This window comes from Pseudophryne corroboree, chromosome 2, assembly GCF_028390025.1.
Source record: "Pseudophryne corroboree isolate aPseCor3 chromosome 2, aPseCor3.hap2, whole genome shotgun sequence".
Classification (NCBI taxonomy): domain Eukaryota; kingdom Metazoa; phylum Chordata; class Amphibia; order Anura; family Myobatrachidae; genus Pseudophryne; species Pseudophryne corroboree.
In genome coordinates, this window is record NC_086445.1 from 626,836,604 (window position 1) to 627,413,319 (window position 576,716).

General features: G+C 45.2%; 2 protein-coding genes and 1 long non-coding RNA gene across 5 annotated transcripts in view; 1 reads left to right on the forward strand and 2 right to left on the reverse strand.

Moving 5' to 3' along the window:
• Positions 1–119,743: 119,743 nt before the first annotated feature.
• Positions 119,744–455,393, reverse strand: IP6K3 (inositol hexakisphosphate kinase 3). Of its 3 annotated transcripts, XM_063954850.1 has the most exons (6): positions 455,254–455,362; positions 427,840–428,062; positions 369,102–369,300; positions 278,848–279,020; positions 252,483–252,658; positions 119,745–121,403 (listed from the first exon to the last, which is right to left on the reverse strand). In XM_063954850.1, exons 2-6 carry the CDS (start codon positions 428,024–428,026, stop codon positions 120,951–120,953), a joined length of 1,188 nt encoding a protein of 395 aa, XP_063810920.1. In that variant the 5' UTR covers positions 428,027–428,062; positions 455,254–455,362; the 3' UTR covers positions 119,745–120,950. The 3 variants fall into 3 exon arrangements, with proteins under 3 accessions (XP_063810922.1, XP_063810921.1, XP_063810920.1); XM_063954852.1 differs by lacking the exon at positions 427,840–428,062 and having other exon boundaries at positions 119,744–121,403; positions 455,254–455,393; XM_063954851.1 differs by lacking the exon at positions 252,483–252,658 and having other exon boundaries at positions 119,744–121,403; positions 278,822–279,020.
• LOC135040694 (uncharacterized) lies at positions 417,362–425,117 on the forward strand. The gene is made up of 2 exons (XR_010234541.1): positions 417,362–417,729; positions 424,827–425,117. It is a non-coding gene; the product is annotated as an uncharacterized LOC135040694 (long non-coding RNA).
• Positions 455,394–514,690: 59,297 nt separating the features above from the next.
• LEMD2 (LEM domain nuclear envelope protein 2) overlaps positions 514,691–576,716 on the reverse strand; it is a 101,853-nt gene continuing 39,827 nt past the window's right edge. The window contains exons 2-9 of the mRNA XM_063954849.1: positions 561,346–561,386; positions 560,838–560,913; positions 541,933–542,009; positions 541,750–541,829; positions 541,067–541,212; positions 533,985–534,086; positions 533,745–533,847; positions 514,691–515,438 (exon numbers count right to left, since the gene is read on the reverse strand). Coding sequence (XP_063810919.1) covers positions 515,249–515,438; positions 533,745–533,847; positions 533,985–534,086; positions 541,067–541,212; positions 541,750–541,829; positions 541,933–542,009; positions 560,838–560,913; positions 561,346–561,386 — 815 coding nt within the window. The 3' untranslated portion in view covers positions 514,691–515,248. The remainder of the gene's footprint in view (positions 515,439–533,744; positions 533,848–533,984; positions 534,087–541,066; positions 541,213–541,749; positions 541,830–541,932; positions 542,010–560,837; positions 560,914–561,345; positions 561,387–576,716) is intronic.

Consider the following 576,716-nt stretch of genomic DNA (forward strand, 5'->3'; position numbering starts at 1 on the left):
ACACCACTCCCTTACTATACTTTGACTGCAACTGTATGCCTGCTGCCTGCTTCTGCAAACACAATGCCCGCAACTGCTTGTCCATTCCAGCCCAGGTCTTGGTATCTTATACCCCTTTCACATCTACAAAGCCAGGATGCACCCAGGACAACTGCGTCAGCAGTCACGTGCCTCGGGCGCCGGCTTTCCTATAGTGTAAATGGGTTCCGGGTTGCATCAACCCTGCACCAGTTCACACTGTACTTCAACCTGGGTCGTACCTGTGTATAACCCTGCTTTAATCCTGGGTTAAAATGCCGGGTCAGTTGACCTGGGAGATTGTGAAGTGGTGCTTTTATACTGCACCTCGACCCAGGTCAAACCGGCAATAACCCGAGATATTTTGGTGATGTGAAAGGGGTATTAGTCATACACAATTACAATCAACATATGCAACTGAAAAAAGATGCTGCTTGCGGAAGTTGTGCATGCTCTACAAAGAGAATAACACTTTGAAACAGACAAAAACCCAAATGGTATTTTCCTCTGAATACGGTTCACAAAGTCTGAGTCATGTTGTACAACTTTCAGAAAAAGGTGGTGCAAATGTACCTATCGAGAAGCATTAGGGAATATAACATCAGTGAATATACATTAAATGGAGATTGACTATAAAGTTGAATCACGCATTTATTTAACAGTCATAGCACATGGAATGTTAAAGTACAATTAATGATGATTTTGACCATATAGTATATGCAATTATCAGTAATATCTGTTATTCTCTAGTATCAATTAGTGACAAATGCACCAATTAGGGCATGTTGTTTTCTAAACCTAAAACAACCTTGCATTTAGTAGGACTATGGACAAGTTTGTCAAATTATCCAGATCAGTCTCCCACAAATCCCATTAGCTACCATCACACTTCCTGAGGAGTCAGTAAGCTGGTACATCTTATTCCAGACAGACTGCCAAACAAACCTTGTTAAAAAATGCAACATTTTCTCCATCAATCAACTCTCACCAGCAAGGAATCAATATCCCAAGAGGCAGACCAGACTCCCTAAGCACTAGATGGATGGGATTTCATTTATAAATACATATATATTTATATACAATTTAATGGGATGTGGAGAACAGACGGTAGGTAGCCCAAAACTCCTCTTAGGGTGTGATTTGTAGGATAATACATAATATCACATTAAGCAGCTGTGATAGAAAAATGTGAATTATAAAGTGAAGAAGAAATAACAGCTGGAGAGTAAAGAACCGGCAGCGAGGCTCGTACTCCAAGTGCATATGTATAGACCATCATCCTTCATCCTCTGCTGTTGAGTGAAGTAAGATCCTGAAAACAATCCTAGCTATTTATTGATTTTGTGAAATGTACTGATGGCAAATAGCATTATTGTAGCAACATTTTAATGTATCTCGGGTCTTAAAATAAAATTCTTCTGTTATTACTCTGCAAGAGAATTTATATGAGGGATAATAAACAGAAAAGGTCACCTAAAAACAATTTTTTATTTATAGTATTGTAATAGTTAATGCCCTGGAAACAATAGTTTATTACCAACACATGGTGCAATGTTTTAATGAACACAAGCTCATAAGAACGTTCTAGACTGTAACTGCATGCTAGGAAATGTATGTAACTTTCACGTTATGCACTTTCCATCACTCTCAGTGGAGAATGTACTATAGTCTATAGTACACTGCAGAAATTTGCTATACAAAATGTGTTTAACTTGATCCATTGTAATCCAGTAGGGGAAGAAATAAATGTCCAGATAAATAGTTCAACAGTGAAATGACAGAGAAGGTGTGCTCACGCCCAATTACCTTTCAGATGTTGCACTGCTGGTGGTCAGTTCTGGAAAAAAGTTTGGGTGACAACACTTTTTCTCAATCACACAGTAGACTTGAGACCATGGAATATTCCTACCAGATGGAGTGTACCGACCAGTGGTGCCGAGAGGAAGGGGTGGTATTACCCGGGCCCTCCCCCTTACCTGGCAGCAGCAGCTGCAGCTCCTCTCCTCAGCCCAGCACACTCTGCTGTGTGCTGGGCTGCAGTGGCCAAGGAGGAGCTTTTAAATACAACCTCCTGAGAATTGGCCACACACCCTGTAAAGTACCTGGGTGCAGCCAGGCACTCCACTGCTCTGGTAACGACATCATCAGTACAAACAACTCTGACATCTATTTTCACCTATCAGCGTTTGCTCTCTCAAATAATTTATGTCTTTAATGATTACATAAGCTTCTTATTCGGCCAACAGGAAAACAGCATTTAAAGTAATTATCACTTCAAACATATGGTGAATCTTCTTTACATTGCACCCTGATGACTGCAATGTGATTGTCATTCACCTTGAAGACACAAACATACCATCCACACACAACCCTATCACAGGAATATCCCACTGCTGGCCGGTAACAGAAACCATGCGGCCTGACACACATATTTGTGGCTGCCACCCCAACTCTCCCAGGAGTCAGTGTGCAGATCTTCACTCTTTCGATCCATAGGCAAGGGTAGTAAAATTTGCTGATACATCTATCTATCTATCTATCGATCGATCGATCGATCGATCGATCTATCGATCTATCTATCTATCTATCTATCGATCTATCTATCTATCTCTCTCCCTCTCTCTCTCTCTCTATATATATATATATATACACTGCTCAAAAAAAATAAAGGGAACACTTAAACAACATAATGTAACTCCAAGTCAAACTGTCCACTTAGGAAGCAACACTGATTGACAATCAATTTCACATGCTGTTGTGCAAATGGAATAGACAACAGGTGGAAATTATAGGCAATTAGCAAGACACCCCCAATAAAGGAGTTGTTCTGCAGGTGGTGACCACAGACCACTTCTCAGCTCTTATGCTCTCTGGCTGATGTTTTGGTCACTTTTGAAAGCTGGCAGTGCTTTCACTCTAGTGGTAGCATGAGACGGAGTCTACAACCCACACAAGTGGCTCAGGTAGTGCAGCTCATCCAGGATGGCACATCAATGCGAGCTGTGGTAAGAAGGTTTGCTGTGTCTGTCAGCATAGTGTCCAGAGCATGGAGGCGCTACCAGGAGACAGGCCAGTACATCAGGAGACGTGGAGGAGGCCATAGGAGGGCAACAACCCAGCAGCAGGACCGCTACCTCCGCCTTTGTGTAAGGAGGAACAGGAGGAGCACAGCCAGAGCCCTGCAAAATGACCTACAGCAAGCCACAAATGTGCATGTGTCTACTCAAATGATCAGAAACAGACTCCATGAGGGTGGTATGAGGGCCCGACATCCACAGGTGGGGGTTGTGCTTACAGCCCAACACCGTGCAGGACGTTTGGCATTTGCCAGAGAACACCAAGATTGGCAAATTCGCCACTGGCGCCCTGTGCTCTTCACAGATGAAAGCAGGTTCTCACTGAGCACATGTGACAGACGTGACAGAGTCTGGAGACGCCAAGGAGAACGTTCTGCTGCCTGCAACATCCTCCAGCATGATCGGTTTGGCAGTGGGTCAGTCAGTGGGGTGGCATTTCTTTGGGGGGACGCACAGCCCTCCATGTGCTCACCAGAGGTAGCCTGACTGCCATTAGGTACCGAGATGAGATCCTCAGACCCCTTGTGAGACCATATGCTGGCGCGGTTGGCCCTGGGTTCCTCCTAAAGCAAGACAATGCTAGACCTCATGTGGCTGGAGTGTGTCAGCAGTTCCTGCAAGACGAAGGCATTGATGCTATGGACTGGCCCGCCTGTTCCCCAGACCTGAATCCAATTGAGCACATCTGGGACATCATGTCTTGCTCCATCCACCAACGCCACGTTGCACCACAGACTGTCCAGGAGTTGGCGGATGCTTTAGTCCAGGTCTGGGAGGAGATCCCTCAGGAACCATCCGCCACCTCATCAGGAGCATGCCCAGGTGTTGTAGGGAGGTCATACAGGCACGTGGAGGCCACACATACTACTGAGCCTCATTTTGACTTGTTTTAAGGACATTACATCAAAGTTGGATCAGCCTGTAGTGTGTTTTTCCACTTTAATTTTGAGTGTGACTCCAAATCCAGACCTCCATGGGTTAATAAATTTGATTTCCATTGATAATTTTTGTGTGATTTTGTTGTCAGCACATTCAACTATGTAAAGAACAAAGTATTTAATAAGAATATTTCATTCATTCAGATCTAGGATGTGTTATTTTAGTGTTCCCTTTATTTTTTTGAGCAGTGTATATATATATAGTTACCTATGTGTATCCTGAAGAAGAGGTGCACGTCCCCGAAACGTCAATAAATGCACGGCTTGTTTTGTTACTAAGAAGCCTCTGAGTGTGCCGCCTCTACTTCCATTATATATATATATATATATCACTGGCGTATCTGTAATAGGTGCAGTGTGTGTGGTGTGGGCCCCCTCTGGACCCAGGGACCCATATGCACCGCACACACTGCACCCATTATAGATACGCCAGTGATATATAATATATAATATACATGTCTTCCCGCTGTTTGGGGACAGTATTGGCTTCTATCGTCGCTTCATTGATGACGTGTTCTTGATTTGGACAGGCAGTGAGATGGCACTCCAGGAGATGTTGGAGTATCTAACTGCCTGGATTCTCCGATTAGATTTACCATGGAATACAGTAGGGAGGAGATTAATTTTCTTGACATAACCGTCTATGCCACAGAGATGGGGTATGGATACAGACTGTTCAGGAAGTCCACAGATCGCAACACTTTACTACACTTTGGAAGCCATCACCCAGGCTCGCTTAAACAGAATATGCCGATTTCACAATTCCTGCGGGTGCTCCGTAACAACTCAGAACCCGATACAGCTAGTAAACAACTGGAGGAGATGAAGTCGAGATTTTCCTCTAGGGGTTATTTATTTATTATTTATTATCCTTTATTTATATGGCGCCACAAGGGTTCCGCAGCGCCCAATTACAGAGTACAAATGCACATAAAAAATAGGAAAACAGTGACTTACAGTTGAATACAATATAGGACAAGTACAGGGCAACTAAGCATAACTACACCAGTAAACATAGAGATAAGTTCCAGGTGGTCAAAAAACGGTGGGATCTGGGCAGTTGAGGATTATTAAAGAAAGAAAAGTATAAGCACATGAGGGAAGAGGGCCCTACTCGTGAGAGCTTACATTCTAAGGGGAGGGGTAGACAGACAGGGATGACACAGATGGGGTACATAGAGAGTGTGGAACAGAGGGTTATGTTGAGATTTGGCTAGGTTTGGTAAAGAAATGGGTCTTAAGAGACCGTTTGAAGTTTTGTAGAGAGGTGGAGAGTCTGAGGGGGAGAGTTAAAGAATTCCAGAGAAAGGGAGCAGCACGTGAAAAATCTTGGAGATAGGAGTGGGAGGAAGTAATCAGAAGACAGGAGAGTCGGCATGCATTAGCAGAGCGAAGAGGACGGGTGGGAGAGTAAAGGGAGATAAGGTCAGAGATGTAGATGGGAGAGGAGTGGGTGAGGGCTTTGTAAGTGAGTGTGAGAAGTTTGAATTGGATTCTGAAAGGGAAGGGAAGCCAGTGGAGGGCCTGTAGGAGAGGGGAGGTAGACGTAGTGCGTTTGGTGAGGAAGATGAGCCGGGCAGCAGCATTGAGGATAGATTGGAGTGGAGAGAGGTAATTGTCAGGGAGGCCAGTTAAGAGGAGATTACAGTAGTCCAGTCTGGAAATAATCAGTGAGTGAATAATGATCTTAGTGGCATCCTGGGTGAGAAAAGGTCTGATTCTAGGAATGTTTTTGAGATGAAAATGACAGGTTTGTGAGAGGTGCTGAATGTGCGGTTTGAAGGAGAGGGAGGAGTCAAGGATTACGCCAATACAGCGTACTTGGGGGCTAGGGGAGATAGTCGTGCCATCAATGGATAATGAGATTGTAGGAGGTGAGGCTGTGCGGGAGGGTGGGAAGATGATCAGCTCAGTCTTAGACATGTTGAGTTTAAGAAAGCGCTGAGACATCCAGGAAGAGATAGCAGAAAGACAGTTTGAGGTACGAGTGAGGAGAGCCGTGGAGAGATCAGGGGAGGAGAGGTAGATTTGAGTGTCATCAGCATAGAGGTGGTATTGGAAGTTAAAAGAACTAATGAGTTCACCTAAAGAGGACGTATAGAGAGAGAAAAGGAGAGGACCAAGAACAGAGCCTTGGGGGACACCAACAGTTAGTGGAAGTGGGGGGGAGGTAGCATCATGAGAGGAGACAGAGAAGGAACGATCAGAGAGGTAGGAGGACAGCCAGGAGAGGGCAGTATCACGGTTATAGTTAACAGACTATTGATAACTGCTTACATAAAGCCCTAAAGATCTTTTCATCAGGAAATGTTAAGAAACAATGCAGGCTACAGAATCCTTTTGTGGTCACGACAACGTTTGACACTGCAGGTCCTGTTGTTCGACGAGCAGTTAAAAATCTCTGGCCGGTGGTTAAAAGTGATCCAGTCCTCTGCAAGCACTTACCAGCTAAGCCTTTAATCAGCTTCAGACGGGGGCGAAACTTAAAGGACATTCTTATGCAGCCGGATAGACCATTAAGATCAGAATCTGATTCTTGGCTATCGCTACAAAAGAAGGGATGCTACCGATGCGTGAATTGCACGACTTGCAGAAGCATGACCTCTGGTGAATATTTCCACCATCCACATACTGGACAGAAGATCAAGATCAGCCAGCGAGTGAATTGTACCTCTGATTTTATTATCTACACACTGACGTGTCCATGCTCCCTGATGTACGTGGGTAAAACGGTTCGTTCATTCCGTGACAGGATGGCGAACCATCGTTTATCCATCAGAACAGCATTGAATGTTGGACACTCAGATAAGCCTGTTGCCACGCACTTCTTTGAGGCAAAACACGCCCTGGCTTTATTGAAATGTATGATAATAGATCGGATAGTTCCTCTAAAAAGAGGTGGGGATAGAGCAAAATTATTGCTCCAACGTGAGGCATCATGGATCTATCGACTGGACACTATACGCCCCAGGGGCCTCAATGAAGGCATCCAATATGGTGTCTTTTTGGAATGAACAATATGCACTTTAGACTAATGTTCGACTCTTTATTTTTCATTTTATTTTCATTTATTTATTTTTTCACTTATTAATTTTTTCTTTTTCTGTGCTTCCTGTGGCTTCCATAAATGGACGGTCTATGTCGATGCCCATACTTTTTGAATTTGTTATTACAGTTTATTTTTGATTAATTATTCACATTAATATTTTGGGAATAACAGAATTTAAGACCATGTTATAGTTCATGTGCTGTTGGCCCATTATGATCCTTCCGTTTGGATATATGAGTCCACTGTTTTTGTCTATTAGTTCTGAGATTCTGATAACCTGTACTGTACCAGCAAATATATTTAGGATATTGCTATAGCTATGTTTGTTGTCTATATGATGTCAGGTCTCCATGGAGACCGGACTACTTAGGGCTGATAACAGATACAGGATTTTAGTGACGAGACTGTGCACTTCCGGTCACGTGTCTGAAACTTGCGTTCCAGACACCGGAAGTAAGGCGCGCAGTGGAACGCACGCCGCTCGTGTACCGCTGAGATCAGCAGTTTACAGTGGACTCATGGTCTAATCGGTATATATGGATTCAAAGTTTTTACCTTCATGTTGTGTTCGTCTATATGCTGTCTTTGTATGTACAGTTCACTTGTCTGTTTTTAGATATGATTGCTGGATGTATTGTAATTGGTTAATTAGGGGGAGGGTCACTTTAGGGTTTATAAGGGGACCATTTACTATGCTATATGATCTTGACAAAGGTCCCATCTGGGAACGAAACGTCGGTTACACCCCCTGTTTGATGTCTTGCTGCTAATAAAGATAAGAATATCATGAAGACTGGTGAGTGCTCCTATTTACTGGATATATATATATATATATATATATATGTATATATATAATGGAAGTAGAGGCGGCACACTCAGATGCTTCTTAGTATCAAAACAAGCTGTGCATTTATTGACATTTCTTCTATATACTTACCTTTCTGGTGTCCGGGTGTGGGTCCCTTCTTCTCCCGAACCACGTTGCCGGCAGCCGCAGCAGCGCTGTTGGTGCTCTGTCTGAACACTAGAGACTCTGGCACAGTGCCAGAGTCTACAGCACATGCGCAGGTCTCCAAAAAAATGCCTGTCGCGCCATTTTTTCTGAGACTTGCGCATGCGCTGTAGACTGGCACTGTGCCAGAGTCTCTAGCGCCGCTAACAGTGCTGCTGCCAGCTACGGGACGGGAGAGGAGGAGACCCACACCCGGAGACTCCACACGGGTCCCCTCCTCTCTAGATACACACCTGATTTATATATAATGTCATTGCAAAATACTAACTTTCAATACAAACTCATGTCTTGATCAACTGCAACACCTACCAAAGATTCTGGGTTGGAACTATACACTGTCTAATCACTCTGGTAATATAGAGAAACAGCAACTCAGAGGTTGCTAGTGCCACTGTTCTTCATTCACAAGACTTTTTGCATCCTTTCGTACAGGTTTATTTATTTATTTATTACCAGTTATTTATATAGCGCACACATATTCCGTAGTGCTTTACAGATAATTTTTGGCCATTCACCTCAGTCCCTGTCCCAAGGTTCCAGTCACTGTCTATGGTGCAATGGGATCATGTGCATGGGGCCCCTGGAAGCTCGGGCCCAGTATATGAGTACCCCTTGTACACCCCACTGATCTAATATATACAACAATAATAACACAGATGACTGACACTAATAACTTTCTATTCAATTGGTGGCTGTTCAGCAAAGCTAACAGTAAGTGTCATGAACTACCCTGCTAGTACTACAGTCAGAGCTGGATTAAGAGAGGGGTGACAAGGGCAGTTGTCCCGAGGCACTACACAATATGGGCCACCAAACAGATGTTAGAAGTGCACTGCAGTAGTATTCCTCCAGTGGTCCAGCTGTTAATTAACAGCTGCCGCCGTGGATGTCATTGAGTTCATCACCAGTGAGTCCTGACCACAAGGTATAATCCTGTGAGAGTAACGGAAGCTGGGAGAGTGTGCTGCTGCAGTGTGTTCGTGCTACCTAGGCTGCTTCTCCGTGTTGACCATGTGTCCGTATCCGTGTGTGTGTGTACATGTATTGTACACACGGGTGGGGGGGATGTTTATGATAACTTTTTACTACTGGATGTGTGTGTGTCTTGTATACGGGGGGGGGGGGGTTAATGATGAGCACTTTTTACTACTGAGTGTGTATGTCTTGTATATACGGGGGAAGGGGGTTATGAGCACTTTTTATTTCTGGGGGCCCCCACAACTTCATTGCCCCTGTGTCCCCACCAGCATTAATCCGGCCCTGACTACAATACAGGCACAATCAACGCAATACAAACAGATAATGCAAACAGATTAATGTGGGCCTAACATAAGGTTCCCCCAGGTCTGAAATCACTCCTTGGTACATAGTGATACACTGGAACCTTGTGCTCAGTGCAACAAAGTCAGTGCGGGACAACCTCCTAACTGGCCCAGGCCTAAATGCCTTATCAGTGCAGTGGGGCTAATAAAGACTAATACAGACTGTACAATGCCGAACACATTAGGAGGTCTAACTCCCATTGAGGCAGTACAGTTACTTCACAATTAACAATTGAATGTAGACATGTTCCTAATCCCCGAACTAAAGCACTGGGGGAAGCTTGGGTCCTTAATGCCAAAGTGTATATCTTGGGAAAGAGAGGAAGGCCTCTAGGTGGGTATCCTGTCCCAGAAATTGGAGAGGTGACAGTAAGTGGCTTCATATAGATCTTTTCCCTTCCACTACTGATGTTTCTCTCTGCTGGCTGGAACTCGTCCTCAGTCTGCCTCTTGAAGGTACTGGAGTATTGATCCCATCATCTTCTTCCTTTACCAGAATGTCTTCTAGCCTTTTGTTATGCTTTTCCTGTTTGAGACTGACATCCTCCAGCTTCTCCAGCTTTTACAGCTAATGCAATGTAAATATATGGGTCTGACTATAAAACGAATTGTATATAATGTCACCATACCCCTTTGTGTTGGATAGGCTTTTCATACATTGCATTTTTTTAGAAAATGTTTTTCTATCTATATACCTTTACCATGTATACATGCATTGGGGAAGCCAACAGTGACTTCCATTTACCTTAAAATGCTTTTAGTATTATATTTTATTTATACTATGCCTCAAGGGTTCTGAGCATAGTGGATAGAACATAAACAAAATTACTGAGCACAAAAGAGACCTAATACAACAGTTATAGACTAGTTAAACATATATATAAATAGATCATTGCAACCCACAGATAACATACGTTAATTATGTAGACACCACAAAAAGAGAGGGGGACCTACTTGAAAAGCTTACATTCTTATGGGTGGACACAAAGAGGTAAAGGGAGCTAGAGTTGTGGAGTCCAGAGGCTGTTGAGTTAGGAGGAGGGGGTGGTAGGCTTGAATGAACAGATTAATTTTAAGGACATTTTTAAAGGCTGAGAGGTGGGATGAATGTCTTATTGAGCATGGGAAAGCATTCCAGAGATTGCCTGGAGGCAAGTGTGCAAACAGGAGAGGCAGCGGTGAAGTGGGTAGGAGGGAGAGTGTATGTGTATGGCTTTGTAGTGAGTGAGAAGAGTTTGAAATTAGAAGAGTAGAGTGCCAGGCAGAGGGAAGCAACAGAGCGGTGGGAGAGAATAATAAGTCAGGCAGCAATGCGGAGGAAAGATTAAAGCAGGCAAGGTTGTAGTTTGGTAGCAGAGGGATAAATTTGGGCCTTGGCAGGATGAAAGACAATAATTTTGGTTTATGTGATAATGAGTTTAAGGAAGGAGTGGTATAAGCAAGAGGAGATTGCTAAGGACAGAAGTGGAGTGGTCAGGAGTTTAGAGGTAAATTTGAGTGTCAGAGTAGCTTACAAGCTCATTGATGGAAGAGTTTGCAGGAGATATTGTGGTGGATGGAATAAGGGAAGTGGAGTCTGCAGGGAGGAGATATTGCGGTGGATGGAATAAATTTTAGAGCTACAGTGGGTGGCAAAGTCAACTGCAGATGAGAGGGGATGGAGAGGAGGAGGTTGAAGGGGATGAGCTGTAGGAAGAAAAACTGAATTCCTCTAGAGGTGCTCAGCAGAGCTAGAGAAATTTTGGTGAAAGCAGGTGGAGTGCCAAGATTGAAGAAGAAACTGTCATAGGCTAATAATGACAGCTGGAGCAGCAGAGTCCAGGGCAGATGTAAGGGCTCAGTTGTGTGAGACAACCTGGTCAGGGCAGGAGATGGGAGACATAAGGGAGATCAAGGTAGAGAAGAAGCTGGGGGAGTGGAGGGTTTCAAGATTTTGCCTAGCAAGAGTAGCCTTAAGAGTGGGGAGTTGAGCAGGGGATGATGAAATGGAGGTCGGAGAGAAGAGATGCAGTCAGCACAGAAGGGACCAAGTCAAGGAGTGGGGCAAAAGATCCATTCAAATAGACAAAATAGGTTAAAGATGGACAGAAATTTTTAGGCTGCAGGTGGGATCAATATTTGGGATATTTAATACACAAACAAATATATTTTCATTGTGCTTTAAAAATGCAAGCACAGGTCTAGTGGGTATCTGACTTAATCACATCTGAGTCAAGTATCCACAATGAAAATAAAACAAACTTTCTAGCATGTTATAAAACTGAACTGTAGGGTCAGTGGGCTACAGTCTGTGGTTATTTGGTAGAAATAGTATTACTCTTTCAGAGTAAGAAATCACACATGTTTAAATTGTTTTATTAACATTAAAAAAAAAAACATGATAAAACATATTTCTTTTATTTTCCCCCCCATATGTTTAATTATTTGTTCATGAAGACATCGGGTTACATGCCTGGTTGACACATGGAAAATGAAAAAGGAGAATTCGAGGAAAATACAGAAGTCACCCATATCTGTGTCTGTGTGAGCATTGATGCAAGTGTCTTGTTGCAGGGAAATGCTATATACACTCAGATTTCTGCTAGTGTTGCTGACAGCAGCAAAGAGAAATGAAACATCTACAACCTAAAAACTCACTGCATGAAAACCAATTTAAGAGCTCATTCTTATCACTTGTTCAACAAATGAAAGATCAGCTAAATAATTTCCATGTTGAAACAAAAATCAAATACATCAACTTGCCCAAAGCATCACCTAAAACAATAAATTGTCTTTTTTTTGTTTAAAGTTATCAATCTTAAAACAAATCCCCACCTCAATGTAATATATATTCAAATAAGCCTAATGTCATGTTTCTAACTATACAAATAGAAATAATCACACCAATTAATGGGGCAATTACAGCAAATGTACAGTACCTTTAAATGATAATTACTTTCCACTACTCTATTTTTATTGGACCCTACCACAACAATCTTGCCTTCCGATGTTTGCACATTCTACCAACTACAGACATAGTTATCTTGAGATCCATCTTTTATGTATGAAAATGGGCAACCATCATCTCCTCGCCACTGCCAACAACAGCACCAAACCTTTGAGATTGGCCACTGCTAGTTACAGGTAATAAACAAGATCTCTACCTATTCATAGGCCAGCATTAAATTATGTGTTTTATTTGTTATATACTTTAATTCAAGCAGCACTATATCCTGAAAATATCTATCTTCACAAAGAAAACAAATGACACATTATCCTTCCCAAGTCTCTAGTGCTATCCCAGGTGACCCAGTCAGGGGGCCATGATTTGCCAGTCAAGTGCAGCAAAACTCAAATCCCCTTGTGGGGTAACCTGGATATGACCACTGGGAGTGTAAGACTCCACGACCCTGCTGTGGGTCTAGTCACCCACCTGCTGACTTTCTACAAGATCAAAGCAACTCTCAACTTCTATGAGTAGGAACTACATAAAGTCTACTAGTTTCAAGAAAAACACAACTCCAATTACCAGAGACTCTGACACAGGTCTAAAGACATCCAAACACCAAATCCAGACAGGAAGTGGATTTGTTGGTCCTATGCCCAGTTATGACAATGGGCTTCTTTATTTTAAAAACATTTTTTATTGACAGAAAAAAGAAAATGTAAACATACAATAAATTCACACAAGGGGGCAGATGTATTAACCTGTAGAAGGCATAAGGAAGTGATAAACCAGTGATATGTGCAAGGTGATAAAGGCACCAGCCAATCAGATCCTATATGTAAATTACAGGTAGGATCTGATTGGCTGGTGCCTTTATCACCTTGCACATATCACTGGTTTATCACTTCCTTATGCCTTCTCCAGGTTAATACATCTGCCCCAATATCACATAATGCAGGAAATATAAGAAATTATGTTACAGTACATATGATTAATATAGTACAGCAAATGAATGTAGAAAATCCTAACCTCAACTCAAAACGGGTGGCTAGTATCCAGCACAGTCATGTTATACCATGTGGTGAGTTGGAAGCTCTGACGTAGAAGTGTTTTGGTCACTGGGAGTAATGTTTTAATATAAGGTAGCCATATAGCGAAGAAAACAGCTGTCTTTCATTCCTTTTGTAAGGAAACGTCAGACCAATCAACAGTAAAGAGGTAGGACACCCTGGGGTATAGAAGAGTTATAGAAACCGGGTCGGTGGATATCCATTGGGATAAGATTGTCTTTTTTGCAGTTGCAGCCAATCTATGTAGCAATTTCAGGTTACAACTGGATAATCCGACATAGAGTCAGCGGAGGTTATCCCCCAGATAGCCCATGCATCACTGATAGTAAAAGTCAGGTGTAAGTCGTGAGTAGTATACCCTTGAAGAGCGGTCCCCAAAGTTGGACCAGTGGACAGGACCAAAGACAATGCATTATGTCGGCTCCAAGGGATCCATACTTAAAACAAGCAGATGTGTCAGCCTTTCCTATTAAATATTTAAGTTTGGGAGTGAAATACGCCCTATGCAGGATTTTTTGGTTCATCTCTACGTAAGACATAGAGACAAGTTGTTTGTTCAAAATCTGGTAGGCTGAGAGCAGGGATTTCACATTAATGTTAGGGAAATCCCGCGTCCATTTCAGGAGGCCTGTCGACCCTTTGTCAAGTTTCAGTATCGGACGGGCTCGGTCATATATTTGCGATGTCGTAAGTGGAGATCCCATATTGCGTTGGAGGGTACCGTCAAGGTCGATAGAGATACCCCTGTCTTCCAGTTTGATTATTATGGATTTTACATAACTACACGCCTGTAGGTAGGGAAACAGAGGTATTGAGAGGGCAGGGCATTTCTCCTGCAGTTGGGAGCGTGTTAAAAGAGTAAATGATTCAGGTTGTCAGAATTGGAATATGTAACAAAGACCGTAAGTATGCCATTCCCTAAATATGGGAGATGTACGCTGTGGATAGAAATTGGGGTTTCCCCATAGGGGTTAAAATATAAAATAATAGCGCAATAACTTTAAGCAGGGTTGTAATGTACACCAGGCAACACAGGCAGAGTATAGTAAACAGTTGTCTTTAAATATTGGTGGGATGGTCTGAGGTGGGGTGTGTAATAAGGACACCAAATTCCAACCAGGAGCAAAAGATTGGTCCAAATGGCTATTCGAATATGTTTTGGTGCCACTAATCCAATCAGAGGCCACTCTATAATTAGCTGCCATGGCAAAGGACCACAAACAAGGTAAGTTAAGGCCTCCCATGTCACGCCTCTGTTGCAATTTAAAAAGAGAGATCCTGGGATGTTTGTTTGCCCAAATGAATTTAGAGAGAGCCTTATTGAGAATCGACAACATATGTTTGGAGGGGTAGACAGGGAGCATTTGGAGTATATACAAAAATCGGGGGAAGCAGATCATTTTAAAAAGGTGACAACGCCCAATATAGGTTAGAGGGAGGTGAGCCAATTTTGAGAAATCTAGAAGGGTTCTTTGTAGAAGTGGGGTGTAATTACAATCATGTAGTAATGATGGGTGTCGATGTATCTTTATGCCTAGGTAAGTGATACTGTCACCCTTCGCCCACCGAAAGGGGAAGGAGTCCCGCCACCCTCCCCTCCCCTCAGGGAAGAAGGCCAGTGCTTCTGTTTTAAGGTAGTTGATCTTAAACCCCGAGACCATCTCAAAATCTGCCAACAAAGTGAGAACCTTTGGGATTGCCGTTTTGGGGTTTGAGAAGTAAAGGAGAACGTCGTTGGCAAATGCTGAAAACTTTACTTCTGTATCACCGACTCGTATCCCTTGCCAGAGAGATTCCTTATCAAAATATCGGAAGAGAAGGTCTATGACAAGATTAAATAAGAGGGGGGAGAGGGGGCACCCCTGTCTCGTGCCTCTGGCTAGTTGAAAACAGTGAGAATTAGCAGAATTAACAGTGAGGAAGGCTTTGGGGACATGGTAAATGATGGAGAATACCTGAAGGAAGGGAGCGCCAAATCCCTGAACCTGAAATATCTGGGAAAGGTGGGCCAAGGACACCCAGTCGAATGCCTTATCGGCGTCACAACTAACTACCATGTTTTCCCTCTGGCCAGCATGGTGTGTCGCCGTCATAGCAGCTAAAAGGGTTCTGATATTACGGGACGAGTGTCTATGACACATAAATCCTGTTTGGGCAGGATGGATCAGGGTAGACAATAGTGGTTGCAGTTGGATGGCAAGCAACTTCGTAAATATCTTGAAATCTTGATTCAGTAAAGATATAGGTCTGTATGAGGAGGGAAGTCTAGGATTCTTATTAGGCTTCAAAAGCAGGATAATTCTAGCCATATTAATTGAGGGGGGGCCGGTTCACCAGAAAGAATGGAATTAAATAACTGAACAAGGAATGGGGAAAGTTGTGTTGATAGGGATTTATAGTAAGCAGCAGACAGGCCATGAGGTCCAGGGGATTTACCTGTAGGAAGTGATTTAATAGCCACTTCCACTTCTTGCATTGTGATTGGGGACATCAAAGATTCCCTGTCATCTGCGCTAAGTACTGGAAGATTCAGGTGGTTTAAAAAATCCATACCGGCTATTGGGATATTTATAGGGGCACTATAGAAGGAGTAAAATAAGTTAGGAAAGTTGAAGTAACTGCAGTTTGAGAGGTGGATAGGATACCATCATGGGTGTATTGACAGAATCGGGGTCGCAGCCGTGGAGGCACGCACCATGCTGGCCAGGAGCCTCCCAGGTCTGTTTCCCCATCGGAAATATCGTTTTTTTAGATAATTAAAGTTCATCTGGGCCCTTTCCGTGCAAAGACCATCATAGAGATCTTTGGCTTGTTTATATAAGAGGAGAGAGGAGTCGGAGGGGTCTGCTAACAGTGCAGAGTATCTATCAAAAACAGCTGTAGAGGCTTGGGAGAATTGTTGAGTAATTCTTTCTTTTTAGCAGCAACATAAGCAATAATATGGCCTCTTAAAACTAGTTTGGACGCCATCCAGAATAAGTTAATATCTGGACAATGAATATTATTATCAGCGTGGTAATTAGAAAAGGATTGTGTTAAATGGGCTACAAAGTCGGTAGTGGATGCTAAGTAATCCGGAAATTTCCACTTGTAAGAAAAGGTTTTGGGGGTAAGCATGGTGATAGTCATTCCAATAGGAGCATGGTCTGATAACAGGAGATCTTTTATGGCTACCTGTTCCACCTTGTGGAGGAGGGAACTGGATATCAGCCAATAATCTAAGCGGGAAAAGGAGTTGTGGGGTTGGGAGTAAAATGTATATTCCCGGGAGGTAGGGTGAATGAAAGGTCTATCAAGGTAAGGTAGTCAATGAGAAGGGAGACTGTGTGTGTGTGGGAGGGGGTGCCCTAGCATTGCTAAGATGCCTGGGACCACTTGAAACATCCAGTGCTGGGTCCATAATTATATTCAAGTCTCCGCCCAGAATTACAGTTCCCTATGCCCAATCCTGTAGTTTGGAATAAACATCAGAAAAAAAGGAGGCATTTGGGCCCATAGGGGCATAAAGGCAAACCAGCGTATACAGTCCCCTTCTATGTCAACCTTCAAAAACAAAAATCTGGGTTCTAGGTCACACCATTCATCGTGAATCACATAGCGAACAGATTTACTAAACAAAATGAGGACCCCTCGGGATTTGCTGTGATGTGAAGCCGATTTAAAGCACTGAACCCAGGTGTCAGCGGTTGAAGATCGAGGTGAGGAAGAGTCCATGGAGGACAAAAAGTTCTTTGCAACTTGGAGAGTCTCGAAGAAAGAGGTGATACCGCCATGGTGAACACGGAGTTTAGCGAGGTATAGGAGATAGAAACGGATGCCCTTTGAGAACATTTCGGTGCAGACCGGGGAGAATTCCCGGCATTTAGTGGACACTTGAAGCGAAAAGTCTTGGAAAAACAGGAGTCGGGTGTCCTCATATTTGAAATCTTTCAATTTGCGGTAGGCATCTAATATCTGCACTTTGTCAAGATAATTTAGAAGACGGAAGATGACTGGATGAGGGCGCTGTGGTTGTTTATCACGGCGGTCTGGATCGATACGGTGAGCCCGTTCAACCTGAAGAAGTCTGGTAGGCGATGGGAGTCCCAGTGCTTCGGTTAACCATGAGGAAACAATATAAAGTAGCTCTTTAGGCCTCACTGATTCCAGCAGACCAATTAGGCGCAGATTATTCCGGCGATTCCGATTTTCAAGTTCCTCTATTTTGTCCTGGAATGCCAGCATGTTGACTTCATGAGTGTGTAATAAGGACTTCGCCTCTTGTAACTCATCCTCCAAAGTCGATATCCTATCTTCAGCCTCCGTTAGTCGTGAAGTGTGTTGTTTCAGAAGTGCAGCAGCTGACTTCACTGCCTCGATGAGGAGGGCCAATTTAGCGTCCAGTAAAAGGGACAAAATGTCTGAGATTTCTTTAGCCCATTTTGCCGAGGTAGAGCTCATGATAGGGGGACCGATGGAGTCCAAGGAGTCATCTCTGGAGGGAGAGGCTATGATGGGAGATGAGACCAGTGCAGGAGGTTTCTCTTTCTGTTTCTGGGCCTGAGAGCGCTTAGTATTTCTGGATGTTTTAGCCACAAATTTCTCCATAATGCGGTTGTGTAAAGATGTAAAAGGAGACACTGTTGTGATGAGTTCACTTATAAAAAGAACATGGAAGGCGGTGAGAAGCAGGTTTAATGGATGTCAAGAGAGACCGTACATCAGTGAATGAACATTATACTGACATGAAGCAGTGCTGCTGCTGTATGGCAGGAGGAGGGCTATGTGTGGGCTATCCAGCTCCACAGCCCATCCAGGGAAGCGCACACAGGGATCCACCAGGAGCACCCCAAACTGCAGGCTATGGCTGGAGTGTAGCCAGCCAGTCACACAGAGAAGGAGGGTCACGGGCCAGGCAGTGGCCAGCGCAGTACTTGAATGGGGAGTACACTGCTCTGCATGTCCCAAGATGGCTGCTGGGAGCAGGGAGCCAGCACACTATCCAGCTTATTACAGTGTGGGGGGACGATCACAGGGTGCTGCGTCTTGCCCGCTGGCATCCCAGTCTCTTCAGGTAGGGAGTCACCCGGTTTGGGGGTTGATGGGGGCCCCAAAAACAAGTTAGGTGCCGGGGAACGGAGAGCCCACAATAAGAAGCGGCCACTGCATTAGGCACGCCCACCGGAAGTCAATGGGCTTCTTCTTATCATGGCCAAGAGTTGTTTTCACTGGTGCCTGACTTAAACAAACAACATCCTCATCCTCAACATCCTCTTTAGCTTCGAGGTCAGCTACACAAATATCTCCCTCATCCTCTTACACTTCCTCTGTGGCATCCTCAGTTTTTATGTCATCAGCTATACTTGTGCTGCTCATCACCATATTTGCAGAGGGAGCAGAAATGGTAGAAGGTGGCTTTTCTGCGAGTACAGTATCAGAAAGTTCAGGCTCGCATATAGCACTCATGGACACACTTGCACTCTCCTCAGGGAATTGTGACATTTCTGTTTCTGAATGCACAGTGGTTTTCATTTTTTTTTTACACCTCTTTTAGATGCTGAGTGATAAGGTCTTTTCATGAGAGGCAAAAGAAGATTTCTTACTGACTGTACATATAAACCATAAATTACTGTTTATATTCACATATTTATTATACAGCGGACATAAAAATAACGATTTTAGCCTTTTGAACATACAGTACTAAGAAGTTTCCCAATAATAATTGAATCAAATGTTAGAGTATGCTGCATAGTGCTTTGTTGCTAATGTGATATTTGTTTTTGTGAATACTTACTAAATGTCATGTTTTTTCAGTATCATCTCATGCTATACCGCCAACTCCAACGGGATTGAGGCAGGAAGATTAGCATACAGTATCATCCTGTGTGTGGTTGATCTTGCAGAGCCAGCACAGGAGATACTAGATAACCATTAGACAATTGAATCTCAACAGCAGTTACCCATCAAACCAGAAACCAAGGAAAGTATGCCTGAAGAGTCATGCTATGCGTGAGGAATTTTTGATGCAGTAAAGTGCTCAACTATCAAGCAGAAATTCTCAGCTAAGAAATATTACTAGTGCCAATTACACTGCCTAATGTACATGCACCAGAATGCTTAATACTATAGATAGCATTTACGGGATATAAGTACAGAAATTAGAGAGCAAATCCAAGCTATAATTCTAATGCATCAAAGCTGCTTGAGAACTGCATCTACTTCTGCAGTAAGCAGTCAGACCAATACACTGCCAACTTCAGTTAACACCAGTCCACCAAGGCGTAGTTTGTGCACACAGGGAGGAATTAGTAAAGTGACGAGTAGGGGCAGATATTGTGACGCTAATCTAAAACATAATGATAAACTATTGTCATTTGTTTATTTACTTAATTATATATTTGACATTCTTGTCTTACTAAAGTGCATTCAAGAACAACCTTAGTTTTCATTTCATATGTATAGAGTTGTGGCAGCACCTCACATAGGTCTATTGATAGCACATCTACAAGGAGTTATAAAAATATATTCTTTCGTACTAAACTTATATGTAAACATCACACCAATTTTTACTCATTTGATTGATTTACTTCCATGTGAGGATCTTCTCTCTAACTTCCTTTCCATCCTTCTGTATTGACCACATATTCATATTTTAAAGGGACTCCTGGCATTTATAAAGTCTCCCACTTTCACAGGGCTATATAGCAGGACACCACCAGATCTATCTAGATACATGAACCTGCTCTTAAATATGTCAAATGTCCATTCTATCATGTTCCAAATGGCTATGTGCAGCTCATTGTATTTAGGCAGAGCAGGGCCATGTGGGCTCAACAAAGTTATCATAAGACATCCTGTATCAGCTGAGATGAAAGAGCAGAATAACAGGTACAATTACTTCAAGCATTGTAAAATTAGTATAGATCAAGGGTGACCAAGTTTAATTCTCAATGATTTCTACCAATTTATGTTTTGCTGATCTCCTAGCTGGTGCCCAGGTGTGATCATTACTAACTGACAAATTTTACTGATCAACAGGTGGCACATTTGGTTAATAACTAATACATGTTAAAAGCTGTACAGGTTATATTGAAACATGGCATTGTTCCAGAAAATACTGCATACCTAGTAGCCAGCCCTCTGTCATCTATGCTGATTAAAAGTTTTTCCATAGGGAAGCCCAGTATTCCCCCTTGGGTGGTGGTCCACGCCACCATTCAAGGGGCCTGAAGTGTGGCAAGTGCGCGAGGGGACTTGCTGCGCTCGCTAATGGGATCCCGGCTGTCGGGATTCTGATGTCGGTCTCCTGACCGCCGGGATCCCATACTGAAGCCCTGTGGAGGGATATATACAGTAAGTAAACCAAGTACCTAGCACTTGACTTCAGTGCCTATAAAAAGTATATTGCGGAATCCCTATCACCCTAGGGCTAACAGACTGAAATGAGCCTGTGGAAAGGAGCAGGGCACACAATAATTTATGCAACCCAAACAATGCATGGTTACTACCAGACAAAGGTTCTATATCATCTCTCACCTGCCCCTAAAGGTTCAGGTGGTTTGTGCGATTCAGCCTAAAGAGATGAACCACCTCCTGATCTGAAAGGGAGTCCAGGACCATCAAGTTTCTATCAGTACATGTGGCTCATACCCTATTTGGGCCCTGGATCTGGTTTTGGTCCGGTACCCTCCTCCTGCACTGCACCTCAATCAGAGTGAGGAACTCACAAACATCTCCACCAAATTCAAGTATACAGCTAGGACTACAGCCACACAGAATGGAAATGGGCTTTGGTTAGTGTTGTATATGGTTTACAATTTAGAGATGAGCGCCTGAAATTTTTCGGGTTTTGTGTTTTGGTTTTGGGTTCGGTTCCGCGGCCGTGTTTTGGGTTCGACCGCATTTTGGCAAAACCTCACCGAATTTTTTTTGTCGGATTCGGGTGTGTTTTGGATTCGGGTGTTTTTTTCAAAAAACCCTAAAAAACAGCTTAAATCATAGAATTTGGGGGTCATTTTGATCCCATATTATTATTAACCTCAAAAACCATAATTTCCACTCATTTTCAGTCTATTCTGAATACCTCACACCTCACAATATTATTTTTAGTCCTAAAATTTGCACCGAGGTCGCTGGATGACTAAGCTAAGCGACCCTAGTGGCCGACACAAACACCTGGCCCATCTAGGAGTGGCACTGCAGTGTCACGCAGGATGGCCCTTCCAAAAAACACTCCCCAAACAGCACATGACGCAAAGAAAAAAAGAGGTGCAATGAGGTAGCTGTGTGACTAAGCTCAGCGACCCAAGTGCCCGACACAAACACCTGGCCCATCTAGGAGTGGCACTGCAGTGTCACGCAGGATGTCCCTTCCAAAAAACCCTCCCCAAACAGCACATGACGCAAAGAAAAAAAGAGGCGCAATGAGGTAGCTGTGTGAGTAAGATTAGCGACCCTAGTGGCCGACACAAACACCGGGCCCATCTAGGAGTGGCACTGCAGTGTCACGCAGGATGTCCCTTCCAAAAAACCCTCCCCAAACAGCACATGACGCAAAGAAAAATAAAAGAAAAAAGAGGTGCAAGATGGAATTGTCCTTGGGCCCTCCCACCCACCCTTATGTTGTATAAACAGGACATGCACACTTTAACCAACCCATCATTTCAGTGACAGGGTCTGCCACACGACTGTGACTGATATGACGGGTTGGTTTGGACCCCCCCCAAAAAAGAAGCAATTAATCTCTCCTTGCACAAACTGGCTCTACAGAGGCAAGATGTCCACCTCATCATCATCCTCCGATATATCACCGTGTACATCCCCCTCCTCACAGATTATCACTTTGTCCCCACTGGAATCCACCATCTCAGCTCCCTGTGTACTTTGTGGAGGCAATTGCTGCTGGTCAATGTCTCCGCGGAGGAATTGATTATAATTCATTTTAATGAACATCATCTTCTCCACATTTTCTGGATGTAACCTCGTACGCCGATTGCTGACAAGGTGAGCGGCGGCACTAAACACTCTTTCGGAGTACACACTTGTGGGAGGGCAACTTAGGTAGAATAAAGCCAGTTTGTGCAAGGGCCTCCAAATTGCCTCTTTTTCCTGCCAGTATAAGTACGGACTGTGTGACGTGCCTACTTGGATGCGGTCACTCATATAATCCTCCACCATTCTTTCAATGTTGAGAGAATCATATGCAGTGACAGTAGACGACATGTCCGTAATCGTTGTCAGGTCCTTCAGTCCGGACCAGATGTCAGCATCAGCAGTCGCTCCAGACTGCCCTGCATCACCGCCAGCGGGTGGGCTCGGAATTCTGAGCCTTTTCCTCGCACCCCCAGTTGCGGGAGAATGTGAAGGAGGAGATGTTGACAGGTCGCGTTCCGCTTGACTTGACAATTTTGTCACCAGCAGGTCTTTGCACCCCAGCAGACTTGTGTCTGCCGGAAAGAGAGATCCAAGGTAGGTTTTAAATCTAGGATCGAGCACGGTGGCCAAAATGTAGTGCTCTGATTTCAACAGATTGACCACCCGTGAATCCTTGTTAAGCGAATTAAGGGCTGCATCCACAAGTCCCACATGCCTAGCGGAATCGTTCCCTTTTAGCTCCTTCTTCAATGCCTCCAGCTTCTTCTGCAAAAGCCTGATGAGGGGAATGACCTGACTCAGGCTGGCAGTGTCTGAACTGACTTCACGTGTGGCAAGTTCAAAGGGCATCAGAACCTTGCACAACGTTGAAATCATTCTCCACTGCACTTGAGACAGGTGCATTCCACCTCCTATATCGTGCTCAATTGTATAGGCTTGAATGGCCTTTTGCTGCTCCTCCAACCTCTGAAGCATATAGAGGGTTGAATTCCACCTCGTTACCACTTCTTGCTTCAGATGATGGCAGGGCAGGTTCAGTAGTTTTTGGTGGTGCTCCAGTCTTCTGTACGTGGTGCCTGTACGCCGAAAGTGTCCCGCAATTCTTCTGGCCACCGACAGCATCTCTTGCACGCCCCTGTCGTTTTTTAAAAAATTCTGCACCACCAAATTCAAGGTATGTGCAAAACATGGGACGTGCTGGAATTTGCCCATATTTAATGCACACACAATATTGCTGGCGTTGTCCGATGCCACAAATCCACAGGAGAGTCCAATTGGGGTAAGCCATTCTGCGATGATCTTCCTCAGTTGCCGTAAGAGGTTTTCAGCTGTGTGCGTATTCTGGAAAGCGGTGATACAAAGCGTAGCCTGCCTAGGAAAGAGTTGGCGTTTGCGAGATGCTGCTACTGGTGCCGCCGCTGCTGTTCTTGCGGCGGGAGTCCATACATCTACCCAGTGGGCTGTCACAGTCATATAGTCCTGACCCTGCCCTGCTCCACTTGTCCACATGTCCGTGGTTAAGTGGACATTGGGTACAACTGCATTTTTTAGGACACTGGTGAGTCTTTTTCTGACGTCCGTGTACATTCTCGGTATCGCCTGCCTACAGAAGTGGAACCTAGATGGTATTTGGTAACGGGGGCACACTGCCTCAATAAATTGTCTAGTTCCCTGTGAACTAACGGCGGATACCGGACGCACGTCTAACACCAACATAGTTGTCAAGGACTCAGTTATCCGCTTTGCAACAGGATGACTGCTGTGATATTTCATCTTCCTCGCAAAGGACTGTTGGACAGTCAATTGCTTACTGGAAGTAGTACAAGTGGGCTTACGACTTCCCCTCTGGGATGACCATCGACTCCCAGCAGCAACAACAGCAGCGCCAGCAGCAGTAGGCGTTACACGCAAGGATGCATCGGAGGAATCCCAGGCAGGAGAGGACTCGTCAGAATTGCCAGTGACATGGCCTGCAGGACTATTGGCATTCCTGGGTAAGGAGGAAATTGACACTGAGGGAGTTGGTGGGGTGGTTTGCGTGAGCTTGGTTACAAGAGGAAGGGATTTACTGGTCAGTGGACTGCTTCAGCTGTCGGCCCAAGTTTTTGAACTTGTCACTGACTTATTATGAATGCGCTGCAGGTGACGTATAAGGGAGGATGTTCCGAGGTGGTTAACGTCCTTACCCCTACTTATTACAGCTTGACAAAGGGAACACACGGCTTGACACCTGTTGTCCGCATTTCTGGTGAAATACTTCCACACCGAAGAGCTGATTTTTTTGGTATTTTCACCAGGCATGTCAACGGCCCTATTCCTCCCACGGACAACAGGTGTCTCCCCGGGTGCCTGACTTAAACAAACCACCTCACCATCAGAATCCTCCTGGTCAATTTCCTCCCCAGCGCCAGCAACACCCATATCCTCCTCATCCTGGTGTACTTCAACACTGACATCTTCAATCTGACTATCAGGAACTGGACTGCGGGTGCTCCTTCCAGCACTTGCAGGGGGCGTGCAAATGGTGGAAGGCGCATGCTCTTCACGTCCAGTGTTGGGAAGGTCAGGCATCGCAACCGACACAATTGGACTCTCCTTGTGGATTTGGGATTTCGAAGAACGCACAGTTCTTTGCGGTGCTACTGCTTTTGCCAGCTTGAGTCTTTTCATTTTTCTAGCGAGAGGCTGAGTGCCTCCATCCTCATGTGAAGCTGAACCACTAGCCATGAACATAGGCCAGGGCCTCAGCCGTTCCTTGCCACTCCGTGTGGTAAATGGCATATTGGCAAGTTTACGCTTCTCCTCCGACAATTTTATTTTAGGTTTTGGAGTCCTTTTTTTACTGATATTTGGTGTTTTGGATTTGACATGCTCTGTACTATGACATTGGGCATCGGCCTTGGCAGACGACGTTGCTGGCATTTCATCGTCTCGGCCATGACTAGTGGCAGCAGCTTCAGCACGAGGTGGAAGTGGATCTTGATCTTTCCCTAATTTTGGAACCTCAACATTTTTGTTCTCCATATTTTAATAGGCACAACTAAAAGGCACCTCAGGTAAACAATGGAGATGGATGGATACTAGTATACAATTATGGATGGACTGCCGAGTGCCGACACAGAGGTAGCTACAGCCGTGGACTACCGTACTGTACTGTGTCTGCTGCTAATATAGACTGGTTGATAAAGAGATGTAGTAGTAGTAGTATGTATGTATAAAGAAGAAAGAAAAAAAAACCACGGGTAGGTGGTATACAATTATGGACGGACTGCCGAGTGCCGACACAGAGGTAGCTACAGCCGTGGACTACCGTACTGTACTGTGTCTGCTGCTAATATAGACTGGTTGATAAAGAGATGTAGTAGTAGTATGTATGTATAAAGAAGAAAGAAAAAAAAACCACGGGTAGGTGGTATACAATTATGGACGGACTGCCGAGTGCCGACACAGAGGTAGCTACAGCCGTGAACTACCGTACTGTGTCTGCTGCGACTGGATGATAAATAATGATATAAAAAATATATATATATATCACTACTGCAGCCGGACAGGTATATATTATATAATGACGGACCTGCTGGACACTGTCTGTCAGCAGAATGAGTTTTTTATAGAATAAAAAAAAAAACACCACACAAGTGAAGTCACACGACGAGTGTTTAACTTTTTCAGGCAATCACAATATAGTATACTATACTACTAACTATACTGGTGGTCAGTGTGGTCAGGTGGTCACTGGTCAGTCACACTGGCAGTGGCACTCCTGCAGCAAAAGTGTGCACTGTTTAATTTTAATAATAATATGTACTCCTGGCTCCTGCTATAACCTATAACTGGCACTGCAGTGCTCCCCAGTCTCCCCCACAATTATAAGATGTGTGAGCTGAGCACAGTCAGATACGAGTGTTTAACTTTTTCAGGCAATCACAATATAGTATACTATACTACTAACTATACTGGTGGTCAGTGTGGTCAGGTCACTGGTCAGTCACACTGGCAGTGGCACTCCTGCAGCAAAAGTGTGCACTGTTTAATTTTAATAATAATATGTACTCCTGGCTCCTGCTATAACCTATAACTGGCACTGCAGTGCTCCCCAGTCTCCCCCACAATTATAAGATGTGTGAGCTGAGCACAGTCAGATATATACATAGATGATGCAGCACACTGGGCTGAGCAGTGCACACAGATATGGTATGTGACTGAGTCACTGTGTATCGTTTTTTTCAGGCAGAGAACGGATATATTAAATAAAACTGCACTGTCTGGTGGTCACTGTGGTCAGTCACTAGTAAACTCTGCACTCTCTACAGTTCTACAGTACTCCTAAGCTCCAGTAAATCAGGTCAATCTCTCTCTCTCTCTCTTCTAATCTAAATGGAGAGGACGCCAGCCACGTCCTCTCCCTATCAATCTCAATGCACGTGTGAAAATGGCGGCGACGCGCGGCTCCTTATGTAGAATCCGAGTCTCGCGAGAATCCGACAGCGTCATGATGACGTTCGGGCGCGCTCGGGTTAACCGAGCAAGGCGGGAAGATCCGAGTCGCTCGGACCCGTGAAAAAAAACATGAAGTTCGTGCGGGTTCGGATTCAGAGAAACCGAACCCGCTCATCTCTAGTTTACATGTGTTCTAATAGACCAGATATGTGTGTTTATGTTTATAGGCTTCCAGGGACATGCAGTCAGGGGAGGCAGTGCCTCCCCTGTCATTAATGATTACAATAATATAAAGAAGATACTTATGACACATAATCTGTGTCATAAGTAGTGATGAGCGGGTTCGGTTTCTCGGAAACCGAACCCCCCCGAACTTCACCTTGTTTACACGGGTCCGAGGCAGGTTCGAACCTTCCCGCCTTGCTCGGCTAACCCGAGCGCGCCCGAACGTCATCATCCCGCTGTCGGATTCTCGCGAGATTCGGATTCTATATAAGCAGCCGCGCGTCGCCGCCATTTTCACTCGTGCATTGAAGATGATAGGGAGAGGACGTGGCCACTTGGGTCGCTTAGCTTAGTCACACAGCTACCTCATTGCGCCTCTTTTTTTCTTTGCATCATGTGCTGTTTGGGGACTATTTTTTTGAAGTGCCATCCTGCCTGACACTGCAGTGCCACTCCTAGATGGGCCAGGTGTTTGTGTCGGCCACTTGGGTCGCTTAGCTTAGTCACACAGCTACCTCATTGCGCCTCTTTTTTCTTTGCATCATGTGCTGTTTGGGGACTATTTTTTTGAAGTGCCATCCTGTCTGACACTGCAGTGCCACTCCTAGATGGGCCAGGTGTTTGTGTCGGCCACTTGTGTCGCTTAGCTTAGCCATCCAGCGACCTCGGTGCAAATTTTAGGACTAAAAATAATATTGTGAGGTGTGAGGTGTTCAGAATAGACTGGAAATTAGTGGAAATTATGGTTATTGAGGTTAATAATACTGTGGGATCAAAATGACCCCCAAATTCTATGATTTAAGCTGTTTTTTAGGTTTTTTTAAAAAAAACACCCGAATCCAAAACACACCCGAATCCAACAAAAAATTTTCGGTGAGGTTTTGCCAAAACGCGTCCGAATCCAAAACACGGCCGCGGAACCGAACCCAAAACCAAAACACAAAACCCGAAAAACATCCGGTGCACATCACTAGTCATAAGTATATGCTTTATATTAATGTAATCATTTTTAAATCAAAAAACAGGTTAAAATGTGTTTTAGAGGCACTGACAGCATTGCCTCCCGCGGCCCATAATAAAGGTCCGGAAGCAAGGGGCGGGGCCAAGAAAAGGGCCGTAAAAGCCCTTTAGAAAATGCACTGTATGCGGCACTAGAATGAGTGCCTCAGTGACAGGGGCGTGCTTTCAACCTTTATGAAAGCACGTCCCCTTTCACTGAGGCAAATATGATTGGGCGCCAGATGCAGGGATCTCCCTGTCGGTCCAGCCCACTTTCACTGCTACAGAGTCTGACTGACTGACTCGGTGCCGGGGGTAGCTGCACTCACTGCCGCTGCCCAGACCCTGGCTGCCGCTGCCCAGACCCTGGCTGCCGCTGCTTCACGGATATTTGTGGCGGCATCAGATTTGGAACATTAGTGTCGGGGGTGATTGCTGGTGGCATCTTTAGCCGGCATTTGCCGCTGGTGGGGTCGGCAGTGCAGTAGCGGGCACTGGCGGTGGTGTGAGGACGGAGGACGGAGGAAGTGGGACTGGAAGAAGTGACCCGGATACACCTGAACCCAGTTAAAATGCGCTGTGGAGTGGGAGCAGGCTATTATCCCCCCAGATATTTCATCAAACACCCGGCTGATTTTATTGGTGCCCCTCCTCCTTACAGTCACCCTGGGTTCCTGTCGGATCCATGCCCTGATCTGGAACAAGCTAAAGGTGATGTGTAGCTGGGCAGAAGAATAAGAAGTAAAAAAAATTTTGGGGGGCACGTTTGTTTAAAAATGTATTTATTAAAAATTTACTTTTATTAAATTCATTTTTAAAATAGAATTACAAAAAATGTGTACAGTATATATTTTCCTGTGAAAGTTGGTAACCTCTATTTCTAGCCTGGGATAAACACTATTAATTGGTGTGAAGGCAAGATACCTAGAACTGATAATCACTGTTATACCTTATGAATGTCAGTCTGGTTGAAAGTATCTATGTAAGGTAGTATCTGTTTGGTAGGTTATTCCTGCCCTTATAATTAGTCCAGAGGTACCGCGCACTATTAATTTGTGTTTACATACATGGGGGGGGGGGGAGATTGCTGATGTAGTTGTTTAATTTATTAATGATTTACAGATATTACTGGCTTTGACACACCCTCTGTGTTTTTCTCATATAAAATACACCTCGACCATAGGCTATAAATGTCTTCACAGTAATTTAATCCTCCAGACACACTTAGCACTATGGGGGTCATTTCGAGTTGATCGCACGCTGCCGATTTTCGCTGTGCTGCGATCAGGTCACTACTGCGCATGCGTATGCACCGCAATGCGCACGCACGTCGTACGGGTACAATGCGGATTGTTTCTGTGCAATGGATTTAAGGAAGAATCCATTCGCACAGCTGATCGCAAGAAGATTGACAGAAAGAGGGCGTTTATGGGTGTCAACTGACCGTTTTCTGGGAGTGGTAGGGAAAACGCAGGCATGTCCGGGCGTTTGGAGGACGGGTGTGTGACATCAATTCCGGCACCAAAAAGGCTGAAGTGATCGCAGCGGCTGAGTAAGTCCAGAGCTACTCAGGAACTTCACAAACTGTTTTTGCAGAGCTCGGCTGCACAGGCGTTCGCACACTTGCAAAGCGAAAATACACTCCCCTATAGGCAGCGACTATGCGTTTGCACGGCTGCTAAAAACTGCTAGCGAGCGATCAACTCGGAATGAGGGCCTATGCTCATTTGTTTCTGATCCAAAGGAAGTCGCCTATTGGAGACAGGTTTCAACTGTGCTTATATAGATTAAATGTACAAAATCAAATACCCAATTTTTGGTTAATGAGTATGAGTTACAATGTTCAAGCGCAAATAGCAGGTAAGTATAGGGTACTTTATACAATCACTGACACTGTCCTATAAGCACATACGTTATGCAATCATAGGTTAAACCACCCGTTGTTTAATAGATAAAAGTAAGGCACATCATTCAGCCACTGATGTCGGGTGAGTATACAGTGCATTAATCAGCCGCCGATAACATCCTCAAAACATAACTTTATATACAATTGCCTTCTATCCTGAAAAGCACAGTTCATATTGGTTTCAATGATGTCCATTTAGACAATTTTCTTTCTCCAGTCTGCCACTGAAAGAGATTGGTCATCTTCTATTTACAGAATAATTATGTACCATACCTCAACACCATTTATCCCTGGTGTCCCATTCTCCAAAATTCATATACTGTATGACGGAAAATATCCACACTGAAGGTCGCCACAGGGCCTGAAGTGTAGCAAGCACAGTGAGCCTGCGAGGGGACATGTTGTGCTCGCCGCTGGTATTCTGGCTGTCCCTGCAGCCTAAACCTAACCCTTCCACCCCCGAAGCCTAACCCTCCCCGCAGCCTGACTCTCCCTTCTCACCTCTCTTTCTCTCCTCTCCCTAACTCTCTCTCATTTATCGGCCTCATTCTCTGCCTCCTCTCTCTGCCTCTCTGTATATCTGTCTCTCTTGCTCTCTCTCTTCTTAAAAATCTACCGCCAGCTCCCATCTGGCTTCTTGCACCTGTCCACGCTCGCTCTGCCCCCTTTGTTCTTGGCCCCTGTGGCTTCCTTCCCTCCAAAACTGCAACACAAACCTCTGACCGCATGCTTATGTCCACTGCCAGCTCCTCCTAAAAGAAAAGTCTAGATCCACCCCAGCTGGTGCTGCTGTTCAGGGATGATTCTGATCATCTTCAGTCTCCACCACAAGCAGCAGCTCTCCCAGCAGTAGTTCAGGTAGAACCTGCGCTGCTGCCTTATGGATGTGTGAGGGAAGGAGGCACACACACAGCAGGCATAGCCAGGGTTGGTGATGACTGGATATAGTGCTATGGATTGTATGAGGAAGGGTGGCCCCAAATCGGTGTCTTTCTTAGGTCCCCATTAGGTCAAAATCCACCTCTGGCGGTGGCCATAGCAGTGGCTTTAGCAGCATGCCTCACCAGCCACTGACCTTACCGCACGCCACTGTAGGCTTCAGATGTTTAATGAGTTGTCTGTAATAAGAGCATAACCACAAATTCTGCATGGCCAGGCAATCCAACCAAATATGGAGAAAGGTTCCTGTTATCTGACAATTTCTACAGGGTAGAGTAAGGATACATGTTGTGCAGTTTAGTTGAATCCAAACACCAGTGGAAAAGGACCTTATAAGCATTCTTTTTACAGCATATAACAAATGGACAAGCGCTAATAAAAAAAACCCCTAAATAAATATATATATATATATATATATGCTGTACTGTGCAAAAGGATTAGGCAGGTCATGGAAACAATGCGGCTAACTAAGAATGCTTTAAAAAATAGAAGTGTTAATTTTATTTTGTTAATTTATACAAATAAATTAAGTAAATGAACAGAAGAGAAATCTAAATCAATTTAATATTTGGTGTGACCACCCTTTGCCTTCAAAACATCATCAATTCTTCTAGGTACACTTGCACACAGTTTTTGAAGGAACTCGGCAAGGACATTGTTCCAAACATCCTGAAGGACTAACCACAGATTTTCTGTGGATGTAGGCTTGCTCATATCCTTATGTCTCTTCATGTAATCCCAGATAGGCTCGATGATGTTGAGTTCAGGGCTCTGTGGGGGCCATATAATCACTTCCAGGATTCCTTGTTCTTCTTTATACTGAAGATAGTTCTTAATAACATTGACTGGATGTCTGTGGTCATTGTCCTGCTGCAGAATAAATATGGAGCCAATCAGATGCCTCCCTGATGGTACTGCATGATGGATAAGTAACTGCCTGTCATTAAGAACTATCTTCAGCATAAAGAAGAACAGTGAGTTCTGGAAGTGATGATATTGCCCCCACTTAGCCCTGATCACAACATCATCCAGTCTGGGATTACTTGAAAAGACAGGAGAATTTAAGCAAACCTATATCGGGTTGGGATTGGGTTACTGGCGGTCGGGATCCCAGCGGTCTACATCGTAATGCCGGGATCCTGGCTGGGTGGGCGAGCACAATGAAGCCCATGTGGGCTCGCTGCACTCACCATGCAGCGGGCTCGTGGCTCGCTGTGCTCACCACGGGTTCTATTCCCACTCTATGGGTGTCGTGGAAATAGTCCCTGTTAGTCAGCATGCCCAGCGGTCGGGATCCCGGGAACAGTATACTAACCGGCGGATTACAGACCGCTGGTAACATGATTACATCCCCCTATATCCACAGAAGAGCCACGGTAAGTTCTCCAAGATGTTTGGAATAACTTCCCTGCTGAGTTCCTTCAAAAACTGTGTGCAAGTGTACCTAAAAGAATTGATAAGGCAAAGGGTGGTCACACGAAATAGTAATTTTAGATTTCTCTTTTGTTCATTCACTTTGCAGTTTGTTAACTGATAAAAATAAACTATTAACACTTCTATTTTTGAAAACATTCTTACTTTGCACCATTTTTCTACACCTGCCTAAAACGTATAATGACAAACAAAGCGGCACTCTGCAAACTTTTCAATAGAAATTAATGTGTCCTTTAATCCTACGTTTTGAAGTTTCCCCAGTCTATACTATGTATACACATTTCGAAGTTTCCCCAGTCTATACTATGTATACAGTATCAAACATAGTTTATCTGATAGTCTCAGTAATCCATATTTAATCAAGTAGAGTCATTCTTCCTCAACGCGTTTTGTCTGTTTAAGCTGGCTGCAGGACATTCCTGATGAAGTCCTGCACGCAGCGTAAACGGACAAAACACATTGACGAAGAATGACTTTCTACCTGATTGAATATGGAATACTGAGACTAACAGATAAACTATCTTTGTTATTTTCAAATATACTGTACCTGCAATTATTTGTTTTATGTTAAATAAAATTGTGTAAATTGTGTTGCACTATTGTGCCTGCTCTCTTTCTCTTGTATATGAGTTTTGCAAAATGGAAGTGAGTGGAGAATATTTGGAGAGATTATTCAGGTTGTTAAATGTGCTGGTTGGAGCCATTCCCTAAATCCAACACCTGCTGCTAATAAGTGGTTGTTACCCCTATATATGGTATGCCTCGATTTTAATGGTGATATCAAGTGGTGGTGGGACCATTACAATATTTTGACAATACACTGCATTGCTCTAGGAGGCGCTTTTCTCATCTTTCGCATCATGAGGACAGTTTGAATACAAACTGAAACACGTTCTGGAAACAAGGATGTATTTTGTCTGAGTTTATTACTGTGTATATATATATATATATATATAGATAGATATATAGATATACTGTGTGTATATATATATATATATATATATATATATATTCAACGAAACGGTGTATAGGTGTGCTGGTCAATGTTCAGTTTCCACTTAGAAAATGGAAAAGAATCCTCAAGGTCGTCAAAACTCTGGGATATAGCGCTGGGTTTCTAGCCTTTCAAAAAACCACTGCACCCCTCCTGTAGAAACTCCAGACTCCTGCTAAGGTATTCAATTTGAGCCAATAACGTCTTATGAACCGTTAACTTGCGGTCATGTGGTCTCTTTTCCGGGTGAATTTTTATCGATATATTCATTTCCGTGTTTTTTGGGTGATATGGTTATTTTCGGTTTTGCTTTCACCCGTTAACGATTTTTAATGGGTAAAGATAGGGCTATCGCGGAATGGTAGTCATTTTGTCCTTTCCGATATTTTTCGGTCACTGACACTGTGACAGGCGTGACCACCCCTTTGTCAAGGTGAGCAAAATTTCTAGTTTTGCTCACCTTGACAAAGGGGTGGTCACGCCCCGAAACGTTGGTATGCAGACTGTCACTATGACATATTAAAGCACGGTTTACGTTATCTACAAGCCTCCGAGTGCCGCTGAATGGAACTGAGTCACACATATATATATATATATATATATATATAATTTTTTTGGGGGTTAAGGTAACGGTGATGGGGGATATCCTAACAAGAGTTGGCTTCTTACCCCATTGTCCAATCCCGAAAGTGATGCTGAGCATATGTACCAAACAGCACACATTGCATCTAGGGGTGTAATTGAAAGGACCTTTGGTGTACTTAAATCCCGGTTTCGCTGTTTAGACAGGTCCGGGGGTACGCTGTTATATTCTCTGGATAAAGTTTGCAATATAGTAAATGCTTGTTGCATTTTACATAACATCTGTGTTGCTAACCGATATCCGGAGAATATAGATCCAGATGTTTGGCGGGAATCAGACATTTGCTCAGCACCACTCAAGGGTATGAATGAAGGAGGTGATTCTCGTCGAGCACTAATCGATGGATTCTTCACTGGTGAGTTGTTTTTTTTGCCTTTCTATTTTTTAGTGTGTGTATGATAATGATCATACTAATGTTTTTTTAATTTATTTTTTGGATTTGCAGAAGAATCTACTTGAGTTTTTCCTCCGAGTTTAAAATTTGGCCTTTTGTTTTTAATGGTTGCTGTTTGAAGCGCTGTTGTTTATCTTTCCTTTTACTTGTTGGAGGGTTTTTTAACATGTTTACATCATATCAGGTATGTAATTTGTATTTTTCTATGATGTGACTGTGAGTTTGCTATTTTAAATGTGTAAAGTTTGTGACAATTTTTTACAAATACAACCTTTCTGTCTTTGCAGCTACCGTTACCATGACTCATTGAAGGCGTATCATTTTCCCCTTCACTTACCTGTCCCTGGGTCCCATGATCTTTTCTTCCCAGCGGCGAGATGGCCTCTCACCCTCATTAGTGCCAGAAGGAGGTTGATGATGACGGATCCCTGCAGTCTTCTTTCCGGTGAGTATCCCTCAAAACCCTTCCCAAGCCATGTGTTTTGGTAATACATACTGTTTTGTTTTCAAACATTATTTAAATTGGTTCTTGCCTCAACAGGCATTCTTGTGTCCTTGAAATCTTTATTCTAATTTTCAATGATTTTCCTAGGAACACTGTCTTGGCCGTTTATTGGAACCTTTCCCCACAATTAGTTGAACCTGCATAACAAACAGAACATGAGGCAGCAGAGCTTTATACATCCCAAGTTTAACATTTAAAAGAACGGATAAGCATGTTTTTCACGACAAATTTAAGTGATGCATTTTATTTAGAAAGTAAATGTCAATGAAATGTACACAATTATTCCTTGTTTTGCATTTGTTACCATAATAATTTTTTATGAGAATCTTGTTTAATAAATTTTATTTTGGATGTTATTTGTGTTTTAATCTTTAATTAGTATCTTTTTAGTAATAGATAACCACAATCCTCTAAAAATATGGGAAACATTCCAAGGCACAAATATTTTTTATCATATACATATAATGCATCACATTCCAGGACATGTCACTCTCCTTTTATTTGGGGGATTCTGGAAAATGTCATTCATCTGGGTTCTGGCGTTGTGGGTATGGTTCCGGTGTGGTTGCACTATCAGGAGGTGCCGGACTTGGAACTGGTGGCATTTGTACAAAGACATTTCCAGGGTCCATTCTGTGTAATTGTCCCTCAGGACCCAAACCTGGAAACGGTTGCGTTGATTGCAGAGTGGCTGGATGGTGTTGTCCCTGACACTCAAAGCTGCCCACATCTTCAACATTATTGTATTCATAGTTTGGAGTTGTGTAGCTATTAGTGAAGTATTCGTTGCGGTTTGGCTATGGCTGGTTTGCAAGAGTTCTAGGGTGTTTGCCTGGCACGAAGTGTTGTCTACAAGTTTGTTTAAGACTACAATCATGGTACCCAGCTTTGCGTCTATGGCCTGAAACACTGTAGAAGTGGAGGTCGACACGTCTTTTATGTAGTCTGAGAAACGTCCAAGTGTTTCATCCATCTTTAGCAGACAGTGGTCTACGGTTATCCGAAAGCTTTCTTGACGGCTTTCCATTTGTTTAGCTATGTCATTCACCCGTTGAACAGTCCCTGGCGATAGGCCTGTCTGGATTTCTTCCAACACTTGAAATTGCCTTTCTAAAATTAAACAGATTTAAAAAAAACAGTGCAAAATATTAATCATTGAATTCTTGCCTATAATATATATATAAAAAAAAAAAAAGTCTGAATACCCTAGTAAAACATTTACTGTATGGGAGATGATTGTCCTTGTGACATATCAGGCTCATGTAAAGGATCAACATCTTCTTCAGCGGAGAATGCTGCAGTAAATGCTGGGGCAGATTCAATCTGCTCCTCCGATGTGGTGGTATCTACGTCTGATAAGCGTGTCCTCTCTTCTTCTGGTACCTGGAATGGCTGATTTATTGGGCTCGATGGAGAAGTGGCAATCCAATCTATAGTTGAAAAATAAAGGAACAAAAGAGGTAACGTATTAGTTTTGCCTAAACACGTGTTTTTAGAGACTGCATTAATACGTTCCAACAGAGGAGGTCAATCTGCTGCTGATAATACACGTGGCTTTTGGTCGCTCATCTAGTGTGCAACATAACTTGTTTAGGTGTCATTACATTATGAGAGGCTGAGCAGTTTTTGCACTACATAACCTGGGTTGCCCGGATAAAAAATAGATGTAAATTTGTGTTAAGTTTGAAATCTGCTCAGCATTTAAGCACAACAGTTTAGCCTATGTTCACTCTGAATGGAGTGCCTCCACATGCATTTGCTTATGAAAAAGTAATGCTGGTTGCTCCTTATTTGCAGGTATGGAATAATGTGAATATTCTAGTACCTTTTGCAATGGCCTGTGGGTCCTGAGATATCGTCATTGAGGCTCCGGTGCTTCTTTCCAGGATATATGTGAAGGAGTCAATTTTTCTGTCTCTTTTTGATGAACAGGTTTTCCTGCTCTCGGTCCAGCTTGTGAAGTGTGCTTTTTTTTTGTCATGTCTTCTTCCCGCTTCCTCACTCCCTGTTTGTTGGCTTACGGTCAATCTACCTGGTAAATAAGAAAGTTATGTTAGAAAGAATATTTTCAAAATTTATTTAAACTACACAAAAGTAAGCTAAACTTATTTAAAACTCAGTTATGTTTATAATATATTTACCATGTGATTTGCTTGGCCTTTTTGCAGATGTGTCAGATGTTGAAGCTACTGTTTCACCAATAGATAGTGGCATGGTTCTTCCATGCTGTGATTCACTTGGTTCCGGAAATGGGGCATTAAAGTTTCACAGTGATAAAAATTAATGTAAAAATGAGATTCAAGTGTACCACACTTTACTATTGTTTTGACTATTACCGGAGATTACCTTGCAATCTGCCTTGGCCTTTTGGAGTTTTTGTAGATGTGGCTGTTCTACTCCCGTTGCCATAGACCAGGACTTGTCTTGGACGATGTGTGTCACTGGGATCTGTATTAAAGGGAAGGTTATGCAGATATGTGAATTTTCTGAACACAAAGACAAGCCTGAAGTATTGACTAGTAAAAATAATGCCCTTTTCGCATTGCCAACCCGGTGCATGGATTACTAACACATGAATGCTGTTGAGCAGATAACGTAGACTTTGGTTATTGTAAAATGTCTTAAGCAATTTTCAAAATTAAAGTAATCTGTGTGTCTTAAATTTTCACCCAGGGGTATAATAAAACACCTAGAAAAAAATAATCACAATCTAGCCTTAAAATCACTTATTGAATTTTTGGCAACTTTAGTCAGGAAGTGCAGCCATTTAATCTTGTATTGTAGGATTTACTGTATCATTTGGCTTTTAAGGAGCTGAATACAGGGTGGTTATGTCTTGAAACTAGGGTGAAGGTTAATTCTCGTCTGCTCGAAAGATGGTATTATTTTTTTAACCCTAACAAAAAATTACAGATGCAGTAACAAACCAAATTTCATATTTCCAAACCCAAATGGCAATATGGAGCAGAAGTTTCATACACACCTAGTAATGTGTGTTTGATTAGTTGGGTATTGTGTATTGGGTGTTTTGATCTACCTTCCTCAGTCCGTAAGGGGTCCTCTAGTATTCCGCTCGCTGTACTGCTTCCACTTCCCTCCATTGACATTGAGGTCATCCATGCCTCTTTATGGTGAGGTGATTTAGTCCTTTTTCCAGCCTCTGCAGTGTGCCTTTTTTTGCTTGGTCTGCCTTCCCGGCTGTCGTGCGATGTCTTTCTCGCATTCCACCTGAAACCATAGTACTTTTTTTATTAAATAAAATTCAAACAGTATATTAAAAACTTAAAAAAAAAAACTTACTATGTGCCTGGCCTGAGACTTGCGATGAAGGCCGAGAAGTTCTGTAAGCAGTACCACTTGTAGATTCTCCTTGATTTCTTTCAGACGTAGATTCTCTTGAATCTGTACTTTTTTGCAAAGACATTAAATTGTTTTTAAAATTTGGAAAATAAAAGCTAAAAAAGGAGATGCTACTATCAATGTTGGCTGGCAATCCTTGAACCATGGCCGGATTCATTCTCTGCATTATTTTCTCCTCCCAGGGCAGCTAAGTCATAACCAATGCCGGACCACCGCCTGTACCTTTTTGATATTGATGTTCTTTGGCCATTTTTTTCTTGGTGCATCGCCTGCAATCACTATATCGTTTCTTACATACATCAACTTCCCTTTTTACACCAGAAACTGCAGTAACATTCTCAGCAATTTCCTTCCAAATCCGAATCTTTTCACTTGGATGAGTTTTTGCAGATCGATGTCCCAAAAGCTTGTCGTAAAATTTGTTCACCCCTTCAATTAGTGCGTCATTCTCTGCATTGTTAAAGCGTACCGATCTCATTGCCTTAGTTTTTTTTCTTTTTGGACTGAGCAGGTTCCTTACCCTCAGAGGATTTAGGGTCCTCATTACTCTCCTGGAAAACAAAATTCAAAAGAATATTTATGAGTGGCTGCATGTGTGTTAAGGTATTCTGGGGTGGCTGCATGTGTGTTAAGGTATTCTGGGGTGGCTGCATGTGTGTTAAGGTATTCTGGGGCGGCTGCATGTGTGTTAAGAGATTGTGGGGTTGGCTGCATGTGTGTTAAGGGATTGTGGGGTGGCAGCATGTCTCTTTAGGGCAGGGGTGGGGAACCTTTTTTCTACCGAGGGCCATTTGGATATTTATAAAATCCTTCGGGGGCCATACAAAAATTCTCAACTTAAAAAATTACCCTGCCCCCCAGCAGGTCTGCCCCATAGAGGCACTGTGTGCGCGCCAAAAAAAATGGGTGTGGCCAGTTAAAATGGGACGTGATACACATATGCCATCAATAGTGCAGTGCCAGATCCACAATTGCCCCCACAGTGCCAGGTATTCAAATGCCCCTCACAGTGTCAGGTATACAAATGCCCCCACAGTGCCAAGTATACAAATGCCCCTCACAGTGCCAGGTGTACAAATGCCCCTCACAGTGCCAGGTGTACAAATGCCCCTCACAGTGCCAGGTATACAGATGCCCCCCACAGTGCCAGGTATACAGATGTCCCCACAGTGCCAGGTATACAGATGCCCCTCACAGTGCCAGGTATACAAATGCCCCTCACAGTGCCAGGTATACAAATTCCCCTCACAGTGCCAGGTATACAGATGCCCCCACAGTGCCAGGTATACAAATGCCCCCACAGTGCCAGGTATACAAATGCCCCCACAGTGCCAGGTATACAGATGTCCCCACAGTGCCAGGTATACAGATGCCCCCACAGTGCCAGGTATACAAATGCCCCTCACAGTGCCAGGTATACAGATGTCCCCACAGTGCCAGTTATACAGATGCCCCCACAGTGCCAGTTATACAGATGCCCCCCACAGTGTCAGGTATACAAATGCCCCCCACAGTGCCAGGTATACAGATGCCCCCTACAGTGCCAGGTATACAAATGCCCCCACAGTGCCAGGTATATAGATCCCCCCCCCAGTGCCAGGTATACAAATGCCCCCCACAGTGACAGGTATACAGATGCCCCCACAGTGCCCCCCCCCTTCCGTGCTACTTACCGCTCCTTTCGCCAGGACACGGAGGAGAGCGCGGCTATGTTGGGAGGCGGCGTGTAGGACTTCAAACCAGTCACCGGTTTGAGAGCCAATCAGATCTCGCGGACCGGCAGCCGCGGCTCATGATTGGCTGCCGGTCCGCGAGCTCTGATTGGCTCATGAACCGGCGGCTGGTTTCAAGTTCTACATGCCGCCACCGCGCTCTCCTCCCTGTCCTGACACTGACAGCTGAGACGCTACCGCCGGACTGAGCGGCGGCGTGTCTCACTGGGAGAAGCAGGTGGGCCGGAGCAAACGGCTTCGCGGGCCTTATACGGCCCGCGGGCCGGAGGTTCCCCACCCCTGCTTTAGGGATTGTGGGGTACCTGCATATGTATTAAGGGAGTGTGGGGTGGCTGCATGTGTGTTAAGGTATTGTGGAGTGCCTGCATGTGTGTTAAGGGATTGTGGAGTGCCTGCATGTGTGTCAAGGGATTGTGGGGTGGCTGCATGGGTGTTAGGGGATTGTGGGGTACCTGCATATGTATTAAGGGAGTGTGGGGTGGCTGCATGTGTGTTAAGGTATTGTGGAGTACCTGCATGTGTGTTAAGGGATTGTGGAGTGCCTGCATGTGTGTTGAGGGATTGTGGGGTGGCTGCATGTGTGTTAAGGGATTGTGGGGTGCCTGCATGTGTATTAAGGGAGTGTGGGGTGGCTGCAGGTGTGTTAAGGTATTCTGGGTTGGCTGCATGTTGCTTAAAGGATTGTGGGGTGGCTGCATGGGTGTTAAGGGATTTTGGGTTGCCTGCAGGGGTATTAAGGGCTTGTGGGGTGGCTGCATGGGTGGCTGCATGTGTGTTAAGGTATTGTGAAGTGCCTGCATGTGTGTTAAGGGATTGTGGGGTGCCTGCATGTGTGTTAAGGGATTGTGGGGTGCCTGCAGGAGTATTAAGGGATTGTGGGGTGGTGGCATGGGTGGCTGCAATGTGTGTTAAGGGATTGTGGGGTGGCAGCATGTCTCTTTGGGGATTGTGGGGTGGCAGCATGTCTCTTTAGGGATTGTGGGGTACCTGCATATGTATTAAGGGATTGTAGGGTGGCTACAAGGGTGTTAAGGGATTGTGGGGTACCTGAATATGTATTAAGGTATTGTGGAGTGCCTGCATGTGTTAAGGGATTGTGGAGTGGCTGCATGTGTGTTAAGGGATTGTGGGTAGCCTGCATATGTATTAAGGGAGTGTGGGGTGGCTGCATGTGTGTTAAGGGATTGTGGAGTGCCTGCATGTGTTTTAAGGGATTGTGGAGTGCCTGCATGTGTTAAGGGATTGTGGGGTGGCTGCATGTGTGTTAAGGGATTGTGGGGTGCCTGCATATGTATTAAGGGAGTGTGGGGTGGCTGCATGTGTGTTAAGGTATTCTGGGGTGGCTGCATGTGTGTTAATGTATTCTGGGGTGGCTGCATGTGTGTTAAAGGATTGTGGGGTGGCTGCATGGGTGTTAAGGGATTTTGGATTGCCTGCAGGGGTGTTAAGGGCTTGTGGGGTGGCTGCATGGGTGGCTGCATGTGTGTTAAGGTATTGCGGAGTGCCTGCATGTGTGTTAATGGATTGGGGGTGCCTGCATGTGTGTTGAGGGTGCTTGAGGGGCCAGCCTGGGGGGCAAAGGGGATAAGCTGGCAGGGGACCCCATGTATTAAGGGAGTTTGGGGTGGCTGCATGTGTGTTAAGGTATTCTGGGGTGGCTGCATGTGTGTTAAGGGATTGTGGGGTGGCAGCATGTGTGTTAAGGGATTTTGGGGTGCCTGCAGGAGTGTTAAGGGATTGTGGGGTGGCTGCAATGTGTGTTAAGGGATTGTGGGGTGGCAGCATGTCTCTTTAGGGATTTTGGGGTACCTGCATATGTATTAAGGGATTGTGGGGTGGCTGCAAGGGTGTTAAGGGATTGTGGGGTACCTGCATATGTATTAAGGGATTGTGGGGTGGCTGCATGTGTGTTAAGGGATTGTGGAGTGCCTGCATGTGTGTTAAGGGATTGTGGGGTGGCTGCATGTGTGTTAAGGGATTGTGGGGTACCTGCATGTGTGTTTAGGGATTGTGGGGTGGCTGCATGTGTGTTAAGGGATTGTGGGGTGCCTGCAGGGGTGTTAAGGGATTGTGGGGTGTCTGCATGCGGTGGCTGCAATGTGTGTTAAGGGATTGTGGGGTGGCAGCATGTCTCTTTAGGGATTGTGGGGTACTTGCATATGTATTAAGGGATTGTGGGGTGGCTGCATTGGTGTTAAGGGCTTGTGGGGTACTTGCTTATGTATTAAGGGATTGTGGAGTGCCTGCATGTGTGTTAAGGGGTTGTGGGGTACCTGCATGTGTGTTAAGTGATTGTGGGGTGCCTGCATATGTATTAAGGGAGTGTGGGGTGGCTGCATGTGTGTTAAGGTATTCTGGGGTGGCTGCATGTGTGTTAAGGTATTCTGGGGTGGCTGCATGTGTGTTGAGGTATTCTGGGGTGGCTGCATGTGTGTTAAAGGATTGTGGGGTGGCTGCATGGGTGTTAAGGGATTTTGGGTTGCCTGCAGGGGTGTTAAGGGCTTGTGGGGTGGCTGCATGGGTGGCTGCATGTGTGTTAAGGTATTGCGGAGTGTCTGCATGTGTGTTAAGGGATTGGGGGGTGCCTGCATGTGTGTTGAGGGTGCTTGAGGGGCCAGCCTGGGGGACAAAGGGGATAAGCTGGCAGGGGACCCCATGTATTAAGGGAGTTTGGGGTGGCTGCATGTGTGTTAAGGTATTCTGGGGTGGCTGCATGTGTGTTAAGGGATTGTGGGGTGGCAGCATGTGTGTTAAGGGATTTTGGGGTGCCTGCAGGAGTGTTAAGGGATTGTAGGGTGGCTGCAATGTGTGTTAAGGGATTGTGGGGTGGCAGCATGTCTCTTTAGGGATTGTGGGGTACCTGCATATGTATTAAGGGATTGTGGGGTGGCTGCAAGGGTGTTAAGGGATTGTGGGGTACCTGCATATGTATTAAGGGAGTGTGGGGTGGCTGCATGTGTGTTAAGGGATTGTAGAGTGCCTGCATGTGTGTTAAGGGATTGTGGGGTGGCTACATGTGTGTTAAGGGATTGTGGGGTACCTGCATGTGTGTTAAGGGATTGTGGGGTGGCTGCATGTGTGTTAAGGGATTGTGGGGTGCCTGCAGGGGTGTTAAGGGATTGTGGGGTGTCTGCATGCGGTGGCTGCAATGTGTGTTAAGAGATTGTGGGGTGGCAGCATGTCTCTTTAGGGATTGTGGGGTACTTGCATATGTATTAAGGGATTGTGGGGTGGCTGCATTGGTGTTAAGGGCTTGTGGGGTACTTGCTTATGTATTAAGGGATTGTGGAGTGCCTGCATGTGTGTTAAGGGGTTGTGGGGTACCTGCATGTGTGTTAAGTGATTGTGGGGTGTCTGCATATGTATTAAGGGAGTGTGGGGTGGCTGCATGTGTGTTAAGGTATTCTGGGGTGGCTGCATGTGTGTTAAGGTATTCTGGGGTGGCTGCATGGGTGTTAAGGGATTTTGGGTTGCCTGCAGGGGTGTTAAGGGCTTGTGGGGTGGCTGCATGGGTGGCTGCATGTGTGTTAAGGTATTGCGGAGTGCCTGCATGTGTGTTAAGGTATTGGGGGGTGCCTGCATGTGTGTTGAGGGTGCTTGAGGGGCCAGCCTGGGGGGCAAAGGGGATAAGCTGGCAGGGGACCTTATGTATTAAGGGAGTTTGGGGTGGCTGCATGTGTGTTAAGGTATTCTGGGTGGCTGCATGTGTGTTAAGGGATTGTGGGGTGGCTGCATGTGTGTTAAGGGATTTTGGGGTACCTGCAGGAGTGTTAAGGGATTGTGGGGTGGCTGCAATGTGTGTTAAGGGATTGTGGGGTGGCAGCATGTCTCTTTAGGGATTGTGGGGTACCTGCATATGTATTAAGGGATTGTGGGGTGGCTGCAAGGGTGTTTAGGGATTGTGGGGTACCTGCATATGTATCAAGGGAGTGTGGGGTGGCTGCATGTGTGTTAAGGGATTGTGGAGTGCCTGCATGTGTGTTAAGGGATTGTGGGGTGGCTGCATGGGTGTTAAGGGATTTTGGGTTGCCTGCAGGGGTGTTAAGGGCTTGTGGGGTGGCTGCATGGGTGGCTGCATGTGTGTTAAGGTATTGCAGAGTGTCTGCATGTGTGTTAAGGGATTGGGGGGTGCCTGCATGTGTGTTGAGGGTGCTTGAGGGGCCAGCCTGGGGGACAAAGGGGATAAGCTGGCAGGGGACCCCATGTATTAAGGGAGTTTGGGGTGGCTGCATGTGTGTTAAGGTATTCTGGGGTGGCTGCATGTGTGTTAAGGGATTGTGGGGTGGCAGCATGTGTGTTAAGGGATTTTGGGGTGCCTGCAGGAGTGTTAAGGGATTGTGGGGTGGCTGCAATGTGTGTTAAGGGATTGTGGGGTGGCAGCATGTCTCTTTAGGGATTGTGGGGTACCTGCATATGTATTAAGGGATTGTGGGGTGGCTGCAAGGGTGTTAAGGGATTGTGTGGTACCTGCATATGTATTAAGGGAGTGTGGGGTGGCTGCATGTGTGTTAAGGGATTGTAGAGTGCCTGCATGTGTGTTAAGGGATTGTGGGGTGGCTGCATGTGTGTTAAGGGATTGTGGGGTACCTGCATGTGTGTAAAGGGATTGTGGGGTGGCTGCATGTGTGTTAAGGGATTGTGGGGTGGCTGCATGTGTGTTAAGGGATTGTGGGGTGCCTGCAGGGGTGTTAAGGGATTGTGGGGTGTCTGCATGCAGTGGCTGCAATGTGTGTTAAGAGATTGTGGGGTGGCAGCATGTCTCTTTAGGGATTGTGGGGTACTTGCATATGTATTAAGGGATTGTGGGGTGGCTGCATTGGTGTTAAGGGCTTGTGGGGTACTTGCTTATGTATTAAGGGATTGTGGAGTGCCTGCATGTGTGTTAAGGGGTTGTGGGGTACCTGCACGTGTGTTAAGTGATTGTGGGGTGCCTGCATATGTATTAAGGGAGTGTGGGGTGGCTGCATGTGTGTTAAGGTATTCTGGGGTGGCTGCATGTGTGTTAAGGGATTGTGGGGTGGCTGCATGGGTGTTAAGGGATTTTGGGTTGCCTGCAGGGGTGTTAAGGGATTGTGGGTTGGCTGCATGTCTGTTAAGGTATTGTGGAATGTCTGCATGTGTGTTTAGGTATTGTGGGGTGCCTGCATGTGTGTTGAGGGTGCTTGAGGGGCCAGCCCAGGGGGCAAAGGGGATAAGCTGGCAGGGGACCCCATGTGACTATATGGCATGTTAGATGGGTGGGTGGAGGGGCCCCTAGTGGCCACCTGGGGCCACATGGCAAAGGGGATAGGCCGGCAGGGAACATCATGTGGCCACATGGCATCTTAGATGGATGGGCAGAGGGGTCCCCGGGGGCCAGGTGGCAAAGGGGATAAGTTGGCAGGGGACCCCATGTAGCCACATGGCATGTCAGATGGGTGGATGGAGGGGCCCCATGGAAAAGGGGATAAGCTGGCAGGGGACCCCATGTAGCCACATGGCATGTTACATGGGTGGGCAGAGGGCCTCCTAGAGGCCCCCTGGGGCCATATGGCAAAAATGATAAGCTGGCAGGGGTCCCATGTGGCTAGATGTAATGGTTGAGAGGACAAAGGGGTCCCTAAGATACCCCTGTGGCTATCCTTGGGCGCAGGTAGACTTGTGACATGGGGGAAGGAGTCAACACAATAGAGATTGGAGGTGGAGGGAACTTACCAATCTTCTCCACCAAACAAGGGCAACAAGGCAGGACAACCAACTGGTATTGGCTGCTGCTCCTTGCTGCTTCTTTCACTTTCATGCACTTGCAATACCTCCACAATAAACATACAAGAATGCAATGCACCATGCAGGCTGACCCACGCCTAAAAAAACCCTTTAAATAACTACCCTCCCCATGTATGGCCGATTGGACAGTTAACGGATGAAGTGGGCATTAACTCGTTGCGAATTGGATACTTGCGCAAAGTCGAAACGGAAAGTAATATTTTTCGGCCGAACACACTGAAAACACATTTCACCCGAAAACGTATGGCGCAGCGTGAAAGATTGAATATGGCCCTTGGAGTGAGATACTCTAGATACAGAAACAAAAGGAGGAGGTGCACATAGTGCAAATCACTTTTATTTGAAACAGGTAAAATCCACATTAAATTAACAAGTCTCATTAATTTAACCACTTAACTGATGATTTATTTAGCAAAAAAAGCTCCGAAATTGTAGGTTTTTTTTAATGAGTGAATTAGGTGAAGAACATGAATTTAACCCTATCCCAAATGATTTTAGTTAAAAAAAAGAAACAAATATATATTTTAAATTTTTTCTAAAAAAATTATCCCCCCCCAAACATCGAAACATTGATCGGGAACATCGCGACCATCGGAACATCAGGAACATCGCGGCTTTCATTTTGAAAGCCGGGATAGCCTCGAGGTATGCAGGGGGGGTCTGGGGGCAGCTAGGGAAGGTTTATTTACACACCCCAGCGGCTGCCATTGTCTGCAGCTGCTGGAGGGGGGAGATCCTGCCGTGCTGACCGATCAGCAGTGATCGGCAGCACGGCAGACACAGGGGGAGAGTGCAGGGAGGCAGAGGGACCTTCCGGTCCCTCTGACAGCAGCAGCGGAGGGAAGTTTATCTTCCCTGCCGCTGCTAACACTCTCTATCTGACTGGTCGAATCCTGTGCGACCAGGTCAGATAGAGCACTTGCAGGCATGGTCGCATCTGATGCGACCATGCCAGGCAAGTGGTTAATGTGGATTCTATGTCACAGTGATCCTATGTGTTAATGTGGATCCTTTGTTGAAGGGATCTTACCTGTTTTAAATAAAAGTGATTTGCACTAAGTGACCCCCTCCTTTTGTTTCTGTATCTAATATATATGTATATATATATATATATATATATATATATATATATATATATATAGCGAGAGAGAGAGAGAGAGAGAGAGAGAGAGAGAGGAGAACCTTACACAAGGACAACCATCCCTGCAGCAATCTACCAATCAGGCCTGTATGGTAGAGTGGTCAGACGGAAGCCACTTCTTAGTAAAAAGCACATGGCGGCACACCTGGAGCTTGCCAAAATGCCCCAGGCGGACTCTCAGACAATGAGAAACAAAATTCTCTGGTCTGATGAGACAAAGATTGAACTCTTTGTCGTGAATGCAAGGCGTTATGTTTGGAGGAAGCCAGACACCGCTCATCACCAGGCCAATACCATCCCTACGATGAAGCATGGTGGTGGCAGCATCATGCTGTGGGGATGTTTTTCAGTGGCAGGAACTGGGAGACTAGTCAAGATAGAGGGAACGATGAATGCAGCAATATACAGAGACATCCTGGTTGAAAACCTGCTCTAGAGCGCTCTAGACCTCAGACTGGGGCGATGGTTCATCTTTCAGCAGGACAACGACCCTAAGCACACAGTCAAGATATCAAAGGAGTGGCTTCAGGACAACTCTGTGAATGTCCTTAAGTGGCCCAGCCAGAGCCCAGACTTGAATCCGATTGAACATCTCTGGAGAGATCTGAAAATGGCTGTGCACTGACGCTTCCCATCAAACCGGATGGAGCTTGAGAGGTGCTGCAAAGAGGAATGGGCGAAAAAGACTTGAGGCTGTAATTGCTGCCAAAGGTGCATCAACAAAGTATTGAGCAAAGGCTGTGAATACTTATGTACATGTGATATCTTAGTTTTTTATTTTTAATAAATTAGCAAAAATCACAAAAACGCTTTTTTCACATTGTCGTTATGGGGTATTGTGTGTAGAATTTTGAGGGAAAAAATGAATTTATTCCATTTTGGAATAAGGCTGTAACATAACAAAATGTGGAAAAAGTTAAGCGCTTTGAACACTTTCTGGATGCACTGTATATATATATCCCATATCCACATATTCCGAAATACGGAATATATTACGAAATACGGACTTTTTTGAGTGAGACTGAGATAGTGAAATCTTTGTTTTCTGTGGCTCAATGTACTCAAATTTTGTTTAATACACAAAGTTATTAAAAATATTGTATTAAATAAACTTCAGGCTGTGTGTATAAGGTGTATATGAAACATAAATGAATTATGTGAATGTACACACACTTTGTTTAATACACAAAGTTATCAAAGATATTGGCTAAAATTACCTTCAGGCTGTGTGTATATGGTGTATATGAAACATAAATTCATTCTGTGCTTAAACTTAGGTCCCATCGCCATGATATCTCATTATGGTATGCAATTATTCCAAAATACGGAAAAATCCGATATCCAAGATACCTCTGGTCCCAAGCGTTTTGGATAAGGGATACTCAACCTGTATATATATATACCTACACATACATTTTTAGTTAACACTGCTCCATTTGTTATATATTGGATCTTATGTGCAGTTTAATAGGGTCACCAATGCAACATATAGGGGGATCGGTATGATATACCTACAATCAAAATCCCGACGGTCAAAATACCGACAACAATTGACCAATGGTCAAAATACCGACACGATCAAAATACCTACATTTAAAATATTGGTACGGTCAAAATACCAACATTTCTCTATCGTCCTAGTGGATGCTGGGGTTCCTGAAAGGACCATGGGGAATAGCGGCTCCGCAGGAGACAGGGCACAAAAAGTAAAGCTTTTCCAGATCAGGTGGTGTGCACTGGCTCCTCCCCCTATGACCCTCCTCCAGACTCCAGTTAGATTTTTGTGCCCGGCCGAGAAGGGTGCAATTCTAGGTGGCTCTCATAAAGAGCTGCTTAGAGAAAGTTTAGCTTAGGTTTTTTATTTTACAGTGATTCCTGCTGGCAACAGGATCACTGCAACGAGGGACAGAGGGGAGAAGAAGTGAACTCACCTGCGTGCAGGATGGATTGGCTTCTTGGCTACTGGACATCAGCTCCAGAGGGACGATCACAGGTACAGCCTGGATGGTCACCGGAGCCGCGCCGCCGGCCCCCTTGCAGATGCTGAAGTAAGAAGAGGTCCAGAATCGGCGGCTGAAGACTCCTGCAGTCTTCTAAAGGTAGCGCACAGCACTGCAGCTGTGCGCCATTTTCCTCTCAGCACACTTCACACGCAGTCACTGAGGGTGCAGGGCGCTGGGGGGGGGCGCCCTGGGAGGCAAATGTAAACCTATATAAAGGCTAAAAATACCTCACATATAGCCCCCAGAGGCTATATGGAGATATTTAACCCCTGCCTGTATTCACAAAATAGCGGGAGACGAGCCCGCCGAAAAAGGGGCGGGGCCTATCTCCTCAGCACACGGCGCCATTTCCTCTCACAGCTCCGCTGGTCAGGACGGCTCCCAGGTCTCTCCCCTGCACTGCACTACAGAAACAGGGTAAAACAGAGAGGGGGGGCAAATTTAATGGCAATATCTTGATATATATAAAGCAGCTATAAGGGAGCACTTATTATAAGGCTATCCCTGTCATATATAGCGCTTTTTGGTGTGTGCTGGCAGACTCTCCCTCTGTCTCCCCAAAGGGCTAGTGGGTCCTGTCTTCGTTTAGAGCATTCCCTGTGTGTCTGCTGTGTGTCGGTACGTGTGTGTCGACATGTATGAGGACGATATTGGTGTGGAGGCGGAGCAATTGCCAAATATGGGGATGTCACCTCCTAGGGGGTCGACACCAGAATGGATGCCTTTATTTATGGAATTACGGGATAGTGTCAACACGCTAAAGCAGTCGTTTGACGACATGAGGCGGCCGGACAATCAATTAGTGCCTGTCCAGGCGCCTCAAACACCGTCAGGGGCTGTAAAACGCCCTTTGCCTCAGTCGGTCGACACAGACCCAGACACAGGCACTGATTCCAGTGGTGACGAATCAACCGTATTTTCCAGTAGGGCCACACGTTATATGATTTTGGCAATGAAGGAGGCGTTACATTTAGCTGATACTACAGGTACCACTAAACAGGGTATTATGTGGGGTGTGAAAAAACTACCTATAGTTTTTCCTGAATCAGAAGAATTAAATGACGTGTGTGATGAAGCGTGGGTTGCCCCTGATAAAAAGCTGATAATTTCAAAGAAATTATTGGCATTATACCCTTTCCCGCCAGAGGTTAGGGAGCGCTGGGAAACACCTCCTAGGGTGGACAAGGCGCTAACACGCTTATCAAAACAAGTGGCGTTACCTTCTCCTGAGACGGCCGCACTTAAAGATCCATCAGATAGGAGGATGGAAAATATCCAAAAAAGTATATACACACATGCAGGTGTTATACTACGACCAGCTATAGCGACTGCCTGGATGTGCAGTGCTGGGGTAGTTTGGTCAGAGTCCCTGATTGAAAATATTGATACCCTGGACAGGGACAATATTTTACTGTCGTTAGAACAAATAAAGGATGCATTTCTTTATATGCGTGATGCACAGAGGGATATCTGCACACTGGCATCACGGGTAAGTGCTATGTCCATTTCGGCCAGAAGAGCTTTATGGACGCGACAGTGGACAGGCGATGCGGATTCAAAACGGCATATGGAAGTTTTGCCGTAAAAAGGGGAGGAGTTATTTGGAGTCGGTCTATCAGATTTGGTGGCCACGGCTACAGCCGGGAAATCCACTTTTCTACCTCAAGTCACTCCCCAACAGAAAAAGGCACCGACTTTTCAACCGCAGCCCTTTCGTTCCTTTAAAAATAAGAGAGCAAAGGGCTATTCATATCTGCCACGAGGCAGAGGTCGAGGGAAGAAACAGCAACAGGCAGCTCCTTCCCAGGAACAGAAGCCCTCCCCGGCTTCTACAAAAGCCTCAGCATGACGCTGGGGCTTCTCAAGCGGACTCGGGGACGGTGGGAGGTCGTCTCAAAAATTACAGCGCGCAGTGGGCTCACTCGCAGGTAGATCCCTGGATCCTGCAGATAATATCTCAGGGGTACAGGTTGGAATTAGAGACAGATCCACCTCGCCGTTTCCTGAAGTCTGCTTTACCAACGTCCCCTTCCGAAAGGGAGACGGTTTTGGAAGCCATTCACAAGCTGTACTCTCAGCAGGTGATAGTCAAGGTACCTCTTCTACAACAAGGGAAGGGGTATTATTCCACTCTATTTGTGGTACCGAAGCCGGATGGCTCGGTAAGGCCTATTCTAAATCTGAAGTCCTTGAACCTGTACATAAAGAAGTTCAAGTTCAAGATGGAGTCACTCAGAGCAGTGATAGCGAACCTGGAAGAAGGGGACTTTATGGTATCCTTGGACATCAAGGATGCGTATCTCCACGTTCCAATTTACCCCTCACACCAGGGGTACCTCAGGTTCGTTGTACAAAACTGTCACTATCAGTTTCAGACGCTGCCGTTTGGTTTGTCCACGGCACCTCGGGTCTTTACAAAGGTAATGGCCGAGATGATGATTCTTCTTCGAAGAAAAGGCGTATTAATTATCCCATACTTGGACGATCTCCTAATAAGGGCAAGGTCCAGAGAACAGCTAGAGATGGGATTAGCAATATCTCAAGAGGTGCTAAAGCAGCACGGATGGATTCTGAATATTCCAAAATCCAAATTAATGCCGACAACTCGTCTGCTGTTCCTAGGGATGATTCTGGACACGGTTCAGAAAAAGGTTTTTCTTCCCGAGGAAAAAGCCAAGGAGTTATCCGACCTGGTCAGGAATCTCCTAAAACCAGGAAAGGTGTCTGTACATCAATGCACGCATCTTCAGATGCACCTGCGGATAACCCTGTCTCCAAGGACAAGGGTATCTCTTCTGTGGTGGTTGAAGAGGGCTCATCTATTGGAGGGCCGCAGATTCGGCATACAGGATTGGATCCTGGTGACCACGGACGCCAGCCTGAGAGGCTGGGGAGCAGTCACACAAGGAAGAAACTTCCAGGGAGTGTGGTCGAGCCTGGAAAAGTCTCTTCACATAAACATTCTGGAACTAAGAGCAATCTACAATGCTCTACGCCAGGCGGAACCTCTGCTTCAAGGAAGACCGGTGTTGATCCAGTCGGACAACATCACGGCAGTCGCCCATGTAAACAGACAGGGCGGCACAAGAAGCAGGAGTGCAATGGCAGAAGCTGCCAGGATCCTTCGCTGGGCGGAGAATCACGTGATAGCACTGTCAGCAGTGTTCATCCCGGGAGTGGACAACTGGGAAGCAGACTTCCTCAGCAGACACGATCTTCACCCGGGAGAGTGGGGACTTCATCCAGAAGTTTTCCACATGCTAATAAACCGTTGGGAAAGACCAATGGTGGACATGATGGCGTCTCGCCTCAACAAAAAACTGGACAGGTATTGCGCCAGGTCAAGAGATCCGCAGGCAATAGCTGTGGACGCGCTGGTAACACCTTGGGTGTACCAGTCGGTGTATGTGTTTCTTCCTCTGCCTCTCATACCAAAGGTATTGAGAATCATACGGCAAAGCGGAGTAAGAACGATACTAGTGGCTCCGGATTGGCCAAGAAGGTCTTGGTACCCGGAACTTCAAGAGATGGTCACGGACGATCCGTGGCCTCTACCTCTAAGACAGGACCTGCTTCAGCAGGGACCGTGTCTATTCCAAGACTTACCGCGGCTGCGTTTGACGGCATGGCGGTTGAACGCCAGATCCTAAAAGGAAAAGGCATTCCAGAAGAAGTCATTCCTACCTTGATTAAGGCAAGAAAGGAAGTCACCGCAAAGCATTATCACCGCATTTGGCGGAAATATGTTGCATGGTGCGAGGATCGGAGTGCTCCGACGGAGGAATTTCAACTGGGTCGTTTCCTACATTTCCTGCAATCAGGATTGTCTATGGGTCTCAAATTGGGATCTATTAAGGTTCAAATTTCGGCCCTGTCAATATTCTTCCAAAAAGAATTGGCCTCAGTTCCTGAGGTCCAGACTTTTGTCAAAGGAGTACTGCATATACAGCCTCCTGTGGTGCCTCCGGTGGCACCGTGGGATCTAAATGTAGTTTTAGATTTCCTCAAATCCCATTGGTTTGAACCACTAAAAAATGTGGATTTGAAATATCTCACATGGAAAGTGACTATGTTACTGGACCTGGCGTCCGCCAGGAGAGTATCTGAACTGGCGGCTTTATCTTATAAAAGCCCTTATTTAATTTTCCATTCGGATAGGGCAGAGCTGCGGACGCGTCCGCATTTTCTCCCTAAGGTGGTATCAGCGTTTCACCTGAACCAGCCTATTGTAGTGCCTGCGGCTACAAGCGACTTGGAGGACTCCAAGTTGTTGGACGTTGTCAGAGCTTTAAAAATATACATTTCAAGGACGGCTGGAGTCAGAAAATCTGACTCGCTGTTTATACTGTATGCACCCAACAAGTTGGGTGCGCCTGCTTCTAAGCAGTCGATTGCTCGTTGGATTTGTAACACAATTCAACTTGCACATTCTGTGGCAGGCCTGCCACAGCCTAAATCTGTTAAGGCCCATTCCACAAGGAAGGTGGGCTCATCTTGGGCGGCTGCCCGAGGGGTCTCGGCATTACAACTCTGCCGAGCAGCTACGTGGTCAGGGGAGAACACGTTTGTAAAATTCTACAAATTTGATACCCTGGCAAAGGAGGACCTGGAGTTCTCTCATTCGGTGCTGCAGAGTCATCCGCACTCTCCCGCCCGTTTGGGAGCTTTGGTATAATCCCCATGGTCCTTTCAGGAACCCCAGCATCCACTAGGACGATAGAGAAAATAAGAATTTACTTACCGATAATTCTATTTCTCGGAGTCCGTAGTGGATGCTGGGCGCCCATCCCAAGTGCGGATTATCTGCAATACTTGTACATAGTTATTGTTAACTAATTCGGGTTATTGTTTAGGGAGCCATCTTTCAGAGGCTCTTCTGTTATCATACTGTTAACTGGGTTTAGATCACAAGTTGTACGGTGTGATTGGTGTGGCTGGTATGAGTCTTACCCGGGATTCAAAATCCTCCCTTATTGTGTACGCTCGTCCGGGCACAGTACCTAACTGGAGTCTGGAGGAGGGTCATAGGGGGAGGAGCCAGTGCACACCACCTGATCTGGAAAAGCTTTACTTTTTGTGCCCTGTCTCCTGCGGAGCCGCTATTCCCCATGGTCCTTTCAGGAACCCCAGCATCCACTACGGACTCCGAGAAATAGAATTATCGGTAAGTAAATTCTTATTTTAAATAGTCAACGGGTCAAAAAGTCAACACAAGTTTTTAAAATGTTTGGGATGTGTATGTCGATATAGGTTAACATGGACACTGTATAAGTGTAACATGTCCCCTCGCATGGCTCGATGCGCTCGCCATGCTTTGGGCACACTAATATATTCCTCCTCCGTGTCCACTGGGATTGTAAAGTATGAACAAGTCGGTTTCAATGAAAAAATTATGAAAAACGTGTGTCGATTTTTTTACCTGTCAACATTTTTAATGTCTGTATTGAGACCATAGTCGGTATTTTGACCATTGGTCAATGGTTGCCGGTATTTTGACCGTCGGGATTTTGATTGTAGGTAAATCGACTGCATCCACATATGGGAACTAGTAGCTTTATTGTTATTAATATTTTATAAATACAGGTTGAGTATCCCATATCCAAATATTCCGAAATACGGAATATTCCGAAATACGGACTTTTTTGAGTGAGAGTGAGATAGTAAAACCTTTGTTTTCTGATGGCTCAATGTACACAAACTTTGTTTAATACACAAAGTTATTAAAAATATTGTATTAAATGACCTTCAGGCTGTGTGTATAAGGTGTATATGAAACATAAATGAATTGTGTGAATGTACACACACTTTGTTTAATGCACAAAGTTATAAAAAAATATTGGCTAAAATGACCTTCAGGCTGTGTGTATAAGGTGTATATGTTACATAAATGCATTCTGTGCTTAGATTTAGGTCCCATCACCATGATATCTCATTATGGTATGCAATTATTCCAAAATACGGAAAAATCCCATATCCAAAATACCTCTGGTCCCAAGCATTTTGGACAAGGGAGACTCAACCTGTATATCTATATCTATCTATCTATCTATCTATCTATCTATCTATCTATCTATCTATCTATCTATCTATCTATCTATCTAGAAAGAAGTTTCGTGGCCCGGCACTCCCACAGCTAAGGATATATGCACCAGTTCCCTCTGGTACAAATGTGGTAGATTGGAAGCAATGAAACAATCAGCGGCACTCAGGGTCTTATTTCAGCAAACAACTGTATTGAAAAATCACGGCATAGAAACCTAAAAATCACGGTTTCTATGCCGTGATTTTTCAATACAGTTGTTTGCTGAAATAAGACCCTGAGTGCCGCTGATTGCTTCATTGCTTCCAATCTAGATATATATATATATATATATATATATATATATATATATATATATATCTTTAATGTTTATATCATATTAGTAAAATAATTTTTTCCCATAATAGTGCCAATGTTTTTTTCTTTTGAAAATTTTTAATTTGTCTTTTTTAGAATTATTTCTTTAGTGCAGACACATATGGAGGTATTGGCAACCCTTAAAGGGAGTGATAAAGAGAAGAGATGGAGCTCCTGCACGTGAAGGTATGGTTGTTCTAAAAGGATTAGAGGTCTTGCAGAGAGTCTGATCACAGAGGTTTAAAAGAAAAGTCATATTTTTAGGAACTTATGGAATGCTCCAAGACCTTGCAAAGCTTTAAACGGGCACTGAAAACCCACATGTTCATCAACGTGTACCCTTCCACATAACCTAGTTTCGAGGACATTCTCCCAAACCCCTGCCTCATGTTTGGCTATCTATGCCTTCCTTACTTCCTACCATCAGGCTGCCTTTCGCTTGCTCACACCTCATGTCACCTGTTAATCTCCCCCACCCCGAGATTGTGAGCTCCTCAGAGCAGGGCTCTCTTTCCTCCTGTTCCCACAACCCTCTTCTCTAACAGTTCAATTACAGCCTACATAGTGAATGTCTATACCTGCATCTCCTCTTGCTCCTTACTGTTTATCTCTTCCAGTGGCTTCCTGCCCCTAGTAGTATGATGACTCCTCCTTTGCTTCCTTTCATCTCAGCTGTATTGTGTACTGAGAACTGTGTTGCTAATTGTTACCTATGCTCTGTTTTAGTTTTTCTGTTACTGTAATAGTAAGTTTTGTATACCCTGTATTGTTTGCCAGATGTACAGCGCTGCAAAACACTTGTGGCATCCTATAAATAAAATTTAATAATAATAATAATAATAATAATAATAATAATATTAGTGTTGTGAGGATTGAGAGGATGGAAAATGGTGGAACACAACCTGTGTGCAACAAGTAATTGAGGAACCAAATGTTAGATCAGGACCATTGTGACAGAAAATTAAATCTCAATTTTTCCAGGGTGAGATTAAGGGAGAGGAAAAGGGATCTTGAAAAGCAATTTAGAGGGCAAGTCTGAACATGGGTACCATAGGATGATCAATTCAGGCTGAGGGAAGGGGGACAGATTCAGTATTGACCCATACTTGGAACCAAGGTGAATGCCTCAGAATTAATTGCTCTATCTAGGGCATATAAAAATACCACTTGAAGTTAGGGGCCTTTAGGATTCCAGATTAAGTGGGTTATGGGAGGAGTTCCAGTCTAACTCTAGGGTGAAGATATATTAAACCGTAGAGAGAGATAAAGTGGAGAAGTTACTCAATGCAACCAATTAGCTTCTAGCTATAATTTTATACACTGTGCTAGAGAAATGACAGCTAAATGATACATCTCCCTCTAGGCCTATTATGAGCCCAAAAGACTGGCGACAATTGCCCTTGGCGCATCTTAAAAGTCCTAAGGGGGATACTAATTGGGTGGGCTTGAAATAGAGACATCAAGGTGGTTCTACCTATCCATAAAATCTTTACGTTGTTCCACTAATGAGGTCACCTGCCCCTTTATTTAAACATATGCATCCAAGTAGTGAAGTAATGGTGTACACTGATATAATAGTGAAATATCTCTAGATAAGGCCTATTTTACAGTAAAGCATGACATCTTTTTGGTTCCTTCGAAAGTTGGCAGCATGATCCCAATGCCTTTGGCATCTTGCTGCCAGCATTCTCTTTTTCTTTACAATCAAGATAATGACTACAAGCACTATGTAATGTGATAAGCTTGAACAAAAAAATTCTTCTTGCTCTTGACCATAATTTAATCAGGCCATGATGGAATCCTGTAAATGCATTGCAAGACACAGTGGGCTTAGCCAAAAAGGAACAAAAAGGATTAAAGAACTCAAAACAGAGACTTGAATGTTAGTCTCATTATCCAAATCATCAAAAGATTTTGTTGTATTGTAGAGCTTCTTAATGCAGAACAATAAAACGACTAATTCCAGAATTTAGTAATGCCGTTTGGGGATTAAATCACAGATTCACAGATCATAAAGGAGCTGTAAGCATAGTGAGAGTTTGTTAGACTTCATGAATCTTAAATCCACCTATTTATTCCTCTGGATGTATTAAAGATAAAATCTCCGTAAAACTCTTACATCACATTAACAAATAACTTCTGGATCAGCGCATATTCCGGAATTTGTCTTGAAAGTGTTTTCTTTGCATTAACTAAAAATAGATCTGAATGCAATGTGTCCATGTCAATTTATCATTTATTCTACAAATTCTCAGGTCAATTGATGTTAACATAATTTAAAATGTCAACATAATTAATGTTGACACCTCCCAAATGTCAAATTGACAGAATGTCAACATTTCCATTAGGGTTACGATTAGTGTTAAGGTTACGGTTGCCATTAGGGTTAGGGTAAGCGTTTAGTTTACCATTAGGGACAGTCTAACAATGTTGACATAACACCAGTGTTGACATAGTCAAGGTCAACATTACAAATGTTAACATTCTCATGTTGACTTAATGAATGTCGACATTGTGAATGTCAGACATATATACCGAATCCATTTTGAGATAGATGAAAACGTTCTTGTTAAACTACAGTTACTGATGAATTACTATATGGCTAGGGTATGGGACTCCAGGTCGACAGCAAAAAGGTCAGCACCACTTAGGTCGACACCAAAAAGGTCGACACATCAAATGTCGACACCTTAAATAGGTCGGCATGGACAAAAGGTCGACTTGGACAAGGTCGACATGGAGAAAGGTTGACATGAGTTTTATATGTTTTTTTGGTGTCGTTTTCTCCGTAATGTGACTGGGAACCCCAATTAGTGCACCGTGTCCGTGTGCTCGGCACAGGTTACCGTTCCCAATTGTAGTTCACGTGGATCGTAAAGTATGAAAAAGCTAAAAAAAAGAAAAAAAAATACTCACAAGTGGCTGCGCTCTCTAAAGTAACTGAGGGGGCACGCTGCATGCAGGGCTGGTGCAAAGTATCTCAGCACCCTAGGCAAATTGTCAGCCTACTGCCCTCAATCACCACCAATACCCACTTCCCAGCTCTTCAGATGAAAGAGTGACTTATAAGTTACAAAGCCACCACTTGCATTAACTACAACAAGGAAGTTTCTTTCAGCTACATCCTTAATTTTGTGATAGGCAGACTTAGTGTAGCACCCCAAATTCCGGCACCCTAGGCAGCTGTCTAAAGCTGCATAATGGTAGAGCCGGCCCTGGCTGCATGGTGCTGTATGCTGCACTGTAGTCTGCTGTATTAGCTGTGCTGTATCCAGAATCACAAGTGGCTGTGCTCTGTATAGTGACTGTGTATGGGATACTCTGCACGCTACTGTATGCTGCGCTGTACTTTGCTGTATTGCCTGTGCTGTGTTCAGACTCACAAGTGGCAGTGTTCTGTATAGTGACTGTGTATAGGGGCACTCTGCATGCTGCTCTCTAGTCTGCTGTATTAGCTGTGCTGTATCCAGACTCACAAGTGGCTGTGCTCTGTATGGTGACTGTGCACAGTATGGTGACTGTGTATAGGGGCATGCTGCTGTATGCTGCGCTGTACTCTGCTGCAAACTGTACTGTTGGTGTGCTTTACCCTAGTGCACTTTGTTCACGTGCATCAATAAGCTGTGTGACTTCATGCAGTTTTAACCAAGCTGCAAATTCAAAAACAGAAAGAAAAAAAATGTTTCATTGATGTGCTATAAACTGCTGTGTGTTTGTGCCACTGCTCTATCGCTTAGTAACCACCCAGCTCTCTACAGCCTTTGGCCAATATTTGTAAAATGGTGGTCAAAATTGATTGGACATGACTGTAAATTAATGATATTGAGGTTAATAATACTCTAGGATCAAAAAAAGCACAAATTATGTGATTTTAACTTTTTTTGTCAATTAAAAAAAAAAAAAAGTAAATCCAAATTCAAAACCAGCCACAGCGGTGTGGCAACTCCAAATCCAAAACTGAATGACGAATCAGATCCAAATCCAGCAAAAATGGTCCGGCGCAATCTCTAGTGTATATGTATATTCAGTGGCAAACGCAGGATTTCTAGAGGGGGGTTTCCAAATGTAATCCACAGTTTACCACTCTGCAGAACATGGAAAACAGTATTAAATTAATATGTAACACTATAGACGGTCTATAGTATAGACTGTATCAAACATTTAAATAATATAAATAAGATAAGTGGTCATGAAAAAGGTTAAACCTACTATAAAAAAATAAATAAGCAAGCACAATGGAACCCAGTGGCGTGCGGTGAGGTCAGAGGCTGGGGAGGCACTACAGCCATAATGTCCGCCGAATCCTGCCGATGACCCCTACCACCGCCGAGCCAATGCCCGCTACTGCCTCTGAGCCGATGCCTGCTGCCACCGCCAATGGCTTACAAACTTGCCCACCATCAACTGACCCAGCCCTCCGCCACTAATTTGCATCTCAATCCGATGCCGCCAATGCCCGCTGCCTGCCTGCTCATCATACTTGTGATATATTGTACATTTTTATAGAAAAAAAATAAAAATTAGTGTTTGGGAAGGGAGTGGGAGGAGGACATGAATGCAATTTTGTTGTCCAGGGCTTCCATTAACTTAATGGAGAAGGGTCTGAATGGGTAAAAAAATGTAAAAAAAAAAATGCGTGAGGTCCCCCTTCCTAAGTATAACCAGCCTCGGGCTCTTTGAGCCGGTCCTGGTTGTTTAAATACTGGGAAAAAATTGGACAGGGGTTCCCTGTATTTAGACAAGCAGCACCGGGCTCTTAGACCGGTCCTGGTTCCATAAATACGGGGGACAAAAGATGTAGGGGTCCCCCGGATTTTTAAAACCAGCACCGGGCTCCACTAGCCAGGGACATAATGCCACAGCCGGGGGACACATTTATGTAGGTCCCTGCGGCCGTGGCATTACCCCCCCAACTAGTCACCCCTGGCCGGGGTTCCCTGGAGGAGTGGGGACCCCTTAAATCAAGAGGTCCCCTCCCTACAGGCACCCAAGGGCCAGGGGTGAAGCCCGAGGCTGTCCCCAGCACCCCTGGGTGGTGGATGCCGGGCTGATAGCCATAAGTGTGTATAAAAAAGAATATTTTTTTTTGTGGAACTACAAGGCCCAGCAAGCCTCCCCAGCTTGCTGGTACTTGGAGAACCTCAAGTACCAGCATGCGGGGAAATAACGGGCCCGCTGGTACCTGTAGTTATACAACAACAAAAATACCCAAATAAAAACACAACACACACACCGTGAAAGTAAAAATTTATTAAAACACACTTACACACTCACACATACTTACCTACATCCCACGCCGGTCACGTCCACTTGTCCATGTAGAATCCAATAGGTGGTTCCTGTAAAAATGAGAGAGAGATTACTTACCTACATCCCGCGCCGGTCACGTCCACTTGTCCAGTAGAATCCAATAGGGCCGGTACCTGTAAAAATGAAAATTATACTTACAAACAAAGTAATCCACAGGAGGAGAGAGAGAAATGAATGAATATTATACACTCGCTGACGCGGGAAGGGGTGGTCTTCTGTTTGCCGGCGGTCGGGCTCCCGGCGCTCGGTATACCGGCGTCGGGAGCCCGACAGCCGGCATACCGACAATTATTTTCCCTCGTGGGGGTCCACGACCCCCATAGAGGGAGAATAAAATAGTGTGGCGCGCGTAGCGCGCCACCGTGCCCGTAGCGTGGCGAGCGCAGCGAGCCCGCAAGGGGCTCATTTGCGCTCGCCAAGCTGTCGGTAAGCCGGCGGTCGGGCTCCCGGCGCCGGGATGCTGGTCGCCGGGAGCCCGACCGCCGGCCAGCCGTAGTGAACCCCGCGGGAAGACGTTAGCACAGACAGGGGAGAGTGCTGCTGCTAGCTGGGATGATGGAGCAGGCGCCCCCGATAGTTGTGAGCCTAGTAGCTATACCCCTAGTAGCTTTGCCCCCTGTAGCAGTGCCCCCAGTAGCAGTGCCCCGAGTAGTTGTGACCCCTGTAGTTGTGCCCCTTGTAGCTGTGCCCCCTGTAGCTTTGCCCCTTGTGGCTGTGCCCCCCGTAGTTGTGACCCCTGTAGCTGTGCATGTTGTAGCTGTGCCCCTTGTAGCAGTGCCCTGAGTAGTTGTGCCCCCAGTCGCTGTGGCCCCTGCAGCTTTGCCCCCAGTCGCTGTGCCCCCAGTAGTTGTGACCCCAGTCGCTGTGCCCCTTGTAGCTTTGCCCCCAATAGCTGTGCCCCCTAGTTGTGCCCCGAGTAGTTGTGCCCCCTGTCGCTGTGCTCCATGTAGCTTTGCCCCCAGTAGCTGTGACCCCAGTCACTGTGCACCCTGTAGCTTTGCCCCCAGTAGCTGTGACCCCAGTCGCTGTGCCCCTTGTAGCTTTGCCCCCAATAGCTGTGCCCCCTAGCTGTGCCCCGAGTAGTTGTGCCCCCTGTCGCTGTGCCCCCTGTAGCTTTGCCCCCAATAATTGTGACCCCAGTCGCTGTGCACCCTGTAGTTTTGCCCCCAGTAGCTGTGACCCCAGTAGCTGTGACCCCTGTAATTGTGCCCCCAGTTGCTGTGCCCCTTGTAGTTGTGCCCCCCAGTTGCTGTTCCCCTTGTAGTTGTGCCCCCCAGTTGCTGTGCCCCTTGTAGTTGTGCCCCCCAGTTGCTGTGCCCCTTGTAGTTGTGCCCCCCAGTTGCTGTGCCCCTTGTAGTTGTGCCCCCCAGTTGCTGTGCCCCTTGTAGTTGTGCCTTCCAGTTGCTGTGCCCCTTCTAGTTGTGCCCCTTTTGCTGTGCCCCTTATAGTTGTGCCCCTGTTGCTGTGCCCCTTGTTGTTGTGCCCCCCAGTTGCTGTGCCCCTTACAGTTGTGCCCCTGTTGCTGTGCCCCTTGTTGTTGTGCCCCCCAGTTGCTGTGCCCCTTGTAGTTGTGCCCCCCAGTTGCTGTGCCCCTTGTAGTTGTGCCCCCCAGTTGCTGTGCCCCTTGTAGTTGTGCCCCTTGTAGTTGTGCCCCCCAGTTGCTGTGCCCCTTGTAGTTGTGCCCCCCAGTTGCTGTGCCCCTTGTAGTTGTGCCCCCCAGTTGCTGTGCCCCTTGTAGTTGTGCCCCTTGTAGTTGTGCCCCCCAGTTGCTGTGCCCCTTGTAGTTGTGCCCCCCAGTTGCTGTGCCCCTTGTAGTTGTGCCCTCCAGTTGCTGTGCCCCTTCTAGTTGTGCCCCTTTTGCTGTGCCCCTTATAGTTGTGCCCCTGTTGCTGTGCCCCTTGTTGTTGTGCCCCCCAGTTGCTGTGCCCCTTACAGTTGTGCCCCTGTTGCTGTGCCCCTTGTTGTTGTGCCCCCCAGTTGCTGTGCCCCTTGTAGTTGTGCCCCCCCAGTTGCTGTGCCCCTTGTAGTTGTGCCCCTTGTAGTTGTGCCCCCCAGTTGCTGTGCCCCTTGAAGTTGTGCCCCCCAGTTGCTGTGCCCCTTGTAGTTGTGCCTCCCAGTTGCTGTGCCCCTTGTAGTTGTGCCCTCCAGTTGCTGTGCCCCTTCTAGTTGTGCCCCTTTTGCTGTGCCCCTTATAGTTGTGCCCCTGTTGCTGTGCCCCTTGTTGTTGTGCCCCCCAGTTGCTGTGCCCCTTACAGTTGTGCCCCTGTTGCTGTGCCCCTTGTTGTTGTGCCCCCCAGTTGCTGTGCCCCTTGTAGTTGTGCCCCCCAGTTGCTGTGCCCCTTGTAGTTGTGCCCCCCAGTTGCTGTGCCCCTTGTAGTTGTGCCCCCCTGTTGCTGTGCCCCTTGTAGTTGTGCCCCCCAGTTGCTGTGCCCCTTCTAGTTGTGCCCCTTTTGCTGTGCCCCTTATAGTTGTGCCCCTGTTGCTGTGCCCCTTGTTGTTGTGCCCCCCAGTTGCTGTGCCCCTTATAGTTGTGCCCCTGTTGCTGTGCCCCTTGTTGTTGTGCCCCCCAGTTGCTGTGCCCCTTATAGTTGTGCCCCTGTTGCTGTGCCCCTTTTGCTGTGCCCCTTATAGTTGTGCCCCTGTTGCTGTGCCCCTGTTGCTGTGCCCCTTGTTGTTGTGCCCCCAGTTGCTGTGCTCCTTGTAGTTGTGCCACTTTTGCTGTGCCCCTTGTAGTTGTGCCCCTTTTGCTGTGCCCCTTATAGTTGTACCCCTGTTGCTGTGCCCCTTATAGTTGTGCCCCTGTTGCTGTGCCCCTGTTGCTGTGCGCCTTATAGCTGTGCCCCTGTTGCTGTGCCCCTTGTTGTTGTGTCCACCAGTTGCTGTGCCCCTGTTGCTCTGCCCCCAACACAAACACATAAAAAAAAAACCACACACATACTTACCAATCCTGCAGCGCTGTCCTCCGTCTCCGTCCGCCGGCTCGTCTCTGCTGTACTATGGGAGAGACGTCATGACTCATGACGTCTCTCCCATAGCAGCGCCGCTCAGACACTAGGGGTCAATTATGACGTCTGGTGTCAGTCAGCGGCGCTGGCTGCAGCGGGCGCCCACACAGCCCACGGCGCCTGCTGCAGCCGGGAAGGGGGCTCGCTAGTGATTGGACAGCGGATCCTGCACTGGATCCGCTAGGCCAATCACATCTGGGGCACTGACAGGGACGTGCATTCATCGGGGCTGAATGCACGCCCCTGTCATTGCGGCACCAGTATAGGTGCCGCTTCCCCATTCATTTTTAATGGGCTTTCACAGCCCATTGCAGCGCCCTGCCCCCTGCCCGCCCCCCGCTGCCCGGACTTTTAGTGTTAGAAGCGGGAGGCACCTCTCCCGCTGCCTCCCAGCTGTCCCTCACACGCAGCCACAGGGGGGGAGAATTATTAAAATAATAAAAAAAGATATTTATAACAGACTGTGTTATAAATATCTTCTTTTTATTATTTTAATCATTATGACAGGGGAGGCACTGCCTCCCCTGACTGCACGTCCCTGATGGAACCAGTACTACACTTTCTAAGCATACATTCTTCTACCTCATGATAAGGCTCCTGTCTCTTCTTCCTGGTAGCTACTCTCTGGTCCAGTGCACTGATTGAGTGCTCAGATCCACACACCGCAATTTTGATAGAAGAAGCTGCTTCCAATGGGCATATGCAGCAGCTCTGCTCTGTCTCTTAACTTGCATGATGTGGCAGCAGCTCTAGTAATCGTATTGTATACCATTGGTATTGTCAAAATTTGAGCCAAGAGAAGGGGGGTTTCCAGGCAACCAGAAACCCACCTGCGTTTGCCTATGTATATTGGTATATATGTCTATTGGTATATCTCTGTGTGTATATGTACATGTGTATTGGTGCACCTGAATGTGTAGTTGTATATGTGTATAGCCGATGGTCCGGGGGTGGAAGGGGTCTGGTTGTGGTAGCGGCGGTTGATGTTGTCAGGAGGTGTGAAAAGTATCAGTGGCCAAACGTAAAAATCCACAGTACATTGCATTGGTGAAACTCTCAGGGCTCATTGGCCGCACATCTAGATTCACTGTAGTGAGACAGGTTCTTCATGTGCTCAGAGCCTTAGCAGCTTATTGCAGCCTTCCCTTGCCTGGCTAAACTCCATACCTTGTTTGCCAAGTACAAGCTCTTGTCTATAAAATTTTACCAAGTTTCGTGATGTCTGTCCATAATACTCTTCTTTAAATATTTACCCTTTACCCCTGATCGCTATATTTGTATATCACCTTATTTTGTAAAGTCTTACCCTTTACCCCTGATGGCTATTCTTGTATACTACTTTATTATATATACTGTTTCCCATTACCTGTGATGGCTATACCTGTATAATACCTTATTTTGTATCGTTTAGCCAAGAGGTGGATGGTCAGGGGAGTGGGGTGTAGCAGCAGCAGATGGTGTGTGTGTGTGTGTGTGTGTGTGTGTGTGTGTGTGTGTGTGTGTGTGTGTGTGTGTGTGTGTGTGGTTTTGCAATGGATGGTAGGGGGTAGCGGTGGTGGATGGTCGGGGAGTGGGGTAGAATTGGATGGCCAGGGGGGCGGGGAGAGCATTTTTGTTTATGGTTTGTTTGAGGAAGGGGGGCTCCAAATCGGTGTCTTGCTTATCTGATACACTGGTTCAATACATACTGCATAACCTGTGAAATAACCAGAGACAATCTACTGTGATGCAATTTAGATGTCCCCCTCGTAGTGGCCTAGGTTGCGCAAGGCTACTGCATGCTGGGTACTGACTGAAACGTTTGGGCCTGCTGCCTCCACTACCTAATGTTTCTGGGTCAGTCAGAAAGAGGATCACTTTTCTACATTTTATATCACATAGGGAAGTATTTATAGAACTGATCCAATGCACTGTAAATAATTCTGGGTAATACAGCACTATACGTATATAACACATAGCATAGAATGATTCCTTAATATGCCAGATGGCATGAATTTCATTTTGCACTATGCATTTTCTGCATCGAAAAAAAAAGCATATTTGCCAATATGTAAAGTTATAAGCATCTTGTAGTGCGAGCGCCCCCTGTCTGTACAGTTGTTTTTGGTACTATTCATCATCAGCGCACACTTGTATCAGCCTATACTTGGCGCAAAAGATACGCCTGGATACATGCATATTTATGCTTTCTTCCAACTCTGCATAGCCTGCAGTGGCGTCAAATCATCCTCACTGATTTTTACCTACAGTACATGAGAACTCTTGCATACAACTCAGGATCAGTTGTAGGTTTAAAATTGGAAGAAATCCTGCCGCGCCCTCTGGACTGCTGCGATAGATGGGTAGTGGGAGATGTCACACAATCTCCAAGGGACAAATGAACAAAAAGAAAAGTACTACCACCTAAACGCGCTATCCAATTACGATGTTATGTAAATGCATGAAATTAAATGGGGGGTACCCCAACAATGTGTAATTGATGATAAATGTCCCAAATGATAAAAAAGTCTCTAATCTTGAGAAGAAAAGTTCACAAAAAGAAGTTCTTGACAACGGAGAAGAATTTCACGGGGTACACACCGTACTCACGTGGACATGGAGAAGTCAAATGTTCGTAATGGTTTCTTTTCCGTCAAGGGTTCACTAGGCTAGTCTGACTCTGCATGAAATTGCAGGCTAAAGCTCAACACTAACACGGCACAAATGCTTATATTTCCGGTCCACCTGGGAGATCATCCATCACTACGAAAAAGTATCATTAAGAGAACATCAACCGCACGAACTACTGACCGGAAAAAGAAACCTTTATGAGCTTCAATCACCCAGATTCCATGTGAGTACGGTGTGTACCAAGAAAACAACATATACTCCTGTACCCTAGGATATCCCTTCTTGTGAATTATCCATCAAAAGATACCTCTATAGGAGGATTCACATACGTACCAACGTAAGTTCGGTACGCAAAACCCCTCCTTAATATTCAGATTCCATCCCATTTTCCTCATCATCAGTATCTGTAAATTGGTCAAAACACACCACACCATCAATTCTTCCACCTTTGTGTTTCCGAGGAAATCGCACATCTGTGGTTGAAGAACTCCTCCTCCAGAGACACCCCACCAGTGAACCCTTGACGGAAAAGAAACCATTACGAACATTTGACTTCCCCATGTCCACGTGAGTACGGTGTTTTCCCCCGTGAAATTCTTCTCCGTTGTCAAGAACTTCTTTTTGTGAACTTTTCTTCTCAAGATTAGAGACTTTTTTATAATTTGGGACATTTATCATCAATTACACATTGTTGGGGTACCCCCCATTTAATTTCATGCATTTACATAACATCGTAATTGGATAGCGCGTTTAGGTGGTAGTACTTTTCTGTTTGTTCAACTCAGGATCAGGCCCTACAAGTGCTACTCGGTAGTGAAGTAATTATGGAGGTGACCAGAAGTAACCCAAACACATTGGATAGCTATCAGCTGATGTGGTGGTTCCAGAGAATGCTCAAGGCTTTTTTGCCCCTCAACTTTTCCTAAACTCTTGTATCTTTTCTAGATCGGTGAATTGTCGAGGTATGCATCTGAAAACCGGTGAAGGGGGTCTTTAAGCAATATGCCTGGCAATGAAGGTTATCTGTGAAATATAAAATGCAATATCATATGTTTGGCAAAATGCAGGCCTCTGTATGATATAGATGTCAATGCAAGAAGTCTCTGTAAAATGTAGCTACCAATGGGTGTCTCATTACAATTCGGATGGAAATGATGCGTAACTGCAGTGTTGGTGACAGTCTGTATAATGTGACTGTAATACTGAAGAAGTCTTTGGATCAAATACTGAGCTGGAAGTATATGTAATGTAATTTATGTTATAAAAAAGCTGCGCTCAAGCTGCAATAGAACATTTGTATGACTTTATGCTGATCTGTATGCATTACACACTGCAAGAGTCCTGCACGGTCTGCATCTGTAACATATGCCCCCAATTCTTAACCATTTATTTTACTTGCATTATGCACATTTGCTATTAGGTAATACACTAGGTTTACTTCTCCAAATAATGTACAGGAAGAGAAAATGCAAACACATGCAAGCATAAACATGATATAGAAGCGGATACTGTAGTTAGTGCTGCAACTGGTACCATCATCAGAGCGGTCTTCAGCACTAGCAAATAATACAGCTTGGACAAGCCTATATGCATCTTTGTGTTGGTCTGCACCATACTTACCTACTTTATTAAATTCCTCTCTGGGAGATGCTGGGTGAGAAAAAGTAAGCGGGCGATTATGGGGGCAGGGCCGGGTTCCATTGTCATTAGACTCTGCCACCTCATGGAGAAACTGACGTGATTGGCTCATATTTGCATGGGGCAAATGATGCGATTACCATCGGGTTTTGGATTTGTGACTGATTCGTAGTTTGGTTTTGTATTTTTCCCAAATATTGACAAAAAACCCTAAAATCACATAATTTGGGCCTTCTTTTTGTTCCTAGAGTATTATTAACGTCAATAACATTAATTTCCAGTAATTTCCACTTGATTTTGACCACCTCACAGCTCACAATATTGTTCATCAACATAAGCCAAAGGCTGTATGGCTAAATTCAGCAACAGAGCAGTGGCACAAACACATGGCAGTTATTTCTTTTTTTAAAATGTTTTACAAAATAGTAATTTATTAGAAATAACCAATCGAACCAACTCGTAAGTACTTTGAATAGATAACAATCCAAGAGAGACATTTATTGAATCATGTGTGGAATATCATTGCTCTAAAGTAGTAGTAGTTAACAGACAGTAAAGAAAAAAAACCTAAACCATGTGTAAAATAGCAACAGCAGACTCGGATGCCCCCTACACAAGTGCACATCCATCAGCAAATGCCTATGTTCAGTGCCCAATCCTTCCTGGGGCCCTTAACCACTGATGACTTGCAATCTGTGCCCATGTAAAGCCCCAATCAATCTTTTTGTTGAGCAGTTCTCCAAAATCTCCCCAACCATAAATACAGTGTTTAATACTAGGGATGAGTGGGTTCAGTTCTCTGAGAACCGAACCCCCCTGATCTTTGAGATCTGAGCCCAAATCCGAGTCAGGCTCGGTTTTGCATGCCTAACTCAGATCTGAAAATAACGCAAAAGGCCATCATCCCGCTATTGGATCTCACGGGTTTTGGATTCTATATACAGTTCTGGTGATCAACGTCATCTTCACTCTGGACTTGGAGAGTGCACAGTAAGGACGTGTTCCTTCTGTGCTGTATTCTGTGCTGTAATTGAATAGGCAGGTTAGGGAAGGGGGGCAGAAGAGAGCAGAGGGGTTGCAGCAGGAGAGTTAAGTTAACCTGGGGTGCTGCTTGTGTAGATGTGCTGTGACTGTCACTGTGTTAGGGCTCTGCACAGTAGACAGTGCACTGCATATAGTATACTGTGGCTGTGTATAGGACCAGGGGCTGTGTACTACCGTACACTACTGCTATATCCTCTGTCTGTGATCCAAAGCAAAAAATATGTTGGTTGCATCACTCTTACTATTAGTACTGCATCTGGCATACACTACTGCTATATATCTGTGTGTGATCCAAAGCAAAAAATATATTTCTATTGGTGCGTCACTCAGTGACTACTAGTACTGCGGCTGCGAGGAAAAAAACCTCAATTTTCCAAAGAGACCTGCAGATCAGCCAAGAACAAGTTTTGACAAATGGTCCGAACTAATGGAGCTGCCTACAATTACTGACATGTTTACTGTCACTGCATATGATGCTATCACCATTCAAAGAATGGTTGACGACTATTTCAGTGATAGCGTCCAAATAGACATGTCAGACCATCCGTTTCAATACTGGCAGGAAAAAAATGACGATATCTGTAACACACTGATATATTAATATATACAGTTGTGTTAATAATACATGTATATGTTAAATGCTATACAGGTAGTTAATTATTGAAAATATTGTTTAATGTGGATCCCTCACAGAGGGAAATATAGCTTTGGATCCCTCATAGAGGGAGAGGTAATCAATTAAATGTTCCCCCTCACAGAGAGGAGTTGGAGCCAGCCATTAAGCTGGCACTGTATGGAGTGCATGCTCCTGGCGCATGGCAGGTGGCTATACTAAGCCACAAAGAGGAGAGCCAGGTAGCTGCAGGCAGTGTCCCATAGCATGGACTGAACAGTGGCACAAGCGGGGAGGACGGTCCGCTCGAGGCCGGACATTGAGTGGGACCCGCGGTGGCTGCTGGGGAAATGGTAAAATAGAACTGCACAGGGAGCGTGAGCTAAGCTGAGCCCCGAAGTAAGAGGAGGATGCGGGCGATCTGAGGAGCCGTGGTGGTGAATCTCCAGTTCCTGCGGTGAGAGGAAGCAGGGCAGCAGCTCAGGACCTCCCCGGAATCTGGTGACATCAGCAGGAGGCGTTACCAATCCACCCAAAAGGCGGGGAGAGGCGGAGCTGATAGAGAGAGAACTGATAGTGTGGAGGAGCGGCCTGATGGTGATTGATGGCAACGGACGGAGCCAGCCCTGGCATTGAGAGGGACGGCCTGAGAGGTGGAGCCATCAGCCATATAAGGCTGCAATAAGCCAGCTACAGCTGAGAGTGCTGGAGAGGTATATTACATGCATTATTAACCCTATACCTCAATGTAGGAATATCATCTATCCAGTCAGGTTGCCTGCAAGTAGTAATAAGTCCACTTATTAAACAGATTGTAAAGTAGTAAAATCCACATTATAACAACAGTAACATGATTGTTCAATGTATTGCGTCCTAATGTCAGGATAATAAACTTGACCCATCAGGATTAGAAAGGGTGTATATACCTGCACAGTGAGAGGATTACAAACAACCTTGCAGCTGAGTGACTAATGCATGCATTCGTTAAACCACTCATAGTCATCCGGAATAATAGGGTGTTTTACTGATTACTACAGTAAATACTGAGAAAGGAACCATGTGCTGACAAGTACTAACTGAGATAAACCCATGCAAGGAATCAGCCCGTATTTCAGCGGTAACTGTATTCATTCACCACTGGGGACAGTTTTAACAGCATCAATAAAGCAGCACCCAATTGAACTGTATTGTGGGGACAGACTTGGGGTTCACCATAGCAGTGGATAGTGTGACATTCATGCCAAGTTGAAGTACATTTTAAAAGTAATACTGTTATATATATTCACCAGGTGTTATGTGTTTGTGTTCATGGATACATATAACCGGTACGTTTAACAATTGAAATTTAGGTATTCATTTACTTGAAGGACAGAGTTGACACAACACGAGCAGTTTAATAAACTTGTTTATTAATCTTATGGTGAAACATTTGGTTGACATTTGAAATTGTAGTATATTGTAATTGTTTTTATGAACTAATGCTTACCTAACTTGCAAGAAATTCCTTTTACAATTCCTACTCTAATAGCTTGATAGTTAGTTCTAACGTAAACTAAAGTTGACAGTTGTTCTTTGGAAGGTGTCAGTCTCACCTCTCTGCGAAGATTCGAGAGACGATAAAGTCTAGGAAGCAGAGGAAAGGTAATTTCACCACCAACATCTATATCCATACTTACTCTTACATCCAAACCGAATACTTACCTGGTATCATATTTAAAATTGGTATCCCACGAACAGGATCATGAACAAAACATGTCGACTGATGAACAAATATCGGGAGTTGAAATGAACACTCAACCAGCTACTACCAGCGCCAAATGTAAATTCTGGCGTTACAACAAGCACTCAACCAGCTATGGCCAGCGCCACCGTAAATCCCATTACCCTTCCATATAATTTTGGAGCCCCGTGGCTACCTACTTATTCGGGAGGTGAGAGAGAGAGAGGAAAGGGCTCAAGCACTTTCATTGAATTTAAAACAAAATTACAGTCAATGTTCCGGCTTTATCCATTGGCTGATCAAAAGCAGGTAGAGATTTTAATCGGGCAATTGAAAGGGTCCGCATTGAGAGAAATGTTATTCTGGCCCTTGGGGGAAAGGCAAACTGCTGATCAAGTATTCCAACAACTCGCCACTATGTTTGAAACCAGCACTGTGGCGGAGCTGAAGTCGAGTTTCTATGCGCGCAAACAACAACCTTTGGAATCTCTAAGCATGCAGGATGCATTGCGAGATATCCAAGAAGTAGATGGGACAGAGGTGAGGGAAGCCGATGAAGTTTTAGTGAATCAGTTCATAGACAGAACTAACAATGAAAGTGTCCGAGCACAGTTGAAACTGTTACGAATGCAAAAAAGTACTGATTCCTTCCTGGATTTTAAGGAAGTGGCAATCAAAATAGTCGGTCCAATTCAACATAAAGAGAGTTCTTTCATGAATTGCCTGGGTATCAAGAGCAAGCCGGGGGTGACGATGTTCCTTATCTAGTGTCTGGCGAGGTTTCCAAGCAGAAGAAATCTGTGATTCAAAGTATGCAAATGCCAACCTCGGACCCTTTGCCTACTTTAAAGAGATGAACAGAGAGTTACAGAAGTTGTTGAAACATTCCTCATCTGCACGACCTGAAGCAAATTGGCATACTGAGAGATGACGAAGCCATAGCAACTGGTGGGAACCACCACAGGCATGGGTGCCGATGATCGACCAATCAGTTTGACTCACAAGGCCGGCCTATACGTAGAAGGTGGGACCATAGTGGCCATGTTGAACGTGTGTGTAGACAAAAAGAACCTTTAAACACCAATGCCCCGAGGCCAGAGACCAACCCTCGGGGGGAACAGAAGGAATAGGTCCAACACCAGAAGAGTGGTGCCCTAACTATGTGGGGCAATGTCCTATCATTAATGTGCAAATTGATGAGGTAGTACCAGCTACATTTGATATGGGATCCCAAGTGACAACCATATAAGTGATGCTTTCCATTATTACTGGGAGAAAAAGGAGTTATACCACCCCCACCTGCCTGATTTCGACTGTGTGCTAGCAATGGACTTAGTGTTTCATGTCAGGGTTATTGCGAAGTGGACTTTAAGATTAGAGAGGCCATGCTGCCTCATCAAGGATATCTAATTACCAATGTCAGACGGTTCCCCCGATTATCATCGGAATGAATGTGTTGCAGAACTGTCCAGAGGAATTAATTGCAGCTCTGAAATTTTAATTGACCCATGCACCTCCTGCAGTCCAACAAACTTTACACAAGACCATTAGAGTGCTCCAAGGTCAACAACAACTAGTGTAGCCGGATGGAGAAATTGGAAAAATGAAAATTGCAGATCATAGACCTATCCCTTTGTACCCGAATACAGAAACCATAATCTGGGGAAAAGCGAGATGTGGTCCTCAGGGAAGAAGTTATAGTGCGGTGGTCGAGCCTTGTCCAATGACCGCTCAAAATGATCTGGTGGTGGCTTGGGCCTTGGTTACAGTGGAGGGAGGACGAGTACCAATTAGGATTCTCAATCCACATGATCACCCCATTAAGTTATTTCGAAATTACACTGTAGCAAAACTAATGTGGACTGCCGTTCAGGTCGTGATCAAGATACCTACTTCAACAACACAGATGAACATGACAGCTGGGGAAGAAGAAGAAAGTGAAGAACATACTTCCTGATGGAAAGATATTCAAATCGGGGACATTAACACCACCGAGGAACTTAAGTCTGGGGTACTGTAAGTAGTGAAGGAAAATTCTGTAACTTATAGTAAAAGTTCGGCTGACTTCGGCAGAGTAGAACAAATTCAGCATTACATTCCAACTGGAGATGCACCCCCAATCAAAGAACGTTATTGATCACTTGCACCAACATTATATCAGCCGGTTCGCAAAATGTTGGAGGAAATGGAAGCAACAGGGGTCATCCGAGAAAGTCACAGCCCATGGGCAGCCCCCATAGTTTTTGTCTGGAAGAAAGATAGAAGTCTGCGTTTTTGTGTAGATTACAGAAAGTTAAATCATGTCACACATAAAGACGCCTCTCCTTTGCCGAGGATAGAGGAATTGCTAACTGCTTTAAAATGTGCCACCTACTTTTCTACCCTCGATTTAACCAGGGAGTACTGGCAAATCAAAATTGTGCCAGAGGATCGAGAGAAAACAGCCTTCACAACACCTATGGGGCTATATGAATTTGATCGTATGCCTTTCGGACTTTGCAATGCAACAGGAACATTCCAGAGGGTCATGGAACATTGCCTAGGCCATAAAAACTTTGACATGGTGCTTCTCTACCTTGATAATATCATAATCTACTACAAGACCTACCACGAACACTTACAGCATCTCCAAGAAGTTTTTACATGACTTACAGAGTAAGGTTTGAAAGTAAAACCATCAAAATGCCATCTGTTAAAGACCAGCGTCCAATATCTAGGACATATCGTGAGTGCAGACAGAGTTACACCTGATCTGGGGAAACTCACAGCAGTTCAAGACTGGCCTGTTCCGAAAACCCTTAAGGAAGTCCGTAGATTCTTAGGGTTTGTGGGATATTACCGGAGATTTGTGAAGAGGTTCGCACCGAAGTGGAAAGAGTAATACAAACGCTGATGCTTTATCACGCCAACCCATACATCCTGAACAGGAAATTGAAGAAGACCAGTGGGATGATGTGGAAATGCCAGCTTTCCATGCATTCTTAGTTCAACATACCATGACAGTGAAAACTCTTCCCACCTGTGATGACAAGATTCAGGATGATCCGGAGGAGGAATATGGCGAGAAGTGGAGACATACATGGGGGAGAGCCTGCTATTGTCTCAACTAAAGGCTTTGTTACTGTCTGGGAAAATTTTGAACAAACAGGAAAGACAAGAAGCTGATCCTGAATTTCTAAAACTGTGGAGACATTGATTAAGAATACAGAAAGGTCTCCTGATTCTATGTGGAATTAATCCCAGGACTCACTGTCCCGTCAAGCAAATTGTTCTATCCAGATGAGTCCATGACCAGGCTTACCATGACCAGTCGGGTCATTTTGGCACTCAGAAATTAGAAGCAAGTATTCGGAAATGATTCTTTTGGATTGGCATGCGGGAAGATATTGACAACTGGTGTAAGAAATGTCTTAATTGCGCTATTTGAAAAAGAGCACAACCTGATCAAAAAGCACCATTACATCCTATTATAAGTCATCATCCTTTGTAAATCATGTCTATTGATCATGTGAAATTAGAACCAAGTCGGACAGGCTATCAATATGCCCTTACTATAATAGATCACTACTCCAAATTTGCGGTGGCCCTCCCGATCCGGGACTTGTCAGCAAAAACCACTGCTGGGTTACTATGGAGAGCATTTGTTCGACCTTACGGTTATGGGGGTTACTTCTGATAGCAAAATTAAAAGCATGCTTCTTCTCAGTGCTGGCTGCAAGATTTATGAACTGTATGATACTTTGCCAGAGACAGACACCAGGGATTATAACAAATGCAGGGACTCTCTGACTGCTTATTTTGCCCCAAAATGCAGCCTGTCACATTCAAAATACCTATTCAGGACAGCTATGCAACTGCAAACTGAATCTGTTGATGCATACATTACTAGATTACGGATTCTACCAAAACTTGTCAGTTCCATGATGTAGAGGATGAAATTAAGCAGCTAATCGCATTTGGAACATGTGGAAAGTTGCGCAGACGTGCTCTTAAATCTGAAATGACGCTGACTGAGCTGCAGCAATATGCTAGAAGTCTACAACTTTCAGAGACACATGCTAAAGACATGGAGAGGGGCATGACCCAGCTGCATGTGTGCAATAAATTACACACTGACACAAGTACCATTCCGGAGACAGGGAAATCTAGATCATGTTACAGGTGTGGACGCTCCTATCCACATTCAGGAGACTGTCCTGCTACAGGTAAAATTTGCACCTCACGTGGCAAAATGAATCACTTTTCCTCTGTTTGTAAATCTAATGAAATCAAGTCTACACCTACACAATCTTCACAGCAGTTTAAATCCAGGCGAAAGACAGTGCGTTGTGTGGATCAACATTCTACAGTGAATCTGCCTGCAGAATCATCTGACAGTGATGACAAGTCAGAAGGATTTATCTACATGATTCATCAAGTTGGAAAAAACAAGGTCAGTCCAAAAACTGCCATCACTCTAGAACACACTTCTGTCGACTTTCTCATAGATTCCGGTGCTTCTGTAAATATAATGGATGCTACCAGTTTCAAGAAGCTGCATGGCAGAGTAATTTTGAATCCAACATCTGTGAAAATATTCACCTATGGTAATAAACGACCTCTTCCACTAAAGGGTTCTTTTGACATAATTGCACGCAAAATTGACAAAATGACAAAAGCTGTATTTTATGTCACTAAGTATGCAAGAGGTAATCTTTTGGGGTTGGATACTGCATCAGAGTTGGGTCTTATACAAATTGTGGCACACACTCATGATTCCGCTCATGTCTTACATGACCCTCCCAATCTCACTCCTGTCCTACATGACCCAAAACCACTACGAAGTGATGTGGATGTTTTATTACGGGAGTATGATCATCTTTTTCATGGCATTGGAAAACTTAAAGACTATCAAGTTCATCTTCACATTGATCACTCAGTTATCCCAATTGCTCAAGAACATCGGCGTATTCCTATCAACATAAGGAAGCAAGTGGAAGAAGAAATTCAGGCCCTTGAAGACTTAGATATAATTGAAAAGGTATCTGGTCTGACACCATGGGTATCCCCTATTGTGGTAGTGCCCAAACCAGGTCAACCAAATGCAGTGAGAATATATGTTGATATGCGTCGTCCTAATGTTGCCATTAAAAGAGAGCGCCATATTACTCCTACTATGGATGATATCATACATCGACTCACAGGTGCAAGTTTCTTTTCAAAATTGGATTTAAATAAAGGTTATCATCAACTGGAACTTGATGAAGAGTCACAGCAAATAACAACATTCTCAACTCATGTTGGTTTACGACGATACAAACGGCTATCATTTGGAATCGTATCTGCAGCAGAGGTGTTTCAAAATGCTATCCGTCAGGTTATACAGTCAGTTCCAAATGCCATCAATTACAGTGATGATATCCTGGTTTTTGGAGCAACACGCCAGGAACATGATGTAGCTCTGCGTCAAGTGTTGCAGTGTCTTCAAGCCAAAAACTTAACACTGAATAAAGATAAATGCGTATTTCTTCAACAGAAGCTCAAATTTTTTGGGCATATCTTTTCTCAAGATGGAGTTGATCCTGATCCACAAAAAGTCCAGGCTATCACAAATATGTCCAAACCTGATAATGCTGGTGAGGTCAAGTCGTTTCTTGGGATGACTAACTATTGCTCCCAATTCATTCCAAATTACGCTACTCTGACTGCCCCACTTAGGGAACTCACAAAGAAAAATGCAAAATTCATATGGACTTCCTCTCAATCACAAGCATTTGATGACATAAAACGATGTCTGCAGGATAGTGTCACAATGTCATATTACAACACTGACTCGAAAACAGAACTTATTGTGGATGCCAGTCCTGTGGGGCTCGGAGCTATCTTGACTCAGGTGAATACACATGGGGATCATCATATTGTAGCATGTGCAAGTCGCAGTTTGACAGAGGTGGAAAAACGTTACTCTCAACCAGAAAGGGAAGCTCTTGCAGTAGTCTGGGGTTGTGAACGCTTTCATCTCTATCTATACGGCATTGACTTTACCATCCAGACTGATCATCAAGCCCTAGTGACACTTTTTGGAAATCCAAAATCCAAACAACCAGCTAGGATACAGCGATGGGGCTTACGTTTGCAGGCATACAATTTCTCCATCATTCATAGAGCTGGTGCTGACATGGAGCAACTTGTTGAATCGGAAATCGATAACTGTATGCCATGCACCCTTCTTTCTACGCAAACTAGCAGTGAACCATTGCGGATGACTAATCTACCTGACAATGTCTGGGAAAATGTCGATGTTGATTTCTATGGACCATTATACAATGGTAAATACGTACTAGTCGCTGTGGATGAATATTCAAGATATCCTGTTCTTTAAATAATATCTTCAACGTCTGCCACATCTGTCTTACCAGCGTTGGATAGAATATTTACTACTTATGGAATTCCAGGAACAATAAAGACTGATAATGGTCCGCCATTTCAAGGTGATGATTTCAGCAAATTCATGAAACATTTTGGAATTCGACATCAAAAAATCACTCCCCTGTGGCCACAGGCTAATGGCCTTGTTGAACGTTTCATGCGTAATCTGGGAAAGCAAATAAAGATTTGTAAAGTATCCCGAATTCCAATTCAACAATCTCTAAATCAATTTCTCAGACAATATCGCTCAGTGCCTCATTCCACAACAAATGTCCCTCCTCAGACATTAATGTTTCAAAGAAAAGTAATCAGATCCACTCTTCCAGAAATCCATTTTACTCCTTCATCTAGAGATCATCAGGTTAGACAGAAGGACTCTGCAAATAAACAAAAGGCTAAACAATATGCAGACCGAAAAAGGAGAGCTATTGTTTCGGACTTACAAGAAGGAGATCGTGTTCTGGTGAAACAAAAAGTAGTACGTAAGGACATGACTGCTTTTCGCCCAAGTCCACTGACTGTAGTGAAAAGGAAAAATGGTTGTTGCAGGAAATGACCATCACACTGTGACAAGGAATGTGTCCCATTTCAAGAAGATATTCCCATCCTTATCTTCTGATGCACCAAGTCAAGATGATGTCAACATACCACCTATAACATCCTCAGCACCAAGTGATTCTATTGTGTCTGTTCCTTTGAATGAAGGATCATATATTCGGACGAAAGCAGGCAGAGTCATTAAACCTCCTACAAGGCTTATTGAGCAGATATGACTTTCATCTTAAAGCTCATAATTTGTTGTTCAAAAATCTTTTCCAGTTTAATGTGTATTGTATATTGTTGGTTAATGTTCATGCTCAAATTCAGTCAGCATATTGTTGTATGTTTAATTGGTTGAACGTAAAATCAATTTTATGTGTTTTAAAGAAATATATTAATTTACATATATGAAAGGAAGGGGGAGATGTAGTATCTATGTAAATAGTTTATGTGCATTAGCTAGATGAGATAGTGTGCCTTTAAGAATCTGGCTGCACAGATGAACATGTGATCAGGAAGTAGAAGGAGAGTAAGGAGGAGAGCAGCATGTGGAGTTGATGTCTATCTATAACCATGCAAGTACTACTTACCAATAAGAAATAAAATACATAATCTTCATACTGTATGATTCATTAAAGTAAAGAGATGTACATCAGGACATAACAATAGGGTGTTTTACTGATTACTACAGTAAATACTGAGAAAGGAACCAGAGTGCTGACAAGTACTAACTGAGATAAACCCATGCAAGGAATCATCATAGCAGTGGATAGTGTGACATTCATGCCAAGTTGAAGTACATTTTTAAAGTAATACTGTTATATATATATTCACCAGGTGTTATGTGTTTGTGTTCATGGATACATATAACCGGTACGTTTAACAATTGAAATTTAGGTATCCGCTTACTTGAAGGACAGAGTCGACACACACAACACGGAGCAGTTTAATAAACGCGTTTATTAATCTTATGGTGAAACATTTTGTTGACGTTTGAAATTGTATTGTATTGTAATTGTTTTTATGAACTAATGCTTACCTAACTTGCAAGAAATTCCTTTTACAATTCCTATTCTAATAAATTGATAATTAGTTCTAACGCAAACTAAAGTTGACAGTTGTTCTTTGGAAGGCGTCAGTCTCACCTCTCTGCGAAGATTCGAGAGACGATAAAGTTTAGGAGGCAGAGGAAAGGTAATTTCACCACCAACATCTATATCCATACTTACTCTTACATCCAAACCGAATACTTACCTGGGTATCACACATCTTGCTTCTGTAGAGCCAGTTTGTGCTTCATTTTTTGTGGGGACCCAAACAAACCATTCATTTCAGCCTCAGGTGTGGCAGTCCCTGTTGCTGAAAACATTGGTTTGGTGTATGTCCTGTTTATACAACATAAGGGTGGGTGGGACAATTTCATCTTGCACCTCTTTTATTTTCATTGTTTGCTCTTTGGAGCATTTTTTTGGGCATAGGTTGTAATACTGCTATCCTGTCTGCCATTGCAGTGCCACTCCTAAATGTGCCACTTGTTTGTGCCGCCCACTTCTGTATCTTAGCTTAGAAATCCAGCTACCTCGGTGTAACTGTTGGCCTAAAAACAATATTGTGAGCTGTGAGGTGTTCAGAATAGACTGAACATTTGTGGAAATGAATGTTATCGAGGTTAATAATACTGTAGGAACAAAAACACCCCCAAATTCTGTTATTTTAGCTGTTTTGATTACTTTTTTGTTTTAAATGATAATCCATATCCAAAACCAAAACCTGCAAGGGTGGTCTTGGAAAAACCAGTCCAGATCCAAAACACGAAGGAGATCCAGATCCAAAACCAAAGCACAAACCCCCCAAAATGGCCCGGTACTCACCCCTATTTCATACCTGCAGGTCGAATATAGTGTAGGTTACAGTCTGGGTTGGATACAGTGCGGGTCAAGTGAGGGACAGAAACAATGCAAGTTGGATAAAGTGTGGAATACAGTGCAGTTTGTATACAGTGCAGGATACAGTGTGGGTTGGATACAATGTGGTAAACATTGCAGGTTGGATACAGTGTAGATCAGATATAGTATGGGTCTGTTAGAGTGCAGGTTGGATACAGGGCAACAGGGCAGGTTGAAAACGGTGTGGGTTGAATACAGTGAGAATTGGATACAGTGTGGGTTAGATACAGTATGGGTTAGATACAGTATGGGTTAGATACACTGTGGGTTGGGGACAGTGCAGGTTGGATACAGTGCGGGTTAGATTCAGTGTGGGTTGAATACAGTGTGGGTTGCATAGACTGCAGGTTAGATACAGTGCAGGATACAGAGCAGGTTGGATACACTATGGGTTGGATACAGTGCGGAATACAGTGTGGGTTGGATACAGTGCAGGTAAGATAAAGTATGGGTCAGATACAGTGCAGGTTGCTTACCATATGCGTCGGATACAGTGTGGGATACAGTGCAGGTTGAATACACCAATAGTGCATTCATATTATTTCATTATTACTGAGTGCAGCTATCTTACATTAATATGTGTATATACTGTGTACTGTATGTACAGTATATAAACATATATAGCTATTGCTGCTAGCATTCTTAGTAGCAAAAAAAAAAACAATTGTAATGAGATGGAAGGCATTATCTATCTATCTATCTATCTATCTATCTATCTATCTATCTATCTATATATATATTGAATAGTGGGAGTATGGCGCTACAGGTGTATGTGAATTAGAATAATAAAGTGATAAATACTACAATTCAGACACTCCTTTAGTGATATAAGGACACTTCCTGTCTCGGCTGGGATTGCCTGCCCCAGCCTATATCTAACATAGAATGACGATCCCTGCCAAGACAGGAAGTGATGCGGTGACCTGACCGGAAGTGGGGCAGAGGAGTACAATAACAGTGATCCGTTTACCGGAAGTGTGGCTCAATGCGCATGCGCACTAAGAGGATATGGACAAAGGAAGTGGGGCGGAAGTGACGACGGACCCGTCCCCGGACTAGTTCTTACTATATCTCATATTTAAAAAATTGTTTTTACATTATATTCAGCTCTCTGAGGTTGTCATTTATGTTACTACCATTTACATGTGTTTATATCAAAGATTGTGGCCAGAACAGTAATATTAGACCTTACAGGAAGTGATGTCACAATCATCTATTCCTAATTGTATCTGCTATAAATAAGAGTGCTTACTCAGTGGTCCCTTGCCCCTTGATGAAGTCTGATGGACGAAACGCGTTGGGTGTACCTCAATTGACTCTCCATTTTTAAGATAAGCAGCACTCTCTTATCCTATATTTAATAATTTTTTATTGTTTTTATTGAGTGCATTTCATCCAGTTTTCCATCTATATTTTACCCAGTATCATTTAGCATTATATATTCTCCGCTTTTTACCCACCCTAATAATTTTTTAATAATAATTTTTTAAATTGTATAAATAAATATACTGTTATTTTTATTACGTATCCGGCAAGTTTCTTCATACTTATATCACTTTTTATAAGACACTGTCAGTCGCTGATACCCCTATCTCCCTCTTTACATATATATATATATATATATATATATATATATATATATAAATGAGAAAGCCCTCACTCACTCACTCATCACTAATTCTCTTACTTCCCGATATGTTAGGAAAGTGAAATTTAACATAGGTATTCTTCAGCTGGGAAATAGGAAAACTAGGTAATTAAAATTTTAATAAACCTCCCCTAATGGGATGAAAATTTGTGAGGTGAATACATCTGAGACACAAGCACATTTCCGATCTGTGGTCTGTTACTCACAGTATTCCTTCGGCCAAGCTGAAATAGAAAACTCTGTTTGATGTAAGATATCTCAAATGTATGTGAACATGTGTTAATAGCGCTATTGGTATACCTATATTTTCTGTGTGGGGATGAAAATGGTGATGACATAATGACAACATTACAGATGCATGGCTTTCGTTGCGGGAACAACAACGCCCAAACGGACAACCAGATCAAAATTTGGATTGCACATCCAGTATGTAGAATTTAATTAACTATAAAAATGTGAAAGCCCTCAATCACTAACTGACTCATCACTAATTCTCCTACTTCCCAATATATTAGGAAGATTACATTTTGGGCAGTACGGATGGTGTAATGGTTAGCATTACCGCCTCACAGCACTGAGGTCATGGATTCGATTCCCACAAAATCCTTAACTGTGTGGAGTTTGTATATTCTCCCCGTACTGGCGTGGGTTTCCTCCCACAATCCAAGAATATACTGGTGTGTTAATTGGTTCCGAAGAAAATTATTCCTAGCGTGAATGTGACTGCGTGTATATGAGATAGTGAATATAGACTGTAAGCTCCACTGGGGCAGGGACTGATGTGAATGACCAAATATTATCTGTAAAGCGCTGCGGAATATGTGTGTGCTATATAGATAACTTATAATAATAAAATTTAACATAGGTATTTAATAAACTACAAAAATAGTTCTTTCACTTTTCACTGTATCTGCTACGGGTGTTCCTCGGGTAACGGCAAGAACCATGGATTAATATTTACTTACTGTACATTAAGACGTCTCAAATTTACATCTTTATAGATTTACCAAATTATTAACACTCATTTATATTTACAACCGTGAAAATCAGAAACTCCTGTGCAAAGAACGGATAGAACAGCTAGTAATGCTATATAATATGAAATAGGGGGGTATAGTATGGTATGCCGGCGGCCGGGCTCCCGGCGACCAGCATACCGTCACCGGGAGCCCGACCACCGGCATACCGACAGCGTGGCGAGCGCAAATGAGCCCCTTGCGGGCTCGCTGCACTCACCACGCTGCGGGCACGGTGGCGCGCTAAGCACACCACGCTATTTTATTCTCCCTCCAGGGGGGTCGTGGACCCACACGAGGGAGAAAAAATGTCGGTATGTCGGCTGTCGGGATTCCGGCGCCGGTATACTGAGCGCCGGGATCCCGACAGTCGGCATACTGAAGACCACCCAAATAGAGCACTGTAATGTGGCACAATATGAAGTGGAGGCACTATAATGTGAACTGGGGACTGTGTATGTCATAAAGTGAATTGGGGGTACTGTGTTACATAATGTGTAATGGCAGCTCTACAATGTGACATAATATGAACTAGGGCACTGCTATGGAGTATAATATGAACTAGGGAACTACTATGGGGTATAATATGAACTAGGGCACTGCTATGGAACATAATATGAACTAGGGCACTACTATGGAGTATAATATGAACTAGGGCACTACTATGGTTCAGAAAATGAACTAGGGCACTCTATGGGGTATAACATTAACAACTGCTATGGAGAGGTGTCTCTGTAGAAGCACTGGGACAGGGACCCCTTCAATGTGTTGCTATGGGGCCCACATATTGCTGGCTATTCCCCTCGGCCTCACAATTGCAAGTCACCTCATCCTCACCCCTCAAATGTCCCTGAACCCGAATCTTCAAAGCCTCTTCAGACAAGTGCAAACTCAATATAAGATGCAAACATCTGATCCTCTGATTTATACTTCTATAGGGTAAGCCTAATTACATACCCTCCAACTGTACCTTTTTAACAGGTACAGTACCTTTTTTTATGGTCTGTACCGATTTTTGGCTCTCCAAACTTCCATTGAAAGCATAGGGAAAGGGGCGTGGTCATGCCCCCTTTACCTGTGGTCACGCCCCCTTTTCTAATTTGTACCGTATTTTATGTGTGAAATGTTGGAGGGTATGTAATTACCTCAGCACAAATAAGTTGAGATAATGGGGATTGAAGAGACAGTAGTTGATTATTTTGTGTTATTAAAAAATACTTGAACATTTACAATTAATTTTTGTTCCTTTAGCAGGTCAAAACAGTGGGGTCTGTTATTCAGCCTGTGCCTGTTATTATTGGTTTCATTACTAACATATATGTTTGCCGCCTCAGTCCTATAGCTTAACCTCTGAAGAAAAGATTAATTGTGACAATATACTATTTCTTGTTCCCCTTATGGAGAGAACTACACATTATTATAAACACTAATATTGTTTAGCAATAACGCTACATATTTTACAAGTCTTCAGCATAAATCTTCACACGCACACTCTGCAATCCACTACTTCCCCCCCTCCCCCCCCCAGCACAGCGTATTTCTCTCATACCGTGGTGAGACACTGCAGGAAAGAAGGGGGTGCTTTCAGCTGTCAGTTTTTCTGCTGTGGGGGAAAAAGGTTTGCCGCTCAGATAAGAATATACTCACTGAATTATTTTATGCATCATTTCCCTAGTTCATCTTTTGGAACTCCACTTGATTCTGTTCCCCTCCCAGAGGCATTAATTCTTTTACACTTTCTGATTATGAAAGGCGAAAAATTTCCCTTTGCAGTTCTGACACAAGCACAGAAATATACACAGTCATACCGTTATCATACTACAGTGCACTGTTTAATCCTATATCCCAAGTATTTTGTATGAGCTTTAAACAGCTCTGTGCTTAATATTGCCTTACTGTTACCTTTACCGGATGAGTAGGCAGAACATGATTGCATTCAAGTCACCTCTCACCTCACTTCACCCTACTGGCAGTCCCTTTTTCTATTAGTAGAAAAACACTTTGCAGTGTGATCTACCTTTGTCTATGTAACACAATTTTGATGGCATTTTCTGTTTTTTATTCATGAAATTAGAATTTTGAAAATAACAAAACCATTTAACTTGTTCAGTATGTCAATATTTTGTGATCCCTTATTCTATCTTGTTTTTCATATACAGTACAGCCAATGAGTTACCTGTTTTTCTTTTATTCTTCTATAAATGATAAACCCTCTCCATCAAACCTTGTCTACCTAATCCTTTATTTTGCCCCCTCCTTCCACCTCTATACTTCCCCCTAGTCTCCTACATCTCCTACTCTCTTCTCTCCTGTTTCCCATCCACCCCTCTGTTTCCCTTCCCCTCCTCTCTTTCAGTTACCTCTGCCCCACCATGGGCATACCACCCTATCACTCCACACTACTCCCTCCTTTCCCTGTCAAGTCACCTCACGTCCATCCGCATCATACTGTACTTCCTCCCTGCCCACCTTCTGCAGTTTCCCCTCCTATCTTATAAATCCACACAAACACTACACCCGCTTTATCGCTGCCATTCATCTCACCTCAACATTACAGCAACCCTGATAATCTAATTTGCATCTCTTTCACAAACTCACTATCCTGTGTCCTCTGGAATGCCAGATCTGTTTGTAACAAACTGGTCCCACCCATGACCTTTTCTTCTCCAACTCCCTGCATCTCCTAGACATTACTGAAACCTGGATTACTCCGTCTGACACCACTTCTCCTGCTGCTGTGTCTTCTGGGGCCTTACATCACTCTCCCCCAACTCCGGGGGTCTCCAAAGCAGTGGTGTTGAGGTCCTTTTACCCTCTACCAACTCATACCCCCAGAACCATCCCTCTCTACATTTGAGGTCCAGGCTACACTCCACTTCCAACATGTTCATCTTTGAGTAGTTGTCATTTACAATCTATCCTAGTATTACCTCCAAAGTCTTTGACAGCTTTGCTTACTGGCTTACTCGATTCCTCTCTTCTGACACTTCCTCCATTATCTTAGGCATTTTCAACATCCCAATTGATATCCCCAATAAAACCCCTGCCTCTGAACTCCTTAATCTCACATGTGCACTTGATCTGTCCCAGTGGACCTCCTCACCCTCATATGTGAAAAGGATCTCACTTGATTTGCTCTTCATTCACTGTTCTGATTTTTCCACCATTTCATACTTATGCTCTCACCCTTCAGTGCTGCCATTTCCTTCGCTAAACAGTTGTACTCCAAGAACCTCATCTCCTCCCAGTCTTCCAACCCCTAGTGCCTCTTTGCCACTTTCAACAGCCCACCCCCAACTCAACTCCCCTCCTCACTCTCTGCTCTTGACTTTGCTACTTACTTCACATCCAAAATTGACTACATACTTTAGGAAATCACATCCCACCATACCATCAGTAACCAGCCATCTCCATTCCCTTACTACCTCTTCCAACCCCTCTTACCAAATCTGACATCTTTCTCCCATGTACCTGATGAGGAATCATGGCCCTCATCCGTTCGTCCCCCCTCCATCTCCCTACTTGACACTATCCCCTCCCACCTCCTCTGCTATATCTCTCCTTCTGCCTGTTCCCATTTTACCCACCTCCTCAATCTCTCCCTCTCTACAGGCACTGCCCCCTCTGCCTTAAAGCATGCACTCATCTTCCCCATTCTTAAGAAACCTACCCTTGATCCACACACTCTCTCCTGCTACCGACCTATCTCTCTCCTCCCTTTTGCCTCCAAACTCCTTAAGTGTATTGTTTACAACCACCTTACTGCCCTTCTTTCCTCCCACTCATTGCTTGACCCTTTCCAGTCTGGCTTCTGTGCTCTTCACTCCACTGAAACAGCCCTCATAAAAGTCTGCAATTACTTCTATTCTGCTAAATCCAAGGACCACCACTATCTGCTAATTCACCTTGTCCTCTCTGGACCACACTCTCATTCTGCAATTCCTTCACTCCCTTGCTCTTCATGATACTGCCCTCTTTTGGCTATCCTCTTACCTCTCTGACCATCCCTTCTCTGTCTCCTTTCATGTCTCCCCCCCCCCCCCCACACACACACACACACACACACACACACACACACACACACACACACACACACACACACTTCCACTAACTGTAGGTGTCTCCCAAGGTCTTGTTCTTGGTCTGCTCTTTTTCTCTCTATATAAAGTATGTCCTCTTTAGGTGACTTCATTCTCTCTTTTGACTTACAATATCATCTCTATGCTGTTGATACTTAAAACAACCTTTCCTCTGGCTTTCCTCACTCATATCTCCAACTGTCTCTGCTATCTCTTCTTGGATGTCCCAGTGCTTTTTTAAAGTTAATATGTCTAAGACTGAGCTGATCATCTTTCCATCCTCCCACACAACCTCACCTTCCACAATGTAATTATCTATTAATGACACTACTATCTCCTCAAGCCCCCAAGTGCATCTTGGAGTAATCCTTGGCCCCTCCCTCTCCTTTAAACCACACCTTTCTCACCCAGGATGCCACTAAGACCCTTATCCACTCACTGGTCATCTCCAAACTGGAGTATTGTAATCTGCTTAACATTACCGATAAATGTCTCTCTTCACTGAAATTCATCCTCAATGCTGCTGCCCAGCTTATCTTCCTCACCAAATGTACTACATCCACCTCCCCTCTTCTCCCACAAGCCCTTCACTGGCTCTCTTCAGAATTCAATTAAAGCTTCTCACACTCACTTACAAAGCCCTCACTCACTCCTCTTCCACTTACATTTCTGACCTTACCTCCCTTTAAACTCCCGCTCATCCTCTTTGCCCCGCTAATGCACGCCACCTCTCCTGCTTACTAATTACCTCCTCCCACTCCTATCTCCAAGATTTTGCACATGTTGCGCCCTTTCTCTGGAATTCCCTACCTCCCCAGTCAGACTCTCTACAAAACCTTAAATGACTCTTAAGGCAAACTCTTGTGCTAAGCACTCTGTTCTGACGCTCACCATCTACCCCATCTTTGTCACCCCTGTCTGTCTGCGCCTCCCTTTCAGAATGTACTGTAAGCTCGCATGAGCAGGGCCCTCTTACCTCATGTGCTTTTCCTTCTCTTACTTAAACTATCTTCTTCTCCATACTCCTTTGATGGCACCAAATCCTTCATTTTTTTGCCACCCTGATACTTATTACAGTTTCATCTACTGATATGCTAATAATATACCCTTTACTTGTCCTGTATTGTCTTGAACTGTAAGTCACTTTCCTTATTTTGGTTATTTGTTTATGTACTCTGTAATTGGGTGCTGCGGATCTCTTGTTGCGCTATTTAAATAAAGGTTAATAATAATAATAATAATAATAATAATAAAAAATCTATTTGGTTTTATCATAACTAAATTCCTAATAATAAGGTTGGTTTGCTTTAAGGTAAGGACACTAGTTTGCAAACAACTGTTTGAGATCCCCAAGCGGTCCTATTATATACTATTACATAGATACCATAAAGCCATTTAGTAAGATTAGCTGAAAAGAGCATGTTCCAGCAGAGAGTAAATTGTAAAGTTATAGCTGCTATCAATTTACTGTCCATTTCAGACTTTGCTTGTCTAATACACATATGCAAAACTGTAGCCTGTAGGCTGCAATCTTTAACACCACCTAAAGACAGAGGGCCCAATTCAGCATGAGTTATAAATGTGTGAAGATACGCAAAACTACAACTCCTCCCATTAGCATGCGGGGGGCGCCCAACAGAGCACAAGGCCACCCCGCAAGCCGAGTCCTTCCCCTTGCTAAAATGCAAGCGCATTGCTAAACAGCGAAGCGCTCGCATCTTTAGGGTAGCCCCCTTCCTTCGCAGCCTAGCTGCAAAAGGCAGTAGCCGGGATCGCCATGTTTTGAGTCGCAGCGACTGCTTGTGATATCACACAGCCACCGCAGCTAGACCTGCAAACGGTCTAGACTAAAAAAAAAACGCTGCAGCCCAGTCACCACCCCTTCTGCCAATCCTTAGACAGTGATCGCATGTGCAGAAGTGCAGAAACTGATAAACAGCAATTTCCACACTTCAGCGTACCAAGCTGAATAGCGCCCGGAGTTAGCTATCAAATTCAATCTCTGAAAAGCTCCATTTTTGGTGCTTGATAAATTTGGCACTTTGCTGTGCCCATGGAAAGATATCTGTGATATTTGCTACAGTAACCATGACACAGTAAAATAGCTCTGACTACGTAAAATATGGCAATCCACTGAAAAACTTTGGAATGTTTACTTTAATTAGTAGGCTTCATATAACGTCACATTAGTTTAAAAGAGGCATATAGCCCATTAATAGGTCATATGATGCCCTCTAAAAATATAACATAGGACGTAGTCATGTATACGAACAGAATAGAAAAATTTACAAAAAAAGATAACAAATACATGCCACAGGTCGGTGATTCTTAGAGATGAGCGGGTCCAGTTCTCCGATAACTGGACCCACCCGAACTTTGCAAAAAGAATCCGGATCCGATCTCGTGACTTTCCCCCTTACTCAGATCCCAAAGCAAGGCCGAACATCATCTTCCCGCTGTTGGGTTCTTGCGGGTTTTGGATTCTATAAAGCATACCTCCCAACTTTTAATCTTTGTGAGTAGGGACACTCCCGGAAAAGGGTTGTGGCCTCGGGTGGAAGGGGCGTGGCTATGGCTGAGTGGGCATGGTCACGCGCCGAGGACCCATTTTCCGTCGTTTTGGTGGTGTACACAGCCCTCCCTGAGCAACTGGGCAGCCCCCCGGTTCACTCCCTGCACTGAATAGATGCTGTGCACGTGTGCACAGCATCTATTCAGAGATCACTCACTGCTTTGCAGAGCAAAGCAGCGGGTGATCAAAGCCTCCTGCAACTGCCCCTCTGCCCGTGGGACACTGTGACCCGCGGGAGGGACAGCGGGACAGTGTCCAAATAGCGGGACTGTCCGGCTCAAATCAGGACAGTTGGGAGGTATGTATTAAGGTCCCTGGTAATCGGCGCCATATTCACTCTGGCTGTGGAGAGTGTATTGGATGGACATGTGCATCAGTACTGTGTTATTTCGGCGTGGGGTGGGTGTAGCTGAAAGGAGTGCTCTGTGTCTGCTCTGCAGTATCAGTTGGGGTGCTCTGTCTCCTCTGCTTTTATCAGTCCAAGGGTGCTCTGTCTGCTGTATCTGAAAAGGATGATCTATCCATACATCCAGGGGGCTCTGCCCCAGTGTTAATTAAATGAACCCAGTAACATCCAGGGGCTGGAGTGTCCTATCAATATCAATCCAGGGGTGCTCTGTCTGCTGTATCTGAAAGGGATAAACTGTTCATACATCTAGGGGGCTCTGCCTGGTGTATCTGAAAGGGGTTATATGTCCATACAACCAGGGGGCTCTGCCCCAGTGTTAATTAAATTAACCCAGTAACATCCAGGGGATAGTGTGTCCTATCATTGTTAGTGATGAGCGGGTTCGGTTCCTCGGAAACCGACCCCCCCCCCCGAACTTCACCCCATTTTACACGGGTCCGAGGCATACTCGGATTCTCCCGTATGGCTTGGTTAATCCGAGCGCGCCCAAACGTCATCATCCCGCTGTCGGATTCTCGCGAGATTCGGATTCTATATAAGGAGCCGCGCGTCGCCGCCATTTTCACTCGTGCATTGGAAATGTTAGGGAGAGGACGTGGCTGGCGTCCTCTCCGTTTATTAATGTTGCTGCAAATATTTGTGCTTATTGCTTACTTGTGGGGACTGGGGAGCAGCTGTATTATTAATATAGGAGGAGTACAGTGCAGAGTTTTGCTGATCAGTGACCACCAGTTTTATCTGTTCTCTGCCTGAAAAACGCTCCATATCTGTGCTCAGTGTGCTGCATACATCTGTGCTCACACTGCTTTATTGTGGGGACTGGGGACCAGCAGTATTATATAGGAGGAGTACAGTGCAGAGTTTTGCTGACCAGTGACCACCAGTATTATTATTATTATTAAATTTTATTTATAGGGCGCCACAAGTGTTTCGCAGCGCCGTACAAAGGATAGTACAGGGAGACAAAACTTAGCATAACAGTAAATAAATAACAAAAATGGAGTGCAGGTAACAAAGAGCAACACAAATCTCAAAACATAGTACAGCTTAGATGTAAGTAGCGAAGGAGTAATCATTGTACTACTTGGGGCTGGCGGCCATAGATAGAGATGAGCCTTTACCAGCAGGAGAGAAAGCAGGTAAAGATGGTCGCTGAGTGAAATGTGTCAAGAAGAGGGTTTAGACAAGAGGAAAGAGGGCCCTGCTCTGAAGAGCTAACAATCTAGTGGGGAGGGGCAACAGACAGATGACATGAGGTGCAAGCAGGTAGAAGCCTGATGGTGGTATGCGAGCAAAGCAGAGATGTCCAAGGCATGGGGCAGGGGGATTGAGGAGCAGCCTAAGGACTAGGTTATGCATTGGAGGGGTACGCTTTGATGAATAGGTGGGTTTTCAATGCCCGTTTGAAGCTTTGCAAGGTCGGGGAGAGTCTAATGAAGCGGGGGAGCGCATTCCACTGAAGGGGTGCAGCACGGGCAAAATCCTGAACTCGTGCATGGGAAGCAGTGACCAAGGCAGAGGAGAGGCGACGGTCATCAGCCGACCGTAGTGGGCGGGAGGGAGTATGAAGGGAGAGGAGGTTGGAGATGTAGGGAGCAGTGGAATTAGAGATGGCCTTGTATGTGAGGGTGAGGAGTTTGAAGAGGATTCTGTAGGGGAATGGGAGCCAGTGTAGATTTTGTTGAAGGGGAGTGGCAGAAGTGGAGCGGCGGGAGAGGAAGATGAGCCTAGCTGCAGAGTTGAGGACAGATTGGAGGGGAGCGATGTGGGAGCAAGTGAGGCCAGTGAGGAGCACATTGCAGTAGTCAAGTCGTGAGATGACCAGTGAGTGGATGATAAGTTTAGTTGCACTCTGGGAGAGAAATGGCCTGATGCGAGCAATGTTGCGTAGCTGGAACCGACAAGATTGCGCCAGAGCTTGGATGTAGGGTGCAAAGGAGAGGGAGGAGTCAAGAGTGACGCCCAGGCAGCGGAGTTGGGGAACGGGGGAGATGATAGTGTTGTCAACAGTGATAGAGATGTTTGTAGGGGGTGTTGCTCTGGCTGGGGGAAAGATAATAAGTTCAGTTTTGTCCATGTTGAGCTTCAGAGAGCGCTCAGACATCCAGGAGGAGATGGCAGAGAGGCAGCTGGAGACCTGAGAGAGAACAGAGGGGGACAGATCAGGAGAGTTAATGAGCGCACCCAGGGAAGAGGTGTAGAGGGAGAACAGAAGGGGGCCTAGGACAGAACCCTGAGGGACACCAACAGGAAGGATGGAAGGGTGTGAGGTGGTTCCGGAGGCAGACACAGAGAAGGAGCCGTTAGTGAGGTATGAGGTAAACCAGTCAAGGACGGTGCTAGAGAGGCCAACATTTTGGAATGTGCAGAGGAGGAGAGGGTGATCCACGGTGTCAAAGGCAGCAGAGAGGTCCAGAAGGATGAGTAAAGAGAAGTGGCCCTTGGATTTGGCCGAAAGCAGGTCACTGGTGACTTTCACCAGGGCAGTCTCGGTGGAGTGGAGTGGGCGAAAGCCAGATTGTAGTGGATCAAGGATGGAGTGGTCAGAGAGGTAGCTTGTGAGACGGCTGTAGACCAGTCGTTCAAGTAGTTTGGAGGCGAAAGGGAGAAGAGAGATAGGCCGGTAGCTAGTGAGTGATGAAGGGTCGAGGTTGGCTTTTTTGAGAATAGGGGACACCAGAGCATGTTTGAATGGTGAGGGAAAGATGCCAGTAGAGAGTGATAGGTTAAAGAGGTGAGCAAGGTGGGAGCATGCAGAGGAGGGGAGGGAGCGGAGAAGACGGGAGGGGAGGGGGTCCAAGTGGCAGGTTGTGGGGGGAGAGGATAAGATGAGGGAGTGGACTTCCTTGTCTGAGGTGGGACGGAAGCAGGACAAAGTGGGATAGATGGACGGGAGGGATGGTGGGAGCAGGGGGGCAGCAGAGGGGTGACGGGAGGAGATGTAATTTTGAATATCCTCAATTTTGGAGATGAAGAAGGAGGCAAAGTCAGTGGGAGTGAGGGAAGAGGGGAGGGGAGGAGGAGGGGGGCGAAGGAGAGTGTTGAAAGTTTCAAAGAGTCGGCGTGGACTGGAGGACTGAGAAGAGATGAGTGTTTGGAAAAAGGATTGCTTGGCGAGAGAAAGAGCAGAGCTATAGGAAGAGAGGATAAACTTGAAATGGAGAAAGTCCGCCAGAGAGTGGGATCTCCTCCAGGAGCGTTCTGCAGACCGTGAACATTTTTGTAGGAATCGTGTGAGTTTGGTGTGCCAGGGTTGGGGTTTGGAGCGGCGGAGGGGGATAGATGAGAGGGGGGCCACAGAGTCAAGAGCAGCAGTAAGGGAAGAGTTATAGAAGGAGGCTGCCTGGTTGGGACAAGTCATAGTGGAAAGAGGAGAGAGGAAGGTCTCGAGGGAGGACATGATAGTGGGGTTGAGGGACCCGAGATTGCGTCTGGTGATGGTGGGTCTGGGTGTGGAGCAGAGAGGGGAAGATGAGAGGGTGAAAGAAAGCAGATGGTGGTCAGAGAGAGGGAAGGGAGAGTTAGAGAAATTAGAGAGATCACATCGGTGGGTGAAGACAAGGTCGAGGGAGTGGCCGAGATTGTGAGTAGGGGTGGAGGACCATTGAGAAAGTCCAAAGGAGGTGGAAAGAGCAAGAAGCAGAGCAGAGCAGTATACGCTGTCTGCCTGAAAAACACTCCATATCTGTGCTCAGTGTGCTGCATATATCTGTGCTCACACTGCTTTATTGTGGGGACTGGGGACCAGCAGTATTATATAGGAGGAGTACAGTGCAGAGTTTTGCTGACCAGTGACCACCAGTATACGTTGTCTGCCTGAAAAACGCTCCATATCTGTGCTCAGTGTGCTGCATATATCTGTGCTCACACTGCTTTATTGTGGGGACTGGGGACCAGCAGTATTATATAGGAGGAGTACAGTGCAGAGTTTTGCTGACAGTGACCACCAGTATATATAGCAGCACGGTACGGAAGGCCACTGCTGTACCTACCTCTGTGTTGTCAAGTATACTATCCATCTAGATTCTATACCTGTGGTGCATTTTAGTTTTGCAGTTTGCTGACAGTGACCACCAGTATATATAACAGTACGGTACGGAAGGCCACTGCTCTACCTTCCTCTGTGTCGTCAAGTATACTATCCATCTAGATTCTATACCTGTGGTGCATTTTAGTTTTGCAGTTTGCTGACAGTGACCACCAGTATATATAGCAGTACGGTACGGAAGGCCACTGCTCTACCTACCTCTGTGTCGTCAAGTATACTATCCATCTAGATTCTATACCTGTGGTGCATTTTAGTTTTGCAGTTTGCTGACAGTGACCACCAGTATATATAGCAGTACGGTACGGAAGGCCACTGCTCTACCTACCTCTGTGTCGTCAAGTATACTATCCATCTAGATTCTATACCTGTGGTGCATTTTAGTTTTGCAGTTTGCTGACAGTGACCACCAGTATATATAGCAGTATGGTACGGAAGGCCACTGCTCTACCTACCTCTGTGTCGTCAAGTATACTATCCATCTAGATTCTATACCTGTGGTGCATTTTAGTTTTGCAGTTTGCTGACAATGACCACCAGTATATATAGCAGTACGGTACAGAAGGCCACTGCTCTACCTACCTCTGTGTCGTCAAGTATACTATCAATCCATACCTGTGGTGCATTTCAGTTGTGCGCAGTATATATAGTAGTAGGCCATTGCTATTGATACTGGCATATAATTCCACACATTAAAAAATGGAGAACAAAAATGTGGAGGGTAAAATAGGGAAAGATCAAGATCCACTTCCACCTCGTGCTGAAGCTGCTGCCACTAGTCATGGCCAAGATGATGAAATGCCATCAACGTCGTCTGCCGAGGCCGATGCCCAATGTCATAGTAGAGAGCATGTAAAATCCAAAAAACAAAAGTTCAGTAAAATGACCCAAAAATCAAAATTAAAAGCATCTGAGGAGAAACGTAAACTTGCCAATATGCCATTTACGACACGGAGTGGCAAGGAACGGCTGAGGCCCTGGCCTATGTTCATGGCTAGTGGTTCAGCTTCACATGAGGATGGAAGCACTCATCCTCTCGCTAGAAAACTGCAGTGCCACTCCTAGATGGGCCAGGTGTTTGTGTCGGCCACTTGTGTCGCTTAGCTTAGTCACACAGCGACCTTGGTGCGCCTCTTTTTTTCTTTGCATCATGTGCTGTTTGGGGACTATTTTTTTGAAGTGCCATCCTGCCTGACACTGCAGTGCCACTCCTAGATGGGCCAGGTGTTTGTGTCGGCCACTTGTGTCGCTTAGCTTAGTCACACAGCGACCTTGGTGCGCCTCTTTTTTTCTTTGCATCATGTGCTGTTTAGGGACAATTTTTTTGAAGTGCCATCCTGTCTGACACTGCAGTGCCACTCCTAGATGGGCCAGGTGTTTGTGTCGGCCACTTGTGTCGCTTAGCTTAGTCACACAGCGACCTTGGTGCGCCTCTTTTTTTCTTTGCATCATGTGCTGTTTGGGGACAATTTTTTTGAAGTGCCATCCTGTCTGACACTGCAGTGCCACTCCTAGATGGGCCAGGTGTTTGTGTCGGCCACTTGTGTCGCTTAGCTTAGTCACACAGCGACCTTGGTGCGCCTCTTTTTTTCTTTGCATCATGTGCTGTTTGGGGACTATTTTTTTGAAGTGCCATCCTGTCTGACACTGCAGTGCCACTCCTAGATGGGCCAGGTGTTTGTGTTGGACACTTGTGTCGCTTAGCTTAGTCACACAGCGACCTTGGTGCGCCTCTTTTTTTCTTTGCATCATGTGCTGTTTGGGGACAATTTTTTTGAAGTGCCATCCTGTCTGACACTGCAGTGCCACTCCTAGATGGGCCAGGTGTTTGTGTTGGCCACTTGTGTCACTTAGCTTAGTCACACAGCGACCTTGGTGCGCCTCTTTTTTTCTTTGCATCATGTGCTGTTTGGGGACTATTTTTTTGAAGTGCCATCCTGTCTGACACTGCAGTGCCACTCCTAGATGGGCCAGGTGTTTGTGTCGGCCACTTGTGTCGCTTAGCTTAGCCATCCAGCGACCTCGGTGCAAATTTTAGGACTAAAAATAATATTGTGAGGTGTGAGGTGTTCAGAATAGACTGAAAATGAGTGTAAATTATGGTTATTGAGGTGAATAATACTATGGGATCAAAATGACCCCCAAATTCTATGATTTAAGCTGTTTTTGAGGGGTTTTTGTAAAAAAACACCCAAATCCAAAACACACCCGAATCCGAAAAAAAAATTTCAGGGAGGTTTTGGCAAAACGCGTCCGAATCCAAAACACGGCTGCGGAACTGAATCCAAAACCAAAACACGAAAAATTTCCGGTGCACATCTCTAATCATTATCAATCCAGAGATGCCCTGCCTGCTGTATCTGAGAGGGGTGATCTGTCCGTCCATCCAGGGGCTCCGTCCAGTGTAAACTTAAAATAATAACATTTAAAAACACTTTCTTTTTTTAGTTTGTGCTGTACCCCAGTACACTATTTACTAAGCCTTGGATGGAGATAAAGTCACTGGAGATAAAGTACCAGCCAATCACAGCCTAAGGGTGTGTACACACGGTGAGATATTTTCTTTCGATTTTGACTATATAGTCAAAATCGCAAGAAATTTAGTGCAGAACGGAAGGTGAAAGTCACCATGTGATCCCGATTCGATCCCGATGCGCAGTCCCGCCAGGTCGGCATTGCAAGAAAAGATAGATTGACTTGCCTGCACAGTCTATCTATTCTTGCGATGCCGACCTGGCGGGACTGCGCATCGGGATCGAATCGGGATCACATGGTGACTTTCACCTGGCATTCTGCACTAAGTTTTCTTGCTAGATCGGTGTACTATCTAGTTCATCTCACATGTCAATGACATCTCAAATAAGCCAAAATCGTAAGCACACATTGGCCCTCATTCCGAGTTGTTCGCTCGCAAGCTGCTTTTAGCAGCTTTGCACACGCTAAGCCGCCACCTACTGGGAGTGAATCTTAGCTTATCAAAATTGCGAACGAAAGATTAGCAAAATTGCGAATAGACACTTCTTAGCAGTTTCTGAGTAGCTCCACACTTACTCGGCAACTGCGATCAGTTCAGTCAGTTTCGTTCCTGGTTTGACGTCACAAACACACCCAGCGTTCGGCCAGACACTCCTCCGTTTCTCCAGCCACTCCCGCGTTTTTCCCAGAGACGGTAGCGTTTTTTTGCACACGCCCATAAAACGGCCAGTTTCCGCCCAGAAACACCCACTTCCTGTCAATCACATAACGATCACCAGAACGAAGAAAAAACCTCGTAATGCCGTGAGTAAAATACCTAACTGCATAGCAAATTTACTTGGCGCAGTCGCACTGCGGACACTGCGCATGCGCATTAGCGACTAATCGCTCCGTTGCGAAAAAAAAATAACGACCGAACAACTCGGAATGACCCCCCCATACACACAGAAGAAAAAGAAACACTGAGCTCTAGTGGTCCAACATCTCATTGAAGTATTCCATAAAGGCAAATGACGTCCTTCAGATGAAATAATCTGAAACAATATGTGTGCTTCCCTCATACATGCATTTTCAGTAATATAGGGAAAAGCACAGAAATGAAGAAATAATAGTGCAGTAGTTTAAAAAAAAAAATGGGGTTTAATAACAAGCTGCACTTACAAAACACATGGTTTAAATCACATGTAAACATTCTCATTGGCACAAACAGGAACACTGCAATTATCTCAGGGAGTCCCACAGGTGTTTTATCGTGGTCATCAGCGTCCGCAGCTCTGGAATCTCCAGCTACACATTGGGATGGAAACAGTAGTGCCAGGCAGGTGTCCAAAGGATGAGACTTTTTTTTTTTTTTCGGCGGGACAGTTCCTTTTTTGGGACTGTCCAGCTGTCTATTCACGGAGACAGACGGACTGGGGGCATGCCAGCAACTCACAGAGAGCTGGCGATGCCCCACAGTGATAGAAAATGAGGCCGTGGCTCACGATCGCGGCATTACATAGAAGCCACGCCCATTTTCTTTGAAGCCATGCCCCCTTTTATTTGAAGCCATATCCCAATTTCTTGGTTCGTGTTTGTTGATACTTGAGAGGAGAGGCATAGGGCCTAGTTCCGATCTAATCGCAGCAGCAAATTTGTTAGCTAAAGGGCAAAACCATGTGCACTGCAGGTGGGACAGATATAACTTGTGCAGAGAGAGTTAGATTTGGTCAGGCCGTTTTTGCTGATTTTGATATTTTTTTTCTTCAAAATTTGAAAAACAACTAGAATCACATGATTTGGCCATGATTTTTGTTCCTTGAGTACTATTAACTTCAATAACATTTATTTCCAGGAATTTCCAGTAAATTTTGACCACAGTACAAACAATGAAAAATATATATTGTACAATATATAATTTTAGATGCTGTAATCATCTGTACAGATTATTTTCAGAATCAATGTAGGATCAGTTCCTGGAGAAGGTTCTGCTTCATCCAGCTTTACGCAAGGTATGTAGTACCATGTAAAAAATTTTTTTACCAATATACACAACTAATTTTTGTATTAATTCAACATATTACACTTTATTACAGACATTGTGGCAAAGGGAGTGCAATCACGCTGAGTCCCGGATGCGGCTCCCTTACATGGACTCCAAAACCTGCAAGATCCGACGCTGGATGAAAATAATATTGTGATGTGGTCAAAACTGACTGGAAATGAGTGGAAATGAATGTTATTGAGGTTAATAATATGGTAGGAACAAAAGCAGGTCCAAATTCTGTTATTTTAGCTGTTTTCATGATTTAATAAAAATAAAAACAGATCCAAAAACCAAAACCAAAACATGCAAGGGCGGTTTTGGCAAAATCAATCCATATCCAAAACAAAAAGGAGAAACAGATCCAAAACCAAAACCTGAGAAAAGGCCCAGCGCACATCCCTAGTGATTCTAAGCATGTTTGTTGAGGGAGTAAAACAAGGACAGATGCATGAATTCGTAAGCAATATGAGCAGCAACAAGTCATGCCTACTTGGATATAAAATATATACTACGCATTTTCAGCATGATTTTTTATTCCTTCTCAGTGCAGGGAGTAAATGTGCCGTTGAAGTCAATAAAAATTGTTACTGTTCCTAGATATGCCTGTGGTGGTGCTGATGTTTATGAAAATAACAGCGCTACTGTAGCTTACATCGTGTAGTTTATGAATCAACAAATAGGCACAGTGAGGGTCTGTGGAAGGTATTGAAAAGTATTGCCACCCACCAAATTTGCCAGTGGATGTGGTGATTGTATGATATGCCTCTACATATACTAGAGATGAGTGGTTTGGATTACTTGGGATTCGAGTCCACCCAAACTTCCAGAATCCGAGTAAATCAAAGCGGCAGCTCAGATCTTCCCACCAGGCTCAGATCCACATAGAGGCAAAGTGTCATCCTCCCGGTGATGGATTCTCGCGGGTTTTGGATTGCATATAAGGATGCTGCAGCGGTGACTCATTTCACTCCAGTCCAGACACGTTGTTGTGTGCTGCGCTGTGCTTTTCTGTCATACAACGACTTAGTGCTATGAGGTGTCAATGCAGAAGTGGCTGTGCTGCTGTCACTGTATCCATCCATAGGTGGCTGTGCTGCTGTTACTGTGTCCATGCAGAAGTGGCTGTGCTGCTGTCAATGTGTCCATCCACAAATGGCTGTGCTGCTGTCAATGTGTCCATCCACAAATGGCTTTACTGCTATCACTGTGTCCATTCACAAGTGGCTGTGCTGCTGTTGCTGTCTCCATCCACAAGTGGCTGTGCTGTTAGGTTATAGTTAAAGTGGCTGTTAGGTGTCCATGCAGAAGTGGCTTTGCTGTGTCCATTAAGTGTCTGTACTGTGTCCATCCCCAAGCTGTGTCCAGTCCCCTTAGTCTTATTCAGTTTCTGTCACACAGTGGTGCTGCATTGACTCTGCAGGTCATACCCAACCAACTGTGTTTACATATAAGCAGTGATATCATATTGTCAGTTGTGAAAAAATTTAAAAAAGTTGAAAAAAATTCTAAAAAGTTAAAAGAAGATAAAAAAATCAAATGTTAAGTACAACAAAATTGAAAAGTAAAAAAATAAAAGTTTGTACAACCTGTATACCGGTGCTCTTTGTTTACTTCAGGTACACATATAAAAGCGGTCCGACTCCACTCAGTGTGAGATGAGCTGCCAGTGAAACTAAGTAAAAAATATATTGTCTAATTTGTGTGTACTGTTCTGTGTACTGTACCCCAATGCACTTTGTTCACTTCATTTATACATATAAAAGCAGTCTGACTCCATTCGGGAGGCAATCAATTTGCTAGCTGTTGGGATCCCAGTGGTCAGGATACCAACGCCTGAATCCTGACAGCCGACTGTGCCGACAGCCGGAATAGCGACTCACAGGGACTATTCCCACTCGTGGGTGTCCACGAGACCTATAGAGTGGGAAAAGATGAGCCACTGAGCCCTCAACACAGTGAGCCCACAAGGGGATTCGTATTGCTTGCCACGTGGCCGGCATACTGGTGGGCAGATTGCCGCTGTCGGGGTACTGACAGCCGGCTCCCATCCACCAGGAATACATATGTATTCCTTCCATTCAGTGTGAGCTGAGCTGCCAGTGAAACTAAGTAAAAAAATATATTGTTTATTTGTTTGTACTGTTCTGTACACTGTACCCCAGTATGCTGTACTCCAGAGCACCTTGTTCACTTCACATACACATAAGAAAGTGGTCTGACACCACGCGGTGTGAGCTGAGCTGCCAGTGAAAAAAAAAGAAAAAAATGTACTGTCTAAATTGTTTTCACTATTCTGTTCACTGTACCCCAGTTTGCTGTACCCCATTGCACTTTGTCCATTTCACGTACACATAAAACATCCATCTGACTCCACATAGTGTGAGCTGAGTTGCCAGTGGAAAAAAGTAAATCATATATTGTCTAATTTGTTTGTACTGTTCTGTGCACTGTGTCATGTCTAGCAAAGTTTGGGGATCCGGCAGTTGAGACTTGCCCAAGGAGGTAGCAGGCTGGGGAAGAATAAAATGAGGGGGTTGGATATAGTTCCTTTGCATGGGATACGGAGCAATGAAGGATGTAGGCGGAGTTTGAGAGTCAATGAAAAGTATTTATTATGTACAGAGCAGAGGTAGAAAACTGAGGTTGATGAACGGTGGCTTGAGAACGTGGTCGTAGACAAAGAACTGTGGAACTGTGGGTGAGAGTTAAACGAGGCTGAAGACAAGAACCGTGGACTGCGACTTATGAGATGAAACTGCGGTAGAGGAGCTGAGAACTGTGGACGGTAGTTTGGGTCGTGACTGGAGACTGAGAACTGTAGACTGTGGCTTGAAAGATGAAGCTGGAGATAACGAGCTGAGGACTGTGAATGGTGGTTCGAGGACTTGGCTGGAAGCAAGAAACTGCGGACTGTGGCTTGGAGGATGAGGCAAGAGACCCGGGGTCATCCGCGCCCAAAGGGTCTTACTGAACCGGGTTTTCCAAGAGCGTCTCCACGGGCAGCAGCAGGCTAGGAACGGGAAAACTGCAGCAGCAACTGAGAACTGGCAAAGCAGGGTTAGAAGTACCAGAATACAGCAGGAATCCTGGGAGCACAGGCTAAAGCACCTACAACAGGGTTGTAACTTGAAGCACTGGCATCCCTGTCCTAAACCAGCCCCCTTTTATAGGAAGAAGTCTCCCTTGATTGGCTGGAAAACTAGGAACAGGAATTATGTCAGAAACTTGGTCTCCAACATGGCGGCACCCAGTAATGCAGACCTTTTCTGACAACATGCTGCTCACTGCCCCTGGTCTCCTAGGCAACGGCTTAGCGAGAGCGAGCTGCTGCAGCGGCGTCCCGCCGCCACGAGCGGACCCCCTCAACGCCATTACCGCTGCCTGTACCCTTGAACCCAGCGCAGCAGCCCTCCACCGCCGCTGCCCGGCCGCCCGTGAAGCCCGCCCCGCGGCCCCAGCGTTCCGGTAAGACCCCGGATGCTGACAGTACCCCCCCTTTTGCGGGTGGACTCCGGACACCTATAAGGTTTAGCTGGAAATTTGGCATGAAATTCCTGAAGAAGTCTTGGGGCATGGACGTCCTCTGCCTCTACCCAGGACCTTTCCTCAGGTCCATATCCCTTCCAATCAACTAGGTACTGGAGGCGACCATATCGTTTGCGGGAGTCGAGGATCTTATGAATCTCAAATTCGTCTCCTTGTGTTGACTGGATCTTGGGTGATTTAGGTAGAGCAGCTCTGAATCGATTGAGTACCAATGGTTTTAAGAGAGAAATATGAAAAGCGTTAGGGATTCTTAAATGTGGATGTAACTTCACCTTGTAAGCCACAGGATTCAAAACTCTTTCGATTGGGTAGGGCCCAATAAACCTGGGAGCAAACTTCTTAGTAGGAACCTTCAATCTTAGGTTACGATCTCCCACTTTAAGACTTGGTACCGCTTTTCGCTTTAGATCTGCGTAGGTCTTATACTTCTTGGCCTTGTGAATTTGTTTCCAGGTTTCAGTAAATTGTCTAAATGTTGACTCTGCGGCAGGAACCTCGAGTGTAGGCAGAAGTTGGAAGTCAGGAACTTTTGGATGATAACCATAATTAATGAAAAATGGAGAAGATTTTGTGGCAGAGTGATAAAGATTGTTATGGGCAAATTCTGCAAATGGGAGGAAGTCCAGCCAGTCGTCCTGAGAGGAGGACATGGATAAACGCAGAAATGTCTCCAGGTCCTGGTTCACTCTTTCTGTTTGACCATCCGTTTGAGGATGATATCCTGAGGAGAAATTCAATTTCACGCCAAGAGCAGAACATAGGGATCTCCAAAACTTGGCCACAAACTGGGGACCTCTATCAGATACGATTTCCTGCGTTAATCCACGGAGACAAAAAATCTCTGCTATGAATAATTTTGCCAGCTGGGATGCTGATGGAAGACTGGCCAGGGGAACAAAGTGTGCCATTTTAGAAAATCGATCAACTATGACCCATACGGTGTTCCGTCCGCCAGACACAGGCAAATCAGTAATAAAGTCCATAGAAATATGTGTCCATGGTCTTTGCGGTACAGGTAGCGGATGAAGTAACCCGGCTGGAGGACCTTTAGGACTTTTATGCTGAGCACACTTTGGACAGGCAGCCACGAATTCCTGTACATCAGTCCTGAGATGAGGCCACCAGTAGGAGCGCTGAATGAATTTGAGCGTTTTATGACCACCCGCATGGCCCATGAAGGAGGAGGAGTGAGCCCATGTAAGCAGTCTCTTGCAAAGATTTGGAGCAACGAAGATCTTTCCTGGAGGAGGAAGTGGAGAGGTATTGGTTGCTGAAAACGAGGTGGAGTCTAAGATGTATTCTTCTTTTGAACGGTCAGAGGGTTCTTCAGAACTCAAGGAACGAGATAATGCATCTGCCTTTTTGTTGAGGGACCCTGGGCGGTAACTAAGTTTAAAGTTGAAACGGGTAAAGAAGAGTGCCCATCTTGCTTGACGTGGATTCAGACATCGGGCTGACTGTAGATACAGGAGGTTCTTATGATCCGTGGTTACCGAGATTGGATGCTGAGCTCCCTCCAACAAATACCTCCACTCCTCAAAGGCTAACTTAATTGCTAGTAATTCTTGTTCCCCAATAGCGTAATTCTGCTCAGCGGGGGAGAATCTTCGCGAGAAGAACGCACAAGGATGGACTTTCTTGTCCTCGAAGAGCTGAGATAAAACTGCTCCCACTCCTACCGTGGAGGCATCGACTTCCACCAGGAACGGACGACTGAGATCAGGTTGTCGAAGAACAGGAGCGGTCATGAAGGCCTTCTTTAACGATGAAAAGGCTTCTAAAGCATTTGCAGACCATTTGGCTGGATCGGCTCCTTTCCTGGTTAATGCTGTTATGGGGGCTATGACAGAGGAATAATTCTGAATGAATCTTCGGTAGAAGTTAGCGAACCCCAGGAAACGTTGAACTCCCTTAAGGGAAGCTGGAAGCGACCAATCCTGAATCGCTTGGACTTTAGCGGGATCCATCTGCAATTTCTGCCCAGAAAGGATGTAACCGAGGAATGGAATCGTGGGTACTTCGAAGGTGCACTTCTCGAGCTTACAAAATAGTTGATCCTCCGTCAACGAGTTAGAACTTCTTTGACTTGTTCTCGATGGGTCTTCAGATCCCTAGAAAAAATGAGGATGTCATCCAAGTAAACCACCAAGCAGTCATAGAGGAGATCTCTGAAGACTTCATTAACAAATTCTTGAAAGACGGCTGGGGCGTTACATAGGCCGAAAGGCATTACCAGATATTCGTAGTGACCGTCGCGGGTATTAAAAGCCGTCTTCCATTCGTCACCTGGGCGAATACGTATAAGGTTGTAGGCTCCCCGTAAGTCCAGCTTAGTGAATACAGTAGCTCCTTTAACACGGTCGAACAGTTCTGGAATTAGAGGTAATGGATATCTGTTCTTAATTGTAATGTCATTGAGACCTCTATAGTCAATACAGGGCCGCAGACCCCCATCCTTTTTTGACAAAGAAAAACCCCGCGCCAGCCGGAGAGGTGGATGACCTAATAAACCCTTTTTCCAAGTTCTCCCGGATATACTCCAACATTATCTGAGTCTCAGGGAGTGAGAGCGGGTAGATTCGACCTCGGGGAGGAGTTTTGCCGGGTACCAGATCAATGGGACAATCCCAAGTGCGATGCGGAGGCAAGGTGTCCGCCCCATGCTTACTAAAAACATCTTGGAAGGCCTGGTATTCTGCAGGGAGGCTGGAAGAACTAGAAGAGCAGAGAGGTCTTACAGAGGGCAAACAGTTCTGAAAGCAGTTTCGTTCCCAGGAAAGAACATCCATGGTTTGCCAATCTATGTGGGGATTGTGTCTACTTAACCATGAAAATATTAGGATCAGTTCGTGAGAGGCTTTGGGAATTACTAGGAAAGAGATGTTTTCCGAATGAAGAGCTCCAACCTTCATCTTAAGAGGAATTGTACGAAGAGTGATAATTCCCTCAGGAATATGACTTCCATCCACAGCAGTAATTGAGATGGTACGATCCAAACGGACCGTTTGTATCCCAGATCGTTTGACCAGAGCTGATGTAATAAAACTTTCAGCGGCTCCGGAGTCGAGTAGTGCAGGGATGAGAAGAGAGGAAGAAGGAAGCTCCAGGTGGGTTAACAAGACTGACTCTTTCTTGGCAAGTAATTCTGAGAATTCTCCTAGCTTGACCTCTCCGGCACAAGCTAGGAGCGGGCGTTTCCCGGACGTTGGCTACAAGATTTAACAAAATGATCAGATGCACCACAGTACAGGCATAAGTTCCCTTGTCGCCGTCTCTGACGTTCCTCGTTGGAAAAACGGGAACGATTGATCTGCATGGGTTCCTCAGTAGTTGGAGTTGATGGTGTTGGTGGAGTCGCGAGGTCATCTTTGATCTTCTCGGAGAGACCGCTCCAGAAAGCTGCGATGAGAGCCTCCTCATTCCAGTTCAGTTCAGAGGAGAGAGTACAAAACTGGATCACGTACTGACTGACCGTACGCGTGCCCTGACGCAGGCGCAGGATCTCCAATGAGGCAGCAGAAGTCCTGCCCGGTTCGTCGAAGATTTTTCGAAAGGCGGCTACAAACTCTGAGTAGTTGGACAGGATTGGATCCGACCTCTCCCACAATGGTGACGCCCATTCCAACGCTTGCCCAGTAAGTAAAGAAATGAGATAGGCTACCTTGGTTCGTGCTGATGGGAAACTGGCCGACTGTAGTTCGAACTGGATTTCACACTGGTTAAGAAACCCATGGCATTGCTTTGGATTCCCATCGAATTTACTGGGAGATGGCAAATGCAACCGTGGAAGTGGGCCTGGCACAGGAGGAAGCGGAACCGGAGGTACTAATGTGGGAGCAGCTGTAGGAACTTGAGGAGCCATCATGGCAACACAGAGAGAATCGAGACGTTCGGACATACTCTGCATGAACTGCACAATTTGAGATTGTGTGGCCTCCTGCTTACTTAAACGAGACCAGATATCCGCGGTTGAATCTGCTCCTGAGGCCTGATCACCCGTCGAATCCATTTGGCCAGTGCTTACTGTCACGTCTAGCAAAGTTTGGGGATCCGGCAGTTGAGACTTGCCCAAGGAGGTAGCAGGCTGGGGAAGAACAAAATGAGGGGGTTGGATATAGTTCCTTTGCATGGGATACGGAGCAAAGAAGGATGTAGGCGGAGTTTGAGAGTCAATGAAAAGTATTTATTATGTACAGAGCAGAGGTAGAAAACTGAGGTTGATGAACGGTGACTTGAGAACGTGGTCGTAGACAAAGAACTGTGGAACTGTGGGTGAGAGTTAAAACGAGGCTGAAGACAAGAACCGTGGACTGCGACTTATGAGATGAAACTGCGGTAGAGGAGCTGAGAACTGTGGACGGTAGTTTGGGTCGTGACTGTAGACTGAGAACTGTAGACCGTGGCTTGAAAGATGAAGCTGGAGATAACGAGCTGAGGACTGTGAATGGTGGTTCGAGGACTTGGCTGGAAGCAAGAAACTGCGGACTGTGGCTTGGAGGACGAGGCAAGAGACCCGGGTCATCCGCGCCCAAAGGGTCTTACTGAACCGGGTTTTCCAAGAGCGTCTCCACAGGCAGCAGCAGGCTAGGAACGGGAAAACTGCAGCAGCAACTGAGAACTGGCTAAGCAGGGTTAGAAGTACCAGAATACAGCAGGAATCCTGGGAGCACAGGCTAAAGCACCTACAACAGGGTTGTAACTTGAAGCACTGGCATCCCTGTCCTAAACCAGCCCCCTTTTATAGGAAGAAGTCTCCCTGGATTGGCTGGAAAACTAGGAACAGGAATTATGTCAGAAACTTGGTCTCCAACATGGCGGCGCCCAGTAATGCAGACCTTTTCTGACAGCATGCTGCTCACTGCCCCTGGTCTCCTAGGCAACGGCTTAGCGAGAGCGAGCTGCTGCAGCGGCGTCCCGCTGCCACGAGCGGACCCCCTCAACGCCATTAGCGCTGCATGTACCCTTGAACCCAGCGCCGCAGCCCTCCACCGCCGCTGCCCGGCCGCCCGTGAAGCCCGCCCCGCGGCCCCAGCGTTCCGGTAAGACCCCGGACGCTAGCACACTGTACCTCAGTACGCTGCAACCCAGTGCACTTTGTTCACTCCACCACCAACACCTTCATCCTCTATTTCCTCAGTAATGATCGGAGGTAGTCCTGCATCCAATTTGTTAAGAATAGGTGACACCTTCCCTATCTATGATTCCACAGAAGAATCCTTCAACACTAGGCTGCTGCTGCAGATGGATCGTCATCCCAGGAGGGGACTAAGAAAATTACTATTTGAAAATTTTTTTTGACTATGAAACAATACTTTGCACAGCAGGTCACTGACGCCATCATGGCTATGCTAGTATTAGATCTGGGTCCAATATCTGCCATTAATGCAGTAGTTTTACACAGTTAATCGAGTTTCTGTGTCCCTGCTACCAAATTCCATCTTGGTTCCATTTTACCCTAAAGCCATTCCTCGGCTATACCAGGAAGTTAAAATAAGACTTATTATTATTGGCCTACAAAATACCATTGTACCCACTGCCCACTTAACCACAGATATGTGGACAAGTGGTAGTGGGCTAACTAAAGATTACATGACTGAGACAGCCTACTGGGTGGATGAATCACCTTCTGCAGCAGCAGTATCTAACAAACAAAACCAGTACATTCAGAGGCAGGCTACTCTGTTTATCACCGGCTTCGCTAAGAGGCTGACAACCTCTATGAAAAGTGAAGGGATGTCATAGCAAATTACTTACCCCACTTGGACTCTCCTCAGGATTTGTGATTTCTGATATGAAGATGAAGGTAATATATGTACTGTCGTGTGTCCGGGATCAGCAGTGGTGCTGTATACGATAGCCGCCGTGCAGAACCGAGGACTCGATATTAGGCTTCCATCTCCTAAGCCCACCCCCAGACTCCTGTGAAACTAGCCAATGAGAGTCTGGGGCACCTTTGCCTCACCAACCGTATTCACCTGATCTCACCCCATGAAACTTGTTTTTTATTTCCTCAGATGATAAGAGACCGTAAAGGAAAACATTTTGCTGATATTGAAGAGGTGAAACAAAAAACTGCAAAAATACTAAAAGGCGTCAATGAAGAGTTTTGAAAATGTTTTTGAGCAATGGAAAAAATGTTTGGACAAATGTATTGATTCAAGAGGAGAGTACTTTAAGGGTGACTGAAGTTTCAAAATGTACAAATAAATAATGAATTAACAAATCATTAATTCCTGTTTCTTTTGGGTACCCCCTCGTATTTGCAATTAGCAGAATCTCTGCATTATTGCAAAAAATAGCAAAATCGGTCCCTGTAGTTTAATTGGGTGAAGAATCTGGAAAAATTTGATACAAATGAGCCATCTTGCTTAATATTTACGTGAGATGTATGTATTCTTTAAAATTCCCAGAAGTGTGCATGTACTATAAATATAAGAATAAAATGTATAAAGCTTTCATTCTTTAAGTACTATTGAAATGTACTCTCAGTAATCCAAGTAATTACTGTGTCTAAACCCCCCCCCCCCACACAATAAAATCAAATGTGTAATTCTGACATTACAATAATAACACAGGAACCATGGGGGTCATTCCGAGTTGTTAGCTCGTTGCCGATTTTCGCTATACTGCGATTAGTCGCTTACTGCGCATGCGCAAGGTTCGCATAGCGCATGCGCTTAGTTATTTTACACAAAAGTTAGGTATTTTATCATGGCGTAACAAAGTTTTTTCATCGTTCTGCTGATCGGTGAGTGATTGACAGAAAGTGGGTGTTTCTGGGCAGAAACTGACCGTTTTCTGGGAGTGTGTGGAAAAACGCAGGCGTTTCAGGGAAAAACGTGGGAGTGGCTGGAGAAACGGGGGAGTGTCTGGCTGAACGCTGGGTGTGTTTGTGACATCAAACCAGGAACGAAACTGACTGAACTGATCGCAATGTAGGAGTAAGTCTCGAGCTACTCAGAAACTGCTAAGAATTTTCTATTCGCAATTCTGCTAATCTTTCGTTCGCAATTCTGCTATGCTAAGATACACTCCCAGAGGGCGGCAGCTTAGCGTGTGCAATGCTGCTAAAAGCAGCTAGCGAGCGAACAACTCGGAATGAGGGCCCATGTGTATAGATAATACCCATTGGTATCGATTCTCATCAGATAAGCCTTCATTTTTTAAGTTTATAAATTTGTGCTGAATATACTACCCTATGGGACTGATTCAGTCTCCAACAGACAGATCCAAAATTAATCTTCAGTGAATATTGTCTGTTAAAGAATCATCTGTAAATAAAATAATAAGATATTTCCACTTTTGTATTTGACAGAACTCGCTGGGATATTAGTTGCACAGACAGGCCGCGCCCTATTACATAATCCCCATAATATTGTACTTATCTGCAGTTTTCATATGAAAAGTGGTGATCACCCAATTCAACTGCAGATAAAGTTAACACGCGATAATTCTACATAGGATTTAATGCATTTATTTTTACCACCTGATTAACAGGTGAAAGTTGGGGAAATCCCTATTTTAAGGTAAAACTGCTGGGACTTGGGTGGTCATTCCGAGTTGATCGCAGCCAGCAACTTTTAGCTGCTGCTGCGATCAACAGTCCACGCCTATGGGGGAGTGTATTTTAGCTTAGCAGGGCTGCGATCGCTTGTGCAGCCCTGCTAAGCTAAAAAAAAATCAAGCAGAAGAAGACTAGCCCTGTACCTACTTACGCTGTGCGATGGATCCAGCGATGATGGGCCCGGCTTTGCCATCACTCCTCCGCCCTCCATTGTCCTGGACACGTCTGCATTTCACTCACCACTCCCCAAAAATGCTCTCCAACGGTCCGGTGACGCACATCCACGCCTCCTTGCTGTCAATCTTCTTAGCGGTCGCTGCTGCGACTGCTCCCATCGGAAGCTGCAATGTAATCACAGGGCAATGTCGCGCCCGCGCCCCGCACCCGCCGTGCATGCGCATTCCGCACCCGTTCTCACAGCAGCGAAAAAACGCTGGGACACCCTCCCTAATGATTCATTAGCCACTTACAATGTTTTAATTATCTTAATTTGGCCAGTAATTACATGTCATACATTGCAAACCACTGGAAAATGGGTTAACTGATGTACAGTAGGACAGGTATATGGGAGTGCTGTATGAATGGGACAGGTGGTTTAGGATTGCAGGTGGGTATTAGAGGTGTTTTTTGTAAGTTTTTAAAATTGTCTTAAAGTGACACAAATACAAACAGTACATTTTATGCACCCCTAATTTAAATTGGGCATTTATTTTGCAGAAAAAATGCTTGCGTTCTATAATCTTTTCACTGTTTTAGAAAACCTGCCATTTGACACAATGTAATAACACCAAATACTTTTATTATGACCACTACTAGACTGTTATGTTGTTATCCAATATTAGATTGTTTTTTTGGGGGGCACAGGCAAGCAGGCTTCCCCATTTTCACCTATACTATACTTAACACGTGAACAAAAACAGCAAACAATTAACACCTGATAACAGGCGAATAGTGAAATTATCGGGCAATAGGTCCATGAAGCTAATGCTCAAAAACGTAACACTTCATCGCATCTTTTGTAGTTCCTCCTTACAGTTCATAATTTATCCTGATTATATGCATTTTTAAACAAATAAATATTTTTAAAAGCTCACATTATGATGTAGATGATATTCCCTTGCTTTTATTTAGTATTTGCACGAACCATGGATTTGTTGCAGCAATTTTCTGGTTTTAAGACTCTTGTGGTAGAACTGCACACAGGATAGTTGTACAAAATGAGTCTTTACTATTAGACTGGTTCCTACTGTATCAATGTCTAATCTGTTTCTCTTGTCTGTCCATAGTAAGTTCATAACTTTTAATACATGTTCCCCTGAAGAGTTAGTTGCTGGAAGTGAGAACAGAAATTCCATCACAGATGAAAACACTGAAACATCAATTCTTTCCTCAATGGATGTTTTGCTGAAATGAACCCATTCCAAGGATAGACTGGCTTCTGATTTAGTAGTCCACTTCTCCAAATGTAATGATTTATTTTTTCTTAAATGCTATTTATTAAGCAGATCACAGTACAATACATCAACCACAATGTACATAAATCAAAAATGTAAATACACAACATATAACAGGTGAATTCTGTAAGAAAACTTAAAATGAAAATACACAACATATAACAGGTCAATTCTGTGAGAGACTTAGGTGTGATGCAATTTAAAAATATCAAGGAATGAAGAGAACATCCTCATATACAAGGGCATGGCCAGCCGATAAAGGAGGAAGAGATAGAGTAGTGTTAAGAAAGAATACAAAAAACAAATAAAGAAATCAGGAAAAGAGGGAGAACCATTGGGGTGGAGCCCCTGGTAAAGGTCCATGAGTAGTAGACAGAGGTGTAGCAAGGTGTTTTGGTGCCTGGAGCAAGGTATGTTTCGGCGCCCCCCTCCCCTGTACTGATTTGGGGGCATGGCCACCAGGGTCGGTTTAGACCTTTTGGCATCCAGGGTGAAAGTTTCCTTTGGCGCCCCCCCCCCCACACATACCTATAGGTTAAATATAGTGCGTGCCAAAGGCGCGCATCAAAAAAGAGGAGCGTGGCTTCATAGGGAAGGGGCATGGCCACAGTTATGCCCCCTGTAGTTATGGACCCAGTAGTTGTGCCCCCTGTAGATTTGCCCCCAGTAGATGTGCCCCCAGTAGCTGTGCCTGGAGTAGCTGTGACCCCTGTAGATTTGACCCAGTCGTTGTGCCCCCTGTAGATTTGCCCCCAATAGATGTGACCCCTTTAGGTGTGCCTGGAGTAATTGTGCCCCCTGTGGATTTGTCCCCAGTAGATGTGCCCCCAGTAGGTGTGCCTCCTGTAGCTGTGCCCAGAGTAATTGTGCACCCTGGTTTGTGCCCCCTGTAGCTGTACCCCCTATAGATTTGCTCCCAGTAGTTGTGCCCCCTGTAGATTTTCCCCCAGTAGATGTGCCCCCTGTAGCTGTGCTCGGAGTAGTTGTGTCCCCTGTAGATTTGCCCCCAGTAGATGTGCCCGGCGTAGTTGTGCCCCCTGTAGACTTGCCCCCAGTAGATGTGCCCCCAGTAGCTGTGCCCGGAGTAGTTGTGCCCCCTGTAGCTGTGCCCAGAGTAATTGTGCCCCCTGTAGCTGTGCCTCCTTGTAGCGCCGCAAACACAAAAGAAAAAAAATACTCACCTGCCCTGCTCCTGCTTCCCAACTGCTGCTGGCTGCTTCTCCGCCCATCCATGCGTGTGATGCGTGACACACATGTCACGGACCGGAGGGGAGGGAGAAATGTGATGCAACTTGACTTCCAGCTGTCAGTGACTGACAGCTGTGGCTGCAAGCTGCTTGCGGCCAGGAAGAGGTTCCAGCGGAGTCGAGTTTCGGCACCCTGTACTGTCTTGGGCGCCTGGAGCTCGAGCTCCACCGGAACCACCCTCCCTACGCCCCTGGTAGTAGAGATCAATGAAGGTCACTGCCTAGGTAAAAAGGGGAAGGGGTATCTTCAGAAGCCAACCAAGCACTCCAGACCTTATTGAAGGATTTTGCCAAATTATTAATTATTATAGTAGTTATTTACTCCTTCTTGTACACATATCAGTTGCAGGTCAAAACCGACTGTAGCTGAGAGTGAATGTGCGACTTAAAGCTGCAATCTGGCACCTCTTGGCAGAAACAATATGGGTCAGAAGGGATAGAGACCTCCAACAGATGCGATAGGAGATTTATAACTTTCCATCACATGGCAACTATCTTTAGACAGGGCCACCAAATATGGATAAAAGTGCCCTCAACTTCCCCTCCAGCATCTGTCCGAGGTGGCAGGTAACATCGTCTTCAAGCGGGAGAGTACACAGTACCGTCGATACAGCATTTTGAAAGCATTCTCTTTAATTTTAACATACTGTAACTGGAACTAAAAGCGGCATTGTACATATCTCTAATCATTCTTTGCTATCCAAGTTGGACCCAAAAATCCATTTCCCAAGCTAGTTTATGGGGGTTATCTCCTCTACAAGCAATGAATATAAAGGCCCCAAATATCAGCAATCAATTGGGGCAATTTGCTAATTTGCAGACAATTGCACAAATAAATCTGCAATGTATGGGGTTCACAGATCACGGATTCAGATCAATAATCGATTGGGATTGATAAATCAGGTTGTCCAACATGTTGAATTTCACAGATCAATTTGGGCTCTAGATTGCTAGTGTATGGTAACAATCAGCAGATTTGCAGATTATTTCTAGTAAAATGATGAATCTTTCAAGACTGGCAGATCTGTATTTGCTGAAAGAAAAAAATCTCAGAATCTGCAGATTGTTTTTTTTTGTGATTGCTGATGTATGGGGGCCTTCAATAGTTGAGGAGCATCTCAAACAGATCTCAAAAGTTGTAAGTGGTCTTCTAACAAGGATATATTTAATCATAGATTGAAAATGCCTAAGCTGTAGGAAGCAAAAAAATTCCTTAGATGGAAGTGCTGTATGTATGTGTCTGAAATTGAGAGAATTGGGGAAAACTAATATCTCGAGTAATGTCATTGATATATAAAATGTTCTTCCCTCTCCATAAACAATAGGATGCCTTGTTCATAACCAGAGAGAAACCTGACCAATCCACTGTGCGATGCCTTTGCACTTCTGCGGGGGGCCCAGCACTGGCATGCGGGGTGGACTAGCTCTGTGCTGGGTGTCCCCCCGCATGTCAGTGTGAAGCTAAATTTAGCACAGCTACGGAATGAGGGCCCATGAGTAAAGATCTGCTTTAATTTGATCCACGATGCAGGGAAAGTTAGTTTTGAAAAGTTGGTGGTGGCAGGTGACATTGGCGTTTCTATCATGGACGCAATGTGTGCGGTGCACACGGGCCCCTGGGTCCAGGGGGCCCACACCACGCACATTGCACCCATGTTGTTTTAATACATACCTTTCAAGAGTCCCGTGATGGGCGCTACAGTCGCTGCAGTCACACAAGCTGAGGCAAAATAACTCACCCAAAATGGCCACCAGGCATGCGCAGTACGAAATTTGTCTCCGGTCCATGGCGGGTCGACCAGCCCAATGCACACAGGCCCCCTCCTTTCTTAAAATGCCCCTGGCAGGCAAGTTAAAAAAATGCCTAGATATTTAATTTTGGTATTGAGCTATGCACACAGGAACAAGGCCTCTAAAGATAATTTAGTAGGGGCTGGAATATAGAATATACAATTCAAGGATCTCTGTTTTACTGGTGTTTATTTTATAACCCGAGTATCATGAGTAGAGGTCAATTTAGGTGAGGAGAGGACGTAATGCCTGTTCCGAGTTAGTAAGGGAGATTAGGACAACGTCAGCATATAGCACTATTTTGTGTTCTGAGGGGTACATTTACTAACATTCGTGTTTTGTCCTTGTTTAAACTCGACCGGTTATGAATATACACAGGTGTATTTTTAGAGATGTGCGGCTGGCACTTTTCGTGTTTTGTGTTTTGGTTTTGGTTCTAATTCCACTTTCGTGTTTTGGTTTTGGCTTGGTTTTGCCAAAACCACCCTTTCGTGTTTTGGTTTTGGATCTGGATGATTTTTGAAAAAAAACATAAAAACAGCTAAAATCACAGAATTTGGGGGTGATTTTGCTCCTACAGTATTATTAACTTCAATAACATTAATTTCAAGTCTATTCTGAACACCTCACAATATTGTTTTTAGGCCTAAAGGTTGCACCGTGGTGGCTGTATGACCAAGCTAAGAGACACAAGTGTGCGGCACAAACACCTGGCCCATCTAGGAGTGGCACTGCAGTGTCAGACAGGATGGCACTTTTCAAAAACTAGGCCCCAAACAGCACCTCATACAAGGATGTAGAAGAGGTGCAATGAGGTAGCTGTATGACTAAGCCAAGCGACACAAACAATTGGCCCATATAGGAGTGGCACTGCAGTGGCAGACAGGAGGGCAGATATCAAAAAAAGGCCCCAAACAGCACATGATGCAAAGAAGAAAAAAAGGTGCACCGAGGTTGTTGTATGACTAGGCTAAGCGACACAATCACCTGGCCCATCTAGTAGTATCACGCAGTGGCTGAATGTCGAGAGTGGGCCGCAATTGTTAGGTCCACTGACAGCATCTCCAGCATGCCCCTGTCATTTTTAAAATATTCTGCAATTGGTGGACTTATATGGCAGTACCCCAGGACTAATACAGCAGTACTCCTGGACTCATACAGCAGTGTCAGACGGGATGTCACTTTTCAAAAACTAGGCCCCAAACAGCACCTCATGCAAAGATGTTGAAGAGGTGCAATGAGGTAGCTGTATAACTAAGCCAAGCAACACAAACAATTCCAATTGAAATTATACGTCCAAATCACTGGAATTATACATCCAAATCACTGGAATTAATTGGCAAAATCACTGGAATTAATAATTATATGTCCAAATCACTGGGATTATACTGCAAAATCACTGTAATTATACGTCCAAATCACTGGAAATAATTGGCAAAATCACTGTAATTAATAATTATACGTCCAAATCACTAGAATTATACTGCAAAATCACTGGAATTATACGTTCAAATCACTGGAATTAATTGCCAAAATCACTGTAATTAATAATTATACGCCCAAATCACTGGAATTATACTGCAAAATCACTGAAATTATACGTCCAAATCACTGGAATTAATTGGCAAAATCACTGTAATTAATAATTATACGTCCAAATCACTGGAATTAAATGGCAAAATTTCGGTATCGCTTGCCTAGTGAAGTGGAATCTAGATGGAATTTGGTACTGGAGACACAAGGGGGGGCATTCCGAGTTCATCGCTCGCTAGCTGTTTTTAGCAGCCGTGCAAACGCTAAACTGCCGCCCTCTGGGAGTGTATTTTAGCTTAGCAGAAGTGCGAATGAAAGGATCGTAGAGCGGCTATAAAAAAATATTGTGCAGTTTCTGAGTAGCTTCAGACCTACTCAGCGCTTGCGATCACTTCAGACCATTCAGTCCGGATTTGACGTCACAAACACGCCCTGCGTTCGGCCAGCCATGCCTGCTTTTTTCTTGGCACGCCTGCGTTTTTTTGAACACTCCCTGAAAACGGTCAGTTGCCACCCAGAAACACCCACTTCATGTCAATCACTCTGCGGCAGCCAGTGAGACTGAAAAGCATCGCTAAACCTTGTGTGAAACTACATCGGCAGTTGTGAAAGTACGTCGCGCGTGCACATTGCGCCGCATACGCATGCGCAGAAGTGCCGTATTTTTGCATCATCGCTGTGCAGCGAACATTTTCAGCTAGCGATCATCTCGGAATGATCCCCAATATCTCCATCAATTGTCTAAATCCCACTTCACTAATGGCGGATACCGGACGCACGTCTAATAAGTGTCAAGGCCTCAGTTATCAGGGCTAACATCGTCATGTGAAGCAGAACCACTAGTCATGAACATAGGCCAGGGCCTCAGCCGTTCCTTGCCACTCAGTGTCGTAAATGGCATATTGGCAAGTTTACGTTTCTCCTCAGACCATTTAAATTTCTTTTTTGGGGTCTTTTTACTGAACTTTGGCTTTTTGGATTTTACATGCCCTCTGCTATCACAATGGACATCGGCCTTGGCAGACGACGTTGATGGCATTTCATTGTCTATGTCATGGCTAGTGGCAGCAACTTCAGCACTAAGAGGAAGTGGTTCTTGATCTTTCCCAATTTTATCCTCCAAATATTTGTTCTCCATTATTTTTCTGGAGTTATATAACACAATATGTGGCACAAGAGAGCATACCCCTACACCTCACAGGGAAAACCCTGTAAAAATTATTTGGATTAAATATTAATAACCCTTTTATTTGGGGTAAATAATATACAGCACAGGACAGCATCACTGAACTTATATGGCAGCACCACTGGACTGGATTTATACGGAATTATATGGATTTATATGGAATTATACGGCAGGATAACTGGAATTATACGGCAGTATCACGGGAATTATACGTCAATATCGCAGGAATTATACGCCAGTATCACTGGAATTATACGCCAGTATTCAGAGAATTATATGGAAATATCATAGGAATTATACGGCAATATCACAGGAATTATACGCCAGTATCACGAGCATTATACGCCAGTATTACGAGAATTATACGGCAGTGTCACAAGAATTATACACCAGTATCACGGGAATTATATGGCAATATCACGGGAATTATACGGCAGTAACACTGGATATATGGCAGCAGAGGACACCACCACTGTGACTGGCTGGACTGATGCTGCACAAGACACTGACTGCACTGGACTGGACGGCACAACACAGCACCACTTTATACAGCTACACTGAATATATGACAGCAGAGGACACCAACACTGTGACTGGCTGGAGTGATGCAGCAAAATACACTGACTACACTGGACTGGACAGCACAACGCAGCACCACTTTATACAGCTACACTGGATATATGGCAGCAGAAGACACCAACACTGTGACTGGCTGGACTGATGCAGCACAATACATGGACTACACTGGACAGCACAACACAGCACAAGACTCGCCACCCCACTTTCCCGCCCCCACACAGACACTGAACACTGAGGACACGTCCTCTCAATACACTCTCCGAGACTGGAGTGAAAATGGCCGCGACGCGCGGCTCCTTATATGGAATCCAAATCCCGCGAAAATCCGACAGCGGGATGATGACGTTTTGCCACGTTCGGGTTTCCGAGTCAGACGGGAAAACCCGATCCTGGCTCGGAACCGAACTCGGAAGGCAAAGCGGATCTCTGAGAACCGAACCTGCTCATCTGTAGTTTTTATAAATACGGTAATTTACTAAGCTCCCATGTTTGCTGAGTTCGTGTTTTCCGATGGTGTATGCATTAGGAATGAGCGAATTCAGATCTCAGAGATCCGAAATCCCCCCGGACTTCACAATCCGAGTCCGGATCCAAGTCCGGCTTAGGACTTCCCACCAGAAAAACGTTATCATCCCGCTGTCGGATTCTCACGGGTTTTGGATAAGGAGCTGCGTGTCCCCGTCATTTTCACTCCAGATTTGCAGAATGAGGGAAACAGACCTTGGGTTGGGGGCACCGGCACTGATGCTCCCACCAGTGTTTATGCAGATTACATGCTGTCTAACTGTCCGCATGTAATTTGCTGAAAATGTCCCTCCAAAAATTACCGCTGCTTAGGAGGTCATAGACGCTAGAGGTCACACTTAACCTCTAGCATCTGTCAGGGAAGCAGAGTGGTATAGCGTTACCCGGAAGTAGTGTGAAACCCCTGACAATGAGCAGGAAACCCCTGGCAACGAGCATGAAACTCCTGGCAACGAGCATGGAACCCCTGGCAATGAGCATGGAACCCCTGGCAACAAGAATGGAACCCAGAGCATGAAACCCCTGGCAATGAGCATGAAACCCACCCTGGCAACGAGCATGGAACCCCTGGCAACGAGCATGGAACCCCTAGCAACAAGCATGGAACCCCTGGCAACGAGCATGGAACCCAGAGCAATAAACCCCTGACAACGAGCAAATAAGCCTTACTGTGGGGCATAATTTGTAAGGGGCATTATTGTGTGCAGGGCAGAAAATGGTGTCAGTGGCATAACTCTGTGTGACATATGTGTAATGGGCATTACAATGTGTGGCATATGGTGTAATTGGCCTTACGGTGTGTGGTATAATGTGTAATTGGCATTAAGGTGTGTGGCATATTGTGTCATGGGCATTACGGTGTGTGGCATAATGTCATTGGCATTATGGTGTGTGAGATAATGTGTAATGGGCATTATGGTGTGTAGCAAAATGTGTAATGGGAATTACGGTGTGTAGCATATTGTGTAATTGGTATTTCGGTGTGTGACATAATGTGTAAGGGGTATTACTATAATGAGGAAAAATTACAAATAATGTAAGGGGCATGAATCAGGATTTATTTGTTCCTGTGGTAGCCAATGTCTGGGCGTGCAGGTTGCAAAACTGGGGTATAAGGTAGTCTTTTCCTGCAAGGCCACGTTACTTGCATCGAGGCCACACATCCTTTATTTTTTTAATGTCTATGGGGTGGGGGCGCATTTTAAACTGTTCACAATGGGTGCCAAATTGCCTAGAAAAGGCCCTGTTTGTTTTACCAAAATGCCATGGAGAGGAAGGGGGCACCACAAACTTTTTTGGCAGGGGAAAGCAAAACTTAAAGTTACGCCACTGCTATCTATCTATCTATCTATCTATCTATCTATCTATCTATCTATCTATCTATCTATCTATCTATCTATCTATCTAATCTATCATTTTATGTTATTAGTAATTAATTTTTCCTTTGTGAGCTATATGTGGATATGTAACTCCTTGCTGATTGTGAATAGCCTTATGTTCTTTTGAATGAGGTACATAGGGGGTCATTCCGACCCGATCGCTCACTGCAGTTTGTCGCAGTGCAGCGATCGGGTCAGAACTGCGCATGCGCCGGTGCCGCTGTGCGCCGGCGCATGGCAGTCGTCGGTGCCCAGCAATCGTCTTTGAGACAGAGGCGGTCGCTGGGCGGGAGGGGGCTGAACGGTGGCGTTAAGCCGCCATTTAGTAGGCGCGGTCCGGCCAACGCAGGCGTGGCCGGACCGTTGGGGGGGCGTGGCTCGGCGGCTGCGCTGGCCGGGAGTTACTCCACAGATACAAAGTCATCGTCTCTGTGCGATGCTTTTGTATTTGTGCGGGAGGAGGCTGGCACTGACATGCGGGGCGGACTAGCCCTGTGCAGGGCGTCCCCCCACATGTCTGGAAACATGATCATAGCTATGCTAAATTTAGCACAGCTACGATCAACTCGGAATGACCCCCATTATCCCATACTACATATATCATAAATGGGTTATTTTTTATTTAAATGAGTCTCTTTTACTTTTATATTAAAAACAACAAAACAACAACAACAAAACTGAAGATACATTTTATTAAAGAATTTATTCTGTCTTATTATTCATAGGAGCTCAGTTTGATTAATATGCAAGAACTATCATTATACAGAGATAACAGAATACAAATACAGGTATGAAGTGATTAATATGATAATGTGTGGTACAGTATATAGTGTGTGATAATGTGTGGTACAGTATATAGTGTATATATAGTGTGTTATATATTATATGTTCTCATATGTTAGTGCCCAAATAACTGAAATGTGTTATTTTCCTTGCAGATAACAAACAAACCATGCAACAGATTGCAAAAAATACAGTCAAATTCCATAATTTACTTATTGGTCATTAAACATTTTAAACATTAGAAAACAAAATTTCAGTGTAGAATTTTTAAATCTCACAGTGGGTTTGGGTCGTTGGATAGACACAACTTAGGTCAACAGTCATTAGGTCGACCATGGAAGGTCGACATGCATTAGGTCGACATGGACAATAGGTCGACATGGTCATTAGGTCGACATGTACTAGGTTGACAGGTCAAAAGGTCGACATGAGGTTTTTGACTGTTTTTGGTGTCGTTTTCTACGTAAAGTGACGGGGAACCCCAATTAGTGCACCGTGTCCCCTCACATGGCTCGCTTTGCTCGCCATGCTTTGGGCAAGGTGCCTCGCTCCGCTACCACTTCGCTCGGCACAGATTACCGTTCCAATCGTAGTCCACGTGGATCGGTAAGTATGAAATTTTTTTAAAAACATGAAGAAAAAAAAGTGATAAACTCATGTAGGCCTTTTGACCTAGTACATGTCGACATAACGGCCATGTCGACCTAATGGCATTGTCGACCTTCAATGGTCGACCTAATGAGTGTTGCCCTAAGTTGTCTCGACCTAACGACTGTAACCCCTCACAGTAAACTATGTACAAAATACTTATCGCAGACTAAGTAGATTAATTATAATAATAAACTAAAATACATTAATTCGTTATTTTTAAACCTTCATATCACTGGTTATTCTGTTCCGTAGATAATGCCTGTATTACTGCTTCTCCATCAGTTTCATTAAACATTTTTAAACAATCTGCAAAATTGGCAACATATAATATCCAATAAGTATGCTTATTGGAATTGTACATACAAAGCTGTTTTTGTTATGCAAGTGTTTGTAATTTAGCATCATGTGTCAAAGGGATTATTACTGTTATGTTGCATTGAAGCCTGCTGATCCCATCAACCATGCTATTGCTGTTCACTGTCTCGTATACCACAAAGTATCTTCACAAGATTTTCAAGGCCAAAAATGTATCCATGATCCGGCCCCTCGTGGACTGTCAAACTGTTTCTAGAGTCTGTAAAAGTAGTGTGAGCAAAGTCAATCATTCTCACATCTACCTTACCATGGCTGGTTCCTTGACAGGCTGATGATATTCCCATATTCTGTAAGCAGACATCTGTGTCTTTTCCTTCGTAGACCATAAGAAGTGAACTTGAGTAGAATCGGTATGAACCTTGAGTCTCAAGCACTGACTTAAGGGATTTTAGCTGAAAAATAATGGGTTCTAACAGATCAGACCTCAAACGGTATCCATTGTGGAGGTATGTATACAGAGCCTGACGGAAACCTTCACGGGACAACTTCCTTCCATAGTATTTATCTCTGCAGAGGAACTGGCCATTGTCTGCTTTGTACACCTAAAGATCAAAATGTAAGTTTAGCACTTTATTAAGTTATTGATAATCTTCAATCACAATGCATGACCATTAAGTTAAATGTGAATTACTACTTTTGTTTGTACTGATTTTGTGACACATTATTAGATCTTCTCCTCAGATAAACATTGATAAACTGAGAACTATTCGCACCATGATCACAGAACATATGGCAAATTTGGCCCATCTCATCTTTGGACTCCACTGTACTTTTTTTTTTAGTGGGGAACTGATTTGCTAGAACAATGGCATTTTATTATCTTTGTTAACCCATGTGCTGGCGCCATCTTTTAGCATATATTTCCTGACCCATCTGTCTTTGTGTATCACACACCCGCACCCGCTATACAGTATATACATCACTAAGCTATATACAGTAGTTAATAAAGGGAAATAGAAATAGAAACTCATTGTACTGCAGACATACACTGAAGTTGACCTACGCTTGACACGGAATAAAGCAACATAAAGAGATGGCATTATTAGAGTCCTAGAGTAAATAATCTTATATAGGGAAATGTACATGGTTTTTGATGCTTGGAATTTCTGGACTACACAATCTAATATATACTGTAGGGTTCTCTGTGCAATGCAGTGTGATATCTAACATATTCCATAGCCAGAGCCGGCCCTAGGCATAGGCAAACTAGGCGTGTGTGTGTGCCGCGGGTGGGGGTCTGGGGCCACTGCGGGTGGGGGGGGGGGGGGGGTGCGGTGGTGCAGCAGGTTGGGGAGGGGCGGGTGCAGGGCGGCTGTGGGTGGGGGAGGGGGTCTGGAGCCACCACGGGTGGTGGAGGGGGATGTGGGGGTGCCACGGATGGGGCCCGTAGGTATTGCGAGTGGGGAAGGGGCAGGTAATGCTTCTCCTCCTTCTCCTCCTGGAAGCAGCTAAGCTGCTGTCCCCCTTTGGCAGTGGACCTCCAAGAGACTTGCACAGCAGCGAAGCAGCCAGCCACTATTGTTAGCGCCGGTGTCCCAACGCGCCGCATTACAGGGAAGAAGATGCACTCAATAAACTACAGCTCCCAGCAGGCCTTAGCACCAGAATGCTTCAGTGCTAAGGGTTGCTGGGAGCTGTCGTTTATTTAGTGTGTCTACTTCACTGTAATGCAGCGCATTGGGACACCGGCCCTAACAATAGTGACTGGCTGGCAGAACTGACTGACTCGCTGAATCAATGTAAAAAGGTGAGAGTGACACTGCACACCCACTGCACTGCACAGCACTGTCACCTTTTACACCGATTCAGCGTCCAGACATTACCCTCTGTGATATCCCCCACTCTATCCGTTACATTAGCCATCTCGGGGCTTCCAGGCCGGCAGCCCAGGTGCTTTGCTGCGGAGTCAGGGCCTCTGGGGATCTGGGCATGGCTGTGGCTTGCTGGAGATGCAGTGGCATACCCTTCAACTGTACAATTTTGGCAGGTACAGTACCTTTTTTATGGTCTGTACCAATTTTTGGCTCTCCAAACTTCCATTGAAAGTATAGGAAAAGGGGCGTGGCCACTCCCCTTTACCAGTGGCCATGCCCCTTTTTCGAATTTGGACCAATTTTTATGTGTAAATTGTTGGAGGGTATGTTGCTGCAGATACAGTGGGCCTATTTTGGGGCGTGGAGCTGTAGCTGCAGCTCCATCAGCCTCATTGTTAATCCTGCTCTAGGAACACACAGCAGACAAAGGGCAGAGCCTCCCATTGGATGTAACCATTGTGGAAGGGCGTTTCTCGCCCAATCAGCTGTGGACTGGGTGTGAATAGACCTGCTGCTAACCCAGTGAGAGCTCCTAGCCATGCCAAGCGTTATCCACACAGTCACAGAGTGACAGATCTGGACTATTATATAGGAGATAGGTGTTTCATTATCCCTTATAATACACAAGTTACAATTTAAAATAAAAGTTGCTTGTGTGACAATCATAACTTTCCATTATATACTGTATTCAGTAGAAGCTATGTCTTTACTCTTGTGAACAAACTATTGTACTTGTGAACAACACTTAAGGCTACTCTGCTTCATTCCATTCACTATACTGTACTTCTCCCAATAACTTTCAGCATCAGGCCAGCAGCTAGCTGTCAATTAATACTCTCAAAAGACACAGCTGTGTGACAGCTACCAACTTTTATATATCCTCTGTATTCTTTTATATGGTTTCTAGTACATTGGAGCCATTCCCAGCGTCGCCTTGGCTCCCTCCTTCACTCTGTCCCCCACAGTGTGGGAGCCAGTGCCGGGAAACTAGGACAGCGAAAATGTGTCAGTAACAGCAGACGTGTGGCGTCTCACATAAATCACTGTCCAAGCGTGTCACTGGGACCACAGCCCATACTCTTCATGAATCTATATAATAATGTATTATAGTTTGCTCCTACTGCGCCTGTCAGTCTCAGGACAGACCATAGCACATTATTGTATACAATAGATGCAACTTGTAACTGTTTGATGACTTTTAATAGCCTTATATTTTGTAGTTGTTGTATATACAGTATTTACAGGAGTATTTACATATAGTTATGTCATTTAACATTTGCAGTATTTATATAATTAACCTTTGTGTCATACTTGCTTACCATCCTGGAATGGTCAGGAGACTCCCGAAAATTGGAAAGGTGGGCAAATCTCCCACAGCAGTGGTGCTCTGGTGCACTGTGATAAAACCCTATATGCCAACTGTATTGTAGTTGTTATATATTTTACCGAGGATGGGTCTGAAATGCCTGCGGACGGGATGTCGGTGGTCAGAAATGGACTGCAGCATCCCACTGTTTAGAATTCCGACAGGGGTCAAGAAAACAACTATCCCTCACTCTCTAACCCTAACCCTAACCCCTCTTTACAGCAGCCTAAACAGAAGCCCCACACCCACCCACCCACTGCCAGACTAGCCCTGACTCTCCTTGGTGGGACCTAAACCTAACCCTCCCCCCCCCCCACCTCGCAAACCTAACGCTAACCCTCCTCTCCCGCAGTCTAACCCATAACCTAACCTCCTAGCAGCCTAACCCATAACCCCCCCCCCCCCCCGGGCAGCTTACCTCTCCGGTGGCCCGGCAGTCACTTGTTCAGTAGCCCGGCTGTCGGGATGCCGGCGTCGGCATTGTGATCTCATTTGGATGCCGGCGCTAGCATTCTGATCAGTGCCGGGATTCTGGCGTCGGTATTTTGACAGCCGGGATCCTGACCAGATCCCATTTTACTTAAGATGTCTGGTTATAGAGGGAATCCCTTTAATGAACAGGGTGCTCTTAAAGTTATAGTAGGATAGACTCGGAAATTATATTTTATTGTATCCACTATGAGTATCCCCAACCTATCAAGCAATTCTACAAAAGACTGCGCAGAATATATATAAAGCGAGAATATATATAAATATATATAAAGTGAAAAAATTAAGAAAATTAGACCAGCAGCCAGGTAGCCAGAGGGGAAAATTAAATCTTTCCAAAAAACTGACTTTGCAAAAAGTCCAGTTTTCCGGGAGTGATAATTTTATGATGGGGCCATGATGAATCACAAAAAAATTGTGAGAAAATGCAATGACAATTTAAAACTAAAAATTCTCATTGCACAATATTTTCATGATAAATATGCCCCTTTGTGTCTTTAGACCTTGTACTTAAAGTTCGCTCCTTTTATACTGTATTTACTGCTTGTACATCTCTTGTGCAGTTGTGTACTGCATACTATTAGACATTTCACACTTTTGGATGTTACTGGTAATGTAAGCAAATGTTAGAATGGATGCTGCAATGTTAGGGCAGAATTTTACCTTTCAACAATTTTAGTAAATAACGCTCATCAATTTGCAGCAATTAATGAGATAAAATAATATTTTAATCACTTATTTTTTCCTGGGTATTATTCTCTCATTAATTCAGTCATTAGTGTAATTTGAACTATGTTATTAAAAATATAGAACAGCCACACTGCTTAAATAGAACTTCCTGGACCATTAATGACTTCTAGCATAAATATCAATATAATTTCTTGAAGCCCTAAGCGATCTCTGTATAATTAAATTCCCTAGTGCTAAGAGTGTTTGATTATACTTTGAAGCAATATTCACTCTAGCTGCATGGACACGCAAGTTTTATTTATGCCTGTGCAGGGATAGAAGCCTGTCCCATACCACAGAGCTCTTTATTACTAAACAATATGACACCTGGGCGTCACTTCTTAGTGGATGCAGGATACAGGTTTAGAGACGAAGAAGGTACCTTTCCCCTATCAAGGACATGTTTGTGCCCAGAAATGGTATTCTTTTTTCAGTTTCGACCATCTTTCCCAGTTTCTCATATTGCTTACATTGCAATTCTCAGGATCTATTATTATTATTATTATTATATGGATTCTGTAATTAAATAATTATTAAATAGGAGTATCTAAAATCCCCTAAAATTCTATTATACCTTGGTCTAATAAGCAATGCATGTCATGATGCAGGGCTGTAACTAGGTGTGTGCGGAGGGGGCACCACACATAGCGCTGCAAGGTAGGGGGCGCTGTTGGCGGCACTTGTCAATTATCTGTTTTAATTACTTTCATTTGCAGCTTCCGCCTTTTTGAAGCCCAGCATCTCCTGACCGCCCCCGTCTTCCACCATCACCCCTTCCATCGCTAATACCTATACAACATTCATGAACTCAACTTTAGACTTTTTTGTTATTCAGTCACACTGTCCTTTATTACATTTCAAGATGCTGACATACCCGGGATTCAAACCCATTGCCTGTAGCATTCCAGTCAGACAATCTACTCATTGAGCTCTCTGCCCTTGCATAGAAATACTAAGCTAGATAATTTTAACTATTTGAAGCCTACATTAAACTTTGTGTAAAAATGATCAGCATTGCGGCTGAGCAGATCTATGTAGTGTGTGGCTGCAAGAGATTGGAAGTGTGGCTACACACTATCTAGATCTGCTCAATTACAATGCTGATTTTTTTAATTTATTTTTATAAAGTACCAGTAACTACATATAGGGGTAGATTCAAATGTTTGAAAAGTCAGTTGGGAGTCTGTTTTTTCCTATCTAATAGACAGGAAAAAACAGACACCTAACCGACTTTTCAAACATTTGAATCTCCCCCATAGTGTTCATAGTTTGTATGCAGGATCAAATAGCTCAATGAGTCGGGTGTGCCAGAGAGAGAGGCCAACTCTCTCTCTCTCTGGCACAGAGCACCATAAAGTCTGGTTACGGCTCTGTCATGATGTGGATTGTTTCTTACAGTTCATCAAGAGTGACCAGTAATGGGAGAGCTTTTGCTTGTGGCTTCCAGCTCTCTCCAGGTTTATGGCCTGATCTGGTTGCGACTGAATAAGTTAGAGCTGAAGCCACGTGAGAGTAATCCCTGGATCCTGACTGACTGATAAGGTTATGTGCACTTTTTAGGCAAATCATTAGTTCCTGTTAATGAAAGATGTAGTATGTGAGGTATTTCAATGACATGTGGAGTAGTCTTGTGTATGTTTGAAAGAAGAAAATGTAGATAAACACTCTATAGTACTAAGCACTGCTAATCAGAATAATTATAATAAACTGCAACCTAACATAGAGTAAACTTAAGGTTCTCATCTGGTGGATCTGGTGGATCCCTAACACTAGGTCCAGGGAATGGGACACTCCAAGTCAGTACAGGCCAACAACCCCATGGCATCACACTATTGAGAGGTTAAGTATTACAAAATGATGCCCCAAAGCAGCCAGGCCACACCATCCCAGGGGGCCCCGCGCTACAAAGACATCTCCAAAACTGACAAATTGTATAAATACTGTATTTATATATTTGAAGGACCTAGGACATTTAAGTAGGAATCTGAAGGCATAGGGATGTGGGCTTGTGTCAGTAGGTTTTGTGCTGTTTTTTTGTAGGCTACATAAGAAATATATTTTTATTATGGGCACAATGAGATATGCAGAAAGGAGGGGAAAGACAAAAGCAGAGCATGAGAAGTGAAGTGTGCAACCTTTATGAACAGTGCATATAAATGCCATCAGTGCCGGATATGCCCCTACAATGACCGGGAAGATTACCGGTGCGTGGGGCCGCCTGTTGTCTGTTTACCCACCCTCTTAGCGCCCAGTTATGGCTTTTGTGCATGACAGCCAGCCAGCAGGTTATGTGGTAAGGGGGGGCGGGGAAACAGATGACAGTCGGCCCTGCACACCAATCAGAGCTACTAGTGCGGCCGATGTCAGGAGAAGAGGCCTCCACCAAGCTTAAAGGAGGTACGAGTGCCACAACGCCAGTGAAGTCACGCACCTCGGAGGAAGAGAGGGTGTGCATCAAGCCGGAGAGATCAGTTCAGAAGTCTGTACTGTGCTCCCCGGGCCGCCAACAGCTGCAGTCTCCCAGACTGTGCAGCGAGGAAGGGGGACACAATGGAGAAAATCGGGGTTGACAGGGAAATGTCCTCTGATTGCGCTGTCATTGGCTCCTGCTGCAGTTTGTCTTAAAAAAAGAAAAAATAGACATGCAGCTTGCAGCACATTTTATTTTTAAAAGACTGACAGGCTGCCTGCTGAGCTGTACTGGATGACAGGGGGACATGGAGATCAGGAGCAGTTCCAGGTGCAGGCAAGTCGGGTGGCCTCCCAGGGCACTACGGCCTGAATGAGCGGCCACAGTCATCCCATAGGTGCCTGCCTGCACCCCAGCTGCAGCAAGCGCCATGGGCTACATGGGCGCCCGCTGCAGATAATACCATTGAGAGAAACACTCGGATGCTAGAGGTTCTATTGGACCTCTAGCATCTGGAGGAGAGAAGGGGGACAGACGCTAGAGGTCGAGTAGGACCTCTAGCATCTCAGTGTTTCTCTCAATGGTATTGGCTGCAGCGGGCCCCCATGTAGCCCACGGCGCCTGCTGCAGAGGAGGTGCAGGGGAGCAGGTGGGTTGGGTGCATATAAACTAGTGATGAGCGGATTCGGTTTTACTCGGTTTTACTCGGTTTTACTCGGTTCTCAAAACGGCATCTTATTGGCTCACGGATGTCACGTGTTTTGGATAGCCAATAAGATGCCGTTTTGAGAACCGAGTAAAACCGAGTAAAACCGAGTAAAACCGAACCTCGCTCATCACTAATATAAACCCCTTGCCAGTGAGAATGAATCCCATGGCAACGGGTATGAGACCCTGCCCGTTAGCATGAAACCCTTGACTTTGAGCATGAGACCCCTGGGAACAAGCATGAGACCCCTGGAAGCGAGCATGAGACCCTTGGCAATGACCATCAAACCCCCTGGAAATGAGCATGAAACCCCCTGGGAACAAGCAAGAGACCCTTGCCACTGAGCATGATTCCCTTGGCAATGAACATGAGACCCCTGGCAGCAAGCAGGTAATTTAAAAAGAAATAGAAGCCTTACTGTGGGGCATAATTTGTAAAAGATAAATTATTGTGTGTGGGGCATAAAATGGTGTCAAAGGCATTACGGTGTGTGGCATAACATGTAATGAGCATTAGGTGTGTGGCATAACATGTAATGGGCATTACAGTGTGTGGCATAATGTGTAATGGGCATTACACTGTGTGGCGTAACGTGTAATGCGTATTACGGTGTGTTGCCTAATATGTAATAGGCATTACGGTGTGTGGTATAAGTTGTAATGGGCATTACGATGTGTAGCATAAGTTGTAATAGGCATTACGGTGTGTTGTATAACATGTAGTAGGTGTTACAGTGTGTGGCATAAGTTGTAACGGCATTACGGTGTGTGACATAACGTGTAATAGGCATTATGGTGTGTGGCATAATATGTAATGGGCATTACGGTGTGTGGCGTAACATGTAATGGGCATTACTGTGTGTTGTCTAATATATAATAGGCATTACAATGTGTGACATAAGTTGTAATGGGCATTACGGTGTGTGGCATAAGTTGTAATGGGCATTATAGTGTGTGGCATAATGTGTAATAGGCATTATGGTGTCTGGCATAATATGTAATGGGCATTACGGTGTGTGGCATAATGTGTAATGGGCATTATGGTATGTGGCATAATGTGTAATAGGCATTATGGTGTGTAGCTTAATATGGAATGGGCATTACGGTGTGTGGCATAATATGTAATGGGCATTATGGTGTGTGGCATAATGTGTAATAGGCATTATGGCGTGTGGCATAAGATGTAATGGGCAGGGAATTACGGTGTGTGGCATAATGTGTAATGGGCATTATGGTGTGTGGCATAATGAGTAATAGGCATTACGGTGTGGGGCATAATGTGTAATGGGCTTTATGGTGTGTGGCATAATGTGTAATAGGCAGTACGGTGTTTGGCATAATGTGGAATGGGCATTACAGTGTGTGGAATAATGTGTAATTGGCCTTACGGTGTGTGGTATAATGTGTATATAAGGGCTACTACTGTGTGGTGTAATGTGACTGATGGACACTACTGTGCAGTGTAACGTGAACTGGTGCTGTTCTGTGACCACGCCCCTTCTCCATGAAGCTAAATTTTCACACTGGGTGCCACAAGATCTAGAACCGGCCCTGATGGAGATCTGCCTGGGGGGGTGCGAGGGGGATATTCTGTAGTAGGTGCTGGGAAGGTTTTTTGGTGCTAAGAGGGGAATGATCTATATTTAGGTGGGTTCATTCTATGGTAAGGGAAATAATGATCTATCTCGGGAGGGAGGGGAGTATTCTGTGCTAGAAGAGATGATCTGACTGAGGGGGTTAGTCTATGCTATGGGGAGATGATGATGATTTGTCTTAGGTGGAGGAAGAATCTACTAGGGAGAGCTGATCTTTCTGAGGGGGAAGGGAGTTATTTATATCTAAAGTAGGATGACCTACAGTATAGGGGAGGGGGTAGTCCATGCTAGAGGGAAATTATCTGTCTGAGGGTGCTATTCTGTGCTAAGGGAGATGATGATCTATCTGGGGGGCAGTAGTGGATTTACCAGAAAGCAACACATGCATGTTGTATTTAATGGTAGTTATTATTTGAGCTGACTGGATAGTAACAGACAGTCATAGAGGTAGGTAGGCTCTGCTCGCAAGCTTACACTCTATATAATTGGGGCTCACGTAAAGTTGGATGTATTTGTGTGATCTGTGTGTAAAAATATTAATTTCTGTACTGCACAAGGACATACAAAAGACTTGTGTCCATAGGCTGATCTCATCTTGCACTTATGACTGCTTATGATTAGAGAGGCAGAATAGGGGTGGTCAGAGGCCAATATGTTTTCAGTGAATATAGTAAGGGTATGTGGAGGAAAATGCAACAAAGACAGTGTCGAAAAACAGAAGCATATTTGACTCTTGCTCAACCTACAGTATGCGTTAAAATATTATAATGATGTCTTTGGTCCGGTGGGGGTAATAGCGGTAGGTCAGGGGGAAGTGTTAGGAGTAATGGCATTTCTTGTTTTTAATAGAGCACATGTTCTGAAACTCAGGACTCCAAACAATGCATGTTTTCCAGGTCTCCTCACAGAATCACAAGTGAAATAATTAGCTCCACCTTTTAAAATGTGTTAGTGAGTAATGAAGACAGCTGTGCATCTACTAGGTGACCTGGATAACATGAGCTGTTTGGGGTCTTGAGGACTGAGTTTGAGAACCACTGTAATAGAGTATAGCATGAAATAGCTATAATTGCTTTAAAATGTATTTAGTGAATGTGCACAGGATTAAATGTCACCCCAAGTTTAATTTCTTAACTACTTCTGCTACAACACAATACTTTCTAAACTTTTTAATGTGTCAGGTCCAGCTAATATGACATGCTATGCCTTTTGTTGGTGTATCTCAGCCTACATTACATTTTAAAGTAGTAATCCCGCCTACATTGGTATTGGTCCCGCCTGTGATGTTAGTGTATTAGAATGCTTAATATTTGTAGGCACTCCCTTACTAATCTGTGTAAGCCTGAATCTTCAGTGATGGTCCCTGGGACCAGGGGGATGCTGGGAAGTGGGTGGTCCAGTGTGCAGTGTGTCTGGAGTTGGGGATGGAATAAACAGCACAGCAGTGAACTCACATGTCTCTGTGTCCTGATTACTGGATTTACAAACATATGAACAAAACATGGTGTCAGAAGAAGTTTAACTTGGACTGAAAGTGCTCTCAGAGTGTGAAAAAATCTTGCAGAAGTCTGTAAGGCTGTGATACTCAGTGTCTGCAACCTGCCGTGTGCTTCTCTCTTCAAACAGTGAGTAACCATGGATAAACTAGCTCCTCCAACAGGCATGCTGATGTCTGGTAACTTGTCTGAAAACTGGAAAAGATTTAAGCAAAGGTTTAATATATATCTTGCTGCATGTGGAGCTGATACAGAGGCTGACAAAACGAAGGCATCCATATTCCTCCATGTGATAGGAGAGGATGTGCTGGACATTTATAATAGTTTTCAGTTTGATGAGGGGCAGAATATGGTGCTATCTTCTATAATGCAAAAGTTTGAAGATTACTTTGTGCCAAGGAAAAATGTGACATATGAAAGATATAAGTTTTTCACATGTGATCAGAAGTCTGGAGATGGATTTGATCAGTATGTTACAGAGCTGCAATCACTCAGTAAAACCTGTGAGTTTGGTGATTTAAAGGATTCACTGATTAGAGATCGTATTGTCTGTGGAATACCTGATAATGGACTCAGAGAGAGACTGCTGAGAGAGCAATACCTAACACTAGACAAGGCAGTGACTATGTGTAGATCTGTAGAAATAACTAGATTTCAAGCCAAAAAGGTTCACAAGGAAGTTGATGCTGCTGTCCATGTAGTGCAGAACACAGAGCCAAGCAAACCTCCATTCTCAAGAATGAAGCAGTCTAAGCCACAGTCTAATAAGGAAATGTGTAGTAGATGTGGAAATGCTCACAATCCTAAAATGTGCCCTGCTTATGGTAAAACCTGCATGAAATGTGGTAGATTTAATCACTTTGCCAAATGCTGTAAAATCAAAAGTGACACAACCAATGTGCATGCTGTTAAACAAACAGAGGAATGGGGGCGTGGCTTGACTGGAGAAGAGAGCAGACGTGTATCTGCTGGCCTCCTCTCTCCAGTTTACTAACATCTTTGTTATACAGGATTACCCTTTGCTGATCCTCCCCGGGGGCTCCCCTCCCCTCCCTGCAGACCTCCTAAGCCCTGCAGTGACTGCCGCAGAGCCGGGGAGCAGTTTTCACTGCTCTCGCAGGTTGCGTCCAACACATCCCCGGAAGCCGGGGACTCGCGTACTCCCGGCGCCCGCGATTCGAGCTCCACGGCGGAGACGCGGCGCCGGGTAGCGGCGCGGACCCCACACAGGAGCGCCGGACCATCAAGGAGCCTTCCCCTGCCCCCCTGGGTGGATACCCCCTGGGGCAGCAGGTCGGGGAGACTCCGGACAGCAGGAGGGAGCAGTGGATCCGAGGCCCAGGGAGAAGCGGCGGCCATCTTGGATTCCACTAAAGAAGCTTTACCTGAGGTAGCTGTGTGCCTGTGCATTTGTGGGGGTCTCTGGATTAGGGCTACACCAGGATTGGTGGCCCTCTGGCACTGTTCTCCCTCTGCTCCCACTCTGGGGCCCCTGTTGAGGGATTTGTGCATACACCTTTGAGGGGAGAAATAGCCTTTTACGTGGCACTAATATTCTATACTGCAACTGCACCATCTAGTGGCCTCTGGGTGTAATAGCACACATTTTTCATACAGTGTGCTGGATATAAAATACATATTGCTCTGCAGAATTTATAGTATCGCAGATATCCCGTCACCTGCCGAGATGATCGGCCGTGATGTACTTATGGCTGAATAGCCAAGATATTATGAAGTGATCGCTCTGAGATAACTCTGCCTACACCCGAATGCTCCTATGACATGATATGACAACTTGATTTTTGCGTGGACCCCTCCTCGATTGATACCCCAGAAGCCGTGTGCCTCCCATTCCTCTACTTCTGTCATTCAGCGCTGCCATGCCTCCCAAGAAATATAAGGCCGCTAAAACTGTCTCCCAGGTGGCGTTCTTTAAACCTTCTCCTCAGGCCGCTAAAGCAAAGGATACACGGGGTGGTACCTTTAAACCTGCTGTCCCGGTGCCCTCGCCATCTAGAGACATGTCTGCCCCTACCACAGCACATCCCCGCTTCATCAATGATGGTGACTCGCTTACGGTGGGTGCTATGAAACATCTCCTGACACAATTAAAGGATGAAGTCGCGGCAGAATTCAGAGCGACTATGAAGGAATGTCAGAGATCTATCGACGAGATAGGTGGCCGCACCGATCACCTGGAAACGAAAATGGGTGAGGTGGTGTCGTCGCACAACGACCTGATCTCTTCTCATGATCTGCTCCAAAATGATGTCACGGCACTCAGGGACAAACTCTCGGATATTGAAGACAGAGCGAGACGTAACAACATAAAGCTACGTGGTGTCCCGGAAGCCGTCGCTAATAGCGCTTTAAAAGATTTTGCAGCTGACCTCTTCAGCAAACTCCTTCCTTCGTTTCGTTCAGCTGACTTTCTACTTGACCGTATCCATAGGCTCCCTAAAGCCAGGAATGCTCCTGACGGGGTCCCCCGGGATGTCCTTATGAGGTTACACTACTTCCACGTGAAGGAGGCGATCTTGAAAGCTGCTAGACCCTCGGATACTGCATCGGAGGCTTTGGGTTCACTTCAGATATTCGGAGACCTGTCCCCCGCAACTTTAGCGAAACGGCGCTCTATTTACCCCATCACATCAGTGCTACGGAAAGAGAACATTCTATACAGATGGGGATTTCCCACTAAGTTGCTTATCTCCCGAGAAGGTTCTACTGTTGTCATAACGAATGTCGAGGAGGGTAAAAAGATCCTAGCATCATGGAACTCTGCAAGTTCTTCTACACACACCTCTCCCGAGCGGGGCCTTCAGCGGGACTTGGCCTCTTCGGCTGCAGAACTTTGAGTATTGTTTGATTTACTACACTTGCATTGATTTCATGTTTTCTGATTGGTTTGTAGTGTCATGTTTCCTACGTTGCACCAGTTCCTTGGCAACTGTTTGATGAGGGTGTCTATGTGATAGCTGTGTGTTATTAGTATGTTTTTCAGTGATGCCTTCTCTTTGCCGATTTACTGTTAGTTGCCAGTCTCTGCTGCCCCGTCTGCCGCCCGCATTTTTCTGTCGGCTGGGAACTCTACCCGAGTCTCCTTTAATTCCGGTGGCGGTCAGGGGGACCAGAGATGCAGTGCCGAGGAACTACAATTTGTTTAATCTTGGTTCGGGTGCGGGCAGATTGACCACTACCCCCCACAGTTTAACTCTGAGTCGCCATGGTTAGGCGTCCACATGTGCCCCCGAGAGGGGTTATTGTTCTGTTTTTTCTTTCTGTCATCCTTCATCTTTGTGTCCTTTCTCTCCCATTCCCTCTATATTTGTCCGGAAACGTTACATACACTTTTTACCTGCCAGTTGGTTGTCGATAGTTATGCAATCCCCGACAGCTCTACAAAATGGTTAACATTGTTTCTATAAATGCAAAGGGTCTTAATTCCCCACACAAGAGGAGATTAGCACTTAATTATTTCCATAAACTTAAAGCTCAAATCATAGCCGTCCAGGAGACTCACTTTATTAAATCAGCCCCTCCTAGGTTTACTAATGGGAGATTTCCCCACTGCTACCTAGCCAACGGGCCAGCAAAGAAGGCGGGGGTGGCAATCTTGATATCTCAGCACTGCGCGTTTTCCCTCACTTCGCAATACTGCGACCCTGAGGGGAGAATTCTAATTTTGGTTGGCATTCTTGAAAATAAAGAAGTGACATTAGTTTTTTGCTACGCTCCCAACAACAAGCAACTAGCATTTTGCAGGAAACTTTGCGCTAAGGTGCAACAATTGGCTAAGGGCGCTTTACTCCTAATGGGGGACTTTAACTTGACCCTGGACCCTCTAGTTGATAACTCTAGCAAGCGGCCCTCGCTCTCCAGTCAGCTCCATAGGAATGCAAAGGGCTTTAGCCAGCTACTGGCGGAATATAATCTCTTAGACCTCTGGCGCGTTAAACATCCAATGGACAGAGATTACACGTTTTTCTCCCCGGTGCACGACTCCTATTCTAGAATAGATCTAGCATTAGCAGACAAGTGGACTCTACAGTCCATCCGTAAAATCTCCATCCTCCCCATGTCCTGGTCGGATCACTCCCCACTATACATCGAATGGGACATAAATAGTAGAAAGGTTTCCCCGGCCCCCTGGCGCTTAGGTAAACTCAGCCTTCTTCAGCCAGAGACCACGCAGGCGATCCAAACCACCTTGGATCATTACCTCTCTGAGAACTCTCCTCGGGAGACATCTATTTTCACATTCTGGTGCGCCCTCAAAGCAGTAACACGAGGGACGGCGATTCAAACTGCGGCTAAGCTTAAAAGGGCATATCATAAGAAATTAGAACAAGCTGAGCTCACGGTCGCTTCCCTGGAGAGTTCTCACAAGGCACATCCGCCAGATAAAGCCCTCCTTAAGTCATTGAAAGAAGCAAGGGAGGCGGTAAATGTTTTCTATCTAGCGGAGGTCCAACGCAACCTACATAGACTGAACCAAAAATTTTATGTTTATGGCAACAGAGCTGGTAGATTACTGGCGAGGAAGCTGAGGGGTAAGAGGGCGAAAGAAAAAATCCATATTGTTCACACAGATAGGGGTAAGAGAGTTTACGATCCTGACGAAATTGCAAATGTTTTTGCATCCTATTACTATTTCAACCTACAGGCATAGATGTTCAGAATTTTCTGAGTAACTTTCCTCTCCCCTCGCTGTCGTCGGAGTCATGTAGCCCACTAAGTGCGCCTTGGACTTTAGCCGAAGTTGAAAAGGCCATTGACTCCCTTCCAGCAGATAGGGCCCCGGGACCTGATGGTTACCCCTCTGGTTTCTATAAATCCTTTAAGGAGAACTTGGCCCCGGTGCTCTTGACAGTGTTTAATGAAGCCTCAGAGTCTGGCCACTTCTCCAAAGAGATGCTGGAAGCTCAAATCATCACCATTCCCAAACCGGGAAAAAGCCCTACCTCAGTCCAAAATTTTAGACCAATTGCTTTATTAAATACGGATCTAAAAATCTATGCCAAATTAATTGCTAACCGTATCAGTCCCCTTCTTCCTTCCCTTATCAACCCCGATCAAGTGGGCTTCGTTTTCAACAGACAGGCCCCGGATAATACGCGTAGGGTGATTAATGTCATTGAGCACTCTGCCTGTAGAGGAGAACCCCTCCTAGTTTTGTCTCTGAACGCCGAAAAGGCGTTTGATAGGTTGAACTGGGATTTTATGAGATTAACTCTGGACAAATTTGGCTTTTCAGGAAGGATTTTAGACTCTATCCTGGCTCTCTACTCCACACCCAGTGCGCGGGTCTTTGTTAACGGATGCCTTTCTTCACCCTTCAATATTTCTAATGGCACGCAACAGGGCTGTCCGCTATCTCCTCTTATTTTTGCATTGGCGATAGAACCCTTGGCTGCCTGCATTAGATCCCGGGACTCGATTAGAGGCCCGGTCATAGGGGGCATTTCCCACAAAATTAGCTTGTTTGCAGACGATATTTTGCTATGTCTTTCTGACCCCGAGGCTTCCTTGCCGGTTCTTCATGATGTCCTACAAACTTACTCGGATGTTTCCTTTTATAAATTAAATACAAATAAGACTGAAGCCCTCCCACTCAATATAACCCCGACTGTGGTCTCTAGGTTGAAGGACTCGTCCAAATATGCCTGGAAGTCCTACTCTTTGAGATATCTAGGAATTAATTTAACCAGAGAAGATAATTTGATTGAGTGTAATTATGCCCCGTTATTAAAAGCATTTACGGAGCTGACTGGGGAGTGGATGCTACAGGAGGTGTCTTGGATGGGCAGGATTGCTGCTGCCAAGATGGTCCTGTTGCCGAAATTAATGTACCTGTTTCGCGCTATACCAAGGCCCCTTCCCAGACTCTTCTATAATAAATTTAATCAGGTCCTGACCAGATATGTGTGGGGAGGCTCTAGACCAAAAATTGCAAAAAAAACTCTCATTCTGCCCAAACTGTCTGGTGGGGTAGCTTTCCCAGATATAGAAAAATACCATGCTGCATGTCTGATGAGTCAGTCTAGAGACTGGTTCGACCCCTCGAGCCCGAAACCTTGGGTTATCCTGGAAGCTTCATGCTTAGACGCTGTTTCTCTCCCTGATCTGTTTTGGTTACCACTGTCTGCTGCTCGGGGTAGGGCCGGATCCTGCAAGTCTATTAAAACGACCCTAGATTCATGGCATAAACTAGTGCTCTCTTTGGAAGAGATTAATTTACCTGCCCCCTGCCTGTCGCTATCTGCTCTTATGTCATCGATTCCTAACGTCTCCCTAGAGGAGTGGATTCGAAAGGGGCTCTTTACTGTGGGCGATTTATTTGTAGGCGACGTCTTGATGTCCTTCTCTCAACTGCAAGAGAGATTTGGGATTCGGACTCAAGATTTCTTCAAATACCTGCAGGTGAGAAGTTGGTTACACTCATTTACTCCCCCACATCTCCACAAACCTTCTCTTCCGGCTTATATTATAAGCCGATTGAAATCGTCCTCGCATAAATATGGGATTACGTGGTGGTACCAATTTCAATTAACTAATGGCCCACAGACAAAACTAAAAGCTCAGACTTTATGGGAAAGAGATTTGAACAGGTCCTTTGTTGATGCAGATTGGGACAGTATATTTAGATCCTGTTTTAAAGTCTCCAAATGTATAAACCACTCTGAAATGTTCTACAAGCTTATACAGAGGGCCTACTTTACCCCTGCAAAACAACACAGGATCTGGCCTTCACAATCTAAATCATGTTGGAGGAAATGCGGCTCTACGGGGGATATCTTTCATATCTTCTGGGCATGCCCAAATGTACAGCCTCTTTGGAGAGAGGTTTTGCATATGGCTAGTATAGTGTTAGGGCTCAACATCCCCATGGACCCAGCTCTAGCGCTATTCCATTTATGCGTTGATCGCCTCTCCGTAGGTGATCGCTACGTCTTGGGACATATCTTGATAGCCACTAAAGCTGCTATAGCACAATTGTGGAAGTCTGAGAATATTCCTACCTTAGAGTTTATTCAAAATAAAATTCATAAACATTTCATTTTCGAAACAGCGGAGGCTAAATACTCTTCCTCGGCTAACTCTATCCACCTGAAATGGTTAGGATGGTCCGACTATAGGAGTAGAGAGGGTAGGCTAACTGTTTATAGCTCTCCAATTGATGTGTCTGTGCTTTACCCATCCTAGATTGACCTCTACAAGAATGTTGTGCTATCAGGTATTCTCTATGTGTAATGCACTTTAATCCTTATTGTTCTCTTTTTTTTTCTCTCTTCTTCCATCTCTTTTCTCAATGCTTTCTCCTTCTCACGTATTTGAAAGCTTAATGTAGCCAATCGTATATTCATCCAACTGTGCACTGTTTATATTCTGTATATGGTAACCATTCTGGACTTCCCCTGTGTTTCCCTTACCCCTTCTTTTTTCTGTTCCCCATTTCTGTGTGTAAACCCTTCAATAAAAATTTAATGTTTAAAAAAACAAACAAACAGAGGAATTTTTTGTGGATTGCATTGAACTTTGCAGTGCAAATAAGAAAGAATGGATTGTCCCTTTAACTGTGAACGAGATTGTCATTCCCTTTAAGCTTGATACTGGTGCACAGGTGAATTTAATATCGTTTCAAGACTATAAGACTTTTAGAGTAAAACCTAAAATTCATCCAGCCAAAGCGAAAGTTACAGGGTACACTGGGGAGGAAATTCCTGTGAAAGGTACATGCTTAGTGACACTGAAATATAAGGGACAACAGTTTAAAACATCTCTACTGATTGTGGATAAAAATGTCCAACCGATTCTAGGATTAAGTTCCTGTGAGAAACTAAGCTTGCTAAAGAAAGTTTTTATGGTGACAGCACAAGTAGAAGAAGACTGCAAATCGATGTTTACAGAATACAGAGACTTGTTTGAAGGTCTAGGTTGTTTGCCTGGAGAGCATAAAATAAATATAGACACGCACGTTTCTTTAGTGATAAACCCCTGTAGAAAAGTGCAGTTTGCGCTGAGAGAAAAACTGAAACAAGAGTTAAATCGCATGGTAGCCTTGGGTGTGATACAGAAAGTTGATGAGCGTACTAAATGGGTAAGCTCCTTAGTAATTGTTGAAAAGAAAAATGGACATCTCAGAATATGTCTAGACCCCAGAGATTTAAACAAAGCTATTAAACGAGAACATTTCAAACTACCAACCAGAGATGAAATCATGTCGCAATTTGCGGGAGCAAAATGGTTCAGTAAATTGGACGCATCTTCAGGATTCTGGCAAATGAAGCTAGATGAGGCCAGCTCAAAGCTTTGTACATTTAATACACCAGAAGGTCGATACAGATTTCTTCGACTACCATATGGAATATTGTCTGCTCCAGAAGTTTATCACAAAAAGATACACATGATTTTTGAACATATTCCAGGTGTTCAAACAATTATGGATGACATTATTGTCTGGGGATCTACAGAGGCAGAACATGATTCTAGATTGAGACAAGTAATGGAACTTGTCAAGAAAGTGAATCTAAAGCTAAACAAGGACAAATGTGAATTTGGCGTGAATACACTTACCTTTATGGGCGACGTGGTCTCGGATCAAGGTGTAAAACCAGACCCAAGGAAAATATCAGCCATAGTGAACATGGAACGTCCTAACAACAAAGACGACGTCAGAAGATTCCTAGGAATGATTACTTACTTAGGAAAGTTTATTTCTCAACTCTCTGAACGAACAGCCTCTCTTAGATGGTTGTTGGACAAAGATAACGAGTGGATGTGGTCACATGAACAAGAAGAAAGTTGGCAAAACTTGAAACAGATCATTACAGAGCAACCAGTGCTAAAATTCTTTGATCCTGCAAAAAGAATACGAATTTCAGCAGATGCTTCGCTATTTGGCCTAGGCTCAGTGCTTTTACAAGAACATGAGGATACATGGCAACCAGTAATCTATGCATCAAGAGCACTGACAAGTGCTGAAACAAGGTATGCTCAGATAGAAAAAGAACTTCTAGTGATCACATATGCATGTGAGCGATTTCATCAGTTTGTGTATGGTCAAACATTTACAGTGGAAACTGACCACAAGCCATTGGTAGCTATCACGACTAAATCATTACATGACTGTCCCATGAGAATTCAACGAATGCTTATCAGACTACAAAAATATGATGTACACTTGCTGTACTGTCCCGGCAAATACATGTACATTGCTGATACACTTTCTCGTGCTGTGGACAAAAGTGAAGGTTCCAAAAGTCTGATGGATGAAGAGATAGAAGCCTATGTTAATTTGATTGTAGCTTCTCTACCAGTGTCTCTTGCAAGACAAGAATAGATTAGGAAAGAAACTGAGACAGATGACACAATGAAAGTGTTGAAAGATATCATTCTGAAAGGTTGGCCAGCAGAAAAACATGCGTGCCCGCTGTCTATCCATGATTATTGGATGTACCGCAGTGACCTTTCAGTTGTCGATGGTATTATTTACAAAGGCAATAGGTTTGTCATACCTGCACGACTAAGAAAAACTATGCTGTGCAAGATACATGAAGGCCACTTAGGAGAAGAAAAATGTAAGCAGAGAACGCGTGAAGTTATGTGTTGGCCAAGAATGAACCAAGACATAGCACAGACTACAGCTACATGTGAATTATGTCTTACGTATAGATCAAAACAACAAGTCAAGCCACTGAGTCTTCATGCAGTGCCAGAGAGACCGTACCAGAAAGTTGGCGTAGATTTGTTTGATTGTAAAGGGAAAACGTACATTGTTGTGACTGATTATTACTCTAACTACCCTGAGGTGAAGACACTACATACAACTACTAGTAAAGCTGTAATCAATTGCATGAAGTCAATCTTTGCAAGGCATGGTGTTCCTATGGAAGTGTTCACTGACAATGGTCCTCAGTTTTCCAGTGCTAAATTTAGATAATTTGCTGATGAGTTGGAATGTGTCCATACTACGTCAAGTCCCCACTATCCACGCTCAAATGGGTTGGTGGAAAGTTCAGTAAAAACTGTAAAGAATCTCATGAAAAAAGCTCAAGAAGGTAAAGAAGATTACTACAAAAGTCTTTTAATCTACCGCAGTACACCTTTACAGAATGGACTTTCTCCTGCACAAATGCTGATGGGAAGGAGGATTAGAGCAAATCTCCCGATACATGATGAACTGCTTAATACACATAACTCAGCGTTGGTCAAACTGAGTAAGGAACGTCAACAGGCGAAACAGAAACTGTTCCATGACAGGCGAGCAAAAAGCTTATCTGATCTAAAATCGGGTGACCAAGTCCAACTCAGAGATCACGAGAAAGGTATTTGGGTGCAGAAAGGTATTGTGCAAGCACAAGTAGCACCAAGATCTTATACTATACGTACAGAGCATGGAACGGAAGAAAGAAGAAATCGGGTGGATTTAAGATCTCAACCTAACCATAATGAAGACAACATGACTGAAGAATACCTTTCATCTGACATGTATGATGATCCTCATAATGGTGAACATACCACGATTCTAGAAAGGTCCAACATGGTAGATGAAACACAGACTGTGTATGAAAGACCCAAAAGGGAAATACGCAGACCTGAGAGACTCATTGAAACGTGTTAGATGATGTTCTTAATATGATGTTGTTAATTGTTGCATTGAAGCGTACAGGGCTTATCTTTAAAGAAAAGAGGATGTGATGTTAATGTATTAGAATGCTTAATATTTGTAGGCACTCCCTTACTAATCTGTGTAAGCCTGAATCTTCAGTGATGGTCCCTGGGACCAGGGAGATGCTGGGAAGTGGGTGGTCCAGTGTGCAGTGTGTCTGGAGTTGGGGATGGAATAAACAGCACAGCAGTGAACTCACATGTCTCTGTGTCCTGATGACTGGATTTACAAACATATGAACAAAATACCGCCTACAGTTGATTTGGTGCAGCTCACACGAGGCCACTTCTAGAAATTTTTCCAGGGCCACTTTTATTTCCCAATCCGCCCCTGGATGCCATTATCAATAATAATGAATGTACTGTACAAGTGGTGGCCAACATTTAGCATGTTGTAGAAAGAGTGGACGTTTGTGTAAGAGTAATAAGTTTGTGTATATAGCATGTAGTAGGTTTTTGGACTGAAAGTAACCTGACATCATCCTAATGCCCCATCTGCTTACCATTAATTAGGTATGCAACTCACAGAGAGTTGTGCCGGCAGATACCAAACTACAGAAGCAATTCAATATTGCTCCGGTGCAGGGACAGTTGCAGCTAATTGGTAGCAAGGAAAGTTTACTCTGCCAGGATATACTTTGCATGTGCACTGCCTGAGGGAGCGCAGGGCTGAAGGGGGGGGGTGGAGGGATTCAAATGTATCCCTCTTCATCACCAGACCTCTTTCCTATATGAAACCTTGGCTCTCTCTCTATGAAACACGCTACTGTGCGCTGGCTTGTCTGTGGTGGTGGTGCAGGGAGGCTGCTGGAGTGAGCAATCACACTGATTGTGCCCCCTCTGGATTTGCCCCTGGTTGAGGGGCCAAACCTGCAAAAAATCTTGTTCCTTGTAATTTGCATAAGGGGACGTGGGCATGCCTCCCTTGATTAGGCCACACCACTGAACCCATACCTGGGCGGGGACTTGCAGTGGGCACAGCAATGTGGTAGTTGCTGGTAAAAGGGGGAGGGCCCCCTGTCTTTTGTGCCCTGGAGCCCCTCTTCATGTTTACGTCTATAAAGGATGCAATGTTTAAATCTAATTTTTTTATTGACCCATACAAAGTCCTGAACTATCTTATGAAGTTGTTTGAAGAAGGACTTGTATGGGTAATGTCTGGTGTCATTTGAAATGGAAAAGGAATGAGAGAGAGAGTCCCATTCGTTTGGAGAGAGAGTCCCATTCGTTTGGATGTTGGTAGAGGGTTTTTTTTTTTTGAAAGGGAGGCTGGCCACAAGCCCAGGCACTTCAGTATCTTGAGCACGTACGCCCTGTCCACACTATTCAATGCTTTCTCAGCATCTGTGGACAAAAGCATTATGGGGGTGAAACATATAGAATCGAGATGTATTAGACTTATCACCTTGGTGGTGTTGTCTCATGCCTCTTATCTTGGTGGATGATGTCAGGTATAAGTGGGTGGAGATAAGCAGTGATCATTTTTGCCAGTAGTTTCACATCAATGTTTAGCAAAGCTAATGGGCGATCGCCTTCTTTTTGGTAAGTGTGCCTCCAGAAATTGGTGGGACCAGGGACAAGAGTCGGAGATTTCATTTAAAGTCTGTAACAAATGTGGGGCAATATATATGTGTTTAAAAGCCTTATAATAAGCAGTGGTATGCTTGGGTATGGAGTACCCCTAAGAATTTGGCAGCAGGTACGCAGTACCACCCACTGCACACTTTGTACCTGTGACTGCCATTACAGCAAGTATAAAGCTCTGCCGAGCAACAAGACCATGGTGTTCGGCAGCATGACGGCTACTCCCACTTTGTCAGGGCTACAGGGAGCGCAACGGTGATATCATGAGATCAAATCACGCTTCCTCTCCTGGCGGCCACAGCTGGCATGAAGAGAGGAGCCTGGGTACTGTGCTGGGTGCATTTCCAGTAGTGTCCAGCTGTTGCCCTTCACACGGTGTGACATATCAGCACTGAGCGGCTTTTGTTCTTTACAGGCTGGGCTGCTGGTTAAGTCTCTGGCTTCACTGTGTGGGGTAATTAATTTCTAATATACTGTAATGTGGACACTACTATATATTTTATTATCATGGGGTTTTACTATATATTTGTATTGTAATGTGGGACACTACTATATATGACTATTATTATGGGGCATTACTATATATTTCTATTGTAATGTGGACACTACTACATATTTCTATTATTATGGGGGCATTACTATATATTTCTATTGTAATGTAGGACACTACTATATATGTCTATTATTATGGGGGCATTACTATATATTTCTATTGTAATGTGGACACTACTATATATGTCTATTTTTATCGATGATTACTATATAATTCTGTTGTAATGTGGACACTACTATATATTTATATTATTATGGGGGCATTACTATGTATTTCTATTGTAATGTAGTACACTATTATATATGTCTATTTTTATGGAGCATTACTATATAATTCTGTTGTAATGTGGACACTACTATATATTTATATTATTATGGGGCATTACTATGTATTTCTATTGTAATGTAGGACACTATTATATATGTCTATTTTTATGGAGTATTACTATATAATTCTGTTGTAATGTGGACACTACTATATATTTATATTGTTATGGGGGCATTACTATGTATTTCTTATGTAACGTGGACACTACTACAGTATATATGTCTATTATTCATTACTATGTATTTCTGCTATAATATGGGACACTACTATATATATGTCTAATATTATGGGGCATAACTATATATTTATTTTGTAATGTGGGACACTACTTTATATTTCTACTAGCTGAATACCCGTGCTTCGCTACGGAATGTAAAGAATAATGCCAGTCTTTGTCAGGCCGCACCTCTGGGCTTCCCCGGATTGATTCTGTCAAAATGCTGATGCTGAGAATATTCTGCCTCCTTCTCTGCCCCGCCCCGCCTCTGATGCTGCCCTGCTCAGTACGTAAATGCTGGGACGACAGGCCAAGCTCCGCCCGCTGTATGTTAAATATGTTTGGTTTGCAGGCTGACTCTTTGTTAAAGGACCCTAGGTTTCCTTGCTTAGCTTTGAAACTAAAGTATGCCTCAGCCCAGAGCCGGCCCTAACCAATATGATGCCCTAGGCAAGTTTTTTGCTGGTGCCCCCTAGCACCGCCGCTAGTTCTGCCTCTGACCCTGCATCCCTTTCCCAGGACCATCACTCCTCACCCATAGCAGTCCTCATTTTGGTGTTCCTAACCCCTTTATTTTAAATAGGAGCAGTGTGAACATTTGGCACACAGCTGAAAAAGGAGTGTGTTCTTGCTGGGAAGAGACATGGCAACACAATAGTACCCCCCATTCAAATTACGGCACACAGTATTGCAACTTTATTCACATTATATTATGCGATACTGTCCTTTCTTCACACAGTAGTATCACTTGTCCTTATAAACGTTACTCCTCACAGTTGTGCTCCTTATTCACATTACATCACACTGAATTGCCCCTTATTCACATTACACCACACCACATTACACTCTTTTCACATTAGACCACACTGTAGTGCCCTTTCTACTGTATATGTTATGCCACACAGTAGAGCACCTTATACACATAATGCCACACATGAGTAATGCCTTTATACAAATAATACCATACAGTAATGCCCCTTACACATATGACACACATTATGAATGTCCTTATAAACATAATGCTTCTTACATATTAATCCACACATTATTAATGCCCTTATACACATAATGACACACATAGTGCCCATAAAACATATGCGGAACACTACTGCACAACCAACCCTCCCATGCACAGCACTCAACTGGCCACTGACACTGTGACCTCTGTCTCTGCTTGGATACAAATGTGTCTTCATACATCTTGCCTCAATATGCCATGAAGCAGGAGTTGCTTGGCATAAGTCAGCTGGCAGCTCTGCTAACGTCAGGCACCCTTTTTGATGAAAATGCATCTTATTTGCATTGCTATGTGGCTAGGATGACAAGCAACTTCTGCTGATTAAAATTATATGCGCAAGCCTATATACTGTGTGTGACTGTGGCTGTATCTGCATACGAAATGCTACGTTACAGTTATTTCCAGGAATACATTATAATGTAGCATTTTGTATGCAGAAACAGTCGCAGTCACACACAGAATATAGGCATGCTGCATATCATTTTTATCAGCAGAAGCTGCTTGTGCCCCTAGCCATACCAAATGCCCTAGGCAATTGCCTAGTTTGCCTATGCCTAGGGCCCGTGTGTGCATCTGCACATACCCGTATGCTCCTACCCGTATGCCTCTGCACCTACCTGTGTGTGCCTCTATCCTTACCTGTGGGTGCCTCTGCCCCTACCCTTGTGTGCCTCTGCCCCTGGCCGTGCCTGTATCCTTACCTGTGGGTGACTCTGCCCCTACTTTCTGATCCTACCTGTGTGTGCCTCTATCCTTACCTGTGGGTACCTCTGCCCCTACCCATAGGTGCCTCTGCCCTTACACGTGGGTGCCTCTGCCCCTACCCTCCTCCCCGACCCGTGTGTGCCTCTGCCCCTACCCATGTGTGCCTCTGCCCCTACCCATGTGTGCCTCTGCCCCTACCCGTGTGTGCCTCTATCCTTACCTGTGGGTGCATCTGCCCCTACGTGTGTGCCTCTATCCTTACCTGTGGGTGCCTCTGTCCCTACCCTTGTGTGCCTCTGCCCCTAGCTGTGGGTGCCTGTATCCTTACCTGTGGGTGACTCTGCCCCTACTTTCTGATCCTACCTGTGTGTGCCTCTATCCTTACCTGTGGGTGCATCGGCCCCTACCCGTGTGTGCCTCTGCCCCTACCCGTGGGTGCCTCTGCCCTTACATGTGGGTGCCTCTGCCCCTACCCATGTGTGCCTCTGTGAAAATTGCTCTAGCGTTATAGCGAAAATTATAGATTTTTACATGTCACCCCTTCCCACCCACACCCCTAGAGGTGCTACGGGTGTCTTACCCCCACAGTATTTTTTTCCAGAGTGTACGTCATATGTGTACCAAGTTGGTGTAAATTGCTCCAGGCCTTCCAGGGTTATGCCGAAAAGTATGGATTTTTACATGTCACCCTCTCCACTCACTCCCAGGGATGCTAAGGGTGACTTACCCCTACAGTATTCTTTCCCAGATTGTAAGTCATATGTGTACCAAGTTTGGTATAAATTGCTCCAGGCATTCCAGAGTTATTCTGGAACACATGAGATGAGCGGGTTCGGTTCGTTGTGATCCGAACCCCCCCGAACTTCACCTATTTTACACGGTTCCGAGGCAGCCTCGGATCTTCCCACCTTGCTCGGTTAACCCGAACGCGGGCGAACGTCATCATCCGGCTGTCGGATTCTCGTGAGATTCGTATTCTATATAAAGAGCCGCACGTTGCCGCCATTTTCACTCGTGCATTGGAGATTGAACGGAGAGGCCGTGGCTACGTTCTCTCCCTGAAAAGCTCCATATCTGTGCTCAGTGTGCTGCAAATATCTGTGCTCAGTGTGCTGCAAATATCTACGTTCTCTGCCTGAAAAGCTCAATATCTGTGCTCAGTGTGCTGCAAATATCTGTGCTCAGTGTGCTGCAAATATCTACGTTCTCTGCCTGAAAAGCTCCATATCTGTGCTCAGTGTGCTGCAAATATCTGTGCTCAGTGTGCTGCATTTTGGTGACCAACAGTATACAGTTGTACAGTACAGTAGGCCATTGCTGTATCTTGCAGCTCTGTGTCACTGCAAGTATCCATTCCATATCTGTGCTGCATTTTTGTGAGCAGTATATATAGTAGTACAGTGCAGCATTTTGGTGATCAACAGTATATAGTTGTACCAGGGATGTGCGGTGAGCTAAATGGCTCAGGAGGCACTGGCTAGCACCAGAGCCAGATTTACATGCAATATATGAGCCAAAGCGTACATCTGGGCATTATACACAGGTGTAGCAGTATAAACTCCTGGAAATTTGGTGAGATTTGATAAGACATGTGCGGAAACGTTAGCCTGCCATAGACTTTTTACTCCAGAGTTTGGGCTATAAAAATTATTAGAATAATGCAAAGAAGATATTTCAAACAAATTAGTAGTATTTTTCATATACTTTATTTAGTCAAAACTCTGGTTTAAACGTAAGTATGACAGGAAAGGCTCTGCCTCACCTGCCTCACCCCACCGCACGTCACTGAGTTGTACAGTACAGTAGGCCATTGCTGTATCTTGCAGCTCTGTGTCACTTCAAGTATCCATATCTGTGCTGCATTGTTGTGAGCAGTATATTTTTAGTACAGTGCAGCATTGTGGTGACCAGTATACTACAGTACAATAGTCCAGTGCTGTTCTCGCTGCTCAGTGTCAGTTCTCCGTAGTATCATCAGTGCTCAGTAAATTCAGTGCTCAGTATAATCAGTGATTGATCAGTATAATCAGTTCTCAGTATAATCAGTGCACTGTTAGACATGCGCCAGTTTTCCGCCATTAGTGCATTGGGATTTAGACAATTGATGAAGTTATTGTGTCCCCGGTACAAAATCCCATCTAGATTCCACTTCACTAGGGAGGCGATAGCGAGATTTTACCAATTAATATCAGTGATTTATATTAATAATTAATTACAGTGATCTTGCCAAATGATTCCAGTGATTTTGTCATTTTCTTCCAGTGATTTGGACCAATAATACTATTGATTAGAACTAGTGATGAGCGGGTTCGGTTCCTCGGAAACCGAACCCCCCCGAACTTCACCCATTTTACACGGGTTCCGAGGCATACTCGGATTCTCCCGTATGGCTCGGTTAACCCGAGCGTGCCCGAACATCATAATCTCGCTGTCGGATTCTCGCGAGATTCGGATTCTATATAAGCAGCCGCGCGTCGCCGCCATTTCCAGTCGTGCATTGGAAATGTTAGGGAGAGGACGTGGCTGGCGTCCTCTCTGTTTATTAATGTTGATGCAAATATTTGTGCTTATTGCTTAATTGTGGGGACTGGGGAGCAGCTGTATTATATAGGAGGAGTACAGTGCAGAGTTTTGCTGACAGTGACCACCAGTATACGTTGTCTGCCTGAAAAACACTCCATATCTGTGCTCAGTGTGCTGCATATATCTGTGCTCACACTGCTTAATTGTGGGGACTGGGGAGCAGCTGTATTACATAGGAGGAGTACAGTGCAGAGTTTTGCTGACAGTGACCACCAGTATATGTTGTCTGCCTGAAAAACACTCCATATCTGTGCTCAGTGTGCTGCATATATCTGTGCTCACACTGCTTTATTGTGGGGACTGGGGACCACCAGTATATTATATAGGAGGAGTACAGTGCAGAGTTTTGCTGACAGTGACCACCAGTATACGTTGTCTGCCTGAAAAACACTCCATATCTGTGCTCAGTGAGCTGCATATATCTGTGCTCACACTGCTCTATTGTGGGGACTGGGGACCAGCAGTATTATATAGGAGGAGTACAGTGCAGAGTTTTGCTGACAGTGACCACCAGTATACGTTGTCTGCCTGAAAAACACTCCATATCTGTGCTCAGTGTGCTGCATATATCTGTGCTCACACTGCTTAATTGTGGGGACTGGGGAGCAGCTGTATTATTATTATTATATAGGAGGAGTACAGTGCAGAGTTTTGCTGACAGTGACCACCAGTATACGTTGTCTGCATGAAAAACACTCCATATCTGTGCTCAGTGTGCTGCATATATCTGTGCTCACACTGCTTTAATGTGGGGACTGGGGACCAGCAGTATTTTATAGGAGGAGTACAGTGCAGAGTTTTGCTGACAGTGACCACCAGTATACGTTGTCTGCCTGAAAAACACTCCATATCTGTGCTCAGTGTGCTGCATATATCTGTGCTCACACTGCTTTATTGTGGGGACTGGGGACCACCAGTATATTATATAGGAGGAGTACAGTGCAGAGTTTTGCTGACCAGTGACCACCAGTATACGTTGTCTGCCTGAAAAACACTCCATATCTGTGCTCAGTGTGCTGCATATATCTGTGCTCACACTGCTTTATTGTGGGGACAGGGGACCAGCAGTATTATATAGGAGGAGTACAGTGCAGAGTTTTGCTGACAGTGACCACCAGTATATATAGCAGTACGGTACGGAAGGCCACTGCTCTACCTACCTCTGTGTCGTCAAGTATACTATCCATCTAGATTCTATACCTGTGGTGCATTTTAGTTTTGCAGTTTGCTGACAGTGACCACCAGTATATATAGCAGTACGGTACGGAAGGCCACTGCTCTACCTACCTCTGTGTCATCAAGTATACTATCCATCTAGATTCTATACCTGTGGTGCATTTTAGTTTTGCAGTTTGCTGACAGTGACCACCAGTATATATAGCAGTACGGTACGGAAGGCCACTGCTCTACCTACCTCTGTGTCGTCAAGTATACTATCCATCCATACCTGTGGTGCATTTCAGTTGTGCGCAGTATATATAGTAGTAGGCCATTGCTATTGATACTGGCATATAATTCCACACATTAAAAAATGGAGAACAAAAATGTGGAGGGTAAAATAGGGAAAGATCAAGATCCACTTACACCTCGTGCTGAAGCTGCTGCCACTAGTCATGGCCGAGACGATGAAATGCCATCAACGTCGTCTGCCAAGGCCGATGCCCAATGTCATAGTAGAGAGCATGTAAAATCCAAAAAACAAAAGTTCAGTAAAATGACCCAAAAATCAAAATTAAAAGCGTCTGAGGAGAAGCGTAAACTTGCCAATATGCCATTTACGACACGGAGTGGCAAGGAACGGCTGAGGCCCTGGCCTATGTTCATGGCTAGTGGTTCAGCTTTACATGAGGATGGAAGCACTCATCCTCTCGCTAGAAAACTGCAGTGCCACTTCTAGATGGGCCAGGTGTTTGTGTCGGCCACTTGTGTCGCCTAGCTTAGTCACACAGCGACCTTGGTGCGCCTCTTTTTTTCTTTGCATCATGTGCTGTTTGGGGACTATTTTTTTGAAGTGCCATCCTGTCTGACACTGCAGTGCCACTCCTAGATGGGCCAGGTGTTTGTGTCGGCCACTTGGGTCGCTTAGCTTAGTCACACAGCTACCTCATTGCGCCTCTTTTTTTCTTTGCATCATGTGCTGTTTGGGGACTATTTTTTTGAAGTGCCATCCTGTCTGACACTGCAGTGCCACTCCTAGATGGGCCAGGTGTTTGTGTCCGCCACTTAGGTCGCTTAGCTTAGTCACACAGCTACCTCATTGCACCTCTTTTTTTCTTTGCATCATGTGCTGTTTGGGGACAATTTTTTTGAAGTGCCATCCTGCCTGATACTGCAGTGCCACTCCTAGATGGGCCAGGTGTTTGTGTCGGCCACTTGTGTCGCTTAGCTGAGTCACACAGCGACCTTGGTGCGCCTCTTTTTTTCTTTGCATCATGTGCTGTTTGGGGACAATTTTTTTGAAGTGCCATCCTGCCTGACACTGCAGTGCCACTCCTAGATGGGCCAGGTGTTTGTGTCGGCCACTTGTGTCGCTTAGCTTAGCCATCCAGCGACCTCGGTGCAAATTTTAGGACTAAAAATAATATTGTGAGGTGTGAGGTGTTCAGAATAGACTGAAAATGAGTGGAAATTATGGTTATTGAGGTTAATAATACTATGGGATCAAAATGACCCCCAAATTCTATGATTTAAGCTGTTTTGGAGGGTTTTTTGTAAAAAAAACACCCGGATCCAAAACACACCCGAATCCGACAAAAAATTTTCAGGGAGGTTTTGCCAAAACGCGTCCGAATCCAAAACACGGCCGCAGAACCGAATCCAAAACCAAAACACAAAACCCGAAAAATTTTCGGTGCACATCACTAAAATTTGGAACGAATGATTCCTGTGATTTTGTCATTTTCTTCCAATGATTTGGACCAATAATACCATTGATTGGAATGAATAATTCCTGTGATTTTGTCATTTTCTTCCAGTGATTTGGACCAATAATACCATTGTTTAGAACAAATAATTCCTGTGATTTTGTCATTTTCTTCCAGTGATTTGGACCAATAATACCATTGATTTGAACGAATAATACCTGTGATATTGAGGTGTTTGTGTCGCTTAGCTTAGCCATCCAGCGACCACAGTGCACCTCTTTTTCTCTTTTCTTTGCATCATGTGCTGTCTGTGGACTATTTTTTAAGTGCCATCCTGTCTGACACTTCCATATATGTCCAGTGGTACTGCCATTTGATATAATTCCCAACATTACTGCCATATAATTCCTGTGATTTTGTCATTTTCTTCCAGTGATTTGGACCAATAATACCATTGAATAATTCCTGTGATATTGAGGTGTTTGTGTCTGTCGAAGTCGAAAAATATTGCAGTACACACATCACATACAAACTACACACAGATGGCCTCCGTGCGTGTACTTGTTCTGCCGCGCGTGCGCATATTCGCAATTTGCGTATGGTCGCTCCCGCGGTCCTGCGCATTAGCGCGTGGTATGAGCATTTTGGTGATCAACAGCATATAGTTGTACCAGGGATGTGTGGTGAGCTAAATGGCTCAGGAGGCACTGGCTAGCACCAGAGCCAGATTTACATGCAATATATGAGCCAAAGCGTACATCTGGGCATTATACACAGGTGTAGCAGTATAAACTCCTGGAAATTTGGTGAGATTTGATAAGACATGTGCGGAAACCTTAGCCTGCCATAGACTTTTTACTCCAGAGTTTGGGCTATAAAAATTATTAGAATAATGCAAAGAAGATATTTCAAACAAATTAGTAGTATTTTTCATATACTTTATTTAGTCAAAACTCTGGTTTAAACGTAAGTATGACAGGAAAGGCTCTGCCTCACCTGCCTCACCCCACCGCACGTCACTGAGTTGTACAGTACAGTAGGCCATTGCTGTATCTTGCAGCTCTGTGTCACTTCAAGTATCCATATCTGTGCTGCATTGTTGTGAGCAGTATATAGTAGTAGAGATGAGCGGGTTCAGTTCCTCGGAATCCGAACCCCCCCCCCCCCGAACTTCAGCCTTTTTACACGGGTCCGAGGCAGACTCGGATCTTCCCGCCTTGCTCGGTTAACCCGAGCGCGCCCGAACGTCATCATCCCGCTGTCGGATTCTCGCGAGGCTCGCATTCTATCGCGAGACTCGGATTCTATATAAGGAGCCGCGCGTTGCCGCCATTTTCACACGTGCATTGAGATTGATAGGGAGAGGACGTGGCTGGCGTCCTCTCCGTTTAGATAGAGAGTGAGACACTTGATTTACTAGTAATTTAATTTTAGTAATTTTGGGGAGCATTAGGACTGGAGTACTCAGAGAGTGCAGAGTTTTGCTGATAGTTATACTAGTGACCACCAGTTTTATTTATTATTTAAAATCCGTTCTCTGCCTAAAAAAAAATGATACACAGTCACATACCATATCTGTGCTCAGCCTCAGTGTGCTGCATGATTGATAATATCATCTATGTATATCTGACTGTGCTGAGTGCTCACTGCTCACACAGCTTAATTGTGGGGGAGACTGGGGAGCAGTTATAGCAGGAGTACATAACAGTGCACACTTTTGCTGCCAGTGTGACTGACCAGTGACCACCAGTATATTTTTTTTTTTATTCTATAAACGCATTCTGCTGACAGACAGTGTCCAGCAGGTCCGTCATTCATTATATTATAATATATACCTGCAGTAGTGATATATATATATTTTTATATCATTATCATCCAGTCTATACTAGCAGACGCAGTACGGTAGTCCACGGTTGTAGCTACCTCTGTGTCGGCAGTGCTCGTCCATAATTGTATACCTACCTGTGGTGGGTTTTTTTTTTCTATCTTCTTCATACTAGTAGTTTAGGAGTCTGCTGACAGTGTCCAGCAGGTCCGTCATTATATAATATATACCTGTCCTGCAGTAGTGATATATATATATATTTTTTATATCATTATCATCCAGTCTATACTAGCAGACGCAGTACGGTAGTCCACGGCTGTAGCTACCTCTGTGTCGGCAGTGCTCGTCCATAATTGTATACCTACCTGTGGTGGGTTTTTTTTTCTATCTTCTTCATACTAGTAGTTTAGGAGTCTGCTGACAGTGTCCAGCAGGTCCGTCATTATATAATATATACCTGTCCTGCAGTAGTGATATATATTTTTTTTTTATATCATTATCATCCAGTCTATACTAGCAGACGCAGTACGGTAGTCCACGGCTGTAGCTACCTCTGTGTCGGCAGTGCTCGTCCATAATTGTATACCTACCTGTGGTGGGTTTTTTTTTTCTATCTTCTTCATACTAGTAGTTTAGGAGTCTGCTGACAGTGTCCAGCAGGTCCGTCATTATATAATATATACCTGTCCTGCAGTAGTGATATATATATATTTTTTATATCATTATCATCCAGTCTATACTAGCAGACGCAGTACGGTAGTCCACGGCTGTAGCTACCTCTGTGTCGGCAGTCGCTCGTCCATAATTGTATACCTACATGTGGTGGGTTTTTTTTTCTATCTTCTTCATACTAGTAGTTTAGGAGTCTGCTGACAGTGTCCAGCAGGTCCGTCATTATATAATATATACCTGTCCTGCAGTAGTGATATATATATATTTTTTATATCATTATCATCCAGTCTATACTAGCAGACGCAGTACGGTAGTCCACGGCTGTAGCTACCTCTGTGTCGGCAGTGCTCGTCCATAATTGTATACCTACCTGTGGTGGGTTTTTTTTTTTCTATCTTCTTCATACTAGTAGTTTAGGAGTCTGCTGACAGTGTCCAGCAGGTCCGTCATTATATAATATATACCTGTCCTGCAGTAGTGATATATATATATATTTTTTATATCATTATCATCCAGTCCATACTAGCAGACGCAGTACGGTAGTCCACGGCTGTAGCTACCTCTGTGTCGGCAGTGCTCGTCCATAATTGTATACCTACCTGTGGTGGGTTTTTTTTTCTATCTTCTTCATACTAGTAGTTTAGGAGTCTGCTGACAGTGTCCAGCAGGTCCGTCATTATATAATATATACCTGTCCTGCAGTAGTGATATATATATTTTTTTTATATCATTATCATCCAGTCTATACTAGCAGACGCAGTACGGTAGTCCACGGCTGTAGCTACCTCTGTGTCGGCAGTGCTCGTCCATAATTGTATACCTACCTGTGGTGGGTTTTTTTTTTCTATCTTCTTCATACTAGTAGTTTAGGAGTCTGCTGACAGTGTCCAGCAGGTCCGTCATTATATAATATATACCTGTACTGCAGTAGTGATATATATATATTTTTTATATCATTATCATCCAGTCTATACTAGCAGACGCAGTACGGTAGTCCACGGCTGTAGCTACCTCTGTGTCGGCAGTCGCTCGTCCATAATTGTATACCTACATGTGGTGGGTTTTTTTTTTCTATCTTCTTCATACTAGTAGTTTAGGAGTCTGCTGACAGTGTCCAGCAGGTCCGTCATTATATAATATATACCTGTCCTGCAGTAGTGATATATATATATTTTTTATATCATTATCATCCAGTCTATACTAGCAGACGCAGTACGGTAGTCCACGGCTGTAGCTACCTCTGTGTCGGCAGTGCTCGTCCATAATTGTATACCTACCTGTGGTGGGTTTTTTTTTTCTATCTTCTTCATACTAGTAGTTTAGGAGTCTGCTGACAGTGTCCAGCAGGTCCGTCATTATATAATATATACCTGTCCTGCAGTAGTGATATATATATATTTTTTATATCATTATCATCCAGTCTATACTAGCAGACGCAGTACGGTAGTCCACGGCTGTAGCTACCTCTGTGTCGGCAGTCGCTCGTCCATAATTGTATACCTACATGTGGTGGGTTTTTTTTTCTATCTTCTTCATACTAGTAGTTTAGGAGTCTGCTGACAGTGTCCAGCAGGTCCGTCATTATATAATATATACCTGTCCTGCAGTAGTGATATATATATATTTTTTATATCATTATCATCCAGTCTATACTAGCAGACGCAGTACGGTAGTCCACGGCTGTAGCTACCTCTGTGTCGGCAGTGCTCGTCCATAATTGTATACCTACCTGTGGTGGGTTTTTTTTTTCTATCTTCTTCATACTAGTAGTTTAGGAGTCTGCTGACAGTGTCCAGCAGGTCCGTCATTATATAATATATACCTGTCCTGCAGTAGTGATATATATATTTTTTTTATATCATTATCATCCAGTCTATACTAGCAGACGCAGTACGGTAGTCCACGGCTGTAGCTACCTCTGTGTCGGCAGTGCTCGTCCATAATTGTATACCTACCTGTGGTGGGTTTTTTTTTTCTATCTTCTTCATACTAGTAGTTTAGGAGTCTGCTGACAGTGTCCAGCAGGTCCGTCATTATATAATATATACCTGTACTGCAGTAGTGATATATATATATTTTTTATATCATTATCATCCAGTCTATACTAGCAGACGCAGTACGGTAGTCCACGGCTGTAGCTACCTCTGTGTCGGCAGTCGCTCGTCCATAATTGTATACCTACATGTGGTGGGTTTTTTTTTTCTATCTTCTTCATACTAGTAGTTTAGGAGTCTGCTGACAGTGTCCAGCAGGTCCGTCATTATATAATATATACCTGTCCTGCAGTAGTGATATATATATATTTTTTATATCATTATCATCCAGTCTATACTAGCAGACGCAGTACGGTAGTCCACGGCTGTAGCTACCTCTGTGTCGGCAGTGCTCGTCCATAATTGTATACCTACCTGTGGTGGGTTTTTTTTTTCTATCTTCTTCATACTAGTAGTTTAGGAGTCTGCTGACAGTGTCCAGCAGGTCCGTCATTATATAATATATACCTGTCCTGCAGTAGTGATATATATATATTTTTTATATCATTATCATCCAGTCTATACTAGCAGACGCAGTACGGTAGTCCACGGCTGTAGCTACCTCTGTGTCGGCAGTCGCTCGTCCATAATTGTATACCTACATGTGGTGGGTTTTTTTTTCTATCTTCTTCATACTAGTAGTTTAGGAGTCTGCTGACAGTGTCCAGCAGGTCCGTCATTATATAATATATACCTGTCCTGCAGTAGTGATATATATATATTTTTTATATCATTATCATCCAGTCTATACTAGCAGACGCAGTACGGTAGTCCACGGCTGTAGCTACCTCTGTGTCGGCAGTGCTCGTCCATAATTGTATACCTACCTGTGGTGGGTTTTTTTTTCTATCTTCTTCATACTAGTAGTTTAGGAGTCTGCTGACAGTGTCCAGCAGGTCCGTCATTATATAATATATACCTGTCCTGCAGTAGTGATATATATATATATTTTTTATATCATTATCATCCAGTCCATACTAGCAGACGCAGTACGGTAGTCCACGGCTGTAGCTACCTCTGTGTCGGCAGTCACTCGTCATCCATAAGTATACTAGTATCCATCCATCTCCATTGTTTACCTGAGGTGCCTTTTAGTTGTGCCTATTAAAATATGGAGAACAAAAATGTTGAGGTTCCAAAAATAGGTAAAGATCAAGATCGACTTCCACCTCGTGCTGAAGCTGCTGCCACTAGTCATGGCCGAGACGATGAAATGCCATCAACGTCGTCTGCCAAGGCCGATGCCCAATGTCATAGTACAGAGCATGTAAAATCCAAAACACCAAATATCAGTAAAAAAAGGACTCAAAAATCTAAAATAAAATCGTCGGAGGAGAAGCGTAAACTTGCCAATATGCCATTTACCACACGGAGTGGCAAGGAACGGCTGAGGCCCTGGCCTATGTTCATGGCTAGTGGTTCAGCTTCACATGAGGATGGAAGCACTCAGCCTCTCGCTAGAAAAATGAAAAGACTTAAGCTGGCAAAAGCACAGCAAAGAACTGTGCGTTCTTCGAAATCACAAATCCACAAGGAGAGTCCAATTGTGTCGGTTGCGATGCCTGACCTTCCCAACACTGGACGTGAAGAGCATGCGCTTTCCACCATTTGCACGCCCCCTGCAAGTGCTGGAAGGAGCACCCGCAGTCCAGTTCCTGATAGTCAGATTGAAGATGTCAGTGTTGAAGTACACCAGGATGAGGAGGATATGGGTGTTGCTGGCGCTGGGGAGGAATTTGACCAGGAGGATTCTGATGGTGAGGTGGTTTGTTTAAGTCAGGCACCCGGGGAGACACCTGTTGTCCGTGGGAGGAATATGGCCATTGACATGCCTGGTGAAAATACCAAAAAAATCAGCTCTTCGGTGTGGAAGTATTTCAACAGAAATGCGGACAACATTTGTCAAGCCGTGTGTTGCCTTTGTCAAGCTGTAATAAGTAGGGGTAAGGATGTTAACCACCTCGGAACATCCTCCCTTATACGTCACCTGCAGCGCATTCATCATAAGTCAGTGACAAGTTCAAAAACTTTGGGCGACAGCGGAAGCAGTCCACTGACCAGTAAATCCCTTCCTCTTGTAACCAAGCTCACGCAAACCACCCCACCAACTCCCTCAGTGTCAATTTCCTCCTTCCCCAGGAATGCCAATAGTCCTGCAGGCCATGTCACTGGCAATTCTGACGAGTCCTCTCCTGCCTGGGATTCCTCCGATGCATCCTTGCGTGTAACGCCTACTGCTGCTGGCGCTGCTGTTGTTGCTGCTGGGAGTCGATGGTCATCCCAGAGGGGAAGTCGTAAGGCCACTTTTACTACTTCCACCAAGCAATTGACTGTCCAACAGTCCTTTGCGAGGAAGATGAAATATCACAGCAGTCATCCTGCTGCAAAGCGGATAACTGAGGCCTTGGCATCCTGGGCGGTGAGAAACGTGGTTCCGGTATCCATCATTACTGCAGAGCCAACTATAGACTTGTTTGAGGTACTGTGTCCCCGGTACCAAATACCATCTAGGTTCCATTTCTCTAGGCAGGCGATACCGAAAATGTACACAGACCTCAGAAAAAGACTCACCAGTGTCCTAAAAAATGCAGTTGTACCCAATGTCCACTTAACCACGGACATGTGGACAAGTGGAGCAGGGCAGACTCAGGACTATATGACTGTGACAGCCCACTGGGTAGATGTATGGACTCCCGCCGCAAGAACAGCAGCGGCGGCACCAGTAGCAGCATCTCGCAAACGCCAACTCTTTCCTAGGCAGGCTACGCTTTGTATCACCGCTTTCCAGAATACGCACACAGCTAAAAACCTCTTACGGCAACTGAGGAAGATCATCGCAGAATGGCTTACCCCAATTGGACTCTCCTGTGGATTTGTGGCATCGGACAACGCCAGCAATATTGTGTGTGCATTAAATATGGGCAAATTCCAGCACGTCCCATGTTTTGCACATACCTTGAATTTGGTGGTGCAGAATTATTTAAAAAACGAGAGGGGCGTGCAAGAGATGCTGTCGGTGGCCAGAAGAATTGCGGCACACTTTCGGCGTACAGGCACCATGTACAGAAGACTGGAGCACCACCAAAAATGCCAGAACCTGCCCTGCCATCATCTGAAGCAAGAAGTGGTAACGAGGTGGAATTCAACCCTCTATATGCTTCAGAGGTTGGAGGAGCAGCAAAAGGCCATTCAAGCCTATACAACTGAGCACGATATAGGAGGTGGAATGCACCTGTCTCAAGCGCAGTGGAGAATGATTTCAACGTTGTGCAAGGTTCTGCAACCTTTTGAACTTGCCACACGTGAAGTCAGTTCAGACACTGCCAGCCTGAGTCAGGTCATTCCCCTCATCAGGCTTTTGGAGAAGAAGCTGGAGACATTGAAGGAGGAGCCAACACAGAGCGATTCCGCTAGGCATGTGGGACTTGTGGATGGAGCCCTTAATTCGCTTAACAAGGATTCACGGGTGGTCAATCTGTTGAAATCAGAGCACTACATTTTGGCCACCGTGCTCGATCCTAGATTTAAAACCTACCTTGGATCTCTCTTTCCGGCAGACACAAGTCTGCAGGGGTTCAAAGAACAGCTGGTGAGAAAATTGTCAAGTCAAGCGGAACGCGACCTGTCAACATCTCCTCCTTCACATTCTCCCGCAACTGGGGGTGCGAGGAAAAGGCTCAGAATTCCGAGCCCACCCGCTGGCGGTGATGCAGGGCAGTCTGGAGCGACTGCTGATGCTGACATCTGGTCCGGACTGAAGGACCTCACAACGATTACGGACATGTCGTCTACTGTCACTGCATATGATTCTCTCCCCATTGAAAGAATGGTGGAGGATTATATGAGTGACCGCATCCAAGTAGGCACGTCAGACAGTCCGTACTTATACTGGCAGGAAAAAGAGGCAATTTGGAGGCCCTTGCACAAACTGGCTTTATTCTACCTAAGTTGCCCTCCCACAAGTGTGTACTCCGAAAGAGTGTTTAGTGCCGCCGCTCACCTTGTCAGCAATCGGCGTACGAGGTTACATCCAGAAAATGTGGAGAAGATGATGTTCATTAAAATGAATTATAATCAATTCCTCCGTGGAGACATTGACCAGCAGCAATTGCCTCCACAAAGTACACAGGGAGCTGAGATGGTGGATTCCAGTGGGGACGAATTGATAATCTGTGAGGAGGGGGATGTACACGGTGATATATCGGAGGATGATGATGAGGTGGACATCTTGCCTCTGTAGAGCCAGTTTGTGCAAGGAGAGATTAATTGCTTCTTTTTTGGTGGGGGTCCAAACCAACCCGTCATTTCAGTCACAGTCGTGTGGCAGACCCTGTCACTGAAATGATGGGTTGGTTAAAGTGTGCATGTCCTGTTTATACAACATAAGGGTGGGTGGGAGGACCCAAGGACAATTCCATCTTGCACCTCTTTTTTCTTTCATTTTTCTTTGCGTCATGTGCTGTTTGGAGAGTGTTTTTTGGAAGGGCCAGCCTGCGTGACACTGCAGTGCCACTCCTAGATGGGCCAGGTGTTTGTGTCGGCCACTAGGGTCGCTTAGCTTACTCACACAGCTACCTCATTGCGCCTCTTTTTTTCTTTGCGTCATGTGCTGTTTGGAGAGTATTTTTTGGAAGGGCCATCCTGCCTGACACTGCAGTGCCACTCCTAGATGGGCCAGGTGTTTGCGTCGGCCACTTGGGTCGCTGAGCTTAGTCACACAGCTACCTCATTGTGCCTCTTTTTTTCTTTGCGTCATGTGCTGTTTGGGGAGTGTTTTTTGGAAGGGCCATCCTGCGTGACACTGCAGTGCCACTCCTAGATGGGCCAGGTGTTTGTGTCGGCCACTTGGGTCGCTGAGCTTAGTCATCCAGCGACCTCGGTGCAAATTTTAGGACTAAAAATAATATTGTGAGGTGTGAGGTGTTCAGAATAGACTGAAAATGAGTGGAAATTATGGTTATTGAGGTTAATAATACTTTGGGATCAAAATGACCCCCAAATTCTATGATTTAAGCTGTTTTTTAGGGTTTTTTAAAAAAAAACACCCGAATCCAAAACACACCCGAATCCGACAAAAAAAATTTGGTGAGGTTTTGCCAAAACGCGTTCGAACCCAAAACACGGCCGCGGAACCGAACCCAAAACCAAAACACAAAACCCGAAAAATTTCCGGTGCACATCACTATATAGTAGTACAGTGCAGCATTGTGGTGACCAGTATACTACAGTACAATAGTCCAGTGCTGTTCTCGCTGCTCAGTGTCAGTTCTCCGTAGTATCATCAGTGCTCCGTAAAATCAGTGCTCAGTATAATCAGTGATTGATCAGTATAATCAGTTCTCAGTATAATCAGTGCGCTGTTAGACATGCGCCCGTTTTCCGCCATTAGTGCATTGGGATTTAGACAATTGATGAAGTTATTGTGTCCCTGGTACAAAATCCCATCTAGATTCCACTTCACTAGGGAGGCGATAGCGAGATTTTACCAATTAATATCAGTGATTTATATTAATAATTAATTACAGTGATCTTGCCAAATGATTCCATTGATTTTGTCATTTTCTTCCAGTGATTTGGACCAATAATACTATTGATTAGAACGAATAATTCCTGTGATTTTGTCATTTTCTTCCAGTGATTTGGACCAATAATACCATTGATTGGAACGAATAATTCCTGTGATTTTGTCATTTTCTTCCAGTGATTTGGACCAATAATATCATTGATTAGAACAAATAATTCCTGTGATATTGAGGTGTTTGTGTCGCTTAGCTTAGCCATCCAGCGACCACAGTGCACCTCTTTTTCTCTTTTCTTTGCATCATGTGCTGTTTGTGGACTATTTTTTAAGTGCCATCCTGTCTGACACTTCCATATATGTCCAGTGGTACTGCCATTTGATATAATTCCCAACATTACTGCCATATAATTCCTGTGATTTTGTCATTTTCTTCCAGTGATTTGGACCAATAATACCATTGAATAATTCCTGTGATATTGAGGTGTTTCTGTCTGTCGAAGTCGAAAAATATTGCAGTACACACATCACATACAAACTACACACAGATGGCCTCCGTGCGTGTACTTGTTCTGCCGTGCGTGCGCATATTCGCAATTTGCGTATGGTCGCTCCCGCGGTCCTGCGCATTAGCGCGTGGTATGAGTATTTACGGTAGAATTTTGTGAACGCATGGAAAAGCTATCAAAACACATTACATATTTAATCCAAATAGTGCACAATGTACTTATAGTCTCCCTGCACCGCACCAGCAAGTTACAAAAGTTTAAATGGTATCAGAACAAAGGGATTCCCCTTTACAGGATAGGAGGGGACAGAACAAGGTTATAAGGTGGTGTTTGATATCCAGCTGTAGGGTATTTTAAGGGCAATATTCCGGTGTTGGTTTGCAGAAGATCGCACGTTCCTGCGAATAGTTATGCGCAGGAGCAGAATATAAATATAAACTGTATTTACTGTACATTTGGTATGCGGCGGGAACCCAGAGGAGACCACCCACAAGTGCATCTGAAACAGACATCGCCCACCTATTCAAACCAAACCTATGACCTCTCCTGTACTGTAAATGACAATCCCTGTGTCCAATGGACAAAGAGATTACAGTATCCATTGTGTTAAGTTTTGGAAGATTGTATAAAAGAGCCAGCTGCATGCCTGGTCACACACAGACTCTAAAGGTCATCTACCCAGATGACTGAGGACCAGACTGGGAAGCGCAGGCGAGAAAACCAAACACGTATGTACCATTGACCATAGCCATTATTCTATTGTATTGTATTGCTTTGTTATTGTAACCCCCTTTCAGTAATAATATGTTGTGGTGTCGGAACCCGGCATTTTAAATACAAACTGGTGTCATGTTTTCCTTTCCCTGCTAAGCTTATATGTTTATTACTATCACATGTATAGCTGTTAAGGGCTCACGGAGTATCTTTGGTAGTGTACTTTGTACAGCCAGCACGGCGTTTGTACGCAAAGTACGTACACGGTATGGGGCTCTATACGCTAATGGTGTAATAACTCTGTAGGTTGAGGATTAAGTACAGCGGCCGCAGCGGCTCCATTTAAAGTGTATGAAATGTCTTTTAAAGTGTTGCTTTTAGTCCTGTACATAAACCGACGTTTACAATTGGGGGCATCATCCGGTTTCCACATGCTCACAGCCTAACAGGTCATAGCAGACTTAATCTATCAGCAAAGGGCGGAAAGTTATCCTACATAACATTTTCTTGGTCGATGGAGACACTGAAAACCCTACTTGTGTGCTGATTAGATGGTGTCTGCTCTGTCGGGTCTGCAGAGGTGCTGGTAGAACCTGTAAAACACAGGGAAAAAGCTATTTAAAAAAATCTGTGAATTTTTTTGGGCGCCAAAAAGCGTACACAAAGGGCACCGATACTTTGCATACCCTCTCATATTGTTGCCACAAGACTCAGATTGCTAGATTCATTTAGATCTGTGTGAAATCGGATACATTTGTTGCTATATAGTTAAAACTGAAATAACAATGTTTAAGGAGGTAAATATAAAGCATAACACGCAAGTGTGGCCCAGTCGTTAAAGGTTACACAGAACAAGCGTGGGTTGTGCTTGTGAGTGATTATAGTTAGCATTGCTCGCATTTATAGAGGTTGTGGGATTTGTTTTATTTATTGTGCATTGGGGATTGCGTTTATTGGCAAAAAGTCCGCGATGGGATCCAATTGCACAAGCAGTGTTGTTAGCTAGGGTTTAGGCTGAAGAGTTGGGAACGAGTAGGTCAGAATTGCGGCCGAGAGGGTCAGCAAGGTTTATTATGTGTGAAAAATATGGTTCACACACGGAGGCTTTTTGCAATGAATGGTTACGTATGACTGACAAAGATAGGGTACCATTCCCTAGGGTGGGCAGTTTTGAACCAGAGGTATTGCAGAACTTAAGGATAAGGTTATGTCTGATAAAATCCAGAAAACAAAGGATTAGACATACAGATTGTTTAAATTTATGGCAGCAACAGGGGGATGTGCAAAGGGAATTAACTCGTGCAGCAGGTTCCAAACCTAGCGGGAAAACAATGGCGACCGCACCACCACCATATATTGTTGGGGAGAAAATGGCTACAAGCAATGGTGCATTGGTACAGGATAGGAATGTGATTGATAAATGTACTATCGCTAACCCTTGCCAGCTGTATCCCATTTTAAATTTTCCCCAGGATTGTGAGCAGGAAGATGAGCCCAGCACGATATCGGCACTCTCTCTAGCAGCCACCATACAGGATACTCAGGTGGGCACGGCCCAACCACCAAGAGTTGTAGCAAGGCCCCCTAGCGGAGGGATAAGTAAGGTCATGTCCACAGGTAAGTACGGTACCATACACTATGCAGAACCAATAGCTCCTCACATTATAGAATCAAACCAGAATGACATAATTGAATTAAATCCGGTCAGTGTGACTGCAGTTCCCAACGAGAGAACTGACAATCAGGGAGTAACTCCCATCAGGAACATAGCCATGCATTGTCCTTGGTCCCGAGAAAAGTTAAGGACAATTATGTCTGAATTTCCCGATCCCAGAAAAGATCTAGTCGGATGCCAGAGGTTCATTAAAGAGTTAGGTAACGCCCATTAGCCCACAAATAAAGATTGGCGAACAGTGCTATGAGTGTGTTTACCCTCAAATATTGACACCACGAAATTCATAGCAGACAGTAAGTTAGATGCAGAAGTACCTCTCACTGATGAATACAATCAGGAGAACGTAAAGCAAATCAATCTGCAACTAGGAGTGTATTTCCCTACGGTTGTCAAATGGAATAAAATCTTCTCCATAAGACAAAAGGAAGGTGAAACGGCATCCGAATATTTCCATCGGGCACTGCAGGAAATGTCTAGATACACTGGGATCGATGACATTAAAGATAATGCACATCATAGGGAGGTAGCTGTTACTGTATTAATGGATGGGTTAAAGGCGGCATTAAGAACAAGGGTACAAACCTCTCTACCTAACTGGAGAGGTATCTCGGTGGCTGCATTGAGAGAGCACGACCGGAACATCAGTAAGCACAGGGAGTCTCAGGGGGATAAGCTGATGACCGTAAGTATAAATGCTCTTACAACAAAACCACATCAGCTAAAACTCCAGTCCCCTGATGGTAAGTCACGGTCAATAATATGCTTCTATTGTAAAAAGGAAGGACATTTTGCAAGGGACTGTAGGAATAAAAGTACACATAACGTATACCGACCCCCTAGACCAGAATACGAACCACACTACAATTCACATAATTGGGATCGGGGACCATATAGAAGAGATTATGAGCCACATAGAGGGGAAACAAGAAGGTACCCACCAAGGATATATTGGCAGACCTCCGAAAATTCTCAGCTACCCCCCTCACATATTGTAGCTGCCAATGCGCTGTGGGAGGGTCCCAATACACAATAGGGGTTGGGCCACACCTGTAGTCTACAGCCAGTGAAGTTGATTGCTAGCCTTGGTAGTGAACCTGAGGTCACGGTTGATGTAGCTGGTATACCATTACCATTTCTTGTAGATACAGGGGCGGCCAGGTCAGTGTTGAATTCCACATCAAGTATAAAGACCACGGGAAAAATGATTTCGGAAATGGGAGTAACAGGAACGGTGCAACAATACCCTTTGAGTAGACCTGCGGAGATTATGATAGGGCCCTTGTAAACCAAACATTCTTTTCTGCTGGCTGCATCGGCTCTGACTAATCTACTCGGCAGAGACTTATTGTGTAAAATGCGGTGTGTCATATATTGTACTCCTGAGGGTGTCTTCTTGGATATACCTGAGAACCACGCTCAAGAAGTACAAGATATATTAGACATCCTCAAAGGCTAATGTCGCATTCTACTGTTATAGACAAGTGTCCATCAAAGGTAGAGGAAATGATCTCACAAATACCGGGTTCCCTTTGGACCAAAGATGGACAAGACACTGGATTGATGGCGAATGTAGCTCCAGTAGTAGTACAAGTAAAAGATGGTAGGATAGCTAAAAAAAAAATCCCTCAGTATCCTCTGAAGCCAGAGGTAAAATTAGGAGTGTACCCCGTCATAGAGCGGCTGCTACAGCAGGGTATCCTAGTCAGGACGTCCAGCACTGCCAATAGTCCCATCTTTCCTGTGAAAAAGAGTGGGGGGAGGGGTTACAGGCTAGTGCAGGATCTAAGGGGGATAAACAAGATAGTTGAGAGCCAATTCCCCGTAGTGCCCAATCCAGCTGTCATCCTCATGCAAATTCCCTCTACTGCAAAATTCTTCACTGTCATTGACCTCTGTTCTGCTTTCTTTTCTGTCCCTCTTCACCCTGACAGCCAGTAACTTTTTGCCTTTACATACAGGGGAGTACAGTACACCTGGACTCGTCTCCCCCAAGGTTTTATTGACAGCCTGAGTATTTTCTCCCAGGCCTTGCATGACTGTTTACAATCCTTTCAACCTGAGAATGGATCAGTACTAATACAGTATGTTGATGACTTATTGTTGTGTTCTGATTCACTCCCATATGGGACACAAGGTTTCAGAGGGTAAGTTGCAGTTGTGCCGGACCAGGGTCAAATATTTGGGACATTGCTTGACTCAAGGACTTAGACACCTCACTGCTGATAGAATACAGGCGATTCGCGACATGACTCTGCCACAAACTCAGCAACAGATCCGCACTTTCCTTGGAATGTGTGGGTACTGTCGAAACTGGATTCCAGGGTTCTTTATACTGGCTTTTCCTTTGCAAGAAATGGTCTCTTCGAACAAACCGGAACGGATCTCTCACACAGATGAGTCTGAACTGGCATTTGAGAGACTCAAACAGTGCCTATCACATGCACCTGCATTAGGTATGCCAGATTATGAGAAGCCATTTGAATTGTACGGTACAGAAAGTGCTGGGTGCATGGCAGAGGTCTTACCTCAGTGACATGGTGATGCCAGCAGACCGGTAGCTTACTACAGTGCACAGTTGGACATGTAGCGCGGTCTCTCCCCACTTGCTTGCGAAATGTTGCAGCGATAACTTTGCTGGTAAGTAAAAGCGAGGACGTAGTGTTAGGACATGACCTGACCATTCATACACCTCATGCAGTATCAGCCTTACTAAACTCAGTCCAAACCAGACATGTCTCATCTGCTCGGTTTACAAAGTGGGAAATATCACTGATGGCCCCGGTAAACATCACCATTAAAAGATGCAGCTCACTAAATCCTGCAACGTACTTGCCAAGTGTGCCTCGACAGGCACAAAGGGTGGAGGATGAGAATGATGGTGAAGGAGGATTTAGTGCAGACACTGATACGCATGATTGTATGGAATACCTGAATCAGACTTTCACAGCGAGACCTGACATCAGTGACAACCCACTGGAAGGAGTAGACTTTACCTTCTACACTGACGGTAGTTGCCACAGACAGACAGAATCGGGAGACTTGTGCACTGGATATGCAGTTGTAGATGACGAAGGTATCATAGAAGCTGAACCCCTGGGCCCACCGCACTCAGCACAAGTTGCTGAGTTGGTCGTCCTAACCAGAGAGTGTGAATTGGCCAAGTTTAAGTCATCTAATATATACACAGATTCTAGGTACGCCTTTGGAGTGGTGCATGATTTTGGGGCCCTATGGCACCTCAGAAATTTCATGATGGCAGCTGGCACACCTGTAGCGCATGCGTCCCACATCAAAAGGCTTCTGACAGCAATACAGGAACCAGACAGAGTGTCTGTTATCAAGTGCAAAACACACACTTACAACCAAGACCCAATTTCACTTGGTAACAGCCGGGCAGACGAAGCTGCTAAATCAGCAGCAAGCACCTCCATACAAACGAACATCACATCACTGATGACATTAAACACGATCAACACACAACAATTAATCAAAATGCAAAATTTGTGTTCCCTACAGGAAAAGGCAGTCTGGAGGGCAAAGGGGTATGGCGAGGAGTCCTCAGGACTGTGGACAGGTGGACACGGTAAGCCGGTAGCCCCCAGAGCATATCTTCCAAGTCTAGCTGAGGCGGCACACGGTCTGACTCATCTGGGCAAAGAGGGTATGTGCAAGTTGGTAAGAGCCTACTGGTGTGCACCAGGATTCTCTTCTCATGCAGATAAGAGAGCAATGACATGTTTTACTTGCTTGAGTAAGAATATTGGAAAGACAATACCAACAGAGCCATCCCATATCCCTCCTACAGATGGACCTTTTCAGGTAATACAAATCGATTTAATACAGTTACCACCCTGTAGGAATTTGAAATATGTGTTAGTTTGTATTGATGTATTCTACAACTGGGTAGAAGCATTCCCTGCTGCCACAAATACTGCTACGTTCACTGCAAAGAAAATTGTGCAGGAATTTGTGTGTAGATATGGTATCCCTAGAATGATTGAAAGTGACAGGGGTACCCATTTTACAGGTGAAGTCTTTCAGGTCATGTGCAAACTGATGGGAATTAATAGCAAGCTGCATAATCCGTACTGTCCACAGGCGAGTGCAAAGGTAGAGAGAGTGAACAGCACTATTAAGAACAAGCTGAGCAAAGTAATGGCTGAAACTGGATTGTTGTGGCCAGAAGCTTTGCCACTAGTGTTGTACAGCATCAGAATCACTCCCAGGTCTCCACTTAACTTATCACCCTTTGAAATTCTTTTTGGTCGACAACCTCATGTAATGATAGACCACCAGGATGATTTGAAGTGCAATAATGAAGTGACTGTGAAATATTTGGTTGGGATGAGCCAGCAGCTGAGAAATCAACAAAGAAATTTAAAGCTGGTGATTCCTGACCTACCGAACAGTAATTGTCATAACATTGAGCCTGGGGATTATGTGATGATTAGAAATTTCTTACGCTCAGGTTGCCTCATAGACAGGTGGGAAGGACTATACCAAGTCTTGTTAACCAGCATGACAGCATTGAAGGTCACCGAAAGAGAGACTTGGGTCCACTCGTCCCACTGCAAGAAGGTCGCTGACCCAGAGAGAACTCGTGACAAAGAACAGAGTGTAGAGAATCTCGTATCACTGGAGTGTTTGTTCCGGGAAAGTTGAGAGGCAGGACTGTTAAAGGGCATCTGAGCACTGAGAGCAACAAGATCTAGAACAGTTGTCGTACCATTTTTCTTTTTACACCTCCCCCTGCATTTTCCTTTCTTTTCTCCTTCTTATTTTCGTTCTTTCCCCTAACAAAATGGTTCGATCACAAGAGACTGCGTTTCGGGTTCTGTTAGTAATTCTGTTTTTGATCAGGACAATTTGTTTTGGTGAGGGTCCCAGAGAGGTCGAGCAGGGATCTGGAATGGGTTCTGATGGCGAGTATGAATTTGTAGGATCTCAGGAACAGCACATTACCAGAGTAAAGGCTGGTATCAGTAAGCGCTCTGGTAGTCAGGGAGCTCGGAGGCACTGTGAAGGGTTATTGTCTGATGAATATTGTATTTGTAGGAATTGTGAGAATATAGTAGAGGATGGGTGCATCCAGAGATGTCAATCCAACCTTAATATCGACATGGACCGCCATCCATTGAGTGATTATCACTCACTAGTGGGTAAGGTCTTAAACCAGACAGAATGCTGGTTGTGCTCACAAGTACCTCAAGGTCGGAGTAAGTCAGGATTAGTACCATACCCTTTAGCAATAGATGAGGTACTCGAATTGTGGGGTGGGAGACCGGTGGACAAAAAATTTAATATCTCTAGGCCCCCTAGTTTGAAGCTCCACCAGTATCATGTAGACAGGTCCTTATTGTGTTTTAATATTTCCAATTACCGAAAACTGGGAAATTGGGAAGTGTCGTGGAATAACCAGACAATTACCTTTTCACACAGAGCTGATAGGATACCCATAAGACTCTGAACTTGTACGCCAAATAGCCAACAGTGGGAGGTATTTTCGGTATAGGTATACCCGTGGAAGCAAGACCATGTGGGTTGGAAAAGTATTGTCAGGGTATTGTGCTCATATCATCCAGCCTGATACTTGTACTGAGCAGATGGGAGAACTAGGGATTGGTTTCTTTACTTGGAAAATTTGTAATATGGTGATGTTATATTTTGTCCCCTATGTTCTCCCAGATGATGCCTACTTCATATGTGGGAGGAAGGCGTATAAGTGGCTTGCCCCGAGCTCAGAGGGATTGTGTTATATTGGGAGAGTAATACCGGAGGTCATGACCATAACCCATGATAAAATGAAAGACGTTCACCGCAGTGCTCAGGCTCCTTCTACTCATACTCACTATGAACACATCATCAAGAGACACCTCATAGATAGGGCAGAGCACGCAGCCTCTGATTTGATCCACGAATCCACCGGGATTCAGTTCCTTCTCACATTAGACAATACCCGTACTGCCAGAGGAACTATAAATTATAGGTATATCCATGCGCTAGCGAACTTGATAGATAATATCACTGAGATGTATGATGACACCTTCAGGTACACAGGAAGGGAGTTACAAGCCTACAAGAAGGAACTGATTCAGCACAGGATGGTCCTTAATTATGTCACAGCCGTGACAGGTGGGTACCGTGTTACTCTGGCAACTCTATATGGTTTGAAGTGCTGTACATATATTACAAACAGCACTGACGACCCAACGGAGATCATCGATCAAAAGATGGACGATATCTTGCAGTTGAAGTGGGAGTTCAGGAGGAAGCACAACCTTAACTTAGCGACTGTGAGTAATGAACTGACCTGCTGGGTCTCATGGTTGAACCCACGCAAATGGTTCTCAGGTTTAGGAGAATGGGCTCAAAATGTCATTATGAGTGTGGGGAAGTTTCTCCTTTGTATCCTGGGAGTCATCATAATTATTGGTTTGATATTTAGGTGTGCTCAAATTCTAACGCGGCGCAAGCACGGCACAAATTTGATGAGTCTAAGGAGCGAGGGCGCTGTTATAGCAGCAGATTTAATTTACGACCCATCCATAGAGACAGTGTTATGATAAGGATTGCAAATTAATTTCATGGCCTGTTTCTTTCACCCGTTTTTCTTTGTCTCCCCCTCTGCCCAGATACATCCAACCGGAAAAGATGTCAACCCTACCCAAAATGTTTATGTGAATGTATTTTTATATATGTGTCTTATCTTCATCTCTGCAAACCTCCAGCTAATGGCACACATAGTCGACAGGTGATATCCCCATATACTAGCACTCACATATGTTTCCTTCTCCATGTATCATCAACTAAATGTGCACCCCATTTGTTGGAACAAGAAGCTGAAAAGAGCTCGGTAGTGTTTGTTGGCCCATTTACAGACCCTTAATATGGGATGAGAAGGATTTAATGTATACTTCGTAATACCTCGAAGCTTATGTAGAACATATACGGCACGATGATACATGCTCCTCAGACATGGATTCATACATACATGCTTTTACTATCCCACTAGGTCATACATTTCCCACCTATAACTCTCCCCCGACCATTTAAGCTTCTGTAGATATTGTATAGATATTTTTCTGTTTATTGATTAGGTAGTGGCAGTTATTGGTGACTGCCAAAGGGTGGACTGTCGAAGTCAAAAAAATAAGATTTTAAACCTACTGGTAAATCTTTTTCTCCTAGTCCGTAGAGGATGCTGGGGACTCCGTAAGGACCATGGGGTATAGACGGGCTCCGCAGGAGACATGGGCACTATAAAGAACTTTAGAATGGGTGTAAACTGGCTCCTCCCTCTATGCCCCTCCTCCAGACCTCAGTTAGAGAAACTGTGCCCAGAGGAGATGGACAATACGAGGAAAGGATTTTGTTAATCTAAGGGCAAGATTCATACCAGCCCACACCATCCACACCGTATAACCTGGAATATACGCAACCAGTTAACAGTATGAACAAGAAAAACAGTAACAGCTAAAGACTGATCTCAACTGTAACATAACCCTTATGTAAGCAACAACTATATACAAGCCTTGCAGATTTTGTCCACACTGGGACGGGCGCCCAGCATCCTCTTCGGACTAGGAGAAAAAGATTTACCGGTAGGTTTAAAATCTTATTTTCTCTTACGTCCTAGAGGATGCTGGGGACTCCGTAAGGACCATGGGGTTTATACCAAAGCTCCAGACCGGGCGGGAGAGTGCGGACGACTCTGCAGCACCGACTGAGCAAACGCAAGGTCCTCCTCAGCCAGGGTATCAAACTTATAGAACTTTGCAAAAGTGTTTGAACCTGACCAGGTAGCTGCTCGGCAAAGCTGTAAAGCCGAGACGCCTCGGGCAGCCGCCCAAGAAGAGGCCACCTTCCTAGTGGAATGGGCCTTTACCGAATTTGTTAACGGCAATCCTACCGTAGAATGAGCCTGCTGAATCGTGTTACAGATCCAGCGAGCAATAGTCTGCTTCGAAGCAGGAGCGCCAACTTTGTTGGCTGCATACAGGACAAACATTGCTTCAGTTTTCCTTACTCGAGCCGTCCTGGCTACATAGATTTTTAAGGCCCTGACTACATCCAGGGACTTAGAATCCTCCAAGTCACTCATAGCCACAGGCACCACAATAGGTTGGTTCATATGAAATGAAGAAACCACCTTAGGCAAAAATTGAGGACGAGTCCTCAACTCCGCTCTATCCACATGGAAGGTCAAATAGGGGCTCTTGTGAGACAATTGTACTTTAACTTTTTACCACTCAAGTTGTAGACTGCAATCTTTGGATTCGTAAATATATATCACATGAATTATTGTTATTCACTGAGCAAAATCTCTGCAACAGTAGAAACGTTTGAGGACTGGTGTGTGCTCTTTTATTTTCACTCAGAAATGGTGTCCATAAAGTTCGTCTTAAAAGTCTATTTTTCACAGTGCGGCGTCCCGCATATCTGTACCTTAATGGAGCCTAATTTTAGGCCCATATCCACTTCTGTCTGTAGAAAGTGGAGAAAACGGCCCAGATGGAAATCTTTCGTAGGAGCATTCTTGGTTTAACACCAAGAAACATACTTCCTCCAGATACGGTGAAAATGTTTTGCCGTCACCTCCTTCCTAGCCTTTATCAGAGTAGGGATGACTTCCTCCAGAATACCTTTCCCAGCTAGGATTCTGTGTTCAACCGCCATGCCGTCAAACGTAACCGCGGTAAGTCTTGGAACACGCAGGGCCCCTGTTGTAACAGGTCCTCTCTGAGAGGAAGAGGCCATGGATCTTCTGTGAGCATCTCCTGAAGATCTGAATACCAGGCCCTTTGAGGCCAATCTGGAACAATGAGTATTGTTTTCACCCTTCTTTGTCTTATAATTCTCAATATTTTTGAGATGAGAGGAAGAGGGGGGAACACATAGACCGACTGAAACACCCAACGTGTCACCAGGGCATCCACCGCTACTGCCTGAGGGTCCCTTGATCTGACACAATACCTCTGAAGCTTCTTGTTGAGGCGTGACGCCATCATGTCTATGTGAGGAATTCCCCAAAGACTTGTTATCTCTGTAAAAACTTCTTGATGAAGTCCCCACTCTCCTGGATGGAGATCGTGTCTGCTGAGAAAGTCTGCTTCCCAGTTGTCCACTCCCGGAATGAAGACCGCTGACAGAGCGCTTACGTGATTTTCCGCCCAGCGAAGAATCCTGGTGGCTTCCGCCATTGCCACTCTGCTCCTTATCCCGCCTTGGCGGTTCACATGAGCCACGTCTGTGGCGTTGTCTGATTGAATAAGAACCGGTAGGTCGCGAAGAAGATCCTCCGCTTGCCGTAGGCCGTTGTATATGGCCCTCAATTCCAGTACGTTGATGTGTAGACAAGCCTCCTGGCTTGACCATAGCCCCTGAAAATTTCTTCCTTGTGTGACTGCCCCCCATCCTCAGAGGATCGCGTCCGTGGTCACCAGAACCCAGTCCAGAATGCCGAACCTGCGGCACTTTGCAGCCACCACAGGAGAGACACCCTGGCCCGGCGGGACAGGCTTATCTTCTGATGTATTAGTAGATGGGATCCGGACCACTTGTCCAGGAGTTCCCACTGAAACGTCCTTGCATGAAACCTGCCGAAGGGGATGGCCTCGTAGGCTGCCACCATTTTCCTCAGAACTCGAGTGCATTGATGAACAGACACTCTTTTTGGTTTTAGCAAGTCTCCATGTTCTGGAGGTCCTGGGCTTTTTCCATTGGGAGAAAAACCCTCTTCTGTTCCGTGTCCAGAATCATGCCTAGGAATGATAGTCGAGTCGTTGGAATCAATTGTGACTTTGGCAGATTGAGAATCCAACCGTGTTGTTGTAGCACTCTCAGGGAGAGCGGCACGCTCTTCTACAATTGATCCCTCGATCTTGCTTTTATCAGGAGATCGTCCAATTATGGGATAATTGTGACTCCCTGCCTGCGCAGGAGCACCATCATCTCCGCCATCACCTTGGTGAAAATCCTCGGGGCCGTGGAAAGCCCAAACAGCAATGCTTGAAACTGGTAATGACAGTCCTGTACAATGAATCTCAGGTATGCCTGATGAGGAGGATATATGGGGACATGAAGGTATGCATCCTTTATGTTGAGTGACACCATAAAATCCCCCCCTTCCAGACTGGAGATCACAGCCCGGAGCGATTCCATCTTGAATTTGAACTTTCTCAAGTACAGGTTTAGGGATTTTAGATTTAAAATGGGTCTGACCGAACCATCCGGTTTCGGGACCACGAACAGGGTCGAATAGTACCCTTTCCCCTGTTGGACTAGGGGAACCTTGACAATCACTTGCTGTTGATACAGCTTTTGAATTGCAGCGAACACTACTTCCCTCTCTGGGGGAGAAGCTGGCAAGGCCGACTTGAAAAATCGTCGAGGGGGCACCTCTTCGAATTCCAGTTTGTAGCCTTGGGATACAATATCCATCGCCCAAGGACCCACGTCTGACAGAACCCAGACCTGGCTGAAGAGTCGAAGACGTGCCCCCACCGGTGCGGACTCCCTCAGTGGAGCCCCAGCGCCATGCGGTGGATTTAGTAGAAGCCGGGGAGGACTTCTGCTCCTGGGAACTAGCCGTAGCAGGCATTCTTTTCCCTCTACCCTTACCTCTGGCGAGGAAAGATGAGCCCCGACCTCTTCTGGACTTACGCGACCGAAAGGACTGCATCTGATACTATGGAGTTTTCTTTTGCTGTGGGGGAACAAAAGGCAAAAAGGTAGATTTACCCGCGGTAGCTATGGCAACCAGGTCCGCGAGACCATCCCCAAATAAAACTTCACCTTTGTACGGCAAAACCTCCATATGTTTCTTTGAGTCGGCATCACCCGTCCATTGGCGAGTCCACAGGGCATGCCTAGCAGAAATCGCCATGGCGTTGGCTCTCGAACCCAGCAGCCCAACGTCCCTTTGAGTATCCCTCATATATAAGACTGCATCTTTAATGTGGCCTAAGGTTAATAAAATGGTATCCCTATCTAGGGTATCAAGGTCAGCTGACAAGGTATCTGTCCAAGCTGCAACTGCACTACACACCCATGCCGATGCGATTGCCGGTCTGAGCAAAGCACCTGTATGCGCATAAATAGACTTTAAAGTAGTTTCCTGCCTGCGATCAGCAGGATCCTTTAGGACTGCCGTGTCCGGAGACGGTAGCGCCACTTTCTTGGACAGGCGTGTTAAAGCCTTGTCCACCCTGGGTGAGGATTCCCAACGTACCCTGTCCCTTGCAGGGAAAGGATATGCCATAAGAATTCTCTTGGGAATCTGCAGTTTTTTATCAGGAGTTTCCCAAGCCTTTTCAAATAACTCTTTAAGCTCATGGGATGGGGAAAAGGTTACCACAGGTTTCTTTTCCTTATACATGCGCACCCTCGTGTCAGGGACCGAGGGGTCATCTGTGATATGCAAAACCTCTTTTATTGCAATAATCATATAATGAATACTTTTTGCCACCCTCGGGTGCAACCTCGCTTCTTCGTAGTCGACACTGGAGTCAGAGTTCGTGTCGGTATCAGTGTCTGCTATCTGGGATAGGGGACGTATTTGAGACCCAGAAGGGCCCGGTGACCCAGCTGAAGCCGTGGATTGACTCCCTTCTCTTTCCCTGGACTCTGCTTTGGCCAATCTCTTATGTAATAAGGTCACATTTGCATTTAAAACATTCCACATGTCCATCCAATCATGAGTCGGCGTTGCCGATGGCGACACCACAATCATCTGCTCCACCTCCTACTTAGCTGAGCCTTCTGCATCAGACATGCCGACACACTCGTACCGACACCCCCACACACACAGGGATATAGATATAAGGAGACAGTTCCCCAATAAGGCCCTTTGGAGAGACAGAGAGAGAGTATGCCAGCACACACCTAGCGCCAACTGACACTGGAAAATAATGTCCCAGATAATAGCGCTTTTATTTTAAATTACTGTGTAATACACTCACTGCGCCTTACAAGTGCCCTCCCCTCTTTTAAGCCCTGTGTCACCGTGTTCAGCAGGGGAGAGACCGGGGAGCCAGCTTCTCAGCAGATCTCTGTGGAGAAAATGACGCTGGTTAGTGCTGAGAGACCAAGCTCCGCCCCCTCCAGCGGCGGGCTTCGGTCCCGCTCAAAATAACTCAAACTGGCGGGGGATTGAAAGAAAAACTGCCTCCGCAGTATCTATGCCAGATATAGAGGCTTTATTGCTGCCCAGGGCGCCCCCCCCTGCGCCCTGCACCCATCTGTGCCCGCTAGTGTGTGTGTGTGTGTGTGTGGGAGCAATGGCGCGCAGCATTACCGCTGCGTGTGTACCTCAGTGAAGATCTGAAATCTTCTGCCGCCTTGAAGTCTTCTTTTCTTCTTATACTCACCCGGCTTCTATCTTCTGGCTCTGCGAGGAGGACGGCGGCGCGGCTCCGGGACGAACAGCAAGGGGAGACCTGCGTTCCGATCCCTCTGGAGCGAATGGTGTCCAGTAGCCTAAGAAGCAGAGCCTATCACTTAAGTAGGTCTGCTTCTCTCTCCTCAGTCCCACGATGCAGGGAGCCTGTTGCCAGCAGTGCTCCCTGAAAATAAAAAACCTAACAAAATTCTTTATCAGAGAAACTCAGGAGAGCTCCCCTGTAGTGCACCCAATCTCCTCTGGGCACAGGATCTAACTGAGGTCTGGAGAAGGGGCATAGAGGGAGGAGCCAGTGCACACCCATTCTAAAGTTATTTATAGTGCCCATGTCTCCTGCGGAGCCCGTCTATACCCCATGGTCCTTACGGAGTCCCCAGCATCCTCTAGGACGTAAGAGAAATATTGCAGTACACACATCACGTACAAACTACACAAGATGGCCTCCGTGCGTGTACTTGTTCTGCCGTGCGTGCGCATATTCGCAATTTGCGTATGGTCGCTCCCGCGGTCCTGCGCATTAGCGCGTGGTATGAGTATTTACGGTAGACTTTGTGAACGCATGGAAAAGCTATCAAAACACATTACATATTTAATCCAAATAGTGCACAATGTACACATAGTCTCCCTGCACCGCACCAGCAAGTTACAACAGTTTAAATGGCATCAGAACAAAGGAATTCACCTTTACAGGATAGGAGGGGACAGAACAAGGTTATAAGGTGGTGTTTGGTATCCAGCTGTAGGGTATTTTAAGGGCAATATTCTGGTGTTGGTTTGCAGAAGATTGCACTTTCCTGCGAATAGTTATGCGCAGGAGCAGAATATAAATATAAACTGTATTTACTGTACATTTGGTATGCGGCGGGAACCCAGAGGAGACCACCCACAACTACATCTGGAACAGACATCGCCCACCTATTCAAACCAACCTATGACCTCTCCTGTACTGTAAATGACCATCCCTGTGTCCAATGGACAAAGAGATTACAGTATCAATTGTGTTAAGTTTTGGAAGATTGTAAAAAAGAGCCAGCTGCATGCCTGGTCACACACAGATTCTAAAGGTCATCTATCCAGATGACTGAGGACCAGACTGGGAAGCGCAGGCGAGAAAACCAAACACGTATGTGCCATTGACTGTATCCATTATTCTATTGTATTGTATTGCTTTGTTATTGTAACCCCCTTTCAGTAATAATATGTTGTGGTGTCGGAATCCGGCATTTTAAATACAAACTGGTGTCGTGTTTTCCTTTCCCTGCTAAGGTTATAAGTGTATTACTATCACATGTATAGCTGTTAAGGGCTCACGGAGTATCTTTGGGTGTGTACGCACTGAGTGTACTTTGTACAGCCAGCACGGCGTTTGTACGCAAAGTACGTACACGGTATGGGGCTCTGTACGCTAATGGTGTAATAAGTACGTAGGTTGAGGATTAAGTACAGCGGCAGCAGTGGCTCCATTTAAAGTGTATGAAATGTCTTTTTAAAGTGTTGCTTTTAGTCCTGTATGTAAACTGACGTTTACATGTCGCTTAGCTTAGCCGTCCTGCGACCACAGTGCACCTCTTATTCTCTTTTCTTTGCATCATGTGCTGTTTGGGGCCAATTTTTTTAAGTGCCATCCTGTCTGACACTGCAGTGCCACTCCTAGATGGGCCAGGTGTTTGTGCTGCCCTCTTGGGTCGCTTAGCTAAGTCATCCAGCGACCTTGGTGCAAATTTTAGGACTAAAAATAGTATTGTGAGGTGTTCAGAATAGACTGGAAATGAGTGGAAATTATGGTTATTGAGGTTAATAATACTATAGGATCAAAATTACCCCCAAATTCTATGATTTAAGCTGTTTTTGAAAAAAAAACACCCGAATCCAAAACACACCCGAATCCGACAAAAAATTTTCAGGGAGGTTTTGCCAAAATGCATCTGAATCCAAAACACAGCCGCGGAACCGAATCCAAAACCAAAGCACAAAACCCAAAAAAATTCCGGTGCACATCTCTAATATATATACTAGAAAAGAGATGTCCAAGGGAGCTGTGTAGTGTAATCTATGAATCCTCTTCCAGATTTTGACCACAATTCTCTTAAAAACATTGATTTATTTGCATATATTAGCATTGAACAATATATTGCAGTAAATACAATAGTGTCAAATGGCTAACACATCCACATTAAAATACAAACATCATATATACAAATGATGTAGTACAAGTAGAATTTTCAATCCAGTGATGTTTCATAGTTAGTACATACAGTATCTGATGTTTGGTTCGGATGTGAAAACATCAGATATGGACTAACTATGAAACATCACTGGATTGAAATTTCTACTTATACTACATTTGTATATCTAATGTTTGTATTTTAATGTGGATGTGTTGACACTATTGTATTTACTGCAATATATTGTTCAATGCTAATATGCAAATAAATTAATGCTTTTTAAGAGAATTGTGGTCAAAATCTGAAAGAGGATTCATAGATTACACTACACAGCTCTTGGACATCTCTTTTCTAGCATTTTCATTCTTGTACTCTATCTAACAGAGAGTACGTCACAGGGTTGAGCTCCAATCATAGCACATAATTAGGTCTATTCCATATCTATCTATCTATCTATCTATCTATCTATCTATCTATCTATCTATCTATATTAAACTGGGGGCACGTCTACAGTATATATTCCTGTTATAATGGGGGCATTACTATGTATTTTTATTAAATTGGGGGCATTACAATATATTTCTATTATACTGGCGGCATTACAATATATTTCTATTATACTGGAGGTAGTACTATATATTTCTAGCCTTGCCTACAGAGTGCAAAGAAAAGGGACTATGCTGTGTGGTCACGCCCCTAGTGTAATGTAGCCACTTCCCCTAGTGTCATGTGGTCATGCCCCCTCATGACATGTGACCACGCCCATTTTTTTCCGGCACACTAAGTACCACTAAGAAAATATTTCCACTTGCACCACTGATAATAAGCAATGGTAAAACCATCTGGTCTCTTACCCACTGGGGAGGATATGATGGCTGTTTCTAATTCAGTCACAGTGAATGTTTTCTCCAAAGAAGTCACCACCTCCTCTGTCAACGTAAGAAAGTCTACCGATGCTAGGTGTTCATCGATCTGTTGAACTCTATGAGTCATGTCAGAATTCAAATGATACAGCTGGGTATAATAAGCATGAAAGATAGTGGCTATATCCGTGGAAAGATGGTGGAACACACCTGTTCTATCCTTGAGCTTGGAAACAAAGGTCGATATCTGTTGTTGGCGGGGCATATGGGCCAATATGTATGTTTATATTGTGGAGGGACAGTTTGGCTTTATCAAGACTAAGTTTGTGAAGCACTTGTCACCACCAGCTTGGCTTGTATAGCTGGGGCTTCGTGTGAGGATAAGTTGTCGAGTAGAGCCTGTGTTTGTACTATCTTTTGCTTTTTGGCAAGCAATCCCAGCTGAATAATTTTATCTCTGAAAAAACATTTATGTGCATCCCACAATGCAACTCTAGAAATGTCAAGGGAGTTATCAAGTGCAATATAGTCTGCCAGGGCAGATTCAAATTGTGATTTATAGAAAGAGACTTGCAGTATTTAACCACCAATTCCACTGTCTAGGTGAGGTGTTGGGGACAAGAAGTGTACAAGAAATAGGGGCATGGTCTGACCAAGTCATTGGTGCGATAGTGGAGTCATGTAAAAGTGTCTGTATTAAAGAAAGAAATAGTTGATGCTAGTATATATTTTATGTGAGGATGAAGGGGGGGGGGGAGGAGGAAAAGTATAGTCCCACTTAGAAGGGTGTTTTAAATGGGAACCGGTCTGGATCCCTGCAGCTGGAATCCTGACGTCGGGATCCCAACTTGAGGCCCGATTCAGCATGAGTTGTAGTTTGGCGAAAAATTGCAAAACTACAACTCCTTCCACTAACATGGCAAGGCCACCCCGCATGCCGAGTCTTTCTCCTCTGCTAAAATGCGAGTGCTTTGCTGAACCTCCCTGTTGGGCAGCCTATATCTTTGGAAGCCTCATTCTCTAGAAGCTAGCAGTGACTTTAAGAGAGGCATTCACTAAACTGGAGTAGCATAGGGCATGGAAATAATGCAGGGTCCATGTTCGCTCTGTGAAATGGCTGCACTAGGCTCCAGATCACCTGGGGCAGCAAATGCAGCAGACATCGAGGCTCAGGGAGCCGACTTCGGTGAGTAAGGAGCATTCTGAGCTGCACAAAGCTGGAGCTGGGGGACGGCAGCTAGATAGAGAAGATGTGGCAGCAAAACCTCCATGGACTCACCCATCACAGGGATACTCCAATCAGTCAGGGGGGACAGAGAGCATAAGGGTTTCTTTACCTTTTCTACCTAAAGTCATCCCTTTACAATCATACTATTCTTTCGGTTGTGTTTCAACTGGGGAATCTCCCCTAACGCTATTTTTATCTAAATCAAGGGAATATCTAACCAAGAGTGCTGACGGTATATCTGGCAGGGAGATTAAAATAAGTACACTGATAGCATGATGAATACTAGAGAGAAGACAGTTACTGGATCCCTTGGTAACAGCAAAAACAGCACTAAGAGCAGTATGCCCTATAAATCATGCTATATATGTATATATACAGTGGCTTCAGAGTTCCTTGGCTCTTTATGATCTTTATGATGCACAGATGATGTGGCCAGACATGGGACCAGTAGCTTTTATCTATCTATCTATCTATCTATCTATCTATCTATCTATCTATCTATCTATCTATCTATCTATCTATCTATCGTAACATAGTCACATAGTTTTTGAGGTTGAAAAAGGACAATTTGTCCATCGGGTTCAACCTATTGTTTTCTTCTCTGTATTAATTTTTAGGATTAATTTAGTCTGTTGCTAATGTTGGCTGTTGTGTTTATTCCTCTTTTATTTTTTTTAAATAACTATAGTTCTTGACTACGCACCATAACCCTGTATATCCTTATCCATTAGGTACTTTTGTAGCCCATTCTTAAAAGTGTTAACCGAGTCCGCCATTACTTCTCTCTCAGGCAGGGAATTCCAAACACGTATTGTCCTTACTGTGAAGAAACCTTTTCCATCTCTGTGTGTGAAATCTCCTCTCCTTTAACCTAAGCCGGTGTCCACGTGTCCTCTGTGTTGATCTTACAAAAAACAGATCCCCCGCAAGCTCTGTGTATTGTCCCCTTATATATTTGTAAATGTTGATCATGTTCCCTCTTAGCCTCATATATATATATATATACATACATATATTTTTTTTTTTAAGCACGTGGTCCATCTTTAAAATTTACGATCCACAGAACAGGACATGATCCTTGGGATCCAGCTGGACACACATTCGATCAGCTTGGCACTACTACAGAAAGTGATATATTACATACAGACATTACAAGAAACCAAAACCACCAAACATAAACATAGCAGGGGAGAGCCCCATTGATCCATGCACCATAAAGGATGGCTTATGCTCTTCTTTGCAGAAGGAATGGACTATTGAACAAACTGAGAAAGGACACTGAGCTTTTTGGGTGTGGTGCGCTCTGGTCAATAAAATATATTATTACACATTTTTATACATTTAACATTAAAAAATGTACCAATTCAATTATTTCCCTTTAATCTGATACTATGTTGAAAGTTGGTATTACTGTAGAATTTTGAATATCTTATTATTCCCATAATTAGGATTAATGCTAGAACATTTAGTGAAATCTTAAAAACAAATGATTATAAAAGAAGTGCTGAAAGGAGAAAAGTAATGGTGATTAAAAATGCTGAGTCTTTCCTCCTCTCATATCCTCATATTTTCGTCTCGGTAATGTGTGTGCTTCAGTTCTTATTTTCTGAGGCTATAATTAGGAGTGGATAATGTATTCCTGCGGAGAAACTTTATTGTTAATGCTACATATTTGCTTCAGTTGTAAAGCTGCAAACTAGAAGGAGTGGACACCAAGAAAGCCACAAAAGACAAGTGTCTTTAATGTCAAGTCCCAGAGAGAAAGGACCGGACCATTATTATTATTATTATTATTATTATTACTATTAACTTTTATTTCTAAGGCACCACAAAGTGTATGCAGCACTGAGCATGGTAAACATAAAAAGCAAAAACAGAATACCAGGGTATAAATACAATATACAATGCCAGACCACAGCATAAGCATTGACCATTAGCATTACACCACAGACTGGGTAGGACAGATACCAAGAGCAAGTTTAAGGCAACTTGCTGAAGCTAGCAGGAGCATAGAGCGTCAGGTCGTCACATGTGGGGATAGATTCAGCATTCAGTGAACCTGTACACACTATATGGATGAGCAAACAGTGTCACAGTCACTAAAGGGGGAAAGGAGACAAGGGGGAGGAGGCCCTTCCCATGAGAGCTAAGGCTTGGTGAATCTGGGCGTAAGGGACCTATAGAGAGTCACAGCACAGGTCCTACCTGGACTTTACATTAGGAAATATTATAGTGATGAGCGGGTTCGGATCCTCGGAATCCGACCCGCCGGAACTTCACCTTTTTTTTACTTGGGTCCGAGCGACTCCGATCCTCCCGCCTTGCTCGGTTAACCCGAGCGCGCCCGAACGTCATCATCCCGCTGTCGGATTCTCGCGAGACTCGGATTCTATATAAGGAGCCGCGCGTCGCCGCCATTTTTACACGTGCATTGAGATTGATAGGGAGAGGACGTGGCTGGCGTCCTCTCCGTTATAGTAGAACACAGAGTGACTTAGTTAGTTATAATTGTGGGGAGGATTGGGGACGGGGAGCAGCTGTTAGGGAGTACAGTGGAGGGTTTTGATTATACCACCAGTGAGTTTAATCCTTTGTTTCTCTGCCTGAAAAAAACGCTCCGACCACCATATCTGTGCTCACTCAGTGTGCTGCACTGCTGCATGATATATCTGTGCTGAGTGCACTGCTCTGCTCACACTGCCTAATTGTGGGGACTGGGGAGCAGTTATAGCAGGAGTACAGCGCACAGTTTTGCTGACAGTGACCACCAGTCCAGTATACGTTTGTCTGCCTGAAAAATACTCCTGTGTTTTTTTTTTTTTCTTCATACTAGTTTAGCAGTCTGCTGACAGTGTCCACCAGGTCCGTTATACAGTATATTATATATATAAGCAGCAGTATGGTAGGCCACGGCTGTACCTACCTCTGTGTCGTCAGTGCACTCGTCGTCCATAAGTAATATAATACTATACTATCCATCCATCTACATTGTATACCTGTGGTGTTTTTTTTTCTTCATACTAGTTTAGCAGTCTGCTGACAGTGTCCACCAGGTCCGTTATACAGTATATTATATATATAAGCAGCAGTACGGTAGGCCACGGCTGTACCTACCTCTGTGTCGTCAGTGCACTCGTCGTCCATAAGTAATATAATAATATACTATCCATCCATCTACATTGTATACCTGTGGTGTTTTTTTTCTTCATACTAGTTTAGCAGTCTGCTGACAGTGTCCACCAGGTCCGTTATACAGTATATTATATATATAAGCAGCAGTACGGTAGGCCACGGCTGTACCTACCTCTGTGTCGTCACTCGTCGTCCATAAGTAATATAATACTATACTATCCATCCATCTACATTGTATACCTGTGTTTTTTTTTTTTCTTCATACTAGTTTAGCAGTCTGCTGACAGTGTCCACCAGGTCCGTTATACAGTATATTATATATATAAGCAGCAGTACGGTAGGCCACGGCTGTACCTACCTCTGTGTCATCACTCGTCGTCCATAAGTAATATAATACTATACTATCCATCCATCTACATTGTATACCTGTGTTGTTGTTTTTTTCTTCATACTAGTTTAGCAGTCTGCTGACAGTGTCCACCAGGTCTGTTATACAGTATATTATATATATAAGCAGCAGTACGGTAGGCCGCGGCTGTACCTACCTCTGTGTCGTCAGTGCACTCGTCGTCCATAAGTAATATAATACTATACTATCCATCCATCTACATTGTATACCTGTGTTGTTGTTTTTTTCTTCATACTAGTTTAGCAGTCTGCTGACAGTGTCCACCAGGTCCGTTATACAGTATATTATATATATAAGCAGCAGTACGGTAGGCCACGGCTGTACCTACCTCTGTGTCGTCAGTGCACTCGTCGTCCATAAGTAATATAATACTATACTATCCATCCATCTACATTGTATACCTGTGTTGTTGTTTTTTTCTTCATACTAGTTTAGCAGTCTGCTGACAGTGTCCACCAGGTCCGTTATACAGTATATTATATATATAAGCAGCAGTACGGTAGGCCACGGCTGTACCTACCTCTGTGTCGTCAGTGCACTCGTCGTCCATAAGTAATATAATACTATACTATCCATCCATCTACATTGTATACCTGTGGTGTTTTTTTTTTCTTCATACTAGTTTAGCAGTCTGCTGACAGTGTCCACCAGGTCCGTTATACAGTATATTATATATATAAGCAGCAGTACGGTAGGCCACGGCTGTACCTACCTCTGTGTCGTCACTCGTCGTCCATAAGTAATATAATACTATACTATCCACCCATCTACATTGTATACCTGTGGTGGCTTTTAGTTGTGCGCAAAATATGGAGAACAAAAATGTGGAGGTTAAAAAAATAGGGAAAGATCAAGATCCACTTCCACCTCGTGCTAAAGCTGCTGCCACTAGTCATGGCCGAGACGATGAAATGCCATCAACGTCGTCTGCCAAGGCCGATGCCCAATGTCATAGTACAGAGCATGTAAAATCCAAAACACAAAAGATCAGTAAAAAAATGACCCAAAAATCAAAATTAAAAGCGTCTGAGGAGAAGCGTAAACTTGCCAATATGCCATTTACGACACGGAGTGGCAAGGAACGGCTGAGGCCCTGGCCTATGTTCATGGCTAGTGGTTCAGCTTCACATGAGGATGGAAGCACTCATCCTCTCGCTAGAAAAAAGAAAAGACTTGCGGCAAAAGCACAGCAAAGAACTGTGCGTTCTTCGAAATCACAAATCCCAAAGGAGAGTCTAATTGTGTCGGTTGTGATGCCTGACCTTCCCAACACTGGACGGGAAGAGCTTGCGCCTCTTTTTTTCTTTGCGTCATGTGCTGTTTGGGGAGTATTTTTTGGAAGGGCCATCCTGCGTGAGATGGGCCAGGTGTTTGTGCCGGCCACTAGGGTCGCTTAGCTTACTCACACAGCTACCTCATTGCGCCTCTTTTTTTCTTTGCGTCATGTGCTGTTTGGGGAGTATTTTTTGGAAGGGCCATCCTGCCTGACACTGCAGTGCCACTCCTAGATGGGCCAGGTGTTTGTGTCGGCCACTAGGGTCGCTTAGCTTACTCACACAGCTACCTCATTGCCCCTCTTTTTTTCTTTGCGTCATGTGCTGTTTGGGGAGTATTTTTTGGAAGGGCCATCCTGCCTGACACTGCAGTGCCACTCCTAGATGGGCCAGGTGTTTGTGTCGGCCACTAGGGTCGCTTAGCTTACTCACACAGCTACCTCATTGCCCCTTTTTTTTTCTTTGCGTCATGTGCTGTTTGGGGAGTATTTTTTGGAAGGGCCATCCTGCCTGACACTGCAGTGCCACTCCTAGATGGGCCAGGTGTTTGTGTCGGCCACTTGTGTCGCTTAGCTTAACCATCCAGCGACTTCGGTGCAAATTTTAGGACTAAAAATAATATTGTCAGGTGTGAGGTGTTCAGAATAGACTGGAAATGAGTGTAAATTATGGTTATTGAGGTTAATAATACTATGGGATCAAAATGACCCCCAAATTCAATGATTTAAGCTGTTTTTTAGGGTTTTTTGAAAAAAACACCCGAATCCAAAACACACCCGAATCCAAAACACACCCGAATCCGACAAAAAAATTTCGGTGAGGTTTTGCCAAAACGCGTTCGAACCCAAAACACGGCCGCGGAACTGAACCCAAAACCAAAACACAAAACCCGAAAAATTTCCGGTGCACATCACTAGGAAATAATAATTGGGAGCAGTAAACCAAGGTAAACACACTGCTAGAATCTAAAGGGCCCCATACACTAACGCGACATGTCCGACCGTCATGTCGTAGGCGATCACCCCGGCAGCCTCCCGGGCGGCAGGATCGCACAAGATACATCATATGTGGTCCTTTTGCATACAATGTATCTTGTGCGATCCCAGCCATGCCTGCGGGGTAGGACATGATCGCTAGTGCAGCACGGTCAATCTGGAGGATCCGTTCCGATGCTCAAGGGAACACGCGTTTGATCGGATCAGAAATACCTCCAAAATGCCCGATTTCATCTGATATATCGAGCCGAATGCCCGAAATCGGAAGATGAAATCAGGCATTATCGTTCTAGTGTATGGGACCCTTAACTTACACAATATTGGTCATTGGATGTCTGTCAGCCCATCTCTACACACTGGTTTTGTTTTCGTTGGTGGCTAGTAATAGAACGGAATTGTCTACCCTATGGATTAAAAATAAAACATAGTGAAACTATAACGAACATGAGTGATCAGCACACCACACATGCAAATGAATGCAGTGGTCGCCAGGTAAAGTAAGCACAATGAGCACTAATGCATGTGTGTAATGATACGTGCCGGTAGTAGATAATTTCTTATACTTGCGAACAGCAGAGATAATAAATTATAATTATTGGGCCAAAAAGCCGATAATTCGTAAATGGGCCCCAAACTGTGAGCATCCTCCCATATATTGTTGCCTGAACTTTACTGAATCATTGACAAATTGGAGACGACTTTACAGTATTGACATTAGCCACTACCTTGGGGTAAATTTACTAAGATGGGAGTTCTATTTAAGATGGGATGTTGCCCATAGCAACCAATCAGATTCTACTTCTCATTTATCTAGCACCTTCTAGAATATAATACCTGGAATCTGATTGGTTGCTATGGGCAACATCCCATCGAAAATAGAACTCCCATCTTAGTAAATTTACTAGTGATGAGCGGGTTCGGTTCCTCGAGATCCGAACCCCCCCGAACTTCACCCATTTTACACGGTTCCGAGGCAGCCTCGGATCTTCCCGCCTTTCTCTGTTAACCAGAGCACGCCCAAACGTCATCATTCCGCTGTCGGATTCTCGCGAGATTCGTATTCTATATAAGGAGCCATGCGTCGCCGCCATTTTCACTCGTGCTTTGGAGATGATAGCGAGAGGACGTGGCTGCGTTCTCTCAGTTTCTGTGTTCAGTGTGCTGCAAATATCTGTGCTCAGTGTGCTGCAAATATCTGTGCTCAGTGTGCTTGCAAATATCTGTGCTCAGTGTGCTGAAAACATCTACGTTCTCTGCCGGAAAAACGCTCCATATCTGTGCTGCATTGTAGTATATAGTAGGAGGACAGTGCAGAATTTTGCTGTGACCACCAGTATAAATAGCAGTACGGTACAGTAGTCCACTGCTCTACCTCTGTGTCGTCAAGTATACTATCCATCCATACCTGTGCTGCATTTTAGTTGTGCACAGTATATAGTAGGAGGACAGTGCAGAATTTTGCTGTGACCACCAGTATATATATAGCAGTACAGTACAGTAGTCCACTGCTCTACCTCTGCTGTGTCGTCAAGTATACTATCCATCCATACCTGTGCTGCATTTTAGTTGTGCGCAGTATATAGTAGGAGGACAGTGCAGGATTTTGCTGACCACCAGTATATATATAGCAGTACGGTACAGAAGTCCACTGCTCTGCCTCTGTGTCGTCAAGTATACTATCTATCCATACCTGTGCTGCATTTTAGTTGTGCGCAGTATATAGTAGGAGGACAGTGCAGAATTTTGCTGTGACCACCAGTATATATATAGCAGTACGGTACAGTATTCCACTGCTCTACCTCTGTGTCGTCAAGTATACTATTCATCCATACCTGTGCTGCATTTTAGTTGTGCGCAGTATATAGTAGGAGGACAGTGCAGAATTTTGCTGTGACCACCAGTATATATATAGCAGTACGGTACAGTAGTCCACTGCTCTACCTCTGTGTCGTCAAGTATACTATCCATCCATACCTGTACTGCATTTTAGTTGTGCGCAGTATATAGTAGGAGGACAGTGCAGAATTTTGCTGACCACTAGTATATATATAGCAGTACGGTACAGTAGGCCATTGCTATTGATATATTACTGGCATATAATTCCACACATTAAAAAATGGAGAACAAAAATGTGGAGGGTAAAATAGGGAAAGATCAAGATCCACTTCCAGCTCGTGCTGAAGCTGCTGCCACTAGTCATGGCCGAGACGATTAAATGCCAGCAACGTCGTCTGCCAAGGCCGATGCCCAATGTCATAGTAGAGAGCATGTAAAATCCAAAAAACAAAAGTTAAGTAAAATGACCCAAAAATCAAAATTAAAAGCGTCTGATGAGAAGCGTAAACTTGCCAATATGCCATTTACGACACGGAGTGGCAAGGAACGGCTGAGGCCCTGGCCTATGTTCATGGCTAGTGGTTCAGATTCACATGAGGATGGAAGAAAAATGAAGACTTAAGCTGGCAAAAGCACAGCAAAGAACTGTGCATTCTTCTAAATCACAAATCCCCAAGGAGAGTCCAATTGTGTCGGCTGCGATGCCTGACCTTCCCAACACTGGACGGGAAGAGGTGGCGACTTCCACCATTTGCACGCCCCCTGCAAGTGCTGGAAGGAGCACCCGCAGTCCAGTTCCTGATAGTCAAATTGAAGATGTCACTGTTGAAGTACACCAGGATGAGGATATGGGTGTTGCTGGCGCTGAGGAGGAAATTGACAAGGAGGATTCTGATGGTGAGGTGGTTTGTTTAAGTCAGGCACTCGGGTAGACACCTGGGGGTATTTTTACAAAGATTCGTGTTTTGGCCGTTTTGAAGGGTGTTTGAACTCGAATGGTATCGGGTGCATTTTATTGCAACTTTTTGAATCCTGATACGATCATTCACTAAGCTGCCGAGTTTTGCACAATCATCTTTTCCGATGTCGATGTGATTCGTAATATCAGGCAGTGTTTTACGGGAGTGATGAGTAAAACACTGCCTGACAAAACACAAGGAATCCTGGCCGGATCTGTGAGATCCGTGCAGGGCTTCATTGTGTACCTTAAAAAGTTGTTTAAAGTCTTAAAATAATTGAAAAAAATTGCGTGGGGTCCCCCCTCCTAAGCACAACCAGCCTCGGGCTCTTTGAGCCGGTCCTGGTTGAAAAAATATGGGGGGGAAAATGACAGGGGATCCCCCATATTTAATCAACCAGCACCGGGCTCTGCGCCCTGGTCCTGGTTCCAAAAATACGGGGGACAAAAAGCGTAGGGGTCCCCCGTATTTTTGAAACCAGCAACGGGCTCTACTAGCCAGGTACATAATGCCCTGGCATTACATACCCAACTAGTCACCCCTGGCCGGGGTACCCTGGAGGAGTGGGAACCCCTTAAATCAAGGGGTCCCCCCCCTCCAGCCACCCAAGGGACAGGGGTGAAGCCCGAGGCTGTCCCCCCCATCCAAGGGCGGCGGATGGGGGGGCTGATAGCCTTGTGAAAAATGTGAATATTGTTTTTAGTAGCAGTACTACAAGTCCCAGCAAGCCTCCCCCGCAAGCTGGTACTTGGAGAACCACAAGTACCAGCATGTGGTGGAAAACCGGGCCCGCTGGTACCTGTAGTACTACTACTAAAAAAATACCCCCCAAAAAACAGGACACACACACCGTGAAAGTATAAGTTTATTACATACATGCACACCTCCATACATACATACTTACCTATGTTCCCACGAGGCTCGGTCCTCTTCTCCATGTAGAATCCTTGGGGTACCTGTGAAAAAAATTATACTCACATAATCCAGTGTAGAATCCGACCTTTGAGTAATCCACGTACTTGGCAAAAAAATTAAACGGAAACCCGACCACGCACTGAAAGGGGTCCCATGTTTACACATGGGACCCCTTTCCCCGACTGCCAGGACATCCCCTGACTCCTGTCAAAGAGGGTCCCTTCAGCCAATCAGGGAGTGCCACGTCGTGGCACTCTCCTGATTGGCTGTGTGCTCCTGTAGTGTCTGTCAGAGGTTGACCGAAAGTAACCTCACCGCTGACCGCAAAGTTCCCACCATTGGCTACAATGGAGCGCATAGGCGCAGAGTCTTGGTGCAATGAGAATCATTTAATCAAAAAAATGGAAAAAACCACTTAACTGGCGCTTCTGTTCAGCCAATAATTCACTTGATTCTCTTCAGATCATCCCCATCATATGTACATAAAACACAGAATATGGGATAGAGAATATAGTGTAATACAATTTTTAATTCATACAAACAGCATAAAAAACATGTAAAAATTTCTAAAATCCAAAGGTCTGTGCAAAATGGCATAAGTTTGTCAAGGCAGGTAATCCAGTTAGCTTATAAAATGGAGGTTTACCAAATCAAGTGGAACTGTGTTTTAAACAGTTCAGATCAGCTTAGGTAATGAAGTAGCGATCCCGGGAACATCACTCACGTCCACCCTTGTCGCTGAGTCCAACAGGTTTGATCTCCAACAGAGCCAGCACTGGAGTACCTCCTCCACCAACGCGTTTCCTCCCCTCAACTGGGGTCTTTTTCAAGGTGTCAGTATGCCATACATCTATTCCTATTTAAACTGAAGTTGACCAATAAAATGCCACCGTGCACAGCTGTCTGTAATCTAGACAACCAAATCCTACAAGTCCCAGGATCCTCCAGCCGCGCACGGGGCTCCGGCTAGGTCACTTCCGGTTTCGCGGGTTACCATGGTGACGTCGGGACTTCTCCCGGACATAATCACAGACTCGTCCGCAAGCAGCTATCGGTGATCCAATCGTCCAGGTCCTACAAGTCCCAGCATCCTTCAGCCGTACGCTGAGTTTCCATTCGGTCACTTCCGGTATCGCGGGTCACCATGGTGACGTCGGTAACAACCGACCCTTATTCACACACCCGCTATTCTTTATTGTGTTAAGAAATCGTAAAAAAATTAAAAGTACCACTAATATAATAATAAGTCATCCAGGCGGTTGTAAATCAGTCGCGTCACTTCCGGTCTCGCCGGTTGTCATGGAGATGCCGTGTATTCAACGGTGTACTCAGTTCATAAACACTTCGTTTCAGCTTATCAGTTTCAGTTCAGGATCGTTCTCTCAATAAACAGTACAACTCGGTACTTTTAATTTTTTTACGATTTCTTAACACAATAAAGAATAGCGGGTGTGTGAATAAGGGTCGGTTGTTACCGACGTCACCATGGTGACCCGCGATACCGGAAGTGACCGAATGGAAACTCAGCGTACGGCTGAAGGATGCTGGGACTTGTAGGACCTGGTGTCAGGTCCGGGTGTTTTTGTGAATCCGTTAACCCGGGACCAACCACAGGTGTAGGTGCTGGGGTATGAAGAAAGTAGGGAGGACGAAGAAAGTTCCATTCCATATATTTATTGAAATTAACAATTCCAGTAAAGAGTTAAATGACAAGTTGTTAATCATCATATCATACTGAAGTATTGCAGGAATGGCAGAAATAATATGCAGGATAAATCTCAAAGACAAATAAAAGAAATGTTCATGGTACTGTATATAAAACAAGCTGATGAATAAATGTTGAATTGTCCAAATATAAACAAGCTTTGATGCTGAACTGCAGAATGTGATTAACTGGATAATGCAGACATGAAGAAATAACTGTAAGGATTTGCAACGGAGTTTTGAGAGTTAACTGAGAGACTGTGAAGAATTATCCTTGTTATGACAACATAGCAAATATAAAGTACTGAATAGGGTTACTTGCGGGTTCCGGAGATCACTGTGAAACTGTAGTAGATGACAAGGTGATGAATGGGTTAAATGCAGAGTTGAACAAACGAACAGCTGAGGGAAATGGAATCCTCCAAACTTTGAATGGTAGGCCGACAAGGTAACCTCATGCAAGACTCTGGGAATTCAACTGTTTCCAGTAGGTGAGCAATTAACTGACAGCACAGCGGAGAGCCGATGGATCTTTCAGCAGTGAAGGCTGCAGACGGACCTCTGGGAACGGAGGCGATATCTGGACCACGGGAATCACACAGGAATGCACGGAGAGAGCTCAGAGCTAGAGCACAGCGTTGATACAACAAAGCATTGGCCCAGAGTAACATGATCCCAGCCTACTTAAAGGCAGCACACGCACGGGATTGGCTTACACCTGCCCACAGGTGTTTTCACAAGTGCTCTGTATTACCTATTTGGTCTCCAACATGGCCACCTCCAATACAGCAGACACACCGCAGTGCCTTAGGCCATTTGGTCCCCGCACTCCCAGTTCCCAGACTCTGCATTACCTGTGCCACTGATCACGCCGCGTCCCCACACGGGCGCACAGCACCGCGAGCAACCGCACTGGCAACGGATGAACCACAGAACCCGCAGAGGTGAGAGTCCGGTTCGTGACAGTACCCCCTCTTCTAAGGGTGGTCTCCGAACACCTTTGAACCTTATCAGGATTTTTGGAGAAGTATTTCTGTACCAGTCTTGGAGCATGAACATCTTCAGAGAAAACCCAGGATCTTTCCTCCGGACCGTAACCCTTCCAGTCGACCAGAAACTGTAAACGTCCATATCGGGAACGTGAGTCCACAATCTCTTTAACTTCAAATTCCTCATTCTGCAAAGAGTGAACTTTAGGAGATTTGGACTGGGTAGTACGGAACTTATTGAGAATCAAAGGCTTCAGTAAAGATGTATGAAAGGCGTTAGGAATTCTCAAAGACGGTGGCAACTTGACTTTGTATGACACAGGGTTGAGTACTTTTACAATGGGAAATGGACCAATAAACCTGGGAGCAAATTTCTTAGAAGGAACTCTGAACCTGAGATTGCGTGTAGAAATCTAAACCTGGTCTCCCACCTTATAATTCGGTACAGCTTTACGTTTTCTATCTGCAAAAGATTTATAATGAGCGGAAGTTTTGACCAACGACTTACGCACACAACTCCAGATTCTAGATAGACGTTGAAGCTCTTGATCTGCTGCTGGAACCTCTAGGGCTGGCAATGGATGGAACTCTGGCACACGAGGATGAAAGCCGAAGTTAATATAAAAGGGCATAGATTCAGAAGACGAATGAAAGAGATTATTATGAGCAAATTCTGCCAATGGAAGGTAGTCAACCCAGTCATCCTGTGAGGACGATATATATAGCCGGAGAAATGTTTCAAGGTCTTGGTTTACTCTCTCAGTTTGTCCATCTGTCTGAGGATGATATGCAGAAGAAAAGTTCAACTTGACATTTAAAGACGAACAAAGCGACCTCCAAAACTTTGCCACAAACTGTGTTCCCAGATCAGAGATGATCTCTCGAGGAAGGCCATGCAACTTGAAGATTTCAGAGATGAACAATCTGGCTAATAAAGGGGCTGATGGTAACCCAGTTAATGGAATAAAATGTGCCATTTTCGAAAATCGATCCACTATCACCCAAATGGTATTTCGCCCTTTTGATGGAGGTAGATCGGTCACGAAATCCATTGAGATATGAGTCCATGGTTGTTTGGGTATGGATAATGGATGTAATAAACCTGGTGGAGAACTTCTTGGACTCTTATGTTGGGCACATTTAGGACATGCTGCTATAAACTCTTGGACATCGGCTTTGAGACGTGGCCACCAATAAGACTGTTGAATAAATTTGAGAGTATTTAGAACCCCAGGGTGACCCATGAAAGTGGAGGAGTGAGCCCAGGTAAGCAGCCGTTTTCGAAGACTTGTGGCGACAAAGGTCTTGCCAGGCGGAAGAACTGGAGAGGTTCGAGTCATTAAAAAGGACGTAGGATTCACAATGGCTTGATTCGTGGTAGCATCATTTGATTCAGAAGAAGCAAAGGACCGAGAAAGGGCATCTGCCTTTTTGTTCTGAGACCCTGGACGATAGGTGAGCTTGAAATTAAATCGGGTGAAGAAAAGCGCCCATCGAGCTTGTCGTGGATTTAAGCACTGAGCTGACTGCAGATATAGAAGATTCTTATGATCAGTATATACTGTAATGCGATGTTGTGCTCCTTCTAGAAGGTATCTCCACTCCTCAAATGCCAACTTGATGGCAAGTAATTCTTGCTCACCGATTGCATAATTACGCTCGGCCGGGAGGAACTTACGGGAGAAATATCCGCAGGGATGGACTTTTTTATCTTCAAAGACTTGGGATAACACAGCTCCTACTGCTTCTGTAGATGCATCCACCTCTAGTAGAAAGGGACGATTCAAATCAGGCTGTCGAAGAATGGGGGCTGACACAAAGGCTTGCTTTAAATCAGAGAAGGCTTTGATTGCTTCAGAAGACCAGTTCGTAGGATTTGCTCCCTTGCGAGTTAGGGCTGTGATGGGAGCAGCTAACGTAGAATAATTCTTAATGAATCTCCTATAGAAATTAGCAAAGCCGAGAAATCGCTGAATCCCCTTGTGAGTTGTAGGAGTGGACCAATCTCGGATAGCTTGTACCTTACCGGGATCCATACATAGCTCTGATCCAGAAATGATGTAACCAAGGAATGGTATGGAAGATACTTCAAAAGTGCACTTCTCTAACTTACAATAAAGTTGATTTTTCCTCAGACGTGTCAGTACCTCTTTAACTTGGTGACGGTGAGACTTTATATCCCTAGAGAATATTAGGATATCATCCAGGTACACTACTAGACACTTGTAGAGAAGATCACGAAAAAGTTAATTCACATAGCTTTGAAAAACTGCAGGTGCATTACAAAGACCAAAAGGCATTACAAGGTATTCGTAATGCCCATCCCGGGTATTAAAAGCAGTCTTCCACTCGTCCCCTGCCCGGATGCGGATTAAATTGTAGGCCCCTCAGAGATCCAGTTTTGTAAACACAGTAGCTCCTTTTACCCGGTCAAATAATTCTGGAATTAAGGGTAATGGATACTTGTTTTTCACAGTGATCTCATTGAGTCCACGGTAATCTATGCATGGTCGTAACCCACCGTCCTTCTTCTTAACGAAAAAAAATCCGGCTCCTGCAGGTGAAGAAGATGGTCTGATAAATCCTTTGGTTAGATTTTCCTGTATATAATCAGACATAGCTTGCGTCTCTGGGATGGATAGCGGATAAATTCGTCCCCTAGGAGGTGTTTTACCCGGAACCAGGACAATTGGGCAGTCCCATTCGCGATGAGGAGGTAGAGAGTCTGCTGCTTGTTTACTGAAAACATCCGCAAAGGATTGATACACCGGAGGTAGGTCGGGAAGGCTAATTGACCGGAGAGGTACAATTGAGGCTAAACAGTCCTTGGTACAAGATTTACCCCATGAAAGGACTTCCATGGTTTGCCAATTAAGTTGAGGATTATGTTTCTGCAGCCAAGGTAAACCAAGTATCACATCTTGAGAGGCTTTGGGAATCACGTAGAAGGAGAGGTATTCGGAATGGAGCACACCAACTTTCATCTTGAGACATACGGTTCGATGAGTAATTATACCATCTGGAATTCGACTTCCATCCACTGCTGTAACGGCAACTGCTGCTTCCAGAGGCATGGTTTGAACTTTAGACCGTATGACAAAGGCTGAGGAGATGAAGTTCTCGGCTGCCCCGGAATCTAGGAGAGCTGAAACTTTCACTGTAGAACTTGGAACTTCTAATTGAATAGACAAGGTCGGCTCTTTCCCAGAACGTGATTCTAAAGTAACTCCTAGCTTAACCTCCCTTGAATAAGCTAGGAGCGAGAGTTTTCCAGGCCGGAGTTTGCAGGATTTAACCAAATGTTCGGAGGACCCACAGTACATGCAGAGGTTACCCTGTCGACGACGAAGTCGTTCTTCCTCTGTGAGGCGAGAGCGCCCCAATCTGCATAGGTTCTTCTGTTGTTACCGGCGACTGTGATGAAGAATCTTGTCGAGGCCTAGGATGATAACGTGGACTGGATCGCTCTGTCCTGGATTTCTCTAAACATCGCTCTCTGTAGCGTAGGTCAAGTTTGTTACAGAGAGAAATCAATTCATCCAGTTTAGTAGGCACATCCCGGATGGTTAAATCATCCTTGATTTTCTCTGAAAGTCCATTCCAAAACGCGGCGATCAGGGCCTCCTCATTCCAATTTAACTCTGAAGACAACGTGCGAAAACTGAATAATATATTGACTGACAGGACGTAAACCTTGACGTAGACGGAGAATCTCCAAAGATGCTGAGGTGGTTCTGCCTGGTTCGTCAAAGATTCTCCGGAAGGATGATACGAACTCCTTGTAATTAGAGAGGATAGGATCACCTCTTTCCCATAATGGTGATGCCCACTCCAGAGCCTGACCGGAGAGGAGGGCAATAATATATGCAACCTTAGCACGAGCTGATGGGAAACTGGCGGACAACAGTTCGAACTGGATCTCACATTGATTCAGGAATCCTCTGCAAAGTTTTGGAGTTCCGTCAAACTTACTCGGAGAGGGTAACTGCAAGCGGGACGTAGGCAACGTCACAGGAGAAACTGTAGTGGTAACTGGGACAACCGGAGTTGGAATCTGGACTTGAGACATTTTAATAGCCGTATGAAGAGTCTCTAAACGGTCTGCCATAGTTTGCATAAACTGCACTATTTGTGTCTGTATAGACTCCTGGTTTTCCAGACGGGAAAAGATATCTGACGTAGCACCGCCTCCTGCGAATTGGTCACTTGACGGATCCATGTGGCCAGTGCTTACTGTCAGGTCCGGGTGTTTTTGTGAATCCGTTAACCCGGGACCAACCACAGGTGTAGGTGCTGGGGTATGAAGAAAGCAGGGAGGACGAAGAAAGTTCCATTCCATATATTTATTGAAATTAACAATTCCAGTAAAGAGTTAAATGACAAGTTGTTAATCATCATATCATACTGAAGTATTGCAGGAATGGCAGAAATAATATGCAGGATAAATCTCAAAGACAAATAAAAGAAATGTTCATGGTACTGTATATAAAACAAGCTGATGAATAAATGTTGAATTGTCCAAATATAAACAAGCTTTGATGCTGAACTGCAGAATGTGATTAACTGGATAATGCAGACATGAAGAAATAACTGTAAGGATTTGCAATGGAGTTTTGAGAGTTAACTGAGAGACTGTGAAGAATTATCCTTGTTATGACAATATAGCAAATATAAAGTACTGAATAGGGTTACTTGCGGGTTCCGGAGATCACTGTGAAACTGTAGTAGATGACAAGGTGATGAATGGGTTAAATGCAGAGTTGAACAAACGAACAGCTGAGGGAAATGGAATCCTCCAAACTTTGAATGGTAGGCCGACAAGGTAACCTCATGCAAGACTCTGGGAATTCAACTGTTTCCAGTAGGTGAGCAATTAACTGACAGCACAGCGGAGAGCCGATGGATCTTTCAGCAGTGAAGGCTGCAGACGGACCTCTGGGAACGGAGGCGATATCTGGACCACGGGAATCACACAGGAATGCACGGAGAGAGCTCAGTGCTAGAGCACAGCGTTGATACAACAAAGCACTGGCCCAGAGTAACATGATCCCAGCCTACTTAAAGGCAGCACACGCACGGGATTGGCTTACACCTGCCCACAGGTGTTTTCACAAGTGCTCTGTATTACCTATTTGGTCTCCAACATGGCCACCTCCAATACAGCAGACACACCGCAGTGCCTTAGGCCATTTGGTCCCCGCACTCCCAGTTCCCAGACTCTGCATTACCTGTGCCACTGATCACGCCGCGTCCCCACACGGGCGCACAGCACCGCGAGCAACCGCACTGGCAACGGATGAACCCCAGAACCCGCAGAGGTGAGAGTCCGGTTCGTGACACCTGGACGATTGGATCACCGATAGCTGCTTGCGGACGAGTCTGTGATTATGTCCGGGAGAAGTCCCGACGTCACCATGGTAACCCGCGAAACCGGAAGTGACCTAGCCGGAGCCCCGTGCGCGGCTGGAGGATGCTGGGACTTGTAGGATTTGGTTGTCTAGATTACAGACAGCTGTGCACGGTGGCATTTTATTGGTCAACTTCAGTTTAAATAGGAATAGATGTATGGCATACTGACACCTTGAAAAAGACCCCAGTTAAGGGGAGGAAACGCGTTGGTGGAGGAGGTACTCCAGTGCTGGCTCTGTTGGAGATCAAACCTGTTGGACTCAGCGACAAGGGTGGACGTGAGTGATGTTCCCGGAATCGCTACTTCATTACCTAAGCTGATCTGAACTGTTTAAAACACAGTTCCACTTGATTTGGTAAACCTCCATTTTATAAGCTAACTGGATTACCTGCCTTGTCAAACTTATGCCATTTTGCACAGACCTTTGGATTTTAGAAATTTTTACATGTTTTTTATGCTGTTTGTATGAATTAAAAATTGTTTTACACTATATTCTCTATCCCATATTCTGTGTTTTATGTACATATGATGGGGATGATCTGAAGAGAATCAAGTGAATTATTGGCTGAACAGAAGCGCCAGTTAAGTGGTTTTTTCCATTTTTTTGTCTAAATTTGCACTACTGGTGAAGGGTTAAGGATACCTTCTGGAGTTTACCACTGACCGGCTGCTTGTGCGCACGGAGAAGTTTTTATATCCCTCATTTCTGCAATGAGAATCATGACTGGGACTTAGCTATACCAGGATACAATTTATTTAGGAAAGATAGAATAGGAAGAATAGGAGGAGGGGTAGCAATATATGTGAAAAAAAGCATAAATGCTACTTTAATACAAAATATTGAAGCCAAAACTGAGGCCCTTTGGGTCACCATAGAAACTGGGAAGAAGGACATTATTCGCATTGGGGTGATCTATAGACCACCAGGCCAGGGGCAGGATTTGGACAGGAACCTATTGTTGGACATCTCTAAAATGGCTTTTAAGGGAGAAGTCATAATCATGGGAGACTTTAATTTACCTAATGTAAATTGGGAGGGGTCTTTTGCAAGTTCAGCTACAAGTGGCAAATTTTTACATTCCTTACAGGGAGCATCTCTCAAGCAATTGGTGAGGGAGCCCACTCGCAAAGACTCAATATTAGATCTAATTCTTACAAATGGTGATAGGATACCTGATATATATGTGGGTGAGCACCTGGGATCCAGTGATCATCAAGCAGTATGGTTTAGTATAAAGACAGGATCCAACTCCTGTCACACAAAAACAAAGGTGTTGGATTTTAGAAATGCTGACTTTGCAAAAATGGGGAGATGTTTAAGTGATTCATTGGCAGACTGGAGGAACTTGGAAGGAGTGCAGGAGAGGTGGAAAAAACTGAAAAGTGCAATGCTAAGTGCAACAGACCTTTGTATCAAAATGGTTAGGAAAAGCACCAGGAAAAGGAAGCCAGTGTGGTTCACAAAAGAAGTATCAACTAGTGTGAAAGCAAAAAAGATGGCTTTTAGGAAATACAAACAGACTCAAAATAATAACGACAAAGAGGTGTATCTGGACAGACGGAAGGATGCTAAGAAAGTGATCAGACGTGCAAAGGCAGAAGCTGAGGAGAAAATGGCCCAGTCAGTAGATAAAGGGGGCAAAACTTTTTTTAAGTATATAAGTGAAAGGAGAACATCAAATGGAGGAATAATAAGACTTAAGACAGAGAGTGGGCATTTGGTGGAGGGAGACAAGGCAATAGCAGATCACCTAAATAATTATTTTTGCTCAGTATTTACTACAGAAGAAGGGATGGGGCCGCAGTTAAGTTGCAAGGACATTCATAAAAATAAGGTAGATGAAAATACATTTACAGAGGAGAAGGTCCTAACAGAACTATCAAAACTAAAAGTGGATAAATCAATGGGACCAGATGGGATACACCCAAGGATACTCAAAGAGCTAAAAGATGTGCTGGTTACACCTTTAACAGAATTATTTAACCAGTCACTAAATACAGGTGCTATTCCAGAGGACTGGAAAAGAGCAAATGTAGTTCCACTGCACAAAAGTGGAAGCAAGGAAGAAGCAAGTAACTACAGACCAGTAAGCCTTACATCAGTAGTAGGGAAAGTAATGGAAAAACTATTAAAAGAAAGAGTAGTGGAATATCTTAAATCAAACAACTTACAGGATCCAAAACAGCATGGATTTACTGGTGGGAGATCATGCCAAACAATGACTTTTTTGACTCTGTGATGAAAATAATAGATCAAGGGGGAGCTGTAGATGTAGCATATCTAGACTTTAGTAAAGCATTTGACACTGTCCCACATCGCAGACTGCTAAATAAACTTGAAAGCCTGGGGGTGGATTATAAATCAGTTAAATGGATAAGAACCTGGTTGCAGGATAGGAAACAGACAGTCGTAGTTAATGGAATGCAATCTATGGAGGGAAATTTTACCAGTGGAGTACCCCAGGGATCTGTACTTGGTCCAGTTCTCTTTAATATCTTTGTTGGTGACATTGCAGATGGTATTGAAGGGAAGATATGCCTTTTTGCAGATGATACAAAGATATGCAACAGGGTAGACACACCGGGAGGGGTCAAACAAATGATTAATGACCTAGGTAGGCTTGAGAAATGGTCAAGAACGTGGCAACTACAGTTTAATGCTAAAAAATGCAAAATCATGCACTTGGGTCTCAAAAACCCAAAGGCTAAGTATAGTATCAAGGGTACTATAATGGAAACTACTGAGGAGGAAAGAGATTTAGGAGTCACTATTTCAAGTGACTTGAAGGCAGGAAAGCAATGCAACAAAGCAATGAGAAAGGCAAGTCAGATGCTTGGTTGCATAGGGAGAGGAATCAGTAGCAGGAAAAAAGAAGTGATAATGCCACTGTATAGGTCATTGGTACGGCCCCATCTGGAATACTGTGTCCAGTTCTGGAGACCCTATCTCCAGAAGGATATAAATACATTAGAGAGTGTACAAAGAAGGGCAACTAAAATGGTGCATGGCCTACATCACAAAACTTACCCGGAAAGGCTAAAAGATAACAGGCTATAAAAAGGCTATAACATGTATAGTTTGGAGGAGAGAAGGGAAAGGGGGGACATGATAGAAACTTTCAAATATATCAAGGGTCTTAACAAAGTTCAGGAGGGAAACATTCTTCAAAGGAAAAGAAGTATTAGAACTCGAGGGCATACATTGAGACTGGAGGGGGGGAGGTTCAGGGGAAATTTAAGGAAAAATTACTTCACAGAAAGGGTAGTGGATAAGTGGAATAGCCTCCCATCAGAGGTGGTAGAGGCTAAGACTGTAGGGCAATTTAAACATGCTTGGGACAGGCATATGAATATCCTTACAAAGAATTAAGGTTAAAAAAGGGTTGAGATTGCCTAAAGGATAAAATAAAAAAGGGGCAGACTAGATGGGCCAAGTGGTTCTTATCTGCCGTCAAATTCTGTTTCTATGTTTCTATGTTTTTACATTGTATCTGTGCCGTGTGCTGCCTGACAGACACTACAAAAGCACACAGCCAATCAGGAGAGTGCCACGACGTGGCGCTCCCTGATTGGCTGAAGGGACCCTCTTTGACAGGAGTTAGGGGGGGTCCTGGCAGTCGGGGAAAGGGGTCCCATGTGTAAACATGGGACTCCTTTCAGTGCGTGGTCGGGTTTCCGTTTTATTTTTTTGCCAAGTACGTGGATTACTCAAAGGTCGGATTCTACACTGGATTATGTGAGTATAATTTTTTTCACAGGTACCCCAAGGATTCTACATGGAGAAGAGGACCGAGCCTCGTGGGAACATAGGTAAGTATGTATGTATGTATGGAGGTGTGCATGTATGTAATAAACTTAGAATTTCACGGTGTGTGTGTCCTGTTTTTTTGGGGGTATTTTTTTAGTAGTAGTACTACAGGTACCAGCGGGACTTGTGGTTCTCCAAGTACCAGCTTGCGGGGGAGGCTTGCTGGGACTTGTAGTGCTGCTACTAAAAACAATATTCAAATTTTTCACAAGGCTATCAGCCCCCCATCCGCCGCCCTTGGATGGGGGGGACAGCCTCGGGCTTCACAGCCAGGGCCGCAGGGACCAGTATAAAAGTGTCCCCCGGCTGTGGCATTATGTACCTGGCTAGTGGAGCCCGGTGCTGGTTTAAAAAATACGGGGGACCCCTACGCTTTTTGTCCTCCGTATTTTTGGAACCAGGACCAGGCGCAGAGCCTGGTGCTGGTTGATTAAATATGGGGGAACCCCTGTCATTTTTTCCCCCATATTTTTTCAACCAGGACCAGCTCAAAGAGCCCAAGGCTGGTTATGCTTAGGAGGGGTGACCCCACGCAATTTTATTCTCAGTTTTTACACTAAACAGACCCTTTCCCATAGATAACCATGCACAGATCTCACTGATCCGTGCATGGTTATCCAAACTCGACTGGAAAAAGCAGGTCTATTTTTTTGCTGCTTTTTTTAACGAATCGAAAAAAAACAGACCCGCACTTGAGCACTCAGAAACTAACACCCAAATACGAATGAATAGTGAATGCCCGTGTTGTATGAAATATCAGCCGCAATTGACCGATGGTCTATTCATTCGTATTTCAGAACTTTGCAAATCAAACCATTACGAATAGTCCAAACACTGCCGAGATTGGTGCTTAGTGAATTCCCGGATTGGGACTTAGAAAAAAAACACAAATCGGACAAACTCGAATTCTTAGTAAATATTGGCCCTGTTGTCCGTGGGACAAATATGGCCATTGACATGCCTGGTCAAATTACAAAAAAAATCACCTCGTCGGTGTGGAATTATTTTAACAGAAATGCGGACAACATTTGTCAAGCCGTGTGTTGCCTTTGTCAAGCTGTAATAAGTAGGGGTAAGGACGTTAACCACCTAGGAACATCCTCCCTTATACGTCACCTGGAGCGCATTCATCAGAAGTCATTGACAAGTTCAAAAACTTTGGGTGACAGCGGAAGCAGTCCACTGACAACTAAATCCCTTCCTCTTGTAGCCAAGCTCCTGAAAACCACACCACAAACTCCCTCAGTGTCAATTTCCTCCTTAGACAGGAAAGCCAATAGTCCTGCAGGCCATGTCACTGTCAAGTCTGACGAGTCCTCTCTTGCCTGGGATTCCTCCGATGCATCCTTGAGTGTAACGCCTACTGCTGCTGGCGCTGCTGTTGTTGCTGCTGGGAGTCGATCGTCATCCCAGAGGGGAAGTCGGAAGACCACTTGTACTACTTCCAGTAAGCAATTGACTGTCCAACAGTCCTTTGCGAGGAAGATGAAATATCACAGCAGTCATCCTGCTGCAAAGCAGATAACTCAGGCCTTGGCAGCCTGGGTAGTGTTAAATGTGTGTCCGGTATCCACCGTTAATTCACAGGGAATTAGAGAATTTATTGAGTTAGTGTGTCTCCGGTACCAAATACCATCTAGGTTCCACTTCTCTAGGCAGGCGATACCAAGAATGTACACAGACCTCAGAAAAAGAGTCACCAGTGTCCTAAAAAAATAAGATTTTAAACCTACCGGTAAATCTTTTTCTCGTTGTCCGTAGAGGATGCTGGGGACTCCGTAAGGACCATGGGGATAGACGGGCTCCGCAGGAGACATGGGCACTTTCAGAAAGAACTTTAGGTATGGGTGTGCACTGGCTCCTCCCTCTATGCCCCTCCTCCAGACCTCAGTTAGAGAAACTGTGCCCAGAGGAGACGGACAGTACGAGGAAAGGATTTTTGTTAATCCAAGGGCAAGATTCATACCCGCCCACACCATTCACACTGTATAACTTGTGATATACTAACCAGTTAACAGTATGAAAACAACATAGCATCAGTCCGAGACCGATGAAACTATAACATAACCCTTTAGTAAGCAAAACTATATACAAGTCTTGCAGAAGTAGTCAGCACTTGGGACAGGCGCCCAGCATCCTCTACGGACTACGAGAAAAAGATTTACTGGTAGGTTTAAAATCTTATTTTCTCTTACGTCCTAGAGGATGCTGGGGACTCCGTAAGGACCATGGGGATTATACCAAAGCTCCCAAACGGGCGGGAGAGTGCGGATGACTCTGCAGCACCGATTGAGCAAACAGGAGGTCCTCCTCAGCCAGGGTATCAAACCTATAGAATTTTGCAAAGGTGTTTGAACCCGACCAAGTAGCAGCTCGGCACAGCTGTAGTGCCGAGACCCCTCGGGCAGCCACCCAAGAAGAGCCCACCTTCCTAGTGGAATGGGCCTTGACCGATTTTGGTAACGGCAATCCAGCCGTAGAATGAGCCTGCTGAATCGTGTTACAGATCCAGCGAGCAATAGTCTGCTCTGAAGCAGGAGCGCCAACCTTGTTGGCTGCATACAGGACAAACAGTGCTTCTGTTTTTCTGACTCTAGCTATTCTGGCCACGTAAATTTTCACAGCCCTGACCACATTAAGGGACTCGGAATCCTCCAAGTCTCGCGTAGCCACAGGCACCACAATAGGTTGGTTCATATGAAAAGATGACACCACCTTAGGCAAAAATTGAGGACGGGTCCGCAATTCCGCTCTATCCATATGGAAAACCAGATAGGGGCTTTTATGAGACAAAGGAAACTCAACATCACATTAAGGTCCCAAGGCGCCACCGGATGTACAAAAGGAGGCTGAATATGCAGCACTCCCTTCACAAAAGTCTGTACTTCTGGGAGAGAAGTTAATTATTTCTGAAAGAACATGGATAAGGCCGAAATCTGAACCTTAATGGAGCCTAATTTTAGGCCAAATTCACTCCAGTTTGTAGGAAGTGAAGGAAACTGCCCAGATGGAATTCTTCCGTAGGAGCCTTCCTGGCCTCACACCAAGAAACATACTTTCGCCATATACGGTGATAATGTTTAGATGTCATGTCCTTCCTAGCCTTTATCAGAGTAGGAATGACCTCATCCGGAATGCCCTTTTCCGCTAGGATCCGGCGTTCAATCGCCATGCCGTCAAATGCAGCCGCGGTAAGTCTTGGAACAGACAGGGCCCCTGTTGCAACAGGACCTGCCTTAGAGGAAGAGGCCACGGATCTTCTGTGAGCATCTCCTGCAGATCCGGATACCAGGCCCTTCGCGGCCAATCTGGAACAATGAGAATTGTCTGTACTCCTCTTTTTCTTATTATTCTCAACACCTTTGGGATGAGAGTAAGAGGAGGAAACACATAAACCGACTGGAACACCCACGGTGTCACTAGGGCGTCCACAGCCTCCGCCTGAGGGTCTCTTGACCTGGCGCAATACCTCTGCAGCTTTTTGTTGAGGCGGGATGCCATCATGTCTATCTTGGGTAGTCCCCACTGACTTGCAATCTGTGCGAAGACTTCCTGATGAAGTCCCCACTCTCCTGGATGCAGGTCGTGCCTGCTGAGGAAGTCTGCTTCCCAGTTGTCCATTCCCGGAATGAACACTGCTGACAGTGCGCTTACATGATTTTCCGCCCAGCAAAGAATCCTGGTGGCTTCCGCCATTGCCACTCTGCTCCTTGTGCCGCCTTGGCGGTTTACATGAGCCACTGCGGTGATGTTGTCTGACTGAATCAGAACTGGAAGGTCGCGAAGTAAGGTCTCCGCTTGATGAAGGGCATTGTATATGGCCCTCAGCTCCAGGGAGTTGATGTGAAGACAAATCTCTTGACTTGTCCAAAGTCCTTGGAAGTTTCTTCCCTGTGTGACTGCTCCCCAACCTCGGAGGCTCGCGTCTGTGGTCACCAGAACCCAGTCCTGAATTCCGAACCTGTGGCCCTCTAGAATGTGAGCACTCTGTAGCCACCACAGGAGAGATACCCTGGCCCTGGGGGACAGGGCGATCAATTGATGAATCTGTAGATGTGACCCGGACCACTTGTCCAGTAGGTCCCATTGGAAGGTCCTCGCATGGAACCTGCCGAAGGGAATGGCCTCGTACGATGCCACCATCTTTCCCAGGACTCGAGTGCAGTGATGCACTGACACCTGTTTTGGCTTCAATAGGTTCCTGACCAGGGTCATGAGTTCCTGAGCCTTTTCTATCGGAAGAAAAATCCTTTTCTGGTCGTATCCAGAATCATGCCCAAGAAGGTCAGATGAGTCGTAGGAACCAACTGCGACTTTGGGATATTGAGAATCCAGCCGTGTTGCTGTAACACTTTCAGTGAAAGTGACACGCTGCTCAGCAACTGCTCTCTTGATCTCGCTTTTATGAGGAGATCGTCCAAGTATGGGATAATTGTGACACCCTGCTTGCGCAGGAGCACCATCATTTCCGCCATTACCTTGGTGAAAATCCTCGGGGCCGTGGAAAGCCCAAACGGCAACGTCTGAAATTGGTAATGACAATCCTGTACCGCAAATCTCAGGTACGCCTGATGAGGTGGATATATGGGAACATGAAGGTATGCATCCTTTATGTCCAGGGATACCATAAAATCCCCCCCTTCCAGGCTGGCGATGACCGCTCTGAGCGATTCCATCTTGAACTTGAACCTTTTCAAGTATAGGTTCAGGGATTTTACATTTAAAATGGGTCTGACCGAACCGTCCGGTTTCGGGACTACAAACAGGGTTGAGTAATATCCCCTCCCTTGTTGAAGTAGGGGAACCTTGACCACCACCTGTTGAAGATACAATTTGTGAATTGCATTTAACACTAACTCCCTTTCTGGGGGAGAAGCCGGCAGGGCCGATTTGAAAAACCGGCGAGGAGGCACCTCTTCGAATTCCAGCTTGTAACCCTGAGAAACAATTTCTATTGCCCAGGGATCCACCTGTGAGTGAACCCAGATGTGGCTAAAAAGTCGAAGACGTGCCCCCACTGGGGCGGACTCCCTTAGCGGAGCCCCAGCGTCATGCGGTGGATTTTGTAGAGGCCGGGGAGGACTTCTGTTCCTGGGAACTAGCTGTGTTGTTCAGCTTTTTCCCTCTGCCCTTACCTCTGGCAAAAAAGGATGCACCTCGTACTTTCTTGTTTCTCTGTGACCGAAAGGACTGCATTTGATAATGTGGCGCTTTCTTAGGCTGTGAGGGAATATAAGGCAAAAAATTGGATTTACCAGCTGTAACTGTGGAGACCAGGTCCGAGAGACCTCCTCCAAACAATTCCTCACCTTTGTAAGGTAAAACCTCCATATGCCTTTTTGAGTCGGCGTCACCTGTCCATTGGCGGGTCCATAGGACTCGTCTAGCAGAAATCGACATAGCGTTGACTCTAGAACCCAGTAAACCAATGTCTCTTTGAGCATCTCTCATATATAATACAGCATCTTTTATATATCATAGGGTCAATAAGATGGTATCCATATCCAGGGTCTCAATCTCCGCTGATAAGGTATCTGTCCACGCTGCTACAGCGCTACAAACCCAAGCCGACGCAATAGCGGGTCTGAGTAAAGTACCAGAATGTGCGTAAATGGACTTCAAAGTAACCCCCTGCTTGCAATCAGCAGGATCCCTTAGGGTAGCCGTATCTTGGGATGGCAGCGCTACCTTTTTGGATAAGCGTGTCAACGCTTTGTTCTCCCTAGGGGAGGAGTCCCACCGTATCCTGTCCTTTGCCGGGAAGAATCCTTTTGGGAATCTGCAGTTTTTTGTCTGGAGATTCCCACGCTTTTTCACACAACTCGTTCAGCTCATGAGAAGGGGGAAAGGTTACCTCAGGTTTCTTTCCCTTATACATGTGTACCCTCGTGTCAGGGACAGGGGGTTCCTCTGTGATATGCAAAACATCTTTTATATTGCAATAATCATATATCGAATACATTTAGCCAGTTTTAGCTGTAACTTTGCATCATCGTAGTCGACACTGGAGTCAGAATCCGTGTCGGTATCAGTGTCTACTATTTGGGATAGTGGGCGCTTTAGAGACCCCGAAGGTCCCTGCGACATAGGGACAGACATGGGTTGACTCCCTGGCTGTTCCCCAGCCTCAGCTTTGTCTAATCTTTTGTGCAATAAATTCACATTAGCACTTAAAACATTCCACATATCCATCCAGTCAGGTGTCGGCGTTGTCGACGGAGACACCACATTCATTTGCTCCACCTCCTCCCTAGGAGAGCCTTCTACCTCAGACATGTCGACACACGCGTACCGACACACCACACACACAGGGGATCCTCTTATCTGAAGACAGTGAAGACAGTTCCCCCACAAGGCCCTTTGGAGAGACAGAGAGTGTATGCCAGCACACACCCAGCGCTAATGACCCAGGAAAAAACACACAATATGTTTACCCAGATAGCGCTGTAATCTGTATATTGCGCCAATTATGTGCCCCCCCCCTTCTTTAAATCTCTCTTTCACCGTGGATAAGCAGGGGAGAGTCGGGGGAGCTTCCTCTCAGCGCTGTGCTGTGGAGAAAATGGCGCTGGTGAGTGCTGAGGAAGAAACCCCGCCCCCTCGGTGGAGGGCTTCTGTCCCGCTCAAATATCGAAAAACCTGGCTGGGGCTCTTTATATATACAGTGCCCAGCTGTATATATACACATTTGCCAGAAAAAGAGGTTTTATTGCTGCCCAGGGCGCCCCCCCTGCGCCCTGCACCCTTACAGTGACTGCCGTTTGTGTGTGCTGTGTGGGAGCAATGGCGCACAGCTTTACTGCTGTGCGTTACCTTAGTGAAGATCTGAAGTCTTCTGCCGCCTCTGAAGTCTTCTTTTTTCTCATACTCACCCGGCTTCTATCTTCCGGCTCTGCGAGGAGGACGGCAGCGCGACTCTGGGACGGACGGCGAGGATGAGACCTGCGTACCGATCCCTTTGGAGCTAATGGTGTCCAGTAGCCTAAGAAACAGAGCCTAACATTAAAGCAGGTCTGTTTTTCTCCCCTCAGTCCCTCGATGCAGGGAGTCTGTTGCCAGCAGGCTCCCTGAAAATAAAAAACCTAACAAATATACTTTCTTTCAGGAAACTCAGGAGAGCTCCCTGTAATGCACCCAGTCTCCTCTGGGCACAGTAGTAAACTGAGGTCTGGAGGAGGGGCATAGAGGGAGGAGCCAGTGCACACCCATACCTAAAGTTCTGTCTTAAAGTGCCCATGTCTCCTGCGGAGCCCGTCTATCCCCATGGTCCTTACGGAGTCCCCAGCATCTTCTAGAACGTAAGAGAAATGCAGTTGTACCCAATGTCCACTTAACCACGGACATGTGGACAAGTGGAGCAGGGCAGACTCAGGACTATATGACTGTGACAGCCCACTGGGTAGATGTATTGCCTCCCGCAGCAAGAACAGCAGTGGCGGCACCAGTAGCAGCATCTCGCAAACACCAACTCGTTCCTAGGCAGGCTACGCTTTGTATCACCGCTTTCCATAAGAGGCACACAGCTGACAACCTCTTACTGAAACTGAGGAACATCATCGCAGAATGGCTTACACCAATTGGACTCTCCTGGGGATTTGTGACATCGGACAACGCCACCAATATTGTGCGTGCATTACATGTGGGCAAATTCCAGCACGTCCCATGTTTTGCACATACATTGAATTTGGTGGTGCAGAATTTTTAAAAAAACGACAGGGGCGTGCAAGAGATGCTGTCAGTGGCCCGAAGAATTGCGGCCACTTTCGGCATTCAGCCACCGCGTGCCGAAGACTGGAGCACCAGCAAACACTCCTGAACCTGCCCCGCCATCATCTGAAGCAAGAGGTGGTAACGAGGTGGAATTCAACCCTCTATATGCTTCAGAGGATGGAGGAGCAGCAAAAGGCCATTCAAGCCTATACATCTGCCTACGATACAGGCAAAGGAGGGGGAATGCACCTGACTTAAGCGCAGTGGAGAATGATTTCAACGTTGTGCAAGGTTCTGCAACCCTTTGAACTTGCCACACGTGAAGTCAGTTCAGACACTGCCAGCCTGAGTCAGGTCATTCCCCTCATCAGGCTTTTGCAGAAGAAGCTGGAGAGATTGAAGAAGGAGCAAAAACGGAGCGATTCCGCTAGGCATGTGGGACTTGTGGATGGAGCCCTTAATTCGCTCTGAGCACTACATTTTGGCCACCGTGCTCGATCCTAGGTTTATAGCCTACGTTGTATCTCCCTTTCCGGCAGACACAAGTCTGCAGAGGTGCAAAGACCTGCTGGTGAGACACTTGTCAAGTCAAGCGGAACGTGACCCGTCAACAGCTCCTCCTTCACATTCTCCCGCAACTGGGGCTGCGAGGAAAAGGCTAAGAATTCCGAGCTCACCCGCTGGTGGTGATGCAGGGCAGTCTGGAGCGAGTGCTGACATCTGGTCCGGACTGAAGGACCTGCCAACGATTACTGACATGTCGTCTACTGTCACTGCATATGATTCTGTCACCATTGAAAGAATGGTGGAGGATTATATGAGTGACCGCATCCAAGTAGGCACGTCAGACAGTCCTTACGTACACTGGCAGGAAAAAGAGGCACTTTGGAGGCCCTTGCAGAAACTGGCTTTATTTTACCTAAGTTGCCCCCCCTCCAGTGTGTACTTCGAAAGAGTGTTTAGTGCAGCCGCTCACCTTGTCAGCAATCGGCGTACAAGGTTACTTCCAGAAAATGTGGAGAAGATGATGTTCATCAAAATGAATTATAATCAATTCCTCCGTGGAGACATTCACCAGCAATTGCCTCCAGGAAGTACACAGGGACCTGAGATGGTGGATTCCAATGGGGATGAATTAATACTCTGTGAGGAGGGGGATGTACACAGTGAAAGGGGTGAGGAATCGGAGGATGAGGAGGAGGTGGACATCTTGCCTCCGTAGAGCCAGTTTGTGCAAGGAGAGATTGATTGCTTCTTTTTTGGTGGGGGCCCAAACCAACCAGTCATTTCAGTCACAGTCGTGTGGCAGACCCTGTCGCTGAAATGATGGATTTGTTAAAGTGTGCATGTCCTGTTTATACAACATAAGGGTGGGTGGGAGGGCCCAAGGACAATTCCATCTTGCACCTCTTTTTTCTTTAATTTATCTTTGCATCGTGTGCTGTTTGGGGACTATTTTTTGAAGTGCCATCCTGTCTGACACTGCAGTGCCACTCCTAGATGGGCCAGGTGTTTGTGTCGGCCACTTGGGTCGCTTAGCTTAGTCATCCAGCGACCTCGGTGCAAATTTTAGGACTAAAAATAATGGTGTGAGGTGTTCAGAATAGACAGTGGAAATTAGTGGAAATTATGGTTATTGAGGTTAATAATACTATGGGATCAAAATGACCCCCAAATTCTATGATTTAAGCTGTTTTTGAGGGGTTTTTGCAAAAAAACACCCAAATCCAAAACACACCCGAATCCGACAAAAAAATTTCAGGGAGGTTTTGCCAAAACGCGTCCGAATCCAAAACACGGCCGCGTAACCGAATCCAAAACCAAAACACAAAACCCGAAAAATTTCCGGTGCACATCACTAAAATTTACCCGTATGTATAAGTGGGAGGAGATGGATATCAGAATTATTGAGACCATATAGGAATAGAATCCATTGGAAGAAAGCACAGAAACTGGTCAAAACAAAATCTTTCAGCCTGTCAGACTGACTACAAAGGTATTGTATAACCCAAGATTTATATTAAATACCATTTACCAATTATAGATTTCGCCCAGTATACCCAGAGTTACATTAAGAACATGTTGAAAATGTCCACAGAATACATCATTTAGATATTATCAAAAACTGTACAAGACACTACAGAATGACTCATAGGGGTAGATTTACTAAAGCTCCTAAAAATGAAAAGCGGATGTGTTGCCCATAGTATAGCTTTGCATTTTAGAACATTAGAGAACCTGATTGGTTTCTATGGGGAACACTTCCACTTGTCTGCTTTAAAAGCTTTAGTAAATCTACCCCATATTCTTTACTAGAGACAAATCTTTGTTTGTAGCAGTTCTAATAACCATAGGCCTTTACTGCAGGTATTGACCTGTGGATGTAGCACCTGATACTCCTGATAGGAAGATGAATAAAATGTAGAGATACCACCTTTCATTTATAAAAAATTATCTGAGGCCTTAAACCCCTAAAAACGTTAGATGAATATTAAATTGACTCAAGAGATGTCAAGGAGAATAACTCAACTGAGCAAACTATGGCCCTCATTCCGAGTCGTTCGCTCGTTCTTTTTTTTCGCATCGCAGTGAAAATCAGCTTAGAGCGCATGCGCAATGTTCGCACTGCGACTGCGCTAAGTAATTCTGCTATGAAGAAAGGATTTTTACTCACGGCTGTTTGTTCGCACCGGCGAACGTAGTGTGATTGACAGGAAATGGGTGTTACTGGGCGGAAACACGGCGTTTTATGGGCGTGTGGCTGAAAACGCTACCGTTTCCGGAAAAAACGCAGGAGTGGCCGGAGAAACGGGGGAGTGTCTGGGCGAACGCTGGGAGTGTTTGTGACGTCAAACCAGGAACGACAAGCACTGAACTGATCGCACAGGCAGAGTAAGTCTGGAGCTACTCTAAAACTGCTAAGTTTTTTTTGTTCGCAATATTGCGTAAACTTCGTTCGCACTTTTAAGATGCTAAGATACACTCCCAGTAGGCGTAGACTAAGCGTGTGTAACTCTGCTAAATTCGCCTTGCGACCGATCAACTCGGAATGAGGGCCTATGATGATAGATATACTGTAGACTAATTGAGAATTAACCACAGAAGTTATAAACAAAGCTTGACTGATTTAATCAAGCTCTACTGACAAGGGGGCAAAATCAATATTTAATGCCCTGTGATGATGTGTATTAGAGCGTCTAGAAGCAGTGATGGGGAACCTTGGCACTCCAGCTGTTATTCAACTACACATCCCAGCATGCCCTGCTACAGTTTTAGCATGGCCAAATAGCAAAACTGTGGCAGGGCATGCTGGGATGTGTAGTTCAATAACAGCTTGAGTGCCAAGGTACCCCATCACTGGTAGAAAACCACCAAAAAGGTGCAAATAACAGAGCATGACTTGTATTTGTGGAATACAAATCTTACCTAACTTCCATCAAAGGTGTTATTACATATGGGATTTCAATTGTCCAGCAATAAAGCATTTGATCCAATTGCATTTTCAAGCCATAAACACAGTGCCCCTGTCCTTTGCTTTTAAAACCGTGACTTTCTCAAAATATGGCCGCTGTGGCTGCGTTGCAGCAAAAGAGATTTCATCCACATATCGAAACACGCTCATGACACTCCCATAACACTCACTTGACACCTCCTCATTTTGCAATCACTTCGTGTCACCTCTCAGTCTCCAGTCTGAATGGATCATGGATCGCAGATACTCAGTCACAGAGATGCATACCTTCCAACTGTCCAGATTTTTGCGGGACAGTCCCGTTTTTTTGGGACTGTCCCGCTGTCCCACCCGCGGGCCGCAGTGTGTGTGTGTGTGGGGAGGGGGGAAGGGGGGGGGGCAGTTGGGAGGCTCCTGTCAATCACTGCTCTGTCACTGCTCTGCCTAGCAGAGCAGCATTGTATAGATGCTGTGCGCATGCGCAAAGCGTCTATTGAATGGAGACAGAGGGGACATGCCAGCCCCCTCCCTTAGAGACTAAAAATGGGGGGCGTGGTATGCGATAGCGGCACTGCCACAAAGCCACACTCCTTTCACATAGGACACGCCCCTTTTGGAAACACACGCTTTTATTCCCGTTTTTCATCCTGGAAATGTTGGGAGACGTTACTCCTCACAGTAGAGCCCCTTATTCACATTACACCACACCCTATTGCTCTTTATTCACATTAGACGACACAGTAGTGCCCTTTCCATACGCAATGCCACATAGTAGAGCACCTTATACACATAATGCCACACATTAGTAATGCATTTATACACATAATTCCACACAGTAATGCCCCTTACACATATGAGACACCTTATTAATGTCCTTATAAACATAATGTGCCGTACACTTTATAACAACCTTTATCAATGACCTTTTACACATAATGGGGGTCATTCTGACCCCATCGCATGCTGCAGTTTATCGCAGCGGTGCGATCGGGTCAGAACTGTGCTTGCGCCGGCGCATGCCCTACGGCCGAAGGCCGTCGGGCCGCTACGATCACCTCTGCCTGATTGACAGGCAGAGGCGGTCGCTGGGGCGGAACAGCGGCGTTTGGCCGCCGTTTCGTGGGCACGGTCCGGCCAACGCAGGCGTGGCCGGACCAAACGGGGGCGGGCTGCAGTGGCTGCGTGATGTCACACACAGCCGTTGCGGGCTGGGGAGCGATGAGTAGCTCCCAGCCAGCACGCTAAAGCTCCGCTGGTCGGGAGCTACTCTTGAAGTGCAAAGGCATTGCCGCTGTGCGATGCCTTTGCACTTCTGCAGGGGGGGGGGGGGAGCTGGCACTGACATTCGGGGCGGGATAGCCCTGTGCTGGGCGTCCCCCCCGCTTGAAATTCATCTCTACTCAAGTTATTTCTAACCACAGCAGTCGAGTCAGACCCCAACTGTTTGGTGACTGACTCATTTAACATTCTACCATAAGTTTTAATAGACGGATTGTATGAAATGGGATCAAAATGGCTGCGTCTCTGAAGCCTGGCCAATTGGGGTGGTAAGGATTCCACAGATGTACTAGTGGTAATGTTCTTAGTACCATTGAAGTGTTCGTGTAATTTAAGCTGACGATTCAGTTTATATTTCTCTATTTCCCATTGGTGTGATGAGAAATGCACCATCGGCACAAATGATAGTCCTTTGCTTAAAACACGCTCTTTTACATTGGCCACCTTGCCGCGTCCACCTCCTTTTCCGCCGACAACCCGGCGGGTACGTGCCCCTAAAGGGAAATTAGAACCGGAGGCTTGATTATCAGATATTACATCAGAGTCACTGTAAGTATTCCTGTCACCTGAAGAATCTGACTGCCATAGCTGTTTGTAATTTCTTCGACGGAATCTTTGCTGTCTTTCATTACGGGTACCGCATGCCCAAAGGTATACCCGGTTTTGCTCATAGTCGGCATTTACTTTAGCTAACTTTTGACACTTGAACTGGATAAGTTCTCTTCTATAGGTGGTAACCTGTCCTTCCAGTTTCTCCAACCAGTTATTCTTGGTGTCGGCAACAAGTGTCGGTTTAAATTTAGCTTCAAATGCGGTTATCTTATCACGTGCTATGGATAGCTTTCTTGATGACTCTTCTATAACCAATAGCAGCAAATCAAAGCTGCACTTGTTTAATATCGCTATCCAGCGCTTGCAAAAAGTGGTGTTGAACCTACCGATCGTAGGTGTATTACGGATACGGAACACGCGAGGGATCCGTTTTTCTTTATAGTAGTCACTTAACGTGATTGCATGATATCGGTAGTCCACTTCTTTTTGTTTTAACCTAAGCCGGGTTGTCGGCGGAAAAGGAGGTGGACGCGGCGAGGTGGCCAATGTAAAAGAGCGTGGTCGAGGGCGAGTGGGCAGACCCCCCCTATCCAGGAGGAAATAATTTTCAACCTTTCTACCCATACTTTGACTCCCACTGAGGTGCGTGTTTTAAGCAAAGGACTATCATTTGTGCCGACGGTGCATTTCTCATCACACCAATGGGAAATAGAGAAATATAAACTGAATTGTCAGCTTAAATTACACAAACACCTCAATGGTACTAAGAACATTACCACTAGTACATCTGTGGAATACTTACCACCCCAATTGGCCAGGCTTCAGAGACGCAGCCATTTTGATCCCATTTCATACAATCCGTCTATTAAAACTTATGGTAGAATGTTAAATGAGTCAGTCACCAAACAGGTGGGGTCTGACTCGACTGCTGTGGTTAGAAATAACTTGAGTAGAGATGAATTTCAAGCGCTACGGGATTTGTCCAGTTACACTGATATCACAATTCGCCCCGCCGACAAGGGCGGGGGTATTGTGATTCAGAATTTGTCTGATTACAAAGCTGAGCTAGAACGTCAATTGTGTGAAACCACTGTTTACAGGTTATTAGTGGGAGATCCCAATCGTGAATTTTCCAAATTGCTGTACAATAAATTACTGTTTGCATCACGAACTGGTGTGATCTCTGAAACCCTCATGTAGGCATTATTCATTGAGACACCTATGGTACCGGTGCTTTATGCATTGCCAAAAGTGCATAAATCTTTAGTACATCCGCCCGGGCGCCCTATAATTTCGGCCCGTGATGGTTTGTTTCAGAGAGTCTCTACCTTTTATGCTGCAACCCTGCATTGTTGTCAACGATAGATATCTGTTGGACACTACTTCATTTCTTAACAAATTGAAATCTTTGGGTGAAATACCTGTAGGCTGTTTGCTTTACAGTATTGACATCTCAAGTCTATATACAGTGATTCCTAACAATGAAGGACTTAGTGCAGTTAGAAAATTAATCACTAACAACCCCTTATACCTGGGTCCAGATGTAGACTTTTTTCTGGATTTATTGCAGATGGTGCTTACATTCAATTACTTTATGTCTGATGGCAAATTTTATTTGCAGACTTCTGGTTGTGCGATGGGGTCCCCTGTGGCCCCATCGTACGCTAATACTTACATGTTCTTAGCAGAACAGGACATTTTTTGGACAATCCACTTTTTTCTGAGTCTATTTTATTTTTTGTTAGATACATAGATGATCTATTCATTGTTTGGAATAATACCCATAAGTCATTGGTTGAGAGACTTGAGACACATAATTGTACTGGACACCCTATCCAATTCACATATAATATCAGCCCTGATTGTGTCAGCTATCTAGACGTTTTGGTCCGTTTGGTTAACGGACATCTAGTTACTGAATTATACCAAAAACCGACTGATAGGAATACCATCCTTCACTCAGATAGCTGCCATCCTAAAACACTAAAATTTGGTTTACCCTACTCACAGTTTTGAAGGGCGGTCCGGATCTGTAGCAATACTAATACAGCTAGTGCTCAGATTGACCGCATGATTGGTAAATTTGTGCAGAGGGGCTATGAACGTAAGTCTTTACAGCAGGCTAAATTAAAGGCTCTGAGTTGTGATAGAGACACACTCCTGTCTCCCAAGGCATCTTTGCCCAAAAACAAGATTACCATGGATTAACCATTTCAACACTCTGAGCTGGAATATTTCACATGCTGCTAAGAAACTATGGCCCATTGTTAGCACAGACACCAGTCTACGACTACAGGAGACATCTATCATGTCTTCATACACTAGGGGTAAGAATATCAAGGACTGGGTGGTTAAGTCTGATATCACAGGACTTGATAGTACACAAAGTGAACAAAACACTTTTCTGACACTTCAGAAAGGTTGTTTTAGGTGTCTCAATTGTACAACTTGCAGAGCTCTCACCATTGGTAAATTTTTTTGTAATCCTTTCAGTGGTAGAAAATATTTCATTCAGCATGTACAACAAAATGTATTATTTATATGATCACTTGCCCATGTGGCCTTAACTATGTTGACAAATCCAACCGCACGCTTCGAGAGAGGATTGCCAATCATAGATTGGCCATTAGGAATGCTCTAGCAACTGGTTGGAGTGACCAACCAGTTGCGCGTCATTTCTTACAAGCAAAACATAGCGTTGCCTGTTTAAAATGCATAATCATTGATCATGAACCATTGAGACAGCGCGGCGGTGATAGATCGCTTAGACCAGTGCCGTAACTAGGCATTTTTGCGCTGTGTGCAAGAAACGACATTGGGCCCCCCCCATGTAAGATAGGGGCAGTGCGCGCCGAAGGCGTGCGGAAAATATATAGGGGCGTGGCTTAATGGGAAAGGGGCGTGGTCACAAATAATAGCAATTCATACTACGGTGCACAGTAGTCTACATTATTCAAATTACGCTGCACAGTAGCGCCACTACACCAGGTAGAGCCCCTTTTATACATTACAGCAGACAGCGTCCCCCTTTTTACACATTACAGCAGACAGTCTCCCTTTTAACACATTGCGGCAGCCAGTCCCCCTTTTTACACATTGCAGCAGCCAGTCCCCCTTTTTACACATTGCGGCAGCCAGTCCCCCTTTTTACACATTGCGGCAGCCAGTCCCCCTTTTCACACATTGCGGCAGGCAGGCCCCCTTTTTACACATTGCGGCATCCAGGCCCCCTTTTTACACATTGCAGCAGCCAGGCTCCCTTTTTACACATTGCGGCAGCCAGGTCCCCTTTTTACACATTGCGGCAGCCAGGCCCCCTTTTTACACATTATGGCAGACGGTGTCCCCCTGAGAGAGAGAGATAGACATACTTACCATCTCCCTGCTGACAGGCACCTCGTGCAGCTCCCTCGGTGCAGGCAGGTGAGAAGGAGGAGGAGGGAGGGGGACTGGAGCTGCAGCAGCGCTATTTCATTGGTAGTAAGCGCCGCTGCAGCATCCCCCTCTCCTTCCGTATTTTCCTCCATCCCAGCATCCACAGCAGCGCCGGGCAGCCAATACGAAAGGAGAGGGGGATGCTGCAGCGGCGCTTACTACCAATGAAATAGCGCTGCTGCGACTCCAGTCCCCGTCCCTCCTCCTTCTTCTCCACTGCCCAGCGCTGCTCTCCTCCTCAGTGCGGCAGCGGCGCACGGCGCAGACTTCAGAGGCGGCATGTAATGCGTCAATTTGACTCATTACATGCCGCTGGCCGTGCGCCCTCAGGGCAACTGCGCTGTGTGCCAAGCCCACTTGGCACACATGTAGTTACGGCCCTGGCTTAGACTGTTACAGAAAGAATCCAGGTGGATTCATGAGTTACAAACACTTGCTCCCCGGGGACTTCATGAAACCCTGGGATTGCATTGCTTTCTTTAAATTGATCTCTATAAGGTATTCTTTGTTGCATCATTGGTGTGCTGTTTATGCCCTTGGTATGCTTCGTTTTTGCTGCTAAACTTATTTTTAAATCTGCCATCTACTATTATGGCTAGGTACAAGTTTTCCTGTTCCAAACTGCAGCAGTATGTTTTTAAATGTTACTATTGATTGTTTATGTTTGTATGTTACTGTGTTACTGTTTTTATTTGTGACACATAGATCGGTATTCTTCTGATCATGTCTGAAACTGTGAAGTTTTGCTTACAGTTGCCCCGGTTATGCGTTGAGCGGTGATGACGTCATCTGTGGGCGTCTGCACTCGTGTCCCGCGCCGGAGCTGTTGGACACGCTGTGGTGAGCATTTATAAGGTTTGTGTTTCACTGTCTATATTGTACTGATGAAGAAGTAAACACTTCGAAACGTTGCCTTACCCTGCTTGTTGCCTGATATTATTTCTGAGTGCCGCCCATCTGTCTGCTATATATATATATATATATATAAACACGTTCGTCACGGCGGCACTCCAAGAGGACTTTCACTCAATCAGGAATAACGAGACAGACGCCCCTGTTCAATGTTAACGTTTCAGTCTTAATTGACGAAAGTCAATTAAGACTGAAACGTTAACATTGAACAGGGGCGTCTGTCTCGTTATTCCTGATTGAGTGAAAGTCCTCTTGAAATGCCGCCGTGACGAACGTGTTTGCATATGCTTGATGGGCAGGAGGGCACCAGAGGCAATATCAGATAAGGTGGAGTGCCGGTAACGAACTGCTTTATATATATATATATATATATATATATATATGAGATGAGCGGGTTTGGTTTTACTCAGATTTACTCGGATTTACCCGAATCCTCTCCCGGAGACTCGCACAGCAGCCAATCACTATTGTTAGCTCCGGTGTCCCAACGCGACGCATTTACAGGGAAGAAGATGCACTCAATAAACTACAGCTCCTAGCAGGCCTTACCGCTGGAATGCTTCGGCGCTAAGGGCTGCTGGGAGCTGTAGTTTATTTAGTGCGTCTACTTCACTGTAATGCGGCACGTTGGGACACCAGCGCTAACAACAGTGACTGGCTGGCAGAACTGACTGACTCGCTGGATCAAAGTAAAAGGTGAGAGTGCTGTGCAGTGTCAGTGACACTGCAAACCCACTGCACTGCACAGCACTGTCACATTTTACATTGATTCAGCATCCAGATATTACCCTTCGCGATATCAACCGCTCTATCCATTACATTAGCCATCTCAGGGCTTCCAGGCAGGCAGCCCAGGTGCTGTGTTGCGGAGTCAGGGCCTCAGGGGATGTGAGCGCGGCTGTGGCGGGGAGGCACTTCTGTGACATCATGCGCAGAGGAGACTCCGGGGCTAAGAGAGTAAGCGGCGCAGGGAGGGCTATGAAAGCTTTCCGCTGCGCCGCTTTCATACACATCTGTGCCGGTGGCCGCAGCAGCTTTTGTTCCACCTACGCCACGGTTAGGAAGTGAGGATTGTTGATGCCAGAGGTGGGCACTTTTCGTGTTTTTTGTTTTTGTTTTGGATCTGGATTGGTTTTGCCAGAACCACCCTTTCGGGATTAAGTTTTGGTTTTGGATCTGGATGATTTTTGAAAAAAACAACACAAGAACAGCTAAAATCACAGATTTTGGGGGTAATTTTGATCCTACAGTATTATTAACCTCAATAACATTCATTTCCACTCATTTCCAGTCTATTCTGAACACCTCACAATATTGTTTTTAGGCCAAAAGGTTGCACCGAGGTAACTGGATGCAGAGGTGTCAAGAGAGGGGGGGGGGGAGGGTACAAATTACCTGGGCCCAGGTCTGATAAAAGGGCCCAGTGGGGGTCCAGGTCCACGCCTCTTTTGATTAGGCCATGCCCCCTGAAAAGTACCTGGGCCCAGCCAGGCTCTCTACTACCCTGGCTGGGAGGCATGCCATGCTCCTGTGAATGGGTGCTTCTGATGTGCTAGACACCCCCCAAAAGAGGTGCAAGATGGAATTGTCCTTGGAGCCTCCCACCCACCCTTATGTTGTATGAACAGGACATGCACACTTTAACAAACCAATCATTTCAGCGACAGGGTCTGCCACACGACTGTGGCTGAAATTACTAGTTTGCTTGGGCACCCACAAAAAAAGAAGCAATTAATCCCCCCACCAAAAAAGAAGCAATTCATCTCTCTTTGCACAAACTGGCTCTACAGAGGCAAGATGTCGTCCTCATCCTCCGATTCCTCTCCCCTTTCACTGTGTACATCCCCCTCCTCACAGAGTATTAATTCTTCCCCACTGGAATCCACCATCGCAGGTCCCTGTGTACTTTCGGGAGGCAATTGCTGGAGGAATTTATAATTAATTTTGATGAACATCATCTTCTCCACATTTTGTGGAAGTAACCTTCTACGCTGATCGCTGACAAGGTTACCGGCTGCACTAAACACTCTTTTGGAGTACACACTGGAGGGTGGAGGGTGGAGGGGGGGGAGGGGGCGCTTTGGGAGGGGGGCGTGTCAACTTAGGTAAAATAAAGCCAGTTTGTGCAAGGGCCTCCAAATTGCCTCTTTTTCCTGCCAGTATACATACGTATTGTCTGACAAGCCTACTTGGATGCTGTCACCCATATAATCCTCCACCATTCTTTCAATGGTGACAGCATCACCATAGACATGTACAGCAGTACCACTGGACTTATACGGCAGTACCACTAGACTTATACGGCAGTATCACTGGACTTATACGGCACTATCACTGGACTTATACGGCACTATCACTGGACTTATACGGCACTCTCACTGGACTTATATGGCAGTACCACTGGACTTATACGGCAGTACCACTGGACTTATACGGCAGTACCACTGGACTTATACGGCAGTACCACTGGACTTATACGGCAGTACCACTGGACTGGACTTATACGGCAGTACCACTGGACTTATACGGCAGTATCACTGGACTTATACGGCAGCACCACTGGACTTATACGGCAGCACCACTGGACTTATACGGCAGTACCACTGGACTTATACGGCAGTACCACTGGATTGGACTTATGTGGCAGTACCACTGGACTAATACGGCAGTACCACTGGACTGGACTTATACGGCATTACCACTGGACTTATACGGCAGTATCACTGGACTTATACGGCAGTACCACTGGACTTATACGGCAGTACCCCTGGACTTATACGGCAGTACCCCTGGACTTATACGGCAGCACCACTGGACTTATGGCAGCACAGGGACACCACCACTGGACTCATGCAGGACTGCACAGCACCACTGCAATGGACTGGACTTATACAGCAGCACTGGCCATATGGCAGCAGAGGACACCACCACTGTGACTGGACTGATGCAGCACAAGACACCACCACTGGACTGATGCAGCACAACACAGCACTGGAATGACACATAAGACAGAGCAGGTCGCCACACCACTTTCCCGCACAGACAGACACGTCCTCTCGCTACACTCTCAAGGACTGGAGTGAAAACGGCGGCGACGTGCGGCTCCTTATATGGAATCCAAAACCTGCGAGAATCCGACAGCGGGATGATTACATTTTGCCTCGTTCTGGTTTCCGAGTCTGGCGGGAAGTCCCGAGCTGGGCTCGGGACGTGAAGTTCGGGGGGGGGGGGGGTTTCGGTTGAGAACTGAATCCGCTCATCATATATATATATATATATATATATATATATATATATATATATATTATATATACATATACATACATACATACATACATACAGTACATACATACATACATACGTACATATAGTAGCAAGGGGAACAAGGTACACCCAGCAGCCGAGAGATCGCACAAGTCCAAGGTTTCTGGAGCAACTGGCCTCAATCAGTTTTATTAAGCAGACACATAGAATAAAACATCAAAATAAAACACCTTGTCTGTCTGGCACTAGCTAAACGGAAACATTCCTGACTATTAACTACAAACAAGTTTTAGCAAATATAGCTCACTTGTGCCAAGTAGCAGGTTTCTCTCATAGAGACTCTGCTGTCTCTTTTCCCCAGGCGTAAGAGAATGAATATCCAGCCTGACAGCCTTTTATCACACTCACACAGGTGAAAATGCTAATTAACAAAATAAACCTTAGCGCAAACATAAGCCACCAACCTCTGTATATCCACCGAATTTAAATAGATGCAGCTCCCAGCTTGGCAATAACGTTTTGCCAAATGCACCAAGGAAGAAATAAGATGGGTAAAGAGATATTTACCCAGGGAGCGCAATTAATACATTTATTAAAATATACAATATAACATATTAAATAATTAAATACAGAGAGCAAAATACGCATGCATTAATAAATAAATTCAGTATATCTCTGGTACTATTATTTGATGGAAATATATATATATATAAAAACAGAAGTCCATATAGTGAACAGTGAGTAAAGCGCTTATATCCTTAATTTCACTCCGCTGTTAGAATCATTTTGTCATACTGGCGAAAATTCAAACTCACCAATACATGGTGCACAGTGCTGTACGGTAAACAAGCTTGTTTATGTGTCCTGTAGTACTTGTCAGAAAGTGGAGGGAGGGCGCTTGACTTTCTAACTGCTGTTAGTATTGGTCTCTACGCTATGCTCGACCTCCACATTATAGGCTGTCAGTATGGGGAAGGAGAGCTGCGGACCACATGCATAATGGACCCGGCACCAGAGCCGGCCCTAACCAATATGATGCCCTAGGCAAGATTTTGGCTGGTGCCCCCTAGCACCACCGCTGGTTCTGCCTCTGACCTTGCACGTCTTTCCCAGCACCATCACCCCTCACCCATAGCAGTCCTTGTACCCCCTATATTTTAAATAGGAACGGTTCGCACATTTGACACACAGCCCAAAAAGGGGCATCTTCTTGCATTATTAATGCCCTTATACACATAATGACACACATAGTGCCCCCTACACATTTGCTGCACATTATTAGTGCCCCTATACAAATAATGACACACATACAGTAGTACCCTGTTACACATATGTTGCACATTATTAATGCATTTTTACATGCCACACATAATGCTCCTTACACATATTCTGAACACTACTGCACAACCAAGCCACTCACATGCACACAGCACTCACACTGCCACTAACACTGTGACCTCTGCCTCTGCTTGGGTACAGATGTGTCCTCACAAATCTTGCATCAATGCTAACGTCGGGCACTTTTTTTTAATGAAAATGCATCTTATTTGCATTGCTATGTGGCTAGGATGCACAAGCAGCTTCTGCTGATTAAACTGATATGCAGCATGCCAATATACTGTGTGAGACTGTGGCTGTATCTGCATATGAAATGCTACATACAGAATATAGGCATGTCGCATATCATTTTAATCAGCAGAAGCTGATGATGCACCTAGGCATATCAAATGCCCTAGGCAATTGCCTAGTTTGCCTATGCCTATGGCCGGCTCTGCCCGGCACTATGCTCCACCCCATGCAGTCTTGTATAATGAAATAAGTCGGAAAGAGGGGAGGGGTGATCAAATCTTCTCTTGTCCTCCTCTTTGGAGCTGGCGTTCTCGTGATATGCAGCCACAGCAGTCCCAGTGTGGTAGGCATAGCGCTTGGTCTCACAGTGCTTTAAAACCACTTAACTGGCATGGTCATTTTTCATGCAACTGCGCCGTCCCACTCTGTCCCCCCGTTTTTGCTGAGGAGATCCGTTCTGCAGATGTGCATTATATAATGTTTAAATATTTAAAAAAAATACTTTTTCAACTTTATTAAATAAAATACATTTTAAAAAACAATGTTGTTAACGCTTTTGAAGGAAAAAATCGTCAGTTAAGTGGTTTTAAAGGACAGATCAAAGTAACAGATGCTGGAATTCTGGAGGTTAATAGTCCTTACTGGTTTAGGAGGCAGTTTCACCAGAGGGTGAAAAATAGAGTTGCCACAAACAGCTTTTATTCCTCCATTGTCCAGAGTATCAGAGTAGTAATCAGCAAATCATATACAGCTGTCATGTTACCACTATAGGCGCTGAAACACACATATTAAGCTCTCCAAAACATCATAAATGTCTATATTTGGTGGACATAACTAAACTAAAGAAAGTACAATAACATAGTATAGTTCTACAATGGTACTTTGGGATGCCTCAGGACACTTGCAGGTGTGCCTTGGATTGGTGGTCCAGGACTAATCTAAATTATTTATGGTCAATGTAATAGGTACAATGAGTCATAGTGGCTGTCAATCATAAAATATGTTGTCAAACAGAAGTAAATCTTGCCTCTCACCACACAATTGAACCTAAGGATGACATATCAACACAATTTACTTCATTTAATATTTCTTTCTAAATTTCTCAATAAGAAACATTTGGCCTAGCGGTGCCGTGACAAAATAGTGATACTCTAGGCCAGGTTCTCAAACTCAGTCCTCAGGACCCCACACAGTGCATGTTCTCCAGGTCTCCTCACAGAATCACTAGTGAAATAATTGGCTCCACCTGTAGATCTTTGAAAATGTATCAGGGAGTAATGAATACACCTGTGCACCGCTAGGTGACCTGCAAAACGTGATCTGTGTGGGGTCCTGAGGACCGAGTTTGAGAACTACTGCTCTAGGGCGTTGTGATTCAAAAATGTTTGGGAACCACTTACATAGTATAATATCATAGGTGGCTAAAAAACAAAATTAAATGAATACATAAGTAAACATAATTTAAACCAATATACAAAAAGCTCCATTGGAGATCATTATAGAAGACAAGTATAAGAAAAGGAACTCTCAACCAACAAATAGATAAATAGCCCAGTAGGGTAATGGCTCACACTAGTACATAACAGGTCACACCTTCAAATCTCATTTAACTTCACAAAGAGATTTTTCCCCTTTTTATTTGTTCTATCCACTTTACAGATTGACACATTTTTCAAGAATACATACTCAAAGGACTAAAAGGTAGATAGCCAAGTGAATTAATAAGACACTAAAATCCACTTCAAGTCTTGAATTCAAATCTCAACTAACTCCATAAAGGGGATGTTTCATTTATCTATTCCATAAATTTACCTAAATTTAAATAATTTAGCCTAAAGTCAATAGGGGTCATCTGGATCACTTGGGCTAATGCTTAATGACGCAACTCACAAAATCACGGTTTCGAGACCCATCTACAAATAGGAACTCTCAATTTTGTTTTTATTCTACTGTCTCCTAATTAGCTCAATCTTAGGCTAGAGACCTTGAATACCAGATGGTTAACAGGTTCCACGACCCTGTTAACACACTGATCCATAAACTTTTAATGGATTCATAAGCTCATTTTATCAAAAAGGGATACAACTCATTGTCAATTATAAAACTCATTGTGTATGATAAATGGTGCTCCTCCAATCCAACTGAGTTTTCAAATACATGGTAGTTAGGAGTTGAACCCATGACAGTTAGGAGCTGATTGGCTGGAGCACCAGTTATCATACATACGCAAGGAGTTTTAGCATTCACAGCAAGGTTTTATCACTATAATTGGACCACAGTGTGTTACTGCCCATTAACACGTGTTCACACCTGTTAAAATGTTAAGTTAATGGGCATTAATAAGGGGCTCAAGTGAGAAAGGGTCTGGAATTGAATAGGCTTGGGCGTTAAAGCCAGAGTCTACCACCCTTTATCACCAGTGGTGATTTACCACTGGTAATTGAATTTCCCCATAAGCTGCCCTTTTCCAAACCCCAAAAGCTCTTAGTAACACAACTTAAACATTTTCCTGGGATTTTAAAACATATAGGTCAGAAACCTGGGTCAAATATACCTCAAACACTATTCCAGGGTTCTTGTCACAATACTAATATGTTTTATTTAAAAAAAAAAAACCACTTGGTTGATAGTGTAATTATCTTTTGTTTATTTTGTTTTTGTTAGCATATATTCACAAATCTCTTCACTCTTAGGTGGTCGTACACACATTCATGATTTGATTTTCTTCAGTTTGGTGGAAACTGCCTTTTATTTAGTTGTGGTCATTTGGCAAGAATGATATTCTAATCTAGGTACAGTATTACATACTGGTCATTGCTTGTGAGATATGCTGAAAACGGACAGTATATTAGAGAAAACACATAGAGGGGGATTCAATTAGCTCCGTTAAAGAGGGGGTGAAAAAGAGGGGAAGCCCAAACAGAAGCTCGTTATATTAATCTTTTAACGGGTGTTAACACACAGAATCTAAGATAAGTTCCTGGACCTATGTGTTAACAGGCTATTTATCTGGGATTTCTTTTCGGGTATGAACATGAAAAGAAATCCCCATTAAGTGTAGCCTGCGTGCTGAGTTTGGGGACTAATTGAATAGCCCAAGGGGATCAATTAGCCTGTGATAAATTAGTGCAGCTAATTGAATTCCCCCCCCATAAACTCCATTTCTATTTCGCATAGCACACTTAGTGAAAACATTTTTCTCTCTGTTGCTGAGACTTGCGAGGGAAATCATCATGTTCACACATTAAAATTCTATTGGCAAAAAGTATTCTTTCATTTCTGTTAACTTTAATGGTTCTCGTATTTTTGCTGTAGATAGTTTTGTCTCAGACATTGTAGTTTCTACCAAACAGCTGGGCACTGTGCAAGTATTCATGTCTTCAAAGGATGTCATTGCAAGGATGTAGAGTTATAACTAGAGGTTGAACTGAATTTGGATTTTGAACTACAGTACTCTAGAATCCCAAATGAAATCATTTTTCCAACACTGCAGCACAGAATCATTATATGGTCTTTCCACACCTCCACCATGAGAACACTGGGACCAGGCCTACTAGCTCTCCTACTTAGCACATCATGACTGCCCCCTGGGCCTACCTACCTCTCAAGGTGAGCAGGGAGCTGAGGCGGAGAACACCTGGACTAGGCTCAGCAGATACATTTCTATTGGACATAAGTGTGCTCCCCACATTCTTACACACACACTCATACTGCTCTCTCATGAGACCAGGGCATTCATATATACTTTAATTTAAAAAAATATGTTATCTCAATTTGCCTTCTATACTTGTATATTAGGATCTAGATATTGCTCTGCATATTAGATTCGGCACCATAATCCATGATGCTTCGCCTGTTGACTACTGAAGACTTGGAGATCTTTTAGACAGATTAACCAACATGTGAGATCTTTGGTTTATTATGCAGGGTTTTATACATCACTGACTAGGCAAAAGGATTGTTACTCAGTGCGTGGGGTTTATTAGCACTGCAGGGACGTGCAGAGCTGGATTAAGGCTTTGGGGGGCTCAAGACTTAAGAAACTCTAGAATTAAAATCATGCTGTCACCATTCACTATTATAAATAAGCATTTTTTTACACTATTGCTGGGTACACAATAGTGGAGCAATGAACGATATATCGGTAGTTCATTGGCGGGTGAGTACACCCGATATGTCTGAACACAATGTATTAGGTTGGCACAGCCGATGCAGGTATATCTTGCAGATGCTGTATACCGGCATGTCTAGCTATGTATACAGCCGACCTGCTGACCATCCCATAAGACTACAATGATGTTACAGCAAATTCAAATGCCTGCCCAGTTGTGATGTCTGGCCATACATTTCATGCAGCAGATTAGTAAATCTATACGATTATAAAATTGGGTGCTCTCTTGGCGGATGCAGCGGTTGGCTTAAATGTAAACATAGTGTGTACTCAGCCTTATTGTCTGCTTTACCCCCCACCCCTCTCACCAATGTTAACAATACAGTATGTACTGATGTGGTCACTGTTTTATTTATTCACAGTAGCATTGTCTCCCAGTGCTAACCCACCCCATTTTTATTACTCACAATCTCACTGTCGTTTAGTGCCACTTTGGAACCCCACACCTCCGTTTAATTCTAATTGATAATAAAAAAAAATCACCACAGTCCAGACTCCAGGCAGTCTGTCCCCCAATATACAAAACGGTGCTGTGTGGGCTTATTTATTCCTTACTTTTTCTCTGTGTCTGCGATGTTGACTATAGAGCTGTCAGCAGGATGCTTAGCTGCATGGCACGCTCTTCGAAAACCTTAATGTGGCGGCCTGCCCCCATCTTTCCTGCAGGCTGTGCGGCCAGTGTTTCCGTACTCTACACTGAGCCTGCGCAGTCTGTCACTGCATGATGTCTCATGGATAGCTTGAGCTGAGCAGTCAATGGCAGACTGACAGTGCAGCTGTGGCGCCATAAGTGTGATGGCTATCAGTGGATGCGTGATGATGCTGCAAATAAGAGATCGGTGATAATAAATGATCCGACTGGTGGCATTCAACAAGGGGCCCTCTCAGAAGAGAGGGGAACCCTGGGACTTGACTGCCTGCCTCCCCCCCCCCTTTCTCGAGGATGTGTATTCATAGTACACAGAGGAGGCAGAGTCAACCATGCCATACTCCAGATTTTTTATATAAAAAAACTATTGGAATAATACAAAGAAGATATGCATGACTTAGAAACATCTTCTTTGTATATTGTGATCATTTTCATTATTAAAACTCATCAGACTTGTGGAGCTCTCTAGAATTGCAATGAGAGATGAGAGGTAAGGCAGCAAAAATTCAGGGTGAGGCAGCAATGGCTCAGCCTCACCACTGATAGTCAGACATGCTTGTGGAGCTGGGGGTAGGACAGGTAGCACAAAAAGTGACCCAAAAGAGGCATGCATCTGAGTGTGGGGAGGCGTGTCGAGGACTAATAGACACCTTGGATGTGTCATGTCACGAGGAAGTGCACTGCTCAGAGACTGGAGATCAGCAGAAGCAACAGGGGGAGGAAGAAAAGACACAGTGATGCAGTTAGAATTAATGGACACTGACGCTTAGTTTAGTGAGGGGAGAGTTACAGTGTGTAGGGGGTGAGACAGTCTCCCGACACTCAGACCCACCGCAATGTGTTTCTCCCCAGTAATTAACCTCACTGCATGTCACTGTTTATTAACCCAAATTTTGCTTTTAAAAGTATTTCCCATTTAAATGATGGGCTTAGGCACGCATGGAAGTGGCAGCTTTTATAATAGTGAATAGACTCCTGTCAAACATGGAAGAGGATTGATAATCTGGTGTACTTTTGCTGGATCTTGAGTAGGTGACTTGCACTATGTGACTGGCAACCTGAACCAAATGGACAGGATGTAGTTAATATCCTGGTAAGAATAAGGGTTAGGGTTAGACACTAAGGGGAGTGTTAGGGCTAGGTTACCAATATCCACAGGGATTTTGAATGTTGGGATGCCGCTGTTGGCATTCTGACCATCGGTATCTTGTATGCCGGGATTTTGATACCAATCCAAATGGTCTACCATCGAATTTTACAGAACAATACAATAGTGTCTAGTCTAGCTTAGTTGGTCAAGAGTTCATCTTACAGCAAGATAATAACCGAAAATATGCCTCCAGGCTATCCCAGAGCAGTATCTTCAAGCAAAGGATTAACACAGTAGGCTTCAAATCATGGAATGGGCAGCACAGTGTCCAGCCTTAAACCCCATCAAGCTGGTTTGTGATAAACTGAACATATGGGTGAAAGCAAAGCAACCTACCAGTGCAAGACCTTTGTGGAATCTTTCCGAACAATATTTAATTTCCATTGTAGAAAGACTGCCACAAGTGTGATCAGTGCTAATACTACAAAAAATGGCTACTTTGATGAGTCAAGTTTTTTTATTAAATATGTTTATCAAAATTCTATATTTCTATATTTCAGAATACACTTACACTTTAACTGGGGTGTTCTGCAAGCAAGTCAAAATATTTATGTAGGGGTGTGCTAGTGATGTTTACTGAAGACCTTGGTCAACCCAGTGCACTACCAAATACTGAGCAAGTGTGTGGGGGTTTTCTCCAGGTACTCTGGTTTCTTCATAAAATCCAAAAACATACTGGTAACTGGTTACTGACAAAAATTAACCCTAGAGGTATGTGTGTATGTCCATATGATAGGGAATATTGTATATATTTTATTCTTCACTGGGGCAGGAACGTATGTGAATAACCAAATATTCTATGTAAAGTGATAGAGAATGTGTGTGCTGGTATAAATAGGTTGGGTATAATATGCCAGCGGTCGAGATGCCAGTGTCGGCATTCCGAATAGTGTCGGGATTCCTGTGTTGGTATATGGCTGCCGGGATCCCGACTGCCAGGATCCTGAACGGATCCCATATAAATATCTGGAAATAACTTGCATAGTTTTTGTTAGCTGCATGATAATCACAACTTAATAGTATTCATACATATTTCAGAAAAATATCATAAACCTCATAATAGTTGAATTTTCAGTCTATTTAAAGTTCAAAAGTGTTTGAGGTTTTGATGATTTGCATTGAGAACTATTTTTTAAAGAATTCAAGCATCTGTACTCACTGGAACAATTGTACTCTCTAGCCATCAATCCGAGAATAGTAAATTCAACATACTGTACAATATCTTTTTGTGAATGTCGAAAGTTCTCATGTTGCTTAAAAATGTGTTTCTTACACAGTAGTTTACATAAAAGCAATAATGATTTTTTCAAATATTTAAATATTAAGCAAATGTTTTTGTGATGTTATGCCTCTATACAAAAATAAAATAGCATATGTTTATAATTTTCCTATGCTAACCAAATGCAACATCCTTCCTATGAAAATAAAATACTGTTTGTACCTCAGACATAGGGCTCACAGTGAAAACGGGATCAATATCCTACAAAGTAAATGAGTAGAAACAGACAGAGCCTTGGCACAGACGATCGATAAAAAAATCTCAACCGCCTTCCAAAAAACCTTCCAGTGAAGCAAATTTATCGGCTCAGCCTTTAGGGACAGCATTTTCAATTAAAGGCAGCTGTAAAGGATCAACATCCACTCTGCAGACCCGTTTATTCTGGGCAACTCCTGTAAGCCAGAGTTGAAGGGTTGATGGATGACTGAGGTTGACGGATGAAAAGCAGTAAAGAGTTGGAACTGTATAGTTTTAACTCTTTCACCAAGCCTCTTTAACAAACTGTGCAAATAGATTTTGACATTTATAGCACCAATACTGTTAGTTTGTAAGTCTACTTAGAGTATGAAGAGAAGATCACTGGTTACGGTGATGTAGCACTTTCTAGTAAATGCAACATGCTGTACATAATGTACCCCCACATTTTCAAAATCACAATTGTTTTGGTTTATTAAGTAGCACATCTCAAGCGGTTTTCACCTCAAAACTACAGTATTATCTATCCAGTGATTTGGTGGGTGTTGAAAACCCAAATTGGTGGCAATGTGCAAAAGTTTTAAAATCCCTGAATCACATGTAAATTAGCCCAATGTGATAGGTAAAACTGGATTGCCCCTTAGGTAAAAAATAAAATAAAAAAATCATTGATGACTCTTTATGAAATTAAAGTTAAACTGTGCCCCACCTATATAAACTATGATATGTACTGACTCATGCATAAAAATAGAGGTAGTACCCCTTATTAATAAAAATAGTGCTCGGTGCCCCTGAAGAATAAAAAATACAAATATGTGACCTCCTAATTAATAAAACTTAAAAGCATTAGTATTGTACATAAATTATATATATGTTCCCCTTTAGTATTTATAATGTTATAGTTGCAATAATTTTTTTCTCTACTGCCATGGGCATAATATATTCTTGCCTGGAATCTTCTGTTTTGATCTGATGTCTGGTTAACCCACCTACTTAACAGACAAGTAGCCCAAGGGTGCAGCCACCACATGTGTAGCTACCATATGTGCAGGGTGTGCAGCTGCTATGGGGCCCAGAGCTGAGTGGGGCCCACCTTGCCTGTCACAGTTACATGTGATATATACATTTTTCACCATTAGTTGGTGCATAGGGGCCCTTACAAACTTTTGCTTTGGGGGCTACAATATATCTAGTTAGGCCTCTGGACCTGCTCATTGTAATCTGGTATCAAATGAATTAGAAAGCATTATAATGTAATATAACTTGAACCTGGGAACTGTAACATGGCACAATATGAAAGGGAGGCACTGTAATGTGGAATACTATGAACTGGAGGGACTGTAATGTGGCATAATATGAACTTGGGAGACCGTAGATCATAATATGAATTGGGGGTACTGTGCTGCATAAAGTGTACTGGCAGCCCTACAATGTAACATAATGTGAACTAGGGCATCATAAAATAAACTAGGGCACTACTGTGGTTCAGAAAATGAAATAAGGCACTATTATGGGGCAAAATTAACAACTGCTGCAGAGTGGTGTCTCTCTAGAAGCAAATGGTTGGGGCATCTTCAAAATGTGGCTATGATGCCCACAAACTTCTGGCTATTTCCCCTGAGGTCGGAGACATCTTTCATCTGTCATGGAAACAACTGAATTTACTATACATTTAAAATAAACACTCTTTATTTAACATTTGTGTATTCTGTTTAATGGCTATTGAAATAGTTTTGTTCCAGCTCCATAACACGTTGTAAATTACTATAGTGGCAGTGCAACACAAATGGTGCTAGTTTTGGGTTATAGGTTGTTAAACAGAATTTTTCATGAGGTGACTACACTTTCACTAGGACAAATGCAGGGCCCATTGTTATATCCATTACAGGCCCTCCACTATCCTACTGGAGGGGGAATGGCTATTACTACTTCAGTCTGTCCCGTCATGATCCCCCTGATCTTATTGGCCTATCAACATACGGGATCCGGATTGAAAGTCGACAGTAACTAGGTCGACAATGTCTAGGTCGACCACTATTGGTTGACAGTAACTAGGTCGACAGGGTGTCTAGGTTGACAGGGTCTTTAGGTCGACATGTTCTAGGTCGACAGGTCAAAAGGTCGACATGAGTTTTTCACAATTTTTTTCTTTTTTTGAACCTTTTTATACTTAACGATCCACGTGGTCTACGATTGGAACGGTAATCTGTGCCGAGCGAAGCGGTAGCGGAGTGAAGGCACCATGCCCGAAGCATGGCGAGCGAAGTGAGCCATGCGAGGGGACGCGGTGCACTAATTGGGGTTCCCGGTCACTCTACGAAGAAAACAACACCAAAATAACATTAAAAACTCATGTCGACCTTTTGACCTGTCGACCTAGAACATGTCGACCTAAAGACCCTGTCGACCTAGACACCCTGTCGACCTAGTTCCTGTCGACCAATAGTGGTCGACCTAGACATTGTCGACCTAGTTACTGTCGACTTTCAATACCACACCCCAACATACTCCCTTCAGCATTATAGTGTAGCTTCTCTATCCTCCTATTATATTCTGCCCACATAATCTTATCCCCACATAGCACATGAATTGCTCCCTTCCGTGCCTGCCTACTGGAGATTACTCATTTCAAACGCTTTCAAAAACCCATTTTAATGGTTGTGGAAGATATAGACTGCTGGCTCTCTCTGCTGGTTCTACTTTACACCCAAGCATCTCTTTTCCTGTCTAGTTCTCTTAGTTGCTTTTTATGTATTTTTTTTCCCTTTATCCTCTGGATCCTTCTGTTTCCCCTGAACTCCCAGGTTCTCTCTCACCCCTGACCATCGGCTCTCTTTTACTTTTCCACAGATGCCCCAGCAGTAAAGCAACATCATTAAGTCTATGATGCAAACATGGCGGCATCTGGTCTAAAGATCTACACTAAAAAGGTCTACAGTCAATAGGTAGATCACTAATGGCCAACATGTATTAGGTTGACAGGGTCAAAAGGTCAACAGGACAATGGTTGAAACAAGTTTTTTTTAATCGTTTTTCCTTTTTTTCAACTTTTTCATACCTTACCATCCACGTGGAATCCGACTGGGAATAGTAACTTGTGGTACACTAATGGGATTTGTTTATGGCAGTGCCAAAACACCTAAAAAAAAACGAGAAAGAAAAATGGTGTCTACCTTTTTTTGTGTCAACCATTTCCATGTTGACCTTTTGATTCTGTAGACCTTCTATCTGTTAGGCGCCGGGGTCCGCTCGTCGGTGCGGCCCGGCGCCTAGCAACTAGGGACGCCGTGCGCGTTCAGCCGCCGGCTCCCTGGCAACGCTAGACGCCGGGCGCACAGAGCCGCTCTGACCTTAGCAACGGGGACGCCACGTTCAGCCGCGTTCCCCGTTGCTGGGTCTGTCCTAAATTACCTGATTATGTGCTGGCCGTGCAGCATGCAAGCTGCACGGCATTTCCATTGATTACCCTGTCTGGATCTTGATTGGAGGGTTCCTGAATAAAGGCACCCTCAGGACTTCTTACAGACGCCGGTGATAGCTTCCTGTTTGCCTGTGTCTGCTACAGAGAGTTTCCAGTCCTGCTCAATCCGGTTGTTCCTGTCCTCAGAGATCCTGTACTCGGAAGTTTGCCATCTATTCCTGGAGTCTGACCGAGCACCTTTAACATCCTGTGGTGTTCGTGAGTCGCGGCTCAGCCGTGTGTTGCGGCTTGTCCGCTTACTGTTAATTATTTAGTTAATTTGTGTTCTGGAGCTTTTGCGGAGGATTCCGCTCCCACAGATCCACTCTGGTATCCAGCGGTGCTGGATAGGAGTAACGGGTCAGTGGTTCTTTGGTTGTCCTTTTCCCTGGCGGCTAGTCCGCACATACCTTTGGTTAAAGTTAGTTAGCTTGTAACCCCTGGCCTGGTTGCTTAGTCAGAGGGCCCCTTGTTATCACCCTGTCTCGGATTTCCCTTTGTCTCCCATTAAGACCTGCGGGGGCATCGGGGTTGGGCAGACATAATCCGCCCTTCGAACGCGGCTGCCATGGGCTCAAGCAACCATAGTCTCGCAAGGGATTTCTGATAACACGGGCGAGACAACAGAGTTAGGGCGCCAGGGGTTACTAGGCTCTCCTGCTCCCACAACCAGCATATCTTCCCAGTACTCAGACCTCTGCCATAAGATCTCTTCTGGTCTGGAGTACGGGAATCATAACACTATCTATTCCATGTTTGACGCTGTCGACCTAATGCATGTCGATCATTAGTACCTATTGACTGTAGACCTTTTTAGTGTAATAATCCACACACTACATGGCAGCTCTGCTTTTTTTTCTAAATAATTATTGGCCTGGGATACTACTGTAATAAGTACCTTCGGCAAATAAAGTCATTATGCATGGAACTTTGCTAAATCCAGCCCTGAATTTTACCTTTTTCTAACATATGTTGCCAAATTATAATCTGTAGCAATGCACAGCAAACAAAACACTAATGAAGTTGATAATGAGGGTGTTAATTGCAAATTATTATAATTTAGCAAAATAAATTTCATGAACTTGCTGCAAATGAGGTGGTTAATATCCCTACTTCTACTAACTTTGGCATCCCAAATGGAGCAAATGCCTTCACAAATGTTGGCAGGATTTTGGTAAAAATAATCTCACATCCAAGAGGTGGCTATTTTAGTCTTATGCCCAGTCATCACAATGGCTTTCTTTTTATCATTGGCAAGAACTGCTGATTTGAACAAACATCATCAACATCCTGATCCTCATATCCTCATTAGCGTCAAATAGTACACAAATATCCCTCTCATCCTGTTCCACTTCCACACCAGCATCCTTAATTTCTATTATGTCATCATCACCATCCTTACTTGTACTGCTCATCCCCACATTTGCAGATGGAGCAGAAATGGTGGAAGGAGGCTTCTCTATGAGTACAGTCTGAGAAATGTCAGACTCACACATAGCTAACATGGACACCCCTAGACTTTCTTCAGGCATTTGTGAACACAGTTTGTTCTTTAGCTTTAGTGTTTTTTTTGGGGGGGCACTGAATTGTCAGTTTTTAATTTGACACCTCAACCCCTTTTATAACATTGTGGAAGATATGGCTTTCAGGTGCCCTGTACTAAATTTTCTGTCCCCTGCACCAACTTTACTAGATGTTGTACCACCTTTACTAGATGTTACATAGAAACATAGAATTTGACGGCAGATAAGAACCACTTGGCCCATCTAGTCTGCCCCTTTTTTTATCCTTTAGGTAATTTCAACCCTTTTTGAACCTTAATTCTTTGTAAGGATATTCATATGCCTATCCCAAGCATGTTTAAATTGCTCTACAGTCTTAGCCTCTACCACCTCTGATCAGAGGCTATTCCACTTGTCCACTACCCTTTCTGTGAAGTAAGTTTTCCTTAAATTTCCCCTGAACCTGCCTCCCTCCAGTTTTAGTGTATGTCCTCGAGTTCTAATACTCCTCTTCCTTTGAAGAATGTTTCCCTCCTGAACTTTGTTAAAACCCTTGGTATATTTGAAAGTTTCTATCATGTCCACCCTTTCCCTTCTCTCCTCCAAACTATACATGTTAAGATCTTTTAGCCTTTCCGGGTAAGTTTTGTGATGTAGGCCATGCACCATTTTAGTTGCTCTTCTTTGTACACTCTCTAATGTATTTATATCATTCTGGAGATATGGTCTCCAGAACTGGACACAGTATTCAAGATGAGGCCGTACCAATGACCTATACAGTGGCATTATTACTTCTTTTTTCCTGCTACTGATTCCTCTGGCTATGCAACCAAGCATCTGACTTGCCTTTCTCATTGCTTTGTTGCATTGCTTTCCTGCCTTTAAGTCACTTGACCCCTAAATCCCTTTCCTCTACAGTAATTTCCATTATAGTACCCTTGATACTATATTTAGCCTTTGGGTTTTTGAGACCCAAGTGCATGATTTTGCATTTTTTAGCATTAAACTGTAGTTGCCATGTTCTTGACCATTTCTTAAGCCTAGCTAGGTCATCAATCATTTGTTTTACCCCTCCCAGTGTGTCTACCCTGTTGCAAATCTTTGTATCTTCTGCAAAAAGGCATACTTTCCCTTTAATACCATTTGCAATGTCACCAACAAAGATATTAAAGAGAACTGGTCCAAGTACAGATCCCTGGGGTACTACACAGGTAACATTTCTTTCCAAAGATTGCACTCCATTTACTACAACTGTCTGTTTCCTATCCTGCAACCAGGTTCTAGTACATGTTGTAGTACTATCATGACTGGCAGCAGCCATGACACTAGTTCTTGGCTTCTGCTCCTACTCTTCTTTCGACTGACCATTATCCAGATCAATGAACACGCACAAGTTGTACAAACAAACAAAATAACTATTATTTTTACTTTTTTTGGCTAGTCACATCGCTTATATTTGTGGCGAGTCACATCGCTTATATTTATGTGAACAAAGCTGAGTAGGGTACAGTGCACACAGGTTGTACAAACTATATATTTTTATTCGCAAATGACAACTCACACTGCGTGGAGTCACACCACTCATATTTAAGTCAACAAAATTGCAGTGGAGTATAGCGCACACAGGTTGTACAAACAAAAGAACTTTTCTTTTACTTTTCAAATGACAATCCACACTGCAGGGTCACAGTGCTTATATGTATGAATGCAGTGTGGCTCCACACCTATTGAGCTTTACTGAACACACATGGCCTTGCCCTGGACCCCCACTGTTTTTTGTGTGTGTGTGTGTGGGGGGGGGGGGGGGGGTTAGATTTTTTTTTTACACACTGTTGCAAATCACTGCACTTACATTAATAATGCAGTGTTACGTTTTTTCTCTGAAAACACAAAAGTTTTTGTTCTTTTCCAATATTTGGTTTTTTTTTTACACACTGCTGCGAATCACTGCGCTAATATAGTAATGGTGGCTTGCACCAGTGTGCACCAATAAAGGTTAATGTTGCACTGCTGGCATTGACAAAAAGAGAGAATACCAGTGTGCACCAAGGATTAATGCTGCCTGTATTAGGGAAGCACTGCAACAGTGACAAAAAAAAAAGAACACCAATGCGCAACGGTTAATGCTGTGAATGGTTGTGCACCAATAAAGGGTTAATCAATTATGGCATTTAAAAAAATAAATTAATAATAATAATAATAATAATAATAATAATAATAATGTTACCCTTAGGTAGAACTTAGAAGGAACTCTGGGCTGTCTGCAGTGCACCAGTTTTGCAATAATGATTAAAGCCCTGGCAGTGTAATGGATTCATTCCCTGACAGTCTAGTAGTGATTCGGGCGTCCTGTATGAAATGGTGCCCGAATCACCACGGGAGGGACTTACATCAAATCCAAAATACGCTAGATTCGACATCGGGAATATACAATTTTGCCACATTTTGGAATCCGAGCAAAGAGGGAAAACCTGGTCTGGCGCTTGGATTCCCTTGGATCCCGGAGGTTCAGGTAAGCTCTGCCCGCTCATCTCTAGGTTTAATAGATACAATTAAGACTTATAGAGTGTGAATCAGAGAAAGATCTTCTAATTGTAAAGCAAAGGACATGTGAACAAAATGTTTTAAACTTAACTAAGACTCTCCAAGAGAACTTTGAGAAAAAGGGAAACTCATTTTCTTGTTGCAGTCTGATGCTAAGTTGGGAAAGTATGCAGTGGAAAAAAATGTTAAAAGAGACTCTGGTAATGGTGAAAACTCACAACAAATAGTCCTCTATGTTTTCAAACTTCAGGAAAAAAACTATAAGGAAAGAGGCAGACGTTGCAGCAGTCTATTGGTGAGGAGAAAACTTTCTGTCAACTATTCAAAAGAACATGATTGAGCAACTGCATGATGAAATAGAGGACATGGTCAACATATCCAGGAACTAAAACAGAAACATACGCAAGATGACTAAGCAGCTGGAACCAACAAAGAATACTTAGAAAAGGCCATCCAGGCTCTGGAGACTGAAGAGTGAGCATTACAGGTGAAACTCAGAAAATTAGAATATCGCCCAAAAGTTCATTTATTTCAGTCATTCAACTTAAAAGGTGAAACTAATATATTACATAGACTCATTACATGCAAAGTGAGATATTTCAAGCCTTTATTTGTTATAATTTTGATGATTGTGGTTTACAGCTTAAGATAACCCCAAATCCAAAATCTCAGAAAATTAGAATATTACATAAAATCAATAAAAAAAGGATTTTGAATACAGAAATGTCAGCACACTGAAAAGTATAATCATGCATATGTACTCAGTACTTGGTTTGGGCCCCTTTTGCATGAATTACTGCCTCAATGCGGCGTGGCATGGATTCTATCAGCCTGTGGCACTGCTGAGGTTTTATGGAAGACCAGGATGTTTCAATAGTGGCCTTCAGCTCTTCTGCATTAAGATGTCTCTTATCTTTCTCTTGGCAATGCCCCATAGATTCTCTTTTTTCTTTAGCCCAGGTAAGATGCTTCTGGCATTGTTTATTGTTCAGGAGCAGCTTGCCAAGAGGAATACGACATTTGAAGCCCATGTCCAGGATCCGTCTGTGTGTGGTGGCTCTTGATACACTAACTCCAGCCTCAGTCCACTCCTGAATGGCCTTTTCCTGACAAGAAAAAAAGAACTAATCTGTTGCTCAGTGGTCCAAAGTCCTCTTTTCTGATGAGAGCAAATTTTGCATCTCCTTTGGAAACCAAGGTACCAGAGTATGGAGGAAGAATGGAGAGGCACACAATCCAAGATGCTTGAAGTCCAGTGTGAAGTTTACACGGTCTGTGTTGATTTGGGGAGCCATGTCCTCTGCTGGTGTTGGTTCACTGTGCTTTATTAAGTCCAGGGTCAACACAGCCGTCTACCAGGACATTTTAGAGCACTTTATGCTTCCTTCAGCAGACAAGCTTTATGGAGACTCTGACTTCATTTTCCAGCAGGACTTGGCACCTGCCCACACTGCCAAATGTACCAAAACCTGGTTCAATGACCGTGGGATTACTGTGCTGGATTGGCCAGCAAACTCGCCTGACCTGAACCCCATAGAGAATAGAGAATCTATGGGGCATTGCCAAGAGAAAGATGAGAGACATGAGACCAAACAATGGGGACACAGGGAAACCCCCGGTGGGTCCCACCTCCTCCCCTAGTGATCAAGTTCTAGACTGTGCATTCAAATAATACATTATGAATATGTTTATGTATACTGCACAGGACTATGGAATATTTTCTACAGTGCACTGATATTATCTGGTACAGTATCATCCAAGCACTAGAAGTATTTACTATTTATATATTTATCAAGTGGCTCTGACATGCACTCTAATTGTTAGCCACACTGCAAAGCATGGACCCTACCACACCATTCCCCCGGTGGGCCCTTCATGCCCTAGTCTGACACTGGTCGTTTCCAGTAACAGTGTTGGAAAATTGTTCCCAAGAAATTGGCACATAAAAATGTTTGTTTGACAGATCAATCACCATTTGATTCTGATAAGCTGTTAGTTACAGAGTGGGATATGTATTATAGCGGCATCGTGACGCTATACCGCTAACTGCTTCGCCTCTTTACCGAGGCGAAGCGGAGAGCAACACCAACTGAGATGTATGAACAATCTATAGCTGCAGCTGTTGGAATGGTCAACGCCACTGACCGTTCATACATTGCTCCACACATTGGCGTACTTTCCGTCATTTAGCACATATCCCTGCATTCATACATGGGGGAGAAGCGGTATCAGCACACATATCGTGCGCAGATTCCACTTCCTCCCCATAATGGCAGTTAATACATCTGCCCCAGAGAGTCTCCAAACAGAAATGTATCTTTTCATGTAAAGTGACTATCGGAAGTAGAGATGAGCGGGTTTGGTTCTCCGAGAACCGAACCCCCCCAAACTCCACGTGGTTTACACGGGTCCGAGCCAGACTCGGTTCTTCCCGACTGACTCGGAAAACCCAAACGAGGCAAAACGTCATCATCCCGCTGTCGGATTCTCGCGAGATTCGTAATCCATATAAAGAGCCGCGCGTCGCCGCCATTTTCACTAGTACATTGTAGAGAGAGCGGAGAGGAGGTGGTTACGTTCTCTCAGTGGAAATCTCAATATCAGTGCTCAGTATCAGTGCTTACTTATTGCTGCTCAGTAATACTAGTAGTGTGTCTCTCCTGCTCAGTGTCAGTTCTAGTATCCTCATCAGTGCTCAGTATCATTGCTCATTGTCTTGTGCTGCATTGTGGTGACCAGTATACTACAGTACAATAGTCAAGTGCTGCATCTTGCTGCTCAGTGTCAGTTCTAGTATCCTCATCAGTGCTCAGTATCACTGCTCATTGTCTTGTGCTGCATTGTGGTGACCAATATACTACAGTACAATAGTCCAGTGCTGCATCTTGCTGCTCAGTGTCAGTTCTAGTATCCTCATCAGTGCTCAATATCACTGCTCATTGTCTTGTGCTGCATTGTGGTGACCAGTATACTACAGTACAATAGTCCAGTGCTGCATCTTGCTGCTCGGTGTCAGTTCTAGTATCCTCATCAGTGCTTAGTATCACTGCTCATTGTCTTGTGCTGCATTGTGGTGACCAGTATACTACAGTACAATAGTCCAGTGCTGCATCTTGCTGCTCAGTGTCAGTTCTAGTATCCTCATCAGTGCTCAGTATCACTGCTCATTGTCTTGTGCTGCATTGTGGTGACCAGTATACTACAGTACAATAGTCAATTGCTGCATCTTGCTGCTCAGTGTCAGTTCTAGTATCCTCATCAGTGCTCAGTATCACTGCTCATTGTCTTGTGCTGCATTGTGGTGACCAATATACTACAGTACAATAGTCCAGTGCTGCATCTTGCTGCTCAGTGTCAGTTCTAGTATCCTCATCAGTGCTCAATATCACTGCTAATTGTCTTGTGCTGCATTGTGGTGACCAGTATACTACAGTACAATAGTCCAGTGCTGCATCTTGCTGCTCGGTGTCAGTTCTAGTATCCTCATCAGTGCTCAGTATCACTGCTCATTGTCTTGTGCTGCATTGTGGTTACCAGTATACTACAGTACAATAGTCCAGTGCTGCATCCTTCTGCTCAGTGTCAGTTCTAGTATCCTCATCAGTGCTCAGTATCACTGCTCATTGGGGGTAATTCCAAGTTGATCACAGCAGGAATTTTTTTTAGCAGTTGGGCAAAACCATGTGGACTGCAGGGGGGGGGGGGCATATATAACATTTGCAGAGAGAGTTAGATTTGGGTGGGTTATATTGTTTCTGTGCAGGGTAAATACTGGCTGCTTTATTTTTACACTGCAATTTAGATTGCAGATTGAACACACCACACCCAAATCTAACTCTCTCTGCACATGTTATATCTGCCTCCCCTGCAGTGCACATGGTTTTGCCCAACTGCTAACAAAGATCCTGCTGCGATCAACTCAGAATTACCCCCATTGTCTTGTGCTGCATTGTGGTGACCAGTATAATACAGTACAATAGTCCAGTGCTGCATCTTGCTGCTCAGTGTCGGTTCTAGTATCCTCATCAGTGCTCAGTATCACTGCTCATTGCCTTGTGCTGCATTGTGGTGCTCAGTATACTACAGTACATTACTAATAGTCAAGTGTCTTGTGCTGCATCTTGCTGCTGTAGGGTCGGGTGCTGTGTTAGTGTCCTGTCACTGTGCATAGGTCATCATCATTCCAGTCACAGTGGTATCTGGGGGGTGACAATTCCAGAGGGCTTTTGTGCTGCTCACTAATACTAGTACAGTGTCTTGTGCTGCATCGTGCTGCTCAGTGTCAGTTCTCCGTAGTATCATCAGTGCTCAGTATAATCAGTGCATAGTATAATCAGTGCTCAGTATAATCAGTGCTCAGTAAAATCAGTGCTCAGTATAATCAGTGCTCAGTATAATCAGTACGCTGTTAGACGTGCGCCCGTTATCCGCCATTAGTGCAGTGGGATTTAGACAATTGATGAAGTTATTGTGTCCCCGATACCAAATCCCATCTAGATTCCACTTCACTAGGCAGGCTAAAGCGAGATTTTGCCAATAAATTCCAGTGATTTATAATTATTAATTACAGTGATCTTGCCAATTAATTCCAGTGATTTATCATTATTAATTACAGTGATCTTGCCATTTAATTTCAGTGATTTGGACGTATAATTTCAGTTGGAAGTGTTTGTGTCGCTTGGCTTAGTCAATTAGCTACCTCATTGCACCTCTTCGAGATCTTTGCATGAGGTGCTGTTTGGGGCCTAGTTTTTGAAAAGTGCCATCCTGTGTGACACTGCCGTATGAGTCATGGGGTACTGCTGTATTAGTCCTGGGGTACTGCAGTATGAGTCCACCAATTGCAGATTTTTTTAAAAGTGACTGGAGCATGCTGGAGATGCAGTCAGTGGACTGAACAATTGCGGCCCACTCTTGACATTCAGCCACTGCGTGACACTACTAGATGGGCCAGGTGGTTGTGTCGCTTAGCTTAGGCCTACAGCAACCTCGGTGCACCTTTTTTTCTTCTTTGCATCATGTGCTGTTAGGGGCCTTTTTTTGATATGTGCCCTCCTGTCTGACACTGCAGTGCCACTCCTAGATGGGCCAGGTGTTTGTGCCGCCCACTTGGGGCGCTTAGCTTAGTCATCCAGCGACCTCGGTGCAAATTTTAGGACTAAAAATATTATTGTGAGGTGTGAGGTGTTTAGAATAGACTGGAAATGAGTGGAAATTATGGTTATTGAGGTTAATAATACTATAGGATCAAAATTACCCCCAAATTCTATGATTTAAGCAGTTTTTGAGTTTAAAAAAAAAAAAAACCACCTGAATCCAAAACGCACCCGAATCCGACAAAAATTCGAAAGTGAGGTTTTGCCAAAATGCGTCCGAATCCAAAACATGACCACGGAACCGAATCCAAAACCAAAACACAAAACCCGTAAAATGCCTGCTGCACATCTCTAATTAGAAGTAGGCCCAGCGTGAGGCTACTGGGTACGTTGCAAGATGCAGGACATCTTAGGAGACAACTCAGAGAGTCTCATTGAGAGCACACAGCTGTGTGGGCGGGTGGTATTCATGTGACCGGCGGTCAGAAGACCGGCAGTCGCATGACCTCCCCCAAAATCCCGCCCCCTCACTATCCCGATAGTCGGCATGACGACCAACAGGGTCTATTTCCACTCGTGGATGTCCTCCCCACCGGGATCCCGGCGTCGGTACGCTGCCAGGATCCCGGCGTCGGTATGCTGACCGGCGGTCAGGAGACCATCGGTCAGCCATACCACACCCGTGTGGGCTGTAATATGACACAAGGCAGGTGAGACTCTGCAAGCCATGAAAACTTGGGAGCTATAGTACACAAGCTTTCTGTTCTCTGAGAGTGAGAGAGAAAACAGTAAATGGCTTAGAAGGGGAACACTAGCTAATAGCTTTTAAAAATCGTCCGAGTTTAGTCTGTATCCTGCACCTCCGGCAATATCGGACGGTATTACATCTGGCTTTATATCTGGCATAAAACATATGTAGTCAAAACTGGATAAGTGGGGAACCTCTATTACTGGGACTAATTGTGAGGTCCAAAAACCTCTGTTAGTGAGACTACCAAACCTCTTTAACAGAGACTGATTATTCTTGATTATTATTATTATTATCCTTTATTTATATGGCACCACAAGGGATCCGCAGCGCCCATTACACAGTACATAATCAAATGAGCAAATAAGAAAACAGCCCTTACAGTACATGACAATATAGGACAGGTATAGAAAACCCGGGGTTAGGTGCCATCAAAGGGCGTATGAAGTATTAGATAGTGTAAGTAAGAAAAGAAAAGGCACATGATGAAAGAAGTCCCTGCTCTTGAAAGCTGATTATTAGGAATAATCACCTATATAACTGAGATGATTGCTAAGACCTCTTTAAGAGAGATTAGTGCTTTTTATTAACCTCTATAAATGAGATGACCACCTTTAGAACCTCTGTAGGTGGGATTAGTATGGGTTTTGACAAGTCTACTTTCGATCAATGATGTCAGAAGAGACACGAAAACCAACCATGTACATAATGTACAAATTTTATTTAGCATTTAGGCATCTCTGTAAGTGAAACAAGTACTGTTTCAACCTGCATTAGTGAGAACCTCTATAAGTGAGACAAACACTTCTTGAACCTGGATAAGTAAGAAACCAGATTAGTGTGATACTGCTTTATGTCTTCACGAGAAGACATAGCACTGAAACAGCAATGGTGTGTGTTAAATGATCTTCTGATGGCGAGAGACAGAGGTGACTGTTCAATATTAATCCTTCTAGATCTCTCTGCAGCATTTGATACCGTGGACCATGGGCCTCTGATTGAGCGACTGATACATTTTTGTGGACTGGATGGCACAGTCCTAAGCTGGTTCAAATAATTTCTCACAGGCAGGTCACAGAAAGTATCGTCTGGAGTATACTCATCACCATCAGTGCCATTGCCATGAGGTGTCCCACAAGATTCTATACTATCCCCCATGCTTTTTGCAGTATACATACTCCCGCTGGGTGAAATAATCAGGCGCCATGGCCTGGTCTACCACTGTTATGCAGATGATACACAACAGTACTTGTCCTTTGCTCCGGGCACTGATAACCCAATAGCAACCCTAAATGGCTGTCTAGCTGATCTCCCGGAGTGGATGAGTGCCAGTTGGCTGCGACTGAAGCCGGATAAAACAGAGGTCCTTATGATAGGACCGCAACATTAAAGGACAAGACTGCAGCATAGCCAACCATCTGGACTTACACTCAGGGATTCAGAATTACAAACCACTGATCATGTGCGGAATCTTGGCATTGTCCTGGATGGTGGCTTGACACTTAACATCAGATATCAGCCACAATTAAACCCTCATTCTTTCACCTGAGGAACATAGCCAGAATGAAGCACTTCATTCCCTCAGATGATCTGCCAAAAGTCATACATGCATTTGTATCATCTCTATTAGACTACTGTAAAATTAAATGCCATCTACCTTGGTCTCTCAGCAAAAGAATTGCACCGTTTACAGCTGGTGCAAAACACAGCTGCCAGGCTCTTAACCAACCAGCCCCGTTCTAGCCACATAACACCCATCCTCTACTCCCTTCACTGGCTGCCTGTAAGATGGCGAATCATCTTCAAGATTGGCTTACTGAATTTCAAAGCATTACATGACCAGGGCCCAAGGTACCTGTAGCAGCTTCTGATCCCATACTGCCCCACTCGATTACTGCGATCTGTGGATGAAGGACTTTTAGCAGTACCTAGAATCTCCCGTAATTCATCTGGAGGTTGAGCTTTTAGTCATGCGGCTCCGACTCTATTGAACTCACTTCTCTGCACAGTGCGAGAGGCCCCAACTATAGAATCCTTCAAAAGTAGACTCAAGACTTTCCTGTTTACTCAAGCATTTCCATAATGTCCCTTTAGTATCTTCATGCTTCTGTATTTTATGAAAAGCTGTTCTGTACTTCATTATTTTCTGTACTATATTATGCTATGTATCTCTTAAGCACCTTGAGTCCTATTGGAGGAAGAGCGCTATATAAATAAAATTATTATTATTATTATTATTATTATTATTATTATTATTTAAGTGAGACTAAATGTGCTGTCCCTTGAGATCCCACTTAACCAGGTTCGACTGTCTTACTATTCTTCTTTGTAATGACATTAAAATATTACTATTCACATGACCAGGACATGCAAAATTAAATATACCTAGAGCGTGGTATAAACAACATTTTATTTAGTATGTTAGTATTTTATATGTAAAACCATACTTTAGGGCCATGGAATTTAAGTCTTCATAAAATGAACAGTGCTTTTGGAAGATACTGATATGAACCCTTGTGTTGTTTCAGTAGCAGTGGTGGCGTCAGAGGTGGGGCTACAGTGCAATTCGAAATTCAAACAGAGAAGCCACACCAACTGCCTGTGAGTCCTGGCCAACGATGTTTGGCAACGTCTGTAGTGGCAGTTGGTGAGGCTCACTTACTTGAATTTTTGGACTCCACCTCTGGAGTCGCCACTGTCTGGCAGGTGTCTCTTCCTCTCTGGCCATATGTCTGTAACTGTGTTCTTCTTCACTCTATCCCTACTTTGGTCTATCTTTTTCCTATGCTTGCAATATGGTTTTATTTGCCTTAATATACTCTCCTAGAGGGGTTTATAAAGAAGTCGACAAGTATAGTTTATGTTCCTCTATATTCTCTCTCTAGCTACATTACTTGCTGTTTTTTCCCCCTAAGAGGGTCCAGTCAGCTTTTTATCTTCCAGACTTTAACTCCTAAACCTCTGCTTCCATACCTCTGCCTCCATTATGCCAGCTCACTTTTACCTCTTAGTGAACTCATAATGTTCCCCACTCATCCCTTTATATTGTTCGCTTCTTCTTCTTTAACTCCTCACTAACCATTTGCTCACTTTCCAGTACAATGGTGATAGTGTATGGTGCTGTTTCTCCAGTAACAGTTACACTTAGCACAAACTCCCATTCAGCTCTACAATACAGAGCACATATTCACCTGTTTTTCTGTTTCACACACAAACGCTCCGTTTCTCAAGCTGCCCTCCTATTGCTGCCTGAAGGAAAGCATCAGAAGGCTCCATCTCCACATGGGACCACAGTCTCTTCAATGCTTTCATGAGCTGTATAATACTCTCATGCCTGAAACATAATGTGTCTCTGTGCGGCAGCTTGTTACATACCAAGGCTGCTCTCATATCAATATATTAAAACTCTTATTGTTTACTAACTCAAAGTGGGTCATTCCGAGTTGATAGCTCGCTAGCTAGTTTTAGCAGCCGTGCAAACGCTATGCTGCCGCCTACTGGGGAGTGTATTTTAGCTTAGCAGAAGTGCGAACGCATGTGCAGCCGAGCTCTGCAAAAACAGTTTGTGCAGTTTCTGAGCAGTTCTGAACCTACTCAGCGCTTGCGATCACTTCAGCCTATTCGTGTCCGGATTTGACGTCATACACCCTCCCAGCGAACGCCCAGCCACTCCTGCATTTTTTCAGACACGCCTGCGTTTTTGCAAACACTCCCTGAAAATGGTCAGTTGACACCCAGAAACGCCCTCTTCCTGTCAATCTTCTTGCGGCCATCAGTGCGAAGAAAAACTTCGCTAGAACCTGAGCACAACCACAAAGGGCTTTGTACCTGTATGTCGCGCGTGCGCATTGCGGGGCATGCGCATAAATGCCGTTTTTTTACCTGATCACTGCGCTGCGAAAAACGGCAGTGAGCGATCAACTCGGAATGACCCCCAAAATCCACATTACATGCACAGACTATCTAGATACCGTATGCCATCTCACAGGTATATACAGTTTAAAATACAGGATTAATTAGTACCCGTTGGGGTGCTACAGTTATAACCGTGATGAATTTTGTATTCTTCTAATTTGTTAAAAAATTATATTTTGTTTTACATGGCTGATACAGGTTGAGTATTCCTTATCCAAAATGCTTGGGAACAGAAGTATTTTGGATATGGGATTTTTCCGTATTTTGGAATAATTACATACCATAATGAGATATCATGGCAATGGGACCTAAGTCTAAGCACAGAATGCATTTATGTTTCATATACACCTTATACACACAGTTTAGCCAATATTTGTAATAACTTTGTGCATTAAACAAAGTTTGTGTACATACGCACAATTCATTTATGTTTCATATACACCTTATACACACAGCCTGGAGGTCATTTAATACAATATTTTAATAACTGTGTGTATTAAATAAAGTTTGTGTACATTGAGTCATCAGAAAACAAAGGTTTCACTATCTCACTCTCACTCAAACAATTCCGTATTTCGGAATATTCCGTATTTTGGAATATATGGATATGGGATACTCAACCTGTAATGAGTTAGACAAAAAACTATTTTGTATATTGTATATTTGCCCATATGCAGAGTTACTGAATATCCTGGTGCTTCTTAGTCATTGACATGTGCCTCTTTTGTTCAACTTTTTGTTCTCTTATCATCTTCTGTACAGTGGCGGAAGTTCGTCCCAGTTGCCCGGAGGCAAGAATAATATTGGTGCCATATATATATATATATATATATATATATATACACACACACACACACACACACACACATATTTGCTCCTGCATAGCAAGCCTGCAGATTCTAACTATATGAAGCTACTACAAAACCATTGCAACTAGGCAGATCTATGTAGGAGTCCAGCCACACACTACATAGATCTGCTCAGTCACTACCAATGCTGATTATTTCTCTGACAATTAATTTGCAAGTGCCATATCCGGGATTAGAACCCACAACCTATTACACTGGAAACATGCACCTTACCGGTGGAGATATCTGCTCTTGCATAGGAAGTATGAGAATTCTAACTACAGTATATGAAGTTACTTGTAATTGACAGAGAAATAACTTCATATAGTTAGAATTCTCATGCTTCCTTTATAGGGGCAAATAGCTTCATCAGTAAGGTATCTGCTTCCAGTGTATCTATAATAAAGAGGGTGTGATTTGTTAGGTGTAGTGACTAGTGGGGAAGTCGGCTACGGAAGAGATACCGGCTGCTGTCATTTAACTTAATTGATTAATGTCGCTGAACACATGGAACAGGAGGAGAGGTGCCCCCCTTCAAAGCAGGAACCCGGCGGCAGCTGACTCCGTTGCCTCCCAGAGTTCTGCCTCTGCTTCTGTATATATACAGTGTTACCTTTATTGAGCATTCTTTGTATGTAATGTGCACTCTTGACCTGATCCTTCCCGCCCCGTCTTCTCTTTTCTCTGTATCCCCATAATTTCTGACAAATGTAATAAAAATCATGGTTTATAAAATATTAAATACATTATAGTGCCCCCAGTTCACATTATACCACATAGAAACTCCAGCTCACATATGCCACAATGCCCCCACACTGGTGATGTAGCTATATGTGGGGACCCCAGTGTGTAGGGGACCTTGGGCAATTGCCCCAGTTTCCCTGCTGTTAATCCGTATCTGACTAGTGCGCCATCTACAACTAAACTTAAGTTCCTTGGAACAAGTAGGTGCATGTTATCTGGGCCAGACTTAACTATCTAATATCCCCTTTCCACCAAAATCCTGTGTCTGACCCGGGATTTAGAACACGGTTCCAATCTGGGTCAGTCACAGGACATACCCCTTTACACTGCAGTGCCGACTTTGGTTATTCCTGGGTCGGCGCCATTCACACTGCACATGGGTGCAGTGCCAGCGCTTGGAATTTACATAATCTCTAAGCACCAGGAAGCCCGGCTCTCACGGTCCTTCCCAGGTGAAATCCTGCTAGCTACCTGGGAAAGATTGCCAGGTTACTGGAACTGGAGGGCGGGGAGTTGGGACCCCTTTTCACTGACAAAAATCCCGAGTTATGCGCGTTCGTATGCAAAAAACGTGATTCTTATGTAAGTGGAAAAGGGTTATTACAGGAGAAAAGATTCAAAAATGCTTGAGACAAATATAATATTAGTCAATGCAGTCAATATTTTATGCCAGTGGTAAACATTATTGCAGTCTATGTTTTCCATCAGCTGAGCTGTGAGTATAATTAATGATCTATGTCCCTAATTATAACATCATCAGGTTTACATATCATTTCTGTTATCTACTTTACTTTGTACAGCACTACATTTTGGCTTTCTGTTTATGTATATCTCCTGTACTAAAATGTTAGAAAAGTTTCATTATTGTAAGTCGGTGAAATGGTCCAACAGAGTGCAAATGACAGGAGAACAAAGTGGAATAGAAGGAAACTGAGCCAGTGGGATTTGGGTTTAAGAGGGGAGCATTTATGTAAGGAATTCACTTACTTGCATGCCACATATTCTAACACCCAGACTTGCAGATGTACTCTGAGCACATTTCTCTATGTGTCGAGCTTTCTTCTCCTCTGATGCATCATCTCCATGTTGCCTGGTTCCCATCTTTAAGTCAAGGATGCATGGAAAAACATACTTAGATGTAACATTCTCCAATAGAAGATACCCTGAACAGGCTGTTAAGGAATGATTGTAGTGGGTTGATTTATATTATAAGACAAAAGAGCATATACCTGTAGTAAATGTTACATACTTCAATAATCTGATAACTCACATCCTGGAAATTACTCTCAACCAATGGAGAGTAGTTATAGTTACTGAAGCTTAATTTCATCTAAAGAATCAACCTGTGTTGTGTATGTATTGACTAAAAGTAGATACTTAAAATGTAAGGTTTACTGTACAAATACTGAGTCTTTATTTCAAAATACTATGTGCAAGGAAACCATTGACTAAGGGCTCATATGGAGTTAAATGTACATTTGCAACTTTTGCAGCACACACACCAATATACATTTATGATCCCGTGATCCCGTCAGTCGGCATTCAGAAGACCACCCTTTATGATGTATGTTTATGTGGCTGTATTTTCCAGTGCATGTAGAGTATTTTAACATGTAATGTTAAATGTAGCATATAGGTAGGTCCAAAATTGTGTCTGTCACCATCAATAACAGGGAAATCTGATGCCAGCATATGGGACTCATCTTCTTCCTTTCTCTAGCATATGGGATGTGCAAGAAAGATGTATAAAAGACCATATCTGACTCGTCATCAGTGGCTGTTGACCTGCATTTCCATATCCTTACTGTGCTTATCTTACACGTGAGTGCCCCTGACCTACCTCTCCAAGAACAAGTATAAGACACAGCTCAACTCAAAATGCAAAAAGTTTATGCAAGTTGAATTTACACGTGGTGTAAAAGAATAAAACCCAAGCTTTACTGCCTGGATCACAAAATAATAGCTAGGCAAAGCCAGACCACATTTGAGAAGTTGCTGTACCAGTTGAATGAAATTGTAACTTTGTGAATTATTGCCTTCTGAAGGTAACATCAATCCTGGCTAGTTTACTAACATTGGCATAAAATAACACTGGATACAAAGAATTCATCTCTTTCTTAATTGACAAAGGTTAACTATGAATTAAATATGAAGAAAGCAAGGGAAACAGTAATTATTCAGGGTCTTTTCACAACTTCATGTGATCTAGATTCAGGTGCCACAGACTCTTTGAAGCAGTATGAAGCAGGAAACTGAAACTTTCACCCTAACAAGTGATAAAACAGTGGAAGTTTTTTTTGTTTTTGCCAGACATCTCCTTTCCTGGCAAATACTATAACCCACTGTTCTGGTTATTTTTATTTTTTTCCCCTTTAGTGACTGTTCTTTGCATACTCATCCCCCCAACATCACAGCCTTCCCCCTATGTGAATGCAACCTGCTGAAATTGCCAATTGTTGCAGACATACTACAGTGTGCCACGGTGAATGATTACCCATTGATTTCTGCCACACTCACTTAATCAATTGCACTCTTATGGTTACATTTTTGTCATTTAATGTTAGAGGACTGAACTCTTCAAATAGGAGACACCTAGCGTTATTATCTGTTTATAAACAGAAATGTGTCCTTTACGTTCCTAATTCCAGGCAGCTACTCTTTCTGAAGGAAGAAGATAAACATAAGGAGGAGAGTTTGATTATCCTAGGCAACTTTAATAGTGTGGTTGACAATGAAACTAGATACATCAACACCACAACATCTCCTTTGGTTGGGTCCTTCCACAATATTCATTGATATTTACAGGCGTATCATCTATATGATATCCAGAGGATTCATGAATAAGACAATAGAGATTATACATATTTCTCTTCAACTCTTACCTCCACAGAGATTATATACTGTCTGACAAGTGTACATTATAGCAAACGTAAACTATTAGAATACTGCTGATGACTTGTTCGGCCCATGCTCCGCTAACTATGAACCTGGATGTTTTCTTGGCATCTAATTAGTTGCTAACCTCTGTTTAGGCTGTAATAACACTTGGATCTACAGTCAGTGCTTGAAGTGCCAGTACGCCATACCGATGTACAGATGGGTCCACGGTTGTATACCAGCCCACTTCGAGCACTGGATATACTATATACTAGCTGAATGTCACAACTGAGGGCCTGAGCTGACGGGAGGCAGCCTCAGTTGTAGGGGCTGAGATATACCGGAACCTGGGAGGTTGTATCAGACCCCTGGACATGTAAGTAACATAAATAATAACTGCCCGAAGGCGTGACCACGACAACTTGGATAAAAGTCAATGATGTTTATTATGACAACTCCGCAACACAGCAGCAGTAAAAGAAAACGTAAAAGTCAGCAAATAATAAATACAGTTCCTGGGTACTACAGGATGGCAGGAGCCACAGGGCACTGGTAGTGTGAGATAGTTCTTATGATCTTCTAGATGGAAAGTCCTTACCAGGCCCGACTGTAGCAATGGAGATAACCCAGGATTGTGCCAGCTGGTGTTCCAGGAAAAGCTGGGTTGCTGAAGATAAAACAGCTGCTGTGGATACTGGCTGGAACCAGACTGTTGTTAGCACGGAGTGGATACTGGCTGGAACCAGTTAAATAATAAATGAACTTGGGAGCGATGAAATATGAACTGAAATGTAGAACTTGAGAGCGGAGAAATAATAATACCGGTGGAGAGTGGTAAAGTGTAGAAAGGACACCGGCCCTTTAAGGGAAGCTGTACTCTGCTGGAAGCTGAGCTGGAAGCAGGTAATGTTGTAGCTGGAAACAGATGAATCCACAATGGATTGGAGAGTCAGGCTACACCGCAGGTGGAATGCTGGTGCGGGTCTCTATGGTGGAAGTCTTGAGACAGGAGCTGGAACCTGGAAGACAATCACAGGAGAGAGACAAACAGGAACTAGGTTTGACAACCAAAGCACTGACGCCTTCCTTGCTCAGGCACAGTGTATTTATACCTGCAGCAAGGAAGGGATTGGCTAGGCAATTATGCAGATTATCAATACTGAGAACAGATTGGTGGAAATGATCAGCTGACAGAATCCAAGATGGCTGCGCCCATGCAGACACTTGGAGGGAAGTTTGGTTTGTAATCCATGTGGTAATGAAAACAGTAATGGCGGCGCCGGCCACCGGAGACAGGAGGCGCCAGGCTGACAGATGCACATCCAACCACGCGGACACAGCGGAGGCCGCGGCTGACGTAATCGCCACTCAGACACTCTGCATGCAGAAGTTCAGGGACGGCGGCGGAGGCCGCGGGAGACGCCATGCCAGGTGTAATATGGCGTTTACTGTGACAGCGTCCCAGAGTGACAGGAGAGGATACAGGAATGTACACATCAGGATAACAGATGGGATCCGGTCCTGGAGCGCTGAGCCAGCCTTAGGAGGCATCTGATGGGTAAGAAATGGCGTCCAGATACCCGGATCGTGACAGCACCCCCCCCTTTAGGAGTGGCCCCAGGACACTTCTTTGGCTTTTGAGGAAACTTGGAATGGAATCTCCGGACCAAGGCAGGAGCATGGACATCAGAAGCATTGGTCCATGAACGTTCCTCAGGACCATAACCCTTCCAGTCAATAAGATATTGTAGTTGACCGTAACGGTGACGTGAGTCCAGGATCTTGGCCACTTCATACTCAACGCCTCGTTGAGTTTGGACTTTCGGAGTTGGAGGAAGTGAGGAATGAAACCGATTCAAGATCAGCGGTTTCAACAGGGAAACATGGAATGTCCTGGGTATTTTTAAGAAGGGAGGCAACTGGAGTCTGTAAGCAACAGGATTGATGACTTGTTCAATCTTGAAAGGACCGATATAGCGAGGTGCAAACTTCATACTGGGAACTCTTAACCTCAAATTCTTCGTGGATAACCATACCCGATCACCCACCTTGAGAGCAGGAACTGCTCGACGCTTCTTATCCGCAAACTTCTTGTACCTGAACGATGCCTTGAGCAGAGCTGATCGTACGCTCTTCCAGATATTGGCAAACTGATGCAAGGTGATATCCACTGCGGGAACAGAAGTTGCTGGAAGCGGTTGGAACTCAGGGACTTTAGGGTGGAATCCAAAGTTAGTGAAGAATGGTGTTGAAGCAGATGAAGAATGATACTGGTTGTTATGACAGAACTCGGCCCAGGGAAGTAATTGAACCCAGTCATCTTGAGAGGAGGACACATAGATGCGGAGGAAGGCCTCCAAGTCCTGATTCACCCTCTCGGTTTGACCATTGGTCTGAGGATGGTAAGCCGTGGAAAACTTTAGCTTGACTTGGAGGACTTGACATAAACTTCGCCAGAATTTGGCTGTGAATTGAACTCCTCGATCTGAGATAATTTCTTCAGGAAGACCGTGGAGTCGGAAGATCTCTTGTATGAATACTTGAGCCAACTTGGAAGCTGACGGAAGACCGGTGAGAGGAATGAAGTGTGCCATCTTGGTGAACCGGTCAACTACCACCCAGATGGTATTGAACTTGTTGCACATGGGTAAGTCTGTAATGAAATCCATCGACAAGTGGGTCCATGGTCGACGGGGAACGGATAGTGGAACCAGTTGCCCCGCAGGCGACTGGCGGGATACTTTATGTTGGGCACACTTTGGGCAAGATGCAATAAACTCCAAGACGTCTTTTTTCAGAGTTGGCCACCAATAGGACCTAGAGATAAACTCCAGGGTTTTTTGGATACCAGTATGTCCGGCAAAACGGGAAGCATGGGCCCAATGCATGAGCTTCTTCCTTAGCATCGGCTTCACAAAACTTTTCCCTGATGGGGGCGTAGAGTCCATCCCTACCGTGGAGAATGCCAACGGATTTATAATAGGATGCTTGTCTGAAGACTCTGACTCATTTTCTTGCTCCCATGAGCGGGAAAGGGCATCGGCCTTGCGATTCTGAGAGCCCGGACAGAACTGGAGTTTAAAGTCGAACCTGGAAAAGAAAAGTGCCCATCTGGCCTGACGAGGGTTGAGACATTGTGCGCCCTTCAGGTATAAAAGGTTCTTGTGGTCTGTAAGTATGGTGATTGAATGAGAAGCTCCCTCCAACAGATACCTCCACTCTTCTAGAGCGAGCTTGATGGCTAGCAACTCCTGGTCGCCAATGGCATAGTTGCGCTCAGCTGGGGAGAACTTCCGGGAGAAGAAACTGCAAGGGTGTAAATGGCCATCTTTAGCCCTCTGAGATAACACCGCTCCTACTCCAACGGAGGAGGCATCCACCTCTAATATGAAAGGAGAGTCGATGTCAGGCTGTTTCAGAACAGGCGCAGAGATGAACCTTTGTTTTAAAAGATGAAATGCTTGCATGGCTTCTTCAGACCACTTGGACGGGTTAGCACCCTTCTTAGTGAAAGCAGTAATAGGCGCCACAATGGTGGAAAAGTCTCGTATAAACTTTCGGTAATAGTTGGCGAACCCTAAGAACCTCTGGACCCCTTTGAGGGTTAAGGGTACCGGCCAATTTTGGATTGCTTGTAGTTTCTCAGGATCCATCTCTAGTCCGGAACCGGACACAATGTACCCTAGAAACGGAATGGACTTGACTTCAAAGACGCATTTTTCTAATTTGCAATAGAGATGATTGACACGGAGACGGGACAGAACCTCTTTAACCCAAAAACGATGTTCCTCTAAATCGTTGGCAAAAATGAGGATATCGTCTAGATAGACCACGACATGACGGTATAGAATGTCTCTGAAGATCTCATTGACAAAATGCTGGAAGACAGCTGGAGCATTGCTCAATCCGAAGGGCATGACGAGGTACTCATAATGTCCGTCACGGGTGTTAAAGGCGGTCTTCCACTCGTCACCCTCACGGATCCGGATGAGATTGTATGCACCTCGCAAGTCCAGCTTTGTAAAGATGGTAGCTCCGCTAACTCTGTCAAAGAGCTCAGTAATCAGGGGTAAAGGATAACGGTTCTTGATGGTAATGTCGTTCAAACCTCTGTAGTCGATGCACGGCCGCAGACCACCATCTTTCTTTTTTACAAAAAAGAAGCCTGCGCCGGCTGGAGAAGAAGAAGGTCGAATGAACCCCTTTGCTAGGTTCTCTTTAATATATTCCTCCATAGAATGCGTCTCAGGCAGAGACAACGGATAAGTTCGGCCTCGAGGTGGAACCTTCCCTGGAACGAGATCAATCGGACAGTCCCATTCTCTATGAGGAGGAAGGATATCAGCAGAAGCTTTACTGAACACATCCGTGAAATCTTGATATGGAGGAGGTGGAACATCAGACGACCTGGGGGAGGAAGAACAGACAGGCAATACTTTAAACAAACATGTCTCAGCACAGGAGGAACCCCATGCCAGGATTTGCGTAGTCGTCCAATCAATTGTAGGATTGTGAAGACGGAGCCATGGAAGGCCCAGGACCACAGGATGTGTGGCTCTTGGAATCACTAAAAAAGAAATAAGTTCGGAATGAAGAACTCCCACTCTCAGACGAACTGGTAGAGTCCTTAAAGAAATAACTGCATCAAAAATTTTGCTGCCATCCACGGCAGTTAAAGAAATGGACGAAGGAAGTCTCTCGGTGGGTAGGGACCACCGTTTAACATAGGCTTCGGTAATAAAGTTCCCAGCTGCTCCGGAATCAAGGAGGGCAATGACGTTCCGATAACGTTGAGCAACTTGAAGCGAGACTGGGAGATTACAATCTTGAGGAGATGGAGAGGAGATCATTACTCCTAGCCGGCCCTCTCCTTGGCGAGCTAGGATTTGGAGTTTCCCGGACGTTTGGGACAGGCATTAATGGTGTGAGACGGAGCTGCACAATAGAGACAGAGAGACTCGGAGAGACGTCTTCGGCGCTCAGCAGGAGTTAAACGGGAACGGCCAAGTTGCATGGGCTCATCTTTAGATGGTGACAGTTGACGAGGAGGAGGAGCAGAAGATTTTGGAGCAGATGATTTTCCACGCTCAGTTGCTCTCTCTCTGAAACGTAAATCAACTTTCGTGCAGAGTGAGATTAGCTCATCTAACTTAGAAGGTAAGTCTCTGGTAGCTAACTCATCTTTAATACGCTCAGATAAGCCATGCCAGAATGCAGCATACAGGGCCTCGTCGTTCCATGCCAGTTCGGATGCCAGGATCTGGAACTGTATCAGATATTGTCCTACAGTAGGTGACCCCTGGCGTAAACGGAGAATCTCGGATGAAGCTGAGGTTACCCGGCCTGGCTCGTCGAAGATGCGCCTGAATGTTGACACGAAGGCAGTGTAGGAAGATAGCAGGGTGTCGGACCTCTCCCATAACGGTGATGCCCAATCAAGGGCTGAGCCACAGAGAAGAGAAATAATGTAGGCAATTTTTGTACGGTCACTGGGAAAATTGCCAGGTTGTAGCTCAAACTGAATCTCACACTGGTTGAGAAATCCCCTGCAGAATCTTGGAGATCCGTCAAATTTTGCTGGCGTTGGAAGATGAAGACGTGGAGCAGAAATGGGTAAGGTGGGTGGGGTTATAGCTGGAGTCACTGTGGTTGACGCACCAGACGCGCCTGATCCACGGAGAGTTGTCTGAATCCCATCCAGCCGAGTAGAGAGATCCTGGAGACAGCGGATGATGTGGCCCTGTGCAGCCTCCTGATGTTCTAGTCGGGCTGCCAGTTCTTGCATCGGCCTGGCCGCTTGATCCTGGTCTCCGGCTGGATTCATTAGGTCAGTGCTTACTGTCACAACTGAGGGCCTGAGCTGACGGGAGGCAGCCTCAGTTGTAGGGGCTGAGATATACCGGAACCTGGGAGGTTGTATCAGACCCCTGGACATGTAAGTAACATAAATAATAACTGCCCGAAGGCGTGACCACGACAACTTGGATAAAAGTCAATGATGTTTATTATGACAACTCCGCAACACAGCAGCAGTAAAAGAAAACGTAAAAGTCAGCAAATAATAAATACAGTTCCTGGGTACTACAGGATGGCAGGAGCCACAGGGCACTGGTAGTGTGAGATAGTTCTTATGATCTTCTAGATGGAAAGTCCTTACCAGGCCCGACTGTAGCAATGGAGATAACCCAGGATTGTGCCAGCTGGTGTTCCAGGAAAAGCTGGGTTGCTGAAGATAAAACAGCTGCTGTGGATACTGGCTGGAACCAGACTGTTGTTAGCACGGAGTGGATACTGGCTGGAACCAGTTAAATAATAAATGAACTTGGGAGCGATGAAATATGAACTGAAATGTAGAACTTGAGAGCGGAGAAATAATAATACCGGTGGAGAGTGGTAAAGTGTAGAAAGGACACCGGCCCTTTAAGGGAAGCTGTACTCTGCTGGAAGCTGAGCTGGAAGCAGGTAATGTTGTAGCTGGAAACAGATGAATCCACAATGGATTGGAGAGTCAGGCTACACCGCAGGTGGAATGCTGGTGCGGGTCTCTATGGTGGAAGTCTTGAGACAGGAGCTGGAACCTGGAAGACAATCACAGGAGAGAGACAAACAGGAACTAGGTTTGACAACCAAAGCACTGACGCCTTCCTTGCTCAGGCACAGTGTATTTATACCTGCAGCAAGGAAGGGATTGGCTAGGCAATTATGCAGATTATCAATACTGAGAACAGATTGGTGGAAATGATCAGCTGACAGAATCCAAGATGGCTGCGCCCATGCAGACACTTGGAGGGAAGTTTGGTTTGTAATCCATGTGGTAATGAAAACAGTAATGGCGGCGCCGGCCACCGGAGACAGGAGGCGCCAGGCTGACAGATGCACATCCAACCACGCGGACACAGCGGAGGCCGCGGCTGACGTAATCGCCACTCAGACACTCTGCATGCAGAAGTTCAGGGACGGCGGCGGAGGCCGCGGGAGACGCCATGCCAGGTGTAATATGGCGTTTACTGTGACAGCGTCCCAGAGTGACAGGAGAGGATACAGGAATGTACACATCAGGATAACAGATGGGATCCGGTCCTGGAGCGCTGAGCCAGCCTTAGGAGGCATCTGATGGGTAAGAAATGGCGTCCAGATACCCGGATCGTGACACTGAATACCTGTGCTTCGCTACGGAAATTCAAGTATTTCCGTGTGTACAACTTTAATATTGAATGACTTCCTGGTAAACTACACTGCATCCAGAAAATATTCACAGCGCTTCATGTTTTCCACATTTTGTTATGTTACAGCCTTATTCCAAAATGGAATACATTCATTTTTTTCCCCTCAAAATTCTACACACAATACCCCATTAATGACACCATGAAAAAAATGTTTTTGAGATCTTTGCAAACTTATTAAAAATAAAAAAAACTAAGAAATCACATGTACATAAGTATTCAAAGCCTTTGCTCAATACTTTGTTGATGCACCTTTGCAGCAATTACATCCTCAGGTCTTTTTTAATTTGATGCCACAAGCTTGGCACACCTATCTTTGGGCAGTTTCCCCCATTCCTCTTTGCAGCACCTCTGAAGCTCCATCAGGTTGGATGGGAAGCGTCGGTGTACAGCCATTTTCAGATCTCTCCAGAGATGTTCAATCAGATTCAAGTCTGGGCCCTGCCTGGGCCACTCAAGAACATTCACAGAGTTGTCCTGAAGCCACTCTTTTGATATCTTGTCTGTGTGCCTAAGGTTGTTGTCCTGCTGAAAGTTGAATCGTCGCCCCAGTCTAAGGTCAAGAGCGCTCTGGAGCAGGTTTTCAGCCAGGATGTCTCTGTACATTGCTGCATTCATCTTTCCCTCTATCCGGACTAGTCTCCCATTTCCTGCTGCTGAAAAACATCCCCACAGGATGATGCTGACACCACCATGCTTCACTGTAGGGATGGTATTGGCCTGGTGATGAGCGGTGCCTGGTTTCCTCCAAACTTGACGTCTGGCATTCATACCAAATAGTTCAATCTTTGTCTCATTAGACCAGAGAATTTTGTTTCTCATGGTCTGAGAGTCCTTCAGGTGCGTTTTGGCAAACTCCAGGCGGGCTGCCATGTGCTTTTTACTAAGGAGTGGCTTCTGTCTGGCCACTCTACCAAACAGGCCTGATTGGTGGATTGCTGCAGAGATGGTTGTTCTTATGGAAGGTTCTCCTTTCTCCACAGAGGAATGCTGTAGCTCTGACAGAGTGAACATCGGGTTCTTGGTCACCTCCCTGACTAGGGCCCTTCTCCCCGATCGCTCAGTAGACAGCCGGCCAGCTCTAGGAAGAGTCATGGTGGTTCTGAACTTCTTCAATTTACAGATGATGGTGGCCACTGTGATCGTTGGGACCTTCAAAGCAGCAGATATTTTTCTGTACCCTTCCCCAGATTTGTGACTCGAGACAAATTCTGTCTCCGAGGTCTGCAGACAATTTCTTTGACTTCATGCTTGGTTTGTGCTCAGACATGTACTGTCAAGTGTGGGACCTTATATAGACAGGTGTGTGCCTTTCCAAATTATGTCCAATCAACTGAATTTACCACAGGTAGACTCCAATTAAGCTGTAGGAACATCTCAAGGATGATCAGTGGAAACAGGATGCACCTGAGCTCAATTTTTTATTTTTACTACATTTGCAAAAAAACTTTTTTCAAATTGTCATTATGGGGTATTGTGTGTAGAATTTTGAGGGGGAAAATTAATTTATTACATTTTGGAATAAGGCTGTAACATAACGAAATGTGGAAAAAGTGAAGCGCTGTGAATACTTTACGGATGCACTGTAACTAGACTTACAACATGACATGCTCCGCCCACTGCTTCCAATCTTTGACAGGCCGCAACTCTGGATGGATAGTCCTTATAGTTCAGGAGATTTTGTGATGAGTCAGTTGTATTTGCCTTTTATATATATAGATTTCTCATACAGCTGACTGACTACACCTGACAAGTGTCTGGTTCACATTACCTCTGCTCAACGGGAATCTGTGTTTATCAATGCCCATTGCATGTTCAAGTGTCCACACCCATACAGAAATCTAAGTGACGGAATTGGTTTTATCTCACACCTACTTCTTCACAAACTGTTACCTGAACAATCCATGTTTTGCTGGCACCAGTGTGGGGAATTAGGATGCATTATTTGGGGATGTCCTATCATTCAAAACCTTGGAGGAAGGTTTTCAAGCTAGCTTCAACAGTGCTACACACTACTATATGTCCCTCCCCATACTCCACTTTTAACCCTCCTATATACCACAGAGCGATAGCTACAGTATACACTTTGCATCACTGGTGATGAAAAAATATGCTAATGCTGCAGGAGACATTTGATGAAGAAAGACCCCTGTCAGCATCGCATATCCGAGTCCTGCATACCTACAATCGTAGTTGTATGCAAACCATTGGATTTGCATACAACTATTAATCAGGCCCTATGTTAGTATGAATTGTACCCCACTATCAGTGCTGCAAGTATGGTGGTACGGCGTACCAGTAAGAAATTCCCAGCCGGCACGCCGTACCGCCAAGCCATCCACCATACCTGCATCCCGCTGCTGTGTGAGGGGAGGAGAGCGCAGCGCAATGCCTCTCCTGCCCCTCAATTCTCTATGATGTCCGGCCTCCAGCGACGGTGGCAGCGGGGTGTATTTCAATAAGGCACCGGTTTACTAGCCAATCAGAGCTCACGGACCGGCAGCCGCGGCTCCTGATTGTATGCTGGTCCATGAGCTTTGATTGGCTAACGAACCGGCGCCTCATTTGAGATACCCACCGCCGGAGACTGGAGTTGGACTTCACAAGCAATGAGGGGCAGGAGAGGCACGCGCTGCGCTCTCCTCCCCTCACATAGAAGAAACAACAAAGGCAGCGGTGAGTGCAGGGAGGGGAGGGGCCACTCTGGGCCAATGTATATCTGGCACAGTTGGGCAGTGTATATCTGGCACTGTAAGGCAACGTGTATCTGGCACTATTGGGGTCATGTGTGTATCTGGCCCCCCCATATGTGTATCACGCCCCCATTTTCACTGGCCACACCCCATGTGGCACTTGGCCACACCCATTTTCTTAGCGCGCACGCCTTCGGCATGCGTGCACAGTACCTATAAGATATTTTTTATACTTGCACCACTGCCCACTATGTACCATGCCCTTCATCGTCCTCTTTAATGTACCTTACCTTTCTATAATATACTTATATATAATATTATATAAATAACTACTGGTTAGAGTTCAGCATTGTGATTTATCTTTTTCGTTGTATAGGATCAGCAGAACTACTTATATGCATAACACTAACAAGCTTGACTAACAACTGCTTCATGTCTGCTTGATGTTTGCGATAAAGATTTGGTATTCAGCATTCTGTTTGATTCTACAGTATGCTTGTCTCTTGCACAGTAGGCTGAATAAGGCTTAGGAGTGCTATTGACTGAATATTTATTGGCAGTAGATTTACTTATTTTCAGTTATTACGTGAGTGGTCATTCTACAGAGCTTACTCACCATATAAAATACTGAGCTGCCAACCAATACAACTACAACCTAAATACTTTAACTAATGTAAAATGGAGGTCATTCCGAGTTGATCGCTCGCTGCCGTTTTTTGCAGCGCAGCGATCAGGTCTTTACTGCGCATGCTTATGCACCGCAATGCGCAGGTGCATCGTATGGGTACACAGCGGATCGTTGCTGAGCTATGGATTTAACGAAGAATCCATTTGCACGGGCGACCGCAAGGAGATTTTTTTCATTCATCTACTTGTCGAATTAGCTATTTCTTCCTTGGTTCACCCATTCACCTTGGCCGATCATTGCAGTGTTTGCATTTTGCTTGATACAGTACTGGTGATTTCTCCAGGCAACGGCCCAATTGAAGGTTAGATTGTTAGTCCCATCACTTGCTAATACCTCAATGATGCCCTCATAAAGTTCTTTAATTTCAATTAGTCTCAGGGGTCACCTCAATCTGTTGTTTGGGAGGCCCATAAGACTGTTCTCTGAGGTAAATTTATTAGTACTGCAATGTCTAATTACAAGGAGGAACAGGAACTAGTCAATTGATTGCAGTCTCAACTTCTTTTATTGAACATCAGGGGCCCTTGCTTCCTAACCACCTCAAAGAGCTCTCGTCTGTCCTGGGCAACCTCAACGTGGTCTTGGTGGACACTGCTGCTAAATCAAAATAGGCTTTATGGTATTTTTATGCAAAATCCAATAAGGTTGACTCACTCCTGACTAGGAGACTCAGTGTGAAAAAATAACACAGCATTATCCCATTGAACCTAAATGCGTCGAGCTAGGTCATTTATTATCTGGATTTAATTGTAAAAGAATTTCAATCTTTCTACCACAAATTGTACAATCTGGAACCCTCTCACTTCTCACCCCCTGAACTTCATTAGGCTATTGTTGGATACCTCTCTTGAAACTTCCCAAAACTATCCCCCTAAGTGATTATAATGCTTAATTCCAAGATCTCTGAGGAGCAAACGTAGAACTCCCTTCATTCCATGAGAGTGGTTTCTGCTCCTAGTTGGTCTCACCATCTTTTATTATAAGAAGTTTACTGGCACTCTGGTCCCTAAGTTATAGAAGGTGGGTGGCTCCTTTGATCCTGAAACAAGGACGGGTAGGATACCTGTCATCCCCAAAGAAGGCAAAGATACTTCCCTGTGTGATAGTTATCATCCCATATCACTGTTGAATGTGGACCTGAAGATCTTCTCAAAAATTCATGAAAATAAGTTGGAAGTTATTTTTCCCGTCCCTTGTCCATCCAGACCAGATAGGTTTTGTTCCAGGACGTCAAGCTGCAGACAATACCTTGCACATTGTGGCCTTAATGCAACATGTTTCGAAGTGCAGGTTGCCATTTCTTTTCCTTTCCTTAAATGAAAAGAAAGCTTTTGCCAGAATGGATGATAGCTCTTGTTGCATATGTTTTTCTGAACAGATTCCTCTCTGGTATGCCATCTCTATATCATAATCCTTCAACCTGGGTCTTGGTGAATGGGTCTACTTCTACCTGCAGCTAATGGCCTAAGGCAGGCATGTCCAAACTGCGGCCCTCCAGCTGTTGAGAAACTATACATCCCAGCATGGCCTGACACAGCTTTAGCACTATATGCAGATGATCTTCTGTTGTCAAACCCCCTATATGCAGATGATCTTCTGTTGTCAAACCCCCTAGCCTCTTTTCCAAAATTTCTAGCTGAGATCCAGCACTTCTTGATAATTTCTAACTTCAAAATAAGTTCATCTAAGTGACATTAGATTTTTTCAGTCACACAAAACTTAAATTATTGGAACTTAATTTTTATTTCAGTTGGCTCAGATTACCTCAATTAAATTGATAAACCTTCCTCAACTGTTGTGAATCCCACCTTTGGTTCTGTCTTTCTTTCAAAAATTAGTGATGCAGTTCATTTGATTTGATAAAAAGCCATGGCACCAAGCGCATATTCTCCAGAGAACCTCTGTGGTAGGTGATCAGGGCATCTGTAACTTACATAAATACTACTATGCTGCAAGGCTTACAGTGGTACTCCCCTCCTGGTACCTGGAGTTGGGAGTATATGGAGTCAGCAGCAGCAGTTGGTGTTTTTCCTGTATGCTCCCTTTTGTGGCTCCCCACTATACAAAGGCCATCTGCAGCCCACTCAAATCCTGTAACTTGCTACACCTTGACCATATGGACATGCTGTAACAAGATGTCCAACCTCTCTCCCTCTCCATGTCCAATAGCCCTCTCTAGAGAAATCAGGCATTTCCTCCAAGCCTCTCTACTCACATCCTCTATGTGGTCAAGGGCGTTCTTTTTCCTCCTAAACCACCTTCCAAAAGCAGGGGTTTTTCGTACATTTTTTGATGTGTTAGACTCTGAGTTGCTGAAGGGGCAATTCCACCAGTATCTGCAGATCCGACATTGGCCCTCATTCCGAGTCGTTCGCTCGGTATATTTCATCGCATCGCAGTGAAATTCCGCTTAGTACGCATGCGCAATATTCGCACTGCGACTGCGCCAAGTAATTTAACAATGAAGATAGTATTTTTACTCACGGCTTTTTCTTCGCTCCGGCGATCGTAATGTGATTGACAGGAAATGGGTGTTACTGGGCGGAAACACGGCGTTTCAGGGGCGTGTGGTTAAAAACGCTACCGTTTCCGGAAAAAACGCAGGAGTGGCCGGAGAAACGGAGGAGTGTCTGGGCGAACGCTGGGTGTGTTTATGACGTCAAACCAGGAACGACAAGCACTGAACTGATCGCAGATGCCGAGTAAGTCTGAAGCTACTCTGAAACTGCTAAGTAGTTTGTAATCGCAATATTGCGAATACATCGGTCGCAATTTTAAGATTCACTCCCAGTAGGCGGCGGCTTAGCGTGTGTAACTCTGCTAAAATCGCCTTGCGAGCGATCAACTCGGAATGAGGGCCATTTTTTCCACTTTAATACACATCTTTAATGCAGACCAGTTTCAGTAGTCGCACATCTCTGTCACTTTTCCAAAGGCATCAAAATTCTCTCATTCACTTCTCTCTGCCACTTGTAGTGAGAAGGACCCTGTTCAAACACAATTGGATGTAGATTTTGGGGAACCAACTGACTCAATGAAATGTACTGACATTTTTGAGGGCATGGCTAAGTCCTCTATTAATGTCTCATTTAGGTGAATGCCACAATTTACTGTATCAATGGTATTATGTTCCCATCAGGTCACATGGCATCTATGCAGATGACTCAGAATCCTGTTGGAGGAACTGTGCACAGCTCAGGTCTTTTCTGCATGTCTAGTAGAGCTGCTCTAAACCTTTCTGGAAAGAGGTCTCATTGGCTTCTCATATCCTTAACTTAAGGATTCCTCATAACCTAAAATACACTGTGCTTCCTCTGCCTAGCCCGGATTTCCCCAAACGTGCTTTCAAATGATATCACCATATTGTGTGTGATGCTATTTTCCTAATTGTGGTTACCTGGAAAAGTTTTATTTCCTCTGTATGTAATTGGGTATGGCGTATTTACCAAATGGAGTATATTACCAGCATTGCGAGGAACTCTTCTGCATCATTTCACATGATATAGGCCCCATGGACTTTGTGGTTTAACTAAACTCTTCCCAACATAGGGGGTTATACAGAGTTGATCGCAGCAGCAAATTTGTTAGCAGTTGGGCAAAACCATGTGCACTGCAGGTACAGATTTACAGATATAACATTTGCAGAGAGAGTTAGATTTGGGTGGGTTATTTTGTTTCTGTGCAGGGTAAATACTGGCTGCTTTATTTTTACCTATATTATTTGAAAACACCACACCCAAATCTAACTCTCTCTGCACATGTTATATCTGCCCCCTGCAGTGCACATGGCTTTGCCCAACTACTAACAAATTTGCTGCTGCGATCAGATCTGAATTAGGCCCATAGTTGGGAAGAGTATGATGTAGTTCTTCTATGTTTATATACTACAGTACATTGGGACCTCTAGGTTTCCATCGTTTTGTTCTCCTAAAAAATGTAAAGTGCATGTGCATGGATAACCGACCCAGATGTGACGCGCCGTGAGGATTAAAATGGACATAACAGGAAACACTTGTTGTGGAACGCAACGTGAACCGCAGACGAGACTTCCGGGATTGACCACCCGGAAGTGGTACAACTTAGATCGATCCAGCAGTAATCATTCAATTAGGAGGGGTATATTAAGACCCCCAGCCTCACAGCTTGTCATCCACTTCTTGAAAAAGGTCCTTTGTGTGACGAAACACGTATAAAATTGGATGACAAGCTGCAAGGATCGTTACATGCCAGCGACGTGCTGAGAAATTAATAATTTATAATTAATAAATTAAGCTAAGCCCACCGCACCACCAATGCTGGGTGAGAAATTATTTGCATAAAGTCTGAGTCACTGTATTACCATTACCAGTTTACAAGCCACCTGGTTATCCATGCACATGCACTTTACATGTCTTTCTTAAATGTTGCTATTGTTTGAGTGTAATAAAGTGTGTTTCTTTTTTTGCCTCAATTTTATTTGGAGACTATTTGGGGAGAATAAGGTCTCCCAAGGGCTAAACAAATAGAATCCACTTTCACTCATTTTATAAAGTGTCATCTACCATCTATGGACTAGGCGCCAGTGTTTTTCCACTAATTTTCGGCATCGTCCATTTGAGGGAATTAGTGTTCGTCCCCCACCTTGTGGTAAAACAAGGTTGCCAGGTTCATTTTATTGCGCTTATCCATTGTGGGTCCTCTTTTCTTTGAGTATTCTCCTAAAAAATGGACAAACCCCTCCAACCTGTCTTCCTTTTCAGTCATCTCCCAGCCTTTTAGCCCCATGATAAAACGTGCACTGTTAGTTTTTACGTCTGTGTACATCTTCGATTTGATGATTCTCTTCTTCCATATTGTCAGTTGTGTCCAGTTGTTTTTCATCTGATACCCTTGCACCTACTGTTATAACACATTTGGTGCATTTAATAAATGCAAATCTGGGCTACAACATCATGAAGGCTCTGTGATGGGGCCCAGACTAAAAGGCAAGGCTTGAATAATTTGAAGAGAGTCTTCCACAGTGGTGGGAGGCTATAGGACAGCAGGAGTTCTTTTTGGTCTTGGGTATAATGTATATATGGGAGCTCATGCTGAGCTGGACAGCATTTGTATCTAAACCACAAGTGCAAAATGTGCCCTGACAAAAGGTGCTTTGTGCTAAGCTGCAGAGCTGGCTGTGTACACAAAATGAGGGCAGCTATATGCACCTGTAATACTCCTGGAGGCAAGTGTCAAATATTTTCCTGGTTTACACTAGATGTGGATTTACAGACAAGGCAGGTAGCTTCAATTTTGGAAGGATGAATAGTGTGGCATCCTTCTGCAAAAGCCACTACTTATAGCATGGAAAGTAGCAGCATGGTGACCATCTACCATAATGAAAAAGTCCCTAGGGAATTCAGCCCTGTGCTGAAAGAGGTAGATCTTCGTCTGACATTATAGCAGAGGGACAGAAGAATGTGGGTTTCCCACTATAGTGTTATCAATGCATAGATCAAAGGACACTAAAGGGCCCTACACATTTGTCGATCCGCCGCTGAGCTGCCCGACTGCGGATACGGGCGACGGGCGACCCGGCGGGGGGGGCAGTGACAGGGGAAGTGAAGCTTATTCACTCCCCCCGTCACCCGGCTCCATAGCAGTGCAGGCAAATATGGACGATCTCGTCCATATTGGCCTGCATGCAAAAGCGATGGGGCACCAGCGATGAACGAGCGCGGGGACGTGCATCATTCATCGCTGGTGCCTCCACACTCAAAGATATGAACGGTATCTCGTTCATTAATGAACGAGATCGTTCATATCTTTGAGTATTATCACCCAGTGTGTAGGGCCTATAACACTGTTTGTACACCCTAAAATGGTGCTACCAGCCTAGGCAATTAGCACTAGGACTGATAACAATTTGGGGGGGATGGACGAAGCATACTGGGGGTTATGTAATACTGTAGGTTTCAAGATTACATGACTTCATTGCGTTCACCCCAAATTGTTACTGTATAAGGCAAACCTTGATTGCTACTTTAAATTTAGCAGTGAACTCACCAAATTCACGCTGGTTCTGTATTCCCGGAACCTATTATATAACCCCCACAGTCTTTATTTATTAATTTTTGTTAACATATTAAAATAATTTAATATGATGATTATTGTCATCTCTCTACCACAGAATAAGCTTAATGTGCTCTAAGCGTATCTTTATCATGTATCTTAAGGACCATGCAGCTCCGCAAACTATGTAAGATGCCTCTTTTTTTCAAATAAAAAGTGGAGGTGTTGCCATAACAACCAATCAGATTCTAGATATCATTTTCTACAATGTACGAGATAAATGATAACTGAAATCTGATTGGTTGCTATGGTTAACATTAACACCTGCACTTTTTTTTTTTTTAAAGATGTCTGTGCCTCCCTGGCAGGTTCAGATACTCACTGGGGCCTAATAATGAGCTACCTCTCTCTCTCTCTCTCTCTCTCTCTCTCTGCAACCTTGATTTTCTCCCTGGCAGGTCTAAGTCCTCACTGGGGCCTAAGGACAAGCTACCTCCCTCTCTTGGCAGCCTTAGTTTTCTCCCTGGCAGGTCCAGGTTCTCACTGGGGCCTAAGGACAAGCTATCTCCCTCTCTAGGCAACCTTGGTTTTAGTAGGGCCTTGTTTTGCTTCTTATGTACTGTAAATGAGGCCCCCTAATGCTCAGTCTCCACCATTTAAAGTACATGGTGTACTACTAAAAATTTTTAGTTGTTTTTACGTTGGCATGTGAACTACATACAGATTTGTTTTTACCTTTTATATATTTTACCTTAAAAAAAATCTGTTAATTTATTGATCCAATTCAGTAGCATGGAATGTGGAACAGACATTCAAACATACTGTATATGGCAACATCCAAGAAGCAACTTATAAAAGACTGATTAAATAGAGCTGCTCTCTCAATTTCAGTCAGAAAAAAAAAATAAAAAAAAAATAGAATGCTATAACCCATCCCAAAAAAAAATAATTTCTCAGTATTCTTGAAAGGCGAAATTGCACACATACCAAATAACTTAGATCTAATTGACTTTTTATAGATTTGTAGTTTATTTAATGATGTGCACAGCTGCGTTCCTATTGATTGTGCTAATATATCAGAAGATTGGAGCATTACCCAGTAAAATGGATGGCAAAGAAAGTACTTATTTAAATGTAATTAAACTAATATATTTTCATGGATGAAATGGTGCTCAGTGTTATGTATTGTGGTATTCTCATATGCATCAACAGAATTCGAATAAATGAAAAACATTTTTCCTTAAAACCTGAAACTGCAAATTCTAATTCATTCAACACTGACATCCTTGTAATGTAGAACATTATACACGGTATTAGTAAGGCATGAACATTTTTTTGTTTCTGCTGTTCTTTGTTGTCAATATTGAGCACTTGCTAAAGAATTTTCACTAGCCACCCAGTAAAATGGAAATATGTACATATTTTCTGAATACATCGTTACCCAAACACATTCAGCTGCCAGACAATAAGGTCCTGAGAATAAAAACGAGAGACGCCCACTAGAAATTCTCTGGCCGTGTACAGCTGCCTTATGCTGACAGTACGGAAATACATAATTCACAGTCTAATTACAGGATGCTTCACTGCTTTTCCCCATCGTTCAGAATAAAAAAAACCCAGAGCATTTCAAATCCCCTGTTAATGGAAATTCAGATACTCTGTTCACAGGCAATTGAGCCAAAGGTTTGAATTTTTGCAGGCGTTTTATTTGCACTAGAAAAATAAATATCCTATCCATATATATTATTAGGCTGCAAGACATATGGAATTACAGATTATGATTGTTAAATGCTCCTTTTTTTAAATATTACCAGTGTGCCAAGTCAGCCAACTGTGATTTATGCATTGTCAGACATGTGGATAATTACAATTATAATCTAATTCAGACAGATATACTAGGTTACAGCCTAATATAATTAATTCTGAATGTATTAAAGTATTTCATTTTTTTTTTTTGTTCCATAGTGAGGATAATGCAGGGCTATCCATTGTCTGGTCCATACTTGACTACTCTCCCGAAACAGCAAAAGCTGCACCGTGTCCATAAAGCACCGTCCACTTTCTGAGTAAAGTGTTTGGTCCAAGCGTGGTTCATGCTGAAATACTTCGTCATTGCTGGTAATATAGCCGTCATGGCCCTGCAACACCCAACTATGCATCACCATGCCCCAACATCCCCCTCCCCGCCCCTTCTCCCCCACTGTGCGGACCAGCAAGTATGGTCTGGGCCCAGTATAAGAACCAAACTTACTACATCCATAGTATCTTCTGCATTGCACATGCACACATTTCTCAAGGGGTTGGACCTTTTAAACAATCCCTTCTAAAAAAAATAGTGTCCATCCCAGAAACATTCAATGGGGGTTCCTCGGCTCTAAACGTATACAATGACAACCATCAGGAGAAGCTTGATTCTGTGGACCACCCTCTTCTCCTGCAAATCCATAACTCCCTCAACCTGCATGATATTGTCCTCTCCTAGCTGTCCTCCTACCTCTCTGACCATTATTTGTCTTCTCATGAGTCCACTTCTTCCCCATTTTCTCTACCAGTAGGTGTCCCTCAAAGCTCTGTTATTGGACTTCTTCTATTCTCCCTTTATAATCCAATATCATCTTTATGCTGATGATACACAGACCTCCTCTGACCTTTCCCATCTCTCCTCAATCCTACAGTATCTCCACGTGCCTCTGTGCTATTTCTTCCTGGATCTCCCAGCGCTTTCTTAAATTTACCATGTCAAAGACTAAGCTGAAAATCTTCCCACCCTCCTATATAACCTCATCTCTCTCAATTTCATTGTCTTTGGACAGCACAACAATCTTGTCTAGCCCACAAGTATGCTACCTTAGAGATGTTCTTGACTCCTCCCTCTCCTCCAAACCACACATTCAGCACCTTTCACATTCCTGTTGTTTCCATCTCAAAAATATCTCCAGGATCACACCCTTTCTCACACTGGAGGCAACTAAGAACCTCATCCACTCACTGATCATCTCTAGCCTGGACTTTTGTAACCTCCTCTTATCTGGCCTCCCTGTCTCCCACCTTTCTTTACTCCAATCTGTCTTCAATACTGCTGCCCAGCTCATCTTCCTCTCCAAACATACTATGTCTGCCTCCCCTTTTCTACAAGCCCTACACTGGTTCACCTTCTTCTTCAGACCCCAATTCAAACTTCTCACATTCACCTACAAAGCCCTCACCCAATCCTCTACCATTTACAGCTCTGACCTGTTCAGACTCCCACCCTCCCACTTCGCTCCCAACTGATTACTTCCTCCTGCCTCCAAGATTTTGTCTATGCTGCTCCCTACTACTGGAACTCTCTTCCGCTTCATAACACACTAATATTGTAGACAGACCTTTGTTTAAAATATTTGACTTTAACCATTTAAACCATTGCCAGCTAGATCACAATCATAAGTTCACATTAGCAGTGTCCATAAACTGCTACCTGAAACTTCCGTAAACCCAAACCATTGTATAATAACCCAAACCATGGTACTGTATTGTGGAGAATCATAGATGTTGTCATAGAAAATCAATATTTAGGCCTTGTAAGTTATGCTTCTTTTTAAAACTGAGTTATTAATCTACCACACACTTGGCAATAGAGGGACAAGCCCTATGATGCGGAAATCTGGCAGATACAGGAAAGCATTTGTTAGCTCCTAGAAGGTTTTGGTTGAACATCAGGTCTAACATCAAAGGTAATTAGTTTGGCAATTGAGTAACAATGGACATTCTCTCTCTTGCTGCTCACAAAAGGAATGTGACCCAGGGAGATATCAGGACACATGTGCATTCAGACACCCAAACAGGTTTCTAAACCAGGTCAAAGTAAAGTCATATGGGATATGGTTTTTCACTTGAAAATTAATCATATGTTCCTAATAGCGGAGCGTGTAGAAAATAACATGACACATACAGATGTAGCCATGCTCATCTTACTGGGATGCGGCATGCTCCATCATGGCATGTTGCGTGGCATACAACAAATATATAAATATATCTATATATAAATATATAAATATGTGATTTAAGAATTTCTAACTTCCCACCTCCTTCCACATTTCTATCTAATACAGTGTGGGGTGGGCGGAGCTGCTTGCTCAATTGTCTGTATCAGAAAAGTGGATGTGGCATTTATAAATATCTGCTTATACCAGTGGTTCTCAAACTGTGTGCCATGGTCCCCTGGGGTGCCTCGGAATACCTGCATGGGTCCCCTGGGTTGGTGGTCCAGGACCAATTCAAATTATATACGGTCAGTGTAATAGGCAAAAGCAGTGCTTGTGGCTTCCAGTCATAAAATATGTGGACAAACAGAAGAGAATCCTGTCCCTCATCACACAATTGAGCCTTAGGATGACATATAACACAATTTACTTAATTGAATATTTTTTTCTGAATTTCTCAATAAGAAACTTTTGGCCTAGGGGTGCCGTAAAAATCATTCTGAGGGTGCCATGACTCAAAAACGTTTGGGAACCACTGGCTTATACAGTTCATGCTGAGCATGTGCTGATAACCTCCTCCCTGCCCAGTTCTCATCAGGTCATACCTGCGAAACTACCGCCAGTGCAAGCAGTGCCTTGCACTGGGGCCCACCACTGTGAAGGGGCCCAAAGCCAGCGCGGCATGTAATGAGTCAAATTGACTCATTACATGCCGCCTGTCGCTGCAGGCCGCCGAGGAGGAGAGCGCAGGGACACAGCCACGCCACGGGGAGGAGGAGGGAGGGGGACTGGAGCCGCAGCAGCGTAGTGTAATTAGTGGAGGCGCTGCTGCAGCTGTCCTCTCATTCCATATAGGCTGTCCTCCACCGCTGTGAATGATGGGATGCGCTTCCCTCATCAAAGCAGCGATAGCCAGCCTATGTGGAAGGAGAGGACAGCTGCAGCAGTGCCTCCACCAATTACACTGCGCTGCTGCGGCTCCCTCCTCCACCTCCCTCCTCTTCCTTCACTGCCTGCCCGGGATCATCATCTGCCTGCACCGAGAAGCCAGTAAGTATAATCTATTTTCTTTCTTTCTTTCTCTCTCTTTCTTTCTTTCTTTCTTTCTTTCTTTCTTTCTTTCTTTCTTTCTTTCTTTCTTTCATAATGTGTATAAAGGGGGACGCTGTCTGCAGTAATGTGTAAAAAGGGGATGCTGTCTGTCGTAATGTGTAAAAAGGGGACGCTGTCTGCCGTAATGTGTAAAAAAGGGGACGCTGTCTGCCATAATGTGTAAAAAGGGGACGCTGTCTGCCATAATGTGTAAAAAGGGGGATGCTGTCTGCTGTAATGTGTAAAAAGGGAACGCTGTCTGCCGTAATGTGTAAAAAGGGGGACGCTGTCTGCTGTAAAGTGTAAAAAAGGGGACGCTGTCTGCCGTAATGTGTAAAAAGGAGATGCTGTCTGCCGTAATGTGTAAAAAGAGGACACTGTCTGGCGTAATGTGTAAAAAAGGGAATCTGTCCACCATAATGTGTAAAAGGGGCTCTACCTGGTGTAGTGGTGCTACTGTGCGGCATAATTTGAATAATGGAGACTACTGTGCACAGTAATATGAATTGGTATTATTTTGTGGCCACACCCCTTCCCCATGAAGCTATGTCCCTATATTTTTTGTGCGCACCTACGTCGCGCACTGCTTCTATTTTACATTAAGGGGGGGGGGGGGGGCGCCAATGCCGTCTCTTGCACTTAGCACTAAAATGTCTAGTTAGGGCACTGTTGCTAGGTATCCATTTCCCTGGCCTTGAGCAGGTCCCCCTCACCAGATCCTCTCCAGTGGTGAGGGGGTGGACTTGGACAAGATGAGGGGGTGGGGGGTGGGGGGGGGGACAAAGCCACTGATACCTAGCCAACCAGTTTGTCTTTGTACTGCTTGTTTAACCAATTATCTACTCTGATGGTGGGTACAAATGAACAACACACCGTGCCCGGCAGGGGGGCGGCATCGGCAAATGCATACACACTTGCCAAAGCTGGCAGCGACGAAGAACGGCGGGGGGGGGGGGGGAGCGGGGGCCATGCTGCATTTGGCAGCATGGCAACACTAATGACAGCCTGGCATCACTAATGACAGCCCCAGATCTTCTTGCATTCAAAAGATGTGGGGCTGTCATCAGCGACCCGCGGGTGCGCGCATCACTATTGCTATCGTTCATACACACAGTACGATGTGAAGGATTGATCGGGAACGCCTGCATCGTTTCTTCAATTGTTCCATGTGTATGCACCTTAACACTTACAACAGCATACTGCATCATACCAACATTGGGCCCTGCAGCAGTGCAGCAGTTCCTTTTAGCAGACTCTATTTATTTTCAGGTTTCAAATATTCGCAAATCTGGTTAAAATGATGTTCAATAAATAGCAATGCTCTATGCACTACATATTCACATATTCTGCATTTTCAGTGTAGTCACATGCACATAATTTCCTGCATTTATGCATGCAATTGAAGTATTCTATAGTGTGATAAAAGCATATCAATTTAAGCTACAATTCCACAAAATATTTGATTGAGAAGCCAAAAAGCATGAACATAACATATATTAATACAATTATTACAAAATGCACATTCATTGTATTTTGCAATAAATGACATTCTGAAAACAACTGCCCCTTTGACATCCTTTTTTTCAGACCGTTTTCATAAACATCAATTTATAAATCGTTTTCTTATCTGTAATATGCTGAAAAATGTTCTCCTCCATTCAGTTGTGTTCCTGGATTGATGTACAGTATATTAATGGGATAATTTACCCCCTACTGCACATTATAAATATATTAAACTGAATGGAATAAATTGATGAGAGCGATTTTATTTGTCTTTTATAGTGCACATTACTCGTACACAAATATTTGATTAAGGTAGTTCATGAAATGGATGAGAAGTCAGTTAACACCTCAGACAGCAGAATGAGTCATGGGTATAGTCATAACTCAGTTTTATTGTATCTTAAATACTAACATACTGAGAGGTGCATCCATCTTGCAGATATAGAGATGTGTCATTGCGCAGTTAAGAAATAGGGACACTGTCAGGGCCGAAACCATTTTCTGCATTATATGCTGACGTTCTATTTGACCCTTTCCCTTTAGCTAATGCATAAGCACTTTCTTACATTCATAATGTATCCCTGCTTTATGTGGGTCGGGTATGGCTTACTGACGCTGGGGATCCCGACAGTCAGCATACCGACCGCGGGATCCTGGCAGCAGAATGCCGGGGGGGAGGGGGGGGGAGGGCGCGTGCGCTACATAGCCCCTTGCGGGCTTGGTGGCGAGCTGCGCTCACCACATTTCTATTCCCACTATATGGGTGTCGTGGACACCCATGAGTGGGAATAGTCCCTGCTAGTCAGCATGCCGACTGACGGAATTTAGGAATTTAGAGGGGGCGGGGAGTAGCCGACGGTATTGTGACCAGTGCCGGTCACATAACTACATCCCCTCTATTTATCTTCTTCGCTGTAAACCATCCACTACAGCCCCTTCCACATAACACACAATCCTCTGATCCCAAACTTTACATTTCATTTACTAATGCAATTAATTGGAAAGTGAATGGAATTTTCAAAAACATTAAATCCGGTAATTGCAATTGTAAACTAAATGGGAAATTCAGGAGCAGGCCGTTGTTTAGAGTGGAAGGGTTTATATTAGAGGTTCTGGATTTTCATAAACAATGTAACTGATATTAGTCACAAACGAATCATACAGTATGTAAGATCATCCTTCAATGCACTCCATAATCAGAATACGGCAATTTACAGTATGCTGAATGTTTTCTAGAACTGCATTCTGGACCTCTAACCTTATAACACGCCTCCAAAAGGATACTATATAACTTGTTTTGGTGGCACTCAGAGAACATACGAGACAGATGTTGTTGATGACAGTGAAGCCCCCATGGGTTGTAAACTTGTTCGCTTCCAGATTGCCCAGGGCCGCTGATGTGGCATGAGACTTCAGAATGGAAACACTTCTCAGCTCTATAAGATGACTTGGAACAGCTGTTAAAAGCAGAAAATAAGAAAAGATGATGATTGTTTTTACAATTCGGTATGTATTTACAAAAACATTTATCTACGTATGTTCTCAGTGTCTTTCCTCAGTACACACCCCTGGCTACAGGGCATAACAAACATATGAACTACAGCGTATTAGATGGACTCTTAGAATTTCCCCAGCAACTCTCCCTTGTAGGTACCTAAAGCACTCCACGTGTTCTTTATCTACTGCTACAAACATCTTTATTTTAGTTATACAAAATTTGTATTACTCTTAAAACTGCTAACTGGTTGTGTGCGATATTACACCTCAAACAACATAGGCCCTCATTCAGAGTTGATTGCTCGCTAGCAGTTTTTTGCAGTCCAGCAATCAGATAGTCGCCGCCTACAGGGGAATGTATTTTAGCTTTGAAAGTGTGCGAACACATGTGCAGCCGAGCTGTGAAAAAAAACTTTGTGCAGTTTCTGAGTTGCCCAGGACTTACTCAGCCGCTGCGATCACTTCAGCCTGTCCGGGGCCGGAATTGACGTCAGACACCTGCCCTGCGAATGCTTGGACACGCCTGCGTTTCCTCAACCACTCCCAGAAAACGGTCTGTTGTCACCCACAGACACCTTGTTCCTGTCAATCATCTTGCGATCGTCTGTGCGAATGGATTCTTCGTAAAAACCCATCGCACTGCAACAATCCGCTTTGTACCTGTGCGACGTGCCTGTGCATTGCTGTGCATACGCATGCACAGTTCTGACCGTATCGTTACAACTGCCCCACCTGCAGTGCAACATGATTTTGCCCAATTGCTAACTTTTTAGGTTTGCTAACAAACCTGAATAAACCCCAATATGCTTTACAGTTCTGCCAACTTGACAGTGTTATACCAGAGCAACATTGGGGTTGGTTTGTACTGTAGTGGGAGTCCTATGAGGTTTATTCAATGGTAGTCTTTCAATATTTAATTTAAGTATAACTGTATTTAATTCCAAACAGAACCCCAATATTCCTGGATCCAGTCAAGCAACAGCAGGTATTAGAAACTACAAAAACATGAAAGAGGGTGAAATCTTCAAATTGTCCTGATGCAGGTGGGGTAGTCATGATATTGGGTGCTGCTCCTGCTCAGACAGGACTTTGGACCTTATTCAGTAAGGATTGTAAATTCTGCTAAACAACATCATTTATTATCCTTTTGCTTGCATGCTGGGGGCAGACCATAGCAGGGCAAGGCCGCCCAGCATGTATACTCCAGGCCAGCGATGCGATCACGCTGAAATTGCGATTGAGCTGCAATTTCAGCATGATTGTGAAATTGTGGATGCATCCTGCCGCTGCAGCCTGGCTGCGACAGCAGGAGGCCCGTCGCCATTTTTCACATCGCAGCGGCTGCAGCTGCGGCTGAGTGACGACATGCAGCGGCCCCAATAATGCCCATGCCTCCTGTTTGCGCCGTTATGCCTCCGTTTTGCCAATGCCACCCCCACAATGCTCCCTCTCCGACATGGAAACATGGCGGTTCCACCCTGCTAACACCTCTGCCTTTCAATCAGGCAGAGGCATTCGCAGTTAATGCTATTCATTAGCATTAACTGCGCGTGCATGAGCAGGATGTGGCCTGCGCGTGCGCAGTGGGGGCTAATGGAAAAACTGCAGTTGGATCGCAATTTGCACTCCAAACTGAATTAGGCCCTTCTTCTGCACTGCAAGGACAGTTGGGAGATATGTCCTGCATCACACATCTCGTGAAGTGCAAGTTGTGCACACAGCAATGCTCATAGATTTAAAGTGGATGAAAAAGGGTTGGAGAACAGCCTAACATTGCCTAAAATGATAACCATGCCCCTTATGCTAATCTGAAAGCTGACCACAACCCCTCAAGTGGCTAGCCTTCTGCAGGTTCCCCCTTCATGACCCAGTCTAACACAGTTTTGCACAAATGTCTGTTCCTACCTTTCTTTCTAGAGCAAATGTGTCCAGCTAAAAATAATGTACTAAGCCTTGGAGAGTGCTGAAGTGGAAATAGATATAGTACCAGTCAATCAGCTCCTGCTATTTTTCAAACACAGCCTGTATTGGGTTGTGTATGGGATCTCGACAGTCAGGATGCCGGTGGTCAGAATACCGACATCAGCATCCCAACGGTCAGAATCCAAACACATTTCAGTAAGTATGCTAACCCTTCTCCTTACCTCTCACTAATCTTCCCACAACCTAACCCAATCATCCCCCCTGCAGCCTAACCCTAACCTCTCATAACCTACCCCTAACCTCCCATAGCCTAACCCTAACCTCCCATAGCCTAACCCTAACCCTCCCGCAGCCTAACCTTAACCTCCCATAGCCTAACCCTAACCCTCCCGCAGCCTAACCTTAACCTCCCATAGCCTAACCCTAACCCTCTCGCAGCCTAACCTTAACCTCCCATAGCCTAACCCTAACCCTCTCGCAGCCTAACCTTAACCCTCCCTGGCATACTTATATTCGGGAAGCTGACTGTTGAGATTCTGAGCAGTGTCAGAATTCTGGCGCCGGTCTTCTGCAGGCATCTTGGCCGTCGGACTGCCAACTACATCCCCCTGTAACATGGCAATTAGGAGCTAATTGGCTGGTACTTTATCTCGCTCCACTTTATCTCTTTCCAAGACTTAGTACATCTCCCCCTGTATGATACTGCATAGGTGGACATTAGTGCATTATAACAAACATTGTCAAGGCAAGATTTTACACATGGCACAGTTTGGCTGTATCTAGTGGTGAAAGCAGGGCCAGAATAACAATGAAGCTACACAGCTTCAGGCCTCCATGCAACAATAATTCCATCATGGCAGCATTATTATGTCCAACTACCTAGCTGGCCGCACAGAGAGTCATAAATCATAAGTAAAATAGCTTTTCTAGTTTTCTCACAAAACTTATGCAATTTCTCTATATTCATGGAACTATTTAGAGAGACATTTGGCTGACAGTGTAGCCGGGTGTACATGCCCATGTGGCTCTGGCCACACCCACATAGCACTGGTCACAGCTCCTCCCTTCTCAGTATAGGCTCTTGAACATTTTCAGCACTAGGCCCATTATTATTTATTTATTAACAGTATCTTATATAAGGGCTGAATCAGGTCGCATTGCAATCTGCGACCACAATTTCAGCAACATATGCCCCGTGCGAATGCGCAGGTCCCATCCTACGCATGCGCCCGCAGTTAATGCCGTTGGTCTGCATTAACTGTGAATGCCTCTGCCTATCAATCAGGGTGGGGGGCATCGACCAACTGCTTTCGGGGTGGCACCAGGAAAATGGAGGAGTGTTGGCGGCGGAAAAATGGTGGTGGGACTCCTGTCATCGCAGCCATGCTGCAAAAGCAGAAGGCATTCACAGTTTCTGTGATCATGCTCTAATTGCGGTTCGATCACAATTAGAGTGCGATCTCATTGGGTGGGCGGTGGGTAGCATGTGGGGCGGCCTTGCAATCCTTATTGAATAGGGTCCATAGTGCAGCAAATTCCATTGTGCTTTACAATTGGAAACAACAATGGTAAAACAAAACTGGGTAACAGACAGTTATAGAGGTAGTCAGGCTCTGCTCGCAAGCTTACAATCTAAAGGGAAATAGGCATTGACAGACAAGGATAGGTGTTATCTAATATACAATGGTCCACCAGATTGCAAAAGTTCTTGGTGGGCTGTATGATATGATCACACAGCAATGTTGGCCTGGGTTCAGGAGGATGAGGAGCTGAAGAAAGAGAAAATATGTGAGGATATGTGTGGACTGTACAGTGGGGATGTAATTGGATCTGAAAGTTTATGAAGATTATGTGGGCAGTTTTGGAATTTTCTAAGCTTGTCTGAAGAGGTGAGTTTTCAGAGAAATCATGAGACTAGAGGAGAGTCTTATTGTGCATGGGAGGGCATTCCTCAGAGTGGGTGCAGCCCGAAGAAAGTCCTGCAATCCTGAATTAGAGCGAATAATGAGTGTGGATGAGAGAAGTAGATCTTGTGAAGAGTGAAGAGGTCAGCTTAGGAGATAATTTGACATAAGCAAAGAGATGTACGTTTGTGTAGTTTGGTTAATGATCTTGCATGTGAGTAAAAGTATTTTATGTTGACTATGGTAGAATACAGGTAACCAATAGAGAGACTGATCCGCAGACGATGAACAACTAGCGAGGATGACTAGCCTCACAGCTGCATTCAGAATGGATTGTAGTAGTGAGAGTCTTTTTTCGGTAAGACCAGTAAGAAGACTATTGCAATAATCAATACAGAAGATAATGAGAACATGGATTAGAGTTTTTGCAGTGCCTTGTGTAAGGTATGGTCATATTTTGGATATGTTTTCAGATGCATGTAGCATGATTTTGAGACAGATTAAATGTGGGGAACAAAGGACAGTTCAGAGTCAAGGATGACTACTAGGCAGTAAGCTTGTGGGGTAGGATTGTCAAGTGCCCAACTTTGATAGAGATATCAGGTTGGTAAATACTATTGGTCAGTGGAAATATAATTAATTCTGTTTTGGAAAAAATAAGTTCTGACGAAACCGCACACTGACAATTGCGGAGAAACGCGTAAAGACTGGGGCTTATTCTATACGGATGTCCTTCCTGCTACCAGCGGATTCCGGCTGAATAATACCCTCTTGGTGTTATTGTCCATGTATGGATGCTAATCGTCTCTAGAGATTCTCCAGGTATCCCGTAATCCAGGAAGGTGCCTCTCTCCACTGTGGCTGTGTTCGACAACGGGGGCCGTCCACGGAGATCAAACGGATCCACTCCTGGCTGTGAGTAAAGTGGACAATTTTGCAAATGTGGCCCTATCTAGCACAGTGAGAGTAGGACGAAAAAAGTCCGTTAAACAGATACTAAAGCATAAGTATCCTACGCACCTGGCCACTCAGCGGCATTAATTAACGGGAGTAGAAAGCCGGCTTCTATCTGACATATAAGGAGATCTCCATGAGCATGTGGGAAAAAATCCTATAGCTGGAATTAAACAGCAAGCATCCATAAATTGTTCCTAATAAGGACTATATACTGTTCGGGACTTTTCACTGAAAATATGGTTACAATAAGTACTTCTATTTGGATATAATATAAATAACCGGTTAAATTTAATCAGCTGCAGCTGGGAGGATTTTTTAACTTCAATTATAATTTTATGTGTACATGTGTTTATTTTATATTTTATTGTGATATATATGTAATAAATTCAATATATTTGGATAAAGCGCTCTCTGGTAATATATTATTATCCTTGGTGCGATTTTGAGACAGATTAAATGTGGGGAACAAAGGACAGTTCAGAGTCAAGGATGACTACTAGGCAGTAAGCTTGTGGGGTAGGATTGTCAAGTGCCCAACTTTGATAGAGATATCAGGTTGGTAAATACTATTGGTCAGTGGAAATATAATTAATTCTGTTTTGGAAAAAATAAGTTTGAGGTGGCGACATGACATTCAAGATAAAACGGTTTAAAGGCATTCAGTGACACTGACCAACACAGTTGGTGACAAATCCAGAGAGGATAGGTAGATCTGAGTATTATACATGTGCAGATGATACTGATAGCCAAAAGAATTGATCTGTTTGTCAAGAGATATGGTATAAATTGAGGAAAGCAGAGTACCTAAGACTGAGCCTTGTGGTACTCTAACTGATAGAGGTAGCAAAGAGGAGGCAGATTCAGAGAAGCGGACACTGAAAGAGTGATCAGATAATGTAAGTAGGATAAGAACCAAGGAAGGATTGTGCCCTAAGACCTAGGGCTTGTAGTGTTGTATGAGAAGAGAGTGGTTACCAGTGTTAAAAGCATTTGAGAGATCTAAAAGAAAAAGAAGTGAGCAATGGCCTTTAGACTTAGCAGTTACCAGATCATTCACTACCTTAGTCATTGCTGTCTCTGTGGAGTGTTTGGACTTTGGAGGCAAGTCTCTCAAGTAGCTTGTAGGGTCATGGGAGCTGAGAGATGGGACGGTAGTTTGAGAGAGAGTTAGGGTCAGAATTTAGTTTTTTTCCAGAATGGGAGTAATCACTGCATGCTTGAACAGTGAAAGAAAGATACCAGGAGAGAGAGAGAGACAGACAGAGAGAGATTACAGATTTTAGTTAAGGTTGGGATGAGCACAGGAGAGAGAGAGCTTTACTTATTTGTGAGGCCACAGGATCAAGAGGAGAGGTAGAAGAGTAGGAAGATGAGAAGAGTGTCGATACTTCATCATCATTTGTGGGATCAAATGAAGACAAGGTGCCAGAAGGTTCAGATAGGGAATTGAGCAGGTCATTGGCTGAGGAAGAGCATACTATTTCATCTCAGATCTTATCATTCTTGTCCTTGGAATAGGAAGCAAGATCTTGCACATTGATAGTGAATGGTGGGTTGGGCGAGGCAGGGTTGAGAAGTGATTTAAATGTATTAAAAAGTCACTTGAGGCTTGAGCAAGAAGAGAGTTTGGAAATATGTTTTTTTTGGCAGTGTCCAGGGCATTATGATAGGAGTGTTAGATAGTATTTTCCAAGTGAGGAAGTTGCTTGGAGTACTAGATTTACCCCACTGATATTCAACTTTATGTGAGAGTTTCTGTAGGAGTCTTGTAAATTTAGAGTGCCATGGTTAAAATCTAGGCCTATGTGGACTATGATGGGTAGCTGGAGCCACTTCATCAAGGGTTATTATTTCTAGAGTTTGATTCAGGTGTGATACAGCCATCTCAGGAGACATGAATACAGAAATATGTGAGAGCAGTTGTTGCAGAGAGGTGGGAAGTTCTTGGAAATTAATTGTGTCAATGTTTCTGTGGGTTTGATGAGGATTGTAGGTCTTAAGTGACATTGAATGTGAAGTAACGGAGGAGAGCATGCAGGTAATAAAGTTGTGATCTGAGAGACGTAAAGGAGTTCTAGTGACTTCGGAAATGGAACATAATCTGGTTAGTAAAAGATCAAGGCAGTGGCCCTCCTGGTGAGTGGAGAAATCAGTTCATTGGGAGAGGCAGAGAGTAGGTTAGAGGCATGAGCAGCAGATTTTGCACTATCAATAACGGTATTGAAATCACCCATGAGGATGGTGGAGATGTCAGAGGATAGAAAGTGAGGGAGCCAGACAGAAAAATCTTCCAGAAATAGTTTGGGTTGCCCAGGTGGGCGACAGGTAGGTGCAACACACGTGTGACCCTTATGACAGCTCTGGGTGAAGATTTTCCATATGTTAAACTTTCACTTTAATAGCAAAACAAATGAACAGGCACAATGAGAAAATCAATTATACAGGTTTATCTAAAAACATTTTGCTTAATGAAGGTACTGGAGAAGGCAGATGATGTTCTGTGTAACAGGTGTGCAGAAAGTGGAGGGTCATGTCTGTGTCTAGAGATACAAAGATACAGAATCTAACCTTGCACACAGGGTTGGACTGGCCCACAGCGGTACAAGGGAAACCCCCGGTGGGCCCTACTGCCCCCCCCCCCTTTTACCCCAGGGATCAGGTTCTAGACTGTGGACTTGAATTATACATTATTCATGTTACCTTATTCTGCACAGGACAACAGGAGTATTTACTGCAGTGCATTTCTGGTATTAATCTGCTACATTATCATGCATGCACTAGCAGTATTTACTGTATATATTTATCAAGGGGTCTAACCCGTGCACTCTCTACTGGTTAGGCAAACCAATATGGTGACTGGCCACACCCCTAAACATGGACCCCTACCAATGCATTCCCCCGGAGGGCCTTTCATGCCCCAGTCCAACACTGCTTGCTCATCATGACATTCTGTGAACTTAGAAAAATAGCATTGTATATGTATCTCTTCACTGAGATATAAACTTACAATAAGAATAATAGTAATAGTTGGAATTATATACAATAATTATAGGGCCTGATGCAGAGATGTTTGCACACAGCTACAGTATTACATGTTTTCTTCTTGTGCATACAGCATAGCTGAGTGCATGCATCTACGAGTGATTATGGGGTAGATGTAATCTTAGTCATTATATGCGATGATACTGCTTCTCCCCCTTGTATGAATGTGTCGGTTTACGGTACATGAACCCCTGTCTATATGGGCGCTGCTATTTACAAGACAGCACGCCGATATGCAGGGAAATGTATGAACAGTCATTAGCCCTGACTGTTCTGACACAAGCAGATATCAATTTCGACAGCTGCAAGTGTTGTTGCCCATACTCCCCAGCAGGGACAGCGCTGTCCCTGGCTGTAGTGGTTGCCGGCATAACTGTGTGGCAAAAGAGCATTTGTGTATAGGCCAAGCTAAGTGAGAGTGTGTCGAGAGGGTACAGATGGAATTGCTGACTATGATGAACTCTGCGTACACAGAGATCCATCTAATTTTAGAAGGATGTGCAAACTGATGCAAATGGATGGGGACAGTGACGTTGCATAGATATGCACAATTCACATACAGGCGAATACCTGCATTTAGTTCTGTTTATGCTATGTGAGTGTAATTACAGCCAACTTGCGTGCAACTCTGAATTGTCCCCATAATGAGCATGTTATCTATCTATATTAAAAAATGGGGAAACGCCAAGAGACAATTTTAAAACCCTGAAACGATCTATGAAAATTGGGGTTAGTATGCAAGTATGCTCTGTCAGTGGCACTGTTCCTGGCTGCACAGTAACACCTAACCAGAATAAATCTGGGTCATGTTCATGTGGGGTGCATAATGATACAATGATTGTCTGGTGCAAGCCAACAGAGACTGAGATTAGCAGAAGCAATGAGCTAAAAGAAACAGGTGTACATACCATGGTTTATTTCCAGTGACAATGCCCTTGTAATAAGCTCTGCCCACTGACTGGTTGTTTGAGATGGTCGCCCACCATGTCAGTTAGTAAGACTGCTTTTAGTCTAAACTTAGAAATTCACAGTATGTATTTAAGTCTACTGCCAGTGAATCAGTTTAATGTTTATGTATTTCATGAGTCAGACTCTTTGTAGCAAGAGTCATACACTTCAGATCTGTCTGTAACCGACAATTGATGACTAAGAATGTCAGAATTAATTGCACAAACTACACCAGTGGTTCTCAACGATCTCCGTAGGGCATACAGTGAATATTTTGTGTATCTCCTCACAGGAACAAATGAATGCATCAAATTGTCTGAAGCATTGATTAATCTGTGACTGCACCAGGAAGTACTGTATTTCCACAAAATATGTATTGGTTGATCACCTTGAATATTTATACATCATACATTCCTGCAACTGCTGATTCTTAGCCTGACTTCAGACAAGATTATACAAATACTAAAGTTGAATAAATTAATTAGGCATGAATTGAATTTACACTACAAGCTTAAACTCTTAACTGACAATTCCCCATCCCCCCCCCAAAAAAAAAAACCGCTCAGAAATTGTAAATTTTTTAATGAGTGAATTAGGTGAACATGTATAAACTCATCCAAAATGATTCAGTTAAACAACAGAATAGTTTTTTTTTTATATTTGTAAAAAAATAAATTGTTTTTCTCTCTCCAAACAGCAGAACATCAGTCAGCATCATCGGAACATCGGGACTATCGCAACTATCATTTATACAGTACTGCAGCCGCTCGGGGGGCTGGTTAATTCACATTTCACCAGCGGCTGCTATTGTCTGCAACCGCCGGGTGGGTAGTCCTGCCTTGCTGACCGATGGCATGACACTGCATGGCACACACTGTGTCCCTCTGAGTGCGGCAGCAGCGGGAAGTTCCTCTTCCCTGCAGCTGCACATGCTGTGTATTTGACTGGTCACATCCTGCGCGACCAGATGACATAGGGCACTTGCTGGTTTGGTCGTATTGGACCATGCCAGGCAAGTGGTTAAATAAGTATTTATGATCAGATGTCAAAGGGTGTGTTTAATTGACAAATAAAAATAAATAATATTTACATTTTTTAAAGTGGATGCAGTTATTGGTTATTATAAGAGCTGAATTTACCATATGGTTGTCTAGGCACACAACTCAGGCATTAAATTGTATTATGAGGATATTTTTTTTCTTTGAATTGTCTGATACCTGATCATTACTAACCACCACTGAGGAGAGGGCAGAGCCATAACTAAACTTATTGGTGCTCTGTGCCAGTAAGAGAATTGCCAAATCCCCCCAACCCTTTCCTGTTTTCTACTGGGGACACAAGGTGCACGCCCTCATGGGGGAGGGGCATGACAAAACTGATATATCATACACACACATTTATATAAAATGGATTTGGTTTGAAATCCTCTTTATACCACATTCAGAGACTTAACTTGAGAGCTCTTTGTTATTCAATTACAATACCCTTTATTAAATAACATATTTCAAAATACTGCCATACCCAGGATTCAAACCCATAACCTGTTTCATTCCAATTAAACACCCTACTCCTTGAGTTATTTGATCCTGCATCAAAACTATGAGATTTCTAACTATATGAACTTGAGCTTTGTAAAAAATAATCAGAATTGCAATTAAGCAAATCTATGTGGTGCACAGCCACACTCCCAATCCCTTGCAGCTACACACTACATACAGTAGATCTGCTGATCATTTTTTTATGACGTACAAGGTGATCTTTAAATAGTAAGAATTCTCTAGCTTTTGATGCAGGGTCAGATAGATAGAGTGTCTGACAGCAATGCCACAGGTAATGGGTTCGAATCCCGGATAGGTCAGCAACTTGAAATGTAATAAAGGACAGTGTGACTGAAAAACAAAGAGCCCTTAAGTTAAGTTCACAAAAGATGTATAGGTATTAGCAATGGAAGGGGTGGATGAAGGAGATAGGGGCAGTCAGGAGATGCTGGGTTTCAAAGAAGAATAAAACTACAAGTGAAAGTATTTAAACGGATAATAAACTAGGGCCGCCAAACAGCGCCCCCTACCCAGTGCTGTGTGCACACTCTGCACCACCCTGGGACAGGGAGGTAGGTGAGGGGCATAAACATAACCACTAATTTATGCAGGATTCACATATAGGGAGTCAATTTTAAATAGGATCAGAATTGGTTTCAAGTGGTCAAAACTAGTGGGTAGAATAACAACTATGGAAACTTAGTGTATTTATGGGCTTCCAATTATAAATTCTGCCCTGAGTATAACAGTTTAAAGGTAGTCAGGACACCATGTGGTATACAGTCTGGTAAAAGGTTTAGTCCAGGGGCATAGTCACATTGTGGGCCCTATAGCAACATATTGAAGGGGCTCCTGTCCCAATTCTTCTAGAGAGACACCTCTCTGCAGCAGGTAATTGTATGCATCATAATAGTGCCCTAGTTCCTGTTATGTCACATTGTAGTACTGCCAGTACAGATTACTGAACACAGTACCCCCAATTCACATTATAACATAAAGTGACCCCTGTTCATATTATGCTACATTAGAGTTCCCTCTGTTCAAAAACCTGACTGAAGTGGGTCTAATAAATTGTATGAGTTAAGAAAGTGTGTGAGGAGAATGTAGGCAATACTCTAAAGTAGCTCAGAGGGGCATGCGAGCTAAGAGACGGGATGGTAGTTTAGAGAAAGTTGGGTCAGAAGAACTTCGTTTTTTCAGAATGGGAGTAATCACTGCATGCTTGTACAGAGAAGGAAATATACCAGTAGAGAGAGAGAGAGAGAGAGAGAGAGAGATTACAGATTTTAGTTACGGTTGGGATGAGCACAGGAGCCAGAGATTTGCTTATTTGTGAAGGTATAGGATCAAGAGGAGAGGTAGTAGAGTAGGAGGCTGAGAAGAGTGTTGATACTTCATCTTCATTTGTGGGTCAATTGAAAAGAATGTGCCAGAGAGTTTAGGTAAGGAATTGAGCTGGTCGCTGGCTGAGGAAGAGCATACCATTTCATCTCATCTCGCCTCTATGGCCCACTTTATGGCCAGGTACTCCTTCTCCACCATTGCATTTTTTTGTTCCCTCAGCAACAACCTTCTCCTTAAGTGCAACACTGGAAGCTCTACGCCCTCGTTCTCCTGGGACAGGACTGCTTTTAAGCTAACATCATTGGCGTCTGTCTATTTGTTTCAGCAAGGCTGGTCCATTCCACCAGATGAGGACAGAGGTTTTCTGTTTTAAGATGTGTTCTCATAAATCTTTTCTGCAATCACGCCAAATAGCCTTTCTTGGCATGCCAGGTCACGTGAGAATCTTCTAGTATCGGGCGTCTTGTTTTTTTGGGGGTCCAAAAATGCGTCTTATTCGCAACGCAATGTGAGAATGATGTACGAGAAGACTTTGCTGATTAATTTGATAAATTACACTTGTATATCTGTGTGCTACTGAGTCTCTGAATCTGTACATGAGGTGCTGCAATGCAGAAGCCACAGCTTTTTACCAATACAAATTCTATTCTGCTCTGTATATAGTCTCAGTCACACAATATACAAGTGTCATATATCACATTAATAAGCTCCTTGTGCATCTTAGCCACATTGCATTGCAAATAAGATGCATTATCAGCAAAAAAAGAAGCCAGACGCTAGCCAGACGCTAGCAGAGTTGCACGAGACCTGTCGGCTCACTCACGCCAGGCATCTCGTGCTGTATGGTGTACTGAGGCTGGATGTATGAGGACACATCTGTAAATTGTATATATTAACCTACCAAGCCTAGAAAGGTTCTCAACTGTGATTTGGTCTTAGGCTTTGGCCAATTTTTAACAGCCTCCTCTTTTCCTGTTTGAAGTTTTACCTGACCCTATCCAACTACGAAACCCAAATACTTAGCTTCTCTTATGGCCACTGCACATTTCTCAGAGTAGGCCAGTACCACCTCATCATTAGAAATATGCAATTCCCAATCTTGATAGTGTATATCATTTAGATAGGCAGCTGCATATGAAGTATGGGATTTCAGTACTTTGTTCATCGCCCTTTGGAAAGTGGCCGGTGCCCCATTCAAACCAGAGGGTAGGACCTTATACTGGAAAAGGCCTTCACGGGTAGAAAAAGTTGTCTTTTCCCTGACTGCAGGCCATGGCTTCAAAAGATTAACATGCTATATCTGCTCTTTCTTCCTCCTCTGAGCCTGCCAGACCTTATAGTTCTCAGGGCCAACTGCCTGTACCACCTCACCTCATATGGCAAAGAGCTTACACTCTTGGGCCTGTACTAGAACCAAAACCTTATCCATGGGGCTGAAGGATTGCAGTAGTATAATAATTTTTCTTCTGGGTAACATTTGTGCTTCTTCTACGAGTTGGCACAACAAAGGGCATATCTTCCCCAACCTCTTGTATATTTGAGAAGAAAATTGTACCATGTTTGGTTCTCTAGGCCCCTGTTATTTCCAACCCTTCTTTATAATATTCAAAATGCCCTGGAGGATGGCTCCCAAACAGTAGCTCAAAAAAGCTGAACCCCATTGAGGCTTGGGGTACCTCTCTAGGCAGAGAACAGCAGGTAAGGAAGAAGGGTGTTCCAATAATTCTTTTCCTGTGCCACTGCCTTCTGATCATATTCTCCAGGGTCTGATTACACCTTTCCACTAGTCCATCTGTTTGTTGATGGTACACAGAAGTCCAGATCATTTTCACCTCTAGCAGTTGACACATATCCCTCATTAATCTGGACATGAATGGCATACCCTGATTAGTAAGAATTTCCTTAGGGATTCCCAATTGGGTATACAAGTGAGCCAGTTCCCTAGCTATTATGCTAGACTTTACATTTTGTAAGGGTACTGCCTCCAGATTGTGTGTTGCGTATTTAGCAACACCAAAACATACAGGTGGCTTCAAGCCGACTTCCAGCGAGACTGTACTTGGGGCATTACTAGCTGTTCAACAACCCTCTCCTGTATAGTGTTCACTCTAAACAGGAAATCATTTTTAATCACACAGAAGGGCCATCTCCCTGACAGTGGGGCTACTATGAGAACCCCATTTACCTATGTTACCACCTTAAAGGCTTGTTCCAGGGTAGCATCATTAACTTGGTCCTGGGCAAAGTTCTGTGATGGAAATAGTCTCGGCACCAGTGACCAATTTGTTTCTTCAATGGGCCCCCAATGCAATTTCCGTGTCACCTTGCCTGAGATCCCTGAAGCAGCTTCCTGCAAGGCAGCTATGTTGTCCAGAGGTGTAGATCTGGTTCTCCCTTGGGCATATCCTTTAAGACTGAAGACCCAGCCGATGAACCAGTTACCGATGTGTCCAGTCAGACTTGCTCTAAGATCACCACCTGGAATAATGTAAAGTCATGTCCCAAGATGAGTGAATACAGCAGATTAGGAGCTATCCCAGTCATGGCCCACACTGTCTGGCCCTGAGGGTAACTGGATGGAGGGTCCTCTAGTATTCCTGAGATGTTCCATGAATACACATGACCCTCACTTCTGGCAATTGAGGTGCTAGCCAGGATTAGTGAACACAAAACTAGGGTTCATTGCCGGTGTCCACCAAGATCAGGACCACGCTCTGGTTAATTAAGACTGTTATCTGAAACAAGCCATTACATCTCTGAGGCATATTTATGGTACAGTAACTTGAGTACATTGACCCTGCCTCCTGGGCTAGGGAACTGCTCACAGACTCATGCAGTATCAAGCATTCCATCCGGATGTGTCTAGGTTCCCCACATTCAAAGGATGTTATTTAGCAAGCCTCAATGTCACCTCTTTATCCACAGGGTGTTTCACCGTTGGCCAGTTTTTGTCTTGGCATCACCCACTCACCCAGTCCAAAGTCTGGATTTAGTGGTCAATTGTCAGCAGCTCCACCATCCAATGATGCAAAGTTTCCACTGGTTTCAACCATTTCCAGGGGTTTCTTTGGAGAAACATCACTCATGGAAGTGGTGTGCTTGGCCTGGCCCAGAAAGGCTGACATGAGCCCATTTTTAAAGCCAAGTGCACAGACGACTCCTTCTCCTCAGGGACCATATATATCCGCTGGACCAGGTATGATGCCAGCTTCTCCACTCAGACTTCCGATGGCAATTTTCCCTAGCTGATGTTCTGTTAAAGGTGGCGAGGTAGGCTTCTATGTCATCATCAGATTACATTTTCTGAAGCATTGCCTCCTCTTTAAGTCCTGTCTGTTGTGGCTGGCACTGCAGTAGCAGCTGTCCGCATTTCTTGCTGCTGTTTCATTTGTATCAACTGCTGTTGAAACTTCTGCTGCTGACTGCTGCTGCCCACTCATGAGTATTTTCCTTATTTCCTCCATTTTGATTTCTGGGTGGGCTGGTGTAGGGGAAACTAGCTTCCCTTAGCATCCTACTTCTGACACCACTTGTGAAAATGCTGTTTAGTGGAAGCACACACTGACTCTGGACTTGTGCACTACGGTTTATTATGTCAGAATTACCGTAGACCAGTATCCCGTCATACAGTTAGTGTTCAGTCAAGACACTGACAAAGGTCCCAGCTCCTCTCAGAAGCTCCCAAACAACCCTAACAGAGACCTTCTCCCTAGTCACCAACCAGCGTTTCCAGCATTGGTCATCAATAAGGCTATTAACAAAACTACACCAAAATACATCTCTTTACTTATCTCAAAATACTGTATATCCCAACTGACCTCTCCACTCTGTGCAAGATCTGCGTCTCTCATACACACGCAGTAATCGCTCACATTCACGATTGCATGACTTCTTTTGGGCCTCACTTACTCTGTAGAATGTCCTCCCATGCACAATAAGACTGTCTTCTAGTCTTCAAACCTTCAAGCTTAGATACAGTATATTAAAGTAAGGAGCCATTATCATGTGGCTCCTTGCTGGTTAATCATAGACCCAGATTGGGGTAATGGAGGTGTGGGGTGTTGTGCCTCTGGACTGGCTGAGCTGGATAGCTTTAGTGTGGCATACCATTACATTCTATTAACACTTTTCACATACTAATTTCTTTAACACTATTTCTCCATTTTAATTATATCTCATTTTTGTACAACCTTTATAGCTTCAGCTTCCTAACACTAATTTATTAACACTATACAGTAGTTTTTTCACTTTTATGCTGCCCTGGGCTTTCTGGCTTATGCTGGTGCTTTGGGGTGCCACACCCTGCACCTAGATATAGCGCTAGGGATCCCAAATATACAGAGACGCCTTGATGCGGCTTTGGGGCTTATTCATACATTTGCGCAAATATGTGTAACCGAGATCGCTGAATTCTAATATTGTGTGGGATTTAAATCTGGTTACTGTTATCATTCAGGGTGCTGGGGGAAACAAAAATCCTTCAAGTGTTCCCTGAAAACTCACTTCTTCAGACAAGCTTATCAAATTCCATAACCGCCCACATAACCTTCATAAATATTTATAGCTAATTACATCCCCACTGTACAGTCCACACATCCTAACATAGAGTATTTTCTTTTTCTTCAATTTGACATCCTCTGCTCAATATTGCTGTTTAACTATATCATACAGCCCACCAAGAAACTCTACAATGTGGCTGGACCAGTGGCGGAACTATCGAGCGGTGGGCCCATGTGCGACAAAATGGCTTGGGCCCCCCCATCCCATCCAAGTCCACCCCCTCACCCCTGGAGAGGATCTGGTGAGGGGGACCTGATCAGGGAAGTGGATACCTAGCAACAGTGCCGTAACTAGACATTTTAGCACTGTGTGCAAGAAACGGCATCGGAGCCCCACCCCTGCATGCAAAACAGGGGCAGTGCGCGCCGTAGGCGCGTGCAAAAATACATAGTGGCGTGGCTACGTGGGGAAGGGGTGTGGCCACAAAATAATACCAATTCATAAAACGGTGCACAGTAGTCTCCATTATTCAAATTACGCCACACAGTAGCACCACTACACCAGGTAGAGACCCTTTTACACCTTACGGCGGACAGATTCCTCTTTTTACACATTACAGCAGACAGCGTCCCCTTTTTACACATTACGGCAGACAGCGTCCCCCTTTTTTACACATAACGGCAGACAGCGTGCCCTTTTTACACATAGCGGCAGACAGCGTGCCCTTTTTACACATAACGGCAGACAGCGTGCACTTTTTACACATAACGGCAGACAGCGTCCCCTTTTTACACATAACGGCAGACAGCGTGCCCTTGTTACACATAGCAGCAGACAGCGTACACTTTTTACAAATAACGGAAGACAGCGTGCCCTTGTTGTTACACATTACGGCAGACAGCGTGCCCTTGTTACACATTACGGCAGACAGTGTGCCCTTGTTACACATTACGGCAGACAGCGTGCCCTTGTTACACATTACGGCAGGCAGATTCCCCCTTTTTACACATTGCGGCAAGCAGATTCCCCCTTTTTACACATTGCGGCAGACAGTCCCCCTTTTTACACATTGCGGCAAGCAGATTCCCCGTTTTTTACACATTGCGGCAGGCAGATTCACCCTTTTTACACATTGCGGCAGGCAGATTCCCCCTTTTTACACATTACGGCAGGCAGATTCCCCCTTTTTTACACATTGCGGCAAGCAGATTCCCCCTTTTTACACATTGCGGCAGACAGTCCCCCTTTTTACACATTGCGGCAAGCAGATTCCCCGTTTTTTACACATTGCGGCAGGCAGATTCACCCTTTTTACACATTGCGGCAGGCAGATTCCCCCTTTTTACACATTGCGGCAGGCAGATTCCCCCTTTTTACACACTACGGCAGGCAGATTCCCCGTTTTTACACATTGCGGCAAGCAGATTTCCCGTTTTTACACATTGCGGCAGGCAGATTCCCCGTTTTTACACATTGCGGCAGGCAGATTCCCCCTTTTTACACATAGCGGCAAGCAGATTCCCCCTTTTTACACACTACGGCAAGACGATTCCCCCTTTTTACACATTGCGGCAAGCAGATTCCCCCTTTTTACACACTACGGCAGGCAGATTCCCCCTTTTTACACATTGCGGCAAGCAGATTCCCCCTTTTTACACATTGTGGCAGACAGTCCCCCTTTTTTGAAGAAAGAAAGAAAGAAAGAAAGAAAGAAAGAAAGAAAGAAAGAAAGAAAGAAAGAAAGAAAGAAAGAAAGAGAAAGAAAGAAGAATTATACTTACCCTCTCCGCTGGCTCAGGCTCCTCGGTGCAGCGTCAGACGATTCCCGGGCAGGAGAGAAGGAGGAGGAGGGAGGTGGAGGAGGGAGCCGCAGCAGCGCTGTGTTATTGGTGGAGGCGCTGCTGCTGCTGCCCCTCTGCTTCACTATAGGCTGTTCTCGGAAGACAGCCTATAGTGAAGCAGAGGGGCAGCAGCAGCAGCGCCTCCACCAGTAACAAAGCGCTGCTGTGGCTCCCTCCTCCGGCTCCCTCCTCCTCCTTCTCCCCCGTACCGCTGCTCCTCTCCTCTCTGGGCGACTGTGCGCTGCGGGCAGCGGTTGCCCGCAGCGCACAGCAGTTGCCCGCAGCGCACAGCGGCATGTAATGAGTCAGTTTGACTCATTACATGCTTTGGGCCCCTGGACAGAGGCGGGCTCCAGTGCAACGCACTGGTTGCACTGGCGGTAGTTCCGCCTCTGGGCTGGACCATTAAGCTATACAGTAGGTAGCACATATTCTTGTGTATCAATGCCTATTTCCCTATAGATTGCTAGCTTGCTACGTCTGTCTGTGTATCCGGATGATAGATAAACGGTGTCTAGTTAGACAGTCAATAGATAGACACCACATGTTAGACAGACATTAGGTCGACTGTGTCAAAAGGTCGACAGGGTCAAAAGGTCGACATGAAAATGGTCGGCATAAAAAAGGTAGACACATGTTTTTGGGGGGTTTTTTACATGTTTTTGGACTATTTCATACCTCCTCTATCCGTGTTGGCTATAAACCTTGTGGCGAGCGTAGCGAGCCACCGAGCCCGAAGCATGGCGAGTGAAGTGAGCCCCGTGAGTGGATGCTATTCGACAATTGGGGGTCCCAGATGACAAAACTATCCCCACAAACCACAAAAATGCAAAAAAAATTAGTGTCTACCTTTTTTTGTCGACAATTTTCATGTCGACCCTTTGACCCTGTCGACCTTTTGTACAGTCTACCTTTTTTATGCCGACCTTTTGACCCTGTCGACCTTACGTCTGTCTAACATGTGGTGTTATCTATTGACTGTCTAACTAGACACTATCTATCATTCCACACCCGTCTGTCTATTATCCAGTTTTGTGTTATCACTGTTGTTCCAATTGTAAAGTGCAAGTACATGAAGGACTCATCATACAGCTTCAAACCGATTCTTATTTTTGGCAGATGTCTGCCTCTGAATAAGAAGCAATTTGGGACCAAGTAAATAGTACAGACGGGAATGTGTGCACTGCAGTACAATGTGCTCCTCCCCATCAGTGTGACATCAATTGCCTCCACCCTGCAGTCCAGGCAGAGAAAGAGGAGCAGCAGAACAAACTGCGCCAAAGCGCCAGCAGCTCAGTCACACCAGTTGTGGTGGAGGTTGTCCTCAGGGGTGGAGATAAATTTTATTTATAGATTTTAGTGCCCGTTGATGGGATAAATCCTTATATTTATCCCTGCCATACTTTAGGGGTTTTGTCTCCAAAGCAAGGGGCATGGCCACACAATAGTACACCCAATTCAAATTATGCCACACATGCAGTGCCCCTGAGTCATATTATACCACATAGTAGTGTCCCTTATTCACGTTACAACACACAGTAGTGCCCCTTATTTACATTGTGTTACACAAGTTGCTGACAACTTTTTTTTATTAGCAGTAATCTATTATACAATCAACACCCTGCCCCACAGTTATCTGTCTTACAACTTCACCATGTACTGTATATAGCTATCTGTTGATGAACTACATTGCTCAGCATGCCCTTCACACATATGGATCTGACTTTTTTTCCTCACTAATCTTCTACTAAAGCTTGAATACAGCAATAATGACCCCCCTGGGTCCCTCAATGGCCCCCTTAGCAGTAATGACTCCCTGGGCCCCTAAGCAGTAATAAACTCCTGCACACTTCAGTGGACCCCTCATCAGTAATGGCCCCCTGGGAACCTCAGTGGACCCCTCAGTAGTAATGGCTTCTGCGGCCCTTCAGTGGACCGTTTAGTGGTAATGACTCCCTGGGCCCCTTAGTGGGTATTACCTGCCATCAGCCCAAAAGGAAATAGAGCAGTGGGTTCCAGATGTTGAACTGCTGGACCATCTCCCCGGTCAGAGTTCCGATACCGTGGCTGCTTGTTCTCCTCACTTGCGGGGGTGACCCCATTCTGTAGTACATTGGGGTAAAGGATCGTGCAGGACCTGGCTCCGTCCTGGCCAGCTGCCTCGGCCGTGTACGTGGTGCAGATGAGGTAGAGGCAGGAGGTGAAGCCCAGAGAAGCACCCCCAGAAGGTGTCTGCAGAAATTTAGCTACAGAATTTCCATGCTTTCCCATATTTTATGTAATAGAGTAATCCAGACAAGCGATACCAGAAAGAAAATATATGTGCATGTAATGTAAGTCCCATATATATTAGGGATGAGCGGGTTCGGTTCCTCGGAATCCGAACCCGCCCGAACTTCATGTTTTTTAACACGGGGCCGAGCGACTCGGATCTTCCCGCCTTGCTCGGTTAACCCGAGCGCGCCCGTACGTCATCATCCCGCTGTCGGATTCTCGCGAGGCTCGGATTCTATCGCGAGACTCGGATTCTATATAAGGAGCCGCGCGTCGCCGCCATTTTCACACGTGCATTGAGATTCATAGGGAGAGGACGTGGCTGGCGTCCTCTCCGTTTATAGAGAAGAGAGTGAGACAGTAGAGAGAGACACAGTAGTAATTTTGGGGAGCATTAGGAGGAGTACTAGTTACTTGCTGAAGTGATAGATAGTGTGACTGTATATATCTGACTTGTGGGGGAGACACTGACAGTGGGGAGCAGTTAGAGTCTGAGAGCAGGACTCAGGAGTACATATAACGTACAGTGCACACTTTTGCTGCCAGAGTGCCACACTGCCATTGTGACCACACTGACCACCAGTATAATATATATTGTGATTGTCTGCTTAGGAGTACTACTTGCAAGTTGCTGATAGTGTGACCAGTGACCTGACCACCAGTCACCACCAGTTTAATATATATATATATATAATTGTATATAATATATATATAATATTGTATACCACCTACCCGTGGTTTTTTTCTTTTCTTTCTTCTTTATACATACTACTATAGTAGCTTACTGTAGCAGTCTGCGGTGCTGCTGAGCTGACTGTGTCCAGCAGGTCCGTCATCAGTCATTACATAATAAATATATATACCTGTCCGGCTGCAGTACTAGTGATATTATATATATATATATATATATTGATTTCATCTCATTATCATCCAGTCTATATTAGCAGCAGACACAGTACGGTAGTCCACGGCTGTAGCTACCTCTGTGTCGGCAGTCGCTCGTCCATCCATAATTGTATACCACCTACCCGTGGTTTTTTTTTTTTCTTTCTTCTTTATACATACTACTATAGTAGCTTACTGTAGCAGTCTGCGGTGCTGCTGAGCTGACAGTGTCCAGCAGGTCCGTCATCAGTCATTACATAATAAATATATATACCTGTCCGGCTGCAGTACTAGTGATATTATATATATATATATATATATTAATTTCATCTCCTTATCATCCAGTCTATATTAGCAGCAGACACAGTACGGTAGTCCACGGCTGTAGCTACCTCTGTGTCGGCAGTCGCTCGTCCATCCATAATTGTATACCACCTACCCGTGGTTTTTTTTTCTTCTTTCTTCTTTATACATACTACTATAGTAGCTTACTGTAGCAGTCTGCGGTGCTGCTGAGCTGACAGTGTCCAGCAGGTCCGTCATCAGTCATTACATAATAAATATATATACCTGTCCGGCTGCAGTACTAGTGATATTATATATATATATATATATTAATTTCATCTCCTTATCATCCAGTCTATATTAGCAGCAGACACAGTACGGTAGTCCACGGCTGTAGCTACCTCTGTGTCGGCAGTCGCTCGTCCATCCATAAGTATACTAGTATCCATCCATCTCCATTGTTTACCTGAGGTGCCTTTTAGTTGTGCCTATTAAAATATGGAGAACAAAAATGTTGAGGTTCCAAAATTAGGGAAAGATCAAGATCCACTTCCACCTCGTGCTGAAGCTGCTGCCACTAGTCATGGCCGAGACGATGAAATGCCAGCAACGTCGTCTGCCAAGGCCGATGCCCAATGTCATAGTACAGAGCATGTCAAATCCAAAACACCAAATATCAGTAAAAAAAGGACTCCAAAATCTAAAATAAAATTGTCGGAGGAGAAGCGTAAACTTGCCAATATGCCATTTACCACACGGAGTGGCAAGGAACGGCTGAGGCCCTGGCCTATGTTCATGGCTAGTGGTTCAGCTTCACATGAGGATGGAAGCACTCAGCCTCTCGCTAGAAAACTGAAAAGACTCAAGCTGGCAAAAGCACCGCAAAGAACTGTGCGTTCTTCGAAATCCCAAATCCACAAGGAGAGTCCAATTGTGTCGGTTGCGATGCCTGACCTTCCCAACACTGGACGTGAAGAGCATGCGCCTTCCACCATTTGCACGCCCCCTGCAAGTGCTGGAAGGAGCACCCGCAGTCCAGTTCCTGATAGTCAGATTGAAGATGTCAGTGTTGAAGTACACCAGGATGAGGAGAATATGGGTGTTGCTGGCGCTGGGGAGGAAATTGACAAGGAGGATTCTGATGGTGAGGTGGTTTGTTTAAGTCAGGCACCCGGGGAGACACCTGTTGTCTGTGGGAGGAATAGGGCCGTTGACATGCCTGGTGAAAATACCAAAAAAATCAGCTCTTCGGTGTGGAAGTATTTCACCAGAAATGCGGACAACATTTGTCAAGCCGTTTGTTGCCTTTGTCAAGCTGTAATAAGTAGGGGTAAGGACGTTAACCACCTCGGAACATCCTCCCTTATATGTCACCTGCAGCGCATTCATAATAAGTCAGTGACAAGTTCAAAAACTTTGGGCGACAGCGGAAGCAGTCCACTGACCAGTAAATCCCTTCCTCTTGTAACCAAGCTCACGCAAACCACCCCACCAACTCCCTCAGTGTCAATTTCCTCCTTCCCCAGGAATGCCAATACTCCTGCATGCCATGTCACTGGCAATTCTGACGAGTCCTCTCCTGCCTGGGATTCCTCCGATGCATCCTTGCGTGTAACGCCTACTGCTGCTGGCGCTGCTGTTGTTGCTGCTGGGAGTCGATGGTCATCCCAGAGGGGTAGTCGTAAGCCCACTTTTACTACTTCCACCAAGCAATTGACTGTCCAACAGTCCTTTGCGAGGAAGATGAAATATCACAGCAGTCATCCTGTTGCAAAGCGGATAACTGAGGCCTTGACAACTATGTTGGTGTTAGACGTGCGTCCGGTATCCGCCGTTAGTTCACAGGGAACTAGACAATTTCTTGAGGCAGTGTGCCCCCGTTACCAAATACCATCTAGGTTCCACTTCTCTAGGAAGGCGATACCGAGAATGTACACGGACGTCAGAAAAAGACTCACCAGTGTCCTAAAAAATGCAGTTGTACCCAATGTCCACTTAACCACGGACATGTGGACAAGTGGAGCAGGGCAGGGTCAGGACTATATGACTGTGACAGCCCACTGGGTAGATGTATGGACTCCCGCCGCAAGAACAGCAGCGGCGGCACCAGTAGCAGCATCTCGCAAACGCCAACTCTTTCCTAGGCAGGCTACGCTTTGTATCACCGGTTTCCAGAATACGCACACAGCTGAAAACCTCTTACGGCAACTGAGGAAGATCATCGCGGAATGGCTTACCCCAATTGGACTCTCCTGTGGATTTGTGGCATCGGACAACGCCAGCAATATTGTGTGTGCATTAAATATGGGCAAATTCCAGCACGTCCCATGTTTTGCACATACCTTGAATTTGGTGGTGCAGAATTTTTAAAAAAACGACAGGGGCGTGCAAGAGATGCTGTCGGTGGCCAGTAGAATTGCGGGACACTTTCGGCGTACAGGCACCACGTACAGAAGACTGGAGCACCACCAAAAACGCCTGAACCTGCCCTGCCATCATCTGAAGCAAGAAGTGGTAACGAGGTGGAATTCAACCCTCTATATGCTTCAGAGGTTGGAGGAGCAGCAAAAGGCCATTCAAGCCTATACAATTGAGCACGATATAGGAGGTGGAATGTACCTGTCTCAAACGCAGTGGAGAATGATTTCAACGTTGTGCAAGGTTCTGCAACCTTTTGAACTTGCCACACGTGAAGTCAGTTCAGACACTGCCAGCCTGAGTCAGGTCATTCCCCTCATCAGGCTTTTGCAGAAGAAGCTGGAGGCATTGAAGGAGGAGCTAAAAGGGAGCGATTCCGCTAGGCATGTGGGACTTGTGGATGGAGCCCTTAATTCGCTTAACAAGGATTCACGGGTGGTCAATCTGTTGAAATCAGAGCACTACATTTTGGCCACCGTGCTCGATCCTAGATTTAAAACCTACCTTGGATCTCTCTTTCCGGCAGACACAAGTCTGCTGGGGTTCAAAGACCTGCTGGTGACAAAATTGTCAAGTCAAGCGGAACGCGACCTGTCAACATCTCCTCCTTCACATTCTCCCGCAACTGGGGGTGCGAGGAAAAGGCTCAGAATTCCGAGCCCACCCGCTGGCGGTGATGCAGGGCAGTCTGGAGCGACTGCTGATGCTGACATCTGGTCCGGACTGAAGGACCTGACAACGATTACGGAAATGTCGTCTACTGTCACTGCATATGATTCTCTCACCATTGAAAGAATGGTGGAGGATTATATGAGTGACCGCATCCAAGTAGGCACGTCAGACAGTCCGTACTTATACTGGCAGGAAAAAGAGGCAATTTGGAGGCCCTTGCACAAACTGGCTTTATTCTACCTAAGTTGCCCTCCCACAAGTGTGTACTCCGAAAGAGTGTTTAGTGCCGCCGCTCACCTTGTCAGCAATCTGCGTACGAGGTTACTTCCAGAAAATGTGGAGAAGATGATGTTCATTAAAATGAATTATAATCAATTCCTCCGTGGAGACATTGACCAGCAGCAATTGCCTCCACAAAGTACACAGGGAGCTGAGATGGTGGATTCCAGTGGGGACGAATTGATAATCTGTGAGGAGCGGGATGTACACGGTGATATATCGGAGGATGATGATGAGGTGGACATCTTGCCTCTGTAGAGCCAGTTTGTGCAAGGAGAGATTAATTGCTTCTTTGTCGGTGGGGGTCCAAACCAACCCGTCATTTCAGTCACAGTCGTGTGGCAGACCCTGTCACTGAAATGATGGGTTGGTTAAAGTGTGCATGTCCTGTTTATACAACATAAGGGTGGGTGGGAGGGCCCAAGGACAATTCCATCTTGCACCTCTTTTTTCTTTCATTTTTATTTGCGTCATGTGCTGTTTGGGGAGTGTTTTTTGGAAGGGCCATCCTGCGTGACACTGCAGTGCCACTCCTAGATGGGCCAGGTGTTTGTGTCGGCCACTAGGGTCGCTTAGCTTACTCACACAGCTACCTCATTGCGCCTCTTTTTTTCTTCTTTGCGTCATGTGCTGTTTGGGGAGTGTTTTTTGGAAGGGCCATCCAGCTTGACACTGCAGTGCCACTCCTAGATGGGCCAGGTGTTTGTGTCGGCCACTAGGGTCGCTTAGCTTACTCACACAGCTACCTCATTGCGCCTCTTTTTTTCTTCTTTGCGTCATGTGCTGTTTGGGGAGTGTTTTTTGGAAGGGCCATCCTGCGTGACACTGCAGTGCCACTCCTAGATGGGCCAGGTGTTTGTGTCGGCCACTAGGGTCGCTTAGCTTACTCACACAGCTACCTCATTGCGCCTCTTTTTTTCTTCTTTGCGTCATGTGCTGTTTGGGGAGTGTTTTTTGGATGGGCCATCCTGCGTGACACTGCAGTGCCACTCCTAGATGGGCCAGGTGTTTGTGTCGGCCACTAGGGTCGCTTAGCTTACTCACACAGCTACCTCATTACGCCTCTTTTTTTCTTCTTTGCGTCATGTGCTGTTTGGGGAGTGTTTTTTGGAAGGGCCATCCTGCGTGACACTGCAGTGCCACTCCTAGATGGGCCAGGTGTTTGTGTCGGCCACTAGGGTCGCTTAGCTTAGTCATCCAGCGACCTCGGTGCAAATTTTAGGACTAAAAATAATATTGTGAGGTGTGAGGTATTCAGAATAGACTGAAAATGAGTGGAAATTATGGTTTTTGAGGTTAATAATACTTTGGGATCAAAATGACCCCCAAATTCTATGATTTAAGCTGTTTTTTAGGGTTTTTTGAAAAAAACACCCGAATCCAAAACACACCCGAATTCGACAAAAAAAATTCGGTGAGGTTTTGCCAAAACGCGGTCGAACCCAAAACACGGCCGCGGAACCGAACACAAAACCAAAACACAAAACCCGAAAAATTTCAAGTGCACATCCCTAATATATATAGGATATATACTCACCTGTATCAACAACAGGGTGTAAAAAATCTCAAAGACAAGCACAATTAATGCAGCTCTCTTCTCTTATCACATACAGCTGCAGTATATATATACAGCACAGATACGCTGACCAAAATGACTCCCACAAGGCTCCTTCATATGCAGCGTGGCCACCTTGCTACACATATGCTGCCTCACTCTGCTGCCATCCAGTAGCAGACCCCACCCAGCAGCGACCAGAAAGTGTATCCGTGCCAACTGCCTGACTGCAATGTGACCACCCATGCTGAAGGCCGCCCAGGATGGATGGAGCCGGCACACTCACCTGGACCCACTGCGCATAATATTACCACTGGGCCAGTGGCATAACTAGAAATTTTTCTCCCCCAAGCCAAAACATACTCCCCCCCCCCCGCTCCATAATTGCCACTAGTAAAGTGATGAATCAGCACGCGTCTAAGGCGCGCCGCAAAACAGGGGGTGTGGCCTTGCTGAAATGGGTGTGGCTTTGCATAAAGGGGCGTGGTATTGCAGGAAAAGATTACCTTTTATACTGCACGCCCAGACGTTGCCCACCACAGGAAAAAAAATAATCCTATTCATGCCCTTTACATTATTTGTCATTTTTCCTCCTTATAGTAATGCCCAGTATACATTATGCCACATACTGCAATGGCCCTTAGGCATTATGCCACACACAATAATGGCCATGACACAATATGACACACACCGTAATGCCCCAGACACATTATGCCACACACTGTAATGCCTTTGACAAATTATGCCACGCATCGCAATACCCGTTATACATTATGCTACACACTGCAATGCCACTGATACATTATAGCACACAGAGCCGGCCCGCCTGTTACGCGGGGTACACGCACGGGTAAGGTGCCACAGTGTAGAAGGCGCTGGCAGTCTGGACCACGCTCCATCACACTAGGGCAGGGGTGGACAAACAGTCGATCCAGACATGCGACCAGTCGATCGCGATCCGCCACCCATCCACACGATCAGTGCCGTAACTAGACATTTTAGCGCTGTGTGCCAGAAATGGCATCGGCGCCCCCCCCCCCAACGTTAACCGGCGGCAGTGCGTGCCACAGGCGCGCACAAAAAATATAGGGGCGTGGCTTCACGGGAAAGGGGTGTGACAACAAAATAATACCAATTCATATAATGGTGCACAGTAGTTTCCATTATTCAAATTACGCCGCACAGTAGCGCTACTACACCAGGTAGAGCCCTTTTTACACATTACGGCAGACAGTGTCCCCATTTTACACATTACGGCAGACAGCGTCCCCGTTTTACACATTGCAGCAGACTGTGTCCCCTTTTTACACATCACATCAGACAGTCCCCCTTTTTACACATTACGGCAGACAGCGTCCCCTTTTTACACATTACGGCAGACAGCATCCCCCTTTTTACACATTACGGCACAACACACAGTCACACAACCTCCACACGTGACACGCCAGGGATCCCACCTCCTTCTTCCCTGCAGCCTGCATGACAGCCAGCTGTACTTACTATTGGTTATTTCAGTTGTCGCTCGGCAGTCCAATCCTGCTCTGCAGCGCTGGCAGTGGCTGCTGTGAGGCAGTCAAGGAGGTGATCAGCGGATCGGATAGAGCAGCGGCTGCGCGCAGTGGTGAGGGAGTGAGCGGGCACAAGGAGAAGTCGGGCGCTGCTGCTGCCGCCCAGGACACAGCACTGTTCCCTGCTGCAGCACATGCTCTGCGCTCAACAGGGGACAAGCGTGCGCCGGACCCGGCACCCGTCCAATCATTGAGCTGACAGCTGCCAGGGCCGGAAACTTTAAACCAGGTAGCCAGACGCTGCAATATTTGTGCAGCGCAGCTCCATGTGTGTGGGCCAGCGGTGCGCCCTCAGTGCAGATGCGCTGTGTGCCACGCACCGCTGGCCCACATCTAGTTACGGCCCTGCACACGAGGCAAGGAGAGTGCAGCGCGCGCCTCTTCTGCCTGCCGCCCTGCCCCTCAGTCTGGTCTCCGGCAGTGACGGTGGAGTGTATAACTCAGATCAGGTGCCGGTTCATTAGCCAATCAGAGCTTGCGGACCGGCGCCTGATTTGAGATATACACGCTGCCGTCACCGCCAGAGACCAAACTGAGAGGCAGGGCGGCAGGCAGGAAAAGCGCGTGCTGCGCTTTCCACACACAGCAAAATGGTGAGCAGTACTATGGGGGCATATCTGGCACTGTGGGGACATGGCACAGTGGGGGCATATCTGTATCTGGCACTGTGGAGTCATATCTGGTACTGTGGGGGCATATGTGGCACTGTGGGGACATAGCTAGCACTGTGGGGTCATATGTGGCACTGTGGGGGCATATCTGGCATTGTGGGCACATGGCACAGTTGGGGCATATCTGTATCTGGCACTGTGGGGTCATATCTGGCACTGTGGGGGCATATGTGGCACTGTGGGGGCATAGCTAGCACTGTGGGCACATGGCACTGTGGGGCATATCTGGCACTGTGGGGGCATATCTGTATCTGGCACTGTGGGGTCATATGTGGCACTGTGGGGGCATATCTGGCACATGGCACTGTGGGGGCATATCTGGCACTGTGGTGGCATATCTGGCACTGTGGGCACATGGCACTGTGGGGGCATATCTGTATCTGGCACTGTGGGGTCATATGTGGCACTGTGGGGGCATATCTGGCATTGTGGGCACATGGCACTGTGGGGGCATAGCTGTATCTGGCACTGTGGGGTCATATGTGGCCCTGTGGGCACATGGCACCCACTATCTCCCTGTGACCCCAGCCTCCTCAGTCATCCACTATCTCCATCACCTCTGGCACCCAGTCACGCACTTTCTCCCTGTCACTGACAATCTCCCTGGACCCCTGGGGGTACTATTGTGTGGCCACGCCCCTTCCTTGTGAGACCACACCTCTTTTAAAATTTGATCCCATCAAGGGGCGCTAAATTCTAAATTTGCTTACCAAAAAAATTAAGCTCGGGCCGGCCCTGATAGCACATACAATGCCTGTGACACATTATGACACACACCGCAATGTCCATGATACATTATGCCACACACTGCAATGCCCGTTATACATTATGTCACACAATGCAATGCCCCTGAGACATTATACCACATACCACAATGCCCGTGATATAGTATACCACACACCGTAATGCCTGTGACACATTATGCCACACACCGCAATGCCCATTACACATTAAGGTCTACAGTAAGGCTTCTAATTACTTTTAAATTACCTGCTCGTTGCCAGGGGTTTCATGCTCTTGGTTCCATGCACAGTGCCAGGGCTTTTCATGCTCAGGGTGTCATGCTCGTTGCCAGGGGTTTCATGCGGTAGGTGTTATGCTTGTTGCCAGAGGTATCATGTGCTGGGTTTCAAGCTTGTTGCCAGGGGGTAATATTCGTTGCCAGAGGTTTCATCCACTGGGTGTCATGCTCGTTGCTAGGGGGCAATGCTTGTTGCCAGGGATTTCATGAGCTGGGTGTTGTGCTTGTTACCAGGGGGTAATGCTTGTTGCTAGGGCTGTGCTCCCAGTGCCACACATGCTCCCAGTGCCAGATATTCCCCCACAGTGGCAGATAAAAATATGCCCCCATAGTGCCGGAAACACATATGCCCCCAGTGCCAAATATGCCCCCCCCCCCCCCCCCCCCGTGCCAGGTACACATATACCCCCAGTGCCAAATATGCCCCCCAGTGCCAGTTACACACCCTCCCCGGGTTCCGCTGCTGCTGTGAGTTTTGGGAAGGAGCCGGAGGGCACAGCACGTGCCTCTCCTGTGTGTTCCTCCTTGGTCTATGGCGGCGCATGGCTGTTAAATGAAGTGCCGGTTCGTGAGCCAATCAAAGCTCACGCACTGCTGCTGGTCCGCGAGCTCTGATTGGCTTACGAACTGGCACTTCATTTAACAGACATGCCGCCGCCACCAGAGACCTAGGCGGGACACACAGGAGAGGCGCGCGCTGTGCCCTCCGGCTCCTTCCCAAAACTCACAGCAGCAATCAGTGGCGGCGCCCCCGCAGCCCTACACCTCCAAGCCACCGCAGTGGCTGTGAGGGCAGTGCTGGGCACTCGGAGAAGTTAGTAGGGGATGAGGCAGATGCACCACTGGGTTAAGACCAGTAATACCTGAGCAGGATGGGCTATCAGGATAGTTAATGAGGGTGCTCCTGAGTTCAGCTGCCTACTCCATCACTGCTGTGCAATCATGTGCAATAGGCAGCCGCCGATAGCACCGCATCACATCCCCACTGTCAGGCTGCAGCATGGCGGTGCCCTCCACAGTGTTGCGATATACGTAGCCACGTACCTGCTGTAATGGTCGGGCAGGTCCTGACTGTCCTGCACTATAGAGTGGGCAGAGCCATCAAAGGAGCTTTGCAGGGAACCTTGGTGATCTTTGGAAGAGTGAGTCTCAATGGTAAGTAAAGTGGAGAGGGGAATGGGGTTTGTCACACTACACTACAGAAAATATGGGGATGGGGATATTTGTTTATGTTACTGAATGGGGCAGCATAGATCAGTATTATTATTATTATTATTATTATTATTATTATTATAATACTAAATGGGCACAGACAATTGTTATTATTTTACTGCATGGGACATAGTTCATTAATATTCTACTAAAGGGATCAAACTATTATTCTACTAAAGCAGGGGTGGGGAACTTCCGGCCCGCGGGCCATATAACGCCCGCAAAGCCATTTATTCCGGTCCACCGGCTGCTGTGTGTCAGCGAGACACGCCACCCCTCAGTCCAGCGGCGGCGTGTCTCAGCTGTCAGGGCAGCAAGGAGAGCGCAGCTATGTCCGGTGGCAGCGGCGGGTAGGATCTCAAAGCTGCCGCCAGTTTGTGAGCCAATCAGAGCTCACGGACCGGCAGCCAATCATGAGCCGCCGCTGCCGGTCCGCGAGCTCTGATTGGCTCACAAACCGGTGGCTGGTCTGAGGTCCTACACGCCGCCGCCCGACATAGCTGCGCTCTCCTCCCTCCCCTAACAGCTGAGGCACGCCACCGCCGGACGAAGCACTAAGCGGCAGTAGAGGCGCACGCTGCGCTCTCCTCCCCTCCCCTGACACACAGCAGCAGCGGTGAGCAGCACAGTGGGGTGGGGGCATGTGTGGGGCAATGTGTATCTGGCACTGTGGGGCAATGTGTATCTGGCACTGTGGGGCATTTGTGTATCTGGCACTGTCGGGCATTTGTGTATCTGGCACTGTCGGGCATTTGTGTATCAGCACTATCGGGCATTTGTGTATCTGGCACTGTGGGGCATTTGTGTATCTGGCACTGTGGCGGCATATGTGTATCTGGAACTGCACTGGCATATGTGTATCTGGCACTGCACTATTGGGGGCATATGAGTATCACATCCCATTTTAACTGGCCACACCCATTTTTTGGCGCGCACACCCAGTACCACTAAGAGGCATAACTACTGGGGAACAGGCTATTTTTTAAGTTGATAATTTTTGTATGGCCCCCGAAGGATTTTATAAATGTCCAAATGGCCATTGGAAGAAAAAAGGTTCCCCACCCCTGTACTAAAGGGAGCACATATTATTATTATTATTATTAGCCTAAAAGGGGCACAATTTACATTTATTAGATTAAAGGGGTCACGGATTATTGGTAATAAAGTAAAGGGGGCACATTTACTTGTATTTTCTTTCAGACCTTATTTTTAAAGTAAGAGGCTCATGCAGAGTTGGATGTAAACGCATTTTAAAAAAAGTATGCCATACTGATAGTACTCGGTCTATTCCCGACACCCATGGGGGTAAATTTACTAAGGTGGAAGTTTTTTTTATAATTGGTGATGCTGCCCATAACAACCAGGTTCTATCTATTATCTTCTAGGAGCAGCTAGATAAATGTTCAGTAGAATCTGTTTTTTTGCTATAAGCAACATCACCAGTTATATAAAAACTCCCACCTATTTGAAGGTGTTTAATATTTCAAATTAATCAAAATTATTATTTTTTTCATCTAAGTATGCCCAGGCCACCTTGACAATTATTACTACAAACTCCAGCATACACATAAAGCACTTCCAGGGCATGCTGTCACTAGAGGAACCAAAAGTAGCAGCATTACCTGAGATAGGCGGTCATTCCGACCCGATAGCAGTGTGCTTTCGCTCGCAGAGCTGTGACCGGGTCCCTACTGCGCTTGTGCGGGGGCCGTAATGCGCACGCGCTTTGTCACCAGGCAACAACGAAGGGAACGAAGAAAGCGATCACAGCGGCGATCGCTTGAAGATACACAGGCGGTGGGCATTCCTGGGCGGCAACACAGCATTCGGACCCATTTTCTGGGAGTGGTAAGAAAAACGCAGGCGTGTTTGAGGAAACGCAGGCGTGTCCAGGGCGGGTGTTTGACGTCAGAGCCAGGACCGAACAGGCTGAAAACGTTGCAGCTGGTAAGTATGTCTAGACCTACTTAGAAACTGCACAATTTTTTTTTCCCATAGCAGGGTTGCACAAGCGATCGCAGCCTTGCTATGGGAAAAAACCCACCCCCATAGGCGGAGTATAGTTGATCGCACGGGCTGCAAAAAGCAGCTACGTGCGATCAACTCGGAATGACCCCCATTGTGGGCAAGCTGGAACTTGTAGTGTGTCAAGGAGGAATTCTAAAAAAAAAAAAAAAAAACAACCAAAAGTAAAAATATTTTATTGCAAATAACCTTTCCGACACAAGGGACACTCTTGATTATGTTAACTACTAATCCATATGGACTATGGAGAGAGATTTAGGTATGAGGGATGTGCAATAAATTTCTGGATGCGCAAAAAGTATTATATTATTTACAAACAAAGTGAACATTAAATTTTTTCAAAGTACTCATCAGGAGTCTATGCAAAGCTGCAAGCATTCAAACCACTTTGTGAAGCAGCTGGACTAGTCCGAAGAAGGTATGTCTTCTACAAGCAGGATGAAGGTCTCCACTGCAGCTTCTGGTGACTCAAAACTAGTGATGCGCACCGGAAATTTTTCGGGTTTTGTGTTTTGGTTTTGGGTTCGGTTCCGCGGCCGTGTTTTGGATTCGGACGCGTTTTGGCAAAACCTCACCGAAATTTTTTTGTCGGATTCGGGTGTGTTTTGGATTCGGGTGTTTTTTTCAAAAAACCCTCAAAAACAGCTTAAATCATAGAATTTGGGGGTCATTTTGATCCCAAAGAATTATTAACCTCAATAACCATAATTTCCACTCATTTTCAGTCTATTCTGAACACCTCACATCTCACAATATTATTTTTAGTCCTAAAATTTGCACCGAGGTCGCTGGATGGCTGTTAGGGTCTCCTGCCCTGTGCTGCCACGTCGTCATGGCAACCGGGAGACAAGTGCTAGCGGAGTAACCTGAGCGCAGCTGATACTCCGGTTCAGGTCTTTTGCTATGCAGTGGTTACAGGCTTTGTGCACGGCAGGGGATCCGGTGCTGGTTTTTGTGCTCACAGTCTGTGAGGTCTGAGTGGGGCGTGGACAGCACCTGCTATATAAACCCTCTTCTCAGGTTAAGCAGATGCTGCTGAATCTTTGTTGGTTAGTCAGTTCCTGAAAGTTAGCCAGTACTGTGTAGCTTTGTATTTGTTTGTTGCTTACTGCAAATAGGCCTTGGGATTTGGTACTACACTCTGCCAATCCAGACCTAGCAGTAAGACTGGAGTCAGTCGTTTAACTTGCTGGGGTTCTTTTGCTACTCTGTGAACTTAGCAAGTTTGCGGCTGTATTCTCAGACTTGCCTGCCAAAATCCTTTCTCACTGTGCAAGGTGTTCAGGTGTCAGTTTAGTGGCAGTAAGCTGAACCAGTGCACTGCAAGTGAGGACTCGGATTGTGGAGACTCTCCTTGTGTCTATTATTCCATCTCTGATCTCTGACCAAGGAGTTTACTGCCACACCCGTTGGTAACCCTTTAGGGTTTTGCTGTTGCCCTTAGCAACGGCATTTCGGGTTCTCTATGTATTAAAACACAACATCTCGCTTCTTTCCATCTGAGCATTCCTAATACTAGGGAGACACCCAGTTTCTTAGCCTCTGGGCTTCTCTGTTCACTTTGTGTTGATTTTGTTACCCTATCACCTTCTGTGTACGTAATGTCATATTCCCCAGTCTGTCTGTGAGTTCATTTGTTTTGCATCCCTCTCCGTTCAGACACCAGTACATTCCTGCAGGCACTGGTGTGCATAACATATTCAGCAGCCCAATACTCCTGTTGAAATTTTGTGGGAATATGGAGCATACCCCTCAAAATACTTTGCAACAGGTGGTCGATCTGGTGCAGGTCTTGACTCGACAATTTAATGATTTGTCCATTAAAATGCACACCTCCCAGGCCGCTGGCGGAGCTCCCGCAGCAGCAGCACCTTCAGGGGTTAAGGAGCCGAAAGTAAATCTCCCGGATCGTTTTTCTGGAGATCGCTCGCAGTTCTTTTGTTTCAAGGAGAGCTGCAAGCTATATTTCCAGCTTAGGCCTCAGTCTTCTGGGTCGGAGATTCAGCGGGTGGGCATAGTGATTTCCTTGCTACAAGGAGACCCACAGGTCTGGGCATATGGGTTGCAGCCTGACTGTCCATCGCTTAAAAGTGTTGATGCTTTTTTTACGGCACTGGGCATGTTGTATGATGACCCTGACAAGACGGCCTCAGCCGAGGCTCAGATTTCGATCCTTAAGCAAGGGCGAAGGCCAGTTGAGGTTTACTGTACGGAGTTTCGGAGGTTGGCCCATGATACCCAGTGGAATGACCCAGCCCTGAGACACCAGTACCGAAGAGGTCTTTCTAACCAGATAAAAGACCAACTGGTACAATATCCCTTGCCTGATAGCTTGGATCAGCTCATGCAGTTATCCATCCGGGTGGATAGACGGCTGAGAGAGCGTAGGCTTGAAAGGGAGACCGAGGTTTCCTTCTTTCCCAAGGGAACCTCAGACTCTGAGGAATTTTCCGAGGAGCCTATGCAGATTGGGGCTACCCGCCTCTCCTCGCGTGAGAAGACGCGGAGGAGACAGCAGGGGTTGTGTTTGTACTGTGGGAATAAAGGTCATGTGGTAGTATCATGCCCAGAAAAGCCGGAAAACTTCAGGGCCTGAGGGTGATGGGAACTATCCTGTCAGGCCAGAAGTCAGAATTTCCCAAGAAGACTTTTATCATTCCGGTGACCTTGAAGATCCTCGGTCAAACTGTCAAGACTGAGGCCTTTGTGGACAGTGGGGCCGACTGGGTTTTTATGGACCGCCAATTCGCACTGAAACACTCTGTTCCCTTAGTACCCTTGGCATCGGAAATTGAGATCTGTGGGTTAAACGGGGAACCATTATCCCAGGGTAAAATTACCTCTTGCACTAGCCAGATTTCTTTGTTTATTGGAGCCACACACTCTGAAAAATTGTCCTTTTATGTGACTGTCTGTACTTTTGCCCCATTGGTGTTTGGGTTACCCTGGTTAAGGGCCCACAATCCTCAATTTGACTGGGTCTCTGGGGAGATTCTTAGTTGGGGTACTGATTGTTTCAGGAGTTGCTTGAGCCTTCCAGTCAGGCTTTCGCAGCTTAGTTTGCCAGGATTGCCAGGATGTTATGCAGATTTTGCGGACATGTTCTCCAAAAAAGTTGCAGAGGTACTACCTCCCCATCGCCCCTATGACTGTGCCATTGATTTGTTGCCGAATGCTAAGCTTCCCAAGAGCAGGTTGTACTTCCTGTCACGTCCTGAGACTCAGGCTATGGCAGAGTACATTCAGGAGAACTTGGCTAAGGGATTTATCAGACCTTCACAGTCTCCAGTTGGGTCGGGGTTCTTCTTCGTGGGTAAAAAGGACGGTTCGTTGCGACCCTGCATCGACTTCAGGGAATTGAACCGTATCACGATTAAAAACTCATACCCACTGCCTCTCATTTCGGTCTTGTTTGACCAGCTCCGTACTGCCACCATTTTTTCTAAGATTGACCTACGCGGTGCGTACAATCTAATCCGAATAAGAGAGGGGGATGAATGGAAGACTGCCTTTAATACCCACTCAGGGCATTATGAATATTTGGTGATGCCTTTTGGGCTCTGTAATGCCCCGGCAGTCTTCCAGGATTTCATGAACGATGTGCTCAGGGAATATTTGGATAGATTCTTAGTTGTATACTTAGATGACATCCTAATCTTCTCCCATTCCCTGGAGGAACATCGGAAGCATGTACGCTTAGTCCTCCAGAAACTCAGAGACCATCAGCTTGGGGCGAAGCTGGAGAAGTGCGAATTTGAAGTTCAGCAAATCGCATTTCTAGGATATATTATCTCCCCAGAAGGTTTCCAAATGGAGGGTTCCAAGGTACAGGCAGTCCTGGATTGGGTGCAGCCCACTAGTTTGAAGGCGCTTCAGCATTTCCTGGGCTTTGCAAATTTTTATAGACGATTTATCGCTGGATTTTCGTCTATAGTGGCGCCCTTGATGGCACTCACTAAGAAAGGGGCGGATGTTGCTCACTGGTCTTGTGAGGCCAAAGCAGCTTTTGCCTGTCTCAAAAGGGCATTTGTCTCGGCCAAGGTGCTGCGACACCTAGATCCAGAGCGTCCTTTTGTGGTGGAGGTGGATGCCTCTGAGATGGGTATTGGGGCAGTGCTCTCTCAGATGGGAGTGTCTGATAATCGCCTTCATCCCTGTGCTTACTTTTCCCGTAAATTTTCGCCTGCCGAGATGAATTATGACGTGGGTAACCGGGAATTGTTAGCTATTAAGGATGCACTCGAGGAGTGGAGACACTGGCTTGAGGGGGCTAAGTTTGTGGTCTCAATTCTCACCGACCATAAGAATTTGGCATATTTAGAGTCAGCGAAGCGTCTCAATGCCAGGCAGGCACGATGGGCTTTGTTTTTTGCTCGCTTTAATTTTTTGATAACATATCGCCCTGGGTCAAAAAACATCAAGGCTGATGCGCTCTCGCGGAGTTTTGCTCCAATCCAGGAGACCACCGAGGAGCCATTGCCCATTGTGTCCCCATCATGTATTAAAGTGGGCATTACCCAGGACCTTTTGTCATTAGTCCTTAGAGCACAGGAGCAGGCTCCTCCAGACCTTCCGGTAGGTCTTTTGTTTGTGCCTCCTAGGTTAAGACAGCGAGTGTTCCTGGAATTCCATGCCAAGAAGTCGGCAGGTCACCCGGGTATTGCCAGAACTCGGGAGTTGCTATCTAGGGCGGTGTGGTGGCCCTCGGTGGCTAAGGATGTGGATCAGTGGGTTCGGGCATGTGACATCTGTGCCCGAAATAAGACTCCTAGAGGGGTTCCTGTTGGCCCATTACATCCACTCTCTATTCCATCTAAGCCATGGACCCACATTTCAATGGATTTTGTGGTGGACTTGCCCAAATCCTCGGGGATGACAGCCATCTGGGTTGTCGTTGACAGGTTTTCGAAGATGGCGCACTTCGTTCCACTGGTTGGGCTGCCATCGGCCAGACGCCTGTCTGAATTATTTATGCTGCATGTTGTGCGCCTCCACGGGTTGCCACTTGATGTGGTCTCTGACCGCGGATCCCAGTTTGTGGCCAAATTCTGGAGGGCATTTTGTTCCGATCTCCAGATTTCTGTCAGCTTGTCGTCAGGCTACCATCCGCAGTCTAATGGGCAGACTGAAAGGGTGAACCAGTCCTTGGAGCAGTTCCTCAGGTGTTATGTCTCCAAGTGTCAGACTGACTGGGTTGCTCATCTGTCCATGGCGGAGTTTGCCTATAACAACGCGGCTCACTCTGCTACAGGGATCTCTCCCTTCCTTTGTGTGTATGGGCATCATCCTAAGGCCAATTCTTTTGACCCCCTGGACTCCACGCCTGGTGGTTCCTCTGTGGTTTCGGTCCTTAGGGGTATTTGGAGGAAAGTGAAGAAAGCCCTTGTGTCTGTGTCATTAGTGACCAAAAGGGTTTTTGATAAGCGGAAAAGACCCTGCAGCTTCAAATTAGGAGACTTCGTCTGGTTGTCTACCAAGAATTTGAAGTTGAGACAGCCATCTCATAAGTTAGGCCCCCGGTTCATCTGCCCTAATAAGATCACTAGGGTTATCAATCCGGTGGCATTTCAGTTAGATCTGCCCCGTTCTTTGGGTATCAATAAAATATTTCATTGTTCCCTTTTAAAACGGGCGATTAGTAATCCTTCTTCCAGTGGAAGACCTTCTCCTCTTCTGATACGTGGCCAGAGGGAGTTTGTTGTTGAAAGGATTCTTGACTCCAAGATGGTTCAGGGTCGGCTGTCATTTTTGGTGCACTGGAAGGGGTATGGCCCGGAGGAGCGGTTGTGGGTGCGCAGTTGTGATCTTCATGCCCCCAGACTGATACGCTCTTTCTTCTCGCAGTTCCCCGATAAACCCGGTGGTAGGGGTTCTTTGACCCCTCGTCAGAGGGGGGGTACTGTTAGGGTCTCCTGCCCTGTGCTGCCACGTCATCATGGCAACCGGGAGACAAGTGCTAGCGGAGTAACCTGAGCGCAGCTGATACTCCGGTTCGGGTCTTTTGCTGTGCAGTGGTTACAGGCTTTGTGCACGGCAGGGGATCCGGTGCTGGTTTTTGTGCTCACAGTCTGTGAGGTCTGAGTGGGGCGTGGACAGCACCTGCTATATAAACCCTCTTCTCAGGTTAAGCAGATGCTGCTGAATCTTTGTTGGTTAGTCAGTTCCTGAAAGTTAGCCAGTACTGTGTAGCTTTGTATTTGTTTGTTGCTTACTGCAAATAGGCCTTGGGATTTGATACTACACTCTGCCAATCCAGACCTAGCAGTAAGACTGGAGTCAGTCGTTTAACTTGCTGGGGTTCTTTTGCTACTCTGTGAACTTAGCAAGTTTGCGGCTGTATTCTCAGACTTGCCTGCCAAAATCCTTTCTCACTGTGCAAGGTGTTCAGGTGTCAGTTTAGTGGCAGTAAGCTGAACCAGTGCACTGCAAGTGAGGACTCGGATTGTGGAGACTCTCCTTGTGTCTATTATTCCATCTCTGACCAAGGAGTTTACTGCCACACCCGTTGGTAACCCTTTAGGGTTTTGCTGTTGCCCTTAGCAACGGCATTTCGGGTTCTCTACGTATTAAAACACAACATCTCGCTTCTTTCCATCTGAGCATTCCTAATACTAGGGAGACACCCAGTTTCTTAGCCTCTGGGCTTCTCTGTTCACTTTGTGTTGATTTTGTTACCCTATCACCTTCTGTGTACGTAATGTCATATTCCCCAGTCTGTCTGTGAGTTCATTTGTTTTGCATCCCTCTCCGTTCAGACACCAGTACATTCCTGCAGGCACTGGTGTGCATAACATATTCAGCAGCCCAATACTCCTGTTGAAATTTTGTGGGAATATGGAGCATACCCCTCAAAATACTTTGCAACAGGTGGTCGATCTGGTGCAGGTCTTGACTCGACAATTTAATGATTTGTCCATTAAAATGCACACCTCCCAGGCCGCTGGCGGAGCTCCCGCAGCAGCAGCACCTTCAGGGGTTAAGGAGCCGAAAGTAAATCTCCCGGATCGTTTTTCTGGAGATCGCTCGCAGTTCTTTTGTTTCAAGGAGAGCTGCAAGCTATATTTCCAGCTTAGGCCTCAGTCTTCTGGGTCGGAGATTCAGCGGGTGGGCATAGTGATTTCCTTGCTACAAGGAGACCCACAGGTCTGGGCATATGGGTTGCAGCCTGACTGTCCGTCGCTTAAAAGTGTTGATGCTTTTTTTACGGCACTGGGCATGTTGTATGATGACCCTGACAAGACGGCCTCAGCCGAGGCTCAGATTTCGATCCTTAAGCAAGGGCGAAGGCCAGTTGAGGTTTACTGTACGGAGTTTCGGAGGTTGGCCCATGATACCCAGTGGAATGACCCAGCCCTGAGACACCAGTACCGAAGAGGTCTTTCTAACCAGATAAAAGACCAACTGGTACAATATCCCTTGCCTGATAGCTTGGATCAGCTCATGCAGTTATCATCCGGGTGGATAGACGGCTGAGAGAGCGTAGGCTTGAAAGGGAGACCGAGGTTTCCTTCTTTCCCAAGGGAACCTCAGACTCTGAGAAATTTTCCGAGGAACCTATGCAGATTGGGGCTACCCGCCTCTCCTCGCGTGAGAAGACGCGGAGGAGACAGCAGGGGTTGTGTTTGTACTGTGGGAATAAAGGTCATGTGGTAGTATCATGCCCAGAAAAGCCGGAAAACTTCAGGGCCTGAGGGTGATGGGAAATATCCTGTCAGGCCAGAAGTCAGAATTTCCCAAGAAGACTTTTATCATTCCGGTGACCTTGAAGATCCTCGGTCAAACTGTCAAGACTGAGGCCTTTGTGGACAGTGGGGCCGACAGGGTTTTTATGGACCGCCAATTCGCACTGAAACACTCTGTTCCCTTAGTACCCTTGGCATCGGAAATTGAGATCTGTGGGTTAAACGGGGAACCATTATCCCAGGGTAAAATTACCTCTTGCACTAGCCAGATTTCTTTGTTTATTGGAGCCACACACTCTGAAAAATTGTCCTTTTATGTGACTGTCTGTACTTTTGCCCCATTGGTGTTGGGGTTACCCTGGTTAAGGGCCCACAATCCTCAATTTGACTGGGTCTCTGGGGAGATTCTTAGTTGGGGTACTGATTGTTTCAGGAGTTGCTTGAGCCTTCCAGTCAGGCTTTCGCAGCTAAGTTTGCCAGGATTGCCAGGATGTTATGCAGATTTTGCGGACGTGTTCTCCAAAAAAGTTGCAGAGGTACTACCTCCCCATCGCCCCTATGACTGTGCCATTGGTTTGTTGCCGAATGCTAAGCTTCCCAAGAGCAGGTTGTACTCCCTGTCACGTCCTGAGACTCAGGCTATGGCAGAGTACATTCAGGAGAACTTGGCTAAGGGATTTATCAGACCTTCACAGTCTCCAGTTGGGTCGGGGTTCTTCTTCGTGGGTAAAAAGGACGGTTCGTTGCGACCCTGCATCGACTTCAGGGAATTGAACCGTATCACGATTACAAACTCATACCCACTGCCTCTCATTTCTGTCTTGTTTGACCAGCTTCGTACTGCCACCATTTTTTCTAAGATTGACCTACGCGGTGCGTACAATCTAATCCGAATAAGAGAGGGGGATGAATGGAAGACTGCCTTTAATACCCACTCAGGGCATTATGAATATTTGGTGATGCCTTTTGGGCTCTGTAATGCCCCGGCAGTCTTCCAGGATTTCATGAACGATGTGCTCAGGGAATATTTGGATAGATTCTTAGTTGTATACTTAGATGACATCCTAATCTTCTCCCATTCCCTGGAGGAACATCGGAAGCATGTACGCTTAGTCCTCCAGAAACTCAGAGACCATCGGCTTGGGGCGAAGCTGGAGAAGTGCGAATTTGAAGTTCAGCAAATCGCATTTCTAGGATATATTATCTCCCCAGAAGGTTTCCAAGGTACAGGCAGTCCTGGATTGGGTGCAGCCCACTAGTTTGAAGGCGCTTCAGCGTTTCCTGGGCTTTGCGAATTTTTATAGACGATTTATCGCTGGATTTTCGTCTATAGTGGCGCCCTTGGTGGCACTCACTAAGAAAGGGGCGGATGTTGCTCACTGGTCTTGTGAGGCCAAAGCAGCTTTTGCCTGTCTCAAAAGGGCATTTGTCTCGGCCAAGGTGCTGCGACACCCAGATCCAGAGCGTCCTTTTGTGGTGGAGGTGGATGCCTCTGAGATGGGTATTGGGGCAGTGCTCTCTCAGATGGGAGTGTCTGATAATCGCCTTCATCCCTGTGCTTACTTTTCCCGTAAATTTTCGCCTGCCGAGATGAATTATGACGTGGGTAACCGGGAATTGTTAGCTATTAAGGATGCACTCGAGGAGTGGAGACACTGGCTTGAGGGGGCTAAGTTTGTGGTCTCAATTCTCACCGACCATAAGAATTTGGCATATTTAGAGTCAGCGAAGCGTCTCAATGCCAGGCAGGCACGATGGGCTTTGTTTTTTGCTCGCTTTAATTTTTTGATAACATATCGCCCTGGGTCAAAAAACATCAAGGCTGATGCGCTCTCGCGGAGTTTTGCTCCAATCCAGGAGACCACCGAGGAGCCATTGCCCATTGTGTCCCCATCATGTATTAAAGTGGGCATTACCCAGGACCTTTTGTCATTAGTCCTTAGAGCACAGGAGCAGGCTCCTCCAGACCTTCCGGTAGGTCTTTTGTTTGTGCCTCCTAGGTTAAGACAGCGAGTGTTCCTGGAATTCCATGCCAAGAAGTCGTCAGGTCACCCGGGTATTGCCAGAACTCGGGAGTTGCTATCTAGGGCGGTGTGGTGGCCCTCGGTGGCTAAGGATGTGGATCAGTGGGTTCGGGCATGTGACATCTGTGCCCGAAATAAGACTCCTAGAGGGGTTCCTGTTGGCCCATTACATCCACTCTCTATTCCATCTAAGCCATGGACCCACATTTCAATGGATTTTGTGGTGGACTTGCCCAAATCCTCGGGGATGACAGCCATCTGGGTTGTCATTGACAGGTTTTCGAAGATGGCGCACTTCGTTCCACTGGTTGGGCTGCCATCGGCCAGACGCCTGTCTGAATTATTTATGCTGCATGTTGTGCGCCTCCACGGGTTGCCACTTGATGTGGTCTCTGACCGCGGATCCCAGTTTGTGGCCAAATTCTGGAGGGCATTTTGTTCCGATCTCCAGATTTCTGTCAGCTTGTCGTCAGGCTACCATCCGCAGTCTAATGGGCAGACTGAAAGGGTGAACCAGTCCTTGGAGCAGTTCCTCAGGTGTTATGTCTCCAAGTGTCAGACTGACTGGGTTGCTCATCTGTCCATGGCGGAGTTTGCCTATAACAACGCGGCTCACTCTGCTACAGGGATCTCTCCCTTCCTTTGTGTGTATGGGCATCATCCTAAGGCCAATTCTTTTGACCCCCTGGACTCCACGCCTGGTGGTTCCTCTGTGGTTTCGGTCCTTAGGGGTATTTGGAGGAAAGTGAAGAAAGCCCTTGTGTCTGTGTCATTAGTGACCAAAAGGGTTTTTGATAAGCGGAAAAGACCCTGCAGCTTCAAATTAGGAGACTTCGTCTGGTTGTCTACCAAGAATTTGAAGTTGAGACAGCCATCTCATAAGTTAGGCCCCCGGTTCATCGGCCCTAATAAGATCACTAGGGTTATCAATCCGGTGGCATTTCAGTTAGATCTGCCCCATTCTTTGGGTATCAATAAAATATTTCATTGTTCCCTTTTAAAACGGGCGATTAGTAATCCTTCTTCCAGTGGAAGACCTTCTCCTCTTCTGATACGTGGCCAGAGGGAGTTTGTTGTTGAAAGGATTCTTGACTCCAAGATGGTTCAGGGTCGGCTGTCATTTTTGGTGCACTGGAAGGGGTATGGCCCGGAGGAGCGGTTGTGGGTGCGCAGTTGTGATCTTCATGCCCCCAGACTGATACGCTCTTTCTTCTCGCAGTTCCCCGATAAACCCGGTGGTAGGGGTTCTTTGACCCCTCGTCAGAGGGGGGGTACTGTTAGGGTCTCCTGCCCTGTGCTGCCACGTCATCATGGCAACCGGGAGACAAGTGCTAGCGGAGTAACCTGAGCGCAGCTGATACTCCGGTTCGGGTCTTTTGCTGTGCAGTGGTTACAGGCTTTGTGCACGGCAGGGGATCCGGTGCTGGTTTTTGTGCTCACAGTCTGTGAGGTCTGAGTGGGGCGTGGACAGCACCTGCTATATAAACCCTCTTCTCAGGTTAAGCAGATGCTGCTGAATCTTTGTTGGTTAGTCAGTTCCTGAAAGTTAGCCAGTACTGTGTAGCTTTGTATTTGTTTGTTGCTTACTGCAAATAGGCCTTGGGATTTGGTACTACACTCTGCCAATCCAGACCTAGCAGTAAGACTGGAGTCAGTCGTTTAACTTGCTGGGGTTCTTTTGCTACTCTGTGAACTTAGCAAGTTTGCGGCTGTATTCTCAGACTTGCCTGCCAAAATCCTTTCTCACTGTGCAAGGTGTTCAGGTGTCAGTTTAGTGGCAGTAAGCTGAACCAGTGCACTGCAAGTGAGGACTCGGATTGTGGAGACTCTCCTTGTGTCTATTATTCCATCTCTGACCAAGGAGTTTACTGCCACACCCGTTGGTAACCCTTTAGGGTTTTGCTGTTGCCCTTAGCAACGGCATTTCGGGTTCTCTACGTATTAAAACACAACATCTCGCTTCTTTCCATCTGAGCATTCCTAATACTAGGGAGACACCCAGTTTCTTAGCCTCTGGGCTTCTCTGTTCACTTTGTGTTGATTTTGTTACCCTATCACCTTCTGTGTACGTAATGTCATATTCCCCAGTCTGTCTGTGAGTTCATTTGTTTTGCATCCCTCTCCGTTCAGACACCAGTACATTCCTGCAGGCACTGGTGTGCATAACATATTCAGCAGCCCAATACTCCTGTTGAAATTTTGTGGGAATATGGAGCATACCCCTCAAAATACTTTGCAACAGGTGGTCGATCTGGTGCAGGTCTTGACTCGACAATTTAATGATTTGTCCATTAAAATGCACACCTCCCAGGCCGCTGGCGGAGCTCCCGCAGCAGCAGCACCTTCAGGGGTTAAGGAGCCGAAAGTAAATCTCCCGGATCGTTTTTCTGGAGATCGCTCGCAGTTCTTTTGTTTCAAGGAGAGCTGCAAGCTATATTTCCAGCTTAGGCCTCAGTCTTCTGGGTCGGAGATTCAGCGGGTGGGCATAGTGATTTCCTTGCTACAAGGAGACCCACAGGTCTGGGCATATGGGTTGCAGCCTGACTGTCCGTCGCTTAAAAGTGTTGATGCTTTTTTTACGGCACTGGGCATGTTGTATGATGACCCTGACAAGACGGCCTCAGCCGAGGCTCAGATTTCGATCCTTAAGCAAGGGCGAAGGCCAGATGAGGTTTACTGTACGGAGTTTCGGAGGTTGGCCCATGATACCCATTGGAATGACCCAGCCCTGAGACACCAGTACCGAAGAGGTCTTTCTAACCAGATAAAAGACCAACTGGTACAATATCCCTTGCCTGATAGCTTGGATCAGCTCATGCAGTTATCCATCCGGGTGGATAGACGGCTGAGAGAGCGTAGGCTTGAAAGGGAGACCGAGGTTTCCTTCTTTCCCAAGGGAACCTCAGACTCTGAGAAATTTTCCGAGGAGCCTATGCAGATTGGGGCTACCCACCTCTCCTCGCGTGAGAAGACGCGGAGGAGACAGCAGGGGTTGTGTTTGTACTGTGGGAATAAAGGTCATGTGGTAGTATCATGCCCAGAAAAGCCGGGAAACTTCAGGGCCTGAGGGTGATGGGAAATATCCTGTCAGGCCAGAAGTCAGCATTTCCCAAGAAGACTTTTATCATTCCGGTGACCTTGAAGATCCTCGGTCAAACTGTCAAGACTGAGGCCTTTGTGGACAGTGGGGCCGACGGGGTTTTTATGGACCGCCAATTCGCACTGAAACACTCTGTTCCCTTAGTACCCTTGGCATCGGAAATTGAGATCTGTGGGTTAAACGGGGAACCATTATCCCAGGGTAAAATTACCTCTTGCACTAGCCAGATTTCTTTGTTTATTGGAGCCACACACTCTGAAAAATTGTCCTTTTATGTGACTGTCTGTACTTTTGCCCCATTGGTGTTGGGGTTACCCTGGTTAAGGGCCCACAATCCTCAATTTGACTGGGTCTCTGGGGAGATTCTTAGTTGGGGTACTGATTGTTTCAGGAGTTGCTTTAGCCTTCCAGTCAGGCTTTCGCAGCTAAGTTTGCCAGGATTGCCAGGATGTTATGCAGATTTTGCGGACGTGTTCTCCAAAAAAGTTGCAGAGGTACTACCTCCCCATCGCCCCTATGACTGTGCCATTGATTTGTTGCCGAATGCTAAGCTTCCCAAGAGCAGGTTGTACTCCCTGTCACGTCCTGAGACTCAGGCTATGGCAGAGTACATTCAGGAGAACTTGGCTAAGGGATTTATCAGACCTTCACAGTCTCCAGTTGGGTCGGGGTTCTTCTTCGTGGGTAAAAAGGACGGTTCGTTGCGACCCTGCATCGACTTCAGGGAATTGAACCGTATCACGATTACAAACTCATACCCACTGCCTCTCATTTCGGTCTTGTTTGACCAGCTTCGTACTGCCACCATTTTTTCTAAGATTGACCTACGCGGTGCGTACAATCTAATCCGAATAAGAGAGGGGGATGAATGGAAGACTGCCTTTAATACCCACTCAGGGCATTATGAATATTTGGTGATGCCTTTTGGGCTCTGTAATGCCCCGGCAGTCTTCCAGGATTTCATGAACGATGTGCTCAGGGAATATTTGGATAGATTCTTAGTTGTATACTTAGATGACATCCTAATCTTCTCCCATTCCCTGGAGGAACATCGGAAGCATGTACGCTTAGTCCTCCAGAAACTCAGAGACCATCGGCTTGGGGCGAAGCTGGAGAAGTGCGAATTTGAAGTTCAGCAAATCGCATTTCTAGGATATATTATCTCCCCAGAAGGTTTCCAAATGGAGGGTTCCAAGGTACAGGCAGTCCTGGATTGGGTGCAGCCCACTAGTTTGAAGGCGCTTCAGCGTTTCCTGGGCTTTGCGAATTTTTATAGACGATTTATCGCTGGATTTTCGTCTATAGTGGCGCCCTTGGTGGCACTCACTAAGAAAGGGGCGGATGTTGCTCACTGGTCTTGTGAGGCCAAAGCAGCTTTTGCCTGTCTCAAAAGGGCATTTGTCTCGGCCAAGGTGCTGCAACACCCAGATCCAGAGCGTCCTTTTGTGGTGGAGGTGGATGCCTCTGAGATGGGTATTGGGGCAGTGCTCTCTCAGATGGGAGTGTCTGATAATCGCCTTCATCCCTGTGCTTACTTTTCCCGTAAATTTTCGCCTGCCGAGATGAATTATGACGTGGGTAACCGGGAATTGTTAGCTATTAAGGATGCACTCGAGGAGTGGAGACACTGGCTTGAGGGGGCTAAGTTTGTGGTCCCAATTCTCACCGACCATAAGAATTTGGCATATTTAGAGTCAGCGAAGCGTCTCAATGCCAGGCAGGCACGATGGGCTTTGTTTTTTGCTCGCTTTAATTTTTTGATAACATATCGCCCTGGGTCAAAAATCATCTAGGCTGATGCGCTCTCGCGGAGTTTTGCTCCAATCCAGGAGACCACCGAGGAGCCATTGCCCATTGTGTCCCCATCATGTATTAAAGTGGGCATTACCCAGGACCTCTTGTCATTAGTCCTTAGAGCACAGGAGCAGGCTCCTCCAGACCTTCCGGTAGGTCTTTTGTTTGTGCCTCCTAGGTTAAGACAGCGAGTGTTCCTGGAATTCCATGCCAAGAAGTCGGCAGGTCACCCGGGTATTGCCAGAACTCGGGAGTTGCTATCTAGGGCGGTGTGGTGGCCCTCGGTGGCTAAGGATGTGGATCAGTGGGTTCGGGCATGTGACATCTGTGCCCGAAATAAGACTCCTAGAGGGGTTCCTGTTGGCCCATTACATCCACTCTCTATTCCATCTAAGCCATGGACCCACATTTCAATGGATTTTGTGGTGGACTTGCCCAAATCCTCGGGGATGACAGCCATCTGGGTTGTCGTTGACAGGTTTTCGAAGATGGCGCACTTCGTTCCACTGGTTGGGCTGCCATCGGCCAGACGCCTGTCTGAATTATTTATGCTGCATGTTGTGCGCCTCCACGGGTTGCCACTCGATGTGGTCTCTGACCGCGGATCCCAGTTTGTGGCCAAATTCTGGAGGGCATTTTGTTCTGATCTCCAGATTTCTGTCAGCTTGTCGTCAGGCTACCATCCGCAGTCTAATGGGCAGACTGAAAGGGTGAACCAGTCCTTGGAGCAGTTCCTCAGGTGTTATGTCTCCAAGTGTCAGACTGACTGGGTTGCTCATCTGTCCATGGCGGAGTTTGCCTATAACAACGCGGCTCACTCTGCTACAGGGATCTCTCCCTTCCTTTGTGTGTATGGGCATCATCCTAAGGCCAATTTTTTTGACCCCCTGGACTCCACGCCTGGTGGTTCCTCTGTGGTTTCGGTCCTTAGGGGTATTTGGAGGAGAGTGAAGAAAGCCCTTGTGTCTGTGTCATTAGTGACCAAAAGGGTTTTTGATAAGCGGAAAAGACCCTGCAGCTTCAAATTAGGAGACTTCGTCTGGTTGTCTACCAAGAATTTGAAGTTGAGACAGCCATCTCATAAGTTAGGCCCCTGGTTCATCGGCCCTAATAAGATCACTAGGGTTATCAATCCGGTGGCATTTCAGTTAGATCTGCCCCGTTCTTTGGGTATCAATAAAATATTTCATTGTTCCCTTTTAAAACGGGCGATTAGTAATCCTTCTTCCAGTGGAAGACCTTCTCCTCTTCTGATACGTGGCCAGAGGGAGTTTGTTGTTGAAAGGATTCTTGACTCCAAGATGGTTCAGGGTCGGCTGTCATTTTTGGTGCACTGGAAGGGGTATGGCCCGGAGGAGCGGTCGTGGGTGCGCAGTTGTGATCTTCATGCCCCCAGACTGATACGCTCTTTCTTCTCGCAGTTCCCCGATAAACCCGGTGGTAGGGGTTCTTTGACCCCTCGTCAGAGGGGGGGTACTGTTAGGGTCTCCTGCCCTGTGCTGCCACGTCGTCATGGCAACCGGGAGACAAGTGCTAGCGGAGTAACCTGAGCGCAGCTGATACTCCGGTTCGGGTCTTTTGCTGTGCAGTGGTTACAGGCTTTGTGCACGGCAGGGGATCCGGTGCTGGTTTTTGTGCTCACAGTCTGTGAGGTCTGAGTGGGGCGTGGACAGCACCTGCTATATAAACCCTCTTCTCAGGTTAAGCAGATGCTGCTGAATCTTTGTTGGTTAGTCAGTTCCTGAAAGTTAGCCAGTACTGTGTAGCTTTGTATTTGTTTGTTGCTTATGTTATGATTCCCGTACTCCAGACCAGAGGAGATCTTATGGCAGAGGTCTGAGTACTGGAAAGATATGCTGGTTACGGGAGCAGGAAAGCCTAGTAACCCCTGGCGCCCTAACTCCGTTGTCTCGCCCGTGTTATCAGAAATCCCCTGCGAGACTATGGTTGCTTGAGCCCATGGCAGCCGCGTTTGAAGGGCGGATTATGTCTGCCCAACTTCGATGCCCCCTCAGGTCTTAATGAGAGACAAAGGGAAATCCGAGACAGGGTGATAACAAGGGGCCCTCTGACTAAGCAACCAGGCCAGGGGCTACAAGCTAACTAACTTAAACCAAAAGTATGTGCGGACAAACCGCCAGGGAAAAGGACAACCAAAGATCCACTGATCCGTTACTCCTATCCAGCACCGCTGGATACCAGAGTGGATTTGTGGGAGCGGAATCCTCCGCAAAAGCTCCGGAACACAATGAAACTAAATAATAAACAGTAAGCGGTCAAGCCGCAACACACGGCTACGCCGCGACTCACGAACACCACAGGATGTTAAAGGTGCTCGGTCGGACTCCAGGAATAGATGACAACTTCCGAGTACAGGACCACTGAGGACAGGAACAACCGGATTGAGCAGGACTGGAAACTCTCTGTAACTGACACAGCAAACAGGAAGCTATCACCGGCGTCTGTGAGAAGTCCTGAGAGTGCTTAAATTTGGGAGCCCTCCAATCAAGATCCAGACAGGGTAATCACATAATCATGCCGTGCAGCTGCATGCTGTACGGCCAGGATACAATTGAACTGATTAATTAAGACCCAGCAACGGAGAACGCGGTCCGAGCGTGGCGTCCCCGTTGCTAGGGTCTGAGCGGCTCCGTGCGCCCGGCGTCTAGCGTTGCTAGGGAGCCGGCGGCTGTCTGCCTGTGGCGTCCCTAGTTGCTAGGCGCCGGGCCGCACTGACGGGCGGACCCTCGGCGCCTAACAGTACCCCCCCCTTGAGGAGGGGTCAAGGAACCCCTAAGGCCAGGTTTCTGAGAAAATTCTCGAAAAAAATGCCCTTTTGAGCCTCGGGGCATGGAGATCCTCATCCAGGACCCAAGACCTTTCTTCTGGACCATAACCTCTCCAATGTACCAAAAAATAAAGCCGACCCCGGGACAACTTGGAATCGAGAACCTTCTCCACAAAGAACTCCTGCTGACCCTGTACATCTATTGGTGATTTCCCCTGAGAGATCTTGCGAGGAAATCTACTGGACGAAACATATGGTTTTAACAAGGAGCAATGGAAGGTATTTCCGATCCGTAAAGTTTTTGGTAAACGTAACCGGAAAGCAACTGGATTGACTTTTTTGATAATATGAAATGGTCCAATAAATTTAGGACCCAATCTGGCTGAGGTTTGTCGAAGTTTAATGTTGCGAGTCGACAACCATACCCTATCTCCTACTTTAAAAGTGCACGGCCGCCGGAGCCTGTCAGAAAAAATTTTCTCCCGAAATGCCGCTTTTCTGAGAGCCAGGTGCACTTTTCTCCAAATGAGTTTGAGATGAGAGGTCAAGGTCAGTGAGGAGACAGAGGAATGTTGAAAAAAGGAATTAGCTCTGGGGTGAAAACCAAAAACTGTAAAAAATGGAGACACATTGGTGGAGGAATGACAGGCATTGTTGTAAGCAAACTCCGCCAACGGAAGAAACTCAGACCAGTCATTTTGGAGTTTGGCCGAGTACAAACGCAAATATTGTTTTAATGATTGATTAACTCGCTCAGTCTGCCCGTTGGATTGGGGATGGTAGCCAGACGTTAAAGATAATTTCATCTTTAATGAGGCACAAAAAGACTTCCAAAATTGTGCAATGAATTGTGGACCCCGATCAAAGACAATATCAGTGGGTAACCCATGGAGTCTGAAAACATGGCGGAGGAACAAGACTGCCAATCCCTGGGCAGATGGCAATCGGGGAAGAGCAATGAAATGGGCCATTTTGCTAAAACGGTCCACTACCACCCATATGACTCGGCATCCGGCTGACAGAGGGAGGTCCACCACAAAATCCATGGAAATATGAGACCATGGCCTAAGAGGAACATTCAAGGGCATAAGTTCACCGATAGGCAAGGAATGGGGAACCTTATGCTGTGCACAGACCTGACAAGAAAAAACAAACTCCTTAATGTCTTTGGAAAGACCAGGCCACCATACCGAGCGGGAAACTAATTCAAAAGTTTTGCCGATCCCCGGATGCCCGGCAACTTTGCTATCATGAAACTCCGTCAAAACAGTTGCTCTCAAAAACTCGGGGACATAAAGACGACCAGCTGGAGTATTTCCAGGAGCTTGATGTTGAAGCTGCTTTAACTGGGTAAATAAATCTTGTGTGAGGCCTGCCCGAATGACTGAAGACGGAAGTATGGGAGTAACAGGACTGTTGTCTTGAACTGGAAGAAAACTGCGTGACAGGGCATCTGCCTTGGTATTCTTGGAACCCGGCCTGAAGGTGATAATGAACTTGAAGCGAGTAAAAAATAAAGCCCAACGAGCTTGCCGGGCATTCAGCCGTTTAGCTGATTCAATGTATTGAAGATTTTTGTGATCAGTCAAAACTGAAATGGTATGAGTGGCTCCTTCAAGCCAATGCCTCCACTCCTCGAAAGCCCATTTAATAGCCAGTAATTCCCGGTTACCAACATCGTAGTTGGATTCAGCAGATGAGAATTTCCTGGACATAAAGGCACAAGGATGTAATTCTAGAGAATCCGGATCCTTCTGAGATAGGATAGCCCCTACTCCAACCTCCGAGGCATCAACCTCAACAATGAAAGGCAATTCTGGGTTGGGATGTCTGAGGACTGGGGCTGAGACAAAGGCTTGTTTCAAGGCCTGAAAAGATAACTCCGCTTCACGTGACCAGTTGGTAGGATCTGCTCCCTTCTTAGTCAGTGCCACAATGGGAGCAACTAGGTCGGAGAAAGAGTGAATAAATCTTCTATAGTAATTCGCAAACCCTAAAAAGCGCTGAATTGCTTTTAAGTTGGTGGGTTGCGCCCAACTAAGGATGGCTTGGAGCTTCTTTGGTTCCATACAGAATCCCCGAGGGGAAATTATGTACCCTAAAAAAGATACCTCCGTGACATGAAATTCACACTTCTCCAGCTTGGCATATAGGTGATTTTCACGTAATTTTTTTAGAACCTGACGCACCTGGGTAACATGTTGTTCTATAGAGTCAGAATATATCAAAATATCGTCTAAGTAGACTACAACGAATCTTCCAAGAAATTCACGGAGCACATCGTTAATGAGATCCTGGAAAACTGCCGGAGCGTTAGACAGGCCGAATGGCATAACCAGATACTCATAGTGACCCGACTGAGTACTGAATGCCGTTTTCCACTCATCCCCTGACTTGATCCGGATGAGGTTATATGCTCCTCTCAGGTCAATCTTAGAAAAAATCACAGCCGAACGTAGCTGATCAAAGAGGACAGAAATCAGCGGCAAAGGGTAAGTATTTTTTACTGAGATCTTATTCAAGGCTCTAAAGTCAATGCAAGGTCTGAGTGATCCATCCTTCTTCTCCACGAAGAAGAAGCCTGCACTTAAAGGGGATTTAGATGGCCTGATAAATCCTTTCCCTAGGCTTTCTTTAACATACTCATTCATGGCCACAGTTTCAGGTCCGGACAATGCATATAACCTTCCCTTAGGCAAAGTGGCACCAGGAATTAGCTCAATAGCACAATCATAAGGCCTATGGGGAGGCAGAATGTCCGCATTGCCCTTGGAAAATACATCAACAAAATCCTGGTATTCCACAGGAATGGGTGCGGGAATGACAGCAGCTATTCTGATGGGAAACGTAATACATTCCTTATTACAGATGGTACCCCATTGTGAGATCTCCCCCGACTGCCAATCAATGATGGGATTATGAAAGGCCAGCCAAGGGTGACCCAGAACCACTGGAACTGCTGGGCAATGGGTAAGGAAAAACTCAATTTTTTCAGAATGCAGAGCTCCTACCGAAAGTAGAACAGGAGGTGTACAGAGAGAAATAACCCCATTGGACAAGGGACTCCCATCTAAACCATGCATGGTGATACACCTACCCAAGGCTAACTGAGGAATACCTAAGGCCTTGGCCCATGTTAAATCCATAAAGTTCCCTGCAGCTCCACTGTCCACAAAAGCCGAGACCGAGGAACAGAGGCTGCCAAAGGAAACTTTAGCTGGGACTAACAGTGAATTATTTGAGGAGATAAGCTGCAGACCAAAGTGAACCCCCTCACAAATCACTTGGTCGAGGCGTTTCCCGACTTGTTCGGACAACTACGGGCAAAATGTCCCTTACCTCCACAGTATAAACAAAGACCAGAATTTTGCCTTCTGGTTCTTTCTTCAGGAGACAGTTTGGAGAGGCCTATCTGCATGGGCTCCTCTATGTCCACAGGAATGTAAAAAACACAAGGAGTAGACCCGACAGATGCTCCTCTTTCAGCCCTCCGCTCTCTGAGACGACGATCAATCTTAATAGAGAGCTCCATGAGTTTATCGAGAGTCTCAGGAGCGGGATACTGAAGGAGACTGTCTTTTATAGACTCGGATAAGCCGAGGCGAAACTGACTGCGCAGGGCTGGGTCATTCCATCCACAGTCGTTCGACCAACGGCGAAACTCCGTACAATAAATCTCTGCGGGATTCCTACCCTGTCTGAGAGCACGCAACTGACTCTCGGCGGATGCCTCTCTATCAGGGTCGTCATACAATAGCCCTAAAGACCCCAGAAAGGCGTCTACAGACAATAAAGCCGGATCGTCTGTTCTTAAACCAAAAGCCCAGGTCTGAGGATCCCCCTGAAGTAAAGAAATAATAATTCCAACCAGCTGAGATTCCGTACCTGAAGAGACCGGTCTTAAACGAAAATAAAGTTTACAAGACTCTTTAAAATTAAAAAACTGCTTTCTATCCCCAGAAAAACGGTCAGGCAAATGCATTTTTGGTTCAGGAATGACCCTCGGGGAAGTCCGTAACAGATCTTCCTGTGACCTCACCCGAAGGGACAGATCCTGAACCATCTGAGTAAGTTCTTGAATCTGGCTAACTAGAAGCTGGCCAGGATTTGGCCCAACACCGGTGGGATTCATGAGGCCGACAAATCTTCCAACTGAATAAGGGAAAAAATTAAATCCTGTTTAATTTTAAATTTTAGTCTGGCCGGTGATAATGTTATGATTCCCGTACTCCAGACCAGAGGAGATCTTATGGCAGAGGTCTGAGTACTGGAAAGATATGCTGGTTACGGGAGCAGGAAAGCCTAGTAACCCCTGGCGCCCTAACTCCGTTGTCTCGCCCGTGTTATCAGAAATCCCCTGCGAGACTATGGTTGCTTGAGCCCATGGCAGCCGCGTTTGAAGGGCGGATTATGTCTGCCCAACTTCGATGCCCCCTCAGGTCTTAATGGGAGACAAAGGGAAATCCGAGACAGGGTGATAACAAGGGGCCCTCTGACTAAGCAACCAGGCCAGGGGCTACAAGCTAACTAACTTAAACCAAAAGTATGTGCGGACAAACCGCCAGGGAAAAGGACAACCAAAGATCCACTGATCCGTTACTCCTATCCAGCACCGCTGGATACCAGAGTGGATTTGTGGGAGCGGAATCCTCCGCAAAAGCTCCGGAACACAATGAAACTAAATAATAAACAGTAAGCGGTCAAGCCGCAACACACGGCTACGCCGCGACTCACGAACACCACAGGATGTTAAAGGTGCTCGGTCGGACTCCAGGAATAGATGACAACTTCCGAGTACAGGACCACTGAGGACAGGAACAACCGGATTGAGCAGGACTGGAAACTCTCTGTAACTGACACAGCAAACAGGAAGCTATCACCGGCGTCTGTGAGAAGTCCTGAGAGTGCTTAAATTTGGGAGCCCTCCAATCAAGATCCAGACAGGGTAATCACATAATCATGCCGTGCAGCTGCATGCTGTACGGCCAGGATACAATTGAACTGATTAATTAAGACCCAGCAACGGGGAACGCGGTCCGAGCGTGGCGTCCCCGTTGCTAGGGTCTGAGCGGCTCCGTGCGCCCGGCGTCTAGCGTTGCTAGGGAGCCGGCGGCTGTCTGCCTGCGGCGTCCCTAGTTGCTAGGCGCCGGGCCGCACTGACGGGCGGACCCTCGGCGCCTAACAGCTTACTGCAAATAGGCCTTGGGATTTGGTACTACACTCTGCCAATCCAGACCTAGCAGTAAGACTGGAGTCAGTCGTTTAACTTGCTGGGGTTCTTTTGCTACTCTGTGAACTTAGCAAGTTTGCGGCTGTATTCTCAGACTTGCCTGCCAAAATCCTTTCTCACTGTGCAAGGTGTTCAGGTGTCAGTTTAGTGGCAGTAAGCTGAACCAGTGCACTGCAAGTGAGGACTAGGATTGTGGAGACTCTCCTTGTGTCTATTATTCCATCTCTGACCAAGGAGTTTACTGCCACACCCGTTGGTAACCCTTTAGGGTTTTGCTGTTGCCCTTAGCAACGGCATTTCGGGTTCTCTACGTATTAAAACACAACATCTCGCTTCTTTCCATCTGAGCATTCCTAATACTAGGGAGACACCCAGTTTCTTAGCCTCTGGGCTTCTCTGTTCACTTTGTGTTGATTTTGTTACCCTATCACCTTCTGTGTACGTAATGTCATATTCCCCAGTCTGTCTGTGAGTTCATTTGTTTTGCATCCCTCTCCGTTCAGACACCAGTGCATTCCTGCAGGCACTGGTGTGCATAACAATGGCTAAGCTAAGCGACCCAAGTGGCCGACACAAACACCTGGCCCATCTAGGAGTGGCACTGCAGTGTCAGACAGGATGGCCCTTCAAAAAAATTGTCCCCAAACAGCACATGATGCAAAGAAAAAAAGAGGCGCAATGAGGTAACTGTGTGACTAAGCTAAGCGACCCAAGTGGCCGACACAAACACCTGGCCCATCTAGGAGTGGCACTGCAGTGTCAGACAGGATGGCACTTAAAAAAAATACTCCCCAAACAGCACATGATGCAAAGAAAAAAAGAGGCGCACCAAGGTCGCTGTGTGACTAAGCTAAGCGACACAAGTGGCCGACACAAACACCTGGCCCATCTAGGAGTGTCACTGCAGTGTCACGCAGGATGGCCCTTCAAAAAAATACTCCCCAAACAGCACATGATGCAAAGAAAAAAAGAGGCGCACCAAGGTCGCTGTGTGACTAAGCTAAGCGACACAAGTGGCCGACACAAACACCTGGCCCATCTAGGAGTGGCACTGCAGTGTCACGCAGGATGGCCCTTCAAAAAAATACTCCCCAAACAGCACATGATGCAAAGAAAAATGAAAGAAAAAAGAGGTGCAAGATGGAATTGTCCTTGGGCCCTCCCACCCACCCTTATGTTGTATAAACAGGACATGCACACTTTAACGAACCCATCATTTCAGCGACAGGGTCTGCCACACGACTGTGACTGAAATGACTGGTTGGTTTGGGCCCCCACCAAAAAAGAAGCAATCAATCTCTCCTTGCACAAACTGGCTCTACAGAGGCAAGATGTCCACCTCCTCCTCATCCTCCGATTCATCACCCCTTTCACTGTGTACATCCCCCTCCTCACAGATTATTAATTCGTCCCCACTGGAATCCACCATCTCAGGTCCCCGTGTACTTTCTGGAGGCAATTGCTGCTGGTGAATGTCTCCACGGAGGAATTGATTATAATTCATTTTAATGAACATCATCTTCTCCACATTTTCTGGAAGTAACCTCGTACGCCGATTGCTGACAAGGTGAGCGGCTGCACTAAACACTCTTTCGGAGTACACACTGGAGGGAGGGTAACTTAGGTAGAATAAAGCCAGTTTCTGCAAGGGCCTCCAAATTGCCTCTTTTTCCTGCCAGTATACGTACGGACTGTCTGACGTGCCTACTTGGATGCAGTCACTCATATAATCCTCCACCATTCTTTCAATGGTGAGAGAATCATATGCAGTGACAGTAGACGACATGTCAGTAATCGTTGCCAGGTCCTTCAGTCCGGACCAGATGTCAGCACTTGCTCCAGACTGCCCTGCATCACCGCCAGCGGGTGGGCTCGGAATTCTTAGCCTTTTCCTCGCACCCCCAGTTGCGGGAGAATGTGAAGGAGGAGCTGTTAACGGGTCACGTTCCGCTTGACTTCACAATTTTCTCACCAGCAGGTCTTTGAACCCCTGCAGACTTGTGTCTGCCGGAAAGAGAGATACAACGTAGGTTATAAATCTAGGATCGAGCACGGTGGCCAAAATGTAGTGCTCTGATTTCAACAGATTGACCACCCGTGAATCCTGGTTAAGCGAATGAAGGGCTCCATCCACAAGTCCCACATGCCTAGCGGAATCGCTCTGTTTTAGCTCCTCCTTCAATGTCTCCAGCTTCTTCTGCAAAAGCCTGATGAGGGGAATGACCTGACTCAGGCTGGCAGTGTCTGAACTGACTTCACGTGTGGCAAGTTCAAAGGGTTGCAGAACCTTGCACAACGTTGAAATCATTCTCCACTGCGCTTGAGACAGGTGCATTCCACCTCCTTTGCCTATATCGTGGCCAGATGTATAGGCTTGAATGGCCTTTTGCTGCTCCTCCATCCTCTGAAGCATATAGAGGGTTGAATTCCACCTTGTTACCACCTCTTGCTTCAGATGATGGCAGGGCAGGTTCAGGTATTTTTGGTGGTGCTCCAGTCTTCTGTACGCGGTGCCTGAACGCCGAAAGTGGCCCGCAATTCTTCGGGCCACCGACAGCATCTCTTGCACGCCCCTGTCGTTTTTTAAATAATTCTGCACAACCAAATTCAAGGTATGTGCAAAACATGGGACGTGCTGGAATTTGCCCAGATGTAATGCACGCACAATATTGCTGGCGTTGTCCGATGTCACAAATCCCCAGGAGAGTCCAATTGGGGTAAGCCATTCTGCGATGATCTTCCTCAGTTGCCGTAAGAGGTTTGCAGCTGTGTGCGTATTCTGGAAAGCGGTGATACAAAGCGTAGCCTGCCTAGGAACGAGTTGGCGTTTGCGAGATGCTGCTACTGGTGCCGCCGCTGCTGTTCTTGCAGCGGGAGGCAAAACATCTACCCAGTGGGCTGTCACAGTCATATAGTCCTGAGTCTGCCCTGCTCCACTTGTCCACATGTCCGTGGTTAAGTGGACATTGGGTACAACTGCATTTTTTAGGACACTGATGAGTCTTTTTCTGAGGTCTGTGTACATTTTCGGTATCGCCTGCCTAGAGAAATGGAACCTAGATGGTATTTGGTACCGGGGACACAGTACCTCAATCAAGTCTATAGTTGGCTCTGAATTAACGATGGATACCGGAACCACGTTTCTCACCGCCCAGGCTGCCAAGGCCTCAGTCATCTGCTTTGCAGCAGGATGACTGCTGTGATATTTCATCTTCCTCGCAAAGGACTGTTGTACAGTCAATTGCTTACTGGAAGTAGTACAAGTGGTCTTCCGACTTCCCCCCTGGGATGACGATCGACTCCCAGCAGCAACAACAGCAGCGCCAGCAGCAGTAGGCGTTACACTCAAGGATGCATCGGAGGAATCCCAGGCAGGAGAGGACTCTTCAGACTTGCCAGTGACATGGCCTGCAGGACTATTGGCTTTCCTGGGTAAGGAGGAAATTGACACTGAGGGAGTTGGTGGTGTGGTTTGCAGGAGCTTGGTTACAAGAGGAAGGAATTTACTGGTCAGTGGACTGCTTCCGCTGTCGCCCAAAGTTTTTGAACTTGTCACTGACTTATTATGAATGCGCTGCAGGTGACGTATAAGGGAGGATGTTCCGAGGTGGTTAACGTCCTTACCCCTACTTATTACAGCTTGATAAAGGCAACACACGGCTTGACACCTGTTGTCCGCATTTGTGTTGAAATAATTCCACACCGAAGAGCTGATTTTTATTTTGTATTTTGACCAGGCATGTCAATGGCCATATTCCTCCCACGGACAACAGGCGTCTCCCCGGGTGCCTGACTTAAACAAACCACCTCACCATCAGAATCCTCCTTGTCAATTTCCTCCCCAGCGCCAGCAACACCCATATCCTCATCCTGGTGTACTTCAACACTGACATCTTCAATTTGACTATCAGGAACTGGACTGCGGGTGCTCCTTCCAGCACTTGCAGGGGGCGTGCAAATGGTGGAAAGCGCAAGCTCTTCCCGTCCAGTGTTGGGAAGGTCAGGCATCGCAACCGACGCAATTGGACTCTCCTTGGGGATTTGTGATTTCGAAGAACGCACAGTTCTTTGCTGTGCTTTTGCCAGCTTAAGTCTTTTCTTTTTTCTAGCGAGAGGATGAGTGCTTCCATCCTCATGTGAAGCTGAACCACTAGCCATGAACATAGGCCAGGGCCTCAGCCGTTCCTTGCCACTCCGTGTCGTAAATGGCATATTGGCAAGTTTACGCTTCTCCTGAGACGCTTTTAATTTTGATTTTTGGGTCATTTTACTGATCTTTTGTGTTTTGGATTTTACATGCTCTGTACTATGACATTGGGCATCGGCCTTGGCAGACGACGTTGATGGCATTTCATAGTCTCGGCCATGACTAGTGGCAGCAGCTTCAGCACGAGATGGAAGTGGATCTTGATCTTTCCCTATTTTTTTAACCTCCACATTTTTGTTCTCCATATTTTAATGCGCACAACTAAAAGGCACCACAGGTATACAATGTAGATGGATGGATAGTATACTTATGGACGACGAGTGACGACACAGAGGTAGGTACAGCAGTGGCCTACCGTACTGCTATATACAGTATAATGGACCTGGTGGACACTGTCAGCAGACTGCTAAACTAGTACTACTAGTATAATGAAAAAAAGCCACCACAGGTATACAATGTAGATGGATGGATAGTATACTTATGGACGACAAGTGACGACACAGAGGTAGGTACAGCAGTGGCCTACCGTACTGCTATATACAGTATAATAAATGGACCTGGTGGACACTGTCAGCAAACTGCTAAACTAGTATAAAGAAAAAAAGGCACCACAGGTATACAATGTAGATGGATGGATAGTATACTTATGGACGAAAAGTGACGACACAGAGGTAGGTACAGCAGTGGCCTACCGTACTGCTATATACAGTATAATAAATGGACCTGGTGGACACTGTCAGCAAACTGCTAAACTAGTATAAAGAAAAAAAGCCACCACAGGTATACAATGTAGATGGATGGATAGTATACTTATTATTATAAATGGATGACGAGTGACTGACGACACAGAGGTAGGTACAGCAGTGGCCTACCGTACTGCTATATACAGTATAATGGACCTGGTGGACACTGTCAGCAGACTGCTAAACTAGTACTACTAGTATAAAAAAAAAAGCCACCACAGGTATACAATGTAGATGGATGGATAGTATACTTATGGACGACGAGTGACGACACAGAGGTAGGTACAGCAGTGGCCTACCGTACTGCTATATACAGTATAATGGACCTGGTGGACACTGTCAGCAGACTGCTAAACTAGTACTACTAGTATAAAGAAAAAAAGGCACCACAGGTATACAATGTAGATGGATGGATAGTATACTTATGGACGACGAGTGACGACACAGAGGTAGGTACAGCAGTGGCCTACCGTACTGCTATATACAGTATAATAAATGGACCTGGTGGACACTGTCAGCAAACTGCTAAACTAGTATATAAAGAAAAAAAGGCACCACAGGTATACAATGTAGATGGATGGATAGTATACTTATGGACGACGAGTGACGACACAGAGGTAGGTACAGCAGTGGCCTACCGTACTGCTATATACAGTATAATAAATGGACCTGGTGGACACTGTCAGCAAACTGCTAAACTAGTATAAAGAAAAAAAGCCACCACAGGTATACAATGTAGATGGATGGATAGTATACTTATTATTATTAATGGATGACGAGTGACTGACGACACAGAGGTAGGTACAGCAGTGGCCTACCGTACTGCTATATACAGTATAATGGACCTGGTGGACACTGTCAGCAGACTGCTAAACTAGTATAAAAAAAAGCCACCACAGGAGTGTTTTTCAGGCAGACAAACGTATACTGGTGGTCACTGTCAGCAAAACTGTGCACTGTACTCCTGCTATCGCTGCTCCCCAGTCCCCACAATTAAGCAGTGTGAGCACTCAGCACAGATATATCATGCAGCACACGGAGCACAGATATGGTATGGAGCGTTTTTTTCAGGCAGAGAACGGATTTAAAAAAACTGGTGGTCACTATCAGCAAAACTCTGCACTCTACTCCGAGTCCTAACAGCTGCTCCCCAATCCTCCCCACAATTAGTAATAAAACAAGCAATCAACTGTCTCTTCTACAATTATAAACGGAGAGGACGCCAGCCACGTCCTCTCCCTATCAATCTCAATGCACGTGTGAAAATGGCGGCGACGCGCGGCTGCTTATATAGAATCCGAATCTCGCGAGAATCCGACAGCAGGATGATGACGTTCGGGCGCGCTCGGGTTAACCGAGCCATACGGGAGAATCCGAGTATGGCTCGGACCCGTGTAAAAAGGGTGAAGTTCGGGGGGGTTCGGTTTCTCGGAAACCGAACCCGCTTATCACTAAACACATCCCAAACATCTTGTGCTTGATTTGTGGGAACACGAATAAGTCGTAGGGGGGCCAGGTCTGGACTGTATGGTGATAACCAAGCTCCTGGATGTGTTCATGGGCCAGAAGATCCACCACTTTCCTGGACTTGTTGGCAGGTGCATGGCAGGACCATAGAGTGCAAGTTCTTGCTTTCAGTACTTGCAGCGGACATTGGTTTATGTATCAGCCCCCAGTGACGATGTGCTGCTGCACAAGTGGTACAGTAGGTACATGACCAGTCTTTTCCAAAAAACAGCCACTATCTGCTTGGCCATGCCACACTCACGTCAGAACTTCTGCGGTGGTGCACCTTCAACTATTGATTGGTCTCAGAATAGAAACTGCAAATCCAGGATTTATCACCACTGATGATCTCCCAGACAGAGTTTGAGCAACCCCATCAAATTTGGCCAGCATGTTGCGGCACCAAATCGCCTGAGCCTACTTCTGTTTTTGAGTCAGCTGATTGGGAACCCAGCATACACAAACCTTGCTCATGCTGAGCTTTTTCATTGAGTATTGAGCAGATGGATCCCAATTAGATCCCTATCTCCTTCTCTAACTGTGCCATGGTCACCCTGGTGTCCACCTCAACTATGGCCCACATGGCAGCAATGTTGTCCTTGGTGATGGTGGACACAGGTCTACCAAAGCACTACTGATCTTCCAGGGACCATTTCCTGACCCAAAATTCTACAAACCGCTCAAACACAGTGTTTCAAGACAGTGCTTTCTCCCCAAAAGCAGCTCATAGATGGTCAAAACTCTCCTGTTGTCGCAGACCACTCTTGTAGTCATAGAAGATCATGACATCTCCAGTGGCCTCTGTTGAGCTCCATAACAAGTTTGTGAAAGCAGTGAACAGGCTGACTTTTTCGGTGTGCAGTGCTGCTTATTTACGGTTGTGTGCCTTGACAATTCACAAGAACTTTGGGGGTCATTCAGATCTGATCACTGGACTAATTTTGCTGTCCTGCGACCACATAGTCGCTGCCTCCAGGGGGAGTGTAAATTCGCCGTGCAAGTGTGCAATCACATGTGTATGCCAAGATGTGAAAATCCACTTTGTGCAGTCTGTGCGCAACCCAGGACTTTCTCCTCCAGTGCGATGAGAACAGGCTGATCGGGGCTGGAGCTGATGTCAGACAACCTCCCTGAAAATGCTTGGGCATGCCTGCATTTTTACAGACACTCCCCGTAAACGGTCAGTTGCCACCCACGAATGGCATCTTCCTGTCAATCACCTTGCGATCGCCCATGTGAATGGAATTTTCGCACCATCCTGTGCTGAGCGGCGATACCCGTTGTTGTCCGACGCGCGTGCGCATTGCAGTCCATACGCATGCGCAGTTGGGACCTGATCGCCCACTGTACGAAAACACACAGCAGTGATCAGATCTGAATTACCCCCTCTAGTCAGAGATTACAGTTCACACCCAAACAGTCAGATTGTTTTTAGCTATGCACTGCACATCTGGAAACTAATTGCACACCCCTTATACAATAATAAAAGGGATGCACTTGCATATAGGAATTACCATACATTTGCCACACCCACACAGCACTTACATCTCCACTGCTTCTCTCAATAGGCTCTTGATAATTTTCATTTGAAGGCCCATGTGGCCCTTATTATTGCCCTGCCTCCAGCTCTCCACTTCTCCCTGCTTCTCATAGCTTGACTGCAATCACTTATGCGGAAAACAGCGCAAGTACATATACTATACAATTAAATCAGTATTGTGGCATCTTAATGTCTACAAAGACTGACAACAGTATGATTTTTTTTTTAAATATTAACATATATAAATATATGAAATTTTAATAATGGCACTAGATTTCAGAAGTAAAGTGGGGCATATATATATATATATATATATAAACAAAGGCATCCTTCCCTCAGTCCGATCAGGTACTTAGTGGAAGAAAACAGGCGGCACTCCAAGGTCTTTCAGAATAAACTTTGTATTGAAAAGTTACAGCATGGTGCAAAAGCAACGTTTCAAGACCATTGCGGTCTTTTCGTCAGGCTGTGCATTGTGAACAATAATACAATTGACTTAATGAGTCAATGCAAATCATGCAAATCCAAACGTGGAAAAAAGGCACTCCAGAGGCTCAATCAATGAAGAAAGATGTATTGAAAATGTGACGTTTCGGGGATAACCCCAAATCCAAATGTGGAAAAAAGGCACTCCAGAGGCTCAATCAATGAAGAAAGATGTATTGAAAATGTGACGTTTCGGGGATAACCCCTTCCTCAAGACATAACCATAACATTGGTTATGTCTTGAGGAAGGGGTTATCCCCGAAACGTCACATTTTCAATACATCTTTCTTCATTGATTGAGCCTCTGGAGTGCCTTTTTTCCACGTTTGGATTTGTATATATATATATATATATATATATATATTTTTTTTTTTTTTTTTTTGCCTCATTAATTTAAGTTTTAGTGAGTTTTAGTGATTGCATTCCAAACAACACAAGTCGCCGCTACCCTTATCCCTCCACTATATACTCTTTTTAGCAGTACTGTACCAGTATTGCACTCTTAAGGGGTGGCAGACACCTATAACTAGGTTTTGTGTGTTTTTAGTATTTTAAAAAAATCTGTGGCGCTGTATCATCTCTTGCTGAACATATAGACAAGCCTGATGCATTTTGGAATAAAGTTCTGTGGACCGATGAGGTTAAAATAGAACTTTTTGGCCGGAATGAGCAAAGGTACGTTTGGAGAAGGAAGGGCACAGAATTTAATGAAAAGAACCTCTGTCCAACTGTTAAGCATGGGGGTGGACCAATCATGCTTTGGGGTTGTATTGCAGCCAGTGGCACAGTGAACATTTCCAGAGTAGAAGGAAAAATGGATTCAATAAGATTCCAGCAAATTTTGGACGCTAACTTGATGCCATCTGTGGAAAAAGCTGAAGTTAAAGAGAGGCTGGCTTCTACAAATGGATAATGATCCTAAACACACCTCAAAATCCACGCTGGATTACATCAAGAGACGTAAACTGAAGGTTTTGCCATGGCCTTCACAATCTCCTGACCTCAACATAATTGAAAATCTATGGATAGACCTTAACAGAGCAGTGCGTCACAGACAGCCCAGGAATCTCAAAGAACTGGAAGACTTTTGTAAGGAAGAATGGGCGAAGATACCTCAAACAAGAATTGAAAGACTCTTGGCTGGCTACAAAAAGCATTTACAAGCTGTGATACTTGCCAAAGGGGGCAGTACAAGGTATTAACTCTGCAGGGTGCCCAAACTTTTGCAGACGCCATTTTTTGTTTTCTGTTCTTTTGATAGTGTAAATGATGGAAATAAAATCAAACTTTTTTTGACATGTTATAAGAATGTCTAATCTGTAATTTGATGCCTTTTGGAGATGTTTCCATCTTTCCTTGGCTTCTTTTTGCACATTAAAATGAATTTTAGCCTGGGGTGCCCAAACTTTCGATCTCCACTGTGTATATATATATATATATATATATATATATATATATATATAAAATGAAAATTTTACCCTTATCTTGCGCTGTAATAATGCTGCACCTCTAACACAATCCTTCTGTTAGCAAGGATTAATAATACAAATACCACCTCCAAAATGAGTTAGAGGGTGCTAAAAATCCAAGTGTAACCAGCAATTCATATAATCAACCAATTATCTCATAACAACAATTTATTAAATACACATTTCATGCTTTGCAGATACAGAGATAGACCCTTACAATACACAAATCATACAAATTGTGTCAGTCTGAATTGTGAAGGGTATTTTTCTCTCCTCAAACCTGACGTGTTTCGTCCTATAAGGACTTCTTCAGAGGGATGGTCTGTGCAGCTATACAATCAATCCAACTGACAATCAGAGGAATAATAGCTTATGGTCTGGTTTGTGGAACAGTTTTATGAACTTATAAAGTCTCAATCCGTAATGTGTGAAGATCCATTAAAAAAGTTAAATACCCCACTCTAGGTGAGCTTCAGAAATAGTTCAGGCAGGTAGACTATACAAGCTCCTTTGTGATACTGTGTGCTTCTCCCCAAAGTTCACACATTATGGATTGAGATTGGCTCCCCTAGATCGTTAGTGCTGCACTCGTGATATGTCGGTTCCCGCAGGTATGGCTGGGATCGCATACGATATATCGCATGCAAAATGTACCAAATCATATGGAATCGTATGGTACCAGTCCCGGGAAGCTCCCAGGAGAGTTCAAGGGAAATCGCCTCCGACTTCAGACTCAGACATATTGTTGTAGTGTATGGGGCCCTAGAGGCCAGGGTTTCTGGTCTGGTGCCATATAATATAGGAATACATTTATGGAGACTCTAATGTAAAGGATCATAACGTAATTTAGGAGCTCCTCTCTTATGCAAAATGAATAGGGAGTGTGTAACATAAAACTCTAGGAGAATCCTACACCAGGCATGTCAAACTCAAAATCCCAACTGGGCCGAATAATCAAAGTCTAATGCTGGCCATACACTTGTGAGATATCTGGTACAATCATGCGATTGCAATAAATCGCAGCGACAAATTGCATGGATCACATGCCAATCGCATGTGTCCCCCGACACGATGTGCGGGCACACTGGTCTAATCTCGCATCTCAAGATATTATGTGCTGCACATAATATTTATCACATTGCATGTGCGATCACATGTGGTTTTTAAACACCTGCGATTTATCCCACTATGATGTGCGATCTGTGCTGTTTTGAACTCATTTCCTGGACACTCCCCTCCTGGAAGATGGAGGACGCATGCTGCTCTGCTCTATGCAAAACAAGGTATGCAGGCTACCCCACTGATCACCAATGTTTTATTATGCTGGTACACTGCCCACCAATGCAATATTATGCAGGCCCACTGCCCACCAATGCAATATTATGTTGGTCCACTGCCCACCAATGTGTTTTTATGGCCCCACACTGCCCACCGAAGTATTATTATGCTGGGCCAGTGCCCACCAATGTATTATTATGCTGGCCGCACCCTGCCCATTATTATGCTGGCCACACCCTGCCCACCATTTTGCTGGCCGCACCCTGCCTACCATTATGCTGGCTGCACCCTGCCAACCATTACGCTGGCCAACTGCCCACCAATGTATTATTATGCTGCCCGCACCCTTCCCAACATTATGCTGGCCGCACCCTGACCACCATATGCTGGCCCACTGCCCACCAATGCATTATTATGCTGGCTGCACCCTGCCCACCATTATGCTGGCCCACTGCCCACCAATGTATTATTATGCTGCCCGCACCCTGGCGACCATTATGCTGGCCGCACCATGCCCACCATTATGCTTGCCACACCCTGCCCCACCTTACAGCAATACATTTGTAATAATTGACACAGGTGTTACAAAAAATCTAATTTTATTTAACCATAACAAATGTTTTTCTTTATGCAGATGGAAAGCCGGGAGTTCATTTTGGGCGTCATTAGCCAATACCAAGAGGAGGAATATTTGTGGCTGACTTCTTTGGCAGAGTACAGCAACAAGCAGAAGAGAGAGGCTGCCTACAACAGGCTTGTCTAACTTAGCAAGCCAACGTACTTTGCAGCAAATGTTGTACGGGTCCGCAAGAAAATTGCTAACCTCAGGACCGTTTTCGTCAAGGAGAACAAAAAAGTGGAGGATTCCAAATGTTCTGGAGCTGCTGTGGAAGACATATACACACCAACATTCTGGTACTACAAGGAACTAATGTTCCTGCTAGAAAAGAGGATGGCCAAGCAGGCGTATGTGGTCATGGCGGAGCATGATGTTGAGAGCCAGGATGTAGAGGAGGGCACAGCGGTAAGTTCATAAACTTTAAATGCATTATATTATCGTTCTACAGTCTACCTAACTGAAGCCTCCTGCCATGACACAGCTCCTGACCCATTAAAATAGTCCTTGTAGTTGTCCCTGACCTCTTTTGCCCTTGCACTGCCATGTAAGTTGTTTGAAGGTGCTTCCACTGAGGAAATGACTACTTCCTCCGCTGGCTGGTTGGGGTCTTCAGGTCCTGCTGGGAGTATATTCATTTGCATCGTGGCCTTGCGACGTAGCAAATTGTGCAGGATACAGCATGCACTTACTACCAAGTTAATTTTATCCAGCCTGAGGTTAATGGGATGGTGGAATATTCTGAATCGGTTGCTGAGAATTCCAAATGCATCCTCCAGAATGCGGCGCGCCATGGAAAAACTATAATTGAAAATCTGCTTTTCGTGGTTCAGGACTCTTTGTGGGTAGGGCTTCATAATGTGTTCGTGCAGTGCGGATGCCTTGTCTGCCAGGAACACAAATCCCAAGCCATTTTTTGTTTCCTCCACAGGCCACAAATTAAGGGTGTTGGAGGTGAGCCTCTCATAGAATCGTGTATCCCTCAATGAACCACACTCGGAACCAGAGCCGGCCCTAACCAATATGATGCCCTAGGCAAGATTTTGGCTGGTGCCCCCTAGCACCAACGCTGGTTCTGCCTCTGACCTTGCACCTCTTTCCCAGCACCATCACCCCTCACCCATAGCAGTCCTTGTACCCCCTATATTTTAAATAGGAACAGTTTGCACATTTGACGCACAGCCCAAAAAGGGGCATCTTCTTGCTGGGAAGGGGCATGGCCACACAATAGTAACCCCAGGTCCAATTACGCCACACAGTGTTGCAACTTTATTCACATTTTATCTTGCGATAGTGTCCATAATTCATATTACATCCCACAGTAGTATCACTTTACCTTATAAACGTTACTCCTCGCAGTAGAGCCCCTTATTCACATTACATCATACTGAATTGCTCCTTATTCACATTACACCACACCTTATTGCTCTTTATTCACATCAGACGACACAGTAGTGCCCTTTCTATTTGCAACGCCACATAGTAGAGCACCTTATACACATAATGCCACACATTAGTAATGCATTTATACACAATTCCACACAGTAATGCCCCTTACACATATGAGACACATTAATGTCCTTATAAACATAATGCACCTTACACATTATGACATCCTTTATTAATGCCCTTTTACACATAATGTCCCTTACACATATGCCGCACATTATTAATGCCCTTATACACATAATGACACACCTAGTGCTCCCTACACATTTGCTGCACATTATTAGTGCCCCTATACACATAATGACACACATACAGTAGTAACCTGTTACACATATGCCGCACATTATTAATGCCCTTATACACATAATGACACACATAGTGGCCCTTTACACATATGTTGCACATTAAAAATGCATTTTTACATGACACACATAATGCTCCTTACACATATTCTGAACACTACTGCACAACCAACCCACTCACATGCACACAGCACTCAGACTTCCACTAACACTGTGACCTCTGCCTCTGTTTGGATACAGATGTGTCCTCACAAATCTTGCATCAATGCTAACGTCGGGCACTTTTTTTTAATGAAAATGCATCTTATTTGCATTGCTATGTGGCTAGGATGCACAAGCAGCTTCTGCTGATTAAACTGATATGCAGCATGCCAATATACTGTATGAGACTGTGGCTGTATCTGCATATGAAATGCTACATACAGAATATAGGCATGCCGCATATCATTTTAATCAGCAGAAGCTGATGATGCCCCTAGGCATATCAAATGCCCTAGGCAATTGCCTAGTTTGCCTATGCCTATGGCCGGCTCTGCTCGGAACAACGACCATTCTTCCCATCATCCAGGAATATGAATTCACAGTTCGCATTCACCACCGCCATCAGAACTATGCTAAAGTAGCCCTTGTAATTGTAGTAGTCCGATCCGCTGTTGGTGGGTTTCGTTATGCGAACATGTTTCCTATCTATGGCACCTCCACAGTTTGGGAAATTCCAACACCTCTTGGGCAATAGCTTGGCATTCTTCGAAAGTTGTAGGGAACTGTAAAAGAAAAGAAAAAAATTATGATATTATATTTAATGCATATTTTTTTTCCCCTACAGATACACGAATATGAAGAGTTAAACATCACCCCAGATCTTGCGGCAATTGCAGAAGCCTCCCAGGAATCCAGTCAACATCAACCGCCCCCCACGCAAAAAGAAGCGTAAAACAGCAAATGAGGAGGACCCTTTATTGCAAGAGGCAAGATCGCATTTATAAAAAAAAACAGATGCAATTGATGACTTTGCTGCATATATTTGCAACTCAATGCAGAGTTTTAAATACGACCAAAAACAGGAGTGCCAACACCTGTTGTCTGAAGTTCTCTACAAAGCGCAAAAGGGGAAACTAACACCAGGTTTCCATGTTCCACCTGTTTCACATCACCCTTTACCCTTCAGTCCACCACCCACCTACCCTACCGCCACAATCCATCCTCCTCCTCATCCCAGCTTCCCTGCCAGTTATCACAACATCCGCCTACCACCCACCTACCCAACCAACCGCCACAATCAATCCACCTCCTCATCCCAGCTACCCTGCCAGTTATCCTCAAACTCCGCCCCCACCCGCCAACCCTACCACCACAATCCATCCTCATCCCTGTTACCCTGCCAGTTATCCTCAACCTCCGCCCCCACCCGCCAAACCTACCACCACAATCCATCCTCCTCCTCCTCATCCCTGTTACCCTGCCAGTTATCCTTAGCCTCCACCCCCACCCGCCTACCCTACCAGCACAATCCGCCCTCTACCACAACCCAGCTACCATTCCCAACCCACCCAAACATCCAATGTTCCCTCTGCAATTTTGTCTTCATTGCTTGGAGAGAAGGAGCAAGAGGAGGAGGAGACTACTCTGTTTTAAATATAGGGTGATTGTCAGATACTGCTTTTGGGTGGCACCAAATAAACAGTTTTTCTGGTCTTGTTATATATTGCGACAGATGTGCTGCATTCTGCTATACGGCGTTGAGTGGCGCCTCTTTCAGGGGGACAATGCACACATGCAGCTTGGGGCAGGTTGATGGTACCGGGGACCCATCGACCTGCCCCTAGCTGCATGTGTGCATTGTCCACCTGAAATCAGTGCCACTCTTAACGCCATAGGATTAGAATGCACCACATCTGTTACTATATATAACATTTTTTGTTAAGTTAATAAATGTAATGCTGGCCTGGTCATATATTGCGAAAGATCTGGTGCACCATGATATAGGGCGTTTCAGTGGCACCGATTTCAGGCGTTCAATGCACACATGCTGCTAGGGGCAGGTTGATGGTGCCGGGGAGCCTGAAGGCGTCCCTACCTGCATGTGTGTATTGTGCCCCTGAAAGTGCTGCCACTCAAACACTGTATATCATACTGCACCTTATCTATTGCAATATATGACAATTGCTGATAACAGTATTACTGTAAAAAAGTTTCCTGAAGTGGTTTGGAAATGCTGGCCTGTTCACAGCACATATCATACTCCATGTTGAAGTACCTGCCAGAATAGCCATGTTGGCTTATTTTTAATAAAAGTTCATTTATAAAGAATTTTAAAATGTAATAAAAACGTCCGATTTATGGTTGTTTACATCAAATTTATTTTTCACTATAAATATGGTGCAGCATGATATATGGCGATAGTGGCACATGATTTCAGGCGGTCAATGCACACATGCTGCTAGGGGCAGATTGATGGTGCCGGGGAGCCTCAATCCGCAGCTAGCAGCATGTGTGTCCTGACCGCCTGAAATCATGTGCCACTACCGGAGTAGTTATTACAGTTTTCTAAAGTTCAACCTTGTTGGCAGCATATTAAGACTATACAAAAGTTCAACCATGTTGGCCGCATATTTTAGTAAAACAGTTTTTACAGTTATGTTTCAAAATAAAAAAAATTCAAAATTGATCATAAGTACGGTTATAATAATAAAACAGTTCATAAAACTACAATCAATGTGTGGTGTATTTTTCTTACCTTACAATACTTGAACTTCAGCACCTTTATGATGGCCCTGCAGGTTTCAGGTGTGATGTGTCCCAAAGCTTGGGCCGAGATGTGGGTCCCAAACTTGAGGTCTTCAAATGACCATCCAGTAGCCAGGAACCTCAGGGTAGCCACAAGCCTCTCCTCAGCAGGGATAGGCACCCACCATTTGGTATCCTGCTTCTCAATGTAGGGGGTCAGCAGATGCAGCAACTCCTGGAAGGTCTCATCATCCATGCGCAGGAAGTTGCGGATGTCTTCCGGGTTATTCTCCCTAATCTCATTGAGAAGGGGCATGTAGGACCGAGTAGGCCGCTGAAGCAGCCACTCCTTGGTCCAGCACGACCTCACCTTCTTCCTATGCTGGGCCTTCTCCCTGTCTCCACTTATCTTCAGCACAACATAGGACATGAGAAGACGACGACAAGAAGAAGACTCCATCACTACACAAAGTAGGATAGAAGCACTTTGTAATGCCAGGAAGAACAAAGCAGTGCACAGTAGCTGGCAATGTGGAACGAGCAGCAGGTATACACCAAGCCTCTAGTCAGAGCAAACAGAAGCGCACAGTGTTAAAATGGCTACCAGTTTAAATACCCCCCCACCCCACCCCCAGACAGCCCAGCCCTCATTCGATCACCCGATGTCAGGTCGCAAGGGGCATGCGATTTATCACATGATCGTATGCCAAAAAAAGCACTTCAGATGCAATTTATCGCACGGGGAGCTTCAAGGGAAATCGCATCGTGATATCGCATTGCGTACAATCGCACATATGTATATGTTCCATAAGACTTATATGCAATTTTCAAAGGTTTTTTTTTAGAAAAACAAACAATAAAGTATAATCAAAGATGTCAAGTATCGTGAAGAAAACATTTACTTTAATGCAGTGGTGCAAGTAGGAAAAATTTCTTAGTGATACTGTGTGCCGAAGGCGCGTGTGCCAAAAAAATGGGTGTGTGATACACATATGGGGGCCAGATACAAATATGCCACAGTAGTGCAGCACAGATACACATATGCCACTAATAGGCCATATACACATATGCTACCAGTAATGCAGTGCCAGATACACATACCCAATAGTGCCAGATACACATGCCCCTAAAAGTGCCAGATACACATATGCCCTCACAGTGCCAGATATACATATGCCCCTACAGTGCCAGATACACATATGCCCACACTGTGCCAGAAAACATATGCCCACACTGTGCCAGATATACATATGCCCCCAGAGTGCCAGATAACATATGCCCCCAGAGTGCCAGATAACATGTGCCCCCAATGAGCTCACTGCTGCTGCCTGGGATCTGTTGCCTGGCTGCGTGTGAGCGCAGGAGAGAGCAGCACTCACCTCTTCTGCTCCTCAGTCCAGTCTCCGGTAGCGGCATGGGTATCTTAAATCAGGCGCCGGTTTGCGAGCCAATCAGAGCTCGCGGACCGGCAGCACCTAATTGGTTGTTGGTCCGTGAGCTCTGATTGGCTCACAAACCGGTGGCCTGATTTAAGATACTGTCAAAGTCGAAAAATATCACGCTACACGTTGCCATATATTCACCCCATGCGCTTGCCCGCTGCACGTGCACATTCTCTCCCGTGCGTGCGCATATTCGCAGTTGCGTAATGGAGCTTCTACGGCCGTGCGCATTGGCGCGTGGTATGTGCATTTACGGTAGAGTTTGTGTGCGTCTGGTGGGCGACTCAATCGTTACATAGTAAATCCAAATAGTATGTTTTATAGGTAATGTTCCCCTTAATAGTAACTGTAAGTTTGTTTATTGTAACTGGTCCCTGGACAGAGGAATTCCTCTTTGCATGATACGAAGGGTCAGACAGGGTTTGAGCAGTGGTGTTTGGTACCTAACTAAAGAACATTTTATTAGAAACAATCCGGTGCTGGTTAGGTAAAGATTAATCGCTCCTGCGTATAGTTATGTCTATTAGTAGTTTCTGGACATTTACTATATTTGTGGTTCATTATCCATGCGGCGGGAATTCTGAGATTCCCTCCCACCTGAGCAGTTTGATATAGTCACAGCCCACCTGTTCAAACTAACCTATGACCTTTTGTTATGATGCGAGGAGACATTCCTGTGTCCAATGAACAATGAGATTATAGGTCCCTTTGTAGTATACTGTACGCAGTGTATATAAGAAACAGCCAGCCTGGCCAGCTCAGTCTTCTCTCCACAAACGGTTTTCATCTTGACTAACTCGGAGCTGGTACCAGGACTGCGCAGCGAATCATTCCCCAGTGTGTGTAAGTTATTCTCTGTGACCATTCTAAATCTCTGACTGTATTCTGCCACGATCTCTCTCTCTCTCATTGTATGTTATTGTTTGCGATTGTGCCGCTATTGTATGTTTATGTGTAGTTATTCTGCTTAGATATTGATGTTAGCCTGTAGCGTATGAACTGTTAACTATTTTCCCCTTTTTACATAGGTGTTGGAACCTTAGCAAGGTATTGTGTTTATTACATTGCAGAGGGTAATCGGAGCGTCTCAATCGCTCAAGCAGCTTTAGTATTAACAAGGTTAAGCAGCGTTATATCGCTACAGTATTTCAGTAGTAAGGTTTACAGTACAAACTCAATCTTTCACTGTGTTGCATACAAGGTTTACTGAGTGTCATCCCGTGAGCGTCTGCGCCGCTCGTGTTCCCCTCGTGGTCACGAGCGTACGCTACGCTAGTAGCGTAGCGCTACGGTAGTCGGCCGCCTATAACGTGCTCGACACTAAGCGTTAAGCTGTGAGCGAGCATGCCGCATGTGCGTCTCGACCACGGCTAAGCGTCTGCTACGCTAAGTGCGTACCCCATACGCCAATTGTGTACTGAGTCTCTTACCCATTTATAGTGAATGTTATAAGGTAATAAATCGGCATTATCAGTTGGCGGCTCGTCCGTCCTCCACATATCCGCACTAGCGAACACAGACTTTATCTGTCAGCAAGGGCGGGAAGGCAGTATCCCTTCGTATCCGTATTGGTGGTGAGGGATACAGTAGTGCTGGCTAGATAAGCGTCTGTTTCGCTACGCTGTAGGAGTGCTGGTGGAATCCGGAACCGGAAGGTAAGAACAGTACGCTATTGTCTTTTAAAACTGTTTATTTCTGTTTTGCGTACGCACACACGCACGCACGCACACACCTGTATTTCTTTTTTCATTTGTGTATTTTCACACCTCACTTTCCTGTTTGCCATTTCACAATTGATAACGTGCTGAGAAAGATTTGTTGCTATTGGTAGTTAAAAGTAATATTAATACGTTAAGGAGTAATTTGTAAAACATGCACACGGCTTTGCCTAAAGATACAAGGAAAGATCTGTGTGGTGCTCGGTAGATGATTACAGTTGAAGATCATCTACATTGATAAACGCGTTAGATGTATTTCTGTGGATATACCCGGCTGGCGTACACGTGTCTCTAACAAAGGGTGAGACTAGCGTACGCGACGCAAGGGCCGACGCACGAAGCGTATATTACGCAACGGAGCGTCTGGGTACGCCCACGTGATACAAATCACACGATAGTATTGTTTTAGTTAGGCGATAAGGAGGCAACGCGATAATAGCGCAAGTCAAATCACAGTGTCCTAAATTTTAAGCTAATAGATCCTTCTCTAGTTGCAACTCCTCGGGATTAGCCTGCGATACTGAATGAAAGTGATTTCTGCGCAGAAACGAAAGTAAAGAGTATATGAGGTGAAAGAGTGTGTATACATATATATAAGTTTCTAAATTTTGGGTGGAACCACAGGAAATCATCGAGTTCTCGTGAGGTACATACGTGTAAGTGATGGCACGGTGGCTTGGGAGGCATCCCTTGTTAAACATATTAAAAGAAGAGCATTAGAGTATAGCAGACCAGGAGGTCTACTGTAGCACAGACCAGGAGGTCACAGACCAGGAGGTCCAGGTACAGCAGACTAGGAAGTCCGCTATAGATAAAGGAGCACAACACCAGGAAGGGTTGGTGCAGTACCCATATAGGCCATTAAGCTCTGGCTGAAGGAATTCGCAGCCACAATTTTCGATTCCACTGGTCGCTCCGCACATAAGATTAGTTGCTTATGTGCAGAACGATTGTACCGCACGTAATTGTGTGCATTAGTTAGTAACTTGACCCAGTACCATTTGCGTACGCTAGAGGGGTCATAAACGCTATTTGTACATTGTAACGTGATTTGTGTAATTTTTTTTATTTTAAGGGAGGTTCGCTGGTCACTCGGGAATTCTCTAACAACCAATAGTTACTGGAAAGGGTTAAGTGCTCTTCGGATCACACCCACATGTTCCAGTAAATAGAGGTTCAGGTCGCAGGGGCCCTAGGTTGAGTACGCCAGCGCTAAGGCAGTGTGTGGGCGTATTGGTCGACGTGGGCGAGTGAGTGGAGGTACTCGGTAAACTTCCGCCGCCGGCCTACCCCAGACATCTTGTTTTTTGTAAGGGTTCGCTGAAGACCCTGATTTGAAGGTCAGAGGTAGTGAAAGCAACACCTGCAAAGATGGGGGCCAGTTGTTCAGGTAGGGGGCGATCAACCTCGGTTCAGGTTGACTTAGTAAACCGACCAATCGGGTCGGCAAGGTATGTCATGTGTGAGAAATACGGTTCATACACACAGAGGTTTTGTGCGATGAATGGGAAAGAATGACTGCATGATGGGGAAAAGTTCCCACGGGTAGGCAGTTTTAGTCCCAAGGTGTTACAAAATCTAAGGAGAAGGATATGTCTCATTAAATCTGCAAAGAGACGGATCAAACATTATGATTATTTACAGTTATGGCAACAGGAAGGTGAAATACAGAGAGGATTGGCTCAAGCGGCTGGATCTAACCCTATCAGAAAACTGATAGCCACCGCGCCACCACCACCATACATAACGGGAGAGAAGGTGGTTACAGAGAATGGCACACTGGTGTTTGATAAACATGCACTTAGTAACTGTATAAATGTTAAGAATAATGTAACTAAGATTGTTGATGCTAATACTAACTCGTGCAAGCTGTACCCTGTTTTAAACTTTCCCCAGGATTGTGACCAAGAGGATGAGCCAACAACAATATCGGCACTCTCTCTAGCAGCCAGCATAGCAGAAACAACAGTGGGCACGTCCCAACCAGTAAGAGCAGTATCAAAGGCCCCTAGTGGAGGGACAGGTGAGGTCGTATCAACTGGTAAGTACGGCACTATACACTATGCTGAAACCATTACACCACATGTTGTAGAATCTACTCAGAATGATGTTATTGAACTTAATCCCGTTAGGGTAATTGCAGTACCAAATGGGAAAACTGACACTTCAGGAGTCACTCCTGTCAGACACATCGCCATGCACTGCCCCTTTTCCCGAATGGAATTAAGATCAATGGTGTCTGAATTCCCTGATCCTAGGAAAGATCTAGTTGCAAGCCAGACGTACATTAGAGAGCTAGGAAATACTGTGGAGCCCAATAACAAAGACTGGCAGATATTGCTGAGGGCATGTTTACCCTCCAATGTCGACTCAGCGAGATTTATAGCTGACTGTAAATTAGATGAAGAGGTACCCCTTACGGATGTGTACAACCAAGATAATGTAAAGAGTATAAATTTACAGTTAAAAGAGTATTTCCCAGCTGTTGCCAAATGGAACAAAATTTTCTCCATCAAACAAAAAGAGGGAGAAACAGCTGATTATTTTCATCGGGCACTACAGGAAATGGCTAAGTATACAGGCATAGAAGACATTAAGACAAATGTGAATCATAGAGAAGTAGCAGTATCTGTGTTAATGGATGGTTTAAAGGAAGTATTGAGGACGAGGGTACAGACCACCCAACCATGTTGGCGAGGTCTGTCGGTGGCTACTTTGAGAGAGGCCGCTATTGATCATGATCGAAACATCACCAGACACAGGGAGTCACAGAGTGATAAGTTAATGGCTGTAAGTATACAGGCCCTGACCACAAGGCCACCTCAGTATAAGTCTCCGACCCCTGTGTTTAAGTCAAATGTGGTAACTTGTTATTACTGTCATAAAGAGGGACATTTTGCACGAGACTGTAGATCGAAAAACGCACAAAAATCATATCAACCCCCTAGACAACGACATGACACACGAAATTGGGATGAAGGACCGCAGAGACGGAGTTATGAGCCACACGTAGGGGAAACAAAAAGGTATCCCTCAAAAAGAGACTGGCAAGTCTCTGATAGTTCCCATTTACCCCCTCCACAGGTAATAGCTGCCAGCGCAATACAGGGAGGTCACCACATACAATAGGGGTGGGGCTACACCTGTAATCTGCAGCCAGTGAAATTAATTGCGAGCCTTGGAAGTGAACCTGAGGTCACAATTGATGTAGCTGGTAAATCTCTAAATTTCCTTGTAGATACGGGGGCGGCCAAGTCAGTGATAAATTCGACCATGGGCATGAGAACCACTGGTAAAACAATTCCAGCCATGGGAGTAACAGGAGTAGTACAGCACTACCCTTTAAGCAAACCTGCAGAGATTACGATAGGGCCTTTGCATACCAAGAATTCTTTTCTGCTGGCTGCATCGGCTCCGACTAATCTCCTAGGGAAAGATTTACTGTGCAAAATGGGATGTGTCATATATTGTACTCCTGAAGGTGTGTTCTTGGACATACCCGAAAACCACGCTCAGGAAGTGCAGGATATGCTAGACTCCCCAACAAGATTAATGTCCCACACTGTTGTTGTAAATAGGTGTCCGTCCAAGGTAGAGGAAATGATTTCCCAGATACCGGAATCACTTTGGACCAAGGATGGACAAGACACTGGATTAATGGCAAACGTAGCCCCAGTAGTTGTACAAGTAAAAGACGGTAGGATAGCACCAAAAATCCCACAATACCCTCTGAAGCCAGAGGTGGAGTTAGGAGTTTACCCTGTAATAGAGCGCTTGCTACAACAGGGCATTCTGGTAGGAACGTCCAGCACTGCCAATAGTCCCATCTTCCCTGTTAAAAAGAGTGGGGGGAGGGGTTACAGATTAGTGCAGGATCTAAGAGGGATCAACAAAATAGTTGAGAGTCAATTCCCCGTAGTGCCAAATCCAGCTGTCATCCTTATGCAAATCCCTCCCACTGCCAAATTTTTCACTGTGATTGACCTCTGCTCCGCTTTCTTCTCGGTACCTCTGCACCCTGACAGTCAATACTTATTCGCATTTACATACAGAGGAGTTCAGTACACTTGGACTCGATTACCACAAGGTTTCATAGACAGTCAAAGTATTTTCTCACAGGCCCTGCATGATTGTTTACAGTCTTTCCAACCAGAGAGTGGATCAATATTGATACAGTATGTGGATGATTTACTGCTGTGTTCAGATTCACTGGAAGCGTCCCTGAGAGATACGAAACAACTCCTGTTTCATCTTTCAGACACAGGACACAAGGTTTCCAAGGACAAGTTGCAATTATGCCAGACCCGTGTGAAGTATTTGGGACACTGTTTAACACAAGGACTGAGACACCTTACAGCTGATAGAATTCAAGCAATTCGTGACATGACCCTGCCACAAACCCAGCAACAGATTAGAACATTTTTAGGAATGTGTGGGTATTGCCGTAACTGGATCCCAGGTTTTTCCATACTAGCCCTACCTTTGCAGGAGATGGTCTCCTCAAACAAACCTGATCGGATTTCGCACACAGACGAGTCTCAGATGGCATTTGAGAGACTTAAACAGTGCCTAACGCAGGCACCGGCATTAGGTATGCCTGACTATGGGAAACCCTTTGAGCTGTACGGAACAGAGAGTGCTGGGTGCGCAGCAGGTGTCTTAACCCAGAAGCATGGTGATGCCAGCAGGCCGGTAGCCTACTATAGCGCCCAGCTAGACACGGTAGCGCGATCCCTCCCCACATGCTTGCGAAGCGTTGCAGCAATAGCATTGCTAGTAAGTAAAAGCGAAGATGTAGTGCTAGGACACAACCTCACAATTCATACACCACATGCAGTGTCAGCCTTACTGAATTCGGCCCAAACCAGACACGTCTCATCAGCGCGGTTTACAAGATGGGAATTGGCATTGATGGCCCCAGTAAACATCACCATAAGGAGATGCAGCGCACTAAATCCTGCAACATATCTCCCAGGTGTGCCTGGACAGGCACAAAGGGTGGAGGATGAGAGTGATGGTGAAGGAGGATTTAGTGGGGAAAATGACACGCATGATTGTATGGAATATTTGACCCAAAATTTCACGGCAAGGCCTGACATCAGTGACAACCCACTGGAAGATGTAGATTTTACTTTCTACACTGACGGTAGTTGTCACAGACAGACGGACTCGGGAGACTTGTGTACTGGATACGCAGTCGTAGATGACCAAGGTACCATAGAAGCGGAACCGCTAGGCCCACCACACTCAGCACAAGTTGCTGAACTGGTTGCCCTAACCAGAGCATGCGAATTGGCTAAAGGCAAGTCAGACAATATTTACACAGATTCTAGGTACGCCTTTGGAGTAGTCCATGATTTTGGGGCCCTATGGCGCCTCAGAAATTTCATGACGGCAGCTGGCACACCCGTAGCGCATGCAGCCCACATCAAAAGACTTCTAACAGCGATACAGGAACCCGACAGAGTGGCTGTTATCAAGTGTAAAGCTCACACGTATAGCCAAGACCTGGTATCACTTGGTAACAGCCGAGCAGACGAAGCTGCTAAATCAGCAGCCAGTACCCCCATACAGACAGACAGCACACAACTGATGGTATTTAATACTGTAAATACACAGAAATTATATGAAATGCAAAATTTGTGTTCCCCACAAGAAAAGGCAGTCTGGAGGTCAAAAGGATATGGCCAGGAGTCCTCAGGACTCTGGACAGACGGACAGGGTAAGCCAGTGGCACCCAGAGCATACCTTCCAAGTCTAGCGGAAGCGGCACATGGGCTGACTCATCTAGGTAAGGAAGGAATGTGTAAGTTGGTAAGAGCTTATTGGTGCGCCCCAGGATTTTCTTCCCATGCGGGTAAAAGAGCAATGACATGTCTCACCTGCTTGAGGAAGAATATCGGAAAGGCAATACCGACAGAGCCATCCCATATCCCTCCGACAGATGGTCCTTTCCAGGTAATACAAATTGATTTCATACAATTGCCACCTTGTAGAAATTTAAAATATGTATTGGTCTGTATTGACGTGTTCTCAAATTGGGTTGAAGCATTTCCCGCGGCCACAAATACCGCTGTGTTTACTGCAAAGAAAATTGTGCAGGAATTTGTGTGCAGGTATGGTATCCCTAGAATCATTGAGAGTGATAGGGGTACCCATTTTACAGGTAAAGTCTTTCAAACAATGTGTAAGTTGATGGGAATTAATAGTAAGCTGCACACTCCGTACCGCCCCCAGGCGAGTGCGAAAGTAGAAAGAGTAAACAGCACTATTAAAAACAAATTAAGCAAGGTAATGGCTGAAACAGGATTGTTGTGGCCCGAAGCTTTGCCAATCGTATTATACAGCATCAGAACCACTCCCAGATCCCCTCTTAATCTGTCTCCTTTTGAAATTCTGTTTGGTCGACAACCCCATGTTATGATTAACCCCCAGGATGATTTGAAATGTAACAATGAAGTCACTGTAAAGTATTTGGTTAAGATGAGTAAGCAATTGAGGAATCAGAATGATAATCTAAAGTTGGTGATTCCTGATCTGCCAGACAGTAATTGTCATGACATTGAACCTGGGGATTATGTAATGATACGGAATTTTCTACGCTCAGGTTGCCTTATTGACAGATGGGAAGGACCATATTAAGTCTTATTGACCAGCACAACAGCATTGAAGGTTGCCGAGAGAGAGACTTGGGTCCATTCATCTCATTGTAAAAAGGTCACTGACCCAGAGAGGTCCCGTGATAAAGAACAGACGGTAGAGGTTGTATCACTAGAGTGTCTGTTCAGGGAAGATTGAGACGACACCTGAGCACTGAGAATAATAAGACCGGAAGCTTGTCGAGCCAGATTTCTTTTTCCCATTTGTTATTTTCTCCAGTTCCCACCTCCCTCCTATTTCCTTTCCCTCTTCTTATTTTTCTCCTTTTACTCCTCTAAGATGGACTTGCCCCAAGAGACTGTGATCCGGATTTTCCTGTTGACCATGATGTTGACCAGAGCAGTCTGTTTCGGTGAGAGTACCATGGAGGTCGAGAAAGGATCTGGAATGGGTTCTGATGACCAGGATGGAGGCGTAAATTTCCAAGAGCAACATAATCTCCGAATAAAGGCGAGTATCAGAAAACGATCTGGTTGCATTGACAATAGAAGGAATTGTGAAGGATTGTTAGCTGAAGAGAACTGCATCTGTAGGCATTGTGACAATATAGTTGAGGATGGGTGCATAAAGAAATGTCAGTCCAGTTTTAATGTCCACATGGACCGGCATCTATTGAGTGACTATCACTCCTTAGTGGGTAAAGTGTTAAACCAGACAGACTGTTGGGTATGCTCTCAAGTACCTCAAGGTCATAGCAAATCAGGACTAGTACCATTCCCTTTAACTGTAGGAGAAGTACTTGAGCTAAGTGGTGGGAGGCCGGTGGACAAGAGGTTTAATATCTCTAGTCCTAGTTTGAAGCTCCACCAATATCATGTGGATAGGTCCTTAGTGTGCTTTAACATTTCCAATCCCCGAAAGCCGGGAAATTGGGAAGTGTCATGGAGTAATCAAACCATGACCTTTTCATACAGAGCCGACAGAATGCCCATAGACACAGAACTTATACGCCAGATAGCCGACCATGGAAGATTTTTCCGGTATAGGTACACTCTAGGAAGTAGGACCATGCGAGTTGGAGAAGTATCACCAGGATACTGTGCACATATCGTACAAACAGATACGTGTACTAAACAGAAGGGAGAATTAGGGTTAGGAGATTTCACATGGAAAATTTGTAACATGGTAATGTCATACTCCGTCCCATATGTTCTCCCCGATGATGCATATTTCATATGCGGGAGGAAGGCGTATAAGTGGCTTGCCCCAAACTCAGAGGGATTGTGTTATATTGGAAAAGTACTGCCTGAAAAAATGACTGTATCTCATAACAAAATGAAAGATATTCACCGCAGTGCCCAAGCTCCTTATACTCACACTCATTACGAGCACGTCGTTAAACGGCACCTGATAGAGAGGACAGAGCATCCAGCCTCTGATCTGATCCATGAATCCACCGGGATTCAATTTCTACTCGCGTTAGATATCACTCGTACCGCCAGAGGAGTGATAAATTATAGATATATATCTGCGCTTGCAAATTTATTAGACAATATCACCGAAATGTATGACGACACATTCAGGTACACTGGGAAAGAGTTACAAGCCTACAAAGCAGAACTGGTTCAGCATAGAATGATTCTTAATTACCTCACAGCTGTGACAGGCGGGTATTGTGTTACCCTAGCAACTCAATATGGAATAAAATGCTGCACGTACATTACAAACAGCACGGAGGACCCAGCCGAGGTCATAGACCAAAAGATGGATGACATTCTACAATTAAAGTGGGAGTTTCGAAGGAAACACAATCTCACACTCGCTGCTGTGGGTAATGAGCTGACCAGTTGGGTGTCATGGTTGAACCCACAAAATTGGTTCTCTGGTTTAGGAGAATGGGCCCAAGGTATTATTATGGATGTAGGGAAATTTCTTTTGTGTATTCTAGGAGTCGTCATATTGGTTGGCCTGATATTTAGATGCGTTCGGGTTTTAACGAAGTGTAAAAGTAATACCAGGGTGATGAGTTTAAGGAGCGAAGACACTGTAATAACAACAACTAATTTGATTTATGACCCAACGATAGAGACAATGTTGTGATGAAAATGTGATTCCACGGTCCGTTTCTTTCACCCGTTTCTCCTTTGTTTTCCTCCAAGGTACAAAGACATCCGCTTGGAAGAAGAATTTGACAACCTCTTTTATACAGACCATTGATGAACTATGCTACAAGCCCCAATTTCCCTAGTGACTTTAACTTTTACGATAGCCCAATACTTTAGAGACTGTAACTTTATGGACAATGGAACAACTTTTGCTCGCTATTTATAGCAAAAGCACCGAGAGACATCAGACAACATGTACATCAAGACAAGACATCAGACAAGACCTCAATCAGCGACTGTTTATTTAAACTCACATAGTTTACGACTGCATTTATAACGATTGTTTCTTATCCTCATCTCTACAACCTTCAGGTAATGACACACATAGTCGATAGGGAATATAGACACATATATCAGCATTCACATACCCCCCCTTCATGTATCATCAACTAAATGTGCTCCCCATTTGTTGCAACCAAAAGCCGAAAAGAGCTCGGTAGAGTTTGACAGCCCATCCACAGATCCCTGACACGGGATAAGAAGGAATTAAAATGTATACTTCGCAATACCTCGAAGCTTGATTTAAAACACGTACGGCACAATGATACATGACCCCTCAAACATGGATTCATACATACATGCTTCTACTATCTCACTAGGTCATACTTTTTCCCACCTGCTCCTCTCCTCCCTTTACCCAATCATAAAATGGTATTTACATGATGACATATATTTTTCTTTTTTGAACTGTTTTAGGAAGTGGCAGTTATTGATGACTGCCAAAGGGTGGACTGTCAAAGTCGAAAAATATCACGCTACACGTTGCCATATATTCACCCCATGCGCTTGCCCGCTGCACGTGCACATTCTCTCCCGTGCGTGCGCATATTCGCAGTTGCGTAATGGAGCTTCTACGGCCGTGCGCATTGGCGCGTGGTATGTGCATTTACGGTAGAGTTTGTGTGCGTCTGGTGGGCGACTCAATCGTTACATAGTAAATCCAAATAGTATGTTTTATAGGTAATGTTCCCCTTAATAGTAACTGTAAGTTTGTTTATTGTAACTGGTCCCTGGACAGAGGAATTCCTCTTTGCATGATACGAAGGGTCAGACAGGGTTTGAGCAGTGGTGTTTGGTACCTAACTAAAGAACATTTTATTAGAAACAATCCGGTGCTGGTTAGGTAAAGATTAATCGCTCCTGCGTATAGTTATGTCTATTAGTAGTTTCTGGACATTTACTATATTTGCGGTTCATTATCTATGCAGCGGGAATTCTGAGATTCCCTCCCACCTGAGCAGTTTGATATAGTCACAGCCCACCTGTTCAAACTAACCTATGACCTTTTGTTATGATGCGAGGAGACATTCCTGTGTCCAATGAACAATGAGATTATAGGTCCCTTTGTAGTATACTGTACGCAGTGTATATAAGAAACAGCCAACCTGGCCAGCTCAGTCTTCTCTCCACAAACGGTTTTCATCTTGACTAACTCGGAGCTGGTACCAGGACTGCGCAGCGAATCATTCCCCAGTGTGTGTAAGTTATTCTCTGTGACCATTCTAAATCTCTGACTGTATTCTGCCACAATCTCTCTCTCTCTCATTGTATGTTATTGTTTGCGATTGTGCCGCTATTGTATGTTTATGTGTAGTTATTCTGCTTAGATATTGATGTTAGCCTGTAGCGTATGAACTGTTAACTGTTTTCCCCTTTTTACATAGCTAGATATTGTTAGTAAAGGTGTTGGAACCTTAGCAAGGTATTGTGCGTTTATTACATTGCAGAGGGTAATCGGAGCGTCTCAATCGCTCAAGCAGCTTTAGTATTAACAAGGTTAAGCAGCGTTATATCGCTACAGTATTTCAGTAGTAAGGTTTACAGTACAAACTCAATCTTTCACTGTGTTGCATACAAGGTTTACTGAGTGTCATCCCGTGAGCGTCTGCGCCGCTCGTGTTCCCCTCGTGGTCACGAGCGTACGCTACGCTAGTAGCGTAGCGTTACGGTAGTCGGCCGCCTATAGCGTGCTCGACACTAAGCGTTAAGCTGTGAGCGAGCGTGCCGCATGTGCGTCTCGACCACGGCTAAGCGTCTGCTATGCTAAGTGCGTACCCTTACGGTACACCATACGCCAATTGCGTACTGAGTCTCTTACCCATTTATAGTGAATGTTATAAGGTAATAAATCGGCATTATCAATACCCACACCACTGCCGGGGACTGGACTGAGGAGAAGGAGCAGCGCATGCTGCGCTCCCCTGCCCTCACTGCAAACAAGGCAGTCGGGACGCAAAAAGATGCGGTAGGGGCCGCATGCGGCCCGCGGGCCGCAAGTTTGACACCTCTGTCCTACACCTACTCAGCATTGACTGAAAGAGATCTCCTGGAGTTTATTATGTGGATTAAATCTATAATCCCTCTTGTGTTATCGCATCACAATTTCTGCTTTAACACAAGAATTAGGGATGCCCCCTGCAGGTGCAGTTTAGCTGCGCCAGCAGGAGGCCCGCCGCCATGTTCCCGATAGCAGCGGCTGCGTGCAGAGCCGGCCCTAACCAATATGATGCCCTAGGCAAGATTTTGGCTGGTGCCCCCTAGCACCACCGCTGGTTCCACCTCTGGCCTTGTACCTCTTTCCCAGCACCATCACCCCTCACCCATAGCAGTCCTTATTTTGGTGTTTGTACCCCCTATATTTTAAATAGGAACAGTTCGCACATTTGGCACACAGCCCAAAAAGGGGTGTGTTTTTGCTGGCAAGGGGTATGGCCACACAATAGTAACACCAATTCTAATTACGCCACACAGTACTGTAACTTTATTCACATTTGATCATGTGATAGTGTCCATAATTCATATTACATCCCACAGTAGTATTACTTTACCTTATAAATGTTACTCCTCACAGTAGAGCCCCTTATTCACATTACATCACACTGAATTGATCCTTATTCATATTACACCACACCCTATTGCCCTTTCTATACGCAACGCCACATAGTAGAGCACCTTATACACATAATGCCACACATTAGTAATGCATTTATACACATAATTCCACACATTAATGCCCCTTACACATTATTAATGTACTTATAAACATAATACGCCTTACACATTATGACAACCTTTATTAATGCCCTTTTACACATAATGTCCCTTACATATATGCCACACATTATTAATGCCCTTATACACATAATGACACACATAGTTCCCCCTACACATTTGCTGCACATTATTAGTGCCCCTATACACATAATGACACACATACAGTAGTACCCTGTTACACATAATGACACACATACAGTAGTACCCTGTTACACATATGCCGCACATTATTAATGCCCTTATACACATAATGACACACCTAGTGCCCCTTACACATATGTTGCACATTATTAATGCATTTTTACATGACACACATAATGCTCCTTACACATATTCCGAACACTACTGCACAACCAAGCCACTCACATGCACACAGCACTCACACTGCCACTAACACTGTGACCTCTGCTTCTGCTTGGATACAGATGTGTCCTCATAAATCTTGCCTCAATGCTAATGTCGGGCACCTTTTTTTATGAAAATGCATCTTATTTGCATTGCTATGTGGCTAGGATGCACAAGCAGCTTCTGCTGATTAAAATTATATGCAGCATGCCTATATTTTGTGTGAGACTGTGGCTGTATCTGCATAAGAAATGCTACATACAGAATATAGGCATGCCGCATATCATTTTAATCAGCAGAAGCTGCTGATGCCCCTAGGCATATCAAATGCCCTAGGCAATTGCCTAGTTTGCCTATGCCTATGTCCGGCTCTGGCTGCGTGTGACGTCATGCAGCTGCCGCGATCACGTCCCCGCTCACGCTGCACCACCTCCGTTTGGCCGGCACCGCCTGCGCAATGCTCCGTCTCCACCCTGGAAATGGAGCGTTGCCGCCCCCCGCCCCACGACCGCCTGTCAGTTAGGCAGAGACGATCGCATTTTCTGCACCCCCCGCAGAAAGTGCAGGTACATGCGCAGGATGGGCGCTACGCATGCGCCCGCAGGGCAATCGCAATAATTCCGGTTGGATCGTGATTTGCGATACAACCTAAATACGGAGTAGTTCACTGATGGAACAGAGCGTCTGGGAACAGATACAGAACACAGGAGTCTGGAGCCTAGGGATGCAGCTGATACAGCAATGTTGTTCTGGACAACTTGCTGGAGCTTTTAAAGTCCTCTAATCCCCATGCTACACTGTGACTAAACGAGAACATCAGCTGACAGTCAGAACTAGAGATTGGTTTAACAGTAGTTAGCTGATCACTGGCAACATGGCAGTGCCCAGCAGCCGGAGATAACAGGAAAGACCGTGGGAAGCATGTAGAGCAAATCAGGATACCTGATGACTGGAGTGGGTATGAGGAGAGTGACAGCAGGATCACTAGCAGGGTGTCAGGAGGTAGGCTGAGCAGCGTGCTGGTAGAAAACGGAGAGCTAGACTCAAAGACCTGACACTTACTTAAAAAGGGAGTGAAGGAGTGGAACCAGGAGATCCAAAAACTCAGGGTCCATAGACTTGCCAGTCTTCTGCGCTTTAATGGAGACCTCTATTTCCTCAACGGTAATATCCTTACTTAAATAGTCAGCTATAATGCCTGGCAATTTGGCAATTGGGGACGCTGGGCTGCAGCAAAAAAATCGTGGAATATAGTGTCGGTAGGCTTCCCTCTTTCTCTTTATTATCCACACCTTTCTCTCTCTCTCTCTCCATCATCCATTTTAGTTCTTCCCCACACCAACACTTTCTCCCCACTACAGCCTCTCTATCCCACACTTCCTTTTTCTATCACCAACCCCTAACTTTCTCTTTTGATTCTCTAACAAAGGTGGGAGGGGCCAGAGGTAACACCAACTGTCATTATATGCCAATGCGATCACATAATTTTAATCAGCAGTCAGATGGGCTGTGCCTACAGTTTTTATGCTCCAGGGCCACAAGCAGCTGAGTTCTGCATGTACATGGTTGACTGCAGGAGGCAGACAGAGAGGACGCTCTTTGATATAACACAATTTGGGGCAGATGTATTAACCTGGAGAAAACATAAGGAAGTGATAAACCAGTGATAAATGCTAGGTGACAAACACACCAGCCAATCAGCTCTCACATGTAAATTAACAGTTAGGAATGATTGGCTGGTGCATTATCACCTTGCACTTAACACTGCTTTATCACTGGTTTATCACTTCCTTATGCCTTCTCCAGGTTAATACATCTGCCCCAATCTGAGAAGCTGGGTTACTTCACCTCTCTGAGGGCCAGATGTACTAAGCCTTGAAAAGTGATAAATATCACGGTGATAAAGTACCAGCCAATCGGCTCCTAACTGTCATTTTTCAAACACAGCCAGTGACATGGTAGTTAGGAGCTGATTGGCTGGCAGTTTATCACTGTGAAATGTATCACTTTTCAGGCTTAGTACATCTCCCCCTGAGCCCCTTTCACTCAGTCTTGGCAGGTGCGACTGCACACGTTCAATTAGTATTTTCCCCTCATTTTAAAAGATGCTAGCTTGTAATACAATACAGCTCTTGATTTCATTATATAACTGTACTTAGAATTGGTATCCGGTCTTTAGGTCGACAGTCATTAGGGTGACCACTATTGGTCGTCATGGCATGAAAAGGTCAACATTAGTTTTCACAATTTTTATCATTTTGTGAACTTTTTCATAATTTACAATCCATGTGGACTACGACTGGGAATAGTTACCTGCCTGAAGTTTGCTTGCCATGGGGACACAGTGCACTAATTGGGGTTCCTGGTCACTTTACTAAACAATTTTATTTTTGAAAACCTCATGTTGACCTTTTCCACACCGACCTGATGACCATGTTGACCTATTTCATGTGTTGACTTAGTCACTGTCGACCAATAGTGGTCGACCTAATGACTGTCGACCTAGTTAGGGTCAACTTAATGAATCACACCCCTTAGAATTACCACCATGTTTACCAATGAACTTTTTTGGATATCCTTGCCTTTTCTCCTCTAAAGAGTGTTTCTCTTTACTTGGTCTATGCGTCCCTGTGTGCTGTTTTCCTTTCTTCAATCTATACTGTTATACATTTTGAGTTGTGAATAGTGGTTTTATGTTGCTATTGGGAGTGTCTTTATTTTCATCACGAGGTGGTATGTGATGAGTTATGTATGGGGAACAGAAGTGTTTGGAGACTGCAGATAGGTATTATAACTCTCCTGAAGTAATATAACTGACACTGGTGGGAGGGATCACAATTCAAATGATGTATTCATGTATACAAATACGTGTATGTATGTGTGCGCGGAATAAAATAGTGGAAATATGTCTCACCTCTCCATAATAGCTGTCTTCATGTGACTCTGCTTTCTGGTGCGCTGTTCCAAGTCTGCACCAACACTCATCTGCTGTTTGACCTTATGCCACATTGTCATAGAAGTATCAAATGTTGTAGAACAGGAATTAGGGCTAGGATTAGCAATAAAATGTAAATGCCCACGACTGTCCCTCCTCAGTGACACTGATATAATCCCTGTAAAAAACAAAAATAGATCTTTGCATTACAAAGCAGTGGCTTTGAAGTCCTTAATGAAAAAACAAAAATGCACTTCAAAAATATTTTTTGTTCCACTATTTTACTCCACCTATACAAGATTATTATTATTATTATTATTATTATTATTATTATCTTTTATTTATATGGAGCTACAATGGTTCCGCAGCGCCTAAGTACATAAAGTATAAAAACAATGAGCAAGACAAGCAAACAATGACTTAAAGTACAAGACAAGTACAAAGTATATAAACATTTCTGCATCAGGGGAAAGAACAATTAAATAGTTATCAGAATGGTAGAAATTGATATACTATACAGATCATTTGACAAGAGGCGTAGTCAGAAGTTTCTGTGCCCCATAGCAACATTTTGAAGGGCCCTGTCCCAATGCTTCTAGAGAGATAGTTCTCTTCAGCAATTGTTCAGTGTATGCCACATAATAGTGCCCTAGTTTATTTACTGAACTATAGTAGTGCCTTAGTTAATGTTATCCCCCATGGTACTGCCCTTGTTTATTTTATATACCATAGTATGTCACATTATAAGGCTGCCAGTATACATTAAGCAATACAGTACTCCTAATTCACATTACTACATATACAGTGCCCCCAGTTTATATTATGCCACACTACAGTGCTTCCACTTCATATTGTGTCACACTACAGTGGCCCAGTACATATTACTGTATGTTACAATATAATGCCCTCCAGTTTATTTTATACCACGGTACAATGAGCAGGTCCAGGAGGTGTAACTAGATATATTGCAGGTCGAAAGGCAACAGTATTAAAGGGCCCCTATGTACCATCCAAAGGTGGAAAATGTATATAACACATGTAACTTTGACAGGGAAGGTGGGCCCCTCTTAGCTCTGGGCCCCATAGCAGTTGCACTCCCTGCACCTATGGTAGCTACGCCCTTTCATCTGCCAAATCTGTCTGGTTGGAAAGAAAATCTGGTTATGGATGAGAGCAAATGGCAATCGTACATTTGCTCATAAACACTGGAAAATGGACAAAACCTTTCGTTCAGACAAATTGGTTAAATCACGTATGTAACCAATTTGTATAAACAACAGTTTGTGTCCCTCTTCCAGTGGTTGGTAGAAATTGGTCAGCTGTCATTTGCTCTCATCCATTACCAGATTTTTAATTCAACCAGCCAGATCCGGCAGAGTATCTGACAGATAATTGTATAGTGTGTGCCCAGCATTAGGAATTGAAAATAGAGCGAAAGCACATGAGGAGAGAAGGTCCTGCTCTTTATATTGCTTTATTCACTGGCGGTTTTTACCTATGGGCTGCAGGACTGCAGCCCCCCACGTAAAATCTGCCACCCAGCTCACTGACAGTGCAGCCAGATGCAGTCCATGAGACTCCACTGGCTTCCATGTGACTGGCAGTGACTTCCTATTGGAAGTCCTACCTGCCAGTCACAGACACTACAGTCAATCCCATTGGGAGGTGTTTTCTCCCTACGGGACTGCCAGATCGGGCTGCAATAGGCAGAGAGCTAGTTGGCATCTATGGGCTGCAGCCGATGCAGTCAATAGAAGCCGTGGTTTTGCACATGCGCAGTAACGTCACCGCTACTGCGCATGCGCTGGGTCCCATTGTCTGTGAACTGCACAATACACAGGTGGCGGGAATAAGAAGGGGAGGACTGGCATCATCGCCAGCAGATGCTCTCCTCCTCCAATAAGGTAGAAGCCGCTGCTTTTGCTTTTTGTAACTATTTATAACTGTAACTATTAATAACATAATATTTGCGCACATTATAATATTGGTGTACTATTTGGACTAATTAGAAATACATGGCACTATGTAAGCATATTAAAAATGCTGTAGTGCTCTCTCTTCATATTAGCGACTAGTACATAAAATTCACAGGAAAGCAGTAGAAAGAGGAGCAGAATAATTCTTTGCATTGGGCTGGGCACAAACATGCTGGTCCTGTGGTATCCCAGACTCCTGGTGTGCCTGCTAGGGTTACCACCTCATCCCTTTAATTCTGGACACACATTAATCACACAAGTTCTGTGGCTGGCTGACTTCAAGACTCCATTTCACCTGGTTTTAATCTGCCACAGAACCTGTGTAATTAATATGTGTCCAGAATTAAAGAGATGAGGTGGTAACCCTAGTGCCTACCCATGCTGGGTATAAGTTGATAAATATACAGTATACAGAAATACATGTAAATAGATACACAGATTTATGTATATATTTATCACATAGGACCCAGCATGGGTAGGCACACTTAAGGTCTGGGGTACCAGAGGAGCTGCATGTTTGTGGGTTACCTCAGACAAGGGTAACCCAAAGCTAACACAGTAAATAACAATATGAATGTTAACACTAGATATACATAGATTTAGATATATATAGTGTCAACATTCATTTTGTTATTTACTGTGTTGGCTCTGGGTTACTCTTGTCTGAAGTATGACACCTCCACCTAAAGGACCAGCAGTGGCTTTTACCTTTATGGTTGAGGGGGTTTGCTGCTGCACCTCTATTCATTGATGTCACCAGTCACGTGATAGCAGGCAGCATGTGCACATGCGCACAGACGCAGCTTCCAGGGGACTGCATGTGCTGCAACATGACCCTCTCCAGGAGTGACAGAATGTTCCATACCTCCCAACATGACCCTCTCCCGGAGGGACAGAATGCTCTGCTCCTGGACTTTCCTCTTAATGTATGATTGCAATCACCTGTGCTGAAACGCCTTTCGTATCCATTAACCTGTTCAACACAGGTGCCAGCAATCATACATTAAGAGAAAAGTCCAGAAGCAGAGCATTGGGTCCCCCCTGGAGAGGGTCATGGTGGGAGGTATGCACTAAGGCTAATTCTGTCAGAAGAGTGAGTAGCAATGGCGTGCAGTGGGGTGAGGCAGTGCCTTTCCTGTCATGCTAACATTTGTGCCAGAGGTTTGACTATATAAAGTATATGAAAAATACAAAGAATATGTTTGAAATACCTTCTTTGTATTATTCTAATCATTTTTATAGTCAAATCTTTGGAGTAAAAAAGTCTATGGCAGGTGAGGCAGTGCCTCTCCTGCCCACCTTTTCTGCACATCTCTGATCAAAACCCACCAAATCTCCAGGAGTTTATACTACTGCACCTGTGTATAATGCCCAGATGTACCCTTTGGCTCAAATACTGTGTGTAAATCTGGCTCTGGTGCTAGTCAGTGCCTCCTGAGCCATTTGGCTCACCGCACTAGAAACTGAAACACATAGAGGAAATACACAAACGCCACAAAGATAAGGTGGTCCATGGTGACAGTGCTGTGAGACATTAATGATAACCATTGTGCTGCCAAGTTACAGATCCTAATATGTAACCAATTACCTTTCATAAGCTCTAGCAGTTATATGAAAACCGTAAGACTAGAGCATGTGAAGAGGAGGTGCAGGGAAATTAGGTCCAAAAGACAGCCTAGATTTTAGGATGCATTGTGATGTACTGATTTTTACAAAATTCTACCTAATATTAAGTCTCTTTCTCAATAGAAAATTATTTTCTAAAAGAAATGGAGATTCCCAAACAGGTTCCAAAATAAGTAAAATCCATCTTGTGGAAAAAAAAATTAAAATAATTTTTATATTAATTTTACAAATACAGAATATTGGGGCAGATTTATTAAGCCTGGTGAAGTGATAAATTACACGGTGATAAAGTACCAGCCAATCAGGTCCTAACTTCCATGTCACAGGCAGGGTTTGAAAAATGACAGTTAGGAGCTGTCTGGCTGGTACTTTATCACCTTCCACTTTATCACTTCACCAGACTTACTAAATCTGCCCCGTTGTGCTGATAATGGGGGTAATTCCAAATTGATCGCAGCAGGATTTTTGATAGCAATTGGGCAAAACCATGTGCAATGCAGGGGAGGCAGATATAACATGTGCAGAGAGAGTTAGATTTGGGTGGGTTATTATTTTATTTCTGTGCAGGGTAAATACTGGCTGCTTTATTTTTACACTGCATATTAAATTGCAGATTGAACACACCCCACCCAAATCTAACTCTCTCTGCACATGTTATATCTGCCTCCCCTGCAGTGCACATGGTTTTGTCCAATTGCTAACAAAAATCCTGCTGCGATCAACTTGGAATTACCCCCAATGTGCATTGATGTAACAGAAATAGGTAATGCTGCATTCCAACATTTTACATTTTAAAATGCACTGGTTGAAATGAACCCGTAAGAAACCATTCATCCTATTTTCAGGCGTTAGTGGTTGAAAAGTGCATTAACATTATATAGGTGTGAACAAGCCCCATGAGTCCATATTTAATGAGAGCAAATTCTCTTCTAAAAGCATGAAGTCCTCAGGGCACATTTAAAACAGAGAGAAAGCATGGGTTGTATAGGAAGGAAAGATTGCAAGTAGAAAGCCCAGTATCTTTTAACCACTATGCTACCGTTGAGAAACAGTGAAGCAGATTTTTTGCAATCTCTGCTGAAAGAACACGTTTGTGCTAGATGAACTAAATAGTAAATGTTTTCCACAAGCAGGTCCCATGTGGGATTTGAGAGCAGTAATAGGATCCTGGACACTAACATTCTGTCTCATCTAAAATCAGCTGATGATAGTATAACACAGATCTGAGACTCCAGGACAATCTGTACTAGCAGCTAATGAGGAATGAAATGAGGTACACTGTACAAAACCCCACAATACGTGATGTAAAAATGGTACATTCAATTTAGTTGTCATCTTGAAAAGAGAGACACAAACTATTATTTTATAAAAGATTATGGGAAATGGTGTGAGGTAAGTATGTTCAAGGCTTGGGAGATGTGGTGGCAGGAGAAAACATTTGCCGCAGTTTGAAAGTTTGAAATCATGTCACCAAACAGCAGAATGGCAGACATATAAGATAATAAATATAAGATAATAAACGCAAATTTGACCAGTTTAATAGATATGTGATATATTCTGTGCACAACAGTCATATATGGTCAATACAACTTTTATCCTACAGAATGCAGAGGATATATAGTCATGTTGAGTTTTCATCTATTGCAAAAACATACAAGCCAAGAAATCTAATCAATACTTCACATAGTTCCTTTTATAAAACTGATGCAATCTACCCCAAATAAGTGTGCTATTTTATTTTTTTAAATTGTTGTTTTCCCTCCTTTTGTAGTCTTTGACGTATCTGAACGGAAGAAAAAAAACTTCAAAGATGGAGCAAGCTACACGCATAATGACAAGAAACCTGGTCAATCAGCTGTGAGATTCCGATGCTGAAATGCAGGCACAGGAGGATGCCCGACTCCAACGAGAAAGAGTTACAAAATTCATTTGTTACGCAACTTGTGGGTATGCAGAAACACATTTCTAGGGAAAACAGAGAGGCACAGATGTCCTTTCTTAACCATCTGGTGTCTAGATTACACAATCCGCACCATCTACACCCGTATCTAGTGTATCCTCCTCACTATTCTGAGGGCCATTTTTCCAACTACCAGCAACATAGCAGAGGCATGCAATTTATGGAAACAAAACCCTCAAATCCACCTAATGCTACTCCACAAGGCACTGTGCATACATATCTAGATGGCACAGGGAATGCTACTCACTATGGCACAGTGCATAGTTATCTAGATGGCACAGGGAATCATTTTTCACACAGCCCTGCACGTAGCAGTCCACACAGTGGCGTAAGTTCGTCACAGTCGCCCCGGAGGTAAGATAAATAGTGGTGCCCCCCCTATTTCCTATATTAAGATAAATATATGTATGTATGTATGTAGAAAGAATAGCAGGTGCCGGCTCTCCCATCAGCTATCAATCATGCACCGGGTGTCCGCATATAAGTAGCAATAGGTACACAGAGATGTGCGGCACTCCAGGCGTCTTGTCAAATAATACGATTAGAGACAGTGATATGTCAGCCATGTTTCAATGATTTATGCATTTTTTCTCAGGCTTACAAACAGTAAAAACTTACTCACCTAAATAGCAAAAACACCGCCGTGCAGGTCGTCATGGAACCGGAAGGTGAGCACACCGCCCGCCCCCATGACGCTGACGTTGACGTAGCCAATCGTCATCATAATGCACCCATCACCATAGCAACAGTACAACAACATGTATGTATGTATGTGCGTGTGTGTGTGCGTGTGTGTGTGTATATGGAGTGTTCTGAAAAAAAATTATATACTGTATTTATACATTTAATTGCCTTTTATTTTAATTCACACATTTCTTAGCAGTTATACCCAGGATTAGAACCCATGACCTGTTACACTGACAGCATACACTTTACTGATGGAGCTATTTACTCCTGTAGAGGAAGCATGAGAATTCTAACTATATGAAGTTACTTGTAATTGTCAAAGAAGAATCTTCATATAGTTAAAATTATCATATTTCCTTTACAGGAGCAAACAGCTTCATCAGTAAGGTGTCTGCTTCCAGTGTAATAGGTTGTGGTTTCTAATCCTGGGTGTGACACTTGTAAAATGAGTATATTCAGTATAATAAAGAGGGTGTGATTTGTAAGGTGCAGGGACCAGTGAGGAAGTCGGCCAATGAAAAGACAGCGACAGATATCAATTAACTTAATTCAATGGTGTCACAGAATGGGAGGAGAGGTGTCCCCCTTCAGAGCAGGAGCCCGGTGGCAGATGACTCCGTTGCCTCCCAGAGTTCTGCCTCTGAGTCCACATGCCAATAAGCAGACCAGTCCTGATGGTACAGTGCACAGCAGTCCACATGCCACTGTGCATAATAGTCCAGATGGCATAGGGAATAATCCTCCACATGGCACTGAGTATACTTATCCAGATGGCACAGGGAATAATCCTCCACATGGCACGGAGTATACTTATCCAGATGGCACTACTCACAACCGTCCACTGGGTAGCACTTCTTACAGACAGTTGTAGTTAATCTTTTTTCTTTGTCTTTTTGAATTGTTTATGTATATTCAGCACTTTACAGGCCTGTCAAGTGTCCGGCCCATACCTGGCCATTACCTCAGCCACTTCTACAGATGGGGGTGTATGTTAGGCTGAATGTACACACATAATGCCCTCTATTTATGTGCCTGCAGTGGCAAATAACCTTTATTCTTCGTTTTTTGTTTTTTTGAAAATGTTCATGTGTATTCAGCACTTTACAGGCATGTCAAGTGTCCATGTCATACCTGCCCGTTACCTACACACATTATGCCTTCTATTTATGTGTCTAATGTATACACACATTATGCCTTCTATTTATGTGTCTAATGTCTACACACATTATGCCTTCTATTTATGTGTCTAATGTATACACACATTATGCTTTCTATTTATGTGTCTAATGTCTACACACATTATGCCTTCTATTTATGTGTCTAATGTCTACACACATTATGGCCTATTTATGTTAAAAAATTTAAGACGCATTTTAAACTGTAAAGAGGTTATATTTAAAATGATACATGTGAGGTAACATGTGCATAATTTTTTCAGAAACAATAAAATCAAAACTTTGTCAACAACAATAAAAACAAAACTTTTTTGCTACATATCCCTTGTCCTCTACTGTGTCATAGTAGTTAAGTTAGCAGTGAGGGTGTTGCGGACTCAGCACTGCCACTACTTATCTCCCCCTCATAGGCTGCTTCTGCTGCTTCTACCGGAGTATCGCACAGTTCAGAGTCTTTAACATTCCACTCCGGTAAAAAGTGTTCCTTCTGTATCTCGCAAAAGTTGTGGAGGATACAGCAAGCAGCAAACCACATCCAGCACCAGGGTGATGGCAATGTCATTGCGCTTTAGTAGACACCGCCAGCGCCGCTTCAGTCTCCCAAAGGGGTTCTCCACCACCATCCTGGCCGAGCTGAGAGTGTGGGTGAAATTCACTTGTTCCAGAGAGAGTGGAAGATTCTGTGTGAAGCCCTTGATGAGCCAACACCTCAAAGGGTATGCCGCATCTCCAATAAGGCACACCGGGATCTCCACACCATCCACAAACTTTGATTTCTGTAATGGGAAAAAAATGAATATATAGTATAGGTGGCATACATTATGTAATCCTGACATGGGTGAGATAAGTATCCTAAACCCTCCCACTCCTCCCCTACCGCCTAACCCTCCCTTTCCGCAGCCTAACCCTACCCTCCATCCATAGCCACCTTTGAGGTCACAGCTGTGAGGATCCTTACTGCAAACCTTTCCCATATTCCATGGTGAAACAAAATTATGTCAAACCTGCGTGCCTCCAGCTGTTGTGGAATTACACATGCCAGCATGCCCTGCCACAGTTGCAGCACCCCCAAAAAGAAAATTTGTGGCAGGGGCATGCTGGGTGGTTTAGTTCCACAGCTATAGTTTATCAAACCTGCTACACAGCGTAAGAGGCTGGCCCTATACCCTATACCATAATTGCAATCTATTGTATTATTATTCTGCTGTGAAAAATATGACCCATGAAAAGAGATATATTTACCTCTCTCGGGAACAACCAGCCATGTTGGTTCTCCTCTGCAATCTGGAACAATTCAGAGTTGCCAAGTACCCAGGAGTCGTGAGCACGACCCGGCCAGCCAATGAAGACATCTGTGAAACTGAAGAGTGTACGTATTAGCTGTGTTTAACAATACACATCATGGGCCCAGCATATGACTCACATTAAAACACACCATACTACTTACCAGTACTTATGGTCCACTACAGCCTGCAGGATGATGGAGTGCCAGCCTTTTCGGTTATAGTAATCGGCTGGGTTGTCTCTGGGGGCAATAATGAGTATGTGGGTCCCATCTATGGCTCCAGCACACTGGGGATATTTACATCGCAGGAAACCTTTTATAGTATCATCCAGCCGGTCACCTTTTGGTAAGGAGATGAATCAGTGGTAAAGGGATTCCAGCAATGCCTGGGTCACTTCCCTCACTAGCACACACACCATCGATATTCCAACACCGATGGAGCGGTATTTCCCCGGCGGGGTTGCATACCACCGCAACACAATCGCCAGTCTCCTGCACGGCTCGATGTCTTGCGATAGTTGGTGCTTGCTGGAGTGAAAGGTTCCAGCAGGTAGTAAAACATACCACGCGACAACTGGAAGTGTGCCATCCACTGCTCTGGCTGATAAACTTCCACGGTTGCCCAGAAAGCTTGTCCATGCCTGCGGTCTCTGGTCTACAACAATCGATTAGTTGCGCTGGTAAATCTCAGGGTAGATGTAATGCTGCCCAAAATCAAGGTTCTCCTCCTGCGCAAATACCGGTGTCGAGTATTATCCCACTCCACCAGAAATCGCTCCCTTCTCCTCTTGGCATAAGACTGTGCCAGATAGCACAGTGCTAGCAGCTGCATCAGGCTCTCATTTACTATGTGAAACAGCAAAAAAACAGCAAGAACTCAGGAACTCCAGGCTACTCAGCAGTAACTCATCGGCCATGGTTAATGCAATGCTGTGAGCAGTCACCACCCACTTTTCATGACCTCATCTCTGTGTGCCATAAAAACAGTCCATTTCTTATGACACACAAGTCTATTGCAGGGTTGACGTGGGTTCTGTCTGAAAGGGGTCGACCCGGGAATAATCTGGGTTAAATGTGCTGTGTAAATGGGAGCTAGGAACTGTGGCCCTCATTCCGAGTTGTTCGCTCGCAAGCTGCTTTTAGCAGCTTTGCACACGCTAAGCCGCCGCCTACTGGGAGTGAATCTTAGCGTATCAAAATTGCGAATGAAAGATTGGCAAAATTGCGAATAGACACTTCTTAGCAGTTTCTGAGTAGCTCCACACTTACTCGGCAACTGCGATCAGTTCAGTCAGTTTCGTTCCTGGTTTGACGTCACAAACACTCCCAGCGTTCGGCCAGACACTCCTCCGTTTCTCCAGCCACTCCCGCGTTTTTCCCAGAAACGGCAGCGTTTTTTCGCACACACCCATAAAACGGCCAGTTTCCGCCCAGAAACACCCACTTCCTGTCAATCACATTACGATCACCAGAACGAAGAAAAAACCTCGTAATGCCGTGAGTAAAATACCTAACTGCATAGCAAATTTACTTGGCGCAGTCGCACTGCGGACATTGCGTATGCGCATTAGCGACTAATCGCTCCGTTGCGAGAAAAATATAACGAGCGAACAACTCGGAATGACCCCCTGTAACCCGGGTTCTTCCCGGCTTCACAAAACCGGAAAAAAACCAGGAATTTGAGATTTTCCTGTCTGAAAGTGGTATTAGGCTATGCTTTGGAATGACAATAAACAAAGTACAAGGCCTGTCCTTTAATTTCATCAGTGTGGACTTGTGCAGCGAATCATACTCATAACTGATGACAGTAATAAGACACGTAATGTGGTTTACAATGAGGTATTTACAGACTGAAGAAATTGGTAAACAATAAGAAAATAAAAATATATGTTTACTACTGAAAACATTGGTGGTCATTCCTAGTTGTTCGCTCGCTAGCAGTTTTTAGCAGCCGTGCAAACGCTATGCCGCCGCCCACTGGGAGTGTATTTTAGCTTAGCAGAAGTGCGAACGAAAGGATCGCAGAGCGGCTACAAAATAATTTTGTGCAGTTTCAGAGTAGCTTCAGACCTACTCAGCGCTTGCGATGACTTCAGACTATTCAGTTCCTGTTTAGACGTCACGAACACGCCCTGCGTTCGCCCAGCTACGCCTGCGTTTTTCCTGGCACACCTGCGTTTTTCCGAACACTCCCTGAAAATGGTCAGTTGACACCCAGAAACTCCCTCTTCCTGTCAATCACTCTGCGGCCAGCAGTGTGACTGAAAAGCTTCGCTAGACCCTGTGTGAAACTACATCGTTCGTTGTAATAGTACGACGCGCATGCGCATTGTGCCGCATACGCATGCGCAGAAGTGCCTTTTTTTGCCTGATCGCTGCACAGCGCCCGAAAGCAGCTAGTGATCAACTCGGAATGACCCCCATTGACAGGCTAGTTAAGTAAAAGAATTGGAAATAAAACAATTTATTATTGAATACAATGAACCACTCAGCATCACTGAAGTCCAGCAAGGATGCACACTCAAACTTTGTAGAATGATCTGGGTGCTTGATAATATATAAATCGATAGCAGCAGAAATCCAGTATACACCAGAAGACCAGGACACTATAATAATATTTGAAAAAAGGTATGTTATTATAAACTACAAATCTGCAGCTGGAAAACCATCGGTTCACAAAAGTGGGAAAAAAAAATAGTACCTGAGCATGCAAAAATACCACAAGTCGCACAAAGCAGCAAATATACTTATTAGCCTCCGTTGGTTGCCAACATGAATGTTTAGGTGAATGGCTGCTGATAAGTATATTTGTTGCTGCATGCCATTTTTGCACGTTCAAGCACTATTTTTTGCACTTATGTGATCTGATGGTTGTCCAGACATATGGAATTTGATATACCTAGGCTTCCTGTAATAATACTTTAATACGGGACACCTATAGTTTACACAGGCTTTGTGGCCTGGAGAAATGCAGGCTTGAATTTAGCCAGCCAAAAAAACTGTGTAAATCATTGGTGTTTTGGATTAAAGGCTGTCCTGGACTACGGCCAGCCTACTTATACCCCTGATATGTGTTAGAGCCCTCTAATGCCCTTATATGCCTGGGATGCAATTAGGTTGACAATCATTATGTTAACACTGCTTATGTCTGTGGCACTTCCCGGGCCACCAGCATACTTAGCAGGTTTACAGATGTGTCCTCTGTCATCGCTGCTGCAGTCATGTTAAATGTAGAGATGAGCGGGTTCGGTTTCTCTGAATCCGAACCCGCACGAACTTCATGTTTTTTTCACGGGTCCGAGCAGACTCGGATCCTCCCGCCTTGCTCGGTTAACCCGAGCGCGCCCGAACGTCATCATGACGCTGTCGGATTCTCGCGAGACTCGGATTCTATATAAGGAGCCGCGCGTCGCCGCCATTTTCACACGTGCATTGAGATTGATAGGGAGAGGACGTGGCTGGCGTCCTCTCCATTTAGATTAGGGTTGAGAGAGAGAGAGAGAGAGATTGACCTGAGGCTGTGATACTGTAGAAGAGAGTGCAGAGTTTAGTGACTGACGACCACAGTGACCACCAGACAGTGCAGTTGTTTGTTTTATTTAATATATCCGTTCTCTGCCTGAAAAAAACGATACACACAGTGACTCAGTCACATACCATATCTGTGTGCACTGCTCAGCCCAGTGTGCTGCATCAATGTATATATATATCTGACTGTGCTCAGCTCACACAGCTTATAATTGTGGGGGAGACTGGGGAGCACTGCAGTGCCAGTTATAGGTTATAGCAGGAGCCAGGAGTACATAATATTATATTAAAATTAAACAGTGCACACTTTTGCTGCAGGAGTGCCACTGCCAGTGTGACTAGTGACCAGTGACCTGACCACCAGTATATATAATATTAGTAGTATACTATCTCTTTATCAACCAGTCTATATTAGCAGCAGACACAGTACAGTGCGGTAGTTCACGGCTGTGGCTACCTCTGTGTCGGCACTCGGCAGCCCGTCCATAATTGTATATACCACCTAACCGTGGTTTTTTTTTCTTTCTTTATAGTCATACTAGTTACGAGTATACTATCTCTTTATCAACCAGTCTATATTAGCAGCAGACACAGTACAGTGCGGTAGTTCACGGCTGTGGCTACCTCTGTGTCGGCACTCGGCAGCCCGTCCATAATTGTATATACCACCTAACCGTGGTTTTTTTTTTCTTTCTTTATACATACATACTAGTTACGAGTATACTATCTCTTTATCAACCAGTCTATATTAGCAGCAGACACAGTACAGTGCGGTAGTTCACGGCTGTGGCTACCTCTGTGTCGGCACTCGGCAGCCCGTCCATAATTGTATATACCACCTAACCGTGGTTTTTTTTTCTTTCTTTATACATACATACTAGTTACGAGTATACTATCTCTTTATCAACCAGTCTATATATTAGCAGCAGACACAGTACAGTGCGGTAGTTCACGGCTGTGGCTACCTCTGTGTCGGCACTCGGCAGCCCGTCCATAATTGTATATACCACCTAACCGTGGTTTTTTTTTTCTTTCTTTATACATACATACTAGTTACGAGTATACTATCTCTTTATCAACCAGTCTATATATTAGCAGCAGACACAGTACAGTGCGGTAGTTCACGGCTGTGTCGGCACTCGGCAGCCCGTCCATAATTGTATATACCACCTAACCGTGGTTTTTTTTTTTTCCATATACATACATACTAGTTACGAGTATACTATCTCTTTATCAACCAGTCTATATATTAGCAGCAGACACAGTACAGTGCGGTAGGTCACGGCTGTGGCTACCTCTGTGTCGGCACTCGGCAGCCCGTCCATAATTGTATATACCACCTAACCGTGGTTTTTTTTTCTTTCTTTATACATACATACTAGTTACGAGTATACTATCTCTTTATCAACCAGTCTATATATTAGCAGCAGACACAGTACAGTGCGGTAGTTCACGGCTGTGTCTACCTCTGTGTCGGCACTCGGCAGCCCGTCCATAATTGTATACTAGTATCCAATCCATCCATCTCCATTGTTTACCTGAGGTGCCTTTTAGTTGTGCCTATTAAAATATGGAGAACAAAAATGTTGAGGTTCCAAAATTAGGGAAAGATCAAGATCCACTTCCACCTCGTGCTGAAGCTGCTGCCACTAGTCATGGCCGAGACGATGAAATGCCAGCAACGTCGTCTGCCAAGGCCGATGCCCAATGTCATAGTACAGAGCATGTCAAATCCAAAACACCAAATATCAGTAAAAAAAGGACTCCAAAACCTAAAATAAAATTGTCGGAGGAGAAGCGTAAACTTGCCAATATGCCATTTACCACACGGAGTGGCAAGGAACGGCTGAGGCCCTGGCCTATGTTCATGGCTAGTGGTTCAGCTTCACATGAGGATGGAAGCACTCAGCCTCTCGCTAGAAAAATGAAAAGACTAAAGCTGGCAAAAGCAGTAGCACCGCAAAGAACTGTGCGTTCTTCGAAATCCCAAATCCACAAGGAGAGTCCGACTCCAATTGTGTCGGTTGCGATGCCTGACCTTCCCAACACTGGACGTGAAGAGCATGCGCCTTCCACCATTTGCACGCCCCCTGCAAGTGATGGAAGGAGCACCCGCAGTCCAGTTCCTGATAGTCAGATTGAAGATGTCAGTGTTGAAGTACACCAGGATGAGGAGGATATGGGTGTTGCTGGCGCTGGGGAGGAAATTGACCAGGAGGATTCTGATGGTGAGGTGGTTTGTTTAAGTCAGGCACCCGGGGAGACACCTGTTGTCCGTGGTAGGAATATGGCCGTTGACATGCCTGGTGAAAATACCAAAAAAATCAGCTCTTCGGTGTGGAAGTATTTCACCAGAAATGCGGACAACAGGTGTCAAGCCGTGTGTTCCCTTTGTCAAGCTGTAATAAGTAGGGGTAAGGACGTTAACCACCTCGGAACATCCTCCCTTATACGTCACCTGCAGCGCATTCATAATAAGTCAGTGACAAGTTCAAAAACTTTGGGTGACAGCGGAAGCAGTCCACTGACCAGTAAATCCCTTCCTCTTGTAACCAAGCTCACGCAAACCACCCCACCAACTCCCTCAGTGTCAATTTCCTCCTTCCCCAGGAATGCCAATAGTCCTGCAGGCAATGTCACTGGCAATTCTGACGAGTCCTCTCCTGCCTGGGATTCCTCCGATGCATCCTTGCGTGTAACGCCTACTGCTGCTGGCGCTGCTGTTGTTGCTGCTGGGAGTCGATGGTCATCCCAGAGGGGAAGTCGTAAGCCCACTTGTACTACTTCCAGTAAGCAATTGACTGTTCAACAGTCCTTTGCGAGGAAGATGAAATATCACAGCAGTCATCCTGCTGCAAAGCGGATAACTGAGGCCTTGACAACTATGTTGGTGTTAGACGTGCGTCCGGTATCCGCCGTTAGTTCACAGGGAACTAGACAATTTATTGAGGCAGTGTGCCCCCGTTACCAAATACCATCTAGGTTCCACTTCTCTAGGCAGGTGATACCGAGAATGTACACGGACGTCAGAAAAAGACTCACCAGTGTCCTAAAAAATGCAGCTGTACCCAATGTCCACTTAACCACGGACATGTGGACAAGTGGAGCAGGGCAGGGTCAGGACTATATGACTGTGACAGCCCACTGGGTAGATGTATGGACTCCCGCCGCAAGAACAGCAGCGGCGGCACCAGTAGCAGCATCTCGCAAACGCCAACTCTTTCCTAGGCAGGCTACGCTTTGTATCACCGCTTTCCAGAATACGCACACAGCTGAAAACCTCTTACGGCAACTGAGGAAGATCATCGCGGAATGGCTTACCCCAATTGGACTCTCCTGTGGATTTGTGGCATCGGACAACGCCAGCAATATTGTGTGTGCATTAAATATGGGCAAATTCCAGCACGTCCCATGTTTTGCACATACCTTGAATTTGGTGGTGCAGAATTTTTAAAAAAACGACAGGGGCGTGCAAGAGATGCTGTCGGTGGCCAGAAGAATTGCGGGACACTTTCGGCGTACAGGCACCACGTACAGAAGACTGGAGCACCACCAAAAACTACTGAACCTGCCCTGCCATCATCTGAAGCAAGAAGTGGTAACGAGGTGGAATTCAACCCTCTATATGCTTCAGAGGTTGGAGGAGCAGCAAAAGGCCATTCAAGCCTATACAATTGAGCACGATATAGTAGGTGGAATGCACCTGTCTCAAGCGCAGTGGAGAATGATTTCAACGTTGTGCAAGGTTCTGATGCCCTTTGAACTTGCCACACGTGAAGTCAGTTCAGACACTGCCAGCCTGAGTCAGGTCATTCCCCTCATCAGGCTTTTGCAGAAGAAGCTGGAGACATTGAAGGAGGAGCTAACACGGAGCGATTCCGCTAGGCATGTGGGACTTGTGGATGGAGCCCTTAATTCGCTTAACAAGGATTCACGGGTGGTCAATCTGTTGAAATCAGAGCACTACATTTTGGCCACCGTGCTCGATCCTAGATTTAAAGCCTACCTTGGATCTCTCTTTCCGGCAGACACAAGTCTGCTGGGGTTGAAAGACCTGCTGGTGACAAAATTGTCAAGTCAAGCGGAACGCGACCTGTCAACATCTCCTCCTTCACATTCTCCCGCAACTGGGGGTGCGAGGAAAAGGCTCAGAATTCCGAGCCCACCCGCTGGCGGTGATGCAGGGCAGTCTGGAGCGACTGCTGATGCTGACATCTGGTCCGGACTGAAGGACCTGACAACGATTACGGACATGTCGTCTACTGTCACTGCATATGATTCTCTCAACATTGATAGAATGGTGGAGGATTATATGAGTGACCGCATCCAAGTAGGCACGTCACACAGTCCGTACTTATACTGGCAGGAAAAAGAGGCAATTTGGAGGCCCTTGCACAAACTGGCTTTATTCTACCTAAGTTGCCCTCCCACAAGTGTGTACTCCGAAAGAGTGTTTAGTGCCGCCGCTCACCTTGTCAGCATTCGGCGTACGAGGTTACATCCAGAAAATGTGGAGAAGATGATGTTCATTAAAATGAATTATAATCAATTCCTCCGCGGAGACATTGACCAGCAGCAATTGCCTCCACAAAGTACACAGGGAGCTGAGATGGTGGATTCCAGTGGGGACGAATTGATAATCTGTGAGGAGGGGGATGTACACGGTGATATATCGGAGGGTGATGATGAGGTGGACATCTTGCCTCTGTAGAGCCAGTTTGTGCAAGGAGAGATTAATTGCTTCTTTTTTGGGGGGGGTCCAAACCAACCCGTCATATCAGTCACAGTCGTGTGGCAGACCCTGTCACTGAAATGATGGGTTGGTTAAAGTGTGCATGTCCTGTTTTGTTTATACAACATAAGGGTGGGTGGGAGGGCCCAAGGACAATTCCATCTTGCACCTCTTTTTTCTTTTCTTTTTCTTTGCGTCATGTGCTGTTTGGGGAGGGTTTTTTGGAAGGGACATTCTGCGTGACACTGCAGTGCCACTCCTAGATGGGCCCGGTGTTTGTGTCGGCCACTAGGGTCGCTTATCTTACTCACACAGCTACCTCATTGCGCCTCTTTTTTTCTTTGCGTCATGTGCTGTTTGGGGAGGGTTTTTTGGAAGGGACATCCTGCGTGACACTGCAGTGACACTCCTAGATGGGCCCGGTGTTTGTGTCGGCCACTAGGGTCGCTTATCTTACTCACACAGCTACCTCATTGCGCCTCTTTTTTTCTTTGCGTTATGTGCTGTTTGGGGAGGGTTTTTTGGAAGGGACATCCTGCGTGACACTGCAGTGCCACTCCTAGATGGGCCCGGTGTTTGTGTCGGCCACTAGGGTCGCTAATCTTACTCACACAGCTACCTCATTGCGCCTCTTTTTTTCTTTGCGTCATGTGCTGTTTGGGGAGGGTTTTTTGGAAGGGCCATCCTGCGTGACACTGCAGTGCCACTCCTAGATGGGCCCGGTGTTTGTGTCGGCCACTAGGGTCGCTTATCTTACTCACACAGCGACCTCGGTGCAAATTTTAGGACTAAAAATAATATTGTGAGGTGTGAGGTATTCAGAATAGACTGAAAATGAGTGGAAATTATGGTTTTTGAGGTTAATAATACTTTGGGATCAAAATGACCGCCAAATTCTATGATTTAAGCTGTTTTTTAGGTTTTTTGGAAAAAAACACCCGAATCCAAAACACACCCGAATCCGACAAAAAAAATTCGGTGAGGTTTTGCCAAAACGCGGTCGAACCCAAAACACGGCCGCGGAACCGAACCCAAAACCAAAACACAAAACCCGAAAAATTTCCGGCGCTCATCTCTAGTTAAATGGCCCTTCTAGTCACGCGTAGTCATGTCCACGCATCACTATATGAATAAGACGCTCAAGCAGACTCTGCTGATTAAAATGATATACGGTATACCGCCTCAGTCGCACGCAGAATATTGGGCCTACTGTAATTCAGACCCATTGTGTTGTGCGAAAGCATCTCACTGCTGCGATCACCTCTGCCTGATTGACAGGCAGAGGCGGTCCCAGGGCGGGAGGGGGTTTGCCAGTGTTGTTTCAAAGCCATTGGGGTGGTGCAGTCCGGACAATGCAGGCGTATCCGGACTGTTGCTGGGGCGGGCCGCAGTGGCTGTGTAGGCAAGGAGATACTCGTGGGGAGCGAAAGTATTGCACCTTTGGGGGAGGTGGGGAGGGCTTGATATGTGGGATGGACTAGCCCTGTGCTGGGCGTCCCCCCAAATGTCAGAGATTCTACAATTAGCACATCTATGATCAGCATAGGCATGCCGTATATCATTTTTAGTAGCAAAGTCTGCTTGTGCATCCTAGTCACATAGCAATGTGAATAATACGTATTTTTGGCAAAAAAAGACTCCCAGGGGGGAATGTAATAGGGTGTGAGAATCAGAAAGTGAGAGATTTTGGGAGAGTTCTCATGTTTTTTTAAAGTGGCAATCATTTCCATTGCAAAACCAGGTTGATTTTCCCATGTAAATGATTGCCACTTTAAAAAAAACCAGAATTCTCCCAAAATCTCTCACTTTCTGATTCTCACACCCTATTACATCCCCCCCAGTGTTAGCATAGTTGCACTGGAACTGCAGACTCACACACGCCAGGTATTTCACGGTACATGGCGTATTGAGGCTAGATGTACTGTATGAGGACACATCTCTAAATGCTACTTCCTGCATTTGAACAGTTTTGCTAGTATACCTTGAAATACATTATGCTGCTTTCACTGCATACTTGCCTACCTTCTAATTTTTCTCTTAGGGAGAAGCCTGGAGAAGAGATGCAGGAGAGAGGCAATGGGGGCAGGGGCGGGGCTAATTGCGCCATTAGGACACGTTTCTATTGAGACACATCACTAAGTCCCATCCCCTTCCCAAAGACACTGGGAGTCCTTATATTAATCTCCCCATTCTGCCCACTTCACTAGGAAGTGGGCGGGACACGGGAGGGTTGTACACTCTTCCGGGGCTGCGGAGGACTACCCGTTTACAGTTTTACTAGAGATACTGTTGCAATGCAGAAGAAGAATTGAAACCATGTCAGCATATTAATTCCGGGAAAGTACCGCCAACATAAGCAGTGTCTACATAATGACTGCCACCTGCTGCATGAATTCCGCCAACCTGGTGTCCTCCTCACACCCTTTCATATTAACTTGGAGGAAATTGTGGATATTTTTACAGAATATGGAATATTGTTTTAGCTCCCCTTTGTTCTTCAACCACTTGTGCAAAATATGCTCCTCTTTACATAAATACACGAGGAATAAAGATGATATACTGTATCATTGAAGCAAAAAGCAACATTGCTACAATACTTTATTATAACAAAACAATGACGTAGTACAAACAGACAACATATCGCTCATTGGGGGTCATTCCGAGTTGTTCACTCGTTGCCGATTTTTGTTATGCTGCGATTTGTTGCTAACTGAGCATGCGCAAGGCACGCAGGGCGCATGCGCTTAGTTATTTAACAAAAAACTTAACAGTTTTGCTGTGGATTCTGCGGCGCTTTTCAGTCGCACTGCTGATCGGTGAATGATTGACAGGAAAGGGGCGTTTCTGGGTGGTAACTGAGTGTTTTCCGGAAGTGTGCTAAAAAACGCAGGCGTGTCAGGGAAAAACGCGGCAGTGTCTGGAGAAACGGGGGAGTGGCTGGCCGAACGCAAGGCGTGTTTGTGACGTCAAACCAGGAACTAAACAAACTGAGCTGATCGCAATCTGTGAGTAGGTCTGGAGCTACTCAGAAACTGCAAGGAATTATTTATTAGCAGTTCTGCTAATCTTTCGTTCGCTATTCTGCTAAGCTAAGATACACTCTCAGAGGGCGGTGGCGTAGCGTGTGCAATGCTGCTAAAAGCAGCTAGCGAGCGAACAACACGGAATGAGGGCCCTTGTACCCAGTTATAGATAGAGTTATAGACCCTACACACTGGACGATATGACTGAAAGATAGGAACGATCTAGTTAATTAATGAATGAGGTACCGTTCATATCTTTCAGTGTGGCGGCACCAGCGATGAACGATGCGCGGCCCCGTGCTCGTTCATCGCTGGTGCCCCGTCGCTTGTGCATGCAGGCCAATATGGACGATCTAGTCCATATTTGCCTGCATTGCTATGGAGCCGGGTGATGGGGGAGTGAAGAAACTTCACTCCCCCTGTCACTGTCCCCCCCGCAGCCGGGTCGCCCGTCGGCCGTATCCGCCGTCGGGCAGCTCGGCGGTGGATCGCGCTGTGTGTAGGGCCCATTACTTTTGTGGATTGCTACCAGCAGCATGTCTTTCAGAGTGCAAGTTAGGGGTGAGGAGAACCAGGAGAAGAAGGAAGTGACACTGAGGCGGAGGAGGATAGTACTGAGGAACAGGAGGAGATGCAGGAGGAGGAGAGACAGAAGAAGGAGGAGGATTCTGAGCCAGCTGTTTCTGCCCCCAGGGTCATTTGGGTAGTTACTGTTGTCATTATGACTTAAAAAGAGTAAACACAGTTGTTTGACAATAAATGGCTTCACCCAACCACTAACCATGAGTGGAAAGAAAAGTTTGTGAGTTATCATTCACATTCCCTAACAAATGGCCAGAAAATCACAAATTCTTCTAGGGTATGTAAACTTATGAGCACAACTGTATAGTAGAACAAAGTGAGGTGGCACTCAGAGTCTGGCGCTTAGTAGTTTTTGTGTATTTAAAACACATACTGCGACCCGGAGAAGTGCCTGCCTACATTGCAGCTTATATATATATATATACACACACACACACACACACACACACACACACACACACACACACACACAAAATACTGTGCTCAAGTTTGTGATAGGTGTGGAAAAAATGCTGCAAGGTGACAATGCTTTAAAAAATAGAGGAGTTAATAGTTTATTTTTTATCAATTAACAAAATGTAAAGTGAATGAAAGGAAGAGAAATCTAAATCAAATCAATATTTGGCGTGACCACCCCTTTGCCTTCAAACAGCATGAATTCTTCTACGTACACTTGCACAAAACCGGAGGTTTTGTAGGATTATAAACAAATGTATGAATAACCAATCATACCAAGTAGCTCATCATTTTCATATGTACTGTAGGTTGAAACACAATCATTAACTGAAACAGAAACAGCTGTGCAGGAGGCTTAAAACTGGGTCAGGAACAGCCAAACCCTGCCATAAAGGTGAGGTTGTGGAATACATTTTCATGTAACAGGTCATACACCATGGCAAGACTGAGCACATCAACAAGACACAAGGTAGTTATACTACATCAGCAAGGTCTCTCTTGGATCGTCAAGTATGGAAAAATCCAAAAAATGAAAATTCTGAAAAACTCATGTTGACCTTTTGACCTGTCAACCTAGAACATGTTGACCTAATGGCCATGTCAACCTATTGATCATGTTGAGCTAGTGCATGTTGACCTTCAGTGGTCGACCTAATGACTGTTGACCTAAGCTGTGTTGACCTAACGACCGTATCCCTTTCCTGGGCCCCATAAAACCAGTCGCTTTAAAGTCAATTTTGATGTTTGAGACCATTCAGCTGATTATGGCTCCAAGAGTAGACTGGAGAGAGTTTGGGCTGACAGCTTGGGACTTCCCATGGTGTGTCCACTGCAAGACTGTTTTTCCCAAGCAGTTAAGTGTGGGAAAAGCTTCTTGTTTAAGTATAAAAAAAAAGAAGAGTTAAAAATCTAAAAAGGTTTAAATATTAGCTAAGGTAGTAGAAAATGCCATATTCTGACCATGAAATAAGGGGTCTATTTACTAAGCCTTGGTTGAAGAGAAAGTCGATGGAGATAAAGTAACAGCCAATCAGCTCCTAACTGCCAATTACAGTTAGAAGCTGATTGGCTGGTACTCTAAGTCAAGAAAAAAACAAGGAAAATGGGCGCCCGAAACTTTCAACTTTAAGAGAACCTCCTATTGCTGCACAATTTGGTGGAGAGGGGAAAGTTGCTAACCCCCACAAAACAAGATAAACAAGAAAAAAAGACCAATCTGTGCGCGACAAGATTAATTTCTAAAATATAATAGTTTTATTAATAATCCAAAATATGGATAGAAAAAATAAAATGTAATATATATAAAATATACAGTATACACTATATAATTCAGAAGTGACCTCACAGTAAAGTTGAACAATTTGTAGCAAATTTTAAACCATCTGGATCATATAAAAGAACCCGCAAAAATACCACAATCACTCTAAACTTAACTCGTGATATAATAATCACAATAAAATCCCTTAATGAAAATCACACTGCAGTGCACTGATTCATTAAACGTAGAATGTCCACATATGCTGGCCAGCCTGTATTTAAATAAGGTGTGATACACCTATATGTTCATCCAAGGAATCAGTTACTTTGTATAAATAATGTCTATACCACAGTACTGTGATTATACGAAAAAAAGATCACCATATAATTAGACCATTTGTATACCATACAATTGGGTACCGTCGGTATATAACAAGTGTCTCCTCTAGCTGAGCGGTGAATATCCTCCCCGTGCTACTGATGTAAGGAGCTGTTTAATGGGGATATTTTTGCAGAGTAACCGTCTCGTGCTGACACTTGTACTTGTGCTGGTTCACTAGCTGGAATCACCCGAGACCTCCGTTATCTGTATTCCACGTACCGGCATTCACTGCGTCGCCCGGTTACCACCCAAATAGTGCGGCTGGAATTTCCTTAACAGCCGGTGTCCAAAACACGTTGATACACGGAGTCCCTTTGCAGCGGGTTTAAGGTGTAGTAATTACCCAGCAATTACGGCAGTGGTAGCTGACATTCACCGTACTGCCTGGAGGCTATTCAGCTAGCACGGCTGATTTTACCTTTGTAGCCGGAGTCCAATATACCGAGATGTACAGAGTCCCTTGCTACGGGTTCAATAATGTTCAAATTACCCAATGATTAGTGCAATAATAGATGATCCAAATACAGAGGTCTCTCCAGAGCTAATACCTAACGCGTTTCTCGACCATTAGCCCTGGTCGTTTCATCAGAGGTAGATAAAAGGAAGTTCCCCTCTAGCCATATTTAAAGCCCCAGACTAATTATCTAAATAAAAACAGCTGCTAGCCTTATTCAACTCTGTGGAGCAAATTTAAAGTGATAAAGGACCATAAAATTCAAACATACATCCACACAATAGAATCAAATACCAAAATACTCAGGAATGGAATAGATGACACATAGATATAATCCCGCATCCATCACTCTTTAAAAATAATCATTTCAATAATTAAATAATTAAATTAATAACGGCACCAATGAGGTACTATAGAATTCCAAACAGTGACATAAATACATACTTTAATATGAATATATACTTAAATAATGAGGAAACATTTTACTGATGATAATAGTGATATTATAATTATTATGTATATTACAATGAAACATTCAAATAATACTAAATTCGTCCGTGGAGTCGACCGAAGGAAAAAGACAGACACAATCCGGAGAGATATATTTAAACTCATCCAGAGTGTGTCTGTCAACCATCCGTCAAACCCACAACCACACTTCAAAAAATATTAATATAATATATACCTACAATTAATCCTAAAATATCATAATAAACTAAATCTATATTTATTACTAGATACCAGTGCCCCCATATACATGTGCCACTCCGTGTATATATATAAATGCAGAGCCGCATATTCCATATGTCTACAACTTTACAGTGACACTCAGATACCCCTGGACTACCATAATCAAACCATATTATAAAACCTAATTCCATACTGGACAAATAGATAATTCCAAGATCCTATCAATAAGTGGATATTAACCAATTCTGTGAGGGAACATTCAGACTCTTATACATTATTCAGTTCAACTGTGTCATTTAGACCCTGTGGGGATAATGTTTGTAGCTGGAATATCCAAAAAGCTTCACGTTTACAAAGTTTATTATACCTATCACCCCCCCTACATGTGGGCCTGACTTGCTCAATTGCTCTTACTGTGAGACCTTTAAGGTTCCCCTTCTGACATACATTAATATGATTCGAGAGGGTATGTGTTTTCACACCCTTCATAATGTTACGCCTATGCTCAAGAAATCGCACATGTAGGGGACGTATAGTCCTCCCCACATATTGAATGCCACAGAAACATTGGATTACATATATTACATAGCTAGATCTACAGTTGAGAAAGGTAGTTATTTCAAATTTCTCCTTAGTTGTATGTGAATTGATAGTAGTACATCTATGATCAACATATGTACACGTCAGACATCTGTCCTTCCCACATTTAAAGAACCCCCTTGGTTTAGGGGGCAAACCAAAGATGGGCTCTTCAGTGTCTATGCCAGATGTTATAGGTCCTCTCTTAAACAAACTTGGTGCTAATTTTTGTTTGAGATTTTGTGCTTTTTTAAAAACCACAGGGTTCTTATCCGAAATTGCCCCTTCTAAAAAACGATCTGATTGTAGAATCGTAAGATTCTTAGAAATAATCCTCTTAATTTGTCCTGCAGCTGAATTATACTGTGTAATAAAAATGGGTGGTTGATCAGATCTCCTATTTTTACGAGATGTTACATTCTCAGGATTTAACATTAGTGGTCTCGATTGACGTGAGGTATATTCTAATGCCTTATCAAGGAGGTGGATCGGGTATCCTTGTTTAACAAATGACCCATACATATCCCTGGCCTGTATGTTGAACATTTCTTCCGTGAAGCAGTTCCTACGTAACCGGAGGAACTGACCCTTAGGAATATTGTTCTTCCAGGGATTGTAATGACTGCTCTTATAATGTAAATAGTTACCACCGTCCACCTCCTTGATATATGTAGAGGATTCTATTATACGATCCTTAATAGAGACCGTAATGTCCAAAAAGTTAAGACTATTTGGGCTATAATTATTTGTAAATTTGAGACCCAACATATTTAAATTCAAATAATTAATAAAACCTACCAATGATTCGGTATCACCCTCCCAAATAATAAAAATATCATCAATGAACCTGCCATAGAGGACCAGACCCGCACCAATGGTGGTATTGAGGATATAGCTATCCTCAAACCAACCTAGAAAAGGGTTGGCAAAGCTTGGCGCGAATCTAGTCCCCATGGCAGTCCCCTTATTTTCTAAATAAAACCGGGAGTCAAATGAAAAATAATTATGTTCTAAAATGAACCTAATTGACGATAATAAAAAATGACGAAGTTCATCAGACACTTCCGAATCACGTGTCAAATAATAATTAACAGCCACTAGACCCCACTCATGTGATATGTTCGTATATAAAGACTCTATATCACATGTGGATAATATATATCCATCTTTCCACTTTACTCCTTCTAGCTTCTGTAGAAAATGAGTCGTATCTTTAATATGTGAGGGGAGAGAGGTAACATACTTTTGCAAATGAGCATCAATAAAGGAAGAAAGGTTTGCTGTAAGAGATCCTACTCCAGATATAATGGGCCGTCCTGGGGAGGAAAATAATGTTTTATGAACCTTTGGGAGGTGATAATAGATTGGGATAATCGGATAAGGTGTCCACAAATAATTCCAAATATCTTTAGTAATGACTTGTTGTTCTAATGCTGAATCAATCAGGGATTTATACTCTTCCAAAAAGGCACCTGTAGGATCAGCAGGTAATTTCCTATAGAACATCTCGTCATTAAGTTGTCTATATGCTTCTTTAAGGTAATCGGTCTGGTCTTGAATGACCAGACCCCCCCCCCCCCTTTATCTGCTTGTTTAATTATTATTGCCTTATCTTTAGTAAGGTTTTTAAGTGCCAATCTCTCTGATCTAGATAAATTATCCTTAAAAGACTTTTTATCTTGTCTGTCACATAGATTCTTAAAATCTCGCATAGTAGTGGAATAAAAACCCTCCACAAAGGGACCTCTATGCTGGAGTGGATAAAAATCTGACGCCTTCTTAAATTTAGATATTCTCTCACTTATGGGGCTCATAATGTCAAATATTTTAGTAGGTTCTAAACACGACCTTTCTTCCCTTTCATCACTCAAAGACTCCAAAATGTCTATTGCTAGGATATCATCCTTATCAAGACAAACTGGAGTACCAACGATTTTCTTTTTCTGTAAAGATTTCATCGTAAAGTATCTCTTACGGCTTAGGGTACGAGTAAATTTGTTCAAATCAACAAATAATGTAAATAAATTAGGTCTAGTTTCTGGGGCAAATTTCAAACCCTTGTTCAAAAGGGTAATTTCCCCTGAAGTGAGAGTCTTTGTTGAAAGATTGAAAATACCCTTATTGGCTGTTAATTTCTTAGATTTCTTTGAGGTAACTGACTGTTTGTTTGATTTCTTGATTCCTCCTCTACAACCTCGTTTTCTTCTTCTCTTCTCCTTTTTGGAGTGTATCTGCTCCTTATTTGCTCCCTCTGATTTAATTGTTGTGATTCTCGAAGTGATGCATTTCTCCTGTCTAAAAAGTGAACCGAAGACGATCCACCTTGATCTAATTTATCTCTATGGGCAGGGATATTGTCACTTAGAGAATCGTATCTATTTACATGTGTATATCTATCAATATCATCACGTAATCTCTGATGTCCCCTAATGGATCTATCTGAGTAATTTCTATTCCTCCATGAAGTGGTCTCATTATTCCTATTCCCCATACGATTCCTAACTGGACCTGAGTCGTATCTCTGTCTATAGCTTGGTTTCCTCCTTCTCTCCTGTCTATTCCCAAAACCCTCTGAGATCCTCTCACGTTCAATATAGTTAGTATTATCAGAGGATCTATTTGGGGACCTAGCTCGTCGTCCGTTTCTTGATGGTGTTCTAAATCTTTTATTAAATGTACGGACTTGATCTGTCTGATAATCATTCTTATCCCGGTATAATTTCTTATCCTTAAGGGCAATGAGAGTTTTCTCGAAGTCCTCAACTTTTCTATTCAATTTAATATCCTTAGTATCAAATTCTGGATGTTTGGAGAAGGCAAGAAGATAATCTTGTACCCTCTCAATCTCCACCTGAATTTTAAGAACTTTCTGTTCTCTATGTTTAATCAGTAGTCTCATAAGGTTCTTTGAGCAATTATCTAAAACTCCATTCCATTCCTGAGTAAATATAGAATCATCCTTAAAGGAACAGGACTTAAAAATTCTGAGGCCCCTAGGGATCATTTCTTTATCAAGATACTTTTGCAGTGTTACTTGATCCCACCAATGACGTGTCTCAGAAATAAATAGGTCCTCCAATTCATTAAATAATGAATACATATCCACATTATCATTATTCACACTCTGTTCTGTATGATTAGACTCATCCTTTAAATAATTCTGCCTTCTTTCAAGTCGTTCTGATAAACATTTTAATGAAGGCATTATATAACTAGATGTTCTCAAAGGTATCAGAGAGGGGCTGCCTCAGCAACAATCGATAAAAATCAAGAAAAAAACAAGGAAAATGGGCGCCCGAAACTTTTCAACCCGTGCCACTGATGTAAGGAGCTGTTTAATGGGGATATTTTTGCAGAGTAACCGTCTCGTGCTGACACTTGTACTTGTGCTGGTTCACTAGCTGGAATCACCCGAGACCTCCATTATCTGTATTCCACGTACCGGCATTCACTGCGTCGCCCGGTTACCACCCAAATAGTGCGGCTGGAATTTCCTTAACAGCCGGTGTCCAAAACACGTTGATACACGGAGTCCCTTTGCAGCGGGTTTAAGGTGTAGTAATTACCCAGCAATTACGGCAGTGGTAGCTGACATTCACCGTACTGCCTGGAGGCTATTCAGCTAGCACGGCTGATTTTACCTTTGTAGCCGGAGTCCAATATACCGAGATGTACAGAGTCCCTTGCTGCGGGTTCAATAATGTTCAAATTACCCAATGATTAGGGCAATAATAGATGATCCAAATACAGAGGTCACTCCAGAGCTAATACCTAACGCGTTTCTCGACCATTAGCCCCGGTCGTTTCATCAGAGGTAGAACATATAGGTGTATCACACCTTATTTAAATACAGGCTGGCCAGCATATGTGGACATTCTACGTTTAATGAATCAGTGCACTGCAGTGTGATTTTCATTAAGGGATTTTATTGTAATTATTATATCACGAGTTAAGTTTAGAGTGATTGTGGTATTTTTGCGGGTTCTTTTATATGATCCAGATGGTTTAAAATTTGCTACAAATTGTTCAACTTTACTGTGAGGTCACTTCTGAATTATATAGTGTATACTGTATATTTTATATATATTACATTTTATTTTTTCTATCCATATTTTGGATTATTAATAAAACTATTATATTTTAGAAATTAATCCTGTTGCGCACAGATTGGTCTTTTTTTCTTCTCTATCTAAGTCGACTTTATCTCCATCCAAGGCTAAGTAAATAGACCCCTTTGTAAGTTGTGCATCTGAAGAGTAGGTGGGTTGTGAGCGTAACTGAATGCAGAACATGTCTACTGCATACTGAGAAAGATGATGTGAATAGTACATGGGGGTGGAGGGTATAACTTGGAGTTACGGAACATGTGCAGTATATGGCAGGCCGGTAGTTAGTGCAAAGGATTGTAATAGTACTATGTAGAAGGGAAAGTAAAATTGTTGACTGGATAGGTAATGTGTATGGGGGTAAATGCCTTGTATTAAGTGTAGTGTTAATCTCCATCAGTGACAGAAGAGACATTTTATTTCATTTGGCGCAGACTATGGTAATAGGGAAGGAAGGGGGCGTGACCGCAGAGCTGGCTGTGAGTGTGTTGGGTGATAAGGATGCATCGGGTGGTTGACACCTGGATGCTGAGGCTTCATCTCCATGGAGGTAACCCTTCACTGCCCAAGTACTGGAACCCACAGCCAGGCTGCCATAAGCACTTGTGGGGACACAACATTCCAGCCACCCCAGAAACTGTTACTGAACTGTCACCAAATAGATGCTGTGCTCACTCAGTGCGGGGGACAGCTTGGAGGCAGTTCAGTATCTTCAGGAGTGCTGAGAACCCTCCTAAGAGTGATGAAAACGGGTGTGTGCTGGAAGGCTATGCCCTTCCCCACAAGGACCTGCCCCTTTGAGGCCACAAGTGTCTTATCCTCTGCTTCCCAAAAGTTATGAGGTATGATACATTTTGAAAATATATGGGGTGAAGGGTGGGTGCGGGCATTCACTGTTCGCACATTCAAAATGGAACACAGCATTCCTGTGCCCTATAACAAACTTTTGGTTAAGGACCAGCAACACTTTTCCACAATCAGATGGCACTGCATTGCTTTCCTGAGCATGAATAGTGATGAAAGGAGCCTGAAAAGAGCAGAGAGAGGACTCGAGGGGCAAGGTCTGCCGGGCCTTCTGTCCTTACGGGCTCCACAGCTGCAGTGGTAGTTACGCCACTGGGTTAAGCAATAGTAAAAAATGGATTTGCAAAAATAGGGTAACCAAAACATTATGTTAAAATTATGTTAAAATTATATTGGATTTGTGTCTTTATGAATAAGGTGAATCTATTCTAGGGCCTTATGCAGCATGTTAATCTGCTGTCATCAGATATAAGATCAACAGGAATTTATTAGTTTGCTTTATATGACAACTGTAGAACATGATGTCAATAAGTGAACTTAGCCTGGTCTCCAGTTTCCTTGCTTTCACCAAGAAAGAATGTCAGCCATAACCACAAGAGATCAAGACCTAACACTGTCTTTCCAGTCTTATTGAATTCCCAGACTGACATTGGCACATTACCCATCTTACTTAACACATGGTGATGTCTAAAAAAAAAAAATTCCATTAACTTTAATATATTAACTGACTTTACCACTGCAAAATGTATTTATGAGATGTACTTTGAGCAGATATCTAGCTACAAGCATGTCTAGATAGATTTGTCACATAGCATATCACTGTGTCATCAATTACCAAAGATACTTTGCTATGGCAACTGTACCTATACATTTCATGTACAGTATTGTCTTATGAAGCCCTGAAATCCTGTTCACTGGCATATGGCTACATTTTATCACAAAACCTGAGAATCGAGAAGTTATTTTCTATTTTGCATGCAAGTTGCATTTCTGTTCACTGGATATAGGGGGTAATTCTGAGTTGATCGCAGCAGGAACTTTGTTAGCAGTTGGGCAAAACCATGTGCACTGCAGGGGGTGCAGATGTAACATGTGCAGAGAGAGTTAGATTTGGGTGTGGTGTGTTCAATCTGCAATCTAAATTGCAGTGTAAAAAAAAGCAGCCAGTATTTACCTTGCACAGAAACAAAATAACCCACCCAAATCTAACTCTCTCTGCACATGTTATACAGTATCTTCCTCCCCTGCAGTGCACATGGTTTTGCCCAACTGCTAACAAAGTTCCTGCTGCGATCAACTCAGAATTACCCCCATATTTTGCCCATCCCACTTCCACCATCATTCTACTGTATATGATTGGTAGTTTTAGTTAGAAGGCTTCATTCAACACGGATTGCAATTGCGACTGAACACCCACTGATTGCAACCGCAATCTGCAAAGACCTCTAGCCAAACCCACAATCTCATATGCGATTATACAATGCCATCGCAAATCTAGCCCACTCCTATTGCACGAATAGCTACAAATGCAACATTGCGTACATTCACTCAAAATGACGACACTAAATAAACACAGCTCTAATACATCAATGTCAGCACAAAACTTGGATGGTTTGTTTCTTGCTCTATTCTGTCAGAATAATGTTAGGCAGGCATTAAGGGTCATGGTGTAAACACAATACACACATGTAAAATGTTAAAGTAACATATGTTGTTTACAATAGTAATAACAAGTTACGCACAACACTGTGGTAAAATGAACATACACATGACAACATACATACCTAAAGAAAAGTGTTATTTTGTAGAAAAAAAACCTAATTTATTTAATTAGGCATGCAGCACACTAAACAGCTTTCCTAGCATCACTGTAAACACCATTATCTGCCTGTGATTTTACAATTATTAGCTTGATTATCTGAACTTTTGCTGCTACCATCAGTACAACCACAGTCTGCGTACTGTAGCTCTCTAGCCAGTGCTGTTGAAGCGGTTGCAATTTATGCAATCTGTTTTGCATATAGATTGTAAGCTTGCGAGCAGGGTCTTCCTACCGCTATGTCTGTCTGTTTTTACCCAGTTTTGTTCTACTACTGTTGTTCTAATTGTAAAGCGCAATGGAATATGCTGCGCTATATAAGAAATTGTTAATAAATAATAAATAAGTATATTACTTTGACCACTTGCATACCTGCCAACATGATTCTCTCCAGGAGGGACAGAATGCTCTGCTCCTTGACTTCCCTCTTAATTTATGATTGCCATCGCCTGCGCTGAAACACCTTTCTTATCCATTAACATGTTCAAAACAGGTGCTGGCAATCAGAAATGATGAGAAAAGTCCAGGAGCAGAGCATTGTGTCCCTCCTGGAGAGGGTCATGTTGGGAGGTATCCACTTGGCCATCACAATACTATCCATGTCAATCTGAAACAATTTTCAGCAATGCTGACTGACATTATCTTCTTGAGTGTTGTATCTTTTTGGTACTTTTGAGATTGTAATGGAGAACAAACAGCCATGGAACTGTCTGCTATTTACACTACTGGTTCAATTTAGCCTGTGATAATTGACACTTTCCTTCACTGTATAGTGTTTCTTACTGGAGGCAGGATAAGTCTAGTGGTGTCTGTTGTATGCTATTGTGGGGCAGCCAATTTAATTCCCCTGTGCCTGCTGCTGAATGTCAGCAACTTGTATTTTTGCGGCCAAATACAATGGCTGAAAGATGTGTATATTGGGCTTTTAAAATGAATTGAATCTCACACAGTCACGTGCTATAATGTCTGTATGTATATATATATATATATATATATATATATATATATATATATAATATTGGCTAAAAATGCATTGTTTATTGATTCAGCTGGATTTCTGATCATCTACAAATTCTACCTCCAAAGATATTTATCAGAGCCATAGGCGTGCGCACAGGGGGTGTCTGGTGCGCACAGGCACCCTCTAATGTCCGGCACCCCCCACACGTCACACCTTCAGCATAGTGATGATCACCGCGGCCCGCTTGCTGTCCTGATGGCACTGTGTCTGCTCCTCCCACCAGCGCTGCACCCACCGCAAGCCGCCAGGATATTCAGTATGCATGCTGAGCTCTGTCACTGCTGTCCACCTCGCGATGTGACATGATGATGTTACACCGCGCGCCCTCCCTCTCCCCTCCCCCGCCCCCACTGTCAATTCATCGTAGCCACTCAGGAGGAATCGGAGCCACTGCCGGAAGACACAGCTGTCTCCACCAAAGACTCTCTGTCACTGAGACAGTAAGTCACTCCTGCTGCAGGGGAAAGAGAGGGGTAGGGCGGGCAAGGGTAGTAAAATTGTGTGTATATATATATATATATATATGTATATATAGTACATCCATGTTAGTTACCCAATAAAAAAGGGGAAAAAAATAGATCTGTGGGTGCACTAATAATAAAAAAAAAAGTAAAGAAGGGTTTCATATATATATATATATGTACACACATTATATATATATATATATCTATATATATCTATATATATCTATATATATATATACACACACAATGGCGTTCTCTTTGTATTGCAGTAAGCAAAGCAGGCGGCACTCACCGAACTTGAATTTAGCTCACACTGTGTGGCGTAATGTGAATGTTGGCTCATACTGTGTGGCGTAATGTGAATGTCGGCTCATACTGTGTGGCGTAATGTGAATGTGGGCTCATACTGTGTGGCGTAATGTGAATGTCGCCTCATACTGTGTGGCGTAATGTGAATGTGGGCTCATACTGTGTGGCATAATGTGAATGTCGTCTCATACTGTGTGGCGTAATGTGAATGTCGGCTCATACTGTGTGGCGTAATGTGAATGTCGGCTCTTACTGTGTGGCGTAATGTGAATGTCGGCTCATACTGTGTGGCGTAATGTGAATGTCGGCTCATACTGTGTGGCGTAATGTGAATGTCGGCTCATACTGTGTGGCGTAATGTGAATGTCGGCTCATACTGTGTGGCATAATGTGAATGTGGTCTCATACTGTGTGGCGTAATGTGAATGTCGGCTCATACTGTGTGGCGTAATGTGAATGTCGGCTCTTACTGTGTGGCGTAATGTGAATGTCGCCTCATACTGTGTGGGGTAATGTGAATTTCGGCTCATACTGTGTGGCGTATTGTGAATTTCGGCTCATACTGTGTGGTGTAATGTGAATTTTGGCTCATACTGTGTGGGGTAATGTGAATTTCGGTGCATACTGTGTTGGGTAATGTGAATTTCGGCTCATACTGTGTGGTGTAATGTGAATTTTGGCTCATACTGTGTAGTGTAATGTGAATTTTGGCTCATACTGTGTGGGGTAATGTGAAATTCAGCTCATACTGTGTGGGGTAATGTGAATTTCGGCTCATACTGTGTGGTGTAATGTGAATTTTGGCTCATACTGTGTGGGGTAATGTGAAATTCAGCTCATACTGTGTGGGGTAATGTGAATTTTGCCTCATACTGTGTGGGGTAATGTGAATTTCGGCTCATACTGTGTGGGGTAATGTGAATTTTGGCTCATATTGTGTGGCGTAATGTGAATTTCGGCTCATACTGTGTGGAGTAATGTGAAATTCGGCTCATACTGTGTGGGGTAATGTGAATGTCGGCTCATACTGTATGGGGTAATATGCATTTTGGCTCATACTGTATGCTGTAATGTGAGTAAGGGGCCCTACTGTCAGTAGCTGGTGAGCATGGGGATATGTATGACAAATACTGGTGTCCTGCATGTCAAAGTCGAAAAATATTGTAATACATGCCTAATGTACTAACCCCATGCACATGCCCGCTGCTCGTGCACTCAGTCCGCCGTGCGTGCACATATCCGCAATTTGCGTAGGATCGCTCCGGCGATCGTGCGCATGATATGGGTATTTACGGCGGAGTTTGTGAGCATGTAGCGTGTTATTAGAACATTGCATATTTAACCCATATAGCGTACATTTTAGATATAGTTCCCCTAGACCATGTCAGCGAGTATTATTAGTTTAAGCAGTTCCTGGACAGAGGGATTCGCCTTTTGCATGATATGAAGGGTTAGACTAAGGTTAGAAGGTGATGTCTAGTATCCAGCTGTAGGGTATTTTAAGGGAAACATACTGGTGTTGGTTAGAGGAAAATCGCATGTTCCTGCGTATAGTTATGTGCAGAAGTAGAATATAGATATAAATTGTATTTAAAATATATTAAGAATGTGGAGGGAACGAGAATGGAACCCAGTCACACATAAATTAAATCTCCCACAGACTGAGATACAATGGCCTTATTTACACTAAGCTTTGAGATTCTATGAAGAGGGCATACACCTTTGTTTACTAAGATGGACAGGTTTCTCTTCAGAATAATGAGTGCTGAGTTGTCATTGTCTCACCTGAAAGTAAGGGACAAACAAGGGTGAACAATGCCCAGGAGCCGAGTATGTTTGGAAGATCAGAAACAATAGCTAACCACAACAAAACCAGACAGATAGGAATTTAGGATACTAACATTCCTAGTCCAAAATCCATGGAGATAGAGGTATTCATTTATATATATTATATATGTATATATATATAAATTAATAAATATATAATTCCTAACAAATTGTAATAGCAGGAGTATGTGTGTATGTATATATTTATATTTTTATATATATATATATATATATATATGTGTGTGTATGTATATATATATATATATATATATATATATGAATATGTGGATATATGAATATCTTGAAGATTGAAATAGATAGTAATATCATGTGTGGGATCATATTGTTCAGTCACGTGAACATTAATCTGGTGGGAATAAGAACATTGTTAAAATTTACCTCATTAAGATATTAATAATACCAGATTTATGTTTAATGTGATGGGTTTAACTGATCGTGGGGCGGGAACTCAGATGTAAACAACAGAAACCACATCCCAAGTCCTAGCCATCGCCCACTTCTTGAACTAACCAATGGTCCCCGGTGCAGGACATGTCCCACCCCCTAACCAATGGAAGAAGAGCACACAGTGTCTATTGTATTATGCCTTGATCTACTGAATAAAGAGCGAGCTGCAGGCCAGGTCACTATCAAATACTCTGAACGCTATCTACCTGATGAGCGGAGGACCAGATCCGGGAAGCGCTTGCGAATATTCTCACGTACGTACATTCTCTGTAGCCATTATTCTGTTTAGATTTACTTGTTAGCCTGTAGTGTATAAATTGTATTGTTTTTACCTTTTTGGAACAAATCCACGGAGGCCTTAGAACCCTATAGTTTCAACTACAAAACAGTGTTGTGTTTTCACTTTCCTGCCTGGGCTTTAAAGTAGTTTAACCTGTGTAAGATGTATAAGCATTGTTAAGGTGTACGCACTGCGGATACTTTGTATCGCCAGTGCTACTTAAGGTTGAAAGGTATTACATCATTACAGTACTTTGCTGTTAAGGGTTTAAAGTATAAGCATATCATTACATTATATCGTTAACAAGGTTTAAAGGTTATTAATTGTGTGTGCGCTCGCTGTGTGTTCTCTGTACACTCAGTGCGACCTGTATACGCCAAGTGCGTACCACGTGGAGGACTCTGTACGCAAATAGTGTACAAAGTGCGTAGCACGCGCACGTAGTCTAGCGGCCATAGCGGCTCAACGGTAATAGTGTACAAAGGGGTATAGCTTTGCAGTCTAAGATAATACCGACATTATCATGCGGAGGAGGAGTCTGATGGCATATAAAGAGGCAAATGTAGATCTGATGGCACATGTGTGCATTTTAAACTTTAGTTGTGTTATATTAAAACTCAAATATTTGGTAGAGATGAGCGCCTGAAATTTTTCGGGTTTTGTGTTTTGGTTTTGGGTTCGGTTCCGCGGCCGTGTTTTGGGTTCGGCCGCGTTTTGGCAAAACCTCACCGAATTTTTTTTGTCGGATTCGGGTGTGTTTTGGATTCGGGTGTTTTTTTTCAAAAAACCCTAAAAAAACAGCTTAAATCATAGAATTTGGGGGTCATTTTGATCCCAAAGTATTATTAACCTCAAAAACCATAATTTCCACTCATTTTCAGTCTATTCTGAATACCTCACACCTCACAATATTATTTTTAGTCCTAAAATTTGCACCTAGGTCGCTGGATGACTAAGCTAAGCGACCCTAGTGGCCGACACAAACACCGTGCCCATCTAGGAGTGGCACTGCAGTGTCACGCAGGATGGCCCTTCCAAAAAACCCTCCCCAAACAGCACATGACGCAAATAAAAAAAGAGGCGCAATGAGGTAGCTGTGTGAGTAAGATAAGCGACCCTAGTGGCCGACACAAACACCGGGCCCATCTAGGAGTGGCACTGCAGTGTCACGCAGGATGTCCCTTCCAAAAAACCCTCCCCAAACAGCACATGACACAAAGAAAAAAAGAGGCGCAATGAGGTAGCTGACTGTGTGAGTAAGATAAGCGACCCTAGTGGCCGACACAAACACCGGGCCCATCTAGGAGTGGCACTGCAGTGTCACGCAGGATGTCCCTTCCAAAAAACCCTCCCCAAACAGCACATGACGCAAAGAAAAAAAGAGGCGCAATGAGGTAGCTGACTGTGTGAGTAAGATAAGCGACCCTAGTGGCCGACACAAACACCGGGCCCATCTAGGAGTGGCACTGCAGTGTCACGCAGGATGTCCCTTCCAAAAAACCCTCCCCAAACAGCACATGACGCAAAGAAAAAAAGAGGCGCAATGAGGTAGCTGACTGTGTGAGTAAGATAAGCGACCCTAGTGGCCGACACAAACACCGGGCCCATCTAGGAGTGGCACTGCAGTGTCACGCAGGATGGCCCTTCCAAAAAACCCTCCCCAAACAGCACATGACGCAAAGAAAAAGAAAAGAAAAAAGAGGTGCAAGATGGAATTGTCCTTGGGCCCTCCCACCCACCCTTATGTTGTATAAACAGGACATGCACACTTTAACCAACCCATCATTTCAGTGACAGGGTCTGCCACACGACTGTGACTGATATGACGGGTTGGTTTGGACCCCCCCCAAAAAAGAAGCAATTAATCTCTCCTTGCACAAACTGGCTCTACAGAGGCAAGATGTCCACCTCATCATCATCCTCCGATATATCACCGTGTACATCCCCCTCCTCACAGATTATCAATTCGTCCCCACTGGAATCCACCATCTCAGCACCCTGTGTACTTTGTGGAGGCAATTGCTGCTGGTGAATGTCTCCACGGAGGAATTGATTATAATTCATTTTAATGAACATCATCTTCTCCACATTTTCTGGATGTAACCTCGTACGCCGATTGCTGACAAGGTGAGCGGCGGCACTAAACACTCTTTCGGAGTACACACTTGTGGGAGGGCAACTTAGGTAGAATAAAGCCAGTTTGTGCAAGGGCCTCCAAATTTCCTCTTTTTCCTGCCAGTATAAGTACGGACTGTGTGACGTGCCTACTTGGATGCGGTCACTCATATAATCCTCCACCATTCTTTCAATGGTGAGAGAATCATATGCAGTGACAGTAGACGACATGTCCGTAATCGTTGTCAGGTCCTTCAGTCCGGACCAGATGTCAGCATCAGCAGTCGCTCCAGACTGCCCTGCATCACCGCCAGCGGGTGGGCTCGGAATTCTGAGCCTTTTCCTCGCACCCCCAGTTGCGGGAGAATGTGAAGGAGGAGATGTTGTTGACAGGTCGCGTTCCGCTTGACTTGACAATTTTCTCACCAGCAGGTCTTTCAACCCCAGCAGACTTGTGTCTGCCGGAAAGAGAGATCCAAGGTAGGCTTTAAATCTAGGATCGAGCACGGTGGCCAAAATGTAGTGCTCTGATTTCAACAGATTGACCACCCGTGAATCCTTGTTAAGCGAATTAAGGGCTCCATCCACAAGTCCCACATGCCTAGCGGAATCGCTCCGTGTTAGCTCCTCCTTCAATGTCTCCAGCTTCTTCTGCAAAAGCCTGATGAGGGGAATGACCTGACTCAGGCTGGCAGTGTCTGAACTGACTTCATGTGTGGCAAGTTCAAAGGGCATCAGAACCTTGCACAACGTTGAAATCATTCTCCACTGCGCTTGAGACAGGTGCATTCCACCTCCTATATCGTGCTCAATTGTATAGGCTTGAATGGCCTTTTGCTGCTCCTCCAACCTCTGAAGCATATAGAGGGTTGAATTCCACCTCGTTACCACTTCTTGCTTCAGATGATGGCAGGGCAGGTTCAGTAGTTTTTGGTGGTGCTCCAGTTTTCTGTACGTGGTGCCTGTACGCCGAAAGTGTCCCGCAATTCTTCTGGCCACCGACAGCATCTCTTGCACGCCCCTGTCGTTTTTAAAAAAATTCTGCACCACCAAATTCAAGGTATGTGCAAAACATGGGACGTGCTGGAATTTGCCCAGATTTAATGCACACACAATATTGCTGGCGTTGTCCGATGCCACAAATCCACAGGAGAGTCCAATTGGGGTAAGCCATTCCGCGATGATCTTCCTCAGTTGCCGTAAGAGGTTTTCAGCTGTGTGCGTATTCTGGAAACCGGTGATACAAAGCGTAGCCTGCCTAGGAAAGAGTTGGCGTTTGCGAGATGCTGCTACTGGTGCCGCCGCTGCTGTTCTTGCGGCGGGAGTCCATACATCTACCCAGTGGGCTGTCACAGTCATATAGTCCTGACCCTGCCCTGCTCCACTTGTCCACATGTCCGTGGTTAAGTGGACATTGGGTACAGCTGCATTTTTTAGGACACTGGTGACTCTTTTTCTGAGGTCTGTGTACATTTTCGGTATCGCCTGCCTAGAGAAATGGAACCTAGATGGTATTTGGTACCGGGGACACAGTACCTCCAACAAGTCTCTAGTTGGCTCTGCAGTAATGATGGATACCGGAACCACGTTTCTCACCACCCAGGATGTCAAGGCCTCAGTTATCCGCTTTGCAGTAGGATGACTGCTGTGATATTTCATCTTCCTCGCAAAGGACTGTTGGACAGTCAATTGCTTGGTGGAAGTAGTACAAGTGGTCTTACGACTTCCCCTCTGGGATGACCATCGACTCCCAGCAGCAACAACAGCAGCGCCAGCAGCAGTAGGCGTTACACGCAAGGATGCATCGGAGGAATCCCAGGCAGGAGAGGAATCATCAGAATTGCCAGTGACATGGCCTGCAGGACTATTGGCATTCCTGGGGAAGGAGGAAATTGACACTGAGGGAGTTGGTGGGGTGGTTTGCGTGAGCTTGGTTACAAGAGGAAGGGATTTACTGGTCAGTGGACTGCTTCCGCTGTCGGCCCAAGTTTTTGAACTTGTCGCTGACTTATTATGAATGCGCTGCAGGTGACGTATAAGGGAGGATGTTCCGAGGTGGTTAACGTCCTTACCCCTACTTATTACAGCTTGACAAAGGGAACACACGGCTTGACACCTGTTGTCCGCATTTCTGGTGAAATACTTCCACACCGAAGAGCTGATTTTTTTGGTATTTTCACCAGGCATGTCAACGGTCATATTCCTCCCACGGACAACAGGTGTCTCCCCGGGTGCCTGACTTAAACAAACCACCTCACCATCAGAATCCTCCTGGTCAATTTCCTCCCCAGCGCCAGCAACACCCATATCCTCCTCATCCTGGTGTACTTCAACACTGACATCTTCAATCTGACTATCAGGAACTGGACTGCGGGTGCTCCTTCCATCACTTGCAGGGGGCGTGCAAATTGTGGAAGGCGCATGCTCTTCACGTCCAGTGTTGGGAAGGTCAGGCATCGCAACCGACACAATTGGAGTCGGACTCTCCTTGTGGATTTGGGATTTCGAAGAACGCACAGTTCTTTGCGGTGCTACTGCTTTTGCCAGCTTGAGTCTTTTCATTTTTCTAGCGAGAGGCTGAGTGCTTCCATCCTCATGTGAAGCTGAACCACTAGCCATGAACATAGGCCAGGGCCTCAGCCGTTCCTTGCCACTCCGTGTGGTAAATGGCATATTGGCAAGTTTACGCTTCTCCTCCGACAATTTTATTTTAGGTTTTGGAGTCCTTTTTTTACTGATATTTGGTGTTTTGGATTTGACATGCTCTGTACTATGACATTGGGCATCGGCCTTGGCAGACGACGTTGCTGGCATTTCATCGTCTCGGCCATGACTAGTGGCAGCAGCTTCAGCACGAGGTGGAAGTGGATCTTGATCTTTCCCTAATTTTGGAACCTCAACATTTTTGTTCTCCATATTTTAATAGGCACAACTAAAAGGCACCTCAGGTAAACAATGGAGATGGATGGATACTAGTATACAATTATGGATGGACTGCCGAGTGCCGACACAGAGGTAGCTACAGCCGTGGACTACTGTACTGTGTCTGCTGCTAATATAGACTGGTTGATAAAGAGATGTAGTATGTATGTATAAAGAAGAAAGAAAAAAAACCCACGGGTAGGTGGTATACAATTATGGATGGACTGCCGAGTGCCGACACAGAGGTAGCTACAGCCGTGGACTACTGTACTGTGTCTGCTGCTAATATAGACTGGTTGATAAAGAGATGTAGTATGTATGTATAAAGAAGAAAGAAAAAAAAACCACGGGTAGGTGGTATACAATTATGGACGGACTGCCGAGTGCCGACACAGAGGTAGCTACAGCCGTGGACTACTGTACTGTGTCTGCTGCTAATATAGACTGGTTGATAAAGAGATGTAGTATGTATGTATAAAGAAGAAAGAAAAAAAAACCACGGGTAGGTGGTATACAATTATGGACGGACTGCCGAGTGCCGACACAGAGGTAGCTACAGCCGTGGACTACCGTACTGTACTGTGTCTGCTGCTAATATAGACTGGTTGATAATGAGATGTAGTATGTATGTATAAAGAAGAAAGAAAAAAAAACCACGGGTAGGTGGTATACAATTATGGATGGACTGCCGAGTGCCGACACAGAGGTAGCTACAGCCGTGGACTACTGTACTGTGTCTGCTGCTAATATAGACTGGTTGATAAAGAGATGTAGTATGTATGTATAAAGAAGAAAGAAAAAAAAACCACGGGTAGGTGGTATACAATTATGGACGGACTGCCGAGTGCCGACACAGAGGTAGCTACAGCCGTGGACTACTGTACTGTGTCTGCTGCTAATATAGACTGGTTGATAATGAGATGTAGTATGTATGTATAAAGAAGAAAGAAAAAAAAAACACGGGTAGGTGGTATACAATTATGGATGGACTGCCGAGTGCCGACACAGAGGTAGCTACAGCCGTGAACTACCGTACTATGTCTGCTGCGACTGGATGATAAATAATGATATAAAAAATATATATATATCACTACTGCAGCCGGACAGGTATATATTATATAATGACGGACCTGCTGGACACTGTCTGTCAGCAGAATGAGTTTTTTATAGAATAAAAAAAAAAACACCACACAAGTCACACGACGAGTGTTTAACTTTTTCAGGCAATCACAATATAGTATACTACTAACTATACTGGTGGTCAGTGTGGTCAGGTCACTGGTCAGTCACACTGGCAGTGGCACTCCTGCAGCAAAAGTGTGCACTGTTTAATTTTAATAATATGTACTCCTGGCTCCTGCTATAACCTATAACTGGCACTGCTCCCCAGTCTCCCCCACAATTATAAGCTGTGTGAGCACAGTCAGATATATACATAGATGATGCAGCACACTGGGCTGAGCAGTGCACACAGATATGGTATGTGACTGAGTCACTGTGTATCGTTTTTTTCAGGCAGAGAACGGATTATATTAAATAAAACTGCACTGTCTGGTGGTCACTGTGGTCAGTCACTACTAAACTCTGCACTCTCTACAGTACTCCTAAGCTCCAGTAAATCAAGTGTCTCTGTTTAAAATCAATCTCACTCTCTCTCTTCTAATCTAAATGGAGAGGACGCCAGCCACGTCCTCTCCCTATGAATCTCAATGCACGTGTGAAAATGGCGGCGACGCGCGGCTCCTTATATAGAATCCGAGTCTCGCGATAGAATCCGAGCCTCGCGAGAATCCGACAGCGTCATGATGACGTTCGGGCGCGCTCGGGTTAACCGAGCAAGGCGGGAAGATCCGAGTCGCTCGGACCCGTGAAAAAAAACATGAAGTTCGGGCGGGTTCGGATTCCGAGGAACCGAACCCGCTCATCTCTAATATTTGGCCCCCTAAATCTCAGTACTTTTTAGAGTGGCCCACTCAAAATCAGGGTGTAGGTGCTGGCGGATGCAAGGGGTGGGGGGGAGGGGAGAGGAATACATATGAGCCAAGGCCCACCACTCTTTAGTTCTGCCACTAGGTCAGGCATAGGTTGGAGAAGTGTAAGCTGCGATAGGGTGCAGCGGTAGCTAGGACTCGGGGTTATGCAGTACCTGCCAGTGGTCACAGAAGGCGGTGCTAGACACGCCCCTACTGCGGTGCACCCCCTAATAAAATTAGCTGCGCACGCCTATGATCAGAGCAATATCTATCCCAGTGCCGATTGTGGACATGTATATTTAACTTTTTGACATTTTAAATGCTGCACCTTTTTTTAAGAGGCTATTGTTCTTGTGTCAAATAAATCCAAGATTTTAAGGGAATGATGCCATCCAGTACTAAGAATACAACTACATCTGGATGGCATTATGTATTAAGGATAATATAAGTAGATTATAATATTTATCACCATCACATTTATAGCGCGCTCTAAATCTGTCTTTGTATGTATGTATATATATATATATATATATATATATATATATATATATACTAGCTGGAGTGCCCGGCGTTGTCCGGGATTTTAAGAATGTATGTTTACAAAAATAAATGTAAATATTAAACACACAGTATAAATAACATTGTAGATAGCTGACTACCTGTGCTTTGCTACGGGATGAGGATGGTAAATTAGAATGTTAGTTGTTGGTTAATTTACATCGGTTGGAGATCTAGTATATTATTTATTATTATTTATTTATTACCAGTTATTTATATAGCGCACACATATTCCGCAGCGCTGTACAGAGAATATTTGCCCATTCACATCAGTCCCTGCCCCAGTGGAGCTTACATTCTATATTCCCTACCACATGTACACAGACACATTCATACTAGTGTTAATTTTGTTGGGAGCCAATTAACCTACCAGTATATTTTTTGGATTGTGGGAGGAAACCGGAGTACCCGGAGGAAACCCACGCAAGTACGGGGAGAATATACAAACTCCACACAGTTAGGGCCATGGTGGGAATCGAACCCATGACCTCAGTGCTGTGAGGCAGTAATGCTAACCATTACACCATCCGTACTGCCCTAATAGTATATAGGTATATCTTGCTTCCCTGATGCACTTTGTGTAGTGGCCGGACCCCTTTTTGTTCCCCCAAGGGACCCTGCTCTTCCCACTATACAACTCTCAGTCTGTGTCTTCCTGCTGCCTCCATTCCCCTCCTCACATCATGTCAGTACCCCTGTGAAATTATCGATTTATTTACAGTTTCTTATATAGCATAGCACATTATGTATCTCCTGATATACTCTGTGCTGCTGGGGGGCCGTGTTACTTCCACTATATAACTCTCAGTGTGTGGGTTTGTGCTACCTCCATTCCCCTCCTCACATCATGTCACTGGCCCTGTCACATGCAGCCCTGTCATCACTGACATATCATGTATGTCCTAATATAGTCTGTGCTGCTGGCCCACCCCTAGGGGTGCTAGTGGTGTGTTACCCCCACAGTGTTTGTTCCCAGAGTGTAAGTCATTTGTGTAGCAAGTTTGGTGTAAATTGCTCAAAGGCATTCCAGAGTTATGCGGTCTGCTGAAAAACTCTGTGCTGCTGCCTCACCCCTAGGGGTGCTAGGGGTGTCTTACCTGCACAGTGTTTGTTCCCAGCTTGAAAGTCATATGTTTAGCAAGTTTGTTGTAAATTGGTCCAGGCATGCAAGAGTTATGCTGTCTTCTAAAATACTGTGTGCTGCTGTCCCACTGCTAGGGGTGTCTAACCCCCACAGAGTTTGTTCCCAGATTGTACCAAATTTGGTGTAAATTGCTCCAGGCCTTCCACAGTTATGCTGTCTGCTGACATACTCTGTGCTGCTGTCCCACCCCTAGTGGTACCAGGGGTGTCTGACCCCCTCAGTGTTTGTTTCCAGAGTGTAAGTCATATGTGTACCAAGTTTGTTGTAAATTGATTGCTCCAGGCACTCCATAGTTATGCTGTCTGTTGAAATACTCAGTGCTGCTGCCTCATACCTAGGGGTGCTAGGGGTGTCTTCCCCCCACAGTGTTTGTTCCCAGATTGTAAGGCATATGTGTACCAATTTTTGAGTACATTGCTCCAGCAATTCCGGAGTTATGCTGTCTCCTGATATACTCTGTGCTGCTGTCTCCCCCCTGGGAGTGCTAGGGATTTCTAATTGTTTTAGTTTCCTCTGCCCTACACTTGTATGTAAAATTTCACGGTCATAGCTTGTAAACTGTGGATTTGTATAGAAAGACAGGAGGACAGAAGGACAGATTTTCGCTTTTATATAGTAGATATATATATCTTATAGCCACATCAGAATTCAGGTGTTTTAATCAGACCCGTTGTCACAGGTGTATAAAATCAAGCACCTAGCCATACAGTCTACATTTGCAAACATTTGTGATACAAACTGGGTCTTTCTGAAGAGCTCAGTGACTTCAAGCGTGGTACTGTGATATTCCACGGTCAACTATAAGTGATATTATTAGAAAGTGGAGCATTTAGGAACAACATCAACTCAGCCACAAAGTGGGGACCACGTAAAATCACAGAGCTGGTTCAACGACTGCTAAGGTGCATGGTGCGAAAAATGCTCTGCTGATTCCATAGCTGAAGAGTTCCGAACTTCCACTAGCATTACTGCAAGCACAAAAACTGTGTGGCAGGAACTTTATGGAATGGGTTTCAATGGCCGAGAGCTGCATGCAAGCCTCACATTACCAAGTTCAATGGCAAGCGTCAGATGGAGTGGTGTAAAGCACACCAACACTGGCCTGTGGAGCAGTAGAAATGTGTTCTGTGGAGTGATGAATCACGCTTCTCTGGCAGTCAGATGGGTGAGTCTGGATTTGGCAGATGCCGGGAAACCGTTTCCTGCCTGACTGCATTATGCCAACTGTTAAGTTTGGTGGAGGAGGGATAATGGTATGGGGCTGTTTTTCAGGATTTGGGCTAGGCCCCTTATCTCCAGTGAAGGGCAATCTTAATGCTTCAGCGTAACAAGATATTTTGGACAATGCTATGCTTCCAACTTTGTGGCAACAGTTTGGGAAAGGCTCTTTTTCTATTCAATGTACTGTATATAATACCCAGGTAGCGCTTAATAATATATATGACAACAGTGACTATAGATGAATAATATTTAATAAAAATTTATAAACCTCATACATATAAAAATAACATGGTATTTCTCACAGAATAAATTCAAGAAATACAGTATTAAATAAAATGAGACAGCATATTCACTGAATGAATAGAACTTAAAGTGCACTGGGTATCCAGTGGTATTGGATATCTTACTGCTTTGTCAGCCGTCCATAGGGCAACAGCGGCAGCACTCAGATTTAATACAGTCTGACATATCCGCTGGTATGTCACCTGAGTGAATGAATTTAGCCAGGTATAAATGGCCCGCACAAAGCCCTGACCTCAACTCTATCGAGCACCTTTGGGATGGAATGGAGATTAACACTCCAAAATCTTGTGGAAAGCCTTCAAAGAAGAGTGGAAGCTGTTATTGCTGCAAAAGGGGGACCAACTCCATGTTAAAGTATATGTATTTGAATACAATGTCATTACAGTCCTTGGTCAGGTGTCGTCCAAATACATTTGTCCATATAGTGCATATAGGGGGTAATTCCAAGTTGATCGCAGCAGGAATTTTGTTAGCAATTGGGCAAAACCATATGCACTGCAGGGGAGGCAGATTTAACATGTGCAGAGAGAGTTAGATTTGGGTGGGGTGTGTTCAATCTGCAATCTGATTTGCAGTGTAAAAATAAAGCAGCCAGTATTTACCCTGCACAGAAACAAAATAACCCACCCAAATCTAACTCTTTCTGCACATGTTATATCTGCCCCACCTGCAGTGCACATGGTTTTGCCCAACTGCTAACAAAATTCCTGCTGCGATCAACTTGGAATTACCCCTATAGAGTGTGTGTGTGTGTGTGTGTGTGTGTGTGTGTGTGTGTGTGTGTATATATATATATATACATATATATATATATATATATAATATACCACATGCGGTCACGCTCTGTTATACTGTATGGATGCTTTGGGGAGCATTGCGGCGCACAAGGCCGAATAGTTCTACGTGGAGATGATGTAGGGTGAAACAGATACAGAATAGGATGAAAAAAATAGTCCTGTTCAATTTTTTTGGAGAGGTCATCATTGCACCTTTGCACTCATCTTTGTTGAGGATTGCCAGGTCAGTTGAGTTATGTAGAGCTTTTGACATTTTTCTGTCAGAAATGTTAACAAGGGGTGTGCAATAAGTTTCCAGATGCACAAAAAGTATTATATTTACAATTTTTTTTTTCAAAGTATTCGCCAAAGTTGCATGCGCTTAAACCACTTGGTGATGCAGCTGGACCAGTCTGAAGCAGGTATGTGTTCTACACTGTGGATGTCTCCACTGTAGCTTCTGGTGACTCAAAATGAATCCCACGCATTTGTGCTTGATTTGTGGGACTGCACCGCAGACGACCAAGCTCCTTGATTTGTTCATGGGTCAGAAAAATCCACCACTTTCCTGCATTGTCTAGATGGAGAAGAGGACCATTAGCGCAAGTTCATGGACAGCGCCTGGAACTTCCAGCACTTGCGGCAGGCATTGCTTGGCGTGCCAGTCCCCAGTGATGGTGCGCTGCTGCATGAGTAGAATGACAGCTAAATGACAAGGTATGGACAAAAACAGCCACCATCTGCTTAGCCTCGCTGTGCTCACATCAGAACTTCTGTGGCGGCGCACCTTTAACTGGGGTCTACTGGGCTACTTTTGTTTACTCTCAGGGTCGAAATTGTAGTTCCAGGATTTATCACCACTGATAATCTCCTGGACAGAGTTTAAGTGTCCGCCATCAAACCTGACCAGCATGTTGCAGCACCACGTCACCCAAGCCTCTTTCTGCTCTCGCGCCAGCTGACTCAGAAGCCAGCATGCACAAACCTTGCTGATGCCAAGCTTTTCATGGAGTATCTCCTTCTCTAACTGGGCCATGGTCACCCTCGTGTCCACCTCAACCACGGCAGCAACTTGTCCTCTATGATCTCAGACACTTGTCAGTTGCCAAGCTTCATGTCGTCCAGGGGCCATCTTCCATGGCGAAATTCCGCTAATCACTCAAACACAGTGGTTTGGGAAGGTTCTTTCTCCTTATAAGCAGCTTACAATCAGTCAAAAACTCTCCTGCTGCTGCAGACCACTCTTGTAGTCGTAGAAGATCATGGCTCTCCAGTGGCCTCTGTTGAGCTCCATAACAATTATTTGTGAAGGAAAGGACATACTGACTTCTTCGGTGTGCAGTGTTGCTTATATACGGTTCTATGCACTTAAAATGTCACAAAAACTTTATTCAGAGATTGCAGTTCACAACCAGTCAGTCAGACTGTGTTTACTCTACCTATGCACTGCACATCTGGAAACTTATTGCACACCTCTCATATGTCTGTCAGTGAGGCAGTGATGTGCTGGTTTCCTATGAGTAGTGTCTCTGTGATTACAGATGTGGAGTGATACTGCTGTGAAATTCTGATGAGGTTTTGGTGACAGCTGGAAGTAGTTCAGGCATACAGTTATGCTGGGAGGTATGTAGTCATTGGGAAATAATGTCCTGTGATCTTGTATGCCCTGCTCGGTTTAGATATTGCCAGTAGCTCCACTGAGTTTGTACAGGCCTTAGGGATAATGGGCAGTGGCGTCATGAGGTGGGTGCGGGGGGTGCGGCCCGCACCCGGGTGTTACCCTTCTATAGGGTGACACCAAAACGAGCCGCACACTCACATGCACCCCCATCCCCTGACATGAAAATGCCTGGTCCACGGCTGCGTCCACACCCCCTCCTCCCAGGCCCCGCCTCCTAAAGCCCGACACTCTCACCTGTCAGTGAGATCAGCAGGCAGCAGCCACAGACCCGTGCAGGCAGTGCACTGGCCAGCCCTCCCCTCTCCTCCAGCGTCCACTCTCTCCTCACTCCGGGTCCTGACTGAGCCTGACACACACAAGCTCCGCCCCCAGACTGTAACTACACGAGCATGTAGTTGCTGCTGATGTTGCTGCATGATGTCAGGTAACTTCTATAGTGGCTTCTCCATGTCCATGATGAGCAGAATCCATTTCTGATGTGTGTATGTGTCTGTATGGGGGTGAATGTGGGATGTATAAATTGTTGGATTACTGAGTGCTGTGGGGGGGGGGGGTAATTTGGGCTGTGTGAGCATACTATGGGTGCAGTTCAAGTGTAGTATGGGTGCTGTGTGACATAGTATGGGTGCTGTGTGACATAGTATGGGTGCTGTGTGAGCGTAGTATGGGTGCAGTTTGAGTGTAGTATGGGTGCTGTGTGACGTAGTATGAGTGCTGCTGTGTGAGCGTAGTATGGGTGCAGTTCGAGTGTAGTATGGGTGCTGTGTGACATAGTATGGGTGCTGTGTGAGCGTAGTATGGGTGCTGCTGTGTGAGTGTAGTATGGGTGCTGTGTGACATAGTATGGGTGCAGTTTGAGTGTAGTATGGGTGCTGCTGTGTGAGCGTAGTATGGGTGCTGTGTGTGAGCGTAGTATGGGTGCTGTGTGTGAGCGTAGTATGGGTGCTGTGTGTGAGCGTAGTATGGGTACTGCTGTGTGAGCGTAGTATGGGTGCTGCTGTGTGAGTGTAGTATGGGTGCTGTGTGACATAGTATGAGTGCTGTGTGAGCGTAGTATGGGTGCAGTTTGAGTGTAGTATGGGTGCTGTGTGACGTAGTATGGGTGCTGTGTGTGAGCGTAGTATGGGTGCTGTGTGTGAGCGTAGTATGGGTGCTGCTGTGTGAGCGTAGTATGGGTGCTGCTGTGTGAGTGTAGTATGGGTGCTGTGTGACGTAGTATGGGTGCTGCTGTGTGAGCGTAGTATGGGTGCAATTTGAGTGTAGTATGGGTGCTGCTGTGTGAGCGTAGTGTGGATGCTGTGTGAGCATAGTATGGGTGCTGCTGTGTGAGTGTAGTATGAGTGCTGCTGTGTGAGCGTAGTATGGGTGCTGCTGTGTGAGTGTAGTATGGGTGCTGTGTGACGTAGTATGGGTGCTGCTGTGTGAGCGTAGTATGGGTGCAGTTTGAGTGTAGTATGGGTGCTGCTGTGTGAGCGTAGTATGGGTGCTGCTGTGTGAGCGTAGTGTGTATGCTGTTTGAGCGAAGTATGGGTGCTGCTGTGTGAGTGTAGTATGAGTGCTGTTGTGTGAGCGTAGTGTGGATGCTGTTTGAGCGAAGTATGGGTGCTGCTGTGTGAGTGTAGTATGAGTGCTGTTGTGTGAGCGTAGTGTGGATGCTGTTTGAGCGAAGTATGGGTGGTGCTGTGTGAGTGTAGTATGGATGCAGTTTGAGTGTAGTATGGGTGCTGTGTTACGTAGTATGGGTGCTGCTGTGTGAGCGTAGTGTGGATGCTGTGTGAGCGAAGTATGGGTGCTGCTGTGTGAGGGGAGCGTTATGTCAGCTGATAGGGTGGGTGGATCAATGTGCTAATGGGTGTTGCAGTGATCGTGCACAGCAAAAAAAATTGTGGGTCCCAGGGACTCCTCACTTTAAAAAATTGGGGTCCTACTCAACATTTCTGTGTCCTATCACATATTATGGGATGTGAGGGCAGGCAGTACTGGGGGTTTTAAGGGGGTAAGGGTAGATAGAAGTTTGGGCAGTACTAGGGGAATGGAGGCGGGTAGGGATAGGAAATACTTGGACAGGGGGGATAAGCAGGCAATAGGATCTCTGACATTGCACTGGGTATATACATATTATGATACTGGGTGTATATTATACACACACACACACACACACACACACACACACACACACATTTATATATATATATATATATATATATATATATAATATGTAGCATATGGTTCAACACTCCATTAAACAGAAAAACTGTGTCTGGTGCCCTCACAAACTATATATTCATAGCATATTCAAAACAGTGCGGCACTTCTGGCTATAGGGGGTAATTCCAAGTTGATCGCAGCAGGATTTTTGTTAGCAAACCCATCACCACGCCCCCCCCCCCCCCCCCCCCCTTCACCAGAATTCTGTGTGGTGTGATAGGGGAGGAGGTCCATGGGGGGTGACACCATGAGTTACCACACCGGGTGACACCAACGCTAGTGACGCCTCTGATAATGGGGCAGATGTATTAAGCCTGGAGGAGGCATAAAGAAGTGATAAAGTGGTGATAAGTGCAAGGTGACAACACACCAGCCAATCGGCTCATAACTGTCAGTTTACATATTGGAGGTGATTGGCTGGTGCGTTATCACCTTGCACTTATCACTGCTTTATCACTTCTTTATGCCTTCTCCAGGCTTAATACATCTGCCCCAGTGGCTGACTCTTCCATCCACCAGAGATAAACTCAGAAAACCTCTCCGCCAACACCTCTAACTTTTTATACTTGACCATATAAACCGCACAATGTTTGTTAAAAAAAGCCACAACAGTATATTTATTTATATTATACATAGAAAAGTGGGTGGTAACCTGTGAACCGTCAACAGTTTAACATAGATCAGCAATAGCAATCAAAATCAGGGCCGGTTCAAGGGCGCAGAGCGCCCCGGGCAGGAAAGGGGCGTGGCCTAATACAGGGGGCGTGGTGAGTCACGCCCCCTGTACATTGAAAGCGCCGCTTGAATGCTGAGCGGTGCGCGATGACGTCATCGCGCACCGCACAGCAAAAGGTCCTCTCCACGAAGAGAAACTAGACGCTATGCGTCTAGTTCCCTTCGTGGAGAGGACCTTTGCTGTGCGGTGCGCGATGACGTCATCGCGCACCGCTCAGCAGTTACTCTCCACGAAGGGAAACTAGACGCATAGCGTCTAGTTCCCTTCACAGGAGGCGCCGGGGACGGCAGCGGGCAGCGGAGGCGGACGGGGGACACAGCGGGCAGCAGTGGCGGATCTTGCCACGGTGCGGCGCCCTCCGGATGGCGCCAGCGCCCTCCGGAAGGCGGCGCCCCGGGCAAAAGTCCTGCTTGCCCGTGGCAAGAACCGCCACTGATCAAAATACAAACTAATACATAAGAAATAGATTAGGTTCTCAAGTAGATTGGACATACTGTAGAAAAAGAAATAATAGACAACACATGTAAGTATCAATAGACTTCGATGGAAATATATGATTACTAGTACTTGAAGTTATCAGCAATGGATAATATTGAGCATGAAATTGAAATTCCCTAACGTAGGCAATCACAATGTAGTATAAATTATTATATAATTTTATATAAAAAACTTTATATATAAAATGAAGGCTAGAATGTAGACATGAAGATAGTAGCAATACAAGTATTGTTTGAAACAACAGACAATGCACAATTAGCTCAAGTGACTCCCTTAACTTCAAAAACCACAATACAATCCTGTAATTTCTAATAATCCCTTGTGGCAGTATGCCTGTTTCTAGTCAGTGCCTGCGGTCCCCTGGTCTTGAAGTACTAGGAGCACCAGGGTGCTACATATTATACTTGCTTATTATACCTGCTTACTCTCCAGAAATGGCAGGGAGGATCCTGAATATTGGGTGGGGCTCTCCTGGAGCCATCCACTACCTGCCACCCAGCCTCCCACATAGTGAGTGAAGTGGGCGGTCTGGGCAGCCAATGACACAGTAATATCTCACTGAATGGTGGGGGTTATTGCCACAATGACGCCATTGTGGTGGCCACGCCCTGTACTGTCTCCTATGCTATGCCACGACCTGCATCCTGTCTGCACCATGAACCAGCACTGCTCCCCTTCCTCCTCTTCACTGTGCCTACCTGGCTGCCTCCTCCTGGATAGGGCAGCCAAAAAAGCAACTATGCTACATATATATTTATTTATTTATGTTATTATACATTCCAGCTGTATTGTTTATTGAGATTTGTAGTGCTAATGGTTAGTAGTGCCCCGTTTAGTTTTGTTTAGTATAATGTGATCGTATCTACGTTGTATTGTTCTAATGTGTGCTGTATGTACAGCGCTGCGAACCACTTGTGGCACCTTATACTCTACTTTCATCTCCTTTGATTGCTTTCTTCTCTTCTCTTACCTCTGCTGTATTCTTAGTGATTATTGTTTTATTCGGTTTAATCACCTACAGTGAGGACCCACTGCCACTTCTGCATGTGCTTTACACCAAATTATACTTGCTTATTCTCCATCTATGTGCATTTTTAATGTATGTTAAAATAAACTTATCCTTTCAAGCTATTTGCATATATTCACACTAATTAGACACTAGAGACAAATGTAATTTGTTAAAAGCTGGTTGAAGATCAGAAAATGCCCCAAATCAAGTGAATAAAATAATAAAAGACAGAGCCTGTGCTAAAGTAAGAATGGGGAAACCAGCTTATGTCCCTATATATTATTCTATTGTTATTATACACAGTATGCAATAAATTTGCCGGCAGTTGGGATTCCGGCGGTCAGTATACCGAATCCGGAATCCTGACAGTCGACAATACCGACATCAGGAATCCAGGCACGCAAAGACTATTCTCACTCGTAGGTGTCCATGACACCCATAGGTGGAAATTTACTATGATCCCAATTTGATTTGAGTTTGCATTTTCATATGAAATTTATTAAACACAAATCTCGGCAATGTTAGGGCAATTTGTATTGAGATACACTGCCATCCACAATTAAATACAAATCAATAAGCCATCGGTCAAACATGGTTGTTTGTTCACATACACCTCATATAAAACGGGAATTTACTAAGAATTTGTATTCTCAATCACTGCTGACAATGGGGGAAATTCAGACCCGATCGCTAGGCTGCGTTTTCTCACAGCCTGCGATCAGGTCCGAACTGCGCTTGCATATGCACCGGAATGCGTAGGCGCATCGGACGACTGCACCGGGCATCGGTGCATAATGACGGGATGGTGCGAAAAAAGCGATTGCACGGGCGATCGCAAGGAGATTGACAGGCAGAGGATGTTTGTGGGTGCCAACTGACTATTTTCAGGGAGTGTCTGGAAAAACGCAGGTGTGTCCAAGCGTTTTCATGGAGGGTGTCTGACGTGAATTCCGGTCCCGGACAGGCTGAAGTGATCATAGCGGCTGAGTAAGTCCTGGGCTGTGCAGAGACTGCACAAAATCAGTTTGTGCAGCTCTGCTACACATGCGTTCACACACTTGCACAGCTCACATACCCTTCCCCTGTAGGCAGCAAAAATCGCTTCCCAGCGATCAGGTCTGAATTAGGCCCAATAGCCAAACACTGCAGGAAAAGCATGGAATTCGTACAGAAATAGAACTTCAAATAGACCTGCTTTTGGCTGGCGTGTTTGGAGAATCATGCACAGCTCAGTGAGATCCGTGCATGCTTCTCTGTACAAAAATACGTGAAATAGTTAAAAATAAAATTGCGTGGGGTCCCCCCTCCTAAGCATAACCATCCCCGGGCTCTTTGAGCCGGTCCTGGTTGTTAAAATACCGGGAAAAGTTTGTGTAGTGTTCCCGAATATTTTATCAACCAGCAGCGGGCTCTTGGACTGGTCCTGGTTAAAAAAATAGGGGGGGTCCCTATGTTTTTGGAACCAGGACCGGCCCAAGAGCCCGATGCTGGTTGTTAAAATATTGGGGAACCCTACGCAAATTTTTCCTGGTATTTTAACAACCAGGACAGGCTCAAAGAGCCCGGGGCTGGTTATGGTTAGGAGGGGGGAACCCACACAATTTTTTTTTCTTTTTAACTATTAAAATACTGTACACAATGAATCCCTGCATGGATCTCACTGATCTGGCCTGGTTTCATTGTGTTATGTCCGGCAGTGTTTTACTAATCTCTCAACAAAAAAGAGATATCTCCCAGCGCTAAAAATATAAATAAACAGATTCTGACCAAACAGCAATCAGCAATTTTACCTGAGGAAGCCTGCTGAAGGCGAAACTAGTTGATCGCAGAGACGCCCTGTATCATTGTCTGCCGGCAGACACCCGTGGTTTATGGGCTCCGTGTGACTTGAAGTAAGTGACTCTTCAATTGCTGTACCAGGGATATAAATACCCACTGGACTCAGAGGATATAAATTCGAATTGACTTTAAAATTGCTGATTGCTGTTTGGTCAGAATCTGTTTATTTATATGGACAATCACCCCAGTCTGGAAGATACAAGACCACATACTATGCAATAGCTGGACACTTTTGGGAGCATATGCATTGTGCAATCACTTTGTGAGTAAATCGCTGAGGAGAGCGTATCACAGGTTTTATATGTTTTATGTGTGTTTTGTTTTGTCTTGTATTTAATTTTTTTTTTTTTTCAGTATACCGGTATTAGGATACACTAGATTACTTTAGGACATTTTATGAATGAATGAATACGAGATTAGACACATCTTATATTATACTCTTAATAAAAGAAAAAAATTTTTTTTGCACTTTATAATTGTTGTGTGATGATTGATGCCTGATCAATATTTTAAGTCAATTTATTCTCTATATTTTTAGCGCTGGGAGATATCTCTTTTTTGTTGTGTGTTTTGTTTATTAGGGAGGATAGTGGAACCCTCCCCACTCTCCATAGCAGCTTGAAGTCATTGAGTAAAGCAGAAAAAGCGCAGTCCTCAATTTCCCCTTTTACTAATCTCTCCCATAAAACACTGCCTGACAATACAAATTACATCGGCATCGGTGAACTCTAATTGAAAAAACACAGTAGTTTAGTAAATTATTGTGTTTTTTTCAAAAAGTTGCAATCTCAAACGGCCGATGTCAGCCGAGATTGATATCAGCTGAAATCAGCTGCAACACGAATATTAGTAAATTTACCCTATAGAGTCAGAATAGAACCTGTGGCGAACATAGTGAGCCACCGAGCCCGCAGCGTGGCGAATGCAGCAAACCCGCAAGGGGACTCATACCGCTCGACCCGCTGCCGTCATTCTGGCGGGCAGGATGCTGCTGTCGGGATCTTAACAGCTGGCATCCCGCCTGGCCAGGAAATAGTATGTATTCCTTATACACTATGCAGACAAAAGTGATTAAATCCACCCCATGCGCGCAAGCTAAATGGTGTGTTCCTGCAGGAGACACATCTGTAAAGGTATAAAAATGGGTAGAGGGGCACTGATTAGATCATTTGCTAACTAAATGGCTTTCCGAATGAAGCTAACCATATACTACATGATGTCATTTTTCCAGGGCGACACTGGACTGGAAAATATGGTGACCCGAATGGAATGGCCAGCTCAGCGTACAGATCTTAACACCATTGAGAACCTCTGGGATGAATTGGGGCGACGGGTACATTTTATACCTACTCAACCTTCTTCAGTGTCACAGTTGATCACTATACTTAAGGCAGAATGGCAAAACATATCGCCTGCTGTTGTCCAGGAACTTGTGAACAGTTTGCCAAGAAGGGTGTCTGCAGTAATCACTGCACGTGGTGGACCTACAAAGTACTGACGCCAATAAAATCTCATTGATCTATTTTCTGTCAGTGTCCAATCACTTACATCCAGTGCTTAAAGTGGTCCTAGAGAGGTGGTGGAACCCCCCCCCCCTCCCCCTGACGCCCATGTAACAAAGGTATTGCGTGTGCCGAAGGCGCACCACCCCAAAAGGGGGTGTGGTCTCAAAATGGGGCATGGTCACACAATATTAATAATGCCCACAGTAGTAGCACCCCTAATACACATAATGCCCACAGCAGTAGTGCCCCTTATACAATGCCCACAGTAGTAGTGCTCCTTATGCAATGTCCACTGTACTGGTAGTGCCCGCAGTTGTAGTGCCCCTTATATAGAGCCCATAGTAGTGGTGTCTCTTATGCAATGCCCCCAGTAGTAGTGCCCCTTATGTCCCCAGGAGTGATGCCCCTTATGAAGTGACCCCTTTATAATGCCCCCATTAGTAATGCCCTTAATGGTAATGCCCCTGTGTAGTATTGCCCCCAGTCATTTAACCCCAGTAGTTATGCCCCTGTAGTTATGCCCCCAGTGGTAATGCCCCTGCAGTTATGAACCCCGTAGTTTACGCCCCCTTTAGTTTAACATCCCAGTGGTAATGCCCCCAGTAGTTTAGCCCTCATATAGTTTAGCTCCCTGTGGTTATGCCCCCTGTAGTTTAGCCCTTGCAGTTATGCCCCCAGTAGTTTAGCCCCCCCCCCAGTAGTTATGCCCCCAGTAGTTTAGACCCTGTAGTTTAGCCCCTATGTAGTTTGCACCCAATAGTTAGCCCCCATTAGTAATGCCAGCAGTAGTTTAGCCCCCAAGTAGTAATGCCCCCAGTAGTTTAGCCCCTGTAGATATGCCTCCAGTAGTTTAGCCCCTGTAGTTATACTCCCAGTAGTTTAGCCCCCTTGTAGTTTGCCCCCTTGTAGTAATGCCCCCAGTAGTAATGCCCCCCTGTAGTTTAGCCCCACTGTAGTTTAGCCCAAAAGTAGTAATACCCCCAGTAGTTTAGCCCCTGTAGTTGTGCCCCCTTGTAGTTTTCCCCCAGTAGTAATGCCAAGTAGTAATGCCCCTGTAGTTATGCCCCCAGTAGTAATGCCCCCTTGTAGATTGCCCCCAGTAGTACCACTCACACATATAAAAAACAAAATAAAACAACACACCATACTCACCAAGCCACGTTCCCGCGTCCGACCGCTGCAGTCCTTCTGGTGTCCGCTCCTCAGCACTATGAGAGAGACGTCATGACGTCTCTTCAAAGCGCACACTGTCAGAGCTGGAAGCAGGAGCTCAGTAGTGAGCTCCTGCTGCCGGCTTCCGCTGTGGATAGGGAGCCGGGCGCCCGCTGGTAACACAATCTCAGCGGGCGCCCGGCATCTTCCTGTAAGGCGCCGGGCACACATCGGGTTAGGGGAGTCGGAGGAGGCGGAACTGCATTCCGTCTCCCAAGTGGAACTGACGGAACGCATTTCCTCCCCGTTCCAGCTCACTTTAAGCCCTGCTTACATCTACATAGTGTAATATTTTCACATATGTCTCCCTTATTGTACAGCACTGCAAAACATAGGGGAACAATATAAAGAAAAGAATATGACAACAATAATTAATTTTTATTATTGTAAAGCAGATATATATTTCGTTATCATTTTAAGTTAACTTCCAAATATTATTGTCTCAGCAATAAAGCTTTTTTTATTATTTGTCAGGTTAAATGACACAGCATGCTTTCCATAGGGCTGTGAAATCCGGTATCTTATGTATGTAGAGCCCTTCTCTGATTTCATGTAAGCTCCATTTATTTTACCATAACAATAAGCAAAGGGGTTATACCGAGACTGTAACCTCTGGCTTAAAGGAAGGCTAAATGCAGAGCAGATGTTTAAGCATCTGTGAGTACACTTTGTATACCTTCGTATTCACTTTGCCACTCCTTTCCTCTGCCACATTTATCCTGAAGTAGCTCCACATATTGCCTGTATCTTATTTATTATTTTATTTATTACCAGTTACTCTTATAGCGCTCACATATTCCGCAGCACTTTACATCTTCTCCAGTAGTTTCATATAATGAGTCTTGTGTTTGCTACTGTAGTTCAATATCACTCACTACTTTAATAATATGAATAAACAGAAACAAGTAATTTCTCTAAGAACATTTTCTGTAACACCTGATATGACCATATAAATAATATGACTGCAAATATTTACTAATTGTATATAACGCGTTCACAATACTGTGTTATGCATTTACAGTTCCTATATGAGTGCTTATTGATGCTCTCATATAGAAAGATCAGTTCTTTCTAACTGTCACACTCACACAGTACCTCCTGCTGCAGTTCTATATCATCCCTCATTATAAGTCCCTATTCATAGACGGAAAATGTGTCTTTGGATATTTAGTGCAAAGACGCACAGTGCTGGCGTCTGGACAAGATTTCCTGGGGCCAATGAGGAGTTCTGCGTGCTTTAGTCACTCCCCCTCCCCCTCTCTTATCTGTGTCAAATTTCCCTCTGCCTCATTTCTGCTCATTTAAAATGTCCACGTTTATTGCTGGTAACAACTGAATGTATCTGTTTCTGCCTATTATTCACAAAGTACATGCAAATATCAGTATTGTGGTCTTCCTCGCCATTTGTAAAGTGCTACAGAGCATTCTAGCACTATATGCAGTAAATATGTTAATACATAATAATAATAATAATAATAATAATAATAATACACCAATTCCATCATATGATGTGGAGACATTCCTGACCTTTATATTTGGGTGTAAAATTTCTCATCTCTCTTGGCAGTGATTCATAGAACCTTTGTTCTTGGGAAACCAATGGCTTGCAGACTGTTTCACTGTCATAGACCAGCATGCTTGTGTGACCTCCCACTTGATGGCTCAGTGGCACTAAATGTATAGAAGCTTCAATCTCCATGCCCTGTATACCCATTCTGGGACCACTGATGTCACACTTTTCTTTGTTAATCTGTAATCAAACACAAACATACAATAATGAAGGGTTATATAATATTTAGTAATGACAAAGTCATATAAAAACAAATCTTAGAAGTGCTATGCCAGCAAAACACAGGGGAGGTCATTTACAAAGAGAAAACTGCATCTCTGCAGCATCACTGTAGCTTTGCACATGCCGTACATGTTGAAGTGCGCAAGCGTGCCTAGTTTTTCACCAGGATTCATGGGTTTGTGCAGTAAGGTAGCTGCATTTGTAGAGGGCTAGAAATATGCACAGGCAGAGGGGAGCAGAGGCAGATTTAGAGGTCAGGCCACCCAGGCACAACATTATTTCCCCCTCGCCCCCAAAGAAAAGAAAAAATAATAATTTAGTGTTGCGTCCAGTAATATAACAAGATCTTTTAATAAGGACAGCCAGCACTGAAGCTAGGCTTACTGTCTCCCGGGGCAAAGACTCAGCTCAAGGTTTTGGGGTGTCTTCACCTTTAAATGTAGCATGCAGGCTTCGCTGTCTCACAACTCAAAGGTAAGTATTGCAGCCTGTATTACACTACCTCACCTACCACAGAGCATCACAGTGACCACTGTGTAATGCAGAGAACATCACAGTGTCTGCTATATAATGCAGAGTCTATCACTGACCACCATATAATACAGAGTCTATCAGTTACCACCATAAAATACAGATGTACTAACCTTTGAAAAGTGATACATTTCATGGTGATAAAGTACCAGCCAATCAGCTCCTAACTCAATGTTACAGGCTGGGTTTGAAAAATAACAGTTAGGAGCTGGTTGGTTTTATCACTATGAAATGTATCACTTTTCTAGCCGTAGTACATCTGGCCCAGAGAGTAGTTACTGTAGTTGGTCACTCACTCTGTATTTCCATCAGTGAAGAAAATCATCTGAAACATAACTCCATTACCCCATGCTAATGCACACCTAAATTGACCTGTATCAACATAAAGCTTAAAGTATCAAACTAGTCACTGAAGTGGCCACAGTGAGATTGGTACTGAGTTCTTTATCTTCTGGGACCAAAACATACACATCGCTTTCCTCACAAAAAAACAAAGCAAAACATTTTGTGCACAGTTGAGTGCAGATTAAGATTGTAAATATTCTAATTTGAGGGATATAGCCACTATTGTAATATTGTGATAAGTTTAGAATAGATTGGATAGAGGGGGGGGGGGGGGGGGGAGAGAGAGAGAGAGAGAGAGAGAGAGAGAGAGAGAGAGAGGATCCATATCTTCCTTCCACCAATATGCTGGCATATCCACAAAATTGCTGACACAACAACATGTTGTCACAAGGAATGTACATCTACAGCACTTACCTGTTCATAACATTTATAGTGGGGCCCATAGTATTGGAGAATAAAGGATTCTTTTTTTTGTTTACTAAAACTTGTTTCTTTTGCCTAGTGGCAGACTGGCAGCATTCTGTTTACCTTAAAGGTAAGATCCTTGCTATGCCCGATGTTGACTATGCGATTTCCCTTGAACTCTCCCAGAGCCCAGATAGCACAGATACAGATAGTACAGATTTTGACTATCTGTTCTTGAGATTTTGTCTGTGTACGATTTTGACTAAGTGCCAATTTTGACTATACTTTGTACTAGATTGTACACTAGATGTCAAGATTGACTTGCCTGCACAGTCTATCTAGCCTTACGATACCGACCCCACGGGAGCGCGCATCGGGATCGAATCTGTATCTCATGCTGCCTAAGGGTGCATACACACGGTGAGATTCGGACTTATCCGATTCTCACCGTGCGACAGGGGGCCGGGTCGGCACTTAGCCAGTATCGCAAGCACATAATGAGTGTGCTTGCGATGCTGGCTATGTGCGATGTCAATCCTGACTATCTCTTCTATAGAGATAGTCAGGATTGACTTGCCTGCACAGCCTATTTTTTCTTCCGATGCCGACCGCGCGGGGCCGCGCATCGGCATCGGATCGGGATCGCAAGGTGACTGTCACCTTGCGATCTGCACTATATTTTCTTCCGATTCTGACTATATAGTCAGAATCGGAAGAAAATATCTTACCGTGTGTACACACCTTTACACCTTGAGATATGCACTAACTTTTCATAAGATTTTGACTATATAGTCAAAATCTTACAGATTTACAGTGGGGTTTGAAAGTTTGGACACCCCAGGCAAAAATTCATTTTAATGTGCAAAAAGAAGCCAAGGAAAGATGGAAAAATCTCCAAAAGGCATCAGATTACAGATTAGATATTCTTATAACATGTCAAAAAAAGTTTGTTTTTATTTCCATCATTTACACTTTCAAAAGAGCAGAAAACAAAAAATGGCGTCTGTAAAAGTTTGGGCACCCTGCAGAGTTAATACCTTGTACTGCCCCCTTTGGCAAGTATCACAGCTTGTAAACGCTTTTTGTAGCCAGCCAAGAGTCTTTCAAATCTTGTTTGAGGTATCTTCGCCCATTCTTCCTTACAAAAGTCTTCCAGTTCTTTGAGATTCCTGGGCTGTCTGTGACGCACTGCTCTTTTAAGGTCTATCCACAGATTTTCAATTATGTTGAGGTCAGGAGATTGTGAAGGCCATTGCAAACCTTCAGTTTACGCCTCTTGATGTAATCCACCGTGGATTTTGAGGTGTGTTTAGGATCATTATCCATTTGTAGAAGCCAGCCTCTCTTTAACTTCAGCTTTTTCACAGATGGCATCAAGTTAGCGTCCAAAATTTGCTGGAATCTTATTGAATCCATTTTTCCTTCTACTCGTGAAATGTTCCCTGTGCCACTGGCTGCAATACAACCCCAAATCATGATTGATCCACACCCATGCTTAACAGTTGGACAGAGGTTCTTTTCATTAAATTCTGTGCCCTTCCTTCTCCAAACGTACCTTTGCTCATTCCGGCCAAAAAGTTCTATTTTAACCTCATCGATCCACAGAACTTTATTCCAAAATGCATCAGGCTTGTCTATATGTTCATTTGCAAACTTCAAATGCTGATTTTTGTGGTGAGGACGTAGAAGAGGTTTTCTTCTCATGACTCTTCCATGAAGACCATATTTGTACAAGTATCTCTTTATAGTGGAATAGTGTACCACAACTCCAGTGTCTGCCAGATCTTCCTGGAGGGATCGTGCAGTCAAACGTGGATTTTGACTTGCTTTTCTCACAATCCTGCGAGCTGTTCTGTCTGATATTTTTCTTGGTCTTCCAGATCTTGCTTTAACTTCCACTGTTCCTGATGACTGCCATTTCTTAATTACATTCTGAACAGAGGATATGGGCATCTGATTACACTTTGCTATCTTCTTATAGCCTTCTCCTGCTTTGTGAGCGTCAACTATTCTCAGTTTCAGTGTTCTACACAACTGCTTAGAGGAACCTATGGTGCTGATTGTTGGAGCAAGGTCAGATGAGTCTGGGCTTTTAAAACCTTTGAGATTGACATCACCTGGTCTTTCCAGACGATGATTGATAACAATCCATGACACTGCCAGGTCTCAGCTGTCCAAAGGGGGCAGTACAAGGTATTAACTCTGCAGGGTGCCCAAACTTTTGCAGACACCATTTTTTGTTTTCTGTTCTTTTGAAAGTGTAAATGATGGAAATAAAATCAAACTTTTTTGACATGTTATAAGAATGTCTAATCTGTAATTTGATGCCTTTTGGAGATTTTTCCATCTTTCCTTGGCTTCATTTTGCACATTAAAATGAATTTTTGCCTGGGGTGCCCAAACTTTCAATCCCCACTGTATCTTACCGTGTGTACACACCTTAGAGTCTCCACTATTAGTGCAGCAGAAAAACTCTAACATGGCATGGAGAAGGGGGGCGTAGCTAGCAAAGACAGGGTCAGACAGTGTTGTGCACTGGGGCTGTGCTGACTCCAACTCAGAGCAGTTCTACAGTTGGAGGAGTTAGATGGATTTGGTTGAAGTGAAGACATTCCTATAGAAATACATAGTGGACGCAAGTGTGCAGTGAAGAAACAAGAAAATGTGGTTGCATCGTGATTGCGATGCAACCTGAATGAGGATCTATATCTAGTCTACGGCCAAGCATTAAGTAAGTGAGCCATTCTATATCCAGAAGACTTTTTATACAACTGCGTATTGACAAAGACAGGGGTTCCCAAACTTTCTTGAATTACAGCACCCTTTTTTTCATGGTACCCCCAGGATAAAAGATTTTTATTGATACATTTTGGAATAAAATTATTAAATGGAGTAAATTGTGCCTACCTGTCAGTGTGGGTCATTCATATCTGATTGCTGCTGTGCGTTTTCGTACAGTGGGTGAACAGATCCGAACTGCGCATGCATCTGAGCTGCAATGCGCAGACGCGTCGGACGGCTACAACGGGCATTGGCGGTCAGTGATGGGATGGTGCAAAGGTTCCATTCACACGGGCGTTTGCAAGGTGATTGACAGGAGGAGGCCAATTGTGGGTGGTAACTGACCGTTTACAGGGAGTGTCCAGAAAAACGCAGGCGTGCTCAAGCGTTTTCAGGGAGGGTGTCTGACGTCAGCTCCAGCCCCAATCAGCAGGATTCAATCGCACTGGAAGAGTAAGTCCTGGGCTGCGCAGAAACTGCACACACTTATTTTGAGCAGCTCTGCTACACATAGCATTGCACACTTGCACAGCGAAAAAACTCCCCCTGTAGGCAGCGACTATCTGATCGCAGGACTGCAAAAAACGCGGCCCAGTGATCAGATCTGATTGACCTCCTGTGTCATCCTTAGGGTTAGTTATGTGGTGGTGTACAGAGTGCTTCTGATTGTTCCCATGTTTTATGTTGGCAGCCAGTAGCACTGGTTTTGCCTATCACTTTGAACATAAATAATTTGGTTTGGTCCTGGACCACCAGCCCGAGGCACCCCTGCAAGAGTCTTGCGGCACCCCAGATTGCCTAGACGCACAGTTTGGGAACCACTGGACAAAGAGCATGCTCAAGTGAGCCGATGCAGCTGCTCTGAGAAGCTGCTACTCTCACAAATTTTTGATGGATGTAAAGTATTTAAATATGAGTTGCTACTAAAGTCCATGTTGCAACTCCTCAGTAATAGCATGACCTTTGCTTACTCTGATACGCATCCCAATGGTCAGAAACGCGACAGCAGAGTCCCAGTGCTCAGAATGCAGATAGATCCCAGTAAGTATTTTACCTCTAATCCTAACACTGGCCCACCCATCCCACAACCTAACCCTAAACGTCCCCTCCTGCAACCGACCACTAGGATCCAGACTACAGCCCATGTGAGGGACTCACAAAAATGCAGAACAGCCTCCACTGGCTTAATATGTGAAGTGTGGTGCCAGCGAGCATATGCAATGATCAGAGTATGCACACCCCACCAAACCCTCTTAACCTAATGTCAAAAATCTTTATTTGAAGGACGTACAAAAGTAGTTTGAAAATGCAGAAATCTTACTGAAATTTTATGTGTGTGTTGTGTGTAAACACAATTCTAGTAAATGTACATGTTTATATAGTATCAATATACATATCAATATATGGGCAGGATGTAGTAAAAGCAATATGTGGGTAAAACTTTTTGTGCGTATTTTCTATATGTACCAAGGTCCGGAATGCCAGTTTCCAGAGCTTGGGCCCATTGGGCGTGTTGCCTAATAGAAGCTTATGAGCTTATTTCCGTAGTCTTCTCTGAGAGGCATACAATTGGATCCCTCCCAGTATCCCCCACATTGCGCACATCATTTGGCGCATGCACAGACGGATTACCCTGTCATATACACGGAAGTCATATCATTGCTAAGTGTATCATTGGAAGACCTGTCCCTTGTGATTTTAATCTCAATTTTAGGTGTACACCAGCATTATTAATGCTGCTTAGCACATGATAAGTGGCAGCATCTATTGGATCCAAAATGTGATGCGTGGTACATCCAGCCGTATATATGTAAATAAAAATATATGTCAATATCTATTATATAATGTAATAGAACCATGTGTCTAGCATAAGTCCCTTCCCTACCCTTTAGCTCTCACTGGCTGTCTACCATCACCACCACCTTTCCTCTCCCACAGCTAACCAAACAGAAACATACCAGTGAGTAAAGAATTATTTTACCAGAATCCTTGATTTGCTGCTCCACCTTTTTCTCAAAAAACTCATAGTGCATTACATCAATTTTAGCTGATTCAGGCTAATTATTCAACTTAATGTTTACTTGGATGATGATCTTCACTGCAATCCTGTTAATAAAGGGTAATTACAATTTCAAATATAGTGGAAAAAACATAATATGCACGACTCTGGTGTATCACCCTCAAACGCAAACTATATTCACAACAGTAAAATTGGCCACATTTTGTCATATAAAACAAAAGCTTATCAAAAGACTACAGATCCAGCTGGAGGTTACCAAGCTCGGTATTATTCACTGTATACCATCGATGGCCTCTGGAAAGAAGCTGTGACCTGGATTTGTAAAAGAAAAATTCCATCTGTTAGCAGATACGCTATATAGGAGCAGCAGAAAGTATAATCAAACAGGAACTGTTTAGTTATGTATAACCAGGATCGAACATATGCTGCTTTCAACATGGAAGAAAGGAAAAAAGGAACACCTTCTTCTATATCAGAATTTGGATAAACACATCTCCTAGCTACCTTCTTTTTTATCTAGCAGCAGAACACTGATGACATGTATGACAAACACAGTTGAGATCAGTGGTTGTTTGGTACCAATGACACATGTATAACACTGTCTCTGTGCGAGGATGAAAACAGGGGCAGATTAGGCCACCGGAACGCCAGATCAGATCCTGGTCTCATTGTACCCTCAGCAGCTGCCCGTCATCCCACTACCAGGCTGCTGCCATGATCGTAGTTCAGTTCCGATCCGTCAGCGTTAACTGCGCAGAAGCTCAATAAAAATGAAAGAAACATGGCCACCGGGGAAGCTGCTGTGCATGGGCACCTGCAGCAGCTACCCCATAAGCCTTTACAGAGCCCGGGCTATCAGTCACCACTGGCTGCTCCTCTCCAGCTCACTCAAAAAGTCCAAACCAGCATGCTGTGCTGCCTGCAGCAGCTATTTAGCAATAGGAGCCAGCACCCAACAAATGCTGTCTGCGTCAAATTAGTTGTGTAGCATGATAGTGAGTACCACCATGTATATAGAGTGCCTGCATGCTTCTAAGAACTATATATATATATATATATATATATATATATATACACAGGTGCAGTCAGCGGTACTCCTCTCCTACATCCAAAATCCACATGATGGCCGGTGCCTTCCAAAGAACAACCAGTGTCCCTGTATACAAACGAACTATCGGCGGCACTCACAGCAATAAATGAGACAAGCCTGTGTATTAGAAATCAACGTTTCAATGCTATAACATTTTCGTCGTATCTAATATTATCATCAGTATGTATGTACTGTGTATATATATATATATATGTGTGTGTATATATATATATATATATATATATATATATATATATTTAAATAGCAGTGTGTATTTGGCACTCCAAATAACAGACAAATGAATGCCTGGTGCCCTCTTATACAAAGTCAATTACTGTCTATACTCTTGATGACGGTTACAATAAAATACCAAAACATTGCTATAATGGGATGATGACCCGTTTATTGTGAGGAAGAGTGCCGCTTACAAGTAAGAGTATACATATATATATATATATATATATATATATATATATATAATATCAAAATTAGTTAGTCATTGCTTTAAAATATCAGCATAGGGACATCAACGTTTTCGGTCCCAAGCTGGGACCTTTGTCAAGATAACAGGTCAATACAGGTAGCTCACATATATACCCATATGGCCCTCCCCCATCAGCCAACAAGAAACACCTGATGAACTATTAAATATACAAAAACACTTAAAATAAGTCTTAAACATACACAGTACAATACAAACAAACACACACAAACACATACTAGTAACGAGTGTGTAAATGCAGCAGCGGTACCATATGTAAAAGCTGTTAGAAAGCGGCGTGCGTTCCATCGCACTGCACTTCTGGTATTTGGAACCCATTTTTCCGGTATTTGGAACGCATGTTCCGACCACATGACTGGAAGTGCGTTTTCTATCCACATAAACAACACCAACAGCGTCCCCATAGCAACTACACCAGTCCCAGCACACTATTTAACTACAAAGAACATCCACATCTAACTCAGCACTGCAGAGGTATGACTTACTGATCTGCAGCACTTGTAGAAGCATATGTACTGGGATATCAAATAGAGGACACTGGTAGTAACATTATAGTTAGTCATTATGTAAAATCACAGCATTTTAGCCATAATGGTCCGCTGCAAAATCCCACATTTTACAGAGCACACTATAGTAAGCAAATGGTTTGTGTATCAATACACAGCCATGAAACTGAATAAAAAGTCTACATGTAGGGCTAGGCTACAGACCGCCATCCAGACCACAGACCAAAAATAAAAATAAAAAATACAAAAATAAAAATGAAAAGTATATGAAAATTAATCATCCAACAGTCCTCCAGAAGCAGGATCCCAATTACTTAATCCAAGAAAATACCATAATGTATGCCTTCATTCAAGCCTCGAGGGTGTACCGTATCCAATCTGTGAATCCACATGGCCTCATGACGGAGCAATAATTTTGCCCTATCACCGCCCCTCCTAAGAGGAGCAACACGATCAATGATCATACACTGAGGCACGAGTATGTCGTGCCTCATAGAAGTGTCTGGCTACCGGTTTATCCGAGTGTCCCTCGGTCAGCGCTGTCCTAATAGACAATGATACGCCATTCTTTCACAAAATGGGCAACACGATAAATGATCATACACTTTAGTGACGCCAGAGTATGTCGTGCCTCATAGAAGTGTCTGGCTACCGGTTTATCTGAGTGTCCCTCGGTCAGCGCTGTCCTAATAGATAGACGATGATTCGCCATTCTTTCACGAAATGGGCAAATAGTCTTGCCCACATACACTAAGGAGCATGGGCATGTAAGTGTATATATTATGTAATCAGAGGTACAGCTCACTCTGGTGAATACTGATTTTTTTGCCCGGTATGTGGATGATGGAAATATTCGCCGGAAGTCATGCTTCTACAGGTAGTACAATTCACACATCAGTAACACCCTGTTTTCTGTGGCATCAACCACGATTCAAGCCCCAATGTAGGTGACCTATCGGGCTGCATAAGAATATCTTTTAGATTACTTCCCCGTTTAAAGCTGATCAAAGGCTTATCTGGTAAGTGCTTAGAAAGCATAGGGTCACTTTTCACCACCAGCCAGAGTTTCTTAACCGCTTGCCGTACTGTAGGGCCAGCAGTATCGAATGTCATTGTCACAACAAATGGGTTTTGAAGTTTTTGCTTTTTTCTCATGTTGCCTTTAGAAAAGATATTTAGAGCTTTCTGCAGGCAGTTGTCAATAATCTGTGCACTATAGCCCCGTGCAGAGAATCTCATCTTCATTTCCTCCAGTTGTATATGTGCCCTCTTGGTCTCAGAGTTATTCCGGAGTACCCGTAAAAACTGCGAAACCGGTAGATTTTGTTTAAGGGGGGTAACTTCCAAAGTGTAATAATGTATTACGGTCTGTCATCTTTCTGTATAGTCTGTATCCATACCCCATTTCAGTGGCATAGACAGTCACATCCAAAAAATGTATTTCCTCACTACTATACTCCATCGTAAACCTGATTGGCGATTCCAAGCCATTTAGATAATCTAGCATATGCAAAAGGACAGATTCACTGCCTGTCCATATAAGAAAAACATTGTCGATAAAAGGACGGTAGAAGCCGATACTATCTCCAAACAGCGGGAGGATGTGCGCATTTCCATAAATAAATTAGCATATGCCGGTGCTATGTTACTTTCATCGCTGTCCCCGCCGTCTGGAGATGGTATCGAGTTACACGTCAATGTAAGTTCTTGTAATTCAATCAGAAACGTAATCAGTGGTAAGGCAGTATGAAACCGAGCCAATGCTCGTCGAACAACTGCCAGACCAACACTGTGTGGTATTACCGTATATAGGGAGGTAACATCCATTGTTACCAGGATCCTATGTTGTGAGGCGGGCAGAGTGTTGATCAATCTCAAAAAATAATTTGTGTCCTGTAGATAGATAGAAGAGTTTTTAACACATATCTGTAAAAAGCTATCCAAATATTTTGCCACAGATGAAAATAATGAATTACCAGCTGATATAATCGGGTGGCCCGGTGGTTTAATTAAGGCCTTATGTATTTTAGACAACAAATACAAAATAGGACAAATTGGGAAGTCAGTTTTGAGAAAGGTCAACATCTCCTCCCTGATCCAATGGTTCATCAAGCTAAAATCCCAAACCGTATCTAAATGATTTTTAAATGATACAACTGGATCCCCCTTCAGCAACTTATACGTATCAGTGTCCGCTAGTTGTCTAAGTGCTTCCTCGTTATAGTCTTTGGTATCTAACACTACCACTGCGCCCCCCTTAGGGACTTGAAATAAAATCTATCACTTACCATACGCCCCGCTGATCTAAATCCTCAATATGGATAATCTGGTGTCTACAGAACTTCTATTTCAGCTGAACATGAATTGCTAGCTTTAACAGATGATGATGCAGAACGAGTGCTATCTGAGTTTAGTGACTTTGAATGGTTGCCAGCGGAGAGTGCACTTGATTCATATCATAAATTGCTCAATTTACAATAGAAGGAAGTGGACCTACTGCTGCATGGGCAATTTTTATCTGACTATTATCGTAAAAAACAACTACCAAGGTGCTTCCGCATAAAAAATATCCCCACTATCGGGAGGAGCAACCCGGCCTTTTGCAGCAGGTGGTGTACTGTCCTTAACCTGTATTGCGCCCCCAAACGACTGATATTTTACAAGCTGATACCTCTCAACAATGGTTGGTCAAAATTAAAGAGCAAATTGATAAATATCATAAAGATTTGGTGACCTTTAAGAGAGCGAAACTAACGAAGGTAGAACGTGATTATAAGGATCATTGTGTCTACAGGTAGCTTACTGGGAGTGACAATCCCCCTCCATATAGGTTTAAAAACAACAGATACCGTTATAATCAATCTCAATTGGATAGCTACTCCTCCTCAGAGAGGGACTCTTCAGATTCCCAGATTATCTCTAAACCTCCTTTGCACTGGTGTTTTTATAATGGGTGCAGTGTGTGCGGTGCACACAGGCCCCTGAGTCCAGAGGGGGCCCCCACCGCACACACTGCACCCATTTTTAAAATACTCACCCCTCTGAAGTCCATGTGCAGTAGAGAAATCTCAGGGAAAATGGCTGCAGCGCCATTTTCCCGGAGATCTGCGCATGCGCACTAGAGTCTGAGCCCTCTAGTGCTCAGACTCTACAGCACTCCGGGCAGAGAGGAGGGGGCCCGAACGGAAGAAGCTGAACATGGGCCTCCTCCTCCCTTAAAACACCCCTGCCCTTTTGCCAAAGGCTAACACTCGATCTAAAAACAGTGATTTACCTTTAAACGCAGAAGGTCCCACCTTCGGCGGGGCAAATACAAAAGAAAAGAAGAAACAAACAAAAACTCAGAAGAATCAGTGATTAATTTATCATCACAGTCATTGTCTGAGTCAGAGATGAGTTTACTCTCTAAGGGGTTGAGTTTTATACCCACCCCTAAATTTGATAATTTTCAGTGGTCTATTAATAGATTTAAACGTAGGCCTACTGAAAAGTTCCAAAACACTCAGAATGGATCACACAACCACGTTATTTAAGAAAAAAAGTAGTTATGACCCTCCCTCACAAAACTCTAGTATTAAAACATTTACCAGACTTTTGGAACATAACATTCAGGGTTCACTTATGAAACAGAAACAAATCAGGTATAATTTGAAGCCCCTTGAGAAAAAAGCACTTAGGGACTTGAAAGAAAATCTATCACTTAACATACGCCCCGCTGATAAGGGGGGTGCAGTGGTAGTGTTAGATACCAAAGACTATAACGAGGAAGCACTTAGACAACTAGCGGACACTGATACGTATAAGCATACATGCCGACATCCTGGCTGCTCTCTCCAGGAGAGAGCAGCCAGGTCGGCTCAGCAGGGGGGCGGGGCGGGGTTATGACACGGATAGGGGGCGGGGCGGAGGCAAAACAGGGGCAGGCGGAGGTGGAACAGGGGAGGGGTTATCGTGGCACTTAATTTAAGCCACGCCCCCTACTATGTAATGTTGCGATTACCGGCATTATACAGCAGGGGGCGTTGCTACGATGACGCGATTCAGCAAGAATCGCGTCATCGACTGCCCGGACCGCCCACTTTACTCACTAAGTGGGCGGCTGGGCAGGGGGGCCCCTAAAAAATTGGGAGACTTGCCTGCTCTTCCGGGGGGGGCGGGAGGGTCACCCGATTTTCGGGAGCCTCCAGCCCATTCCGGGAGAGTAGGCAAGTATGCGTATAAGTTGCTGAAGGGGGATACAGTTGTATCATTTAAAAATCATTTAGATACGGTTTTGGATTTTGGCTTGATGAACCATTGGATCAGGGAGGAGATGTTGACCTTTCTCAAAACTGACTTCCCAATTTGTCCTATTTTGTATTTGTTGCCTAAAATACACAAGGCCTTAATTAAACCACCGGGCCACCCGATTATATCAGCTTGTAATTCATTATTTTCATCTGTGGCAAAATATTTGGATAGCTTTTTACAGATATGTGTTAAAAACACTTCTATTTATCTACAGGACACAAATGATTTTTGAGATTGATCAACACTCTGCCCACCTCACAACTTAGGATCCTGGTAACAATGGATGTTACCTCCCTATATACGGTAATACCACACAGTGATGGTCTGCCGGTTGTTCGACGAGCATTGGCTCGGTTTCAGCCTCGGTTTCAGCCTCGGTTTCGGCCTTACCACCGATTGAGTTTCTGACTGAATTACTAGAACTTACTTTGACGTGTAACTATGTTGGCCGATACTATCTCCAGACGGCGGGGACAGCGATGAAAGTAACATAGCACCGGCATATGCTAATTTATTTATTAATGCCTACAAAAATGCGCACATCCTCCCGCTGTTTGGAGATAGTATCGGCTTCTACCGTTGTTTTATCGACAATGTTTTTCTTATATGGACAGGCAGTGAATCTTCCCTTTTGAATATGCTAGATTATCTAAATGGCTTGGAATCGCCAATTAGGTTTACGATGGAGTATAGTAGTGAGGAAATTAATTTTTTGGACGTGACTGTCTATGCCACTGAAATGGGGTATGGATACAGACTATACAGAAAGATGACAGACCGTAATACATTATTACACTTTGGAAGTTACCCCCCTTAAACAAAATCTGCTGGTTTCGCAGTTTTTACGGGTACTCCGGAATAACTCTGAGGCCAAGAGGGCACATATACAACTGGAGGAAATGAAGATGAGATTCTCTCCACGGGGCTATAGTGCACAGATTATTGACAACTGCCTGCAGAAAGCTCTAAATATCTTTTCTAAAGGCAACATGAGAAAAAAAGCAAAAACTTCAAAACCCATTTGTTGTGACAACGACATTCGATACTGCTGGCCCTACAGTACGGCAAGCGGTTAAGAAACTCAGGCTGGTGGTGAAAAGTGACCCTATGCTTTCTAAGCACTTACCAGATAAGCCTTTGATCAGCTTTAAACGGGGACGTAATCTAAAAGATATCCTTATGCAGCCCGATAGGTCACCTACATTGGGGCTTGAATCGTGGTTGATGCCACAGAAAACAGGGTGTTACTGATGTGTGAATTGTACTACCTGTAGAAGCATGACTTCCGGCGAATATTTCCATCATCCACATACCGGGCAAAAAAATCAGTATTCACCAGAGTGAGCTGTACCTCTGATTACATAATATATACACTTACATGCCCATGCTCCTTAGTGTATGTGGGCAAGACTATTTGCCCATTTCGTGAAAGAATGGCGAATCATCGTCTATCTATTAGGACAGCGCTGACCGAGGGACACTCAGATAAACCGGTAGCCAGACACTTCTATGAGGCACGACATACTCTGGCGTCACTAAAGTGTATGATCATTGATCGTGTTGCTCCTCTTAGGAGGGGCAGTGATAGGGCAAAATTATTGCTCCGTCATGAGGCCATGTGGATTCACAGATTGGATACGGTACGCCCTCGAGGCTTGAATGAAGGCATACATTATGGTATTTTCTTGGATTAAGTAATTGGGATCCTGCTTCTGGAGGACTGTTGGATGATTAATTTTCATATACTTTTCATTTTTATTTTTTTATGTTTGGTCTGTGGTCTGGATCGCGGGTCTGTATCCTAGCCCTATAAAGATATGCTACATGTAGACTTTTTATTCAGTTTTATGACTGTGTATTGATACACAAACCATTTGCTTACTATAGTGTGCTCTGTAAAATGTGGGATTTTGCAGCGGACCATTATGGCTAAAATGCTGTGATTTTACATAATGACTAAGTATAATGTTACTACCAGTGTCCTCTATTTGATATCCCAGTACATATGCTTCTACAAGTGCTGCAGATCAGTAAGTCATACCTCTGCAGTGCTGAGTTAGATGTGGATGTTCTTTGTAGTTAAATAGTGTGCTGAGACTGGTGTAGTTGCTATGGGGACGCTGTTGGTGTTGTTTATGTGGATAGAACACGCACTTCCAGTCATGTGGTCGGAACATGCGTTCCAAATACCGGAAAAATGGGTTCCAAATACCAGAAGTGCAGTGCGATGGAACGCATGCCGCTTTCTAACAGCTTTTACATATGGTACCGCTGCTGCATTTACACACTCGTTACTAGTATGTGTTTGTGTGTATTTGTTTGTATTGTACTGTGTATGTTTAAGACTTATTTTAAGTGTTTTTGTATATTTAATAGTTCATCAGGTGTTTCTTGATGGCTGATGGAGGAGGGCCATATGGGTATATATGTGAGCTACCTGTATTGACCTGTTATCTTGACAAAGGTCCCTGCTTGGAACCGAAACGTCGATATCCCTATGCTGATATTTTGAAGCAATGACTAACTAATAAAAAGGCTTGAGAAGACTGGTGAGTGCTCCTGGTAATTTTGATATATTGGAGTGGATGTGTCCTGGTGACCTTTAACCACATATGGATGCGACCCCAGCAATTACTAAACAAGGCTAGAGTGTGGACTATACGGAAACTATATATATATATATATATATATATATACCAACCAACTCTGCCGGCACTCAGTCATATAAGCAAATAGCTCCGGTGCTGCATCCACTTGAATAATGCACAATTCCCCATAGAAAAGATAGCACTCAGAGACTTGTATATAAAACACCATAAGTGATGTATTGTACAATCAACGTTTTGGGGTACAACCCCCTCTATCAAGATCACATCAAGCTTGGTGTGATCTTGATAAAGGGGGTTGTACTCCGAAACGTCGATCCTATAATACATCACTTATGGCGTTTTATATACAAGTCTCTGAGTGCCATCTCTTCTATGGGGAATTGTGTCTATATATCTATATATCTAGATATATCTATAAAGATATATATCTATAAAGATATATATATATATATATATATATATATATATAAAAAAGTTCCAAGAATAACCACAAGAGGGATTATACCCAGATAAACCAGCACACTGCTTAGTTGAAAAAAGTGCTTTTTACTGTTTGTAGAATAAAACAGAAGTTTTGAAAAATAGCAAGCATATGGCACACATGTTTGATAGCAGCATATGGAGTAAATCAATGAATACTTAACATTCCGGAATGTTAAGTATTCATTGAATGTTAAGTATTCAGTGAGGCACATCCCTGCCTCACTGACAGCAGCTCATACCCTCCTCACTGACAGCAGCACCTCCCCACCTCACTGACAGCAGAACATCCATGCCTCACTGACAGCAGCACATCCCCGCTTCACTGACAGGGGCGCTTCTAGACCTTCTGGCGCCCAGGGCAAAAGTTTCCTTTGCCCCCCAAACAGGTAAAACAGGGTTAGCATAGGGCTGGTGAAAGTTACAATGGTGTGACCAAAGGTAGCGTCTGAGGACGCACAAAGCATTATTGCAGCATCTGTAGACACTGCCAGTGGGCGTCTCAGTCCTTGCATATTTGGACTAGAGATGAGCGGGTCGGTTCTCAGGGAACCAAACCCACCCGAACATTGAGATCCGAGGCAGGATCCGAGTCCGGCTCGGGACTTCCTGCCTTACTCGGATCCCAAAGCGAGGCCAAACATCATCGCCCCGCTGTTGGATTCTCACGGGTTTTGGAGTGACGATGGCGATGATCGGCGCCATCTTCACTCCAGCTGTGGCGAGTGTACTGGACGGACATGTCCGTCTCAGTACTGTGTTGTCTGGCGTAGGACAAGTTCGCTATCTCTGTCTGCTGTATCTGAAAAGGGGGGCTCTCTCTGTTTGCTGAATCTGAAAGGGGTGCTCTCTGTCTGCTGTATCTGAAAGGGGTGCTCTGTCTTCTGAATCTGAAAGGGGTGCTCTTTCTATCTGCTGTATCCGAAAAAGGGGTGCTCTCTCTGTCTGCTGTATCTGAAAGGGGTGCTCTCTGCTAAATCTGAAAGGGGTGCTATGTCTGCTGTATTTGAAAGAGGTGTTCTCTCTGCTGTATCTGAAAAAGGGGTGCTCTGTCTGCTGAATCTGAAAGGGGTGCTCTGTCTGCTGTATTTTAAAGGGGTGCTCTTTCTGTCTGCAGTGTCTGAAAAAGGGTGCCCTCTCTGTCTGATGTATCTGAAAAGGTTGCTCTGTCTGCTGTATCTGAAAGGAGTTCTCTCTGCTGTATCTGAAAAAGGGGTGCTCTCTCTGTCTGCTGAATCTGAAAGGGGTCCTCTCTCTGTCTGCTTAATCTGAAAGGGTTGCTCTGTCTGCTGTATCTGAAAGGGGTGCTCTCTCTGTCTGCTGTATCTGAAAGGGTTGCTCTGTTTGCTGTATCTGAAAGGAGTGCTCGCTCTGCTGTATCTGAAAGGGGTGCTCTCTCTGTGTGCTGTATCTGAAAGGGTTGCTCTGTTTGCTGTATCTGAAAGGGGTACTCGCTCTGCTGTATCTGAAAGGGGTGCTCTCTCTGTCTGCTGAATCTGAAAGGGGTGCTCTGTCTGCTGTATCTGAAAGGGGTGCTCTCTCTGTCTGCTGTATCTGAAAAAGGGATGCTCTCTCTGTCTGCTGTATCTGAAAGGGGTGCTCTCTCTGTCTGCTGAATCCGAAAGAGGTGCTCTGTCTGCTTTATTTTAAAGGGGTGCTCTTTCTGTCTGCAGTGTCTGAAAAAGGGGTGCCCTCTCTGTCTGCTTTATCTGAAAGGGGTGCTCTCTCTGTCTGCTGTATCTGAAAAAGGGGTGCTCTCTCTGATATATCTGAAAGGGTTGCTCTGTCTGCTGTATCTGAAAAGGATGCTCTCTCTGTCTGCTGTATCTGAAAGGGGTGCTCTCTCTGTCTGCTGTATTTGAAAGGGGTGCTCTCTCTGCTGTATTTGAAAGGGGTGCTCTCTCTGCTGTATCTGAAAAAAAGGGGTGCTCTCTCTGTCTGCTGTATCTGAAAGGGGTGCTCTCTCTGTCTACTGTATATGAAAAAGGGATGTGCACTCTGCTGTATTTGAAAGGGGTAATCTGTCCGTCCATCCAGGGGCTCCGACCCAGTTTAAAATTAAAATAATAAAAGCTAAAAACAAAAAGCCTAAAATTATAAATTATAATATATATATATATATATATATATATATATATATATTTTTTTTTTTTTTTGTGGTGTACCCCAGTGTACTATACAATTTTTATTTTATTTTCATAAGTACTGTGACACTGCCGGTCAGAATGCAGTAAATTATTTTCTACTCATACACGTATTGTGTGATGCTGTTGGTGAAGCAAAACCGCAGTGTGTAATAATATATATTTCTGACTCATTTGTGCGTCCCTGTAACCACCAATGTGTGATATAAAAATGTACATATTTTTTACTCATTTGTGCGACACTAGGGCCCTCATTCTGAGTTGATCGCTCGTTGCCGTTTTTCGCAGCGTAGCGATCAGGCTAAAAATCGGCTGTTCTGCGCATGCATATGGGCCGCAGTGCGCACGCGCTAAGTACTTTCACACAAAACTTTGCAGTTTACATATGGCCGAACGACTGTTTTATATCGTTCGAGTGATCGGTGAGTGATTGACAGGAAAGGGGCGTTTCTGGGTGGTAACTGACCGTTTTCCGGGAGTGTGCTAAAAAACGCAGGCGTGTCAGGTAAAAACGCAGGCGTACCTGTGGAAGCGGGGGAGTGGCTGACTGAACGCAGGGCATGTTTGTGACGTCAAACCAGGAACCAAACAGTCTGAAGTTATCGCAAGGAAGGAGTAGGTCTGCAGCTACTCTGAAACTGCTCGAAAAAAATCAGCACTATTCTGCTAACCTTTCGGTCGCACTTCTGCTAAGCTAAGATACACTCCCAGAGGGCGGCGGCCAAGCGTTTGTAATGCTGCTAAAAGCAGCTAGTGAGTGATCAACTCGGAATGAGGGCCTATAAACGCAGTGTGTGATGTAAAAAATAATGTATATATTTTTTTATTTAAATTAATATTTTGTGCTGTGTCATCCCAGTATACATCCAGGGACTGCAGCTGCTCCGTCTATCTAGGGGTGTTCTGTCAGTCCACCCAAAATAAAAGGCTTTTTTTAAATAGATTTTGTGCTGTATCCTCCCAGTATACATCCAGGCATGCTCCGTCCATTTCGTGGTGCTGTATCCGTAACTCATATTCTTATGTTATAACTTATTGTCCTATTTTCATAATTCTTATCACCACATTGTGATTAATTCAAATTAATATTATTAATAATAATTATACATTAACTACATTTAAAATAAATTAGTATAACTAACCTTCTGCATGTCAAAAATATATTTGAGGAACATAAGAACTTAATCCTAATTTGAAAATAATTTTAAATTGATGATTAGCGAACCTTCTCCGTGTCAAAGATAGCTTTAAGGAACAGAAGAACTTGATCCTAATTTTAAAGTAATTTTAACAGATGATTACAGCATTTAAAAATAGACACAAAATATATTGTTAACTGCCATGTGTTTTCAGTCCACTGCTGTCGCTTAGCTTAGTTATCCAGCTACCTTGGTACAACTTTTTGCCCTAAACTGGATAAAAACAATATTGTGAGCTGTGAGGTGTTCAGAATAGACTGGAAATTAGTGGAAATGAATGTTATTAAAGTTATTAATACTGTAGGAACAAAAAACACCCACAAATTCTGTTGTGCTGTTTTTATGATTTAAAAACAAAAATCCAGATCCGAAACAAAAACCTGCAGGGGCGGTTGTGGCAAAACCAATACAGATCAATAACACGAAGGAGATCCAGATTCAAAACCAAAACACAAAACCCGAAAAATGGCCCGGCACTCACCCCTAATTTGGACGCACGGCTGAATACCAGGGAAGGGCATTGTAGCGACATTAACCTAAAGTCACAGACACAACTGCAGCAAAAAACACAAAAAAGGGCAAGTAAAGGCCACAACTGCATCCAACTCAGAATCAGGCCCTAAGAAGAGGGATCATGCCCACTTTGGCAGACCCCACTTCTTCAACAGACCTCGCCCCCTTTGGGGCTACTACCAGAAATTTGCCGGGCTGGTTTTCAAACCCAATCCATCCATGGATGAAACAGATAGGGTGGCCTGCATTTGGGGGTGGAACATTATATTTTATGCCTGCATATTTGAAACTGATATTACCATTGATCGAGAGGATCATATAAGCACTTGTTGTTTTCATACAAGTACACATGAATTAATCTACTTAGACTGAATTAGATAAATTAAGTGTTCATTTAAAGCTGTAGAACCACCTAATGGCTACATAATATCACCCGCACCATCAGCTTCCCAGCCTACCCAGGGCTGCACCAGGTTTCATCTGGAAAACTTTCTAAGTTTACCTCTCCATGACTGCAGTTTGTAATTACCCCTCCTGCTGATACCCCTGTTCTGCAGCATCACACAACATATCTTTAGGTTCTGGCTGATATGAACCATGGATTCTTGGGAAATATGGTTGCATGGGATAGCCACGAGATGGAAAGTGGCAGAGAGCCACAGTTGTGATATTTTTCCCAAGGCTAATATGGTTTTGACACTTTATAATAGTAGTGCATTTCTGCTTGGAGCCTTATTTTATAGAAGCACTACAAAGCAGAAATCATAGGTGCATGTGTCTGCTGCTTTGAAGACACATGGGTCTATTTACTAAGCCTTGGAGAGAGATAAAGTGGACGGAGATAACGTAACAGCCAACCAGCTCCTGTCATTTCTCAAATACAGGCTGTAACATGTTAGAAGCTGATTGGCTAGAACTTTATCTCCATCCACTTTATCTCTTTTCATGTTGCATGCAAAACAGATGTTGTTAGTCTACACGAGGCTGAAGTGCACTGCACATGCCTCCCAATTGTTACTGTTCAGAGATGCAGTACGGATTTGGATGCAGAGTCTGTGATTTTAGTGGGTGTACCTAGAAGACAACAGGAGGGTGGCTAAGACAATGCAGACGTGTCGCTAAAAGTGGCTTCGTCCAAATATGCTGAACTGCTCCACACAGGAGGCTACACCCAGATGGAGAACTACACCTGCCATAGGGCTGTGCAAGTGTCGATGGTGCATCATGCCCATTGTCTAGGCTTAATGCTATGCCCTCCTGCTACCCAACACTAAGTTCTCACCTGCCATAGGGGAGAGTAGGAGCTGAGGAGCAGCAGAATTGAAGAAGTCTCCTCTGGGGAAGCAGAGAGCAGCAGCCACTAGGGAAGCTGAATAAAAGGCTGCAATGATTATGCCCCTGAGTAATAGTGTTAATCCCCCAAGTGGGGTTGTCCTTTGGATTAATTGCTTCCTAGGCAGCTATTTAATATGAGTTAATCCATTACATGTGACCTAGCATACAGTAGCTCCTGTATTTACAACTTTTGATAAACCAGGAATGTTGCTAGTGTCCCAAAACTGGACATGTTGATTCTGTGTGACAGATGCACCTTAAGACTCTTCTGTGGCACTGTCTCTACACTCTGCCTTTCTTTCTACCTTAGCAGCTGCTTTTATTGTAGTTCTAAAGCTGTCTGTTTTTATTGCTCCATGAGACTGTCACTATATATTTCTACTTTCCTCAAGTCTATCTGATAACTGAAGGTGGATGCAGTAAAACATTTCCAAAAACTATTACTTTGCACTCTTATCCCAGATGGGTATATATTACGGGGAGTGGTGCTGGTTTTTACCGGAGACAATCTCGTTTCTAAATAGCTATTAATACGATTTCTTAAGATCCTGTTCCTATAACTTTTTTAAGACACACTATAGTTTATTTCTTTTGCTTCAGGGAATCTTATAGAGTAGTCTGCAACCCCCTACAGAGCTATAGAATACTGCACATCAATTTTTGGAATAGGGGGAGGAACATGAGCACATCATGAGGGGTATAGATTTATACCTCACAATTGCCCAACTTAAGAGACATGATATTGGAGCTGGATGTATCAATCAAGATAATGTAGTCAAGCCTCTGAAAACCGCTCTATTTAGATGCTGTTAAACAATGCCATCTATAGGCTCCATTTCCACATTTTATTTTTGTGGAGACAGATCCAAAGATGCATCTCGGGCACCTATATTTGCACGTATGGCTTGTAGACTGCTATCACGTTACTATTTACTCTTTGACATAGCGGAGTCCTATTGGAGCCACTGCCCCTGCATAATTTTGATAAATAGCAATACATAATCTTGTCATTGTGATATGCAGTGAAAAGAAATGATAGTTTACAGGAGCATTTTACCAAAAAATTATAGAGAGGCCCCTTAGAAATGGAGCACAAAGTGTTAAAACAGTTTTATTTTGGGGGTGATTCAGACCTGATCGCTGGGCTGCTAATTTTGCTGTCCTGCGGTCAGATAATCGCCGCCTCCAGGGGGAGAGTATATTCATTGTGCAAGTGTGCGATCCTATGTGTACACCGAGCTACTAAAATCCACTTTGTGCAGTCTCTGCGCACCCCAGGACTTACTCCTTCAGCGCAATCACAACAGGCTCATCGGGTCCGGAGCTGACATCAGACACCCTCACTGAAAGCGCATGGACACGCCTGTGTTTTTCCGGACACTCCCTGTAAACGCTCAGTTGCCACCCACAAATGGACTTGTCCTGTCAATCACCTTGTCAACGCCCGTGCAAATGGAATTTTCGCACCATCCCTTCGCTGACCGGCAATGCTCTTTGTTGTTGTCCGACGCACATGCGCATTGCGGTGTATACGCATACGCAGTTATGACTTGATCGCCCGCTGTGCGAAAACGCACGGCAGCGAACTGGTCTGAATCCCCCCTTTTATCTTCAACTTTCCAACTACAGCTCCTAACCATTCTACAATCAGTTAAACAAAAAGCAGGTGAGTCACAGACTGCCTGAGCCCAATGTGTTAACATTCTGTTCAAAGTTTGTCTCCGCTTGTTGCTTCGTTCCTCTTCTTCTTTATTATATATATGCTACTGTATGTCATTTGTAACTAATTATTATTACTAAAACTCTGCTCTGAAAGCTTCTACAGCATTAGGAGCATTCACATTAACAAAAATGCCTCCCAGAATTTTCCGGCATTCTCTACATCCTTGTATCAGCTGTCAGATGTCCCCAGTGCAGCCATAATTCCTCCCACTTAATATACCCCCGCTGGGGATAAATCCCGCAGATAGTGTGACAAGCTGAAGATTACATGTACGTGAAGACACTTTATTTTCATTACACATTCCACAGTGGTAGACAGCATTGTGACACTTTGCCCCAAACTGCTCATCGCTCTGTAAACTCATCTATGTCTTACAGATAGGGATTCCCTTCCTGTTCCAACTTCCTAGGCAGACACTGTCTGTCTGTCTATCAATAATTAAATAAAAAGGTTAAAATAAAATCAGGTTACTCACCTGTCCATAATATATCTTCATCATATAAATATTTATAACAATTAAATCCTGCTATATAACATTGTTTAATTACATTTTACTTATCTATACTATTTATATTTATGTCTATATATAGCTACTTAACTGTTTACATACCTCTATAGAAATATTGTTACTGTAGGTCCATTTTTATAGTGGGATGGAGTAACATCTGTAATATGAAAGTAACTAAATATTTACCACTAAACACACAAAGATGTCTCTGCATTAATATGTTCCTAAACAGGAAGACATACTGTAGCTAACACAAAGGAAGTTACTGTGTCTCGATTGTGTACATTTCTTTTATTGTTATTACCTATCAATAAAGCTTTAAAAAAAAAAAAAAAACACAAAGGAAGGAATGAGGTGACCTGTTTGGCAGAAGCACTAAAGGGGTTATGGAATGCTGGTAGTTGTATAAATGCTTTTACATATTGTATAATTGTCACATCAAATTTATAAAATATTTTTTAAATATTTCCATTTCTCTCTCCACTTTTACTAACCAGCTGAGGTAGCCGAAATCAAACACAGAATTACCATGTTGGGGGAAATGAACACATTTAACAAATGCCAATGTAATTCATACCAAACAATGAATAATTTCCTGCTAGGTTATGCACAAGTAAAATTGTGATTCATAACCTCTATTGTGAGCAAGAGGTTCCAGGTTCAGAAAGGTTAGACTGAACTATAAACAGGGGCTCCAGAGTGACGGAAAACATGAGATTCCACTGACCCTACCAGTTACCGAAGTAGAAGATGACTTGACTACAGGTATCTTCTGAAGGGGAAGTGCAAAGTGTGGAGCCTCACTGTCTAACCTTAGTTGCCCACTTTTACCTGGAGCCTTGTGGGAGATCTCAGACCCGTGTCCCTGGTGGGAGGGGTATGATTTTTGTCATTATGGCCCTGCCCCTGCTTTACAATGCCACATATTGTATCCAAGAATCCCTTCATCAATCCTCTGGGAAGTGGGTGGGATCCGAAAAGGCAGTCCATGCGCCCGTAGGCCCCACCATCAGTCATAAATCATAAGTATTAAAATTGTATTTCTATTTTCCTCACAAAATGATGCCATTTTGTTCTGTTACATATTTAGGAATACAGTTAAGTCCATATATTATCTGGATAATCTACACAATGTTTTGATATTTTAGCTGTTTACCAAAACATATTCAAGGCAGTTGCATAATATAGTTTTAAAGTACAGACTATCAGCTTTAAGTTGAGGGTATACACATCCAAATTGAAATAAGGCTTTAGGAATATGTAGCCCCTCTTTTTCCATGGACCAAAAGTAATTGGACAATTGACTTACAATCTGTTTTATGGACAGGTGTGGGCCATTCCTTATTTCTTTATTAATTAAGCAGGCAAAAGGTCTGGAGTTGATACCAAGTGTGGTATTTGCATTTGGACGCTGTTGCTGTGAGCTCTCAATGCATGTAAAACAGGTCATTCACAGGCGGCAAAAACAAAAGATTCATCAGAGTGATAGCGGAAACCTTTGGAGTGGTCAAAATAAGAGTTTGGTACATTCTGAGAACAAAGAATGCACTGTTTAGCCTGACAACACAAAAAGGCCAGAATGTCCATGGAAGGCAACAGTAGTAGTTGACTACATGATCCTTTTCATGGTAAAGAAAAACCGTATCATACTGTGAAATCTAATCAAGTGAAGAACACTTTCCAGGAGATATGCATATCATTACTCAAGTCTACCATAGAGAGACTTCACGTGCAAACACAAGAATAGTAAGGGCAGATCATACTCACCCCTCCCCCCAAAAAAAGGGCCAGCACAGTTCTGGAACAGATTTTATTTGGACAGATGAAATGAAGATCAACCTGAACCAGAATAATGGTAAGCAAAAAGTACGGAGGCTTGGAACGGCTTGTGATCTGGAGTATACCACATTATCTGTAAAACACAGTGGTGACTTCCAGTGGCACTGGATCAATAGTGTTGATTGATGATGTGATAGAAGACAGAAGCAGCCCTATTAATTCTAAATTGTATAGCAATATACTGTCTACTCAGATTCAACCAAACTCGGTAAATCTGATTGGATGGCACTTCACAGCACAAGTGGACATTGACCCAAAACATACTGTGAACCGAGGAGTTTTTAAACCACTTCACTGGTGAATATTTTTCCCCAAAAAACGCTCAGAAATTGTAGTTTTTTTTTTAAATTAGTGAATTAGGTGAAGAACATATTTAAACTTATCCAAAACTATTTTCTTAAAATAAAAAAATCTAAATTTTAATATTTGTAAGATATTGTTTTTTAAACACTGCATTGCAACTTTGCTTTCCTCACCAGCTGCTCATCTGAAAATCCCACTCGCAAATTCCGATAATTTGTGGGTCAAAATCTGCAAAACGAGGACTTTCAACATATTGGATTTTGCCGATAACCCTATCCAGTCATCGATTAATTGCCATAATAAATCCCAGATGTATAGGCCACTTAAGAATATCCATGTAGACTTAATAGTACCAGGGCTGTTCTTGGCCCTGCTGAAGTCTGAGCTTTCCTATTTTGAGACAGATCATCCATATATAATAAGATCAAAATTAAGTTCAATAGTTGGTCACTTAAATATTAAAATATATTTGTGCCCAAACATAGACCTATTAATATGGCAACAAGCCCATATAACCTGCTCATTATAAACATATTTTAGGACACAGTATATAGTCTCCTTTATGAATGCAAAAGAATCAAACGTTCTTTCCCCTTGCTTTGTGAAGTGATGCTCCTCTCCTCCTTATGCTGGTGAGTCTGTTTTAAAAGTGTGCTATGGAGTCAAATAATATGACAAATTTCTATGATCTTTTTTAACCTCGTGTTGGGCTGACTGGAGCTAGCTGCATATGACTAGATTTGGATAACTCATTAAAAATGAGCGTATTTGTAATGTTCTTCATTCAGTTGGACTCTTCTGATCACTTTACCCAGACAGAAAGCTTTTTGGCAGTAATCAGCACAACTCACTTTTTGCAACGTATTACCCTGGTGCCATGACACATACAACTAAAATGTACATGTGACACTTGAAATAAAAGCAGTCCCCTTGCTAATGAGTTATCTAATGCTTATGAAGGTCATATGAAAACAAATGTCATGCACACCTTTATGGAAATTTGGCTCTACCATTTCATTCAATTGGTTTATTCCAATATACTGTATATATACAATAGTTTCAGCTAAGAGCTCAGCAGCCCCATCAAACTTTTGAGAAAAGGCCCCACTACGCTTCAATTCCGTCCTCCTTGGCTGCAAGTACGTTGTTGAGCGGTAACTTTTATTCTCACCACTGGAACATACTGTACAGTACTGCTTGTGCCCCCATGTATCAGACTCACACCTGGCTTTGTATTTGCCATTGCACCGGCTTGCAAAAATCTAGTCCGCATCCACTAATCTGGGATAAATGACGGCTCCTGGCCAGCCTGCTCTGTCTCACGCGTATTAAGGAGACTGAGTTGCACCCTCAGAACAGCAAATTCTCACCAAGGGCTGACGTTTTCATAGTGTCCAGCGTTAACTAGTTTATAGTAGATGGGACAGAGGCTCAGCGCTCGTTGCGTGCATACAGCGTTATATTCCTCTACTAATGCATCAGTGATTTTATATATATATATATATATATATATATACACACACACACAGGTTGAGTATCCCATATTCAAATATTCCGAAATACGGAATATTCTGAAATACGGAATTTTGAGAGATAGTGAAACCTTTGTTTTCTGATAGCTCAGTGTATACAAACTTTGTTTAATACACAAAGTTATTAAAATTATTGTATTAAATGACCTTCAGGCTGTGTGTATAAGGTGTATATGAAACATAAATGAATTGTGTGAATGTGTACAAACTTTGTTTAATGCACAAAGTTATTAAAATATTGGCTAAAATTACCTTCTAGCTGTGTGTATATAAGGTGTATATGAAACATAAATGCATTCTGTGCTTAGATTTAGGTCCCATCACCATGATATCTCATTATGGTATGCAATTATTCCAAAATACAGAAAAATACGATATCCAAAATACTTCTGGTCCCAAGCATTTTGGATAAGGGATACTCAACTTGTAAATATATATATACTCGTACAGTATAGTGTGCACAATGTATATACCACCAGTACTGCCATCCCTACCTCTGTAGCGCCTGCTGATGTCCTCCTCTTTCATGCCTTCTGTAGTAGCTGCACTGATGTGATGTGTGTACAATTGCTGGACGCTCAGCAGCAGGGAAATGTCACTTGTTCCTTCAAGCGGGGTGACTGGCACTGGGGACAGCTGCAGACATGGATATGGACAGTTGGAGGAGGTGGTGGCGACGAGGGATGTACTGAGCCAAATAGAAGTTCAGTTTGTAAGGGTGGGATCATTTATGGCAAGCTGACAATCAGGGATACATACACGTGGCTGAAGTTAGCTTCTTATTCGGCAAGCTTCTTATTCAGAAAATGTTATATTAAGACACTTAACTGAGGATCGATCACTAAGTTAACTTTGTATAACCAAAAGATTGTGTCCCTTACAACAATTTACATTACATTTTGCCTTAAACAAAAAAGGATTTGGGCATGAAAATGGTGTCAAAGCGGCACAGACACCAGATTTTGTCATTTTGAATAAGTAGCTGTGCAAGGGTTAAACAGGGTTGGTTAAGTGATTTGACACTTGAAATCCACACAGGGTGGTCATGTACATATCACCCACTTACAATTTGCCTGGAACAACAAGCATTTGGGCATGGAAAATGGTGGTAAAGCGGGCACAGGTATCAGATTTCGTCATTTTGAGATAGAAACTGTAGTTCTGCAAGGGTTAAAGAGTTGGTCAACAGATTTGATGCTTGAAACCCACACAGGGTGGTCACTTACATATCACCCACTTGCAAATTGCCTTCACCAACAAGCAGTTGGGCATGAAAATGGTGTTAAAGTGGCCACAGGCACCAGATTTTATCATTTTGAATAAGAAGCTGTAGTTCTGCAAGGGTTATACAGCATTGGTAAACAGATTTAACACTTGAAACCCATACAGGGTGGTCATGTACATATCACCCACTTACAATTTGCCTTCACCAACAAGCATTTGGGCATGAAAATGGGTGACAAAGCGGGCACAGGAACCATAGAAACATAGAATTTGTCGGCAGATAAGAACCACTTAGCCCATCTAGTCTGCCCCTTTTTTTTTTATATTATTTTTATCTCTAACCTTATTTGATCCTTATTTCTTTGTAAGGATATCCTTATGTCTATCCCATGCATGTTTAAATTGCTCTACTGTCTTAGCCTCTGCCACCTCTGATGGGAGGCTATTCCACTTGTCCACTACCCTTTCTGTGAAATAATTTTTCCGCAAATTTCCCCTGAACCTCCCCCCCTCCAGTCTCAGTGCATGTCCTCGTGTCCTATTGCTTCTCTTCATTTGGAGAATGTTTCCCTCCTGGACTTTGTTAAAACCCTTGATATATTTGAAAGTTTCTAAAGTCTAGATAAGCTATATCCATGGCTCCACCTTTATCCATCACTTTAGTCACACAATCAAAAAAGTCAATAAGATTTGTTTGACATGATCTCCCCCCAGTGAATCCATGCTGTTTGGGATCCAGTAAATTGCCGGATTTGAGATAATCTACAACTCTTTCTTTTAAGAGTGTTTCCATCAATTTCCCTACTACTGATGTAAGACTCACTGGTCTGTAGTTGTTTGCCTCTTCCTTGCTTCCACTTTTGTGCAGTGGGACTACGTTTGCTCTTTTCCAGTCCCCTGGAATTACTCCTGTAGCTAATGACTGGTTGAATAATTCTGTCAATGGTGCTACCAGCACCTCTTTAAGTTCTTTTAGTATCCTTGGATGTATCCCATCTGGCCCCATAGATTTGTCCACTTTCAGCTTTGAGAGTTCTGTTAGGACCTTCTCCTCTGTAAATGTACTTGTTTCATTTTCCTGAATATCCTTGCAACTTAACTGTGGCCCCTTCCCCTCTCTTTCAGTAGAAAATAATGAGCAAAAATAACCATTAAGATGATCTGCTATTAAATTGTCTCCTTCAACAAGACTCCCAGTGTCCGTCTTTAGTTTTATAATTCCGCCTTTTGTTTTTCTCCTTTCGCTTATATACCTAAAAAAAGTTTTGCCTCCTTTACCCACTGATGAGAACCAGTTGTCATCATTTTGTATAAGAAGCTGTAGTTCAAGGGTTAAACAGCGTTGGTAAACAGATTTGACATTTGAAACCTACACAGGGTGTTCACGTACATATCACCCACCTGCAATTTGCCTTGACCAACAAGCATTTGGGCATGAAAATGGTGGTAAAGCAGGCACAGGCACCAGATTTCGTAATTTTGAGTAAGAAGCTGTAGTTCTACAAAGGTTAAACAGCATTGGTCAACAGATTGAATACCTGATATCTGTTGACCAACATTGTTTAACCCTTGCAGAACTACAGCTTTTTATTTAAAATGATGAAATTTGGTGCATGTGCCCGTTTACCACTCATTTTCATGCCCAAATGTTTGTTGGTCAAGACAAATTGCAAGTGGATGATATGTAAGTGACCACCCTGTGTGGGTTTCAGGTCTCACATCTGTTGACTAATGCTGTTTAACCCTTGCAGAACTACAGCTTCTTATTCAAAATGACGAAATCTGATGTCTGTGTCCGCTTTGTCACCCATTTTCATGCCCGAATGCTTGTTGGGTCAAGGCAAATTGCAAGTGGGTGATATGTAAGTGACCACCCTGTGTGTGTGTGTTTCAAGTGTCAAGTCTGTTAACCAACGCTGTTTAACTCTTGTACAACTACAGCTTCTTATTCAAAATGATGAAATCTGGTGCATGTGCTCACTTTACCACTAATTTTTATTCCTAAATCCTTTTGATTTACGGGATAATGTAATGTAAATTGGTGTAAGGGACACCATTTTTTGTGTATACAATGTTATCTTAGTAACCTATCTTTATTTCATTTTTTTAATATAACATTTTCTGAATAAGAAGCTGGAGCCTAATAAGAAATTAATAAGAAGATGGCCTGGGGCCGAATAAGAAGTGAATAAGAAGCTAACTTCAGGCTCGTCATACCTATATATTATCTACTGAAAAACAACAGGTGTGTGGCTAATGTTTAGTCCTAATGGGTTGAAAATCTTCTAAATTATATTAACACCATTTCATAGCATGTTCTTTATGATACATTTTTGGGGGGTCTGAGGAAGTTTAGTGAATAAATCATAGTAAAGAGTGGTGCTCCAAGTCCTACCTGTACCAAAATCACTATCTTGAGAAATGTCAGATTTGCCCTCTACAGAACTGATTGTGTAGAGTGCCTCCAAAATGCCTAGCACAGTATACTGCAGAAATGGATGGAAGGTACCAATGGTACTTTACATGTGAAATAACAGTCAACACTTTGGATGTGTACAATGCCTGCCAACACATATCTACATGTAACAAATCTAACGTATGTTTCCTGGGGAAAACAGGCTTTGTCTGCACACAGCCATCTGTGAGTTAGATGGCTCTGCTTTTATCACTTCTTAGTGAAAAACATTGTTGCACAATTTTCACAAAATTAACATTACTTGCATTATAAATGATGTTAGATTACACACTCAGTGGCTACTGTGTTAAGACCCATACACACTAGGCGATATTGTTCACAATATCGCCTAGTATGTACTCATTATTAACAATGCATGCTCCCGCGTGTCGTTAATAACCCCCTCCCTCGTCTGAACATGTACACATGAGGGAGGTCCTCATTAGCGACAGCGGGTGTCGTTCCCCCTCCCACCGTCGCCCCTTTCCAGCTGGCATCGGCAAGTGTGTATGCACTTGCTGATGCTGGCACCCCGCCAGGTCTCCGCCACCGCCAATATCGGCGTCGGCTAGTGTGTATGGGGCTTAAGGTACACTTTACTAGTACTGATTAGGGCCACATTTTGGCTCCAGGGCAGCTTTAATGCTTTGTGGCATAGATTCATTAATATGCTGGAAACATTCCTTAGAAATTCTGTCCCATATTGATATAACAGCATCATATCTTAAAGGTACTATGTTGGACTGAGATCTAGTGACTGGAGGCCACTGGAGTAAATTAACTCATGGTCATGCTCGTGGAACCAACTTCAGATGACATGCTTTGTGACATGGTGCAATATGCTACTGGAAGTATCTGTTAGAACAGTGATTCCCAAACTAAGTCCTCAAGACCTTAATAGTACAGGTTCTAAGGATATTCATGATTGAACAGATTGTTAAATCAAATTCACTTAAATACTAATCCATAAAACCTGTCGGTAGGGCCGACGCGATAAGTCTATGAACGATGGTGTTCACAGACATCTCGCACGTACACAATGGCCGACGGACTTGCGATATATCGGCCATTCAATAGAACGGACGATCTATCGCCCAGTGTGTACGCACTTTTAGTAACTATGCACCTTAGTAAAACCATGCTGCACTGCAGGTGTGTGTGTGGGGGGGAGGGGTTATAAAATCGGCAGATTTAGATTTGAGAGGGGTTTGTCAAAACTCAAATCTAAATTGCAGTGTTAAAATAAAGATGTCCAATATTTGTGGCCTTCATGCATGCAAAAAAATAAAAAGAAATATAATTTGCACCCCTTGCACTGCAATATGGTTTCGTGGTTTGCTCCAGGCATTTTTTTTTTTTTTGCACAAAAGATAGAATTAGCCCCTTGTGTCTTGTATCAATATAGTCTTGATAATTTTGCCTGTCAATTACCTGTGGCATATTACGGTGCTACCGCCCAAAACATATGAAAATAAGAATTTACTTACCGATAATTCTATTTCTCGTAGTCCGTAGTGGATGCTGGGGACTCCGTAAGGACCATCCATGGGGAATAGCAGCTCCGCAGGAGACTGGGCACATCTAAAGAAAGCTTTAGGACTATCTGGTGTGCACTGGCTCCTCCCCCTATGACCCTCCTCCAAGCCTCAGTTAGGATACTGTGCCCGGACGAGCGTACACAATAAGGAAGGATCTTGAATCCCGGGTAAGACTCATACCAGCCACACCAATCACACCGTACAACTTGTGATCTGAACCCAGTTAACAGCATGATAACAGAGGAGCCTCTAGAAAAGATGGCTCACTACAGCAATAACCCGATTTTTTGGTAACAATAACTATGTACCAGTATTGCAGACAATCCGCACTTGGGATGGGCGCCCAGCATCCACTACGGACTACGAGAAATAGAATTATCGGTAAGTAAATTCTTATTTTCTCTAACGTCCTAAGTGGATGCTGGGGACTCAGTAAGGACCATGGGGATTATACCAAAGCTCCCAAACGGGCGGGAGAGTGCGGATGACTCTGCAGCACCAAATGAGAGAACTCCAGGTCCTCCTCAGCCAGGGTATCAATTTTGTAGAATTTTACAAACGTATTTGCTCCTGACCAAGTAGCTGGGGTGGTCTTCTGTTTGCCGGCGGTCGGGCTCCCGGCGCTCAGTATACCGGCGCCGGGAGCCCGACAGCCGGAATACCGACAATTATTTTCCCTCGTGGGGGTCCACGACCCCCATAGAGGGAGAATAAAATAGTGTGGCGCGCGTAGCGCGCCACCGTGCCCGTAGCGTGGCGAGCGCAGCGAGCCCGCAAGGGGCTCATTTGCGCTCGCCAAGCTGTCGGTAAGCCGGCGGTCGGGCTCCCGGCGCCGGGATGCTGGTCGCCGGGAGCCCGACCGCCGGCCAGCCGTAGTGAACCCAGTAGCTGCTCGGCAAAGTTGTAAAGCCGAGACCCCTCGGGCAGCCGCCCAAGATGAGCCCACCTTCCTTGTGGAGTGGGCATTTACAGATTTTTGGCTGTGGCAGGCCTGCCACAGAATGTGCAAGCTGAATTGTACTACAAATCCAACGAGCAATAGTCTGCTTAGAAGCAGGAGCACCCAGCTTGTTGGGTGCATACAGGATAAACAGCGAGTCAGTTTTCCTGACTCCAGCCGTCCTGGAAACATATATTTTCAGGGCCCTGACAACGTCTAGCAACTTGGAGTCCTCCAAGTCCCTAGTAGCCGCAGGCACCACAATAGGTTGGTTCAGGTGAAACGCTGAAACCACCTTAGGGAGAAACTGAGGACGAGTCCTCAATTCCGCCCTGTCCGAATGGAAAATCAGATAAGGGCTTTTACAGGATAAAGCCGCCAATTCTGACACGCGCCTGGCCCAGGCCAGGGCCAACAGCATGACCACTTTCCATGTGAGATATTTTAACTCCACAGATTTAAGTGGTTCAAACCAATGTGACTTTTGGAACCCAAAAACTACATTGAGACCCCAAAGTGCCACTGGAGGCACAAAAGGAGGCTGTATATGCAGTACCCCTTTTACAAACGTCTGAACTTCAGGGACTGAAGCTAGTTCTTTTTGGAAGAAAATTGACAGGGCCGAAATTTGAACCTTAATGGACCCCAGTTTCAGGCCCATGGACACTCCTGTTTGCAGGAAATGTAGGAATCGACCCAGTTGAATTTCCTCCGTCGGGCCTTACTGGCCTCGCACCACGCAACATATTTTCGCCAAATGCGGTGATAATGTTTTGCGGTTACATCCTTCCTGGCTTTGATCAGGATAGGGATGACTTCATCCGGAATGCCTTTTTTCCTTCAGGATCCGGCGTTCAACCGCCATGCCGTCAAACGCAGCCGCGGTAAGTCTTGGAACAGACAGGGTACTTGCTGGAGCAGGTCCCTTCTTAGAGGTAGAGGCCACGGATCCTCCGTGAGCATCTCTTGAAGTTCCGGTTACCAAGTCCTTCTTGGCCAATCCGTAGCCACGAATATAGTGCTTACTCCTCTCCATCTTATCAATCTCAGTACCTTGGGTATGAGAGGCAGAGGAGGGAACACATACACTGACTGGTACACCCACGGTGTTACCAGAGCATCTACAGCTATTGCCTGAGGGTCCCTTGACCTGGCGCAATACCTGTCGAGTTTTTCCCAACGGTTTATAATCATGTGGAAGACTTCTGGGTGAAGTCCCCACTCTCCCGGGTGGAGGTCGTGCTGAGGAAGTCTGCTTCCCAGTTGTCCACTCCCGGAATGAATACTGCTGACAGTGCTATCACATGATTTTCCGCCCAGCGAAGAATCCTTGCAGCTTCTGCCATTGCCCTCCTGCTTCTTGTGCCACCCTGTCTGTTTACGTGGGTGACTGCCGTGATGTTGTCCGACTGGATCAACACCGGCTGACCTTGAAGCAGAGGTCTTGCTAAGCTTAGATAATTGTAAATGGCCCTTAGCTTCAGGATATTTATGTGAAGTGATGTCTCCAGGCTTGACCATAAGCCCTGGATATTCCTTCCCTGTGTGACTGCTCCCCAGCCTCGCAGGCTGGCATCCGTGGTCACCAGGACCCAGTCCTGAATGCCGAATCTGCGGCCCTCTAGAAGATGAGCACTCTGCAACCACCACAGGAGGGACACCCTTGTCCTTGGTGACAGGGTTATCCGCTGATGCATCTGAAGATGCGACCCGGACCATTTGTCCAGCAGGTCCCACTGGAAAGTTCTTGCGTGGAATCTGCCGAATGGGATTGCTTCGTAGGAAGCCACCATTTTACCCAGAACCCTTGTGCATTGATGCACTGAGACTTGGCTCGGTTTTAGGAGGTTCCTGACTAGCTCGGATAACTCCCTGGCTTTCTCCTCCGGGAGAAACACCTTTTTCTGGACTGTGTCCAGGATCATCCCTAGGAACAGAAGACAAGTCGTCGGAACCAGCTGCGATTTTGGAATATTGAGAATCCAATCGTGCTGCCGCAACACTACCTGAGATAGTGCTACACCGACCTCCAACTGTTCCCTGGATCTTACCCTTATCAGGGAATCGTCCAAGTAAGAGATAACTAAAATTCCCTTCCTTCGAAGGAATATCATCATTTCGGCCATTACCTTGGTAAAGACCCGGGGTGCCGTGGACCATCCATACGGCAGCGTCTGAACTGATAGTGACAGTTCTGTACCATAAACCTGAGGTACCCTTGATGAGAAGGGTAAATTTTGACATGAAGGTAAGCATCCTTGATGTCCCGAGACATCATGTAGTCCCCTTCTTCCAGGTTCGCAATCACTGCTCTGAGTGACTCAATCTTGAATTTGAACCTCTGTATGTAAGTGTTCAAAAATTTTAGATTTAGAATCGGTCTCACCGAGCCGTCCGGCTTCGGTACCACAACAGTGTGGAATAATACCCCGTTCCCTGTTGCAGGAGGGGTACCTTGATTATCACCTGCTGGGAATACAGCTTGTGAATGGCTTCCAAAACTGTCTCCCTGTCAGAAGGAGACATCGGTAAAGCCGACTTTAGGAAACGGCGAGGGGGAAGACGTCTCGAATTCTAATTTGTACCCCTGAGATATCACCTGAAGGATCCAGGGGTCTACTTGCGAGTGAGCCCACTGCACGCTGAAATTCATTGAGACGGGCCCCCCACCGTGCCTGATTCTGCTTGTAAAGCCCCAGCGTCATACTGAGGGCTTGGCAGAGGCGGGAGAGGGTTTCTGTTCCTGGGAACTGGCTGATTTCTGCAGCCTTTTTCCTCTCCCTCTGTCACGGGGCAGAAATGAGGAACCTTTTGCCCGCTTGTCCACGAAAAGACTGCGCCTGATAATACGGCGTCTTCTCATGTTGAGAGGCGACCTGGGGTACAAACGTGGATTTCCCAGCTGTTGCCGTGGCCACCAGGTCTGAAAGACCGACCCCAAATAACTCCTCCCTTTAATAAGGCAATACTTCCAAATGCCGTTTGGAATACGCATCACCTGACCACTGACGTGTCCATAACCTTCTACTGGTAGAAATGGACAACGCACTTAGACTTGATGCCAGTCGGCAAATATTCCGCTGTGCATCACGCATATATAGAAATGCATCTTTTAAATGCTCTATAGGCAAAAATATACTGTCCCTATCTAGGGTATCAATATTTTTAGTCAGGGAATCCGACCACGCCAACCCAGCACTGCACATCCAGGCTGAGGCGATTGCTGGTCGCAGTATAACACCAGTATGTGTGTAAATACATTTTAGGATACCCTCCTGCTTTCTATCAGCAGGATCCTTAAGGGCGGCCATCTCAGGAGAGGGTAGAGCCCTTACAAGCGTGTGAGCGCTTTATCCACCCTAGGGGGTGTTTCCCAACGCACCCTAACCTCTGGCGGGAAAGGATATAATGCCAATAACATTTTAGAAATTATCAGTTGTTATCGGGGGAAAACCACGCATCATCACACACCTCATTTAATTTCTCAGATTCAGGAAAACTACAGGTAGTTTTTCCTCACCGAACATAATACCCCTTTTTGGTGGTACTCGTATTATCAGTAATGTGTAAAACATTTTTCATTGCCTCAATCATGTAACGTGTGGCCCTACTGGAAGTCACATTTGTCTCTTCACCGTCGACACTGGAGTCAGTATCCGTGTCGGCGTCTATATCTGCCATCTGAGGTAACGGGCGCTTTAGAGCCCCTGACGGCCTATGAGACGTCTGGACAGGCCCAAGCTGAGTAGCCGGCTGTCTCATGTCAACCACTGTCTTTTATACAGAGCTGACACTGTCACGTAATTCCTTCCAACAGTTCATCCACGCAGGTGTCGACCCCCTAGGGGGTGACATCACTATTACAGGCAATCTGCTCCGTCTCCACATCATTTTTCTCCTCATACATGTCGACACAAACGTACCGACATACAGCACACACACAGGGAATGCTCTGATAGAGGACAGGACCCCACTAGCCCTTTGGGGAGACAGAGGGAGAGTTTGCCAGCACACACCAGAGCGCTATATATATACAGGGATAACCTTATATAAGTGTTTTTCCCCTTATAGCTGCTGTATCTTTAATACTGCGCGTAATTAGTGCCCCCCTCTCTTTTTTAACCCTTTCTGTAGTGTAGTGACTGCAGGGGAGAGACAGGGAGCTTCCCTCCAACGGAGCTGTGATGGAAAATGGCGCCAGTGTGCTGAGGAGATAGGCTCCGCCCCCTTATCGGCGGCCTTATCTCCCGTTTTTCTATGTATTCTGGCAGGGGTTAAATGCATCCATATAGCCCAGGAGCTATATGTGATGCATTTTTTGCCATCCAAGGTGTTTTTTATTGCGTCTCAGGGCGCCCCCCCCCAGCGCCCTCAGTGACCGGAGTGTGAAGTGTGCTGAGAGCAATGGCGCACAGCTGCAGTGCTGTGCGCTACCTTGTTGAAGACAGGACGTCTTCTGCCGCCGATTTTCCGGACCTCTTCTGCCTTCTGGCTCTGTAAGGGGGCCGGCGGCGCGGCTCTGGGACCCATCCAGGCTGGGCCTGTGATCGTCCCTCTGGAGCTAATGTCCAGTAGCCTAAGAAGCCCAATCCACTCTGCACGCAGGTGAGTTCGCTTCTTCTCCCCTTAGTCCCTCGATGCAGTGAGCCTGTTGCCAGCAGGTCTCACTGAAAATAAAAACCTAAACTAAAACTTTCACTAAGAAGCTCAGGAGAGCCCCTAGTGTGCACCCTTCTCGTTCGGGCACAAAGATCTAACTGAGGCTTGGAGGAGGGTCATAGGGGGAGGAGCCAGTGCACACCAGATAGTCCTAAAGCTTTCTTTAGATGTGCCCAGTCTCCTGCGGAGCCGCTATTCCCCATGGTCCTTACGGAGTCCCCAGCATCCACTTAGGACGTTAGAGAAATCATGGTGTACTCATTGGATGGAATCCGACACCTTCCTGGTGTTCCACTCAATCACCATATTCGTATCCCAGCTAACATACACAAAATGAGTGAGGTGGGGTATTTGGCTGAGGTAGGTAGAATGTTGTTATATATGACACTGTATGCTGGGCACAAGTTCTTTCTCATGTTTTTCTAGGAGCAGCACTATGTAAGGAGGACAGAATTATGGTAGGCACATATTTTCTATTCTCTGCTAATGCTCGCCGCCTCTCCTGCCAACTGATTACTTCCTCCCACTCCTACCTCCAAGATTTTTCACATGCTGCTCCCTCTCTCTGGAATTCTCTACCTCTCTCCCTCAGACTCTCCACAACTTCAAACGGGCTCTCAGGACCCACTTCTTCACCAAACCCAGCCAACTCTCATCGTAACCCTGTCACCTGTCTGTCTGCCCCTCCCCTTTAGAAGGTAAGCTCTCACGAGTAGGGCCCTCTTTCCTCACGTGCTTATCCTTTTCTTACTATAATAATCGTCGACTGCATCAGATCCCATGGTTTTCTGCCACCCTGACAGAAAACCATGCAAGTCACTGTTTTCCTAATTTGTTTATGTACTTTGTAATTGGGCGCTGCGGATCCCTTGTGGCGCTGTATAAATAAAGTATAATAATAGTAATAGTGCAGAATTGGTGTTCAGAATAACACAAAGAATGTTTGGTTTGTAGGCTTATATGCCTTGTACAGATTCCCGCACATATGGGCAAGTAAGTGGCTTTCTAGTGCTGCCAACTGAGCAATCAGATTCTGCTGTAGCCTCACTGTTAAGATTTACATGGTGCAGCAGCAAAAGTAAAGGTCAGTACAAACTATGTGATATGAGCCATGAGCGATATCGCATAGTGTTTCCCCTCCTATCCCGCCAGCATAGTGTACAAACACTGTACGATATCGCAAGCAATATCGTACAGTGATATCATGCCACGGCCGGCCCGTGCATGCTGTTTTGGACGATATGTTCAAATTGAGCTGCATGCACAGCCGACAGAGGGGAACAATAACAATGTGCATTGTTTATCATCCGTAGCATACTCACTGGGTGATATCACACACGATATCGCTCAGAAGGCTGAAACTGGGCAATATCGTGTGTAATATTGCATAGTGTATACGGAGCATGTTATAGATGACTGCAGTAGATTATCTCCGAGGATTACCACACATATATTCAACTTCTTCAATATACACAAACTTTTGCAACAACATTAAGAAATTACACGTGGTATAGAGGGCATGTCATCAAACCAAAAACATAGTTGGTGTACAGAGCTACTGGAATACCATCTCCGTTCAGCTGCTGGACCCAAGAGTCGGCCATCATTTCTGTTGCAATCTCTGATCATCCTTTGGTTGCAGCAGCTACAACTTCTTTGCATATGGGGAACTAGTGTCCTGGCTCTGTGCCTGGCTGTGAGCATTATGCCCCACCCCAAAAAAAATTACCAAGCACACTGCTCTGAACTGCCAGAAAACCATAAGTGTCCGGCAATACAAGAGCAAAGGCCTTTTCAGTACCAGAAGGATCAGCTGAAATAAAGGGTTTTGGGACATTCATGTTTGCCAGGTGCTGTCTTGACAGTTGTAGAGTGCTAATTATTTCCAAAACTGACAGTTCATCAGCTGTGTTTTTATATATATAAGAAGCCACATATTCTTGACAACACCATAGTCTATTGTTATTCTGCTACCTCAAACATAATGTAAGCTAATTTAGATTGTGCTGTATATTGAAGGGATCATGATACAAATACCATTAAATACAAGAGGAAAATGGATCAAAGTTAGCACTTTATAAAGGAAAATTATTTTTTTGCATTTAATATACAGTATGGTCGGTTTCAAAAGTAGTCAAACCACTAAAAAGTCAACAGACTTGTCTGTATTACAAATGACTCTTATGGCCCATACACACGGTGAGATTCGGGCAATGCCCGATTCTCACTATGCGACAGGGGCCAGGTGGGCACATAGTCAGTATCGCAAGCACACTCGTTATGTGCTTGCAATAATGACTATGGCCCTCATTCCGAGTTGTGCGCTCTGTATTTTTTTCTCGCAACGAAGCGATTAGTCGCTAATGCGCAATGTCCGCAGTGCGACTGCGCCAAGTAAAGTTGCTATGCAGTTAGGTATTTTACTCACGGCATTACGAGGTTTTTTCTTCGTTCTGGTGATCGTAATGTGATTGACAGGAAGTGGGTGTTTCTGGGCGGAAACAGGCCGTTTTATGGGTGTGTGCGAAAAAACGCTATCGTTTCTGGGAAAAACGCGGGAGTGGCTGAAGAAACGGAGGAGTTTCTGGGCGAACGCTGGGTGTGTTTGTGACGTCAAACCAGGAACGACAAGCACTGAACTGATCGCAGATGCCAAGTAAGTGTGGAGCTACTCAGAAACTGCTAAGATGTGTCTATTCGCAATTTTGCTAATCTTTCGTTCGCAATTTTGATAAGCTAAGATTCACTCCCAGTAGGCGGCGGCTTAGCATGTGCAAAGCTGCTAAAAGCAGCTTGCGAGCGAACAACTCGGAATGAGGGCCTATGTGCGATTTTGGCTAAGTGTCAATTTTGACTATCTCTTCTATAGAGATAGTCAAAATTGACTTGCCGGCACAGTCTATCTATTCTTGCGATGCCGACCGCGCATCGGAATTGAACCGTGATCGTAAGGTGACTTTCACCTTGCAATCTGCACTAACATTTCTTACGATTTTGACTATATAATCAAATCGTAAGAAAAAATCTCACCGTGTGTACACACCATTACACAGATTGTCCAGACAGTGGGGTGTATTCAAGTCTTGTTGGAAAGACAGCAGTTTCTGTCAGGTTTAGGTCGGAAGGGGTTCCGACCTATTCAATGCCAGGCCATTTTGTCCGACAAGTTGGGAATTCACAACTTGTCGAAAAACACGTGGATCGGCAGAATATCCGCGGATCCACGTGCTTTTGTCGGAAACGCGGCCAAATCCGACAGGTTTTGACCCCGTTTCAGACAATCTCAATCCGACTTTAAAAAAAGTTGGATTGAGGAGATAAGACAGGGCAGCGGGGACATGTTTTGATGGGTGTGGGGGCGAGGGAGGATTAGGAGGAAGAGACGACGGGCGGGTGAGGAGGACGTGAGAGGAGATGGCGCGAGGATGGGTTTTGACCTACATTGGCGGAGCCAGGAGAGTGCCGTGAGGTCTGGTAGCAGTGCCCCATCCTCCTGCTACGCTGCTACATAGCCGCGATGACCTGCTAGCGGGACGGAGCAGGAGGGCGCCTGTTCAGTCTGTGGCCTTTCCGACAATGTCAATCCGACTTTAAAAAAAAGTCGGATTGGCATTGAATACTGGCTTGTCAGATCCACTCCAATGGGGGCAGTACGGATGGTGTAATGGTTAGCATTACTGCCTCACAGCACTGAGGTCATGGGTTCGATTCCCACCATGGCCCTAACTGTGTGGAGTCTGTATATTCTCCCCGTACTGGCGTGGGTTTCCTGCGGGTCCTCTGGTTTCCTCCCACAATCCAAAAATATACTGGTAGGTTGATTTGCACCCAACAAAATTATCCATAGCATGAATGCCTGCAGGTACATGTGATAGGGAATATAGAGTGTAAGCTCCACTGGTGCAGGGACTGATTAGAATGGGCAAATATTCACTGTAAAGTGCTGCAGAATATGTGTGCACTATATAAATAACTGGTAATAAATAAATACACCCCAGTATTTTTATTGTAAACCAGTATGCTCTTAAAGTAACCTTTCAAGCGGACAATTATTTATTTGCAGATTGTTTTCTTAAACCCTGCAGACTAGTAATTGGTAAAACCACCCTTTGTTGCAATAACACCTTGTTAGGATGTTTCTACCAGGTTTGAACACTGTGAGATAGATTTTTGCCCATTCCTCCTTACACATTTGCCCCAGTTTGTCCAGGTTGGTTGAATGACACTTATGGACTGTAATGTCCAACTAGTGCCACAGACTAGTGTCAATCCTTGCAGATGATACTAAACTGTGTAAGGTAATTAATTCAGAATTGGATGTGGAGTCCTTGCAGAATGAACTCTGGGCGTCTAAATGGAAAATGAGGTTCAATACAGACAAATGCAAGGTTATGCATTTTGGGACTAAAAACAAACTTGCATCCTACATATTAAATGGGGAACGCATAGGGGAAACAGAGTTGGAAAACCATTTGGGGGTATTCATTGATAATAGGCTTAATAACCATACACAAAACGCAGTAAAGAAGGCAAGTAAGGTGCTAGCGTGCATAAAAAGGGGACTTGAGACAAGGGACTCGGATGTAATCATGCCGCTGTATAAGGCATTGGTACGTCCGCACCTGGAATATTGTGTTCAGTTTTGGGCACCATTGTATAAAAAAAAGACATCAGTGAACTCGAAAGTGTTCAAAGGCGAGCTACTAAATTGATTAAAGGCCTAGAAGGACTGGACTACAAGGAAAGACTTACTAGGTTGAATATGTATACACTAGAAAAGAGGCGCCTAAGAGGAGATATTATTAATATCTTCAAATATGTAAAGGGACATTACAAAGAGTTATCAGAGGAATTATTTATTAAAAGAACACAGTTTAGGACACGTGGGCACTCACTGCGACTGGAGGAGAGAAAGTTCCGAACGCAACGGAGGAAAGGGTTCTTCACTGCTAAGGTGGGTAGGGTACACACTAATAGATATATCTATGGACGGATTGGGCAGTGTGCTGTGCATACACACTGCCCGATCCGTCGGGACTGACGTCATGAACTGGGCGAGCGTGTACACACGCCAGCCCAGTTCAGCTGTCAATCACCGCCGGCCGCCGCAGCATGTGTACGGGCGGTCGGCCGACCACCCCGTACACACACAGCGACGCGCCAATATATCGGTAGATATATTGGCCGTCGGCTGTGCTGCGCGGCCGAAGCGATACGTCTGTGAACGACGGAGTTCACAGACGTATCGGCCGTACACACTGGCCGACGGTCCCGCGATATATCGGCCGTTCAAGAGAACGCCCGATATATCGACCAGTGTGTACGGGCCTTTAGGGCAATCAGGATGTGGAATTCCCTGCCAGGGAAGGTGGTAATGGCGGACTCAGTAATTGGATTTAAAAAAGGAATGGATACATTTCTGAATGAAAAAGCTATCCAAGGTTATAATACTTAAAATATCAACGTGGTTAATCCGGGGGTAACATGAGTTATAGTAGCTAACTAGTCATAAAACATTATTCAGCGGGTATGTAGATTCATCACAACTTAAAACAGGTTGAACACGATGGGCAATTTGCCTCTACTCAACCTCAATTACTATGTTACTATGTATGACTCTCAATTGGACTGAGACCAGGACTTTGACTTGGCCATTGTTAAACATTCACCTTCCTGTTACTGAGACATGCCAGTGTTGTATTGGCCTTGTGCTTAGGATCACGGTCCGGCTGCAAGGTTAACTTTCTCCCAAGCTTTACTTTTCTAACACTGAAGCAGACTGTTTCTCCTTGTTTTTTTTATATCATACATCAGTCCTTCAATTTTAACAGGATGCAAATGTTATGTTGAGGAAAAGCATCCCCCTGATATGATACTGCCACCACCATACTTTATTGTTGGGATGGCATTTGCAAATAGGGGCAAAAATGTAAACTTTTTGTCTAACCTCATAATAAAGCCTTAGCTCACATTGTAGCTAGGCCACCCCGAATGTGTTTGTCAAACTCTATACATAAATAATGGCTTGTATACAAAATGCTTGATATAGTTTGAATGGGGCAGCTTCACTCAGGTCTCAGCCACTGTAACCAAGGCTGTAGCTCCTTCAAGGTCTCTTTTCTTACTCTGATGCAAAGTTCACAGTAAGAACAACATTATTTGAATTAAGGAGTCTTTTAGCCACAAAAAGATGAATTTTTATAATGATTCAGAGGTAGAGGCTAATTAAAAGGCAAATGTTAGGGCAACATCTTTCATCAATATAAACTTGGAGCACTACAGCACAGGGATTGAATCGAATATTGCAAGCATAATTTGAGTTGTGTGAAAAAAAAATTGCCCATAACCAATTATGAATTTTAAAATGTTAAAGAACCTGTGTTTTCATAAAAAACACAAACTGGAACAATCTGTTTAATTTGTACAACAGTCAAACTGTTGACTTTTTAGGGGGTTAAAATAGGATTTGAATTACCTGCCGGTAAATCCTTTTCTCGTAGTCCGTAGAGGATGCTGGGGTCCATTTTAGTACCATGGGGTATAGACGGTTCCGCAGGAGCCTTCGGCACTTTAAGACTTTTTAACAGTATGACCTGTCTCCTCCCTCTATACCCCTCCTCCAGACCTCAGTATAGGAACTGTGCACGAGGAGACTAACATTTTTCGAGAGAGGAATTACTATTAAACTTGTGGCGAGATTCACACCAGCTCACACCATACACAAAAAATATGTCGGCTAACATGGCCTTTAACATGACTCATGCCAACCAGCATGTATAACGCAACAGCTGTCAACATCTAAACACGTGTGCAAAAAGATAACGTAATTTGCAGGAAAAAATGAGCACAGGGCGGGCGCCCAGCATCCTCTACGGACTACGAGAAAAGGATTTACCGGCAGGTAATTAAAATCCTATTTTCTCTTACGTCCTAGAGGATGCTGTGGTCCATTTTAGTACCATGGGGATGTACCAAAGCTCCCAGTACGGGCGGGAAAGTGCTAATGTTCCTGCAGAACTGACCGACCAAATTTCAGATCGTCAGCAACCAAGGTGTCAAACTTATAAAACTTAGCAAACGTGTTTGTACCTGACCAAGTAGCAGCTCGGCAGATTTGTAAAGCTGAGACACCCCGGGCAGCTGCCCAGGACGAACCCACTTTCCTTGTAGAGTGGGCTTTTACCGAAGTCGGTAACGGCAATCCTGCCGTGGAATGAGCGTGCTGAATGGTACCCCTGATCCAGCGCGCAATAATCTGCTTAGAAGCAGGACCCCAATCTTGTTGGGGTCATAGAGGACAAACAAAGACTCTGTTTTCCTTATCCGAGCCGTTCTTGCAACATATGTCCTCAACGCTCTGATGACATCCAAGGACTTTGAAACGGCTGAGGTGTCAGAAGCCACTGGCACCACCACAGGTTGGTTGATATGGAAAGAAGATACAACCTTTGGAAGAAAGTGCTGACGTGTTCTCAGTTCAGCCCTATCTTCATGAAATATTAAATAAGGACTCTTATGTGATAGAGCTCCTAACTCAGACACCCATCTGCCTGGGGCCAAGGCCAACAACATGACCACTTTCCAAGTGAGAAACTTCAACTCCACCTCTTGCAGAGGCTCAAACCAGTCCGATTTAAGGAACTGCAACACCACATTAAGATCCCATGGTGCCACAGGAGGCACAAAGGGAGGTTGGATGCGCAGAACCCCCTTCACGAACATCTGGACCTCAGGAAGGGAAGCCAACTGTTTCTGAAAGAAAACTGACAAGGCCGAAATCTGAACCTTGATGGATCCTAATCTCAATCCAGCATCCACACCCGCCTGTAGAAATAGGAGAAGTCGTCCTAATTGAAACTCCACTGCAGGAAACTTCTTGAATTCAAACCAAGATATATATTTTCTCCAAATACGATGGTAATGTTTGGACGTTACCCCTTTCCTGGCCAGAAAAAATGTGGGAATTACTTCATTGGGAATACCCTTACGGGCTAGGATCTGACGCTCAACAGCCATGACGTCAAACGCAGACGTGGTAAGTCCTGATAAACTAACGGCCCCTGCTGAAGCAGGTCCTCCCGAAGAGGAAGAGGCCGAGGATACTCTAGTAATAACTCTTGAAGATCTGGATACCAGGCCCTCCTTGGCCAGTCTGGAGCAATGAGGATTGCTCGAACTCTTGCTCTTCTGATGATTTTGAGAACCTTTGGAATAAGTGGAAGTGGAGGGAATAGATACACCGACTGAAACACCCACTGGGTCACCAGTGCATCCACTGCTATTGCTTGTGGGTCTATTGACCTGGAACAATATGTTGGAAGCTTCGTGTTGAGACGAGATGCCATGTCCACTTGAGGAACGCCCCAACGACTTGTTACCTCCGCAAGGACCTCTGGGTGGAGGCCCCATTCTCCTGGATGGAGATCGTGTCTGCTGAGGAAGTCTGCTTCCCAGTTGTCCACAACCGGAATGAAAATTGCCGACAGAGCTTTTGCATGTCTTTCTGCCCAGAGGAGTATTTTTGTCACCTCTGCCATCGCCGCTCTGCTTTTTGTTCCACCTTGGCGGTTCATGTAAGCTACTGCCGTTACATTGTCTGACTAGATCTGTATGGGACGACCTTGAAGAAGGTGTGCCGCTTGATGAAGACTGTTGCACACAGCTCTCAACTCCAGAATGTTTATGTGAAGGCGAGTTTTTTGACTTGACCATCTTCCTTGGAAACTTTCGCCTTGCGTGACTGCTCCCCATCCTCTGAGACTTGCATCCATGGTCACCAGGATCCAGGCCTGAATCCCGAACCTGCGTCCCTCCAGGAGGTGAGAAATCTGTAGCCACCACAGGAGCGAAACTCTGGCTTTCGCTGACAAGGTTATCCTTTGATGCATGTGGAGATGCGACCCGGACCACTTGTCCAGCAGGTCCCACTGGAAAACCCTGGCATGGAATCGGCCATATTGTAGCGATTCGTAAGCCGCTACCATTTTCCCCAGCAGGCGAATGCACTGATGAATTGATACTGTCCTTGGCCTCAAAAGTTGTTTGACCATGCTCTGGATCTCCTGAGCCTTTACCACCGGTAGAAATACTCTCTGTACCTCTGTGTCCAGTATCATTCCCAAGAATGATAATCTCATTGTTGGTTCCAACTGGGATTTTTGCGAAGGAGAACCATCATCTCCGCCATCACCTTGGTGAATATTCTCGGAGCCGTGGAGAGCCCGAACGGTAATGTTTGGAATTGGTAGTGGCAATCCTGAACCGCAAACCTCAGGTATGCTTGATGTGGCGGGTAAATGGGGACATGCAAGTAAGCATCCTTGATGTCCACTGACACCAGAAATTCCTTTTATTCCAAGCTGGAGATCACTGCTCTCAGGGACTCCATCTTGAATTTGAACCTTTTCAAATAAAGATACAGAGATTTTAGGTTCAAAATCGGTCTGACCGAGCCATCCGGCTTCGGCACCACAAACAGGCTTGAATAAATGCCCTGGTTCCTTTGTTCGTCAGGAACCAAGGAAATTACTTTGTCTTGACATAATTTGTGTATTGCGTTCAGGACATCTGTGTTGTCCTGAGCAGAAACTGGCATGGCTGATTTGAAAAATCGGCATGGGGAAGGTCTTGAAATTCCAACCTGTAACCCTGGGATACTATCTGTAATATCCAAGGGTCCAGGTCTGAGTGAAGCCAGACCTGGCTGAAATATAGTAGACGTGCCCCCACCCAATTGCACTCCCACAAAGGAGACCCAGCGTCATGCTGTGGCTTTTGCAGAAGTAGTTGCTGACTTCTGCTCCTAAGAGCCGGACGGTGTTGTAGATTTTCTACCTTTTCCACTCCTTTTTCCTGTGAAAAAAGGGGTACTCTTAGCCTTTTTGTACTTGTTGGGCCGAAAGGAATGCATAGTATGAGAATGATATACTTTTTTAGCTGGTGCAGCGGACGACGGCAGAAATGCTGACTTGCCAGACGTAGTAGTTATCATTGCATCTAGTTTCTCTCCAAAGAGGGCCTCACCATTATAGGGGAGCGACTCAATATTTCTTTTGGATTCAGCGTCAGCATTCCATTGGCGAATCCATAGCGCTCTGCGTGCTGAAATTGCCATAGCAGAGACCTTTGAGCCAAGTAAGCCAACGTTCTTCATAGCCTCAACCAAGTAATGTGCAGAATCTTTGATATGACCTAGAATTTGCAGCATATCATCTTTATCGACCGTGTCAATATTAACAATTAAATTGTCTGCCCACTTTTCCACTGCGTTATCTACCCACGCAGAAGCAATTGTGGGCCTGAGTAACGTACCCGTAGCAACATAGATGGACTTTAAAGTCATCTCTAATTTGCGGTCAGCAGGTTCTTTTAATGAAGCTGACCCTGGGGCAGGTAAAATGATTTTCTTTGACAACCTCGAGACTGAGGTGTCTATCATTGGGGGTGATTCCCACTTATGCCTATCCTCTACAGGGAAAGGGTACGCTACCCGCAACCTTCTAGGGATAACAAACTTCTTTTCCGGGTTAGCCCAGGAATCCTCAAAGAATGTATTTAAGTCCTTAGACAAAGGAAAAGTCACCACCTGTTTTTTATTTCATTTAAGATAATCTTTTTCCTCAGGTGGAGGTGTTGTGTCAGGAAATTCCAACACCTCTTTTATAGCGACTATCATACATTGAATGCTCTTAGCCAGTTTGGGGTCTACCCCCCTCAAATCCCCAGTGTCGACTTCAGTGTCGGAATCTGTGTCAATGTCCCATTGCATAATTTGGGCAAGAGACCTTTTCTGGGAACAGGAGGGGTCCCTAATGGGTGACGTGGAGGAATCAGCAAACAGAGCATCCGCCACAGACTGTCTCCATTGCTTTGTCTGTTGTTCAGAATTTCTTTGCTAGCTTAGACATGTTACTCTGCAGCTTCCTCACCCACACAGGCTCAGAACACTCTTGTGCCTCCAAATTGGGTTCCTCTGGGGAAGAACTTTCTCTAGACATGGTACACACGTATACAGTCACACCACTCACACACACAGGGGAGCTATTGGGGACAGATCTACCTAAAGTCTGTCAGAGAGACCCAGAGGGAATTGCCAGTCCACACCACGTGCCCTATATGTATTGCATACAGTAAATACACAAACACAGCGCTTTCTTCCCCAATATGAAACCCGCAGACTTCAATATACTATGCGCTCCCCTCCCCTTCTATAACACCCTGGTACTTGTATCAGCGATGTGTGAGGAGAAACAGCATCAGGATCAGCGCTCCGGCATCTCTGTGAGGAGACAATGGCACCAAAGTGTTACTAGTAAGTCTGAGAAGCCCCGCCCCCTGTAATGGCGCGGTTCAACCTCAGTAATACAATCTTTATACTGGCAGGGGTATGTACACCAGCGGCTCCCATGTGTGTACTTTGTTGCTAGTGAGAGTAAGGATTTATTCTTCATGTCCCTCAGAGAGCACCCCCCCCCACGCACCCTGTGCTGAGAGACATGTTTGTGCGCAGCATCACGTGCTGAGCTGGTACCTTAATGCCACCATGATGACTGGAGGGCCCCTCTCTGCAGGTCTCCAGTAAATACCAGCCTTCTGACTTCTGGCTCTGTTAGGGGGTGGCGGCAGTGCTGTGGGAGTGAGCAGCAGCCAGGCTTGGGCTGTGTTCAGTACCCTTCAGGAGCTAATGGTGTCCTGTCAGCGCAAGCAGAGCCATTGAACTAATTGAGAAGTTAGTTCCTACTTTCCCCCCCTAAGTCCCATGAAGCAGAGAAGCTGTTGCCAGCGGGTGGTATTCATGTGACCGCCGGTCAGCTGACCAACAGTCACATAACCTCCTCCGTGAGCCCGACGGCTCACTATCCCGATGGTCGGCATGCCGACCAGCAGGGACTATTTCCACTCGTGGCTGTCCACGACACCCATAGAGTGGGAATAGAACCCGTGGCGACCGCAGGTCGCCACCGAGCCCGCAGCGTGGCGAGCCGCAGCGAGCCCGCAAGGGGCTTGCTGCGCTCGCCCCTCCCCGCCGGGATCCCGGCGTCGGCATGCTGCCGGGATACCGGCGTCGGTAAGGTGACCGGCGGTCAGGAGACCGCCGGTCACCAGTACTACACCCGTTGCCAGCAGCTTTCCTGTAAAATAAAAAACCTAACAAAGTCTTTTCCAGCAGAACTCTGTAGAGCTCCACTGGTGTGCATCCAGTCTCCCGGGAACATTTTCTAAACTGAGGTCTGGAGGAGGGGTATAGAGGGAGGAGCCAGTTCACACTGTTAAAAAGTCTTAAAGTGCCGAAGGCTCCTGCGGAGCAGTCTATACCCCATGGTACTAAAATGGACCCCAGCATCCTCTAGGACGTAAGAGAAATAATTTTACAAACTACTGTACACATGAAGTGTATGTTTCTGCCTTTTTCTTTTAGAACATGGCTTTATCTTTAAATTTCCTATTTAATCATAAGTGTGGACACGAACATTCTTCTTGAGAAGTACTGATTAAGAATTTACTCACCAGTAATTCTATTTCTCGTAGTCCGTAGTGGATGCTGGGTACTCAGTAAGGACCATGGGGAATAGACGGGCCCCGCAGAAGACTGGGCACTCTTAAAAGAAAGATTAGGTACTATATCTGGTGTGCACTGGCTCCTCCCTCTATGCCCCTCCTCCAGACCTCAGTTAGGGAAACTGTGCCCGGAAGAGCTGACATTACTAGGAAAGGATTTGGAATCCAGGGTAAGATTCATACCAGTCACACCAATCACACCGTACAACTCGTGATAACTATACCCAGTTAACAGTATGAACAAAAAACTGAGCCTCCTTACTATGGGGGTCATTCCGAGTTGTTCGCTCGCAAGCGGATTTTAGCAGATTTGCTCATGCTAAGCCGCCGCCTACTGGGAGTGAAGCTTAGCATCTTAAAATTGCGAACGATGTATTCGCAATATTGCGATTACACACCTCGTAGCAGTTTCTGAGTAGCTTCAGACTTACTCGGCATCTGCGATCATTTCACTGCTTGTCGTTCCTGGTTTGACGTCACAAACACACCCAGCGTTCGCCCAGACACTCCCCCGTTTCTCCGGCCACTCCCGCGTTTTTTCCGGAAACGGTAGCGTTTTTTCCCACACGCCCATAAAACGGCCTGTTTCCGCCCAGTAACACCCATTTCCTGTCAATCACATTACGATCGCCAGAACGAAGAAAAAGCCGTGAGTAAAATTCCTAAGTGCATAGCAAATTTACTTGGCGCAGTCGCAGTGCGGACATTGCGCATGCGCATTAAGTGGAAAGTCGCTGCGATGCGAAGATTTTTACCGAGCGAACAACTCGGAATGACCCCCTATATACATGTATTGCAGAGAGTCCGCACTTGGGACGGGCTCCCAGCATCCACTACGGACTACGAGAAATAGAATTACCGGTGAGTAAATTCTTATTTTCTCTGACGTCCTAGTGGATGCTGGGTACTCCGTAAGGACCATGGGGATTATACCAAAGCTCCCAAACGGGCAGGAGAGTGCGGATGACTCTGCAGCACCGAATGAGCAAACTCAAGGTCCTCCTCAGCCAGGGTATCAAACTTGTAGAATTTTGCAAATGTGTTTGAACCCGACCAAGTAGCAGCTCGGCAAAGCTGTAATGCCGAGACCCCCCGGGCAGCTGCCCAAGAAAGAGCCCACCTTCCTTGTGAAATGGGCTTTTACTGATTTAGGATGCGGCAGTCCAGCCGCAGAATGTGCCAGCTGAATCGTGCTACAGATCCAGCGAGCAACAGTCTGCTTCTAAGCAGGAGCACCCAGCTTGTTGGGTGCATGCAGGATAAATAGCGAGTCAGTTTTTCTGACTCTAGCCGTCCTGGAAACATAAATTTTCAGGGCCCGGACCACGTCCAGCAACTTGGAGTCCTCCAAGTCCCTAGTAGCCGCAGGCACCACCATAGGTTGGTTCAAATGAAACGATGATACCACCTTAGGGAGAAATTGGGGACGAGTCCTCAATTCTGCCCTTTCCATATGGAAGATCAGATATGGGCTTTTACATGACAAAGCCGCCAATTCTGACACACGCCTAGTCCAAGCTAAGGCCAAAAGCATGACCACTTTCCACGTGAGATATTTTAGCTCCATGGTCTTAAGTGGCTCAAACCAGTGGGATTTTAGGAATCCAACACAACGTTAAGATCCCAAGGTGCCACTGGTGGCACAAAAGGAGGCTGAATATGCAGCACCCCTGTAACAACGTCTGAACTGCAGGCAGTGAAGCCAGTTCTTTTTGAGAGAAAAAGGGATAGGGCCGAAATCTTGACCTTTATGGATCCTAATTTTAGGCCCATAGTCACTCCTGACTGTAGGAAGTGCAGGAATCGACCCCGCTGGAATTCCTCTGTAGGGCCTTCCCGGCCACACACCAAGCAACCTATTTTCGCCATATACAGTGAAAAAGTCTTGCTGTCACGTCTTTCCTAGCCTTTATCAGCGTAGGAATAACTGCATCCGGAATGCCCTTTTCCGCTAGGATCCGGCGTTCAACCGCCATGCCGTCAAACGCAGCCGCGGTAAGTCTAGGAACAGACAGGGCCCCTGTCGCAACATGTCCTGTCTGAGAGGCAGAGGCCATGGGTCCTCTGAGAGCATTTCTTGCAGTTCCGGGTACAGAGTCCTTCTTGGCCAATCCGGAGCAAAGAATATTGTTCACACTCCTCCTTTTATTACAATTCCCAGCCCTTGGGTCTGAGAGGAAGAGGAGGGAATACATAGACCGACTGGAACACCCACGGTGTTACTAGTGCGACCACAGCTATCGCCTGAGAGTCCCTTGACCCAGCGTAAAACCTTTTTTATCTTTTCATTGAGGTGGGACGCCATCTAGTCCACCTGAGGCAGTTCCCATCAATTTGCAAAACTGCGTGAAGACTTCCTGATGAAGTCACCACTTTCCCGGGTGGAGGTCGTGCCTGCTGAGGAAGTCTGCTTCCCAGTTGTCCACTCCCGGAATGAACACTGCTGACAGTGCGCTTACTTGATTCTCCGCCCAGCGAAGAATTCTAGTGGCTTCTACCCTCGCCACCCTGCTCCTTGTGCCGCCTTGGCGGTTTACATGAGCCCCTGCGGTCTGACTGGATCAGAACCGGTTGGTCGCGAAGCAGGAACTACGCTTGACTTAGGGCGTTGTATATGGCCCTTAGTTCCAGGACATTGATGTGAAGGCAAGTCTGTTGGCTTGACCACAAACCTTGGAATTTTCTTCCCTGTGTAACTGCCCCCACCCTCGGAGGCTTGCATCCTCGAGAAGGTGAGCACTCCGCAGCCACCACAGGAGAGACACCCTGGCCCTGGGGGATAGGGTGATTAACCGATGCATCTGAAGATGTGATCCGGACCACTTGTCCAGTAAGTTCCATTGTCCTTGCATGGAACCAGCCGAAGGGGATGGCCTCGTATGATGCCACCATCCTTCCCAGGACTCGAGTGCAGTGATGCACTGACACCTGTTTTGGTTTTCAATAGATTCCTGACCAGTGTCATGAGCTCCTGAGCTCTCTCTAACGGGAGATAAATCCTTTTCTGGTCTGTGTCTAGGATCATGCCTAGGCGAGGCAGATGAGCTGTAGGAACCAACTGCGACTTCGGAATATATAGAATCCAGTCGTGTTGCCGTTTCACTTCCAGAGAAAGTGATACGCTGTCCAGCAACTGCTCTGTTGATCTCGCTTTTATGAGGAGATCATCCAAGTATGTGATAATAGTGACATCTTGCTTCCGCAGGAGCACCATCATATCCGCCATTACCTTGGTGAAATTGGTAATGACAATCCCGTACCGCAATTCTGAGGTACGCCTGATGAGGTGGATAAATGGGGACATGAAGGTATGCATCCCTTATGTCCCGAATCACGATAAAGTCTCCCCCTTTTCAGGCTTGCAATGACCGCTCTTAGCGATTCCATCTTGAACTTGAACCTTTTCAGGTATATGTTCAGGGATTTTAATTCAATATGGGTCTAACCGAACCGTCTGGTTTCGGGATTATAACATGGTCGAATAATAACACCCTCTTGTTGAAGAAGGGGACCCTTGACCACCACCTGTTGAAGATACAATTTGCGAATTGCAGTTTACACTGGCTCCCTCTCTTGGGGGGAAGCCCGCCGGGTCATCGGTGAGGGGGCATCTTCTCACAGTCCAGCCTGTATCCCTGCGACACAATTTCTATTGCCCAGGGATCTAACAGGGAGTGAACCCACTTGTGGCTGAACTTACGAAGGCGTGTCCCCACCGGGCCTAGCTCCACCTGTGGAGCCCCAGCGACATGCGGTGGATTTTTGTAGAGGCCGGGGAGGACTTCTGTTCCTGGGAACTAGCTGTGTTGTACAGCTTCTTTTCTCTGCCCCCGGCTCTGACAAGAAAGGATGCACCTCAGACTTTCTTGTTTCTTTATTTGAAAAGCTGCATTTAATAATGTCGTGCTTTCCTAGGCTGTGCAGGAATATAGGGCAAACTAGCAGAATTACCAACTATAGTTGTGGAGACCAGGCCCGAGAACCTTTCTCCACACAATCCTCAGCCTTCCATATGCCTCTTAAGTCGGCATCCTCTGTCCAATGTATATTCTACAGGACACGTCAAGCAGAAATCGACATAGCTTTGACTCTAGGACCCAGTATACTCATGTCCCTTTGGGCATGCTTTATAATTATATATCTATCACTTAAGACAGCATCTTAATATATTTATATGCATACTAGGGTCTCAATCTCTGCTGATAAGGTACCTGTCCACGCTGCCACAGCGCTATAAACCCATGCCGACACAATCGCCGGTCTGGGTAGTATACTAGAATGTGCACACTATCTGCAGGATCCCTGAGAATAGCTAGTGCAAACAGGACACCCAAGGGGAAGATTCTCAAAACATCCTGGCCCTAGTGGGGAAAGGATACAGCCTGAGAATTCTCTTGTGGGAAGCTGCCTTCTCTTGTCTGGAGATTCCCGCTCTTTTTCCTCATGAGAGGAGGGAAATTTACCTCAGCATTCTTCCCCTTAACATGTGTACTCTCGTGTCAGGGACAGATGAGTCATCAGTGATATGCAAATCATGTTTTATTCCAATAATCATATATTGAATATCTTTTAGCCCTCTTGGCTGTAACTTTGCATTATCGTAGTCGACAGTTGAGTTAAACTCCGTGTCGATACCAGTGTTTGTTATTTTGGATAGTGAGCATAGAGAGACTCTGAAGGACTCTGTGACATAGGGACAGACCAGGGTAGATTTCCTTTCTGTTCTCTAACCTTTTGTGCAATAATTTTACCTCAGCACTTGCACATATCCAAACAGGTGTCGGCGTTGTCGACGGAGACACCCTCCCACACACATATCCGCTCTATCACCTCCTTAGAGGAGCCTTTTACCTCAGACATGTCGACACACGCGTACCGACACACCACACACACAGGGGATGCTCTATTTGAAGACGGTTCCCCCACCAGGCCCTTTGGAGAGACAGAGAGAGAGCATGCCAGCACACACCCCAGCGCTATATAACCCAGGGATTACACTACAACTCAGTGTTTACCCAGTAGCTGCTGCATATACAAAATTTGCGCCTAAATTTATGTGCACCCCCCTCTTTTTTCACCCTTTGTGTACCAGGATACTGCAGGGGAGAGCCTGGGGAGCTTCCTTCCAGCTGAGCTGTGTAGAGAAAATGGCGCCGGTGTGCTGAGGAAGAAGGCCCGGCCCCCTCAGCGGCGGGCTTCTGTCCTTTTATGTACTTTAATGGCGGGGTTTTTTTACACATATACAGTACTAGACTGTATTATGTGTGTTTTTATTGCCAAAAGGTAATCTAATTGCTGCCCAGGGCGCCCCCCCCCCAGTGCCCTGCACCCACCAGTGACCGGAGTGTGTGGTGTGCCGTGGGAGCAATGGCGCACAGCTGCAGTGCTGTGCGCTACCTTAATGAAGACAGGAGTCTTCAGCCGCCGTTTTCGTTGTGTCTTCTGTCTTCTGGCTATGCAAGGGAGACGGCGGCGCGGCTCTGGGAACGGACGATCGAGGTCGGGCCCTGTGTTCGATCCCTCTGGAGCTAATGGTGTCCAGTAGCCTTAGAAGCACAAGCTAGCTGCAAGCAGGTAGGTTTGCTTCTCTCCCCTCAGTCCCTCGTAGCAGTGAGTCTGTTGCCAGCAGATCTCACTGAAAATAAAAAACCTAACAAATACTTTCTTTTCTAGCAAGCTCAGGAGAGCCCACTAGGTGCATCCAGCTCTGGCCAGGCACAGATTCTAACTGAGGTCTGGAGGAGGGGCATAGAGGGAGGAGCCAGTGCACACCAGATATAGTACCTAATCTTTCTTTTAAGAGTGCCCAGTCTCCTGCGGAGCCCGTCTATTCCCCATGGTCCTTACGGAGTACCCAGCATCCACTAGGACGTCAGAGAAAATAAGAATTTACTCACCGGTAATTCTATTTCTCGTAGTCCGTAGTGGATGCTGGGTACTCCGTAAGGACCATGGGGAATAGACGGGCCCCGCAGGAGACTGGGCACTCTTAAAAGAAAGATTAGGTACTATATCTGGTGTGCACTGGCTCCTCCCTCTATGCCCCTCCTCCAGACCTCAGTTAAGGAAACTGTGCCCGGAAGAGCTGACATTACTAGGAAAGGATTTGGAATCCAGGGTAAGACTCATACCAGCCACACCATACAACTTGTGATAACTATACCCAGTTAACAGTATGAATATCAACTGAGCCTCATGCAACAGATGGCTTATAACAATAACCCTTTAGTTAAGCAATAACTATATACATGTATTGCAGAAAGTCCGCACTCCCAGCATCCACTACGGACTACGAGAAATAGAATTACCGGTGAGTAAATTCTTATTTTCTCTGACGTCCTAGTGGATGCTGGGTACTCCTTAAGGACCATGGGGATTATACCAAAGCTCCCAAACGGGCGGGAGAGTGCGGATGACTCTGCAGCACCGAATGAGCAAACTCAAGGTCCTCCTCAGCCAGGGTATCAAACTTGTAGAATTTTGCAAAAGTGTTTGAACCTGACCAAGTAGCAGCTCGGCAAAGTTGTAAAGCCGAGACCCCTCGGGCAGCCGCCCAAGAAGAGCCCACCTTCCTTGTGGAATGGGCTTTTACCGATTTAGGATGCGGCAGTCCAGCCGCAGAATGCGCAAGCTGAATCGTGCTACAGATCCAGCGAGCAATAGTCTGCTTTGAAGCAGGAGCACCCAGCTTGTTGGGTGCATGTAGGATAAATAGCGAGTCAGTTTTTCTGACTCTAGCCGTCCTGGAAACATAGATTTTCAGGGCCCGGACTACGTCCAGCAACTTGGAATCCTCCAAGTCCCTAGTAGCCGCAGGCACCACAATAGGTTGGTTCAAATGAAACACTGATACCACCTTTGGGAGAAATTGGGGACGAGTCCTCAATTCCGCCCTGTCCATATGGAAAATCAGATATGGGCTTTTACACGATAAAGCCGCCAATTCTGACACACGCCTAGCCGAAGCCAAGGCCAACAGCATGACCACCTTCCAGGTGAGATACTTCAACTCCACGGTTTTAAGTGGCTCAAACCAATGTGATTTAAGGAAATCCAACACAACATTGAGATCCCAAGGTGCCACTGGAGGCACAAAATGGGGCTGAATATGCAGCACTCCCTTGACAAATGTCTGAACTTCAGGCAGTGAAGCCAGTTCTTTTTGAAAGAAAATAGACAGGGCCGAAATCTGGACTTTTATGGATCCCAATTTGAGGCCCATAGTCACTCCTGACTGGAGGAAGTGCAGAAATCGACCCAGCTGAAATTCCTCTGAAGGGGCCTTCCTGGCCTCACACCAAGCAACATATTTACGCCATATGCGGTGATAATGTTTTGCTGTCACATCCTTCCTAGCTTTTATCAGCATAGGAATTACTTCATCTGGAATGCCTTTTTCCGTTAGGATCCGGCGTTCAACCGCCATGCCGTCAAACGCAGCCGCGGTAAGTCTTGGAACAGACAGGGCCCCTGTTGTAACAGGTCCTGTCTGAGAGGCAGAGGCCATGGGTCCTCTGAGATCATTTCTTGTAGTTCTGGGTACCAAGTTCTTCTTGGCCAATCCGGAACGATCAGTATTGTTCTTACTCCTCTCCTTCTTACTATCCTCAGTACCTTGGGTATGAGAGGAAGAGGAGGGAACACATAAACCGACTGGTACACCCACGGTGTCACTAGTGCGTCTACAGCTATCGCCTGAGGGTCCCTTGACCTGGCGCAATATCTTTTTAGCTTTTTGTTGAGGCGCGACGCCATCATGTCCACCTGTGGCTGTTCCCAACGATTTACAATCAGTGTGAAGACTTCTGGATGAAGTCCCCACTCTCCCGGGTGGAGATCGTGTCTGCTGAGGAAGTCTGCTTCCCAGTTGTCCACTCCCGGAATAAACACTGCTAGTACGTGATTCTCCGCCCATCGAAGAATCCTTGTGGCTTCTGCCATCGCCATCCTGCTTCTTGTGCCGCCCTGGCGGTTTACATGGGCGACCGCCGTGATGTTGTCTGACTGAATCAGCACCGGTAGGTTTTGAAGCAGGGGTTCCGCTTGACTCAGGGCGTTGTAAATGGCCCTTAGTTCCAGAATATTTATGTGTAGGGAAGTCTCCTGACTTGACCACTGTCCTTGGAAGTTTCTTCCCTGAGTGACTGCCCCCCAACCTCGGAGGCTTGCATCCGTGGTCACCAGGACCCAGTCCTGTATGCCGAATCTGTGGCCCTCGAGAAGATGGGCACTCTGCAGCCACCACAGTAGAGACACCCTGGCCCTCGGGGACAGGGTGAGCAACCGATGCATCTGAAGATGCGATCCGGACCATTTGTCCAACAGATCCCACTGAAAGATCCTTGCATGGAACCTGCCAAAGGGAATTGCTTCGTAAGAAGCCCGCATCTTTCCCAGGACTCGCGTGCAGTGATGCACCGACACCTGTTTTGGTTTCAGGAGATTCCTGACCAGAGATGACAATTCCTGGGCCTTCTCCGCAGGGAGAAACACCTTTTATTCTGTATCCAGGATCATGCCCAAGAACAATAGACGTGTCGCAGGAATCAGCTGCGACTTTGGTATGTTCAGAATCCAGCCGTGTTGTTGCAGCACTTCCCGAGCTACTGCTACGCTGGCTAACAACTGTTCCTTGGACCTCGCCTTTATCAGGAGATCGTCCAAGTACGGGATAATTATAACTCCCTTCCTCCGAAGGAGTATCATCATTTCGGCCATTACCTTGGTAAATACCCTTGGTGCCGTTGAGAGACCAAACGGCAACGTCTGGAATTGGTAGTGACAGTCCTGTACCACAAACCTGAGGTACTCCTGGTGAGGTGGGTAAATGGGGACATGCAGGTATGCATCCTTGATGTCCAATGATACCATAAAATCCCCCTCTTCCAGGCTTGCGATAACCGTCCTGAGCGATTCCATTTTGAACTTGAACTTCCTCAGATAAGTGTTCAAGGATTTTAAATTTAGAATGGGTCTCACCGAACCGTCCAATTTCGGTACCACAAACATTGTGGAATAGTAACCCCGTCCCTGTTGAAGGAGGGGAACCTTGATTATCACGTGCTGAAGGTACAGCTTGTGAAGAGCCGCCAGCACTACCTCCCTTTCCCTGGGAGCAGTTGGCAAAGCTGATTTGAGGTAACGGCGAGGGGGAGTCGCCTCGAACTCCAACATGTTTCCCTGAGATACTACTTGTAGGGCCCAGGGATCCACCTGTGAGCGAACCCACTGGTTGCTGAAGTTCCGGAGACGGGGCCCCACCGCACGGGCTCCGCCTGTGGAGCCCCAGCGTCCTGGGAACTGGCTGTCTGATGCAGCTTCTTTCCTCTACCCCTGCCTCTGGGCAGAAAGGAAGCGGCTCTGACACGCTTGCCTTTCTGAGGCCGAAAGGACTGTACCTGATAATACGGTGCTTTCTTTGGTTGTGAGGGAACGTGGGGTAGAAAAGTTGATTTTCCAGTGGATACCAGGTCCGAGAGACCATCACCAAACAGTTCCTCACCCTTATAAGGCAAAACCTCCATGTGCCTTTTAGAATCAGCATCACCTGTCCACTGCCGAGTCCATAATACTCTCCTGGCAGAAATGGACATTGCATTAATTCCCGATGCCAGTCGGCAAATATCCCTCTGTGCATCTCTCATATATAAGACTACGTCCTTTATATGGTCTATGGTTAGCAAAATAGTATCCCTGTCGAGTGTATCAATGTTATCTGACAGGTTGTCGGACCAAGCTGCTGCAGCACTACACATCCATGCTGACGCAATAGCAGGTCTCAGTATAGTACCTGAGTGTGTATATACAGACTTCAGGATAGCTTCCTGCTTTCTATTTGCAGGCTCCTTTAAGGCGGCCGTATCCTGAGACGGCAGTGCCACCTTTTTTGATAAGCGTGTGAGCGCTTTGTCGACCTTAGGGGATGTTTCCCAACGTAGCCTATCCATTGGCGGGAAAGGGTACGCCATCAGTAACTTCTTAGGAATTACCAGTTTTTTTATCAGGGGAACACCACGCTTCTTCACACAATTTATTTAACTCCTCAGATGGGGGAAAAGTCACTGGAAGCTTTTTCTCCCCAAACATAATACCCTTTTTAACAGTAACGGGGTCAGTGTCAGAAATGTTCAATAAATTTTTCATTGCCGTAATCATGCATCGGATGGCCCTTGTGGACTGTACATTTGTCTCATCCTCGTCGACACTGGAGTCAGACTCCGTGTCGACATCTGTGTCTGCCATCTGAGGTAGCGGGCGTTTTTGAGCCCCTGATGGCCTCTGAGACGCCTGGGCAGGCGCGGGCTGAGATGCCGGCTGTCCCAAGGCTGTCACGTCATCCAACCTTTTATGTATGGAGTTGACACTGTCGGTTAAAACCTTCCACATATCCATCCACTCCGGTGTCTGTCCCGTAGGGGGCAACATCACACTTATCGGCTCTTGCTCCGCCTCCACGTAACCCTCATCAAACATGTCGACACAGCCGTACCGACACACCGCACACACACAGGGAATGCTCTGACTGAGGACAGGACCCCACAAAGTCCTTTGGGGAGACAGAGAGAGAGTATGCCAGCACACACCACAGCGCTATATAACCAGGGATTTACACTAAAGTGAGTGATTTTTCCCTATAGCAGCTTATTATACACAGTTTGCGCCTAAATTTAGTGCCCCCCCCTCTCTTTTTTACCCTTGAAGCCTGGAAACTGCAGGGGAGAGCCTTGGGAGCTGCCTTCCAGCGGAGCTGTGAAGAGAAAATGGCGCCGGTGTGCTGAGGAAGATAGCCCCGCCCCTTTCTCGGCGGACTTCTCCCGCTTTTTTATATGCTTTATGGCGGGGGATTATGCACATATACAGTTTATTAGCTGTATTATGTGCTATTTAGCCATGTAAGGTACTCTAATTGCTGCCCAGGGCGCCCCCCCCCCCCAGCGCCGTGCTCCCATCAGTGACCGGAGTGTGTGGTGTGCAGAGGGAGCAATGGCGCACAGCTGCAGTGCTGTGCGCTACCTTAATGAAGACCGGAGTCTTCAGCCGCCGATTTTCAACTTCTCTTCGTTCTTCTGGCTCTGCAAGGGGGACGGCGGCGCGGCTCCGGGACCGGACGACCGAGGACTGGGCCTGTGTTCGATCCCTCTAGAGCTAATGGTGTCCAGTAGCCTAAGAAGCCCAAGCTAGCTGCAAGCAGGTAGGTTCGCTTCTCTCCCCTCAGTCCCACGTAGCAGTGAGTCTGTTGCCAGCAGATCTCACTGAAAATAAAAAACCTAACAAATACTTTCTTTCTAGGAAGCTCAGGAGAGCCCCTAGAGTGCATCCAGCTCTGGCCGGGCACAGATTCTAACTGAGGTCTGGAGGAGGGGCATAGAGGGAGGAGCCAGTGCACACCAGATATAGTACCTAATCTTTCTTTTAAGAGTGCCCAGTCTCCTGCGGAGCCCGTCTATTCCCCATGGTCCTTACGGAGTACCCAGCATCCACTAGGACGTCAGAGAAATATTGATTTACTTTACTATGCCCAAGATGCTGTCTCACAATGCCATAGTAAGGTACTGCAATAACAAATGGGGTAATACTGAGATTAGTTACAATACCCCCCGGCCCCCCCGCCGGCTATCCAATTATCCCCGCAGCTGCCACTTATCTGGGATTTTGTTTAACCTGCCTCCGGCAAGTGAAACCAAATCCCCGATAACCAGGCATCTTTTTTTCCCCAAACACAGCTGCGAAAGCACAAGTATCATTTCATAATTATGTTTTTAATATAAATTTTATATATTTCAGGTGCAAAAAACGGGCCTAAGTCAAAGGTCATTTAATGTACATGTTACATCTTTAGGGCAGTACATAAGGCAGAGATGTGTGCTGAGCGATCTAGCACAAACCGCTCAACACACATCTCTCCCCCGCTCAGCACACAGAACGATGTGTGCTGAGCGAGGGGAGGAGCTCATTTCACCCAGCGGGTAAAATGAGCGATGTGCTAGATCTAATCTAGCACCGGTGATAGCGCCGCGCATCGCTATTGCTGTGGGGCTTACACACGGAAAGATCCGTGCTTAACTTCTAAGCAATCTAGTCAGATTGCTTACATTTTAAGCACAGCTTTCTCCATGTGTACCCCCCTTATGTCTCTCTCTTTGCTATTGCTTACTAAATATACAGTAAACAATAACCTGCCGGGGAGGTTGAGTATTTGTACATGGCCACTATGTACTCCAATCTGTATGGAAATAAATGAAAGACAATTATGAAAATGCATAATGACCATACTTCCCCCTAGATTAGTGTAAATTAGCACATTACTTTAAATATTGATTAAAGGTATAAACACATAATGAACACTGCAATGAAGTTTATCTGTAGTTACAATAGCTGCCATGTGTAATCTGAGATTCTGTCCCCTCTCTAAACCTCATAAATACTCAGAAAAGCACATTTGCTGTGGTTCAGCGCTTCTGCCTTTAGAAGATATTTGCCTGGAGGATGCATCATATGGAAGGAAATGGACCGAGCAGAGACGTACGAAAGGCTCTGCTTTTATCCAAACACTAACTTTGTTGCGTAGATACTTAGCTATTTTTTATGCAGCACAGCATGTTCATTTCCAGTTTTTTTTTTTTTTTTTTAGGTACTCATCATGGATATAAAAAGGAAAAGATTTATAATTAGAGCATTGGTAAACTGCATTGTCGTACATTTATACTGGCTTAACAAATGTTAGAATATGTATTATTTTTACACAGGTACATACACTGGAAGAAATAGAAGTCTAATTCCCTTTGAGCACAAAGATACGGAAAGATGCCTTAACTCTTTACTATACATTAACACAAAGTTGGATTATTGAATTTCTATATTTACTTATTGGCTAAAGTGATTATGCATAGAAATACAGTTAGGCCCATATCTAGAAGTGTTGACTGCTGTGGATTGAAACCAATTGTTTATGTAAAATGTTGTGGTCACACTTTCTCTTGCACCTAGGAAGGCCAATCCCGGGCCTTTTTTTTCAATCCTGGTATTCAGGATTGAAAAACGCTCAATCTCAGGATTGAGTTGGTTGTGGCACTGGCACCTCCTCCCATCTCTCACTCCTTATCGCTCTCTCCCTTCCTCATCCCCCAGAGTACCAGCCACCGCTTGTCTGATCCTCTCTCCGTCGAGCAGCAGACAGTCCTCCTCTGCTTGGCCATAAGCAGGGTACTGGGGCGGGCTCGTCTGGGTGTGGGTGCAGCTGGCGTCGGGCCTGCGGCGCATGACCTCTAGCATCAAGGCACGCCGCATAGCTGGAGGCAGGGTCTGAGCTGCATGCTCCAAATGCTCAACGCTGCTTGGCATTAAAGAGAAAAAAAATCCACTTGCGCACATTGAATAATCCCGGGATTGGCCACCCTACTTGCACCCCTATTTCCCATATGTAAGTCTGAGTACAGTATGTATGATGTTTTTATTTATATGATGTGGTCACATATCACTGGCACTGCAGTAGGTTGAGTGCTGTTGATTGAGGCTGAGAGAGAGAGAGAGAGAGAGAGAGAGAGAGAGAGAGAGAGAGAGAGAGAGAGAGAGAGAGAGAGTGTGTGTGTGTGTGTGTGTATATATATATATATATATATATATATATATATATAATTGGACAGTGAACATTTTTTTTTATTTCAGTCGTTTCCCAAAACATATGCTAGGGAGTTATATCATGACTATGGTTTTAAAGTGCAGTCAGCTAGCTTTGAGGGTATTCACATCCAAATTGGATGAAGGGTTTAGGAATGACAGCTGGTGAATATGTAGCCCCCTCTTCTACCAGGGACCAACTTGGACAATCGACTCAGACGTTGTTTCAGGGACAGGTGTGAGCTATTCCTTTGTTATTTCTTTATCAATGAAGCAGAGAAAATGGCTGGAGTTTATTTCAACTGTGGCATTTGCATTTGGAAGCTGTTGGTGTAAAAACCACAACATGCGGTCAAAGGAGTTTTCAATGCAAATAAAACAGGCCATCCTTAGTTGGGAAAAACAAATAAACAGAGATAGCAGGGAACTTAAAATCTGACTAGTTTGCTTAGATTTTAAGCACATATCTCTCCATGTGTAAGCCCCACAGCAACAGTGATGCGCGTCGTTATCGCAGGTGCTAGATTGTGCCTGCATGCAGGCCAATCTAGCACATCGCTCATTTCACCTGCTGGGTGAAATGAGCACCCCCCCGTCGTCATCCCCCCTCACTCAGCACACATCGCGCTGTGTGCTGAGCGGTCTGTGACAGATCACTCAGCACACATCTCTCCCCGTGTGTACTGCCCTTTAGGAGTGGCCAAATCAACATTTTAGTACATTCTGAAAAGAACTGGTGAGTTTCGCAACAGAAAAAGGCCTGGATGTACATGGAAGGCAACAGTGGAGGATGATCGCAGGATCACTTCCATGGTTTAAAAAAAAAACAAAAAAACGAACAAACCCTCAACAACATCATGCCAAGTAAAGAACACACTCCTGTATTTAGGTATATCATTATCCGAATCTTTCATAAAGAGATTTTTTACAAGAGCAAATACAGACAGTTCATTCACCACAAGGAGCAAACCATTCATAAGCCTCAATAATAAGTAAACCAGATAAGACTTTCCCCCAAAAAAACTTACTTCTAAAAACTCAGCCCAGTTCTGGAACAGCATTCTTTGGACAAAAAACTAAAACCAACCTGAACTAGAATAATGGTATGAAAATAGTATGGAGAAGCCTTGGAATGGCTCAAGATCCGAAGCATTATTACATAATCTGTATAACATTGCTGAGGCAGTATGATTGCATAGGCATGCATGACTTCCAATTTCACTGGGTCACTAGTATTTGTTGATGTGAAAGAAAACAAAAGCAGTCAGATGAATTCTGAAGTGTACTTGGATTATACAGGCTGCTCATATTCAGACAAATTCCGCAAAATAGATTGTCTATTTATACTGTGAAGCATGTCCAATGACCCAGAATATACTGCAAAAGCAAACCACACCTTTTTTTTTTTTTTTTTTAGGCAAAGAAGTGGAATATTCAACAATGGCCAGGTCAAGCATCTGATCTCAACCCGATCAAACATGCATTTCACTTGCTGAAATCAAAACAGAAGGGCCGGAGGACCCATGAACAAACAACTGAAGACAGCTGCAGTAAAGGCCTGTCAAAGCATAACAAATGAGAAGCCAAGCATTTGGTGATGTCCATGGGTTCCAAAGTGCAGGGAGTCATTGCCTGCAAAGGATTCTTAAAGTATTAAAAACTAACATTGTATTTATGATTATGTTAGTTTCCAGTTACACTTGAGCTCCTGAAAACAGGCGACAGAGTATAAAAATTGTTGCAATTCATAAAAGTTTCCTATATACAGTTCAACCCCTGACAGTCTGCAGTTCATTTTTATCTCCATTTTTTATTTCAATCCACTATGGTTGTGCAGAGCCAAAATTATGAAAACTGTGTCGTTGTCCAAATATAGATGCAGGTATCATTGCTTAAAAAACATCACAGGAAAGTTAAAAAAATGATATCTTATACCACTAGCCAAACCAGGAGTTATGATAGACTTACCATTGTTAACTCTGTTTCTCAAGGTCCATGGGATCCACAGGATTTATCATGGGGTATAGGTGGTTTAGAGAAAACCTGGCACCAAACAGTTAAACTTTCAGGTCCCAGGATGCACTGGGCCTTCCTCCTATATACCCCGCTCCCAGCCCCAGACTATCCAGTTTGGTCAACAAGGCCAAGGCAGGAGCAGGACAGAAGAGAAGGAATAATGCAACACTCAAGAAACACATATATATTAGAAGAGGAGAACTAGTGAGCATATAAATAATACCCATAAGCATGGTGCATCAGGGTGGGTGTTCTATGGAGCCTATGGACCTCGAAGAAACAGAGTTAAAAATGGTACTGTAAGTCTACCATAACGCCTGATTTCTTCTTCCAGGTCCATAGGCTCCACAGGATTTACCATGGGGATGTTCCAAAGCAATTTCCCCTAAGAGAGGGGACATTCTTGAGCAGTACCGAGAATCAGTCACCCAAAGGCAGCATCCTTGGAGGCAAAGGAGTTGAATGAATAAAAACGGAGGAAGGTGATCACAGATGATCACGTGGCTGTTTTGCACAATTGTTCAGCAGATGCCCCACACATAGCTGACCAAGAGGGCCCCACATATCTAGTGGAGTGAGGTTTGATGGTATTTGGAACTGAAAGGTCTGCCTCCGTGTATGTCTGAGAAATAGTAATTTGAAGCCATCTAGACAGTGTCTGCTTGTTTGCAGGACAGATTATTTTGTGAACTCCGTATAGAACAAAAAGCGTATCCGATCTTCATGGAGATTTGGTCCGATCCACATAAATTCAAAGTGCACAAACATCCAGCAACATCCTGCTTCAGCTACTGTGATGGTGAAGGATTGAAAAGCTGGCACAACAATCTCCTGATTGACATGATACCTGGAGAAAAAACTTTAAGGAGGTAGCCAGGCCTAGTTCTGAGAAAAGCTGTATCCTAGTGAAAAACTAAAAAGGGGGAGTGACATGACGCTCCTAGGTCAGACACCCTGCGTGTTGATGCAATGGCAAGAAGAGTCTTCCACGTGAGCCATTTCAGATCCACAGATTCCAAGGGTTCAAGCGGTTAAGTCTCCAAAGCTTGAAGCACTAAAGACAAGTCCCATGGAGCCGCCGGAGGGACAAAGGGAGGTTGTATACCAAGAAGATCCAGAACATCAAGTAAAAGCGCAATCTTACGTTGGAACCATACTGAAAGGGATGAAACTTGCACTTTTAAGAGTTGACAAGCAGAGACCCAAATCCATTCCTGCTTGTAAGGAGGCCAGGACTCTTGCCACCCTAAAGGTTTTAGGATTGTGACCTCTAGGTGCACATCACCTAAAGTACGGATGACCATCTAGTCGCTTTAGAGGCTCCTGGCTTGTCGCCTTTTAACATTTCTTGTAAGGCAACCAACGTCTGAGCTAAAGCTCTAGACAGATTGTGAAAACATGTCCATCCAAGAAGGTTGCATAGGGGGAGCCAACAAAGCAGGTTGAAACTGTTGAGGCAATCCCTGTTGTGGAGGCAGAGTAGGAGCTGACAAGCATTCCACTACCTGTGTCATAACTTGAGATAAAGCCACCACCCATGGTGGTTCTTGAACAGGCACTGATGTGACAGTCTGTTGTGGTGGTACATAAACACCTTACACAGAGACCATCCTGTACAGGATCCTGAGTCTAAGCCAGCTAAACAGGATCTGCATGTAATCAGTATGGGAGCCCCAGCCTCCACCTTGCCTTTTGACATAGTAAATATATACGTTAGGAGAAATACCGTTATCAATGGTAAGTTCTTACCATATGTCCACAGGATAACATTGGGATATGCTTGAGCGTCAGCGGATTGGCACCAAATCGATCACGAGCTTTGTGGCCTCCCAGGATGCACCGGGGTCGTCCATATAATCCCGCCCACCGACTCAGTCAAATCGGTTGTTTCCAAAGCAATTAGGCAGGAGCATTATGTTGAACCCTATTCAGGAGTGAAGAACACACATGCACACCCTTCCACGCAAGAGGGAAGAGGTTAGTGAGTATAAAGATTCTCAAATCAGGTGCGTCAGGGTGGGATCCCTGTGGACATAGGAGAAATACCATTATCAACTGTAAGTTCTTACCATAACGTAATTTCTCCGGCTGGGTTCACAGGTTATCCACAGGATTGGACAGGAGAACCTTCGCCCAAATTCAGCGTCATGAGAGGCAAAGGTATCCAATGCATAATGTCTAATGAATGTTTAATGGAAGACCATGTGGCTGTCTTACATATCTGTTCTGCTGAAGCACCATGTTGTGCTGCCCATGAAGGACCTACCTTACGTGTAGAGTGAGCAGAGACATTAGCCGTAACAGGGTGATCAGCACGAGAGTATGCTTCTGAAATAGTCATTCGAAGCCATCTTGCTAGCGTCTGTTTAGTAGCAGGCCATCCTCTCTTGTGAAATCCGTAGAGAATGAAGAGAGAATCTGTCTTTCTGATGGCACTGGTAAGATCTACGTAGATTCTTAATACACGGACTACGTCCAGCGATGCTTCTCCCGCAGACAGTCCCGCTACCTGAAAAGCCAGGACCACAATTTCTTCATTAAGGTGAAACTTCGAGACCACCTTTGGAAGATAAAGCAGTTCTCAGAACTAAGTCTGGATATCTGGATAAAAAAAAAAATCAGAAAAAAGGAGACTTACACGACAGCGCTCCTAAATCTGACTCTCTTCTAGCTGATGCCATAGTCAGAAGAAAGAGTACTTTAGCTGTCAACCATTTAAGATCCACTTTCTTAAGTGATTCAAACGGAGCCCCTTGAAGGGCTTTGAGGACCAGACTTAAATCCCAAGGTACTGCAGGAGGAACAAAAAGGTGGTTGAATGAGCAGCATTCCCTGGAAAAAAAGTATGCACATCCTGTAAAGTAGCAATTTTCTTTTGAAACCATACAGTTAATGCTGAAACTTGAACTCTCAAGGAAGCCACCTTCAAACCCTTATCCATTCCTGCCTGAAGGAAATCTAAGATTCTGGATACTCTGAAAGATTTTGGATCCAGATTTCTTTCACTGCACCAATGAATATAGGCTTGCCATATTCGGTGATAAATGAGAGCAGAGGAAGGTTTCCTTGCTCTAAGCATTGTTTGAATTACTTGTTGTGAAAAACCTCTTGATCTTAGGAAAGAGGTTTCAACAGCCATGCCGTCAAAGACAGCCGATCCAGATGCTTGTGACAACAAGGACCCTGCATTAGTAGATCTGGACGTTGAGGAAGCAGAATTGGTGCATCCAACGACATCTTCTGCAGATCTATGTACCAATGCCTCCTTGGCCAAGCCGGAGCTATTAGAATCACGGCACCCTTTGCTTGCTTTATTTTCCTCACCATCCTGGGTAGCAGGGAGATTGGAGGAAATAGATATGCCAGATGAAATTCCCATTTCACTGACAGTGCGTCCCCCCAAGGGTCGCTCCGGGGTCTTTTGTTCTTGACCCGTATACCGGAACTTTGTGATTCAGACGGGACGCCATGAGATCTATCTCTGGCAACCCCCACTTGTCTACTAGAGTCTGAAAGACCTCCGTGTGTAGAGCCCATTCGGTTTCCTGAATGGTGTGCCGACTGAGAAAGTCCGCTTCCCAGTTTAGGACTCCTGGAACGAACACTGCGGACAATGCTGGAAGATGGAGTTCTGCCCACTTTAGTATGCGACTTACCTCCTCCATTGCTCTTTGGCTGCGAGTTCCTCCCTGATGGCTGAGGTACGCTACTGCCGCTGCATTGTCCGAGCGGATCTGGACTGGTTTTCCTTGCAGAATGTCCTTTGCCTGAATCAGTGCCATGTATATGGCTCATAGTTCCAATAAATTTATTGGCAGGCAACTTTCCTCTTTGGTCCATTGTCCTTGGAACCATAATTTTCCGGACACTGCTCCACAGCCCTGAAGACTGGCATCCGTTGTCAGGATCTCCTAATCTGATATCCAAAAGGGTCTACCCTTGTCTAGATGGGATGTCTGTAGCCACCAGGCTAACAACCTTTTTACCTTTACCGGAAGTACCATCATTTGTTTCTTTATTGTCTGATGTACTCCATTCCATCTGGTTAGGATCAGATGTTGCAAAGGTCTTGAGTGGAATTGTGCATATTCCACCATGTTGAATGTCGACATCATCAACCCCATCACTCGCATAGCCGTGTGAACTGATATAGTTTGACTGTGCAACAATTCCTGAGTCATCAACTGCACCTTAGATATTTTTCCCACAGGTAGAATTATCCTCTGCAGACCTGAATCCAATACAGCCCCTAAGTGAATCATCCGTTGTGACGGAATTAGAGACGACTTTGCCCAATTTATGAGCCATCCATGTTTTTGTAGACAAGTTATTGAGATGGCTCAAGAGCAATTCCTGGGACTGTGCCAGGATTAAAAGATAGTCGAGGTATGGAAAAATTCTTATCCCCTGTTTGCGGAGATAAACTGCCAAAACCACCATAATCTTGGTGAATACTCTGGGGGCTGCAGCCAACCCAAAGGCTAAGGCTTGGAAATTAAAATGTTGCTGGAGGATAGCGAACCTGAGATAACACTGATAGGACAATGCTATCAGCACATGCATGTAAGCATCTTGTATATCCAGAGATACCATGTAATCTCCTGGTTCCATGGCCAAAATTATGGAACGTAATGTTTCCATATGGAGCCTCAGTACCCAAATGTATTTGTTCAACATTTTGAGATTGAGAATGGGTCGAAACGACCCATTTGATTTCTGGACCAAGAATAGGTTGGAGTAAAATCCCTTCCCCTGTTGTTCCGGAGGTACTGGGACGATTACTCCTGACTGAAGCAATTTGTGAACTGCTTCTTCTAGTGCCCTGGCCCTTGTCTGTGTGTGAGACAGGCTGGTACAAAAAAACCTTTGAGGAGGCTGTTTTTTTTAATGGGAAAACATAACCCTGAGATACCACTTCTTGCACCCAAGCGTCTGTTGTCATCCGCTGCCATGTGTGCGCAAACTGAAGACGGCCCCCTACCTTGGAGTCCCCCAAGTGGAGGCCCACACACTCAGGCTGATGGTTTCTATTCTGGTTTGGAAGCTGGTCCTCTAGTGGCCCACTGCTTCCTTGTTTTACCAGACTTATTGTACTGGGTTTGTTTAGGTTCATTCTTACCTTTTGTTTTACCATGCCACCGAAATGGGCTAAAACCTGAACCCCTAGGTTTAGGAGTATAACTGGCAGGAAATATAACCTTCTTGGATTCAGCTTCTGACGCCAGAATATCTGTCAATTCCTTACCAAAATGAATGTTGCCAACAAAAGGCAAAGCTTCCAGAACCTTTTTGGATTCGGAATCAGCTTTCCATGTAGCGAGCGGCTACCGTTAAGGCTGAAGCTTTGGAAGCAATCGTACCCATATCCATTGCTGCTTCTTCAAGAAATAGTGCAGCTTGTTTCATATGGGCTATACGAGACTCCTGCTCCGTAGTAGGTGCTAAAAGCCCATTTTCTAATTCTTCAGCCCATTCAACTACCGCTTTTGCCATCCAGACTGAGGCCATAGCCGGCCTTATGACTGTCCCTGACAGGGAAAAAATGTTTTTCAAAAAACCATCCACTCTCCTGTCTGTGACATCATTTAATGATGTTGAAGGCAAGGGTAAAACGGATTTTTCGCACCAGTCGAATGACGTGCGTATCTACTTTAGGAGGCACTTCTCTTTTTAAACAGTCCCTAGTTAGAAAAGGGTAGTACGAATCCCATTTTCTTGGGATTTTATATTTCTTATTGGGCGTAGCCCATGGTCTCTCCATAATTTCAGTCAGTTCCTCCGACCCTGGAAATTCTACTCTCACTGTTCTGGGACGTTTAAACACAGGTGCTTTAGTTTTTACTACTGGCTCAACTGTATCTTCAAGAGACAGAATAGCCTTCTTTGCTCCAATTAACTCAGATATATCTTCTGAGCTGAAGCCCTCCATTTGTTCTTCATAAGGTGAAGTAGAGTATATGGAGTCATCTGTTGTATCCTCCTGTGTAGCTTGCGAATTGGATGATATATTTACCTTCGGTTTATCAGCTTGTTGACTTGTAGAAGCTGTAGGGTCTATACCATAGGTGGGAGCTGCATGTAAGGGTTAAACGTGTAACCTATTCCTGCGGTAGGAGCTGCAGGGGCCAACCTGTCAGCTATACTGGATAGAGTCTGTGCAAATATGGCCCAAGGTGGATCTATTTGTTGTTGAACAGGGATCTGCTGAAATGAAAAGCAATTTGCACACAACCCATTATTTCCCAAGGATTGAGTTATTAACCCAACCTTGCAGGATAAACATGTTTTAAGTGTTGGTGTTACTGTAGTAACCTTGTCACCATTGCCGCTCTTAGACATGATAATCAACTCATCCACAGTACTACACAATCTGTGACTGAACACACTTTATATTGCATAAAAAGTGATTATCAATCTGATCCCCAAACCAAGCACCAGCATTGAGGTTCAGAAAATGAAACACTGACAAACATAAATTCAGCAATCACACGAGCAGTCAGCCACATGATATTATTAGTCACATGAGCATATTATCAACTACAAAACACATTTCAAGTGTGTAGGCGTACATTTACTGTTTTCTGTATTATACAGTTATTTTAACGTATTCAGACGCAATTGCGGAGAAAATAAGAATTTACTTACCGATAATTCTATTTCTCATAGTCCGTAGTGGATGCTGGGGACTCCGAAAGGACCATGGGGAATAGCGGCTCCGCAGGAGACTGGGCACAAAAGTAAAAAGCTTTAGGACTACCTGGTGTGCACTGGCTCCTCCCCCTATGACCCTCCTCCAAGCCTCAGTTAGGATACTGTGACCGGACGAGCGTACACAATAAGGAAGGATTTTGAATCCCGGGTAAGACTCATACCAGCCACACCAATCACACCGTACAACTTGTGATCTGAACCCAGTTAACAGCATGATAACAGAAGGAGCCTCTGAAAAGATGGCTCACAACAACAATAACCCGATTTTTGTAACAATAACTATGTACAAGTAATGCAGACAATCCGCACTTGGGATGGGCGCCCAGCATCCACTACGGACTATGAGAAATAGAATTATCGGTAAGTAAATTCTTATTTTCTCTAACGTCCTAGTGGATGCTGGGGACTCCGAAAGGACCATGGGGATTATACCAAAGCTCCCAAACGGGCGGGAGAGTGCGGATGACTCTGCAGCACCGAATGAGAGAACTCCAGGTCCTCCTCAGCCAGGGTATCAAATTTGTAGAATTTAGCAAACGTGTTTGCCCCTGACCAAGTAGCTGCTCGGCAAAGTTGTAAAGCCGAGACCCCTCGGGCAGCCGCCCAAGATGAGCCCACTTTCCGTGTGGAATGGGCTTTTACAGATTTTGGCTGTGGCAGGCCTGCCACAGAATGTGCAAGCTGAATTGTACTACAAATCCAACGAGCAATCGTCTGCTTAGAAGCAGGAGCACCCAGCTTGTTGGGTGCATACAGGATAAACAGCGAGTCAGATTTTCTGACTCCAGCCGTCCTGGAAACATATTTTCAGGGCCCTGACTACGTCCAGCAACTTGGAATCCTCCAAGTCCCTAGTAGCCGCAGGCACCACAATAGGCTGGTTTAAGTGAAATGCTGAAACCACCTTAGGGAGAAATTGAGGACGAGTCCTCAATTCTGCCCTGTCCGTATGAAAAATTAGGTAAGGGCTTTTATAGGATAAAGCCGCCAATTCTGATACACGCCTGGCTGAAGCCAGGGCTAACAGCATTACCACTTTCCATGTGAGATATTTTAAGTCCACAGTGGTGAGTGGTTCAAACCAATGTGATTTTAGGAATCCCAAAACTACATTGAGATCCCAAGGTGCCACTGGAGGCACAAAAGGAGGCTGTATATGCAGTACTCCCTTGACAAACGTCTGAACTTCAGGAACAGAAGCTAGTTCTTTTTGGAAGAATATTGACAGGGCCGAAATTTGAACCTTAATGGACCCTAATTTGAGGCCCATAGACAGTCATGTTTGCAGGAAATGCAGGAATCGACCCAGTTGAAATTCCTCTGTAGGGGCCTTCCTGGCCTCGCACCACGCAACATATTTACGCCAAATACGGTGATAATGTTGTACGGTTACATCCTTCCTGGCTTTGATCAGGGTAGGGATGACTTCATCCGGAATGCCTTTTTCCTTCAGGATCCGGCGTTCCACCGCCATGCCGTCAAACGCAGCCGCGGTAAGTCTTGAAACAGACATGGTCCCTGCTGGAGCAGGTCCTTTCTTAGAGGAAGAGGCCACGGGTCTTCCGTGAGCATCTCTTGAATTTCCGGGTACCAAGTCCTTCTTGGCCAATCCGGAGCCACGAGTATAGTCTTTACTCCTCTCCTTCTTATGATTCTCAGTACTTTTGGTATGAGAGGAAGAGGAGGGAACACATACACCGACTGGTACACCCACGGTGTTACCAGAGCGTCCACAGCTATTGCCTGAGGGTCCCTTGACCTGGCGCAATATCTGTCCAGTTTTTTGTTGAGGCGGGACGCCATCATGTCCACCTTTGGTTTTTCCCAACGGTTCACAATCATGTGGAAGACTTCTGGGTGAAGTCCCCACTCCCCCGGGTGAAGATCGTGTCTGCTGAGGAAGTCTGCTTCCCAGTTGTCCACTCCCGGAATGAACACTGCTGACAGTGCTATAACATGATTTTCCGCCCAGCGAAGAATCCTTGCCACTTCCATCATTGCCCTCCTGCTTCTTGTGCCGCCCTGTCTGTTTACGTGGGCGACTGCCGTGATGTTGTCCGACTGTATCAACACCGGCTGACCCTGAAGCAGAGGTCTTGCCTGACTTAGGGCATTGTAAATGGCCCTTAGTTCCAGGATATTTATGTGAAGTGACGTTTCCATGCTTGACCGCAATCCCTGGAAATTTCTTCCCTGTGTGACTGCTCCCCAGCCTCTCAGGCTGGCATCCGTGGTCACCAGGACCCAATCCTGAATGCCGAATCTGCGGCCCTCTAGGAGATGAGCACTCTGTAACCACCACAGGAGAGACACCCTTGTCCTTGGAGACAGGGTTATCCGCTGATGCATTTGAAGATGCGATCCGGACCATTTGTCCAGCAGATCCCACTGAAAAGTTCTTGCGTGGAATCTGCCGAATGGAATCGCTTCGTAAGAAGCCACCATCTTTCCCAGGACCCTTGTGCATTGATGTACTGACACTTGGCCTGGTCTTAGGAGGTTCCTGACTAGGTCGGATAACTCCCTGGCTTTCTCTTCCGGGAGAGAAACCTTTTTCTGTACTGTGTCCAGAATCATCCCTAGGAACAGCAGACGTGTCGTCGGAATCAGCTGCGATTTTGGAATATTTAGAATCCATCCGTGCTGTCGTAGTACTACTTGAGATAGTGCTACTCCGACCTCTAACTGTTCTCTGGACCTTGCCCTTATCAGGAGATCGTCCAAGTAAGGGATAATTAAGACGCCTTTTCTTCGAAGAAGAATCATCATTTCGGCCATTACCTTGGTAAAGACCCGGGGTGCCGTGGACAATCCAAACAGCAGCGTCTGAAACTGATAGTGACAGTTCTGTACCACAAACCTGAGGTACCCTTGGTGAGAAGGGCAAATTGGGACATGGAGGTAAGCATCCTTGATGTCCAGCGACACCATATAGTCCCCTTCTTCCAGGTTCGCTATCACTGCTCTGAGTGACTCCATCTTGAACTTGAACCTTTTTATGTAAGTGTTCAAGGATTTCAGATTTAAAATGGGTCTCACCGAGCCGTCCGGCTTCGGTACCACAAACAGCGTGGAATAATACCCCTTTCCCTGTTGTAGGAGGGGTACCTTGATTATCACCTGCTGGGAATACAGCTTGTGAATGGCTTCCAATACCGCCTCCGTCGGGGGGAGACGTTGGTAAAGCAGACTTCAGGAACCGGCGAGGGGGAGACGTCTCGAATTCCAATTTGTACCCCTGAGATACTACCTGCAGGATCCAGGGGTCCACTTGCGAGTGAGCCCATTGCGCGCTGAAATTCTTGAGACGGGCCCCCACCGTGCCTGAGTCCGCTTGTAAGGCTTCAGCGTCATGCTGAGGACTTGGCAGAAGCGGGGGAGGGCTTCTGTTCCTGGGAAGAGGCTGCCTGCTGCAGTCTTTTTCCCCTTCCTCTGCCCCGGGGCAGATATGAGTGGCCTTTTGCCCGCTTGCCCTTATGGGGACGAAAGGACTGAGCCTGAAAAGACGGTGTCTTTTTCTGCTGAGAGGTGACCTGGGGTAAAAAGGTGGATTTCCCAGCCGTTGCCGTGGCCACCAGGTCCGATAGACCGACCCCCAAATAACTCCTCCCCTTTATACGGCAATACTTCCATATGCCGTTTGGAATCCGCATCACCTGACCACTGTCGCGTCCATAACCCTCTTCTGGCAGAAATGGACAGCGCACTTACTCTTGATGCCAGAGTGCAAATATCCCTCTGTGCATCTCGCATATATAGAAATGCATCCTTTAAATGCTCTATAGTCAATAATATACTGTCCCTGTCCAGGGTATCAATATTTTCAGTCAGGGAATCCGACCAAGCCACCCCAGCACTGCACATCCAGGCTGAGGCGATTGCTGGTCGCAGTATAATACCAGTATGTGTGTATATACTTTTAAGGATATTTTCCAGTTTCCTATCAGCTGGTTCCTTGAGGGCGGCCGTATCAGGAGACGGTAACGCCACTTGTTTTGATAAGCGTGTGAGCGCCTTATCTACCCTAGGGGGTGTTTCCCAACGTGCCCTAACCTCTGGCGGGAAAGGGTATAATGCCAATAATTTTTTAGAAATTAGCAGTTTTTTATCGGGGGAAACCCACGCTTCATCACACACCTCATTTAATTCATCTGATTCAGGAAAAACTACGGGTAGTTTTTTCACACCCCACATAATACCCTTTTTTGTGGTACTTGTAGTATCAGAAATGTTCAAAACCTCCTTCATTGCCGTGATCATGTAACGTGTGGCCCTACTGGAAAATACGTTTGTTTCCTCACCGTCGACACTGGAGTCAGTGTCCGTGTCTGGGTCGACCATCTGAGGTAACGGGCGCTTTAGAGCCCCCGACGGTGTTTGAGACGCCTGTACAGGTAATAACTGATTTGCCGGCTGTCTCATGTCGTCAACAGTCTTTTGTAAAGTGCTGACGCTATCACGTAATTCCTACCATAAGACCATCCAGTCAGGTGTCGACTCCCTAGGGGTGACATCACTATTACAGGCAATTGCTCCGCCTCCATACCATTTTCCTCCTCATACATGTCGACACAACGTACCGACACACAGCACACACACAGGGAATGCTCTGACAGAGGACAGGACCCCACTAGCCCTTTGGGGAGACAGAGGGAGAGTTTGCCAGCACACACCAGAGCGCTATATATATATATATATTATATATACAGGGATAACCTTATATAAGTGTTTTTCCCTTATATAGCTGCTGTATTGATTTATCTGCCAAATTAGTGCCCCCCCTCTCTTGTTTTACCCTGTTTCTGTAGTGCAGGACTGCAGGGGAGAGTCAGGGAGCTTCCCTCCAACGGAGCTGTGAGGAAAAAATGGCGCCAGTGTGCTGAGGAGATAGGCTCCGCCCCCTTCTCGGCGGCCTTTCTCCCGCTTTTTTAAGGAAAAACTGGCAGGGGTTAAATGCATCCATATAGCCCAGGAGCTATATGTGATGTATTTTTTGCCATCTAAGGTATTTTTATTGCGTCTCAGGGCGCCCCCCCCCAGCGCCCTGCACCCTCAGTGACCGGAGTGTGAAGTGTGCTGAGAGCAATGGCGCACAGCTGCGGTGCTGTGCGCTACCTTATTGAAGACAGGACGTCTTCTGCCGCCGATTTTCCGGACCTCTTCTGCTCTTCTGGCTCTGTAAGGGGGACGGCGGCGCGGCTCTGGGACCCATCCATGGCTGGGCCTGTGATCGTCCCTCTGGAGCTAATGTCCAGTAGCCTAAGAAGCCCAATCCACTCTGCACGCAGGTGAGTTCGCTTCTTCTCCCCTTAGTCCCTCGATGCAGTGAGCCTGTTGCCAGCAGGACTCACTGAAAATAAAAAACCTAATTTAAACTTTTACTCTAAGCAGCTCAGGAGAGCCACCTAGATTGCACCCTTCTCGTTCGGGCACAAAAATCTAACTGAGGCTTGGAGGAGGGTCATAGGGGAGGAGCCAGTGCACACCAGCTAGTCCTAAAGCTTTTACTTTTGTGCCCAGTCTCCTGCGGAGCCGCTATTCCCCATGGTCCTTTCGGAGTTCCCAGCATCCACTAGGACGTCAGAGAAAAAGCTCTTAGGGCTGCCAAACACAGCAGCCCTGTGACCATGGTCTGACTCCAGCCGCACCAAACAAAAAACTGATTTGACTGAGTCGGTGGGCGGGATTATATGGACGAGCCCGGTGGGTGCATCCTGGGAGGCCACAAAGCTCGTGATCGATTTGGTGCCAATCCGCTGACGCTCAAGCATATCCCAATGTTATCCTGTGGATAACCTGTGGACCCAGCCGGAGAAAAACAGTGTGTAATTACTAAATATGCAATGTGACACCCTTCACAATTTACAAGTAAATGTGGGGTACAATAAAACCCTTAAACGTGTGTACTATGTTATACCAACGCTTGGGATCCCGGCACCCAGCATACCGGCGCCAGAATCCCTAGTGACATGAGCGGGGCAAGCGCAAAAGAGCCCCTTGCGGGCTCGCTGCGGGCACGGTGACGTGCCATGCTATTTATTCTCCCTCCAGGTGTGTCGTGGACACCCCAAGAGGGAGAAAATAGTTGTTGGTATGCCGGCTGTCGGGATCCTGGCATCGGTATGCTGAGCGCCGGGATCCCGACAGCTGGCATATCGAATGCCTCCCCTTTAAACACCTGGTATGGATTATAGGAGAGCAAATATAGGGACAGATACACAGTACAGCATGATTTGACAGCACGAACAGCAGTAGCTAGCAATAAGTCATATACAATACACAAGCCTCAGAGGCTGGTAGGATAAGTAAAGTATAACCTGGCCCGTGGGAGAGGTATACTGGGAGACTGGACCTGAGAATTGCTGTAGCAGTTGTGTGTACCAAAGGCTGCTGAGCATCACACTGGGGGAGGAGGGTAAAAGTAGCACCTCAAAAAAGGTGTGAAAATCCTCAGAGGAATCACACCATGGGCTGGGGGAGGAGCTAACTTGGAGAGCCACTTTCCTATGCCTACACCACCCCCAGGGCTGACACAGCCTTTACAAGTTACACAAAAGGGGAAACAAACTTTCAGTAGGAAGTGCTTGAAAGACTCTAAAGAGGTTTATAGTCTTTCAAGCACCTTACTCTGTGGGAACACCGCCACTTAATCCCATCTGATTGATATATTTATACTAGCTCAATACCCGTGCTTCGCTACGGAATTTAAAGAATAATGGCAATCTTTGTCAGGCCGCACCTCTGGGCTTCCCCAGATTGATGCTGTCAAAATGCTGGTGCTGAGGAGAATAATCCGCCTCCTTCTCTGCCCCGTCCCGCCTCTGAAGCTGCCCTGCTCAGTGCTGTAAATGGTGGGATGTCATGCCAAGCTCCGCCCGCTGTATGTTAATTATGTTAGGTTTGCAGGCTGACTCAATGTCAAAGGGCCCTATGTCTCCTTACTTAGCTTTGAAACTAAAGTACGCCTCTATCCTTACCTGTGTGTGTCTCTGGCCTGCTCTGTGCCCCTAGCCGTGAGTGCCTCTGTGGAAATTGATCCAGCTATTCCAGAGTTATGCTGAAAACTATGGATTTTTACATGCACCCCCTTCCAACCCCCACCCTTAGGGATGCTAGGGGTGTCTTACCACCACAGTATTTCTTGCCAGAGTGTAAGTCATATGTGTACCAAGTTTGATGTGAATTGCTCCAGGCATCCCAGAGTTACGCCGAAAAGTATGGATTTTTCACATTTCACCACCTCCCCACCCCTAGGGGTGCTAGGAGTGTCTTACCCCCACAGAATTTTTCCCAGATTGTAAATGATATGTAACAAGTTTGGTGAAAATTGCTCCAGGCATTCCAGAGTTATGCTGGAACATACACACATACAAACATCCAATTTTATATATATAGATTAACTATCAATAAGTGGCATGCAGTACTATCACACTGTTTATTGAGATAAACAATGACCTCTAGACCAGTGCAGTGAGACAAAACTCCTATTTTCTACAGGCCTTTACAAGTGCCTCCCGATACCAGATACATATTATAGCCCTGATGGTCTAGCGGAGGAACCAGGTCTCCGCCATCAGTGCCTCCGGTTGTCTCCCTCCCCGAAGTCTAATGACCGCTGAGCACTATAGCACACGCGATTCCCCGCTACCAGGGAATCACCTAACTTGATCCCCTATAGGGCCCAACTGCAGCCTGGATCCAGAACGAGCCGCTGGCTAGAAAGATCTAGCTGGCCCCGCCAAGATCACAAACCCAGTTGTCAGTGTTGCAGCGTAGGCAGGGGTTGCTGGAGCAGTAGCGCAGACGCCCTATGGGACGTCCCCGCTACTTGCTCTGACGATCAAGTAACTAAAAATAAGATTTTACTTACCGATAAATCTATTTCTCGTAGTCCGTAGTGGATGCTGGGGACTCCGTCAGGACCATGGGGATTAGCGGCTCCGCAGGAGACAGGGCACAAAAATAAAGCTTTAGGATCAGGTGGTGTGCACTGGCTCCTCCCCCTATGACCCTCCTCCAAGCCTCAGTTAGGATACTGTGCCCGGACGAGCGTACACAATAAGGAAGGATTTTGAATCCCGGGTAAGACTCATACCAGCCACACCAATCACACCGTACAACTTGTGATCTGAACCCAGTTAACAGTATGACAACGTAGGAGCCTCTGAACAGACGGCTCACAACAAGAACAACCCGATTTTTTTGTAACAATAACTATGTACAAGTATTGCAGACAATCCGCACTTGGGATGGGCGCCCAGCATCCACTACGGACTACGAGAAATAGATTTATCGGTAAGTAAAATCTTATTTTCTCTAACGTCCTAGTGGATGCTGGGGACTCCGTCAGGACCATGGGGATTATACCAAAGCTCCCAAACAGGCGGGAGAGTGCGGATGACTCTGCAGCACCGAATGAGAGAACTCCAGGTCCTCTTTAGCCAGGGTATCAAATTTGTAGAATTTTACAAACGTGTTCTCCCCAGACCACGTAGCTGCTCGGCAGAGTTGTAATGCCGAGACCCCTTGGGCAGCCGCCCAGGATGAGCCCACCTTCCTTGTGGAATGGGCCTTGACAGATTTAGGCTGTGGCAGGCCTGCCACAGAATGTGCAAGTTGAATTGTGCTACAAATCCAACGAGCAATCGTCTGCTTAGAAGCAGGAGCACCCAGCTTGTTGGGTGCATACAGTATAAACAGCGAGTCAGATTTTCTGACTCCAGCCGTCCTTGAAATATATATTTTCAATGCCCTGACAACGTCCAGCAACTTGGAATCCTCCAAATCGCTAGTAGCCGCAGGCACCACAATAGGCTGGTTCAGGTGAAACGCTGACACCACCTTAGGCAGAAAATGAGGACGCGTCCGCAGTTCTGCCCTGTCCGAATGGAAAATCAGATATGGGCTTTTATACGATAAAGCCGCCAATTCTGACACTCTCCTGGCTGAAGCCAGGGCCAGTAGCATGGTTACTTTCCATGTAAGATATTTCAAATCCGCCGATTTGAGTGGCTCAAACCAATGGGATTTGAGAAAATCCAAAACTACATTAAGGTCCCACGGAGCCACTGGGGGCACAACCGGGGGCTGTATATGTAGTACTCCTTTTACAAAAGTCTGGATTTCAGGAACTGAAGCCAATTCTTTCTGGAAGAAAATCGACAGGGCCGAAATTTGAACCTTAATGGACCCCAACTTGAGGCCCATAGACAATCCTGTTTGCAGGAAATGTAGGAATCGACCCAATTGAAATTCCTCCGTGGGGGCCTTCCTGGCCTCACACCACGCAACATATTTTCTCCAAATGCGGTGATAATGTTGTGCAGTCACCTCCTTCCTGGCTTTAACCAGTGTAGGAATGACCTCTTCTGGAATGCCTTTTTCCCTCAGAATTCGGCGTTCAACCGCCACGCCGTCAAACGCAGCCGCGGTAAGTCTTGGAATAGACACGGTCCCTGCTGAATCAGGTCCCGTCTTAGAGGTAGAGGCCACGGATTTTCCGTGAGCATCTCCTGAAGTTCGGGTACCAAGTTCTTCTTGGCCAATCCGGAGCCACGAGTATCGTTCTTACTCCCCTTTGCCGTATAATTCTCAGTACTTTGGGTATGAAAGGCAGAGGAGGAAACACATACACTGACTGGAACACCCACGGTGTTACCAGAGCGTCCACAGCTATTGCCTGAGGGTCTCTTGACCTGGCGCAATACCTGTCCAGTTTTTTGTTGAGGCGAGACGCCATCATATCCACCTTTGGTTTTTCCCAACGGTTCACAATCATGTGGAAGACTTCTGGATGTAGTCCCCACTCTCCCGGGTGTAGATCGTGTCTGCTGAGGAAGTCTGCTTCCCAGTTGTCCACTCCCGGAATGAACACTGCTGACAGTGCTATCACATGATCTTCCGCCCAGCGAAGAATCCTTGCAGCTTCTGCCATTGCTCTCCTGCTTCTTGTGCCGCCCTGTCTGTTTACGTGGGCGACTGCCGTGATGTTGTCCGACTGGATCAACACCGGCTGACCCTGAAGCAGGGGTTTTGCCAGGCTTAGAGCATTGTAAATCGCTCTTAGCTCCAGTATATTTATGTGAAGAGACATCTCCAGGCTTGACCATACTCCCTGGAAGTTTCTTCCCTGTGTGACCGCTCCCCAGCCTCTCAGACTGGCATCCGTGGTCACCAGGACCCAGTCCTGTATGCCGAATCTGCGGCCTTCTAACAGATGAGCACTCTGCAACCACCACAGAAGAGACACCCTTGTCCGTGGCGATAAGGTTATCCGCTGATGCATCTGCAGATGCGATCCGGACCATTTGTCCAGCAGATCCCACTGAAAAGTTCGTGCGTGGAATCTGCCGAATGGGATTGCTTCGTAAGAAGCCACCATCTTTCCCAGGACTCTTGTGCATTGATGCACAGACACTTTTCCTGGTTTTAGGAGGTTCCTGACAAGTTCGGATAACTCCTTGGCTTTCTCCTCCGGAAGAAACACCTTTTTCTGAACCGTGTCCAGAATCATTCCCAGGAACAGCAGACGTGTTGTCGGGGTCAACTGCGATTTTGGAAAATTCAGAATCCACCCGTGTTGTTGCAGCACTACTTGGGTTAGTGCTACTCCGTCCTCCAGCTGTTCTCTGGACCTTGCCCTTATCAGGAGATCGTCCAAGTAAGGGATAATTAATACGCCTCTTCTTCGCAGAAGAATCAACATTTCGGCCATTACCTTGGTAAAGACCCGAGGTGCCGTGGACAATCCAAACGGCAGCGTCTGAAACTGATAATGACAGTTTTGCACCACGAACCTGAGGTACCCTTGATGTGAAGGGCAAATTGGGACATGCAGGTAAGCATCTTTTATGTCCAGGGACACCATAAAGTCCCCTTCTTCCAGATTCGCTATCACTGCTCTGAGTGATTCCATCTTGAACTTGAATTTTTGTATGTACAGGTTCAAAGATTTCAGATTTAGAATAGGTCTTACCGAGCCGTCCGGCTTCGGTACCACAAATAGCGTGGAGTAATACCCCTTTTCCTGTTGTAGGAGGGGTACCTTGACTATCACCTGCTGAGAAAACAGCTTGTGAATGGCTTCCAATACCGTCGCCCTGTCTGAGAGAGACGTTGGCAAAGCAGACTTTAGGAACCGGCGAGGGGGAGACTTCTCGAATTCCAACCTGTAACCCTGAGATACTACCTGCAGGATCCAGGGGTCCACCTGTGAGCAAGCCCACTGCGCGCTGAAATTCTTGAGTCGACCCCCCACCGTTCCTGAGTCCGCTTGTAAAGCCCCAGCGTCATGCTGAGGGCTTTGCAGAACCCGCGGAGGGCTTCTGTTCCTGGGAAGGAGCTGCTTGCTGCCCTCTCTTACCCTTTCCTCTGCCTCGGGGCAGATATGACTGTCCTTTTGCCCGCTTCTTATAGGACCGAAAGGACTGCGGCTGAAAAGACGGTGTCTTTTTCTGTTGGGAGGGGGTCTGAGGTAAAAAGGTGGATTTCCCGGCAGTTGCCGTGGCCACCAAATCCGATAGACCGACGCCAAATAATTCCTCCCCTTTATACGGCAATACTTCCATATGCCGTTTGGAATCCGCATCACCTGACCACTGTCGTGTCCATAAACTTCTTCTGGCAGATATGGACATCGCACTTACTCTCGATGCCAGAGTGCAAATATCCCTCTGAGCATCTCGCATATAAAGAAAAGCATCCTTTAATTGCTCTAAAGTCTGTAAAATACTGTCCCTATCCAGGGTATCAATATTTTCAGTCAGGGAATCCGACCAGACCACCCCAGCACTGCACATCCAGGCTGAGGCGATGGCTGGTCGCAGTATAACACCAGTATGTGTGTATATACTTTTTAGGGTAGTTTCCAGCCTCCTATCAGCTGGATCCTTGAGGGCGGCCGTATCAGGAGACGGTAACGCCACTTGTTTTGATAAGCGTGTGAGCGCCTTATCCACCTTAGGGGGTGTTTCCCAGCGCGCCCTAACCTCTGGCGGGAAAGGGTATAATGCCAATAACTTTTTTGAAATTAGCACTTTTCTATCTGGGTTAACCCACGCTTCATCACATACATCATTCAATTCCTCTGATTCAGGAAAAACTACAGGTAGTTTTTTCACCCCCCACATAATACCCCTTTTTGTGGTACTTGTAGTATCAGAGATATGCAAAGCCTCCTTCATTGCCGTGATCATATAACGTGTGGCCCTACTGGAAAATACGTTTGTTTCTTCACCGTCGACACTAGATTCAGTGTCCGTGTCCGGGTCTGTGTCGACCGACTGAGGTAAAGGGCGTTTTACAGCCCCTGACGGTGTCTGAGACGCCTGGGCAGGTACTAACTGGTTTTCCGGCCGTCTCATGTCGTCAACTGATTTTTGTAATGTGCTGACATTATCACGTAATTCCATAAACAAAGCCATCCATTCCGGTGTCGACTCCCTGGGGGGTGACATCACCATTACCGGCAATTGCTCTGCCTCCACACCAACATCGTCCTCATACATGTCGACACACACGTACCGACACACAGGGAATGCTCTATTGAAGACAGGACCCCACTAGCCCTTTGGGGAGACAGAGGGAGAGTTTGCCAGCACACACCCAAGCGCTATAATATATATGGGAACAACCCTATATAAGTGTTGTATCCTTATAGCAGCTTAAATATAGTAATATCGCCAAAAAAAGTGCCCCCCCTCTCTGTTTTACCCTGTTTCTGTAGTGCAATGCAGGGGAGAGTCCTGGGAGCCTTCCTCACAGCGGAGCTGAGCAGGAAAATGGCGCTGTGTGCTGAGGAGAATAAGCCCCGCCCCCTATTTCGGCGGGCTCTTCTCCGGAGTTTGTGAGATCTGGCAGGGGTTAAATACATCCATATAGCCTCAAGGGCTATATGTGATGTATTTTTTAGCCATAAAAAGGTATTATACATTGCTGCCCAGGGCGCCCCCCCAGCGCCCTGCACCCTCCGTGACCGCTGTGTGAAGTGTGCTGACAACAATGGCGCACAGCTGCAGTGCTGTGCGCTACCTCAGGAAGACTGAAAAGTCTTCTGCCGCCTGCTTCTGGACCTTTTCCATCTTCGGCATCTGCAAGGGGGGTCGGCGGCGCGGCTCCGGGACCGGACTCCATGGCTGGGCCTGTGTTCGATCCCTCTGGAGCTAATGGTGTCCAGTAGCCTAAGAAGCCAATCCATCCTGCACGCAGGTGAGTTGACTTCTCTCCCCTAAGTCCCTCGATGCAGTGAGCCTGTTGCCAGCAGGACTCACTGAAAATAAAAAACCTAAAAACTTTTTCTAAGCAGCTCTTTAGGAGAGCCACCTAGATTGCACCCTGCTCGGACGGGCACAAAAACCTAACTGAGGCTTGGAGGAGGGTCATAGGGGGAGGAGCCAGTGCACACCACCTGATCCTAAAGCTTTATTTTTGTGCCCTGTCTCCTGCGGAGCCGCTAATCCCCATGGTCCTGACTGAGTCCCCAGCATCCACTAGGACGTTAGAGAAATGTAAAGAAAATCATAAAAGAAAGCTTTGAGCAACTTAACAGAAGCGTCCCTGTCCTAAAGGTGCATCAGGCTCCTGTCGGCAACAAACAAAACCTGGTTGGTTTATATAGGAGGAAGGCCTAGTGCATCCTGGAAACTGAAAGTTTAACTGTTTCGTGCCTGGTTCTCTTCAAAACCACCTATACCCCATGGTAAATCCTGTGGAACCTATGGACCCCGAAGAAGAAATTGGAGTTGCAATTGATCAATGCACTAATATTTCAGACTTACGCATCGCATTACAAATTATTCAGTGTTATACACCTCTGTAGCAATATTATATTCAATACTGCATTTCATTGTTCTATGTTGTGTATTGTGTCACACATAATGGCGTTTCATCATTATTTTGCGTATCAAACTATCAAGCTATTTCAGAAGTATAAAAATAAAGTGGTGGCAGTGCAAAGGTTACTTCTAGTACTGCAGGTGCTGTGTTATTCTACAATAATTGAATTTTCTGCCTCTCTGCTGCTGCTTATAAACAACATCTCTGCTGCGCAGGAATAACCACTGTCTAGAATGGGAGCAGTCATGCGAGGAGACAGCAAGTGTATAGATCTCCCATGAGCCCCTGCAAGAACAAATTACAACATCTCATGAACCATCCCTTTACTCCCCCCTCCTACATGTAAAGCAATTACACTCAAAGAATAGCACAGGGTCAGGTTTAAAGAGTTGGGGGATAATAAGCTTTTATGCAGTCTATTATCTTGTGATATACAGAGAAACTTGGACAGTGTAACGAATTTAAGAAAGGATGAACACAAGTACAGTAAGCAGAGCTACCCGACAGCCCACCAAATGTGGATGCAAATTATATTGTTTATGAAGCAGGAGTGAGTTATTACACAGACCATAAATAAACCGAACATTAATAAAAATATTTACCAGAATACAAAATATTTCAAAAATATATTTCTATATATGCCGCTGGTTATTTTAATTCCTGTACTGTAAAGGAAAATACAAATCCGTAAGAACCTTGCAGGTTCCTATAATCACCCACATACAGTATGCTCTACATAGGCATTGTATGCATTACTTTGACAAACAGATCATTTATACACCAAACATACATTCAATGCATTGTTCAATATAGCAAGATTTACCCTGCTTAAACGATGTGCTATTAGTTCCACTTCGTATCAACTTCTGTTTCAATTTGCTATTACCAAAAGCAATGAATTGACCGGTTTAAGAACACCACTACCATTGTCAGAAACATTATTCCCTCATAGTAGAGGACAAAAATGAGGGAGAAGTCATCCTCTCTCTGGGGTATTCACTTCGTGAATGGGTCCAACGCCATGCCCTCAAATCTGCTCCGGCTACACGCTGTGACTCTGTGCGGAGACGGGACTCATTATCCTCAATAAACTGCACTGCGCGATCCCATACTTTCTTCAAGCGTTTCCTGCACATATGTGAAATGAAAGGAAATGTTACACACTGACACAAGACGTTTGTATTAGAAAACACTGTACTGTTAAAGGCCAGTCTAGTTGTGTCTAGGAAAGGGAACTGTGTACAAATGTAACATTTGCTAATGGACCCTACACACTTGCCGATTACACTGAGCGATATGAACGATCTTGTTCATTAATGAACAAACATTAAGGCACAAACAATGAACGATGCGCGGCCCAGCGGAAGTTCATCGTTGGTGCTGGCTTGTTTATACATGCATGCCAAAATGGACAATAATGCCCATATTAGCATGCAGGGCTATGGGGACCGGGCAACGACAGGGAGTGAAGACACTTAACTCCACCACTCCCCCCCGGGTCGCCTGTCAGGCACCTCGGTGGAAAATAGCCAGTGAGGAAGTAGTCAAACCTCAAATATGACTCTTATGTGCCCCACGCACATAAGAGTCATATTTGAGGTTTCACTACTTCCTCTCTACCTCCAGAAAAAAAAAAAAGACTGGATGGGCAAATAACCATGGAACAAAATCAATTTTTACCCCTAAAAAAAACACTAGAATAGAAGCAATAAAGAAAAACCTTTGTGCAATGCAAAACATGAGAAATTCTATAATAAAAGTAAAATAAATAAAATAAATTACTGTACCTAATATATAAATCTTCAAATAAAAATTAAAAAGGTCAAGATTTAACTAGAAAGCTTGTATAGTAAGTAAAAACAAACATTTAACTAGTCATTAAAAACAGACAAATCTCAAAACACACAGCTGAATAAAAAGCTAGAGAAAGTAAACATTTTTGTAATAATAATGAAAATATCTCAATCACTATTGCATAGTCTATACAAATACTAAGTCCCAAAACACATCTCAATCTACTATATAAAAATGAAATTCTGTCCTGTCTGTTTTTCTATACAAATCCACAGTTTACAAGCGAAGATCATGAAATTCCACATACAAGCGTATTAAAACATGCCAGACGCAACTAAAAAATTTGAAATCCCTAGCACCCCCCGGGGGGGGGGGGGGGGGGGGCAGACCGCAGCACAGAATATATCAGCAGACAGCATAACTCAGGAATGGCTGGTCCCAAGTACTCAAAAATTGGTGCACATGTGCCTTTCAATCTGCCAACAAACATTGTGGGAGAAAGACACCCCTAGCACCCCTAGGGGTGAGGCAGCAGCACTGAGTATTTCAGCAGACAGCATAACTCTGGAATGCCTGCAGCAATTTACAACAAACTTGGTACACATGACTTACACTCTGGAGGTCAGACACCCCGAGCACCCCTAGGGGTGGGACAGCAGCACAGAGTATGTCAGCAGCCAGCAAAACTGTGGAAAGCCTGGAGCAATTTACACCAAACTTGGTACACATCTCACTTACAATCTTGGAAATGGGAAAACCCTAGGGATGGCACAACGGCACAGAGTATTTCAGGATACAGCATAAATACCGAATGGCTAGACCAATTTACAACAAACTGGGTACACACATGACTTACACTAGGAAAAAAAACAATGAGGGGGTCAAACACTGCTAGCACCCCTAGGGGTGGAACAGCAGCACAGAGTACATCAGCAGACCGCATTACTGTAGAAGGCCTGCAGCAATTTACACCAAACTTGGAACACATCTGACTTACAATCTGGGAACAAACTCCATGGGGGTTATACACCCCTACCACCCCCAGGGGTGGGACAGCAGCACAGAGAATTTCAGTAGACAGCATAACTCCAGAATGCCTAGATCAATTTATTGCATGGGACAGGGGCAGTGACATGATGTGAGGAGGGGAATGGAAGTAGCATGGTCCCCCCCAGCAGCAGATTGGGTTTTCATTTTATTGATGTGTATAACATTTAACATGCTTTTTTTATACTGTTATTTATACTGTGTGTTAAATATTTAAATTCATTTTTGTAAACAAACATTCTTAAAATCACGGGCAACCCCCGGGTACTCCAGCTAGTGAAGTATAAAAAATAGGATTTTAATACCTACCGGTAAATCCTTTTCTTTTAGTCCGTAGATGATGCTTCAAGAACCATGGGGTATAGACAGGATCCGTAGGAGACATGGGCACTTTAAGACTTTGAAATGGGTGTGAACTGTCTCCTCCCTCTATGCCCCTCCTCCAGACTCCAGTTATAGTAACTGTGCCAAGGGAGACGGACATTTCGAGGAAAGGATTTATTGTTAACTAAGGTGGGACATATACCAGCTCACACCTCAAACACGCCGTACAACATGGCATTCAACAGAAAAACTCCAGTCAACGGCATGAACGACGTCAGCAACAGGCTGACCATAACGTAACACAACCCGTGTGTAAACATAACTAATAACTGCAGATAGAGTCCGCACTGGGACGGGCGCCCAGCATCCTCTACGGACTAAGAGAAAAGGATTTACCGGTAGGTATTGAAATCCTATTTTCTCATACGTCCTAGAGGATGCTCGGGACGCTTCAAGAACCATGGGGTTTATACCAAAGCTCTAGAACGGGCGGGAGAGTTCGGATGACTCTGCAGCACCGATTGACCAAACATGAGGTCCTCATCAGCCAAGGTATCAAACTTGTGAAATTTCGCAAAAGTGTTTGAACCCGACGAAGTAGCTGCTCGGCAGAGTTGTAATGCCGAGACTCCACGGGCAGCCGCCCAGGAGTAGCCCACTTTCCTGGTAGAGTGGGCCTTCACTGATTTCGGTAACGGCAATCCAGCCGTAGAATGAGCATGCTGAATCGTATTGCAGATCCAGCGCGCAATAGTCTGCTTTGAAGCAGGCGTTCCAATCTTGTTGGCAGCATGCAGGATAAACAGAGCTTCCGTTTTCCTAAATGGAGCCGTTCTGGCGACATAAATCTTCAAGGCCCTGACAACATCGAGAGATTTTGACTCCTCGAAGGCGTCAGTAGCCACTGGTACCACAATAGGCTGGTTCATGTGGAACGATGAAACCACCTTCGGCAGAAATTGTTGAGTCCTCAACTCCGCTCTATCCTCATGGAAGATTAAATAAGGACTTTTGTGAGACAAAGCCGCTAACTCAGACACCCGCCTTGCGGATGCCAAGGCCAATAGCATGACCACTTTCCAAGTGAGAAATTTCAACTCCACCTTCTGTAAAGGTTCAAACCAATGTGATTGAAGAAAATGCAACACCACGTTAAGATCCCATGGTGCCACTGGGGGCACAAATGGAGGTTGGATGTGCAAAACTCTTTTCACGAAAGTCTGAACTTCTGGAAAGGAGGCCAATTGTTTCTGAAAGAAAACAGATAAGGCCGAAATTTGTACTTTAATCGAGCCTAACTTTAGACCCGCACCCACACCTGCTTGCAGGAAATGGAGAAAACGTCCTAGCTGAAATTCTTCCGTAGGAGCCTTTTTGGATTCACACTAAGACACATTTTCTCCAAATACGGTGATAATGTTTAGACGTTACTCCTTTTCTAGCCTGAAGAAGTGTGGGAATAACTTCACTGGGAATACCCTTTCGGGCTAGGATCCGGCGTTCAACCGCTAAGCCGTCAAACGTAGCCACGGTAAGTCGTGGTATACGCACGGCCCCTGCTGTAACAGATCCTCTCGTACATGAAGAGGCCAGGGATCTCTTACGAGTAATTCCTGAAGATCTGGATACCAAGCCCTCCTTGGCCAGTCCGGAGCAATGAGGATCACCTAAACCTTTGTTCTTCTTATGATCTTTAGCACCTTTGGAATGAGTGGCAGCGGAGGAAACACATACACCGACTGAAACACCCATGGTGTTACCAGCGCGTCCACCGCTATTGCTTGAGGGTCCCTCGACCTGGAACAATATCTCTGAAGTTTCTTGTTGAGGCGAGACGCCATCATGTCTATTTGAGGAATTCCCCAAAGACTTGTCACTTCTGTGAAAACCTCTTGATGAAGACCCCACTCTCCTGGATGGAGATCGTGTCTGCTGAGGAAGTCTGCTTCCCAGTTGTCCACTCCTGGAATGAAGATCGCTGACAGAGCGCTTGTATGTCTTTCCGCCCAGCTGAGAACTTTTGTGGCCTCTGCCATTGCCAGGGCTCATTGTTCCGCCCTGGCGGTTTATCTGCGCTACTGCTGTTATATTGTCCGACTGTATTAGGACGGGCTGGATGCGAAGAAGACGTTCCGCTTGAAGAAGGCCGTTGTAAATGGCCCTTAACTCCAGAACGTTTATGTGTAGACAAACTTCCTGGCTTGACCATTTTCCCTGGAAGGTTTCCCCCTGTGTGACTGCTCCCCAGCCTCGGAGACTCGCTTCCGTGTTTACTAGGATCCAGTCCTGGATCGCGAACCTGCGTCCCTCTAGGAGGTGAGAGCTGTGCAGCCACCACAGGAGTGAGATTCTGGTCTTGGAGGATAGGATTATTTTCCGGTGTATGTGCAGATGGGATCCGGACCATTTGTCCAACAGGTCCCACTGAAACACCCTGGCATGGAATCTGCCAAATTGAATGGCCTCGTATGCCGCCACCATCTTCCCCAGCAACCGAGTGCATTGATGAATTGATACTCTCGCTGGTTTCAGAATTTGTTTGACCAAACTCTGAATTTCCAGAGCCTTCTCTTCTGGAAGAAAAACTCTCTGTAATTCAGTGTCCAGAATCATTCCCAAAAACAACAGCCGCTTCGTCGGATTCAACTGTGACTTCGGCAGGTTTAGGAGCCAACCATGTTGTTGCAGAACTGTCAGTGAGAGCGCAATGTCCTGCTCCAGCTTGTCTTTGGATCTCGCCTTTATCAGGGATCGTCCAGGTAAGGGATAATTGTGACTCCTTGCCTGCGAAGGAGAACCATCATTTCCGCCATTACCTTGGTGAAAATCCTCGGAGCCGTGGACAGACCAAACCGCAGCGTCTGAAATTGGTAATGACAATCCTGAGTAGCAAACCGCAGGTAAGCCTCATGCAGAGGATATATGGTGATGTTTAAGTAGGCATCCTTTATGTCGACCGACACCATGAAATCCCCTTCCTCGAGACTGGAAATCACTGCCCGGAGAGATTCCATCTTGAATTTTAAATTTTCTTAGGTAAAGATTGAGGGATTTTAGGTTCAGAATTGGTCTGACCGAGCCGTCCGGCTTCGGGACCACAAACAGGCTGGAATAAAAGCCTTCTCCCTGTTGTTGCGGGGGAACCCTGACAATTACTTGATTCCGACACAACTTTTGTATTGCATCGCATACTACCTCCCTGTTTGGAAGAGAAGCTGGTAAGGCTGATTTGAAAAAATGTTGAGGGGGTACGTCTTGAAACTCCAGTTTGTACCCCTGGGACACTATTTCTAAAATCCACGGGTCTAGGGCCGAACGATCCCAGAAATGACTGAAGAGCTTGAGACGTGCCCCCACCGGTGCGGACTCCCGCAGAGGAGCCCCAGCGTCATGCGGTGGATTTGGCAGAAGCCGGGGAGGACATCTGCTCCTGAGAACCTGCACGGCCATTAGCAAGGAAGGAATAACCTCGGCCTTTTTTGTATTTATTTGGCCGAAAGGACTGCATCTGCAAGTGGTGAGCTTTCTTTTGTTGTGGAGGAACATAAGGCAAAAATGACGACTTACCCGCGGTAGCCGTAGATACCAACTCAGCAAGACCTTCACCGAACAATACACCACCTTTATACGGTAGAGACTCCATAGCTTTCTTAGAGTCAGCATTCCATTGATGAATCCACAATGCTCTCCTAGCTGAGACTGCCATGGCATTGGCCCTTGATCCCAAGAGGCCAATATCTCTCGCCGCTTCCTTTAGGTATGCTGCAGCGTCCCTGATATAACCTAGCGTTAAAAGGATGGTATCCCTATCTAGGGTATTTATATCAGATGACAAGTTATCGGCCCACTTTTCGATAGCACTACTCACCCACGCAGATGCAATAGCTGGTCTGAGTAGTGTACCTGTGGTGACGTAAATGGATTTTAGCGTATTTTCCGGTCTACGATCCGCAGGATCCTTAAGGACTGCCGTGTCAGGAGACGGTAAAGCCATCTTTTTAGACAATCGTGACAGCGCCTTGTCCACAGTGGGAGGTGACTCCCACTTCTCTCTATCCCGAGAGGGGAACGGATACACCATTTGAATCCTTTTGGGAATCAGAAACTTTCTGTCAGGATTTTCCCACATTTTTTTCAAAAAGGGTATTCAGTTCATGAGAGGGAGTAAACGTTACCTCAGGTTTCTTTCCCTTATACATACAGACCCTAGTATCAGAAACAGCAGGGTCCTCGGAGATATGCAACACGTCTTTTATTGCCACAATCATGTACTGAATGCTCTTTGCCAATTTTGGGTCTAATCTGGTATCACTATAGTTGACACTGGATTCAGTGTCCGTGTCGGTATCTGTGTCTGCTAACTGAGCAAATCCCCGAGGTTTGTGTGACCCCCGAGTGGGTCTGGACCGGTGATAACACATCTTCCACCAGGTTCTGAGACTCTGATGTATCTAATCTCTTATTAAAAAGAGCCACATTAGCATTCAAAGCATTCAACACATTTACCCAGTCAGGAGTTGGCAGTGCCGACAGAGTCACTCCCACAGCCGTTTCTGCCCCCAACACAGTCTCCTCCTGGGAAGAGCACTCTGCCTCAGACATGCAGACACACCTGTACTGACACCCACAGACACACTGGGCCAAAAGGGGGACAGACCCACAGTAAAGCCTGTCAGAGAAACACAGAGGGAGTTTGCCAGCTCACAACCCAGCGCCTGTCCCGGTTCTGAAACCTTAATATATAATGCTTCAGACCCTGCAGCGCGTTATAATCACTTAATTTAGCACCAAATTTGCTGTCCCCCCCCCCCCCCTTTTGAACCCTGTTACTTGTATATAGCAGTGGTGAGGAAGGACCAGCGTCTCTTGAGAGAAAATGGTGCTGATGAGAGCTGTGAGGGCTAAGCCCCGCACCCTTCATGGCGCGCTTCAGTCCGCTCTTTTTTAAAACTAATAATGCTGGCGGGAGTAAGAAGTTAGTGCCAAGGCACTTCAATTTCACTCTGCCAGCCTGAAAAGAGGTTTTTAATACTGCCCAGGGCGCTCCCCCAGCGCCCTGTACCCTGTAGTGCCGCTGTGTATGGGAGCATGGCGCGATCGCTGTGCGGTACCTCAGAAGCAGTCACTGAAGTCTTCTATCTTCTTCTACTCACCAGTCTTCTGACTTCTTGCTCTGGAAGGGGGGTGACGGCGGGCTCTGGGAGTGAACCCCTAGGCGTACCTAGTGTTCCAAACCCTCAGGAGCTAATGGTGTCCTGTAGCCAAGAAGCAGAGCCTTTAAACTCCCTAGAAGTAGGTCTGACTTCTCTCCCCTAAGTCCCACGATGCAGGGAGACTGTTGCCAGCAGTGCTCCCTGAACATAAAAAATCTAAAAGTATTTTCCGAGAAACTCAGTAGAGCTCCTCAGTTGTGCATCCAGTCTGCCTGGGCACAGGTTCTAAACTGGAGTCTGGAGGAGGGGCATAGAGGGAGGAGCCAGTTCACACCCCTTCCAAAGTCTTTAAGTGCCCATGTCTCCTGCGGATCCCGTCTATATCCCATGGTTCTTAAAGCGTCCCCAGCATCCTCTAGGACGTATGAGAAATAATAATGATATTTATTATCAGTTATTTATATAGCACACACATTCCGCAGCGCTTTACAGAAAATATTTGGCCATTCACATCACTCCCTGCCCCAGTGGAACTTACAATCTATATTCCCAACCACATTTACAAGCACACACTTACACACTAATGTTAGTTTTTGTCAGGAGCCAATTAACCTACTAGTATATTTTTGGGCTGTGGGAGAAAACCGGAGTACTCGGAGGAAACACACGCAAGTACAGAGAAAATACACAAACTCCACACAGTTAGGGCCATGGTGGGAATCAAACCCATGACCTCAGTGCTGTGAGGCAGTAATGCTAACCGTTACACCTTCCGTACCGCCAATATAATTAGTAACTTCCTGAATCCCGTACATCCAAGTTCTCCAGGCCATTACCTTGTATTAAGCATTATACACACAGCTCCATTAGTACGGGAACCCAACAGAAGCGAGTGGCCAGCTGGACTCTTACTTAGAAATAGTCAGTCTTATACAAAGTATGAACCAAGTAGTCTATTGTATGGCAAGGATACAGAATGCCAAGTGCTTAGTTTAGACGTGTAGCACCATCAAATACTGTAGAATTTGGCCATAGCCTTTCCTCCTCCATTTAGTGTTCAGACATGTTCCATACATGATGACTTTATGAAAGCAACAAACTATAGCAGCACTATCAGACTATTAATGCGCTACCTTTTTAGTCTTTGTTTAGTTATTTTTGCAAGCAAATTTGTATCAATACCTACAGTTCTCTGTATATACAATATTTCTCACTTTTAGCAATTTGATGTCATGAGCAGCTCTTTTTCTTAACAAGATACCATACCATAAATGATACAGAATATACACTATATAGTTGGGTTTTTCCGCTTTACGTGGCTAAACCAGACTAGGGGTATATGCAATTAGCGGCGAATCGCGGCTATTTTTCGTCCGTTTTTTTAATTCGACACAATTCGACCGTCTAATTTCGGCAAGTGGGTGCCAAAATTGACCATATTCAATAAAAAACGGATTCGACAGTCCCGCTGACGAAAAACGTCCGATTTGACGGATTTTGTTCCGGTTTTTAAAAAATAAGAATTTACTTACCGATAATTCTATTTCTCATAGTCCGTAGTGGATGCTGGGAACTCCGTAAGGACCAGGGGGATAGCGGCTCCGCAGGAGACTGGGCACAAAAGTAAAAGCTTTAGGACTACCTGGTGTGCACTGGCTCCTCCCCCTATGACCCTCCTCCAAGCCTCAGTTAGGATACTGTGCCCGGACGAGCGTACACAATAAGGAAGATTTTGAATCCCGGGTAAGACTCATACCAGCCACACCAATCACACCGTACAACCTGTGATCTGAACCCAGTTAACAGCATGATAACAGAGGAGCCTCTGAAAAGATGGCTCACAACAATAATAACCCGATTTTTGTAACAATAACTATGTACAAGTATTGCAGACAATCCGCACTTGGGATGGGCGCCCAGCATCCACTACGGACTATGAGAAATAGAATTATCGGTAAGTAAATTCTTATTTTCTCCGACGTCCTAGTGGATGCTGGGAACTCCGTAAGGACCATGGGGATTATACCAAAGCTCCCAAACGGGCGGGAGAGTGCGGATGACTCTGCAGCACCGAATGAGAGAACTCCAGGTCCTCCTCAGCCAGGGTATCAAATTTGTAGAATTTAGCAAACGTGTTTGCCCCTGACCAAGTAGCTGCTCGGCAAAGTTGAAAAGCCGAGACCCCTCGGGCAGCCGCCCAAGATGAGCCCACCTTCCTTGTGGAATGGGCTTTTACAGATTTTGGCTGTGGCAGGCCTGCATACAGGGTGCATACAGGATAAACAGCGAGTCAGATTTTCTGACTCCAGCCGTCCTGGAAACATAGATTTTCAGGGCCCTGACTACGTCCAGCAACTTGGAGTCCTCCAAGTCCCTAGTAGCCGCAGGTACCACAATAGGCTGGTTCAAGTGAAACGCTGAAACCACCCTAGGGAGAAATTGAGGACGAGTCCTCAATTCTGCCCTGTCCGTATGAAAAATTAGGTAAGGGCTTTTATAGGATAAAGCCGCCAATTCTGAGACACGCCTGGCTGAAGCCAGGGCTAACAGCATTACCACTTTCCATGTGAGATATTTTAAGTCCACAGTGGAGAGTGGTTCAAACCAATGTGATTTTAGGAACCCCAAAACTACATTGAAATCCCAAGGTGCCACTGGAGGCACAAAAGGAGGCTGTATATGCAGTACCCCCTTGACAAACGTCTGAACTTCAGGAACTGAAGCCAGTTCTTTCTGGAAGAAAATCGACAGGGCCGAAATTTGAACCTTAATGGACCCTAATTTTAGGCCCATAGACAGTCCTGTTTGCAGGAAATGCAGGAAACGACCCAGTTGAAATTCCTCTGTAGGGGCCTTCCTGGCCTCGCACCACGCAACATATTTACGCCAAATACGGTGATAATGTTGTACGGTTACATCCTTCCTGGCTTTGATCAGGGTAGGGATGACTTCATCCGGAATGCCTTTTTCCTTCAGGATCCGGCGTTCAACCGCCATGCCGTCAAACGCAGCCGCGGTAAGTCTTGGAACAGACAGGGTCCCTGCTGGAGCAGGTCCTTTCGTAGAGGTAGAGGCCACGGGTCCTCTGTGAGCATCTCTTGAAGTTCCGGGTACCAAGTCCTTCTTGGCCAATCCGGAGCCACGAGTATAGTCCTTACTCCTCTCCTTCTTATGATTCTCAGTACCTTGGGTATGAGAGGCAGAGGAGGGAACACATACACTGACTGGTACACCCACGGTGTTACCAGAGCGTCCACAGCTATTGCCTGAGGGTCCCTTGACCTGGCGCAATACCTGTCTAGTTTTTTGTTGAGGCGGGACGCCATCATGTCCACCTTTGGTTTTTCCCAACGGTTCACAATCATGTGGAAGACTTCTGGGTGAAGTCCCCACTCCCCCGGGTGGAGGTCGTGTCTGCTGAGGAAGTCTGCTTCCCAGTTGTCCACTCCCGGAATGAACACTGCTGACAGTGCTATCACATGATTTTCCGCCCAGCGAAGAATCCTTGCAACTTCTGTCATTGCCCTCCTGCTTCTTGTGCCGCCCTGTCTGTTTACGTGGGCGACTGCCGTCATGTTGTCCGACTGTATCAGCACCGGCTGACCTTGAAGCAGAGGTCTTGCTAGGCTTAGAGCATTGTAGATGGCCCTTAGCTCCAGGATATTTATGTGAAGTGATGTCTCCAGGCTTGACCACAAACCCTGGAAATTTCTTCCCTGTGTGACTGCTCCCCAGCCTCTCAGGCTGGCATCCGTGGTCACCAGGACCCAGTCCTGAATGCCGAATCTGCGGCCCTCTAGAAGATGAGCACTCTGCAACCACCACAGAAGAGACACCCTTGTCCTTGGTGACAAGATTATCCGCTGATGCATCTGAAGATGCGACCCGGACCATTTGTCTAGCAGATCCCACTGGAAGGTTCTTGCGTGGAATCTGCCGAATGGGATTGCTTCGTAAGAAGCCACCATCTTTCCCAGAACCCTTGTGCATTGATGCACTGAGACTTGGCCTGGCTTTAGGAGATTTCTGACTAGTTCGGATAACTCCCTGGCTTTTTCCTCCGGGAGAAACACCTTTTTCTGGACCGTGTCCAGGATCATCCCTAGGAATAGAAGTCGTGTCGTCGGGATCAGCTGCGATTTTGGAATATTGAGAATCCAACCGTGCTGGCGCAGCACTATCTGAGATAGTGCTACTCCGACTTCCAACTGTTCCCTGGATTTTGCCCTTATCAGGAGATCGTCCAAGTAAGGGATAACTAAAACTCCCTTCCTTCGAAGGAGTATCATCATTTCGGCCATTACCTTGGTAAAGACCCGGGGTGCCGTGGACAATCCAAACGGCAGCGTCTGAAACTGATAGTGACAGTTCTGTACCACAAACCTGAGGTACCCGGTACCCTTGGTGAGAAGGGTAAATTGGGACATGTAGGTAAGCATCCTTGATGTCCAGAGACACCATATAGTCCCCTTCTTCCAGGTTTGCAATCACTGCTCTGAGTGACTCCATCTTGAATTTGAACCTTTGTATGTAAGTGTTCAAGGATTTTAGGTTTAAAATTGGTCTCACCGAGCCGTCCGGCTTCGGTACCACAAACAGCGTGGAATAGTACCCCTTTCCCTGTTGTAGGAGGGGTACCTTGATTATCACCTGCTGGGAATACAGCTTGTGAATGGCTTCCAATACTGCCTCCCTGTCTGAGGGAGACGTCGGTAAAGCAGACTTTAGAAAACGGCGAGGGGGAGACGTCTCGAATTCCAATTTGTACCCCTGAGATACCACCTGAAGGATCCAGGGGTCCACTTGCGAGTGAGCCCACTGCGCACTGAACTTCTTGAGACGGGCCCCCACCGTGCCCGAGTCCGCTTGTAAAGCCCCAGCGTCATGCTGAGGACTTTGCGGAGGCGGGAGAGGGCTTTTGTTCCTGGGAACTGGCTGTTTGTTGCAGCCTTTTTCCTCTCCCTCTGCCACGGGGCAGAAATGAGGCGCCTTTTGCCCGCTTGCCCTTATGGGGCCGAAAGGACTGCGCCTGATAATATGGCGTCTTCTTAGGTTGAGAAGCTACCTGGGGTAAAAATGTGGATTTTCCAGCAGTTGCCGTGGCTACCAGGTCTGACAGACCTACCCCAAATAACTCCTCCCCCTTATAAGGCAATACTTCCATGTGCCTTTTAGAATCCGCATCACCTGACCACTGCCGCGTCCATAAACCTCTTCTTGCAGAAATGGACAGCGCGCTTCAATATTTTCAGTCAGGGAATCCGACCACGCCAGGCCCGCACTGCACATCCAGGCTGAGGCGATTGCTGGTCGCAGTATAACACCCGTGTGAGAGTATATACATTTTAGGATATTCTCCAGCTTTCTATCGGCAGGTTCCTTTAGGGCGGCCGTATCAGGAGAGGGTAGTGCTACCTGTTTAGACAAGCGTGTGAGCGCTTTATCCACCCTAGGGGGTGTTTCCCAACGTGCCCTATCCTCTGGCGGGAAAGGGTACGATGCCAATAACCTTTTAGGAATTATCAGTTTTTTATCGGGGGAAACCCACGCCTCGTCACACACTTCATTTAATTCCTCGGATACAGGAAAAACTACAGGCAGTTTTTTCTCTCCAAACAAAATACCCTTTTTAGTGGTACTTGTATTATCAGATATATGCAATACATTTTTTATTGCTTCAATCATGTAACGTGTGGCCCTAGTGGAAGTCACGTTTGTCTCCTCATCATCGACACTGGAGTCAGAATCCGTGTCTGTGTCTGCCATTTGAGGTAACGGGCGTTTTAAAGCCCCTGATGGCGTTTGAGACCCCTGGACAGGCACAAGCTGAGTAGCCGGCTGTCTCATGTCGTCAACTGTCTGTCGTAAGGAGCTGACACTGTCACGCAATTCCTTCCACAAGCTCATCCACTCAGGTGTCGACTCCCTAGGGGGTGACAACTGTATAATAGGCAATTGCTCCGCCTCCATCTCATTTTCCTCCTCAAACATGTCGACACAATCGTACCGACACACCGCACACACACAGGGAATGCTCTGATAGAGGACAGGACCCCACTAGCCCTTTGGGGAGACAGAGGGAGAGTATGCCAGCACACACCAGAGCGCTATATATATACAGGAATACCACTATAAAATGTGCTTTTCCCTTTATAGCTGCTGTTAGTATAAAACTGCGCCAAATTAGTGCCCCCCCTCTCTTTTTTACCCTTTTCTGTAGTGCAGGACTGCAGGGGAGAGTCAGGGAGACGTCCTTCCAGCGGAGCTGTGATGGAAAATGGCGCCCGTGTGCTGAGGAGATAGGCTCCGCCCCCTTCTCGGCGGCCTTTTCTCCCGCTTTTTAGGTGAGTTCTGGCAGGGGTTAAAATACACCCATATAGCCCTGGGGGTTATATGTGGTGTATTTATGCCAGCCAAGGTGTTTTACATTGCTGCTCAGGGCGCCCTCCCCTAGCGCCCTGCACCCTCAGTGACCGGAGTGTGAAGTGTGCCTGAGTAACAATGGCGCACAGCTGCAGTGCTGTGCGCTACCTTGTTGAAGACTGATGTCTTCTGCCGCCGATTTTTCCGGACCTTTTCTTGCTTCTGGCTCTGTAAGGGGGCCGGCGGCGCGGCTCCGGGACCGAGCTCCGAGGCTGGGCCTGTGTTCGGTCCCTCTGGAGCTAATGGTGTCCAGTAGCCTAAGAAGCCCAATCCACTCTGCACGCAGGTGAGTTCGCTTCTTCTCCCCTTAGTCCCTCGATGCAGTGAGCCTGTTGCCAGCAGGTCTCACTGAAAATAAAAAACCTAAAACTAAACTTTTCACTAAGAAGCTCATGAGAGCCCCTAGTGTGCACCCTTCTCGGCCGGGCACAAAAATCTAACTGAGGCTTGGAGGAGGGTCATAGGGGGAGGAGCCAGTGCACACCAGGTAGTCCTAAAGCTTTTACTTTTGTGCCCAGTCTCCTGCGGAGCCGCTATCCCCCTGGTCCTTACGGAGTTCCCAGCATCCACTAGGACGTCAGAGAAATGTCATGGGATCCCCCGTATTTTTAAAACCAGCACCGGGCTCTGCGCCTGGTGCAAAAAATACGGGGGACAAAAAGAGTAGGGGTCCCCCGTATTTTTTACACCAGCATCGGGCTCCACTAGCTGGACAGATAATGCCACAGCCGGGGGTCACTTTTATACAGCGCCCTACGGCCGTGGCATTAAATATCCAACTAGTCCCCCCTGGCCGGGGTACCCTGGGGGAGTGGGGACCCCTTCAATCAAGGGGTCCCCCCCCCAGCCACCCAAGGGCCAGGGGTGAAGCCCGAGGCTGTCCCCCCCATCCAAGGGCTGCGGATGGGGTGCTGATAGCCTTTGGAAAAATGAAAGAATATTGTTTTTTCCAGTAGTACTACAAGTCCCAGCAAGCCTCCCCCGCAAGCTGGTACTTGGAGAACCACAAGTACCAGCATGCGGGAGAAAAACCGGCCCGCTGGTACCTGTAGTTCTACTGGAAAAAAAATACCCAAATAAAAATAAGAGACACACACCGTGAAAGTAAAACTTTATTTCATACATGCCGACACATACATACTTACCTATGTTGACCCGCCGACTGCCACGCCCCAATAGTCACTGAAGAATCCGGGGTACCTGTGAAAAAAATTATACTCCCCTCAATCCAGTGTCCAGGTTATAATCCACGTACTTGGCAACACAACAAAACCGCAACCCGGACCAAACGGACTGAAAGGGGTCCCATGTTTACACATGGGACCCCTTTCCACGAATGCCGGGACCCCACGTGACTGCTGTCACAGAAGGTCCCTTCAGCCAATCAGGAAGCACTACTTCGTGGCACTCACCTGATTGGCTGTATGCGCGTCTGCTGTCAGCGCATCGCACAGCTCCCTCCATTAGTTTCAATGGTGGGAACTTTGCGGGTAGCGGTGGGGTTACCCGCGGTTATCCGCTGACCGCGGGTGACCTCACCGCTGACACAAAGTTCCCACCATTGAATATAATGGAGAGGCTTTGCGATGCGCTGTCTGACAGCTCAGACGCGCATACAGCCAATCAGCAGAGTGCCAGGACGTTGCGCTCGCTGATTGGCTGAAGAGACCTTTCTGTGACAGCAGTCACGGGGGTCTCTGCATTCGTGGAAAGGGGTCCCATGTGTAAACATGGGACCCCTTTCAGTCCGTTTGGTCCGGGTTGCCGTTTTGTTGTTTTGCCAAGTACGTGGATTATAACCTGGACACTGGATTGAGGTGAGTATAATTTTATTAACAGGTACCCCGGATTCTACTTGGACAAGTGGACCGAACGTCGTGTCAACATAGGTAAGTATGTGTGTGTCGGCAGGTGTGAAATAAAGTTGTACTTTTAAGGTGTGTGTGTCCTGTTTTTGTTTGGGTATTTTTTTCCCAGTAGAACTACAGGTACCAGCGGGCCCATTTTTCTCCCGCATGCTGGTACTTGTGGTTCTCCAAGTACGAGCTTGCGGGGGAGGCTTGCTGGGACTTGTAGTACTGCTGGAAAAAACAATATTCTTTCATTTTTCCAAAAGCTATCAGCCCACCATCCGCAGCCCTTGGATGGGGGGGGGGGGGGGGGGGGGGGGGGGGACAGCCTCGGGCTTCACCCCTGGCCCTTGGGTGGCTGGGGGGGGGGGGACCCCTTGATTGAAGGGGTCCCCACTCCCCCAGGGTACCCCGGCCAGGGGTGACTAGTTGGATATTTAATGCCACGGCCGCAGGGCGCTGTATAAAAGTGACCCCAGGCTGTGGCCTTATCTGTCCAGCTAGTGGAGCCCGATGCTGGTGTAAAAAATACGGGGGACCCCTACTCTTTTTGTCCCCCGTATTTTTTGCACCAGCACCAGGCGCATAGCCCGGTGCTAGTTTTAAAAATACGGGGGATCCCCTGTCATTTTCCCCCCCGGATTTTTAGAACCAGGACCGGCTCGAAGAGCCTGAGGCTGGTTATGCTTTGGAGGGGGGACCCCACGCAATTTTTTTTCGGGATTTTACCATTCCATTTAAAAAAATAAATAAAAATAATATTTAAAAAAATATATAAATAATACTTGTGCCTCCAAAATAGACAAACCAATTACCTAATCTATTTATATTAGAAGGGATATGCTATTACCAATTAAAAAAAAACACACAAAAAAAAAACATGTTTTAAATTTTTTTTATTAGATTCCCCCACCAAAGTGTGGCGGATTGAAAATGACGAATTTACTGTCTACAAGCACTGTTGTCGAATTTCCAAACTTCAATTGAATATACTTTTGGCGAATTGCCGCATTTGTACCATTGCAGAAATGTCGAATTTGACAAATGTCGAATTTCAAAAAGTCGAATTTTGAAAGTCAGTTTTTTTTGACGGAAAGTACTGAATTGCATTGTCGATTTTATTTTTTTGACGAAAAAGTCCAGTTTTTCGACAATTTCGGGAATTCGACCGCAATTGCATATACCCCTATATAGTACTCACACATATCCACTCTGTTTTTTTCCTTTAATAAAGCTTTAACATATAATTACATGCGAGTTGGACACTAGGGACGAGATGTAATAGGGCCCGAGTTCGCCGGAGGTACGGGATGTCGGTCGATCTCCGATTTATTTATTTTTTACTTAAAGCAGCAAAACCATGCCTTGTAAGTGAATGCACCTTTAAAAAACATCCGAGATTGGCCGGCATACCGCACCTCTGGCGATCTCGGGCCCTATTACATCTCGCCCAGGATATGGGAAGAAAATCGATGACCAAGCGGCCTGTTCATTTAGTTAAACATGCCAGTTACACATGTGAAAATAGTAAACTGGTCTGTTACTACTGGGAATGTAATAATTTCCCCACGACTTCTGTTCTCCATGCCAAGGCCAGGTAGTCATTTCTAGATTTTTTCTGAGCTCTATAAAGTCACCCTCTTTTACATACACAAGTGTCTCTATGTCACAACATATATATGACTAAATTTTCCATCAATATTGAATGGCTGAATTGGGAAGAACGTAAACAGATTATGGCAGGGTTTACCAAACTTGGTCCTCAAGGCAACCTAAAAAAATCCAGGTTTTAAGGATATCCATACTTGAGCACAGACTGCATAATCAAATTAACTGAGGTACTAATCAAGTAACCTGTACTTAAGCATGGCTATACTTAAAACCTGTACTATTAGAGCGCCTTGAGGATAGAGTTTGTGAACCAAAAAACAAAGACAAAACATGTTTACTGAATAGTAAGCTACTTAACTTCTAGAAAACACATAATGAAACAAATATTAGAGAGTTCCCATAACACTCTCATTAGACCGCTAAACACAAAGAAAATTAAAAACAGAGCTAGTGACCCTCCAATTGTACCCTGCAGACTGAAGCCATTTTAATGAACCAATATCGTGAACAAATTATCGATTTAGCTTTGACAACCTTTACATACATAAAACATCTATTTTATTTATAGTATGGGCATATAAACATATTTAGACACTCGTGTTTACAAATTTCTGTATCAGGACAGATGACTATTGTGATGCATAGCCACTTACGGTATTGCGATATATACACATCTTGGTATACGTGTAGGCAACCTGTGGCACAATAGCTGCTGTGCAACTTCACATCCATGCATGCCCTGCCACAGCTTTAGCATGACCAAACAGGAAACCTGTGGCAGGACATGCTGTGATGGTGTACTACCACAGCAGCTGGTGTTTATTGGTTGCCTACACCAGTCTAAGTATGTGAAGAAAATAAAAGTTCAGCACAAACACTGATCTACGCAGTCCAGCAGTACTTGTCAGGTGTACAGAAGAGGGATTAGCCTCATGTACTTGCGATATACAGGTACCTTTGAGTATGAACAATGGCTGTGCAGGAAAGACTATTGTTGTCTTAGCCAAGCATATATATCACATCACATATTGGGGTTCATGTATCCAACAGTGAAAAAAGTGGAGAAGTTGACCATAGCAACCAATTAGCATCTACCTATGCTTTTATAGAATGCACTTTATAATTGCTACCACAAAGCTGATTGATTGCTATGGGCAACTTCTCCACTCTTCTCACTGCTTGATACATCAACCCCATGGTGTACAGAGCAAATACTACAGATTGTTCCTTACCTGTCCTGAGGCATTATCAATGTATCTCTCACATGCAAGATACCAACATATGCATTCTGCTCTATTCCAAGAGTCCAATCTTTGTAATGATATTTTACAGCATCTAAAAGATGAGGAAATAAGATGAGTGTTAACATCCCTCCACCCAGTTATCTTTCATAAATAGACAAGTCTGTTCATTCTCATTCCTTCCATCTTAACTCAGCCATACTATAAATGGTCACTAAAGCTCTTACATACCAATGATTTTCTCAACCATATCAAACATTTGCTTCTCCTCTTCCTCCAACCTTCGCCAATGATATCTCAGGAGGATCAACACTAGCCAAAGAAAAAAAATACCTGGCAAGGAAAAGTAACTGTTAATACGTTCAGCCACGTGGTTGCAAACATGCAATTAAACTACAGTAATAACTTCAAAATCAGCCACAACATCTCACTCTGTGAGAAAGTTTCCAGGAAAAGGTTAAAAAAACAACTTTACATTTGTAATGTACAGCCACTTGCTAAGTGATCAGATTATTTCACATCTAATCCGACATCACTAGAGAAGAAAAGCTGGTACCACATGGGCACCAGGGCTGGTGGTAGTGAACACCAGTCTTGCTCACTCAAAATCCAATACTTTTCCTGTGTTTCTCTTTTTTAAATCTTTCATGTAGATATCCCCCCTCCCAGTGGCAGAAGGAAATAAGTACATCCGATTACCAGCACACTTCAATCTGAGAGCGATGATGAGTCAGGGGCAATGGGCCTTGTGGATTTGGAAAGTTTACCCCTCACCATTTAACCAACTCACAAAAGGGGAGACTTTAAATCTCAAGTCGGCATCCAATTAGCCGTGAAAAAATAAGATTTTAAACCTACCGGTAAATCTTTTTCTCCTAGTCCGTAGAGGATGCTGGGGACTCCGTAAGGACCATGAGGTATAGACAGGCTCCGCAGGAGACATGGGCACTTTAAGACTTTAGATGGGTGTGAACTTGCTCCTCCCTCTATGCCCCTCCTCCAGACCTCAGTTAAAGAACTGTGCCCAGAGGAGACAGACAGTACGAGGAAAGGATTTTTGTTAATCTAAGGGCGAGATACATACCAGCCCACACCATCCACACCGTACAACATGGAATATACGAAACCAGTTAACAGTATGAACAAACAGCATCAGCCAGAAACTGATCTCAACTGTAACATAACCCTTATGTAAGCAACAACTATATACAAGCCTTGCAAAAATAGTCCGCACTGGGACGGGCGCCCAGCATCCTCTACGGACTAGGAGAAAAAGATTTACCGGTAGGTTTAAAATCTTATTTTCTCTTACGTCCTAGAGGATGCTGGGGACTCCGTAAGGACCATGGGGTTTATACCAAAGCTCCAGACCGGGCGGGAGAGTGCGGATGACTCTGCAGCACCGATTGAGCAAACATGAGGTCCTCATCAGCCAGGGTATCAAACTTGTAGAATTTTGCAAAAGTGTTTGAACCCGACCAAGTAGCTGATCGGCAAAGCTGCAATGCCGAGACGCCTCGGGCAGCCGCCCAAGAAGAGCCCACCTTCCTAGTGGAATGGGCCTTTACCGAATTAGGTAACGGCAGTCCAGCTGTAGAATGAGCCTGCTGAATCGTGTTACAGATCCAGCGAGCAATAGTCTGCTTAGAAGCAGGAGCGCCAACTTTGTTGGCTGCATACAGGACAAACAGTGCCTCTGTTTTCCTAACTCGAGCCGTCCTGGCTACATAAATTAAGACCCTGACTACATCAAGGGACTTGGAATTCTCCAAGTCACCCGTAGCCACAGGCACCACAAAAGGTTGGTTCCTATGAAATGACTAAACCACCTTAGGTAGAAATTGAGGACGAGTTCTCAACTCTGCTCGATCCACATGGAAAATCAGATAGGGGCTCTTGTGAGACAAGGCCGCCAATTCGGACACCCGCCTCGCAGATGCCAAGTCCAACAACATGACCACTTTCCAAGTGAGAAATTTTAATTCAACCGTTTGAAGAGGTTCAAACCAGTGTGACTTAATGAACTGTAACACCGCGTTAAGGTGCCACTGGGGGCACAAAAGGAGGTTGGATGTGCAGCACTCCCTTTACAAAAGTCTGGACTTCTGGGAGAGAAGCCAATTCCTTCTGAAAGAATATAGATAAGGCCGAAATCTGCACCTTAATGGAGCCTAACTTTAGGCCCATATCCACTCCTGTCTGTAGAAAATGGAGAAAGCGACCCAGCTGAAAATCTTCCGTAGGAGCATTCTTGGCTTCACACCAAGAAACATATTTCCTCCAGATACGGTGATAGTGCTTCGCCGTTACCTCCTTCCTAGCTTTGATTAGAGTAGGGATGACTTCCCCCGGAATACCTTTCCTAGCTAGGATTTGGTGTTCAACCGCCATGCCGTCAAACGTAACCGCAGTAAGTCTTGGAACACACAGGGCCCCTGTTGCCACAGGTCCTCCCTGGGAGGAAGAGGCCACGGATCTTGTGTGAGCATTTCCTGAAGAAGATCTGAATACCAGGCCCTTCGCGGCCAATCTGGAACAATGAGTATTGTCTGCACTCTTGTTCGTCTTATGATTCTCAATATCTTTGAGATGAGTGGAAGTGGAGGGAACACCTAGACCGACTGAAACACCCACGGTGTCACTAGGGCGTCCACCGCCACTGCCTGAGGGTCCCTCGACCTGGAACCATACGTCCAAAGCTTTTTGTTGAGGCGTGACGCCATCATGTCTATTTGAGGAAGTCCCCAACGACTTGTTATCTCTGTAAAGACTTCTTGATGAAGTCCCCACTCTCCGGGATGGAAATTGTGTCTGCTGAGGAAGTCCGCTTCCCAGTTGTCTACTCCCGGAATGAAGACTGCTGACAGAGCACTTACGTGATTTTCCGCCCAGCGAAGAATCCTAGTGGCTTCTGCCATTCATGCTCTTCTCCTTGTCCCACCTTGGCGGTTTACATGCGCCACGGCTGTGACGTTGTCTGACTGAATCAGAACGGGTAGGTTGCGAAGAAGACTCTCCGCTTTTGTAGGCCGTTGTATATGGCCCTTAATTCCAGCACATTGATGTGTAGACAAGCCTCCTGGCTTGACCATATTCTCTGAAGCCACCACAGGAGAGATATCCTGGTCCTGTGGCACAGGCTTATCTTCTGATGTATACGTAGATGGGACCCTGACCACTTTTCCAGAAGGTCCCACTGAAAGGTTCTCGCGTGGAATCTGCCGAACGGAATGGCCTCGTAGGCCGCCACCATCTTTCCCAATACTCGAGTGCATTGATGAACTGACACTCTTTTTGTCTTTAGCAGGTCCCTGACCATGTTCAAGAGTTCCTGGGCTTTTTCCGTTGGGAGAAAAACCCTCTTCTTTTCCGTGTCCATAACCCTGCCCAAAAATGACAGCCGAGTTGTCGGAACCAACTGCGACTTTGGTAGATTTAGAATCCAGCCGTGTTGTTGTAGTACTCTCACGGAGAGCGACACGCTTCTCAGTAACTGATCTCTTGATCTTGCCTTTATCAGGAGATCGTCCAAGTATGGGATAATTGCGACTCCTTGCTTGCGCAGTAGCACCATCATTTCCACCAGTATCTTGGTGAAAATTCTCGGGGCCGTGGAAAGACCAAACGGCAACATTTGAAACTGGTAATGACAATCATGTACAGAGAATCTCAGGTACGCCTGATGAGGGGGATAAATGGGGACATGAAGGTATGCATCCTTTATGTCTAGCGACACCATAAAATCCCCCCCTTTCAGGCTGGAGATCACTGCCCGGAGAGATTCCATCTTGAATTTGAACCTTTTCAAATACAGGTTCAGGGATTTTAGATTCAGAATGGGTCTGACCGAGCCATCCGGCTTCGGGACCACAAATAGGGTTGAATAATACCCCTTCCCCTGTTGCATTCGGGGAACCTTGATGATAACTTGCTGTTGACACAGCTTTTGTATGGCAGCTGAAACTATTTCCCTCTCTGGGGGAGAAGCTGGCAAAGCCGATTTGAAAAATCGACGAGGAGGCACTTCTTCGAACTCTAGTTTGTAGCCTTGGGATTCAATTTTGACCGCCCAAGGATCCAAATCCGAATGAACCCAGACCTGGCTGAAGAGTTGAAGACGTGCCCCCACCGGTGCGGACTCCCTCAGCGGAGCCCCAACGTCATGCGGTGGATTTTGTAGAGGCCGGGGAGGACTTTTGTTCCTGGGAACTAGCCATAGCAGGTGCTCTTTTCCCTCTACCTCTGGCGAGGAAGGAAGAGCCCCGACCCTTTCTGAACTTATGCGACCAAAAGGACTGCATCTGATATTGAGGTGTTTTCTTTTGCTGTGGGGGAACATAAGGCAGAAAAGAAGACTTACCCGCGGGTAGCTGTGGAAACCAGGTCCGCGAGGCCCTCCCCAAATAAAACCTCACCCTGGTAAGGTAAAGTTTCCATATGTCTTTTTGAATCGGCATCACCCGTCCATTGGCGAGTCCACAGGGACAGTCTAGCAGAAACTGCCATGGCATTGGCTCTTGAACCCAACAGCCCAATGTCTCTCGCAGCCTCTCTCATATACAACGCTGCGTCTTTAATGTGACCCAAGGTCAACAAAATACTATCTTTATCTAGGGTGTCAATGTCAGATGACAAGTTATCTGCCCATGCTGCAATTGCGCTACCCACCCATGCCGACGCTACTGCCGGTCTGAGCAGGGCACCCGTATGTGTATAAATTGATTTTAAAGTAGTTTCCTGTCTGCGATCAGCAGGATCCTTGAGGGCTGCCGTGTCTGGAGACGGTAGCGCCACCTTTTTGGACAAGCGCGTCAAAGCCTTGTCCACCGTGGGCGAGGATTCCCACCGTAACCTGTCCTGTGAAGGGAAAGAATACGCCATAACAATTCTCTTCTGCAGTTTGTCTGGAGTTTCCCAAGCTTTTTCAAATAAAGCGTTCAGCTCATGAGATGGGGGAAACGTTACCTCAGGTTTCTTTTCCTTAAACATGCAGACTCTCGTGTCAGGTACAGAGGGGTCCTCTGTGATATGCAAAACATCTTTTATTGCAATAATTATATAATGAATACTCTTGGCCACCCTTGGGTGTAACCTTGCCTCATCATAGTCAACACTGGAGTCAGAATCCGTGTCGGTATCAGTGTCTGCTATCTGGGAAAGGGGACGTTTATGAGACCCCGAAGGGCCTTGTGACACAGTCAAAGCCATGGATTGACTCCCTGCTTTTTCCCAGGACTCTGCTTTGTCCAATCTTTTATGTAATAAATTCACATTTGCATTTAAAACATTCCACATATCCAACCAATCAGGTGTCGGCAGTGCCGACGGAGACACCACAACCATTTTGCTCTGCCTCCTCCCTAGACGAGCCTTACGCTTCAGACATGTCAACACAAACGTACTGACACCCCCCCACACACTGGGATATGTCCCCAATAAGGCCCTTTGGAGAGACCGAGAGAGAGTATGCCAGCACACACCCACCGCCACTGGACACTGGAACAAGTCCCAGTCTGTACAGCGCTTTTATAGATATATATATACACTTTCTGCGCCAAATAAATGTGCCCCCCACCACCACCACCCTCGTTTTTGCCCTCTGTACTTGTGTTCAGCAGGGGAGAATCCGGGAGCAGCTTCTCTGCAGCTTGCTGTGGAGAAAATGGCGCTGGTTAGTGTTGGAGGATCAAGCTCCGCCCCCTCGACGGCGGGCTTCGGTCCCGCTCAAATTCTTTATACTGGCGGGGGTTTTGTAATATACTGTCTCCGCAGTACCTATTATCCGTGCCAGTGTCCCTTGAGGTAATTATTGCTGCCCAGGGCGCCCCCCCTGCGCCCTGCACCCTTACAGTGCAGTATGTGTGTGTGTGAGTGTGGGAGCAATGCCCCTCCTCCAGACCTCAGTTAGATCCTGTGCCCAGAGGAGACTGGATGCACTGCAGGGGAGCTCTACTGAGTTTCTCTGAAAAGACTTTTGTTAGGTTTTTTATTTTCAGGGAGCACTGCTGGCAACAGGCTCCCTGCATTGTGGGACTGAGGGGAGAGAAGCAGGCCTACTTAACTGATAGGCTCTGCTTCTTAGGCTACTGGACACCATTAGCTCCAGGGGGTCGGAACACAGGTGTCATCCTCGCTGTTCGTCCCGGAGCCGCGCCGCCGTCCTCCTCACAGAGCTGGAAGATAGAAGCCGGGTGAGTATAAGATGAAAGAAGACTTCACAGGCGGCAGAAGACTTCAGATCTTCACGTAAGTACCGTAGGAGGAGCCAGTTCACACCCATCTAAAGTCTTAGAGTGCCCATGTCTCCTGCGGAGCCCGTCTATACCCCATGGTCCTTACGGAGTCCCCAGCATCCTCTAAGACGCAAGAGAAACGCGGTAATTTACTGCGCCTGAACTTATCGCGGCTATCACATTAACAGTTCGGTGAAAACAACTTATCGCGGGAATGCGTGCTTCAACTTTCGCACCTATCCTAACGCGAAAACGGGATTCACATGATAATTCTAGCTGGCAAAACCAGAGATAAGTATAGGAGAAAAATGATGAAATCTGCCTGTACCCCCAAAAAAGCCAAACTAATATAAAGTAGGAAAACATTATAGAAGTCTATTAGTGCTATAATAAAACTATTTTGTGTACTTAAATTAGGTCAAATAGTTGCTATATGCATTTTTTTCCCCAAACGTGATAGAAAGCTATTTTTTAATATAAGTATATATTTGGGTCATTTATAGGCACTGCAAAAGAACAAACACACACCCAGACTACTCCCACCGGCAAACCCTAAAAACACACCAATATACCTGTCCCATTCTTTGTTCCCTAATTTCCATAATTTTGCATTTTTTTGTCCCCAAAAATGACGTCATTATTGGCTAATTAAAAATAATAATAAAAATTCTAAGTACGTAGTCATTCAGGGTGGAAAAGTAACAGGGATTCTAAACCGAAACAGACAATTTCAACATTTAAAACCTATGGAGAAGTATTGTGGATCTGTTTTCGCAGAAATTGGATACCATGTTGCACTAAAACCCGTTTTTATAGCAAAACCGCATTTTTCACGGCTAACTGGATACCCCCTAAAAGCCCTAATACATTATGGGCCAGATGTACTAAGCCTTGGAGAGTGATAAATTACAAGGTGATAAAGTACCAACCAATCAGCTCCTAATTGTCATTTTTCAAACACAGCCTGTAACATGGCAGTTAGGCGCCGGTTGGCTCTTACTTTATCACCGTGCAATTCATCACTCTCCAAGGCTGATAAATCCTGGCCTATAGTAGGTACCAAAATAAAAACACCCCTACCAAGAACAGCCAGAAATAGGTTAGAAATTGCTGTGTAGAGTGCATTCTTCATTCGACAAGTAATTCCTAGACGTGGTCGTGATGATTCAACACAGAAGATATCAGCCCTTTTAGTGACAGTGTCTTCAGCATCTTCTCCTTTTGCCCTAACCATCGGAAAAGCACAAATCAATATCATGCAGCTACTTAATGACAAGAGGGTTTTCTCCAATTATAAACAATTTTTGATTAAGCTTCAGTTTTTTAAATAAACATTTTTTTGTGAGAAAAGAATCATCCACCAAATATGCTCTCTGGGAAGAATTAAATTGTCTGCGCCGTCAGCAGTCTGTGCCGGGCACCCGATGGACCAATTCAATAGTTTCTCTGTTTGAGCACGAACAGCTGCCAGTACCAGCATTTTGCTCACAGCCCCCCATGCTGGCAAGTAGAAATGTGTGAAAAATGACCCATTTGGGTGCCCAGCACTTTAGTTGGGTTTACCGGTTTTATTTGGCTAAACCGGGCACTAAAGGGTGTGATAAAAAAAAAAAAATTGAATAGCTCCTTCTGTCACTTTAGATATCGGGCGTGCACAGACAATTGAATTGCCTCCTCCGTGTGCTTGGCAGACTGACTGTATATGGCCAGAAGTAGGGGAGAAAGTTACCATGTATCATTTGCTAAATATTTTAATCACTCACCATATCCCAAGATGGACATCACTGGTCAGCATCCAGTCTAGAGCAGCATCAAATTTCATAGATGCATAGCCACTAACATTCTATGAAAAGAAAAAATAAATAAAAAAAAAAAGCAAAATCAAGGTAATTCTCACAATCCCAGTAATTTTGATTACCAATATAAAACTTTATGCCGACACTTACCATCACATGTTCTTTTGCTCTGTTGATTGGGACACACTTACTACTCAGACCAGAAGGATTTCCACACTCAAATCTGCCTAACATAAGAATTAAAGTTAACAAATTCAAGACAGTATGTGGGAGTTTCAAAATGATCTTACCCTTAAATGAAGGGGGGAAAAAATGGAATTAGTTAGGCTTAATATGTTTTGGTGCTGTACATAACAGAGGCTTACCCCTAAGAAACCTACAAAAAAAAAAAAAAAAAAAGGCAAATTTCATGTAGGATCCAAAACTTTATTCCCAGCAATGTAAATGCCCAAGAATTGGTCCAGTAACAAACTACACCAATGAGACAGCACTATGTAGGGAGGGAAATGCTGCTGCCTATCAAGTAGTTAGCATAAGGAGACTTCTTGCCATTCCCTTTGAATTGCGATTCAGTGGAGTAATTCTTAGATCAGTGGTTTCCAAACTTTTGTGAACTATGGCACCCTTTTAATCCTTTATCTGTAATATCTTTATTTCACATGGATCACTCCTATGGGTAATTACGGTTTTAAACTTTAAAAATCATGTTTTAAATATTTTTTCTCATATATCATAGGAATTTTCCTACATTTCTAAAGAGTGCGCCCACACAAGAGCCTTCTCTCTCTCCCTTTTGATAGTACATGTACTTTCTGGCTCTGGGCGCACCACCAACTAGGACAGAGTCAATAAATGGAAAAAAATAAGATTTTACTCACCGGTAAATCTATTTCTCGTAGTCCGTAGTGGATGCTGGGTACTCCGTAAGGACCATGGGGAATAGACGGGCTCCGCAGGAGACTGGGCACTTCTTTAAAGAAAAGATTAGGTACTACATCTGGTGTGCACTGGCTCCTCCCTCTATGCCCCTCCTCCAGACCTCAGTTAGGGAAACTGTGCCCGGAAGAGCTGAGATTACAAGGAAAGGATTTGGAATCCAGGGTAAGACTCATACCAGCCACACCAATCACACCGTCCAACTCGTGATAACTATACCCAGTTAACAGTATGAACAACAACTGAACCTCATTAAACTGATGGCTCAGAACAAAAAACCCTATAGTTAAGCAATAACTATATACAAGTATTGCAGAATTCCGCACTTGGGACGGGCTCCCAGCATCCACTACAGACTACGAGAAATAGATTTACCGGTGAGTAAAATCTTATTTTCTCTGACGTCCTAGTGGATGCTGGGTACTCCGTAAGGACCATGGGGATTATACCAAAGCTCCCAAACGGGCGGGAGAGTGCGGATGACTCTGCAGCACCGAATGAGCAAACACAAGGTCCTCCTCAGCCAGGGTATCAAACTTGTAGAATCTTGCAAACGTGTTTGACCCCGACCAGTTAGCAGCTCGGCAAAGTTGTAATGCCGAGACCCCTTGGGCAGCCGCCCAAGAAGAGCCCCCTTCCTCGTGGAATGGGCTTTTTCCGATATAGGATGCGGCAGTCCAGCCGCAGAATGTGCAAGTTGAATCGTGCTACAGATCCAGCGAGTAATAGTCTGCTTAGAAGCAGGAGCACCCAGCTTGTTGGGTGCATGCAGGATAAATAGCGAGTCAGTATTTCTGACTCTAGCCGTCCTGGAAACATAGATTTTCAGGGCCCGGACTACATCCAGCAACTTGGAGGCCTCCAAGTCCCGAGAAGCCGCAGGCACCACAATAGGTGGGTTCAAATGAAACGCGGATACCACCTTAGGGAGAAATTGGGGACGAATCCTTAATTCTGCCCTGTCCATATGGAAGATCAGATAAGGGCTTTTACATGACAAAGCCGCCAATTCTGACACACGCCTAGCCGAAGCCAAGGCCAAAAACATGACCACTTTCCACGTGAGATACTTCAACTCCACGGTCTGAAGTGGCTCAAAACAATGTGATTTTAGGAAATCCAACACTACGTTGAGATCCCAAGGTGCCACTGGAGGCACAAAAGGGGGCTGAATATACAGCACTCCCTTAACAACGTCTGAACTTCAGGCAGCGTCTTTCCTAGCCTTTAACAGCGTAGGAATCACTTCATCTGGAACGCCCTTTTCCGTTAGGATCCGGCGTTCAACCGCCAAACGCAGCCGCGGTAAGTCTTGGAACAGACAGGGCCCCTGCAGTAACAGGTCCTGTCTGAGAGACAGAGGCCATGGGTCCTCAGAGATCATTTCTTGTAGTTCTGGGTACCAAGTTCTTCTTGGCCAATCCGGAACTACGAGTATAGTTCTTACTCCTCTCTTACTTACTATCCTCAGTACCTTGGGTATGAGAGGAAGAGGAGGGAACACATAAACCGACTGGTACACCCACGGTGTCACTAGTGCGTCCACAGCTATCGCCTGAGGGTCTCTTGACCTGGCGCAATACTTTTTTAGCTTTTTGTTGAGGCGGGACGCCATCATGTCCACCTGTGGCCGTTCCCAACGGTTCACAATCTGCGTGAAGACTTCTGGATGAAGTCCCCACTCTCCCGGGTGGAGGTCGTGCCTGCTGAGGAAGTCTGCTTCCTAGTTTTCCACACCCGGAATGAACACTGCCGACAGTGTTAGCACGTGATACTCCGCCCATCGGAGAATCCTTGTGGCTACTGCCAACGCCATCCTGCTTCTTGTGCCGCCTTGTCGGTTTACATGGGCGACAGCCGTGGTGTTGTCTGACCTAATCAGCACCGGCAGGTTTTGAAGCAGGGGTTCTGCTTGACTTAGGGCATTGTAAATGGCCCTTAGGTCCAGAATATTTATGTGTAGGGAAGTCTCCTGACTCGACCATTGTCCTTGGAAGTTTCTTCCCTGAGTGACTGCTCCCCAACCTCAGAGGCTTGCATCCGTGGTCACCAGGACCCAGTCCTGAATGCCGAATTTGCGGCCCTCGAGAAGATGAGCACTCTGCAGCCACCACAGCAGAGACACCCTGGCCCTCGGGGACAGGGTGATCAGCCGATGCATCTGAAGATGCGATCCTCACTTGTCTAACAGGTCCCACTGAAAGTTCCTTGCATGGAATCTGCAGAAGGGAATTGCTTCGTAAGAAGCTACCATCTTTTCCAGGACTCGCGTGCAATGATGCACCGACACCTGTTTTGGTTTTAGGAGGTCTCTGACCAGAGATGACAACTCCTTGGCCTTCTCATCCGGGAGAAACACCTTCTTCTGTTCTGTGTCCAGAAAAATGCCCAATATCAGCAGACTCGTCGTAGGAACCCGCTGCGCCTTTGGGATATTCAGAATCCAGCCGTGCTGTTGTAGCACTTCCTGAGATAGTGCTACTCCGATCAACGACTGCTCCTTGGACCTCCCCTTTATAAGGAGATCGTCCAAGTACGGGATAATTATAACTCCCTTCTTTCGAAGGAGTATCATCATTTTGGCCATTACCTTGGAACACACCCTCGGTGCCGTGGACAGACCAAACGGCAACGTCTGGAATTGGTAATGGCAGTTCTGTACCACAACCCTGAGGTACTCCTGGTGAGGTAGGTAAATGGGGACATGTAGGTTAAGCATCCATGATGTCCAGTGACACCATAATAACCCTTCCAGGCTTGCAATAACCGCCCTGAGCGATTCTATTTTGAACTGGAACTTCCTTATATAAGTGTTCAAGGATTTCAATTTTAGAATGGGTCTCACCGAACCGTCTGGTTTAGGTATCACAAACATTGTGGAATATTAACCTCGTCCCTGTTGAAGGAGAGGAACTTTGATTATCACCTGCTGGAGGTACAGCTTGTGAATTGCCGCCAGTACTACCTCCCTTTCCTTGGGAGTAGCAGGCAAGGCTGATTTGAGGTAACGGCGAGGGGGAGACGTCTCGAACACCACCTTGTATCCCTGAGATACCTGTTGAGCCCAGAGATCCACCTGTGAGCGAACCCACTGGTCGCTGAAGTTCCGGAGACGGGCCCCCACCGCACCTGGCTCCACCTGTGGAGCCCCAGCGTCATGCGGTGGACTTAGTGGAAGCAGGGGAGGATATTTGTTCCTGGGAACTGGATGTCTGGTGCAGCTTTTTCCCTCTACCCCTGCCTCTGGGCAGAAAGGACGCGCCTCTGACCCGCTTGCCTTTCTGAGGCCGAAAGGACTGTACTTGATAATACGGTGCTTTCTTAGGCTGTGAGGGGACCTGAGGTAAAAAAGTCGACTTCCCAGCTGTTGCTGTGGATACGAGGTCCGAGAGACCGTCCCCAAACAATTCCTTACCCTTATAAGGCAAAACTTCCATGTGCCTTTTAGAATCAGCATCACCTGTCCACTGCCGAGTCCATAATACTCTCCTGGCAGAAATGGACATTGCATTAATTCTAGATGCCAGGCGGCAAATGTCCCTCTGTGCATCTCTCATATATAAGACTACGTCTTTAATATGCTCTATAGTTAGCAAAATAGTATCTCTGTCAAGGGAATCAATGTTATCTGACAGGGAATTAGACCATGCTGCTGCAGCACTACACATCCATGCTGAAGCAATAGCAGGTCTCAGTATAGTACCTGAGTGTGTATACACAGACTTCAGGATAGCCTCCTGCTTTCTATCTGCAGGTTCCTTTAAGGCGGCCGTATCCTGAGACGGCAGTGCCACCTTTTTTGATAAGCGTGTGAGCGCCTTGTCCACCCTAGGGGATGTCTCCCAGCGTAACCTATCCGTTGGCGGGAAAGGGTACGCCATTAGTAACCGCTTAGAAATCACTAGTTTATCTGGGGAACACCACGCTTCTTCACACAATTCATTTAACTCATCAGATGGGGGAAAAGTCACTGGCTGCTTTTTCTCCCCAAACATAATACCCTTTTTTGTGGTAACCGGGTTAATGTCAGAAATGTGCAACACATTTTTCATTGCCGTAATCATACATCGGATGGCCCTTGTGGATTGTACATTTGTCTCATCCTCGTCGACACTGGAGTCAGACTCCGTGTCGACATCTGTGTCTGCCATCTGAGGTAGCGGGCGTTTTTGAGCCCCTGATGGCCTCTGAGATGCCTGGGCAGGCGCGGGCTGAGATGCCGGCTGTCCCAAAGCTGCGTCATCGAACCTTTTATGCAAGGAGTTGACACTGTCGGTTAATACCTTCCACATATCCATCCACTCAGGTGTCGGCCCCGCAGGGGGCGACATCACACTTATCGGCACCTGCTCCGCCTCCACGTAAGCGTCCTCATCAAACATGTCGACACAGCCGTACCGACACACCGCACACACACACAGGGAATGCTCTGACTGAGGACAGGACCCCACCAAGTCCTTTGGGGAGACAGAGAGAGAGTATGCCAGCACACACCAGAGCGCTATATAACAGAGGGATATACACTATACACAAAGTGAATTTTCCCCCTATAGCTGCTTATATCACAATTTTGCGCCTAAATTTATGTGCCCCCCCTCTCTTTTTTACCCTTTCTGTAGTGTATACTGCAGGGGAGAGCCTGGGGAGCGTCCTTCCAGCGGAGCTGTGAAGAGAAAATGGCGCTGGCTGTGCTGAGGGAGATAGCCCCGCCCCTTCAGCGGCGGGCTTCTCCCGCTTTTTATAACGTTAATGGCGGGGGTTTCTGCACATATACAGTGTTAAACACTGTATTATGTGCTTTTTATTGCCAAAAGGTATATTAATTGCAGCCCAGGGCGCCCCCCCCCCAGCGCCCTGCACCCACCAGTGACCGGAGCGTGTGGTGTACTGTGGGAGCAATGGCGCAGTGCTGTGCGCTACCTTATTGAAGACCAAAGTCTTCAGCCGCCGATTTCCTCTGGTTTCTTCCGTCTTCTGGCTCTGCAAGGGGGACGGCGGCGCGGCTCCGGGAACGGACGATCGAGGTCGGGCCCTGTGTTCGATCCCTCTGGAGCTAATGGTGTCCAGTAGCCTAGAAGCACAAGCTAGCTGCAAGCAGGTAGGTTTGCTTCTCTCCCCTAAGTCCCACGTAGCAGTGAGTCTGTTGCCAGCAGATCTCACTGAAAATAAAAAACCTAACATATACTTTTCTTTTTAGTGAACTCAGGAGAGCCCACTAAGTGCATCCAGCTCAGGCCGGGCACAGATTCTAACTGAGGTCTGGAGGAGGGGCATAGAGGGAGGAGCCAGTGCACACCAGATGTAGTACCTAATCTTTTCTTTAAAGAAGTGCCCAGTCTCCTGCGGAGCCCGTCTATTCCCCATGGTCCTTACAGAGTACCCAGCATCCACTAGGACATCAGAGAAAATAAGAATTTACTTACCGATAATTCTATTTCTCATAGTCCGTAGTGGATGCTGGGGACTCCGAAAGGACCATGGGGAATAGCGGCTCCGCAGGAGACTGGGCACAAAAGTAAAAAGCTTTAGGACTACCTGGTGTGCACTGGCTCCTCCCCCTATGACCCTCCTCCAAGCCTCAGTTAGGATACTGTGCCCGGACGAGCGTACACAATAAGGAAGGATTTTGAATCCCGGGTAAGACTCATACCAGCCACACCAATCACACCGTACAACTTGTGATCTGAACCCAGTTAACAGCATGATAACAGAAGGAGCCTCCGAAAAGATGGCTCACAATAACAATAACCCGATTTTTGTAACAATAACTATGTACACGTAATGCAGACAATCCGCACTTGGGATGGGCGCCCAGCATCCACTACGGACTATGAGAAATAGAATTATCGGTAAGTAAATTCTTATTTTCTCTAACGTCCTAGTGGATGCTGGGGACTCCCAAAGGACCATGGGGATTATACCAAAGCTCCCAAACGGGCGGGAGAGTGCGGATGACTCTGCAGCACCGAATGAGAGAACTCCAGGTCCTTCTCAGCCAGGGTATCAAATTTGTAGAATTTAGCAAACGTGTTTGCCCCTGACCAAGTAGCTGCTCGGCAAAGTTGTAAAGCCGAGACCCCTCGGGCAGCCGCCCAAGATGAGCCCACTTTCCGTGTGGAATGGGCTTTTACAGATTTTGGCTGTGGCAGGCCTGCCACAGAATGTGCAAGCTGAATTGTACTACAAATCCAACGAGCAATCGTCTGCTTAGAAGCAGGAGCACCCAGCTTGTTGGGTGCATACAGGATAAACAGCGAATCAGATTTTCTGACTCCAGCCGTCCTGGAAACATATTTTCAGGGCCCTGACTACGTCCAGCAACTTGGAATCCTCCAAGTCCCTAGTAGCCGCAGGCACCACAATAGGCTGGTTTAAGTGAAAAGCTGAAACCACCTTAGGGAGAAATTGAGGACGAGTCCTCAATTCTGCCCTGTCCGTATGAAAAATTAGGTAAGGGCTTTTATAGGATAAAGCCGCCAATTCTGAGACACGCCTGGCTGAAGCCAGGGCTAACAGCATTACCACTTTCCATGTGAGATATTTTAAGTCCACAGTGGTGAGTGGTTCAAACAAATGTGATTTTAGGAATCCCAAAACTACATTGAGATCCCAAGGTGCCACTGGAGGCACAAAAGGAGGCTGTATATGCAGTACTCCCTTGACAAACGTCTGAACTTCAGGAACAGAAGCCAGTACTTTTTGGAAGAATATTGACAGGGCCGAAATTTGAACCTTAATGGACCCCAATTTGAGGCCCATAGACAGTCCTGTTTGCAGGAAATGCAGGAAACGACCCAGTTGAAATTCCTCTGTAGGGGCCTTCCTGGCCTCGCACCACGCAACATATTTACGCCAAATACGGTGATAATGTTGTACGGTTACATCCTTCCTGGCTTTGATCAGGGTAGGGATGACTTCATCCGGAATGCCTTTTTCCTTCAGGATCCGGCGTTCAACCGCCATGCCGTCAAACGCAGCCGCGGTAAGTCTTGGAACAGACATGGTCCCTGCTGGAGCAGGTCCTTTCTTAGAGGTAGAGGCCACGGGTCTTCCGTGAGCATCTCTTGAATTTCCGGGTACCAAGTCCTTCTTGGCCAATCCGGAGCCACAAGTATAGTCTTTACTCCTCTCCTTCTTATGATTCTCAGTACTTTTGGTATGAGAGGAAGAGGAGGGAACACATACACTGACTGGTACACCCACGGTGTTACCAGAGCGTCCACAGCTATTGCCTGAGGGTCCCTTGACCTGGCGCAATATCTGTCCAGTTTTTTGTTGAGGCGGGACGCCATCATGTCCACCTTTGGTTTTTCCCAACGGTTCACAATCATGTGGAAGACTTCTGGGTGAAGTCCCCACTCCCCCGGGTGAAGATCGTGTCTGCTGAGGAAGTCTGCTTCCCAGTTGTCCACTCCCGGAATGAACACTGCTGACAGTGCTATCACATGATTCTCCGCCCAGCGAAGAATCATTGCCACTTCCATCATTGCCCTTCTGCTTCTTGTGCCGCCCTGTCTGTTTACGTGGGCGACTGCCGTGATGTTGTCCGACTGGATCAAAACCGGCTGACCCTGAAGCAGAGGTCTTGCCTGACTTAGGGCATTGTAAATGGCCCTTAGTTCCAGGATATTTATGTGAAGTGACGTTTCCATGCTTGACCACAAGCCCTGGAAATTTCTTCCCTGTGTGACTGCTCCCCAGCCTCTCAGGCTGGCATCCGTTGTCACCAGGACCCAATCCTGAATGCCGAATCTGCGGCCCTCTAGGAGATGAGCACTCTGTAACCACCACAGGAGAGACACCCTTGTCCTTGGAGACAGGGTTATCCGCTGATGCATTTGAAGATGCGATCCGGACCATTTGTCCAGCAGATCCCACTGAAAAGTTCTTGCGTGGAATCTGCCGAATGGAATCGCTTCGTAAGAAGCCACCATCTTTCCCAGGACCCTTGTGCATTGATGTACTGACACTTGGCCTGGTCTTAGGAGGTTCCTGACTAGGTCGGATAACTTCTTGGCCTTCTCCTCCGGGAGAAACACCTTTTTCTGTACTGTGTCCAGAATCATCCCTAGGAACAGCAGACGTGTCGTCGGAATCAGCTGCGATTTTGGAATATTTAGAATCCATCCGTGCTGTCGTAGTACTACTTGAGATAGTGCTACTCCGACCTCTAACTGTTCTCTGGACCTTGCCCTTATCAGGAGATCGTCCAAGTAAGGGATAATTAAGACGCCTTTTCTTCGAAGAAGAATCATCATTTCGGCCATTACCTTGGTAAAGACCCGGGGTGCCGTGGACAATCCAAACGGCAGCGTCTGAAACTGATAGTGACAGTTCTGTACCACAAACCTGAGGTACCCTTGGTGAGAAGGGCAAATTGGGACATGGAGGTAAGCATCCTTGATGTCCAGAGACACCATATAGTCCCCTTCTTCCAGGTTCGCTATCACTGCTCTGAGTGACTCCATCTTGAACTTGAACCTTTTTATGTAAGTGTTCAAGGATTTCAGATTTAAAATGGGTCTCACCGAGCCGTCCGGCTTCGGTACCACAAACAGCGTGGAATAATACCCCTTTCCCTGTTGTAGGAGGGGTACCTTGATTATCACCTGCTGGGAATACAGCTTGTGAATGGCTTCCAATACTGCCTCCCTGTCGGGGGGAGACGTTGGTAAAGCAGACTTCAGGAACCGGCGAGGGGGAGACGTCTCGAATTCCAATTTGTACCCCTGAGATACTACCTGCAGGATCCAGGGGTCCACTTGCGAGTGAGCCCACTGCGCGCTGAACTTCTTGAGACGGGCCCCCACCGTGCCTGAGTCCGCTTGTAAGGCCCCAGCGTCATGCTGAGGACTTGGCAGAAGCGGGGGAGGGCTTCTGTTCGTGGGAAGAGGCTGTCTGCTGCAGTCTTTTTCCCCTTCCTCTGCCCCGGGGCAGATATGAGTGGCCTTTTGCCCACTTGCCCTTATGGGGACGAAAGGACTGAGCCTGAAAAGACGGTATCTTTTTCTGCTGCGAGGTGACTTGGGGTAAAAAGGTGGATTTTCCAGCCGTTGCCGTGGCCACCAGGTCCGATAGACCGACCCCAAATAACTCCTCCCCTTTATACGGCAATACTTCCATATGCCGTTTGGAATCCGCATCCCCTGACCACTGTCGCGTCCATAATCCTCTTCTGGCAGAAATGGACATCGCACTTACTCTTGATGCCAGAGTGCAAATATCCCTCTGTGCATCTCGCATATATAGAAATGCATCCTTTAAATGCTCTATAGTCAATAATATATTGTCCCTGTCCAGGGTATCAATATTTTCAGTCAGGGAATCTGACTAAGCCACCCCAGCACTGCACATCCAGGCTGAGGCGATTGCTGGTCGCAGTATAATACCAGTATGTGTGTATATACTTTTAAGGATATTTTCCAGCTTCCTATCAGCTGGTTCCTTGAGGGCGGCCGTATCAGGGGACGGTAACGCCACTTGTTTTGATAAGCGTGTGAGCGCCTTATCTACGCTAGGGGGTGTTTCCCAACGCGCCCTAACCTCTGGCGGGAAAGGGTATAATGCCAATAATTTTTTAGAAATTAGCAGTTTTTTATCGGGGGAAACCCATGCTTCAACACACACCTCATTTAATTCATCTGATTCGGGAAAAACTACGGGTAGTTTTTTCACACCCCACATAATACCCTTTTTTGTGGTACTTGTAGTATCAGAAATGTTCAAAACCTCCTTCATTGCCGTGATCATGTAACGTGTGGCCCTACTGGAAAATACGTTTGTTTCCTCACCGTCGACACTGGAGTCAGTGTCCGTGTCTGGGTCTGTGTCGACCACCTGAGGTAACGGGCGCTTTAGAGCCCCTGACGGTGTTTGAGACGCCTGTACAGGTATTAACTGATTTGCCGGCTGTCTCATGTCGTCAACAGTCTTTTGTAAAGTGCTGACACTATCACGTAATTCTTTCCATAAGACCATCCAGTCAGGTGTCGACTTCCTAGGGGGTGACATCACTAACAGAGGCAATTGCTCCGCCTCCACACCATTTTCCTCCTCATACATGTCGACAACGTACCGACACACAGCACACACACAGGGAATGCTCTGATAGAGGACAGGACCCCACTAGCCCTTTGGGGAGACAGAGGGAGAGTTTGCCAGCACACACCAGAGCGCTATATATATATATATATATATATATATATATATATATATATATATATATATATATATACATACAGGGATAACCTTATATAAGTGTTTTTCCCTAATATAGCTGCTGTATATATTTATATGCCAATTTAGTGCCCCCCCTCTCTTGTTTTACCCTGTTTCTGTAGTGCAGGACTGCAGGGCAGAGTCAGGGAGCCTTCCTCCAACGGAGCTGTGAGGAAAAAATGGCGCAAGTGTGCTGAGGAGATAGGCTCCGCCCCTTTTTCGGCTGCCTTTCTCCCGCTTTTTTATGTAAAAATAGGCAGGGGTTAAATACATCCATATAGCCCAGGAGCTATATGTGATGTATTTTTTGCCAAAAAAGGTGTTTTTATTGCGTCTCAGGGCGCCCCCCCCCAGCGCCCTGCACCCTCAGTGACCGGAGTGTGAAGTGTGCTGAGAGCAATGGCGCACAGCTGCGGTGCTGTGCGCTACCTTAGTGAAGACAGAACGTCTTCTGCCGCCGATTTTCCGGACCTCTTCAGTCTTCTGGCTCTGTAAGGGGGACGGCGGCGCGGCTCCGGGACCCATCCATGGCTGGGCCTGTGATCGTCCCTCTGGAGCTAATGTCCAGTAGCCTAAGAAGCCCAATCCACTCTGCACGCAGGTGAGTTCGCTTCTTCTCCCCTTAGTCCCTCGATGCAGTGAGCCTGTTGCCAGCAGGTCTCACTGAAAATAAAAAAAATAAGAATTTACTTACCGATAATTCTATTTCTCGTAGTCCGTAGTGGATGCTGGGGACTCCGTCAGGACCATGGGAATAGCGGCTCCGCAGGAGACAGGGCACAAAAGTAAAAGCTTTAGGATCAGGTGGTGTGCACTGGCTCCTCCCCCTATGACCCCCCTCCAAGCCTCAGTTAGGATACTGTGCCCGGACGAGCGTACACAATAAGGAAGGATTTTGAATCCCGGGTAAGACTCATACCAGCCACACCAATCACACTGTACAACCTGTGATCTGAACCCAGGTAACAGCATGATAACAGCGGAGCCTCTGAAAAGATGGCTCACAACAATAATAACCCGATTTTTGTAACAATAACTATGTACAAGTATTGCAGACAATCCGCACTTGGGATGGGCGCCCAGCATCCACTACGGACTACGAGAAATAGAATTACCGGTAAGTAAATTCTTATTTTCTCTAACGTCCTAAGTGGATGCTGGGGACTCCGTCAGGACCATGGGGATTATACCAAAGCTCCCAAACGGGCGGGAGAGTGCGGATGACTCTGCAGCACCGAATGAGAGAACTCCAGGTCCTCCTCAGTCAGGGTGTGCCCCTGACCAAGTATCAGCTCGGCAAAGTTGTAAAGCCGAGAGCCCTCGGGCAGCCGCCCAAGATGAGCCCACCTTCCTTGTGAAATGGGCATTTACATATTTTGGCTGTGGCAGGCCTGCCACAGAATGTGCAAGCTGAATTGTACTACACATCCAACTAGCAATCGTCTGCTTAGAAGCAAGAGCACCCAGTTTGTTGGGTGCATACAGGATAACAGCAAGTCAGTTTTCCGGACTCCAGTCGTCCTGGAAACTATATTTTCAGGGCCCTGACAACATCTAGCAACTTGGAGTCCTCCAAGTCCCTAGTAGCCGCAGGTACCACAATAAGCTGGTTCAGGTGAAACACTGACACCACCTTAGGGAGAAACTGGGGACGAGTCCGCAGCTCTGCCCTGTCCGAATGGACAATCAGATATGGGCTTTTGTGAGACAAACGCCGCCAATTCTGACACTCGCCTGGCCGAGGCAAGGGCCAACCGCATGGTCACTTTCCTTGTGAACTATTTCAAATCCACAGATTTGAGCGGTTTAAACCAATGTGATTTGAGGAATCCCAGAACTACGTTGAGAAACCACAGTGCCACTGGAGGCACAAAAGGGGGTTGTATATGCAGCACTCCCTTGACAAACTTCTGGACTTCAGGAACTGAAGCCAATTCTTTTTTGGAAGAAAATCGACAGGGCCGAAATTGGAACCTTAATGGACCCCAATTTGAGGCCCATAGACACTCCTGTTTGCAGGAATGCAGGAAACGACCGAGTTGAAATTTCTTCGTGGGGCCTTCCTGGCCTCACACCACGCAACATATTTTCGCCACATGTGGTGATAATGTTGTGCGGTCACCTCCTTCCTGGCTTTGACCAGGGTAGGAATGACCTCTTCCAGAATGCCTTTTTTCCTTAGGATCCGGCGTTCAACCGCCATGCCGTCAAACGCAGCCGCGGTAAGTCTTGGAACAGACATGGTACTTGCTGAAACAAGTCCCTTCTTAGCGGCAGAGGCCATGAGTCCTCTGTGAGCATCTCTTGAAGTTCCGGGTACCAAGTCCTTCTTGGCCAATCCGGAGCCACGAGTATAGTTCTTACTCCTCTACGTCTTATAATTATCAATACCTTGGGTATGAGAAGCAGAGGAGGTAAGACATACACCGACTGGTACACCCACGGTGTTACCAGAACGTCCACAGCTATTGCCTGAGGGTCTTTTGACCTGGCGCAATACTTGTCCAGTTTTTTGTTCAGGCGGGACGCCATCATGTCCACCTTTGGTTTTTCCCAACGGTTCACAATCATGTGGAAGACTTCCCGATGAAGTCCCCACTCTCCCGGGTGGAGGTTGTGCTGAGGAAGTCTGCTTCCCAGTTGTCCACTCCCGGAATGAACACTGCTGACAGTGCTATCACATGATTTTCCGCCCAGCGAAAAATCCTTGCAGTTTCTGCCATTGCCCTCCTGCTTCTTGTGCCGCCCTGTCTGTTTACGTGGGCGACTGCCGTGTTGTTGTCCCACTGGATCAATACCGGCTGACCTTGAAGCAGAGGTCTTGCTAAGCTTAGAGCATTGTAAATTGCCCTTAGCTCCAGTATATTTATGTGGAGAAAAGTCTCCAGACTTGATCACACTACCTGGAAATTTTTTCCTTGTGTGACTGCTCCCCAGCCTCTCAGGCTGGCCTCCGTGGTCACCAGCATCCAATCCTGAATGCCGAATCTGCGGCCCTCTAGAAGATGAGCACTCTGTAACCACCACAGGAGAGACACCCTTGTCCTTGGAGATAGGGTTATCCGCTGATGCATCTGAAGATGCGATCCGGACCATTTGTCCAGCAGATCCCACTGAAAAGTTCTTGCGTGGAATCTGCCGAATGGAATCGCTTCGTAATAAGCCACCATTTTTCCCAGGACTCTTGTGCAATGATGCACTGACACTTTTCCTGGTTTTAGGAGGTTCCTGACTAGCTCGGATAACTCCCTGGCTTTCTCCTCCGGGAGAAACACCTTTTTCTGGACTGTGTCCAGAACCATCCCTAGGAACAGCAGACGTGTCGTCGGAAACGGCTGCGATTTTGGATATTTAAAATCCACCCGTGCTGTCGTAGAACTACTTGAGATAGTGCTACTCCGACTTCCAACTGTTCTCTGGACCCTGCCCTTATCAGGAGATCGTCCAAGTAAGGGATAATTAAGACGCCTTTTCTTTGAAGAAGAATCATCATTTCGGCCATTACTTTGGTAAAGACCCGGGGTGCCGTGGACAATCCAAACGGCAGCGTCTGAAACTGATAGTGACCGTTCCGTACCACGAACCTGAGGTACCCTTGGTGAGAAGGGCAATTTGGGACATGGAGGTAAGCAACCTTGATGTCCAGGGACACCCTATTGGTTCGCTATCACTGCTCTGAGTGACTCCATCTTGATTTGAACCTTTGTATGTAAGTGTTCAAAGATTATCCATTTAGAATAGGTCTCACCGAGCCGTCCGGCTTCAGTACCACAATATAGTGTGGAATAATACCCCTTTCCTTGTTGTAGGAGGGGTACTTTGATTATCACCTGCTGGGAATACAGCTTGTGAATTGTTTCCAATACTGACTCCCTGTCGGAGGAAGACGTTGGTAAAACAGACATCAGGAGCCTGCGAGGGGGAGACGTCTCGAATTTCCAATCTGTACCCCTGGGATACTACTTGTAGGATCCAGGGGTCCACTTGCGAGTGAGCCCACTACGCGCTGAAACTCTTGAGACGACCCCCCACCGCACCTGAGTCCGCTTGTACGGCCCCAGCGTCATGCTGAGGACTTAGTAGAAGCGGTGGAGGGCTCTGTTCTTGGGAATGGGCTGCCTGCTGCAGTCTTCTTCCCTTTCCTCTATCCCTGGGCAGATATGACTGGCCTTTTGCCCGCTTGCCCTTATGGGGACGAAAGGACTGAGGCTGAAAAGACGGTGTCTTTTTCTGCTGAGATGTGACTTGGGGTAAAAAAGGTGGATTTTCCAGCCGTTGCCGTGGCCACCAGGTCCGATGGACCGACCCCAAATAACTCCTCCCCTTTATACGGCAATACTTCCATGTGCCGTTTGGAATCTGCATCACCTGACCACTGTCGTGTCCATAAACATCTTCTGGCAGATATGGACATTGCACTTACTCTTGATGCCAGAGTGCAAATATCCCTCTGTGCATCTCGCATATATAGAAATGCATCCTTTAAATGCTCTATAGTCAATAAAATACTGTCCCTGTCAAGGGTATCAATATTTTCAGTCAGGGAATCCGACCAAGCCACCCCAGCGCTGCACATCCAGGTTGAGGCGATCGCTGGTCGCAGTATAAAACCAGTATGTGTGTATATACCTTTTTAGGATATTTTCCAGCCTCTCAACTGGCTCCTTGAGAGCGGCCCTATCTGGAGACGGTACCACCACTTGTTTTGATAAGCGTGTGAGCGCCTTATCCACCCTAAAGGGTGTTTCTGGTGGGAAAGGGTATACCGCCAATAATTTTCTATCGGGGGAAACCCACTCATCATCACACACTTCATTTAATTTATCTGATTCAGGAAAAACTACAGGTAGTTTTTTCACACCCCACATAATACCCTTCTTTGTGGTACTTGTAGTATCAGAAATATGTAACACCTCCTTCATTGCCCTTAACATGTAACGTGTGACCCTAAAGGAAAATACGTTTGTTTCTTCACCGTCGACACTGGAGTCAGTGTCCGTGTCTGTGTCTGTGTCGACCGACTGAGGTAAATGAGCGTTTTACAGCCCCTGACGGTGTTTGAGACGCCTGGACAGGTACTAATTTGTTTGCCGGCCGTCTCATGTCGTCAACCGACCTTGCAGCGTGTTGACATTATCACGTAATTCCTTAAATAAGCCATCCATTCCGGTGTCGACTCCCTAGAGAGTGACATCACCATTTCAGGCAATTGCTCCGCCTCCTCACCAACATCGTCCTCATACATGTCGACACACACGTACCGACACACAGCACACACACAGGGGATGCTCTGATAGAGGACAGGACCCCACTAGCCCTTTGGGGAGACAGAGGGAGAGTTTGCCAGCACACACCAAAAACGCTATAATTATACAGGGACAACCTTTATATACAGTATTTGCTGGCGTATAAGACTACTTTTTTGCCCTGAAAAACATGCCTCCAAGTGGGGGGGTCGTCTTATACGCCGGGTGCACTTCAGTTGGGATAGACATAGCTGCCATAGTGGCCTTCCGATACTCGCCCGGTGCCCATAGTGGCCTCCCGATACCCGCCCACCTCATTCTACATACCATCCAGTATCGCGCGGTATCCAGTGCGGCCGCGGCGGGTCACTAGTGCCAATTACAGGGAGATGCAGGGACTGGCCGGAGGCGCTGCAGTCGCGTTGTGGCCGTACAATGGTGACAATGACAGGTACTGTAATGGCACTAATACTAATGGCACTCATGTGAAACCGGTAACACTAAATGCACACAGGGGTATACTTTTATACATTTTACAACTTTCTCCTCGCCCCCTCCCCCCTTCTTATGCATACCTTGATAAATACTCCCTATCCAAATCTCTTATCAGGTCATAATATACAGTATGTCACAAATCTGATGTTCTTTTACGTTTTATTTGGTGTGTGGAAGGGGGTAGGTTTATACGGCGAGTATATAACAAACTCTATATTTTGAGTGGAAATGTTGGGGGTCGTCTTATACGCCCAGTCGTCTTATACGCCGGCAAATACGGTAAGTGTTTTTCCCTTATAGCATTTTAATATATATACATATCGCCAAATAAGTGCCCCCCCTCTCTGTTTTAACCCTGTTTCTTTAGTGCAGTGCAGGGGAGAGCCTGGGAGCCTTCCCACCAGCATTTCTGTGAGGGAAAATGGCGCTGTGTGCTGAGGAGAATAGGCCCCGCCCCCTTTTCGGCGGGCTTCTTCTCCCGTTTTTCTGAGACCTGGCAGGGGTTAAATACATCCATATAGCCCCCAGGGACTATATGTGATGTATTTTTAGCCAGAATAAGGTACTATCATTGCTGCCCAGGGCGCCCCCCCCCAGCGCCCTGCACCCTCAGTGACCGCTGCTATGAAGTGTGCTGACAACAATGGCGCACAGCTGCAGTGCTGTGCGCTACCTTATGAAGACTGAAGAGTCTTCTGCCGCCTGTTTCTGGACCTCTTCAATCTTCAGCATCTGCAAGGGGGGTCGGCGGCGCGGCTCCGGGACGAACCCCAGGGTGAGACCTGTGTTCCGACTCCCTCTGGAGCTAATGGTGTCCAGTAGCCTAAGAAGCCAATCCATCCTGCACGCAGGTGAGTTCACTTCTCTCCCCTAAGTCCCTCGTAGCAGTGAGCCTGTTGCCAGCAGGACTCACTGAAAATAAAAAACCTAACAAAACTTTTACTCTAAGCAGCTCTTTAGGAGAGCCACCTAGATTGCACCCTTCTCGGCCGGGCACAAAATCTTAACTGAGGCTTGGAGGAGGGTCATAGGGGGAGGAGCCAGTGCACACCACCTGATCCTAAAGCTTTTACTTTTGTGCCCTGTCTCCTGCGGAGCCGCTATTCCCATGGTCCTGACGGAGTCCCCAGCATCCACTTAGGACGTTAGAGAAACCTATTTAAACTTTTACTCTAAGCAGCTCAGGAGAGCCCCCTAGATTGCACCCTTCTCGTTCGGGCACAAAATCTTAACTGAGGCTTGGAGGAGGGTCATAGGGGGAGGAGCCAGTGCACACCAGGTAGTCCTAAAGCTTTTTACTTTTGTGCCCAGTCTCCTGCGGAGCCGCTATTCCCCATGGTCCTTTCGGAGTCCCCAGCATCCACTAGGACGTTAGAGAAATTATATTTTTTTCCTCCCAATTTCCAAGGGTTTAATTGTCCGATTTTGGTTTTCATATATCAATTATATATCAATTTGACTGGTGCCCGATCGTCCTTTGTCTAGTCATAACTATGGCACCCTATCAGAATCTGTATCACGGCACCCTTAGGCCAAATGTTTTAGCAAAAAATATGAAATTATGTAAATTGTGTTTATACGTCATCCTTAAGTTTAATTATGTGGTGGTGGACAGGGTTTGCTACTGTCTGTCCATATATTTTATGTTTGAAGGCCACAAGCGCTGGTTTTGCCGGTTACGTGGACCAAAAATAACTCAGGGAACCCCTGCAAGTGGCAGCCAGTTTGGGAACCTCAGGTTTACATCAATGTTCTCTAGGTATTAAATGAGTGCCAGCCTCAGAGATGACAGGTCTCTTAAAAGCTTTTTCATTTTATATAAGTACCTTAAAATAACTGTAGTAAATATGTAATAGTAGCTACCGATCCATGTTTACAAAAAGCAGCTTCAAATAAACCTCAACTCAAGAAAATACAGAGGTACAGTTCTACAGCATTCTATTGGTTAGATCTTATTTTATTTTGCCAAATAGAACGTTTATCACTCAAACATTTCCAATCCACAAAATGCAGAGTAACAATGCATATAGGCAGAAATTAGTAACCCATTAACATACACTGTACGATGAGCACCTGCAGTGGAAATGCTCAGGAACAAATCGACACTGGGAGATTACAATATGTATTTTCAACAGTGGTGTAATTAAATGAAAAACTCACCAGCTTCTATGGACAGAAAATCATATAATTCTGACAAGATTTGGAGGACAATTTGCTTCTCCTTGGCTTTGCAAAACTGCAGTAAAAATAAAATTAAATAAATAAATGTGCTCAGGAAATTTTTAAGGGAGCATATAACTGGATAACGGCATGCCTCAATTGGACAGTGTACAGTTCTAAAACCTCTAAATTACAAAATAGTACACATTCAGCATCATGTGGCATAACACATAGTGTAACAGTTGTAAGAAATTGCTCCAGGAAAATGAAGCTTTGATACTAACATCTGTGTAGAAATAGAAGACAACACCCTAATTCTATTTACATAACAAACACACAGTATAAATATTAAAGCTTAATATACAGAAGAATGCGAATACATCATTGTTATAGTGTTTAGAGTTGGGCAGGCAATAATTTTCACATCTGTGCTGATAGATAAAGATTACATACCTGCCATACAAAAAAAAAATAACCAATAAAAACAAAATAATAATAATAATCTTACCGAATCTTTTCTGCCTTCACAGTCAGTAGGAAGTAATTTCACTGAAAAACAAAATATATAGTGAATAACGGCTGCTGCTAGACAACTTCTCATGTATTGTAGCAATGACAATTCTATATAATATCAGCCAAGCAAGATGCGGCCATTTACTTTCCATCACGCTAAAATAAAATGGAGCGCAAACTAATAATGAAAAAAAAAAAAAAAAAAAAAAAAAAAGAATGTCTGCGCAAGAGAGAAACTTACAGCTAACCTAGAAACAGAACTTGACGGCATATAATAATTCAAATTTTTGTAAAAATTTTTTTATATAGTGCCTTTTCTAGCAGAACCCAGAGTCGCTTTACAAGGGGTTTGGTTATCCTTGGGGTTGGGATGCCGGCAGTCACATGACTAACAGCGGCATCCCGACACTGGACGGGTTAAGTATTCTACCCCCTCCTCTACCCTAACTCTCCTAGGGTGGCAGATATGGCAGGCCCTTCAGGTGTGGCGGCTATGGCTAACCCTCAGGGGTGTATGTTATGGCTAACCACTCCCCTAGTGCCTAACCCTAAACCCACCCCTAAACTGTTCTGGCGTCGGACTTCTGAGTGGTGTCGGGATTCCGGCGTCGGTCACAGACCTCCGGCATACCAACCACTTGAATGCCGAATGCATTCCTTTACAAGCATCAAAAACCATAGCGCACAGAGGTTTAGTATTACAGCTTTGGGTAATACATTACCCACCCATGAAAGGTACCAGATGAGGCAGCCATTTTGGGCGCACTACATAGGTTACCCTGTGTGGAATAGGCAAAGCCTAGTAAACACAAAATGGGGAAGTTGAAGTATACTAAACCCTTATATAACCATTAGTTCCAAATATTTTTCACTTTCCCCATGGGTGTACCAGGTGATGCAGCCATCTTGGGTACTCTATAAAAAGTTTACAATTTCTGAGATAAACCCAGCGGTGCAAGTATGCGGGTACGCTCGGGTACGGAGTACCCATAAGAATTTGGCAGTGGGTACTCAGTACCACCTGCCACACACTTTGTCATTAACACAATTATAATGTGACACAAAGCAACAAGACCATGATGCATGGCAGCATGACGGCTCCTCCCACTTTATCAGGGTTACTAGGAGTGCGGCAGTGGCTGTATTTTCCTGTTATAATGGAGGGATTACTATATATTGTTATTAAATTGTGGGCATTACTATATATTTCTATTATACTGGAGGTATCACTATATATGTTTAGCCTTGTCTCCAGATAAAAAAAAAAAAAAGGGGCTGTCGTGTGGCCACCCGCTAGTGTCATGTAGCCACACTCCCTAGCAGCATGTGGCCAAGCCCCCTCACAACGCATGAAAACACCCACTTTTCGGCACTCAGTACCACTAAGAAAATATATCTACTTGCACCACTGGATAAACCATACAAGAAACTTAAGCTCCCTACACACTGGGCGACGGCAGCAATTTGGAAGATGAACAATCTGAATGATGATCGTTATCGTCCAAACTGTTTTGCATTGCAACACGACGGTAAACCAACGATGAACAACCGAAAGGGATGCACTTCGTGCCTACACACAAAACGATGAGCGATATCGTTCATATTGCCCATCACCATCGCCCAGTGTGTAGGGTGCTTAAGATATATATAGGGGACTAAAACATATGTAGCTTGATACACACTGAATGTGTTGTGCATCCCACCAAAGAAAGAACCATCTAAGACAGCCATGTGGAGCGCACATTTGGTGGGGTGTGCAATTAGCAGAGGTATAACATTCAGATGGTAGGGGAAGAGAAAATAAATAGAGGGAGAGGGAGAGAGAGGCAGGAAACCGCAGTACTAAACAATGGTGACAGCACTATAATAACTATGTTAAAGGTAACAAAAAAAATAGGATTTTGGTTACCTAACGGTAAATGCTTTTCTCGCAGTCCGTAGAGGATGCTGCGGTCTATTTTAGTACCATGGAGTATAGACGGGTCCACCAGGAGCCATTGGCACTTTAAGAGTTTAAGAGTGTGGGCTGGCTCATCCCTCTATGCCCCTCCTACCAGAGTCAGTCTAGAAACTGTGCCCGAGGAGACGACATACATCGAGAGAAGGAATTACACAGAGTGGCGAGATTCATACCAGCTCACACAACATGCAAATCCGGCCAGCATGCCGGAAAAACTCAGCAACAGCTGAAACCGTAAATAACACAGAACTTACCTAGGAACCAGGCAGTACTGAACTGTAAACCAAACCAGGAAACACAGCGCTGGGCGGGCGCCCAGGATCCTCTACGGACTAGGAGAAAAGGATTTACTGGTAGGTAACCAAAATCCGATTTTCTCTTACGTCCTAGAGGATGCTGGGGTCCATATTAGTACCATGGGGATGTACCAAAGCTCTCAGAACGGGAGGGAGAGCGCGGAGGCTCCTGCAACACTGCTTAACCAAACTTGAGGTCATCAGAGGCCAAAGTATCGAACATGTAAAACTTGGCAAACGTGTTTGACCCAGACCAAGTAGCTGCTCGGCAGAGTTGTACCGCCGAGACACCCCGGCAGCCGCCCAGGAAGAGCCCACTTTACGAGTAGAGTGGGCCTTTACCGATTTCAGACACGGCAAACCTGCTGTGGAATAAGCATGCTGGATAGTGAACCTGATCCAGCGTGAAATCGACTGCTTAGAAGCAAAACATTCTTAGGATCTCTAGAGGACAAACAGAGTCACTTTTTCCGATGACGAGCCGTCCTCTTCACGTAAGTCCTCACTACATCCAAGGCCTTTGAAGAAATTGTGGAGTCAGTAGCCACTGGCACCACAATAGGTTGGTTGATATGGAAAGCCGAAACAACCTTGGGCAGGAACTGTGGACGAGTCCTAAGCTCCGCCCTGTCTTCATGGAAGATCAAATGGGGGCTTTTACAAGATAAAGCCCCCAATCCAGACACGCGTAGTGCAGAAGCCAAGGCCAACAAGGTGACCGCCTTCCACGTGAGAAACTTGAGATCAGCCTCCTGTAGAGGCTCAAACCAAGCAGATTGCAGGAACTGCAGCGCCACAAAGGGAGGCCGGATGTGCAGAACCCCTTTCAAAAAGGTCTGAACCTCAGGAAAAACAGCCAATTGTTTTTGGAAGAAAATGGACAAAGCAGAGATCTGGACCTTGATGGAGCCCAATCGCAGTCCCATATTCACCCCTGCTTGCAGGAAAAGGCGAAAACGTCCAAGTTGAAACTCCACCCCAGGAAACTTTTGCCTCACACCAAGAAACATATTTCTTCCAAATGCGATGGTAATGTTTAGACGTTGCCCCTTTCCTAGCCTGTATCAGGGTAGGAATGACCTCACTCTGGATACCTTTCAGAGTTAAGATCTGGCGTTCAACCACCATGCCGTCAAACGTAGCCGCGGCAAGTCTTGATAAGCGAGCGGCCCCTGCAGGAGCAGATCCTCCCGAAGAGGTAATGGCCGTGGATCTTCCAGCTGAAGATCCGCGTACCAAGCCCTCCTTGGCCAGTCCGGAGCAATGAGGATTGCCAGAACCTTTGCTCTTCTCACGAGTTGAAGAACCTTTGGTATCAGAGGAAGTGGAGGGAACACATACACTGACTTGAACACCCCCGGAGTTACCAGTGCGTCCACCGCCACCGCCTGTGGGTCTCTGGACCTGGAACAGTATCTCCAAAGTTTTTGTTGAGGCGGGAGGCCATCATGTCTATGTGAGGAACCCCCCACTAACCGGTTACCTCCTCGAATACCTCCGGATGGAGGCCCCACTCTCCTGGATGGAGAACGTGTCTGCTGAGCAAGTCCGCTTCCCAGTTGTCTACACGAAGGAATGAAGATTGCAGACATCGCCACCGCGTGCCTTTCTGCCCAGACGAGGAGTTTTTGACACCTCTGACATGGCAGCCCTGCTCTTCGTTCCGCCTTGTCGGTTTATGTAGGCTACTGTGGTCACGTTGTCAGACTGCACCTGAACAGCCCGATCCTGTAGAAGGTGCGCTGCTTGCAGCAGGGCGTTGTACACGGCCCTGAGTTCCAAGATGTTTAATGGGAGAAGTGACTCTTGATCCGACCATCGTTCCTGAAAGGTTTTACCCCCAGAGCGACAGCACCCCAATCTCTTAGACATGCATCTGTGGTTAGAAGGATCCAGTCTTGAATTCCAAACCTTCGCCCTTTCAGAGGGTGCGGAAGCTGTAGTCACCAGAGGAGTGAAATCCTGGCTTTCGGAGGCAGGCGTATCCTCTTGTGCATGTGTAGGTGAGAGCCCGACCACTGGTCCAGAAGGTCCAGCTGAAAAGGTAGAGCATGAAACCTGCCGTACTGCAGAGCCTCGTAGGCGGCAACCATCTTCCCCAGAAGGCGTATGCATTGATGAACCGATACCCGGGTAGTATCGCCAACGCTTTCTCCACCGGGAGAAACACCCTCTGTACTTCCGTGTCGAAGATCATCCCCAGGAAAGACAGTTGCCTTCTCGGCTCCAGGTGAGACTTAGGAAGGTTCAGGATCCAACCGTGTTTCCTGAGCAGCTGTGTCGTGAGCGCGATGTAAAAATAAATTAACGTCACCTTTATCCAGCGTAGTCAATTCCTCCTGCAGAGTGATTGACCACCTGGTAATAGCTTTAGCAATCCAAGCACAGGCTATAGTAGGCCGCAATAAAGCCCCTGAAGCCGTGTAAATGGATTTCAGCGTAGCATCCACCTTGCGATCTGCCGGGTCCTTTAACGCGGTAGATCCCGGGACCGGTAACACCACCTGTTTGGACAGCCTGGAAACAGAGGCGTTGACTATCGGCAGGGACTCCCATCTCTTCCTATCTTCCTCTGGGAAGGGAAAAGCCACCAAGACTCTCTTGGGAATCTGGAATTTCTTTTCCGGAGTTTCCCATGCCTTTTCAAAGATAGCATCTAATTCTTTGGATGCCGGGAATGTGAGGGGGGCTTCTTATTATCTGTAAAGAAGGCCTCCTCCACCTATTCCGGAGCTGTGTCCGAAATGTGCAAAACATCCCTAACAGCCTCAATCATCAACTGCACCCCCCCCCCTAGCAAGTGATGCTGTCCCCCTCACCATCTGCTGCGTCGGTGTCCGTGTAATCCTGCATAATTGCAAGTGCACGTATGTGAGAACCTTCCCTTTAGCACTAGGGTGTCAAAGCTGTCTCTGAATAAGATGTAATAATACTCAGGTGCGAGAGCGTGCTCCCTATTCCCCCTTAGCACTGGGGTCCGGATGTCCGGGTACTGAGAAGATTAGTAAGTTAGTGAGACAGCATGCAAAGTATATCTGGCAGTCACTGAGGAAGCCGCCGAAGATATACCAAGGCGGAGAAAAGCGTATGTGGATAAGAGAGAGTTTAAAGCCGGCCGGCAAATCTTTCAAGTGACTGCCAGATATACTTTGCATGCTGTCTCACTAACTTACTAATCTACTCAGTACCCGGACCCCAGTGCTAAGGGGGAATAGGGAGCACGCTCTCGCACCTGAGTATTATTACATCTTATTCAGAGACAGCTTTGACACCCTAGTGCTAAAGGGAAGGACATATTACAAGCTTGTCATAATTGCACTAACAATACTGCTTTGCTGACTTACGGTTCATAACCAATGACTGAAGCAACAATTCATAATTTCTTTGTTGCCATAGAAACAAACTGACATTAGACGGAATACCTCACATTGCAGGGACGCCTGCAATGTTATAGGAGTCACCTAGGGGCAGTTATTATAGTCAGTGGAACGACTATATGTGCATTAATTTCTTAATGTATGTTTTTAGGAGTAATTTTCTCTTTGCATAATAGTTAGGTGTTATATAGAGGCACTAAACGTTTATATTTATGATCCGTGCAATATATGAAATCCAGCCGGTGATTGTATAATTATATACATTTTATATATTTTTATTGTGGGAATGAATAAAACCTTTAATTGAATGCTAAGCGCAGTTCCAGTTTCTGTTTTTTTCTTGCTGTATTTAAGTGGTGGCAGAGGAACCAAGCCCCAGGAACGTGCGGCTAACATTCGATTTAAACATTAGCGCCCAATTCTGTGTTTCTTAGGAAGAAAATGTTGGCGAGTTCTCAACTCTGCCCTATCTTCATGGAAGATCAGGCTCTTGTAAAACAAGGCCCGCAATTCAGACACCCGCCTTGCGGATGCCAAAGCCAAAAGCATCACCACTTTCCAAGGGAGAAACTTCAACTATATCTCTTGTAGGAGGTTCAAACCAATCCGATTGAAGAAACTGCAACAACACATTAAGGTCCCATGGTGCCACTGGAGGCACAAATGGAGGCTGGATGTGCAGAACCCCTTTCACGAAGGTCTGAACTTCTGGAAGAGAGAGGCCAACTGTCTTTGGAAAAAAACGGACAAGGCTGAAATCTGGACCTTGATCGACCCCAATCGAAGGCCCGCATCAACACCAGCCTGTAGAAAATGGAGAAAACGTCCCAACTCAAACTATTCCGCAGGAGATTTCTTGGATTCACACCAAGACACATTTTCTCCAAATACGGTGGTAATGTTTAGACGTTACTCCTTTCCTGGCCTGAATAAGAGTAGGGATGACTTCCTTGGGAATACCCTTTCGGGCTAGGATCAGGCGCTCAACAGCCATGCCGTCAAACGTAGCCGCGGTAAGTCTTGATACACGCACGGCCCCTGCTGTAGCAGGTCCTCTCGAGGAGGAAGAGGCAGAGGGTCTTCTATGAGCAACTCCTGAAGATCCGGGTACCAAGCCCTCCTTGGCCAGTCTGGGGCAATGAAGATTGCACGAACACTTGTTCTTATTATCTTGAAAACTTTTGGGATCAGCGGAAGTGGAGGGAAGACATACACAGACTTGAACACCCACTGGGCTACCAGCGCATCCACTGCTATAGCTTGAGGGTCTCTCGACCTGGAAAAATATCTCTGAAGCTTCTTGTTGAGGCGAGATGCCATCATGTCTACTTGAGGTACTCCCCAAAGACTTGTCACCTCTGCGAAGACTACTTGGTGGAGGCCCCACTCTCCTGGATGGAGATCGTGTCTGCTGAGGAAGTCTGCTCCCAGTTGTCTACTCCCGGAATGAAAATCGCCGACAGAGCCTTTACATGTCTTTCTGCCCAGAGGAGGATCTTTGTCAGCTCTGCCATTGCCGCTCTGCTTTTCGTTCCGCCCTGCCTGTTTATGTACACGACTGCTGTTACATTGTCTGACTTGATCTGCACTGGATGATCTTGAAGATGTACCGCTTGTTGAAGGCCGTTGTAAATGGCTCTCAATTCCAGCACGTTTATGTGAAGGCAGGTTTCCTGACTTGACCATTTTCCTTGGAAGCTTTCCCCCTAAGTGACAGCTCCCCAGCCTCGGAGACTTGCATCCGTGGTTACCAGGAGCCAGTCCTGAATCACGAACCTGCGTCCCTCTAGTAGGTGAGAACTGTTTAGCCACCACAGGAGCGAAAACCTGGCTTTTGACAACAGGGTTATCTTCCGGTGCATGTGTAGGTGTGAACCCGACCACTTGTCCAACAGGTACCACTGGAATACCCTGGCATGGAACCTGCCAAACTGTAAGGCCTTGTAGGCCGCCACCATTTTTCCCAACAAACTAATGCACTGATGGATCGACACACTTGTTGGCTTTAATATCTGTTTCACCATTTTCTGGATTTCCAGAGCCTTTTCCACCGGAAGAAAAACTCTGAACCTCTGTATCCAGAATCATTCCGAGGAAAGACAATCTTGTCGTCGGTTCCAACTGTGACTTTGGAAAATTTATGATCCAACTGTGTTGTTGGAGTACAGACAGGGAGAGTGTGATGTTCTGTAGCAACTGCTCCCTGGATCTCGCCTTTATCAGGAGATCGTCCAGATAAGGAATAATACAGACTCCTTTTTGACGAAGGAGGACCATCATCTCCACCATCACCTTGGTGAATACCCTCGGCGCCGTGGAGAGACCGAAAGGCAACGTTTGGAATTGGTAATGGCAATCCTGAACCGCAAATCTCAGATAAGCCTGGTGGGACGGATAAATGGGAACATGCAGGTAAGCATCCTTTATGTCTACCGACACCATGTAGTCCCCCTCCTCCAGACTGGAAATCACTGCCTTCAGTGATTCCATTTTGAACTTGAACCGTTTCAAGTAGATTTTCAGATTTTTTAGGTTTAGGATCGGTCTGACCGAGCCGTCCGGCTTCGGAACTACAAAGAGGCTTGAATAAAACCCCTCCCCTTGAGACAGGTACCAGGACTATGACCTGATCCTGACATAAAATTTTTGAACTGCCGCTGTTACTGCTTCTCTTTCTGGAAGAGAAACTGGCAAGGTCGATTTGAAAAATCGGTATGGGGGAACGTCTTGAAACTCCAGCTTGTACCCCTGGGACACTATTTGTAAAACCCAGGGATCCAGGCCAGATTGAATCCAACCTTGACTGAACAGTTTTAGACGTGCCCCCACCCGAGCGACCTCCCGCAAGGGAGCCCCAGCGTCATGCTGTAGATTTGGCCTTAGTAGGTGTTGAATTATGCTCCTGGGATCCTGAAGCTGTTGTGGACTTCTTTCCCTTTCCCCTTCCCCTACCTGCAAAGAAGGGGGAACCTTTGGACTTTTTGTATTTATTGGGCCGAAAGGACTGCATGCGAGAGGGATACGTCTTTTTTGACGGTGCCGGAGCAGAAGGCAATAAGTTTGACTTACCTGCGGTAGCCGCCGAGACCAACGCATCCAGTCTATCACCAAATAAGGCCTCACCTTTATACGGGAGAGCCTCCATATTCTTATTGGAATCTGCATCCGCGTTCCACTGGCGAATCCACAACGCCCGCCTAGCCGATACTGCCATGGTAGCGGCTGTTGAACCCAAGAGTCCTTTATCTTTCATGGCTTCTAGCATGTATGCAGCAGCGTCTTTGATATTCCCTAACTTAAGGAGTATCTCATCTTTATCAATCGTGTCAATCTCTGATGACAATCTGACCATTTTATAATAGCACGACTCACCCACGCGCAAGCAATTGTGGGCCTGAGCAGCGTACCATTGGCAACAAATGGATTTTAATGTAGTCTCCATTTTGCGGTCTGCCGGCTCCTTTAGTGAAGCCGTCCCAGGTGCAGAGAGAATCACTTTGTCAACCTGGACAGTGCACTGTCTAACACCGGGGGTGACTCCCACTTATTCCTGTCCTCTGCAGGGAAAGGATAAGCCATCTGAATCCTCTTGGGAATACGAAATTTATTTTCAGGATTCACCCACACCCCTTCAAAGAGAGTATTTAGCTCGTGGAAAGGAGGGAAAGTACCGTAACCTTAGGATTTCTTTTCTTTACAGAAATAGGCCTTCTCCCGAGGTACAGGAGTAGTTTCTGTAACCTCCAGAACCTCACTTATAGCCACAATCATATAGTGTATATTTTTCGCCAATTTATGATCTATTTCCCTGGAGTCACTATCGTCGACACAGGAATCAGTGTCCGTGTAGGTATCAGTATTTACAATATTTGCAAACGGTCTCTTACATGACCCAGAGGGGTTGCCTGCGGGTGGAAGAACAGATCCCTGAAAAATCACATCTCCCACAGACTTTTGCCAGCATTCTGCATGAGATTCAGACTTATCTAATCTCCTGTTGATATGATGCATACTATCACGTATTTCTTTCACCCATGCAGGCTCTTGGTGTGCCGGCAGCGCCACCACATTACAACTCTGTGTCCCTGAAATGGCTTCCTCCGGGGAAGAACTCCCTGCCTCAGACATGTCACACTCTAGTAGCAACAACACACACACACACACACACTCTGGGACTTATAGGGGAAAGACCCACAGTAAAATCTGTCAGAGAGACACAGTTTAGGAGCAGCCAGTTCACAACCCCAGCGCCAGTATATAATGCCTGTGAACACAAAATGCCCACTGACATGCAGCGCTGTTTTACAATGTAAATACACCTGTAAAGCACCAAAATTGTTGTGCCCCCCCTGTTTTGCACCCTGATACTTGTAGTCAGAAGTGGAGGAGGACCAGCGTTGTCTCTGCAGCCTGAGGAGAGAGAAAATGGCGCTGAGCAGTGTGCTGGCTGACTGAGGAAGCTCCGCCCCCGCAATGGCGCGATTTCACCTCAGAGATTTTCATATAATATTTATACTGGCGGGGGTAGGGCTGTGCCTGGGAATCTTATGCCCCCTTTTATCCAGTTTGTAAGGTATTTTGCTGCCCAGGGCACCAAAACCCCCTGCAGTGCCTGTGTGTGTGGGCAGCAATGGCACACTGCGCTCCCGCCAGCCACGCGGTACCTTTAGCCGTCACTATGTTGATTGAAGATCTATCTTCTTACACTCACCTGTCTTCTGGCTCTGTGAGGGGGGTGACGGCGTGCTGTGGGAGTGAGCAGCTAGACACGGCTAGCATTCAGTACCCTTCAGGAGCTAATGGTGTCCTGTCAGCCAGAAGCAGAGCCATGAAACTCTTTAGGAAGTTGGTTCCTACTTCTGCCCCCTAGGTCCCACGAAGCAGGTAGACTGTTGCCAGCAGTTCTCCCTGAATATAAAAAACCTAACAAGTCTTTTCAGAGAAACTCAGTAGAGCTCCCCTGGGCACATTTCTAAAACTGAGGTCTGGAGGAGGTGCATAGAGGGAGGAGCCAGTTCACACCCTTTGAAAAGTCTTAAAGTGCCCATGGCTCCTGGGGAACAGTCTACACCCCATGGTCATGAAGTGGACATCAGCATCCTCTAGGACGTATGAGAAAGTGACATTTATAATTTGCATACTATAAAATTATATGTAGCAGCAGAGTGGTTGCCATGGGCAACTTCTTCACACTTTTCATTGCTTCATGAATAGACCCTATGGTATGCACCAGAGAACACAAGCTCTTATGGTCAAAAGGTTAACAATAAAACCAATGTACTAGTACTTTTCACAACCATCTCTGCCACATATTTACCAGAAACAGATCACCTCACAGAATCACAAGAAAGATAATGGACTAATCTAATGCAGACATTAATTATTGTAGCAGAACTTGCAATGTTTATGCTTAAAAGTCACGCCACTATAGGACCATACTTTGGCTGGAAAAGGAAACTTTCAAAATCAATGTGATGTCACCCTTTGATTAGTGACACAGACACTTTGTGCACCCACCGTTCATTAGTTTCAAGAACTTGCCATTACCTTCACACATGAGCCAAAATGGTATGTCGAATCCAATATGAGACAATTGATGTCACTATCTTGTAATGATAGTAGATAAGCTACCATTAGACACTGTAAACTGCAGAGACTCACTAATGCGATAGTTCTTTGAAGGCTGTCCCTTTTGGTACAAACTAACAGATGGGCTATTGTCACACAAATAGCTGAAAATGTTAAGGATGGTGATAAAAATAAGAATTTACTCACCGGTAATTCTATTTCTCGTAGTCCGTAGTGGATGCTGGGAACTCCGTAAGGACCATGGGGAATAGACGGGCTCCGCAGGAGACTGGGCACTCTAAGAAAGAATTAGGTCTACTGGTGTGCACTGGCTCCTCCCTCTATACCCCTCCTCCAGACCTCAGTTAGGGAAACTGTGCCCGGAAGAGCTGACACAATAAGGAAAGGATTTGGAATCCCGGGTAAGACTCATACCAGCCACACCGTACAACTCGTGATACTATACCCAGTTAACAGTATGAATAACAACTGAGCCTCACTAACAGATGGCTCATAACAATAACCCTTTAGTTAGGCAATAACTATATACAAGTATTGCAGACAATCCGCACTTGGGATGGGCGCCCAGCATCCACTACGGACTACGAGAAATAGAATTACCGGTGAGTAAATTCTTATTTTCTCCGACGTCCTAGTGGATGCTGGGAACTCCGTAAGGACCATGGGGATTATACCAAAGCTCCCAAACGGGCGGGAGAGTGCGGATGACTCTGCAGCACCGAATGAGCAAACTCAAGGTCCTCCTCAGCCAGGGTATCAAACTTGTAGAATTTTGCAAACGTGTTTGATCCCGACCAGGTAGCAGCTCGGCAAAGTTGTAAAGCCGAGATCCCTCGGGCAGCCGCCCAAGAAGAGCCCACCTTCCTCGTGGAATGGGCTTTGGCTGATTTAGGATGCGGCAGTCCAGCCGCAGAATGTGCAAGTTGAATCGTGGAGCAGATCCAGCGTGCAATAGTCTGCTTAGAAGCAGGAGCACCCAGCTTGTTGGGTGCATGCAGGATAAACAGCGAGTCAGTCTTTCTGACTCTAGCCGTCCTGGAAACATAGATTTTCAGGGCCCGGACTACATACAGCAACTTGGAGGCCTCCAAGTCCCGAGTAGCCGCAGGCACCACAATAGGTTGGTTCAAATGAAACGCTGATACCACCTTAGGGAGGAATTGGGGACGCGTCCTCAATTCTGCTCTGTCCATATGGAAGATCAGATAGGGGCTTTTACAGGACAAAGCCGCCAATTCTGACACCCGCCTAGCCGAAGCCAAGGCCAAAAGCATGACCACTTTCCACGTGAGATATTTTAAATTCCACGGTTTGAAGTGGCTCAAACCAATGTGATTTTAGGAAATCCAACACAACGTTGAGATCCCAAGGTGCCACTGGGGGCACAAAAGGGGGCTGAATATGCAGCACTCCCTTAACAAACGTCTGAACTTCAGGCAGTGAAGCCAGTTCTTTTTGAAAGAAAATAGACAGGGCCGAAATCTGGACTTTAATGGAACCCAATTTTAGGCCCATAGTCACTCCTGACTGTAGGAAGTGCAGAAATCGACCCAGCTGAAATTCTTCTGTGGGGGCCTTCATAGCCTCACACCACGCAACATATTTTCGCCATATGCGGTGATAATGTTTTGCGGTAACATCTTTCCTAGCTTTTATCAGCGTAGGAATGACTTCAACCGTAATGCCCTTTTCCATCAGGATCCGGCGTTCAACCGCCATGCCGTCAAACGCAGCCGCGGTAAGTCTTGGAACAGAAAGGGCCCCTGCTGTAGCAGGTCCTGTCGGAGCGGCAGAGGCCAAGGGTCCTCTGAGATCATTTCTTGTAGCTCCGGGTACCAAGTTCTTCTTGGCCAATCCGGAACGATGAGTATAGTTCTTACTCCTCTCTTTATTATCCTCAGCACCTTTGGTATGAGAGGAAGAGGAGGGAACACATAAACCGACTGGTACACCCACAGTGTCACTAGAGCGTCCACAGCTATCGCCTGAGGGTCCCTTGACCTGGCGCAATATCTTTTTAGCTTTTTGTTTAGGCGGGACGCCATCATGTCCACCTGTGGCCTTTCCCAACGGTTTACAATCAGTTGGAAGACTTCTGGATGAAGTCCCCACTCTCCCGGGTGGAGGTCGTGCCTGCTGAGGAAGTCTGCTTCCCAGTTGTCCACTCCCGGAATGAACACTGCTGACAGTTCTATCACGTGATTTTCCACCCATCGGAGAATCCTTGTGGCTTCTGCCATCGCCATCCTGCTTCTTGTGCCGCCCTGTCGGTTTACATGGGCGACCGCCGTGATGTTGTCTGACTGAATCAGCACCGGCTGGTTTTGAAGCAGGGGTCTTGCCTGACTTAGGGCATTGTAAATGGCTCTTAGTTCCAGAATATTTATGTGTAGGGAAGCCTCCTGACTCGACCATTGTCCTTGGAAGTTTCTTCCCTGCGTGACTGCCCCCCAACCTCGGAGGCTTGCATCCGTGGTCACCAGGACCTAGTCCTGTATGCCGAATCTGCGGCCCTCTAGAAGATGAGCACTTTGCAGCCACCACAGCAGAGACACCCTGGCCCTCGGGGACAGGGTGATCAGCCGATGCATCTGAAGATGCGATGCGGACCACTTGTCTGACAGATCCCACTGAAAGATCCTTGCATGGAACCTGCCGAATGGAATTGCCTCGTAAGAAGCTACCATCTTTCCCAGGACTCGCGTGCAGTGATGCACCGACACCTGTTTTGGTTTCAGGAGGTCTCTGACCAGAGATGACAACTCCTTGGCCTTCTCCTCCGGGAGAAACACCTTCTTCTGTTCTGTGTCCAGAATCATACCCAGGAACAGCAGACGCGTCGTAGAAACCAGCTGCGACTTTGGAATATTCAGAATCCAGCCGTGCTGTTGTAGCATTTCCTGAGATAGTGCTACTCCGACCAACAACTGCTCCCTGGACCTCGCCTTTATAAGGAGATCGTCCAAGTATGGGATAATTATAACTCCCTTCTTTCGAAGGAGTATCATCATTTCGGCCATTACCTTGGTAAATACCCTCGGTGCCGTGGACAGACCAAACAGAAACGTCTGGAATTGGTAATGGCAGTCTTGTACCACAAAACGGAGGTACACCTGGTGAGGTGGGTAAATGGGGACATGCAGGTAAGCATCCTTGATGTCCAGTGATACCATGTAAATCCCCTTCTTCCAGGCTTTCAATAACCGCCCTGAGCGATTCCATTTTGAACTTGAACCTTCTTATATAAGTGTTCAAGGATTTCAAATTTAGAATGGGTCTCACCGAACCGTCTGGTTTCGGTACCACAAACATTGTGGAATAGCAACCCCGTCCCTGTTGAAGGAGGGGAACTTTGATTATCACCTGCCGGAGGTACAGCTTGTGAATTGCCGCCAGCACTACCTCCCTGTCCGGGGGAGTAGCTGGCAAGGCTGATTTGAGGTAACGGCGAGGGGGAGATGTCTCGAACTCCAGCTTATATCCCTGAGATACCACTTGTAGAACCCAGGGATCCACCTGTGAGCGAACCCACCGGTCGCTGAAGTTCCGGAGATGGGCCCCCACCGCACCTGGCTCCACCAGTGGAGCCCCAGCTTCATGCGGTGGATTAAGTGGAAGCAGGGGAGGATTTTTGTTCTTGGGAACTGGCTGTATGGTGCAGCTTTTTCCCTCTACCCCTGCCTCTGGGCAGAAAGGACGCGCCTTTAACCCGCTTGCCTTTCTGGGGCCGAAAGGACTGTACCTGATAATACGGTGCTTTCTTTGGCTGTGAGGGAACCTGAGGTAAAAATGTCGACTTCCCAGCTGTCGCTGTGGAAACGAGGTCCGAGAGACCATCCCAAAACAATTCCTCACCCTTGTAAGGCAAAACCTCCACGTGCCTTTTAGAATCCGCATCACCTGTCCACTGCAGAGTCCACAATACTCTCCTGGCAGAAATGGACATTGCATTTATTCTAGATGCCAGCCGGCAAATATCCCTCTGTGCATCTCTCATGTATAAGACTACGTCTTTAATATGCTCTATGGTTAGCAATATAGTGTCCCTGTCAAGGGAATCAATGTTATCAGACAGGGAATCAGACCACGCTGCTGCAGCACTGCACATCCATGCTGAAGCAATAGCAGGTCTCAGTATAGTACC

What these genes read in the sequence shown, in the direction of transcription:
- IP6K3 (XM_063954850.1), bottom strand. Translation starts at nt 428,026, where the DNA reads ATGGGTATACAGGGCATGGAGATTGAAGCTTCTATACATTTAGTGCCA. An exon ending in AAGACAGCTATTATGGAGAG is followed by an intron (nt 279,021 to 369,101) that starts GTGAGACATATT and finishes TGCTTTTAACAG; the next exon opens with CTGTTCCAAGTCATCTTATA. An exon ending in TTAGAATATGTGGCATGCAA is followed by an intron (nt 121,404 to 252,482) that starts GTAAGTGAATTC and finishes TTTGATCTTTAG; the next exon opens with GTGTACAAAGCAGACAATGG.